Source organism: Kogia breviceps, chromosome 7 (genome assembly GCF_026419965.1).
Source record: "Kogia breviceps isolate mKogBre1 chromosome 7, mKogBre1 haplotype 1, whole genome shotgun sequence".
Classification (NCBI taxonomy): Eukaryota; Metazoa; Chordata; class Mammalia; order Artiodactyla; family Physeteridae; genus Kogia; species Kogia breviceps.
The window spans coordinates 31,381,675-31,958,390 of NC_081316.1; the positions used below are offsets into that span (position 1 = coordinate 31,381,675).

At 36.7% G+C, this 576,716-nt stretch overlaps 3 protein-coding genes across 4 annotated transcripts; 2 read left to right on the top strand and 1 right to left on the bottom strand.

Moving 5' to 3' along the window:
• Positions 1–120,988: 120,988 nt before the first annotated feature.
• SLC5A12 (solute carrier family 5 member 12) lies at positions 120,989–166,247 on the top strand. The gene is made up of 15 exons (XM_059070750.2): positions 120,989–121,327; positions 128,081–128,146; positions 129,357–129,408; positions 132,049–132,116; positions 136,007–136,161; positions 136,282–136,422; positions 141,344–141,473; positions 142,879–142,967; positions 147,685–147,797; positions 152,400–152,467; positions 157,290–157,376; positions 159,875–160,041; positions 160,888–160,991; positions 163,959–164,086; positions 166,078–166,247. Exons 1-15 carry the CDS (start codon positions 120,989–120,991, stop codon positions 166,228–166,230), a joined length of 1,860 nt encoding a protein of 619 aa, XP_058926733.1. The 3' UTR covers positions 166,231–166,247.
• An 8,228-nt stretch (positions 166,248–174,475) lies between these two features.
• On the bottom strand, positions 174,476–433,463 carry ANO3 (anoctamin 3). Of its 2 annotated transcripts, none has more exons than XM_067038079.1 (27): positions 433,254–433,463; positions 369,651–369,845; positions 368,691–368,762; positions 344,317–344,429; positions 300,459–300,617; positions 287,044–287,144; positions 278,230–278,274; positions 273,180–273,311; positions 272,447–272,553; positions 270,190–270,245; positions 266,574–266,695; positions 261,824–261,958; positions 254,064–254,160; positions 247,357–247,417; positions 216,684–216,766; positions 216,127–216,267; positions 215,430–215,594; positions 205,706–205,742; positions 201,197–201,308; positions 200,262–200,319; positions 193,801–193,898; positions 189,199–189,332; positions 187,954–188,106; positions 186,909–187,056; positions 183,023–183,103; positions 182,737–182,842; positions 174,476–177,549 (listed from the first exon to the last, which is right to left on the bottom strand). In XM_067038079.1, the coding sequence occupies exons 1-27, from the start codon at positions 433,297–433,299 to the stop codon at positions 177,367–177,369; spliced, it is 2,940 nt and encodes a 979-aa protein (XP_066894180.1). In that variant the 5' UTR covers positions 433,300–433,463; the 3' UTR covers positions 174,476–177,366. The 2 variants fall into 2 exon arrangements, with proteins under 2 accessions (XP_066894180.1, XP_066894181.1); XM_067038080.1 differs by lacking the exon at positions 433,254–433,463 and adding an exon at positions 427,819–427,897.
• On the top strand, positions 241,052–347,219 carry MUC15 (mucin 15, cell surface associated). Its single transcript, XM_059070752.2, is given in 4 exon segments — positions 241,052–241,736; positions 243,669–243,818; positions 346,892–347,140; positions 347,143–347,219. Coding segments are annotated over 4 exon segments (1,161 nt in total).
• Positions 433,464–576,716: the final 143,253 nt, after the last annotated feature.

The following is a 576,716-nucleotide window of genomic DNA, read 5'->3' on the forward strand; positions in this document are numbered from 1 at the left end:
GATTGTCTGGGATTGAAACCTGACTTCCGCACTTAATTGCCTGACTTTCAGCAAATTTCTTAACATCTTTGAATGTTTGGCTCAAAGATGTTAAGAGATTTCTCTATTCTTATGCAGTTTCCTTATCAGTAGAATGGAATAATAATAATAATAATAGTATTTTTCTAACAGGTTTATTTTGAGGATTAGATGAAATAATAGGGATAAAGTGGCTAGCATAGTACTTGACATATAGATCACAACAAATCTTACATCTTAGTATTATTGCATGCCTATTTTTCATACTAGACAGTGAACTCAAGTGCAAAATCTGTGTCATTTATATTTAGTGTCTGATGATGTTTTTATTTAATTCATGGATAAAAGCTTCATAGGATAGGGTATGATTCATTATGGGCTATGTTAGAAAAACACTAAACAATAACAAAATAAGAAAAAACAATACAAGTTCATATCTTGGTTCTGTAAAATTTCAAATACATCTGTCTGATCATCAGGTATCTCTCCTCAAAACTGTAATACAGAAACCCAGGATGCTTCCATTATGTGTCTCTCGCGTCTATAACACATGGCTTCCAATATCTTTATGCCCATCTGCTTCGAACAGCAAAAGGGGAAAAAGGCCAGAGAAAGCACACTTTCTTCTTGATCACCTTGCCCCAGAAATAAAATTACCTCACTTCTGCTGACATTCCACTATAAAAACCATTCTTGGTCCCACAACTTTATGCCATGGGATAGGTGGGCAATTAGCCATTTCTAATAGGTCTTAAAGAGTATTTAAGAATTTGATGGGTAAAATATGACAAGGAAGCATGTTCCAGGGTAAAGATGAGTGATGAAGGAAGGAAAGTTTAGGATTAGAGAAACAATATTTCACGTTTCAACAGAAATACAAGATACCTGCTAGAGAGTACAGGAGATAAGAGTGGGAGGTTGGACTCAGTATGCACACTTCATTATGAATGTTTGCTTGACATCACACTCAGCCTGGGACTCCATATTCCAAAGCGTGGTTTCCCATACTGACTTCAACTCCAATGTGAAATTAGAAAGTGTGAAAATGCCTGAGCTAATTGTGACCATTTAAAGCAGGGTTGCCAGATTTTGCAAATAAAAATATAGGACACCCAATGAAATTTGAATTTCAGATTTAAAAAAACCCTGTTTTAAAAGTATAAGTAAGTCTCATAAAATATTTGAGACATGTTTATATTAAAAATATTTGCCGCTTATCTAAAATTCAAATTTAACTGGGCATCCTGTATGTTATCTGACAACTCTAAGTTTAAGGACAAGAAAAGATGTCTAAAATATTTTCCTCTTGGTTGGAATTATAATTCTCTGTACTTTAAAAAAACATTTTAGGGATTTTCCCTTTCCCAGTCACACTTTATCTTTCTTGTTCTTTACCAAAAAATCATCTTCTGCTAACAATCACTCTTTCAAGTTGCTTTGAAAGGTAAGAAAGAGAGATGCATTATGAGGAATCATTGTTTGTTCTAAAGGTAATCAGCCCATTAAATAAGACTGAAAATAGGGACTACAAATTCTATGGACAGTTATTTTCTATAGCATCTGCCCTTTTAAGAGCTGGGTCTTAATGCTGGTCACAAAGCTATAGTTCATTGGCTAGATCATCACCACAGCTATAGTCCATCAAATAAATCAATTTGTTAATGATGCAAACAATTTTCCTGGGAAGGTTCTGATTTTCTCCCAGACCAGGCTGTACCTCGAATACAAGTCAGTTATCGTGTAAATAAAAAGTGATAGTAAAACAGTAGTATACTAAGAGTAACTAACAGTAGTAGCATCTTTACTGATCACTTGCTATAAGACAGCCTCTTACACAATTATTTCATATGAATTATCTCATTTCATCTGAATAAGATAAACTTTGTAACAGAGAGGTTAACTAACTTACCCAAGTCTAGACAACTAGTAAATGAAAAAGCCCAGGTCAGGGGTTAAAGACTGATGTTAGCTAGCAGGTAGTAGTATCTCCCCACTGGAACAATGACTCAAAGCATCAACTCTTCCATATTGAAGCACAGTCTTGGAGTGAACCAACTGACTCACGTTCAAGTATTGCCTTGTCACTTCCTAATTGGTAGTTTGGTAGCCTGTTTAATTTTTCAGTACTTTAGTTTGACCTATAAAAAGAAATTAAGATAGCTACTTTTTAGGGTTAGAGTTTAAAAGAGAGTTATTTTTATGCAAATAACTTGACATAACATAGACTCTCAATAATGGTAATCGATATTGTTATTATGAATATATACTTTCATCCAAACTGGTTTGCACAGATTTTTCTTATCTTATAGAAGTAAGGTCCTGATGTTCACAGGTAGATAAAATAGAAAAAACAACTCTCTACAATTTCTCTCTTACTCTTCTATTACTGCAATAGATTGTATGTGTTTTAAACAAATATAGATTTATAGCAACAGATATCACTGTGAAAACTAAGAAATAAAGGAAACAAAGAGTTAAGCACTTTTCAATGCTTGTTTGTTCAAAAATGTCATTATATCCTTTAATTTTGTTTTCTAATGGAACGGCATTGTCTATTTTTCCCTCATAATGATTTAGGTACTTTTTACTACCAAATAAAACAGGAATGCAATTTTTGATGAAAAATATGTGAATATTGATTGGAAAAGAAAACGTCGAATGCTGATATCACTCAAAAGATTACTTGGTGTCTACTCTTTGTTCTGGGAATGCACTGTGTATACACTCGTCTGCATTCCTTTGGTTCTGCTATTCTCCTTGCCTCTCCTCTTTTCTGCATATCTACACTTTATTCCAGTTTCTGCTTCAAGCTCCATCTCACAGGTCTACAGAAAAAAAAATGCTGGCTACCTCTGAGTGCCCAGTCTTTTCTGACCATTCCTCATTCCAAACTCAGGTAAGACTTATAGTCTTTCCAATAATTTGTTTTAGCAACACATTATTTTGTAAGATTCATACAAATAAAGCTGATTGGTGGGAAAAGCATGAGGTTTTAAAATTCGAGTCCCTGTTTTTCCACTTCTAGAGAATTAAACACAGTCTTATTTATCTTCCCCACAACAATTTCAGTGTTGATACATGAGAAATTTAGTAAAAGTTTGCTCAATTAATGGCTATCATAACTAGATAATTAATATATGGCATTTATTTCCCATTTTTTTCATAACCATGATACATACATGACCATGCAAGCTCATGGATCCCTTATTGGGAGTTGAACTGGACTCTGTATAAGATTAGATTGTCCCTGCATTCACAAAACTGAATATCTAAAACTCTACTTCCAACTGACTTAACAATCCTGAGTCAACCAATTGGCTCTGATGTTGGATATTAAAAAGCAGCCATCATGAGTAGGATATTGTTGATATTTTTTCAGGGATAGAGCTCCTGGAGCATATGGCAGATTATATTTTCAAAGATGACCATCCCATACACCTGTTTTACAATGCGACATTGATAGACCTCCAAGAAGGGGCAGGGTTTATGCCCTCCCCTGACCATTTGAAACTGAATGAGCCATTGTAAGTGCCTCAGCCAATAGTGCATACCAGAAGTGACATTATGTCCTCCTTGCCTGGCTCGGTCTCTCTTTGGACATGCACCTTCAGAACACTGTCAACATGTAAAAAGTCCAGCTACCCTCAAGCCCCCATACTCGAGAGAGCATGTGAAGAGCCCACCTAGAAAGGTGCCCAAGGAGCCCCAGCTGTGCTAGCCTCCAATCCTCCCAGGTCAAGTAACAAAACATGTGAGTGAAGAAGCCCTCAGTCTGATCCCAGTCCTGGCCACTGTTTCATTACACACTCATTAGGGGCCCACAAGTCAGGAGGCACATATGGGCTGCTTCTGGATTCCTGACCCACAAAATTGTGGGAAGTAATAAATAATTATTATTGTTTTAAAACACTAAGTTTTAGGGTGATTTGTCATGTAACCATAGTAACAGGAGCAGGACAATTTGGAAAAAAATTCCTTCAGCCAGTTAAATCCAAACTGACAGATGAGCCATGTCTTAGAACATTCCATCCCTTAATCAAAGTGACCACTGCGATGGGTGGGTAAGGGACGTTGTCCAGTTTGTGAGGTTTCTGTTGCTTCCTGGGGTTGTAGCAACTTAAGAGGTCTAAGACAGTTTGATCCTGAAAAATTCATGGTTCTGGAAGAATAAAATATATTTTCTTCTTAAGAGCTTTTCCAGTATTTAAAGTTTTATTTCCACATCCTTTTTAGTAAGTGTAAAAATACATTACAAATCACTCTTTCCCTCAAAGTGGGAAAAGAAGGGGGAAAGGCAGAGGTCATATGTCTCCAAATAAACATAATTACTGTCTCTGCATTTACCAAGTTCACGCACCTATACTGTGGTGGGCATAGGATGGTGCAGGGAGATTTTCACATCTGGATTGCATCAAATCATATTGGTTGCAGCTTGCAGGATGCAATTTCTTGCCAATTTTCTTGTTATTAATCCCTTGGTACCATGAAGAAAAAAATATCGTTCTAAACTCTTTATAAACTAGAATTGGGCAATAGCCATGGTGCACAATATGTAACCCAGACTTGTTACACGTTAACAGAGCTCCCCACTCACTACCATAAGCTGAAAAAAAAAGTGAGGTCTACACAAATGAAGAGGTAAGCAGGATGTTTTTGCTTCTGGCCAGGCGTGAAGAGAATGAAAACAAAATTTTCAAATCGTAAAGGGTCAGACAACAAGAAGCCCCACGCATTCCACCTGTGGAAAAGGTATGGAAGAGTTACTGGGTCCATTTGGAACTGCCCCAGAGGGAATGGTTTCTTGAGGTTTTGGTCTGGCAGGGTGGACCCAGTATTGCTGATAGATGATTGTCAGACCTAGAAGTAAGGAAAAGAATTGAGGAAGGTTCATGGGGGCAAGTTCTTTTTCCATGTGTTTTACTGGCCAGTAAATAGAGTTAAAAAAAGAGAAATCATGATGCTCAAACACAATTTGGGCTCTTACATCAAGAGCTGGCATGAACTCTTACAAAACTAAGGATGGAATTGAAGTGAGGGAGAAATAAAAACTAGGTTGTTCTCTCTACCTCTTGGCTCCAGTGAATAAGCACCTTTGGTTTATAGTTGATGCTTACAAGCCTTTAAAATACCTTTTACCCTAAACTATTGCTGGACTATACGAGCAAGTATTTTTGAACAAGTTAGTACCTGATGCTCCAAATTAGGTTATTCAGTATTATCCTTTATTCTTAATTTAGAGTCATGGTTAAGAGGATGGATCTTGGGTTTATACTCAGACCATCATTCCTTGACTGCTTGGACAGCCTTCTTAATTTCTCTGTGCCTCACTTTCCCCATCTTTAAAGCTGGGGCAATGTGTGCCTACCCCAGAGTATTTTGTGAGTATTAAGTATAACGAAACATGTAAAGGCCTTAGAGTATTTCCTGGAACTTAGTGTGCATTAACTTTTGCTTATTGTTCTTCTATTTTATTATACTCGTCTGACCCATCTATACCTACACACAATTTTCTAGGTTGGCTTTTAGTCTGTTTTCGTACCTTCCTACCTATGGTGTAGTGAATTGACTGTTGTCACTTGTGGCATTTGCTGTCACAAGTCATAGGTAACAACAAACTTTCTCCTGCTTTTCACTTAGCTTGAGATAATTTGCCTGCAGTTAAAAAGGTTTTCTGTTTCACATTCAATCTTACTAATAGCATTTAAGAAAAACAGTTCTTTAAAAAACCAACCACCAATGTCTGGATATGACTGAAGAGATAATTGTTTGTTCATAAGATCCAGGAGGCCAAGGACCACATCTGTTTCATTCACTATTTTAGGGTACATATAAACTAACAACAACAGTTTTATTTTTAATGTTGTTTGCTATGACTAATTCCAGAATAGTCTGGCTCTCTACACTCAGCGTTCCATCAGGAAATAGATGGCTAACTCAAACCAGGTAATTTGAGGAAACATTAATAAATGCACTCATTTGAAAAGTGTAGGCAGGCTTTAGGAAGCCCAACAAGGTCTAGTGCATTCACTTGGACAATAAGCCCAACAAGGTCTAGTGCATTCACTTGGACAATAAGATCTGGGGCTACCCATTGACCTGGAGAGGCCAGGACAGAAAAGAGCTACTAGAAGCCCGAGGGAAGGTAGCTGTATGGAGGGAAAGGCCTGGCAGGAGCTGCGGCCTTGGTAGAAGGACACAAGAAACCTGTGGAACACTGGCAGGGAACCAACAAAGGAAATGACTCTCCTGCCTCCCTGCCTCCCTGTCTCTGGGCTCCTGACAGTGCCTCCTATTGGCAGAGTAGAACAGGGAACTAGAGGTAAAGGAACGTAGGCTATAGTCCCTTAAGCTTAGGCTGCTGGAGCTCAGAGTGGGGAGGGAGAAGTACAGAGACTGGATCTGGGGGCAAATTGAAGACTTCCAGCACTGGATTGAATATGGCCATCTGTCACTGCTGTGCTGTGTCTCTTCAAACCCTCTAACCCTAACTTCAGGCACTCAATATCCTTGGTCTGTCCTCCAAGAACTATTCAGTGATCAGGAAGTTACAGCTTCAGTTAGTTCAGCAAATACTCACGGAACAAAGGCAAGCAAGATAAGTAACAGCTCTTGTCCTCAGGAACCTCTCACATACCTGGGGTGGAGACAGGCATGCCAGCAAATAATTGCAATTCAACGTAGTAGGTACCGGGCAGGATAGAGAGGGTAGTGAGCACTATGGGAAATAAAGAGAGAATGACTTGCTTTTCCTTTTGGCATGAGAGAGGCAGGGGAGTTCAAGAAAAGTTTTATAGATTAGGTAACAATGTGGTCCTTGGAGAACAATTAAGCTCCATGGTTATTCTAACCAGGGACCTTATTTTAAGATTTATTTCTAACTCTTATTTTACAAGCTCCCTCTCTTTTTGTGGTGAGCAGATTCTAAGATGGTTTCCAATAATTCTTGCCTACCAGTATTCCTTTTCTTGCGTAATCCCTGTCCTTGAGTGTAGGTTGGACCTAGTGACTTGCCTCTGATGAACAGAATATGGCAAAAGTTATGGGCGATCACTTCTGAGATTACATTACAAAAGGACCCTGGCTTCCAGTTTGCTTGGCCTCTCTTTCTCTCTGCCTCACTTTCCATGAGGGAAGCCAGCTTCCATGCTGTAAACGACTCTATGGAAATGCGCACATGGCAAGAAACTAATGTCTGCCAAGACTAAGCACCGCTGAAAACCCAAGGCATGACAAAGAGCCACGAGTGAGTGCAGAAGTGAATACGTCCCTATTGAGTCTTGAGAGGTGACTGCCACCTCAACTGATACCTGAGTGTAGCCTTGAGAGACCTTGAGCCAGTGCCCCAGTTAAGCTAAGCCTGGGTTCCTGAGCCCCAGAAACCAGCGGATGGTAAATGTATACTCTCTTAAGCTGCTAAATTTCTGAGTAACTTACGATGCAACAATAGATAACTAAGAGACTTCTGGATGACATTTCAGACATCGTTCATTAGACAGAAAATGGAAATGCAAAGCAGAACTTTCCTGAACCTCCGGGATCCATCACACTGGATCCAAGCATTTCCCACTCTGTCAGTACCTGAGACCAAACCTGACTGGGCTCCATCTGGCCACAACATGGTAGTTATTGATCTTTTCATATGTATTTATAAATCTTTTTAAGATTAAGACCATTTTTTAGATCAGTTTAAGTTGCACAGCAAAATTGAGGGGGAGGATTGCATAGGCATCCTGTCCCTACATTTGCATAACCTCCCCCATTATCAACATCCCTCACTAAGGTGGTACGTTTGTTAAGATGGATGAATCTACACTGACACATCATAATCACCCAAAGCCCATAGTTTACATTACAGTTCATTCTATCCTTCTACCGACTGCAATGCTCTTTGCCTGTGTCTTGCATGTGACAGAGTTCTCTTTCTCCTTTAGAGGCTTCATATGAGAAAAAGTTCTGGGGGAAAAGATGGGGTTTCTTAATTCTCCTATAGCAGCAGCTGATTATTTCTCATAGGTCTGCATTACCAAAGGGGCTTCAATCTTTTGCCTGTGCTGCCGTTAATCTTTCTCATTAGTAGAAGTTTATGGAAAAGAGCCTGAGAGTAAACGTCAATTCCCCCTGTTTATGGGGCCCCAGCTATTTTAGATTGACGCAGGTCACATTTGTCCCTCAAAAGTGTGGTAACATTTTAGCTGATTTTTTCTTGGTCACTTATATGGCAAGCAACTCATTTACCCTGTGTTCTGCTACAATTTGCATGTATCATCTCTTGTTGGAGGAGCTTGGTCTTCTTTGACATTCAGGTTATTTGACAGTTTTTTACAACCTCAACTCTCTAGTGAGCTCAAGAAAAGTCATGTGGATATAGTTTATTTGAATATTTCTCATTTTGAATTTGGAAGTGCTACTCTTTCCTAGGTAGATAGAGTTTTGTCTTAACAGGAAGCAGAAATTGAACAATGCTTTTTTTCTTTTTTCAGCATCATGAAAGCAAGCTGCCATTTATTTTATTTTGTTTTATGACATATATTCAGAACACTGAGAGAGAACTGATCTTCTGATAAATTAGGAAAGTTTCTATATATCTCAACCCAAGTTTAAAGAATACAGCTTTCAAAAGGCTATTGATATTGAACAAATGTTATTATTTTTAAGTTACTTTTTATTTTACATTGGAGTATAGTTGATTTATGATGTTCTGTTAGTTTCAGGTGTACAGCAAAGTGATTCAGTTATACATATGCATATATACATTTTTTTCAGATTCTTTTCCCATATCGTTTATTACAGAGTATTGAGTAGAGTTCTCAGTGCTATACAGTAGGTCCTTGTTGATTATCTATTTTACATATAGTAGTGTGTATATGTTAATCCCAAACTCCTCCCAGAACAATGCTTACTTAAGGGTCCCCATGTGCATATCAACATCCTTTCTGATTTGGGGAGATACAAATATTAATAGAATATTTATCCTCTATTTTAGGACATTAAATTTTGAAACCTAGGTTAAATAATGAAGAACAAAATGCTATTAGTTTCTAGAAATATTAATTTATTTGTAACACGAGAATCTCTTTTTTAAGCCTGTTAAGAAATAAAATTAGACCTAGATCAGAGATGGAATCATAAGCTGGACCAGAACCAGTCAGGTGTCCATATTTATATAGGACATTTCTTCAAAGAAAGAAGAATTTTAATGCAATGCCATATAACCTTATGGATGTGCCTGTTGGTCTCATTTATGAGTATCTAAGCTTGATCAGAAATTCTTTCGTTGAAGCTCAAGTATAACCTACTCCATTTTGTAAACAACCCAGTTTGCCCAGGCCTCTTCCAGATTTAGCTGAGAAATTCAAGTCCCAGGAAATCCCTCAATTCCAGGCAAACAGGGAAGGTTGGTCACTCTATGACCGAGACCAGCAGCACTGCTATTATACAGGAACTTGTTAGTAATGGAGAATCCTGGCCCTGCCTCAAACCTACTGAATCAGAAACTGTATTTTAATAAGACCTATAAGTGATTCATATGCACCTTAAAGTTTGAAATCTAGAAACAAGAGTTGAGAATCTGTATACCTGAAATCTAAAATACTTGAGACATTTAAAAAATGTTTTCAAATGTCTCTGTTTTCCATTCTCTTTTTTTAACATGTTTATTGGAGTATAATTGCTTTACAATGGTGTGTTAGTTTCTGCTTTATAACGAAGTGAATCAGCTATACATATACATGTATCTCCATATCTCCTCTCTCTTGTGTCTCCCTCTCTCCCACCCTCCCTATCTCACCCCTCTAGGTGATCACAAACCACCGAGCTGATCTCCCTGTGCTGTGCAACTGCTTCCCACTAGCTATCTATTTTATGTTTGATAGTGAATATATGTCCATGCCACTCTCTCACTTTGTCACAGCTTACACTTCCCCCTCCCCATATACTCAAGTCCATGCTCTAGTAGGTCTGTGTCGTTATTCCCATCTTACCCCTATGTTCTTCATGACCTTTTTTTTTTTTTTTCTTAGATTCCATATATATGTGTTAGCATATGGTATTTGTTTTTCTCTTTCTGACTTACTTCACTCTGTATGATAGACTCTAGGTCCATCCACCTCACTACAAATAACTCAATTTCATTTCTTTTCATAGCTGAGTAATATTCCATTGTATATATGTGCCACATCTTCTTTATCCATTCATCTGTTGATGGACACTTAGGTTGCTTCCATGTCTTGGCTATTGTAAATAAAGCTGCAATGAACATTTTGGTACATGACTCTTTTTGAATTATGGTTTTCTCAGAGTATATGCTCAGTGGTGGGATTGCTGGGTCATATGGTAGCTCTATTTTTAGTTTTTTAAGGAACCTCCATACTTTTCTCCATAGTGGCTGTATCAATTTACATTCCCACCAACAGTGCAAGAGTGTTCCCTTTTCTCCACACCCTCTCCAGCATTTATTGTTTCTAGATTTTTTGATGATGACCATTCTGACTGGTGTGAGGTGATATCTCATTGTAGTTTTGATTTGCATTTCTCTAATGATTACCGATGTTGAGCATTCTTTCATGTGTTTGTTGACAATCTGTATATCTTCTTTGGAGAAATGTCTATTTAGGTCTTCTGCCCATTTTTGGATTCGGTTGTTTGTTTTTCTGATATTGAGCTGCATGAGCTGCTTGTAAATTTTGGAGATTAATCCTTTGTCAGTTGCTGCATTTGCAACTATTTTCTCCCATTCTGAGGGTTGTCTTTTGGTCTTGTTTATGGTTTCCTTTGCTGTGCAAAAGCTTTTAAGTTTCATTATAGGTCCCATTTGTTTATTTTTGATTTTATTTCCATTTCTCTAGGCGGTGGCAAAAAGGATCTTGCTGTGATTTATGTCATAGAGTGTTCTGCCTATGTTTTCCTCTAAGAGCTTGATAGTGTCTGGCCTTACATTTAGGTCTTTAATCCATTTTGAGTTTATTTTTGTATATGGTGTTAGGAAGTGTTTTAATTTCATTCTTCTACATGTAGCTGTCCAGTTTTCCCAGCACCACTTATTGAAGAGGCTATCTTTTCTCCACTGTATATTCTTGCCTCCTTTATCAAAGATAAGGTGAGCATATGTGTGTGGGTTTATCTCTGGGCTTTCTATCCTGTTCCATTGATCTATATTTCTGTTTTTGTGCCAGTACCATACTGTCTTGATTACTGTAGCTTTGTAGTATAGTCTGAAGTCAGAGAGCCTGATTCCTCCAGCTCCATTTTTTGTTCTCAAGATTGCTTTGGCTATTCAGGGTCTTTTGTGTTTCCATACAAATTGTGAAATTTTTTGTTCTAGTTCTGTGAAAAATGCCAGTGATAGTTTGATAGGGATTGCATTGAATATGTAAATTGCTTTGGGTAATAGAGTCATTTTCACAATGTTGACTCTTACAATCCAAGAACATGGTATATCTCTCCATCTATTTGTATCACCTTTAACTTCTTTCATCACTGTCATAATTTTCTGCATACAGGTCTTTTGTCTCCTTAGGTAGGTTTATTCCTAGGTATTTTATTCTTTTTGTTGCAATGGTAAATGGTAATGTTTCCTTTATTTCTATTTCAGATTTTTCATCATTAGTGTATAAGAATGCCAGAGATTTCTGTATATTAATTTTGTATCCTGCTACTTTACCAAATTCATTGATTAGCTCTAGTAGTTTTCTGGTAGCATCTTTAGGATTCTCTATGTATAGTATCATGTCATCTGCAAACAGTGACAGCTTTACTTCTTCTTTTCCAATTTGGATTCCTTTTATTTCTTTTTCTTCTCTGATTGCTGTGGCTAAAACTTCCAAAACTGTGTTGAATAAGAGTGGTGAGAGTGTGCAACCTTGTCTTGTTCCTGATCGTAGTGGAAATGGTTTCACTATTTCACCATTGAGGACGATGTTGGCTGTGGGTTTGTCATATATGGCCTTTATTATGTTGAGGAAAGTTCCCTGTATGCCTACTGTCTGCAGGGTTTATCATAAGTGCGTGTTGAATTTTGTCAAAAGATTTCTCTGCATCTGTTGAGATGATCATATGCTTTTTCTCCTTCAATTTTTTAATATGTTGTATCACGTTGATTGATTTGCATATATTGAAGAATTCTTGCATTCCTGGAATAAACCCCACTTGATCATGGTGTATGATCCTTTTAATGTGACGTTGGATTCTGTTTGCTAGTATTTTGTTGAGGATTTTTGCATCTATATACATCAGTGATATTGGTGTGTCGTTTTCTTTCTTTGTGACATCTTTGTCTGGTTTTGGTATCAGGGTGATGGTGGCCTCGTAGAATGTGTTTAGGAGTGTTCCTCCCTCTGCTATATTTTGGAACAGTTTGAGAAGGCTAGGTGTTAGCTCTTATCTAAATGTTTGATAGAATTCGCCTGTGAAGCCATCTGGTCCTGGGCTTTTGTTTGTTGGAAGATGATTTTGAATCACAGTTTCAATTTCAGTGCTTGTGATTGGTCTGTTCACATTTTCTATTTCTTCCTGGTTCAGTCTTGGCAGGTTGTGCATTTCTAAGAAGCTGTCCATTTCTTCCAGATTGTCCATTTTATCGGCATAGAGTTGCTTGTAGTAATCTCTCATGATCCTTTGCATTTCTGCAGTGTCAGTTGTTATCTCTCCTTTTTCATTTCTAATTCTATTGATTTGAGTCTTCTCCCTTTTTTTCTTGATGAGTCTGACTAATGGTTTATCAATTTTGTTTATCTTCTCAAAGAACCAGCTTTTAGTTTTATTGAGCTTTACTATCATTTCCTTCATTTCTTTTTCATTTATTTCTGATCTGATCTTTATGATTTTTTCCTTCTGCTAACTGGCGATTTTTTTGTTCTTCTTTCTCTAATTGCTTAAGGTCCACGGTTAGGTTGTTTACTTGAGATGTTTCCTATTTCTTAAGGTAGGATTGTATTGCTCTAAACTTCCCTCTAAGAACTGCTTTTACTGCATCCCATAGGGTTTGGGTCGTCCAGTCTCCATTGTCATTTGTTTCTAGGTATTTTTTTAATTTCCTCTTTACTTTCTTCAGTGATCACTTCATTATTAAGTACTGTATTGTTTAGCCTCCATGTGTTTGTATTTTTTACAGATCTTTTCTGGTAATTGATATCTAGTCTCATAGCATTGTGGTCAGAAAAGATACTTGATACAATTTCAATTTTCTTAAATTTACCAAGGCTAGATTTGTGACCCAATATATGATCTATCCTGGAGTATGTTCCATGAGCACTTGAAAAAAATGTGTATTCTGTTGTTTTTGGATGGAATGTCCTATAAATATCAATTAAGTCTATCTTGTTTAATGTATCATTTAAAGTTTGTGTTTCCTTATTTATTTTCATTTTGGATGATCTGTCCATTGGTGAAAGTGGGGTGTTAAAGTCCCCTACTATGACTGTGTTACTGTCGATTTCCCCTTTTATGGCTGTTAGCATTTGCCTTATGTATTGAGCTGTTCCTATGTTGGGTGCATAAATATTTACAATTGTTATATCTTCTTCTTGGATCGACCCCTTGATCATTATATAGTGTCCTCCTTTGTCTCTTATAATAGTCTTTATTTTAATGTCTATTTTGTCTGATATGAGAATTGCTACTCCAGCTCTCTTCTGATTTCCATTTGCATGGAATATCTTTTTCCATCCTCTCACTTTCAGTCTGTATGTGTCCCTAGGTCTGAGTGGGTCTCTTGTAAACAGCATATATACGGTCTTGTTTTTGTTTCCATTCAGCCAGTCTGTGTCTTTTGGTGGGAGCATTTAATCCATTTACATTTAAGGTAATTATCGATATGTATGTTCCTATTACCATTTTCTTAATTGTTTTGGGTTTGTTACTTTAGGTCTTTTCCTTCTCTTGTGTTTCTTGCCTAGAAGTTCCTTTAGCATTTGTTGTAAAGCTGGTTTGGTGGTGATGAACCCTCTCAGCTTTTTCTTGTCCGTAAAGGTTTTAATTTCTCCATCAAATCTGAATGAGATCCTTAATGGGTAGAGTAATCTTGGTTGTAGGTTTTTCTGCTTCATCACTTTAAATATGTCCTGCCACTCCCTCTGGCTTGCAGAGTTTTTGCTGAAAGATCAGATGTTAATCTTATGGGGATTCCCTTGTGTGTTATTTGTTGTTTTTCCCTTGCTGCTTTTAATATTTATTCTTTGTATTTAATTTTTGATAGTTTGATTAATATGTGTCTTGGAGTGTTTCTCCTTGAATTTATCTTGTATGGGACTCTCCATGTTCCCTGGACTTGATTCACTATTTCCTTTTCCATATTAGGGAAGTTTTCAACTATAATCTCTTCAAATATTTTCTCAGTCCCTTTCTTCTTCTCTTCTTCTTCTGGGAGCCCTATAATTCGAATGTTGGTGCATTTAATGTTGTCCCAGATGTCTCTGAGATTGTCCTCAGTTCTTCATTCTTTATTCTTTATTCTGCTCTGCAGTAGTTTTTTATCTTCCAGGTCACTTATGTATTCTTCTGCCTCAGTTATTCTGCTATTGATCCCTTCTAGGGTATTTTTAATTTCATTTATTGTGTTTTTTTATCATTGCTTGTTTCCTCTTTAGTTCTTCTAGGTCCTTGTTAAATGTTTCTTGCACTTTCTCTATTCTATTTCCAAGATTTTGGATCATCTTTAATATCATTATTCTGAATTCTTTTTCAGGTAGACTGCCTATTTCCTCTTCATTTGTTAGGTCTGGTGGGTTTTTACCTTGCTCCTTCATCTGCTGTGTGTTTTTCTGTCTTTTCATTTTGCTTATCTTCCCGTGTTAGGGGTCTCCTTTTCGCAGGCTGCAGGTTCATAGTTCCCATTGTTTTTGGTTTCTGTCCCCAGTGACTAAGGTTGTTTCAGTGGGTTGTGTAGGTTTCCTCGTGGAGGGGACTCATGCCTGTGTTCTGGTGGATGAGGCTGGATCTTGTCTTTCTGGTGGGCAGGTCCAGGTCTGGTGGTGTGTTGGGGGTGTCTGTGGCCTTATTATGATTTTAGGCAGCCTCTCTGCTAATGGATGGGGCTGCATTCCTCTCTTGCTAGTTGTTTGCCATAGGGTGTCCAGCACTGTAGCTTGCTGGTCATTGAGTGAAGCTGGGTGTTGATGTTGAGATGGAGATATCTGGGAGGTTTTCGCCATTTGATATAACATGGAGCTGAGAGGTCTCTTGTGGACCAGTGTCCTGAAGTTGACTCTCCCACTTCAGTGGCACAGCCCTGACACCTGGCTGGATCACCAAGAGACTGTCCTCCACACGGCTCAGAATAAAAGGGAGAAAAAATAGAAAGAAAGAAAGAGGATAAAATAAAATAAAGTAAGATAAAATAAAAGTAAATAATTAAAGTAAAAAATAATTATTAAGAAAAAAAAAATTTTAAGTAAAAAAAGAAAAAGAAACTGGACAGACAGAACCCTAGGACAAATGTCGAAAGCAAAGCTATACAGACAAATTCTCACACAGAAGCATACATATACACACTCACAAAAAGAGGAATGGGGGAAAAAAATAATATATCTTGCTCCCAAAGTCAACCTCCTCAATTTGGGATGATTTGTTGTCTATTCAGGTATTCCACAGATGCAGGGTACATCAAGTTGATTGTGGAGATTTAATCCACTGCTCCTGAGGCTGCTGGGAGAGATTTCCCTTTCTCTTGTTTTTTCGCACAGCTCCCCGGGTTCAGCTTTGGATTTGGTCCTGCCTCTGTGTGTAGGTCGCCTGAGGGCGTCTGCTCTTCGCTCAGACCGGATGGGGTTAAAGCAGCAGCTGATTTTGGGGCTCTGGCTCACTCAGGCCGGAGGGAGGGAGGGGTACGGATGCGGGGCGAGCCTGTGGCGGCAGAGGCCGGCAAGACTTTGCACCAGCCTGAGGCGCGCCATGCGTTCTCCCGGGGAGGTTGTCCCTGGATCAAGGGACCCTGGCAGTGGCGGGCTGCACAGGCTCCCGGGAGGGGAGGTGTGGAGTGTGACCTGTGCTCGCACACAGGCTTCTTGGTGGCGGCAGCAGCAGCTTTCGCACCTCACGCCCGTCTCTGGGGTCCATGCTGATAGCCGCGGCTCGCACCCGTCTCTGGAGCTCCTTTAAGCAGCGCTCTTAATCACCTCTCCTCGCGGACCAGGAAACAAAGAGGGAAGAAAAAGTCTCTTGCCTCTTCGGCAGCTCTAGACTTTTTCCCCGGACTCCCTCCCAGCTAGCTGTGGTGCACTAGCCCCCTTCAGGCTGTGTTCATGCAGCCATCCCCAGTCCTCTCCCTGAGATCCGACCTCTGAAGCCTGAGCCTCAACTCCCAGGCCCCGCCCCTCCCGGCGGGTGAGCAGACAAGCCTCTCGGGCTGGTGAGTGCTGGTCGGCACTGATCCTCTGTGCGAGAATCTCTCCGCTTTGCCCTCCACACCCCTGTTGCTGTGCTCTCTTCCGTGGCTCCGAAGCTTCCCCCTCCGCCACCTGCAGTCTCCGCCCGTGAAGGGGCTTCCTAGTGTGTGGAAACCTTTCCTCCTTCACAGCTCCCTCCCACTGGTGCATGTCCTGTCCCTATTCTTTTGTCTCTGTTTTTTCTTTTTTCTTTTGCCCTACCCAGGTACGTGGGGAGTTTCTTGCCTTTTGGGAGGTCTGAGTTCTTCTGCAAGCTTTCAGTAGGTGTTCTACAGGAGCAGTTCCATGTGTAGATGTATTTCTGTTATATCTGTGGGGAGGAAGGTGATCTCCACGTCTTACTCTTCCGACATCTTCTCAAATCCTCTCCATTTTCTTTACTCCAACTTCAGCATTAATCAATTTATGGGCAGAGCTTTGTATGTGTCCCACCAGGACTTCATTCATTATAATTATTCTCTGGAAGCACAGAATGTCAATTGGGTATCAGCTGTTTTAGCTCCATTAACTTTCTGTGTGTGTGTGAGTGTGAGTGTGAGTTTGTGTGTGTGTTTTCTAATTAAATTCACTTTTTGTCAAGTTATTTTAATTCAGATATACTTAGGTCTCTGGAAAGTTATAATCAAACTCTCTAAAACATACAAATCAAATTAGTATATTAAAGAACTAACTAATCAATAAAACTCTAGTAATTTTCTTCTATATCTTATAATTTGAGGTTTGAAAACTATATCATTGAACTTATCCACACAAATGGATGAAATAATTTTTCTAGCCTACTTCTTACTTCTTTGGGCATGGCAACATCGTTCATTTTCATATTGTGCAAATGATTATGTGATAATTATCTCAAACCTTCATAAAACAAGTTGTCAAAATGATAACTTAGATCATTTGTTTATAATGAAAGATATGTGTAGGTCCTCCCAGCTCTATATGTCTTTCCCCTTTTAGGGGACAACATCTATTATACAAAATAGTAGAAAATTTAATTTTTCATATTTTGATTTTGTCCTCTGTAAAATTCCTATTTTTAAAAAAAACTTTTAGCATTATGGGCTTAACATTTCTACTCTCAGGTCCATGGAATACTCTTCTGAACCTCTGAAGTTTGTTAAAGTTGGCATAAAATACTAGAAAAATTCCAGCAAGTCTCCCTGTGGCCGCCATCCAGAAACAAAGCCCAGATTCACTATTGGCGCATTACCTGAAACCATGACTGCTAAGTGAAACTGCAGGGTTGACTTCAGTTCAGGAATGAAAGTATGGCTTTGTGGAGCAATTAGGTTTCCCTTCATTCTCATTCCAGTTTAACTAAGGTTTTCTACAGGATAAATTTGTTAGACAAAACACCCACATTTCTTTCCAAGGAAAATGGTACTGTCAACATAATAAAAGATTTGAATCAAGACAGACCTGAGTCTGCCTTTACTCTGCTAATAAGAGTTCAATAGCTTACAGAAAATTCACAGAAGTTCTATGAGTCTCAATATCCCTATTTATAAAATGAATAATAATAAATATCTTGCAGAATTGTTATGCAAGTTAAACAAATATGTATATGAAAAGCACAGAGCACAATGCCTCAGCATATGCTAGTTTCCTCTTCCTAAATGTCACCATGGTGGATCTCCATGGTATTTGTAAAATGATAGTACTTGCAGTCCTGAAAATCAAAATAAATTAAATCTATAATTCTGCACATATGGCTAGACATATGTATTTAAACATGTTCATGTGTTTTCCTCCACTATAATTTATTTGCACAATCTTTTCCTAGTCTTCTGCCCAAAGTATTAAATGTCTTTGGGGAAGGGAAATAAAACAACACATGCTATGACTTGTCCTAGGCCAATTCCTTATTTTTCACACAGACTATATCAAAATGATATTGTTTTCATGGAATATTTATAAGTGTACATGAAAGCTCACACCAGAGCCTTATTCAGTCTTGAGTGCTGATTTATATTCTTTTCATGTACGGCACGCAATGAGTTTCCCCTTGATACCATTTAAGACAAAGATGCCAATTTTTGCAAACATATAAATACATATTCTACCCTCTTTATATAGTGGACAGCATAATAAAAGGATTTGGAGCCAGAATACCTGCCCTTATAACTGTTTAATCCATGGAAGTAATTTAATCTTTCTCAGCTATAGTTTTCTCATATGTACAATAACAATAATAATAAATTATTATTACCATAATAAACATAACAGTAATGATAATTGTCATGAACATTTATTGAAAGCTTACTATACCCTAACCCACATATAATTATAATGCAATTTAATACTCACAATGATGAGGTTGATATTAGTATTAGATCTACATTATAGATGATAAACTGAGGCTCAAAGAGATTACATGGCATGGCACACGTAGACATCAGAGCTCGTGTTCATAGTCTATGCTTCTAGATACTGCAACTACTCCTTTCCACCAAATAAGCACACTAGTTACATTTGCTTCTCAGGACTGTCATTAGGAGCTAATGTGTTAATGCAGAAAAAGAATACTTTCTATACTATAAAGCTAAACATGTGTTGGTTATTATCAGTTTAATTAAAGGACTCTGACCTCTGAAGCTAGGGTAAAAGCTACACTAATATCAGGGAAAATTCATGTAGTTAAAAACCCTGCAAATCCACCTTTCTTAAAGAATTGGTTCTCTAGTCGAGGATGATTTCCAAAATTTTTCTTCATTACAGGCTGATCTCATTTCCTTTATTAAAATAAAAATGGTAGATTAAAAAAATCTATCTTTCTTTCATTGCAAATGTGGATAGTTGTATTAGTTTCCTAGGGCTGCTGCAACAAATTAGCACAAATTTGGTTGGCTTAACACAATAGAAAATTTTCTTACAAAATTAAGCATACTTTGACTATTGCATCCAGTAATCCCATTCCTTGATATTTATCTAAATGAATTGAAAACATATGTCCACCCCAAAACCTTTAGACAGATGTTTACAGCTGTTTTATACATAATTCCCCAAACTTGGAAGCAACCAAGATGTCCTTCAATAGGTGAATGGATAAATAAACTGTGGTATATTCAGACAATGGGATGTAGTTCAACACTAAAAAAAATGGGCTATCAAGCCATGAAAAGACATAGAGGAAATGGACATGCATATTACTAACTGAAAGAAGCCAATCTGAAAAGGCTACATATTAATATTTGTGATGGTTAATTTCATGTGTCAACTTGACAGAGCCAAAGAGAATCCAGATATTTGGTCAAACAGTAGTCTGGTGTTTCTGTGAGGATAGTTTTGGATGAAATTCACATTTAAATGGGTAGACTGAATAAAGGAGATTGCACTTCAGAGTGTGGGTGGGACTTATCCAATCTGTTAAAGATCTGAATAGAACACAAAGGCTGACCCTCCATTAAAAAAAAAAAAAAACAACTTATTGGAGTATGGTTGATTTACAGTGCTGTGTTAGTTTCTGCTATACAACAAAGTGAATTAGTTATACATATACATATATCCACTCTTTTTCAGATTCTTTTCCCATATAGGTCATTACAGAGTACTGAGTAGAAGTCCCTGTGCTATACAGTAGGTCCTTATTTGTTATCTATTTTATATATAGTAGTGGTTATATGTCAATCCCAATCTCCCAATTTATCCCTCCCCCCGTCCCCCCCCCCCCGTAACCATAAGTTTGTTTTCTACATCTGTGGCTCTATTTCTGTTTTGTAAATAAGTTCATTTGTACCTTTTTTAAAGATTCCACATATAAGCAATGTCATATATTTGTCTTTCTCTGTCTGACTTACTTCACTTAGTATGATAATCTCTAGATGCATCCTTGTTGCTGTAATGACATTATTTCATTCTATTTTATGCCTGAGTAACATTCCATTGTATGTGAACACCTCAGACCCTTCCTTGACTAAGAAAGAATTCTTCCTGCCTGATGGCCTTTGAACTGGGCCTTTGGCCTTTTCCCTGCCTTTAGACTCAAACTGAAAACATTAGCTCCTGCTGGGTTTTGAGCCCACCAGCCTTTGGACTGGAACTGAACCATTATATCTCCTGAGTCTCCAGCTTACCAGCTGACCTTGTAGCTCTTGGGATTTTTCCACCCTCCATAATCATGTGAGCCAATTCCTTATCATGAATCTCCCTCTCTATCTCTCTCTCACACACACACTATTGATTCTGTTTCTCTGGAGAACCCTGATGAATACAATACTAAATGATTCTAATTATATGACATTTTGGAAAAGGCATAACTATGGAGACAATAAAATGATTGGTAGTTTCCTGGGGTCATAGGGGAAGGAGGAATGGAAGGGGGAGTACAGAGGATCTTTAGGGCAGAGAAACTACTCTGTATGTTACTATAATGGCAGATACATGATATTAAATATTTGTCAAAACCCATAGAATGTACAACACCAAGAGTGAACCCTAATGTAAATTATGGACTTTGGGTGATAATGATATGTCAATGTAGGTTCATTGACTGTAACGAATAATGTATCTGGTGCAGGATGTTGATAACAAGGAAGGCATGAATGTGTGGGGCAGGGGATATATGGGAACTCTGTACTTTCTTCTTATTTTGCTGTGAAACTAAAACTTCTTTAAAAAATAAAGTCTACTAAAACAAAGAAAAAAACAACAACAAAAAAAACAAATAGAAATTTATTCTCCTACAGTTCTGGAGACCAGAAGTCTGAAATCAGGTTTGTCAGTAAGGCTGCACTCTGGTGGCTCTAGGGGAGAATCTGTTCTTTGCCTCTTCCAACTTCTGTAGCTGTGGACATCCCTTGACTCGTAACCACGTCACTCCTATTTAAGTCACTTCCATCATCACTTTGCCTCCTCCTCCTCTTTTTTTCTGTGTGTTTCATATAAGAACACTTACCATTGTATTTAGAACCCACCTGGATAAACCAGAATGATCTCTTAAACTCAAGATACTTAACTTGGTTACTTCTGCAAAGATCTTTTTACTACATAAGGTATGATTCATAGGTTCCAGGGATTAGGGCATGGAAGTATCTCTCGGAGACTACTATTCAGACATCTACAATGGTCAGTTACCTAATCCTGGATAATAGAACTCAGAGAAAGTCTACTCAATAACTTTTAAAAGTTTTCTCCTTTATTTTTCCTCTATTTATTAAAAGAGATACAGAAGAAGAAATAACTTCCCTCTACACTTTTCTATGCAGTTGTAAGAGGAAAAGTTGCCAGAAGCAGAAGCAGTCATCTGGGGTCCAAGAGGTGACAAGGCTGAAGACTTGACTGAGTTGCTGAAATGAATCTGAAACCATTCATCTCCTGATATTCATTCCATCTGAGGCTATAAATGTCTCTATGGTTTAAATGGCTGATGATTTTAATTTTTGTTACTTGCACCTCAATGCCTCTTAACAATTAAAATAGTAAAATAGATATAAGAAAAAAGAGAACTTATGTCATATTCAAAAGATTACAAGCTTAGAACTGAAGAAAATAAGCAACTATCTCAATTGTCAAGTTGGCTGAAGAGAGGGTAGTTTGGGGGTTATTCTAAGCACACAGACAGAAAGAATAATATTTATTCTTAAGAGCAGAATGTGAAGAGAAATAGCCTAGCTGGGGGTAATAAAAGTTGGAACCAACTTCTAGATTGTAAATTTCCTGAAGTCAATTAGGACTGAATTGAAATGAATGTACACATAAATTATATCAAACATAAAGTAACTACTTGTCTTGCTTCCAAACCTCACAGCTCACATGGGCAACCTTTGAGATCTTGCTCGGTATTGCAGTAAAGATCCACATTTAGCACATTGAAAAATTCATGCTTTTATTTGTAGCAACATGTGAAAATAGTTGTGAAGTGGACAGAGCCTGATATAGGACTGCATAATTGGAGTTGGATTTGACACTAATCTTAAGTAATAAAATGCCAGTCAATCTTCTGCTTCTACTCCAACCAACACTGGCTCCCTTAGAAGTAATGAGAGATTGACCCAGAAACCTTCTCTTATGCACATACAGCCTGACATGCAGCCAGAGAAAGCTTGTGAAAATTATGAAACAACCCTCCATTATGAAGTTCATGGACTCATTCCCTCAACGTGATTAAGTGAGCTTTAATTTCAATTGCTGTCAGATTTTATAGCTTTCAACACCTGCAGTTCTCTGGTAGACTTGAGGTGGGTCTTTTTCAAAACTCCTTTTCCTTTTCCACATCTACAAAACAGAACTTCATTTCACTGGAGCCATGACAGATCTTCTCTTCTGCAGTCAGTAGGTCTTTGACTTAAGTAGGCAAAATAGCTCCCTGGTCTGACAGTCAGACTGTCTTTTTCCTGCTTCTATTCTTCTATTCTTCTCAATCTTTGCCCCCCAAAGCTGTCTTTGCTCCACACATCTCAGAGAAAGAAAGCAATGTTCCTGCCCCAGGTTAGAATCATGAGGGATTCTCAGGGCCTCAGTCACAGCATCGTGAAACTCTGCCTTTTTGTGGGGAGTTCCCCATACCATACCAAATGACCCTAGTAATCACCTGACGAATCACCAAAAACATACCTTTGGAGTTTTGTTGGTACCTGAAGAATAGCCCCTGAGCAGTTGCAAGTTTTAGGAAGGGGGACAAGGATCCTGTCTTTTAGAAAGATATTATAATACTTAACAAAGACCAATGTCATCTTAATACCTGGCATTTACTAAGCAATATTCATTTCTCCTTTAATCCTTACAAACACCCTATTTCATAGGGACCACTGTTATCCATTTTATAGCTGAGAAAGTCCCACTTACAGGTCAAATCACTGAAACTAGCATCACGTAATTAGTAAAGAATGGAGTTGAGGTTCAAATTCAGGCCTTCCTGTGCTTTTAATGTTTATGTCTCCTTGCACAATTGAGAAGTTTACCAGAGCTACATTTGCTCTAAGGCTCTGACATCCTGCACTCTCATATAGACTGCCCCAAGAGAGATCTCTACCTAACCAAACCTTCATAAAAAGTGGAAAATACTCCAATTTGGGGACTATTGAGGGAACAATCTGTCAGTTAAGTTAGAAGTTATGCAATTTCATTTCAGGTTCTACTTTATAATAGTTTTCACATATTGCCAAAGGGATGGGACCAGAAATATGGCATGTAGGCAGTTTGGGTCAGAGTATAGACAGTTCCTTTGGTCTGGAAGAAAGGGTATAAGTCCAGGGAGAAAAGTGAGCTTGAAGCTCTGTTGTGAGATCAAAATTGGAGAAAGAAGTTAAAGATTAAGTCCCCATATGTGTGTAATAGATGTGGGCTGGATAGAGGATGCAGAGATTTCAATGTCTCCATACACAGAATCTGGGATCCCATCTGGGCCTCAACAAGACATCTGGGGGATAGAATCTCGGTGGGGGAGACCCCATACATCTATCTTCATGACAGTAAAGTATAGTCCAGCTCATTTGTTTTAATCAAATGGCTGCATTTCTGGGTTGCTAATGATGTGCCATGTACTGTGCTAAGCAAAATATTTGTAATCTTATTTTGTTCTCATGATGTTCTCTCACAGGATACAGTGTTATATCTTTTATTTTTAGAGAAGATGTAGCTCCAAGGAATTACATTTCTTAATCTCCTTCTGGTGCTTATATCTGTATTTTCATTCTGATTTAAAAGATGACAGAAAGTACCACACTGAAATGATATGTGCTCATAACTAAATTCATGTTCAACTATCATGTAAAACATCCATGCACAGTAATGAAGGGTTGGGTTCCAACAGGCGTTCCCAGATGTTTGGTCCACATGTGATTATAGTTTGTATCAGATATGCCTGGACATCTGATTTTTTTTAAAGTAACTTCAAAAATCTTAGCTTTCGAGCATTCTGGAAATGTGGCCTTCTCTGCATTTTCTAAGCATAGCTTGGGGTAGGAAAAAGATGGCTTGATAGTAGTCCATGAAAAATTTTTAAAAACTCAAAGAATTTAAATAACTGGTAAATGGGTCTGTGATGTGAATAGCTGCAAAATGAACTAATTAAATTTACGCTTCCTAAATAATGGAAACATATTAAAATTTTTTTCTCTCCAGAATATGCTTTTAAAAGAAAATCCCTATGGAGACTGTTCTTAGTATCTTTTCAAATCTAGGCTTAACTTAAAAATTAATACTTGTTTTAATCAAAACTTTATTCCTTTTCTTTGAATCCTAGATACTGAACTAAACCAAAACACCTGGCTTAAGTGTCACAGAACAACTCTATATAAGCCATATGTTTCTCATGATGCTCTATTTGCTAAACACTCAAAGAATGTTCCTGGGACTTTCCTGGTATCTCAGGAGCAAGCTCTAGTTTACCTCAAGTTCAGGTATACATTTTCTTCACTGAGGCCTTTTGTAAAAAGGCCAGCCCTCTGTGTAGTTATGAACATTATTCCAACATTGGAGCTCTTGGGAACCTCTTAGGATGTCAGAAGCAGCTCCTTGACAGGGCTTCTGGATAGCACAGGGAACTCTGCTGAATATTCTGTAATAACCTAAATGAGAAAAGAATTTGAAAAAGAATAGATATGTGTACATGTATAACTGAATCACTTTGCTGTCCACCTGAAATTAGCACAATATTGTCAATCAATTATACTCCTTTATAAAATAAAAATTTTTTAAAAAGAAGAAGTTCCTTGAATGAAGGTTTTTGAAAGCAGGGGCTGTGATTTCCAATTGTCATTGCTTTTGCATGAATCTTAGCATCTGGGAACTGTTGAATTATATGTGTGTTGGTGTGTGTCAGATTCAGGGAAAGGCATTATTTCAGCATGACATTTAGCACCAGTAACTGGTTTATGAAACAAAACCCATTCTACTGAAATCTTTCATTAGAAAACATCTCCCACAGTTTACCCAGTTAATTACAGGCCTTTTATCCAGTGAAGTGTTTATAGTTTTGACTTGAGTAAAATAGAATCATTCAGGGATATGTCAGTGTTTCCATTACACCCCTTCTTTTTTTACCCTAAAGTAGCACAAGTTTATTAGTATGTCCATAAAAATTAATATTCCACTGAAAACTGGCACCAAACCATAAAGTGAATGTTTACATATCCCTTCAAATATTAACTCAGTTGTTTCTACAAGATGATAGGTGTGCCAGGCATGAACATTTTCAATTCATAGCCTTTCTCAGCTAATTCAGTTGTGTTATTCTATCAGTGACTAAACTAAGCTAAAAAGCAGCACCCAAAATGGACAGGATGCCAATAAAGGGCTGAGAGAGAGAAACTTTATTAATTACCCAGAAGCTTCCAACATGAGATCACCCTGGAAAGTGGAAACTATCAAACTAAGCAAGTATAGCCAAGCAGGAGGGTTAGTTGCACCAAAACATACATCCCTGGTCTCCGTCAACTGCATGCCAGCTGTCAGGAAATGGACTGAGGACTAACCCACATGTGGCTGCAGCAGGGGAAGTGCTTGGGACAGAGTTGCAGAGGGAATGCTGACTGAGATCCCAGCTTTTTTGGCTGACCCAGTGTCAGGGAAGCCAGGCTGCCACCAGCGCTTAAGACTTTAGGTCCATTGCAGAAAAGCTGATGAAAAAATTCTCTGGATGACTGAGGGGACAGTGAGGACAGGGAAAATGAAAGTGTGGTGAGCTCAGGGCTACAGACAGAAAAAAACTAAGGAGCCAGAGTTTCTTCCTTTGTCAGCCCCTATCCTGCTTCTGCTTAGAACGAATCCTTGTTCTGAGTCCTCTATCTCCTTGACTCCTCCCGTCTTTCTCTGAATACCTATTGTAGTAAAAATGGTGTCAGAATTAGAAGACTTACTTGATTCAAGACCTGAGTTCACCACTTCCTAGCTGTGTGGTTTTGAGCAAGATACTTCCTTACCTGAATATTCCTTTCTTTATCCATAAAGTTAACATCTAATAAAGAGTTCTCAGTAAGTACCTGATGGTACTAATGCTTCCCCTTTAATCTTACATGGTTACCAGAATCACATGAGCTGACACATATAAAACTATTTGGATAATAATAATAATAGTTATAATGTTAATCATTTGTTATGTGCCAGGCAAAGTTAAGAATTTGGCATAAAATCTTTTACCTAAACTATACAACACACATGTAAACCATTTTTCTTTTTCAAATTTTCAGGTAAAGAATCAGAGGCTCTGAAATTTTTAGCACCTTTCCCAAGATGTTCTTTCTCCCCAAATTGATATATAGATTTAGCAACCCAAATCCCAGATGGCTTACCATTTTTTGTAAATATTGACAAACTGATTTAAAAATCGATATGGAAATGCACAAGACCTAGAATAACCAAAACAATTTTGAAAAAAATAAGAAAAACAAAATAATTTAGGTGATATGCATTACTTGATTTCAAACCTTACTGTAAAAGCAACAGTCATCAAGTCATCAAGGTATTGGCATAAAGGCATACATATAGATCAATGAAACAGATACAACACAATCCTATCTGTAGAAACAAGAAAAATCTCAAATAAACAACCTAAACTTACACCTAAAGCAATTAGAGAAAGAAGAACAAAAAAACCCAAAGTTTGCAGAAGGAAAAAAATCATAGAGATCAGATCAGAAATAAATGAAAAAGAAATGAAGAAAACCATAGCAAAGGTCAATAAAACTAAAATGTCGTTGTTTGAGAAGATAAACAAAATTGATAAATCATTTTCCAGACTCATCAAGAAAATAAGGGAGAAGGCTCAAATCAACAGAATTAGAAATGAAAAAGTAAAAGTAACAACTGACACTGCAGAAATACAAAGGATAATGAGAGATTACTACAAGCAACTACATGCTAATAAAATGGACAACTGGCAAGAAACGGACAAATTCTTAGAAAGGTATAACATTCCAAGACTGAACCAGGAAGAAATAGAAAGTATAAACAGACCAATCACAAGCATTGAAATTGAGACTATGATGAAAATTATTCCAACAACAAAAGCCCAGGACCAGATGGCTTCACAGGTGGATGCTATCAAACATTTAGAGAAGACCTAACACCTATCCTTCTCAAACTCTTCCAAAATATAGCAGAGGGAGGAACACTCCCAAACTCATTCTATAAGGCCACTATCCCCCCTGATACCAAAACCAGACAAATATGAAACTACAGGCCAATATCACTGATGAACATAGATGCAAAAATCCTCAACAAAATACTAGCAAACAGAATCCAACAGCACATTAAAAGTATAATACATCATGATCTAGTGGGGTCTATCCCAGAAATGCAAGGATTCTTCAATATATGAAAATCAATCAATGTGATACACCATATCAACAAATTGAAGGGTAAAAACCATATGATCATCTCAATAGATGATAGTCTACAATAAATGCTCGAGAGGGTGTGGAGAAAAGGGAACCCTCCTGCACTGTTGGTGGGAGTGTAAATTGATACAGCCACTATGGAGAACAGTATGAAGGTTCCTTAAAAAACTAAATATAGAACTACCATATGACACAGCAATCCCACTACTGGGCATATACCCTGAGAAAACCATAATTCAAAAAGAGTCATGTACCACAATGTTCACTGCAGCACTATTTACAATAGCCAGGACATGGAAGCAACCTAAGTGTCCATCGACAGATGAATGGATAAAGAAGACATGTCCCATATATACAATAGAATATTACTCAGCCATAAAATGAAACGAAATTGAGTTATATGTAGTGAGGTGGATGGACCTCGAGTCTGTCACACAGAGTGAAGTAGGTCCGAAAGAGAAAACAAATACCGTATGCTAACACATATACATGGAATCTAAAAATAAAATAAAATAAAATTATGGCTGTGATGAACCTAGCTGGGCAGGACAGAAATAAGATGCAGATGTAGAAAATGGACTTGAGGACACAGGGAGTGGGAAGTGTATGCTGGGATGAAGTGAGAGACTAGCATTGACATATATACACTACCCAATGTAAAATAGATAGCTTGGGAAGCAGCTGCATAGCACAGGGAGATCAGCTCATCACTTTGTGACCACCTATTGGGGTGGGATAGGGATGGTGGGAAGGAGATGCAAGAGGGAGGGGATATGGGGATATATGTATACATATAGCTGATTCACTTTATTATACATCAGAAACTAACACAACATTGTAAAGCAACTATACTCCAATAAATATGTTAATAAAACAAAAAAAAGGGCTTCCCTGGTGGCGCAGTGGTTGAGAATCCGCCTGCCGATGCAGGAGACACGGGTTCGTGCCCTGGTCCGGGAAGATCCCACATGCCGCGGAGCAACTGAGCCCGTGAGCCATGGCCGCTGGGCCTGCGCGTCCGGAGCCTGTGCTCCACAACGGGAGAGGCCACAACAGTGAGAGGCCCGCATACCGCAAAAAAAAAAAAAAAAAGATTACCAGCTAGATTAGTGTCTTTGTCATTAAATGGGCATTTAACAGAATGATGATAGATTTAAGAAAATATTGTAAGGAAAAACTGCATAGAAAGAGAGTGTTATTTAATGAAATCACATCCATCTTTTTTTCAATGTGGTTAATACTGTTGCTATGGACCAAGATAAACTTCAACACATAAATGTTTTTAAAATTTGAAAAAAAAAATATAGAAAACTCTTTCAACTCTATAATAAGACAGGCACATTGTATAATTATTTAAATGAGGTTCCAGAACAACCAAAACTAATCTATGGGGTTAGAAATCGGATCAATAGTTGCCTAGGGTTGGAGGTGGGAGGTGATTAACTGAGAAGGAGAAAGAAAAAGCTTTTTAATAATGGAGATTTACTACTTTGTGAATGATGTGTTGGTTATATGAGTGTATACATTTGTTATAATTCAAGCACATGTCCAATTAAAATGTGTGTATTTTATTGTATTCAAATTATACCTCAGTAAAGTTGATTTGAAAATGGACCAAAACGGTCAAAAATTTAGACGAACACTATTTTGAGATTAATGTTGTCTTTGTTTTCGTGTGTTTGTTGATATGGGAAAATTCTTTATAAAAGAGAGACTCAAAAATAACTTCCAGTTTCTGATTTTTTTTCTAGTATAGTGATGTCATTAATGGTGGCATCATTCATAGAAATAGAATAGTCAGGAGAAGCAAGTTTTGAAAATTTAGTTAAGTTTTTTAAATGGTAAGCGTTATTTGTCTATGGGATATCTAAGTAAAAATATCCAGTAAATAGTTAAGTGTGTGAGTCTGGAGGTCAGGAGAGATATCTTGGCCGGATATGCACATTTGAGTCAGAAGTGCAGATGTTAATAAAGCCGTAGAATGGATAGGATCAGCCTTGGAGACTTCGTAGTAATAAAATAAGAGGCCTAGGACAGAACCACAAAGAACATGTGATATTAAGCGATAAGAAGAGAGATGCCTGTTGAACACAGTAAGTTTGTGCAGCTATATAGCTAGGACAAAAGCAGGAGAGTAAAGTGTCATAGAGATTAAAGTGTCACAGATGTTAAAGGAGGCGACACATATCATTTCAGCTAACATTTCATTAACAAAACAAATCTTAATGGCCCCTCTGACTTTAAAGAGGCAGGCAGTACAATCCTAACAGGGGCTAGGAAGGAACAAACAGAAATATGAGTGAATGCTATTGATGTCTATCACACTTTGTGGTAAATTTCCTCCCCCTATTTTCAGTTTCACATCTCATTTCTGTTCTCCACAGCTATAACTAGTTTTGCTGGATTCCATGACTTTCTGCACTCTGTGTTGTCTATTCTTTTTTTCTCTGTATTCTCTTTTGCTAACACTCTAACCTTTGGCCTGCTCCAACAGTACCACTGCTTTTGTCAGAGTTTTATTGAATTGCTTATCCGCTGATGATGTTTTCTGTTCCCTTCATTATTTAGAATTTTAAAACTTTAAAAGTTCTCATACACTAATTTTAGTAGGGCCTCCAGAGGGAGAGGATAGAAATACATGGATCTAATTTATTATATTTAAATGACACTAAATAATTACACTTAAATTATCATTTTTTTCTTTATACTTACTATATTCTGGACTTGAATTCATTGTCTGCCCCTAAGATGCAAAGATATTTTACTAGAAGCTTTATAATTTCAGTTTTTAAGCTTGGGTATATAATTCATATATAATCAAGTTAATATATGGTCTGAGGTGAAAATAAATGTTCAATATTTTTCTGTATGAGATTATAGACTATTTGTTGAAAAACTCTTCCTTTCCCCAGTGGATATCTTGGTCACTTTTTCAAAAATCTTTTGACTATATGAGTAGTATATTTTTGGGATTTTTATGATCTATTTGTCTATTCTTATGATGGTACTACATGCTTTATAGTTATGCTTAATGTCAGGTATAGTAAGTCCCCCAGAACCTTGTTCTGATGGTAGAAGATGCTGAGATCCCTAGCTGCAAGGGGATTGATAGAATTCTGGAACAGCAGAGACCAGTTGCCAACACTTAACCATCAGAGTCAAGGCATAATTCTCATAATGGGCAGCATGGTCATAATGGCCTCCAGAAGGCCCTGATCCATAAGGATTTATGTATATGCTTCATATAACATGATGTTCTATGAAAAAAAGATGGGTAGCCAAAAAGAGTCAGCTCCTTAATAATAAGCCATGATCCATTGCCCAATTTCGAATCTCGGGTCAGTTCTAATCCTCAGGACCCATCAATTAAAATAGAGGTCCCATCTCCTTAAGTGGTGATTTCCCAAGTCCTTCCCCAAACTTATGACCATTTATAATGAGGAAAAGGAAAAGTTCAGATTTTCAAGATCTGTTGGATACAAGGTCCAAGCTGAAATGAATACCCAGGGAACCAAAGTGCCATTGTGCCTCTTCTGTTAGAGTAGAAGTGTGTGGAAGTCAGGTAATAAATGGAGTTCTAGTATTGGCCTGTCTCACCAGTATTCACTTCTCTGGTTTCTGAATATATATTTGTAGCTCTGAATATATATTTGTTCTACTACACATGTAGTTGGTAGAACTCTCACACTGATTTTTTGGCCCATGGAGTAAATGCAAGTAGAGTAATAACATGACTATACTAGCTTAGAGCCATATGTAGCCAGCTACTCAGAACAAGTCGTACAGAACCCAGAATAGAAACTTCAAGTCTGGCTTCCCAATATAGATGTTTATTTTGAGGTCTAGTAACTCAACACAGAGATATTATTTAATCCCTAATTTCTTTATTTTTAAAGATCTTTTGGAACAAAAATCTATTTATAAATGAATACCAAGAAACAGCTTATCACATGGTTATTTTGAGGTCTAAATAGAAATTGCTTCAAGAACTGTAACTCTTAGAAGGGTCTACGATTTCACACTACTTGTAAGCTAACAAGTTAGCTTACTACAGTTTCATGGATGCTGGCAGAAGACGTGAAATTTTTAGGTCAAAAAGTGCATTTTTCATAACCTAGCCCGAGTTTTATTTTTGCACTGGTTCCCCTTGCCATCCAATTTCAATGGGAGTGAGATGGAGTCACCTGGGTGCATCGTTAGAAAACCCCATTCGATGGACCTCAAGCAAATCCACCTGACATCTGCTTCAGAGGGAGACGTTATCTTTATTACACTTGATGGTAAACAAACTTGCCCTCTGCTCTAGAGGGAGACATTATCTTTATCTAAGGCTGTTCACTCTACCAATATCCTTGAAAAAATAGTCTCAGAGAAAGGCAAACATGAGCAGAAGCATGGAGAATTTTCTCTCAACATTAGTATATCTTTCTCTTTCAAATGTTGATAGAAAAATGGATATGTTAGATGAGATGCAAGGACTATTGATAGACTCTGGAATATTGAGTCATGACTTACTACAGTGGAACCCCACTCTTAACATCTCAACCCCAACCATTGACCAAAAAAAGGCAGATACAGTTTTTACATTAATTCTAGCGTTTCTCCAGTAGATAACAATCTTTGAATTCTTACATTTTCAAATACCTTCATACTAAATTTATGTCCTAGGTCGAAACAGAGATTAATTGTGCAACTGAAACCATTGTTTTAGGTCCCAAGAGAGTTCCCATTAGGTAAATGTCGATACATTTATTTGTCTCACCATTTCATTAGAAAGCTTGGCCATCAGATGAGAGAGAGATTTTCCTAAGGGGCTTTCAAATGAACTTCACATTTTTTTTCCCCAGTTCATTTCAGCCAAGGGATAAATTGGCACACTTTCTGATGTGAGCACATAGTGGAAAGAACATCAGACTGAGATCCAGGAGACTCATGTTCTAATCCCATTTCTTTCGTTAGCTTGCTGTGTAACCTTGGACAAGCATGTAGGGTTTTAAGTAGCACAGAATAAGAATCACTTATTAACAAATACAGCCCAAAAAAATGAAAGAATTTTTGCCAATTTCAAATTACATACCTGGCTTCTAAATTTCAAGATGTATTTTTTTCTTTAATAAACAGAACAATATTCTTCCATGTGAGAAGCAAACCATTTTACTGTAGTTCTTCTTTTAAACAAAGAGAAAGAAAAACCAAATAAAAATATAGACCTTCCAAGATGTTTTCTAAGCCAGTAACTGTGGAATGATTCAATCTTTTATGCCATAGGTGTAGAATATCATAGAAATTTTAAATCAGAAAAATTCTCAAATTTTATATTTTATATAATGTATTTGAAGATTTTTTCCCTCACTTTGAAAATATCCTATTTCTTATTTCAAAATAAGGTTATTTTAAGTGTCTATCTTCCCTTTTTATTCTCACAGTCACTACTCTAGATTGGCCTAGAAGATTAATCATTAATCCCTTAACTGATTTCCAAGTTTCTGGCTTGTCTCCACCTGGAATATGTCCTTTCAATTTAATCTTCTTAAAATTTAAACCACCTCCACCTATTGGATTAAGTTCAAACTTAATCCAATAAGTTCAAATACCAGTCCTGGTATTTCTAATCTTGGGTTATCGTGTCTAGTCAATGTTCATCTTCCTCTTTACCAAAAGGGAAATCTCATCACAGTCAGATGAATACACTTATATGTGTCTAGAATACATCATTTTCATCTCAACCTCTATGCCTTTCTGACTTAAAACTTTTTCTCCCATCATCTCCACATATCTGATTTCAACCTTTCCTTTAAGGCTCAGTTCTACATCCACTTCCTCTCTTAAACATTCCTTGATTTTTCTCAGATCTTAGATATTTTCTCAGATATTTTCCAAAAGTACTAGAACTCTAACCTGAGCCACATACATTTTTTTAATTTTGTTTTGTTATTTTTCCTTAGGTTGGATATATATATATATATATTGAGAGCAGAAAGCTGACTTATTTATCTCTCCTCAAAGCCTTTGACTCCCCATTTTTCTTGATTCAATTGGTTGAATTGTGACTTAGTATGATTGTTTGCCATGCTTTACCATAAGAAAGTTGGAATGATTTTTTGTTGTTTTTCTGCATCATGGAGGTGATGCAGAGTGGTTTGGCTTCAGTGGGCTGAACCAGGAATTCTATTCTAAGTTTACACTGATGTTTTCACTTATGGTATCAGTAATCTACATGAGGATTGAGTAGAAGATTTTTGATTTGGCAATTTGAGAGTTATTGATTAGTTTTAAAATTATAATTTTAATAGAGTGGTAGGGAATAAATCCAAATTAAAGTAGGGTAGAGTACCTAGTGATAGATACTGATGGAGTAATTTATTCATACAATCATTTCATTCAAATACTCATTTTTCAATTGAGCTATTATAGTGGTCGCTAATTTGTTACCAGGACCTTTTCATATTACTTTATCCTAAAGTTTCTGCTGTGTCTCTTCACTAGCTATCCATTCTGGGCCTCTTAGGCCATGTTGGGTCTAGTTGCCTTGGTAACACTTAATTAATGTCATCATATATGCTGGATACTATGTATTATGGGTTAAATTGTATGCCCTTCCAAATGTATATGTTGAACTCTTAGCCCCCATTACCTCGGACAGTGACCTAATTTGGAAATAGGGTTGTTGCAGGTGCAATTGGTTAAGATAAGGCCACACTGGAGTACTGTACGCCCCTCATCCAATATAATTATTCTTTTAATAAAAAAGGGGAAACTTGGACGTAGACACATGCACACAGAGAAAATGATATGTGAAGATTGGAATTATGCTGGCACAAGCCAAACAACTACCAGAAGTGAGGAAAGAGGCTTGGAAGAGATCCTTCCTAGCATCTTTAGAGGGAGCATGGTCCTGCTGACATCTTGCCTCCAGAACTGTTAAATAATAAATTTATATTGTTTAAGCCACTCAGTTTGTGATACTTTGTTATGACAGCATTAGTAAACTTATACACCACCCTCAAAGTGCCTGGATGGAATTCTTCCTTGTATTATTACACATTTCTACCTCTTTCTAGAATAATGCTGTCTAAAGAATTTTTGTCCATGATGGGAATGTTCTATGTCTTCTGTCCAAATGTTTGCCACTAGCTAAATGTGACTATTAAGCACTTGAAGTGTAGCCTCTGCACCTGAGGAATTAAATTTTTATTTTACTTAATTTCAATTAATTTACATTTACATTAAACAGCTGCATGTGGCTAGCAGCTACCATATAGAACACTGCAGTTCTAGAACTTGTTCTAGTGCAGTAGGAGTGTCTACTTCTGAGTCCTAGTCTTACCCAGTTTGCATTGGACTTTCTGTGACTTGTAATATCATAGGATAGAATAAAGTATGAACCCAAGAATTTGTCACTCAGGCTGCTAAATTCTGTTGATAAGCCTTCTCTCAGTAGCTGGAGTTCAACCAAATTGAAAGGAATAATCAGGAAAGAGAAGGATGCTGGATTCTAGTTCATGCCCCATTTTCATTCGCTAGTCAGTCACTTTGATTTTGTTGAGCTTGCTATCAAATGTTCCCATTGTGTTAGTGGGTTTTAATATGAATCATGACTATGAATTAAGAACTAGGTAGTAATTTCTAATTAATTTCAGCTAAGTCATTTGACCAGCCACTGAGGTTGCTTACTAGATTAGTGACCTTGGTTAACACTGAATTGGTGCCCAGAAAGTACAAAGTTATAACTCATATTTCCAATTGTGTATGACTTCCATGACTCAATCAAGCTGCAGGAGGACATTTTCTGTTTCTTGTCACTAGGAAGGTTAGTTGCTCTTGTTTTCTGATAGCTTCTTTGTTTGGATTAAGGCTTTTCTACTGGAATGTCTTATCCTTTTGGTTCCTGATAGTTTCTATCATGGAATATGAATCTTGATATTTCCCAGATATATTTCCTGTTTTGGGCCTTACTATCAACCAAGACTTTGGCCTCAGAATAGGGATCAAACATGTTATTGGCTTGCCTGGATTGACTCCTCATAACTTCTGGATTCTTCTTCATCCCCAAATTCTATTCTCAGTGATAAAGGTCAAAAATTTAATCTCAAAATTCTAGGATACAGGACTAAGGAACATCCTTTGAAACTCAGAAAAGATCAATTTAGGACAAGCTAAGGATATTGGATCAGCAAATTTCACTTAAACACAACCATGAAATAGAATGATTTATGGGCATTACCATGAAGATTCAGTGAGGCACTAAGTGACTCCATGTAGCCTCTACCTAAATATCTCTGGACATACAACTACAAGGAATAAGTAAAAGAAAGAAACTACAATGAACAATTCTGGAACAATTGCTATGTGCCAGTCACCTTGCAAATTACTTTCATATGTAAGGTCTAATTTAGTGTTGGCAAGTATATAAAAACATTATTACTATACTTGCTTTACTGATGAGGAAATTGAAGATCAAAGGTTAAGTGACTGCTCTTGAGTTCTACAGTAAGTAGTTCCTTAATGTTGCAGGAAACAGAAGATTTGGAAAGATCCAGAACAGAATAGAGATTGGATGAACTATGTGAAGAGAAGGCCAACAAATAAATGTGACAATATGAGGGTATACAGACACTAGTACTCAGATATTCTTTATCTTTGCTGATGTTAGAAAAGGGAAATTAACTAAGCCTTAACATAAGATACTGGTGTCCAACGGAAGGCTGGATTTCCCAGCAGATAGGCCTGCATGCAGTATGCTGGAATTGATAACTAAAAGATGTTTTGAGCTCTTTAATATTTCCAAAGGAATTACTTTATGTGTAATCTTTTCTCAGAACAAGAGAAGATACTCTATACATATATATGTACATTTATATACACACATGTATGATTATATGAATTATACTTATGGATTAAATCATAAAATATTAATTAAACAGTAATATGCCAGGTGCTATGCTTAGTAGTTCTGGTGATACATTGTGGAGGATGACAGACTGGGCTCTAGGCCTCCTATCAGACAATTAAATAAACAATAATAGGAAAGGATGCAGGGAAACAAGTAGGGTTTTGAGAGAGTGCTTAATCTAGTCTAGTATACTTGGGCTAAACCTCCCAAAGAAAATGCTATCAAAAGTGGTTCCTAAAGGATAAATAGACATTATCCAGGTGGAGAAGAGCAGGAAAAGTGTTTCAGGCAGAATAAAAAGCAAGTGCAAAGTGGAGATTGTGGGGATTCTCAAAATCCGTCCAGTGGAATTTCATACCTACCTACACTTGTGCTGTCATAATGTTTCTGGCATCACTGTCCTCTTTATAGTTTGGGGGTAAGCCACTAAACCAATGCACGTAGTTTTTTTATGTGATGAGTGAGAATTCAGGAAGCATCTTTCCAAAGTACATTGGGGACTGATATAAACCCGTGGGAGAGAGTGATGGGCATGGAATAGGACAATATCAGGCCTGAACTCAGATGCCCTGGGTACAAGGCCTGCCTGTGTAGGCACATGTAACTTGATGATCTTAGAAGAAAATCCAAAAACTCAACAGCCAAGAACAGAAAACTGAAGATGAACGGCAACAGAATGCTATTTCCTGGCAACAAAGATGAAGAACTTCTTTCCAGCTAAGAGGAAAATGTGTTCCTCTAGTTTGTTTTCAAACTTTATTGGCATCCCATTCACCTGTGCTTGTTAAAACACAGGTTGCTGGGCCCCACATCCAGAGGTGCTGATTCCAAAGTTTTCGGTCGAGGCCTGAGAATTAGCATTTCTACAAGTTCCCAGGAGATGCTGATGATGTCGGTTTAGGAATCACACTTTGAGAACCTCTGTTTTAGAATATGTCATCTATCAACTAATCTTCAAGCTGTTGCTGTGCAACTATTTTTTTCAGTTCTCATGATTCTTCCCTTCAGATAACCTGAACTACCACCAGAAAATGCTACAATGTGAAGATATAAACTAGCAGATTTTCAACTATTTTAATATGACAGCCTCTATTCCAAGTTCCTGTCTTGGCTGAATCCTTTCATTTGGCCATTTTTAGAGTAAATGAAGCAATTGGCCAGGTCATCAGAAGCTCCAGAGGATTCAAAACCACTAAATATATGTGTTTACTTTCCATAAGGGCTAGGAAACCACTTATGATTATTTTCTTGAGAATTTAAATGGCAACAAAGGCAGCAGTATTCACATGGGAATTTTATCTCCTCTTGGCTGCCTTTTTATGTCATCTGATAATTCCCACTTCCACAAGGTGAGGATTCACAGGTTTATATTTTTTTCACTAAATTATTTCTTCTTTTCACATGTTTTTTTCTTTCATCCTGGAGGAATGACTTGTAAAAAGAGTTACCTTTCAGATTACACCATTAAAATCTCCTGGCATAAAAAATTAAAGCCCTAAGCATAGCTAGTCAACTACTAATTCTACATTTGAAGCAACTATATTCTCAATATCAGCTTAATCTATGTTTATGCAACATAATCTTAGGATGACATCAATTAACGTAGGAAAGGATTGGGTTTGAATCACATTATCTTCATCTCTACCTCTCCTGGGAACTTCAAGTTGATCTGCATCCCCCTAAAATTTAGGACATGTGGCCAATGGCTACAGGTCAGAGAGAGGACAGGTGGGAGATATAGAGGTAGCTTCACATGTACTCTGTAGAAGAAGAATACCATCTACATTGTACCCAGAAGGCTTTGAAGTATTTGTATAGCTAATTTGGGCAGAGCTGGAGCTACAGCTCTGGACTCCAGGCTCCTGATCATGCTGCCTTCTGCATTTCTTGGATGTTTCTCATTACTTCTTTCAATGTCTCTCACCCTGCTTCACACCATATTGCATGGTTCTACTTATTTTCCTGCCCTGACTCACCCAATAATGTGATTACCTTTAATAATGACTTCAAAGCTCCAAAAGTTTCAAACCTTTTTATAGAGAACTCACAAAATTTAACAGCTTTCAAGACCTAATAAAATTAATCTTTATTGGTCTATAAGCCTAAAATAGATATCCCTGAATAGAGAGTTTTCCTAAACTGTGCCTGTCACTGAATGAGCCTCTTACTTCAAATCAAATCTGACCTATATCTGTAACTATATACTTTCCCATCTTTCCACCCCAGATCCCAACAACCACTAGGGATTCTGGACCTCTCTTTTACTATAATACATGGCGTGTGCCTCCTCTTGCTCCGCCCCACGAGATAAGATTGCATACTTGCAGAACAAACTCGAACTGTCGTTCAAAGTGACTAGAGTCTTGAGAAATTTTCCATCATGGTTAAAGGGGAGGATGAAGGAAACAATCCAAGGATTAAAGAAGACTTCAGTCTTAAGCAGGAGGACCAGCTAATGTTATAGCAGCATAAAGACTGTTTTCAATGTGACTTAGTTATCCACTGAAGAGAGGAGCAAGTGTGGAGAGGAACATATAAATTCACTAATTTTAATTTAATTTGAGGCCTCTAACAAGTGCTCATTGTCATGGTGGATCAGTTCTCCCTTTAACAGAAATGTTTTTCATTTATCCAGCTTCTTCTTTCCTGTTTTCACCTTGGGGTACCCAACATGGAGATATTCCTCTGATGGAATACTATATTTACTGGTCACTTAAATCCACCATGTGCACTCATAGAGTAATATAATAAATAAATCCTGATAATGTAATTTATACTCATATGATTAGATATCTTAGTAGCATTAGGTCCCTTAATAATAACTAAATTCAGTAGAAATCAGTAACAATCAGTAACAAATAAAAACTTCGGGCCTTATTTATGGCAAAATCTTACATATACAAAATGATTATAGTTTACAAAATGTGTCTTGCATATGTTATCTTAACTAATGTCCATCACAATCTAAAGCGTGTGAGGAGATTATTACTCCCATTTATGGATCAGAAAGTTTTAATGACTTCCCAAAGTCACACATTTTGTTCATAATAGGTAAGTGTCTTGAAAACATGTGAATTTCTATGCTTTCAATATGTACAAAAATATTGGAAGCATGAGGCTAAAATGGCTATATTCTCTTGATTTCCATAACAATATAATATATATTTTTTTCCTTTCTAATTTGATATTGTCTCTTCTGTATCTTTGCCAGTTCATCATCCCATGTCTGGCTACTAAATGTTGGAATTTCTCAGAGTTCAGCTGTGGCCTCTCTTCTCTCTCACCTCACACTCTACTTAAATGACTTCATCCATTCATATTGAATTAAAATTCTACCTATATGCCAACAATTCATAAATATTTTATTTCCACAACATTCTTCTGAATTCAGATACGACTGCCATTTTTTTTTTTTTTTTTTTTTTTTGCGGTACGCGGGCCTCTCACTGTTGTGGCCTCTCCCGTTGCGGAGCACAGGCTCCGGACGCGCAGGCTCAGCGGCCATGGCTCACGGGCCCAGCCACTCCGCGGCATGTGGGATCTTCCCGGACCGGGGCACGAACCCGTGTCCCCTGCATCTGCAGGCGGACTCCCAACCACTGCGCCACCAGGGAAGCCCGCAACTGCCATTCTTATATTGCCACATGCCAGTGCAAGTTTAATGGATCAAACATTGATCTCTGAACTCTTATCTTCTGCCCATCTTCCACCTCTTCATAGAAACTTATTTCTATCCAGTCTCCCCCTAATCAATAACGACACTATCATGTAATCCAATACCTGAGTCCCAAACCAGGAATGATATCTGCTCACCCTCACCTCCTTCACTTTCTACATCAAATCAATAAGCAAGTCCTCTTGAGTATGTATCAACCAAAGAGGTCTCAACTCTGTTCACTGCCCACTATTCTCACCATTAACGTATTCTAAATCAGTGATATCAGTTCTTTTCAACTTGCTCTCTTGAGTCTAATTTCAACAATGTTAGATAATGATCTTTTAAAAATGGAAATGAAGCCATGTCACCATTCTCTGCTTACACAACTTCAGTGGCTTCCTTCTGGATTTTGGAAGATAAATTATTGGCATAAATGATAGGGTCCTTCTCTTATCAGCCCTCATCCAACCTCATCTCATGGCTCTCTTTTCCTTCCCCCCTCCTCTGCACTCTTAACACAGCACTGGCCTCTCTCAGTTGCTCCAGAGTGTCAACCTCAGAGCCTTTCTGCATACTGGTTCCTCTTCCAAAGATGTTCATGTGACTCACATCTCCTCATTCTTTATTTTTTTTAATTTGTTTTTTAAAGGGATTTTGTTGTTGTTGTTTTTCTTTTTTTAAAAAAATTATTTATTTATTTTCGGCTGTGTTGGGACTTAGTTGCTGCACGCGGGCTTTCATTTCTCTAGTGGCAGAGAGCAAGGAATACTCTTTGTTGCAGTGCACAGGCTTCTCATTGAAGAGGCTTTTCTTGTTGCGGAGCACAGGTTCCAGGCACACAGGCTTCAGTAGTTGTGGCACATGGGCTTAGTTGCTCCATGACATGTGGGATCTTCCCAGACCAGGGATTGAACCCGTGTGCCCTGCATTGGCAGGTGGATTCTTAACCACTGTGCCACCAGGGAAGTCCCTCCTCATTCTTTAAATTACAGTTTAACTTCATTTACTCAGAAAGATATTTGCTGACTGTGTATGTTCCCTTGATCTAAAATAATTCCTTCTTTCATACACTTTCAAGCATCCTATTCTTTTCTTTTCCTTTTGTAGTGTTTATCACAGTTTTAACTTATTTCTTTGTATGATTATCTTTTTTTCTGAAATTCTTAGTAGACTATAAAATTCATGAGAACAGGAGTCAAATCTTCTTTGCTTTCCTCTGAACTGTAATTTAGCATAGTCTTTGGTGGTATACATATTGATATTATTTAATATTTGAATGAATAAATGTACATGTTTGTAGAAGTTATTGCATATTAATCTGGAAATCAAAACCCTGATATCTAGTTCTTATTCTGAAACCAAAACACCATATAACCTAGAGCATCTTCACCTTTGAATGCTGTGGTTTCCTCATCTGCTTAAAGAAGAGGTGAGAGTCTGTGTTTTCTAATTTTCCTTTTATCTCCAATATGCCCCCAATCTATTACACAAGTAAAAATGTATCCAGCAGCCATGGTTGGAGCCTCAGAACACATTAATTAGGTCTCCAAGTGAAGAGAAAATATGTTTTTTTGTACCATCATGACATTTAGGCAAATTCTGTAGCAATTTTTGCATAGTTAGAAGCAAATTTAGGATTATATCTCCTGACTCTGCCTCTCTCTTCTGCAGGAAGATTTAAGATAAAGCTCATACTCATTCATCAACAAACTGGATCTTTGTGTGTGTGTGTGTGTGTGTGTGTGTGTGTGTGTGTGTGTGTCTTTATCTAGGTTTCCATCTTGAAAGGCACCTTGGTCCCAAGAGGATAAGTTTTTATTCTGAGATACAAATGTATCATCTCTATGTTCTCCATTCTTTGTATATAAAGTCGGAGGCTATTGAGTTAATTGGGATCATAGAAATTATGAAATAACCCAAATACTTATTTTCTAGTCCATTAGTGGTCCAAGCAAGGAGGAATCTGTCATGGATTTTTTAATAGTATACATCTGGAAAACAATATAAGAAAACAAACTCCATAGTCTTTATGAATAAATACTCAAACAAATCAAAACCACTCAGAAGACAAAACACGCCTTCCAAATTACCATTGTTTATCTTCCACTGTGTTTCCATTCCTACATATGCTATCATCTGTCTTACCCAAGTCTTGCTCTCCTTCTATTATAAATCACAGATGTTGGGCTAACTGTTTTATAAACTGGTCCTATTTCTTACTTTAAAATTGGTTCCACATTTACAGAACATTTTTGGAAACTTGTATGGACTCAAATATTTATGATTGTTGCTAACCTTAGAATTAAATATGGCCTTTCCCTTAAAGCACGAGCAGACATGTTTTCATTGCATTCTGGAAACTTACTGGCTGTATTCCCCAAGAAGCTTGGGATCTTTTATCTTAAAATTATCTGGTAGTTGAGAAAACTAAAGTAGACATTGGAGAAGCCAGCCATCCCACAGAAAGAAAGGGACATGAGCAATGAATGGCATGCCTCTGGCTCTGCAACTAAACCACTTAGTCTCATGTCCAAGAGTTCAAATTCAACACATGATACATTTCCTCTTTTGTGCCTAGGACCTGAATAGGGGAGTAGATGTTATTTTTCTTATACTAGAATCTCCCAGAATATGACATTCATTTTGAGTATTTATAGATGTATTGACGAGAGTGCTACATACCTCACCAGGATGTTGTAAGATTTTTAAAAAATGATATTCTAAATGTAGTGTCTTGGGATATAATAAAGTTTTTCTGGAGTGTTGGTAATATTATACTTATTATATATGGCCTCTGAGATGCAACTTTCTATAGAAAATCATGGTGTAATGATGTGTTTGTAGAGTGAGGAGAAATGAGGGGGTGTTTACCAACTGTTGGGCCATTGCCTCTTTGTTCTTTGGTAATAAAAACTTAAGCACTTTCACAGCTGCTATACCATTCTTTCTTTCAACTACTTATGGAATATAGTTAAAATAAGTGATGTGCTTGCAGTCACACAACTAATAAAATAGTAGAGCAAGGAATTCACCAAGACTTCTTGAGCTATTGCTCTATACATTCTCCATTGTCACAATACTCTTTTTTCCTTCTTATTTAAGGGAACAATGACAGCTTCTAAGGCAATGCTTCATAGTAGGAACTGAATAAATATGTATTGGATGAATTAATGAGATTTTTGTACCATGACTATCATGGGTTGGGAGGTTAGTTAAAATACTGAGAAGTGTCTATTCCAACCATATTTGACAGGAAGACAAAGGAAAGGTGGTGCTGTGGAACACCTCCCACTCATTGAGGAAACAATTAAAGCTGGAGCACCTACCCTGCAGCCAAGGAGATTCCAAGCTCCATAGATAGTAAAGTAACATCATGAACTTTTCCCCTAGTAGGCTGAGGAGTTAGCTACAGCCAATGCATAGAGAATATGAGAAATGGAGATGAGTCTTGAGTGACCATAGATTTCTAGTTTATGCAGCACAGAGAATGATGGAGGCATTAACTGAGAAAAGGAAACAGTTAAGAGGAGCAAGTTTAGGGAGGCAAATAACAAGTTTAATGTTGGAAATCAATATGAGGTTCTCTGAGCCATATGCATGGAGATGTCTATTTGTTTGCAATGTGAAATCAGAAGTCAGGTCAGAGAACAGGGCTTTAGATCCAAATTTGTCTGTTGTTGAGGCCACATTTACTCTTGAAACAATGGAGAAAGGTACCTGTAATATCTAGATTCTGAACGCATGTGCAAACACAAATATATTCATTAATTAAGCATTAAGTGAAAAACACATAATTTACTATACTACCTTCTTTTTTTTTAACATTATCAGCCACCTAGTGCTTTGTATTTCAATGTATGTTTTGATTTCTAAATTAATTTTCCTATACATTTAGTGATGCTTGGCTAAAGTTGCCTATGTATTTAGAACATCACAATAGATCTTGGTTGTGTACCTTTTTTTATACTTAGCTATTAAATTATTCAGGCAACTAGGATAAAACCAATAATAATTTTTTGGTTTGTTTTTGTTTTTTTTACCAAGTAGTTGCATTGAATTTTCTGTTTTGTATTAACCTTCACTCTGTAGTAAGACATTATTGCAGTCATTAAAAACATGAATACTGGTATGAGATAATTTGGGTTGGAACTGCAGCTCTGTAGGTCATTAGTTGTACAACTTGGGAAATTTTTATAATCTATGCCTCAACTACTTATTGATAAACTGCAGATAACAATCTTGCCTACCTCATATAGTTATAATAAATATTAAATAAGTAAGTATATATGGAAAATTGCCTCCAAAAAACCCCCAGTACATAGTAAGTTGTGTACATTGTTAGCTCTTATTATTTTCTAATTATTTTTAGATATAAATTCATGTTTAGAAACATAAAACATTAGTTACACAAGTTACTTATTATCAAAAAATTTAAAATATGAAAATATATTTATGAACACTATAGCTAAAGATTATTGGGATAGTTTCATGTAAAGAATATTATTTTTCTAAATTTAGATTGATTGCTAAGGAAATTGTAAAAGAAAATAGCTTCACCCAGTCTCTTAATGAAATTGTATTATGTGAAACATGTAAAACACGTCAAATCAAATCACACTTTGGTGGCAAAACTGACTTTTCAGTGACTGTGAACTCCACTCCTATTTCATCTCTATAGTTGCTTTAATAGTTGGCCGTTTAAAATAAGTGTTCAAATCCTCTCTGAGGGAGCTGGGCTCGAGTACATATCAAAATAAGTATAGGTTTATCCTAGGAGCTGTGTCCTACCTGAGAGACAAAATTTCTTAGGTCCAGAGACTGAATATAAATGACAGTCACTCAAGGCACTATGCCATAGTTTCATGCAATTCACAGGGCCAAACAGTAGCCAAGACATGTGTGACCACTAAAGTTTGCATAGACAGTAAATAATTGACATCAACCTAATTGCATTTTTTTTTGCAAAAAAACCATATAACTCTTGGTAAATACAAATTACAGAGGGAAATAGGTGATACATAACTAGTATGCTTATTTTTCATAGTAAATATATGAGTTTTCTTTAAAAATCTTAAATTTGATAAGTTCTAAAAGGTGGTATGGCTTAATAATACTGTTCAGTGTAGAATTTGAAGCCAAACATCCTGTTCTCCACTTACCAGCTTGGCAAAGTTACATAGAATCTATCTGTGTTTCACTTTCCTCATCTATAAAGTAGAGCTAATAGTAGTACCTATCTGACAGGTGGTTGGAAGAATTAAACTATTTTATCTTTATAAATTATTTAAGAAAGTTCTGGCACATCATACAATCTTTGTAAGTGTTAACTCTGATTGTAATGGGGATATGAGCAGAATGCACGAGAGAGGTCATGTTTTTTCTTCTGAGGAAGGTCAAGAAAGGCTTTCCTCTTCCTGGACTGCTCTTCCTCGACAATTTTCTCTGCCTCCCCACTCCTATCTGTCCCTCAAAGTCCACCCAGATGTCATCCTTTTCTGTAAAGCCCTCTGATCTTTTCATTATTGGAATGAATCACTCTACTCTTCACACTACTTCTAGATTCTGTATTTCACCGACCTCTGTTGAGTCATTCTTATTTGCTTTTCATCCTCAACTTTGATGAAAATGCTACTTTGCATGGAGTATTAAAGAGTATCCCTTGAACATACTAGGAATATATAGTATAATAAATGTAAAGAAATAAGACAAACAGAAAAAGTAGGAAAAAATTACCCGGGGACTTGCCCTACCAACTAATTAAACATATTATACTATAAACAATTAAGCCAGAATGATGCCAAAATAACCAGATCAATAAGAGAAGATAAAATATCCAAAAAAAGAAAGGATCTTCTTTTTTTTTTTCAATAAATGGAATTCAGACCACTGGATAATCACTTTGGAAAAAAACATTGGATTAGGGTCACACATTACACATTAGATAAAATAAATCTCAGATGAATTCAAGACTGTAATGTTATTGATATTAAAAAATAAAATATAGTATTAGGGGTTTGGGAACAAAATTTTTCTGTTTATAATAAAGGCAGAGTCAATATTTTAAAATTTCAATTGATATGGGACTTCCCTGATGGTCCAGTGGTTAAGACTTCACCTTCCAGTGCAGGGGGTGCCGGTTCGATTCCTGGTCGGGGAGCTAAGTTCCCATATGCCTGGTGGCCAAAAAACCAAAACATTTTTGCAATGTTGTAACAAATTCAATAAAGACTTTTAAAAAATTCCAATTGATGAAATGTATTGTTTCCACATAGCAGAAATACTGCAAGCAAAGATGAAAAACCATATTAAAGTTTTTGATGCAAAGTTGGAAAAAATATTTGCAGAAAATACAATAAAATGAAGATTAATAACTTTGGTTTTCAATAAACTCTTTAAAATAAATAAGAAAAAGACAAACTCAAACAAACAAAATTAATAAATGACATAGCTAGACAGTTCTCAGAATAAGAAATATTAATCTCTAATAAAGATACTTAACCAAACAAGTAATCGAAATATCAAATTAACCCATACTGAGATATCAACTTAAAACTACCAGACTGAGTATCTTGTCTGTTTGTTTTAAGAGTAAAATCCATTGTTGGCATGGGTATGGCCAAATAGGTTTTACGTAAATTGTAAATGGGCTTGTAAATGGATACACCTTTTTGGAGAATAATTTAACAGGTAATATAACAAAAACGTACAAAAATGCCCATTTACCTTGTGGCATCAATTCTACTTCTAAAACTTTATACTAAGGAAATAATCTTATTTGTGTGAAAATAAGAATGTACAAAGACGCCTTTATCTATAAAGCCATAAGCAACTTTAGAATAAATTCTAGAGTGTCCATGTATTGGTTAGTTATCAGCCATTAAAAGACTTTAAGTTCTGCATTTATTGACATGTAGATGAACACAGTGCATTGTAAAGTGTAAAAGCTGTTTTAAAAGTATCACATTTATTATGATCTCATATTAGTAAGAAATGTAAATATACATTGGGGAGAAGTAGGGAGTTCATATAATGGTGTGAAAATGTACATAAAGATTGTACCTCGAGTAGTATTTAGTTGATTTTTATAGTCTTCTCTTTATCTGTATATAAGACCATGTTGTCTAGAATAAATTTGTGGTGTATTTTATCTATAATTGGAACATGTTATTGTTATGAAAAAGAAAGATATTGCCAAATAATCAAATGGATTAAAAAAATGCACTTTTGTAGTTTCCAGTGACATTAGCTAAACACTTGGAAATGGTCATCTTAAGGCCCCCTGTGTAATCAGAAACACAGCTGTCGAGACTTGAACAGGAATAATTCTAGACTCCACATTATGTTTTTCTATTTTTCCTTCTCTTCTTAATTTTCCAGAGTCTAAGAAAACAAAACACGATGAATTATTAGTCCATGGAAGAATTACCACGGGAAAAAGACTATTTTTAAAACCTTCATTTTTTATAAATAATTTACTTCGTTCTAGGACCTAAACGTTCAAAACACCCGTGATTTACAGTTTAGAATGCCAGATCTATTTCCCATGGAATGCCAGATACATTTTCCAGATGTGTTGTTTATGGGACTAGATTATTTATCACAGGTGTCAGGGTTTTGGTTTTTTTGCTTCTTTCAAATTCTCTAATTAACCTAAAAGGAAAGAGGAAACCTGCTTAGTTCATTTTCAAAACAGGATACAGAGGCCGCTTCTACAGCTCACTCACAATATAGATGTCTTAGAAGCGGCTAAGGGTTGACATGTAACATTAACACAGGTCATTTGGGGTAGATTTTGTTAAGATGGCTTTTCCTAATAAAAGAAATATATACTGCTAAGTTGAATGTGGAATAGCATCCTAGAAATGACATGATTTTTATTTTTTATTTTGTAATTCATGTACATTGTAAATATCCAATAAACATATAATGATAGAGATCTAGCTGTTATTGAGAAAACGACTTCACATTTTTAAAAGATTCATCAAATGTTAACTTCCCTTTTTATATTTCCATCATGTCTCATCTCTATTTCTTTGTTGAAACACAACTTTCTGTGCCTTATTAGACATTTTCCTTTGGCTAATGTGGTTGATTTTGCTACTACTGCTAATAATAATGAGAATCACCACCACAATAAAAGTAGCCATATTTATTAAATACTTACTTTAAGAAACACAGCTACTCTTTAAACTTACCAGTGAAAGATATCTAGGTAAATAATTGGTGGAGATGGAAATCAAGCCCCAGTTTTTCTGATTCTGACTTAACCATGGCATGATATTGCCATCTTTGCCAGTATATTCTGGAATGAAGAAGATATATTTCTTTTAAGCAAAAATAGAATTTAAATGTAAAATACCTTTTTGTACCACCCAGTATATTCTTGCTTCTACAGTCCCATTTTATTCAAGGCATTCTATAAATTCTTATATACCTGCACATATCAGAAGTAGAGAAGAATAATTCAAGAGATGACAGCTGCATTTAAGACATAAAATACCAATGTAGAAATAAATGAAAACAATGTCCAGCTACTACAGAGCTTCTGCCTACAAGCGTAGTGCTTTATACTTTAGACTTTCTCTCATGGCCTTTCTGGAGACTATTTGATATACCATTTGCAACCATGCTTGATTTTACTCTGCCCCACAGTATATTAGGAGAAATCAAGTACACACACACACACACACACACACACACACACACACACGCACACACAACTATTCATTATGTCATACACATGATTTTTTGTTCAATTAAAAATATATTATGTACTTGCACATGAATTCATTGGTTAACTTTTTTTCTGGATGTATAAAATATATTTTTCAAGCTTCAGCAAGAGTTTTTTTTTTTTTTTTTTCTGAGCTCCTCGGAGGAGCTTCAGAGTTCCTGAGAAGTCCCAGCTATTTAACCAGAATTTTGTGTAATTAGTAAATATATGAGGTTTTTTTTCATTTGTAATATTATTTCTAATACTCATTTCCTGTGCTAGTTTTACTATTGTTGTTTATGTTTGTCCTTCCTCAGATGGCCCCAGTTAATTCAGTAGTGAGCAAAAGAAAATGCCTCTTGATCACTTTTTGCTCCTATTTCATAATATAGAAGTTATGTTATACTGTCTTTTTTCTTTCTCTTCATGCCCTTCTTTCTTCACTCCTTTCCTTCAACAGATGATCATGAATTTATATTTATAAAAGATAACTATAAAAAATGAGACAGATTTTATGCATGCATTCTGGAACCATATTGGTGCTGGAATATATAATGTCAAAATATGTGCTTGATTTTTAAATTATTTCGAAATAAAAGCATTTTTTTCTTTTACATGCCGAAGTACTCTTTGTGTCTTGGGGGTCTGTTGTAGACAGAGCTCAGGGTAGCCCCTGTGTTCACACCCTGTATGTCTGGAACCTTTGTCTTGCATCTAACAAATGCAATATAGTAAATATTTTACAATGTGATGGGATGATGTCACTCCTGTGATTTATGATTATTACCATGGGGGGGGGTGTGTACATACATATCCATCTTACTATCACACATGAGAGAGGCTTTTTGACTTTTCTCCCTTCTTGGTGTAAAGAAGTAAACTGCCATGTTGTCAACTGTGTGTAGAGAGAGCCAGGTGGTGAGAAATTACAATTCTAAGAGTTGAGAGCAGCCTCTGGCAAACAGCCAACAACAGCAACAACAAAAATGTGAACCTCAGCCCTACAACTCCAAAGAGATGGATTCTGCCAACAACCTGAAGGAGCTTGGAAGTGGATCTTTTCCCATTCATATCTCTGACGAGGCCATGGCTTGGCCAACACCTTGATTGCATCTCTGCGAGAACCTGAACAATGAACCCAGCTAAGCCGTGCTCGAACTCGTGAGTCATGGAACTGCAAGATGATTAATACGTGTTCTTTCACATTAACTGAATTTGTGGTGATTTGTTACACAGCATTAGAAAACTAATTCAGGCCCCGAATATCAATTTGCATTTTACTTATTCACATGGGCAAATGGTGGTTCACGTAATTCCAGTAGATAACCTGCTGAATGAAAGAGAATTTACTTTACCAGAGTAATTTTCTTGGTCATTTGACTTGAATTTACAATGAGTTTCTTTAAGCCAAGGAAAACTGGCTTGAATGTTTCAAATAGGGAGAGAGACACCTTTTTAATGACTTGATATATGAATGTAATAATTCCATATTTTCACTTAATCTTATAATATGGTCTCTAAAAACTGTGTCTCTCTCAAAAATGCTTTAAAAGCTATACTATGTGAAAAGTCTACTATTTATGAGCTTTGGGAAAAACAAGAACACCTCTTTCCTGTTTTAAAAATGCTAACTTTTGGGCTTCCCTGGTGGCACAGTTGTTGAGAATCTGCCTGCTAATGCAGGGGACAAGGGTTCGAGCCCTGGTCTGGGAAGATCCCACATGCTGTGGAGCAACTAGGCCCGTGAGCCACAATTACTGAGCCTGCGCGTCTGGAGCTTGTGCTCCGCAACAAGAGAGGCCGCGATAGTGAAAGGCACGCTCACCGCGATGAAGAATGGCCCCTGCTTGCCACAACTAGAGAAAGCCCTCCCACATAAATGAAGATCCAACACAGGAAAAATAAATAAATAAAGCATTTTTTAAAAATGCTAACTTTTGTTAAATACTTTCTATATGAAATTATATAGGGAATGAATATATTTTGACATTCTATAATTATGATATGAAAAATTTCTACAATTTGTAAATCAATTCATGGGGGTAGAGGACTCCTAATACCTTTATTAAAAAAAAAATTATGTGGACTTTCCCTGGTGGTGCAGTGGTTAAGAATCCGCCTGCCAATGCAGGGGACACAGGTTCGATCCCTGGTCCGGGAAGATCCCACATGCCGCGGAGCAGCTAAGTCCATGAGCCACAACTACTGAGCCTGTGTTCCACAACGACTGAAGCCTGCGCACCTAGAACCCTTGCTCCACGGCAAGAGAAGCCACCGCATTGAGAAGCCAACGCAATACTACGAAGAGTAGCCCCTACTCACCGCAACTAGAGAAAACCCTTGCACAGCAACTAAGACACAACACAGCCAAAAATTAATTAATTAATTAATTAATTTTAAAAATTATAGGGAAGAAGTTCTTGTCTTGGGAATGCTCTTTGCACAGCTGTAAAGATGTCAGGTTTCTCATAGGGGAACCATGTTGTGGATCTCACAGAGATGCTGAAGGTGTTTGGGAAAGGGTTTGGGGAGGAATGGGAGGGGGCATAAGGAGTCATGTGTTGATAAAAGCAAAGAAATTAAACAGCCAAGAGAGAAAGGTTTTAAAGGGTACATATATAAGTTTTCTTGCTTTTGTCCCTCTAGTTTCAAGGCAAGTTCTACCTACTTTTTTCCAGAGTGTCTTTTTGCCCATGATCTGGAATCTAGAACCTCCTATCTATTAAACTGTCTTGATCTACCACTTGCCCTTCTCTTCCTTGGATCATCAACATTTTTTTCTATTGATTCTTCCCCTTCGGTACATATTCTCACTGCTCCATAATTATCTTTCATCTTCTAAAAATCCTTTTCCAGAAATTATTTCTGTCTATATACTTCTAATTTCAATCAAAGTTTCCCTTATTCCCTGTTTGAATCTTTCTCTGAAATCTCTTCCTGTTCTCTCCACTTTCCAATCCATGCCCTTCTCTGCTAAAAGAGTGATCTAACAGAGAAAGGGGAGTTCAGTGACTCCCCTTCACCTTCAGGCTAAAACCAATTCCCATAGAGTCCCGTAGAGTGTCCTGTAGAGTCCTTTGTGCCTGATCATCTGTCTATTCCACAGTCTTCTCTTCAGAGTTTGTGTTCTAGGCATCTGTGTTCTTACCTCATCTTGCCTGTCAAACTGTACATTCCTTGAGAATAGGACCTGAGCCTGGTGAGAAGTGCTTATGAAAAGAATAAATGACTCAAATTCTGAATCTAACTTTGACATGGCAACAAGAGGTTAATATGATTTACATAGCCAGTGAATCATGACAGTCGATCGTGACACAGATGTGGAATTTATGGGCAAAATAATGACTCCAAGACTTCAACAAAGCACTATCTGTGCTTGCTCTGTAGAATCTACCTCTCTTGGCTTCTGGGAGCACAGAAGGTCTAAAAGAGAAGTGTCCCTTTTTTGTATTTTCATGTTTTCCTTAGGGTCTAAGTAAGTTCTCTTCTAATTAGAGAGGACATAAATCAGTGATATTTGTACTCAGAGAAAGAGACTGTCTTGAGTCTTCACTAAATAACCCAAGAGATAGATCAGACATGCCTGAAAAGCTGAATACTGGGACCTAAAAAACTCAGTGCAGTATGTAAGCTCCACAGTTAGTCAAAACAGACTCTCATGTGGCAGCTGCTTTTCATTATCTACTGCAACCTCTGAAGCTTATTTTTTTTTTGTTTTTATTCCCTCCAGATCATAATCTTCTCTGTTGGCCTCGAATGTACAGAATGTCATAGTCTGGAAGGGTTAGACATTGACCACAGGCACTATAATCAGTTCTTTGAGCACTAGAAGTAGGGGTGCTTAGAAACTTCTGGAGACACTATGCTTGTTGTTGGGGTGTTTTGGGATGATCCAGCTGGAAGATACCCTAGAGATTTGATAAACATAGAGCCTGTATTTTTTAGGGTAATTTTCAAAGGGTTTTCAGTATAAACATATTGATATTAGTACTTGTTAGAAAATAAGATTATTGTTCTTAGAGATCTGGTTATCATTATAATAATAGTATCTATCCTAGAGAACATTTTACATTCTCTTGGGGACAATATTGAAGGGCATGAGCTCCAGAACCAGACTAACCAGGTCCAAATTTGTGCTCTCCCACTCAGGTTGTGTGATCCAGAACAAGGATAAGCTACTTACACTCTCTGAACTTTGTTTCCCTGATTGGAAAATGGAATAGAAGAGTTCTTACATCACAGGTTTATTATGAAGATTAAATAAGGTAATTTATATAAATCATTCAGTACCTTGTAACTATTGAATATATGTTAGCTATTTTGATTATTATTAAACATTTTATGGACGAAGGAACAGAAGCATAGGCAGTTTAAATAAGTTGCTTGAGCTAGACAATTGGCAAAGAAGTTAGAAAAAGAGTTTGGATTCAGATCTTCTTAATACCGAGCCCTTTTCATATTCACTTCACCATGCAGCTTAACACAGAAACATCCCATGACATATTCAACCATACGTTTTTCAATTCCTTGTTGTGATAACCCCAGGTTCAGGTTCTTTATACCTGTTTTTCTCCCTTATGAGAAGCTGGGGGTAGGGTGGGAAGGATAGCATGGGAGTGACCTAGAGAAGGCAAACTCATCACTCTTTCCTTGGTTTCTTGTGGCTGAGCCCTTTTAGTTGGTTAGTGAAAGAGCCAGAGGACACACTATTCACTGGGGTAGAAGCAGAGGAACTAATAAAAATATTTTGTAATTGGTTTGACATGGGCAGAAAACCATCAGGATGAATACAGTGGCTAGCCCCAGATCAAGAAGATCCTGGAGGTTCCTTGCTATGCCGTTTGTGTCTCTTAGTTGCTGGATAGTGGGGAGGTCTGTGGGCTGGCTTAGGGCGGAGTCTCTTCCAGCCCAAGGGGAGTATATCTATATTTTAACTATGATGCAACCATGCAGTAGCATGCCAACTGAAGGTCAGCCCTGGAGGTGTATGCCTTTCATCCTGGTTATTGGTTTGGCTTCCAATCCTGGATACTTTAGTGCATTTATTCAACGACGAATTTTAAGGGGAGTTATACTGTTTCTTGGCAAGTGAAAATTTCAAATCCAGAGTCAAGTCTGATTCCATAGCCTGAGTCCTATGTTATACTACCTTAATCTCAGGATAATAAAATTCAACAGCTTTATAGTGGAGAAGAGACATACATGACCGATAGTGACAGAGGTAGAACTTGAACTCAGAACTTCACACTTTTCATCCAGAGCCTTCTCATCACATCGCATTAGTCTCTCTAATCAATATCAAAACAACATTAGTCTTCTCTGTAAAACTTTTTCCCCCTCAGTATTTTTGCTCTCTGGTTGGGAAGACTCTGATAAGGGAGTGCCTAATGCTCTTTAAATCCTATCAAGCATATACAATGATCAAATATCAACATGTTCAAAGATTCAGAACTTTCTAAAGCACCTTATACACAGCTAGATTATTTTTAACACAAGAAGAGACTCCTGTTCAATCCAGCCTATCAAGCTAACTATATTTGCTCACATCAGATAAAAGTACAATTTATTTTTCATTTCTGTATGATATTAATAACATTATTTTGAAACTCAGAACTTAATTACAACTTCTCCCATATCAAGATGAACAACCAGTATGTTTGTGAAACATATTGACTTAGCCCACCACCCTGCTATACATGATGAAACAGTATTCTCTATGTCCCTTTTTTCCAAAGGAAAGGGAGAAAATTGAGAGATGAACAAATGGGTCAGAAAAGTATCTGCCCTGGGAAAATGTGGTTCCATATTTGTTTATTCTTTCCTGTTTTGTTCAAAAATTTTAATTAATTTAATTTTTAGTTTATCCAATTTCCTGACTTCTGATTGCCACCATAGGTTTCTGAGGAATGAAGATTACTTATGACAGTCATACCACTAGAAATGACATTGAAATGGTCTGTAAGTCCTTTTAGAGACAAATTTAAGTTCAATAATCTGGACAACTGTATAGGGTTTCTATAAATAAGACAGTTTTTTAATATTTTCTCTCATTTAATTTGTATATTTCCAAAAAGATATCTTTATCCAAAAGTTCAAATTTTGCTACACTTCTCCTCCCACTCAGGTATAAGTTGAATTCATATTTCCCTGGCAGGTCATGTGTCATAGTAACTAAAATAATAGATTTTTCACTTATTTCTCCATGTATTTACTTAGTCTGTATCTCAGTTTCTTGTAGGGTTGTCCTTGTGTCAATTTCATAAGTTTTTTGTGATTTTAGATGAGTCCATGTAAATTACTTAGAAAACTGAGTGGCATTCATTAATTATTAATAAATTTTACTTTTTAGAATAGATTTCAGGTCTAGTTTATGCAAAGAAGGAAGAGTACCCTTAGGTCTCCCTTCAGCCAATGGCAGGGATGGATCTCTGCACTTATCTGGGGGGCATCCTTTGGTCTCTGATTCTAAAATTAACCCTGAGTTGCCACTTCTGGTTGTGCACATTTTGCACTGCACTATCTAGGAAGCACTATTCATGTATACCTGAGTCTTAAAGCAGCTTCTGTTTAGAAGACACAGGTGACCAGACCTGGCATCCCTAGAGTTCCCTCCTAATTGATAAGCAAGTTGGAAAATGCCATAGAGTTTTCAGTTTCTCCATTTCAGTTCTCTTCTTTTCTGTCCTCTCAAGCTATGTTCTCCATCTTGCTGTTTCTATTTGCAGTTCCATTGCCTCCTATTTGGTTTTTTTTAATCATTCTGGACTTTTAGATTGATACTAGTTCGGCCTATGTGCTTATTTTGCATTAGACTCTATCTTTCAAAATCCAAGTGGGAAAGCATTTCTTAAACAACATTTTAAAAATCACAAACTAAGGAAGAAAATGGATTGATTTGACTAAATCAAAATTTAGACTTCTCTTTAATGGAGGATCCTACAAGGTTACCAGATGACTGGTATACTGGTAAGAGAATAATATTTGAATATAATAATCACTAGAAAAAGATTAAAATCAAAAAAGAGAGTAAAGTATATGAATAAGCAAATCAAAAAAGGGAAATCAAACTCAACATAAGTTTATGATGAGATACTCATATTTATAGTAATCTGAGAAATATGAATTAAAACAATAACTTTACACCCATCAACTTAACAAAAATGTAAAATTGGATTATGCCAGGTGTTCCTGAGCTTGCGAGGAATGCACATGCACTGCTTGTGAATGTTTAACCAGTTGTAGCCTTTCTGGATAGTAATTTGGCATGGCTTAGTGAAATGAGTTATGGTATCTCTTATAAACAGATATTCCCACTCCCATATGTATATGCTAGAGAAACTCTCCCAAAGGTCCATAAGACAGGTGAGAAGGAGTTCATCAGAGCATTGTTTAGGGAACTTGGGAATTGGGGTGACCTGGATGTCCATTATTAAACATATGGTTAAATAAAATGCAATGGATACAATTGCAAAAATGGAGTACGATGCAGCAATGAGGAGGAATTAACTAGATTGATAACAACAACATGGACAGATTAAGGGGGAAAAGTCCTTAATTTTTATAAAAAGAGGGATCATTGAAACAAGAGCTAGAGGCTAGTAGTTTTGTATAAATTAAAACATAAATACACTTTAAAAAATGTTATACTTTCAGGGATATATACATACCCAAAGCACATTAAACACTGTAGAATGGGTTCACCCTAAAGGAAGGGGGTACTAAGGAAATGACATTGGGGTGGGGATGAAGGAGAGTATAATAAAAACGTGAATACAATTAAATAAAATAAGAAAGGGACCTTACTGAGATAACTGAGAATGACATGCAATGAAGTGAGGAGTGTGAGTTATTTGATTCTCCATACCTGCTGTCCAAGAAATGAAATTGCCTGAGAAATTTACTGGAATATTTTGCCCAGAATTATTTAATTGTGAGACTGTGCTCCACTTTGAGCCTTGCCACCAGAATTTCTTAGGAGTTCATTCTCTTAGAGGCTTACATTTCTCCTATGCTAATGGATATGCTTTTTTTTTTCCTAAAATGTGTAGAACATCTATTAATGTTAGTAAGAGTTGAGGATGTAAGTGAGATGAACCAATAGATATCTGGTAAAATACTGACAAAGTCCATCATCACATGCTATATACTATTTCTTCCCAAACAAAGATGTTTTAAGATGCTTATTTACCAATGTCGCTCAAAAACTCTGGCTGATATAAACTATATGATGTTTGTATAAGGTTACTCGATTGAACAAGTAAAGAAACATACACCTAATGTACTAGCTTTATATATATATATGTGTGTGTGTATGTGTGTGTGTGTGTGTGTGTGTGTGTATATATATATATCCTGCATCTTTTGAATGTGTGTGGAACAGAGGCAAAGCAAATCGTATTAGTCTGAAAATAGACATGAATGTATTAAATAATTTAAAAGACAGTTGAAATATAGAATAGAAAAATAAATTTTGTGCTCTTCACTGAGCCTTACAAGGCCTGCTGTTCCAGAGAATTAAGTGATGAGTTGTGTATTACAAGATGAAACATGTGCTAAATTTATGGATGATCTCTCGTCACATTCTGGAGATGTTGGAAACTATGGAGAGACTTTCAAGACAACCTTATATTATGGAAAGAAATCTGGACTAAGATCACAAGGATTTGCCTTAGATTACCCATGTTGCTTCTTTCTAACACTTTGAGAAGTCACATGATATTCCTAAACTTAATTTATTCATCTGTAAAATAGTGGATAAATATTCTTAGTTGCAAATGATCATGGTATTCTAATGACATAACAAATATGAAAGAGCTTAGCAAATCTCAGCTATTGCAATATAAGAAAACTAGTAGTAATCATGATTGTTTACATTCTCCTGAACATGTCACCTCACCTCCTTTGAAGGTGAAAAACAAAACCAAACAAAAGTTAAGAATGGAAGAAGCTACTTTGAAAATAAGAAAAAAGCAGGTAAGATTCTGAAGAAATTTGCATCCATTGAGAAGTTGAGGAGAAAAATTATATAAGCCCAAGAATTTAGTACCAATCTCCATCAATTTCTTCCCAGTGTTCAGCTTTGGGCAGACAAACCCTGCAAATTGAAGCTCACTTTCAAGCCCTGTAAGTTTGAGGTCTTCAGCCGAACCAGAGTTGACATCTTTCATCTCAAAAGGTGAATACTGACTAGAGGACAGACAGCAGAAGCAAGAACTACAATTCTGCAGCCCGTGGAACAAAAAACACATTCACAGAAAGACAGACAAAATGAAAAGGCAGAGGACTTTGTACCAGATGAAGGAACAAGATAAAACCCCAGAAAAACAACTAAATGAAATGGAGATAGGCAAACTTCCAGAAAAAGAATTCAGAATAATGATAGTGAAGATGATCCAGGACCTCGGAAAAAGAATGGAGGCAAAGATAGAGAAGATGAAAGAAACGTTTAACAAAGATCTAGAAGAATTAAAGAACAAACACCAGGAGGAATTAAAGAACAAACAAACAGAGATGAACAATACAATAACTGAAATGAAAAATATACTAGAAGGGATCAACAGCAGAATAACTGAGGCAGAAGAATGGATAAGTGACCTGGAAGACAGAATGGTGGAATTCACTGCCATGGAACAGAATAAAGAAAAACGAATGAAAAGAAATGAAGACAGCTTAAGAGACCTCTGGGACAATTATTAAATGCACCAACATTCACATTATAGGGGTCACAGATGGAGAAGAGAGAAAGTACCCCAAAAAATATTTGAAGAGATTATAGTCAAAAACTTCCCTAACATGGGAAAGGAAATAGCTACCCAAGTCTAGGAAGCACAGAGAGTACCAGGCAGGAAAAACCCAAAGAGAAACACGCCAAGATACATAGTAATCAAACTGACAAAAATTAAAGACAAAGAAAAATTATTGAAAGCAACAAGGGAAAAATGACAAATAACATACAAGGGAACTCCCATAAGGTTAACAGCTGATTTCTCAGCAGAAACTCTACAAACCAGAAGGGAGTGGCACGGTATATTTAAAGTGATGAAATGGAAAAACCTACAACCAAGATTACCCTACCTAACAAGGCTCACATTCAGATTCAAGGGAGAGATCAAAAGCTTTACAGACAAGCAAAAGCTAAGAGAATTCAGCACAATGAAACCAGTTCTATGACAAATGTGAAAGGAACTTCTCTAAGTGAGAAACACAATAGAAGAAAAGGAACTACAAAAACAAACCCATATAATTAAGAAAATAGTAATAGGAACACACATATCAATAATTACCTTAAACATGAATGGATTAATGCTCCAACCAAAAGACATAGGCTCGCTGAATGGATACAAAAACAAGACCCACATATATACTGTCTACAAGAGACCCACTTCAGACCTAGGGACACACACAGACAGAAAGTGAGGGGATGGAAAAAGATATTCCATGCAAATGGAAATCAAAAGAAAGCTGGAGTAGCAATACTCATATCAGATAAAATAGATTTTAAAATAAAGAATGTTACAAGAGACGAGGAAGGACACTACCTAATGATCAAGGGATCAATCCAAGAAGAATATATAACAATTATAAATATATATGTACCCCAAATAGGAGCACCTCAATACATAAGACAACTGCTAACAGTTATAAAAGAGGAAATCGACAGTGACACAGTAATAGTGGGGGACTTTAACACCTCCCTTTCACCAATGGACAGATCATCCAGACAGAAAATTAATCAGGAAACACAAGTTTTAAATGACACAATACACCAGATACATTTAATTGATATTTATAAGACATTCCATCCCCAAACAGCAGATTACACTTTCTTCTCAAGTGCACATAGAATATGCTTCAGCACAGATCACATCTTGAGTCACAAATCAAGCCTTGGTAAATTTAAGGAAATTGAAATCATATCAAGCATAATTTCTGACCACAGTGCTATGAGATTTGAAATCTATTAAAGGGAAAAACATGCATAAAGCACAAACACATGGAGGCTAAACAATACATTACTAAATAACCAAGACATCACTGAAGAAATCAAAGAGGAAATCAAAAAATACCTAGAGAAAAATGACAATGAAAACACGATGATCCAAAACCTATGGGATGCAGCAAAAGCAGTTCTAAGAGGGAAGCTAATAACAATAAAAGCCTACCTCAAGAAACAAGAAAAATCTCAAATAAACAATAAATAAACAATCTAACTTTACACTTAAAGGAACTAGAGAAAGAAGAACAAACAAAACCCAAAGTTAGTAGAAGGAAAGAAATCATAAATATCAGAGCAGAAATAAATGAAATAGAAACAAAGAAAACAATAGCAAAGATCGATAAAACTAAAAGCTGGTTCTTTGAGAAGATAAACAAAATTGATAAACCATTAGCCAGACTCATCAAGAAAAAGAGGGAGAGGACTCAAATCAATAAAATTAGAAATGAAAAAGGAGAAGTTACAACAGACACTGCAGAAATACAAAGCATCCTAAGAGACTACTACAAGCAACTCTATGCCAATGAAATGGACAACCTGGAAGAAACGGACAAATTCTTAGAAAGGAATAAACTTCCAAGACTGAACCAAGAAGAAATAGAAAATATGAACAGATCAATCATAAGTAATGAAATTGAAACTGTGATTAAAAATCTTCGAACAAACAAAAGTCTGGGACCAGATGGCTTCAGAGATGAATTCTATCAAACATTTAGAGAAGAGCTAACACCCATCCTTCTCAAACTCATTCTATGAGGCCACCATCACCCTGCTAAAAAAACCAGACAAATATACTACAAAAAAAGAAAATTACAGACCAATATCACTGATGATTATAGATGCAAAAGTCCTCAACAAACTACTAGCAAACAGAATCCAACAACACATTACAAGGATCATACACCGTGATCAAGTGGGATTTATCCCAGGGATGCAAGGATTCTTCAATATACACCACTCATTCAATGAGATACACAATATAAACAAATTGAAGGATAAAAATCATATGATCATCTCAGTAGATGCAGAAAAACCTTTTGACAAAATTCAACACTGATTCATGATAAAAACTCTCCAGAAAGTAGGCATAGAGGGAACCTACCTCAACATAATAAAGGCCATATATGACAAACCCACAGCAAACATAATTCTCAATGGTGAAAAATTGATAGCATTTCCTCTAAGATCAGGAAAAAGACAAGGATTTCTACTCTCGCCACTATTATCCAACATAGTTTTGGAAGTCCTAGCCACAGAAATCAGAGAAGAAAAAGAAATAAAAGGAATACAAGTTGGAAAAGAAGAAGTAAAAGTGTCACTGTTTGCAGATGATATGATACTATACGTAGAGAATCCTAAAGATGTCACCAGAAAACTACTAGAGCTCATCAATGAATTTGGTAAAGTTGCAGGATACAAAATTAATGCACAGAAATCTCTTGCAGTCCTGTACACTAACAACAAAAGATGCAAAAGAGAAATTAAGGAAACAATATCATTCACCATTGCAACAAAAAGAATAAAATACCTAGGAATAAACCTACGTAAGGAGGTAAAAATCTGTACTCAGAAAACTATAAGACACTGATGAAAGAAAATCAAAGTGACACAAACTGATGGAGAGATATACCATGTTCTTGGATTGGAAGAATCAATATTGTGAAAATGACTATACTACCCAAAGCAATCTACAGATTCAATGCAATCTCTATCAAATTACCAATGGCATTTTTTACAGAACTAGAACAAAAAATCTTACAATTTGTATGGAGACACCAAACACCTCGAATATCTAAAGCAATCTTGAGGGAAGAAAACAGAGCTGGAGGAATCAGACTCCCTGACTTCAGACTATACTACAAAGCTACAGTAATCCAGACAGTATAGTACTGCCACAAAAACAGAAATATAGATCAGTGGAACAGAATAGAAAGTCCAGAGATAAACCCACACACCTATGGTCAACTAATCTAAGACAAAGGAGGCAAGGATATACAATGGAGAAAAGACAGTCTTTTCAATAAATGGTGCTGAGAAAACTGTACAGCTACATGTAAAAGAATGAAAGTAAAACATTCCCTAACATGATACATAAAAATAAACTCAAAATGGATTAGAGACCTAAATGTAAGACTGGGCAGTATAAAACTCTTAGAGGAAAACGTAGGACGATTACACTTTGGCATAAATCACAGCAAGATCTTTTTTGATCCACCTCCTACAGTAATGGATATAAAAACAAAAATAAACAAATGGGACCTAATGAAATGTAAAAGTGTTTGCAAAGCACAGGAAACTACAAACAAGAGGAAAAAAACAACCCTCAGAATGGGAGAAAATATTTGCAAACGAATCAATGGACAAAGGATTAATCTCTAAAATAAACAAATAGCTCAAGCAGCTCAATATTAATAAAACAAACAACCCAATCAAAAAATGGGTAGAAGACCTAAATAGACATGTCTCCAAAGAAGACATAGAGATGGCCAAGAAGCACATGAAAAGCTGCTCAACATCCCTAATTATTAGAGAAATGCAATAAAAACTACAATGAGGTATCACCTCACACCACTTAGAATGGGCATCATCAGAAAATCTACAAACAACAAATGCTGTAGTGGGTGTGGAGAAAAGGGAACCCTCTTGAACTGTTGGTGGGAATGTAAATTGATACAGCCACTATGGAGAATGGTATGGAGGTTCCTTAAAATACTAAAAATAGAATTACCATATGACCCAGCAATCCCACCACTGGGCATATACTCAAAGAAAACCATAATTCAAAAAGACACATGCACCCCAGTGTTCACTGTAGCACCATTTACAATAGCCAGGTCATGGAAGCAACCTAAATGCCCATCGACAGATGAATTGATAAAGAAGATGTGGTACATATATACAATGGAATATTACTCGACCATAAAAAGAATGAAATTGGGTCATTTGTAGAGACATGGATGAATCTAGAGACTGTCATAGAGAGTGAAGTAAGTCAGAAGGAGAAAAACAAATATTGTATATTAATGCATATATGTGGAACCTGGAAAAATGGTATAGATGAACTGGTTTGCAGGGCTGAAATAAAGACACCGATGTAGAGGACAAACGTATGGACACCAAGGGGGGAAAGTGGTGGTGGGGGTGAGGGTGGTGGGATGAATTGGGAGATTGGGATTGACATATATATGCACTAATATGTATAAAATAGATAATAATTTTAAAAAGGTGAATATTATGCTATGGAAGGAAAAACTGGGTGGAAAACTATAATGTTTCCTCCATAATAGGACACTTTTATGACTTATGGGAGGTGCATACACACTAAGGCTACTCATGGCAGCTGAAACAGGTAGTCACACTACATAAACCTCACATTTTCCTCCTGTTTCCTACACCTCATTAGTTTATGGGTTAAATCATTTCACAACCCCAGTGGCAATGCTGAATTTCTCTAATTCTATTCTCACTGACACAATTATGAGAATCCTGGGAACTGTAGTGCTCTTTGAAGTTAACTCCTTCCCAGCTAGTTTACAGGGTCCCCAGAGAGTAACTCCATTGCTTGTGAATTCATTCATTTTAGCTAACATTAGAATGTTTGCCATCTCCTCAGGCAAGTGTCACAGGGAAGGGAGCATTTTCCATGCCACGGCAGGGTACCAGCCATTTTCACTTCACAAACGCATGCATTCTGAGCCACGAGATCTCTGCTTGTCACGTCTATTGTTTTCTCGGCTTCTCCTCCTTTCCTGATGTGAGCCTGTCGGCTTCATGCTCCCCACTGTGTGCCTTCACCATATTTCCATCACTTTTTTTGAAGTTTATTCTTCATTCTCCCTTGTCCTTTGTTAGGTACTCTGAAGCATCACATTCAAGATCTCAATAGAAATTTTAGAAGGATCACTTTTATTTTTAACCACTACTTCTGCCCAAGACTCTGGCATGAGTTTCTGGAGAAAAACGTTGACTCTGTAGATAATATGAGTAGCTCAATCACTACTAAAACGAACCCTCTCCTCTGTAACTGGGTGTTCATCTTTATAATACATTAGGTGTTTTATCTCTCCCTTCCATAGACTGAATTTTTTTTTCATAATGATCCTTGGCACTTCATAAAAATAGAAAGAAGAGAGAGAATAAAAAGAAGTGAGAGTATACGTGAGGAAGATATTCTCTACAGGAGAAAAAAGCTTGCTTAAAGAGTAGAAGGGACAATTATGTCCATACTATCAGGTTCCTAGGCCACTGGCATTGAGGCAAGTGATTAAATTTGGGAAGTAGTTAAAACCAGAGTTGCCTCAACTAACGGTTACTCAATTCATGCAGGAGGAGCTGAGGCAGTAAAAGAGGGAGACTTTATAGATTTCTGAGCAATAGATAGCCATGGACAGTCATGTTTACAGGATGGCTTGGAATGGGTAAAGATTGTAAACAGAGAGAACAGCTAGGACTCTATGAAGAAAACATGTGAAATAATATAAATTTAGACTCTGCTGGTGGTAGGGACTGCAGGTAGGGATGGGAAGGAGAATGAAAGGCATTTTAAAGGAATAACTGACATCGCTAACTCCTCAGGAAAAAATAAAAATTCCAAGTCCATTTCAGGGAGTTTAGCCAATTGAAAGACATGAATCTCCCCTTTAGGGTGTTTCCTTTAAGGTGATTTTCACTCTAAGGAATCTCATCTTGGAGTTGCTCTCTTTGTGTCCTGGAACAGAGAATCAAACCCAGCTGCCTTCAAGGTGACTTCCTTAGGATCGTACTAGGATGCCTGGATTTAAGTTCACAAGCTCTAGACTCTCCTGGCTCAAGGCTTAAATGTCAGCCCCACCAGTTATTTACAGTGTGGTATTGGCAGGTTGGATGTGAGCAAAATGTATACCATCCATCAATAGCCTCCAGATTTGACTCCCCAAAACTGGAAAATAAAAGCAGCCATGTGCAAAAATAGGAAGATAGAAGATGACATCCACATTGATGGCAGGCTGCTGGCATTGACTTTGGATCTGTAGTGTCACTTTGGATATGCGGTGATGTGTTGAAATATCCAGGAGACAAACATCAAAGATGGCAACTTTCAGAGGGTTGAGGTTGGAGACAAATAACTGAGTCACTGGTATGGGGGTAACAACTGAAACTCTAAGAATAAATACCTTTTTATGAAGGAAAAATATCAGAGAAGAATAGAAGGGAAGGCTGAGATCTATTGTCTCATCTATCATAGGAGAAAGTACCAGTGGTTCCCCCTACAGAACAAGCAGCCATGAACACAGGTTCTTTTGACTGTCGGGCTGTATCAGAGATGTGATTTGTCTGAATCGTCCTAGTCACCCAGCTGTTTTTGTGTCACATTGACCAGCCTGTGCCTTCTCTTTTGTGCTCACCCCCTGCATCTGTATCTAGTGTTTAAACATAGATGTCTGCATTGTGATACTGACTCATGTGTTCCTTTCATATTTGCCCAATTCCTGCTTTATGAAGGCTTACTCCAGAAGGAGAGGGAATATATTACTTTCTGACTTTTGGAATATAAGGAAATCCCATCATTTAGTGAAATAATGCATATAGTTTCCCTCACTTACTACACAGATGTCATTTAGCTTTTTGCCTCTGGTCCCTGCATGAGCATCTTGGGGAGGGGGAAAGGAGAGAACACTTGCCCTGGGAACCACCACTGTCTTCAAAAGGTTACAGCAGTTTTTCAAAACGCCTGGTAAGCAAGACATATGCTTCAGAGACAACAGCACACAATGTAATGTTTGCAACCACAGTGAACTTGGCTCAAATCGTTTATATTGAAGAATTCCAGACTGGGGCCAAGGTATAGAAAAATAGCTACATAATTTATAGGTCCCATTTACGTCTTCTCCGTGTAAAATTAAATTCCACCCTTTTCCTACTTCTTCTTGCAACAGCAGTTTCCTGGCACGGCTGACAAGCTTAGCTCTAGAGAGTGCTGCTCCTTAGAGGCATGGAAGGCTGTTTGCAAGCTTCTGATTAACCTGCCAACTAACTGAATATGAAGCCATCGTTTAGGAAGAATCAAAACAATCTCCGCTCCATTTTCCAGATGGAAGGTTCCAAGGGCCAGAGCATAGCTGGCCTAAGAAAAATCAATTGTGGTTTATGAGAAGGAAAGAGAAGCATAGGCTTTGGAATGATACAATTCTGGAATCTAGTCCAAATTTTTACTGCTTCAGGGTCTTTGCATTGCTATTCCCCATGCCTGAATCACTGTTCTCTTAGCTCAGCTTGTTGCATTACTAACAACTTATTCTTCACATCTCAGCTTAATTTTCACTTTTCCAAAGAGACCTTTCCTGGCCAGCCTAGTGAAAGTTACACCCTTCCTGTCTCTCTCTAGTTATTATCATCACAAACCTGGGTTTATTTAGTCCAAAACATTTTCTCCAAATATAAGTATTTTGTTTATCTATTTTTTAGTTTTTCCCTGAACTCTGAGAGGCAAGTTACCTGAGAGCAGAACTGTAAACACATCTGTTTTATATTTGAGAAATAGAATAGTGTCATGGTTCTCAAACATTTTTGGTCTTGGAATCCCTTTACACTCTTAAAAACTATTGAGGATCCCAAGAGCTTTTATTTATGTGAGTTATCTATATTTACTGTATTAAAAACTAAAACTGCATAAATTTTAACAATATGTTGTCATTTAAAAATAAGAGTAGCAAAATTCATTACATGTGAACATAAAGAACATTTTTTTAATTAAAAAAATATTGTGTCTTCCAAAACATACAAAGACAATTAGTGCAATGTGTGGCATTGTTTTATATTTTTGTAAATCTCTTTAATATTTGTCTTACTGAAAGAAAGCTACATTGTCACATAGGCTTCTGCATTCAGTTTGTTGTGATATACAATTTTGGTTGAAGAACATGAAAAAAATATTGCATACAATCTCCTTTGATATTTTACCCAAAGTTGACAAGTGGTAGTTCCTTAAGGTTGGTTGCAAAATGAAACCTGAAACTGTATCAATGGACTTCTAATCATCTAATCATCTGTTACATTGGTCTTGTACTATGAAAGAGTTCTTTTTTTTTAACCTCTGAATGATTTTCTAATATCATGTATTGATCATCTAAATAAATTTGGTTAACTGGTTTATGCATATCTCTCAAATGCTGACATAGTTCATGATAGGATATCAAATAGTTTAATTTGTCAATATCATCACTAATCTCATGAGAAAAATCTTTGTTAGGAAGCTATTAATCTCACAGTGACATATACAAGTTTTTCAAAATCCTGGTTTTTTGCTTAAAAGCTTAAATTTCATGAATGGCAACAAATATTGTCAGTTGTTTGTCTTACAGTAATAGGCTTAAAAAATTTTTTTATTAAGACTTTTTTTTTAAGATCACTTTTAGGATCACAGTAAAATTGAGGGGAAGGTACAGAGACTTCCCATACAATCCCCACCCACACATACACACATCCTCCCATTATCAACATTCCCCACTGGAGTGGTGCGTTTGTTATAATTAACGAACCTACATTGAAATGCTAAATCACGTAAAGTCCATAGTTTACATTATGGTTCACTTTTGGTGTTATACATTCTATAGGTTTGGATAAATGTATGATGACAGGTATTCATCATTACTGTACCATACAGAGCATTTTCACTGTCCTAAAAATCTTCTGTGATCTGCCTATTCATCCCTTCTCTTGGCAACCACTGATCTAATACTTTGTTGAAAAAAATTTAAATCTATGTTCATAAGAGATATTGCTCTGTAGTTTTCTTTTCTTGAAATGTCTTTGTCTGTTCTTAAGGTAATGCTGGTCTCATGGAATGAGTTAGGAAATATTCCCTGTGCTTTTATTCTCTGAATGAATCTGTAGATATGTGTTATATTTTCTTCCTTAAATGTTTGGCAGAATTTTCCAGTGACCCATCTGGGTCTGGTGTTTTTTGTTTGGGAAGCTTATTTAATTATTGATTCAATTTCTTTAATAGATATAGTCCTACTCAGAGTATCTATTTCTTCTTATGTGAGTTCTAGCAAATTGTGTCTTTGATAAAATTGGTTCATTTTATCCAGGGTATCATTTGTGGTCATACAGTTTTTTATAATTTGTAATATCCTGTTAATGTCCATGGGATCTGTAGTAATGTCCCCTCTTTCATTTCTGATTTTTGTCATTTGCATCCTCTTTCTTCTTTTCTTAGCCTGGCTAGAGTCTTATTGGTTCTATTGATCTTTTTAGAGAACTGGCTTTTCATTTCATTTTTTTTTCTTTTTGTTTCCTGTTTTCAATTTTCTTTTGATTTCTGATATAATTCTTGTTCCTTTTGGTTTCTTTGGATTTAATTTGATCTTCTGTTTCCAGTTTACTGAGGTGGACACTTAGATTACAGATCGTAGACTCTTCTCCTTTCTAATATATTTATTCAAAGTTATGCATTTTTTCTAAGCATTGCTTTCACTGCATCCTGCTAATTTTGATAAGTTTACTTCATTCTTTTTTGAGAAATTATCTACAAAATATCCAAATGTGAGCAACCTTATTTTGACTCTTATTCCTTCAAATAAAAATGGTATTTCATTAAAAAAAAAAAAAACTGGCTAGCTTATCTCCCAATTCAAACAATCCTGTAAGTGATTTTCCTCAAGACAACTGTCATATTTTGTAAGTATGACTAGTGCTTTATGTGCATTTCTCATTCTATTACATGGAATATTAAAAGATGCATACTCAAGGGTTGCAGTTTAATATAATTAATAATTCTACTCCTTCATCAAGGATATTCTTAATGTCTTTGACCATGTTTCCTTTTTCTGTGTGTGAACACAGTGACTACTAGTAACTTTAGTACCACTGCATTGATTCATGAGATGACATCAGCTGTTTACCCACCACTATTTTGTGTCATAAGTGTAAATGTCATCATGGTGAAAAACCAAATAATGTCTTAGTGTTATTATGAAAATTACATTGACCTCATTGATCTCATGGAAGGATCTCATAGACCCCTGGGGGTCTGGCACTTTGAGGACCATGGGAGTAGTGGTTAGGGAGATAGATGTATGACTCTAGACTCTCTAGGGTTCATATCTGGGCTCTACTCCTTACATTATATTCACAAGCAGGTTGTTTTGATCTTCCTTCAGTTTCTTCATCTCTAGAAAGGTATGCTAATGATGAATACATTTCATTATACTCTTGTGCAACACCAAGAGTGAACCCTAATGGAAACTGTGGATTTGGGGTGATTATGATGTATCAATGTAGGTTCATCAACTGTAAGAAATGTACACCTGTGGTGGGGCCTACTGATAATGGAGGAGGCTACACACATGTGAGGTCAGGGAGGTGCACAGGAAACCTCTGTACTTCCTCTTAGTTTTTCCGTGGACCTGAAACTGCTCTAAAAAATTAAATCTCTTTAAAAAAAGAGGGGGTATGCTAATACTACTATCTAACTCATCAGGTTGTTGTGAAGTTTAAACAGGTGACTATGGGGAAAGTTAAGAACAGTGTCTGGCACAGAGTAAAGGTGACAGAATGTCAGCTCTCTCTATTGTCTTTCATTGTTGTCCAAGCCCTTAGAGAGCATCTGGCACAGGGTTGGTACTCCATACATGTTTATTGAAAAGAAAATGATTAGACCAAGCTTCACCACATACTTGTTCTGTGTTCTTAGGTAGATGACTATCTTTGAACCTAACTGTTTTTAATAAGGAAAAATTAACTACTTTACAGATTTATTATGAAAATTAAACAGAAGCATATATGTGAAAATGCTCAAGTTCCAGGTGATCTAGAAATGTTATTTTTTTTTGCCAATAATGAAAATTTCCCCTTATGGACTTACACTCACTTTCTGGTTACCTTCTGACTTTTTCCCAGGTTCTAAACACTTATGCAGAATTCTCCATGTCTCATCCTCATCAGCTTGGCTCTGACTACCTCATCAGATATGTCAATGATGGATTAAGAGCAAAACTGTCAGAGTTCCATTGTGTGGTCTATGCCTAAAGTAAAACTTGTAGAAGAGAATATACACAGTTCTGATCTAGAACAACACCTGTAATGGACAATGCAAATCAAAATTTGAGTAAGCTTCCAAGCATAAAAATCAATGACAACTTGGAATTAGTTTATATGACCAGCAGATGAATTAGGACTCTAATTGGTTACAAGTGATCAAAACCCAACTAAAAGTATGTAAGGAGAAAACAGCCAGTCAAATAGATAAATATTAGTTCACATTTCTTAAAGTATAGTTTCAGGCACAACTGTATCCAGATATTCACATTTCGTCACCAATCATCTGTCTTTTCCACATCTGAAGTGTGCTCTCTTTAGTATTGCTTCATTTCTCAGGTTGGCTCTCAGAATATAGTGACAGAATTAATCACCAACAGCTTTAAGCTTACAACACACCAGCTTAAAAACTGGTGGATCTAACAGATTCCTGGGTAGGACTCTCACTGACCCAGTGTAGGTGGTCATGTACCCTTTCTTTTTCTTTTTTACTTGTTAAGCAATTTTTAATAGAGTTTTTTCTCAGTAATGTGCACTGTAGTTACACAGAAATCATAAATAAAATCAGGTAAATGTATTACTTATATATAAATAATTTCAAAAACAATATTATTAAAAGTTTCAAACAATTAGAGAAAGTTATATTTAAGTGGTCTGTAGCTGCATTTTAGTATGTTTGATATGATGCGGAAAGATGATTCTTTCATCCTTCAAAGGGAATAGAGTACATCTCAGGGCCTGTGAACAATTACACTCCATTCCCATCAAGTCCCTGTATAATTCCCACAAATTTTTCCTCTTGGCTGTAATATAACATGCACATTATTTGAAAGAAGCATATATGTGGAAACTTTAACAAACTGAGGAAGGCTAGTAAGTCCTGAGAGAAGGAGAGGCAGGTTAGGTTTGGAGCAGCCTGGTTACCTTAGTGAACGCCCTGTGTTCACAGGGGCTAGGACACATGCACAGGCCCCCCGGCTTTGACTCTGAGAGGAGAGACTTCTTGAGTGGCAGACTCACATCTGCCAAGTCCAGAGACTAGGACTGACATTCATGATTTCAGTTAATTGATTTACAACAAGCAACATGAATGTCGAAAGGACTAGTCATTCATATCACTTGGGCAGTGCTCTTTCTCCCACATGGACCCATATCATATCACAGTTGGTGGTCACAGACTCAGGAGGAGAGTTCATTTTCTGATTTGGAGATTAATGGCATCCATCCAGCTATTCACTGATGGAGGTCCATTGCCATCATAGACTTTGAAAGTGGGAGGTGACCTTCTTGCCTAGACACACTGCTTATATGGGCCCAGCCTCATTTGCTTCAGGACTCCTTTCTTCTACATTTGGCTGAAGAACACTCTCCCTTCTAAGTGAAATGTGAATACATTAAGTTAAAGTTGCAGTCATATTCTGTTGGCTTGGACACCATTCTTTTCTTTTTGGGGGGCTGCTTTAGGTCTTCGTTGCTGTGCACAGGCTTTCTCTAGTTGGTATACTTTCTAGCTGTCACATTGCACCAGGAACATCTCACCCCATTGGACAGTCTTCAATATAATTTAATTACAAAAGGTTGGTATTTGAGCTATTCCTTTCTTCCCAGGAGGCTCCACATTTATCCAAATTCTCCCCAGGAATCAACTCTATATAACAAGCAGCATTTGTCAGTAATTGAGAAGCTGTGTTAAATACTTCCTCTCAAGGAGAGATGGGCAAACTGCAGCATGCTGGCAAAATCTGTTCAGGACCCTATTTTGGTATGGCCTGTAATTTAAGAATGGTTTTAACATTTTTAAAAAATTTTGTAAATGAACAAGAAAGAAGAGGAAGAGTTGAAGGAGAAGCAGCAGCAATAGAGGCCTTATGTGGCCCCCAAATCCTTAAACAATCATTCTATTTTCTTCCCTGGCATTTTACAGCAAACATTTGCTGAGCTCTGCTTTAGAGAATTGAGCTATAACTAACTTAAATTTACATAACTATAAGGAATTTGTTGAATGACACTTCCTGGAAAAAAGGTCTACTCCAATGTCATTTTTTCTGTGTCCATTTTCAGAAAGAGACATAGAAAACATTACTTTTTAAGTTCAATCTCACCCGAATATGCTCCTAAAATTTAACAGTGCATGTTCACATGAGACTAATTTTGGAAGGTTATATGCCAAAATATCAAAAGCAGCCCTTTATTCCTAGAAATACTTCATAGGTCATTTGAAAAATAATTTTTGCCTGTGTTTTCTAATTTTTCTTCAAAAATATTTATTAGTTGTATTATTTTCAAAAAGGAATCATGTCTAATTCTCCACCCCTCCTGGGAGCCTGTGCAGCCCCTCCACTGCCAGGGTCCCATGATCCAGAGACAACTTCCCTGGGAGAACACACGGCATGCCTCAGGCTATTGCAACATCATGCCGGACTCTGCTGATGCAGGCTCACACTGCATTCTGTACCCCTCCCTTCCCCCCAATCTGAGTGAGCCAGAGCCCCTAATCAGCTGCTCCTTTAACCCCATTCTGTCTGAGCGAAGAACAGATGCCCACAGGTGACTTACATGCAGAGGCGGGGCCAAATCCAAAGCTGAAAGCAGGGAGCTGTGCAAACAAAGAAGAGAAAGGGAAATTTCTCCCAGCAGCCTCAGGAACAGATTAATCTCCACAATCAAGTTGATGTATGCTGCGGGCTTCCCCGGTGGTGCAGTGGTTGAGAGTCTGCCTGCCGATGCAAGGGACACGGATTCATGCCCCAGTCCAGGAAGATCCCACATGCCGCGGAGTGGCTGGGCCTGTGGGCCATAGCTACTGAGCCTGTGCATCTGGAGCCTGTGCTCCACAATGGGAGAGGCCACAACAGTGAGAGGCTCACATACCACAAAAAAAAAAAAAAAAAAAAAAAAAATTGTTGTACCCTGCATTTCTGGAATACCTGAATAGACAATGAATCATCCAAAAATTGAAGCAGTGTATTTTGGGAGCAACTGTAGACTAGGGGTTTGCTTTCTGAATCTAATTTTTTTCTGGTTTTATGTTTATCATAGTTTAGTATTTAGTCTATTAGCATTGGTAGATTTGTTTATTGATTTGGTTGCTCTCTTCCTTTTTATATATATATATTTTTTTTCCTTTTTCTCTTTTTGTAAGTGTGTATGTGTATGTTTCTTTGTGTGATTTTGTCTGTATAGCTTTGTTTTTACCATTTGTCCTATGGTCCTGTCTGTCAGTTATTTTTTTGTTGTTATTTTTTAGTATACATTTTAGTGCTTGTTTTCATTGGTGGATTTGTTTTCTGGTTTGCTCACTCTCCTCTTTCTTTCTTCATTTTTTTTCTATTTTTATTACTTTTTAATTTTTAATAATTTTTTTATTTTATTTTATTCTTTTTTTCTCACATTTCTTCTGAGCTGTGTGGCTGCCAGGGTCTTGGTGTTCTGGCTGGGTGTCAAGCTGGTGCCTCTGAGGTGGGAGAGACAAGTTCAGGACATTGGTGCACCAGAGACCTCCTGGCTCCATGTAATATGAAATAGTGAAAGATCTCCCAGAGATCTCCACCTCAATGCTAGGACACAGCTCCACTCAATGACCAGCAAGTTACAGTGCTGGACACCCTATACCACAAAACTTGCAAGACAGGAACACAGCCCCATCCTTTAGCAGAGAGGCTGCCTAAAATCATAATAACCTTACAGACACCCCGAAACACACCACCAGACACTGTCCTATCCACCAGAGAGACAAGATACAGACTCATCCACCAGAACACAGGCACCAGTCCCCTCCACCAGTAAGTCAATACAACCCACTGAACCAACCTTAGCCACTGGGGGAAGACACCAAAAACAAGGGGAACTACACCTGCAGCCTGCAAAAAGAGACCCCAAACACAGTAAGCTAAACAAAATGAGAAGACAAAGAAATATGCATCAGACAAAGAAGCGGGGTAAAAACACACCAGACCAAACAAATGAAGAGGAAATAGGGAGTCTACCTGAAAAAGAATTCACAGTAATAATAGTAAAGATGATCCAAAATATTGGAAATAGAATGGAGAAAATACAGGAAAAATTTAACAAGGACGTAGAAGAACTAAAGAGCAAACAAACAATGATGAACAACACAATAAATGAAATTTAAAATTCTTTGGAAGGAATCAATAGCAGAACACAGAGTCAGAAGAACACATAAGTGACCTAGAAGATAAAATAGTGGGAATAGCTACCACAGAGCAGAGTAAAGAGAAAAGAATGAAAAGAATTGAAGACAGTCTCAGAGACCTCTGGGACAACATTAAATAAACCAACATTCGAATTATAGGGCTTCCAGAAGAAGAAGAGAAAAAGACAGGGACTGAGAAAATATTTGAAGAGATTATAGTTGAAAACTTCCAAAATATGGGAAGAGAAAGTCAATAAAGTCCAGGAGGTCAGAGAGTCCCATACAGGATAAATCCAATTAGAAACACATCAAGACACACACTTATCAAGTTATCAAAAATTAAATAAAAAGGAAACATATTAGAAAGAACAAGGGAGAAACAACAAATAACATATAAGGGAATCTCCATAAGGTTAACAGCTGATCTTTCAGCAGAAATTCTGCAAGCCAGAAAGGAGTGGCAGGACATATTTTAAGTGATGAAAGGGAAAAACCTACAACCAAGATTACTCTACCAAGCAAGGATCCTGTTCAGATTCGATGAAGAAATTAAAAGATTTACAGACAAGAAAAAGTTAAGAGATTTCAGCGTCACTAAACCACCTTTAAAAAAATGTCAAATGAACTTCTCTAGGCAGGAAACACAAGAGAAGGAAAAGACCTACAATAAGAAACCCAAAACAATTAAGAAAATTGTAATAGAAATATACATATTGATAACTACCTTAAATGTAAATGGATTAAATGCTCCAACCAAAAGACATAGACTGGCTGAATGGATATAAAAACAAGACCCATATATACGCTGCCTGCAAGAGATCCACGTCAGATGTAGGGACACATACAAACTGAAAGTGAGGGGATGGAAAAAGATATTCCAGGCAAATGGAAATCAAAAGAAAGCTGGAGGAGCAATTCTCATATCAGAAAAAGTAGACTTTAAAATAAAGACTATTACAAGAGACAAAGAAGCACACTACATAATGATCAAGGGAACAATCCAAGAAGAAGATACAGCAGTTGTAAATATTTATGCATCCAACATAGGAGCACCTCAATTGATAAGGCAAATGCTAACAAGAAGTTAGCAACAAAAGTTGACAGCAACAAAATAATTGTAGGGATCTTTAACACCCCACTTTCACCAATGGACAGATCATCCAAAATGAAAATAAATAAGGAAGCACAAGCTTTAAATGACATTAGAAAAGATGGACTTAATTGATATTTATAGGACATTCCATCCAAAAACAACAGAATACACCTTCTTCTCAAGTGCTCATGGAACAATCTCCAGGATAGACCACATCTTGGGTCACAAATCAAGTCTTAGTAACTTTAAGAAAATTGAAATCATATCACATATCTTTTCCGACCAAAACACGATGAGACTAGAAAGCATTTACAAGAAAAAATCTGTAAAAAATACAAACACATGGAGGCCAAACAATATGCTACTAAATAGCCAAGAGATCAGTGAAGAAATTAAAGAGGAAATCAAAAATACCTAGAAAGAAATGACAATGAAAACACCATGACCCCAAACCTATGGAATGCAACAAAAGCAGTTCTAAGTGGGAAGTTAACAGCAATACAATCCTATCTCTAGAAACAAGAAAATCTCAAATAAACAACCTAAACTTACACCTAAATCAATTAGTGAAAGAAGAATAAAAATTACCCCAAAGTTAGCAGAAGGAAAGAAAACCTAGAGATCAGATCAGAAATAAATGAAAAAGAAGTGAAGGAAGCAGTAACAAAGATCAGTAAAACTAAAGGCTGATTGTTTGAGAGCATAACAAAATTGATAAACCATTAGCCAGACTCATCAAGAAAAAAAGGGAGAAGACTCAAATCAATAGAATTAGAAATGAAAAAGGAGAAGTAACAACTGACACTGCAGAAATACAAAGGATCATGACAGATTACTACAAGCAACTCTATGCCAATAAAATGGACAAATTGGAAGAAATGGACAAATTCTTAGAAATGCACAACTGGTCGAAACTGAGCCAGGAAGAAACAGAAAATATAACAAGACCAATCACAAGCACTGAAATTGAAACTGTGATTAAAAATCTTCCAACAAACAAAAACCCAGGAACAGATGGCTTCACAGGCGAATTCTATCAAAGATTTAGAGAAGAGCTAACACCTATCCTTCTCAAAGTCTTCCAAAAGATAGCAGAGGGAGGAACACTCCCAAACTCATTCTACGAGGCCACCATCCCCCTGATACCAAAAGCAAAGATGTCACAAAGAAAGAAAACTAGAGACCAATATCACTGATGAACATAGATGCAAAAATCCTCAACAAAATACTAGCAAACAGAATCCAACAGCACATTAAAAGGATCATACACCATGATCAAGTGGGGTTTATTCCAGGAATGCAAGAATTCTTCAATATATGCAAATCAATCAACGTGATACACCATATTAAGAAATTGACGGAGAAAAACCATATGATGAACTCAATAGATGCAGAGAAAGCTTTTGACAATATTCAACACCGATTTATGATAAAAACCCTGCAGAAAGTAAGCATAGAGGGAACTTTCCTCAACATAATAAAGGCCATATATGACAAAACAACAGCCAACATCATCCTCAATAATGAAAAATTGAAACCATTTCAACTAAGATCAGGAACAAGACAATGTTGCCCACTTTCACCACTATTATTAAACATAGGTTTGGAAGTTTTAGCCTCAGCAATCAGAGAAGAAAATGAAATAAAAGGAATCCAAATCAGAAAAGAAGAAGTAAAGCTGTCACTATTTGCAGATGACATGATACTATACATAGAGAATCCTAAAGAGGCTACCAGAAAACTACTAGACCTAATCAATGAATTTGGTGAAGTAGCAGGATACAAAATTAATTCACGGAAATCTCTGGCATTCCTATACACTAATGATGAAAAATCTGAAAGTGAAATTAAGAAAACACTCCCATTTACCATTGCAACATTGTATGCAGAAAATTATAAGAAACTGGTGAAAGATATTAAAGATGACACAAATAGATGGAGAGATATACCATGTTCTTGGATTAGAAGAATCAACATTGTGAAAATGACTCTACTACCCAAAGCAAACTACAGATTTAATACAATCCCTATCAAACTCTCACTGGCATTTTTCACAGAACTAGAACAAAAAATTTCACACTTTGTATGGAAACACAAAAGACACCGAATAGCCAAAGCAATCTTGAGAAAGAAAAATGGAGCTGGAGAAATCAGACTCCCTGACTTCAGACTATACTACAAAGCTACAGTAATCAAGACAGTATGGTACTGGCACAAAAACAGAAATATAGATCAATGGAACAGGATAGAAAGCTCAGAGATAAACCCATGCACATATAGACATCTTATCTTTGATAAAGGAGGCAAGAATATACAGTGGAGAAAAGACAGCCTCTTCAATAAGTGGTGCTGGAAAAACAGGACAGATACAAGTAAAAGTATGAAATTAGAACACTCCCTAACACCATAACAAAAATAAACTCAAAAATTAAAGATCTAAATGTAAGGCCAGACAGTATAAAACTCTTAGAGGAAAACATAGGCAGAACACTCTATGACATAAATCACAGCAAGATCCTTTTTGACCCACCTCCTAGAGAAATGGAAATGAAAACAAAAATAAACAAATGGGACTTAATGAAACTTAAAAGCTTTTGCACAGCAAAGGAAACCATAAACAAGACCAAAAGACAACCCTCAGAATGGGAGAAAATATTTTCAAATGAAGCAACTGACAAAGGATTAATCTCCAAAATTTACAAGCAGCTCATGCAGCTCAATAACAAAAAAAACAAACAACCGAATCCAAAAATGGGCAGAAGACCTAAATAGACATTTCTCCAAAGAAGATATACAGATTGCCAACAAACACATGAAAGAATGCTCAATGCCAGTAATAATTAGAGAAATACAAATCAAAACTAAAACGAGGTATCATCTCACACCGGTCAGAATGGCCATCATCAAAAAATGTAGAAACAATAAATGCTGGAGAGGGTGTGGAGAAAAGGGAACACTCTTGCACTGTTGGTGGGAATGCAAATTGATACAGCCGTATGGAGGACAGTATGGAGGTTTGTTAAAAAACTGAAAATAGAATTACCATACGACCCAGCAATCCCACTACTGGGCATATACTCTGAGAAAACCATAATTCAAAAAGAGTCCTGTACCACAATGTTCATTGCAGCACCATATACAATGGCCAGGACATGGAAGCAACCTAAGTGTCCATCGACAGATGAATGGATAAAGAAGATGTGGCACATATATACAATGGAATATTACTCAGCCATAAAAGGAAACAAAATTGAGTTATTTGTAGTGAGGTGGATGGACCTAGAGTCTGTCATACAGAGTGAAGTATGTCAGAAAGAGAAAAACAAATACTGTATGCTAACACATATATATGGAATCTAAGAAGAAAAAAAAAATGGTCATGAAGAACCTAGGGGTAAGTCGGGAGTAAAGACACAGACCTACTAAAGAATGGACTTGAGGACATGGGGAGGGGGAAGGGTAAGCTGGGACAAAGTGAGAGAGTGGCATGGACATATATACACTACCAAACGTAAAATAGATAGCTAGTAGGAAGCAGCCACATAGTACAGAGAAATCAGCTCAGTGGTTTGTGACCACCTAGAGGCGTGGGATGGGGGGGTGGGAGTGATGAACAAAACAAAAAATCCAATCCAAAAATGGGCAGAAGACCTAAATAGACATTTCTCCAATGAAGATATAGTGATTGCCAACAGACACATGAAAGCATGCTCAACATCACTAATCATTAGAGAAATGCAAATCAAAACTACAATGAGGTATCACGTCACACCAGTCAGAATGGTCATCCTCAAAATATCTACAAACAGTAAATGCTGGAGAGGGCATGGAGAAAAGGGAACTCTCTTGCACTATTGGTGGGAAAGTAAATTGATGCAGCCACTATGGAGAACAGTATGGAGCTTCCTTAAAAAATGAAAAATAGAACTCCCATATGACCCAGCAATCCCACTACTGGGCATATACCCTGAGAAAATCATAATTCAAAAAGAGTCATGTTCCACAATATTCATTGCAGCTCTATTTACAATAAGCAAGACATGGAAGCAACCTAAGTGTCCATCGACAGATGAATGGATAAAGAAGATGTGGCACATATATACAATGGAATATTACTCAGCCATAAAAAGAAATGAAATTGAGTTATTTGTAGTGAGGTGGATGGACTTATGAGTCTGTCATACAGAGTGAAGTGAATCAGAAAAAGAAAAACAAATACTGTATGCTACAGGGAGATCATCTCAGTGCTTTGTGACCACCTAGAGAAGTGGGATAGGGAGGGTGGGAGAGAGGGAGATGCAAGAGGGAGGAGATATGGGGATATATCTATATGTACAGCTGATTCACTTTGTTATAAAGCAGAAACTGACACGCCATTGTAAAGCAATTATTCTCCAATAAAGATGCAAAAAATATAAAAAATAAATCTTCTGAATGTCAGAGTAGGCTAATAGGTATTATTTTTATGAAAGGCACTGAGAAATAACACTGGATAAATATTTGACAGAAGTTATAAAACATATTTGCTCATACAATATGGAGTCAGACAGGAGTCTTTGAGCCTCCTTGTAGAAGCACACATACTTTGGTGTATTTGAATATTCTGCTGATATACATAATACACCCTTCATCTATTTACTCAAGACACATACATTCTGCACATCAACAAAATGCTCAGTTGTTGAAAATATTTTTCTGATCATTAATTTATAGCATCTCTGGAATCAAATTCATAGGTGAAGAATCAAACAATCCGGCCATGTCCTTCTTTTTCACTGACAGGAATCCTTTAATAGGAACCTGGTACTTGAAATGCTCCAGGTCCTATGTGCACAGAATGAAGGTAAAGAGGGCAGGGGTAAAGAAGGAAAGAAAGCAGAGAAATAGGAAAGAAGGGGCATGTTACACAGCCAGGCCTCTTTTCCCAGAAGTAAGATAAAATTACCATGCAACTATGTTTTCCCTCCAGGAAAGTCAACCTTGTCTTGCTTCTTTACATTTTTTCTGTTTCTGGGTCTTGGGTTTTATTTTTTGTCCTCTGATTTTTAATTTTTTTTATTTTAAAATTTTTCCTTGTCATGATTATTTAAAAGTGATCCAAAGAGAGCAGTAATGTGTCCAGATGGCAGTGTTAAAGCAACCTGGGGAAATCAGCTAAGCAAGTTGTGGAATCAAAGACAGCTGCTTTTTTGGAATAATTAAACACTTTTGGGGGAAAAACCTACAGACAAGAGCAGGGCTCAAGGGGCAGTCATTTGCTGTCTACCTATAAGTTGGAAGCAAGACAGCATGTAAACCAGTTTTATTATAATCTAGGGATGCAAGGAACCACTGAAATAGATCATAAGATTAGTCTCTTTTCCTTGGTCTGAAAAGTTCCTTAAGATTAAATTATAGGATGTTTAGCACTCTTATATTTCCCTGGAAATCATTTCCCTTCTCCATATCTCATTTTCATCTGAAATAAAGTTAGAACTACTGTTCTTAACCTAAGGTTCCTGGAATCCTTAAGGATTTAGGAATATAAGGTAGTGACAAGAATCATTAAATTGTTTTTAATATCTCTGAATGTTTAATGGAAATCATAGGACTATAAAACTAATTACTATTGAGTTTGGTTTTGTTTAAAATTTATCAATGCACTGAGACTATATTGGTTATTTAAAGGTGATAAAAAAATGTTACCTGGCTATAAATACCTTTAAGAATTTTCTGGGACATGATTGGTGGACCAGGCATTGGTAATAAAACAGGGTCACCTTGGTCATGACCAAAGAGTGAAGCTCTCTATTAATTGAAAAAAATAAATACAACATGAAAAGACAGGAAACTCCAAAACACTTAGGTTATAACTGTCCCTCAAGTCCTCACATTCTTTAGTTTGAAGTTTCTAATTTCTGTGACCTAAATTTGTCATGATCACATCTTAAATTGTTTATCCAAAACAAATTTCCCAGGATAAACTTGTGAAACTCCCCCTCCCATGAAGAGGCAATGGAAGACATTCTTCTCTACAGAAACAGTGAATTTTACAGTTCTCCTTCTTTGACTGCATTGTAGGTATAATTTAAAGGATAAAACAGCATTTGGAAATGTGACTATCAGGCCTTGCTTTGTCAGGGATTTTCCTCTTTTCAGGGCACTACTGATGCTCTTAAGCCCACCAAGAAATGTTTTATGTTTGTCTTTGTAAAGCTCCTTTTCAAGTAGAAATATTTACTTTATATCTTCCTTGTGGGCAGTGACAGGGATGGAATTGACAACCACAGGCAAAAGCTCATTGCTCACCTTCTCAAATGACAGATATTTTTGTTTGTTGTTGTGACCAAAATGCATTCTTTTTCTTTTCATAATGTACTATTTTAGGTCTTCAACATCTGCCATTGGTATTATTTTAATCATTAGTTTCCTGGCTTCCAATCTTACTATCTTACTGTTGCTGCCAGATAAATCTTTCTAAGGCATAGTTTTGAAAATACTTCTTGCTTAAAATCTTTCAATGGCTTTTTATTGAATATAGTACAAAATAAAATCCTCTTAGCCTGGGATTCAAGACACTGTATATTCTGGCCCTGAAATTCTTTTCAGATTTTCTTCCCATTACACTCCCCTCTACTTTGAACTCCAGCAATAATACTATACTTATCATCCTCCATTTTATCATGCATTTTTCATACCTATAAGTTTTTCTCCTGCTATACCTTACAGCTGGAATTCTTTCTTTCCATACTTAAAAAAAAAAATTGTATTCACCTCTGGGGACCAGCTGAAGTGTTCCTCTAGGAAACATAAAGACCTTTCAGCTCTTCTACATCTGTACTTCCACAGAATTTTGCACACATTTCAGTCAACCTTCTGTTGTGTTCTACAGACCTGCGTTTCACACTTGTAAACTCCTAGTGGATTAAGTTGTTTCCTCTTGTATCTCTGCAAGACCTTAACAGAGTCTCTAAAATAATTTAGTTCCCCCACAGTGGTCAATTGCTACATTATCTTCTGAAAATTCTCCTAGAGAGAGAAAATGACTATGTAAGAAGAAGGGATCTTTTCTGTTACTTTAGAGGCAGGAGGTAAAACTTCATTCAAAAATGTTTGTGCTTGACATAAGCCCCTAACAGTCTTCATTAAAGGCTTTCATCAGCCTCTTAGCCTTACCAAGTTTCCAAGAGGCATGACCATTAATCTGGGTTTTAAATTTTATTTTAATTTTCTATATCAGAAGCTTGGGTCTCTGGTGTCTGGGGCTGGAGAATCACCCCTACACCAGATATTTGCCCAGGGTCCTAAGCAAAGATTCTGCCTGAAAATAGGAAAAAGCATGTTCCCAAGCAACAAAAAGTAGATTCCACTGCACTTCTGCAGGAACCAAGGAAGGGAAGCCTGGAGTTCTGGGGAGGTATTGCCAGAGCTACTCAGAGGTATCAGATAGAGAAGTGTCCTGAGGAGACACCAACATGTGGTCAATTACTAGGTGGGACATGGGAAGGGAAACTAGCTGAAAGCCTAAACAAAGTGTACAGTTTATAAGATAAATGAGACTCAGTGTCAAAAATAGGGTAAAGGTTCCATTTCTTAAGTAATTGTTAATTATTCTCCCATTCTTACTAAAAACAAAAATTTCTAAGTCGGAATGTAGCATGATATATCGAAGTGAGATGAGACGGTTTCAGACAAGGGAAAACTTCATATTTAGCTAAATTATGCAGCTTTATTGTGATGAAATGTATGATTATCATTAAATTTTAAGAAAAGTGGAAGATGGTTTGCAGACCCCTGTTACAATCTTTGTAGATTCTGAGGAACCCACCATGTAAGCTTTGGGGGAATCATTAGAGTGAATCAATTCCAATTCTTTCACCTTTATTTCTGGAACACCAAGAACTTAATATTTCCCTTAGTTTTACTTTCTCATCCTATTGCTTTACCCCCAGAAAAGGTCTTCATTTTCAGCTCCTCTCTTCCTTCTGAAGGGACTCATACGTTAATGACTCAGGTCTGCTAATCCACAGTATTTCTTCATGAAACCTAATACCGCCATCTGCAACTATTTGAAGATAAAGAGGTCCAGATCCAAGACTCACAAGGAATTTTCTTCAAGGGAGGCTTAAAAGGCACAGTACGGCATGAGTCACATGACACCAGTTGAGAATAAGGTCTTTGGGGCCGCTGGAGGAAGCGCTCAGTGAAGTGAGACCAGAGGGGCTGTTCCTGGAAGCCCCGTTTTAGGCATTTTCATCCTAAAATGAATCATCCTCCTTTCCCTTCCATCCATGAATAACACATGCTCAGTAAGCTGACATTTTCTCTTTATATTCATTTATTTTTGTTTATAAAAATGATACATGGCTTACTATAAAAATTCTAAAACTATAAAAATATCAAGTAAAACGTCAAATTATTCTTTCATTGCCCCCTTAGGCCTCCAGTTTTACAGCCAGTCCCAATTCAGTATGTATCCTTCCACTTCATCTTGTCTGCATCTTCTAAAACGTGTGTGCCCATGTATTTTTGTCTACATATATGACACTATAGCAGGGATGAGTGTTCTCTTCACAATCTTATTGTTGAAATGAACTAGGAATAGAAATATGTTTTTGTGTCCTTTTTTCCCGCTGCAGATATGGTCCTCTGCTTAATTCTAAACCATAGGTTTATGTTCCTCTCTTCTGTAGCTGCAACCAGGGAATAATGTCAGCATCAATACTCGTTCCCATCATTCGTTTACCAGGTTCTTCAGTGAAAATTTCTTTTCCTTTGAGATAAAGAGCAAGTATAGAGCATTTGTCTACCAGCAACTTAATATTTCAAAAGCCTATGATAAAGACTGATCATTTGAAATCTCTAACCCTAATGAAAAGCCAACCTCTGACTGATGGTTTGCCATGGATCAGGTCTGCCTTTTTTCCCCCTCTTCCTTTACCGCTTTCTCTCTTTCACATATCCATTCCTTGTCTTTCTTTTCTGGGTTGTCTCTTTTCTCTGTGTTTTCTCCTTTCCTATTCTGCATCTTTTCTTCCTTTTCTCACATTCTTCTTTTCTATCCTTTCTTCCTTTCTTAACAGTTCATCTTTTAGAATTATAGTATTTTTGAAAACTTCTTGGCTGTCAAGCCTTAAACATGCAATCGCATATCAACACAATGGAAAACTATACAACCATTAAAATTTTATGGTGTAGCAATATGTTTTTGACATAGAAAAAATGTACATAATGCATTGCTAAATGTTTTTAAAAACCTACAAAACAACATCTCTATATAGCAAAATCCCGTTTTTGGAAAATATCCTATTTATAGAGACTTGAGATCTTATAAAACAGTTAACAGGGTTTCTCTTTGGGTGGTACTAAGATATATTGTTTTATGTTATTCTTTTTCATGTTTTCTTATTTTAAATTTTGTCCTTGTTTAGTGTACATAGCATGTCAAATAAAATGGTTTTACAAAGGAACGTCAAACACATTTACCGTCTTTATTGAATATAACTGTTTTACCTGTTCTCAAATAAGATAAATTATAAGACAAATTATACAGTTAAAAGTGCTTACTAAAAGGAGAAAATTAAATTAAAATTTGAATGTAAAGTAAATAAAAGATAAAGTGCATTTTCAACCACTTAGAAGACTAAAGAAACAAAGTACAAGAAAGAGTTCTTCCCTGCAGGGACAAGCAGAACCTTGAAAATGTGGTTGCCACAACCAGGAAGAGCCTTAACTCTGTCATTCAGGCTCAAATTGGCACCATAAGGCCTCATGCCCCCCAGCCAAGCAGAGTCAGACCAGATGGAACTTTGGGGCAGATCCCTGTAAATACACTTGTTCTTTTATTTTCTTCCTGATGACAACACGAGATAAAATACAATTTTAAATATATGATAAAAAATAAATTTTAGAAGGAAAATAAGTTGCCTTTTATATATTTGTGGCCCTTCATGGACTCCCTGCTCTCAGTCCTCCCTTCTACCCTGAGGTTCTTGCCCCTAAAATCAAAACCCAGCAGAAGCAGGGAAACCACCGAAGAGTTAACCATGTAGAGGCTGCCATCTTGTGGTCCTTGAGAGCACGCGTCCACTGTCTGCATAGCTTTCCTGTTATAAAAAACAGCTGGTTCATATTAGACTTGTTCATATTAGACTGTAGTCTATAGACTATAAATACAAATCCTATTCATGCGTTAGAGTAGGACTGGGGTCTTACACAGTCATTTTTTATGACATTTTAAAAAGAAAGGGTCATTTGAGTTAGGGCGTGTGGCCCATTTCCGGCAGTTTTGCCGTTAACATTATTCTGAATGACCTACTGTCTTCACTCATTGGAGGCCTTCAGAAATTCACAGTGCACCTTACTGTGTGTGTTTGCTGCATTCTGAGGGCTTTTCCCAGACAACTAAGGGAAGGACAGCCACACAGAAGGCTCTCTGTAGTAGCTTAACAGAGAAAATATTATAAAGATATCTTAGAATTTCAGAGTGTGCAAAAAATTTTATATGGAGGCTCTGTTCAAACACACACACTCAATTTACCTATTCATTTGCTTTTGCTAATGTTTGAGGAAATGTCATGGTGGGCTTCAAATGGCCTGTGTCGTTTTGTCTGATATGCAGATGGCTCCTTGGTGAAATAAGTAACATTGAAATTACTACAAAACACTTCAGATCTATTCCAGTGTAGGCTCCTTAGACATAAGAAGCACTATACATACCACCTGTCAAACAATGCCTGAGAGTTGAAGCTTCTGGGACCAAAAATGTGTAAAGAAGTGAGTTTATCTTTCAATGCGTATTTGTAGCTAACCCATCCTAATTGAATTCTTATTCAGTTCTGGGGAATCTGTGTTCTCGTCACACTCACACATCATACTAAGTTTTCCCTCCAAATCTCCCTTGATTTCATGTTTCTAAGTCTCCTCTGACGTCTTGCTTTTTCGATCATCTTTCTTTTATCTTTATTATTTCCTTCAGCAATTTCCCATTAGTGTATAAATTAACTAAAACTTCCTCATCCCTAAAAATATACAATGAAACAAAACCAAATAATAAGATTAGCTTTGCTCAATCATCTATTTCTCTTAAGCCACCATTCCTAGTCTTTCTTCTTTCCCCTGACAAACCTCTTGAGAGTGATATTTACATTTCTGCCTTTCTGTGACTTTGATAGTGTGACTCAGAGGCAAGAATTCAATTGTATATGTGGATTAAGATGTCATCAATAGTGAGGCAATATTTTAAGTCATCAATGTGAAAAGTCCATCCAAGGCATGAATTTAGTTTGAGAGCAAAAGAAGGTTGAAGGTTAAAGATTAAAGAAATGGCTGAATATAACAGTTGGACAAAGAGAAAAAGGTTAGAAAATAATTGATGGAGAGGGGGTGAAAGATGAAAAAAACAAGAGTGCAATGTCATTGAGTTCCAACAACAGTAATATAAGCAGCAACAAAATAATAACAGTTACAAAAATGATAATAATAAAATATATTGACTGTTCTCTATATTGATCACCCATTTTATACTAACCCCTCCTGTAGATATTTGTATTTTTTTCATTTAATTCTCATAACAATCATCAAGGTGGGTATCATTTTTTCTCCTGTACGGTTGAGGGGTCTGAGGCTCAGAGGATTTATATTGTTTCCCAGTTTGATAAAACAGGTTGGGAGAGGCAGAATTAGAATTCAGTCCCCTTCGTAATAGTTCACATGCCCCAAATGACACTTTTCCAATATATAAATACCTATTTAAAGTTATCTCCTTACTTCCTCTCTTGGTAAATGCCTAAGAACTCTCAGGATGAAAACTTTTTTCTCTCTTCCTGCCGCACTTCCGCTGGGTTCCATTATTCTTCTGTCATGTGTTGATTCCCAGATACACTATTCTGGTTCTTCATTTGTGTTACAAATCAAGCTTCCAAAAGATTGCAAACCCTGTAAACGTTATTTGACCTCCCCAACTGAGCTCTGTGTCCAGAGATAGTGTTCTTAAAAATCACTCTGATGATAACCTTCACTTTTTAATCATTTTTTTGAAAAAGAAAAGTGTATTTGTTTTCTATTGCTGCTGTAATATCTTCCACAGACTTAGCTGCTTAGACAATACAAATTTATTATCTTACAGTTCTGGAGAGCAGAAGTCTGAAGTGGGTCTCGGGTAAAATCAACATGGAAGCAAGAAGTGCTAGACTCCTGGAGGCTCTAAGGAAGAATCTCTTTCCTTGCCTTTTGCAGCTTCTAGAGGCCATCTGACTTCCTTGGCTAGTGGGCCTTTCATCCATCTTCAAAGCCAGCAAAGTCAGGCAGAGTCCTTCTCACGCTGCCATTTCTCTGTTTCTCTTTTTTCTCCCTCACTCTTCCATTTATAAGGACCCTAAGGATTATATTGGGCCCCCGGGATAATCTAGGATAATCTCCCCATCTCAAGTTCAGCTAATTAACAACCTTAATTTCACCAGCAATATTTAATTGCCCTTTGCTATGTAAACTAACATACTCACAGATTCTGGGGATTAGAATGAGGATGTATGTAAGGGTCACTATTCTGTCTACCTCAAGAAGTTAGAGAAGCCTCACAAGAAAAGTACAAGGAGGGATTTCCCTGGTGGCGCAGTGGATAAGGCTCCATGTTCGCAATGCTGGGGGCCTGGGTTTGATCCCTGGTCAGGGAACTAGATCCCATAGGTATGCCCCAACTAAGAGTTTGCATGCTGCAACTAAGAAGCCCTAGATCCGCAACTAAGGAGCCCACCTGCCACAACGAAGACCTGGTACAAGCAAATAAATAAATATTTTTAAAAAGAAAGGAAAAAAACAAAAAAAGTACAATGAACTTCAATATTCTCTTCATCATCATGACTTTCCTCTCCATCTATCTATATTTATACCTATACATATATGCATATTATAGTAATTATATATGATATTACTTACCTTTGAAAGTAAGTGGCAGACATTATAACCCTTTATACTTCAGAATGTAACTCTTAAGAACAAGCGCATTCACTTATAACCACAGTGCAATTAGCAAAACGTATGGGAAATTAATGATAATACTGTTATCTAATATTCACATTTCACCAGTTATTTAAAAAATGTCCTTAAAAAATTCAACTCAAGGGCTTCCCTGGTGGCGCAGTGGTTGGGAGTCCGCCTGCCGATGCAGGGGACGCGGGTTCGTGCCCCGGTCCGGGAAGATCCCACATGCCGCGGAGCGGCTGGGCCCGTGAGCCATGGCCGCTGGGCCTGCGTGTCCGGAGCCTGTGCTCCGCGACGGGAGAGGCCACGGCAGTGAGAGGCCCCACGTAAAAAAAAAAAAAAAAAAAAAAAAAATTCAACTCAAGATCACACATTGCTGACATTTTTGAAGAGTACAAGATGATTATTTTACAAAATGTTCCTTAATCTGGGTCTTTCAGAATTTTTTTCCTCATGATTAGACTCAGGTGATTTTTTTTGGTAGCAGTACCACAGCAGTGATGCTATGTCATCTCAGTGTATTGCAAAGGGAGGCTCATACTATCAGATTATTCTGTTAGGGGTGATGTTAATTTTGATTACTTGACTAGCAGTGTTTGCCAGTGTTTTTAACTATGTAGTTGCCATTTTCCCTTTCATAAGTGATAATAATCTGTGGGAGATACTTTGAGACTATACATGTTTATCCCTATCCCATCAAACATTCACCCAATATTATAGCAACCACTGCTGATTCTTGCCTGCATCAATTATTAGTAAATATGATTGCAAAATGGAGATTTGTTGAAAACTTTATCATTCTTTCTATACTTATTGGCATTTTATATTAAGGATCATACCAAACGTCAATTTATAAACCTCCAGTGCCTATTCATGGCCTACAAAACAAACCCTTAACCAAAGCCATGAGCCCAGTGTGGGACCAAGAGCCACAGGATATGAATTTTCTGTTCAATGCAAGTCATCACCTACAGAGGCTCTAGATGACCTGTCAGTTGTTCTGTGTTTGTTCTGATTGCCCCTTAGGCCTATGTGATAGGAAGAGGGGTCTTCAAAGAGGAAAAGATGAGCATGATCTATTATTAAACTGGGTCAAAGGAGAGGTAGGTGCCTATCACTGATTCTGTAGGCTGGAATAAAGAAGAGGGAAAACCTCATAAATCCCAGACTCTATTTAGGGACTGCCTGTGTGGTCCATGGCCATGCACAAGACTGGAGCTGAGAGATAGTTTGTAGTGAGTCAGGAAAGAGGAAAGCTTTATAGGATAGCCACACAATGCATTCACTGCATACTAGATATTATCCTGAACACTTACACATATCTACTCATTTAATACAACCTTATGAGGAAGATACCCCTTATTATACCCATTTAACAGAAGAGGAAGTGATACACAGAGAGTTTAAATAATTGCCCAAGTTCACACACAGTTGGCAAGTGGCAGAGCAGGAACTGTAATAATTTCCCTCTGAAAGGGAAATTATTCACTACTGACTATCCAACAGATATTCAGAACACAGCTCAGTGGGGATTCCAAAAAAATGTGTGGTGAATAGATGGATGAATGAATGAGTGATCCAGTATTTTTAATGTAATAATACAGAGGCCTCTTAACTGGTCTCTCTGTCTCCATGCTCTTCTCATGCCAAGTTATTGCCATACCATCGCCAAATTAATCTAAAAATGCTTCCCACGTGGTGGGCATTCAATAAATATTTGCAAGAATAACTAAAAATTCAAATCTGATTGCCTACTTCCCTTTGACAATGAGGAAATGTACAATAATATGTACTTGAAAATCCAATCTTCTTTTCATGGCATGATCAGTTGCCTGCTTGACTCATACAGCCTCATCTACTTCCCCTTTTCAAATTCTAAGCTTCAATATTACTGATGCATCCCGCACAAAAGCCATTTTCTCTGTCACCTCCTGCTTTTGCACTTGTTTATTCCTCTCCCTGGAACTTCTTGCCATGCATTCCCCACTTTTATCCACTCAGCATTATGTTCTCCTTCAAGCTTCCTCTTGAATGTTACCATTTCTGGGAGCCTATTCTGATTCCCTCAGGCAGATTTCATCTCTTCTGTATCTTTGATCCCATTGGGCATTGACAGATGCTTCTTATTAAATATCCTCTGACAGGTCTCTTTTATTTATGTCATATCTCAACTCTTTCTTGTCTGCCTTTCCACAAAGCATCCTCCAGAGGCAGGCCAAATCTAACTTATTTTTGTTTTCTTGTATCCAGCACATAACCTGGCATATGGAAGTTCCTGGGGCTTGTATTTCTTCTTATAAAGAATGTAGGCTCTGAAATCAGACTGCCTCATCTTAAATCCTGGTTCCAGCAAGTAAGATCTTTCTGATCATGCATGAATTGTTATCTTCTCTGTAACTTGGTTTTTTTCCTTCTGTCAAATGGGAATAATAATACTTAGCTCATAGGTTTGTTACGAGAATTAAATGAGCAAACATGTGCACGTGCTTTACATAATTTAATTTAATTAATCTTCATGATAATGCTCATAGAAAGGTCTTATTGTCACATATATTTTACTTCAACCAGTAAATTGAATTGCGGAGAGTTAAAGTAACTTGCCAAATATCACAGTTATAGTTAATATATTGGTTAGATCAGTTGGGTAGAACAAAGGTTGGTATAAGGGCAGATTCATGTAGAAGATTTTGAAGGTAAGTGGGAACAGAATCCAAAGTTTTCAAATGTTAGATTAGAGTTGAACTTTATCCTAAGGGTGGGAGTGATAAATAAATTTCAACTGTTGTGCTAAGTTAGACTAATTGCTAATGGCTGTCTGGAGTGATGACTTGACAAAGATAGTTGTGTGCATATGACATCAGGGAAAGCAAGTGCCATGGGTGAGGAAGTATGCCTATGCTAAGTGTGGGCAAGGGAAAATGGTAGCATACATTCTATATAGTTGACTTCCCTGGAAATGAGACATTAAGGACATATGGATCTTGGAAAACTCAGACTGACTTTTCAAACTCCTGGGAAGGAACATGAGTCTGATGTACATGAAAAGAAAACCCCAACTCATTCTTTTTGACCATTCTTTAAAATGGAGATATTTCCCCATGACCGTATTTAGTCTCAGTTTATAGTAACCAAGCAAAGGCCATAGATATTTTCATCTAGATCATGTTGGAGACTCTGATTATATTACACATTTGATTCAGTATTATCATCATGAAATACTTGCTTAGACAAATCAGGCCATTAAAGAGTTCCTGGAGTTTCTAAGGCCTTTTCTTTCACTGATTCTAAAATATATAGCCCTGGCTGAGTACTTGATTATGTATGTGAAGAGATCAAGGCTCGGTAAGTCTCTACTAATTTTATACTAACTCTCAATGCTGTGCTTAGTGACATGCCCCAAGAGAATGACACAGTAGTGTATACCTGCCATCAAGGAACACGTAATTCAGTTGGAAAAAAAAATGAAAAAAAGAAAAAGAAACATCTAACACATTTGATTGGAAACAACTTCTGATATTTGGGACCTCTGTGAAAGAACCATGGTTTAACTGAGTCTAAAAATTGGATTGGATTTGAATGGGAAGACAGGAGCAGGTATGGCATTCTAGGTAATGAAAACTGAACGAACAGAAGCAGGAATGATGATGGCACTGCTGTGGAAACAATAGAACAAGGACTGAAGAAGAAGGTTTATGTTGGAGAGCAAAGAGAGGAGTGATTTATAGAAGTAGGATGGGACTAGCTAATGAGAGCTGTTGGAGTCTAAGCAAAGAAGTTTCATCATACAGTGACAAAAGGTGGTTCTTGAGCCAGATAAAATTATCATTTTAAGAAAACTACGTTGTATAGATTTGCAGGATGAATTAGAATGGATGAAGAAGACATGAGGTAAAGACCTTGCTTAATAGGCACTGTAAAATGCTTTGTAAACTAGAATGCATGATACAAAGGCTTATAAATGTGAAAGAGAACCGGAAACAGAATAAAGGCACTTGGACTGCAGAAGGCAGAGTGAGTTTAAGAGATTTCAGAGGAAGAATCAAAGTAGGTTAGAGAGACGTCTGAGACTAACAGCTAAGCTCCATGTCCAATCTACTCCTGGTTCCTGGCAGACAGGGAGTACGTATAATAACTTGGTGTTTCCACAAAAAAAAAAAAAAAAAAAAGAAAGAAAGAAAGAAAAGAAAGGAAAGGTACGTGGGTGTATGAGATAATTATTCAGTTAATTCACAATTTTGAAACCATATTGACTATTTATGATATCCCACCTTGTTCTAACAAGAATTTCAGAAGGCTTATAAATGACTTGTAGAGCATAATAAAATATGATAAATTAGCCCGGGTTAAAAGTAGGCAAACAAATTATGAAAGACTAGTTACAAAATGGAGCCATAAATAAGGCTAATCATTCAAACTATAATGAACTATACATTTAACATGGGTTTGAGCAGCTGATGTTAAATGGTAAAAACTTGGCAATTAAATAAGCCAGTGTCATCAGATAAAACCATATGGATTACTAAATGGAATTTTAAGTAATCTTGGTTCTAAATTTAGCAAGATAACCACCCACTACATTTATTTCAGGTGAAAGTTACTTTTCCTGCAATAATACTCTCTATCTTGGCTCTCTCTTTCTCTGTTTCTTTCTGTCCCTCACCCAGCTCCCACCCAACACACACACACAAACACACACACCCACTCTACACACACAGAAAAAAATACTAGAGCTAATAGTAATTAAAGAATAGCTAACACCTAACTGTGACCATATTGACTACTTTTGATGGATAATTCAATGCTCTTACTCCTCCTCCTCCTCCTCACCAAAAAAAATCCCAGAAAATATTCCCTTGAGATACAAATATAGAATCGATCACTTTAATTGTATGCTTTATGATGGACTTGATAAAATTAAGAATTTACAAGTGGACAAAGAAGTAGGTAGGAGAGGAGACGTGAGAGAGAAGGAAAGTGGGATTTTCTTTTAGATTTTTTCCTGTGATTTGAAAACTTATCATGAGCCCATGTTTGACCTTGATTGTAATGGGACTACACCACGAAGTTTAACTGAATCTGTTCCAAGAAATTATCTGAATTTAGCAGGCAGATAGTGTTGCATACCCAAGGAAATATTAGAAAACTCATGTAACTCACATGTGAAGGAGATCAAGTACCAGTGGAAATAACATTTAGAAATAATAACACAATGTTATTTGTAGTAAAGTACAATGACTGCTTAATTAGGTACTGTGGTCTTAGAAATATTTATGTGCAAACTCTTGCCAGTGTGAGTTCCCCAAATGAAAAAGGGCTCATTAAAGTATCATATTCCTGCTCCATAATTCTGTCATAATGATAACCAGGTATTCACAGCAAGGCCTTGGTGGATTGCTGCTTTTACAGGCAAAGCCACTGCAAAGTCTTGGGATATTTTAATTTTTGTTACATCCCAGCCACCAGTCCCAAAGGACTCTGTCTCTCCAGTCAGGGAAAGTAGAATTATAGCTTGTAAAATAGAAAGAAAGAAGGCTTTATTTTAGCAAGGGAGAATTTTATGAAGGCTATTCAATAATATCCTTTTAAGCAAAAAGGGGGCAGGAAAATGACCTTGACTAGGGTTTGAAATTAAATGGAGAAATGAACACATATATTGGGTAACATTGAAACATACTATAGGAGAATTGAAAAAAAAGCTCATGCCCAAGAAAACAGTAAGTGATTGTGAAAAGTTATAGCTTTGGAGTTATACAGATTTGGATTTGTGTTCTGGCTCTGGCACTTACTAATTGCATGTCCTTGGAAAAGTCAAACAACTTTCTCAGTCTTAAGTTCCTTATCTGTAAAATGGGAATAGTGATACCAATTTCTTCGGGTTGATGGAAGAAACAAGGAGACGTACTCTTTAACACACCTTATTCAAAGACAGGCACATGGGAGCAATCAATACCTGACAACAACTTTACTCATTTAAAGCATGTTTTGTTTTGTTTTTTGGATTCTGGCCTATAAAAACATAGCTCTTATCCTCAAGAATGCAGAGTTTAATAGAGGCTTCAGCCAGGTAAATAAAGAAATGAGAAATAATGTGATAAATATTACAGTAGCAACATGTATGATGTTCTAAAGGGGCACAGGCTAATCAGTTATTAATTCTGTTCTGGGTAGTTGGGAAAGGCTTCCTGGAGGAAATGACATTTGGACCAGTCTCAAAGATGAGTAGCCATTTTTCCACCTGAGGGCCAGCCTGAACAAATATAAGGATGCATGAAAATCCTGGAGTAAAGGGTAAATGGAGACACGGCCCAAAATTGAGGACTGAGACTTAGGTCAGAGTTAGATTTTGAAAAGCAAGGTATGTTTTGCTAAGGATTTGGAATTTGTCTTTTGGCAGGAAGGTTATGGATGGTTTTTATGATTTTTAAGTAAATGAATGACTGGTCTAATGTTGTTTTAGAAGGAACTCTGGCAACTCTGTAGCGTAAGAACTAAAGCATTTGGAGAATGGAGACAGAAGATAAACTGGTCATTGCCATAGTCCATGTGAAAAATAAGGGCTTGCACCAAAGTCCTGGTAATGAGAATGAAAGGGGTAAGACTGAAATTCCAGAGGCTTTTTAGAGGTAGATGAATAGAGATTGGTAATGGTTGGATATTGCAGATTAAAGAAATAGGAGTTTTGATGGCAGCTACGATAGTGTTATGGATATAATCATCAATCTGACAGAAGAGGAAGAGCAGTTTTGCAGACACAATATTGAATTTAATTTTGGATGGGTTGATTTGAAGTGCTGAGGGGTCATCCGAGAGGAGATGTGCAGTAAGTAGTTGTACATTGTGGTCTGGAGCTCAAGATTCAGAGATGAAGATAAAAGGTGAAGGAATGTAAGTAATTATAACAACATCAGTAACAACAACAGCAATAGCTACCATTAACTGAGTACTGATTACGTGCCAGTCATGGCGCTAAAAGCTTTAATACATTATTTTATTTAATTCTGTCAATATCTTCTTGTTGAACACAGGGAACCTCAGAGAAGCTAAATAACTATACACAAAGGGAGTGGATTTCTTTCCTTAGAGGGAAAATATACAGAGTCAACTGAGAAGCTGTTAACTGCAAGGAACAGGAAGCTAAACTCAAACTCTAATCTATTGATATTTAATAATTGAAATGTCCTAAAGTAGGGTAAGTTCGATTGATATTTGGCTTACAATGTCTTACAAGAACAAGCTTCCATCAATTCCTGATTCCTGCTCTGCCTTCCACAGATTTACTCTGATTGACCAGTTTAAATCATGGTCTCCCTCCTTCCCAGTTAATCTGGCTACAAGAACAGGTTGTGCTGACTTGCTTACAACTGGCTTCATGTGCATCTTTGGAAAGACACTAATAAATGACAGGCTAAAGAAGCAATATTACTGCAAGAGAATGAAAAAAGTGTTTGAAGAAGTAAGAGGAAAACCAGGGAAGAGTAATATCTCAGATACAAAAGGAAGAGTGAGCTTCATGTGTGTCCTTGAGAATGATTGTTCTAAATTCCCTGAGAAAAGCCAATATGATTTAGGTTTTAGGAATTGATTATGTTATTATTAAACCTTTCTAAAACTTTTGTAGATGAGTGGAAATAAGGATATTACTCCAATATTATCATAATATGGTCATCTAATATGATTACTTAATATTTTACAATAATTTTCTCATGCTCTTGAAATAATCTATAATTCTTTTTCCTTTGAGGGAGAAAATATGGAGAGTATGGTTCCAGGCCTCTAGATATGGTGTTGGCTGTGGAGGGTCCCCTGACTTTCTACACCACAGAAGAGGTATCTTTGATGCCTCTGAACTGAGCATTATCTCGTACCCCATTCCCTAGGCCTTAGAAGGCACGCAACCTTAAAGAGGTGGAATAAATTCAAATTGTTAGCCATTGGATAGGATTATTCACTGCGACAAAGGTTCAGCATTACTTTAAGGAAAGAATAGAGGTTTGGGTGGAAGAGAGGGGGTGTCTAACAGACCTGAGTTTGACCTCTGATGTCACCTGTGTGACCCTGACCAAATTACTACATTCTTTTGAGGCTCAGTTTCCTGACAATAAAATGAGAAAATTGATACTACCTTGAAAAGTGTTAACAATGTTGAATAAGGCAATGTATACATATTAACTAGCATGGCACATCATAGTTGTTCAATAAAGGGCCTTTATAAAGTCTTGTGTACATGGTCTTTATAGTTGTTGTTTTCACCTGCTGCAAAAAAGAGGCAGTTTGAATAGTGGTTAAGCACACAAGAATGGAAATCAAGCTGCCTAGGTTTGAATTCATAACCATTTTTAATAATTGTATGTCCTTGGATAACTGTACCTCAGTTTCCTCATCTGTAGGCTAATGATAATAATGTATTTTTTCAAAAGATTGTCAAGAGACTTAAAAGACATGATAGGCATATAATTCTTAGACCTGCCTCTGTTGCTCAATTAATTGCCAGTAAACTTTAGCTTTAATTACTCTTCTGTAAGGTGATGATGGGAGGATTTGTAACTTTAATAGACAATCTCAGGGTGTTCTACTTTGCAGGGCATTTTTTATTACTAGACTTCATCTCATGAGAGGGAAGATGAGTTACTCTTTGATTATCTTTAGATACAATCTCATTAAGAACATGTGATCTCCTGATGGACCCACACTCATTTTTGCATCCAGCACATGTACATGTATGGTGTACAGCGTGATCAGAATACTAGAAACCACCTTACAGGACTGTTATAAAAAATTAGGGCTTCCCTGGTGGCGCAGTGGTTGAGAATCCGCCTGCCGATGCGGGAGACACGGGTTCGTGCCCTGGTCCGGGAAGATCCCACATGCCGCGGAGCAACTAAGCCCGTGAGCCATGGCCGCTGAGCCTGCGCGTCCGGAGCCTGTGCTCCGCAACGGGAGAGGCCACAACAGTGAGAGGCCCGCGTACCGCAAAAAAAAAAAAAAAAAAAAAAAAAAAAAAAATTAATGACCTAACATTATGCAACCCTTCAGATCTAATAAGACTTAATTGGAGCTCCATTGTACACTCCCTGGAATTTCAAATCTCTTCTCAGATGGGACCGAGTTTTATATTCTCATGGTCAACTCTCGTGCTGAGCTTTTTCCTTTTTCTTAATTTGTTTAGGTATATGAACACTCTCAGTTTCTCTCTCATGCTCTTGTCAGTTCTGTAATGGTTTTCTCAGAAATACAGTTCCCTCCTTGAATATCAGAAAAGAGAAAGGGAGAGAAGGAAGGATAAGAGGGGATTGAGAGGGAGATTAAATGAATAGAGGACACTTAAGTGTGTAGTAAAAATCACTGAAGATTTGGGAGAACAAAATTTCTAATTAAAAATTAGATATTGTTGTTGTTTAAAGTGCACATCTTAAGGGACTTTTTCTCTCATCATTTCACATTTCAATGTAACCTAGCCTCAAATCATCTAGCTTATTTCTCTTTTCCTTTTATCTTTTTAGTCTCTTGCAACTTCATTCACCATCCTCCAAAGTAATTAATTTCTCTTTTGCTTCTTTGACTTCTGTTGACCTATATCCTTAGATTTTCACTTCCTCCGATGTGGCTTACTTATCAAAGGAGATTCCTGAACAAAACTTTTATCCTGTTACCTACAAGCAACACTTAGAAAAGTTCTGGCACATAACATGTGCTCAGTAATATAGCATTTTATAACAATGGAGATAGTAATTATCATTATTATGATTTTGCCAAGGGGAAGAGCACTGGTCATGGGAGGGATATATGGTTGCAAAGTATCACTCTATGGCTTACTTAGATAGAAACTTGGGACAAGTTATTTAACCTCCTTATTTTCATATTCCTCAAACATAAAATGAGGTACAAAATTATTATCTACCTCAGAGGGGGTTGTATGTATTGCATGAGATAATATGTTATTTGCTTAGCCCTATGCCTGGAAATACTTAATATTCAATATTTGTTAATTACCATTATTACTCACAAAGCACATGCTAATTCAGTAAACATAGTTTCAAACCCTCACCATCCAGCTCACAATCAGGTGTACCCATGGCTTTCTTTCCCAATCTACTTCTGAATGACTAGTATAATGGTGTGAAAAGGGGAGTTTTTTTCTCTAGGTGTTCTGTTGGGATGCAGGAAAAATATTAGGAGACTTTATAAATGTATATATATATACACACACACACATATATATACACATATATATGCCTATATATTCTAAATAGTATATATTGTGTAATATATCTACTATCTATATATCTTATTATCTAAATATATGTAATATCCTAGTATACATTATATCAATATAATATATATTCTAATATATATCATATCTTCTCTTAAATGTTTATATTTAAATATGCTTTAAAATGTACATAACATTAGTACATGTAAATAACATTTAAGTAGACAAAATATATATTAGAAGTGTGATGGAAATTTTTTAATGCTGGGTTGTAAAATTTTAAGAAAGAGTTTAAAAGACAATTTACAACTTTCTTGGCACAATAATATTTAATTTGCTACAAGATGCCAATTTGCAAAGGCTCTAACTAAACTCTTAGGAGGCATGAGCTACTGCTTAAGCGTAATAGGCATCCAAGATGGAGGTCTTGTATAATACAATAATATAATTATGGTTTATATGATACAATAATATAATAATTGTATTCATTAAGTGCTAGTATTTATTAAATCCTTATCATTCATCGGACATTGGGCTATGCACTTTGTATATCTTTTCTCATTTAAAATGAATAAACTTCTGTGGTTACTAATAGAATTTGTATTTTATAAATAAGGAGACAAAGTCCCAAAGAGGCTAAGTAACTTGCACAAAGTTACAGAACTAGTAAGTAGTAAAGTCAGAGTTTGTACTCATGTGGTCTAACCATTTCATATATCCATAGCACATGACAGTCTGGTTCTAGTAATTCTGTATCACACTTGAACAATTCCAATTTTTAAAATCTGTTCATAAATCCAGTCTTAGAGTCTCAGAGCAAATCTTTGAGTTATTATTAGCCCTTTTTATGGATAATTCTGTTTCATAGAGGTTGATATGCTGAGAGCAGGCTCCACTTTATCACCAGTCTGCAGACTTTTTGTGTAATCTTCTCTTTAACATATAACCATTGTTCACAGGGAAAAACTGAGAGTTGGAAGCTGCCAGAGTTGAGATTTGATATATTTGTCTGATGTTTACATTTTAATTCCAAATGTCAATGTGAGTGTCTGTCATATCTTTTGTTTCTGATCATAAGTTATTATTATTATTCTTTTGTGATACGTGGGCCTCTCGCTGCTGTGGCCTCTCCCATTGTGGAGCACAGGCCCCGGACGCACAGGCTCAGCGGCCACGGCTCATGGGCCCAGCCACTCCGCGGCATGTGGGATCTTCCTGGACCTGGGCACAAACCCACGTCCCCTGCATCAGCAGGCAGATTCTCAACCACTGTGCCACCAGGGAAGCCCAAAAGTTATTTTTTAATGAAGTCTGAAATCAATGAATTACATAACTTCAAATTACTTGTAAAATGTAAACTCCCTTTCTTCTATAATGGTCCCAAAATCTTTACATCAAGTTAAAACCTACTGGGTAAAGAAACAACTAACACTAACTACTTTTTGTAAAGCACAAACAGGGGATGGATTCACTATACTTCTTTGCTGACTAATGCCCTCATTCATTTTTGAGCTCTAAAGCATGTTCTTATACCTTTGTTAATAAGCACATTCACTGCCAAAGGAGGAAGTCATCTTATAAATAAATGTGTGATGGTGGGATAGGCATACATTTTTATCTTGTCATGATTTCACAGCATATATTTGCTGTTAAGTAGGAAGCAGAGTGGGGAAGAATGATTCCTTGTACTTGCTATAATTTCTGAGAGAGATCTGGAAAGAGACAGACTTGTAAAAATATTTGAAACTTACCTAGTCCAATGAATTATGAGCTGCAGAAGCAAATTGAAGAAATGAGCAATTGTCTGGCTCACTCAGACCTTAAAACTCTTCCATCCAAAATAATGACATAATGAAAAGAATTTGTTTTGGGCTTGAATGATCTGGAAAATGGCATGGGTCTCCACTTCACAATGCAGATTAGACCACAGCAGGTAAATATATTTTTCTAGTATCTAGAGCAGGAGTTGGCAAACTTTTTCTGTAAATGAACAAACAGTAAATATTTTAGGTTTGTGGTCCATAAAGTCTCTGTTGCACTAATGAATTCTGTCACTGTAGTAGGAAAGCAACCACAGACACTAGTAAATGAGTGGTGAGGACTGCTTCAAGATGGCGGAGTAGAAGGACGTGCACCTACTCCCTCTTGCGAGAGAACTGGAATCACAAATAAATGCTGAACAATCATTGACAGGAAGACACTGGAACAAACCAAAAAAGGTACCCCACATCCAAAGACAAAGGAGAAGCCATAATGAAATGGTACAAGGGGCACAATCACAATAAAAATCAAATCCTCATTAACGCTGGGTGGGTGACTCACAAACTGGAGAACACTTACACCACAGAAGTCCACCCACTCTAGTGAAGGTTCTGAGCCCCACATCAGGCTTCCCAACCTGGGAATCTGGTAATGGGAGGAGGAATTCACAAAGAATCAGACTTTAAAGGCTAGTGGGATTTGATTGCAGGACTTTGACAGGACCAGGAAAAACAGAGACTCCACGCTTGGAGGGCACACACAAAGTAGTGTGTGCATCAGGACCGAGGGGAAAGAAGCAATGACCTCACAGGAGACTGAACCAGACCTACCTGATAGTGTTGGAGAGTGTCCTGCATAGGCAGGGGTTGGATGTGGATCACCGCAGGGACAAGGACACACTGGCAGCAGAAATTCAGGGAAATACTTCTTGGCATGAGCCCTCCTGGAGGCCATCATTAGCCCCACCAAAGAGCCTGTAGCCTCCAGTGCTGGTTCGCCTCAGGCCAAACTGTGGCGAGCATTGCCCTCTGAGGAAGGCACCATTAAGACCCTCATAAGCCTCAGGGCCCGATTGTACTCTCCTTGGTATGCATCCTGGACTTTATGGTATGAACGTAAAAAAGGAGATGGCCTTTGGCCAAATTGCTCCAGGGACCTGCTCAGTTACTGGGAGTCCCTGGTTGTTCCCTAAAGCTAGGAAAAGCAACCCTGGAGGGGAAATTGGTGCCTTTGAGGGAGAAGCCGAGAAGCCAATCAACCAGCTGATGCCGATAAGGCGTGACTAAACCGAGAAGCCAATTAACCAGCTGATGCCGATAAGATGGTGACTAAGCAAATTCCCTGCTTTAGGGGTATATATATAATTCCAATATGCCACCAGAAAACTACTAGAGCTAATCAATGAAACTAGTAAAGTTGCAGGATACAAAATTAATGCACAGAAATCTCTGGCATTACTATAAACTAACAATGAAAGATCAGAAAGAGAAATTAAGGAAACAATCTCTTTAACCCTGTAACCAAAAGAATAAAATACCTAGGAATAAGCCTACTTAAGGAGGCAAAAAACCTGTATTCAGAAAGCTATAAGATGCTGATGAAAAAAATCAAAGATGACACAAACAGATGGAGAGATATACCATGTTCTTGGATTGGAAGAATCAATATTGTGAAAATGACTGTCCTACCCAAAGCAATCTACAGATTCAGTGCAATCCCTATCAAATTACCAATGGCACTTTTTATAGAACTAGAACAAAAAATCTTAAAGTTTGTATGGAGACACAAAAGACCCCGAATAGCCAAAGCAAACTTGAGGGAAATAAACGGAGCTGGAGGAATCAGACTCCCTGATGTCAGACTATATTACAAAGTTATAGTAATCAAGACAATATGGTACTGGAATAAAAAAAGAAATATAAATCAATGGAACAAGATAGAAAGCCCAGAGATAAACCCATGCACCTCTGGTCAACTAATCTATGACAAAGGAGGCAAAGATATACAATGGAGAAAAGACAGTCTCTTCAATAAGTGGTGCTGGGTAAACTGGACAGCTACATGCAAAAGAATGAAATTAGAACACCCCCTAACACCATACCCAAAGTAAACTCAAAATGGATTAAAGACCTAAATGTAAGACTGGACACTATAAAACTCTTAGAGGAAAACATAGGAAGAACACTCTTTGACATAAATCATAGCAAGATCTTTTTTTGACCCACCTCCTAGAGAAATGGAAATAAAAGCAAAAATAAACAAATGGGACCTAATGAAACATAAAAGCTTTTGCACAGCAAAGGAAACTATAAACAAGATGAAAAGACTAATCTCAGAATGGGAGAAAATATATTCAAATGAATCAAGAGAAAAAGGATTAAATCTCCAAAATATATAAACAGGTCATACAGCTCAATATTTAAAAAGCAAACAACCCGGGGCTTCCCTGGTGGCGCAGTGGTTGAGGGTCCGCCTGCCGATGCAGGAGACACGGGTTCGTGCCCTGGTCCGGGAGGATCCCACATGCCGCGGAGCAACTAAGCCTGTGAGGCATGGCCGCTGGGCCTGCGCATCGGGAGCCTGTGCTCCGCAACGGGAGAGGCCACAGCAGTGAGAGGCCCGCATACCGCAAAAAAAAAAAAAAAAAAAAAAAGAAGCAAACAACCCAATCAAAATGTGGGTGGAAGACCTAAATAGACATTTCTCCAAAGAAGACATACAGATGGCCAAGAGGCACATGAAAAGCTGCTCAACACCACTAATTATTAGAGAAATACAAATCAAAACTACAATGAGGTATCACCTCACACAGGTTAGAATGGGCATCCTCAGAAAATCTACAAACAACAGGTGCTTGAGAGGGTGTGGAGAAATGGGAACCCTCTTGCACTGTTGGTGGGAATGTAAATTGATACAGCCACTATGGAAAACAGTATGGAGGTTCCTTAAAAAACTAAAACTAGAATTACCATATGACCCAGTAATCCCACTACTGGGATTATACCCAGAGAAAATCATAATTCAAAAAGACACATGCACCCTAATGTTCACTGTAGCACTATTTACAATAGCCAGGTCATGGAAGCAACCTAAATGTCCATAGAGAAATGAATGGATGAAGAAGATGTGGTACATATATACAATGGAATAATACTCAGCCATAAAAAGGAACAAAATTGGGTTATTTGTAGAGACATGGATGGACTTAGAGACTGTCATACAGAGTGAAGTAAGTCAGAAAGAGAAAAACAAATATCATGACCCAATTGCTAAATAGAACATTTTCAAGGCGAACACACATCCTAACCCATCATTTTTACCCAATTTTATGATAGCCAATTCCTCCTTGCCCCCCCACCCCAAGACGTGTGAGCAACTGCTAATGAAAAGCAGTAAACAGCCACTTGGGCTATAGCATTTTCAACTCCACTCCAAGGTGAAGATTCCAATTACATTCGAGACTTAAGTTCTCTCAATTTTCTCCTAACGAAAGTTCCTGAGTCCAGTTATTTACAATATTACAGCCCTAGCAGTGCAGTGTCTACAACTCATCTTTGTCTGCTGTTTCCTCATCACTGGTTAGCGGAGGGCCTTCACTTCCATAGTGTTTGCTGATAATTGACTGAACAATTTCTTCTAACTCCTTTGTTTTAGCTTTGAAATCTTCAATGTCAGCATTTTGGTGACTTTCCAGCCACACAATCTTTTCCTCTACGGCTTTTTCCATGGTCTCCTTATCTTCAGAGGAAAGTTTACCTCCCAGCATATATATGGAATCTAGAAAAATGGTACAGATGAACTGGTTTGTGAGGCAGAAATTGAGACACAGATGTAGAGAACAAATGTATGGACACCAAGAGGGGAAAGCGGGGTGGGGGGTGGTTGTGGGATGAACTGGGAGATTGGGATTGACATGTATACACTAATATGTATACACTAGATAACTAATAAGAACCTGATGTATAAAAATAAAATTAAATTAAAAAGATAAAAAATAAAATGCATTTAAAAAGAGGTTAAAAAAATAGTAAATGAGAGGGCAGGGCTGTGTTCCAGCAACATTTTATTTATAATGACAAGAAAATAAAACAAGGGTTGAATTTGGCCTGAGGTACATAGTTTGCCAATCTGTTGTCTAGAACTACTGACTCCAAAACACCATCACTCCCAACAATTTTGAATATAGAGTCTATATATACATATAAGATGTTCATATGTATGTGTGCAGATATATAATAATGTCTCTGATGATGGAAGTCTTATTCAAATCTTATTTAGCAAACTCAAATGATTCTACACTGTTTCACATTATCAAATTAATTTTATCATTTAGGTGTCATATCAATGTCTTGAGGAAGGAAGGACAAGCGTTATTATTATATGCACTTTCATTCTGTAGCTGAAACTAAAGCACAGGCTAATTAGTGGAACTTAAACCAGGTCTTCCAAAACCCAACCATGGGTTTTCTTCTCTGAGTGATTTAAAACATATTTTAAAACATATTTTATTTTGTCCTCCCTAAAATAAGTTTATGCTCAGATTTTGCAATGTTATCTTTTAGGAAAAATAGATACTGCCTGCACCTAAATCTGGAATCAGAGTAGCATATAACTAAATTTTATATTAGTTTATATTTCCAAAGATATAGAGTTCAAAGGTTTTGTTTACAGCATCATCAACATGGACTTTATTATATCTCTATCTGGAAGATCAAACACCCTGCTCCACAGCAGACAAGGATTGGGTTCTTACAATAGTCATTCAAAGCTTTCTTTACCTTTTTTATTGGTCAAAGGGAGGCTCAGAACTGAGTTAGTCGGTTGGAACTGTACAGAACTGAATTACTCTGAAGAAGAAAATGGGAGAATTTTTATTTGATTAGTTGGTTGATGGATTTTGCTCCTCAGAAGAAAGAGAGAGGAAGAAAGAAAAGAAGAGAGGAGATGACTAACCAAAGTGTAAAATGGCAGAAAACAAAACAAAACAAAACCCTTTTAAGAAAAGGGATGGATGGTATTCAGTTTCAAGTCCTTTGCATGTGGTTATGTAAACAACCCTCCCACCCTCATCTTCCCAAAGCTTTAGTAAAGTCTGCTCCATGTTAAAAGCCCTAGTGCAAGTTTATGAGTGCGAATCAAGAAGAGAAAGCAGTATTCCCATTTTGGGTGGTGCTGTCTGATGTTCTGTGGACAGAAAAGAAAAATCCACATTTGGATTAAATGTCCACTCTCTGAGAATGAGTCACTTTCCCATTTGGAAGGGGCCCAAAATAATCAACTTGCCACCAAGTGGCTTATAGATTTATTTGAGTAACAGTGCTACTTCAGAGGCCACCCTAAGGGAGGCTGTATTGCAGCCACTGTCCATTTTTGTTTTCCATTACATACCCAGTTGTCCGATCCTTAAACCAAACTTGGTTCTGCCTATACTTAATCCTGAATAAAAAATAGTTCTGTCTTCTAATGGATTTCAGTTGGAACTACTGCCTGGCTTTATGACTTGGTCCATCCATCCAGTTCATGATGAGAAGTTCCAAAAATATCCAACATTTCTGTCACTACCAGGGTTCAGGACCCAGGAGTCTACACGTTGATTCTCTCACAGGGGTCTGACACAAATTCTTTAGTACATCTTTTTCCACCAATAACGTCTCCAAAATCACACATTCTGCCAGATCATGTGACCCAAGTGGCAGGCCCACTTACACTGCAGCTTAGATCTTTATTTCTCTGGTTCCCAGTCAATACTGACATTCTTTCATGGCATGCAATATATGGGTCAGAGCAGTATGCCTAGTTGTGAAATGGGTTACCTCCAGAACAAAACAGATTTCCAGGAATTAGATTTCTTTATGGAAGAGGATGCAAGATTCATAATTTGTCTTTTACTTTAAAGCAATGTCCTGACACATCTCTGACCTCTGGCTCCCCAAAATGTTTCACGATAGTGGCAGGTCTCTAAATATTCTTAAGGTTGATCTACGTGCCTCTGTAGCACTTATGTCTCAAAGGCTTTTGCATATAAGTCACCTCCTTCTTATTCTAGTTGATGAATGTGATGTCATTGATATACTAGATCAGTGTCATATTTTGCAGGATGTCAGAAAAGCCCAAATCTCTTTACTATATTATGATAAAGAAAAGGAGAGTTAACGTAACTCTGGGTTACAATTGTAAATATATTGCCATCTCTTTACTGTGAGTGTCAACTGTTTCTGATCCCCAGTTGTGATGGGATTGAAAGGAATACATTCACCAAACTAACGGTCACATGCCATGTACCCAAAGTCATACTGTATCAGTCTACTGTCACAGAAATATCTTGTTTGCCATGGTAACCCTGGCTGTAGCTACTCCTTGGTTGAGCTTGTGATCGTCTACACCATTCTCCAGCATCCATTTGGTTTTTATAGGAGCTCAGTCGAACAAATGAAATAGAACTAGGAGAATGACTCTCACCCCTGCTTTCCTTAAATCTTGTAATGTTTTAATCTCTCTGTCATCTCCTCTGGGATGTGATATTGCTTTAAATTTACTATTTTGGCCAGGCTTGGGATGAAGTTTCAGAGGTTTCCACTTGTTTTCCTTACTGTGCTGGTAATTACCCCATAGGCCAAGTGACTCAGTGTGGTGGATACGCCAATAGCCAAGGATGTCAGTCACACATTGGTGGACTGAGGAAGTGACTACCAGGTGAGTTAATGAACCCAGGGGACTCACAGTAATTCAGACTTTAGGGAACATGCTGATTCCTCAGATCTGCAAGTATCATTATCCTTAGAGTCACTATCCTCTATTTACATGTCCATAATTCTCACTGATTTAAGCCCTTGACTGCCACTCTGGCCTTGCCATTCGTTATAACAATTGTGACATCTTAGTTTCTGGCAGTTAAGGCTGACGTCTAGCTTCTTTGCCTCAGGGCCCCTCTGGTGAAGCCTAATCCTCTGCTGAGCCTTCCAGCTACCTATAATAAATATACCTGTCCAGCTTGCTCACTTACCCGAGCCTATTTTTTTCTGAATAAACTTTTCATTTTAGAATAGTTTGAGGTATACAGAAAAGGTACAAAGGTAGCACAAAGTTCTCATATATCCCCCAGCCAGTTTCCCCTATTATTAATTTTTCACACTACGATGCTACAATTGTCACAACTAATTAACTATTATTAATACATCTTTATTAACTGAAGTCCACACTTTATTTGGATTTTCTTTATTTTTACCTAATGTTCTTTTTCTGTTGTAGGATCTCATCCAGAATATTCCATGACATTATGTCATCTTTCATTTAGCCTCCTCTAGGCAGTGACAGTCTCTCAGACTTTCTTTGTTTCTGGTAACCTTGACAGATTTGAGGCATACTTGTTTTATGGAATGTTTCTCAATTTACATTTGACTGATATTTTTATTATGATTAGATAGGGGTCCTGAGCCATTTTATCCTTTCTCCACCATCTGCCTTGGCGATGCAGACTTCAACTTCTTTCATCACGGGCCACTACTTTTTTTGATCTTCTAGGAACCATCCTAGCAGTAAATCTGCACCATTCCCTGGAGTCCTGGCCAAGGTATTACCTAACAGAGGTTTCTCCAGGTTCCCCAAGCTCTCCTTTATCTAGTCTTATGTTCTCACTGGAGGTGCAGATGACCATAGAAAAGATGGGTTCCTGAGAATTAACAAAATTGTACAGATGTCTCCTGGTATTCATAGGTAGTTTAATTAGTGGGGCTCTAAGAAAATTAAGATTCCATCTCAAGAAGCAAGGGGACCTCAGATGATATTTGGGTTTGTCATGCAGTGTGTAGCCCTTTGATCAGCACATAGTAAAGGTACATTTCTTTTTTTCTCTTTTCCTTCCTGTAAGCTCTTTCCCATGGGCTGGACTTGGGAACAAGATTGCATAGTATGCCCCCTCAATGAGCCTTTGATTCCCTGGAAAGATGGAATGTGAAATCAATTTATGGAAATGTTTTATCCAAGATGATTCAGATTCTAAAAATTGTTGAGAATGTCTTTTTTATTCTCACAAGTAATCATACTTTTCCTTCACACTTAATGACTATTCCCTGCAATGAAACTTTACAATTTATGAAGTCACAGCTAAATTTATGTCTTATGCTTGTGATCAGTGACCTTTGGTATAGTTAGGCAGCAACATCTTTTTACTAGATAAAACAATTATTAACAAAAGCCAAAGTCCAAAAATAAATCTTTAACTGAAGGGAAAATTGTCTTGGTACTGTGCAAATTGCTAAGTAAAAGTATTAAAATGTTTAGTGAAGTAAGATTTTCTTATAAGATGCATATTTATAAACTTTATATCCTAAGCAGTAAGACCATTTATTGAGTTACCCCACCTGTAGGCCTAGTACTGTATTAATCATCTTAACTACTTTACAAACATTATCTTATTTAATCCAAATGACTATCTTTCATAGTGTTATACTCATTTCAGAGCTGAGGACAATAAGTCTCAGTTTGCAGAACTTTCTTCAAAGCTATAGTGTAGAGCAGAATTTGGGAAAGAATCCAGATTTGATCAAAGTCATGAGCTGTCCACCATTATACCCTGTCTTCTTAAAAATATTTACTTCTGCCCGATAAGGTCATTCACTGGTTTTTAAAAGCTTTTCACCTGGTCTTCCCTGGTGGCGCAGTGGTTGAGAGTCCGCCTGCCGATGCAGGGGATACGGGTTCGTGCCCCGGTCCGGGAAGATCCCACATGCCGCGGAGAGGCTGGGCCCGTGAGCTATGGCCGCTGAGCCTGTGCGTCCGGAGCCTGTGCTCCGCAACGGGAGAGGCCACAACAGTGAGAGGCCCGCGTACCGCAAAAAAAAAAAAAAAAAGCTTCCCCCCCCCTTTTTGGATTTAATTCAGATTTGCAAGTTCAGGTTGTTACTCAAAATCAGAATCCTTTAAGCAAGTATAAGGCCTCTCTTAGGGAAACAGAATGTAAGGCATACAATAAATGGACAGACAGAGCCACCATCCCTAAAAATAGAATTGTTCCTTTTGAGTAGGAACAGTGTCAGTTGATTCTTTTGTTTGTTTATTCAGTTGATTCTTATACATAAATTATATAGAAGCTTCTCGATTTAACACAAAGACAAAATCAAGCACAAATATTTTTAATAGCAGTACTGTGAGTTCTACTTGCTCTCTGCTTTTCCTCTTTTGACGGTGAGGTTAACTTTAATCCCAAGGACATTAGGTACATTTTCATTCCATGGTGACCAAAAATAGACATATTAAGAAATCAGGCTTAGTGGCAGAAATCAGGGCATCAAAGCAAATCAGCTGCAGTGCGTAGGTTTTCCTCCACTGCAGTGAGAATCCTGTTTTGGAGCATGTTTTTTCACAAGACGGAGGATGTGCCCCTCCTGGATCTCAAGCATTTACCCAGTGGAGACACTGCCAGAATGTGGGGGCTGGAAACCAGAACATTCTGGATCCTCCGGTGATCAGAAACAAAATATCACTGGCCTAAAACTTGCTCTGAGGCGATTGGAGAAAGTCAGCTGAATTTATTTTCCCTTCCCAGTGCTTGACATATGCCCTGTAGAGAAGGTGGCCATAGGTTTTGGTTTGCTTACAACAGCAATCTCTGCCCCAGTATCATAACACCCTTTTCACTGTCAGTATTCTCGATTAAGATGATGAATCATAAATTACATCATGCCTTTATAGATCTTATCTTTTCATCTTCACACTCCTACTAGATAATAGCTTTCCTGGGACCATGAACCAGACTTCTTTTGCCCTCGCATGCTTCCTCAGCACTAAGCTTTAACCATTTTACATAGCTTGCACTCAACATGTGCTTATTTTACTACTTTGATTCCTGTGCTCATACCCCCATGGTAAAAAAAAAAAAAAAAAAAAAAAAAGAAAGCACCTTATGTGCACAGAAAAACTACTGTGTGGTAGGCACTGATTTAGGTGATCTCTTCTGCTGTTCATGAATACCTTGCAAGGTATTCTTGTTTTACCAAAGAGGAAACTCAAGAGAGGTTAAGTAATCAGACTAAGTTGTATAGTTAGTAAATAATATAGCAAAATGCAATTCAGTTCCATATGATATCTAAGCACAAGATTCTATTATTCTCCCTGTCTCCCCCTGACTGCATATGCCAGCATCCTTGTGTAATGCTTTTACAGTTTATAATGCATAATAGTACAGAAACCTCACAACAGCCTTTTGAGGTAAGTAGTATCATCTTCATTTTAACAAAGGTGCCTTTTTAAATGTGTTTGCTTGTTTGTTTTACTCAAGATCACACTGCAGATTAGCCTTAGAGCTTGGCTCAAACTCAGTTCCTTTCACTTCAAATCCCAAATTGCTTTGATCTGATATTTTTAAAAACACTGAAAATAGTGAATAGCTCACTTGGTGACATCCTCAGCATCTAGGATTAATTGCACCCTCCCCACTCCACCCTAACCCTGTTTCCTCAGGGATACTATACACAGCCTTTTAATTTATGCTGGTGATGAATTCTTAAAAATAAAAAGTGTGCATTTATTTGGCTTGCAATATATTCTTCTAAAATTGCTATATCAAAAGTGCTTATGATTTAAAATGTCACAGTATATCTTTCCTAGTTGATGATTTTTGCTACTAACCCATGCTTTCCCATTAGAAAAACCTCAGCAATTCCAGACAGACCTCAAAGGCCTCAAGCAAAGTCTAATAATTTTACTTGTGGGGACAAGAAGTGGGATTTTGAACTTGAAATGCAGCAGGTAAACATATATTAAAATCTCATCCGTATATACGTTTCCATGCATAGATATATTTGAAAACAAGCGGAAATTAGCTTCTTCAACTCATGTTTGTCCCATGGAGGCACTGATACTGTAAACGTTTTTCCATAAACCTTTCTTTCTAATCCTCTACAATTTAAAAATATAGTGCACAGCAAGATCATTTGCAAATGTGCTTTCTTATACATTCTTCCCTAAGTTCTAGCTGTTATGATATCCCATAACATTTTTGCTTCATGGGGGAACTGAAATAACATTGACTTGGGAAAGCTTAAAACATTTGAAAAATGGGCCATACACTTGCTTTTCTAATGTATAGAAATGACAAGAAATTACTTAAAAGCATAATGGCTGCAAATATCTACAGCATCGCAAACAAAGTCAGCTGCAGGATTGCCTAACAGATTTCAGCTGAGCTAAACTTTTTAGCACGTTCATAAGGAGATTCTCATCCCAAGGTACAAAGAGCTCATTTAAAAAAAATCATTTTGTTATTGGCATATAGTTGCTTTACAATGTTGTGTTAGTTTCTGTTGTACAACTAAGTGAATCAGCTATACGTATACATATATCTCCTCCCTCCTGGACCTCCCTCCCACCCGTCCCCCCAATCCCACCCATCTGGGCATCACAGAGCACCGAGCTGAGCTCCCTGTGCTATACAGCAGGTTCCCACTAGCTATTTATTTTACACATAGTCGTGTATATATGTCAATCCTAATTGATACAGCCGCTATGGAGAACAGTACAGAGGTTCCTTAAAAAACTAAAAATAGAACTACCATATGACCCAGCAATCCCACTACTGAGCATATACCCTGAGAAAACCATAATTCAAAAAGACACAGGTATCCCAGTGTTCATTGTAACACTATTTACAATAGCCAGGATATGGAAACAACTTGAATGTCCAACAACAGATGAATGGATAAAGAAGATGTGGTACATATATACAATGGAATACCACTCAACCATAAAAAGGAATGAAATTGGGTCATTTGTAGAGATGTGGATGGACCTAGAGTCTGTCATACAGAGTGAAGTAAGCCAAAAAGAGAATGACAAATATCATATATTAACACATATATGTGGAATCTAGAAAAATGGTACAGATGAACCTATTTGCAGAGCAGGAATAGAGACGCAGACATAGAGAACAGACATGTGGACACAGGGGTGGTGAAAGGGAGGATGAGATGGATTGGGGGATTAGGATTGACAAAGTGCTCATTTGAAAGAAAGAAGAAAGTGTTACAAAAGGTACAAAATGATGAAAATCATTAGTGCAATGAAATTGAGAAAATTTCCATAATCTAGACATTGAAGACAAAGAATAGAGAAAAAGTCAAGGGAATCGCAAATCAGAAATATGACTTCTGTTCCTCTAGTTGGAGAATAAATATCTATGAGTGATAGTATGGTAGCTCCTGTTATTTGTCTAGGCTTTGTTCTTCCCAGGATAGTATCGGAAGTTCCTGGTGCAAATGCTGAAATGTGACAGCTGTCAATCATAGAGGTAATGGAAAGATATCATTACTGAAGTTCCTATAAAATGCCCAACTCTGCATAAGGTAGTTGACATACATCTTTAATACAGAAAACAATACAATGTAAAGGGTCTTATTTCTGTGTTAAAGATGAGGAGTTGAATATCAAAGAAATGAAATAACTTGTTAAGGTGATAAAATTATTAAATACCTGAAGAAAAATTTGAGCCTAGCTGTGACTCAAATTCTCCAGTCTTCATTACTAAGAATAAGAGCTATCACTTATACACTTTCACTTGACACACTTAAGTATGTGTCAATCACTTGACTGTTAAATTCACCCCCAAACCATAAGCAGGGCCACCGAGAGTAAGCTTCAAGAAAAAAAAAGAGATATAAATAAAATAAATTCAAGGTCCCCAGCAAGTGAGGACCAGCTAAAAATCTTTACATGGAACTTGCACAGGTATGCCCACTGACCTCCTGCAGAAAGCCGTGCTGGCAAATTGTACCAGCTTATTCCCCTGTGTGCGCTTTGGCATTATCTTGAGTTTCATGCTGAAGAATGAAAGACATAAAACAACTTTCCCAAGGTCATAAGGTTGGTAGATTACTGAGATGAGATTTGCATTCAGTTCTTTCTGCTTTTAATGTAAGAAGAATATTTTATAGTTAATTTAAACAATTTCTACAAATTGAAATTTTAGAAAACTGAAAAACTGAATTCTAAGGGGAGTTCTTTCTATGACAAATTTTCCTTGTATCATGAACCAAAATAAAATACCATCCAGGACCTGGGAACTTACTGAGTAAGGAAAGCAAGTATTAGAATAAATTAGAAGGTATAGAATTAGAATAAAATTTCTAAGAATTATTTCCTAGAAATAGAATTCCAAAAGGCACACACAAATATCACTGAGAAACTCAACACTTGAAGAAGAGGGAATGACCTGTGACCAGTGTGGATGGACCTCCGTTATTACCATCTTGATTTCTTATTAAAGAGGAAAACAGCTTCTTTTATTTGTCACTAAACACTTGAGAACATAATCACCCAAATCATGGCTTCAAACAAGTCCCTATTGGAAAGCTATATGTTGTAATTACCATTGTACTACACATTTTGCGAAATTTTCTTTTGACGTTGCCTTTGAGGCTGGGACATGTTTATTTGTATGTTCTTAGTGATGAAACATAACCAGCTAATTTCAGTTTAAGAAATATACGAAAGTCATTCATTCATGGTGATGCCTAGTGATAGCAGGGATAGCATGAGGACCGTTGGAATTGATAGGAAATGAGGGACAAAAGAGTTTCCATGGTAACTGATAAAATTGCCTCTGAGCTTGCTAACTATACTGTATGTTTGAGTATATTTCCAAAGGATCTGAATAACAAAAATCACTCAACATTAAATTTTGCTTGAATTTAATTGAAATGTTATTTGTTTATTTATAAGATACTTGAGGATGTGACAATATCACAGGATCAATGCAAGGAGCCTTGATGATTACTTCTCTGTTTTGCTGGAGATGTGTTGATTATCCATGTTCAGGTTGACAGGATAGATAACCCCAGATTTTCCTCTATTTGTTTTGAAAATTCTCCCCATCAAAGCTGGAAAAGTGAGTAAGTAGAAATTGTCTTTGTAAGACACACTCAGTACAAAGAGCATAGATTTCAGTCACCTAGAATTAGACTTGAGGCTAAAACCACCGCTTAGTGACTGTGTGAACTTGATCTTGATTTGGACAAAGCACTTCTATGTGCATTTTCTTCCATTTGCAAGATGGGACTATTGACACTCATTTAAACTGATTTTTATAGCTGTATAAGGACCAAAATGATATGTATATGAAAGTGTCAGACACATAGTATGTTCTGTCACCTTTTTAAACTTATTCAAAAGTTCTTTTTTAATGGTCAGAAGCCTGAAACAAACAAGAAATTCCTTCCTTTTATGCTTATTTAACAAAATCAAGCTCATAGTAGATCATGCTGGTGGTTTTCCCCTTTGCCATTCTAAAATGGAGGGGTTGCTTGATATCTAAGGATGTTTAACAAAGGATCTTGAGCCTCACGCTCAATTACCCTCCCAACTAGACATTCACTTTAAGTGTTCTACTTGTTTATTGTAGATGTGTGGTGCCATTAGTCTGTTTTAATATTAAATGATGTTCTCTGCTGGTCTCTGAAATTTGCCTCTTAAACTTGCAAATCACCATTTTTCAAATTTGTTAAGTGTATGTAGAATGAATGAATGAAGTTTTAACTACTGTCAGATTTTAGCTATAATGAATTCTGAGAATCTAATAGAATGAAATATACATTTCAGTTTTTATTTAGATGGGAAAACGTGTTTGGAGGTAGATAAATATTTCAGCTTTTTAAAAAAAATCTTGGAAAATTTTCTTTTAGTTTTCCTTTTTTCTCGGTAAAGCAAGATTTAAACATAGATTATAAAGATGAAAGAAACCCCTAGAAGTCATATAATTTAATTTGTTGAGTGTCTACTATGGGACAGAAACTTCTAGGTACTAAGAGTATCTCAGAGAACAAAATAGAGCCCTTTATGGAGCTTATATTCTAGTGGGGAGATGTTAACATTTAAAATATTATATGGTATATTAGTAGGAGATACATTTTATGGAGAATGAAGAGAGTAGAGATTTAGAATGTGGTTGTTTGCAATTTAAATAGGTTGTTTGGTCAAGGAAGGTGACATTTGAGCAGTCTTGAAAAGGTAATTTAGTTACGTAAATTAATCTAATTGGGCTTCCCTGGTGGAACAGTGGTTGAGAGTCCACCTGCTGATGCAGGGGACACGGGTTCGTGGCCCGGTCCGGGAGGATCCCACATGCCGCGGAGCGGCTGGGCCCGTGAGCCATGGCCGCTGAGCCTGCGCGTCCGGAGCCTGTGCTCCGCAACGGGAGAGGCCACAACAGTGAGAGGCCCGCGTACCGCAAAAAAACAAAAAAAAAAACCTAATTATTAACATGATATACCATTTTCAAATGTGGTAGCTCAGAACCAGTAATGTGTCCAAAAATCACATGATTGTTTAGTGAGAGGGTGGAGAAAGAAATTTGGTCCTTGTTGCAGATAAAGGATGTTTTCCACTATATCTCACTAGGGCTTGGGAAACAAACATTTTTCTAGTGAGAGTATGTAAATGAAATTCAAACGTCAACACTTTGGTGCCCGAAATTTTCCAGCCTTTTCAGATCACTCCTCTCTTTAATATTTGGAAGAAAAAAAAAAGAAGGAAAGGAAGGAAGGAAGGGGAAAAGAAAGGAAGAAAAAGTGAAAGAGGAAGGAAGGAAGAGATAGAGAGAGAGGAAGGGAGGGAGGAAGGAAGGGAGGGGAGAGGGAGAAGGGTGGAAGGAAAAGAAAGACAAGAAAGAAATCTCCATATCCTGACTCTGATAGAATACCAAGTGCTCTTCCCCACTTAACCTCAAAGATCATAAAGCTCTCCGGAGCTCTTTCTCCAATTTTTGTTTCTTCCGGGTTCTCAATCTCCTTCGTGTCTCTCTTCCTTCACTAATATTCTGTCATCCTGCCCCATTTTGAGATCAAAGATGAACACAGATTATTTTTTCCCTTTAATTAAATGATAAAACATCAATACAATACCAGTGATATAGAAGGTTTTCCCTAAAGGTTAGGGGAAAAGACGGGAACTACTATACAGAGACAGTCTCACTAGTTTTGAGAAATGTCCCTGCCTCCATCCACATTTGTGTACCATTTCCTTGTCTTTACTCCTATGCCATGTCTCTAACATCACTCCTAAGGATAAAAGAAAAAAAACATTAATTAATTTGCAGAGTTTTTGCTTCTTCACTTTCTCCTCAAACCTAACTTTTCTATATTCATAAAAATACCAGCTCATCAAGAGACTTCTACAACAAAGCTCCAGGGCCACGTCTTCTGCTAAAAGGAGGAGCAGAAACTCTGGATTTGTAGTTTTCCTTTTTCATGATAAAATTCTTGGATGTGGTCCCTTCTTCATCAGTCTCTGTAAGAATTATATAGAATTATCTTCCTCAGAATAGGAATTATTCAATTTCCCTTGGAAGAGAAAAATGGGTGCAGTCCCTTTGCAGTTTGAAAAAAAAAAAGCTTGATAATTTCTGTTTAACTGTAGCTTGGCACACTAGTTTGTCTCCTAGGGGTTGGTTTGATAGGCATGATCATTGAGAGAAGAATTTTACGGGGAGGACCTCTTTCACAACCTGATTCAAGCAGCTTACTTACCATGTGGGGAGTTCTTTGAATCACCCTTAATAATGTCCACTGGATTAAAAAATTCATTCATCATGTAAAATTATTAGAATGAATTAATCTATCTGAGGCACAGTTCTGATCATGCCACTTCCCTGTCCAAATTCAAAACAAAACAAAATAACAGCCATGAAAAGGTAATATAGTGATAACACAATCTCAAAATGGACAAGTCCTGTCCTATTTTTCTCCTTTCTGTCCTAGGCCAACGTAAACATGGTGTGCATAGCCTGCTATTAGGAATATTGCAACAGTGGTTCTTTTCCCTGGATGCCTTATCCTTCCAGTTCTTTACACTTCCCCCCACCCTTACCTTGGTAGCATTCAATGTCCAACTGTTTTCCTCTTTTCCATTATAAATACTCTATGCCAGGTACAGAACTATTTTACACTACAGAGACTACTAATGATCTCAACTACAAACCTAACCTATTAGGCAAGAGGGTAATTGAGTAGCTGGGCCTTGTTAAGGTAGTGTGTGTGCGCACAGGCACGTGTGTGTGTGTGTGTGTGTGCGCGCGCGTATGTGTGTGGCAGGTGATGGTGTTTACATTCTAACAAGGGTCCCAGCTTTACACTAAAGGAATGAAGTAGAGGTGGTGGCCTTGGAGGCCCCTGCAAGAGGGTGCAGGAGATACTGAGATTTCTCCAAAGAAGCACATTTTCCTTTGTTCTCCTCCCACGTTAGTATTTCTGATGTAGGGATGTACTTTCTAACTTACATAGCCATTGAATGTGTTGGCTTTTTGTTTTCCCTGAAAAGTTATGAATAAATGGGTGTTATGCTTTATAATCAGCATGAACCTTGTATAGAGTGAGTTTCAGTGGGATACACAGAGTATGAAGACACTGGATACTACCAAATGGAGAAAGTGTAAAGAAATAGAAAATAACTGAGAACTAAATTAATACATTACTGCTGTGCCTTATAATCAGCAAAATGTTGGAAGCAAGGAATACTTTACTGTGAGAGGCATGAGGTTCACATCTCAAACCATTAGCCACTCTGCTTCCCCACTGTTTTGAAGTCCAAGACCAGTGGAAGCCATGTAGATAATACTGTTTCTTGATGAAGGTTAATTGAATCAGCAGTACTCATCAACTCTTCACCTACAAGCTTCTAGTATTTAACCTCGGGACTTCATTGATGTAATAATAGTGTTTTGAATTAATATTCACCAGACTTGTACAAGTTGTCCACATACCTTGTGGATTGAACATTAACACTTAAGTGATGTTAATATTAAAGCATAAAATAGTCAAGCTTCTGAAACCTGGAGCTCTGATTTTCTGCTGAGACTGTCAACAAATAAAAATCTGTTATATAATTAGAATACGCCATGGTACAAATTAGTAAAAGCCAAGGTTAAGACAAAATGTTAAAGACCTATTTTTCCCATTAACCCTGATTATATCAACTGTGTAAACTTAGAGGAGCAATTTAAACAACAGAACACAGACAACTGCTGGCAGAGTTTTTGCACATTTATTTGCAACTAAAAGCATATTTCAGCCATCAGAGCTTTGTGTGATCAAATTCAAATCCATGGATCAAAGTAGGGAGTGCAGACAGTATCCAGACTAAACAAATAATCAAAGATTCTTTCATTTACTCAGATGTCAAAAACAAAATTAAAGTTTCCTCTGTTTGATAGGAAATATTTCTGGCCTTGGACATTATGGATAATTTTTGTTTTCTTCTTTTGCTTTTTGGATGAGTTCCTTACTTTCTACAATAGCTAACTATGTATAGCTACATAATAACTATGTACTGGGCACTCTGGACAAAGCCTTGTGCCTCTGCCTTCAATGAGTTTGTCATCTACAACTGCTGCCTGGCTCATACAAACATACACATAGAGATTCTTTAAAATAGGTGAGGTTATTCTCAGAGTAAAAAGTGAGTACCAAGGGAGCCTGCTTCCTACAGGAGTTGGGGGAGAGGGCAGCAGGAGATGTGAGTCAGGGAAGGCTCCACAGAACAAGGTAGACAATAACTAGATCTTGTGGAACATACTGGTTTTGTAGGAATGGTGTTGGGGAAGACCTTTGAGAAGGCAGGAGAAGCATGAGTGATGTAGAGAAATTGTTCTCCAGAGGCTTGCTGGGGGTACTTCAGAGCAATAAACAGAGTCTAATAAGAGCAGAATCAAGAATCCATAACTATTTTGTAAATAAGTTCATTTGTATCATTTTTTTAAAAATTCCACATGTAAGCGATATCATATAATAATTTGTCTTTCTCTGTCTGACTTACTTCACTTAGTATGATAATCTCCAGGTCCATCCATGTAGCTGCAAATGGCATGATTTCATTCTTTTTAATGGCTGAATAATACTCCATTGCATATATGTACTGCATCTTCTTTATCCATTCACCTGTCAATGGACACTTAGGTTGCCTCCATGTCTTGGCTATTGTAAACAGTGCTGCAATGTACATTGGGGTGTGTGTATCCTTTCAAACCATGTTTTTCTGCAGATATATGCTCAGGAGTGGGATTGCTGTATCATATGGTAGTTCTATTTTTACTTTCTTAAGAAACTTCCATACTGCTCTCCACAGTGGCTGTACCAATTTACATTCCCACAAACAGTGTAGGAGGGTTCCCTTGTCTCCACACCCTCTCTAGCATTTATCGTTTGTATAGTTTTTTGATGATTGCCATTCTGACCAGTGTGAGGTGATATCTCATTTAGTTTTGATTTGCATTTCTCTAATAATTAGTGATGTTGAGCATATTTTCATGTGCCTCTGGGCCATCTGTATGTCTTCTTAGGAGAAATGTTTATTTAGGTCTTCTGTCCATTTTTTGGATTGGTTTTTTTTTTTTTTTTTTTTGAGTTCATGAGCTGTTTGTAAATTTTGGAGACTAATCCCTTGTTGGTTGCATCATTTGCAAATATTTTATCCCATTCTGTGGGTTGTCTTTTTGTTTTGTTTATGGTTTCCTTTGCTGTACAAAACAGAAACAGACTCAAAGACTTAGAGAATGAACTTATGGCTACCAGTGGGGAAGGGTAGGGGGAGGGATAGATAGGGAGTGTGGGATTGACATGTACACACTGCTATATTTTACATAATAATCAACAAGGACCTAATGTATAGCACAGGGAATTCTGCTCAGTATTCTGTAATAACCTAAATGGGAAAGGAATTTGCAAAAGAGTAGCTACATGTATATGTATATGTATATGTATAACTGGATCACTTTGCTGTACACCGAAACTAACACAACATTGTTAATCGACTATACTCCAATGTAAAATTTAAAAAATAATAAAGAGGAATAATAAAAATAACTTTAAGGCACATAAGAAAAAGAATCTATAACTGGATTCTTACCTTCTTTCTCTCATTTGTCCTGGTCTTAATTAAAACTTAACCTCTGTGTACAAGAGTTGTGAATGGGTCAAAATGAAGGAGAGACAGAAAAGATAAAACCGAGGATTACAAACAATTTATTGATTATTGGTAAATTTATTTTCTGAAGCCTAGAGTCAAAAGAGAGTCAACTCTATTATGTTCCAGGGTGCTTCACTATAAGCACACATAATAGTTGATTATTGATCAGAAAAAAGAGGGTCAGAAAGTCAGAGACACTTAAAGACTCATCATAACCCTCTGAGGTGTTATTATTCCATGTTTCAGATGAAGCTCTGAAGGGTTAAATATTTCATCAGCAATATCACAGCTCACTTAAGTTTGCACCAACTTGAGCAAAGGTCTCCTGATCCCTCGTTCTTTACTCTTTTTCCCCCACACCCACCGTCTCATGGAGTTGCAGGTGCACACCTTCACCCTCCCTTACTTGGAAGGAAAATACAGGTGACAGTTGTGTTGGCATTTTACAGATTCTGTTTCACTCACTAAAAATGCTGAGGTGGTAAACTTGTGTCACTTCTATGGTTCCCAGTAATGTTTAACCTTAAGTTTAAAAAAATCTAGGAGATTAAAGAGCATGTTATCTTGCAAGTCCATTCCACCCCCGGTGGTTATTAATTTTGGAACACATCTGAATTCCTTCTCTGTGACATATGCTTTAGCAGAGGAAAAGACAGCTCCAGGCCAGGATCAGATTTCGAGTTCTCATCTGTTGGTACCACTACCAGATCCCTCTTTGTCGTCAACTTTTGAGATCTTCCCTGAGTACAACTTGGTTTCCAAAGTGCTACACAAGTGCCTCTGGTCATCATTCTCTTCACACAACCACAGTCTCCTCTCCTGGAAAAGCGTCTACTCTACTGAGCTTTGCTTTTGGAAAGAACTTCTCCCTGAGACCAGGTTGAGAGCAACTCTCTGGTGCCATACTTCTCAGCATGGAGGTGAAGAACTTTGAAGTTTGGGATTATGTAGTCTTCGCAGCCCTCTTTGTCATTTCCTCTGGAATTGGGGTGTTCTTTGCCATTAGGGAGAGAAAAAAGGCAACTTCGAGGGAGTTTCTGGTTGGGGGACGGCAAATGACCTTTGGCCCCGTGGCATTGTCTCTGACAGCCAGCTTTATGTCCGCTGTCACTGTCCTGGGGACCCCGGCCGAGGTCTACCGCTTTGGGGCATCCTTCATCATCTTCTTCATTGCGTATGCATTTGTGATCATCTTCACATCAGAGCTCTTTCTCCCTGTGTTCTACAGATCTGGCATCACCAGCACATATGAGGTAAGACAACTACTTCCTTCATCTTCACTTTGGGAGGTAGTCACTGTTTCCTCTCCACTTGAACATGTTTTGTTATTCTTGCTTTTTTTCTCTAGTGATACACATTGTCTTGATGATAACACATGATAGTTGAAAAACATTCACTTATTTTCAGGGCAATTATACATCATGGGAAAAAATATTGCAGTGTTATTAGGGAAAGCTTAAGCTTTGGATACAGAAACACTTGTATCCAAAGACATCTACAGACACCTACACCTTCCATCTGTAGAACAGAAATAACAAAGTCAAGCCCATGAGGCTACTTCAATGATTAAATGAGAACCTGTAGGTAAACATCTAATATACTGCCTAACTTGTAGGAGATTCTCAATGAAGGAAAGCTGATGTTATTACTTGTATTATTATTAACATCAGTATTCTGAAAAGCATGAAGAACGTTGTGTATTGTCACTTTTCAGCTAAGAAAACAGAGATACAGATAGATGACTTAGTCAAGATTGTACAGTGGATTGTACAGTTTTAGTAAAACAGTTCAGTTACTACATTAAACCAATTGCAAATATATAACTGAGGAGATTTGAGACAGTACAGATAGAGGACATATAAGCATTTCATTGAATTTAATTTACCTTTGCCCTTTACATATTTTTTAAATTGTAGTACCTTAATAAGAAGAAATTCAGATTGTGTAAAGTACATATTTGGGGACTGCCTCTTTCTTTATAAGAATTAGCAGTGTGGCATAGGGGTTAAAAGTATGACCTTTAAACTCAGGCTACTTGGCTTTGAATACTAGCTCTGCTGCTTAACTAGCTGTAAGACTTTGGGAAAATGACTTACTTCTCTGTACCTGTTTTTCACACATGTAAAATAAGAATAATAAAACTACCTATCTTAAAGAATGTCTGTGAGGAGTAAATGAGTTATTATATGCAAATACTTTCAACAGAGCCTGGAAAGTTGTAAATGCCATGGAAGAGTTTTATATTATTTATCATTATTGTTCTTCTTGTTGTTACAGTCCCCAAATTTCTACCAATCTCTGTATAGAAACTTGAATTTATGTTTATTTGTTCATCGTCCATTTTCTGCTAGCTAGCCATAGATATTCTTACCAGGGTATTTTAAAGTAGTAAAAACTGAAAGGGTAGAGTCTATTTCCCAACCTCTTGAATCTGGGATGGCCTTGTGACTTGCTTTGGCCAATAGCATGTGGCAGAAGTGATGTGTGAATTGGGAGCTTAAGTCTCATGAGGCTTATAGCTTCTGCCTTTGCCTTCTTGGAATGTTGTCCTGATATAGCTATGTCAGGAAGTGGGTATAGTTGTTCTAGCTTCTGGAGGATGAGTGAACAAGTAGAGAAGAACAAAAGCACACTGGCCAGCAGCCAACACCAGTCACCAGACATGTGAGTGATGCCATCTTGGATTTTCTCCCCCAGCTGACCTTCCCATTGATTGCAGCCCCATGGCAGTCCTGGAGAATCAAGTAGAGGAATCACCCAGCCAATCCTAAAAATTGTGAGCAATATTAAGTCCTTGGCTTTTAAGCCATTGAGTTTTGGGATTGGCAATAGCCAACTGATTTAAATGCTTTGATATACAGGGGGATTTCAAGACTAATCTATGCTATCTGTGCTACTTTGTCACTATCCTCTCCCGTGTCTAAGCATAAGGAACTGTTCTCACCCTCAAGTTATAAATTAGGCTCAGCTCATTTGCAATATCATACATTTTCATTATCTCCACTTAGACAGTTTATAATTGGTCTCATCACGTTGTCTCCACTTCACTTAGAGTTATTTTCTTCTTTCTCTTATCAAACATTAATAGATCCAGCATGTTATTATTTACCCTTAACACTACCTTGTGAGCTGATGTCTACCTGCTTTCTCATTTTTCTTGGACTTCTTAAACTAAATAGTTTCTGAACTACTTACTTCTCTCTAATCCAGACTTTTTCATTATAATGCCCAGGCTACTACTTCTTCCATAGTGTTTTCTAAGCATAGATTATACACTGTTTTTTTTCCTGTAAATTGCTTTCCTTTTAGTTCTCCTTTAAATTACATTTGTGGCATTTTAGTAATTATATTTAAAATTTGAGAAATTAGATGTGTAGGTATAAGATATCATTATTGAGTATTATTTCAGTATAGTAAATAAAGTGACAAAATATTTGTTGTAAAATGGATATTTGGAGTGTGATAGGGTCTAAACCAATGTTATGAGGCCTTTTTAGATCATTATAAGGATTGGTTATTACTCTCAGTGAGATGGGTCATTGCACTGTTTGGGCAGGAGAGTGCTGTAATATGATTTGCATTTTAAGAGTATTACTCTAGCTGTATGTTGAGGCTAATTATAAGGTTTTTACTGCTGAAGCAGGGGGCCTAGTTAGGAAGCTATTGCTGTAATCTAGGCAAGAATGATGGTATTAGCGTGGAGACAGTGAAGTGCAAGTGAAATTTAGAAATAGGGGGGAGGAGGTGCCAGGATTCTTTTATGAATTGCATGTGGGGAGTGAGACAGAAAGAGGAGTCAAGGATGGCTCCATGATACTTGAACCAACATGAAAAGTGGACTTATTTCCTGAGATGGAAAAAAGTGTGGCTATATCAGGTTTGGGGTTTTGAAAATAATCGAACATGATGGTAAATGTTACCTGTGCTATTTTTAAAAGCAAGCACAAAGCATGCAACTTTTCTGCTGAACTTCCATTTTTACTTTTGACTGTAGTTAAAGCTATACACTGATCCAGAATGACCATTGGATACGTGAGTGAGTGAATACAATCTTTCAGATGGAGAAATATGCAGTTCGAATAGTCTCTTATTTCATGGATGAGAGACCAGATGCTTAGATTACAGAGTGAGATAGTGGCAAAGCTCAAACTAGAATTTAAGGTGTCTTACTTCTGATCTAGTTCTTTTTTTTTTTTTCCATATATATTTTTCTTAATACTGTCTCTCTAGTTTGACTGAATTGACTGAATTTAGAGGAACTAAACTGAGATGTTAAAACCATTGACTTTTGCAGATTCCTATAGCAATTTTCTCACTACCTTTCCATTTTTCAGGAACAATTTCCCCTTTGCTTTCCTAGACTTCATATGCCAAAGAGTCCCAAAACCAATATCACATAGTTTGGGTTTTGTTACATTTCTCCACTTCTGATACCACATTTTATATCAGTTATCTATTGCTGTGTAACATACCATCCCAAAATAAATTTCTTAAACCAACAATTTTACCTGCTCACAATTTTGTGGATCAATAATCTGACCTAAGCTCAAGAGAGTCTAGTAAGACAGTAAGGTTCTTCTGGTCTTACGTGGGGCCATCTCTGTAACTGCCATCAGCTAGTGGGTCGGTTAGTGGCTCGTTGGTCTAGGGGAACTCAGATGGGACAGCTTATAGCATACTACACTTGGTCTCATCCTCTAGTAGGCTATCCTGGGCTCTTCATGTGATGGGAAAAGAATCCCCGTCAACCAGAAGACACATCTCATTACACAAGCAATTTTTCAGTCTCCACTTGAATCATTTTTGGTAGAAATATCACTGTCTTAAGTTGTGATCCCCCAGAAGCAAATCCTGAGACAAGGAGTTGAATGCAAGTCATTTGGGGGGAAATTATTTTATTAAGCATTGGTAAGTGGCAAGTAAGACATGGAAAAAAAGGAAGCCAATAGAAGATATGTTTCTGAGCAGGTTGTTATTGTGAGCAACTGAGGTTCTATCTCACTGGGGATTTCTGGGGGACAGTTCAGATCACATATCAGGGTTGGCCTCCTTGAAATGAAAATAACTGGGATTTTTTTGGTCTAACTTCCTTTTGTCATTGCCTGAAAGCCGATGATAACACCCCCAAGCACTTCTAGTCCACCCTGTGCAAGGGGTGAGATAAAGCACTCAAGCAGAAAATCACGGTACAGTTAGATGCTATCAACATGTACTGGGACAGAGAGTGCCAATAAGATCCAGGGGTCACACCCACAATGACTACTACAGTCACTAAGATCCCACTATATTCCTGTCCCTGCACTTGACGTCATGGTACACTATACCATTAGATCCTACAAATGCCAATTTTAGAAAGAGGTGGCCATCGTTTAGTGCAATAAACTAATCTTTCCAAGGACATGTGATTTGAACTCATTTTGCCTTCAGCTTAAAAGGTTTGCACTGTTTTTTTATCTTATGATAGCTGAGACTTTCAGTTCCTCTCTCAGTGACTTCCTTACTTCTTTAAAAATATTTTCCTCATACCTGGTGCCCTCAGTCACACATCCACTGGATTATTACCTGACTCACAGTGTACTGAATGTGTTGTCTGAAGAAAGATGGTCTGAAAATAAGGTGGTTCTTTCCTTGGGGGAAGGGTTGAGCAGTAAATTGGGAGAGTGTGAAACTGAGTGACAACTCTGTCAAGAGGAGTCTTTTCTAGGGTTTCAAAGAAGGTTCCACCTTAAGCCATCAATCAACACTTACTTATGTATCATTTTGAGGAAAAGGACACATCAGTAAACTCCTGGTTTAATCAAAATGATTTTTCTTAAATTAGATAAGAAAGAACTACTACCAATTAGAAATTACTACCAAGAACTACTACCAGGATATTAAGTCCTCAAGTCATTTGCTACTTTTAACATTTATTTTGTTCATTCAGTACATGTTTATCATGCACTGGAAGACAAATACTAGTGCCTTCTAGAATACTTGTTCAGGAATACCTTTCTTGACCTCCAACAGTAAATGAGATCCATCTGTTTAGTGCGTTCACAGCTCCCTGTAGCTTTTCTTTTAGTACATACCATCACTGTAACTTTACTTTAGTATAAATTTGTTAATGGTCTCCTCTAATCTGTAAAATCCTTTGTGACATGAACTATATAATATTTGCTATCATTGTATATCAGAATGCCATATAGAGGGCAAGTAATAAATACTTGTTAAATGAATGAATACATGAAAGATGAAGATAAAATGAATAAAATAAGACCCTGTTTACATGTACCAGGGACAGTAAGTGTGGTAGGCTGAAAAATGCATCCCCCTCCCTCTAAAAATCATAATAAATGTTCTAATCCCAGGAACCTGTGACTGTTACCTTATATGGTTTAGAAAAAGAGATCTTTGCAAAGTTGATTAAATTAAGGATCTTGAGACGGAGAGATTATCCTGGTTTAACCAGGTAGGTCTTAAGTACGATCACGTTTATATGAGGGAGGCAGAAAGAGATTTGACAGACAGAAGAAAAGGCAGTGTGACCAAAGAGGCAGAGATTAGAGTGATAAAGCTAAAAGCTAAAGGGCTGCCTGCAGCCACCAAAAACTCCAAAGAAGCAAGAAACAAATTCTTCCCTAAGACCTCCAGAGGGAGCAGAGCCCTGCCAACACTTTGATTTTGGCCCAGTGAAATTGATTTTGAACTCCTGGCTTCCAGAACTGTAAGAGAACACATTTCTGTTGCGTTAAGCCACCAAATTTGTGATACTTTGTTACAGTAGCCATAGGAAACAAATACAGTAAGATATGTGAATCCAACACTAAAATACAAGGCAGCAGATGATCAAGTGTTATGACATATGAAAGAAGTTTAATATAGTTGCCCTAAATGCTCAGAGGAGAAAGTATAGTAGGAATAGAAATGGCAATTGAGCTATCCTTTTTTTTTTTTTAACATCTTTATTGGAGTACAGTTGCTTTACAATGGTGTGTTAGTTTCTGCTTTATAACAAAGTGAATCAGCTATACATATACATATGTTCCCATATCTCTTCCCTCTTGCATCTCCCTCCTTCCCACCCTCCCTATCCCACCCCTCTAGGTGGTCACAAATCACCGAGCTGATCTCCCTGTGCTTTGCAGCTGCTTCCCACTAGCTATCTATTTTATGTTTGGTAGTGTATATATGTCCATGCCACTCTCTCACTTTGTCACAGCTTACCCTTCCCCCTCCCCATATCCTCAAGTCCATTCTCTAAGAATTGGTGAATTTGGAGAGAGAGAGGCTCTCTCACACTGAAAATCTGCCTACACAAAGGACAAATCTGCAGAGTACAAAGCATGCTGATTGAATAATACATAATGATTTTATGTGGAGAATAAATCATGTGAAGGTTAGTGTTGTGAGCTAAGACAGGAAGGGTGTGGATCAGACAGTAGACGGTTTAGAATGTCAAGCATGGGATGTGCATTTTGTTTTGTCAATGATAGAGAATCACTGGAACGTTTGAGGAAATGCATGACATGACCAGAGTTCTGCTTTAGGAGAATCAATGCAGCAGGTGTGTGGTTGGTGGAATGAGTGGGCAAGGCTTGGAATTAGAGGGCTCAGTTAAGGGGCTACTGCATTGATCTGGGAAAGAGGAAAGGAAGGCCTGAGATGAATCTGGGGACAGTGGGGATATAAAAGGAAATAATAGCTTTAGCATATCCACTAGGAAGAGCCCTAGATAATGAGCCAGAAAATCTGGTTTTTATTGAAGCAATAACAATTTAAAAATAAAAAAACATTTATCTTCTCTGACTATCAAGGGAAGCTTGAGCAAAAATTGAGTTTTACTATATCTCTGACTTTAAATAATCCAAATTTGTTTCCCTTTCTCCCAAGTACAGATAGAGTAAAATCATGTTATAAACTAAGCACTAAACTCAGAGAAATACCAAGAAAACAGAAAACCTTCTTAGCAGCCCTTACATAAATCTTGCTGATTCTTTGCATGTCCTTCTCTCTCTTCTTTCTAGTACTTACAACTACGATTCAACAAACCAGTTCGCTATGCAGCCACAGCCATCTACATTTTGCAGACGGTAAGGGGTAAAGGTTGCTGCAGAGGTGGATTGGGGAGTTACAAGTATGGGTTTGTTTATTTCAGGGGGCAACTAACACAATTAAAAGAAAGATTCAACACTAGGAAGAAACTACTTTCTTCTAAGGATAGCACTTTCAAGACAAGTGATTATATCAAGGTACTTCCACATTTCATAGACCCCATATATCTGTACAAAAAATGACAAACATATATATATATAAAATAAACCACCAAGGGAAAAAAAGCTTTTTCTTAAATTTATTTTGAACTCTTATTTAACCTGTTCAAGTTGCTTTTGATATGAAATGATCTGGTAACTAATTCTGTTTTGTTTTGTTTTTTACTAGTAAACTATGTTGAACCAGAAATACCCGTTTTGCTGAAAATCTGTTTAAGACTATACTCTCAAATCAATATTCCCACATTCCCCTTTTGGACTCCTCTCCTGGGTTCTAGGGCGCCCTCTTGCTGCCCCACACTTGCCTGTGGGACACCCTCAATGCATTTCCCGTGACTCACCAAGAACTTTCTGCTAGAAGATAACTACCTTCTCTTTTCTTAATCAAAATTCCCACTCACTGACTGAAGGATTTAAGAACAAAAAAAGGAGGGAAACACTGCTCCTTGACCATAGATATTTGCCTTTTAAAACCCCGCATGGATCTCTAAATGGTGAAATTTCATTTAAAACTAAATGGGACTCCACCCACTTCCATCGGTGTAGTGGCTGCAGGTCTGGGACCTCGAAGATATACCCCCTATGAAGATCACCCAAGTTGGTAGTTTTCCCTGCATGGTGCTCTAATCACAGATTATTTCCAGCGCCACTCTAAAATTTATATTTCAAATTGCTAAAATGTGTTTGTGTCATGGTGGTATGTGTATGATGGGGTAGTGGATGGGTGAATCAAAAACTTAACTTGAGCCCTATTTTCATATCCTTCAGAAATATACCAGATCTAGCCATAAAATCTCAACATATGCAGCCATCTTAAAAGTCCAACACTCTTCCTCCATCTCATGCTTATTATCCCTTCTGCAAATTAGTTACAGTAGCCAAGGATTTCAAAACAAGAGTGCATGGGATTGAAGTGTTTGATGAAGAAGTTTAAGGAAATGTAGCTCCAAGGTCATAAGGAATTTCTTAGGCAGGCTTCCTTTCTGTGTCACTTTTCTCACTGTTCACTTGATTCTTGTCTCTCCACCAGATTCTCTATACAGGAGTGGTGGTGTATGCCCCTGCTCTGGCCCTCAATCAAGGTGAGCTAGTGACACTCTCTTGTACCGTCCACCATTTTTATACATGCCTTGTCACCTTGAGAAATATACACACAACATCTTGTTGAGGAGACATTCCTGTGGTTAGGGTGCTTGAATTACTGTAGTTGTCACAACATAAAGCTCTATAAACTGAACACTGAAAATAATGCAAATAACTAGTTACTTGATTTTATCCACATGGTTCCAAACACCCAATTTGATTATTTGTTTTCTAATCACTGAAGTTATGGCAATTCTTTTTGAAGTATGGTTGATTTACAGTATGTTTTGTTAGATTGTACATCAAAGTTATTCAGTTGTTTATATATTTTTCCAAATTATTTTCCATTATAAGTTATTACAAGATATTGAATATAGTTCCTTGTGCTATACAGTAAATCTTTGTTGTTTATCTTTTTTTTTCTATTGGAGTATAGTTGCTTTACAATGTTGTGTTAGTTTCTGCTGTACAATGAACTGAATCAGCAATAAGTATACATATATCCCCTCCCTGTTGGACCTCCCTCCCATCCTCCCCCCAATCCCACCTCTCTAGGTCATCACAGAGCACTGAGCTGAGCTCCCTGTGCTATACAGCAGGTTCCCACTAGCTGCCTATTCTACACATGGTAGTGTATGTATGTCAATCCTAATCTCCCAATTCATTCCACCCTCCCCTTCCCCACCCCCATGTTCACATGTCTGTTCTCTACATCTGCGTCTCTATTCCTGCCTTGCAAATAGGTTCATCTGTACCATTTTTCTAGATTCCACATATATGTGTTAATATACAATATTTGTTTTTCTCTTTCTGATTTACTTAACTCTGTATGAAAGACTCTAGGTCCATCCACATCTCTACAAATGACCCAATTTCATTCTTTTTTATGGCTGAGTAATATTCCATTGTGTATATGTACCACATCTTCTTTATCCATTTGTCTGTCATTGGATATTCAGGTTGTTTCCACGTCCTGGCTATTGTAAATCGTGCTGAACTGAACACTGGGATACATGTGTCTTTTTTTTTTTAAATTTTATTTATTTATTTTTTGTACAGCAGTTTCTTATTAGTTATCTATTTTATACATATTAGTATATACATGTCAATCCCAATCTCCCAATTCATCCCACCACTGCCACCCCCATCCCCACTCTCCCCCCTTAGTATCCATACATTTGTTCTCTACATCTGTGTCTCTATTTCTGCCTTGCAAACCGATTCATCTGTACTTTTCTTCTAGATTCCAAATATATGCGCTAACCTACGATATTTGTTTTTCTCTTTCTGACTTACTTCACTCTGTATGACAGTCTCTAGGTCCATCCACGTCTCTACAAATGACCCAATTTCATTCCTTTCTATGGCTGAGTAATATTCCATTGTGTATGTGTACCACATCTTCTTTAACCATTCATCTGTCTATGGGCATTTAGGTTTCTTCCATGACCTGGCTATTGCAAATAGTGCTGCAATGAACATTGGGGTGCATGTGTCTTTTTGAATTATGATTTTCTCAGGGTATATGCCCAGTAGCAGGATTGCTGGGTCATATGGTAATTCTATTTTTAGTTTTTTAAGGAACCTCCATACTGTTCTCCATAGTGGTTGTATCAATTTACATTCCCACCAACAGTGCAAGAGGGTTTCCCTTTCTCCACACCCTCTCCAGCATTTTTTTTTTTCTGGCGGTACACAGGCCTCTCACTGTTGTGGCCTCTCCCGTTGCGGAGCACAGGCTCCAGACGCGCAGGCTCAGCGGCCATGGCTCACGGGCCCAGCCGCTCCGCAGCATATGGGATCTTCCCGAACCGGGGCATGAACCCGCGTCCCCTGCATCGGCAGGCGGACTCTCAACCACCGCACCATCAGGGAAGCCCTCCAGCATTTATTTTTGTAGATTTTTTCATGATGGCCATTCTGACCAGTGTGAGGTACGTATAGTAGTGTGTTTCAGTAATCCCATACTACTAACTTATCCCTACTCCTTCCCCTTCCCCTTTGGTAACCATAAGTTTGACAATTTTGTATGGTATATACACAACCACTAAATAAGGTCATCTATAATATATGGTCCTTTCTCAGTAATCTCATGAAGTAGATACTCTGAATACATGAGTAAAATGTGCTTGTAGTAATTATTTTAAGATTTATACTTGACCCCTTTGAAAGAATAGAATCCTAGGGGAAAAAAAGGAAAGAAGAAACAAAAGTGAAAGAAATTTGATAATAATACCTGTAATATTAGAAGTCCTCAGTATTCAATTTAATTGTGCTATGTGCTTATAATGAGAAATATGTATTCATGGTCAATGTTTAGTTGGTTTCAAAGTACTCAGACTAACTTTGTTAAGAAAAACAAACAAACAAACAATTGGTGCAGAGATTGGAAGTTCCCGAATCTTAAGAGGAATAATTTGACTTTTAAAATTACATGAAAATTATGGACTGGGTTGAGATATAATAATGTAATACAATAATCTTTATCAGAGGTGAGAAAATTTAATGAGACAACTCTAATTTGATTTCCATTTGCGCACAAAGAACACAGACAAAAATATTGTGACTTTTTCCTCATAAAGTTTGTTCTTTTACTTTCCTTAGAGAAACTTCTTTCAATATGTTTTCTCCTTTCATAGTGACTGGATTTGATCTCTGGGGCTCTGTGTTTGCAACAGGAATTGTTTGCACCTTCTACTGTACCCTGGTATGTATCTAGCTGTGAAAAAGTATTTAGCACTATATCCTAATATAGGATAAGGGCTAATTTCCAACAACAGGGCATCTAAGTATAGCAGAAATTTCTATTCCACAATTAAATAGAAATATGCTGGCTTATCTGTCACAGTTTCCAAAGAAAGCTGTCATTGTTTTGTTTAAAATTCTTTTCAGTACCAACCATTAATAGAATTTGGGCTCTGGGCTCATTTGAGAAAGCCATGGCTAAGAGAAGATTTAATGACAGAAATATCTCCATGTTTGGAGGGTAGGTGACCATATGCAACTACTGAGAAATAAAAAAATGTGCTCATTAACAGTGGTTATAAACCATAGGTAGCATTTATACTTCACTGTCTACTGGTTGAGGAATACAAAATGCATGAATGAACGATCAAGGATGGCTGGTATTTTGTAAACTTGAGGATTCCACAACTTGTTTTTGTCTCTTATAGATGGATAAGTTTGGATTACATTTAACATTTGGTCTTACACATGGTCAGTTTTAACCAAGGAACCTAGGTGGTATTGACAATTATATTTATATAATTGTTAGAATCGGTTTAATTCAACAAACATTCATTGAGCACCTATTATTTGCCATGCCCTGCAATAGAAATCTTTATTCTTCTGAGTCATTGGTACCATATATGGAAGCTTTAAGTAACCAGTTAAGAATATGGCAATGGTCCCCACATAGTTGGATTCTCCTCCCTCCTTTACAAAGAAAAATGAAGTAATTGATATATTATCATATAGCACCATCCATGTATTTTGGCCTTGTGTGCATATCACTTACTCTTTTAACATATATCATGATAACATACAATTTAAAAATGCTCTTATCTCTCTTTTCTTTTACTTGCAAATCCCACCATTTCTTTGCACTACAGTTTTATCTTATTTTTTTTCCAATTCCATTCTCACTACCATAATTCTATTCCAGACATACTCCTCCTACCTAAATTAAAAATAGTCTCCTATTCCTTACAAGCCTGGCTGTATATGACAGATTAGTGGCTCTGTAGTAACTGCCCATAGGAGGATAACTAGATCCATTGCTTAGCAACAGTAATGGAAGCCAGAAACAGTGGAATAATATCTTCAAAGCACTGAAGGAAAACAATCGTCAGTTATAATTGTGTATTTAGCAAAACTATCTTTCAGAAACTGACTGTCAGGAACTGAGAGAAATTACCTCTAACATATCTTCCTCTGAGGAAAACCTAGAGGAAATACCGCGGGAAGAAGGAAAATTATCCAGTTTTTGATGGAAGAAGTAATGATAAGAAAATAAAATAGTAAACCTTTAGTAAGTCTAGTCAAACAGTTTCCAGTGCTTAATGAAAACTACAATAATTTTATAGTATGGTATAATTTATATAGTATCTAATAATATAGTTTATAATATTATAAATATAATAATAATGATTACTATTATATGTAATTTTGCGATTAAGAAAAAGTAACTTTCATTTGGACATCAATAGCATGTAAATCAGGAAGAGAGTAATTAGACTTAAAGGTTTTTTAATCCTTGAATTGTTGGGGATTAAGACATTTTTAAAGTTTAGACTCTAAATGAAAAATTCATGGCAAAATTTCAAGGGGACTCATTTAAATAAAACAGAGTAGAAAAAGGGAATTAAAACAAAGCAAAACAAAACTGCAATTGATTTAAGCAAGAGAAGAAAAAAATACAGAAAAAGTAGTACAAATAGAAACCAAAAAGATGTCAGAAACAAGTCTGCATACTTTAATAATCACAATAAACAAAAATAAGCTAAATGTACTACCTCTTAATTGATTTCAGTGTTTCCCTCCATCCTGCATGCCTCTGTTAACTTAATCTTCTTAAAACATCCAACTCTTCATGCCACTGACCTAATTCTCTCCTTGCTTCACATTGTTCACAGGTTAAAGTGTAAGCTTCTTAACGTAGTGTTGGAAATCTTTCAGTCTGTGAGTCAATCCACCCATCTAACCTCTTCTCAACATGCCTGTTTCATCTGCTATCTCTTGCTGGGCCACAGGCTGCAATGTCTCACCAAACTGGTGGCTCATTTATCTAACACTTTTGCTCATAGAGCAGTTTCTTTACTCTGTTAATCCTGTGGATGTGTAGCCTAGCTAAGATAACCAGTGGAAGAGATTAAAAAAAAAAAAAAAAAAAGAAAGAAGTGATTCCTGCCATCCAAGACTTTGCAATCTAGGGAGGTAAACAGTGGAACCAAAACAACAGACTGATTAAAATACCTAAGTGACACTCAAGGCACAGTCAGGATTGTAGATGAGTGGTGTGTGAGCGTGTGTGTCTCTTGCTGTATGAAGGAATCATAGAATCAGAGAAGTTTTCATGGTAGCTGTAGTAATCTGCCTTTTGAAGCACATTTGTTAAAGTGGTGATGAAGTGGTTTGTTCACTTGCCCCAGGTCTAGCTCAAGTTCAGGTTTATGCATATAACCCAGTCCAAGTAGTCTCTGAAAACTGAGGTCTTTGATATTTGGTCTTCATATCACTAAAATCCGATATTGTGATTTGAGTTTAGAAGTCTTAATGTCTTTAAAGAAAATCAAAATACCACTCTTGGAAGGTGGAAGTAAGAGATTGAATATTTCTCAAATTGGAAATTGAACAGAATATAGAAACACAATGCATGTGGAAGGGACTTTTATGTCTATTTTTAAATTGCATTTTAATTTTTAACTACATGAGAAATGATGAGACAAATCCAGTGTCTTCTTTCTTCTCAAGATAAAGATGAAGCCTGTCATCTTTTCACAGAAGTTCTTGACACTCTGGGGGAGTAACTGGGGATAATTCTATTTTTCAATGTTAAAAATACCACATCCTTTCATTCACATAGTGCTTATTCATTTTCAAAGTACTTGTAAAATATATCACTTCATTTACTCTTTCCTAATTTGCTCATGGCACCTTTGCCATGTTCCTAAGGGATTCTCCAGCAGCCTCTTTCTTTCCTCCTTTCTTCTTGCTCACATAGTCCCAACTAGAATTGCACATTGGAATCACCTGGGGAGCTGTAAAAACACTTAGAACTGGCTCCCAGCCCAGACCTCAATTTATTCAGAATTCCTGGGGATGGGTTTTTTGGTTTGGTTTTTTTGTTTGTTTGTTTTCAAATTCCCCAAGTGACTCTAAAAAGGATCCAGGTTTGATAACCGCTGCTCTAACCTATTGCCGAATCACCGTCTCCTGAGGTCTACTGTTAGATTCACCCTCCTGGCACTCTGGTTTGCTCACCTCATTATTTGACCATCCTCTAGCTCTTAAAACAGCATTCTCCATGAGTGTCTGGAATCTATCATTCCTTCCTAGTTCTTTTCTTCTTTTTCAGTAGCCTACCATCTCAGTTTCCCCAAATTTATTCACTGCACTAAATTTACAAAAAAAAAAAATCTCAAGTTGTACAAGCCAGACCCAGGTGATCATCCTCAATATACCTGGCACATAAAAGGTGCTCAGTGATGAAAGAGAGAGAGAGAAAGAAAGAAAGGAAGAAAGAAAGAAAGAAAGAAAGAAAGAAAGAAAGAAAGAAAGAAAGAAAGAAAGAAAGAAAGAAAGAAAGAAAGAAAGAAAGAAAGAAAGAAAGGAAAGAAAGAAAGAAGAAAGAAGGAAAGAAAGAAAAAAGAAAGAGAGAAAGAGAGGGATGGAGGGAGGGAGGGAGGAAAGAAGGGAGGGAGGAAGGGAAGGAGGTAGAAAGAGGGAGAGATTGAGAAAGAAGGAGGGAGGGAGGGAGAGAAGGGGGAAGAAAGGGAGAAAAGGGAGAAAGAAAGATGCATTAGCAGAGAGGCTGTGCAGAAATGGAAGAGTTGAGGCTTCATTTTTAAGAACTCACATCCATTCTCTTAATTTCAGGGAGGATTAAAAGCAGTGGTGTGGACCGATGCATTTCAGATGGTTGTCATGACTGTGGGCTTCTTAACAGTTCTCATTCGAGGATCAGCCGATGCTGGTGGATTACACAATGTATTAGAGCAGTCAGCAAATGGATCTCGACTAAATATATTTGAGTATGTCCAATGCTACTTTTTCTTGTTTTATAAAGATTTAACCATATGACCTCATCACCTAAAATAATATTTGGGCATCAAAGGAATGTATTTGTTCACTCACTTCTCTCTGCCTCATAGCTTTGATGTAGATCCTCTCAGGAGGCACACTTTTTGGACAATCTCGGTGGGAGGAACTTTTACATGGCTTGGAATCTATGGAGTTAATCAGTCGACCATCCAGCGATGCATCTCTTGCAAAACAGAAAAACATGCCAAGCTGTGAGTTATTAATGAACATTTCAATATTTTTTCCTCTGCCCTTTATATGCTTCAAATGTGTTTGTGTGAGAGTATAAAAGAGAGAAAGAAACAAAGATTCATTTAACCCTTTCAACAATTTTTTGAGGCAGGCGTTACTATTCCCTTCTCCACAAGGAAGTGGCAGTGCTGGGATTTGAACTTAGATCTTTCTGTCTGCCTTTGCTCACCGTCATTTGCTGCTTTCATTTACTGAGAAATTACTGGGTTAAATTAGGTGCTGTGGGAAGCAATGCAGAAATAGGAGCACATATTTCTCACTTACAGTTTCTGTGATGAGATGGTCCTCATCACTATTTCCATCCAGCATGTGGTCTCTTCAATTACTATTTTTATTTTGATGGATGTACTGTAAAAGTTTCCAAGGAGAGGTTAAAAGAAGAAAACCCAAGGTAATGAAGCAAGTCATAACGGGGCTGCAGCTGCTCCAACTCCTACCCGGATAGCCAGTCACCAGTTTTACCAGATCTGCTTACTCTGAAGGAGTCCACAGAGTCACAACTTAAGGCTTTTTAAAACCATGCAATTCCTCCCACCTCCTAGAATGGAGACCAAAGGAAGTTATGCACTTTTTTTTTTTTTTTTTTTTTTTTGTAAAACTGGCAGAAATAAGCTAGAATTTCATTGAAAATAGGCATTTCATCCTCATTGCTGCTACCCAAGTTTCCAGCCTCTGCAGACTTGTCAGAATGCCGTTAACTTTTCTTGGAGTGAGAAACAGTCACTATGAATATTTCCACAACTGATCATAAAACACTTTCAATGCATAGCTTCTTATTTAGACAGAATAAAAGATTAAATTGACTGGATATGGTTCAACATGTTGTAACCTGAATTTCAAAAGGGAATATATTACTTACATAGTTCACATACCCTCAGAAGGAAGAAGTGAAAGCATTATCTACTGTTCTATCAATTCACTGGTAACATATTCATATCCTATTACAATAAATAATATTAAACTCTCTACACATGTGATCATCACTTTCTCAGATAGTTGAATTACTAAAAATGTATTTAGGATCAAATATAATTTTTATCTTAAAATTCACTTAAAATTAGAATTCATTTAAAATTCTGCATTAAAATAAATTAGAGTTGATGATATCTGATAAGGGAAGAATCTTTAGGTGAAATAAATAATAATTCTCTGTTAAATCAAGGGTTTTTTTAAATCTTATGTGCTTGTGTTATCCTATTTATTGTTGTGAACATGCCTAATTTCTCCCTATTATTATAATAGTACCTAAAAGTTAGGAAATGTATTTTTTTCATCATTTTTTCAAGAGGCCAAGAATAGAACTTTGTGCTTATTAAATATTGATTATTTATTGAACAAAGTAATGCTTCAAGAAGGTCATGCTTCAGTGTGTGAATGTGTAAGCATATCAATGGATACATATATACATAAGAATTTATGTGTGTGTGTGCATGTGTAGGAGTGTATATATGTATATTCCGGCATGTGTACTTGTGCTTGTGTATCTTTAAACCTCGTTTAGTGGATTGGTTTAAACTAAGCAATCCATTCATAATAGTTTCTTGGAATTTGTTACATTAGTATTTGGTGGGTATAAAAACTGTCAGAGTGGCTTCCCTGGTGGCGCAGTGGTTGAGAGTCCGCCTGCCGATGCATGGGACACGGGTTTGTGACCCGGTTGGGGAAGATCCCACATGCCGCAGAGCGGCTGGGCCCGTGAGCCGTGGCCGCTGAGCCTGTGCATCCGGAGCCTGTGCTCCGCAACGGGAGAGGCCACAACAGTGAGAGGCCCGCGTACCGCAAAAAAAAAAAAATTTTTTAAATTAAGAAAACTGTCAGAAACGGAGAGATACTCACGAAGGAAGAAATATATATAATTTCCTAAGCATTTAGGACTGCCGTTCCTGGTTCCACCCATCCCCACTCCCATGGAAGGACCAGAGCTATTATGGGAATTTTGTTATAATAAGGAAAGATGAAAAAATAAAAGCTGCCTTTAGAAAAGACTTCCCTGTAAGAATCTTAGTTGATTTAGTTGATACAATTCAGGAGTGAGAAATCAGTCCAAATGGTCAGTATGGTTGAAGTGCACACAGCTGGAGGGGAGATTGCTATAGTGGAGATCTAGTGGGACCTCTCATTTGTCACGCAACTGGAGCCTCAAGGGCACTTCCAGGGTAACTGGGGGCCACTCAGAGCCAGCTGCCAACAGACTCTTATCTAGGAGGCTCTATAGAATGTTGATTACGTGCATCACTTCTGCTCAATTATCTGAGAGCCTGATGTAATTAGGCCATTCCATCAGGGTTTAGAAAAATCTCTGCATCATAGGTAGGTGAAAATACATCCATAAAGTTCATACTGAATGTGGCCATAGGTTAAAACCAGAAGTGACCCATTATAGATGCATTTAATTGCATGGCCAGAATGCTGATTACTCACTAAAGACAACTTCATCTTAAGCCAGATCTTCTTCACATTTAGGAATAGTATCACTTACTAAGTCATTTTAGACGTGCTCCCTGGAAGCTGCTTTGGACGCTTTTGTTTCTAGACTTCAGTTTACGTTTCAGGACTGCAAGTAGAAGATGATGCTGTGACTCAGGAGAAGCTGGTGCAGGTTACCAGGTCCCTTCCCATCACCGTCTCATGTCCCAGCTAAGATGAGCACATCCACATCCAGTCACTTATGTTCCATTCTCTTTGCCTTTGTTTATTTTCTTTATATCTTTTATTGCATCTAAATTCACCTTGTTTATTTATTTCATTTTGGTGATTATTACCTGCCTCTAATTCCAGAAGATCATCTTCATGAGGGTGGGCTCTGGGTTGCTCACTGCTATGTCCTCAGTACCCAGAAGAACCTGGTACATAGTGATGCTTCATAAATATTTTCCGAATGAATCGATGAAGTGGCTTAAGTTGCAAACAGGAGAATTAGCCCTGTAGAGAATTAAAGTCTATCTCTAAAGAAAAAAATAAGTTCAAATACAAGGGCTTTAACATTCTATTATACAATTTTGCCATTGATTTCTCATTTCCCATAGTTGACTGGTGAGTTTTAAAAATTGTTTTGAATAATGGCTATATAACCTACATATGGCTGTATAACCTCCATATATTTTTATGGAGTATAACTCATTCAATCCTCATATTAGTCCTATAATAAGAAGTAAGGCAGATATGTTACATTCTTTTTACCAAGGATTTAACCGGCTCAGAGTCTTTGTGACTTGTCTGAAGTCACACAGTTGTTAAGGATAAAGTCTTCTGACTCCAGGTCCAATGCTCTTTTCAAAAAAGAAATGATGTAAAGAGTATAACCATATTGTAAAGAATTTCTATCTTTCATTTATTCATTTAATCATTTTTAACAAAAATAAAATAATTTATGTCTGCTATGTGCCAACACTATTGTGTGCTCTGGGGACATAGCCCTGTGTGTGTTCAAGTGGGGGAAACTGATAGTAAACAAATAAATGTATTATACAATTTCAGATAAGGATAAATGCTATAAAGATGTAAAGCCGTATAAGGACTAAAATCTGATGAGAGAGCAGGGAGTGACCTTTCAGGTAAAGAGGCCTATCCAGGATATGGCCTAAGAAAAGTTTGAATAGAATTTGTCTAAATGGCAGAAGTAAGAGTACAGCTAATTCAGTCTGCAGATATTGACCATTTTATGTATCAAATGTATTCTCCAAAGGCTATGTCTAAATCAACCTTTTTCAAACAAAAGCAAACAAACAACTAAAACTCAAAGATAAATATGGTTGGAATAATCCCAAGGAAGGAATTTCAGAGATAATACCCTTTCCTAATGTAAATAATTAAAATAAAAATTTCCAAATGGGTTGATTATTTAATATATTTGCCTCATAAAAGAATACTTTGATTTAAGGGTTTTCTGAAAGTCAGGTACACCTGTACAGCAGGGGTTTTAGGGGGCTTTGAAATGAATATGTGTCCTTACATTTGAATGTGAGTGCATCTGAATCCCTTCAAACAATGGCTGAATCCCAGGAAATGCCTCCTGTTGCTCTTTGGGCCCCCTGCCGCTTGAAACTCGCTCCAGAGCAAGATTGTTTGTTCTCTCACTGATCCAGTGTGAGGCCAGCCGACTTTCAAGTTTTCCCTGAGATTTAGAAAATGTGTAATATTTTGGCTTTCAAAGAACAGTATGAATACAAAATAACCATAGGATACTACAAATGCACTCAAACTGAAGTTAAGCTGAATGTTATAGAATAAAAAGAATTGTTGTAGAATAAAAAGAATTGCTCCAAAGAATGTGGGGAAAATGGCTTTAGGTCTTTCATACCTTCTATTGCCTTTTAAAAAATTGAACTTTAAACTTCATCTGATTTAATCTCCAAAGCGAATATTTCCAAAACGTGTCTACTTCTACATTTATCTCATCATTCCTCTGGAATAAAAGATGTTAAAATGTAAGTTGGCTTTTTGACAGTTCCATGAATTGAGTGGGGGGAAATTACTTGAAGTTATATAATATGAGTGATTGATACGTGAAATTTCACCCAAGGAAATAGACCTCACACTACACATTGCAACTTTGCAGAAAAGCTATTTCAAAAGCAAACCCATCAAAAATCTACCTTGTTCAAATTTCATAATCAGTCTAAAAATGTAACATGACCAAACAGGAAAAATGCAAAAGTATAAAAAGTAATGATTTTTAAAAAATTGAAATATAATCGACTTGTATTAGTTTCAGGTATATAGCAGTGACTTGATATCAAAAGATATACATTCTTGAAGGCTATAGAATTTTATTTTATAGCAGAAAGGCCCCCAAAATTTTACCTTGAGTCTTTGGTAATGCCCTCACCACATTGTAAAATGACATAGAGTCTACCAGTAGATCCATGTGTTATTTTCTAGAGCCTTGTATTTCAACTTGTTGGGCCTCTGGGTCATTCTGGCATGTGCTGTCTTCTCTGGCTTAATCATGTACTCCCACTTCAAAGACTGTGATCCTTGGACTTCTGGTATCATCTCAGCACCAGACCAGGTATGTGCTCCCTTGGGGCCAGTGGGGAACAGCTGAAATGAGTGTGTTTCTGGCCATCAATGCTGAGCCTTTCTCTTTTTCTACCTGGACCTCTAGGTATTTCCCAAATCCCAAAGACTTGATTTCTTTCCTCTCCTCTTGGATGATATTATCACAGATCAGGTTCTAATACTGGGGAGTGAACATGTAAGAAGAAGATATCTTACCTTGTCCTTGAAGGCAAGGACTGGGACAAGGGCAGGGCTGGGGAGAGTGGAAGAGGACTTGAACCTATAGCTTTGGTTTTTAATGCCACCATTCAATTCTTTTTTTATATCCATCACAAGGTTGATTAATGATGCTTTAATCTCAGATTGAAAAAAATGACCCTTATTTCTACAATGCTTCTTTTCTGCTCATGTCTTCTCATTATGGCTTAAACAATATCACCCCAATATATTACATTAAACATGCTTTTTTAAAATTAATTTTTATTGGAGTACAGTTGATTTACACTGTTGTGTTAGTTTCAGCTGTACAGCAAAGTGAATCAGTTATGCATATACATATATCCACTCTTTTTAGATTCTATTCTGATATAGGTCATTACAGAGTATTGAGTTCCCTGTGCTATACAGTAGGTTCCTATTAGTTATCTATTTTATACATAGTAGTGTCTATATGTCAGTCCAAATCTCCCAATTTATCCCTCCTCCTCCTTTCCCTCGGTGATGATAAGTTTGTTTTCTACATCTGTGACTCTATTTCTGTTTTGTAAATAGGTTCATTTGTACCATTATTTTAAGATTCCACATATAAGTGGCATCATATGATATTTGTCTTTCTCTGTCTGACTTATTTTACTCAGTATGACTATCTCTTGGTCCATCCTTAAAAACTCCATTCACGGAGAATATTCTCAGGAGGAGCTATCGTCTCTATCCTCTCCCCCTACATATACAACTGTCCCACTGTGTCCTGTGGCTGCTCCTCTCCCACAGATCTGGCTCCAGAGTAGAGCCATAATACCTAGACTCCCTGAAGACCTGTTTTAAGCATTTGTTTTTAGGATTTAGTTTCTAACATTAAGGGTAAACAGGCAAGAAAATAGCACACATTGCAAACGTAAAAAAAAGTTAAAAGTTCCTGAATATTCCAAAGTTCATCCAACATTTTCCTTATATGACTGTCCCCTTCCTATCCCTTCCCCTCCCCTACAGCTGCACCTCAGGTCCATGGAATTGGATTGATCACAACCTCATTTGTTAGCATTTAACAACGATAGTCCAGGCAAATTCCTTTATTGTTCCTTTATTTTTTTTCTTTTATTTCCCACCTCCTCTTGCTAAAAAGCTACTATACAGTCCCACATTTCAGACACTGCTGATGAGACCACTAATCCCATCTTGTTTTGCCTCCTCTTCAGCTGATGCCATACTTCGTCATGGAGTTATTTGCCACAATGCCAGGACTTCCAGGACTTTTTGTGGCTTGTGCCTTCAGTGGAACTCTGAGGTTAGTGTATTGACTACACTTCGCAATACAGTTCTGAGAATGATGATGGTGATAGCAAGGCAACAAGGATGACAAGGGCAATGGTGGTAGCCATTATCAGTAGTACTGAGTATTCCCTGTGTGTCAGCTGCCCTGCTGAATGCCTTATATATATTTGTCCATTAGTTGTCACACATTATATGAGGCTGAAACTACTCATTATCATCATCTTACAAATAAGGAAACTAAGATTTAGCAAGGTAGATAACTTACCCATGGTGAGACAGTAAACTACAGAGGTGGTATGTAAACCTAGGTCTGCCTTTGCACTAGATCTCTCTGTTTATTTTCTCAACCTTGTCTGATGCCAACGGCCCCCATAATTTCGCATCACCTGCATACAAGGCAGCTCTCTCTGCTGGCATTTCTCATTCAGCTGCAATACATTCTTACAGATCTAGCCTTTGCAATTCATTCTCTCTATCTTCAATAACACACTCAGGCAGCTAAGAACATCCATATCCAAAATGTAGACATTATTCTAAATACAAAATTTTTCACAGAGTTATTCTAACAAATATTTTAGAAGGTTTATATTATGCCAGGCACAGCTGGTGACCGTGGGAATACTTCAGGGAACAAGACTAGCATAAGTAGTGCCCTGATATAGAGTTTTCATTTTGGTAGACACGGAAGACAGACAATATATAACTAAACAACAACAAAAAAGACAAGATATTGTTTGATAATGACAGTATAAAGGAAATGACAGAGTGATAGCCTAGAGAGAGGTTAGGTTTGGGGACTTTGCTTTTGATAGGGTCTTTAGTGGACTCCTATTTAAGTATATGACATTTGTGTTGAGATCTAAAGTGTGTGGAGAAGCCAGCTCTGTGAAGATCACAGGCAGAAACTTTTACAGGCAGCGGGGAGGGCAAATACCAAAGCTCCAAGGAGATAATCTGTATGGAATAGATCAGGATCCAAGAGAAGAGTTGAGGCATAAGGAACGGGGAGGACAGCAGATGGGGAGGAGCCTAAAGAGGCAAGCAGGCATCAGATCAGGAAGAACCTTTATGAAAGAATAAAGAGCTTGCATTTCATATTAAATAGGAAGGTTTGAAGCAAGGAGGTTTGATGATGTCATACAACTGAAGACGCAGTCTTCTTTGTGGAGAGAAGTGGCTATCACAGAAGCAAGAGTGGTGAAAGTGGGTGACTATACAGGAGGCTTTTGCCTTAATCCAGGCTGGACATGATAGTGACTTGGAGAATGGGGGCAAGAATGTTGAGAGCAATGGACTAAAACATTAAGACAGTATCACATTTTTAGATTCCACATGGAAGTGATATCAGATGTCATATGGTATTTGTCTTTCTCTCTCTCACTTACTTCACTTAGTATGATACATATTCCCTTGATCAGAAGTGGGGTTGGCTACCTTTCCATACTTTCACTGGCTGTTTGTAGTTCTTTTTCTGTAAAATGCCAATTCATATTCCCTGCTATTTTTTTCTTTTGAGTTTTCTTCCTTATATATATAGGAAAATAGCTTATTGACATATGTCTCATTTTTCTCATCTGTCCTATGTATATTTGCTTTATTAATAGTATTTTTGAGTATGTTGAGCTTCTATTTCATATTAATCAATCCTTTTACATTATGGCTTCTAGGTTTATATCATTCTTATGAGGGCTTCTCCATTCCATGTTTATAAATAATCATCCAGATATCATTCTAGTCTATGGCCTTATTAAATGTTAATATTATTAAATCATCTAGACTATACATGGGGTATAAGAAATGAAGTGGAGTTCCTGACTTATTTTCCTTCTAAGTTAGTAGACAGTTGTCCCATTATTTTTTAGTAAAAAGCCACATTTTCACCACTGACTTGAAATGCTACTTTTATCACATCCTACATTCTTTTATATGTTTGGAACTTTTCCTGGATTTTCTTTTACATTCCTTTGATCTATTTGTGTACAGTTATGACAATACTAATAATTTAAATGACTAAGCTTTAAAGTTTGATTTAAAATATGTTAGGTTAGTATTTATTCATTACATTTCTTTTACAGAATTTCCCTTGATATCAGATTTTTCCTAATTATTTTCAGTTAATTCTATAGAACTTGGGTGTACTCAAATCATAATACCTGCAAATACTTTTGAGTTCTCTTCTAATAGTTACACTTCTATGTTCACTCTTATGTAATTATGCTTTGAGAACAATGATAAAAAATTGAGGGATTACAGAAATCCTTGTTTTGTTATGCACTTTATCTTTTTATTTTATTTTTTAAATAAATTTACTTATTTATTTTTGGCTGTGTTGGGTCTTCGTTGCTGCGTGCAGGCTTTCTCTAGTTGCGGCGAACAGTGGCTACTCTTCCTTGCGGTGCATGGGCTTCTCACTGCAGTGGCTTCTCTTATTGTGGGTCAGGGGCTCTACGCTCACGGGCTTCAGTAATTGTGGCAGGTGGGCTCAGTAGTTGTGGCTCGCAGGCTCTAGAATGCAGGCTAAGTAGTTGTGGCACACAGGCTTCATTCCTCCGCGGCACGTGGGATCTTCCCAGACCAGGGCTTGAACCCATGTCCCCTGAATTGGCAGGCAGGATTCTTAACCACTGCACCACCAGGGAAGTCCCTGTTATGCACTTTAAAGGGAATTGTTCTTGGATTTTACCATTAAATATGACTTCAGGTTTTGGTTTAAACTATATTATTTATTTACATTTTAAAATATTTATATAAAACTAATAAAATCATAAAAAAGAACAAAAATGCATATATTTATTCTACTTTAAGAAATATTTTTATCAAGGAGAAATATTGAATTTTGGTAAACTATTGGCATTTTTGCAATGAGTATTTTTTTCTTTTTTAGCTTTTGGCATATTAATATTAATATGTTGACATTTCAAAAATAGCAACATCTCTTAATTCATATAATGATTTTAAATTGCTTATGGTATAATTTTAACTTAGTGTTCTGCTGAATTATTTTTACTAATACTCTTTGTAGGATTTTGCATCAATAATATAAAATCATATTGTTCTGTGGTGTTGGTATTAGTATCTCAAGGAAACTAAGGACAGAAACAATGAACACCAGAGGATCAAACACAGTAGGGTGACACGCTAGCTTTCATTTTGTCCCTCCCTACAGAGCTTTATTTATTTTTCTTAAAGCTGACTCCAGAATGGAGAAATATAGCTGTCAACAGATTAATTCCCCCATAAGAGAATGGTTGATTCTTTTGATCTCAAGTTTGAAAATTCCAAGAAAGAGACACTGGACAGTACATATTATAGAGAGATTACTATTACTATAACATTAAGGAGGGTGTTGGGTTAGGGAAAGGGAAAGACAAGAGTGGGGGGAGGAGTAAAGAGATGGTGGTTGAGCGATAGGAAAAGAAAAATGATTTTCACCATCTTGTAACAGTTTTAGAATCTGAGAAATTGACATATGGATAATACATCTGACTTCAAAAGCAACCCAGCAAAGGTTCTACAAATCTGCTCTCTCTGGGCCAAAATCAGCTTTTTGTTCCCTCCCTCCCAGTGGATTCAAGGATTAACCCTAATGTTTGAAACTTTCAAATGATGGATTTTGAGCCGTATATGTTGGGAGCATGGAAGTTTATTTTATTTGATCATCTCCTTTCCTTATTTGACTTGCATAGATCTACAGATAGAAGAGGAGCCTTATAGGGAACATCTATTCTACTAGCTAAAATATTCCCAGCCTAGATGAGGAATTTAATAAGCTTTCATGCTATTCTGCAAAGAAAACTCCAACTTCTTGGGTTTTCTGTCCACTAAGTGAGTGTTAGGGCCATAAGACTGAACTCTGATTGGAAAGTCAGAGTATCAGAGCTTTTATGTGCTTTTGGTCTTTGCCTGCTTCCTAGTCTTATCTTTGCCTCTTTCTCCCTTATTAATTGCATGCTAGTCACACTGGGGCTTCCTGCTGTTGAACAAAACAAGTTTTCCACCTGTAGGCATTTACTTGTAATTTTCCCTTTGTTCTAAAATATCTTTTTCTGAATTTGCAGGGGTCCTTTCAGTGCCTATCTTAACCATCACTTCCTTAGGGAAGAATATCCTAACTTCATATGGGTTTAGGCCTCTGAAAGACATGATTTCATAGCTCTTTGTTATTTTTCTTCATCACAATTGTAGTCAATTGTATAATTGGTTGTTAAATGTCTATGTTGCCAAGTAGAGTGTAAGCTCTATATCTTTCTGGTTCACCATTGTATGCCTAGTACTCAGAAGGAACAGATGCATAAATGGTATGAATGAATGAGTGAATGAATGAATGAATGGTATATTGTACTGATTCCTGGATTAGGATAGTCAGTACTTTCTGCCTCAAGTTTAACCTTCACACGCACACGCACACGCACACGCACACACACAAAATCTCTCTGCTACTGCATGCTAACTCATTTAACGTCTTGTTAGGGGAATCAGTGAGAGTTCCAGCATGAAAGCCTAGCTTCTTCACTGGAGTTAGAGGAAGATATCAAAGAGTATTAAGCACAGAAGCAGCTTGGAAGATTGAGTAGACAGGTCATGTAGTTCCCCTGAAGTTCCAGAATAAGGACATATGTCTGTCTCTGTCTTTTTCTAGAGCCCTGCCTTGTCTATTTGCCCTGGACACCAGGGCAGGCCGGTCAGCTTTATTTACCTTGGACTATGTTCTCACTTTTCTCTCCCGGTAGCACCGTGGCTGCCAGCATCAATGCCTTAGCGACAGTGACGTTTGAGGATTTTGTCAAGAGCTGTTTTCCCCGTCTCTCCGACAAGCTGAGCACCTGGATGAGTAAAGGCTTATGTAGGTACAGCCGGTGGATCTTCTATTCCATATCATGAAATGAACGTGTGGTACGTGTCAAATCCTGCACATGCTATTCAGGGCACTCTGACAGGCACAAGTGCATGTGAAGATACATGAGGAATCTCACATGTCAATTCTTACACTTTGGGAGATACCAGGAGGGTACTAGGAAAGAATGACCAGTTAGCTTAGCTTTTACCAACCTTACATTCGACATTCTTCTGTGTTCATCCCACACCCTAGATTCATCTCAGCAACACCTCTTGATTATGCCATGTATTGATCCTACTTAGTCTCTCCACAGAGGAAGATGTTCTGCTCACTATCGCCAGTCAGCTTGTCTAATAAAGCCAAATTATTTTCTAAAGAGTCCCTTATCACCAAATATTCTTCATTGGTTTTTAATAGTGTTAGTAGTAATAATATGCAATATAAAATTATTTTATCTATAAGGCTATGTTTAATGTTATATACTTATTTTCATTAAATTAAATTATTTATCAATTGCAGAACTAATACCATCTTGTTTTATATTATAGCTTTGCAGTATTTTATTTAAAATATCTGGTAGAGCAGCTCTTGTCACTTTTAGGTAGAAATTTGTAATGTTGCGACTGTTTTTTTTCTTTTTTTGCAAAAACAAATTTGGGGCTGTTCATGTTTCTTTATTCTTTCAGATTAAGTTTAAGATAATTCACTGCACGTTATCTAGTTGCACACACACCCCATCTCAACGGAATTGCATTAAACTGAAAAACGTATTTGGAAATAATTAACATCTTTATAAGCTTTCCATCTAGCAATAGCATTTTCCATTTAGCATCATATTTTCTCTCTTAGATATGAATTATCCTCATGTGTTCATCCTCTGCTTCTCCCCCTCCTCCCTTTTCCTCCTCCTCCTCCTCCTCCTCCTCTTCCTTCTACTTCTTTCATTGATATTATGAATGGAATGTTTTCCCCATAATATCTTCTAAATTGTTTACTATCAACGTGGAAATGCTAGAGCTTTTTGTTTTCGTTTGTTTTGTAAAGCACATATCTGGCCATTGGCACAACTCTTGTTGATTCTCAAAATTTTAATTGATTTTCTAATAAATGTGGTTATTGCCTACAAATATTGATAGTTTTATCCTATCCTTATTCTTAAATGCTCCCCTAATTTGGGGTTTGTGTTCTCCATATTCTTCATTATTTCTCTTATTTTCATAACTTTGTCCTTTTCCTCTGCATGCTTGAAGGGCTCAGGTTTTTTCTCAATGTTACTTTAAGTTCACCACAAATTAAATTTCTTAATAATAATGATCTGAATTCTGCTGTTGTGTTTTTTTCCTCACATTTTACTATAAAAATTCAATCATACAGAAAAGTTTAAAGACATTTACCATGATCTCCTGTATATATACCACCAAGATTCTCCATTAATGTTTTATTAAACTTGCTTTTTCACATATCTATCTAGCTCTCTATCCATCCATTAATGTATCATATATTTGATACACTTAAAAATAAATTGCAGACATCAGTACACTTTCCCCTAATTATTTTAGCATATTTTTAACTAGAGTTCAATAATTGGTTAAAGTTTTTTAAATGTAAAATCTACCCACAATGAACTGGACAAATGTTAAGTATACATTTGCTGAGTTTTGAAAAATGTGTACACCTGTGTAATTCAATCACTAAAGATATAAATCATTACCATCACCCTGGAAAGTTCTCTTGGTTATTCTGGTCAATTCTTACTCTCACTTCCCTCTAGGGGCAGCTACTATTCTGGTATTTTTCATCATAGATCAGTTTTACCTCTTCTAGAATTTCATATAAATTGAATCACACAGTACCATTCTTTTTTGTAAGGACTCCTTTCACTCAGCATAATATTGTTGAGATACATCCATTTTTTTTTTTGTATCGGTAGTTTATCCCTTTTTATGGCTGAGTAGTATGACATTGTATGGATTTACCTTTTTTTTTAACTTCTACTTCTGATGGACCTAGGTTGTTTCAGTTTGAAGTTTTTATAAATAAAGCTGCTATGAATATTCTTGCACAGGTGTTTTTTGTGAACATGTTTTCATTTCTCTTTGGTAAATACCTAGGTGTGGAAGTGCTTGGTCAACTATTATATAATTTTAATTTCCTTAGAGTTCTTCCTTATCACACCTGGATTCATCTTCATCTAAACTGATGGGTGTTGCACCCTACCTTGTTGTGTCTTCATATCATTTGCTTTCTCTTGAACTGCACTTATTGTGTCATTGAATCTATGTGTTTTGCATCATATTGAAATTGCCAGTTTCTAAATACATTTTTGTCTGGTTCTTAAGTATTTCCAGAAAACATATTCTGTATTTGAGTTTTCAGGTTAATTATTCATTTCCTTGTTTAGTAACATTTTGGCATGGATCCCATATTTCTTTTTTTCGTTTTCCTTATGCTTGAACAAGGAGAGATTGGTTCTGACCAAATGTTTGTTAACTGGGCAGTTGAATTGCCTTAATTTTTTCACTATCTTGCATAATGAGTTACAGCTAATAGCAAGTGGATTGGCATCACTCCTGGTGCAAGTCCCAATTTTTGGCAGATATTCATGAATATGCTGGGTAGAAATTTCTCTTATGCCCATGGTTTATTGTCTGATCCTTCGAGCTGATGTAGCACTTGGAAAATGCATAGTATTTGCTGAAACTGTGCTGCTTTCTCTACCGCCCCCCCCCATTTACTGCTTTGTCTGTGGATCTGTACACTCCAGGTCTCCATGGAACCCCACCAATTTCCCCTAAACTCACTGCCTTGCAGGTTGCTATTGATTGCAATCTGGTGGAAGTGTAAAGATATGGGGGAGAGGAGGACTGAATCAATTCTCTAGTCAGCACAAAAAAGTAGAATCCTTGGATTGAGCGGTGGTTGCCTAGAATCCCATTTGAAACAGATAACTGTTAGCCCAGCAAGAGGGTAATTGGTAGTAGAGAAAAGACACTTGTTATTTTCTTCAGTCAGGTGGAGTTCTGCTTATTCATGAAGTGAAACAGAATGAGGGCAAACGTTGTTTCTAATCTATCATCTTTACATATAATGGGAACAATTTTAGAATTCTGAAAGGTGTTTATTGATCAAACTTGGATATTAGTGTTGTGTGAGTTTCCTTATTTTTCTGTGTTTTATTGAGAAGTTGGAAAATACAGCATAAAAATTCGCTATCCTGATTTCCTCTTAAAAGTGAATTCCTGATAATAAATTTTAGAGATATCATGTACTAAATCTGAAATGATGATGATGATGATGATAATAATAATAATGGCAAGCACATGGTACTTGCTACGCAACAGGCACTGTTGGATAAATTAATTTATTTATGTGCAGTCCCTTCCTAAAATGTGAGATCTCTGGGGCAGTGGCATTTATAGCACTGGCATTTAGTAAAGTGCTTGACCTATGGTCAGTACTCAATAAAATTGCATTAATGGTGACATTGGGAACTGAGCCAAATATTTAGCTGAGAATTTCAAACGGAATGAGAAAAATCATTTTCTCTATTTCTGTCACTGTGTGTCTGACTAAATCCATCTCCAACACCTTGTCTCTCACCCTCTCTCATTTAGTCTATGGATTGTAATGGAAATGGAATGACTTTTAAGATAGTTTTTAAACAAAGATGTATAAAAACAATTAGTTTTAAAAAGATGGTTTGAAAGAAGACATCACCTTTAAAAGATTACTAAGATGGATATGTTGATTCATCCAGCGAGATCCTATGATGCTGGAGGCACCCTGTGCAAGATGCTGCAGAGCACGGTACCCTGATGGCCCTTATGGTGCTCCAACATAGCCATGTAAACAAAGAAAGCGTTATGCAGTATACTGAGGGCCATAATGAAGGTATGAATAAAGCATGAAAGGACCAGAAAAGTTTTCCAGATTTGCAAAATCTGTGAGGTAAACTGTATAGCTATTTAGCCATTTTAATGATGAAAAACTATCCATATCCCAGAGAGGTTAGTAACCTCTTCAGCTGATTATTGGTGAATGGTCGAAATGGATTTAAGTCTCACGAATTTAATCTGGATTAGCTTAGTAGACCAGTGACCTTTCTGCATTTTCATGTTGCTTCCACAGGACAGCTTTCTTCTTCTTCTTTTTTTTTTTTTTTAAGATTTTTTTGGATGTGGACCATTTTTAAAGTCTTTCTTGAATTTGTTACAACATTGCTTCTGTTTTATATTTTGGTTTATTGTCCACGAGGCATGTGAGATCTTACCTCCCTGACCAGGGATCGAACCTGCACACCCCCTGCATTGGAAGGTGAAGTCTCAACCACTGGACCACCAGAGAAGTCACCAGGACAGTGTTCTTAAATCTTGAAGAGAAGATTTTTCAAGGCTGGATTCTAGCTCATTCTGCCTGACCTAGGAAAGCATGTCTTTGGGAGAAAGTCTCTTAAATGCCCCTCTTGGGGCTTGTGATGGCTAAGTGGAGTGGACAGTCCTTCCTGAGACCCCTTATGATAGGGCTTACATGAGAGATGGCCCTGGGCAGGAGCTCAGTGGATCCCTCAAAGCCAGCTTGGATGATAGTCATGAAGTTTCTTTCCTCCAGGTCTCTTGTTTGGTGTGATATGTACCTCCATGGCTGTGGCTGCATCCCTCCTGGGGAGCGTTGTACAGGTAATGAAAGAGGAAAAAGACACATTTGATTTTGTAGCAACTTTTTACCCACCTTCTTTTCTAATACTTTGCCTATTCCTCCAAATCCCAAATGCTCATACTCTCTGATACCAGGTCCAAATTACACATACATGTAAAATTTCAACCAAAATTTCTTTCAAGAGGGGAAATTTTTAAAAACTAGTAATGAGACTCAGTGACAAGGTACACTGTAATAAAATTAGAAAACCTTTTGAAATCAGATCTGAGAATGTATGATCCTGAAATAAAAGTAGGAATGATAATCTTAGCAGGAAAAACAATAATTACAATTGACATTTACAGAATTTTTATGTTCAAGCTACCATCCCAAATGTATTATCTCATCTAATCCTTGTCACTTCTCTACAAGGTAGTATGATTAATGTACTACTTTTACAGATGAAGAAACTAAGAAATAGAGAGGTGAAGAATTGCCCTAAATTCACATAATGAAAGAGTGGTGGAGCTGGGAAACGGGCCCACCCCCACCCGTTATCCAGGCTGACCTGTCTCCCATACGTCCAACTCCCAGTTCCGTAAAATGTCAGCACTAGAAAGAGCCTCAAGGATAATCTGTTTCAACATTCATTTTGTAGATGGTTACAAAAAAGAGTGAAAGTATCCTGCTCAGCTTCTCACATCTGGTTAGTGGCTAAACCAGGTTTACGACCAAAGTCTCTGGAGCCACGCCTCTTTCCTTCCCAAACTGCCCAACTCACAAAGGACCATTAGATAAACCAATCTTCAGATTATATTTCAACCCTCTCAGTTCCATTGTGTCATTGTATAATTTGAACATCTTGTATACTTTCTTGGCATGGATTAGGTTTTCAATAAATGCTGCTTAAATGAAGACATGAACACGATTGAGTGAATAGTCATCACTGACTTTTATAGAATGTGTTTTAGTTCCCAGAGCAGTGTATCTTGCTTGATCCTTCCAATGACTACTTACATAGGTTCCATTATTTCCTTTTTCAAATTCAAGGAACTAAGTCTAGGGGAGATGAGTGACATGATAATTCACTTTCTATGTAAGAGAAGTTGTGGGGCTGAAAACTTGATGTCCTCTCTGCTAAGTATGAACTTTTAAAAATGACAGATGTTTGGTGATTTCTTTACAATTTTTGAAGCACTTTGATATCGACCCATCCATGCAGCAAAACTGGTAGGTTGATGAGGTTTGTCTTTAGTGACCTCTGCAGCACTTTTTTAGGTTTATTTTCTCTCATTTCCAAGTTGCCTCTAATGCTTTGTGCCCCTTTCTTTTCTCCCCTTTATCTAATTATTATTTACTCTTAAGAAAGTATCACCATGTTCAATTTAGTGAGGATTTGAATCACTAAATTGTTTCCTTCCAGAATTATTTGCATATTAAGCTTGTTTGCCATTGAGGTATGAAGGCTCTGGAATAGATAAGGACTCCTGCAAGACTGGTGTAACACATAAAACTTATAATGAAGAGGGAGTTGTGAGTGATGCTCTCGTTGACTTGTCCTTATTCAGTTAAGTATGCTAGTCTTGCTTTCTTCATTGGTTAAAATGTGTTCACACAGTTTAGGGGACAATGAAAATACTGATGTGTTGTTTCCTAGGAGAGATATTTGTGTCTAAAATGGGCCCCCCATTTCTCCGAACACATCTGACTTGACAGGTGCAGAAAGACTTTAATCCCCCTATTTAATTTTCCAAACAGCTTTGCTAGATGTAATGTAATGCAATAATGTATTCAGGGAATATGGAAGACTGAAACCAAACATCCCATAGGTATACAGCATAGAGCCAGATTTAATTTCATGTTCACAAAACAGACACACACTCATGGCGTGTGTTTGTTGGTGGTGCTGGGGGTGGGCAGATGTCAGCTCCGTAAACAAAGGCCCTTTCAGTGTTTTAGTTTAGGATTTTCAAAGTGTGTTCTAGAGACCCTCACCCTGGGAAGTGCTTCAAGAGTGAAAATTTCCAGTCAAAGACTTTTGGGAAATGCTGCACAATGCATTCCCCTTTCAGAAATCCACAGCACACAGTAGCATATCGAAGGTTCTGGGAAGACCTAGCAAGAGAGCTGTTTCCCTTTAAATATGTGACCACAGAACCAAATTCGGGGAGAAGAGATAGGAGGAGGGGCAGGTAACAGCAGCAAAGATCTGTTAACTAGTGATTTGCGGAGCTCCCTCCGGGAAAGGCCATCCTGTCCATTATACTGCTATCTTACTGACCTTCAGCTAGTTCTACCGAGGCTTGTGATGACCTCCAGGAGTATTCTTTTCTCAATTTAAGAAAGTGCTTTCTTTTTTATTTTCTTTTGTTTGGGGGAAGTGGTCTTCCTTCCTTCTGTCCTTCCTTCCCTCCCTCTCTCCTTCCTATTTTTTCTTTCTTTCCTTCCTTCCTTCCTTCCTTCCTTCCTTCCTTCCTTCCTTCTTCCTTCAAGTATAAAAAAAGTACTTTCTAGCTCTCAAAACAGTCCAACCATCAAATGGCCCACCTCAAGAATCAGAGAGCTCACTAACAGGGTAGGTAAGAGGATAATAGTAAGATTATAATAGTAGATAGTATTTGGGGGACAATTATTGTGTGCTCCAGAGTGCCCAGGCACTATTCAGAGACTTCTTTTGGATTCCACATTGAATACTCTCATACAGGCACACAAAAACAACCCAGGAAGCAGGTATTTTGATCCCCACTTGACATCTGAGAAAGCTAAGACACAGCAAGGCAACCTAGAACACACTTTCTGAGCCATTGTCCTTTCCTTGCAGGAGAGGCTTAGGTGAGATTTGGCCACTGAGGTGGAGGTTGTCAGATGAGCTCTGTCCTGTCTTCCTCCAATTAAACACGCTTAATGACAACAGAAAAAGAAAGATAAGAAATTGAGGTTAGTTTTGTACATTACAGAAATACATATTTTTCAAATCCAGAAACTCTTTGATTTATTTCTCTTTCTAGCATGTGAAGACTTTGTTCCCCCTGGGGCATATTGGCTAAGGACTTTGTAAGAGATTGTTCATTTTCTCTCCCACAGGAGGAAATAAACATTTTTCCTAACTTACTGATTCTCCCATATAATAGCTAGTAAATTAACTTCCAAATTCAGCAGCCACAGCAACTATGAATTAATACTATCAATCAGCAGAGAATATGTCAAGAATATTAAGTATTGACGTTAGGGAAAAGTATCTACTTTAATCTTATTTGCCTCCATCTTGTCAAAGATCAATCTGTATCATTGACTTCTCTAAAAATTATCCTGGAAAAACAATCATAACAGTGCATTGTAGCTCATTTTTCTGGATAAATGAACTTATATTGCAGCTGGAGTGGACTTGAAGGCCCCTTGGTCCTATTTCTATTTTTTATAGAGAAAGAAGACTCTCTGAAGTAAAATGAATCTGAGTTAATAACTGAAGGTTCACCAAATTATGTGTTATGTGTGGCAGGGCCAAAATTTGAATCTCAATATTCTCTTAGTGATGGACTCTTTCAAGAATTTTTTCCCCTTAAACAGAAAAAGGAGACCATGATGGTGGTCTGTGCTCTTGACTTTATTTTATTTTTTATTTTTTTAAATTTTTTTAGGTGGGACTGCTCTTAGGAGAGAAAATGTGGGTTTCAGAGCCAGATAACCCTGGCTTAAAACTCTTAAATCTCATCTGTCCTACTTTCTAACTGAGAGTATACTTTTAATATATTTTCTCTCAGTCCAAATTTCTCATCTATAAAATCCAGTCAGTGCTACCAACTAAGCAGGGTAATTGTGGGGATGAAATGAAGTCATTTATTTAGAGTGCCAGTGTATTTCATCTTTATTATCTGACACATAGGACACGTAGGTGTGCCTGACAAATAGGAAATATGTATAAAATCTTTAGAGCATCCTTCCTTATCACAGCCACTTTATCTAAGAGCCCTGCAGTTGTATTGATAGAACTAGACAGGGCTGCATTGCAGAGTAGCTTTGTGTGTGTGTGTGTGTGTGTGTGTGTGTGTGTGTGTGTGTGTGCGCGCGCGTGCGCGCACGCGCGTGCGCACACACGCACGCACATATGTGTGTACATGCTTCCTTGCAGACATGTCAGTGCCTGTGTATGTTCAAGACTTCTGCAAGGCCATGGCCCAAGGCTATAGGTTGATAGAAAACTAGCTTAATTAAAGCCCCTAACCAGTTCGCCAGGTTCAATAACTTAGAGGTTAAGAGATATAGAAATGCATTTGCCAAACTCTCTCTATATCCAAAGGAGATAGACCCATAAAAATGGGATATAGGATATGGAATGTCCAATGTCCTCCCCATCATGTCCCAACTTAATGCTTCAACATCGTTGAGGTATTCTGGTGGGATAGCAAGAGTGGGATAACAGTCAATTATTATTAAAATTATAGAGTTATTAAAACTAAATTAGAACAGCTGGATCAACTACCTGAGATATTCAACATAAGTTATAGATGTATTTATTAGGTACATTCTTTAAAAAGCTTTTGATAAGATAGAAAATATAAACAAATCAATAAGTTCCAGCTTGAGGGAAAACTTATTCTACCAAATCCAAATTGCCTGTGTGTGTTTACACACATGTGCACACTCTCACACATGTATGTTTGTAGGCATTTTTGGTGTTTTACATACACAGTGCTTATTAATGAGCCCAGAATGGATAAATGATTTCCAGAAAGCACATGATTAATGAGTGGCACAGTCAGGGCTAGGACTGTAATTCATCTCAGGTCCAAGAAAGGGGGTGGTCCTAGGTGGGCCACAGATTCAGGGGAGTGTAGTGTTGATCTGATCTGCTTTGATCCACAGGCTGCCCTCAGCATCCATGGCATGTGTGGGGGACCGATGCTGGGTTTGTTCTCTCTGGGAATCCTGTTCCCTTTTGTGAACTGGAAGGTAAGTCTCTCACACCCCTCTTCACACTTCCCAGCTGAGACTGGGCCCCAGACATTTTCTCCCTTCTCTCAGTCCTCCTTGGAAATGCTATTTGTCTTTGCCAGAAAAAAATGGGGGCTTCCTTCTACAGCAGAACTAAATAGAACCCCAGCCTTCCAATCTCTGACTTCAGTGAAGCTGTATTAGGAGCAGAAAGCCAAGAAAGTAGTGGTCATGAAATACCATATGTCATGGCATCAAACCTGATTCTTTAGGGTTTAAATTGTCTTCTCTAAATTAAGAACCCACAAAATGAAATTTAAAATAGATACTGAGATCAGACATAGTTTAGTTAAAGCATGATTTTGAAAACTTAAAGAAATGTAAATTTTCTTTTCTATATTTAGTTACCCAAAATTATAAGTAATTTAATTAATTAACTAATTTAAGAAGGGGAAGGGAGACCAGCCTGGTATATTCTGACAGCTGAATCTTCTTGGTGTTGTTGGCTGACAAGCTAGTGGTTTGCCTTTCAGTAAACATTGGTTGGATGACTGTGTAGTAAACATAAATCAAAAGGAACACTTATTTGGAAAAATAGTACTATAGTAATATTTTTAAATATTTAAAATATAATTTTTTCAATCTAGCAAAATTGCCATTTGTCATTTATTGCCTTACATCCACTTACATGCAAATCTTTTTAGAAAGTCTTTAGACTCTAGGAAACCTGACTGTATGCATATTTTTGTTTATTTATTTAGTTTTTCATATTTTTAAATATACTATGGGAGTCTTGATAAAGCCCGAGCCACATGGTATACCTAATTAGGTCTCTGTGGCTACCTGACCCTTATTGACCTCTATTCCAGATAAATCTTGTGTAGATAGGTCAAGAGAGTGGATAGATGTGAAACATTTGGGAATTTGCAGTGCTGCCTTGCAGTCTTATTAGGAGACACTTTGTTTTAATCAACTTTTCTGAGATTGAGGTTGACAGGGATAGTTTTATTCTTGAGGAGATAAAATGAGGGAAGGTAATTTCCTAGCCACAAAAAAACCCTAATAACTAGCAACATAACAACTTAGTGCATTCTAAACATTAATTTATCTATGTTAGCGAGTTATGGTCCTGCTATTTAATCCCGGAAACCACCTTGTTCTAGATAGAGGAAAGTAAATAATACCAATTGGGGTTACCTCTCCCCTTGTCATTAGCCATGGCTGATCCTACTAATCAATCATGGCTCTCTTTCCACAGAATGTGGATGCAACCTCAGAATCCTTCTCAGCATGGCTCTCCAGGCAGCTACTATAAATCAGTGAGGGCTGACTCTCCTACTGAAGTCCATTCACCCTTTACTGGTAGGCCAGGGGCCAGCATACTATATCCCTCAAGCTAAATCTAGCTGATCTCCAGTTTTTGGATGACCTGTAAAATAAAAATGGTTTAGACATTTTTAAATGGCTGTCAAAAATCAAAAGAAAAATAATACTTTATGACATATATATATTATGTGAAATTCACCTTCCAGTGACCACAAGTAGTGTTACTGGAACACAGCCACTCTCCTATGTATATATACTGTCTATGGCTGTTTCTGTGCTGTGATGGAAGTATTGGTTAGTTGTGACAGACACTGAATGACCCACAAAACCTAAAGTACTCCTTAGCTGGCTGTTAAGAAGTTTGCATACCGCTGGTCTAGACCAAGGGCCCAGGTATTCAAATCATACACATTGCTTTAGTTTCCCCCAAACTATAATGAACAGAACATTCTGGTGTTGCAATTGAGGAGTCTTTTTTTTCTGAATAAATAGAGAAACCAACAAGTTGTTTTCTGTCACAGAGAAGGCTCAGCTATCTGGCAGAGATCAACAACATCCAATTTTCGTTTCCAGTGGTCCTGATCCTGCAAAATTGTTCTGTTTCCTTTACAGGAGAAATGACTCATTGACTTTTAACTTTTTATCAAGAAGTATGACCCTTAAATGACAGGACTAGTAAATATACTTGCTAGTATTTAGACTCAAACTAAAAACTCCAAACTTGGGAGTCAGAGGACTTGAGCAGAATTACTTGGGAAGAGCTATGAGGGTAAAAGTTTCTATATAGTAGCTTATAATGGCTGTCAGTGAAAAATGACCCCAGCATCTCTCCATTATCTGAGGCTTTCCTGAATTTCTGAAACTCTTCTACTGGAAACTGAGGTTCAGTGGATGTTTAAGTGATGAGGAAGAACCAAAAAGGAGAAAAAAAATTCCTGCTAGAAATTTTTTATAGAATGACCACAGTAAAACCCTCCAATGTCTTCATTTAAGGAACCATTTATTCCTAAGTAAAGCTACATTGAGAGGGGTTGAAGGCAGGCAGTGTAAGTGGGCTGTTTCTAGCACATAGGGCCAAGATCTGGGGTGGAAAACCAGAATTCCTAGACACAAGACTCCTCATCTCATTATTCTTTCAATGGCTTTGTCAAATCTCTCATTACTTTTGTTTGTTTGTTTGTTTCATCAAGGGTGCCCTAGGAGGCCTTCTGACTGGGATCATCTTGTCATTTTGGGTGGCCATTGGGGCCTTAATTTACCCTGCACCAACCTCCAAGACATGGCCTTTGCCTTTATCAACTGACCAGTGTGTCCCATCAAATGTGACAGAATCAGTGCCTCCACTGCTGTCCAGCAGGTATGCTGACCTTCAGTATAGCATCAAGTCCCAGAGAGAGGGTCACCAGGTTAGAGAAAAGTGCATTCTTCTGTGCTAAGTCTGAGGAGACCATCTTGCTCCCCTATGAGAAACGCTCTGGGTGGTACCCAGCATTGAAGAGTGTCTGGAGGCTCCAGCTTTCTGTAAATATCCATCCCTCTGCATCCTGATGCCCAAGAGTGAACTTGGCAAGAGGGCTAATTGGAGGTCTGAGTTCTCAGGTCCACTATGTTGTTTCTTCCTTACTGCCTGTGCTTATTCTATCCTCTTTTCTTGGAATGCTAAATCCTAGCCCTAACTGCCATCTTTGATTGATTAAAACAAACCATTTAAAAAAAAATAAGCTGAGGCATCATCTCACATATCAGCCTGGGTTGGACACTCTTTCTGAATATTATCCAAATCCTTTTTTCCTCTCCCACCACGGTGTTCTAGCTTATTTTATGATTGTCAACTCCTACATGTAGACTTCATGGCTTACTCATCTTTAATCTCCAGCGTCTGTCACAATTTCTGGCACTAAATCTGGGCCTTGTAAAAGTCTGAAGAATAAATAATGCAAAAGAAATGGAAGGCATGGTCCTCATTGCAATTGTGGTTCAGTAGCAAGACTTGTAACTCACAGATGGATTGGGTTGAGTGGAATATAAAGTACAACTAGTCTACAGTCGGTTTTTTAAAAAGAATAATCAAGTCACAAAAAGTTAAGCTTTGGGAGTTTTGAGAGATGCCAGTCCCTAAAATGAACCCTCGGCTGTCCTGTAAGTCACTGTGCATCATGACTTCACACACATGGAACTGATGATGTGCCATTGTTCTCTGCAGACCTGCCATCGCTGAGACCTGGTATGCGCTCTCCTACCTATACTACAGTGCAGTAGGCTGCCTGGGATGCATGGCTGCTGGAGTAATCATCAGCTTTGCGACAGGTCGGTTACATGCCTTCGTCTTCTGGGGACCAAGGAAGACGTGGGCTGGTCTCACACACTTCTGGACTAGGCAGCTGTCTTATGGGTCTGAATTTGTGTCCACCACAAAAAGTCCTTTTTCCCAACGAGATATTATCTACTTTCTCCAAACTGACATGTAAAAGCATCCCCCTGATTATTGTACATGTGATTACTAATATGTATAGTGTATTCTTAAATATTCCCCATATATTATTAAAAAAGATGTTTAGACACATGGCCCTCAGGGGCCTGAGTAGGAAAAATCCTTCGCAATATATCAGTAAGAAGATTAAATATTAAGAGTGGTTCTTCTCCCCTTCATCTCAGTTTTTTCCTCATAAATGCCTTACTATCTCATGGGTTAGCCTTTATTAACCTACTAGATAAGCAGAGGAGAGTCTTACTGTTGCTTTTGCATATGGTGTCCTTCGGAGGCTACTCCTCTAGGCCCAGGAGCTCTGCAGTGAGCAGCTTCACTCTACACCATTTCTGGTACCAGTGTTGACTTTCCTGTACCTTGAGCCATAGTCCATCTGATGGTTCAGTGTCCTTTTTATGCCAAAGCTCATGAAGGATTGGTTGGGGAGGATGGCATGGAATAGGCCCACTGTAATCTACTCTGCCTCCTTGGAGTATTCAGCTTAGCTGAATCAAATATTAAGATATTCTAGTTTTCCACTACCATTATATAGTCACAGGCTATATGGGAAGTCAAGATTCCTACTTAACACAAAATCTGAATGGCAGTATTCCTTGTGACTAGAAACTCTATGTGCAAGCTCCAATGCCTTATTACTCTGGGCAAGAGATCACCAGCTCTTCATTTAAATTTAAGCCAATCTTGGCTATGATAAGGAATAGAACATAAATTTTGTAACCCCAGCTCTCCATGTAGTAACAACTCCCCAAATATTTTTCTTTATGGAAAATGGGCTCAAATGAAAGGTGGTCTATTTATGGTGCTTAGATTTTTGCCTCAGTGCCCCAACAACCATGGAGACTTCCTTGATCCTGGTAGGATACACCTAGACTTATCAGTTGAGTGGTCAGTCACCTTTAGAAGACAGCTAAAGTTTTAGCTGCCTGGTTCCAAAGCAGGTATTGTGGGCATCATAAATTCTAGGTATTTTCCAGATGCTTGTTGGAATTGACATGTTCTTGTGTTGATGCAGCAGCCATTATGTTGTATTTAGATGGAAACTTCTTTTCCATCTTGAGTACAAACAATGGTACTTGTATCAACCCTTGTGTTTTATTTTTCTACAAATATCCAAAATCTTAGGGAAATACCTTAACACCAAAATGAAGCACTTTATCAGAGGGTAATTATGACACTCAACCAAATCTTTGAAAATAGTTTTGATCCTTTCCTCCTGGTACCTATCTTCCAAATGAGGCCCTAGTGCTATCTGAACACCTTCAAGTCTGGTCACAAAGGGGCTTTCATAAACTTTCTATAACGCCCAGTGAATCTTTAAAAATGTCTTAAAATGTTAACTGTTTGCAGGACAGGGTCAGTGGGGAAGCCAGAGGCCTTTTGTGGGCCTGCTCATCGTGTGTCATATATTGTCTTGTTCTTGCTATTTGTCTTGCTTGGTCTTAATAGGTGATAATTTCAATTCTGCTTCTTCCAGATGATCTAGCACTTCAAATATATGCTATTTATGTTACTCATAAAATAGAATTATGTCTATTTTGATTAGTATCTCCAGATGATTTATATCATTAATGAGTCTCTGCATCAGCTATTAAAAGGTGATCTTGGCCCAAGATATACTTGAAAGTTTTTGTCATTACTGGTAAAATTCTACTGGGCAGTTAAGAGTTGTTTTCCTTTATCTCGTTAACCTTGTGAAATGAAAATACCATTTCCTAAATCAAGAACAAATATCTTCATCAGTTTATCAGGTGGCCAAACCTCCCACTCTGAGGACAATGTGTGGGTTTATTCTAGTCTGGTTTCCACCGCACAACAGTTTGTACTTGTGTGAACCTTCGCAATTTGTTTCTTCATGTATCGTATAGCTATGGGTCTCAGATATAAAATCTTTAGTTATCAATTCATTAAGTTTATCTCCTAGGTCGGGGGTCAGTAAACTAAGAACACATCTGGTCCATTACTTCTTTTTATAAATAAATTTTTATAGAAACACAGTCATGCCCATTCATATACTATTGTCTCTGGCTGATTTCACTCTACAAAGGTAAAGTTGAGTAATTGCAAAAAAGACCCTCTGGCCATATGTTTACCATACACATATATATGATTCCTGACAATTTAGAATGTAATCTATAACATTCCTCTGACAAGATCAAAGATCCAACACAGAGGTTAGTAAACTTTTTACGTTAAAGGCTAGACAGTAAATATTTTAGGCTCTGCTGGCCAGAGACTCTGGTTCCACAACAGGGTTGAAGGAATAGGACATTGAACCGGTATGTTTTAATGATAAGGAAGGAGATGTCAGGGAAGTGCAGAGTAGCTAGCTGGAGGGAACATGAATGTATTCCTTGTTCAGGATGCTGGCGTGAAAGGAAGAAAAAACAGTAAAAATAATCTTCCTAATTTCACTAATATTGATTCTGATGACCTCTAATAGATCTGAATTGGTGGAAAATTGAGAGCTTTCCTAAAGGAAGAAATATATAATTCCTGCAATCTCCTCTGCTGGCCTACAAAGGATACTAGGAGGGTTTTTCAGAATAAATATTTTAAAATAAATGTGTTGTTTCTATTTGTTTATAGCTGTGAGTTTGCCTGACCTGACAGTTTGTGGACGTTTAAAAGCAAACTCTCACTTTTCTGAGCAATTACCAATTTCCGTATTTTAACCAATCAGGCCTCTTTTCACCCTTTTGCTAAGAAGTCACCTGCTTCTCACTTAAATCATCAAAGAAACTCCTGGAAGTGTGCAACAACTTACGAATTTTTCCTTTTGTTAACAGGTCACCAAAAGGGCAAGGATATTCAACCGCTGCTAATTAGACCAGTTTGCAATTTATTTTGCTTTTGGTCCAAGAAATACAAAACACTGTGCTGGTGTGGTGTTCAGCATGACAGTGGAACAGAGCAGGTGAGCTGATGTTTGAGCTTCTGAACAATGTGAATTGGCTCAAAAGGATTCCCTTTCTGCACATTTAAACCATCTGCAAGGCTGGGTGCAAGGAGGGAAGGCAGTGGATATGAGAACCTGAAAGAATCTGGGTATCCACTTCAGTTACCTCAACTAACTAGGTTTTAAGCACGTAAATTATGTTGATAGGTAAATGTGCCTTTGGGCTGAATTGTCGTTGCAACTGATCAAGTTCCAAAATTCCCTTTAATCCCTGTGAGGGCAAATCCTAGGAAAATTTTTAAAAATTAATAATAGAAAAGGAAGAAAAGAGGGGTCACATCTAGTATAATGGTGAAAAGCATGGGCTTTAGAGTCAGCCCTGGGTTTAATCCTGGTTCCATGTCTCACTTTCCTTGGGTGAGTTATTTAACCTCTTGGAACTTCAGCTTTTATCTGTGAAATGGGGGGAAACCATGCACCGTGATCTACACATGAACATCTCCAGTGTGCCATGAGGTGTAAATATAAAGTGAGATTTATTGGTGGAACTTCTTAGGTAGAGAAGTGACAGGATACACACACCCTCCCAGCTCTCTCTTTATCCCGCTGAGAATTGTGTTTAGGCCACACAGGACTAGGGACATTGCTCCAGCGCTATTAAGGTCTAGAGACACTGTCTGAACACAATTAAGGTCAGATCAGCCCAAGACCACCAGGAACAGCCTATGGTCAGACCAAATTGGACTTACTGACTTGATACATTCAGCAAGGGGACAGGGCTACCCCAGGGGAACCAGGGAGTACCACCCTCAACAAGAGGGTAAGGTTCGGGTCCCCACTGAAAGATTCTGAGAAGGGTCTAAGTAAGAGAAGTGGGAATGAAGATAAAGCCACCTGGGGCAGCACTGGTTAAAGAGCAGCAATCACTCAATGCGTTATTATGGCATCTGGTAATTCCAAGACCTTGGGAGAAGCACTGTTTCCTGTTGGAGTTGCAACAGGTCTTATCTGTGTCTGTCCTCTCAGCCTGATTACAGGCGGGCATTTTTTTTCTTTTTTAGTGAGGACTTATTATTGTTCTTTCAGACTCAGATATTTTACTCTTTCAGTACTTTAGGAGTGAGACTCTTCGCCCTTATCACAACTCCTAAGATGTCATTTGCTTTCCTTCCCCAAAACACCACAATAACGTGTATGTGAAGTAAAGCTGAGTTTCATAGTTTTGCCATGACGAGGGCATCATCTTGACGAGGGCTCAGAATGGGAAGGCAATCTATTTGCTGAGATGACAGCCAGCAAAACAGTGTATTGTTTGGATAAATGGATTTTGAAGAAGTTCTAGAAGGAAAGAATCATGTTATTTACTGCTTTATAGACTTACCTTCCCAGGCCTGAGTTTCCTGGAGTAAATGAGAAATCCTGTCGATGCAGGCAGCTTCTGTTCTCCAGGCTGAGTCGAGAGTGGGAGGGGGCGCTTAGTATGTCACTACTGGGCTCCTTTGTCAAAGGATAACACCAAGCAGCCTCCTGGGAAGCTTGCATACAGGGACCCCTGTTGTAACCAGAGGCCTCGCTGTTCACAGGAAGGAGGGGGGCCCCACTTCTGAGACAGGTTTGTCTCTCTTCAGGAGGTAATACTACTACCTCACAGGACTGTTGCACTAGATACGTAAACTTCTGCACGCCACACAATGATGTATTGTGAATGCTCACTAAATTGTTCTTTCTGTTTTTATTATCACTAGAAGTAGCACCTACATGGATTGAGGCATCAAAATGATCAGTTAGGAAGTGCCTTGAGTCAGTTATTTGTACTTATTTTCATATCTATCTATCATTTCATATTTATCTATCATTTATTTATTTCATGTTTATCTACCATTTAGTTATTTTCATATTTATCTATCTTTTTTTTTTTCCAAAAGGAGAGGCCTAAGCAAGATTCCCTCAGTTTGATTTGGAATACATTAAGACTATCCCACTGATGTATGTCTTTCCATTTTCCTCAGGAAAACCTTGAGAATGGAAGTACCTGGAAACAAGGAGATGAATCTGTCTTACGAAATGGCCTCAGGCGAGAAAGCCTGGTCCATGTTCCAGGCTATGATCCCAAGGACAAAAGCTATGACAACATGGCTTTAGAGAAGATTACCCATTTCTAAGGCAACACACACACACACACACATATCACACACTCGCACACACACACACATCACACAGTCCACATACTTCTCGCCCATTGGTTAGTAGACTTCTGTACTTGCCCCTGCTAGAAGATAGGGATGTCTAATATGAATTTACACTTATTTAAGACCACAAATAACATGACTGTTCCCCAGAATATTCTGGAGGTTATTCTTTGGAAGACCCCACTTTCAGGTGAGAAAAAATAGCCAAGCGTTAAGTGTCCCGGCAACTTCCGTTTTGAATAAACTAGGGTTTGATTTCATCGTAGTGCAAGAATCAGTCTCCTTGCTTTGTGTTATAATAAACTTCAGGGATTTTGTTTGTTTGTTGGGTTTTTCTGTAGTTTTTTTAACCATCAAATATGTTGGAGTTTGCAGGAGGGGAGATACATATTAAATGCTTCTCTGTCACTGCTGATAAGACAAGGGAATGGCGTCCACCCCAGCACCCCCCTTCACATATATGTGAACTCAGGTCACATCCCTGCATCCTGCGCGTGCAGTTAGAACACTTAACTGCTTTCGATCCTTCCCCACAACCCACCCACACACCTTTAAGTCCTCTTTAAGTCCTCTCCAGTCATTCTTGTGATTACAGCTGTCCTGACCAAGCCTTGAAATTAATTTTGCTCAGCAAAGGAGAGGCTGGTATGTTTGGTAAGTAGGAGTAATTATAACTAAATACTCTGCTCCCTTTGTGTTTTCAGTGTAGTATTTCTTCTACCCTTCTATCATCTTACAATGAAAAATTCAATCTGTGCTCAGTAAGAAGTCTGGAGTCTTTCTCCAGGGCAGGGTAAAGAGGAAAGGCACATCCTATAGGAAGCTGTTAGGACAATATTGTGTAAAAGAACCTTGCAGATAGCTTACCAGCCCACAGGGGATTTCAGTAGCCCTAGGGTCTTCTTTGGTGCCAAAGGCTTTGTCCACAGGATTTCTACTCTTTTTGTTCAGCTCACACCTGAAAGCTCAATGCATTCCATCAGGCTAAGTTGACAGCAGTAAAGATCTTAGTAGTTGAACTCTAGAAAATAATTGTTAAAGTTCTGGAGTAATAGGGGACCACAGAACAAGAAGTGAATTAATAAATGGAGAGGCAGTGAAAGCTTTTTGAAAGAAGCAAAGAAATAAAATCCTTAAAGGGTAAAAAAGAACCAGTGCCATATGGGCTAGATCGGAGGAAAGATAGTAGGAAACAAACCAATGTCTCAGTGTCAGGTATATTAGTGCAGGTGCCAGATATTTATTCTGGGGGCCCGATAAGATCAAGAGGCCTAGAAAGAATATGTGTCAGCAAAGTAAGAAGAAATGGTCCAAATAGGCAGGGGGATAAGGAGTCCCAAAGCCTGGGTGGTTTAAATGTTACCCAGGAGGAGAAAACTTTAAAAGAAAAATGAGATCGGGGAAAAATTTTATGAAACTGGTGTTTATTAATAGGGAGAGAAGCTAGAAAGAGGGGAAAAACAATCAATAGAGGAATTTTAAAAATAGCTGGAGTTTATAAGCCACAGTCCATTGCTTGCCTTCTCTTCTCCAGTCTCAAAGAGGAGGGGAAATAATAGGAGACGAAGAGAAAATTGGGCTGTGGTTTACAAGAGAAATGAGAAAAATACATTTTGAAATAGGAGGAAAGAAGTGAAAAGTGAGTACACTGGGGAAAATATCTGAAAATGAGAAGGAAAAGAATTTCTAAAAACGTTTTTGAGGTCCAGCAAGTTAATGAAGGTATTGATCTAAGTATTTGCAAATTGAGAAGTGCAATTACTTTCCAAATGATTTAGTAGTTAGGACATTTTTATGAATTAGAACTTAAGAAATACATTAGCTAAGTGTTGAAATCTGGGCCAAACCTCACTGGCTTAGTCAATATGATAGAGAAGGAAAAAAAAAACCCTGAGGATAAGAGTCAGATTAACAGTAGCTATATATATATGTATATATATATATATATATATATATATATATATATATATATATACACATATATATGTGTATATATATGTATATATATATATATATACATATATATTTACCCATATATATGTATATATGCATATGCACTATATATATAGTAGCAATATATATGAAATTTATATATATATATACAGTAGCCATATTTATATGAAATTTGGCATACAACTTTCACTTGGAATTTCACAAAACCAAAATGTACCATATAGTTTTTCATTTTACTCACAAATTTTACTCACAAATTATCCTACAGATATTTCACTAACTCAGTACTTTCCCAGAAAGTTTTTTGGATCCTTTTTCTTTTTCAGTCACTAATTCTTTCACCTGGAGTGTTATCAAAGCATAAAATGACTTGCACATGGAAAAGAGTACTATATTATTATAAAAATATCATGTGATGGAACCTATGGCATTCTGAGGTCACATTTCAGAGCTTTTAGAGGTCAGTATAGGTATCCTGCTTGATTCTTCCTGATTGAACAGATGCAAAATCTAACATTTTAGCTAGACAGCAGATGGGGATCCACAGGGGAACCATCTTCCAGAGTGCATAGAAACTACATTTGCTGTGTAGTGAAGCAGACGGGAACTACAAGGGCAGAGTCAACAGATTTGCCCAGTCAGTCACAGCACACCTCTCCTCCCTCACTCCTCCCTAGGGATGTCAGCTCAGAGTTGTGTCAAGGCCGCAGGTGCAGTACAAAGTCTGTCCAGAGCTAAGTTCAAAGCCATAAAAATGGGTTAAATTTATGGTTGGTTTTGTCACAGAGTGAACAGGGATATTTTCAATAAGAGGGGCAATGAATGAAGAGCTCTGAGGATGGCCTAAAATGTGCCAAACTTGATGCCAGCCTCTATCTTTTAAACATACTCACAGATATGGGTAAAAATGGAACAGAATGACCTCAATGCCTCTTTCACTCATTTGGAGTGAATTCGTTTTGATGACTGACATTCTCTTTGTCACCATTTGGAGCAAGGAGTACACCTTATTGACTGAGGTGAGGGGTTGGAGTCAAACGGCTTCAGGTTCAAATGTAAGCTCTAACAAAAAGTATCTTGGTAATCTTGGGCAAGGCTTTTTGAACTTTAGTTTATTCACAAATTAAAAGGAGCAAAAATTGTCCCTACTTAATAGGATTGTTGTGAGGATTTACAGAGGTAATCCTCTAAAGTAGTTAGCACAGTGACTGACCCGCATGGAACATTCAACTCTTGTTAGTCTGCAGTATATGAAGAAAATGGTATCCGTTCCAGTATTCATTTTAAGTTAAATTGGTTCACTGTTTCCCTTTAAGATTTTCAAGATACTGGTTTAGTATATGCATTACTGAATTAGTTTGAAATTAGAAATAACAAGATAAACATAATGCATTCTATAAATTAAAAGTCATGTCATGGGGCTTCCCTGGTGGCTCAGTGGTTGAGAATCCACCTGCCGATGCAGGGGACACGGGTTCGTGCCCCGGTCCGGGATGATCCCACATGCCGCGGAGCGGCTGGGCCCGTGAGCAATGGCCGCTGAGCCTGCGCGTCCGGAGCCTGTGCTCCGCAACGGGAGAGGCCACAACAGTGAGAGGCCCGCGTACCACACACACACACAAAAAAAAGTCATGTCACATATTTTCAAACAGTAGCTATTTTAATGATGAGTTTAGATAAAATATGATTTTCCAGAGAGTAACTTTTCTAAAGATCTTAAATTCTTGAGAAAGAAAAATAAAACTACTGTTATAAAGATAGACAAGTTTTATTACTGAAAAGTGCAATATTCATAACTATGATTTAAGTGCTACATTTATAAATGTAAATCTTGATAAATAAACAGCATCTCAACCCTAGTTTGCCACTCAATGCACAGTAAATGGCAACTGTGATTCTCTAAACAACAATGGAAGGGGGAGGACTTTTCCCTTTGTTTAATTGAAATAAATTTTCTTTAATATAAATTTCATTGTTTTGTGATTTTATGGGGTTATACCATTTCTTTCTAAAGATAAAAACAAATGAACTATAGACCACAGGGTTTGTGAACAGTATTTCAAAGAGAGTATTATTGAAATATTTTTATGGTATTACAATCTTAATTAAACATTATTGCAAAGATCAGATCAGGAAATAGAAAAAACAGAGGAGTCTCTCTTTAATTGTTCTTTTAGAAATAAATTCTTTTAAAATACTAGACAGTTTAGCTCTCCTTCTGTACATTTGTATATTTAGAAATCTCATGGCTCAATCTCAATATTGTAAGGTAAATAAGTTTTCTGTAGAGTTAACCTCTTTTATTCAGCATTAATAACCTTGAAGTATTGATATAATCTATTTTCAAACAAATAAAATTTAATTGATATTACCAATGATGTACATTAAAATGATACAAAAATTTAAATTAAGCAAGCGTAACTAGTAATTGATTGTAAATCACCTAATGGGTTATTTTTATTTGTAATTCTTGGAAAGAGTTAATGCCATTATTTCCTCCTCCATTCCAATCTCCGACCAAACCAATCTAGATTTGTAAACACCTATGTGAATAACAAACACTCATAAGCCCAACTTTCTTTTACTGCACTTTTGGTATTTGAAATATCAAGCTATCTTCACAAGACAGATGTAAGGTTATAAATGTTTGGCTAATTAATCACAAAACGGCCCTTACTTGGGATGTCAGTATATCAGTGGCTCTCTCACTATACTCTCATGACGAATTAGAAAAATAATCCTACCTTATAATGGAAAATGTTCATTGATAATGATATTTCTGTACATCAACAGAAAATTTAAGATGATATTTTTGTATTTCCAAAATTGTATGCAGGTTTTTCATAGAGCCCTGGAATACCACTAAATTTAATGCTATATTTATATAACTAGTTAATTTTAGAAAAAAATGCCTATAGAATAAGTATAGATATATAAGTATTTTAATTATTTCTTTTAAAAATAAGTGCAGATTGAAGTGCATTCAAGTGATTAATGTGAATATTCTCTACAGGGTTAGGAGTGGGATACAAAATAGTTATTTTCCCTAAAATATTTTATTTAAACAATATAGTAAGGCAGGTCTACCAAGTGACCAAGTAAACATATGTCAAAATAAGGTTTGACATATTGTCATATAACATGACATCTTTTTCAGTGTTTTCGATAATGCCTATAACGTTTGGGCTACCCAGGGTTTCTCACACACACACACACACACACACACACACACACACACACACACACACAGAAGTAAACATTAAGAAGATTTTATGACAATACAATAGGTTACTATATATCAAGAAAAGCAATATATAATGGTGATATCATTTATGGACTTGACCTATTTGCCCTCAGGAATTTCCAGAAACAACAATTCATCTGTTTTTTAAAAATGTTATAGCAAGTGTGTACACAGGTATTCATAACACACAGTTCCTAATTATAGAGTCTGCTTTGACACATTTGAAAAGCCAAGAATAATTTCACGTAGTGTATTGATTTCATGTCCCCTAATGTAACTGCAATGTAAGAAAATTAATGATCAATCCCTAAATTGCTTATTTGTAACAATATAATACAGTCAGGCAGAATTTGTAGAGAACTGAGCAATCAGACCACGTTATTGACTGATTCAAAATCTACATTATAAAGGTTTATGAATCTTTATTGTTCAGTTCTTTCAATAATGTTGACGAAGACACCATCTAAAAAATTGATTCAGTTTATTTCAACAGAGCAAAGAGCTTCCTTAAATTGGCTTTAAAATTTCTTATGAGAGTTTGGAAAGAATGTTTTAAATGATTAACAATGGGCATTGTTAAGATTCATATTTTTAAGATTTTCAGAGGAAATATTGAGAGTAAAAGGAAAAAACTCAGTATTTATAATCATCTGGCTAAATATATGGTTGCAACATAATTTCTCATATTGAGAATGAAAACACTTGGAGAAATCCAGTCTGTCTCTTCTGGCCTTCCCCAAATTCCCTCTTCAATTACTCTAGTCTTCAAGGACTCTAATAGTTCTTTCCTACTTGAAAATTACAATATAGAGGCCAATAACCACCCATCCTAGGAAGATAAAATTTTGCACTTATTTTAAGTGCATTTTCATCTTCAACATTGAAAATTGAGACGTTTATTCTTTGGCTAGAGTTGTCACTGAAATCTAAGCTTACTAGTTTAGCTTCATAAGTCTTAAAATAGACAAGAAAAAAAAAGGAAAACAAGACAAAAACCCTTTCATTTCTTCTTCACGTTAAAAGATGAACTAAATTGCAATTGTTTCTCAGTCAGAAAGAAGGCCGGGTGTGCTGACTGCAGATACCGAATTAGGATCCGCAAAATAGACATTTTTGCTTTGGTAGGAAAGTCTCTGTGTACCCCAACACACCGACCCCAAAACAGTGCTTCCACAATTATATTTGCCATCAGAATTTTCTGGCCATTCAATCCCCCTCTTCTCGCTTAGAGAACAGCATCCAAAAAATTACAATGGGTCAAAATCAGTGGGAAAATCTGCTCACACTGCTTGTTAGAAAAGGTACTAAATTTGGTCTAAAGTGTTTACCTGGTAGCATTGAGTGGCATTGACAAAATAATTATAAAGGTTTTGAGGCAGCTTAAATACCACGGGGGTCTAGCCATCCACATGACAATTATTTTTGTGGGGAATATCTAAATGGATCTCATTCAGTTTTGTTTTTCAACTAATAAATTTAGGAAATGTTTGCTTTCTGAAAAACAAAGCAAAGATACTGCTTTTCCCACAGAAAGAGTGAGAACTGAGATAGAAATAAATATTCTGAAGAAGTCAATGCCAGCATAGGCCTGAAAATCTCATCCCCTTCCTTCTTAGGGAAAGATGGAAAGCAGAATCGACCTAGCTGACTATCTAGTGTACAAGGCTTCCACTTTGGGATAGTTGTACATGGAACAGTCATTTTTTTCTGGGAGAATGTGCTGGAGCACACATTGGTAGTCATAAAGTTGTAAGGTAGGATGTATAGGCTTCTTCTCCCTGGTGGTAGACTTTGATGGTCCAAGAAATTGGATCTGGTCTCAAACAAAGAATCTCCTCTCCCAATCTGTCTGCTTTATGAAAAAGATGCCTTAATGTGAATGTGGCTAGAATGCAGAGGCTCTAATATTTGTGTTCTCTAGAAAGAATACCATCAAATGTGGTCGTGGGTGTGGTTTCTGAGATGAACCCAGATAGCAAGTACTCTTGAAGGTAATTTAACACCACTACAAGTATGTAAATCCTAGCTAGCAAGAACCTAAGCTGATCAATGATTCAAGCTAAAGCCCAATCAATTTTCCCTTTGGACTATGTTTTGTTGGCACATTTCATTTTGAACGGAAATGTCTGTAGGGAAATGCTCACCTTTCCATCAGAAGTTGAGTTTTCTAGGCCATTCCTAAAATGGGCTACTGAGGATAACAGGAAGGACATAAGATGTTAACTGATTCCCTGGATAAAATGTACAACTATTCCCAGAGTTTGGTATAATACTGTGATTTGGGGGAAAATGGAGTGAAAATATCTGATGACTCTAACAGGACTGAGTTGGGCATATCTCACAGAGAATAAGTGCTTACCGGTTCTTATGTAATAAAAAGAATTCCTAGTCATGGTGTGGATGCATACACACACACACACACACACACACACACACATACATACACACAAACACACCCTGGGTCTATGTCTCCCTGTCCCCAGTTGACAGACTAATCAATTCAGCCTTATCAGTTAAGCAACTCTACACAACCTGGATTTTCAATTTTGACCATCAAGTTGAGAAAAAAATGGGCAATTTGGTAGCCTCATATTGATAGTTGGCCCAATATGTCCTCCTTCCTTGGCATGAATTATATCTGCTAAAATTCCTGTTCCAAAGGAGATTTTGATGGTGATTCATAGAGCCAGCACAAGTGTGAAAAAAAGAAAATGCTTGTGTGACAGACGAACTAATCAAGCTTCCTCCCCCAACTTTGCCAACACAAAGCATTATTAGGATCAATGTAATACTCCACCTGCACTTTCATGTGCAAATGCCTTGATGATGACAATGAGTTTATCGGAAGACACATAGTCAAAACTTTTCAAGAGTGGGGAAGGGCCCACAAGAATAGGAAACTATTGCCTTGGAGAGCTAAAGAGTGAGCAATCCCCTCTCCCCATACACGCTCAACAAATCCCAATTTAATATTTAAAAAACAAGCCGGATTAAATTTAACATGCAGATTACAGGAAAAAATGCCATATCACATGAAAATTTATTGAGTGAAAAAGATTCCTTTTCATTGCATTATACAACAGATTGTGCTAAGAGTCATTTTGGAAGAATGTGCAGCATTCAGAAGTTGTATCTCATCATGCAGTCACTCAGGAGCATTTTATCTCAAAGTGCGTGCACAGACTCAGACAACTGCAAACTATTTCAGCTATAACCTAGAGCGATTTCCCACATACTGTACTATGAAAACGCTTCAGCTTTGTGCAACTTGTCAAGGCTGACTGCATGCACATATATATATTATTTATTTGTTTGAAAAGACAACAATTTAGAATAAGAAAATATATAAGCAGCATTCATGTAATACAGATTTCCTGAGAATAGTGTGTCTCTTATAAATCTTTGAGAAATAATTTGTATTCATTTGAAAACCATGATATAAAACGTTTCTCTCAATTAAAGCAGAGTCTTCTAAAACTGATATACCCATGAGGGGCTGTCAATATTTTGATGTCAACAATGATGAAGGCATAGCTAGATTCTACTGCATTGTTTCACAAAAGGAAAATTTCAGATAATCTTATCATTGTTTCTCTATTTTTCCATCGGTTTCAAAACATATCAGAGAAAACATTTTCTAACTCAATGTATTATAATTTCTTATTAAAAACACCTTTCTCTTTTCATGTTTTTCTCTCTAGTAATCAATATGGTTATATAAAAATAACTCAGAAAGAGAAGAATTCTCAAGGACAGAGCTATAATTATTCTTTACTATAAGACAAATGTCTTTGTGTCCCTAATTTAGAAAGGGACATAAATGTCAGGTTTATTTATGTCTTCAACAGGCATAGAGAGTATTTATCCTCAGGCATGTGTATACATTTAACTAACAACAACAAAAAAGGAAATGCAGATGCTACAAAAATGGAGGCATTCAAATTTCCTTCGTGTAGTTAGTAGAATTAGTTGCTATGAATAAGCAGGTGGCAGAAACAAAACCTCTCTGGAACCTGAATGGAAGAATCTGTTGTGGCAAGGGAGTGGGAGGGAAATTTAGAGTCTGAGGTTCTTCCCCTCCTTCAGTCAGAGGACAAGCAGGGAAGTGAATAGTTCTGACAAAAACCAATCAACCAACCAACAACTATAATCTATCAGCTTTTCCATGGAGGGAAAGAAGGAAAAGTAAAAAAAAATTCAGTGTTAAAATTATAAAAATAGTTTTCTAGTTAAGAGAAACTTTATACTTTTCTTGCTAGAGAAACCCTTGCAAATATATTACAAAGTAGCTTTATTCCCATTGGGTTTAATCTGATCTTTATAAAATTTGGAAATAACTGTACTTTGTTAAATTGCACAAAAAATAATCACATATTATTTGTATGATTATGTATTCCGCACCCCATTCCCAGGGGAAGAAAACTGAGATTAGATTTCTTTTGCAAGAAAAAGTGTCTTGATTTCTACCATATATTTTCTTAATTCAACTCTTCTCTTCTTTCCCATCCTGCTCCCACAGTTTATGCCTCCACCAGACTTTCTTTAGTTGAATGTGTCATCATTCCTACAACATCAGCCTGTGAACAGTCACACTCACAGATACAGAGTTCAGAGAAACAGCAACTCCACAACAAAGCAAAAATGATGTCTTTCGCAATTAATTTGACTTTGTTTCTAGTGCGTTTTCAAAAATAAACCAAACCAATCTACCAAAGAAGTAATAACAGAACACTCCCTTCAGTGATGAAAAGAAAGTGAAACTCAAAAAATGTATGTTTTTTACAAATAATATAAATTTATATTCATGCATTGTTTTCATCAGCTCATGAGCAAGAGTGCACATTATTGGAAAAGCTTAAGTGTTGCAAAGCATCTGGCTTCTGTTTTCCTGAATAAATAAGCCACAATGGCATACTGTGTAACTGGTCTCAGAGCTGTATGAGTTGTAACTTGCATTCCATATTGTGAAGGTGCAAAGGTACAAGGAAAACCAACATATTTACAGCATTTCAAGTTATTCTGTGAGAGTGTTGTAATAAATCAGGGAGGTGGAAATTAAATATACTATAAAACAGCTTTCCACAGTAAAATATGGATTCATCATGTTCTAAATGATATGAGAACACGCATCCATATTTTATAACTCTGTGGCTCTATTGGTATTTAGCAAAAAAAAAAAAAATGCAGTAAAACTGAATCTGCCAGTGATAAAACAGGTTAGAATGTAGCCAATGCAATAGAATATTATTTCAATGAATGGTATTCTTTTTGGAGTCTTATATTTTTGGTGTGACTACTAAAGATGTGCAACTCTTCAACTGCATAGTCAATGTAAAGCAGCATAAATTCCCTGTGGCACAGATCCAAAATCTCAGCAAGAAATAAGGGAAATTTCTATGAAACACTAAGCTGAAGGGACATGGAGTTCAGGCAGCAAAGGTAATAATTGATTTGCCATTTCTTGTAAGTATCTCAACTCAGCCTAAGGTTCCAAAGACATCCAAAGATTAGTATGTGGGTGAGGACCACATGATACTTTAAGTCATGCCTGGCTTGTGTACATTTACAAGGAAATCTGTCTCTAGAAACCTCATCATCACCCTTCCTATTACACTGCAGCTGATGGAAGGTGGAGGTTTCCAAACACACAACTCCCTGAGGCTGGTTCTGAGAATTAGATCCTGGCTTCCTGCAATGTCAATTTAACCATTTTTTTTTAAGGTCATGAGTCATTTGTTTTCTTCCTTAGAAGCCTGGATATTTCAAATCCCAGAGATGGCTGTGATGCATTTCCAAGTAACATATTATACATATGTCTTGCCAGGTATGCCTTTCTCCTAGATCCCACCTAGAATTTGAAGTTGCCATCATGCCCACTAATGGTATTGCCCCTGCTGGGCAACAGGTATCAACTAAGGCCATTCATGGTGAACAGGGTGACCACTTTTTCTCCGTTGTTGTTGCAAATGTTCTAGTTCAGCCTCATACATCATTTCTTGGACTAAGTACTTCTCCCGTCGTATTCGGTCATATAGATTCTTTGGTACATCTGGAATCAGGTAGGCGATGAATGACTTGATTCCAAAAACAAGGTGCTGAAAATTTAAGGGAAGAAACTACATTTTCAACGATTCTGAAATGCTAATTATAAAACAGAAGCCACGAACAATGTTGCATTTGCCTTACAATCAAGCATCGGAACTCAGTATGTACCATCTAGAATATTAATATTTTCAAAATTATATTGGGAATACAATTATTGCCTTCCATCACATAAGTATTCCAACAAAGACATGTTGATGTCACGTTATAAACATTGAATGAATCTGAAATTCACACCTATAAAAACCTTATATATTATGCAATATTGTTATGATATGCTTTGTTATACACAGAGATCACGTGCAGGGACAATCCTTGTTTGATAGATTATAATACACAGTGTACAAAACACACAGAATACAGTCCTACCTGTGATGCTGGATTTGGACTCAACCCCCAGCACATACATTTTTCAGAACTTCTACTCTATTAAAAGCATATATTATTATAACTGCTCTAAAATATCTTATCTCTATTAATTATTTATTCTATGATAAAAATAAATTTAAAAAATAAACTGATAAAAGTATTGTATTTTTAAAAAGCAGGGACAAAAATCAAAAGGTAATATGCCAGTGGTTAAAAGTACAGATGCTGACTGAGACTGCCTATGTTTGAACCCTACTCTGACACTCATTAGTTGTGTAACCTTATGCAAATCACCTATGTTCTCTATGTCTCAGCTCTAAAGTGATGCTAATAATAGTGTCTCTTAAAGGTTGGTATAAAAATTAAATGAGTAAATATAGTTGAAAGGTTCAAAGGAGTGCTTCGCACAGTATAAGCACTACTTAAATATTATCTCCAACTATTATAAATGCATCTTATTTCTTTTCCCATGAACAATAAGTCTTTTAATTTCTCATAAAAGAAGAAAAATCGGATTGACAGACTTAGGATGATCTGTAGAACAGAACCCATTCACCTAAAGACTTTGCGACAGTAGTCTCTACGTGGAGAGGAAGAAGGCACTTTTAACTGGGCTTGCCATATGTGTCCCAGGACTGCATAGTATTGATAGATCATATTTTCCCATGAAGAAGCAGATCGAGAGCTTCCTTCCTGACCAAATATTTGATAGTCACAGAAATAGCCAGCAATGTGACTCAAGAGTATAGATATAAAAATTAAAAATATTTGTTACAATTTAAATTAGTAAGAAAGAATATGCTCCAGGCCCTATACAATAGTAATAGAGAAACCTATAAACTGATTTACAGAGAGAGTTTGATATGCAAGGATGGCTTAATATTAAAAAGGAAATCTATTTTTTTTAAAGCTAGAGTTTGATACCCATTTATCAAGACACTATCATAACCAATCATCTTAAACAAAAAACCTACAGCAGATATCATACTTAAAGAAAAAAATCAGAAGTATTTCCATTGAAGTTGGAAAAAAGACACGTTTGTTCACACCGCTGCTATTCAACACCATATTGAAGTTTCCAGCAACACAGTAAGGCAAACAAAAGCAATGAAACATAAACCTTGGAAGTAAACACACAAAACTGTCGTTATTTGCAGCTGGTATTATCATTTGAAAAGACAATCCCAACCAATTTAACAGACAGAATACTAGAACCAGTAAGATACTTAAACAAGGAGGTATGCTCATCTTAGAAAGACTATTTGTATTCCGGCAAAAATCAAGTGAATCATATAATGAAGTTTAAGACAGTACTTATAGCAGCAATAAAAATATCTATAAAGTTTCTAGAAATAAAAAGGTACAAATAAGTAAGAGAATATTTTAAAATCTATTAAAGGACATAATGATTTGAATAAATTCTACATTCATTAATGAAACAGCACAGATTTTGTAAATAAGTCAAAATTTGATTTCTACAAATGTAATTCTAACCTAAGTCCTTGCTCAATATTCAGGGGAACCTGAAAAATGGCTTCTAAAATTTATATGAATGATTAATAACTACAAATAGCTAAGATAATTTTTTTAAATAAGAGCAAGTGTGGCAGGGTGGACGGTCACTTGCTTTATCAGATATGACATACTTAAATATTGCATTTAAACAGTGCAATAGTGATCCAGGAACAGACAAATGGAGTGATAAGTCAGAATACTGAGGCCAGAGATACACCCATGACTATGCAGGAACTTGGAATATTACAGAGATGGATTTACAAATCAGTGGATAGATAATTTAGTAAAAAGCAGTACAAAAATTATTTCATTATACGGAGAATAAACTTTTCCCTCAGACTCGATAAAAACTCCTGGTAATAAAGACATGTGATTGGGCTTCCCTGGTGGCGCAGTGGTTGAGAGTCCGCCTGCCGATGCAGGGGACACGGGTTCGTGCCCCAGTCCGGGAGGATCCCACATGCCGCGGAGCGGCTGGGCCTGTGAGCCATGGCCGCTGAGCCTGCGCGTCCGGAGCCTGTGCTCCGCAACGGGAGAAACCACAGCAGTGAGAGGCCCGCGAACCGCAAAAAAAAAAAAAAAAAAAAGACATGTGATAGGTAAGACTGTAAAGTTAATAGTAAAAAATGTAGTAGAATATGTTTTTGAACTGGAGATAAGGAAAATGTCCTAAATAAGCTCTACAAAATAAGCACAAACCATAAAAGGAAAACAATGATGCACATGACTACATCAAAATTGAACATTATCTGTTTACAGATAAAGTTAATAGGTTATGGACAAGGAAAAGATTATCTGCTGTGTATATAACTGGTGAAGATTAATATGCAGTATATATAAGGAAATCATAAAATTTGGTAACTCAACCAAAAATGTATCAAGGTTATAAATTTACAAAAAAATGAAGCCCAAATGGCATTCTAGTACTAAAAGTGATGGTCAGTGTCATTAGTAAACAGACTAAAACAAAAAAAATTAAAGCAAAATATTACCTTACTCTTATACAACTGCAAAATGTTAGAAATTCAGATACTATGAAAATCTGGTGAAAATCCAAGAGAATTTTGAAGAGCAATCTGTTGGTATTACATGAAACCGAGTACGTGTATAAACTAACAATTCCACACCTGAGTAAAATACTCCTTAAAAACCCTTAAATATGTTTACAAGGTAACATGCCCAAGATCCTTAATAAAAGATTTATTGAGGTAGAGAGAATTATTGTAGGTCTAAGCACCTATCCTTAGGGGATTATGGTATTTAAAATTTTGATGAAATATCATACATAGACAAAAGAAATTATAAATCTCATGGATAGATGTCTCTCTAGATCTGAAAAAGAATAATGGGTAAGAGATAAAAATGAATTATTACATAATACCATTGAGGTAATTTTGAAAAAGAATACTTAAAATAATACTATATATATATATATATATATATATATATATGCACACACATATATATTCAATATACTTATAAACAAACATATATTCAAATAAAGATGTGGAAAATCTTCCACAGAAGAAAAGACAGTGGGTGCTTTTGGAGTGGGTCGGTAATGGGGAATGAAGAGTAAAAAAAAAAAGGAATCATTGGGCTTATGGATCCATGATGGTAGGTTGCTGTTAATTGAGGCATTTGATTAAGTCTTTCTACCTGAGCTCCAAAAGAAGATGAAGAAGAAAAAAGTGTACATTTTAACACACAGAATAAAAAAGACTTTTTGGAATCATTGGATTGGAAATATGCTTTAAACTCTTTTGCTACCTGTAATAAAATAAAAAGTCAAACTTCATCAGGAGACATTTTTATAGGCCCAAACAGTCACTAAATAATAGAATTTAGTCCTGGATTAAATCTTATTTCATATGCAAAAAAGTCTTATGTATGGCTATCTTCTCTCTCCATAATTTTGGCCATAGGAAACAGATGCATTTAAAGTTTTTCCATAGACCTTCATGAATAGATACTCAATATATTCCAGTGCTAAGTTCTTCACTGTATCAAGCTGGTTATATTTTAAGCAAGGCAATAATACTGTAGCTTCTCCAAAATTTCTTCACAAACTACAATCTAAAATTATTGCATGACTTTGATCATCAAAATCTGTGCACGTTTTATAAAAGTGTTCTCAGGCATAATTTATTGAATTATGCACTGTTGCTGTACAAATACACATGATCAACTATAATTAGAGTTGATTGTTCAGAAAATGTCTCTCCACCCCGATGAATAAATATGGGTTCTTTTGTTAGATGATGAAAACAACCTTTCCTTTTTAAATTTGGTTATTAGGAGGCTCAAAACTAAGTTGAAGTAGAGTTGATTTACAGTGTTGTATTAGTTTCAGGTGTAAAGCAAAGTGATTCAGTTATACATACACATATATCTATTTTTTTTCAGATTCTTTTCCCTTATAGGTTATTACAAGATATAGTTGCCTGTGCTATACAGTAGGTCTTTTTGGTTATCTATTTTGTATATAGTAGTGTGTATATGTTAATCCCGAACTCCTAATTTATCCCTCCCCTTTCCCCTTTGGTAACCATAAGTTTGTCTTCTATGTTAGTGAGTCTGTTTCTGTTTTGTAAATGTTTATTTGTATCATCTTTTTAGATTCCACAAATAAGTGACATCATATGATATTTGTCTTTCTCTGTCTGGCTTACTTCACTTAGTATGATAATCTCTAGGTCCACCCGTGGACCTAGAGATTATCCTAGTTTTCTGATATAAATACTCTTTAACTTACATTATTCAGTTCTTGCTTTTTTGCATGTCATAGTGGTTTCCTTGTATTTGAACCTTTTACAGGGACATACTCAAGTCCTGTTTTGGAAGTCAGTGAGAAACTGACTTCAGAAAGGCAACTAGGGACTTCCCTGGTGGTCCAGGGGTAAAGAATCCGCCTTGCAATGCAGGTGACGCTGGTTCGACCCCTGGTCGGGGAACTAAGATCCCACATACCACAGGGCAAGTAAGGCCGCACGCCGCAAATGCTGAACTCACGTGCCTCAACTAGAGAGCCTGTGCACCACAAATTACAGAGCCCACGTGCCCTGGGACCTACAAGTCACAACTAGACAGAGAAAACCTGCACACCACAAATAGAGAGAAGCCTGTGCCCTGCAACAAAGAGCCCACATGCCTCAACGAAGATCCCTCATTGCCACAGCTAAGACCCAACACAACCAAAAATAAATAAAAAATAAATCTTAACAAAATAAAAAGGCAACTAATATATCAGTCAGAAAAGCATTTACCTAGAGTAATTATATCAGCCTGTTACTAACCTCAAACACAATAATGAAGGCCAATCTAGCAGCGAGGATATGCCAGTATTGTAGGGTAAATTCATAGGGTTTGGAACTCCAAGGAGGACCTCTGTAGTCTCGGTACCTAAAATCCACAAAAACAAAGAATTTGAAGAACAGAGACCAAAATGTGGAGGGCCTAAAATGTTCTTAATTTGCCAAAACTCCAAAATGACAGTTTAAATGGGCCCATTAGCACGTTCAAGGGAGGAGACGGAATGGTGAAAGCAAAAAGAAAAGATAACTATAATTTATAAGTAAATACCTGCAATAACCAGATTTTCCCATGCCAAGCTCACTCAGGTCAAAGAAGGATAGGCTATTGTTGACATATCCTGTTAAACAGCTGGGAGAAAAGAAAAGAAAGCATGCGTGATTCAGAGATTCATGAATTTCTAGTCCAATTCCTTCATTACAAATGACAAGATTTAATAAGTGCCATTATGCCTTTCATTATAATTATAAACTCCTAGCAACTCAGCTCTCAGATTCTATTCTCTGACTCCCATTACATCTGTGATTATGCCTTAATTAGACAGACTTTTGCCTGCCACTTACCTCCAACAGTTTCTATTTTGACTTATCATTTGGCTTATGTTTCATTAAGTGTTTACTATGCAGTAGGCATTGTGGTAATTACTTCCTATGCATTGAAACTGCATAAATATATATAAACATGTAACACGATTTGGATAATTAACATCAAGCAGCCAACTGATAAACATGTTTATTTGTAATTTATTAACTTATTCAATACATATTTATGGAGGACCGACAATGTGTTAGAACAATTCTGGCTGCTTGGTATTCAACAGTAGACAAAAAAGGTAAAATTCCCTACTCTGGAAGTTAGGTATTAAACTGTGATCAGGGTTAAGTTTTACAATAGCCTTAGAACATGTATATTATTAGCTTCACCACATAGATTAAAGAACTAATATTTACAGAGACTAAATGACTTTCTCTAGGCCCATAATTGTCAAAATTTCTGGTCTCAGATGCCGTTTACATTTCAAAAACCTGTTGAGGATCTCAAGGAGCTTTTTGCATAGGGGTATATCTATTGATATTTACCACATTAGAAATTGAAATAGAAATTTATGTTCATTCATTTAAAATAACTATCACATCCATTCAAATTATATAAATAACACATTTGAAAAATAGTTATATACTCCAAAAGAAAAAAAATGTAGTGAGAAGAATGACACTGATCTACATGTTTGCAAACACTTTAATGCCTGCCTTAATAGAAGACAGCTGGATACTCATACCCACATTAAATCTATTGCAATATGTTGTTTTGGTTGAAGGGTAAGTAGAAAACCTGGCCTCATGCAGACAAGTAGTTGGAATAAGGAAGACTATTTTAATATCATTTCAGATAAGTGTCAATATTTTTCTTTGATATTACACCAAAGCTCTACCTGTGGTCATTTCTTAAAGTTTAGTTGTAGGGTGGAATCTTCGTGTAACTGAACTTTCATATGCATTGTTCCATATGGATTTTTCATTAAAATCCATATGTCTATCTTGTACTTTGAATTTGTCATTTATCCATGCATGATTTTGTAACATCAAATTGGGGCCATTTGGAGAACATGTGTTCCCTGAATTATGCCGATCTTCCAAATGTTGATGTATTTTTACTATAGACCATGAAAAAGCACAATTGTTAATATCGTCACTGACTTTTATCAGAAAAAAAAAAAAAAACCTATAAGTACGGGGAAACTTTAAAGCTCAACAAATACTGTCAATTATTTTCCTTAAAATGACAAGCTAGTTTTGTGCATTCTGTAAAAGAGTGTTTGCTAAATACCCAAGTCTGAATACTCATAGCTTGTCTGACAATTTTATTTCATGTTAAAAAAAAAATTTCTTTAGTTTGCAACTCCAAAAGTTTTGCACTTTTCTTTGACACGCTCATCACACTTTAGGATGTAGCAGAAACACTTTATGCGCACTCTGCATTTTGTTGAATAGAATATTGAGAAGACATTTATTCAAGGGTGGAGGTTTGGTAAAATGAATAATTATTACTGCTTCATCAAAGACATTCTGAAATTTCTTACTGGCATTTTAAAAATGGTGAATGTAGAGTGGTGAGAAACAGAATCATTACTAGTATTTTTTGGTGCCACTGCCTTGAGTGATGCAAAGCCACCAGAAAATTTTATCCCACTGCTTTTGTACCATCTGTGCATATGTCAATGTGGTGAAAAAAGCAAATAGTATCTTAGTATTATTATGAAAATAGTATTGACCTCATGGACCCTGAAGGAGATATGCAGGCCATAGGTTGAGAACCACTGCCCAGAACATAGAGTTGTCAGAGACTGGATTCAAGTGCCCATTTATCTTATTCTAAACCCCCAATTTTAATTACAGGGCAACACTGACTTCAACTTCACTCCCCTCCCTGGCCATTCTAGACCTCATAATTTATCATTTCAGCTTGCCAGTATCATCCTCTCCATTGCCACCTTGTCTTTTTGCCCCTTGCTCTGAAAATTTCCAATCTGAATGGATTTACTCCAGTTCAGCTGCTAAACGTACCTGGAGAAAATTAAATACCAAGAAGCCCCTATGAATGTGTGGTTTCAGACTCACATAAGTCCTCCACATCTCTTCTTGAAATGATTCTACATCCCTTGTCACTGCTAATGGAAAAGGGGTCAGTACCTGGAATGTGAACAGAGCTTATACCCATCCAATCTCATTTTCACCTGCCACTAGGTGGCAGTAAAGACACTAACAAATAATGCGTGTAAGGAAGAGGGCTGTCAAGCGAGCCTACATATTTTAAACCATTAAAATCTGCTTCTAGACCATTTTGAATAAAGAAAAAAGAGACTTTTGGGTTTTTCACTATTAATACTAAAAACCAATTTATATATGTTTAGTGTTTTACAGTTCATAAAATGTTACCTCAGGCACCATTTCTTAAACATAGGTCCAGATTGATGATGTGCCTTTCAGTAAAAGGCAAAGTTAGCACTTAAATCTTGGCAGTATGACTTTAAGTGAAAATCTCTTGACAAGACTCCAATATATAAAAGAAAATTTCTTGCCTTTATTACCTCTCTTTGAAAAATTGAGACGTACGTTTGTGTTCAAAAAGACACTGCAGTGTTCTGAGACAAATGAGTTCATTTGCAGGACTAAGGGCTGACTTCATCCTAAACCGGGGCTCTGCTTGCTCGGGCACATGTCCCGCATCTAGATAAGATGCATGCCCAGGGCTGCTCCTGAAGGAAGGAGGAGACACAGCGTCTCCTATCACTGCTTTATTTCCTATCACTACTTCCACACCTAAGGCTAACCTCCAGCTAAAAACTCCAGTTTCTCTCTGTCTCCAAGTCCAGTGCTCCCTTGCATTCTTCAAGCTTGCAAGAAGGAAAGATGCGAAAAACTCATATCCCCTAAGGCAGGTGATTTTTGTCCCCCAGGGACCATTTGGCAATGTCTGGAGACATTTCTGGTTGTCACAAGTCAGGGAGCAGGGAGGTTGCTCTGGTCTCCACTGGGTAGAGGCCAAGGTTGCTGCTAAACATCCTTTGGCACAGGATACCCCTCCTCCTCAAAAATAGAATTATCTGGTCTATAACGTCAATAGTGCAGAGGTTGAGAAACCCTGTTCTCAAGTGTTGATTTAAATTTTAACAAAAAAGAAAAAGGAGACAGGTCTAGGGTATCATTTTCTGCATGCTTAAAATCTCTAGCAGTAAATTCCTTTAGAAAAATCTCTAGTCACATAGCTGAGCGTTTCTTCATATTCTGTATATCCCCACAAACTAGCTTAATTTCCTTCAGTAATTCAACTAGTATAGGCCTCAATTTCCCATCTATATAGACAAAATATTGCATTGGATTCTTTCAAAGTTCTCTTCTAGTTCTAAATTTAACTTCTAAATACATTAAAATGTTTTTAACATTTTAATACCGGTGATGCATTTACACAGAAAATCATAGACTCTAAAATTATTTGCTGTAAAAAACACTGTTGCCCTTTTTATCCCACTTGATTCCATCTAATAAACACATAAACGCAATGATCAGAAACATTACCCTTAATGGTCACAGAACAAAGCTTGCCAATAAGTTCCCATTTTAATTACAAATAAAAAATGTGTACATTTCAACCCTACCTTTCACTATATTCAAAATGACTTGCACAGGGCCCATATTTGTATTCATAGACAAAACGTGGGATGTAATCAGATGTAATAGCAATTACAAATGCATTGGTAATCACAGCCAATATACCAATTCCTTCAAGAATTCCATACCAGATACCTAGTAGGAGAAAGATTAAAGATAGTGAGTAAAAAGAAAAAAAGTTAAAACCCTTTAATCAACCTTAATTTGGAAAAAATGTTTTAGTTATGTTGGAACCACGGCTCTGTCCATTATTTACTTTATTAGGATGGTATGTATCTCACTACAGATATTACAGCTATTGAATACTTTTCCATAGAGGGGAGGTAGACACCATGTAGAGAGATTTGAAAATTAAAATATTGTTAGGAACTGGTTCATGTCTGTACCAATGAGATATAGACATAGCTGCTTAAGATTCTTCAAAGCCTATGTATAGAACTTGATGAGGTACTCAAACCTATAAAAATAAAATTCTACATCATTGTGTGAATTCTGAAATATCTATATTCACTATGGGTTTTGCCTTTACCTTTGTCAGCTACCTTTTTAATGTAAAAATACAAAAAAGTAAAACTAGTTTAGTGTCAAGACCTGGAAATCACTAGTTGACATTTTCTACTTCTTAAGAGGCCAATCTGGCATCATATAGATACACAAAAAAGCTTTTGAAATTGTATATAGTATCAATAGACTATTGATTATGGTCAAAACTGATGTTTCAAATAGGATTAAAGTTAACTTAAAAAAATAATGGAATGAAAAAAAAATAATGGGATGAAAAAATAAGCTCTGGAAAGGGATATATATCCTTTTCAGTTACATATAGGTTTATGAATTAGCATGTTCAGTATGAACTTACTCTCAACTAAGAGTTATAACTAAACTTACTCTCATTTCATTCTTTGGTTAACGAAAACAGTTTTGTTATGGCTGGAAGGGAGCTCCAGCAATAGAAACCCACATTGTGCTAAGTAAGATCAAGCCACCACTTGGCCTTAGCAATGCAAAAATCATGTAGTTGCTGAATCTTACCTATGTCGGTTGCTCTGGCTGGCAAAGGCCTCCGCCACTGGGTGACAAATTTGTACGCATCCAGCCTGATTTCAATGATATTGTTTAACAAAGCCAAAAGAGGGGCCAGAGGAAAAGCCGCAACAAAAATGGTGGTAAAACCAAACTGCAAAACTGTAAAGGGAGAGGGTTAGAAAATCGGTAATATAAACAGTATCATTTATTGAGTGCTTTCTTTGTGCCATATTAGGCATCTTTATATAGATTGCCTTTAATCCTTCCAACATCCCTACAAAGTAAGCACGCTTATCCCACTTTACAGTTGAGAAAACTGTAGCTCATACATGTTAAGTAAACTGGCTAAAGGGTAGATAGATAAAAAAATGTTAAAACCTGCATTCAAACTCAGATCTCAATAGATTGAAAGTCTATGAGCCTTTCAACTCTATGCCATGCAGCACGAAGGAAGAAAAACATCACAGAAGGACTTGAAGAAAACTGCTTAGTCCTAGAAAGGAAGCAAGAGACCTAATCTTGTCCTCTCTTTTTATAGATGATAAAACTGAGGGCCAGAGAACAAAAGCAAATGTCAAAACAACATGCAGTGACCTTAACAGTTGGAATGGGAATCCTTATTTTTGTAATATAAATAAGTAAGCTTCTTGAAGACTTAAGACTCAGACTGGGTCTGTGCAAATGTTTATTGTGAGAAAGAATTATTGCTTTTTTTTTTTTTTTTTTTTTTTTGTGGTACATGGGCCTCTCACCGCTGCGGCCTCTCCCGCTGAGGAGCACAGGCTCCGGACGCGCAGGCCCAGCGGCCATGGCTCACGAGCCCAACCGCTCCACGGCATGCGGGATCCCCCCGGACCGGGACACAAACCCGCGTCCCCTGCATCGGCAGGCGGACTCCCAATCACTGCGCCAACAGGGAAGCCCTATTGCTTTATTTGGGTGGGCTGATACATTTCTTAACATAGGAATGGGTTTTGTTTATTTTGTTCCTTTAAAATATTTGCTCAAAAGGTATGTGCTTTCTTTCATTTTGGTCAAATGTTATGGTTGACAGGACAAAATGCATAAGCCTTCCAAGGGGACTGCTTTAATATCTTCTCTAGCTCTGCTGAGATAAAGGTACAAATGTGTTTTAGAATGCTTGGGATTGGAAAGGAGAGAGACGGTTTTCTCTCTTGAATCAGAGCCTTAGTGAAGTAGAAAAAAAGTATCAAGAAGGTCAAATAGCTTTGCAGAAGGTTCTTTCCATACCCATCTCTAAGTACTCATCCATCAGTCCGTGAATATTCATGGGCTGTAGATTCCAATCATTTTCCCACTGAGGTATGGAAGCATCTTGTATTCCTCGCTTGATTTTATGTCGTGACCACCAGTTCTGGATCAACCTGCATAAAGACGAAGGCCTTTTAAGCTCATATTTAAGCACCTGGTAAACAATTTATAGTGTATTAAGAAAAGAGAAACTCCAACTACCTGGGACTACACTAAGCATGCCTGGGAATTGGGGGGGTGGTCTTTGCAGGGTCTGAACTTTAAATTTAGCAAGGAAGAAGAGGTCTCAGACTTCCTAGACCCTATAAACATCTACATAGTTATCGAAGAGTTGATCTTCCCACATACTAGGTGCTTCCTGATATTGATTAGACAAATATTCATTTCTGTGATTCCTTCCCCTACCCCACCTATATAAATACCTAAACTCTTATGCTGCTTGTTGTGATTGGATCTGAGCCTTTCCTTCCAAATCTTCTGGGCTGTGCTCTCTGAACATGAGTAAAATCATGTTTCACATTAGATAACTGAGCCCTAGAGTTTCAAGAGATGTAGTTTCTAGTCCTCACCCTACAATGCATTAGCTGTGTGGTTTTTAGCAAGTCACTTCACTTCTCTGAGTTTATAAATATGAAGGGTTCAAGCGATTACACTCTGCTCCTATAGTGAACAATAATTTACAGGTAATGAATCTGTGTCTCAGTCCATTTATCAGACTTGGAAAGGAAGTAGCAACACTCTTTCCCTAACCCAGGGGCAGTCTTGAAATTATACGACTCAGAAATATCCTGGTATGCAAATATTGTAGACTTCTGGGTAATGAATTATCTTAAGAGTTAGACAAAAATTATCTCTAGGATAAGGTGAATCTCACACGACTCAATGAACAGTACCCAACTCTCAATTTTAATTAATCATGGACCAAGAGCTTCAGTGGGGGTTAGAAGAACCACCATAGTTAGATCAAAACATCAGGTAGCGCTTCAATGTGTGCTCCACGGAGGTTGCCTCTAGAGCCTCGTGAAGATGAAAGAGTGGGTTAGGAATGGAAGGCCTGCTTGCTTATATTCTATTTATTTCTGTCTGCTTAAGATTTTACTTGAGGAAAGAGAATTGTGCTTTAAAAGTTTAAAAATCATTGCTTTAGGGACTGGTTCACTCCTGCTAGAGTTTCTTCAGCAAGGCCTTTGTCCAGCTGTTGGGAAAACCCCACCAGAATGTCATTTGCCATGGTACACTTGGGATTTGATATACAAAATCCAAGCTCACCTCTTGGGCAAGGCCATGGTGAAAATGTGATGCCCAAAGTGCATGGTATGTACAGAAGTACATAGATAATAATAACAACAAGAATCATTCTTAATATTACAATGACTACTACACCATCTTGACTGTGCTTATGAAGTACCCACACTGTGTCAGATCCTGTGCTAGGCACTTGATACCTAATTTACGCAAATATTTTCAAATTATGTTCCTCAAACTTTATGTTTCCAAGAGGTAAGCCAAAGATAGAAAGGAATACGAAAAATGGACTGGGCTTCCCAAACCTCCATGCCTATTCTCCCTTCATTTAGAAGAGATTCATTTTAATCTGTTTTGACTATTGAGGATTTGTGTAAACATCTCTTCACAAAAAGCTTCTGTCACTTATTGATGAAGGTTTAAATACCATTGGGTCATCTCATTTAATCTTTATAAATCCCTTATTTTACAAATTAAAAAAAAGTCTCAGAGAGGTTAAGTAAATTATAAGCATCTTTAGCAAGAGGCAGAAAAGGAATTTGTACCAGGCCTCCACAATTTCCCAGTCTGATGCACTGGGTTAATATCACCTCTCCAACTGCCAGGTGTCTGCTCAGGAATATCCTGATGCTACTTAAGGGCCAAGGAGGAGAAAGAAACATGGTATAATTTGATGACTGAGCCTAAGTTATTTATATCATTAATCAAGTAACCAGTTCTTTCCCCACAGTATGGAAATTCCTAAAAATTATAATGTTTTTAAATTAATTGGGCCACAATACTTCCATACCACAATGTTTTAAATACACTCAATTTCACTGTATTATAAAGAATAATATATTTTAACAGATGTAAAAGTGGGCATTCAGGGTCCTTCTATGTCAGTATTTCACAGTTAGAATTTATCTATAGGGAAAAAACAGAATGCTGTTGTTTTTGATGTTATCACAATCAATCCTGTTCTAAATATTTATTGCTGTTGTTGTTGTAACAAAGAGCCCCAAACCTCCCCACACAGGATTTTAATTTTATTTCATTCTTAATGGGGGGAGATAGAAATGGAGGTTCTCTGCATTAAACAAAAACAACAACAACATTGGTCTTTTGGTAGCCAAAAGAAACCAGAAAGTTATCTTTGTCCTCAAGAACCTGCACTGCCAATAATATTTTAAGAATACCAACAAGTGTCTTAAGATGTTGAACAGAGTACAAGTTACTCTATATCCATCATTTCCTCTAATCCTTACAACGGTTCTTGAGGTAGATATAGCTGTTGAGCCTCTCTTAGAGATGTGAAAACTGAGGCACAGAAAGGTAAATTGGCTTAAAAATGGTCACACATTTAGTAAGGAGTGGAGTAGGAACTGAACTGTCATCTCTCTGATTACCAAGCCCCAATTCTTAAGAACTAGTTCTTCTTAAATGTATGGACACCAAGGGGGGAAAGTGGCAGGAAGGGAGTGGTAGTGTGATGAATTGGGAGATTGGGATTGACACATATACACTAATATGTATAAAATGGATAACTAATAAGAACCTGCTGTATAAAAAAATAAATAAAATAAAATTTAAAAATTCAAAAAAAAAAAAAACTAGGCTTCTTTGTAACTCTATAGAAGGCTAGTTTAAAAATTAAGTACTCTTAGAACAAAAAATTTCACAATTTGTATGGAAACACAAAAGACCCCGAATAGCCAAGGCAATCTTGAGAAAGAAAAACGGAGATGGAGGAACCAGGCTCCCTGACTTCAGACTATACTACAAAGCTACAGTAATCAAGACAGTATGGTACTGGCACAAAAACAGAAATATAGATCAATGGAACAGGATAGAAAGCCCAGAGATAAACCCACACACATATGGTCACCTTATCTTTGATAAAGGAGGCAAGAATATTCAGTGGAGAAAAGACAGCCTCTTCAATAAGTGGTGCTGGGAAAACTGGACAGCTACATGTAAAAGAATGACATTAGAACACTCCCTAACACCATACACAAAAATAAACTCAAAATGGGTTAAAGACCTAAATGTAAGGCCAGACGCTATCAAACTCTTAGAGGAAAACATAGTCAGAACATTCTATGACATAAATCACAGCAAGATCCTTTTTGACCCACCTCCTAGAGAAATGGAAATTTAAAAAAAAATAAACAAATGGGACCTAATGAAACTTAAAAGCTTTTGCACAGCAAAGGAAACCATAAACCAGACGAAAAGACAACCCTCAGAATGGGAGAAAATATTTGCAAATGAAGCAACTGACAAAGGATTAATCTCCAAAATTTACAAGCAGCTCATGCAGCTCAATATCAAAAAAACAAACAACCCAATCCAAAAATGGGCAGAAGACCTAAATAGACATTTCTTCAAAGAAGATATACAGATTGCCAACAAACACATGCAAGAATGCTCAACATCATTAATCATTAGAGAAATGCAAATCAAAACTACAATGAGGTATCACCTCACACCCGTCAGAATGGCCATCACCAAAAAATCGACAAGCAATAAATGCTGGAGAGGGTATGGAGAAAAGGGAACCCTCTTGCACTGTTGGTGGGAATGTAAATGGATACAGCCACTATGGAGAACAGTATGGAGGTTCCTTAAAAATCTAAAAATAGAACTACCATACAACCCAGCAATCCCACTACTGGGCATATACCCTGAGAAAACCATAATTCAAAAAGAGTCATGTACCACCATGTTCATTGCAGCTCTATTTACAATAACCAGGACATGGAAGCAACCTAAGTGTCCACTGACAGATGAATGGATAAAGAAGATGTGGCACATATATACAATGGAATATTACTCAGCTATAAAAGGAAACGAAATTGAGTTATTTGTAGTGAGGTGGATAGACTTAGAGTCTGTCATACAAAGTGAACTAAGTCAGAAAGAGAAAAACAAATACCGTATGCTAACACATATATATTAAATCTAAAAAACAAAAACAAAATGGTCATGAAGAACCTAGGGACAAAATGGGAATAGAGACATAGATCTACTAGAGAATGGACTTGAGGACACGGGGAGGGGGAAGGGTAAGCTGGGACGAAGTGAGAGAGTGGCATGGACATATATACACTACCAAACGTAACATAGATAGCTAGTGGGAAGCAGCCACATAGCACAGGGAGATCAGCTCGGTGCTTTGTGACTACCTAGAGGGGTGGGATAAGGAGGGTGGGAGGGAGGGAGATGCAAGAGGGAAGAGATATGGGAACATATGTATATGTATAGCTGATTCACTTTGTTATAAAGCAGAAACTAATACACCATTGTAAAGCAATTATACTCTAATAAAGATGTTAAAAAAAAAAAAGTACTCACGGGTATCCCAGTTCCATGAAATTGTTCCATATTTGCTTCAAAAACATGATAACTCCCATCTGGAGGCAAAGGTCTATCAAACAGCCACTAGGATGACACTGAAACAGAACAAGAGCATTAATGATCTTGCTCTTCTAAGTTGCCTTAAACACCCCCACATTCAAATTGTACAGCAAATTCTAAAGCCAGGGCACCTTATATCAATGCATAAAGAGAAAAAAAACAGGGAAGAAATAGTGCATATGAGGATACCTGATAGGGAAGTTTTCAGTAATATACATTGGAATATTGATCAAAATTATAACAGCAATAATCAAAAAATCTAACTATTAATGAGCACTTAGTACTGCCAAGCTCTGTGCTAGGCATGATCACATTTAATGAATGCTCTGGAATATTACATATCTATTAACAATCAGGTGATAGCAAAATATTTAATTCTATGACAAAATGTTTATATTTTAAAAAATGAGCTTTTTGTCTCAGACTGATTTTAAATTTTAAAGAAGGTCAAATTTTAAATTTTATTTTAAATTTTCAGAAAATTTACAAAGATAGTACAGAGAGTGCCCATGCACCCCTCCCCCAATTCCCTCGATTGCCCCTTACATTACCAAGGTATATTGTCAATGTTAAGAAGTCAATATTAGTACATTGCTATTAACCAAATTCCAGACTTTACTTAGATTTCACCAGCTCCAGGATGCAACATGGGATACCCCATAGCATTTATTTGTCATGTTCCCCCCAGTCACCTCTGGTCTAGACAGTTTCTCAGATTTTCATATCCTTAACAATTCTGAGTACTGCTGGACAAGCACCCTGTGGAAAATCCCCCAATCTGGGTTTGTCTGATGTTTTCACATATTTAGACTGGGGTTATGTGCTTTAAGAATGGAGGCAGGGCACAGAGGTACAGTGCCATTTCCATCACATCCCATCAGGGCCACATGGTATCCACATGACATCACCAGTGACATTAATTTTCATCACTTGGTTAATATAGTATGTGCCAAGTGTTTCTACTGCAAAGTTACTCATTTTCCCGTATCTCCTGGAGAGGGAGTATCCACATATATTATAATGTATTTTAAATGATAAAAGTATGCCACAAAATAGTTTGTCGCTATGATCCCAATGTTGCCTTCTCTGTGATCCTCTGCTTTTTCAGGTGCTCAGTAACAGCATTAGAAACCCACACAAACAAAAGTGTGATTCCAATGAAAATTGCAATAAATGTGTTTTGCTTGAAAACGTTGCACTATAGAAGATATTTGGGTAGGAAAGCGTGGGTCTTTTTCTTTGTAAATGGGTTCATGTCCTGCTTGTAAGGATGATGGTCTCTATAGCTTTGATCTACAGTTTCTATTTCTGTCAAATCAGTACTAGTGGGACTTCAAACGGAACAAATACTTAGGACACAAAGAGCCTGCTTTTCTGTTTCCAGCCCAGTAACTTAAAACTCCCTAATCTGAGCCAGAGAGAGGGTTTGCCAGTGATCATTTTTATTGTGTGGAGAAGTTTCAAGTCTCCTATCCAAGCATGCTCCTTCTGAATTTAGTACCCCCTGAACTCGGCCACATATATACCATAAGTGGGTTTGGTAGAATGTCTGAGGCAGAATAATTACTAAGCTACAGAGTCAGATCACAGATCACAGTTGCAAGCTGAAACTCTTCATTTTTGTAGAGAGACTCACAGAGGCAAATTAACTTGTCCAAGATCATGCAATGCTAACTGGTAATGTGGGAATGAAAGCTTAGGTCTCCTGTACCCTCATCCACTGCTCTTTTACATAATGCTAAGGATGAATTCTATTTACCAAATGTGTTCATTGCCTTGAAGGGTTGCTTTAGCAAAGCCTGTTATTAAGCGGGAAGTTAAAAAGAAGACCATCATAGAACCATGTGGCTGGATCACTCTCCACAAAGATAGGGCAAAGTGGGGAGGCTGGATGACAGACCATTTATAATTTTGTTTAATTTGAGCCTTGATGACTTTGTAGTTTGATTTACAGGGTAGAGAAAGAGATCTAACAGTTTCAGCGGATCTGCCTCTTCACAGAATGATTCCTTTGAGCTAAATCCAGTCCTTCATTACTCTAAAACTCATTTGGTATAAAGTCTATACTTAGAATGAGTAAAGGGCATGGATGAATGTGCAGGAGACCAAGGCTTTCATTCCCATTGCACCATTCAAAATTATATGACCAAGGACAACACAAAGCTGGGTGCCTTCACATATTTTTCTCATTTGCTCCTCATGAGAGTCTGGTGACATGGATGTTAATATCTCTGTTTTGTAGATAATGAAGCTAAGTGGCAGAGAGAACTATCAGACTCCAATACCCTATTCCTTTCACTTGATCCACTTTAGTATGTTTACTCTAAATCCAATTTACATGTAGGAGCCAGCAATCATTCAGCGATCTTGTACCAAAACCAATTTTTATTAGATTCTCCACTGTGGCAATATGCTATCCCAAGGGTGGCTGGAAAGCACAGTGATCAGAACATGAACTCTAGACTGCCAGAATCAAATTGATATCAAATTGATGACTTCATCAATTTATAGGTATGGTTCAATAATTTTAGGCAAATTATATAACTTCTCTAAGCTTCCGTTTTCTCATCAGTAACATAAGTGTAATAACAGAATTGTTGTGAGGATTAAATGCATTAATATATGTAGAACACTTAGAACCAATTGCTGGAATGTGCTGGCATATAGTAAACACTCATTAAATATTAGCTATTATTAACATTTTACACAGATTTACACATATGAGATATTATATGGCATAGTATGAGGGAAGTCCAGTATAGCCAGTTTGTAAATGTTCTAAATAAAATTGTAGTACTTTATTCCTTTCTTTATAACGGCTACCATTATTTATGCCAGGGGTTTTACATGCATGCATGATCCAATTTATTCCACCTATGGCCAATATTACTGAGATGGCTATTCTTATCACAATTTGCACATAAAAAATATCGAGACGTAGAGATATTAAGATCATGCGTTCAGGTGCAGCAAAATTAGAATGTAGACTGTCAGATTCCAAAGACAAAATATTTGTTACAGATCATGGTTATGTTATTTTCTTCAAGACTATTAACATCATCAAAGGAAGGAAAGAGACTTCTTCATTTGTACACCACATGTTACCCAGCAGAGACTTAGGATAGAATATGTGTCCATAAATGCTTGCTGTATGCTTGAATTCAGAGGGTCAATTCTTTTTTTTTTTTTTTTTTTAATAATTAATTTATTTATTTTTGCTGTGTTGGGTCTTCGTTTCTGTGTGCAGGCTTTCTCTAGTTGTGACAAGTGGGGGCCACTCTTCATCGCGGTGCGCGGGCCTCTCACTGTCGCGGCCTCTCTTGTTGTGGAGCACAGGCTCCAGACGCACAGGCTCAGTAGTTGTGGCTCACGAGCCTAGTTGCTCCGCGGCATGTGGGATCTTCCCAGACCAGGGCTCGAACCCATGTCTCCTGAACTGGCAGGCAGATGATCGACCACTGCGCCACCAGGGAAGCCCCAGAGGGTCAATTCTTATCTTCCATCATGTATACTTTTTCTATCTACACTTCCAGGATTTCTAGAGTCTGTCACAAACCCATATTTTTGTTTCACTGAGTTTTTTTCAAAATAAATAATCCTTTGTTGGAAAATATGACTACTATCTATGTCATATGTATTGTGGAAAATATCTAGGATGGTTATGAAATATTTTTCCTGACATTAGTATTATAATTACTCCCCTGGTACTTTCAAAGAAGAATCAGGAATTCCAATAATTTCACAATTAAGAGTACCAATTAAACAAAATTATTGGTGCTAGTAGCCACTAAAATGGCATCAATATGCAGATCTACCTGCCCGTGACTACACTGTTCCCCACACTACCCTTGCTAACTCCACTGAACACTCCTGGAAAAAGTAAGCCTTGCTTTTTTCCCCCCATTTGGGTAGCTGAAAGCCTTTTAGCAGATATAGTCATACTTCTGGGCTATGAAAGAAAGCTGCAAGTCTGACCTGGGGGCTTTCAGGAGGCCCGGGACTATGAAAGGCCTTAGTTGATCTCTGCCCAATAGAATAATACCCAGGTGGCTGTAGAGACAGAGCATAGATAAATATCAGTTACAATTTATAGAGTTCCTACCACAGTCCAGGGACTGTGCTAATTGTCTTTATGCAAATTATCTCTTATTTATTAACAGCTTTGCTACCTAAGTATTACTATTGCCAGTTTACAGATGAGAAGACAGATATTCAGAGAGGTTAAATTAAGGACAAAGAATGAATAATCAGCAATATTAACATTTGAGCCCAGCTTTCTGTGATATAAAGCATATGTTCTTTGGGAGTTTTAGGCTTTCTCCATGTATTCCAATAAACTTTTAGAAGACTCTGGGAAGACAACATTAATGAGAGAGGCCCTGAGTTTTGGGGATTTTTTAGATAGAGATTAGAAATGTCTCCTATTTCTCAGGTAATCTTTTCTTAGCCTCTCTCTAAATTATGACCTCCTACTAATGCTGCCACAAATTAAATTGGATTTTACATTAGAATAATTAAAACAATTTTGAACTAGACAAGGAATAAACAGTCTGACAATGAGACTGAACAGAGTCCAGAAATTTCAAGATGTAGAATATAAAAAATCTTACAGTCTCATTTTGCCGAATGAAAACATGTATTTATTACATTTATTTATTAAATTTGTGGCTGCCAATTAGTCATGGGGGGGATCTTGATTACTCTTTACACCAAAATAAACTTCCAATGGGCCAAAGATATCAATATTTAAAAAAATAACATTAGCTAAAAATACATGTTAATTTGGGGCTTCCCTGGTGGTACAGTGGTTAAGAATCCACCTGCCAACGCAGGGGACATGGGTTTGAGCCCTGGGCCAGGACAATCCCACATGCGTGGAGCAACTAAGCCCATGCACCACAACTACTGACCCTGCGCTCTAGAGCCTGTGAGCCACAACTACTGAGCCCAAGTACCACAACTACTGAAGCCCACACACCTAAAGCCCAGGCTCCACAACAAGAGAAGACACCGTAATGAGAAGCCTGCGTACTGCAACGAAGAGTAGCCACCACTCGCTGCAACTAGAAAAAGCTTGCACGCAGCAATGAAGACCCAACACAGCCAAAAATAAATAAATAAATATATATATTTTTTTAACTGTGAATTTAAAAAATTTCCTGAATGGAGAATATAGTTTTGTCATGATACAAATTCCCCAAACCATTAACAACAGTAATATTTTGATTAGAATATGCTATATAGTTTTGTAAAAAATATATCAAAACAAAACTAAACTATATACAAGAACATGGGAAACATATCTGCAGCAAATAGGAAAGATTATAGCCTAATTTTATTTGTTTATAAATTATTAAAACAGAAAAACAGTTTAATGAAAATAAACAGGAATAATACACACACAGAAGTATAAAATGTCAACAAACATGAAAAATATTCTCCATCTCACTTGTAATTAAAGGAACTGAAATCAAAAGAAGATATCCTTTGGATTATTGGTAAAAATTAAAATGTTTTTCTTGGCAAAAGTCTGAAAAGTAGATTCATATTCTATAGGTAGAGCATGGCGTTTGGGAGGACAATTTGTCAGTCTCAGTGAAAATATAAAATATTCTTACGCTGTGATAGAGAGATATTATTCCTAGACATTTTGTTTCCATGATATACATATAATAAATCAATAAAGAAATATGAGACTTGGAAGATATACCTATATATTTATAAATTAGTATTTGAAGTAAGATTTCTTTTGGATTAAATTTTCCCTGCTTAAAAGGAAACCCAGCATGTTTAAAAGTTTGGAAACCAGTACAATAGACAATAATAATTCCCCCAAAGAAAAACAGTTCTGGAGCTAAATTTCTGGGCTTTGTGAATGGAAAAAATAGTTTTGATGGAATATTAAAAAGAGCTGAGGGACTTCCCTGGTGGCACAAGAGTTTGGGCTCCCGATGCAGGGGACCTGGGTTTGATCCCTGCTCAGGGAACTAGATCCCACATGCATGCTGCAACTAAGAGTTCGTATGCCACACTAAGGAGCCTACGTGCTGCAACTAAGGAGTCACAAGCCACAACTAAGACCCAGCACGATCAAATAAAAATAAATAAATAAATAAATGAGCAAATTCCTGTTTTACCAAAAAAAAAAAAAAAAAAAAAAAGGAGCTGAGGTCAGGATCTTGGGGTTTAACCTTCAAGTTCACCCTCGTTTTGGGAAAGACTTAGTTCCTTCATTTCTAAAACCATAGGAAGTCTCCTTTATCGAAAACGCGTCTTCAGCATGCCTGAAATTCCCTGTTCCACCTCCCGTTTCTCTCCCTTCCCACCCCTCCTTCCTCCCATAGTCACTGGTCCATATCCATGCCTATTCCCACACCCACCCTTACAAGATTACTTACTTCCTCCAGTCTCCACCGGTTGAAAAGTTTATTGTACTTTCCTGGATGGCCTACAAATCTGTAAAAAGCCATTTTAATTCATTAGCATTTATGTGGGTTGACTGAAGAACATTTACTAATGCATTACAGCAAGTGCATGTGTGGGTAGAGACATAAGTGTTCTCTGGAGCAACTTGTACCGAAACAGTTGACTTAGGCCATGCTTACACATCAAAGGACCCAACTTAAAAAGGAAAAATGATGTGTGCAGTCAACATCAATGAGTTGAAAAAGTACAGACAAACCAACCAAATGAAATTTTCCACTTTTACCTGTGGAGTTTTAATGTCTTCTTGACCTAGTTAACGAATATTAATACAATGTGCTGAATGGTTTAGTTTAAAATGTTTCTAGCTTCAGTATGTTTCCATGGCACTTGTCAGAGTGTTAAGCGTATGGCAAACCAGAATCAGTAGCTTAGTGTGCTTCTTTTTCATATTTTGCAGCAAATTTAGGGAAAAGAAGAACATTACCATGATAGGTATGTTTCCCCACTAAGGAACTGTAAGCTGGGGTTACATAAAAATTATTTTCTTATTTAACAAAACCATTACTTATGATTGGAGAGTCATAATTCAACCCAAGGATGGCATATATGTTTTATTTATTTTTTAAAAATGGAAGTATAGTTGATTTACAATGTTGTGTTAGTTTCAGGTATACAGAAAAGTGATACGGTTATATGATTTTATTTTTTTATGCCAACTTTAACTGGGAGTGGCAGCTAGAAGCACTGTACTGAGAAGTCTTTTGATTTGAAAAAGCATGTGAAGATTGATCGGGACAGTTTTCTAAAGCAGAGGACAAGAATTTGCCACCCCTGTTAACAAACTGGCGGTGGAACTGTTGACAATCTCTGTCACTCTGCAAAGATAATGTCTATGGAGTTGACTTACCTCCCCAAAAAGAAAGCAATATAGAAGATAGAACTGTTTAAATTGACAAACTGGAAGAGGAACATCTTCAAAGCAAAGCTGTTTTCCCATTCAGATTCTGTTCGAGGATATTCTAAAAGGAACATAGGGTGTGTTTACACAGATGAGGTAAATGAAAAGAAATATGGATACAGAATCAGAAGTCCCATGTTCAAAGTCTGGTTCAGTCATTTACTAGTTCTATGAGCTACTCAATGTCTCTGAGTTCTAGTATCTGCATCTGTAAAAATAGGAATGATAATATCTGTTCCATAGAGTTGCTGAAAGGATCCAATGAGATAATCTTCAGACAGTTCCCACAGCTACAGAAGTATGATGCTTGTTATTAAGATATAAAGATTTTCAGGATTCTCTCTGCTCCTTTCATTTAGAGGAAACCATAAATATTAGATCAGTCTTTCATCCAAACTGGCTATACTTAATACAGGGACCTAAATTGTCCACAAGTTTCTTTGAAAAAGGAATATTTTGTATGCAGACTGAAGTGGAATAGTAAAGAGAAAAGAGGGCTACATCAGTTCCAAGAGCCCAGTTTTTATCTCAACCTTACACCTAATTTGCTGGTAATCTCAGGCAGGTCTCTTCACATTTTTTTGCAATCAGTGTTATAATCTGTGAAATGAGGAATTTAGATAAGGTAATTTTAAGAACTCTGTCAACTCACACCTTAGGGTTCTAACTTTTCAAACTAAACAAAACAAACAAAACACAACAAAATACAGTGATGAGAGAGATTGGATGAAGATGGCAGCATGTACTGCAGCCTCCACTCCCACTCAGTACCCAAATAAGTGATAGAAAATATATATGCACATCTAATATATATATTTTAATACAATTGAAAAATTCAAGAAAGGTAGAAAATAGATGGGCTCTGACTTAAGGAAAAGATAGGCCAAAATATATGCATGAGCAAAGCACAGAATAAAAACTCAACAGGTCTTGGGGAACTCCAAGCCCAAAGCAGGTAAGTGCCAGAAATAGGAGGGGGTCTGTGGGGCATCCAAAAGACTGACTGGTTGGTGGGCACCAGTGAGAGCAGTCAGGATAGGCTGACATTTCCCCATGGATTTTGATAGGTTGTGTTTTCATTGTTGTTTCCTTCTAAATAGTTTGTAAATTAAGCATAAAACTTATTTAGAAATGAGAATGTGGATTTTTTAAAAAATCCTGTGAGTAAGATTGCTTTTGGTTCTCCATTTCTAATTTTATTGCACCGTGATCCACAAATGTGTCCTGTGTGATTTCTGCTTTGGGGCAAAAAAGTTGCAATTTCATTGTGGCCATATTACATGGATAAGTTTTGTCAATGTATCAAGCGTCTGAAAATAATATTTCTGTTGAGCATACAGTTTATATATATTTTAAAAGAAGCTTGCCAGTTATGATATTCAAATACTCTGTATCCTGGCTTATATTTTTGAGTGTGGATTTATCAATTTATTTTTGTATTTCTATCAGTTTTTGCTTTCTATGTTTTGAATGTTTGTGAAAAGGTGTATAGAAATCATGACTATTACATTGACCTGGTAGATTGTTTATCAGTATGAAGTGTTTCTCTGTCTCTCTCAAATAGATATTAAATTCTTGTTTGCCTAATGTTAATATGGTGACATGATTTTTTTTTTTTTTTTTTTTTTTTTTTTTTGCGGTATGCGGGCCTCTCACTGTTGTGGCCTCTCCCATTGCGGAGCACAGGCTCCGGACGCGCAGGCCTAGTGGCCATGGCTCACGGGCTTAGTTGCTCCGCGGCATGTGGGATCTTCCCGGACCAGGGCACGAACCCGTGTCTCCTGCATCGGCAGGCGGACTCTCAACCGCTGCGCCACCAGGGAAGCCCCATATGATTTTATTGTTACTATTTTCTTGATATAGATGCTCCTATTGCTGAACTGACCTCTGACAAAATAAAAACTCTTTTTACCAGTTGACCTAATTTGTTTCTTGGAATCCAGGTTTATTTTTATAGATAATTAATATTACAGATAAATCACAGTTCATTATTATAGTTACTTTATTATTTGGAACAACTGACAACCATTCCGATCTAATTCTCAACAACTATAAAACTAGGCTGAAACACTTATCTCTTGGAATCAAATGTTATATATTGCCTCTCTAAAAACACCTTAATGTGAGAGAATTGAAGCTTTGAATTTTTTTTGTGTGTGGTTTTTGAAAATAAAATATTTGGACAAAAAAAGAAATCAAGAAACAAAGTTTAAAAAAATATTTTAAATAAAACAGTGTTTGGCCTCCTCTAGAAAGTTAAACCTAATTTCTAATTTGAAGCATAAATTTGCAAGCCAAAAGTTATACAGAATATAATGACATATATATTTATATATTTATAGGTATATACATTGCATGCAATATTATATTACTTTAAATAAAATATCAATATTTTATTAATTTAAATCAATACAATTCATTCATTATTAATCAAGTTATGAATCCACAGGCATTATGGTATGAGTTACAGATGGAAAAATCAAATATGAAGTGATACACCTGGAACTTAACGCAGATAACTGTTCTGTTTCCTACTATCAATTGTGGTCCCCAAATCACTTGCTTAGATTTGCTTCTATCTTGGGTATAAAGTACTTTAAAAGTTAATAAATATAAGGAATCAGAGCTGGAAGAAACATTTGAGACAATCTAGTTCAAGTGCTTTGTTACCCAACTGAAGAAATTGTAGCTCAGTGGGTTTAAAGAACAATGAAAATGATGAAAAAGATCATTCCCATTTATGGAGCATGTGTCAGGCAGCCAACCTACAATGGTGAAACAGGAAGTATTATCATTCTCATTTTACCAGTGAAGAAACTGAGACTCAAAAAAAAAAGGAGGAGGAACAGAGAGGAAAGAGGAGGAAGAGGAAGAATGGAATGGAGAGAGGGGAAAATTTGCTCAAAGTCATGTAATTTCCAAGTGATCATGTCATCCAGAGGATGAACTAGGAACTGGTTCTTCTCTCTACACACTGTTCCTTCTCTTGTTACTTGTATTTGTAAATACATTATAACAAAAGTGATATATCATAATAGAGTCATAGAGTTCCTCCACCATAGTCAACGGAGACTGTCACTTCTGAGTTTAAATTCTACTTATTTAACTTAATTATCTTGGTTTTCTTATCCATAAACTAGGGATCATACTGTCATAGAGTTGTGATGACAGTAAAACAAAATAATGAAGAAGTGTTTAGCTTAGGCCAGTGCCTTGGCTCTGGTGAGTTCTCAAACAATAAAAGATCACTGCTCAAACAAATCTGCAATAAAAATTTTGTACCCCAAACCAGAGGGCCAAAAATTAAGTTCGAGGATAGAAAAAAAGACATTTTCTGACATGTAAGGTTTTGAGAAATTTACTTTCCAGGTAGCAAAATAAGGAATTAAGTTAAGAGAGAAGAAACATAGGATCCAAAAAGTAATGTCCAACCGAGAAAAAAAAGGTGAAAGGAATTCCCACAGTGCTAGTGAAGGGAAGTGTAGATGCAGCTGAGCACAAGCCCAGAGGGTAACCTATTGAGATTGGAGTAGACAGTGGTTCAGGGAGGATAACTCTAAGAAGAAAATAAAATGAATACAATACTTGATGTTTTTTAATGTATTTAGAGAGAATTTAGAGTTATGGCAGGAAGTTTGGGATAAATTAAGGAAAGTATGTGTAGACAATTAAGCAAAAAAAATGCTATTATTAGCTTCATGAAAAAATAAAGGTTGTGTTCAGAAAGGAAGGATCACAGTACACACCATGCCTTAGATGTGAACATAGTTCTCTAGACCCAATGATTCGAACACTAATTATTCATTTGGCTAAAAATGCTGGTACAACTACTTCGGAAGGAGGAGAATTAAGTCTGTTTTTAGCCAGTGATGCTAAAACAAAAAAGTGTGCAGGGACAGGACACTGCAAGGAGAAAAGACTTAAGTTCTTGTCTTTATGATGGGAAGGCAATCACTTCCCAAAGCTGGAAAACCCAAGAATGGCATGCAATTTAGAAACAGGGTAGAAAATAGCAGAAGAAATTAATTGATAAAAATGCTAAAAAGCCGTCCCTCAGGGATACGGAAAATAAGAATGGGTAATGTGGCAAAGGACTGGTGTTTATTATAAATCTCTTAATAATCTTTTGCCTTTTAAATTGTGTACATGTAAAATGACACTTTGATAAAAATAAATATTGGGGGTGGAAATCACAAAGAACTGAAAAGGTACTGGAAAAAAGCAATTACAAGTAGGGAGAACTATGTTTGCTAATTTCTAGTAAGATTTTGTAACTATATACATTGCCTCTTTATAGTTATGTGATGTAGTCCAACTTCCTACGCCCCTTCTTTCACTTTTATTGACAATTATATAACTAAAGTTGATACAAAAAACATATAAAAAATGCTAAAGTGTGTAAAGCAACTGCAGAATAATATGCTCATGTTACTAAAGAGTGAAGAAAAATGGACTTACCTAAATTAGTGAGAAGGTAAGCAATTTTTTCATAAGCCTGTAATAAAAGAAAACAAATAGTTAATGTTATTATTTTCTTTTAGAAAAGTCTGTTATTCACACTATTCAAGAAACATATAAAGTATATTCTACATAGTGGCTACATTGTTAATTAAGCAGAAGCAAGTTTTAAATCTTACTCTACAGTGCTTTATATATACACATACACACAAAATGCATGTAATAAAAATGTGTTGTAAATATGCGTATATATACAGACACACTTGATTTCTGCAGTAACGTCTTTTCTGCTAGCTACCTTTATTTCCACTTTATAAATCAAAGAAATGAGACTTAAAAAAAAACCCAAAGACATTCAACTAGTTAATGGCTGACCTGGGATTTGATCACCAAATTATATGTGCTTTTTACTACACTGGAAGGTTAAGTGGAAGTATGTCTTCTTTACTATTGATAAAGAATTTTCCAAACTATGACGAAGACAGTGGGCAAAGTTGCATTCCTAAAGAACAAAGCTGGTTTGGTGGTTATTTAAAACAAGATTCACTAGTCAAATCTGTTGAATCTGTGGAGTCACATGCACAATAGATTTTTATAACATTTTTAATATTCTACCACCTTCTCTTTGCCCCACCATACTCTGTGTACCACCCATACAGACTCAAGGAAAGAAAACATATTTCACAATATTCCAAGTAAATATAGTTGGAAATGTATATTTACTATGGACAGAAGGGTGATGTGTGTGTGCATGTAAATATGACTACATAACCCCACAATTCACCAAGTTATTCTTTAGATTATAAATTCCAATAACCCTGCCTATTGGCAAGCAAAACCAAAAAGGTGTCTGGACACTTTAAAAGTTGTTCACCTTCCCTGACTCTTCTTTCAAAAGAACTATTATGATTATTCATCTTGACCATGATTCAATCCATCTCTTCCTAAGATTTAAAGTGTTATCTGGAGACAAAAAGATTATATTGAGCACAGTAGTCTCATTCTACCCCTGGTACAGTTGTTTTTTTAACTGTACACTCAAGTAATCATTTTCAAATTTTAGGACCCAATTAGCTTGAATTCATGAGCACCAAAGTTATCCTGACTTTGTTCTTTTCCATGCCCCATTTATCAACTAAGATGATTAGAGAAGGGTCTCCAGAGAGTATTAGAAGATAGCCTTATCAATCAGCAAATAGTACTTGAGTAGCTCCTGTGTCTCAGGCACTGAATTAAGTGCCTTCATGGGGACTGAGAGAAACTTTTATTATAATAACTGCCATTTAGAATATTTGGCTGGTGCCAAACAGTGTTTTATATATACTATTATTTATATTTGTCCTTACAACAGTATTATCAAATAGGTATTATGATTCCCATTTTACAGAACAGGAAACTAAGGTTTAGAATGTTAAGCACCTAACCTGAGATAATACTTCTAAGCAAGTAGCAAAGTCAGGATTTGGTATCATGGCTCTCTTGTACCACCTATGCTGTGCCTTGTCACATAACCACTTCAGATTTTGTTTTAATACATAGCACATAGACCTGTCTGTAAGCCTGGGATGGTAATATCTGCAGCTGATGCCCCAAGGGATTAAAATAACCTAATAACCTTTGAGGAACGTTATTAATCACAAAAGATGCTGTGCCACCTCTGGATATATTGCTCCTGGAAAGCTCTCTGGGGTAGTGGACAGCCTGCATCACCCAAGGCCCCAATTCCCATTGGCATCCTCATGATGATGAGCTACAAAATCAGTCCATGCAGAGTGACATGTTAGCTCACCCACAAAGTATAGGAAGAAACCACAATTCAAATATAACCAACTGGATGGTGTATTACAGCAATCACATTGACACAGCAAGTTGTGTGTGTGTGTGTGTTAGAATGGATATGTACTTGGGGGAGGAGAGAATAAGGGGATTCAGGGTCAATTTTTCTGGTTACTACGTTATGCACATGTAGTATATGTATATACTACACAAATATACATCATTTTATATATATATATGCAATATATGTGTGTGTGTAAAACACATTTATAAATAAAATAAAATTTTAAAAGTATATAAAATACCATATTGAGGAACCTATGCTTTTAAAAATTATTCACTAGTGCATTCAGTAAGCTGATATTCTGTGGTCATATATATTGGGTTAAAAATATATTAGGGGGCTTCCCTGGTGGCGCAGTGGTTGAGAATCCGCCTGCCGATGCAGGGGACACGGGTTCGTGCCCTGGTCTGGGAGGATCCCACATGCCGCGGAGCGGCTGGGCCCATGAGCCATGGCCGCTGAGCCTGCGCTCCGCAACGGGAGAGGCCACAACAGTGAGAGGCCCGCGTATCGCAAAAAAAAAAAAAAAAAAAAAAATATATATATATATATATTAGGAATTTCTAATGAGTCAGGTACTATTCAGGGAACCAAATAACAGTGAACCAAACATAGTCTCTACTTTCATGGAATTTAAACTCCAGTGCTCAGAGACAGATGACAAAGAAATATGTAATTGGCCAGGAAATGCAAAGTACTAAGAGGAAACATGAAGCAGGCTGAGGGGTAGAGGGTAGTGGTGGCACACAGTGCTATTTAGAGGGTGGTCAGGGAAGCCACTCCAAGAAGGTGGCATTTGAGCAGAGAGCTGCATGGAGTGAGGAACCCAGCAGGGATGCAGCTCAGTATCTGGGGGACATGGAAATTGTAAGTGCAAATGCCTGAGCCTGCCATGGGCTTGGTGTGCTTCATGAAGGACAAGGAGGGTAGACAGACAAGGGTGGAGGCAGTAAAGGTAGTAAGAGATGAGTCAGAGAGATCTCAGAGGGAAACACCTTTTCAGGGCCTGGTAGGCTATGGTGAGGACTTTAGAATTCATCCTGAGCTGAGAAGTCATCTCCCTACTAATGCTTTGTTTTGGGGTGCAATGCAGAAATTTGTGGGAAAAAAATGGCAAAGGCAGAGAAAAAACAGCAAGGTTGTTGTGAAGGGGCAAATTAAGGAGTTGTACACGTGTTTTAATGCTCTATCTCTGAGTTAGAAGCTCACAGTCTAACCTTCTTTGTAAAAAGGAGCTCCAAACAGACTTTTGCAGAGTCAAAAAGAGTCTGCACTTTTCCAGGAATCATCCTTTTTGAATTTCTAGAAATCATGCACATACACATGAAAATACTAAACAAATACATTAAAAAAAAAAGCTAATCTTATTAAATGAGTCATTTGCCATTGCTTCCTTTCGAGGTTAAGATGTGTGGTCTAACACTTTGAACCACCCTATTCCATAATAAACTATTTGCATTGTAATTACCAGTGGAAATCAGGTGTTGAGGAAAGTCAGGTACATTTTGAGGTCTTTGGGGATCAGGCCCATGAAGGAAACATAGGAATGTGTTCTCTGGACTTTAGAGATGGAAGTGGATCAATAATGTGGAAGAGTCCAGAACCAGCATGAATACACAACAGCCAAGTGTATTCAGGGCTTTCTTTTTGTTTTCCTTCCTTTTGGTTATAGTGTGCTCTATGCGTGGTACATGGACTTTAAAATGAGAGGAGGAATACCAAAAGGAGTTTATCCTTTTATTGACAATGCTGAAATGGTTTAACTGGCTTAATCCCAGAAGTACAAGAGTACTTCTGCTGTGATATTTCTATTTTTTCTTAAAAATTACATGTTAATCATGAGACCAGAGAACTTTCATTCTTAAAATAATTCTTAGATTAATTGAGGTTTGATTGTCAAGCAACAAGAATATACACTTTTTAAGTAACTGCACATTTAAAATTTTTATTAAAATCTTTTTGGAAGTATTTCCTGATTATGGTTAACCATGCTACTTATGGCACCTCCGTTAGCATTATATTTTGAGGGGCAGCAAAATAAAGAATAAAGGGCTTCCCTGGTGGCACAGTGGTTGCGAGTCCGCCTGCCGATGCAGGGGACACGGGTTCGTGCCCCGGTCCGGGAAGATCCCACATGCCGCGGAGCGGCTGGGCCCGTGAGCCATGGCCGCTGAGCCTGCGCGTCCGGAGCCTGTGCTCCGCAATGGGAGAGGCCATAACAGTGAGAGGCCCGCGTACCACAAAAAATAAATAAATAAATAAAAAGGATGGGATTTGTAAAGAGCAACTCCTGGTTTCAAATTCTGGCTTTGTAGTTTTTTAGCTATATGGCTGGTAAAAGACGTTAAAGATAATAACTTGAAGTTTTAGTTATTGTTAAATTATTTGCAATTTATCTTTGGAAGATGTGATTTCTGATCTTGGCTGTGTATCAAAATCACCTTAGCTCCTTAAATCACTGATTTCTTAATGCTGTTTTGTGGACTAACTGGATCAGAATCACTTGGAGAGCATTATGGGAAATTTTTTGTTTTAAATACAGACTTCATAGTCCTACAAAGAAGATTCTGAATGAGACTCAGGAATCTTTAGTTTTTCAAAAGTGTTTCAGGTGATTTGATGAGTATAAGAGTAGGAAACAATCCTTTAAGTTACTTTTGTGATCTGTAAAATGGGGCTGTCATCAAATTTTTATTTTCTTGATCCATATTTCTCTCCCAAATTAAATATTTGTAGGAATGCCACAATCCACCTGTTTTAAAAGCTTAGAGAATATATATCCTTTGATTGTTAGTTTGAATGAAATTAACAAGGGCAGAAAACTTGAAAGACACTGAAAATATAATTCCAGTAACAAAAATGACTTTAAGCACATACAATATTCAAAATGCTGGGATATTTGGAGAATAAAATATTTAAAATGTATTGAAAGAATATATTCTAAATGTCTTTTAGGCATTAGGCAAAGACCTGGAGATATAAACATGAGGAAGCTACAGCCCATGCTCATGAGGAATTTATAACCTAATAGCTGGAGAATAGGCATATCCCAAACACTGTAGCAGAACAGCATTCACAAAAGAGATTGTGAATTTCATTAAAAGAGATTTAATGCTATCAGGAGAATCTGATAAGGAGGGAGAATAGACCTGTCCAAGCACCTGTGAGAAGAACAGACACAAAGAGATTCTTTAATTCCACATATGGGATTGAGAAAAAATTTTATGAAAGAAGTGATCCTTAAATGAAATTTTCAAAGATGAAGAGATATTCTTCAAGGAGACAAAAAGAAAAAAAGGTCAATAGAGGAAGCACTGTGAACCAAGAGATGGGTGTGAAATAGCAGAATGCCAGAGAACAAGCCCAAGTGGTTCTATAGGCTGGACTGCAGGCTGTGACAGGGAGGGGGCAAGACACAAACTCCAACAAGGGGAGAAGGGAAAACTGGCTTTAAATAATGGAGAACCTCCCATGCCACTGATGTCAGAGGCAATGGGAATCTGTTGTACAGATCTGAGTACAACATGAAATGATCAAATTTGTAATTCTGAAAGACCCTCGCAGCAGTGGTGTGAAAGGGAGATGGGAAGAGTGGAGAACAGAGACAGGAAGACTAACCAGTTAGAAGGCTGTGACAATAGCCTGAGCTAGAAATGACAAACAGCTGGACTAAGGAAGCAGACGTGAGAATGGGGTGCAGGGAATGGATAAGAGATGTTACAGAAGCACAGTTCACAACAGTCACTGATATGATGGGGACAAAAGTAATGCATGAAGAATGACAAGGTTTCTGGCTGCGTACATTAAACATGAAAAGTTCAGTTTTAAAAAATTATTTGGCTGATTTAAACTATTTTTGCATGCACTCATTTCATAGTTTCATGTATATGGCTTATAGCTGAAAAGCATATTAGATTAATAGAATATTTTAACTGAGTCCAAATCCCTCGTTTGGGGAATATGGTAGCACAGTGATCACAAAGTCAAGCTATTAAGAAACATTTGTATGAGTACATTTGAAAAGTACATTTGTATGAGCTGTATATTTAGAGTTGTTCTGCAAATAACAAAAGATAGCATTTGGTATTCTACGTGAATCTTTTTGGTGTATAATTTTTTAAAGAGTCTGATTTTTGATATTCATGACGTTAATCTATCCTTATTTGATTAAGCTCTTAAATTGATCCTGTGTGTTCAGGTAAGTCAGAAGGGCTGTTTAATAATCTGTGAAGTGCCTTAACATCCTGGGTGGGAAGGAAATGCATAAATTCAAAAGGGCATTATTTTTTTTTACACTGATTGAATCTGAGAAATATAACATTCCTTTCACATTTGTTGAGTTGGCTGTGTAATTCACTTCTTTTATGCTAAATCCTTTTTTTTTTTTTTTTTTTTTTTTTTTGTGGTACGCGGGCCTCTCACTGTCGTGGCCTCTCCCGTTGCGGAGCACAGGCTCTGGACGCGCAGGCTCAGCGGCCATGGCTCACGGGCCCAGACGCTCCGCGGCATGTGGGATCCTCCCGGACCGGGACACGAACCCGTGTCCCCTGCATCGGCAGGCGGACTCTCAACCACTGCGCCACCAGGGAAGGGAAGCCCTAAATCCATTTTTAAATCTTCTCCTGAGTTAGTTGCAATGGCAAAGGAGAAGTTGTATGGTCTAATTCACTTCTAACAATCCCTGAATCTGAAAGCCAAAATGCTCAAAAAGTAGAAATAAACATTTAGAAAGAGAAAAGTCAGTTCTGTTTTTTCCTGGGAACTATGGATGCTTATTTCATAGCACTAGGCACTTACATGGGTTTCTGTATTTAATTAAGTAGAGCTAGTGGGATTTTAAGGATCTCAAAGATGGTTTCTATGATAAAAAAAAAAAGTACTATCCTTACCTGTCTACAGAGGTCTTTGTTGTCTGTAAATGCAAGCACTTTGGAAGAAAGGATACATTAAGCCTCATCAAAAATATAAACTTAGGGCTTCCCTCGTGGCGCAGTGGTTGAGAGTCCGCCTGCCAATGCAGGGGACGCGGGGTCGTGCCCCGGTCCGAGAGAATCCCACATGCTGCGGAGCTGCTGGGCCCGTGATCCACGGCCGCTGAGCCTGCGCATCCGGAGCCTGTGCTCCGCAACGGGAGAGGCCACAACAGTGAGAGGCCCGCGTACCGCAAAAAAAAAAAAAAAAAAAAAAAAAAAATATATATATATATATATATATATATGTTTTATATATATCATATATATATATATAAACTTAGTGAGAAGAAGTTGTATCTGAACCTATGAGAGAGGAATGTATGTTGGAGGGTCAATTGTGATTCTAGGGAAGGGGTGATCACCGAGGATAGAAATTGGAGGGGGAGTAGAATCAGAGTTCAAGGGACTGGGAATTGAGAAGCACCTGGAATAATATAAAACTGGAGTCTGGTACATCAGTGAAAACTTCAGCCAGCCTGATAGAAAGTAATGGACTTTTATCAGGACACTAAGTTGAGGAATTGATGATTCAAACTGATGAAAGCCTGGGCACTGTTCAGAGGGGCAGGGGAGAGGGAGAGAGGGAGAGAGAGAGAGAGAGAGAGAGAGAGAGAGAGAGGGAGACAGAGAGAGAGAGAGAGAGAGAGAGAGAGAGAGAGAGAGAGAGAGAGAGAGAGAGTGTCCTGGGATGTTAGCCATTGATAAGCCTGTTCCTTACTTGGTGAAAGATGAAATTTTAAAAATGACCCAAAGTTGCTACCTAGGTGGCTGCGGTTTTATGGGTAACTCATATATAAAGTAAAAATAAAGTACATTCCAATTCTAATTTGTTCCAAATTTTATATCATGGTAGAATGTTTTAAAAGTAAAGGTATTTTTTTCTGATTATAAATCAAAACCTACATATAGAGATAAATATTTGAATGAACAGAAAAATATATATTAAATCAAATATTATCCTGAGATATAACCACTATTAACATTTTATTGTCACTCTTCAAAATGCAGGTGTGTTCCAATGGAAATCAAGTGAAATTGTATATCCTTCTTCCGTAACTGTATGCCATGTACTTAATTAATATTAAAATTTAAAATTCAATGAACCTACTAAGGATAAGAAATTGGATCAATCTAAAATCAGACTTGCTGATTGCTAGTATTACCTAGAAATAAATACATTAACCACTTAACTTCCTTTCCTTAGATAATGATATCAACCACAATAACTTCTGTCCACTGGAAAACTGCCACAGTACACTGGTTTTGTTAGAAACAATTTCTTTCCCTATCTGCCAGAATAGTTAATATAAAAACCATAAATATAAAAATCTACAATGTCCTTGCTGTGAATTGTTCTTCCTTCAATGTGGTGACTTTGTGCAATGCACAACATATACTTCCTTATATAGGCTACCACACAAGCCTCTCAATCCTAGCACTGTCTTTTTTCAATGTTTATTGTACACTTTATGAGTCAAAAACATAAATTAAAATACTGTATGGCTTCTTTGGAGATACAGTAAACAACATTCTTCTTCTGCAAATTAACCTAAACCTGAAGAAAGGAGACTCCAGTAGAAAATATCAACTATTGTCCTTGCATTAATATTTACCCATTTCTCAGTGACTATTTTCTGTTAAGAACATCTCTGATAATTTTAAAGTTAAATAGCAAATGGTTCCAGTTCCCTCCCGACTAACCATGTAACATCAGTATCAATCCACGTTTGGAACCAAATGCATATTACCTGTTTATGTTATCAACATCATTGTCTGTGTATTGATCAGCCCTCTATATGAATGATCTCATCATGTAAATATATAAGCACTAACACTTACTATATGCATAATCTGGGACAAGTTATTTAAGTTCTCTGAATTTCAGCTTCCTCATTTACATAATGGAGAAAATATTGACCTTGTGGTGTTGTTGGAAGAACTAAAGGAAAGATATTATTCTAAATGTGCCAATAAGTGCCTCCTGTCTTCAGAAAATGGGACCCCATCCACAGATCTTGCTGAAGAGGTAGACCTAAGCATAATATTGTCCTCTCAGCCATAGACATTTGGTTCATAAGTCACTTGGTATATGTGAAGTTGAACCAATCAGATGCTCTCTCTGAGAAACTAACACATTGAAACACTGGATGATCTAAGTTAAATAAACTACAGAAATTGACCAACATGGTCATGAATTTAGAGCCAATGAAAATAACAAAATCATAGCAATGCAACAGTATACCAGACTCTGAAAGGGAGGCCATGGGTAGGCAGATAGTCTCTTCCTAATAGAATGGAGCAGATATGCAAATAGAATCATTGGAAAAATAGGTCGAAAGAAAGAAAAAGAGAAAGAGAGAGGGAAAGAAGATAGAGAGAGGGAGAAAAAAACAGAGGAAGAGGGAGGGAGGGAAGGAAGGAAGAAAGAACTTAGTCCCAGAGGAATAAAAATGGAGTAGCTGTCTGACTGTTTTCCATTTCACATGAGGTCTTGGAAACAACAAGGCTACACTTTCAAACAATTTCCTATATCTTTCCAATAAATTCTCCTCTAAGGTTGAGTTTGTTGGAATGGCTTTCTAATCCAAACAATCCCTTATCTGAATGAAAAGAGCATAGCACCATTTCTAGCACACACTAGATACTCGATGAGTGGAAGTTGTTGCTAAACAAAAAGTATAAACCCAAAGAGCAAGGAAGACAATACAACTATCAATGAGTTTAATTTTTTAAAAATCCATCATGTAAACCACATAAATGAAATATTTTCTGTTAAGCCAAATTGTCTTTGCTAGAAATGATACTAGGTCTTATTTTGGCTGCCTGTAAATCCAATCCAAGTATAAAGGAAACACAGTCCTCTCCTTTACCCACCCCTTGTACACCTATTGAAAAATTTGTAAACACTTACAAGATTCAGTGCCATAATGATCACAAAATTGATACAGACTGCAGCAGCAGAAGTTGCAAACTGCCAGTGTTGTTTGATGAAATTCCACTTGAATGATGCAAACTGTTCCATGACAATCAGGCGATACACCACGACTGCAAACACTGCAGTGATCACCAGAGAAATCTACAATATGGGAGACCAGAGGAGACATGCACATTGTGCATCATTAACAAAACAAAAGCAACACCATAGATCCAATACACTGACCCCCAAAGCTAAAGAAATTTACTTTTCCAAGAAAGCATATGTAAATTTAAAATTTCCTTTAAGGAGCAAACTTTCATTAGAGTCAAAATAAATGGTATAAGAGTCAGTTGTTTCAGTGGGATATGCTGTTCAAATCTCCACTTTCACATAAATGCTTGGTTTTAAAACAAAATATCTAATTTTAGGATGACCATATAATTTCCATTTTATCTTAGATGATCTTTGTTTCTCCCAAAGAGTATTTTATTTAGGGATATGCACAAACTCCCTTTGTAATTATTCTGTGACCTGCTGTGATTTTTATTTTGACTAATGGTATGTATGAACTACCAAGGTACTGAACAGGATACAGTTTCTTACATCCTCAGGGTCACAAAATGAGTTGGTATCCTAGAATGTCTTTCTAAACCTGGAATCCCACATTCTGAGATTTATGGTTATATTTTACCATGAAGAATATTCCTGAGATAGAAACAAGAAGACGAGTGACTTTGTCTGAGGAAGGCTGATGCGGCTCAGGTTTTCCACTGATGGGATTCACTCTCTCCATCTTGTAATACTTTGCTTCAAACTGGGGACGAAGTGTTTCCTATGAGAAAAACTAAAGTTAACTGAGTATCTGTCATAAATTTTTTAAAAATCCAATATTTAATAAATTTCTGGAATTTGGCCTACTTTTATATCAAGTCTTGGCAAAGAAGCAAATTGTAAAAACTTAGATGAAAGTTATTTTAGGGTTTATTTAACCCTAAACTACATTTTAATTAGCACGGTTTTCCAAGAATGCAATTTAAGGAAATATCATAGAAGTGCTTTGAAAAAATTACACATTTCATCTTTGATCTTTACTGTCTTCATAAAATAGGAATCTTGTTAGTAAAAAAAAGTCAAGTAAAAATTGAATGGTGTTTAGCTGCTTCCTGCTTGGACATTAAGGACAGTGAATGATTTTCTGTACCATATGTTATTCCAGTTTCCTTATCTCCTGGTTTCTTAACATCTTACCTCCTCTTCTTCCCATTCAATCAGGTCCCAAGTATAGGTCAGTGTACTTCTTCTCCTTTTCCAAAACTCCAGGAAGACTGTGGCTATAAATAATAATAATAATATTATTATTACAATTCTTTACCTGATCATATCCCACTCTGTCATCATTGCCTTTCTTCTTGTATTGATGCATTCACATCCTATTATTAAATAATTAAAATTAACTACATTTGTATTAAATTTATACAGCTGGAATGTTTTTTCCCTTACCCTCTTCTTCCTATCTGTGTAACTGCTATCAGCATGCACTCCTGATGGAGAGTGATTTTTGTTTTATAAATTTATTTATTTTATTTATTTATTTTTGCTGCATGGGGTCTTCATTGCTGCATGTGGGCTTTCTCTAGTTGTGGCGAGCGGGGGCTATTTTTCGTTGCAGTGAGTGTGCTTCTCATTGCGGTGGCTTCTCTTGTTGTGGAGCACAGGCCCTAGAGCGTGGGCTTCAGTAGTTGTGGCACGTGGGCTCAGTAGTTGTGGCTCGAGGGCTCTAGAGCTCAGGCTCAGTAGTTGTGGCACATGGGCTTAGCTTCTCCATGGCATGTGGGATCTTCCCAGACCAGGGCTTGAAACCGTGTCCCCTGCATTGTCAGGCGGATTATTAACCACTGCACCACCAGGGAAGTCCAAGAGTGATTCTTTTTATTGGAAGAAATAAGCAGAGATTTTTGTTACAATAGCATGATCTTGATCTTGTGAAACTGGGTTGGAGATGAAGCTGGAGATAAGAGGCTTTCAGTGGAAAAAGGAACTTTGTTGTCAGGGGAAAGAAGGGCTTCATGTGCATCAATGGAGGTAGAGAGTATTTTGGAAAATCTGAAGATGATACCCCATAATTCTGCTCCTTAGCAACTATGCATTGTATTTATTTTTTCACTCCTACCTCTCTGACTATAATGACATACTTTTCTCAATGTTACAAAAATTTCAAAGATGCACATGCTGCATCCATCCCTTGTACTTCCATTTCTCATGTCCATTTCCAGTGACTTTCCTCTGTGATCTAAAGTCAATGGCACAGAGTAACAGAATCATAGGGTCAAGCATGTAAGAGAGGTAAGATTCTGTATGTAGTTTGTTCCAAGTTATTTTAAATTCACAGAAAACAAGACGCAGAGTCACTGACATACATCACTGACCTTGTCCAGAAATCTGCCAAAGCATCTACAACACTTTATTACACTTTTTTTCTGTACCTGCTTTTCCCCACACTTGAAGGTAAGTTTCTTGAGGCCCTTTTTTCCTTAGCGTTTTTAGTACTTGGCACACTGAAAATGCTCAATAAATTTTGTTAAATTGAACTGAATTACTGAGTAGAATTCAGTGATTGTGACTAACTTCTGGGTGAGTGTTCTTTGCATTATTCTAGAGGTTTTCAAATTATGCTCTATGGAATTTCACTAAAGACATTGGAAGAAAGAGAGTCCCTCACTAGAGAATCCCCTTCTTTTTTAAATATATATATTGAGCAATCATGTTCAATTTTATTTGGAAAAATAATTATTGTTTAAAAAGTTTTAAAAACTACTTCGCTGTACTTCCAGGTGGGGGAGTGGCTAACGAGAGGGGCAACAGGGGCAAGAGGTCAATTCCGAACACAAATGAAGTTAAGTATGTCTGAATATGGAGAACAAAAAAGAATTCCAAGTATTGTTTTCATCAGAAGAGATAAAAATTTAAAGCTTTCTCAAAAGGAGACCCAGCTGAAATAAGAGTATATCAGAGCAACCTCTCTGCCATAGCCAAGTCGTACAACACACAAGAACTACTAAAGAATCCTCCATTCCCTAGATTTGTTTTCAGCAACATCTGCAAGCATAATGTGCTTTCCCCACATGGTATTGCAACATCACTGTACGTGAGTTAGAAATAGAAACCTCACTAAACAGGTTCTACAATTAATAGAAGGACCATGAGTGTGGGACATTTTAAATTTCCCTGCCTAGGGTAAGTTACTGATTTTCTGGTTAATGCCTTACAGTAATACAATTAGCAGAGTTTTTTGCATGAATATCTAGTATACTATTGATTAGTAGACTAATCAATATAAAGAGCTTATACATATGTGTGAAACAGCAGATTTTGAATATTTGGGCTGAACTGTGCTTGACACAGCCTCAATTGGTTAGTTGTAGAACTGGCTAGTCAAGACCTACTTGTATTGTTAAATTGCTCTTTGTCTAAGGACATGGAATCTCTCTCTAACTTTACCTCCAATTTCCCTCTCTTTCTTCTCTCTCTCTCAAAACACTAAGTAAGAAATAAAATAACAAGAATCTGAGTTCTAAGAACATGAGAAAGCCAGCATTTGAACTATAATCACTGAAAATCTTCACCAATTTCTGAAATCAGACTTCATATCTTTTCCCCTAAGCAACTTAATTTAGAAAGAAGCTACACATAAATAGCACCGTGCTATATTAAAATAGGAGAACTCTCACTACAGTCTTGACCAGAGCAGACTCTTAAATTTGATGTAATGTGTCTCTCTAAGCTAACTCTTCCTGTCAGTATGGTATTGGCATTTGTACATTAAATATGCATTCAGTAGCATTTGTTCACATTAACATGGATACTCTCAGTTGAATTGCTAAAAATTTAGGTGTCTGCACAAATAAGCTGTCAGCTTTTTGCCATGTAATTTTTATAAATACAATGTAATCATTTTAAACTTCTTGACTGATTTTTCTCAGGACTTTTCCTCATCTTACCATTCAACTATTTGATATACTTTCTTTACTTAACTCTGTTGAACATTTTCTGATTATAAATGTAACACCAACAAAAATAACTGGAACAATTCCTGTATTATTCACTTCTGAAATACAGGAGTCTAGGAGGGCCTGCCATTTACTAGGCTTTCAATAAATGTATGCTGAATGAGTGAATTTAACTGTAAAGAACAGAAGTCACCTACAATTCCACCATTCATAAATAGTCTCTATTGCAATTTAGGTAATCCCATCCAAAGTATTTTTCTTAAGAAGTATACTTAGGACTGATATATCTCTGATACTCAGAGACATAGCCATATAGGCTGTTCATTTATGACAGAAAAAAGAAAAAACTGATTCATAACTGAACCCTCTAAAGGTGTCATACTCCTCACAGGCTGACCCTTCTTCCCTAGGAAACCTTCACCAGGATGAAGTATATGTTGAGTTAACCCCTGGAACAGCGCTGGCCTCCAGTAAAGTGCTCCAGAACTAAAGTCTATATCCATTCTGATTGGCCAGTACAGAGCCTTAAAAGCTCTTAAGTATTTGCTCACTTTATAAGCATCCCCCTGAACTAGATACTTAGAACTGTACTTAGCACCATAGATGAATGATGACAACAATATAAGAAATTACTAACTTCACTTTTATAATAAATACAATTTATCTCCTTAATCAAGTTTTAATGACCCTCAAAAGACCATCTAGGAATGGCAATGTGGTACTGGAGAAAGAGCATGGCATGGGGTACAAATGTTCTGGGTTTGAGATTGCCTATATTCTTTTCTAATTGTGTGACCTTGGACAAATGACTAAACAATGATAAGCCTTTGTTTTCACAACTTAAAAACAAGAATAGAAAAACTGTCTTTATGGCAGTGTTGTACAAATTAACTGAGGTATAATTTGTAAGTGGTCTAACTATGCTGAACTCATTTTAAGAGTATAATAAATTATAATAACCCATTTTTTTCAGCATTCTGTTCATTGTTACACATAGGGAACTTTGTAGACAAAGTTCTTGGCTTACATTGTAAAAATATACTGTATATTTTTCTGCAGGAAGTATTGGCTATTGTCAATTATTTATATTTTGATTGTTTCACTTTTATAAAAATTCGGTCATAATTGTCATAACACTTTCCATCTTTTGCTGGTGACACAGCAAACAGCTTATATTGTCCTTTTTCTTCTTTTGTATTTAAGATGGTAAAGCTGCCTCTAGAGTAAATAATTCAATTCGAAATTATTTTTTGAGAGCACGATGCTCGTCTATTCTTAGAGAGAGCATACAAAAAAAATGAAAATGAGTTGCATCATAGTCCCAAAGAGGAAGAAGAGAACTAGTATTTACTGAGCACTTTCAAGATCCCAGACTTTGTGCTAGATGTTTTTAATTGACTCCTATTATTTCCACAACAACCCAGGTGAAATAAAGATTATTAATCTCCTTCAGTAGAGAAGCAAATTGAAACTCTTGGAGGTTAAGTTACCTGAGGAAGTCCCTTGGCTGAAATTCACACCCAGATCCAAACACTGACCTTTCTCTATGCCAAAGAAAAAAATTATTTTTAAACATGGTTTGGGAAAGAACTTTTTGAGCTACATAATTTGCAACATCCTTCTGGGAAGAAATTAGCATTATAGACAAAAGGTTTAAGCAAATTTGTAATAGACCTAAATGAGACTGAGAACTTCTGGGAGGTTAACTGCTCAAACACCAAGCGGTTCATCAATCAGAAGTCTACAGTCTTTTGGGGGGACTTTCAAGATGGCAGAGGAGTAAGACGTGGAGATCACCTTCCTCCCCACAAATACATCAGAAAACCTCTACATGTGGAACAACTCCTAGAGAACACCTACTCAACACTACCAAAAGATCTCACAATTCTCAAAGGCAAAAAAATCCCTATGTACCTGGGTAGGGCAAAACAAAAAAGGAAAAACAGAGACAAAAGAATAGGGATAGGACCTGCACCTCTGTGAGGGAGCTGTGAAGGAGGAAAAGTTTCCACACACTAGGAAGCCCCTTCACTGGCGGAGACGGTGGGTGGCAGGGGGGAAGCTTTGGAGCCATGGAGGAGAGTGCAGCAACAGGGGTGCAGAGGGCAAAGTGGAGAGATTCCCACACAGAGGATCGGTGCCGACCAGCACTCACCAACCTGAGATGCTTGTCTGCTCACCTGCTGTGGGGGGTGTGGGGGCTGGGAGCTGAGGATCAGGCTTCAGAGGTCAGATCCCAGGGAGAGGACTGGGGTTGGCTGCGTGAACACAGCCTGATGGGGGCTAGCGTGCCACAGCTAGCTGGGAAGGAGTCCGGGGAAATGTCTGGAACGGCCTAAGAGGCAAGAGACCATTGTTTTGGGGTGTGCGAGGAGAGGGGATTCCTCTCCAGTGTTCCCACAGAAGGCAGAGCACTGCCTAAATGAATTCTGGAGACAGGCGCGAGCTGCGGCTATCAGATCGGACCCCAGAGACAGGCATGAAACACTAACGCTGCTGCTACAGCCACCAAGAATCCTGTGTGCAAGCAAGGGCACTATGCACACCCCTGCCCCAGGAGCCTGTGCAGCCTGTGACTGCCAGGGTCGCGTGACCAGGGACAAGTTCCCTGGGAGAAACACAGTGCACCTCAGGCTGTTGCAATGTCACGTAGGCCTCTGCAACCTTAGGCACATCTGGCATTCCAATTATAACTACCGTACCTGTCCCTCCCCCCAGCCTGAATGATCAAGAGCCCCCTAATCAGCTGCTGCTTTAACCCTATTCTGTCTGGGTGGGAACAGAAGCCTGAGGGCAACATACATGCAAAGAGGGGCCGAAACCAAAGTTGAACCTCAGGAGCTGTGCAAACAAAGAAGAGAAAGGGAAATTTCTCCATGCAGCCTCAGGAGCAGCCAATTAAATCCCCACAATCAACTTGATGTACACTGAACTTGTGAAGAGACAATGAATCATCCCCAAATTGAGGCGGTAGACTTTGAGAGCAACTGTAGATGTGGGGTTTGCTGTCTACAACTGATTTTTTTCTGATTTTTATGTTTATCTTAGTTTAGTTTTTAGGGCTTGTTATCATTGGAGGATTTGTTTATTGACTTTGTTGCTCTCTTCTTTTGTCTTTTATTCTTATTTTTGTTTATATTTTAATAATTTTAAAAATTTATTATTATTATTTTTCCTTCTTTTTTTCTCCCTTTTCTTCTGAGCCACATGGCTGATGGGGTCTAAGTGCTCCAGCCTGGTGTCAGGCCTGAGCCTCTGAGGTGGGAGAGCCAAGTTCAGGACATTGGACCACCAGAGACCTCCCAGCCCCACATACTATCAATCAGCAAGAGCTCTCCCAGAGATCTCCATCTCAACGTGAAGACCTGGCTCCACGCAATGGCCAGCAAGCTCCAGTGCTGGATGCCCCATGGCAAACAACTAATAAGACAGGAACAGAAACCCAACCCATTAGCAGATAGGCTGCCTAAAATCATACTAAGTTCACAGACACCCCAAAACAAACCACCAGACGTGGCCCTGCCCAGCAGAAGGACAAGATCCAGCCACACCCACCAGAACAGAGGCACCAGTCCCCTCTATCAGGAAGCCTAAACAAGTCACTGAACTAACCTCACCCACTGGGAGCAGATACAAAATGCAATGGGAACTACGAACCTGCAGCCTGTGAGAAGGAGACCCCAAACACAGTAAGTTAAATAAAATGAGAAGACAGAGAAATATGCAGCATGTGAAGAAGCAAGGTAAAAACCCACCAGACCAAACAAATGAAGAGGAAATAGGCAGTCTACCTGAAAAAGAATTCAGAGGAATGAGAGTAAAGATGATCCAAAATTTTGGAAATAGAATAGAGAAAACACAAGAAACATTTAACATGGACCTAGAAGAACTGAAGAGCAAACAAACAATAATGAACAACACAATAAATGAAATTAAAATACACTAGAAGGAATCAATAGCAGAATAACTAAGTCAGATGAATGGATAAGTGACCTAGAAGACAAAATAGTGGAAATAAATACTGCAGAGCAGAATAAAGAAAAAAGAATGAAAAGAATTGAGGACTGTCTCAGAGACCTCTGGGACAACATTAAACGCATCAACATTTGAATTATAGGGGTCCTAGAGGAAGAAGAGAAAAAGAAAGGGTCTGAGAAAATATTTGAAGAGATTGTAGTTGAAAACTTCCCTAACATGGGAAAGGAAATAGTCAATCAAGTCCAGGAAGCACAGAGTCCCATACAGGATAAACCCAAGAAGAAACATGCCAAGACACATGTTAATCAAACTATCAAAAATTAAATACAAAGAAAAAATATTAGAAGCAGCAAACGAAAAGCAACAAGTAACATACAAGGGAATCCCCATAAGGTTAACAGCTGATCTTTCATCAGAAACTCTGCAAGCCAGAAGGGAGTGGCAGGACATATTTAAAGTGATGAAAGGGAAAAACGTACAACCTACTCTACCCAGCAAGTATGTCATTCAGATTTGATGGAGAAAGTAAACCCTTTACAGACCAGCAAAAGTTAAGAGAATTCAGCACCACCAAACCAGTTTTACAACAAATGCTAAACAAACTTCTCTAGGCAGGATAAAGAGAAGGGAAAGACCTACAAAAGCAAATGGAAAACAATTAAGAAAATGGTAATAGGAACATACAAATCAATAATTACCTTAAATGTAAATGGATTAAATGTTCCAACCATTAGACATAGACTGGCTGAATAGATACAAAAACAGGACCCATATATATGCTGTCTATAAGAGACACACTTCAGACGTAGGGACACATATAGACTGAAAGTGAGAAGATGGGAAAAGATATTCCATGCAAATGGAAATCAAAAGAAAGCTGCAGTAGCAATTCACATATCAGACAAAATATACTTTAAAATATAGACTATTAAAAGAGACAAATTAGGACACTACATAATGATCAAGGGATCAATCCAAGAAGATATATAACAATTGTAAATATTTATGCACCCAACATAGAAGCACCTCAATATATAAGGCAAATGCTAATAACCATAAAAAGGGAAATCGACAGTAACACAATCATAGTAGGGGACTTTAACACCCCACTTTCACCAATGGACAGATCATCCAAAATGAAAATAAGGACACACAACCTTTAAATGACATATTAGACAAGATGGACTTAATGGATATTTATAGGACATTCCACCCCAAAATGAAAGAATACACATTCTTCTCAAGTCTCATGGAAAATTCTTCAGGATAGATCATATCTTGGGTCACAAATCAAGCCTTGGTAACTTTAAGAAAATTGAAATCATGTCCAGTACCTTTCCCGACCACAACGCTATAAGACTAGATATCGATTGCAGGAAAAAAAAAAAACTGTAAAAAATACAAACACATGGAGGCTAAACAATACGCCACTAAATAACCAAGAGATCACTGAAGAAACAAAAAAATACCTAGAAAAAAATGACAATGTAAACACAATGACCCAAAACCTACGGGGTGCAGCAAAAGCAGTTCTAAGAGTGAATTTTATAGCAATACAATTCTACCTCAAGAAACAAGAAAAATCTCAAATAAATAACCTAACCTCACACCTAAAGCAATTAGAGAAAGAAGAACCAAAAAACCCCAAAGTTAGCAGAAGGAAAGAAATCATAAAGATCAGATCAGAAATAAATGAAAAAGAAATGAAGGAAACCATAGCAAAGATCAATAAAACTAACAGCTGATTCTTTGAGAAGATAAACAAATTGATACACCATTAGCCAGATTCATCAAGAAAAAAGGGAGAAGACTCAAATCAACAGAATTAGAAATGAAAAAGAAGCAGTAACAACTGACACTGCAGAAATATGAAGGATCATGAGAGATTACTACAAGCAACTATATGCCAATAAAATGGACAACCTGGAAGAGATGGACAAATTCTTAGAAAAGCACAACCTTCTGAGACTGAACCAGGAAGATATAGAAAACATAAACAGATCAATCACAAGCACTGCAATTGAAATTATGATGAAAAATCTTCCAGCAAACAAAAGCTCAAGACCAGATAGCTTCACAGGAGAATTCTATTAAACATTCAGAGAAGAGCTAACACCTATCCTTCTCAAACTCTTCCAAAGTATAGCAGAGGGTGGAACACTCCCAAACTCATTCTATGAGGCCACCATCACCCTGATAACGAAACCAGACAAAGGTGTCACAAAAGAAGAAAACTACAGGCCAATATCACTGATGAACATAGATGCAAAGATCCTCAAAAATTATTAGCAAACAGGATCCAACAGCACATTAAAAGGAACATACACTATGATCAAGTGGGGTTTATCCCAGGAATGCAAGGATTCTTCATATACGGAGCTCAATCAATGTGATATACCATATTAACAAATGAAAGGAGAAAAACCATATGATCATCTCATTGGATGCAGAAAAAGCTTATGACAAAATTCAACACCCATTTATGATAAAAACCCTCCAGAAAGTAAGCAGAGAGGGAACCTACCTCAACATAATAAAGGCCATATATGACAAAGCCACAGCCAACATCATTCTCAATGTTGAAAAACTGAAACCATTTCCTCTAAGATCAGGAACAAGACAAGGTTGCCCACTCTCACCACTATTATTCAACATTATTTTGGAAGTTTTAGCCACAGAAATCAGAGAAGAAAAAGAAATAAAAGGAATGCAAATCAGAAAAAAAGAAGTAAAACTGTCACTGTTTGCAGATGACATGATACTAAACATAGAGAATCCTAAAGATGCTACCAGAAAACTACTAGAGCTAATCAATGAATTTGGTAAAGTAGCAGGATACAAAATTAATGTACAGAAGTCTCTTGCATTCTTATACACTAATGATGAAAAATCTGAAGGAGAAATTAAGGAAACACTGCCCTCCCATTTACCATTGCAACAAAAAGAATAAAATACCTAGGAATAAACCTACCTAAGGAGACAAAAGACCTGTATGCTGAAAACTGTCAGACACTGATGAAAGAAATCAAAGATGATACAAACAGATTGAGAGATACACCATGTTCTTGGATTGGAAGAATCAATATTGTGGAAATGACTATATGCCTCAAAGCAATCTACAGGTTCAATGTAATCCCTATCAAACTACAATGTCATTTTTCACATAGCTAGAACAAAAAATTTCACAAATTGTATGGCAACACAAAAGATCTCGAATAGCCACAGCAATTTTGAGGAAAAATTGCACTAGAGGAATCAGGCTCCCTGACTTCAGACTACACTACAAAGCTATAGTAATCACGACAGTATGGTACTGGCACAAAAACAGAAATATAGATCAATGGAACAGGATAGAAAGCCCAGAGATAAACCCATGCAGATATGGTTACCTTATCTTTGATAAGGAGGCAAGAATATACAATGGAGGAAAGACAGCCTCTTCAATAAGTGGTGCTGGGAAAAATGGACAGCTATGTGTAAAAGAATGAAATTAGAACACTCCCTAACACCATACACAAATATAATCTCAAAATGGATTAAAGACCTAAATGTAAGGCCAGACACTATCAAACTCTTAGAGGAAAAAAAAAAAACATAGGCAGAACACTCTGTGACATAAATCACAGCAAGATTCTTTTTGACCCACCTCCTAGAGAAATGGAAATAAAAACAAAAATAAACAAATGGGACCTAATGAAACTGAAAGCTTTTGCACAGTAAAGGAAACCATAAAGAAGATGAAAAGAAAACCCTCAGAATGGGAGAAAATATTTTCAAACAAAGCAATTGACAAAGGATTAATCTCCAAAATTTACAAGCAGCTCATGCAGCCTAATATCAAGTAAACAAACAACCCAGTCCAAAAGTGGGCAGAAGACCTACATAGACATTTCTTCAAAGAAGATATACAGATTGCCAACAAACACATGAAAGGATGCTCAACATCACTAATCATTAAAGAAATGTAAATCAAAACCACAATGAGGTAGCACCTCACACCTGTCAGAATGGCCATTATCAAAAAATCTATAAACAGTAAATGCTGGAGAGGCTGTGGAGAAAAGGGAATGCACTGTTGGTGGGAATTTAAATTGATACAGCCACTATGGAGAACAGTATGGAGGCTCCTTAAAAAACTAAAAATAGAACTACCATACGACACAGCAATCCCACTACTGGGCACATACCCTGAGAAAACTATAATTCAAAAGAGTCATGTAGCACTATGTTCATTGAAGCACTATTTACAATAGCCAGGACATGGAAGCAACTGAAGTGTCCATTGACAGATAAGTGGATAAAGAAGATGTGGCACATATATACAATGGAATATTACTCAGCCATAAAAAGAAACAAAATTGAGTTATTTGTAATGAGGTGGATGGACCTCGATTCTGTCATGCAGAGTGAAGTAAGTCAGAAAGAGAAATACAAATATCGTATGCTCACACATATATATGGAATCCAAAAAAAAATCGTTCTGATGAATCTAGGGTAAGGACAAGAACAAAGACACAGTTATAGAGAATGGACTTGAGGACATGGGCAGGGGGAAGTGTAAGCTAGGATGAAGTGAGAGAGGAACACTGACATATATACACTATCAAATGTAAAATAGATACCTAGTGGGAAGTAACTGCATCACAGAGGGAGATCAGCTCGGTGCTTTGTGACCACCTAGAGGGGTGGGATAGGGAGGTTTGGAGGAAGACTTAAGAGGGAGGGGATATAGGGATATATGTATATGTATAGCTGATTCACTTTATAATACAGCAGAAACTAACACAACATTGTAAAGCAATTATACTCCAATAAAGATGTTAAAAAAAAGTCTACAGTCGTTTGATCTGACGCCATTTTTGTTTTGTTTGGAGTCTAAAAATGATTACTAACCATTCTCTTTTCTTATATGTCTCTACCAAGACCGAAATCTTTGCATTGGTCTTTTAGAGAACTTTTCATTTGCAGTAAAACTCTAATAAAATATTGACACATGCTTATAATTTAATTGTCTGAAAAGAGTATTTTTTTTCCTTTATTAGACCACTATATCTGAATTTGTGAAGACGGACATGCGGAGGTAAGCATGATGCTTCTTTGTCCACAATTCAAGCAAATACTCAGTTAGTCCCAGGATAACTAAATTGCTTATATTTACAATTTTGATGTGTCTAAAAGCTTCCTCTAGACATTGCCAGAATCTCTGACTTTTCCAAGTATTGAGTGCTGGAGTGGCTGAGTGTTTTTGACAGTTGACTAATGGAATGTTGAGTCAGGGATACATTTAGTTTGGGCTTAGTGAGATATGTTTATGTGATTTGCAGGCACTTCCAAGTGTTGTTCAATTATTGCTAATTATCCTAGTGTACCAATGCATTCTGTGGGAACTCCTCCAGTTCACATGCTGACTCTTTCAGGAGCCAGGCCAGGGGATATATGATGAGATGCACATGTTCTATGGTATCCAGCTCTGATAACGAAAGAGGAATAAGGTCTGAAATATATGGAGCCAGAAACTACTTTATGGAAATTATTTCACAAACTTCAAGTCACATATGAAACACACTAGAGATTTCCCCAAAGTTCCAACAATATAAAAAGTGCACATGGGCTTCCCTGGTGGTGCAGTGGTTGAGAGTACGCCTGCCGATGCAGGGGACACGGGTTCGTGCCCCGGTCCGGGAAGATCCCACATGCCGCAGAGTGGCTAGGCCCGTGAGCCACGGCCGCTGAGCCTGCGTGTCTGAAGCCTGTGCTCCACCACCACGGGAGAGGCCACAACAGTGAGAGGCCCGCGTACCGCAACAACAACAACAAAAAAGCACATGGTTTTATCAATAATAAATTATGAAGCGGAAATAAGATTTTCAAAACTGCCAATAATAAAAAAAATTTTCAATTAACTGTGCTAGAGTAAGAGGAAAGACTGAGTTAGTTCTCTATTCTTTCTATGAAATATTTTTTTAAACATCATATGCAGAGATAATAGTGTGAAAGTGTAAGATAAAGGTGTAAGACACAAAGCACTACAGAGATGTGTCAGGCATCTAGTTATTAAAATACTGTTATTTTTCTGGATTTTGATTTTATGTAGTATTTTAAGCTTTCTAAAGTTTGCAAATTTTTGATTGTTCCATTTACTTTCATATCTCTTTTTATATTCATAATTTTGTATTCTTTTCTTAAAGAGAGATTCCAAAATTGTGTATTTACTTCCAATGAATAGCTATCATGCATCAGACACATATGTGCCAGACATCCTACTAAATGTTTTTCACATATTTACTCATGAAATCCTCACAACTGCTCCATGTGCAAGAAATGATTGTACTGTACTGGTTTAAACTTTAAAGTATTCATTCAAAGAGGGGATTTACAACAACCCTAGGTGTTATTGATAAGGATTCTCTTTTTCAATGTTTGAACTTAATTGTTATTGAGAAATGATAAAAACTAACTTTCTTAAGTTAATATAATTATATTGTTTATAAAGAAAAGAAAAAAATGCTTGGCCACGTGATTTTTATACTTTAATACTACACCAATTAAAAATGTATTACGGAAAAGGCATTTCACCCCCTTTTGATCAGCCCATCGTTAAAAAGTTCTTCAACCTTGTATAAAATGCATTCATACTCCTTGAAAGTCTTTTTCTGTAAAAGAAGGATATTGGAATTTTAATGTAGATTACAATAAACGTTTTGATTGCAAATGGCATTAAAAATCAAATAAGGATTCTCTCCTGATACAACACAAAAATGTCTTCCCTTTTCTGTAGCTAAGAGCTTCTAGAACTGTCAGCTTAGTTAAACCTAATGTTTTCATTTTTCTCTACAAAATGTTTATGTAGTTTGTAGTCCTCTAAATGGATGAGAAAACCACTTATTGTTATTTTCTGCCCATGAACTTGATGCCAAAATCCCCTTCAGGTCATGAATACGTTTGATTTTTCTTCTGCCCCTGCTTTTGAGCCAAGGAACCAATCTAGATTCTTCTTCAGAGTGTACAGACCTAGCCTAGGCATCTCCTTCTCTCCTCACTCTGACCCTCTCCAAGTCATGGCTCAGTGCTGAGAGCACTCAGCAAATAAACTCTGTTGCTACAAGGCTATTACTTAGTTATTCTAACTTTTCAAACCAGAAAAAAAAAAGTTATAAATAACAGGATTATCTAATCACTCACCTTGATTTTTTTTTTTTTTAGAAAGGGTTAATAAATCACTTGGATCTTTTCCTAAAGGTGGCAAAATAAGTTATAATATTATCAATCTTGCGGTTTTGCCATTTTATTGTATTTAAACATAGTTGTAACTTCATTTAATTAAGTTCATATCAAAATAGATTACATAGTTGATAAACTGGGCAATAGCCATCTAATGAGGTTAGACTCTGTAATGAAATCAGGGTTCTAAAAGATGCAAACTTGTATAACACAATACTCCATCATGCAGGAATGAATCAGTTGTGTGGTACTTCCACACAATGCAATATCATGTACTTGTTAAAGAGAGCAATGTCATTTCCCAGCAGTCAGCTACTGCAGGGTTGGAAAATTGTTTTAGGTGCCAACAATAAGAGGCTTCCCTTCAGAACTCATCTATCAGCAGGAGTCTAGAGGGAGCCCAGAACTCTCCATCTTGGCAAGATGCCCCCATCCCCATATCCTACACACACACACCTTTCCCTCTGTCATCACTCACAAGTGGATCCCTCAGAACTAATTCATTCTGCCCCTTAACTGCATACATATCAGTTACTTCAAGAAGACCAGAATTTCCAGATCATTCCTTACTCAGATTTTGATCCTCTAGTTCTAGGGAAATGGGAATTGCCTTTGTGATCCCCTCCCACTCCTTCCCAACTATTTGAGATGCTTTCAACTAGGCCCTCTTATTCAAAGTCATTAATAGCAAAGTCTTTAATGTTCCCTCACCTCCTTGCTTAACTGAAACCTGGGACACTCCTGAAACCTCACTTCCTATGTGGCAATCTCAGGTGATGGCTATTTGTGTCGAAGATGAGGTAGTGAATTTCTTGTTCCTCATTGCTGCTTCAAGCCTTTTTCTTTTCCTTCTCTGTAAAGAGTCACAGATTTGAGTCTCATATTATCAATCCATACTTCCTACTGTCTCTCTTTGTAGAAGTCATTTACCACTCCCTTGGAACACTTCCTCAAATTCTCTAAAGGTTTTTCAACTCTTGGCTAAGGGTAACTCTTATCAACATGACTCCCAAAATAAATTTTTGAAATTACAACATACACAGATAATATTTCTTGTATCTTGGCTTCTCAGTTCTTTGATGTTTATCTTCAGAGCTGTTTTCTCCTACTCTACCTTATGCCTGGTCCTTCCATGGCATAATTTTGATTAATGACTACAAACCCTCCATAATCTCCAATTATCACCTCCATCCTTGTAGCTCACTCCCTATAAACTCCAATTCCAGTAATCCCTTGGCCCATATGTTTTCAATCCATTAACTTTTGACCCAGATATTCAATCCATTCTCCCCATCACATTCTCACTGTCCTTTCCTACCCTTGTGCCCTCACTTTCTTCTCTATGTATCCTATTGATCAATCATTATACTGACTCACTTGCATATACCCTCAACTCTCTAGCTCTTCGAGGCTTCGATTAATGAAGTACATTATTGTCACTGATGGCTCTGAAAACAAAACCAGAATGTAGCTTGGGACCATGCCTCAGGTAAAACCGAAACATTGTTCTGGATCCAAAATGGTGTTGTAGGATTTGTAAAATAAGATACCATTTTGGATCCAGAACAATATTTCAGTCTTATCTGAGGTATGGCGCCAAGCTACATTCTGGTTCTGTTTTCAGATCCATCAGAGACGATAATGTGACTTCATGTTCTGGAAACTCCACTGGTCTGTGGTTCCACCATTTCAGGCAAAGAGGCAGTAGTTCTTCTTCCACTATGTATTGTGAGGTTTAATTAATGGGTGTAAAGCAATTGGAGAGTTCCAGATGAAAGCCTCCATAGAAGGTAAGTACAACAAAAATTATGTAACCGTTGCATAATGTGTCCTCTCAGCTGGCTCGGCTGACGAAGTTGTCAGGTGATTATCCGTCACTGTTGAGTTCTTCTAGAGAAACAAGGTCCAAAATGGGATGGGTCTTACCCAGAACATGGTATCATGGTATATACCTGGAAATGTATCTCGGCAAGACTCGTTTGTTTGGCAAGAAATTACTTTTTAACTACAACTCAGGTGCTTCCGTAAAGGTGTCTGATCACAACTAAGTGAGCTAAGTAATAAGTGAGGCATTAAATGTATGCACAGTTTTCATTTTACAACTTTACTTCCAGATGTGCTCATGACAGGAAAGGTAAATAAGGTGTATCTCTAGGGTCAGTTCCAATCAATTGGTTAAGGTTGTCAGGAGGGCAGTAATGAAAAGGATTCTGAGGCCACACCTAGGGTCTTCAGAAAAGAGGGTCATTGGAGACGAACTTTGACTCTTGTGGTAGTGAAAGCAGATTTGTAGCAAAAGTGCTTTGTAATTTCCTTGCTTAGTATAGGCCATAATTACTATGCTGAAGTAGGAAGTGGTAATGATATTCACACACATATCTAGGAAAATCCCTCAGGGTATGGTACACCCAATCCTGCTAAGTCATGTTCATTTCTCTAGGCACAGACATAAAATATTTATTCAGTTGGATTTTTTCCTAGTAACTAGCTAATCTGAAAATAACCAATTGATTTTTATTAAGCCATTGTTCAGTAAACAGTTATTTGATTAGACTGAACTTGCTTTTCTTCATACTAGTGCAGATACAGCTTAAATATCCTTTGAGTGAATATTTTCTAGGGTTTGGCTTAATTTCTAATCAAACGCTGAAGGGCCTTTGGGCTTCAGAAAGTTTGAAACTATAGAATTACCTTGTTCTTTCTTGGGGCCAATTAACTGGGCAGATTCTTTGCATTCAATTTGAGGCTCCTGAACATTAGCTAAAGTTTCATTTTCTCTCTCAGCAGTTGGAAACCTATCTCCTTGCGTAACAGAAACTAAGCATGAACCTCAGGCGTACTGAACTGAACAGACCTTGGCGCCAGTCCCCAAATATTGATGTGCAGAATCTCCCAGAAAGTGCAGTTTCACTCTTCTCCCTTTCATAAGCGGTGAAAGGAAGTGAAGGAAGTATGCCAGGTTGTTATTCAACTCTAGTATTTAATCAAGCATTACTCAGGCTCTTCTGAAACTCTCCGGCTTCTAAATTGCGAGGAAAAGCAAAGAGAACACAGGATGGAAACTACTTAATTGAGCAGGCTCCCAGGATTACTCAGGATCACGTGGCCATTCTCAGCCAGACTCCAGTTACTCCCCAAACTTCCGAAAGTCCTGGTGATGATTTCTAACTTAATATTTCACAGCTTTCTCAAGGATCCGATGCACATTAATCCACTTGGTGTTAAGTGTGACTTTCTATAAATCCAGTTTTAGTGCACTGCAGACACCACTTTCTCCATTCAGGTATTAAGTACACAAATAGGGCATCCCCACCACGGGAAAGAAAGATTTGTTTATGTGTTAGGAGGACAGCATGCGGCTGGCACATGAGCAACAGGTGCAGGGCTGACTCATTTTGGTTTCCTCACCTGCGAAGGGGGAACCCAGCATGTGTCAGAAATTTCTGATAGAGCAAGGACCATTACCAAAGTCTTTGCCCGTTTTTTTTTTTCCCTTTTTCATTTAAGGCAAGAAATGTATGTCCTTTGTTTGCCAACACTTAAGAGAACTAGCCTGTCCTGAAAGTCAAAGCACCCAACCTATGAAAGCTGGAGGGTTGGGCTTTTTTTTTCTTTTTTTTTTAAAGGCCTGAATGAGGTGATATCTTCATGCTGACAGCTGAGAAGCAGGTCAGTCTGGTTCTTGGGTGCTCTATTACACAAGCAAGATACGACCAGCCCCACCTAATTTTGTTTCTCTGGCACCCTCCTGCTCAGTGGGACATCAGTACCCCTAACCCATCTGCTTTCTCTAATGCAAGACAGACTCATTCCAGCCAGAACAGCTGTGATACTCCAGTTCTTGTCTGTAAACACCTCCTAGACCTGAAGGTAAGTGTGTGCTGGATTACATAGGATGCCTAGTCCCTCATCCCTCGCTCTCTCGCTCTCTTACTTATTTACCGAATAGAATCAAAGCAAGTTGAACTTTTGGCAGAACAGCCTGGCAAGTACCTACAGAGACCCTTGTAAAGACAGGTAGTTGTTTCAGTAAGTAATTACCTTCCAAATGAGCATTTGTGCTAAGTGAGTTAACTTTAACAATTATTGCCAAATTTGCTAGATGATGAAACCAGCTGAAGAGTTAAATATAAACCTTGCTTAAAATGTAAGTGACTACAAGAGAGAGTTTTCTTAAGTCAGATCTTAGTAAGTTTCAAAATGTTTAAAGTGGAAGTGGCTACATGAATCTAAATGAATATTTAGATTTAAAGTATGCATTTGGTTCAAAGGTTTTTGCTAAAGTATTAGAATACGGTAGCTTTTGAAAAACAGTCTGCTAATGCAATGAATTCTTAACCTTCTATATATCTTTCTCAAAGATTTTCTTAATTAAAAATTGGCAGAGTGACGTCTATGTATTATTTTACTTAGCATGGTATGTGTACATGTATAGCACTCAATGGAAATCTAAAAGGCTAATAAGCCAGTCGCTGCAAAAGACATCCCATGGATCGAAGATGTGGATTAAGTTTCTTAAATTTATTTTCAGTTTGTTCTGTGTAAGGCTTCTCTTATTAAAGGGATGCTGATTTACTGTTTAACACTTTCTAATCAATCCATAGAGGCTGCTTCTACAGATAGTGAAACACGAGAGAAGGCTGAAAACCCCATGTTTGGAAATTTGGGTCCAGAATATTTCTTTTGGAGACACAATCTTTCTAAGCTTAACACTCTTCCACCTAATTATTTCAGTATTGAAGTTCATGACTGAGAATGCCCAAGTTAGCAGGGAGTATGACATTCCATCTATTTTCCTGGGTTTATGCATTTTTCAGTCTTTTAATTAAAATTATCACAAACTTTTGAAATTTATTATTTCCTGAAAGAAAGTCATGTTTTTCCTTTTATTTGTTTCTTTCTTTTAAACTCAAATAAAGTGAAATGATGTGGGTCCTCAGGTATAATCCTACCTTCTGACTAGTTAAGTCTTCACACCCTTTCAAAACCCTCTTATAAAAGAGGCATTTCGAGAAGTATAATTTCTTACGTCTTCATTTACTGTGGTTCTTTCATCTAGGGACAGCAAAATACTGTCCAAGATTGGAAAGTCCACTCAGTGTAACACTCAACTTCTGCCTGGGATATTGGCTACACGTCAGACTGAGTTTCCTATGACAAAGACAAACAAAACTCATCTGTCTTAGTTTTTAGCCAGAAACCTATAAGGAGAATGATCACAGGCAACTGAGAGAGAAGTAGTACAGAATATACTCTTTAGTTATTTCACTACAGAAACATGTTTTTATATTATCCCCTCAGTACAGCTAAAGTAATGTTTTTATTTAAAATTTCTGATTTTGATTTAGTTTAGAATGACTAGCATTTCTCTTCCCTTGCATGGGTTGATTACCTGATAGAAACCAGGGTAACTCCTTATTTTTAAAGCTTGGTATAAAATGGGTATGACTTGGTTACAACAGGAGGGCTGGGAAGAATAACAACTTTACGAACTTAAGGAGGAACAATTTTATGCACAGTTTAAGTGTGGATTTTCTTTCCTTAATGGCCACAGGTTTTTGTTTTCTTTTGTTTTTTTTTTTCCCTCTCACCACCTCCTGGAGCCCTCTATACAAAAGTAGTAATGTGAAACCACTTTTTAGTGCCAACACCAAAGACAGGGGAGAAAATAGTTTTCATTTTCTTTGTATAGACGAATTATTTTTTTAAAAAACCAGTGAAACTCACATTCTCCAAAAGTATATTTTAAAAGTTACTGAACATTAGAAACAATAAAAACATTTCAATATACACAGAAAGATTTAGAATCTTTGTTTCAGGTATCACAAATTGGATGGAAATCCTCCTTTCTGTTTCTGTTCCCTTTATAATAATTCTCATGTTAGAAGTTTTTCAAGTTTGTAATGAGCTTATCTCTGTTCCTAGATTACATCCTGAAAAGTCCTCTTAGGAATTTCCACCTAGGGGCAAGAAGGGGCAAAGAACAGAAGAAATGATGCTGCCTGGTCCTCCTGGTTCTCTCTCTCTCTCTCTCTCTCTCTCCAATTTCACTTTCTTTCATCCCCACATTCTCTCTCTGTCTCTACTGTGCACCTGGTTGACTGATGAATCTTGGGAACACAGAAGCATACCATCCATCATCCAGCATAGCTTTACACACAAATATACCACACAGTTTACATATCTCAACTCTAGAGATGGAAAGAGGCTGCAAGAAAAGGGTAAAGATAAAGAATACTGAGTACTTTTATTGTCCTCTGGAGCTTCTGTACCACTTCCATTAAGCTTCCCTGCTTATAATGTGCTTGGTTCAATTCAGAATGGGGTCAAACTTAACCGAAATTGCCTAGTTCTTGCCCCAGCAAAAATCCAGGGCTGGGGTTCTGAATAGCTGATGGCTTCAATTCCTGGCTGCTTCTGTCCCTTTAAGATGAATGGACCTGAGTAAGAGGTGTAACCTGGCTCTCTTAGAAGCCAGAGAGCAGAAGCAAAGTTGTCCGCAGCTGCCAAGCTAGGAGAGCAGGAACGAATCAATATTCACTAAAGCCTTTCCCACAACTATATTAATTTTGGAATAAATGGCAAAGAGCCGTCACAACATACTGTCTTATCCCACTCTTCCTTTTCTCTCTTTTCCCTGGAAATGAATTATAGGCAGTAACAGAATGCTTGGCTCATTGTGGGTGTTGATACCTTAGGTTTTCAAGTTACAATCAAAAGCTGGGTAAAGGGTAGCAAGATCCCCTTGGTGGTTCCAGGTTACAAGCAAAGTGAAACAGGAACAACAAAACTCACTTTGTTGACTCTTGGTATGTGGATTCTCATTACTGGAAGCGAGCAAAAGCTCTATGCCACAGTTCCTCATGTGACATTATGAGAAAATTAGATGAAAAGCTAAGGGTTGTTTTCTGCTCCCCTCTGGTAACCACTTCTTTAGGAAGAGAAAATAACCAGAAAGCCTAGGTTTAGGGAAAGCAATCAAACTGCCTAACAATAAGACAGGTGGCCAAGTACAATGCATAAAAAAATCATATCACTGGCAGTAGACAATGAAAAAGGTTATAACTTTTGCTATGAAACTGACAGAGTTCACAGGAAAGAGCTGTTTCTGAAAAGGTCCATGTACGTATTTTTAAACTAAATTGAATTGTATTTTAAATGTGCTAGGTGAAGCAACAGTTTAATGAAATATTGGTGAACTTCAGGTCCTGGAGATAATCATTCCTGTGTTGTTAATGTTAATCTGTAAATTACATGGTAAAAGTGTTTATCTAGAAACCATGGAGATAATTGTTGGGATTTTCTTAAATTAGGATAAAAGTGTACTTAGTATGTTTAAGAGGCACTTAAGGGAGAAGTCACTATTTTTCTAGTGTTTAAAAATGTGGGATTATCACCTGCTCTGGTTAAAATAAAATTTGGAGGATTTCATTATTCCTTATTATTCTGTGCTAAGAAAACATTTTTGGGAAGAGTTCTAAAAACCAGCTGATTACCAAATTCTATATTCCTTTGTAACTTTTGTTACATAGATGAGTGATTACTAGCTTTTAATGCCAAGGTCTGAATCCTAACCCTATCTTTCAGCCACTAGCTATGTGTCCTTGAATATATTATTTACATTTTTATGTTCCATTTAATTATCTGTAAAATAGGATTAATAATCCCTTCCTTATTGTTTGATTGTTTTTGTTAAGAATTAAATGAGAAAACATGCAAAGCATCTGATGTAATAGATGCATACTAGTAATATGTTTTCCAATTATGTTAACAATTTTTAGGATCTAAATGAATTTTCTTGATTATCACAGAAAAGTGAATGAAATATAAATAAAGAGAATTATCACAAATACCTATATAATCCTTACCAAGTGAAGAAACAGATTATTAGGAGCACACAGAAGTCCCTTTCATGCCCACCCAATCAATACTGTCTCCTTCCTTCCCACAAGTAACCACTTTCCTGACTTTTAACATTCTAGTTTTTTAACTTTATAAACATGCAATCATACAGTACAACTGGCATTTTAAGCTGTGCATGACATTTGCGATAATCACTCATGTTACTGTATGCAACTCATCTGTGCATCTCGTTTATTTTTCATGTGCAAATATTAAACAATTTATTATCCAACCTGTTACTGGTGGATGTTTAGGTTGGAGACACATAAATAATGCCCTTGTATGTCTGCCTGCTTGCTTTTTAAGTAGAACTTTCTTAAGTGATAAGCACAGGGCATGGAAATTACTGTATCTTTTAAACCTTAGAAATCCACAGGTATAGACTGCTTGCTAAAAGTCTTTGGAGAAAAAATATTATATCAGGATGTATTATAGGTATGTCTAAGTTGTACCACTGTGTAAGTAATCATTAAGCAAGGAGAGGGGTACTTAAAACCACACGATAAATCGGAGGGAGTAATTTAGAGGCTCCTCAGACCCTAGTGAAAAATCATCAAGGTTGAAAATATTTGTAAAAATTTCTGGGGGATATTTTAAGAAATGGCAATTAATGTTGGACATAAATAATAGCAGTTGCACCTCCTTCCTTTTCTTATCTCGGTCATCCTGGAGGCTTTTAGTGAAAAATAAGCTCTAAGGTCCAATTCAAAGAACATAAAATCAGTTCTCAGACTTCATTGTTTGAAGAGGAATAGTCTAACATTTTTTTACCTTTTTCAATTAAAAACACTTTAAATTTTAGCACCTAATTAGGTTGGAGTCAGTAGACTTGGCTTTCAGTGCTGCTTCTTCTAGCTTCCATTACTGGCCACTCTGAACCTCAGTTTCTTCATCTGCAAAATGGGGATAATGTGAGCTACTCTTTTCCTCTCAATGGCTCATTGTGAGACTCAAATGAGATGATATTATAAACTGTAAGATATTTATAGAAATATTAACATATTTTAATAAGAAGAAATGGAAGTTAACATTTACTAACTGCTTACTTTAGGCCAGATATTGTTTAGAGTACTTCTACATAAATCATTTCATTTAGTCTGCAGAACACTGTGAAGTCAGTATGATTATGATATTGATAAAGCAACTGCTTGATATGATGATTATTTTTCACATGTTATTCATGATAGAAACCAGAATTACAATATAAATATAATTTCAAAACCTTTCCCCCAAATCCAGCTATCTATGAATTGTGGCGCTTCCACACTTAAGAGGCAGAATGATGTGTCCAGATTGGAGGTCAGAACCATGGTTTCAAACTTCAACTCTGCCACAATCTAGTTAGGTACTTTTTTTCCACACACACACTCACAACCAGATTCTTCATTTATACAATAAGGGAATGCAATGAAAGAATCCCCAATTCTAAAAGTATTTCTTTTCTTTTTTTTTTTTTTTTTTGCGGTACGCGGGCCTCTCACTGCCATGGCCCCTCTCATTGCGGAGCACAGGCTCCAGACGCACAGGCTCAGCGGCCATGGCTCACGGGCCCAGCCGCTCCGCGGCATGTGGGATCTTCCCGGACCAGGGCACGAACTCGTGTCCCCTGCATCGGCAGGCGGACTCTCAACCACTGTGCAACCAGGGAAGGCCCTAAAAGTATTTCTGACTTTCTGTTATTTGGGATTAATAGGAAAAAGGGTAACATGAAGTAAACATGTTGTGAAAAAAGTGATATTAACCTCAAATTCAAGTAACTCAAATTAGGAACTAATAAAATGTTTTCAAGTGGAGTTCCTGACTGACTCACTTTAAAGTGGATGTTTGGGCTTCCCTGGTGGCGCAGTGGTTGAGAATCCGCCTGCCGATGCAGGAGACACGGGTTCGTGCCCTGGTCCGGGAAGATCCCACATGCCGCGGAGCAACTAAGCCCGTGAGCCATGGCCGCTAGGCCTGCGCGTCCAGAGCCTGTTTACTGTATAATCAATAACATCATTTTCATAATAAATACTCCAAATTACATCTTTATAAAGAACATGTTTTCTTAAATAGGTTGAAGAAAGCAGCCCTATATTACATTATTTTTTAAAAAATTACTTAGTAGTCCATATATTGTACAATATGTGTGTGTGTGTGCTTGTGTGTGTGTGTGTGCGTGTATTTCAACTTGTTCCAAGCTAAATGGTCTTTGAAATAATGAAATAGTAGTGTCTGGCTTGACAAAGATTTTGCATGGCATTCCCTAGAGGAGGAAAGAAATACTATATAGAAAACAGAACTCAGTGAAATAGAACTCAGTGACTCTAGTTTTAATAAAATCCAAAGGAAACAAACTTTTGGAATAAAGAGTATGGTACTATCATGTCAGCATTATGTCTCTGGATTTTTTTTATCACTTTAAAAATGTAGATCCATTTAAAAAAACCTCAATACTTCATTTAATAATTCAAGTGGTCATTATTTTCTTTCAGATTCTCATTATTAACACCAATACCAAAGAAGATTACAATGTTGACTTCAACCAAAATTCTGTTGATTTCAATTTTGTTTAGTTTACTACTACTTGGAAGCCATGGAGAAGAAGGTCAAGAAAGAAACACAACAGAAAACATTGCAGAAGACTTAAAAACAAGGGAAAATCAATCTATTCCTTTGGAAAGTGAAGCAAATTCAACCTCAGATAAAGAAAATAGAGAAACCTCCCATCCCAAGGCAAGTAATTTCTCTTTTGGGGATCCATCAAATAAAACCCATGGAACAGACTTCTACCATAATTTGTCAACAGACAACTCTTCCAGTCTCAAACTCATGCCCACACTTTCTCCAAGCCCTCCCTTGATCCACAGCTTTGTTTCTAAATTGCCTTGGAACTCATCCGTAACAGATGAAAATCCTCTGCCAGTCTCAGCACCTCTTAATACTACAGCTATTGTATCTTCCGAAAACTTCACTCGGTCTTCGGTCAATGATACCATGAAAGCTCCTGACAACAGTTCCATTACAGTTAGCAACCTCCCTTCAGGATCAAACACCGTATCTGTGACCCCCATGATAATGGAAACAGATGGATGGCCTACCATGACTGGAGATAGCTTGGCGGGGTTTACTGCCTATCAAGAAACAACTTTATATCCCACCTTGAAATTCACCAATAATTCAAAAATCTTTCCAAATACATCAGACCACCAAGAAGGTAAATATAAATGGATTTAATTTCCCTTTTGTGTGAAACTGAATCTCCAAATAAGTCATTACACCTAAGAAATGCACCACACTAGAAAAAAAGGAGACTGCAATAGCACAGGTGGTTCTTATTTGGGGGGGGAGAAACCATGATATTCATAGTGAATAGTGAAGGGATTTTAGGGCTTAAGTCAGCATATACGAGTCATTACTGTATGGGAATGTGAGAATGTGATGAGACTGGGACAAAATGAGAAGTAGGTTAGATTGAAAAGAAACAGAAACTGAGGTAGTGGTACAGTTTCGAGATACTGGGTAACAATTTTTACTGCATTTCAGAAAGACTACCTGAAATTTCACAGGCTTTTAGGAATATGATACAACTGAAGTTTAAAAATATATGTATTTTTAAATATATATATTTTTAAAATATATTTAAAATATATGTATTTTAATAATTTAAACTCAACAGAAGAATAGCCTCAATTTTTAGTTCAGTACCTACTGAACACCATAAAAATGGAATTCAGCTTTGAGTATCACAAGAAAATTGTGTTATGGGGACATTTCTGTTTCATTTAGAGTTAGTCAAGCTTTAAAACATAAAGTGGAAAAGATCTCTAATATTTAATGAAAATTCATTCTATTTTATTTTCTCAGGTCTAACCATGTTTTTGTTTACTGAATTAAAAAATAATAACTCCTCTTTTCCCCCCCATGAATTCACTGATTTCCAATACAACTTATCTATAGATTATGAGTGATATAAACACCAAATCATATAAACAAATTCCTATTTGAAAGTTGTTAGTGTACAGGAAAAGTTTTAAATTCTGAAATCTAGGATTATTACAGTACTGCAACCAGTATATTGTATGTACATATATTTTCATAATTTTAAGATATCTTTCCATTCATACATACTCTGATATTCCATCAGAAAGATTTTTTTAAAACTATTCTGTTTTGTCTTTCTAAACTTAATATACATATTGAGAATACTGAGTACTTAATCCTAGCATTGCTCATTAATCAAAAAAAACTTAGTTAACTTTGCTTCTCTTTTATCTTGGTAAAAAATGTACTGCTGTTGACCTTCCAACATGTCTTTTGTGTATAAATGGAATCTGATATAGAATTAGAGACCCTATAAGACTTCTTGTCTACCTAATTAATAAGCTCTCAACATATTTTTTAAACCTGAAAATAAAATGCACTAAGTATAAATCCAGGAAGCATTCAGTGATTTATTGATGACTCAGTCTTCAAATAAGGTGCTTGGTAAAGAAGATGACAAAATGAAATCTTGGACTCCTTTAACTCAGACCTACACATCTGTTCGCAATGTGCAAGGCACTGCAAACATCCTGCTTTGTTTGGTCTATTTGTTGTATTTGGAAATACCCTCTATCAGGATATATTTCTTTTTCTTCATAATGCCTTTTCACTTGGGGTTTATGGATTCAATTCCTATTACCTACTTTAGCTTTCTACTTTTCAATTATTATAGAAACAAACTCAAAGCTTATCTCATCATTAAAGTTCATCAGAGATTCAGAGTTGATTAAAAATATAGAATTCAACATAGAAATTAGATCTTAATAGAGAATACACATGGCACTTCAGTACTATTAGTGTTAATATGTAATGAGATAGTTATAAAACTAAAGCTTAGAAATATTTCAAGATAATTCAAATTTTGAAGTACAGTTTTATCAGGAAGCATATTTTCCAATATATCCCCAAAACTCAGTACTTTATAACACACACACACACACACACACACACAATGTATATATATTTCTCTGTATATACATATCCATTAATTTTTTTAAGTGTTGAACATTCTTTGCTTACACAAAGTCCACATGTATATATTTCTGTTTTTTGAATAATTGTTTTCTATTTCTTATCTGTAAATTATTTTTTCTTTGTCCTCTAGAGAACAGAAATACAGGAGTAGTATTTGGGGCCATTTTAGGTGCTATTTTGGGAGCTTCATTGCTTAGTCTTGTTGGCTACTTGCTGTGTGGAAAAAGGAAAACAGACTCATTTTCCCATCGGCGACTTTATGACGACAGAAATGAACCAGGTAAAAGCAACTTTCAGAACTTCACCTGTACACAGTGGTTTTAACTAAGTGAAGTTGCTAACGTTCACTGCATTATCTAGAAGGGATTTAGAGATTCATATGACAGAAATGAACTAAAGATTTATTCTGATCTATTCTCTCTTTCTCAAAGAACATAACCAAAATAACTATGGAACTGTGTGAAATTTGAAAACCATTTGGAACTGTTGCTCATTGCATCACCATTGGTTTTAAGTAATAATCCCAGAACCTAAAACATATCATTATAATTGAAAGATAATGGCATGATATTAAGAACAAAATGGCCAGTTTTGTTAGCATGTAACAGGGGAGCCAGTATTCACCATTGTTGGATCTCTTAGTAGCAGTGATTTGAACAATGATTTATTCTAATCTGGAGCTCTTGAAAAGTTTACACGCATACAATAGCCCTCTATTAATTATCTTAATGAGTCTCTAAAACAGATTTGCTAAAGTGTTGCATATTTGGGTACATAAAGTCAGATAAACCTTAATTCAAAAATTTCCCAATCATGTGATGCAAAAAACCCACCACATCTATGGATGAGAAATGTGTCTGCTAAGAATGAAGCACTGTGTTTGATCTTAATAATGCAGTAGTAATTAGGACAGAAATAAAATCACTTCAAATGCTTGATTCGAGGCTTTTTTTCTTTAATATTTCAGGACAAAAAAAAAAAATCTGTTTTCTGGTTTACACAAGGGACTCTTGCCACCATAAAAAATAGTTAAATGCCCCTGTTGGGTCTCATTGATAAAGTCTTGTTGATTTTTGATAAGTTTGGAACATTACTGATATATTGTTAATTTTCAAAATCAAATCCATTAATTGTAAATTAACTGAATTCTGTTTATGGGCTTCTAGCAATCCATAGAAAATAAAAACTATCACTTTTCAAAATTGAAGGATAGGATTTCAATCAACAGGGTTTTCCAAACTTTTTTTTTTTAACTTCAGAATATTTTCTTTAAATGTCACCGCATGCAAAAGCTCAGTCTAACAACTTGATATAATCTAAGATATTGTGATAGAGGCATAATGGAATAATTCAATCACACCACCTGTTTTACTCTTTCAGCTTTGAGACACCTTTCCCAAATTCCTAAGGTTCCTGGGGGTCCAATTTGTAAACAGAAGGCTTAAGGAATAGGTAGGATATGAGAATACCTAGCTGAATAATTAGATTACTAGTTTAATTAGTAAGTAGTCCCTGCTTTAGTATTCAAATACCTAGTGCCCCAAGTTTTCTTTAAATTCAAGAACATAAAAGAAATAATAGTTAGTTGTTTGTTGAAAATAAAAACAATCTCCAATATTATTAATCAGGATAATAACCTGGATCTCTCAGAAGGAAACATAAGATTTTACAAATTGTTTTCTTTCATCTCCACCTTCAATGGCTCACCCATAATGATATTAAGACCCTTGGTAAAATAATGACACATTTTAAAATTAAAGCTCTTCACTTTTAAAAAATTATTTTTATACCAGAAGTAAAAATTCTGAACATGTTGACAAGGCTCTGAATTCACAAGATTCAAAAGTCAATGAGACATGTCAATACTTCTTTATATAAAGTATTGCTATATTTCTGTTGTGATCTCTCCCTTAGTTCCTTTATTTTTGGACCACCAGCAGTGAAATTTTGGAAGTTAAACTGTTCATAGTTTTAGAAGAAAAATGTGGCTTGCAAAATATGTACTTATTTAAAATTCAAAACTAATCTCTGACAATCCCATATAAAAAACTGTAACTAAGTCATCCAGAACAATCCCTACAGTCTAGCAGATGCCTGAGCATGCATCTTCCATACTGCCACTATAAAGCAATTTTTGTGTTGCTTTTTTAGTTCTGCGATTAGATAATGCACCGGAACCTTATGATGTGAGTTTTGGAAATTCTAGTTATTATAACCCAACTGCGAATGATTCATCTACACCAGCAGGCCGAGAAAATGCACGGGATGGCATTCCTATGGATGACATACCTCCACTTCGTACCTCAGTATAAAACTAAGGGGAAAAAGGCTTCAGATAGCAAATGTTCACTATATCCTGGCCTTTCAAATCCGTCATCCAAAAGCTGAAGCAAGATCACTCTCATGTGGCCTGTGCCAAAGAGAACTGTAAAAGCATGAGACGAATAGCAGAAACATAGAGGATAAATCATCCAAAAGGTTTCCTTTCTTCCATTTCTCGCTGTGCTGAATCATCTATTGAGTAACATTAATTTGTATTTTGGTCTGTTTTTTTCTTAGCAGGAAATGTTTGTGGAATCAGGTAAAACTGAAAGATTTCCCCATGATTGCCCTGCCCGATAATTGAATTTAAAAAAATCCTTCAATGAAAATAGGGATCCCAAATTACATTTTTACTTTTTTTTGGGGGGTGGTGGTGAATTGACTCTTCACTGCTCCCCGTGTAGTCATAATACCATATATCAAGATTGGCATTTTCCTGAAGGAAAATTGGAAGGGTGATTTTATTTTTTTTTTTAATTTTGACTTAAAGCTAGAAAGAGAGTATGGCACAGATTCTGTTCCTGGGAAATTAAAGTAACAGGAGTGAGAGGCTTGAATTCTAGTACATTTTACTTTTCTGTATCAGCAGGTACATAGTCAGCTCCTTGAGTTGCCAAGTTGACAGTGACTTTGCATTCAACAGACTATGGCAGGAAAGCTGACCCTAACCAGGAAAGTGATCACTTCTCTTCAAAGCATCAGGAATTCCAATCTGTGGTTTACTTTAGGCCTCAATTAATTGGGTTCTTTAAAAACTCAGTGAAAAAAGTCAGCCAATACATATACCTATATATAACTTTTACAGTTTTAAGATGTTAGATAGGAACAGGATTTATTTTGTATTAGACATTATTGCTCAATCATATATGGAATAGATTCTGCATCTCTAAGTGCATAATGTAAGGTTAAAAACAAATATATCAGGCTTCCCTGGTGGCGCAGTGGTTGAGAATCCGCCTGCCGATGCAGGGGACACGGGTTCGTGCCCCGGTCTGGGAAGATCCCACATGCCGCGGAGCGGCTGGGCCCGTGAGCCATGGCCGCTGAGCCTGCGCGTCCGGAGCCTGTGCTCCGCAAGGGAGAGGCCACAACAGTGAGGCCCGCATACCACAAAAAAAAAATAAATAAAAAATAAAAACAAATATAATGGAAGCCTTAAGCAAACAAAACATTTTCTGAGTAACACTTTCACAAGTGAAAATACAAGAAGCTTAATTTGGATTCTAGTATATTTCAGTTTGTTTTCAATTACTGCCTGTTTCTGGCAGGAAAAAATATACGCCACAGTATAGGAAGGTTGAGGCTTTAGGGATTAGAAGATTAAATCAAGAGTTAAATTTCCAAAGAAGCACTGAATGTGTGAAGAGGGCATACGAAACAAGAGATTTTACTGTTGAATTGATACATGGTATGTGTGTTTGCATGTGTGTATGAATAAACATAGCAACAGCCTCAGAAAACGAGGGCCAGGAAGTAAGCAATAAGAAAATACTTACCCCATATTGCCATAAAAATAGCAAAGAAGACTGTCCCTCCATTATCAAACAGGTATGTTACCTTAGTGGAAAACAAACAAAAGTATCAGTCACACTTTTGGTTGTAATAATCCAGTGATTACTGTTTGCATTTAGGTACTATTGATTTTTTTTTTCCCAGTGGAATCACATTATTTTATAGTTTGCAAATATAAGATAGGCAATCCTTTCACGGGTCCTGCAACTGTTTCATGTGATTTTCTCATGGGGAGAGGTGAGGAGTCAGCATTTCCCCCTTCTCTTCTCTTTTCCCCTTTGACTCTACCTTCATTTCTGCTTGGAAGTGGTTCTTGTACCCTGAGGAAGTACTTGTGGGCCACAAATAGAAGCTACACAGAGAGCTTTAAGAACTTAGCTTTCCAGTGAAGGCACACCTAGCTGCACTTCCTGTTTGCAAAACTTCCAGGATTGGGAGAGTTGCAAAATGCAGAATTCCATTAGTGATTCAGCACTTCCAAGGGAAAGGGACCACAGTGCTATCCCTACTCTCCGATGTCTTTCAGAATGTGCCATGGGTCATTAAGAAGTTTCATAAATCACTGGACATTTAGGATATAGTCCAAGTGTTTTTTAATCAGACATGACCTGAAGTTTTATAAAGAACAATGTACAGTTATACAACATTATTGAATATACATTTCAGGGTTGTAAGAATTGTTTGATTTTAATAAAGTATAAATTCAATTTACCTTTGCCTCTTTTTATTTGCGTAATGCCCTAACTATATTTATAATGTAGTGAGGGAGGTTAAACCAATATAGCCAAGCCAATGAATGTTTGGCAGTCATTTAAATACCATAGAAGCTAAAGAGAAAATAGGGGCATTATCCTCACAGGAGTGAGAGGACAATTGGGGGCTAAAGAACATTATTCTAAGGAAAGTGGGAGTACAATGGTGTCCTCTTTGCTCAGTCTACAGTCTAGAGGCTGCTCAATGGGTGCATTAAAACAACATTAATGCGTATTTTAATTGTAACATCTGGAACACACTGTAAAATAATATAAAACAGATAAAGGTGGGATGTATTTTCCTATTATATAGCATTATTGAAAATTTTATTATACAAAAGATGTTCTCCTTTTGAAAGTTGGTGGATAGGTGCAAGATGTCCTAGATGCTTCTAAACTTCTAAGACTGTTAAGGCTTGGGCTTTTAAAAAATGTTATAAGACTTGGTTTTCACACCAATCATCAGTATATATTATGTACAATAGAGAAAAGGACCACAAAGAAATTCTCTCACAGAGTTGATAAAATTCCACCCAGAGGGGGAATCCAGCTTTTTTGTGTCCAGAGGCATCCCACAGAAATACCTGCGGCTGCCAAGCAACTGAACAGCTGTCTGCTTTCCTTTATAAACAAGCCTAGTGCAGGAAAGGGCCTCTTAGAGTGTTAGAACAGAGACTTCACACATGCAGACGTAAAGGTCACCAAGAAATAATGGCTCCCCCTGCTCCAGAAACAGCCATGTTTTTAGAAAAGTGACACATAAAAAGCAATACTTGGGCTTCCCTGGTGGCGCAGTGGTTGAGAGTACGCCTGCCGATGCAGAGGACACGGCTTCGTGCCCCGGTCCGGGAGGATCCCGCATGCTGCAGAGCGGCTGGACCCGTGAGCCATGGCCGCTGGGCCTGCGCATCCGAAGCCTGTGCTCCGCAACTGGAGAGGCCACAACAGTGAGAGGCCCACGTACCGCAAAAAAACCCCACAAAAACAAACAAACCAAAAAGCAATACTTAACAACAATTGTGTTGCACAGACATAATTTGTCATTGTTCATGCAATATTTTCCTTAAAAAAGCTTTTCATTTTTTTTCTTATTAGTTTTGTGTACAAATCTTTCAGGCATTTTTAACTAAGTAAATTTAAATATCAGCTTTTCAGAAACACATCCACGAGACACGGCGAGGTATACATGCCATATTGATGTAATGTGAGATTATATACATGTAGTGGGAGATAAACCTAGAATGGGAGTTAGGGAAGTCTTCAGAACTTGCCCTGAGGAGGAGTGTAAAAGTATAAAATCATTGTTTTACCCATTAAACTATTACATGCGGGGTGTATTATGACAAGGGATATTGTGGAGATAAGAAAAGCACTTAGAAGCCTGTGGTTACAGCTTCCGATTATATGGGTTTTTTAGGGTGCTGATATGAGTTGCTGAATGGAAATGGAGGAGAGGGAAAAGGAAGAGTCAAGCACAGTGTGGATGGCTCAAGCTTAGATCGTGAGTGATCAGAAAAATCCCAAAGCAACATAACAGACTTTTCTAAAAGCAAAAAAAAAAAAAAAAACACCTTGTCTGATCTACAAATGTATATTTGCAGTTAATTATTTTATTGGAAAAATAGCTTGCCTTTATGTGTAGGGAACCTCTGGACAAGCTTTTTATTCAAAATTGTTGATGTAAATAGGGATGATACAAGAAGACAGAAGCAAACTATGCCTCAAACAAAGCTGTGTGTTAGCACAAATTCTCCACTATCTTTGACATGTGATTTCTCTTGCAGAGCTGAGTGTGGCTGGAAATCAATAAATGTGGATATTGTTTAAGGAGATACATTTCTTATTAGGTTGGAAGCTTAAACTCTATGTCTCCTCTACTGTAGTTGATAGATCTCTTTCTAAAATTGTTTCATGGGTTCAGAATAACTTAAGCCTCTGGAAACTGCCACTTATACTCAATTCAAGCCCCTCTGGGCTAAAGTGAACAAGGTGCCTCTTGGGCGGATTCCACGCTTCGGGCCAGGAGATTTCGGGGGAGAGAGGCAGGGTTTGGAATTTAGGCTGAAGTTCAGCCCTCTCTCAGTTCCTTAGTTCCTAATTCTTCGACAGAGCAAAATCTGTGTAACTATCCTGGTCCATTGGACCAGGGCAAAGGTACACCAAACATAGCTACTTCATTTTTTTACCCCTCATCCAACTCATTACTTATTTAGGGCAACAGCTTTTTAAATGTTGTCCTAGAAATCAGAATCACCTGAGGAGCCTCTTAACATGCAGATTTCTAAGCCTCGCCCTTGGCCAGCTGATTCTGAATCTCAGGATGTGGGGCCCAGGAATCTGCTTTTTAACAAAAGTTCTAGGTGATTCTGATGTGTAATCTTATGCAGACTCATCCATGAAATTTCTTAAAGAAGAAAGATGGTCTGTCCTAATTCTGTTGTAGCCTTAATATCAGTATACAGTCTGAGGTTCACTCTAGGTATTGGATAAATGTTTGCTGAACAAGTGAAAAAAAAACCAGATACTAATAACTGTTATAAATAAGGCTAACTTCAAAGGTTGAGTCATTTTTAAAATCTTATGTAAAAACAATGCAGGACCCTTGTACCTGATGATTTCACCTTAACTGAGAAATCCTAGCATAATGGAAATTGACAGTGTGGTACTAGGTGCTTTGAAAAGAGTATGCAAATATCACTGAATTAGTTAATTGAAAATATTTCTTAATTCCCATACTTTTAAGTATTAAAAATGAAAATAGTCACCAAAGAAAATGTTAATGTACTTAAATATAATTTTTATTATATGACAGGACCACGTTTTCTCTGAAACACACCCTTGAAATTATTACAGAATTTATTACATTCACACACATATTTCAGTAAAATATGACAGATTTAATTTCATGTTCCTTGTCACAAGTGGTGATTGATTCCATAAGGAATTGACCAGTTACTAGATGATGTCGCTGGGTGACGGTGTAGGCTAGATGATTCTAGATTGGTGGCCTTGTTTCTTTGCTAAAAATCTCTTCCCTTATTTCAGACACTGCCCATACAGTAACCTCTAGGTGTTTAAGTATGTAAACTGATTTTAAAAGAGAATGCTTATTTTCATTCAATGAAGGAAGAATAATTCTGATTTTTAAGGTGTAAGCCAAGTAGCTACATTTTACCTTAGCTAGAGGAACAAATACAAGACACATTAAAGATGTCACCGTAGTGGGTTTTATTTCCTGTTTTGTTCCATAAGGCAATATTCTCCCCTGCAAGCTAACTTTTCCACCTACCTTATAATAGTTACCAAGTGAATTCTTTCTGAGTCATACCTGTCCCTATATATACTATTTCTACAGAGTAAAGGAAGGATGTAGATACTGTACAATGACAAAAGCCCCCTAGAGTTAATGTTTCCTTGGACAGTTTCTTTACTTTATCACTCTGCCACATATCATTCTTAGCTTTAGTATTCAGATAATGCCAGTGTGTTTTATTAGAACTGTCCAAGTAGAAGTAACATATGTATATATGGATTTGTTGGTGTCCCTAGGGCTGTTATATGTCTTTGAAATGCATGGACAAAGGGAAAAACATGCATATTTACATCTAATGACTCTATACACTTGGTTTTTGCAAAAAGTGTTGAGAAAATGCTTCCCCAAACAAGACATCTTTGTAGAACATTTAAAAGAATTCAACACTGAGCACAATTTAGAAATTAAATTATAAACAAAACAGATTTTTCCCATGCCATGCGTTCAAAATAAATAATTCAGAAGCTAATTTTACTAAGTTTTGGTCTCCTAGTAGGATCCTGAGTGGCTTTTGATTTTATATCCACCCTTGTCAAAAGTTAATTGTATAGAGTCCTCTACTTCTGAACAAGATGGAGTAACAGAGATCGATTTTACCCCCATTCTGGAAACAACCAAAGAATGCACAAATATATAAAGCAACAGATTTCAGGATTGGACGTGAGGCAATGAAGGGCAGTGATCCCTAAGAGGCAGGAAACAAGTGAGGAGAGGATTATGATCGCCTCAGGTTACTACACTGCAAGTATAGTCACCAGGGTGCAGAGAGGGACAACCCAGAGAGTCAGCATTAATGTGAGGAAGCTACCTGAAGAAAGAACCACCTGAAAGGATTAAAGGAAACAGTTTCAGGAGCTCACAGAGTCAGGAATAGTGCCTGTTCCCACCGGCCAGACTGGAAATCCTCATTATTCACAGTGCACTGGGTAGAGTACACAGAAAGATCTTGTTTTTATTGTGGGGAAAAATGAATGCTAGAATGAGCACTTCTGGGAGCCCATCTCACAGACCCTAAAAGCAAGACCCAAAAGAATCAAATTGTTTTCAAGTAACTAAACCGCAATGAGATCTCTCTAAACATCTATTAGAATAGTTAGAATTAGAAAGACAGACCAGGGCTTCCCTGGTGGCGCAGTGGTTGAGAATCCGCCTGCCGATGCAGGGGATACGGGTTCGTGCCCCGGTCCGGGAAGATCCCACATGCCGCGGAGCGGCTGGGCCCGTGAGCCATGGCCGCTGAGCCTGCGCGTCCGGAGCCTGTGCCCCGCAACGGGAGAGGCCACAACAGTGAGAGCCCCGCGTACCACAAAAAAAATAAAAATAAAAAAATAAAAAGACAGGCCATCCTGAGAATCAGTGACTATATAGAAAACTGGAATTCTCATACATTGCTGGTGGAAATGTAAAATGGTATAGACACTCTGGAAAACATTTTGGAAGTTTCTTAGAAGGTTAAACTTTAAATCTTTCTGTCTCATAATCCAGCCATTTTGTTCTAGGTATTTGCCCAAGAGAAATAACACTACTTGCCTAAATGAAGATTTGTAGACATTTGTAGCATCTTTATTTAAAATGGTAACTACTTAAAACAACCCAAAAGATCATTAATAGATGATGGATAAACGAATTTTGAGATAGCCATATAATGCAATACTACTCAGCAATAAAGAAAGATGATTGACTGATAAATGTTATGACATGGATGAATCTCAAAATAATTATGTTGCGTGAAATAAATCAGAAAAAAATCACACACTGTATGATTCCATTTACGTAACAGTGTGGAAAATACAAACTTATCTATAATGATAGGAAACAGTTTGTTGCCTGAGCACAGGGGTGGAATTTGGGAGGGATGGGAGGCAGAGATTACAAGAGGTCATGAGGAAACTTTTGGAGGTGATAAATATGTTCATTATCTTGATCGTGGTGATGGTTTCACAGGAGCATATATATAATCAAAATGTATTCATTTATATACTTCAAATATGTACATTTTATTATCTGTTAATTATACTTTTAATAAAACCATTTTACAAATGAATAATAGTAATTGTAAAATTCAAGTACACATTTCTCAAACTTGTATGCACCTTGAAATCACCTGGGAGGTTTTAACTTATGCTGATGCCTAGGTTCTAAATCCAAAGATTCTAATTTAACTGCTCTGGGATGTGGCTTGGGCTTCAGGAGTTTAAAACCCCCTTCAGGTGATTCTAAAAGGCAGCAATTTGAGAGCTTTTGGTATGTTATTTCATTTTCTCTGTAAAATTAGAAATATTTTGACTTCAGGAGTCTTCATGGAAGATAAAAATTTTATCACTACCCATGGAAATAATCATCTTCCCCCAAAAAAGAATCTAGATGTCATTCCAAGTGGCCGTTTTAGGTCTATGATGGCAATAATCACTTATAAAAACAAAGGAAGACAAAAATATTCTAATAAAATACACTCTTTCTGTATTTGCCACAGAGTGATGTTTTATTCAGTTGTCAATGATATTTATTGTTGAAACACTTGGGAACATTTAACTTTGGTAAAAAGCGCTTTGCTGGAGGACTTTTTACTACGTGCCTCCTAGAAAAAGTAGAGGGCAGGGAGAGGAACGTGAGGGTCCACACTCACCTTGGCATAAATGCAGCTTTCATTGAGTCTCTGCAGTGAGCAGTTCTTGTCACAGAGAGGGCACATGAAAACTTCAGTGGCCTTGCAAATTTCTTGGCTTGAGAAATCAAAGAAGAAAAAGAAAGCATGAACCTCCATGTTTAGGAGGTACTTAGCCCCTCTGGCCAATCCTGTGGGAAGCAGCAAGGCAGGGAGGAAAGAAGAAATGGAAATGGTTGGGGCAGGGGGGTGGACAGATGAGGAAGAACTTAAGACAGTGGCTCCAACTCAAATTTTTAGGATTTCTGTGATAGAGTTTTTTGTTTGCTTCTTTGTTTTAGAAATCTCTGCCAAGATATTGTAATGATAATAGGCCATATTTTATACTTGGGAGGCACCTGTGGGGCTTTGTCACAAGGACACTTTTACACCTGATTTCATGGCATGCAGGATAATCTTGTGAGGAACAACCGAGGGTGTTTTAACCAAGCTCACAGGCTTGGACATGGCTGAGCTGGAGTCACATCCGACTCTGCTGATTTCTCAGGTCTAACGATCTTTCCCCTGGATCCCGTTGCTTTACAGTCACCAAAATGAACAGCATCCATAATTCACATAATTTCATAACCCCCACTGCAGTCAATCAGTGCATTATGTTCATTGGAAACCTGAGGAAGTTTATCGTGACACACACCGTCACAATAACATGGCATAGATTTTATTTACTGAAATATATAATATTCTCTATTAGAATGTAACTTCATAATATTTGTCTCTTAAGTTTTATGCTATCTTTTAAAAATCTCAGCATACATTGTAGATGACATTGTGACATGAACAGGGCATCGATAACAATTTCTCAAAAGCCTCACAGCCTGAGAGTTCACAGCAACCTGTTTTTAAGATGTTTTGTGCCTTTATCTGTCATCCCTGACCCTTTCCCACTAGGTATACCATATATAAATTGTCCAAGTAAATATGCTTTGGAAATATTGAAAGTAATATAAAGGCTTTTGAAAATATGCTTGGAAATGCAACTGTTGTTAAAAGTTTAATTGGCAGTGTTGATAGCAAGATTTGCTGTTTTCAAAATGTATACACTCAAAGCAAAAAATAATGCATGTGTATTTCAAATGCCTGATGTGTATAATCTCAAGCCAAACTGGAAATGACTAGTAAGTAATAATGCTATACAGTATTACAATACTTTACAAAAAGCAAAGGTGGGTCCATGTCCATTACGTTTAGTCCTCAATGCAATCTCCTGCAATGGTAACTATCTCCAAACTGAGAGGAAACTGATGTTTAATTTAATTGATTTGCTCAAGGTCATACAGCTAACAAGAGGTAATTTAGGGAACTGAGTTTAGGTTTTCCTGATTCTAGGTCCAGTTCTCCATCACCTACGACTCATCTAAAGGAGAGATAAGTTTATGTCGTATTAAGAGGAACTTTCCTATCAAAAACTAATTTATTAATAATGATGGTGGTGTAACAGGTCTTATATATACTATAATTCTCCCACTTTCACACACATCATCTTGCTAGTAATCATAATGTCTATGTGAAGTAGGAGGAAGCAGGTAAAACGTACATTTTAAAAACTCAGAAGAAAGAGACAATTATACCTCCTCTTAGTAATACTACTAATTTGTATAAATAAGAATTAACATTTCTTCTGAAGAAAATTTTTATTAAAATAGGCTTGCTATTATAATTAACTGTGTTTTGAGAATGACATAATGTGCCCTGCATTAAAATCTCATACTAAAATGGTTTCAAGTTTGGTTAATACTATATTATCTTTCCCACCTTCCAAATGATCACACAAAAAGCACAGATGTTTCAAAGCACTCAGTCTAGAATCCCAGCCATTAGACTAGCCTTATTTTTATTTCCGGAATCATCAAACTCATTTTCTGTAAGTTGTCCAAAGTTCAACTTGATAGGTAACATACAAAATATTAAACAATTTTGGCAATGTATTTTTTAGCCTAAAATATGGAATTTGAGATGAAATCACAAAGTTCTTTGACTTTACTTAACCACTAGATGGAGGGAGAGTGCCCAACTTGAGTGTTTCTTAATTTCTTTTGCAGAAACTCATAATATAAACCACTGCTTGAAGTGTGGCTTTCTTTTGTCTTAGATCTGTCGTTAGATATACACATCAAGGGCTGATTGGAAGTTATGATAATTACAACCCATTTAAGATATGGGAGGAGAGAGCAATTTGTCCATTTGGGGATGGATGCCTGGACCTGCTCTAGGGTCTTGATGCTTCCTGTAATCCTGTTAACCTGACAAAGCACAGAATAAGATGCTTGGTGATGTCCACTTTGGGGAAGTGTGGTAATATGAAAGTAGGTTTAAAGGACGGCAGTACGGAAGCATGAGTAAAGCATGGACTTTACAATCAGATATAATCATCAGGGAAAAGCAAATCAAATCACAAGGTATTACCTCATACCTGTTATGATTGTTATTATCAAACAAAACAAAATAAAATAAAAGTAGCAAGTGTCGGCAAGGATGTGGAATATTTAGAACACTTGAATATCGTTGGTGGGACTATAAATTGGTTCCGCCACTATGAAAAACAATACAGAGGTTCCTCAAAAAATTAAAAACATAACTACCATTTAATCCAGCAATCCTACCTCTGGGTATATATCTAAAGGAACAGAAATCAGAATCTCAAAGAGATATCTACACTCCCTTGTTCACTGCAACATTATTCACAATAGCCAAAATATGGAAATAACCCAAATGTCCATCCACGGATGGATAAAAAAATTGTGGAATTGACATACAATAGAATATTATGCAGCCTTAAGAAAAGAAGGAAATTCTGCCATATGCAACAATATGAATGAACCTGGAGGACATTATGTTAAGTGAAATAAGCCAGTCACAGAAGAACAAATACTGCATAATTCCACTTATATTAGGTATCTTAAAAAAACACACTCATAGAAACAGAGTAGAATGGTGGTTGCTAGGGGGTAAGGGAGAGGGAAATGGAGAGTTGCTGTTCAGTGGGTATAAAGTGTCAGTTACGTAAGATGAGTAAGTTCTAGAGACGTGCTGCACATCGTGCCTGTAGCTAACAATACTGTAGTGCACTTAAAAATTTTTGAAGAGGGTAGATCTCATGTTAAGTGTTCTTATCACAATTTTTAAAAATCAGATATAGGTTTAAACTTACTAGATATTTCCCCCTAAGTCACCTACCTCTCTGAGGATCAATTTCTTCATCTCCAGTTGGAGATAATATGCAACTGGGATATTATGTAATGAATATTGATAATGTGCCTGGCACATCATAGGCACTTGATAAATGGAAGAAGCCCTTATTGCTAAGGATGTTGTCAGGAGAGGATCTGAGAGGCCCTTTAGGACGTAACAGCTTTTGAAAAGCTGGTCAGTACTGAGGACCAAATACAGAGTTCTCAGGCCAAAGAGGCAAGAATGGGCCAGAGAGTTGATTCTGCTCTTTGTCCCAGACCTCAAACCCAAAGCCTGAGAAGCAGGGACCATATCTACCTGCTTGTTCATTTTTATATTCCTATGATATATGCTCTACCTGGCACAAATCTGTCCACCTTTGATTGTATAAGACCAATGTGCATGTAAATATATACATGCACATATACATACAATAAATAATCTATAACATGATTTTCACGTAATTCTACAATTAACTGCAGAGCAGGTAAGAAATATGACATTAATTCCCATGAACATAGCTGGTAGAAACATAATACAACCCAATCTTCAGCTTTTCAACATTTTGTTACTTTGCAATAAATAAACAAAAAAAGAGCTTAAAACAAAACTAAAACAAAGCAACTCAAAATAAAAGCCCTGTCCTCCACTCACTCGCCATAACACCTAAGACTTAACCATGTCTGACACCTGAATGGAAAAATTCAGTCCCATGAAATTTTGAAAGTCAAGATATTCAGTGATGCTTATCTTAGTTTAGAATAGAAAGTCTGACAGGATCTTAATTACAGTGTGACAGAAGTAGCAGTAATATAATACCACAAAGCACAGAAGAAAAGAGTTTGCTAGAGCCTTTTAAAACACTCCTTGTGCTAAAGGTTAAAGAATACTTATCTCACACAAAAGGAGCCTAATTTACTTCATTGGCACATAAATCAATAGGAACAGAAAATCTATTCCTTTCATTGCCTTTTGTTCATATTCAACTTTGTAAGCCTGGAGGAGGAAGTCTACACCACATGGGAAAACTCTGTGAATATGTTCTCCATGGAACCAATTTGAACAGTAGCTAACTGCCTAAAAATCATTTTCTGCTTTTGTCAATTCATTTTAAAAGACCATTTTTTTTCTAAAACCCTAAAGATTCTATCAAAAAACTCTATAACTAATACATGAATTCAGTAAAGTTGCAGGATATAAAAATCAGTATACAAATATCAGTTGTGTTTCTATATACTAACAAAAAACTATCAAAAAGAGAAATTAAGAAAACAATACCAATTACATCAAAAAGAATAAAATATTTATGATTAAATTCAGCCAAGGAGGTGAAAGGTCTATACATTGAAAACTATAAGACGTTTGCAAAAGAAATTGAAGAAGACACAAATAAATGGAAAGATATTCTGTGCTCATGGATTAGGAAATTTCATACTGTTGAAATGTCCATACTACCCCAAAAGATTTACAGATTAAATGCAATCTCTATCAGAATTTCAATGGTATTTTCACAGAAATAGAAAAACCTACCTTAACATTTTTATGAAACCACAAAAATCCCAAATAGCCAAAGCAATCTTGAGAAAGAACAAAGCTGGAGGCATCACACCCCATGATTTCAAACAGTATTTTAAAGCTATAGTAATCAAAAGAGTACATATTGGCATAAAAACAGATTCATAGATCAATGGAACAGAATAGAGAAACCATAAATAAACCCATGTATATATGGTCAATTTTCGACAAAAAGCCAAGTATACTCAATGGAGAAAGGATAGTCTCTTCAATAAATGGTGGTGGGAAAACTGAATATCCACATGTAAAAGAATGAACCTACAGCTGTATCTTCCACCATACACAAAAATTAACCCAAAATATATTAAAGATGTAAATTTAAAACCTGAAACTGTAAAACTATGAAATCAATCTGGGCAATGATTTTTAGGATTTGACACCAAAAGTAAAGGCAACAAGAGCAAAAATAATCAAGAGTGACTATATCAAACTATAAAGCTTCTGCACAGCAAAGGAAACTATCAACAAAATTAAAAGGCAATCTACCAGGGGACTTCCCTGGTGGTCCAGTGGCTAAGACTCCAAGCTCCCAATGCAGGGGGCCCAGGTTCAATCCCTGGTCAGGGAACTAGATTCCACATGCCACAACTAAGAGTTCGCATGCCGCAACTAAAAGGTCCCATGTGCCACAACTAAGACCCAACACAGCCAAATAATAAATAAATAAATATTTTAAAAAGGGAATCTACCAAATGGGAGAAAATATTTGCAAATCATATATCTGATACAGGGTTAAAATCTAAAATATATAAATAACTCATACAACTCAATATCAAAAAAAAATCTGATTAAAAAATAGGCAGAGAAACTGAATAAACATTCTTTCAAAGAAGATACATAAATCAACAGGTACATAAAAAAGTGATCAACATCACTAATCACCAGGGAAATGTAAATCAAAACCACAATGATATATTACCTCATACCTGTTAGGGTGGCTATTATCCAAAAGACAAGAAATAGTAAATTCCCTGGCAGTTCAGTGGTTAGGACTCCACACTTCCACTGCTAAAAACAACAACAACAAAAAGCAAAAAACCCCAAGTGTTGGTGAGGATGTGGAGAAAAGTGAACTCTTGTGCACAGTTGATGGAAATGTTAATTGGTACAGCTACTATGGAAAACAATATGGAAGTTCCTTAAAAAATTAAAAATAGAACCACCATATAATCCAGCAATCCCACTTTAGGGTATATATCCAAAGGAAATGAAAACAGGATTTTGAAGAGGTATATGCACTCCCATGTTTTTGCATCATTACTCACAATAGCCAAGATAAGTAAACAACTTGTGTCCATCAGCAGAGGAATGGATAAAGAAGATTTGAGATACACACACACACACACACACACACACACACACACAAACACACACACACAATAGAAGAGTATCCAGCCATGAGAAAGAAGGAAATCTTGCAACTTGTGACAACATGGGCTTTGAGGGTATTACACTAAGTGAGATAAGCCAGATAGAAAAGAAAAATACTGTATGGTATCACATTATATGTGAACTCTTAAAAAAGAAAAAAAAAAAAGAGCCAAACTCATAGAGAATTAGTAAACAAACAAAAAAAAATAGTATTTTTATTTTCAAGACACTATAACTCCAAATTACAATCTCACTTCTCAGCTTCAGAGGTTACTGATTCAACATCATATAAAGAAATGCCCAAAGGGGGATGGATATTTCCAGTGGGCACATGTTTGTCCAGGAAGATGCTGCCTTCCAGAGTGGTAGTGAGTTTGCAAAACTCTGAAATAAACTTGTCACTAGGTGAAATGCTTTTGAACATGAAATGCTTTGTTTTCATGTTAATTACCATTTGGCCTTCAGGAAGAACAAGGGGATTCTGGGATACCAAATCAAGGAATTTGGTTACGGAATAGGATTCAACCCTGGGACAATGAAAATATTTTGCTTTTAGGCGAAATTGTTATACAAATACATGTGAACATATATATAGATAAAGAATATTCAAGGAAATGCATTTTATGGTCCCATTAACTGTCATGATTACTACCCAGTAGCAAGGCCATGGTTAAAAGATGGACCAAAAGGGAAAAAAGTACTGAGTTTTTTTTTTAAGGAGGGGAAAAGTACTTTTTCATATTTTAAATTGCATCATACAAGGTTGAACTTGATGAAATCCTTGTGGTATAGTAAATAGAACATGCTGTTAAGAGGATTCTTTAATTAATTCTTTAACTCATTTAATTCTTTAATGTGACTTTTACCTCTGCTGAATAATAATGTATTGTTCCTATATCCAAATCTTGAGTCATTTAAACTTTAACAGAAAAATCACCATTCTGATAAATGTTTGATATTTCTCAAATCTTATTTTACTACCATTTTGATATCTTAAGTTGATGCTAAAATCTTTCATAAATCTATTCTCATAGAGAGTAAGAAGAAAGTAGAAAGTGATTTTATGTTCTCATGAGAGGAGACTACTTAGGGTAGGATTTATGTGGTATGAATATTTTGTTTAGACATCTTTAACTATGTAAGGTTCCCTCATCTGCTAAAAGGAATACTCATCTCCAAAGGTGGTAATGAAAGTTGCATAAAATGAAACAATATATTTGGACAGTCTTTGTATATCTTAAGTGTTTAAAGAACTGTAGCTATTATAATTACTTGAATTAATGTATTGAGAGAGCATTCCTGACTACAAAATACTATGCAAATTTAAATTATATAGTACTGTTTATTGCATTGCTGAATTATTGATTATGTGGGATATACTAGAAAGAGAAATTTGGCATAAAGAGAAACAGTCTTAGAACTTATCCAAGAGACTTTGTGTATAAAAACACAGAAATGACCTTTTAATAGTGCTTCTCCCCTGCAAAAACAAAAACAAGCAAATAAATTTAGTACCATAACTTGCTTTTATAGTCAGCATTACTATAAAGCTTTCCTCCAATCAGAAGGAAGGCCACGTTTTTTAATTAAGTCTGTTAATAGCTTACCTTACTTGACTTGCATTCATTGTTAATATTCCATAGAAGAAAACACACAAGCCAACAATAGCTGCAGGAATCAGCATTCCAGTATACCACCCCAGCCAAGCAAAGTATAGCCCAATCTTCTCACCAAAGTATAGCCTGCATGAGAAAGCAAATCCTTAGCTTAAGGCAATGTAAGTGACACTACAAATATTGATGTCACACCTAGTCAATTTCAGATGGACAATTGACTATACTGGCTCAGTTCCTCCTGAGCTCCATCTGGGGTATCTTAATAGTCTTGCTTGTTAATGAATCCAATAATGGTTATATTGTTTATCATTAAACATTGTCATTACAGGAGTAATTTTATAAAATGTGTTTATTTCTTTCTTTTTATAAGCCAGGTCTTGCTTTTCTTCATCCTCCTAGTAGAATCTCTTTTTGTTTTCCATACACAAAGCTGTGCTAAACCATATTGCCTTGGCGTAAGTCAGAAAAACACCTCCCTCTAGGTAGCTGCTGAAAGCAGACTTGATTTCTGTCTCCATCTGCACCCTTGGCCAGACTCCCTTATGCCAGACACAACTGTGTCACACATCTTCCTCAACAAAGTTCAGCTCTGCTGTTCCTGGAGCACATGATTCTTTCCGTGGTTAATGCTGTTCCCTCACTTTGGAATATTACATTTCACCCTCTTCTCCTGTCTGGCTTGTACTTATCCTGTACTTTATATCACTTCTCCCGGGAAGCCTGCCCTGATTTCACTTCAAACCTGGGTTAGACTTTCCTGCTCTTGCTATCACATTCCCTTCACCCATGTTTCAGTGTCTTAAACTTGTAAAACTTTATGACAATTACCTGTCACTCCCCTATTCCTCTGCCTCCCCATCACAATGCAAGCTGCTTGAAAGTGGACCTGCGTCCTGTTTCATTAGCGCCCACCACAGGAAGTGTTTTATTGAAAGAAGTGAAGGGAATGAATGTATTTTATTTCCCTTCACCTTATTAACATAATTTATATGGAAGCAGCAGATGAATAAGGCAGTTCTAATGATGACTCAGTTGTTCTTTCTTTACTGAATCTACTGCCAATAGTAACTGTCACAGTTTATAAAGCTCTGGTAAGAAATAATAATTTCTTGAATTCTGTACTGGTGTTTGTCCCAGCACTAGTTTTTTTTTTTTTTTTCAAAGCGGGCCTCTCACTGTCGTGGCCCCTCCCGCTGCGGAGCAAAGGCTCCGGACGCGCAGGCCCAGCGGCCACGGCTCACGGGCCCAGCCGCTCCGCGGCATGTGGGATCCTCCCGGACCGGGGCACGAACCCGTGTCCCCCGCATCGGCAGGCAGACTCTCAACCACTGCGCCACCAGGGAAGCCCCCCAGCACTAGTTTTAAAGATTGGTGTTTTACAGTTCATTTGGGAATACCTCTCTGGGCAAAAATTCTTGCTGGGAAGAAAATTCTCTTGTTATTTGTTTTTCCTTAACAAGACTTATCTCTCTGAAAATCATTCTTTCTACTCCATTCTCTGTATTGTGCCAACTGAAATCTGTGCGTATTCTACCAAGTGTAGACATGGAGCTGTCCTCCACTGAGCATCATTTATCTAATTTTTTTGTTTTTTCATTTATTTCTCCGAGGAGACAGATTAGTCTATTCATTTCTTATATACTGGCAGTGTTCTACTTTGAGACGAAGCTTGTAATATTAACAGGTATTCTAATATAGTCACTTGTTCCTTTAAACAAGTGTTCTTCTGTGGGGTGGAGTAGGGTTTTGGCACATATTACTAACATTTTTATAACGATGACTATAAAGGACTTCACAGACAGACCCCCTTATACGGAGAGCATTATACCGAGATTTTAAATCATACATTGTTGAAGGTTAAGAGGAGCAATAATGTTATTTGACAGGAGTATAATTACCTAAGTTACAGCAGATTTCAGATCTGTTTCATGAGAAGAAGCTAGTTCCAGGCAAAGAAGGCTAATGAAAATGTCCTTAACCTAGAACGTGGGAAGTCACAATATTTTAGGATCTCTAGGTGTGCCTTAAATGTCTTTAAAACCATGACAGGGCAAGGAGGAACAGGGGGTTGCTATTGGTGTCACCCCATCACACTTCACCCACAGTCACTTTCTTTTCATGTCTTATATACTGGTATCCTATGTGACATTTCATTTGATGATAGGATTCTGCTGCTGAAATAACTTCTATCATAAAAAAACTTCTATTATAAAAACAAATGTTAAGTTGACCTCTTTTAGAGAGAATTATTTCATTTAGTTTTTAAATTTAAATCCTTCTGGTGCCTATTGAAAAAAAACACACAGCTATTTTGTTAAGCAGGTTTTGTAGTTGCATTTTTTTAAATGTATTTTTTCCAGATTCCAGTATTTCCCATGGAAAAATAGATTGAAACGAAGATAGGCGTTGGCTACTAAATGTTTGAGTCTATTCTTAAAATGAGAACAAAACACAAACACATGTTCAGGAATGGTGGTTTATAAAAAATAAAATGAATTGATAGTCCCTCACTTTTCACCCACTATCACTGAACTGCCTTTTTCAGCAGGAGAGAATACAGGTCTTGCCTGTGGGTGTCCATCATCTGTGACACAAGTATATTAAAAAAACTCCGATTCCAGGACACCCTCTTTCTCTCACTATGGACAGGAAGCCACACGATAAGAAGCTCACGTCCTCAAAATTGTATAGTCTTTTAAGAACAATATAACTCCAAATAATGAAAAAGTCACAGATTTTAAGGCAATCTTCCTACTCATTGTAGAAAACTGGGTCTTGTACAAAATGCTATGTACAAGATTGTATAGTTTAATCTGAATGCCTCATTGCCATCTCAATTTTGGTAACAAGAAAGTTCCTAGAGAGCAGGCACCTGCTGAAATGCCATCTATACTCTTTTACGGCCTTCATCTTGGGTGGGTCCCTCATCACATCTCTCCCCTTAACCACTTGAACACAAAATACATGATTTTCATAAGCAAAATTTCCCTTCTGAGTCAACACCCAGAGAATTGGTAATAGCAGTTGAATCACCCCATTTATTGAAAATAAACGTTGCTTGCTGAAATTACCTGAGGCGGCAATAGCAATGTCTCCTATAGATAGGAGAACTGCTGACACTGAAATGCTTGCTTGAAAATCCCAACTTCACTTTAATTCCTATTAAATATGGTTTTGTGAATTAGCACATCTCACTGTATTCATGTATCTCTAAAACAATTATTCTTTAACCTGCATAAATAAGACTGATACTTTGTCGTGATTGAATTAGAATCAAAGCATCTTGATTTTGGATATACCCAAGTACTTCATGTTTGAGATAAAAATGGTTAGGTGTTGGATGGTATGCTTTGTACATCCATTCCGCATTCTACCCTTTTCCTTCCTGCTCTGTGCCCAGGAGGCTCACCTCTATGCATAGTATCACCTATGTTTCTTCCTTCTTCTTGCTTCCTGATAGGCTCATTGGCCAACTGAAGGTACCAGCAGGAGATCACAAGGAGGGATAAGAGATGTGGGGTATTTTTTATTACCCTGACTTTCTTCTTCTATGAGTATAGCTTTTAACAAGTTCTGCCAACTGCTCTCTCTCCCCTTGTCCCTTCAAGTCTAGGTCTGATAACAGCTTTCAGCTTTTGCCAGTCCCTGGAAGCTTCATTATCATCTGTTGGCTCCCTCGATCTATTTATACTTCTGCATATTAAATTCTATTATTAAATTCTCTTCAAATACCCCTTCTATTCTATCGGTTCTATCAGTTTCCTGTTGGGAAAATGACTGATACAGTTATGAGTTATTCTTGATATTTATATTTCATAAACAGCTCAAAATATCAACATATATAACCTCATAATATGAATGTTCTTTTTTTATTTTACTTTATAAACATTTCTAGCTATCTGGGGACTTAAGTCCTTTTTAATATATATTTCCTGATTTTTAAAAATTTCCTGATTTTAAAAATAAGAACAAGTTATTCTCCATCAAAATAAAATAAATCATGAATATAACACTATTTCAAGACAAATTCAAGTTGAGAGCAGTTATTTACTATCAGTTATATACCTCCTGGAATAGAACAGACACTCACTAAGTATTTGTTGACAGATAAATACATGCTGTGTTGGCCATTTTTCTCTTTGCTCTTAGATCCATTTTCTGCCTTTTCCTCTTTGGATTTGTTTTCACGGGAAAGTAGGTTATAGAGATTCACTTGTAAATTGCTGCTGGTAAGTTACACTAGGAGGTACTGGAAGTCTCAAAGGTGGAAGGAAGGGAAGAGCCCATATCTTTCCTCCTCTCCTGGCTGTCCTCAGGGCTGTCTCCAGAGCAGCCATAATTTGTTATGGCTCCATAATTCTCTGTGGCTCGACTCTCAACACTTCACTTTTCTAGAGGTAGTCCTACTCATGGATGGCATAGCTCTTGCCCAACGGCTCAGGTAGTAAGCTCTGAAACACACTTCATCTCATTTTTCCCTCCAGCTTTAAGGGTTGTTAGCAATTTTCTGCTGTTGTTAATTGCTGGTTGCCTAACATTTCTGTTTGATTTCTCAGCTTTCCCATCCCCTGTGCTACTGATTCTCTAAATTAAGTTCCTTTCATTGAAAAGATGTATAGTGGCTTCTTTTTTCTTAATCACACCCTAACTAATACAGATGATCTGGTGGGTAAATAAAATAATAAGAAAAGGATAACAAAACAGCATAATATGTCTTCCGTTATCAATCCATCCCCAGTACCTGATTAAATCCAGGGGCTGATGCTTGTACCACATTCCCCAGCGTGCCCAGCGCTCATATAATAGATGTCTGTTATTCTGAGGTCCATGGGTTTTGATGGGCTGGTTACTCTTGTAGGCTCCCTGAAACAAATAAAATAAGATGAATTGATATCTATGCTTTTAGTGAAATTTGAACTAATAGGAATTGTTTTTGCTATTTTTCCTTAGGGAATAATTCAATAACTTACTGAAAGTTTCAGAAGTTATAAACGTAAGCCCCATCACTGAAGTGATGTAGTAAATGCATTTATATATCTATATTTCATTGAAAATACTCTGATAGTTCCTTAAAAATTCTTTATTAAATTCCTTTTTTAAACCAATGATATCCCTTTCACTTAAAGTAAGCTTTAGGTTTCATTGTTTGGAACCCAAGGTCTTGTAATAAACACAATATCTTTATCATCTTTGAGAGAAATTGTTGTAATCTTTAGTTCACAAATTGATCGTTATTCTGCTTTGAGAAGTGATCCAGTACCAGAAAATATTTATTTCATTTATAGAAGCTAAGGGAAAGAGTCAATGTTCATTCAGCAAATATAGACCCCCCAGGAAAAGAATCACTATGCTGTCTAAATGAAACTAACATAATATTGTAAACCAACTATATTTCAATAAAAAAAATTTTAAGTATAAGAGGCCTGTCTTCAGTGTTATTCATGTTTTGAAATCCGTAAAATTCACTTCAGGTTAGATATTCCAAAAATGGAAGCATGTTTTCCAATTCTTTATATCCCCCTCAAAAATCTGTCATATGGATTGCAATTTCAGAAACATAGAATATATATGCTTTTTAGAGGAACGTGTTCCCTGAAGGCTGAACTGCTCTGCTTTTATAATTTAAAAGAAATGACAACAGATACAGTGACTTTATTTTCTGAATCAAAACTTAGGACACAGGATTTTACAAAGTCTCTCTGCTCACTCTAAAATGTGATTCTACTTTTATGAAATGTTTGATGAAAATTTAAAACAAGTGGAATTATGCCTCAGTTACCTCACCTAAATGATGAGGATAAGAATAAGTATTAATGATACCAATACAGAGGGATCTTGTGAGGGCCCCTTTGGAGAATAGCTATAAAGTTCCAACCACATAAGAAGTATAAAAATAATGTCAGTTAATTTTAGGCGTTTGCTATATTGTGGCCATTGAACAGTGCAAAACTATCATCTGAATGGTTCCAGACAAACAGGGCTGAGAGTTCCTATGAAGAAAGATGGCAGCTTGAATCATGGTCTGTAGGTGCCTCAAGGCTGAAATGAGAGACACATATGGACTTTGCCTCTGGCTTTCTAAGAAAATAGATAAATTAATTAGGTAAGGGTAGAAGAGCAGTCTTCCCTAAGGGAGCCCAAAGTGTTTAAACCCTAAAGACTGGAAGCTAAGGAGATGAAAGTAAAGATCAAGATTCTAAGACATCCACTTGAGAAAAGTTGGTTTGCTTGTGAAACTGGACTGACTTGTTAAGGTAGCCTGCCTTGAGATTGGGAAGGGAAGGGAAGGTGAACCAAAATCTCAGGTTTCTTTCATGCATTCCTGATAATCTTAAAATACATGACTTTCCTTCCCAGCCTCAGTGGTCAGACATAGGCACTTCCTGGGTTTTAGGCGCTAAGCTTTAGATCCTTAGTACCTCATTGTTCTGACTTGGCTCAGTAACCTCAATCAACCATAATGTTCTGACTCTTGACCACCCATGCATTCTCATCCCTTTTCAGAGGACTATGTACACTCAGTGATCCACACCACCTCCAGGATCGGCCCCTTCCTCCAACTGACACACTTGTCTTCTGTCTCCACTATTCATAATTGATGGGATTATCAATTCTATCAATATTTTAGGCAAACTCTTTCTCATATATATATATTCCCCTTCTTCCCTTTCTTTCTTCTTTGTCATGCCAAATTTCACTGGACATGTCTCTTTCTTCCCTCTAGCTACTGTCTCTTTTGTAAGTAAAAAATAAATCTCAACTGTGGGTGAAAACTGTGAGACCGATACTAATAATACTCCTGCATTAAGGAAGAAGGAGATCTAAACTGACTGTTCTTATTCAAATTATAGTCAGTGTCACTGACTTCATTTTCCTCTAAATAAGTCTTGTTTTTCTTTCTTCAAGTAGTCCTTAAAATTGATAGAAAACTCCTGAGTCCATTTTATTGACTTGCTGCTTTGTTTTCGTTACTTGTATTTCAACAATATTGTTTTCCAGTCATTTTGTGTATGTATACCATATACTAGTACTTCTACCAAATTATAAGAATAAATGGGAAAATGACTATTATTTACAACCTATTCCCAATAGGTTCCAAATTTCACACAAGAAACTGTCAAACAAACTGTCAGAACACAGACTAGTTAGGTAAACAAAATTACTTAGAGAACAAAACAAACCTTCCTGTGCTACAGAAGCTCTCCCGGGGACTCAGCTTTGCCACTGAACAGTTTACCACTTACTGACTAGGTCGTATTTGACATGGTGTTTAATTTCTCTGCGCCTTGCTTCTGCATCTCTGCAATTGAAAAATAATAATATCTCCCCTCCAAAGTTATTGTCAGATGAGTGGGAAAATCCATGCACAGGACCTGTTACACGAAACACTCTAACACATTATCTGTTATCATTATCTCTATTCCTAATATAAGTAGGTATGCCATAATGAATAGAAGCATTGGAGTCTGGTTTCCTGGGCTCAAAACTGTGCCTTTAATACTTAACCTTTCTCTGCCTCAATGATCTATCTATAAAACATAGTTAATATTATTGCCTATCTCAAAGGGTTGTTGCAAAGGCTAAATGAGATAGTCCATATGAAACGTTTAGCTCAGTACCAGACAGGAAGTGCTCAGAACATTTTATCTTTATGAGTTATACTAGACTGTGAATTCCTCAGGTATAAGTGTTATGTCCTATGATTTCTCAGCCTTTAAAAAAAGAAGACTGACGGGCTTTGAAAACACACACATTAAACCTCTAAAGACCCTGTTCTTATTTTGAAATGTATAACTGCCTTGAAAAGAATATAGTATGTGTGTGCATTGGGGGGGGAGATTAAAACTGATTCACATATCATTCATGACTCAGCAGGCAGAGTTACCACAACATGACCTACTTAAAACTGGAAGAGAGGTAATAATCTGGCAGAAAATCAAGTAAATAATGGGGTGTAGATTTTTGGTTTGGGTTTGTCTTAGGTTTTCAGGTATCCCAAAGTAATAAGCACAGACCTGAACCTGCCCTGTTTGGAAGTTGTGTAAATCCCAAGCTGAGACAAACATGGAGCTGTGTTGGAACAGAGGGCTATCTATGTCTGGTCAGAGTGGCTGAGCAATGTCCATGAGTTCCCTCTGAGGGTGGGATTCCTGCTATAGGGCAAATTGCAGAAGGGTTCTGGAGCACAGGAGCCAGCGTGCAGCCACAGATTATCACGGGGTCTCAGAAAGGTCCAAGGCCACTCACTGGTTGAACCTCTGGGAATAAGGCAGCTAGACTTAAGTGAAAAAAAAAATGAGATCAAGCGTTGAGCAGGAGAAACATTTTTTTTAATGGAAATTGTATTTCAAAATTACCTCATGTGGGGGAAAAGCTGCTATATATGAGCCATTGTTTATAAGTTTACAGATACCTGGAAAAAGAAGAAAAGAACAGTTCTTGAGTTAGTTTAATTGAAGACTTCCCTCTGAAGCAACCTACATAATACTTGGGAAAATAAATTAATTTAAAAACAAAATAACCCAAATGACTTCCATAGCCATATCACCTATGAGGACAGTGAGGTTGTGAAAGAGACTGATTCTAAGAGTCTAATGGTGTCCTTACAAGATTAATAAAGGGTTTGCAAGGTGCCAACATATGGCACTTTGCCATATCATGAAATGTGGGGATTTTAATACCCACTTATTTGGGGGCACATGAGCCTGGAACAACTTTTTTTTTTTTTTTACTCAAAACAAAATTTGGTCAAGGAAGCAGAGGAATTCCCCACTCCTCAAAATGTCTCAAAGGAGATTGGTATTGAGAAATCTTTAATTCTTTAATACTGATCCAAAGAGATTAAATAGCAATATGTTACCCTTCTTAAAATCTCTCCATCCCAATGAGAGTATAGTGAAATGGACTGTCTCATAGTTCTGGGAAGACTAGATATTTGGAACACTCTTATGAAGAGGAATTTTCATTGCAATATTATTTATATTAGTAAAGAATCAGAAATAATTGTATATCCAAAATTGGGTAATTGTTTCATTAATATGGTTTAATCAATTATATAAGTGCTTGGTAAATGATTGTGATTTGATGAATGCTTACAATAGAATATTGTACAGCTATTTAAAATAATGTTTTCAGACATACTAAAGGGCTTGAGAAAGTACTCATAATGGTAATTTCAAAAAGGATAGAAAATTGTAAACATTGCAAGATTCTAATTCTGAGATGTATATGTATATATATTCAATACTAATTTGGTACAGTGCAAATTGAATGTAGGTTTTTTTAAATTTTATTTTTATACCCTTCTGTGTTTATTGCATGTTTGACAAAGGGCATTATATCTTTACAATCATTTAAATGTCAATTTTATTTTTTAAAGTCTACATAAGCACATAGTGCTATCATTTAGACGCATTTGAAGTTTACATTCTGGATTTCTCTATCTTTATTTTTTGTTTAGAAAACTTCTGATTAAGTGTCAAATTTTTTATAAGGATTTAGTTTTTAAATGAATTATTTTGACTGCTCAATAATAAATGAATTATTAATCAGAAGAGAACCAAACTCTGAACATTCCTCTTTGGATGATTTGAAACATAGTTCATTTTACTAATGTGGTAATCTATTTGAATGCAAATTAGTACATATTGGTACAAGTTTCCACTGGCTATCAACTTTTTTATTTGAAGGAATTTTAGAACATGACTAACATTTTATTTCTTCAGCCATATTGTATTTTTCACACTAACAAACCGCCAGCTCATTTGTTACCTGTTGTTTTCTGCTCTGCTCTGTGTAAACTTTTCAATTTTACTTAATTTTCCCAGGTGAAACTTTCTGTTTTCTTTTGCATCAGACATGTTGTAGCATACTGCTAAACATTCAAACAACAGAGACATTTAGAAATTTAAAATTAGCTGTAATCTCACCTCAGAGATAATGTCTAAAATGTTTCATATAAATTCTAGATATTTTCTTTTTTTTGTGAGTGTTTAGAAAATGGGATTACACATTAAATTTACAGTTTTGTAATCTGTTTTTTTCCCACTTAATAATGTTTTATGGATATCTTTTGAAGTCAATAATTAGAGAACTGATACTAATTTTCAATCTCCATGAGTAAAGGTTCTGTGTCATATACTTGCCATAATATATAGTGTATAATAGATGCTGAATACATTTGAGTTAAGAGTGAATAAAATCACATCATTTTTTATGGATGCATTATGTGCATATATCCTAATGGACAGCTAAAGTATCTCCAGTATTATTCTATTCTATTCTTTGTCTACAAAGCCACAATGAACAAATTTCTACATATATTGTTATTCAAAAGTCTGATTATTTCTTTGGGATAAAATTCTAGAAATAAAATTTCTGTTCCAAAGTTCTTGCACATTTCACATTTTGATACACATTCCCAAGTGCCCTTGAAAAAGTTTTTTGTTTGTTTTCTTTCATTGAAAGGCTGAAAAATACAATGCTTAGAGTTTGTTCACTGCATTATATCCTCATATCTAATGCAGGAAGGCAAAGCTTCAGTTGTTAAAAAATACTTCTGAGTGTAATCAGTAAAAGTAAATTCCATAGTATGTTTTTAATTAGTGTTCTTACCCACTTTTGATATTCCATTTTCATATTTGGTGTGCTGCAGCATGTGATAGACTATCCTGCTTCGAGTAGCATTGCTGAAGAAGGTGTCCTTATTGTTTATTATGAAGCTGGGAAGATAAGCGGATTGGTTTTAATATTCAATGCAGAACACAGAATCTAGCAACAGTTACAAGTTCCTGGGTAGTCATCCATGTATTTTCTACATTAAAATGAATGCATATAAAGCATAATAAATCAGAAGAGAAACCACCTTCTTAAGAAAATCATTTGGCTGAGAAAATATACACATAAATAATACAGGGCATTATCAAATATTCATTTTAATATCCTTCAGTTTTAAGGAAGCCTAAATGTCCTCATATTTCTTATTGAGCATGGAACAAGAACCGATTATCCGCTGGCTCCCATAAATTTTGTACTACCTTAAGCAATGTGGTTCCAAATAGAACACATTAAAAATTGATGTCATTCCCCAATACTGCACTTTCCGGGCTAGCTGGTTTTCAGTACTTCAGCGACAAGCAAGGTTTCTCCCTTCCCCTTCATATCCTACTGTTCCATTGTAGAAAGAGTTGTATGGAGTAAACATGAGAGCCAATGATGTAAAGAGCAAAAGGGTGACTTCAAGCTCTGGTCGGGGAACTAAGATTCTGCAAAGCATGGCCAAAAAAATTAAATAATTAAAAAATAATTTTTAAAAAGAGGTGATGGGAGAAAAGAGATGGGAACTCACTGGTGAATTCGTGCACGGCTGAAGGGGCCAGTATAGCAGTCTGACTCCTCCAGGTCTGGGAAAGCTGACTTGTCAAGAACCATGGGGTTTTGGGACATCCATTTTTTGATTCTTCTAAAATATTTTTGCACCCTGGAACAAAGTCACATTTTAGAACTGAATTAGGTTGCACTCCAGAGCCATGCATACCTTCCACTACCGTTCTGAAAGATTCCCCAAAGACGTACACACACCCACATTCACACACACATACATGCATTATACCTGTACCCACACAAAGGGAATAATTCCAAAGCAAACCAAATCTTGCATTTATTTAAACTCTTTCAGGGCAACTAGGTGATCCTCATAAGAAAAATCTGTGGAAAATATTAGAAAATCATCATACATAAAGATGGGGTAGGAAAAAGCATAAAGAATAAAATCAGCAAGATTGTTTATTGAAGTTGAGTGTATGTATGTATATACCTATATCTGTATATGTGTGGCTATAGATCACTTTAAAAAATCTATAGTAATGTGGCTCCAGAAAAGTGGAGACTGAAAAGAAAGAAATGGCTACAATGCACTCAACGCATTCAGTTCTGGGAGCCACAGGTCCTATGGTAACAGCAAGCATTTCGGGTCAAGAAAAACTGGGTTCAAAGGCAGCTCTGCATTATAGTAACTATGGAAACTTGTATAAGTTATTTAATTTCTTGCCTTGGTTTCCTCACCCATAAAAAAAAAGTAATAATGCTGACATTGCTGGAGAGTGGTGAGTTGGTGTTTTACATTAAACTTGATGATTGACAATAAGGAGAGTTGAGTCAAGGAGTCTTTGTGGTACTTTTAAGACTTTAACGGGCATGTAAATCACCCGAAGATCTTGTTAAAATGCAGATACTAATTCAGTAGACTTAGGGTGGGGTCTGAGATTCTGCATTTCTAACTAGTTCCCAGGGGTGCTCATCCTGCTATCCACCGACTGTGCTTTGAGGGGTGGATTTAGCATAGACTCCAGGTTAGAGAACATTAGAACACTGGTTCAGGAAATCTCACATCAGGATACTTTGGCCTCAGCTTTAGATTACAGTCACAACTCAGTTCTATGTGGTATATATACTGATTGGAATCATATTTATTTTTCAAAAGACAAAAATGAAAGCAAAAGAGATACTGACTCCAGAGATTGATTCTGAAAATGAGATTCTGAGTTGCTATAATAACAGCTGTGTTTACTTTAAAAATGTGCTATATTTACACACTATTTATGAGGTTCTATCTTTGGCAGTTTTGGGACTTCTTTTGCAATAGTGAGTCAAAGTGGCAGGATAGAATATTTTCCTAGAGAAGTACAATGCATCTTAATATTTGGCCAACTCTGCTTAAACTTCAAAAAAATTTAGTACAGCCATGTGCAGGCAGACTGTATCTTAAAAATGATTTCATTCAAGTCTCTTATGGTAAAATTACCATGTCTATATAATTTGAAATAAGCATCAAGTTTTGATTTTTAGCATGTGAAGAGTTTGGACATTTTCTTTGCCAAGTAATGTTATCATTTAGATGCCAAGTCTTTTTTGGTTTTGGAGGGACCAGAGCATTTCTTTCTAGCCTAAAATAATAAATGAGCGTTATCTGAAGTGTCCATTTTGCTTCTTCTTATTACAAAGAAAGCCTCTGATATCACAAAATATCACTGTATTCCAGCCACTAGTGCACAGACATGTAAAAACACTGAATGGATTATATAGCAATTACTCCAACTTTTCAAAGTTAGCCTAGTAGAGAAAACAATGGGATAAAACACTAGAGGATGAATTTGCCAGTCACTGAAATTGAGCAAAACATTTTCAATCTTTGAGCTTTACGTTCCTCATCTGTAAAGAGAGAAAGTAATTCCATCTGTCCTACTTCATTAGGTGGCTAGGAGGATCAAATAAAAGGAGGCATCTGATGACACTTAGAAAATGCTGATAGCTATAGCACCGAAGGGCTTAGTATCTCTGACAAAATTGCAAACATACTAGAAATAAATGCCAATCAAAAAAATTAAAGAAATAAAATGACTTTTAGACCATCACTGACCTTTTACAGAAAAATAAACCATATTATCAGTTTAGGCTTTTCACATACTTTCTATGAAGGAACACATGATGTCTAATAGTGAAATGTGGTCAGGGCTGGATCTGAACCATAGGATGTGAAGATCTAGCTTATTATTTAATTTCTTTGATTCTCATTCAGTTTTCTCATCTCTTAAATGAAAGGATATTCTGATAATTAAATAGGTAATGACTGATCCCACAGTGCCCAGCACAAAGTAAACACTCAATAAATATTTATGATAATAATAAGGAAAAGGAGTATCACTACTACTTCTACAACCACCACTACCACCACCATGCCACCAACATGATCTAATGTATTACCTACACTCTACCAAACTTTTATCACGTTAGCAGTCTTGCAAACTCAAGGTTTCATGGCATAATATGAGGATGACTTCTAACAGAGCTTTAAGTTCCTTTGCTAAAATCTGTGGAACACAGAGAATTCAATGGAAATTGAAAAGAAATCTGGATTAAAGGGTCAAAAGAACGTGGTCAGAGCACAAACTCTATCACACCAGCTGTGAAAGCTAGGGGATGAGATGTGGGGTGGTAAGGAGTGGTGATAATGGAGTCATTTATTTTCCCTGATCTGCAAACCAGTTACTCTTTGTTCTGCCCCCCTGAATGGTCCTTTTGAAGATGATTTGATAATTGAATATGAAAGTACTTTGTAAACTAATGATAGATAGCAGCAATAATAAAACTATAGGCATTTCCTTTCGACCTGCCTGAAGAAATGATGACCTTTGAAACCTGGATAATTGCCTGTACATATTTACCCCTAATGTTTACTGGTCAAATTACCCATGCACAAAACATCTTTCCCACGTCAGGAAATGGAAAGCACAAGTGACATCTAAGTACACACATTAGACTTTTGCTTCCCTCTTTCCAATTGTCTAAAAATTGGGTTTTAGAATTTTATAACAGTGATGCCCCTACATACACACACACAACATTTAAATTTTCTTTTCCAAAGGTCAAGTTTAAAAAAATCAAAATCAGTCATTTCCTTAATTGAAGGTATAAACTCAGGCAAATACCAAGACAGTCATTTTTTTCAGTTTAATATGTCATATAATTTTATAAATTCCTTTCCTATTTATTTGTTACCCTCCCCATACGCATCCACTAACTCAAAGAACAAAGAGAACTATTTGTAATATGTAAACTGTAAAGCAGTAGACTATAGTAATGCTTAAGGTACATTAACAACTGTCTGGAATAACTGGCAACCTTATTTTCATTTCATAAAATTAAACAAAAAATAATACACACAAAAGATAATAAAACATATTATGACACATAATATAGCATTCATTTTTCTCGTTTACTTTTGTTAGACCAAAATAGTAAAGAAAAACATTTTTCCACTATTAAAAGTGTTTCTTTAGGATTTAGAATATACATGTTTATCAGGAATTCTAAATACAAGTTTACTCTAAAACTAAATTATGACAGTATTACATAGACATTTGTTGCCAATTTAATATACAGGAGTTTTTCCTTCTGTGAGTCTCTGAAAGGAAGATGCCTATTTAGCAGAAAACACACTAATTATACAGTGGCAAATCTCACTAATTCTATACAGCACCCAGAAGCAAAACTAAACATGTTTTATCAACCCATCCAATATTAAACAGGCACATGCAGAGAAAAATATGGAAAACCTGCGGTTGTAAATTTATATATTATAATATTCCAATGAATTTGACCTTATTATGCAAAAATAACTTTGGAAATTTGCTTATATAGACCAGGAACGAATGAGCACAAGAGAAATGATGAAAGCTCATTGTAAATCTGAGCATGTCAACCTGACAAACAGAAGAATTTGACTGGCTAAGGAACATCATTAACTTTTTAAGAGCCATTTGAGTACTAATTCCTTTAGCATTCATTCAGATTTCAAGTTTTCCCCCTCATGATTTACTTTTCTTGTCACTCATTCCTACCAACCTAAATTTAATGTTTAATAGAGTACAATACTCTCTTCTAGAATTCAAAATTTTTCCTATTTTAGAGTTCTAAATTATATTCAGATATTTTCTTTGGTAAAAGAACTAGATTTATTAAATTCTTTCCTAAAATGGTTAGATATTTACACTGTATGATTTTGCTAGTTTTTGTGTCATTCTGATTTGCAATATCCTGCAACATTATTCAATAGGGTCTCCTGTACGACATTCTATTTTTGTTAATTGATTTTTTTGCAAGGAGCAGAGAGTTATTACAAGCCTTTTGTTTGTAGAGTTCATTAAATGGAAGCTCATTTTCTCCAGTGAAATGGGGGTCAAGGCAATTCAGGTGGGAGAGTTTCTTGTGTCTCAGGGTTGTATTTTAATTAATTCCTTTGCCATAGCTACTGTTACCACAATAGGTAAAGAGATGTTGTTTTGCGATAAAGCTCTTGAAAAGAAGTTTCCTTTCAATACCAGAACTGAAAGAGAGGCAGGTTCAGCTGGTGGAATAAGAGTAGGTCCGTAATACAAAAGATGCTGTATGGCCTTGGTAAACCACTTCATCACGCTGGATGCTAGTCTTTCTTTTATCATCTCATCAATAAGAGGTTTGGATTAAATGATCCAAGAGGCCTCTGCTGTGTCTATTGTTCTATTACTCTAGTGGGTCATCATTTACCCATCAATCCTGGTTTTATAACTATTTTTAAAATTAAAATCTCCTGAAACACTAACTTGCAATTAAAATCCTTGTTCCATAACATTATATCAAGGAAGGATTGTGGGAATGGCAATGATAAATAGAAAAAAAGGGATCATCTGATTTTAAACATTGTCAAATTTGGCAGAAGTCATTTTGAAAATATCTTGAACAAATCAGTAAAGTTTTTCTTTCTAAAATTTACAGCTGCTGATATGGGTAATCAAATGCATTTTTTATTTTTTTCCCAAATGACAAATTGGTCGTAAACAAATTTCATATCACCCACCAACCTGCCCATTGATTTGCTCCTCTGGTCAGTGTAATAGGATTTTTTCCTGAAAAAAAAAAACAAAAAAAAGAAAGAAATCACCTGAGGAAAGTCACATGAAAATAGTGAAACCAACAAGTGACAACATTCAATTATACTGAGCATTTCAATACTCTAAATTCCACATGCTAAAGAAAGACACGAAATGAACCAGTATAATAGGAAGAACTCTGAATTTGCATTGTTTCAATTTCAGAATCTAAGTTACTAATAACAAAGACACTTTCATAAATCAATAGATCACTTTTGAATATTTGATTTTTAATTCTTTTTTGAAAGTTTGTCTTCTGCTACATAATGCATATTAACCAGATCACTTGCTTGTATGTTATATGAAGTCATTTATTGATCTAAACATGTATGTAATTAATATTTATGACTTTGCAAAGAATGTTAAGTTATAACCACCAAAAATTTAGAGAAAAAAAGAGGGTCTCTATGGGCTTCCCTGGTGGTGCAGTGGTTGGGAGTCTAACTGCCGATGCAGGGGACGCGGGTTCGTGTCCCGGTCCGGGAAGATCCCACATGCCACGGAGTGGCTGGGCCCGTGAGCCATGGCCGCTGAGCCTGCGCGTCCGGAGCCTGTGCTCCGCCACAGGAGAGGCCACAACGGTGAGAGGCCCGCGTACCGCAAAAAAAAACAAAAAAAAAGAGGGTCTTTACCCTAAAAAAGCTACTTTTCAGTTGAGGAGACAAGTGATAGTTATAACAAAGTGTGATAATGCAGTAAAACAGAGAGGGCTATGGAAGTACCTGTGAAGGGATCTCAATTAGTTTTCATAGATGGAGGAGAAAGGAGACAGGGAAACTTTCCCAGAGGATATGTTATCTGTGTTGAATCATGAAGCATGAATGGCAGTAGTCATCTGAATGGAGTACTTAGGACATGGCATTTTAGACAGAGGTAGCAGCATATGAAATGGTTATGGGAGCAAGACTAAACATTGTAAGATTCAGGGAACTTTGACTAATTTGGTAATTGCTGGGGTATAAATTGCAAGTTGAGGATAATAATAAAAGAGGTGAGGGGATGGTGAACAAGGCACAGATGATGAGGGCTCTTACCACTGATGCTAAGGTTTTTGGGTGAAAAGTTATAGGAAGATACTGAGTGTTTTAAGTAAGTGTGCAGCATTCTGATTTTAGAGAAACTCTAAATATTCTAGTGACAGAGGTTAATTCACCTTTTAAAAGATGCTCACTAAATCCACGTCTTGGAGCTCAAGAATCTCATTCAGGGCCTTCTAAAATGCCTTTTTGTCCCCACCCACCAAAACCCATTCCAGAGCATCAGAAAACTCCTCCATGGTGTGGTATCTAGAAAGCAGGGCCGAGAGTCAGGACAATTGATATTTAGTTCTGTGTTATTAACTGCTTAGAAAACTTGAAAAACCTTCTGAGCTACCATATTTCATTGCAATCACCAGTCATAATCCTAGAAAAGAATTGTTAAGTTGTCTCTGACATACTCTAACACTGAATTCAGATATGGAGTTTCAAGGCTTGCTCTGTCTAGCCTAAACTCACACTTTAAATATCACCCCCCTTCATTTTATCAAACATACACAGGTTTGTGTGCATACATCATTCAATCAACTTGGTGCTTTGTGACCACCTAGAGGGGTGGGATAGGGAGGGAGGGAGGGAGATGCAAGAGGGAAGAGATATGGGGATATATGTATATGTATAGCTGATTCATTTTGTTATAAAGCAGAAACTAACACACCATTGTAAAACAATTATACTCCAAAAGAAAGAAAGATGTTAAAAAAAATCCTTATTGTACTATAAACCCATCTTCTCTCTGAACCTCCTCTACAAAGTACTCTCTTGCACTATTTACCCCGTATTATATAACTGTTCAACGACTATCTTCTATAGGAGACTGGGTTTCTTGAAGACTGTAGCTTCAGTTCATCTGACTTTGTGTATACTTGGCACATTCTTTGGTAAATAGTAAGTATTCCGATGGCTGATGAATAAATGAATGGGCTTTTGTTTAATTCACAGTTGCATTTATTTCCTTCAGTGCCTGAGGGTACTTTGAATTTAATAAACATTTACTAAATAAGGTATCTCTTTAAAAAACTACAAATGTAGAAATTGGTTGAAGATAATTTTCAGCATCAAAAAAATCTAGGAATGTGATTAAGAGGAGATAAAGATTATGGTTATAATGATCAGTTGTGGATATGGTAAGGAATAATACAAAAGAACAAGGTGACTGTTGTGGCCTCTCCCGTTGCGGAGCACAGGCTCCGGACGCGCAGGCTCAGTGGCCATGGCTCACGGGCCCAGCCGCTCCGTGGCATGTGGGATCTTCCCGGACCGGGGCACGAACCCGTGTCCCCTGCATCGGCAGGCGGATTCTCAACCAGTGCACCACCAGGGAAGCCCCATTATTCTTTTTATTGCTGCTATTTTGAAATATTTCTCTTAAACATTTTCTTTTTTAATTTTGAAATGCTTTGGGAGAAATAAGAACAAGTGAAGGAAGAAAGTCACACAAGATGAATACACATATTTTTTAAACCGCTTATACTGTAAGAACAAATAAAATTAAGAGACTCATTTTTCCCAATTAACTAACACCCTAGTTACCAGTCAAATCTAGGATGAACTATGTGTGACAATTAGCGCTGTCAAGTCCTCTTACTTGAGGACAGATTAGGTTATTGTTTATCTTGAGGACATGCCTGTAATGGATGTATCTGCTTGGCTATAGAAAAGGGTGAGATTTCTTTTCGTATTTGCAATCTCAGTGAATTGCTTGTGATGCATGTTGCAGTCTGGTTTAATGTTTATTCAGTGATAAAAGGGTTATCTTTCTCTTCTATGTTTGTGGAGAAGTTTCCTTGGTTGGGGGAGATTTTGTTTTTAATTATATTTCCCCAACATATACAAGTACCTTTAATTCATGCAGTCAGTAATAACCTGCAGTTTTCCTTAGTTCTCCTACATAAATTAGCCTGCAGTACCAAATTATTTCCTACCCACAATCCTCACTCCATAATTTATTAACTGCATATTGTTCATGGACAAAGCTTTCTTTATTTTCCCTTAATTTTTCATTTGAAAGATTCTTCTATTCTATACCTTGCATCAAGACAGCATTTATCTACCTACCTACTTACCCATCTATTACAACAACCGCTCAAAATTATAAGTAAATGCTTATCTCCATCACTGTTTCCAACCACCGTTTCACACAGCAAGTGGCCACTTGTGGAGATGTCTGTGTGGCCAAATGAGAAGGACGGACACATGGGTGCGACCCTGGGTCCCTGCTCCTTGTCAAGCAAAGCTACTGCACTGTTATCTATTCTATATATTGGGCTCCCTGTATGTTGTTACATTATTTTATTTTTGAGTGAGATATCCTTTGCATTAAAAAGTGATCTAAGTTTTTTTTTGTTTTTTTTTCTGGTACGCGGGCCTCTCACTGTTGTGGCCTCTCCCGTTGCGGAGCACAGGTTCTGGACGCGCAGGCCCAGCAGCCATGGCTCACAGGCCCAGCTGCTCCACAGCATGTGGGATCTTCCCAGACCGGGGCACGAACCCGTGTGCCCTGAATCGGCAGGCGTACTCTCAACCACTGCACCACCAGGGAAGCCTGTGATCCAAGTTTAATCCCAATTGTGATAAAAGATTGTTCTTAATGTTTTAAAAAATTTTCCCCCAAATTTGCTATAATTAAAATATTTGTGGGAGGAGGAGCTTGAGGAAAGATGGAAGGTTGACCCCACCTTTGAACTCAACCTGAGAAGAAGCTACAAGATGACTGAATCACCTTAAAATATGTTTGACCAATTTAATGTGAGAGAAGGGTAAGAATATATAGGAATCACCTTTGAATCAAAAGAAAAGTAATGAATGTGGGAATTGATATTTCTGGAATGTACAAGACACAGGCTAAGTCTTTCCTGATAGAATAAAAACTAGAAAATGTGGACTATTTTAACTCTCTAAAATTTCTTGGTTAGTTTGGAAACATCAAGTCCAATACGCAAGCCATATCTACTTTGGAAAAATAATCAAGAAAAGAAATAGCTAGAAAATTTATGTATATAAAATTCTACACATGCAGAATATCAAGCATAAAATTTAGATAAAATGCTGAAGTTTCATGTTCATACAGTAAGTTACCAGAAAACTTTTGAAGGAAGGGTTATAATAATAACCTTTCTAATAATTTTTTTCTGAATAAATTTGCAGCTTTTCTTTCTGAAATGCAATATATAGGTTTCAACAATGAATAAATACATGGAATAGTCAAACACGGATATGTTTTTATGCATAAATCTTTAAAAAATCTTGTCTTAAAAAAAGATATGTATTTTTTCCTATTTAAGTTCTTTGTTATTCTTGTATATTTTACTTTTAAGACAATATATATGTTCCTAAATATGATAACAGTTGACATTTGGAAGATGAATTGGTAACCATGAAAACACTTTGCCACTTATTCTATGCTTGAATAACATTCTCTTTTTATGAGCTGACTGCTATCCCAAATTTTAGGTGTACCTTATAAATAAATCAGAAGTTGGTTACTAAGGAGTTAGTTAATGCTGCATCTATTATTTAAACTGATCTGTAAATATGTTCTAAAAGAACTCTGAGTTCCAGCATTTCTCAAACTGTTTTCCCAAGAACATCATCATATTAAGATTTTTAAAAATCCATCATCAGATGGAAATTAAGGAAAGACTTCTCTGTGTAACTGTCTGTTGAAATTTATAAAAATTATAAGAATTATTAAAATATTAAAAATCTTCAAGACAATATTTCTCTATCAACTGTAACAGAATCACTTGGAATGTTTGTTAAAAATACCCAATCTTGGGGCTTCCCTGGTGGCGCAGTGGTTGAGAATCCGCCTGCCGATGCAGGAGACACGGGTTCGTGCCCTGGTCCGGGAAGATCCCACATGCCGCGGAGCGACTAGGCCCGTGAGCCATGGCCGCTGGGCCTGCGCGTCCGGAGCCTGTGCTCCACAACGGGAGAGGCCACAGCAGTGAGAGGCCCGCATACCACAAAAAAAAAAAAAAAAAAAAAAAAAAAAACCCAATCTTATCCCTGACCTAATATGCCAGAATCTCTGGATGTAGGTTCTAGGGACCTTCATTTCTACTAAGTTTCCCAGGTGATTCTGATGTATTCTGAAGACTGAGAACCACTTCTCTAAAAATTCCTACAGTAAATAAACTTATTGTTTAACTTAGAAATTCAGGAACATATTTGGTCACAGGATATTTTTCTTTTACATCTTCTGGAACCAGTGTTCCTTTGACAAACTTTGGGAAAAAGCTGTATATTTTCTAATATTTATATTATTAAATCAAAAGAATCACAATGGCATTTTCCAAAATTTCAGTAATGTGGAAATTGTGAACATTATCTTGAAAAACATATTATAAAGAAGAAATTTGAGCCACATCATCAATAAAAAGAGACAGTAACTGTATACATTTCATGGTTTTCATATTTCTTTTTTTGGAGGTATCAGAACTCTTCTTTCAAATGCAATCTTACCAGAAAATAAAAATGAATATCATTTATAAAAAGCAAAACCATCAACTGAAGAAAACATCTTATTCAAAACCTCCGTTGAAATAGAAGGACACTATGGCACACAGATTGGAGACCTAGGATCTAATTTATACAAATTGGAGACACAGTCTGGTAAGGGAATTGTTTTTAATGAACTGCTAAGGTAAAGACACAAATAATTAAATTTGATACAGATTTTTTAAAAAAACAAAGTTATGAGAATATTGATTATTCTTTCAGAGTTCCTCAAAATTTATCTGAAAAAGTCAAGAGTAAGGGAAATGAGAGAAAAAAGGTCAATGTGCTCTAACAGACTTCCAATTTTTAAAATTAATAAAATCCAACTGAGATGGTGGAATGAGCTGTATGAAATGTGTGATGCTGTAGATTCTGTTGCCATCGTCTTTGTAAGACTTTTTCCCTATAAACTACAGCAGAATGGACATACTTTGAAAGTATATTGACAAAGAAAGGAAAACCATCTTTGAAGTTACGAATGTCAAATATTTGGTGTAAAGCAAACATGCTAACCAACGTTTATTTACTTTTTCATTGAATGAAAGTATAATCTCAAATTAATAATAAGTGTCTTTGCCAGGGACCAAGAATCAAATGATGTCAAATTCCACCTGGATAGCAAAAAAGGATTCAATCTTTCGGACCCTTGGCAAACAAGGGCTTTGTATAAAGTCCAGAGGAGATAAGTGGAAGATATGCTCCTTTTTTTGATGGAATATTTTAACACAATGTTCAGTTAACCTGAAGAGAACCTGAATACTGAAATCCACTGATATGGCATGCTTTGTGATAGTCTCTAAGGGTTTCCTCCTTTTAGATCTACAAGGAAATTAGTTTGTGCATAAATTCAACTATACCTCTGCTTAGAAACAAGGGTGAAATCACAGGAATAGGGGCAGGTTAAAGGTTTGTGAAATCAGGCTTAATTTGGAATTTTTTAGCAATTTCACCCTGATATCAGAAAGTAGGTTATTGTCTTGGGTGTCATACTTCTTTTGCATCTTTGTCTATATCCTGAAGTCAAAATAGAACTTGTTTAAAATAATTTTGTGAGAACGTAAACTAATAAAATAATAGGGACCCACAATCCCACCCATCAGAAGCAATCATGTTAAGCATATTATTTTTCTTCCAATTTTATTTCTATTCATTTTACATTGTTGAAATCTCATTGTATGAATACATGCATATCTTTCACATTTTATTTAAATTTTATTATTTATTATTTCACTACAATATTAATAAGTCCTTGTACCCATTTGTTCTATAAATGAATTATATTGCATTGCAAGGGTATATCTAAATTATTTAAATCCTCTACCATTGAAGATAGGAGATATTTCTATTTTTCATAATTATAAATAGTACTTTGGGTAATGTTTTTACATATTTTTCAATTATCTTCTTAAGATAAAAAGTGTTTACGAAAAGTTTTAAGTCTCGCAGAAAATAATTTTAAATTCAGTTTCAGAATATTTTATGAAATTTGATTCTCACCATAAATCAACAGGGGTGATTATTCACCATATTTGTGCGAGGTTTGAAGAGTACTACTTGTGAAAGTTTTTGATAATTTCATAAGTTAAAATGAAACTCACTGTTTTAATTCTGCATGATTTTGTGTAGCATGCATATATACAGACCAAACAAGAAGAAAGCAGATGAGCAGAGGCAAGTATTCTCCCATTATCAGCTTGTAATAAGTCACAGGCATGTATTTCAAAAGACTTTTTAGAAGGAGATGCAGTGTTAGCAGGAAAAAATTCCTCAAAACTCAAGACATGAAGAGTTGCACAGTGTATACTTACCTAGTTGTACTGTCAAGTTTGGTTCAGTAGAATGACCTGAATTAAAAGCAGTCCTCTGTAGACTTCAAAATATCTAATCATAATACAAATAATATCTCATAGGTCCTTACTTGCTTCTTTCAGGGACCAAGTTTCATAAAAATGTACAAACTTCAGGTTTTTGTAGGTATTAATAATTTATATAAGGTGCTAAAGAATTCAAAAGACTACTCATTTTCTTCTGTTTTTCATTTTGTTATTATTATTATTTTTGCCAAGCTCTTCAAGGTATTATTTACCTATCTTATAAATATCATCTGTACAGAGAATTTTGAATCTTTTACCCAAGCAGGAATGGGAGTCAATTGAAGTATCTAATTCTAATATTGTCACAGTAAGATTCCTCTGTAGTTGCCAACGTTTAATCAATTTCTGTTTTGTGGGCAATGACTGTGGTTGCATCTTCCAAAGCCTGAGGTGTTTCAGATGACTAAAAAGACAGTGATCAACATCCCATGTTTCATCTTGAATACTGTAGATGCTTGTCATGAGACCTGAGGCTGTCAGCACTCTTATAGAGTCGGCCTCTTCCATGCTACCAGGTCTGAGAAATTTCTCCATATTTTTGAATTGCATTCTTACTGTTCATTCATATTCATTTTCTAGAGGTTCTTTTACTTGGTATCTTGTTACCCTAAACTTTTTTAAACCTTCTTAGCAGTTGATAAAGCATACTGAGCTCCAAATAAGTGTAAATATTCATATCTTCAATGTGAGTTAAAACTGTGCACATAGTAGAAACACTTGAATTTTATTGTGAGAGATCATGAAGGAAAGTGATAGATTCTGCTTATAACACAAAACACACAATATGGGGAAACACATCTATTCAATTTTTGCTTGCCTATAGGAAGGACTGAAAAATCTTTGAACTGAGAAGGCTTTTTATTACCATTTATCCTTTGGCATTGAGGACAGAGCTAAGGAACCATCTGGTTGAATTCCACCTGAGGAATGATTCTTGCTAACTGCTATACAGAGAAAGAACACTGTATTTGTATACATAAGGATGCTACACACTTACATTTCCTGACTTTCACAAAAATAAGAGTTCCATCTACCTATATTAAATAAGAAGTGAAATTGATCTTGGGAATTATAAGTTAAAATTTGAAAATAACTATTTTTCCCTCCCTCTAGTCAAGTCCAGCTAGAAATGATATAGCTGGGAACCAGAACACTTACCACATTAAGCGAGCAAATTAGAAGGAAAGATAAATGTCCAAGATAAGCTAAACTTTGGAAGAAAAAGCATTTCTTCTGTAGAAAGAATTACATTTATTGCTCTCAAGTTTTGCAAAAAAAACAGGCTCATCTTAATATACATTGAGATAGAATGAAATAAAATTTGGAAGTACCTGAAGGGCATCCTGATATTCAGCCTCTCTGCATACTTGCACAACGTGTCCCATGGAATATGAATTTTAATAAACATGATATCAGGGTTTGCAACAGCTGGCTGCAAAGGACAGCAGAACAGACACCACTTAGAGTCAGAGATGATAATATCATGCCACAATTTGATCTGAGAGGGAAGAACATTGTCCCCTTGTCTACACATGAAACATTATCGCCCATTTAAAAGGAATTTATATGAATAAAATTTCTTAATACAGAAATACCTTAATCAAAATGTAATAATGTCATTTTATGCAAGAAATAATCATCCATGAGAGTTAGTGCATTTTCTTCCTTTGATCATTATCAAGATCCAGAATCCCCAATCAGAACAATCATGAGCCAATTAGGAATCTGCAGTTATTCTTGTTTGACACCTTCTCATGATCCTCTCATTCCTGCTCTGGGGTGGCGGGATGGGGGGCAGTGGTGGTAGTGGTAAAAACAACACTGACAGTTGCTACCACTTATTCATTCACTTATTCTTCTAGCACATTTTATTGAGTAATTACTCCTTGCGAGGTCCTGTGAAAATCCTGGGGATAAACAGAGTATAAATCCTACAAGTCCATAGCCTTACAGAGCTGTCAAATTTGCATGCTTACTAGAATCTTAACAGGTTAGTATACTGTTTCCTGCAAGAGATCATAAGACTTTGTGTCTTTGATCTAGACAAGAGGTTTTTAAGCAAAATCAAGTGCACATCAGAATTATCTAAGGAGCTTTTAACAAAATTGAATACTCTGGTCTAATTCTTAAGAATTCCCAGAATTGGATTCCATTGTTCTGAATATTTTTCTCATACCACTAACAGAGAATCAGATGTCTTTTTGAACCAGATAATCATCAAGATTCCTAGATTTGGTCCAGTAGTCTAAAATAGGTAACTAAATAATTGACCATTTTGTCATTATATATCATTAATGTTCATATTATACTTAAAAAAAAAGCCTAGACAGTTATTTTCTGAAATTTCTACAATATCTGAGGCCCACAGAGCAAGAAAGAAGTTTGTGGCCACTGTAGCACTGAATTCCACAGAGCTTATTCCTCAAATGATTAGAGAAGCTGAATTATGTCAAGGAAGAACTGCTCTTCACTTCCATTTAGGCACAACATGTCAGGTTACATACAGCTGGACTGCACTTGGTTAACATTTTTCCTTTAAATTTCAACTAGATGGAACATCTCAAGAAACATAACAATCTTAAAAGCTCAAAAGTATGGAAGAAATTTATCAGTCTAATTTAAAATTATATATTTAAAAATTAAACTGTACAACTTCATATATTCAAAAAGCTATGTTTTAGATATGGCTAATTTCATGAATTTGCCAGAACATATTTCAAATTTGTAGTACCCACATTTTAAAACAGTATTATTAGAGAGCCATGGGACAATCATTGGAATAATACTCAGCTGTAGACAGAAGGCTGATCACCATTGACACTGGACAGGCACTTTCACAGACTAGCATTTGGAAGTGTTTGTTCCCTGAAGTATTATGAAAAAAGGGGGGATCATTCCAAGGGCAAGACAATTTAGGGTTTCTCACTAGAGGACTTGTGAGACATTTTAATATGCATGTACTTGCTAAAATATATGAGAAGGTAAATAAAGTAAACAGAATTTCCAAAATTTTGGACCATGTGTTATTTTTTCTTTATAGTTTATTGAGGTACTAGGTATTTTTCAAGTCGCCAGGGGAAAATAGCAAAAGGTTCTTCCTGTGCAATTTCCAAAGGACTTTCCTACTTCAAATATGTTTGTTTTAAATTAAAGATAAAGAATTATAAAAAAATTAACAATGACAGAAGGCATATTAGGTGTTAACTATCTAAAGGCCTTTGAATTCAGACTAAGTTTACACACTTTAGCTATGCTTGAGGAAATAATGTATATAACTTTTTAAATGAGTATTAATTCATTCAAACAACTGTTTGTTTAAAAATATATCTTTTTCACTCAGCTAGAAATCTGTCACTGATCAAGGAAAAAAAGAATAATTATGATGTTGATATCTCCAGGCTCTTTTTAGTAACTGTCCCAGACTTGGTTGAAAGGTTTCTGTGCAGGAGTGGCAAAGACAAAACAAAAATCTTTCTAAAGCATAGGCATTCACCTATTTAAATGACTCCCTCATGTGAGGCAAGTAAAAGGATCATTTCATGTTTTATTATAGTTTTTCCTGTTTTATCCATACAAAAGTTCTTATATTCAAAGTGACAGCAAATATCCTTTTTTTGAAATGATGGTGTCGGCTACTGGTGTTACACCAACTTGCCTTTCACTTACCAAGCACAACGTAAATATATTTATTTAATCCTAAACTGCCTACTTAGAAGAAATCACATGGTATGGAAGAAAGAACATAGTGTTTGGAATCACAAAGAGGTAAGTACAAATTCCATCTCTACCATCTACTAGCTCTACAGCCTTGGGGAAATTACCTATCCTCTCTGATCCTCAGTTTTCTCTCCTGGGATATGGAGAGAATGGTCTTAATTCACAGAGTTGTGAGTCTTATGAGAGACTGGACTATAAAGGGTCCAAGTATAAGAGGTTTACCCAGAATGTTCATTCTCAGTTAAGAGCATGCCTCTCAAATCAGACCATGGTCAAAATAATGGCTAATTTCAAAACTTCACTAGAATCTTTCTCTTTTTTCTTTTTCTCAGTAAACAGCTACCTGATTCATCTTTGGTGGAAACTTCCCTTGATTTTGTAGACCTTCTATAGTAGGCTATGAGTTATACAAGCAAAAAGCCAGTAACAACCTATGATTTGGGGAAAACTATTAAGTACAGTGACTTGAATCAAGTGATTGAAGAGTTAAATATTTTCTTTTGGTAATATAAATGGTATAAACTGTAATAACACTATATTCCTATAGACTATAGTTTCTTTGGAAAAATTATCTATTTCCTCTGTATGTATTTAAAGTGCCCTATGCCTTTATGTCATTGTTTAGTTCGTAGGGAGATGTGGGTTCTTTTTCAGCAGTTATTCAAGGACAGAGAAAATGAAATCCTCAAGATTACAGAAAACATATTCAGTGCTTATCTCCCCCCAGAATCTGGAAGTGAGACCTCTATGAAAATGAATGAGTCCAGACTCAGACAAAAATCAATCTATACCAGAATGGCACATTCTACATGTGGGATGATTTAAGACAAAAACCAACCCCTTGGGCTTCCCTGGTGGCGCAGTGGTTGAGACGCGGGTTCGTGCCCTGGTCCGGGAAGATCCCACATGCCGCAGAGTGGCTGGGCCCGTGAGCCATGGCTGCTGAGCCTGCGCGTCCAGAGCCTGTGCTCCGCAACGGGAGAGGCCACAACAGTGAGAGGCCCGCGTACCGCAAAAGAAAACAAACAAAAAACAGAAAAACAAACAAACAAAAAAACCAATCCCTTGACAAATGCACTGATGTTAAGCTATTGCATTCCCTCCAATGGTTTCACACAAGTTTGAAAGCAGGGATCTCTATTGTGGAATGAGCAGATACTGGGACACAAAAAAATAGTTTCTCAGGAGCTGAGCCTTATTCTAGTATAAATGAAGATCATACCCTCCCACAGAGCATCATCGTTCTTGAACCTAGGAATCTTGGTTGCCAGAATATTTTAGCAGCATGAAGAAGGAGAGACTAATACACGCATGGGTATTGGGAGAGACCTGGGAAGGTTTAGCCTCCACACCAGGAAAACCTGAGTTTCATACTACCCTTTGGTTCCTGATTTGTTTTACCTTACGGTACGCACAGCTAGAATCTGGTCACTCCCAACTTCCTCCACAGCCACCACCCTGGTCTAAGTCACCATCATCTCTGGCCTAGATTTCTACAGTGTTTCTAACAGAGCCTTTGCTCACATTCTTGCCCCCAAGTCTATTCATAGCACAATGGCCAGAGCTATTCTTTAAAATGTGACTCAAATCATATAACTTCTCAGAACCCCATTTCAATCAGAGTGAAAACCAAAGTTTTTCCAATGACCTACACAGCCTTTTATAATTTCACCTTCAATATCTTGTGAACCCACTCCTACTAATCTCCCTCTCATTCACTCTACTTCCATCATTTGGTCACTTACCATGACTTTCCTGCCCTCACCCCATCATTCTTAAACCTGCTCTAGTTTTTCCTATGGTACTTATTATCTTCTAATGAATGAGTCTATTTATGTAAATGCCATGAGAGAAGGGATTTTCACTTTGTTCATTTATGTCTACTAAGCACCTAGTTCTATGCCAGGCATGTAGTAGTCACTAAGCATTGGTTGAGTGGATGAATGAATGAATGAGTTAACTTACTTTGAGTACACATTCTATGTAACGTGTACCTAAGCAAGAGATTATGAAGACAAGAAAGCAAATAAACCAGAATTATTCTGGAAGAGGTACTATGTCAGGATTCAAATTGGCATCATGAATAGCTGGCTTAGCACTGATTATTAATTCATTTCTGTCAACGCTTAAGATGTGAAAAAATCTATTACACTCAAATAAAGGAGATGCTTTAGAAGGATGTTACTTCATTAATTCTACCACTGATGAATGAAACGTCAAGCTGAGTGCATATACAGCTAGAACATTTCTAATTTTGTATGTCTTAACTTTAAAAATATATATATATATCTTTTCCAAGCAACATAAATTGTCTTCTCTTACAATTTCCTCAATTTAATTTCTCTTTTGCTGTACCTCTACTTAAAAAACAAAAGTAGTTTTATTTTCTTGCAGCTACTGAGCAGGAGGTTGGTAAAGGGCTGGTGTTGGCAGGGAGAAAAATTACTTTCTCCCTTGGAATCAGAAGCTCCCAATCTGGCACTATTCTGTGTAGCTCTGATGCAGGCAGGCTTTTCCAAGGGAACAAAGCACCCCCCGCCTTCACACTTCACAGTATTATATAATTATTCCATCCAAAATTCCCAAGAGGTAGAAGATTCATTCTTGAGAGAAAAGGAAATTTTAAAATGTGTTTTTACACAGTCGCTCTACAAGTTGGTGGCAGAGAGCTGAAAAAAGACAAAAAGGAATATGGTAGCTCACGGTATTAAGTCTAAGATAAAAACAAAATGCTGATATAATCTGGAAATACACTTGGATAACAAAGCACCTATCCTGACAGTTACAGATCATCTACCTATTCATTTATACAGTCTTCAAATATGGGTCATTAACTGCTGATGATGTGATTATCTAGAAACTGTCCACATCAACATGCAATTTAATGAAGATTTGAGATGCACTCTGTGTCAGGCTCCGTGCTTAACTCTGGGGAATATAAACTTTAAAAATGGGAACTTGTTCCCTAGGGAATACTCCCATTTTTCAGCTAACAAATCCAATACTTGCTGACATTTTCACAATTTCATTTTCCCTTTCCACCTGCCACAAGCTCTAAATATTTTCAATTTAATAGTTATTAAAATTAAGTTGCAAACAAAGCCCACAGCCTATAATAATAGAAACTTTAAGAAGAAATAAATGTTTATGATAATGCAAAATGCTGGATTTGATAGTTCAGATAGCTACAAGTATTTAGATACCAGTTAGTCATCAGTTAACATAAGGTTTAAACTAAAAATATATCTAGGTTCTATCTTGTAATCATGGAGTTAAGTATCTTTCTATGTCTGTTTGCTTAAAAGGGTGATACACATGATATTGATTTTTTTTAATAGTGGCAGAATTCTAAGAATTCTAAGATCCTCATGCCCTACTGTGCTTGTCTTGTACAATCTCCAAGTTCTGTGAATATTATGGCATATTCACTCCAGGATTAAGTTCTATTATAAGGCACATTTGCTTTTAAAAAAGAGATGTTGTCTTCCACTGCAGATAAGTCTCTAAAAAGGACTGGGCTTTTTTCCTGGCAAGAGAGATTCAAAACAGCAGAAGGACAAAAGGGAGAGTCTCCCTTGTGAAAAACGGTGGGGGGATGTGGCAAGAAATGAGAATGGCCTCTAGGAGCTGAGAGAGGTACCTGGCTGATAGCTAGCAAGGAGATGGGCAACTCAGTCCTACAACCACGAGGAACTGAATACTACCATAATCACATAAGCTTGAAAGAGTATCCTGAGTTCCAGGTATGAATGCAAGCCCATCCAACACACTGATTTAAATCTTGTGAGAAACAGAGCCAAGAGCTCAGCCATACCATGCCCAAACTTCTGCTCTGCAGAACTGTGTGCTAACAAATGGGTTTTATTTTAAGCTGATGAATGTGTGGTGATTTGTTAAGCAGCAATAGAAAATCAATATAAACAGTGTCGAACAATCTTGTGGAAATTTTAAGGCGATACTTTTTCATGATATAATGTTAGCATGCTTATTTTATTTATTTACTTATTTTTGGCTGCATTGTGTCTTGGTTGCTGCACACAGGCTTTCTCTAGTTGTGGTGAGCAGGGGCTACTCTGTTACAGTGCGCAGGCTTCTCATTGTGGTGGCCTCTCTTGTTGCAGAGCATGGGCTCTAGGCATGCAGGCTTCAGTAGTTGTGGCTCATGGGCTGTAGAGCACAGGCTCAGTAGTTGTGCCACATGGGCTTAGCTGCTCCACGGCATGCAGGATCTTTCTGCACCAGGGCTCGAATCCATGTCCCCTGAATTGGTAGGTGGATTCTTAACCACTTGCCACCAGGGAAGTCCCAGCATGGCCACCAGGGAAGTCCCAGCATGCTTATTATATGAACATGTTTTGTTCACTTAAACTGTGTTTGTCATAGCAGGTTGATTTTACACATTAACACTGTGATAATTAATTTAGTCCTAATTAACTCAACCATTTAAAAAATCAATGTCATTTCTCTTAGAATTAGGAACATAAGTAAAAATATGTTTGGCAACCAAAACAACTGTAGAAAGTTAACTTTAAATACAATTTAGAAATCTTAATTTTCCTTGATATTCTAACTCTCTACTGGATCTCCCCCTCCATCCTTCCCCAAAAGCCTTTTAATTTTTTATCTCAACTGTCTTCTGTTTCCTCGATCTTTCTCTTCTGTTTCTTCTCTTTCCTTCTCTTCCTGCCTCTCTCCATTCACCCTTCTTTCCTGGATCTTCCCCATCATCATTTAAACATCTCATATAAGAAAAAATGAAAACAGGAAGAAAGAAGTGAAACCTCATGAGACCTCATTTCCCTCTCTGGCTCTTGCTCTTAATCCTCCCATTCACAGATGAGCAAGTTGGTTGATGATATTTGCTGCAGCCTCTATTTTTGCATTATCTAGTCACTCTTCAATTCATGACAGTCTAGCTTCCAAGTCCATCTCCTCAGAGAAATGATTCTCACTGATTTCACCAAAGATTTCCACATTCTCCAACTAATTGGGCCTCTTTCTTGTCTGTCTTGACTTCTTAGCATATTTTACCCTGAAAACCAATCTTCCCTGTGACTCCTCATCTCTTCTTCTTCCACCTACATCCAACTCCTTTAACTGTCTATTTTCCTTTCCTACTTTTTACAGGCTCACTCCTAGGCTCTTTTTTTTTTTTCCATTCTCTCCAGTGATTTCGTACTAATACACAGCTTATATTACCATCTATATTATAAAGGCTAAAGCATTTACCTTCAGTTTAGACTCCTCATTTGGGCTCTAGACACAAATTTCAAACATTTTTACTTCTACTTCTCAATGGTACCTCAATTACAAGCTTATGATCTTCAGTCCCAAAATCTCATTCCACTTTCTCCCCAAATTAGCTCTCTTCTGATGGCCAGCAATTTTATACTGGCTATTCCTTCTGCAAATAGTTTTCTGTTCCCTTATCTTCCACATAATGGACTCCTTTTCATTCAGATTACTTTCTTTCACACCACACATGCTAACATAGCTACTTAGTCACACTCTCTATATAATATTATTTTGTTTTAAGTACTGGTAATATTCGTTACTATGTCATTTTCTTGTATATTTATGGTTTCTTTCCTCCCATGAGAACGTGGCCCATTTTTATCTTGGTTTCTATTTGTACCCAGAATGAAGCATATAATAGGTACTTCATTAATGTTCCTTGAATGATTAAAGAAATTGCTCAAGTCACAAGCCCAAGTTATCCTTGAAATCTTTTCTCTTTCTATCATATCCTAACCACCACAAAATATCTATATTTTAACTTAAATATCTATCAGATCTATTCATTTCTCTCCATTTCTAATGCCACCCATGATCTCTGTGCATATCCAGTCTTGCTCTTAAATCTATACTCTTTTCAGCAATCTAAGCTTTCATTTTTGAAAACAAATATGGTCATGATGCTGCCTGCTTAAATTATTCAGCAGTTTCCCATTTTTTCCTAAGAAAATCATCAAAAGTCTTAAACTACAAAATGGAATTACTTAACCCTAACCATTCTTTCCAAACTCATTTAGTACTTGTTATTTCTGCTATTAAAAATACCAGTGTTCTTCCTCCCACCACCATACTGATATTCAGTTGATCCACACTATGGTGGAGTCTGGCATCAAGGGTTTAAAAGATCCCCAGGGGATTCTAATGTGCAGCCAGTATTGAAAACCAGATTTCAATACTGATTTAATAGATGAAAACATCTATCCCTTTTATCCACCTATTTTAACTATTTCATTTTCCAAATCTCAGTTCAAAGTTTATTTCTTTGATTTTACTTCTCCCTTTCCTTCTTGTCTTCCCTCATCCTCAAGATTAGATTACTGACCTCCTTATAAGCCATTTTAGCACCATTCGCTTCTCTTTTAGGTCACTTAACATGATTTGAATTTATAAAGGGTATTGTAAGGAAGTATTTTAGACTTTATATTAATAAGTAGAAATTGAAAATCACCTTGGATTAGAGTAGCTTTATTTTGCAAAGCCACCTAAATATCCTCTTAGATATGCAAGTACTAGTCAAGTGGAAAGAGTATAACAAGATTTTTTAAAAAAAATTTGCAGCACTCTCCTTTGCTTGGGTTGGCAGAGTTCCTTAGAGATTTTTGGATCAAATTTCATATGGTTTTTAGGGCCTTTCTGGAGGGAAGATTACAAATTCCTCAACTCTGACACAAAACTAATATCATCTATTCTGCAGAATTGGGGTAGCCTTAACCCTTCCCATTGTCAGAAAAATAAGTCATTTATCTCTATGAGGAGGTAAGTAGAAGGAAAGGGGAAGTAGAGCCTGGTAACCTGTATGAACACGATAGCTACAGTTTGTGGAGATGGTCATTCCAATGAAATGTGCAGCTAAGTTTGAATACTCTTTCTGGCCAGCTGTCCTGGCACTTTATTGAACTGTGGGGACCAAATCCTAATCATGTGAATGTGAACTTAAAAGAGCTGTAATTATGGAACCTAGAATGAAAAGCCATTTGTCCAGGAAAAAAGGTACACATGTGTACCTTTTTTCCTAGAAAAAATAGAAAAAAAAAATGGGACATGATGCTTTTTTTAAGAAAAATGCTAATCTTTTGGCAGTAACTGAAGAGTGGGAGCTCAAGAATGAATGGATTTCCCTTAAAAGCAAAACAAAACCCCTTTTGGATGAATAACATCCAGTATTACTCTTGGGAAAACTTGGAGGAGTAAGAGAGAGGAACACACACAAGAGAATCTGGACTTTCCACCAAGAAAACTAGGTGGAGACTGTGAGCCAAGTTATATCTCTTTTACAAGTAAACAATTTTCATGACTGACTCCTCCACAGACTGTATGTTCAGTGAAGGCAGGAGTGTGGTCTGCTTAACTCATCTGATCTCCAACATCTTTATGGAATCTGTCAAAATTACTTGCTGAATTAAGAAATAATTATAAATACATGAGCAAAATAACTACCAGTATTATAATAGCAAGCAGGGGGCTTCCCTGGTGGCGCAGTGGTTGAGAATCCGCCTGCCGATGCAGGGGTCACGGGTTCGTGCCCTGGTCCGGGAAGATCCCACATGCCGCGGAGCAACTAAGCCCGTGAGCCATGGCCGCTAGGCCTGCGCGTCCGGAGCCTGTGCTCCGCAACGGGAGAGGCCACAGCAGTGAGAGGCCCGCATACCACAAAAAAAAAAAAAAAAAAAAAAATAATAATAATAATAATAATAATAATAGCAAGCAGGTATAAACTGCTCTGGGAACAGATGACAATCAATCACTTGATTGATTCTGTTTGTATGGAGATTTTGAGAAATCACAAGGAAATTAAATTAATAAAAACCTATCACAAGACTTGAGTTTGTAAGATTTTTTCAATAAATATTTTCTAATTGAATTAATCACTAGTGATATGGATATTCTGGGTTAAAATTCCCAGAGGAAACACAACTAAAGGAGTCAGTAGAAACTGAGATCAGAATTCCACTTGCCCAATTCTGTAACACTAGGCAGTATGTGAATAAGTCCTTACCTCATAAAGAGATAAGGCAGTGTATGGTTGTTATTTGATACATAGTAAAAAAGTTTTAATAAATATAAATGGATCAGTTTTGCTAGGGCCACCTTGAGTTATAGTTCAGTATTTCCTATGGATGTTCCTCAGATAACTAATCACAAAAGATGTCCCATGGGAACAAAAAAGTAGGGGTGGTTTCCAATATCATTTAAAAATATGGGTGACCACTCTATTACATTGATAAAGCTTATTGGCAAATTACCCAGATATTTGAGCAAATAAATCATCAAAGCTTTTGACCTTGTCAATCCATTTATTGGTAAAGTAGTTAAATCCAATCAGTAGTAATTTAGGTGTCCCTCAAATCCTTAATTTAATTTTTTTCTCTCAGTAAGGGAACAGTTGGCTAAATCACCAAGTTGTAATACTATGCACCAGAGTAAAAAATATGAGTTGGATCTAAATACACTGCAATTTAAGATATCCATAATACATTGTTAAACAACAGAATTGAATAGCAGAATAGTAAGTATATCATGACTAATTTTCTGTAAAAAATTTATATGTTTATATATACATAGAAAATATATTGAGGGACACTGAACAGTATAATTCAAGGTATTATTAGCAAGGCTACCAAAGGAGAAAAGGGTATGATTTGAGAGATGGTAGATGTGCACTTTGACTTTTTATTTTGTACGTTGTTATACTTCTGATTTTTTACATTTATTTTTCTGTAATATGATAAATACATTTTTTTAAAAAAACCTAGAATGTTTAAAATAGCAAGAGTGGTTATTTTTAGATAATAAGAGTGAGGGTTAAGTGTTATTTCCTTTCTATTTTTTATTTTTTTCCTAGTGAGCATTGTTACTTCTATTGTTTCACTTGAAAAAAATAGCTTTCCTTAAAGAACACTAAAATAAGCATTTGAAGGAAGGAAAGTTATGAGGGATAAAGAAGGGCTTTACATAATGATAAAAGGGTCATGTGTGGGTTAACGTGGTATATGGGAAATCTCTGTACCTTCCTCTCAATTTTACTATGATCCTTAAACTGCTCTAAAAAATAAAGTCTTTTTAAAAAGCATATAAGAAACAGGATTAAGAAGAAATAGTTCAAACTGAAGGTGACACAAAAAGATGGAAACATATACCATACTCTTGGATTGGAAGAATCAATATTGTCAAAATGACTATACTACCCAAGGCAATCTACAGATTCAATGCAATCCTTATCAAATTACCAATGGCATTTTTCACAAAACTAGAACAAAATCTTAAAATTTGTGTGGAGACGCAAAAGATCTCAAATAGACAAAGCAATCTTGAGAAAGAAAAATGGAGCTGGAGGAATCAGGCTCCTTGACGTAAGACTATACTACAAAGCTAGAATCATCAAAACAGTATGATACTGGCACAAAAACAGAACTATAGATCAACAGAACAGAATAGAAAGCCCAGAAATAAACCCAAGCACCTATGGTCAGTTAATCTAGGATAAAGGGGGCAAGACTGTACAATGGAGGAAAGACAGTCTCTCCAATAAATAGTGCTGGGAAAACTGGACAGCTACATGTAAAATTATGAAATTAGAAAATTCTTTAATACCGTGCACAAAAATAAACTCAAAACGGATTAAAAACCTAAATGCAAGGCTGGACACTATAAAACTCTTAGAAGAAAACAGGCAGAACACCCTTTGACATAAATTGCAGCAATATCTTTTTTGATCTGTTTCTTAGAGTAATGGAAATAAAAATAAAAATAAACAAATGGGACCTAAGTAAACTCAAAAGTGCTCGCAGAGCAAAGGAATCCATAAATAAAATGAAAAGACAACCCATAGAATGGGAGAAAATATTTGCAAACAATGTTACTGACAAGGCATTAGTCTCAAAAATTTACAAACAGCTTGTGCAGCTCAATATCCAAAAAACGAACAACCCAAGCAAAAAATCGGCAGAAGACCTAAATAGACATTTCTACAGAGAAGATATACAGATGGCCAAGAGACATATGAAAGGATGCTCATCATTGCTAAGTATTAGAGGAACACAAATCAAAACTACAAGCTATCACCTCATACCAGTCAGAATGGCCATCATCAAAAAATCTACAAATAAGGGCTTCCCTGGTGGCGCAGTGGTTGAGAATCCGCCTGCCGATGCAGGGGTCACGGGTTCGTGCCCTGGTCCGGGAAGATCCCACGTGCCGCGGAGCGACTGGGCCCGTGAGCCATGGCCGCTGGGCCTGCGCGTCCGGAGCCTGTGCTCCGCAACGGGAGAGGCCACAGCAGTGAGAGGCCCGCATACCACACACACAAAAAAAAAAAAAAAAAAAAAAAAAAAAAAAAAAAAAAATCTACAAATAATATAAATGTTGGATAGGGTGTGGTGAAACGGGAACCCTCCAACACTGTTGGTGGGAATGCAAATTGGTAGAGCCAGTATGGAGAACAGTTTGGAGGTTCCTTAAAACAATAAAAACAGAGTTACCATATGATCCAGCAATCCCACTCCTGGGCATATATCCAGAGAAAAACATGGTTCAAAGGATACATGCACAAAAGAATAGATACATGTATATGTTTAACTGAATCACTTCATCACTTTGCTGTACACCTGAGACTATCGATAACATTGTTAATCAACTGTACTCCAATACAAAATAAAAATTTTAAAACAAAAAATATTAAAACCTAGACATTCACAGTTTGGCAAACTCTTCTTTCAACATTTTGTTTTTCTTTTCATAGAGTTTTGTACTTTATATAGAATCATTCTTTCTTTAATTTTTAAAATTGTAAAAATAGTTATGCCCTTTGAAAAATATTTAAATTTACAGAAACATGTAGAGTAAAAAAGGAATATATTTTAAAATAGTACTATACATATGCATTTCTTTTACATTTGGGAGATAATTGCTATACATTTAAAAAAGCCACGTGTTATACACTTTTATACTAAAACATACACAATCATATCTCTTCCAGCATATTATACCACATAGCTAATACTATTAAAGCACATACCTCCTTTTCTAACATCAAGCCTTCTGCTCTGAGGTTCTTTTCAAATGTGTTTCTTTTGTCATACTGTATATTTGACTTTCTATAAACCAGGATGTAATCAATCCGCTTTTTGCCATCTTTGAATAGAAGTCCACTGGATGCTATGTAATTCATGTCATTCTGCAAATAAAGCAAGGGTTGTTAATAGCGTGGGTTAGATAAGCACACACATTTTGCTTTCAGTCACTTCCGTTTGAATATTGGCAATCCAATATAAAAATGTGTTTTTTACATTCCAATTGTGAGATAAGAAAAGATCATTTTAAAAGTCTGCAATCTACAGTAGGAGACAAGCTAGCAAGTGACGTTCTACGATTTGAAATTAGGCAGTCTGACACCAGAACATGGGTTCTCTGATGTTAGCATCAAAATGCGTATGTTTTATTCAATAAGAACCTGTAAAAATAATCGCCAACATACATTGAATATTTGCTCAAAATCAGGCCCAGACATAAATGTTTTACATATTTTAATATTCAAACTTTAATTTTGAAGATAAAGACAACAAGGTTTAAACAACATAAGCATTGAGAACTGAAATTAACATAATTTCCTACATGAAATAATACTCAGATAAGACATTATTTTCCTAAACCTATGTTCAACAATACCAAACCAAACAATTCCTGGGCTGCTGGTTTCAAGAAATACTTGCTCCCAGAATATAAGACTGTGATCCAACTAAAACAGCCTACTTATTAAGACTAATTGCATGCTTATTAAGACTTCTTTAAGGTCCTCCCCTTGCTCTGTCCACCAACCCCAGCTGTTTTTCCCATACTCCGACCAATTTTCAACCAACTTCCTCCCTTGCAAGATTTACGTTAAAATCCCCCAGTCCAGGTCCTAGAACCCTCTGAAAACTCTTCCCTAACTTCATCATTTTAAAACACTACTAAAACTACCCAGATGGTATCCTTACTTGCTGTAACTTTAATAAAATTAGTTTTTATGATCAACTGATTTTCATGATGGTCTTTTTCAGGGGGCTGGCACTTTGCCAGGAAACTGTTCCGCATTACTTGAATTCAAGTTTGACTTGAATTCAGTCCATGTTCTTAACTATTATATACATCATCCTTCTTTCTCCACATTTTCCATCAAACTATTTAAATATGTGTACCAACTCTCTATTCCATTTTTCCCCATACAGGCATTCTTGAGATTCAAAAATGTCTTAACATTTGGAGACCTATCAGATCATTTCAGACAAAGGCATCTCCAACTTCTTTGGAGGAGCCTACTGGGGACATACATGCAGCTCGAGGTAAAAAAGTGAGGACCAGAGTAAACTGGTGGCCAAGGAGTCGTCCAAGTGAAGCAACAAAAATGATATCTGAGTGACTGTCATCCTATAGGGACAGGTTAGGCTGCTCAGGAGCTGTCTTTTTAGAGAGAATAGGTTCATGTGTGTGAATCTGGGGATATTAGAGACTCCCACGTTCATGGACAAAAAGGTTTGCATAGGCTTTTCTTCAATGAATGAAAAGATTTTGAGATTCCCAGGATTATTTTATTGGATACTATAAAGTGACTAACAACTCCAGCAGAGTCATCAAGGCCTTGTAGTTGCATAATAATGATGATAATAATAGCTATCACTAACTGATCACTTACTATGGTGCCAGGCAGTGTGCCAAGTGCTTTATTCTTATAATTCTTTAAGGTAGATATTGATATGAGTGCCAGAAGCCAAAGAGGTTAAGTGACATACCAGATGTCATGGAAACGGCAATAGTGAAACTAGAACTCTCACCTATTTGATGGTGGTCTTGACAACTATACTGCAAAAGACAAGGAAGCATATATAAGTGCACATTACTAGGTCTGGGGCTTGAGCAGTAATAGAAGGCTAACTGGCCAAAAGGCCATTTACAGGTCCTATAGGATGGAGACACTGAGGATTTATGGCCAGAGAAGACACAATTAACTTCAGACTTTAGAGTGCTTTTGCCTCCACTTCTCCACAGGTTTCTTTGGCCAGCTTCACCAATGACATACTCATTGATGTATCCAATTAATCAATTTTCTATCCTCTTCTTTACCTTTCAGTAGTTGAATCACTCACTCCACCGTGAAATAACTTTTTTTTCCTTTGCACTCCCAAGACATCACATTTATTTGGATTTTTTCCTACTTAAATGGTTCCTTATTCTCAGCTTTTATTTCTCTCTTCCTCTGATTTGTTAAAGGACCAGTCATTGATTCTCTTGCTTCTTTATCTGCATTCCCTTCCTTGTGATTTCATTCAGTTTCATGGTTTTAAATAACAATCTATATGCTGACTACCTAATTAATATTCATAGGCTTGTATATCTAACTGTCTTCCTGATTTCTTCACTTGGATGTCTAATGGACGTCTCAGAGTTGACTGTCCAAAATGGAATTCCTTATTTTATCCAAGATGTTTCCCAAGATCCTCTTTATTCTGATTGGTTGCAAATCTATCCTTTAAATTGCTCAGATCAAAAATCTCGAGTCATCTTTATTTCCTCTCTTTTCACCCATCTAATATTCAGATCATCAGAAAATTCTTCAAAATATATATATAGAATCTGACCACTTTCTAACACCTTCATTACTACTCTTTTCCAAGATATATCACATATTGACTACATTATTATAATAGTCTGACTCATCTCCTAGCTTCTATCTTTGCTCCTCTAAAGTCTGTTCTCAACATGACAGTTAAGACACTTGAGTGATCCTCCGCATTTTAAATGACATTATGTAACTCCTCTCTTCAAGACCCTCCAGCTGCTTTCCACGATATCCCATTCTTGATCCTACTTTTCCTAATCTATTTTCCTTAGCAACTGTTAAATTCCAACATGTTATATAACACTAAATAATTTATTAATTATCTTTTGTTTACTGTCTACCTTATTCTATGGGAATATAAATTTTACAAAGGTGATAAAGTTTTACTGTTGTTCACAGAGTATTTCAAACATCTAACCCAGGGCCAGACACATAGTAAGCATTAACAAATATTTATGGGAAGAAGGAGGGAAGGAAAGAAGGGAATAATCCATAGTTATGTGTATCCAGGTAGGAATAACCTCAAAAATATAAGGCCATTAAAATATCATGTGGTCGGGCTTCCCTGGTGGCGCAGTGGTTTAGAGTCCGCCTGCCGATGCAGGGGACACGGGTTCGTGCCCCGGTCCGGGAAGATCCTACATGCCGCGGAGTGGCTGGACCCGTGAGCTATGGCCGCTGAGCCTGCGCGTCCGGAGCCTGTGCTCTGCAACGGGAGAGGCCACAACAGTGAGAGGCCCGCGTACAAAAATCATGTGGTCATTTCTCATCCTCTCCCCTCCAACATTAACTAATCAAATAAGATGAATGATCACAAAATTGTAGCAGAACTGCAATAGCCATGGCTTTCCCTTTGTTTTATACTATGACCCACTGCCTCCAGGCATCTCCATGGTAATGTAAACAAAGATTGAGCTAAAATAAAATTATATAAAATTTTTCCTCTGCATTTTCATTTTCTTAAAGTGTACCACCCTCTTAATACCAGTCCAGTATTAAGTATCACCTAAATCTTAAATTAATAATAACATATTTAATCCCAGGTGAAGGTAAAATCCTTCAATGAGAAGACCTAGAAATCACATGACAGGTTGGTAGGAAAACTATGAGAAGATAAGATAGTTTTAAAATATTTTATGTGCTTTCCCTATTTCAAGAGTAGCATGGACTGAAAGTAGAACCCTGATAGGTATTGTTATCTGTTACTCTAAGATTAAGCAAAATAAATGTTAAACTCTCCCAGAGAAGCAACTGCCTAACTATTTAAAAAACAAAAAACAAAAAACCTACATCTTTCTATGATAAGAGACCTAAGGTATTATTCACAGGTTTTGTCTCTGTCTGTGTAAACATGTTCACAAACTCTATTAACTAGCACTCTAATCTAGTATCTAATTATTTTATCATTCTAAATTATGAATAATGAGTTTTACCACTTTATCAGGCAAAAAGAAAAGTAGTTTTCAAACTGGTAATAAAGAAGCATGGCAAGATTTGGAAATCTCTTCTGAATTACATATAAAGAACATAAAATAGGTTCTACATAATTTTAAGGTTAAGAATATTACATTTTATCTTAATACATATTTGGCAACCATTAACCAAGATGTTGATTAACCCACGTTCAAATCTGTTGTCTAAAAGCAGAATTGACAGGAAATTTATTATCTAGACAGCAAAAGAACCACCTCTTTTTTTGATACAATAACGGTTGTTCAAACATGAAATCAAGACTCATCTGGAACAGTGAAATGTTTTCCAGTTACAATGTGGAATGCATTCCATTTTACACCAGGTTTTTCATGTTTATTGTTCCCAGAAGACAGAATAAAACTAGCTTTTCTCAGAGAAGCTGGGATGCAGATCATCCATCAGGTACCTAATCTTTCAACAGCTTTGAAAACCACTTAATTATTTAAGGCATTGTAAACCATGAAGCGCAGAGACTTTCAGAAAAGCTTGTCTTCCTAAAGAATATCTTGAGAATGCCCAAGTTAAGGCTCAGGTTTGCAAAGATTTTAGACCATTTGAAAACTGCAATAGAAGTCTGCCTATTTGCATGAGAATGCCTTTTAGGGTATTCTTCAAATAAAATTATGTCAGTAACTGCTTGTTTGTGAGATGCATATTTTTTCTAGCATTTATTCTTCTCAATCTAACAAGAACACCTAATGAACACCTAATGTGTGCTAGGTGCTGTGCTAAACTCCAGGGATAAAAATAAGTAGACACAATATTTTCAAAGATTTTAGCATACATATGGAGTGATAGGCCTGCAAATGTTTAGTTACATTGCTATCTTACATGTGCAGTAATAGAGATCTGAGTTACAGAGTTGAAGAATATCAGGGTATAGCCAGAGGAAACCTGATTAATGGGTATCAGAAGCCATCAAGGGTCATATTATCTAGGTGAATTTACCACAGTCCTTCCTCAGGCCACTGCAAAATTAGATCTTGTCACTACTCTGCAAGTGATTGCTGATTATCTGTTAACCATATCTTTGAGGTAGTAAAATGCAGTATGACACAGTTAAGGTATTGAGCTCTGGATCAGACAGAGTTGGGTTGGTATTTTTTTGCGGTACGCGGGCCTCCCACAGCTGTGGCCTCTCCCGCTGCGGACCACAGGCTCCGGACGCGCAGGCACAGCGGCCATGGTCCACGGGCCCAGCCGCTCGGCGGCATGCGGGATCCTCCCGGCTGGGGCACGAACCGGCATCCCGCATTGGCAAGTGGACTCCCAACAACTGCACCACCAGGGAAGCCCCCCAGATTTGGGTTTTAATTAACTGTGTTCTTAGACATGTAATTTAACTTCATTGCTCAGCCTCAATTCCTGTGGCTTCGAAGTGAAGATAATAATATTATCAACATTTTAAGACTGTTGTTATGACTAAATGTGATAATGCATACAGAGCATTCTCAGTGTAATCTGACTCACTTTACAAGACTTAAGAAAAAGTTAGCTATTATCACAAGAAAACAAGGTAAAAAATGTATGCAATGCATTAACTCCTGTTGGAATTTTTCTTGTTTTCTAATGATCCAAATGACACCTTTCACATTTTGGAATGTTATCTTTCTCAGGACAAAGACAGATAGAAACATAGAAAAATAAGCCAAAGGATGTTAGTGTGAATATGGAATTAGAGCAAAGGAAAGCAGATATGCTTTATACTTATGAAACATGATTTATTACAAAATAAAAAGTGCAACAAACAGAAGCATAACAATTATTATGAGACAAACACCTTTATAACTACTACCTAAGTCATGAAACACCAGATACCCCCCTTTTATCCTTTCTCTCAATCATGATGCCCTCTGCACCCCTCTCCCCCAAGGTAATCATAATCCTGAAATTTATGGTACTATTTTCCCACTTTTCTTCAATTTTATCACCAAAGGATATATCCTTCAACATTATATTTGAGTTCTGTCCTTTTCAAACTTTATGTAAATGTAAATATATAATGAGTAATCTATTGCGTCTGGCTTCTTTCATGTAATACTATGGGTGTGAAATCCATCCCTGATTTTCATATATTTGTAGTTTACTTTTTCACTGTTATAATATATTACCCTATGAATACAACAAAACTTATTTATGCTTTTTACTAATGATGGATATTTGGGCTGTTTCTAGTCTTAATTATTACAAATAAAGCTAAAATAGGCATTCATGTGTATATCTTGTAATACAACTGTCCATACATTTCTATCAAGTATGTACCTAAGAGAAAAACTGCTGATTCACAGGGAATGCTTGTTTTCAACTTTAGTAGATAATGCCAAACTACTTTCTAAACCAATTTAAATCTCTACCAGTAGTATTTATATTACCCCTGCTTTATAACTTTTTCCCAGTCTTTTAGAAATAATAATTATTACTATTTTTTTTAGACATCCTGGTCTATTCTTAAAAATTGGACTTATTTTCCATAATATGTGGAAATGAGAAGAAAACATTCTTCTCAGTATGCAAGAGTCTCAGGTGCTACTAGTATCTACTCCTACCCACAACACTACGTTTATCCAAATTTCAGTGTTTGGAATGCAACAAATTATTGCCATGCCCATTTACCAGGTATTTCTGTTTTTGTTTGGATTTAGAGAGAGAGGCACAGATGCGGAAGGGCAAAGGAAGCAGGGCATGACTCAGGCCCACTCAAAAGACTGCGCCTGTTGAGAAGGGTAGCAGATGCTTAGTTTCCTAGAGTGTGTGGCCACTGCAACCCCAAATTAAGGATAGACCATGGGCCAGATTAGCCCGTCTCCTCTGTAATTTCGGTGCCATTAGGCTGGTTTCAGTTAATAAGGCCAAGTGTCTGTTCCAGGCCTGTGTTTCTTAATCCTATCCTACAAATCTTCAAATAATGAAATCTTTTTCATTAGTTTCCAGTGTTGGTGTTTGCTTTCGTGTTTCTGTATCCTTTTTTGGCAGTCTCTAATGGAAAACTTGGAGACGGCAGTCCAGACACTGTGATTCTGATGCCATGTTTCACTCAGAAGTTCTAGCTTTATACTCCTTAATTAGAGAAACAGCCAAGCAACCTTTATATGTAACCGTAATTTATTTCAGAGTAAAACCATTTCTCATAATAGCTCTTGTTATTGGCCTTACCTGTTACAGAGGGAAAAATAAGGTTTTTAATATTTCTTCCATTTCAGACAAATGAGAAGCAGTTTTGTCAAGAAAAATCACATATTTACAACAACAAAAAAATCCCTATTAAAAAAACCAAATTAACAGAAAGCACATCTTACACTATGGTTCAAAAGATATTCCACACATAGTTGTAAATTTAGTAAGTGCTACTGGATTAATTAAAATTCTGGCTCTTCTATCACAGAAAGTTTTAATTTTAAAGTGGTACTTATAGAAGAAAAATGTTTTAATTTTCTGAGTTTCCTGGGGGATAAAAATATATTAATACATATGTATATATATATATATATATTTTTTTTTTAATGCACCAACCTTAACTTAAAATGTGCCAGAAATGTTATTACATTCAAATGTTTCTATGCAAATCTTCTCTAATTATGAGTCTGAGGAATCTCAAAAAATCTGACCTCAGTGTTACACAGTGTGGTTTCACTGCTGGTAAAAACCTGGCCAGGCTTGTCTTTCCGCCTCCTTAACAGAAAGTCAACCCCACCTCTAGTCCACGCAGCCATCAGAAATATACAAACCTCTATTTCAGTAACTCTGCAGTACTCTAATGAGATGGCAGAGTCTCTAACTGATTGCATTCCAGCTCCTATTATTTACAGTCTGGCAGACATTTAAGAAAATAACAACTAATTAACATTTAAAGAAATAATAATACTAATATAAGCTAAGCAGAAAACAAGTACTCCTCTACACACTCTGCATATATTAACACATTTCATGCTCACAGAACTGAGAGATAACTACTGTTTTTCCCATATCACAGATGTTAAAATTGAGGCAGACTTTAAAATGGATGGAAAGGTCTTTTCATTCTCTATATTCTCAACTATTGCTGAGATAGGAAACCAAGGGCACTGGAAAGCATCATACATTTTACATCACTGTTATAATTACCACCACTGATGTTGTCACTTATGGAAATAGAGAATTTTTAATAATTTTAATTAAAGAACTAAAAGAATACTTCATTTGCTGAATTAGCTTTCTAACCTTGTACTATTAGGATTTGAGATATCTATATCTAATGATAGATTGACTCAACAGTCATAACGATAGCTAACATTTATCAAAGATTTTCTACAAGCCAAGAATTTAGCCAAGCACTTATGTATACCAACTAATTTAATCCTTATAAGAACCCAATATGGCAGTTTTATCATTAGCCCAGTTACATGTATAAGGCAACAGTGCCCAAGGTCAGTGAGTCAGTCAGCTGTAGCGTGGATTAGAATCCAGGCAGGCTGAGATGAAGCACTGGCTCTTAAGCACTGCATTTTTTTTTAACATCTTTATTGGAGTATAATTGCTTTACACTGGTGTGTTAGTTTCTGCTTTATAACAAAGTGAATCAGCTATATATATACATATATCCCCATATACCCTCCCTCTTGCATCTCCCTCCCTCCCACCCTCCCTATCCCACCCCTCTAGGTGGTCACAAAGCACCGAGCTGATCTCCCTGTGCTATGTGGCTGCTTCCCACTAGCTATCCACCCTACGTTTGGTAGTGTATATATGTCCATGTCACTCTCTCACTTTGTCCCAGCTTACCCTTCCCCCTCCCCATATCCTCAAGTCCATCCTCTAGTAGGTCTGTGTCTTTATTCCTGTCTTGCCCCAGGTTCTTCATGACCTTTTTTTTTTTTCTTAGATTCCATATATATGTATTAGCATATGGTATTTGTTTTTCTCTTTCTGACTTACTTCACTCTGTATGACAGACTCTAGGTCCATCCACCTCACTACAAATAACTCAATTTCATTTCTTTTTATGGCTGAGTAATAGTCCATTGTATATATGTGCCACATCTTCTTTATCCATTCATCTCTTGATGGACACTTAGGTTGCTTCCATGTCCTGGCTATTGTAAATAGAGCTGCATTTTATAATCCCTCTCTGCTCAGTGAGATGCTATTCCTATTTTCATTTTACTTTCTTCACGCTGCCTCTTGTTCTATATTGCATATGTGTATCTCATAATTATGGCATGCTACTAATTAAAAATCATTATTAACCATGGAATTCAATCAATTTATAATTAATAAGGTATTGATTTCATTAACCCCCAGAGATAGCTTGTGATATCTTGGCAGCTGGGCCTCCATAATATGATCGGCTTAGTATTTAGCAAGCTGTGCCACACTGACTTTGAAAAAAAATGTTTTAAGATTCACAAGACAGTACATCACTCAAGGAACCCAAAGGGTGCCTTGTCAGCCAACCACAGAAGGCTCCCTCTGAGGCCTGGCAGATAACATTATACATGGAGCTTGGGTAATGGAAGAGAGAGATGTTGCTGACTGATTGTTCATTCAGAGGCAGAGCTAGGGCAACAAGGTGAGCTGAACGCAGGATTCAGAAATCAGTCATAAGCTTCTTCTCTAGTGGAAGTCTAAGAGCCACTTGTCTCATTTGGGATTCCCATGGGGAGTCTCTTCATCTCCCTTTCACTTGAGACTTAGTGGACGCACAAGCTGTGTGGCTCTGTGTAACCCCCATATTAAGGAATGAGGCTTGGGAGAAGCAGTCAGTGCCCCTCTTTCTCACTGCTCATGCTTCTTGGGAAAATAGGGAAGGAAACAAGCCACTGCCTTCTACCCTGACCTAGAGGGAGGCGCACATGGATTCAGCAGCTTTGCCTGCCCACAGCATATTTAATTGGTGGGACAAAGCTGTTTGCTCCAAATGGTAGCTTCAATAACAAAGCACCCTAAAAATTCTGGACCTTACCCTAATCTGGACCTAGATCTAATTTTTGAATCTCACTCTCCCAGGGAGAGGACTTTTAGAGGAACAGAGTCACTTGGGGAAAAGATAGGACTAAAGATTCCTGTTTTTCTTATTTCTTGATAACTTCACAGGGTTCAGAGTTTCATGGTTTGTTTTTAAATCATACCAGTTTTTTCAGCTTAGAAGTGACTGAGTTGCCAAGTGAAAGAAGTGAGTTTGAAAGGCAACATATTGTATGATTCCAACTATATGACATTCTGGAAAAGGCAAAACTATGAGGATAGTAAAAAGATCAGGGGTTGCCACAGGTTAGGAGGATTTTTAGGGCAGTGAAACTACTCTGAATGATACTATAATGATGGACACATATCATCATAAATTTGTGTTAACTCAGAGATTGTACAACAGCAAGAGTGAACACTAACGTAAACTACAGACTTTGGGTGATTATGATGTGTTAATGTGGGTTCATCGATTGTAACAAATGTACACTCTGGTGGGGATGTTGATAATAGGGGAGGCTGTGTGTGAGTGGGGGCAGAGAGTATACGGGAAATCTCTGGCTTTTTGCTCCATTTTTCTGTGAACCTAAAACTGCTTTTAAAAAGAAAATCTTTTTGAAAATTTTTTTTAAATGCCGAGTTAAATGTCATATACCTTACAAGCTACTCTATGTCTCTTATTGCCACTTTCCTAGCAATATTAAATTTACATCTTGGGGAAAAAAGAGACATCTTCACATAAAAATGTAAAAACTGAAGGACTTTGTTTCTTTTCATTTTGCTGCATGATCCTTTTTCTCTAATAAGACAATGTATTTGTTCAAGAAATATTTATTTTACAATGTTTATATACATGTATATTTATTTATTTATCTATTATGTGCTAAGGATGCTTGTAGGCTTTGAGAATACAGCAATGAACAAGGCAAAATGAGGTATATCCTCCTGTAAGGAAGATATAGTAAAGAAATAAATACATGATATAATCCAGATAGTGCCAAATACTATGCAAAAATAAGTTTGGTGTTTTGGAGGAGCGTCAGTAAAGACCACTTTAATGGACAGAAATAAAGATGTAGGGGGCTTCCCTGGTGGCGCAGTGGTTGAGAATCCGCCTGCCGATGCAGGAGACACGGGTTCGTGCCCTGGTCCGGGAAGATCCCACATGCCGCGGAGCAACTAAGCCCGTGAGCCATGGCCGCTGAGCCTGCGCGTCCGGAGCCTGTGCTCCGCAATGGGAGAGGCCACAACAGTGAAAAAAAAAAAAGATGTAGGGTTTGCAGTTGGGGCAATAAGATTCAAGTTACAGAGAGCAGTCAAATTTATTTTTCTATAAAAGGAATAGTTCAATAGTTCACATAATTATTGTGAAGGGATGATTAAGTAATAAGGCAATGTGCATAAGTAGGATGATCTCTTGTTCATTTTAACACCCCATCCTTACACATAGGATACGATAAATACGTTAAACGAGATAATGCATAAATGACAGGAGTAAAAATTATGTAAAATATTGTAAACTTATTATTACTACTACTATTACAATTATGTGATGTTATTATTTACTCTACTCAATATTATTACCATTATTCTACTCAATATTATTATTTAGTAGAAATATAGAGGAGAGGGAGAAAGTTCTGAAAAGGTGGCCCTTTGTGTAGCCAGGGAAGCAAATAAGTACAAAAGAAAAGTGATTTTTGAAAATATCGCTTCTTACACTAAAGAGATTCATGAGATTAGGCCCTTATATTTTTGTCAAGCCAAATACTTGGAATTGTGCTGATAGAGCATCTTGCTGACTAAATTTTTATTGAATTAATTCAATGAATGCTTATGAATTATACAAAATTAATTTACTCAAAACTTCAAATCTTTTTTGGTCAGTCAGAAAAGGATATTGTTGATTATATTTCCTTGGCCTGCTGACAAGTACCTGCTGGTATATTTCAGTGTCAATTTGTTCCATTAATGGTATACCAAAAATTCATTGATGAGGTTGCATTTTAATGTATCAGAATAGCAGATTTTATGGTAAGTGTATGAGCTATCTATTGTTGCATTAAAAACTTAATACAAACTTAGGAGCTAAAAACAATGTAGATATATTATCTTACATTTCTGTGGGTCAGAAGTTCAGGCATGGCTCAGTGGGTCTTTGGGTCAAGGCCACACAAAGCTGCAATCAAGGTGTTAGCAAAGCTGTACTCTCATCTTTAGACTTGACTAGGGAGAATCCACTTCTAAGATAACTCAGGTTCTTAGTAGAATTCATTTCCTTGTGGCTAAGGAACGAGTATCTGACTTCTTTCTGGCTGTTAGCTGGAGGCCATTCTCAGCTTCTAGTAGCTTCTTACTGTTCCTTGACATGTGGGCATTCCCAATATGGCAGCTTACTTCATCAAACACACAAGAAAAGTCTCCAGAGTGAGCTGGAGAGCAAGACAGAGTCTTATGTAATGTGGCATAATCACAGAAGGAACATATCTCTTTTGCCTTATTCTAGAATTTAGAAGCAAGTATATAGGGGAGAGGATTATACAAGAAAGTAAACACCAAGTGGCAAAGATGATTCAGGTCATCCTAGAGGCTGTCTGTCACAGTAAAGTTTATAAATTAGATAAAAGTTAAAGATCTGGTTTAAAAGATTAAAAGGTTGATTTTTAAAAGTAATCTTATGAAATACTATACGAGGGAAGGAAAGTTTATGGTCTCATTCACCAAACTCCTCAAAGGAACAACTGGGCGATAATATCAGTTTAAGAAAGGTCAAGAGGAAATAAAAAATATAAAAATAAGGAAATGAAAGAATTTAGATTTTACTCATGGTTCTATGCCTGCATAGAATGTCTTCAGACAATTGTGTTTTCCTCTGGGTTGCTCAATTCCTCTACCAAGAATCAAAGAGTGGGTGCAAAACAAGTAAGGGTTCCTATAGCTCTGACATTCACGATGCTCTTCTTTTTTCCAAATATTTCTCCAAGAGGCTGTTTTTTAAAGATCACTCAGGTTTTTCAACTAACTTTGTCTAGAGTTTTTATTTCCCTTCAGAATGATGCTCACATAAATATCTGTCAGCTGAATTCACTCACTGAAGTGAGCCAAAGGTCTTTTCAGTGAAAATTGTATATGACAACTGAGCTCTGTTTTACTTCTGCCTCAGTAAGCACCTTTAACATCATGAAGGAGAAAACAGGAGACAAAGCCTGCTCTTATTCCAAAATAAAAAGCAGTATCTTACCAGTGTTATCAAATTTCACAAATCAGCTGGAATACAAAACACATACTTTGGAATATAGCACTCTTTTTTGACCACTGAAATAAAGTCTGAAGGGGAAAATGCAGAGATGCAAAAATCTCCTAGGAAAATCTAGCACCAATTTTCAGAAATAGGGCATAAAAATAGAAAAGCAGGACTGTGATTCCAGTAACATGGCAAACAACCTAATTTCAAAACTCTCATGCAGTAAAAAACCTAGAAATGATAGATAAAATAAAACATACATATTTTGAAATTCATAGAGGAATTAGCAGGAAAGCATGTAAAACTCTAGCTTCCAAGTAGAAAAAAAAGGTAGAAAACTGTAATACAGGCTGGCAAGTCCAGAGTGTGGCTACTCTGGGTAAGATCTAGAAATTAATAACAAAAAAAACAACAATAGTGGGAAAAAATTATACATTATAAAATAAAACATCTAAATAACTAATAAAATTTAAAAAATAAGATTCTATGAAAGCTAGAAAATATTGAAAGTGAAAATATGGTCTATTTAATAAGTGATGCTGACTCAGATGAATTGGATATCCATATGAAAAAGATTAATTTGACTCCAACTTTAGACTTGATAGACTTTTTAGAACTGATATTCTAGTCAATTCAATTGATATTCTAGTCAAATATCAATTCTAGCCCAGAAATAACCCATACATTTACGGTCAATTGACTTTCAACAACAGTTCCAAGGCAATTCAATGGGGAATACAAATGGTCTTTTCAAAAAATGGTGCTAGGGCAACTGTATATCCATGTGAAAAAGAAGTTGGACCCCTATCTTACACCATACACAAAAACTAACTCAAAATGGAACACAGACCTAAATGTAATGAGAAAACTATAAAATTATTAGACTAAGAACATATGAGTAAATGTTTGGGACCTTGGGTTTATAGGTTATGATTTCTTAGATACAACACCAAGATCACAAGTGACAATTAAACAAACAAAATATAAATAGAACTATATCAAAATTAAACACTTTTGTGCTGCAAAATAATTACATCAAGAAAGTGAAAGGCAAACCACAGAATGAAAAAAATATTTGAAAAACCATATATCTGATAGGCTACTTGTATTCACAGAATATAAATAACTCAACAATTAAAAACACAAATAACCCACTTAAAAATGGGTAAAAGTTTTGAACAGAGATTTTTCAAGAAGATACAAAAATGGCCATATAAACATTCAAGGATTTTCAGCATAATGAAAGTTACAGAGAAATGCAAATAAAAATCATAGTGAGATACCATTTTTTTCCCATTATGATGGCTATAATCAGAAAGACAAAAATTATACCAGTATTGGCAAGGATATGGAGAAACTGGAACCCTTTTACGTTGCTGGTGGGGATGTAAAATAGTGGAGAAGCTTTGGAAAACAGTTTGACAATTACTCCTAATGTTAAACCTAGAGTTACCAAATCATCAATTTCATCCCTAGGTATATACCCAGGGAAATGAAAACACACATCCATACAAAAACTTGTACAGAAACATTCACAGCAGCATTATTCAAAATAGTAAAAAAGAAGAAACAATGCAGTATCTACTGGATGAATACATAAGTAAAATGTGGTATTACCCATATAATGAAATATTATCCATCATTAAAGAGGAATTAAATATTGACACACACTACAACATAGATCAACCTTGAAAATATTATACAAAGTGAAAGAAGCTAGTACAAAAGACCATATATTATATGATTCTGTTAATATGAAATTCAATAGTAGGCAAATATATACAGAGTATCAATCATTTCCTAGGATTGGAGGAGTGGGAGAATGGAGAGTAACTACTAACAGGTACAGGGTTTTTTGGGGGGGAGACAAAATATTTTAAAATAATATTATGGTGATGATTACACAACCCCTATGAATATATTAAAAACAGTAAACTGTACACTTTAAATGGGCCACGAATTGTATGGTATGTGAATTTTATCTCAGTAAAGCACTAAAAATCAGTTATAGATGGATTATTCACTGTGAACTACATAAGGATATAGCTTTTAGAAGCTAACATAGGAACTCAGAGTAGGCGAATATTTCTAAAACAGGACAGAAAAAGAAAAAGATGGATAAATTTGCCTACATTACATGTAAAAGCATCTGTTCATCACAGGCAGACTCAGTATTGTAAAAATACCCATTATCTCACATTCATCTATAAAGCTGATATCATTCAAATGAAGATCTCAACAGTTTTGTGTGTACGTATATAATTTAACAAGCTAATCCTCGTATGGAAGGTCAAAGCATCTTTGATAGGAAAAGATAGTGAGGGATTTTTATGTTAAGTTCAGGACACCAGAAATTAGAAGTGGAGAGGTAAATTGCATACCTGAGCACTTACTTAAGTTGCTTTTGCCCTCAAGGACATTTGCAGATCTTACAAGTGTGGGCTTCCATATTAGCACTGTTCTGTGTGCTGGGTGCCAGGGATACAATGGTGAATGGGCCAGACAGCCCAATCTGCCGAGATATTTTTAGGACATCTCAGTAGTAAATGTACTTAAAATATTAAGATACGCCCTTCTTTTGGCTCTGAATTCATAGCAGATGAAGGGCAGGGAGATGCTAAAAAGAATGAGAAGCTCAACACAAAGAGGTCAAATTATGCAAGGCCAGAATGAATTCATTCCCAGTTTTGCAAACGCAAAAGTAAAAATGTCAAGTCAAAATACAGAAATGGGAAAGCATTATCTCTGAAAGAGGGGAATAGCCCAGAACATTACCCTGGTCAAAGGCTACTGTTTCACTTGAATATTTAACTTGAAATAGCAGACCTTCAGATCAGGGTATCAAAGTTTCTGGCACTGAATAACTGTTTAGTATCATCATCATTGTCCTTGACCATATGTGGAAATTAGGACAATTCACATAATGCTCCAAAGCAAACTATTCTAAACTACTAGGTGTTTATTTGTCATCAATCATATACTCTAAGAAGGAAGAGAATAAAGCCTCCCATAACCTTTACAGCAAGATGGATTTGTTCTCATGAGAAATGTGTTGACTTTCCTGAAGAAAAGAGGAGCCCTCGGTTGTGTTCCTTACATTTAAAGAAAATTATTTTTCATGATCCAGTGCTCCTATGTTACTCTTGCCTTCTCCCTAAAAGCTCAACAAGACAAGAATCTCTTGAGACACAGTAAGAGGAAGAAGAATTATCAAGCAAATACTTTTGCTAATATAATAAAGCACATGATCTTTTCACATTGGCTACAAATAATCTACTTAGAGTAAAAATGAATTGGGTCATGTTGGAAACTCTGGAAAGTTAGAATTGAAAATATAACATAGAATATGAATGCCTATTTTACCATGAGTTTAGTTCTTTCCAGTACCAGAGTTACTCTTGCTATTAAGATTTAGATATTTATAAACAGAGAGAAAGATGAACTCTCTGAGGCACCCATGGGTGTCATTTAAGATTATGGCCCTGGCTGTTTGTACTTGTATAGATTTCTCCAGCGTTGGTCGTTTAGTTCCCTAAACTGTAGAATGATAGGTCAAGACAAGACTAGTGGTTTTTAACTCTTCTTTGGTAATAGACAATATCTGGAGAAAAAAGGAAGGCACGTACTTACATATTCATATAATTATACATATATTTTCAGAGAGTTCATGGGTCCCCTGGAACTCATGTGGAAGCCTCCGTAGAGCTCCCTGGACACCAGGCTGAGAACTTCTGCATCAGGCAGTCTCAGAATCCTCCCAGTTCTAGGAACACCTGCCTCTGTAAACTAAACTCCCCTTGGCAAGCCTTGGCAGAAAGAAGCTGCATCTCTTACAGCAAATCCTCCAAGCACTTTGGAAGCTCACAGTTAAACTAAAAGTGTGGCCATTTGAGTTTATAAAAGAAGTGTGTGTTAGTGAAGATACACAACATTTCTTTTCCCCTCTTAATCTTTCCTTTTTGGATACTGTGAAAAACCAACACAAAACAATGCCTCATGTTTGAAACCAAGGTAAGTGGAGACATTTTGTATTTCTTTAATTTTGTGAAGATAACATGACTTGTAGTTGGGGTACCAGAGATGAGGACTCACTTCAACTTCTTATCTTGTGTTACTGTGCACAAATACTTAATTAAATTTCAGCATCTTTATTTATAAAATGGTAATAATAAGGCCTGTTTATTTCCCTGAAAAATTGTGAAGATGGTGGCTGATGTGTATAAAATAACTAGCATGAGTGCCAGACTTCTTAGGTGCTAGATAAATGACAACTGTCATCTGGGAAGTGATAAGATACAATATGGCATTGTTTCTCAAACTTTACTCATATATCTATATTTTTTGCCACAGCTACAGACCACCTATTAAATATTTTTTCTTTAGGTTGCACTCTTTCTAAAAGAATAGACTTTTCCAAAATAATGTTAACCTAAAAATAACAAGTTTGGTGTGCTAGTTATGTTTTTTTTCTAACACATGTTAAAATGATGTCATATCTATTAACTTTTTTGAAGTTGTTTCTGTGCAGCTTAAAAATTACTTTGAAAACTATGATTAGGAAAGCATGCAGCTATAGCAAGCCACTAAACCTTAGCTTAAACCTAATCTGGGTTTATTATTTTCCTTGGCAAAGAGCAAGACTGGAAACAAGGTGGTTGAAGTTTTGATGGTGGGAAATGCCTTGAGGAGTCCAGGTGGCAGTACCTGGGCATCTGATGTTCAGCCAGTGAGTTACAGTCCCTGAGGGCTTCGAGCAAGGAGAAGAAGGAAAGGAGGTCAGGACAGAAGATGCATGAATTTTAAAGACTGATGTTACTGATCTCAGGTCCAGAGCTGGACAAGCTCCTGTCATTTTTAGCAGGTTAAAGCTGTGTCTCTATTTAAAGGGGGCAGTATTCTAAAGCTAACAAAAAGTAACAGATAATTTATCACTTAAAAAAAGTAAAAATTAAAACACAAGGCAGGAATGGTCAGGACATTAGCTTGGAAGGCAGCAAAATGGCTCTCAACTGCTGATTTACTGATGCAAATCTTTAATAACACACCCCTTTTTAGAAGCTACACACAAAGTTGTAATTCTGTGAAGAATTTGGAAGGTCGTTAAGGAACTGCTTATCTTTTAGCCAATATTGCCTAGAACTGCCCACAGCAGTCCTTTCTAGCATGTTTCTCTATGGACAATAAGAAATATGTCAAAAAACAGATGGAAACAAATCACATCTTATGAAAGCCAGATTATTAATACTCAGAGGTGCAACTTTCATTAACCTAACACACACACACACCCCTAATGTTCTTAGCAACTACTTTGAGCTACATGCTGAAGAAACAAAGAGGCATCTATTATTCAACAAATATTTTTTTACTGCCTACTCAGTTCCAGATACTTGTTCCAGTCATTGGGGATAGAGCGGTGAACAGCAATCAGGAGAATAAAATGAGTACTAAAGTGAAGTCCTGTATACTCCAGTTTGCATAAGAAAATGTTTATTAAACATCCATTATGTGCTGACAAGTGTGCTTTTTTCTTTACCTTAGTTTTTTCTTTCCACCCTATGGGAGCTAGTGCAGCCTAGAATTAAAGGCTTATTCTTTGGAAGTAGAAAGACCTGAATTTGAATTCTGGCCCTGCCTCTCAGCTAGCTACGTGGACTTGGGCAAATTAATCTCTGTGTTCATTGGTTTCCTAATTTATAAAGTAGGAAACAAATATCCCCTACAATACAGAATTAAGTATGCACTAAAAGTATTGATTTAGTGTTCTTCTTCTGTTCTGGTCACTATTTTAGGCATGGGTGAAAAACACTGAACAAAATGGACATGGCCTTACAGTCCAGCCGTGGGGATAAATGAGTGGATTTATCTAAAAGTGATTAGTGGGAAGTTGATACAGTGGACTTATTGCTGTAATTATTAAATACTGATAATTTGAATGGAGGACAAGATGATGAATACATGCACATAAGATAAGAGTATTTTAATAAAATAAGTGGCAGGTATTAAATGACAAATGATTGTCTGAAAAATAATAAGCATTTAAAATCATATGTTTAAATAGACAACTGCTACTCCAGAATTTAAATACAGGAAGCTACCGTGGTAGTTGGTGTTGACCAAAGGTAGCTTAACTGAAAAGATAGGTTTTACTAATCAGACAACATGTAAGAAAAAAAGATCAGATAGTGTCATAACCTTTTAGGCAACAGCATCTATGAATACTCTAGAAGTGCAACAGCAGCGCTGAGGTAGAGCAAAAGATACACACATCTCAGCTCCCTAACTCATTAATAAAACACTAGTGCTTAATCTCATTCCAATGCATTGAGAGAACCCAGTTTTATCAAACACCATTTTAATTCTAGATAACTAAGTTTTTTATATGCCATGGTGCATGGTCCATGGTCTATGGGCCACATTCAATACATTTTTGCTTATCCATGTTGGAATGAGAAACTCTAGAAAACAGAGGAGCCCTTGTCTTTTTAATGACTGATTTAAACATGACATCCTCTGATTTTAACTTTAAACAGTATTTAGAGGAGATATTAAACTGCACTTATGAACAAATTAAACATCCTTAGCACAAGTTATCATTTAATAAATAATTTACAGGTAATTAAATGTTTTGGTTTTGAGTTTTTATAATTTTGTTTGGTTTTAAGAAAACTTCAGAAAATTGTAAATAATAGGATTTCTCTAAATCTAACGCTCTTTGGAAGAAGATGAAAGTGGCAGTGGTGGTGGGGGTTGTGGAAAGAGTCGGTTAAAATTCATGTTTCCCCTCTGGGTGTGGAGAAGTTATAGACGAATTGTTTCAAACATCAGGATTTCTTATGGTTATCTTTTCATAATCAAAGTAAAAATAAACTGGTGAAAAATAAACAGGGAAACACTGTTACTTCTGTTCTTCTGAGACTTCTTACGGTATCTTGGTAATGAAGAGATACACTCTGATACACAGCCTCCATTTTCTGCATACCCTTCTCTACACTGAGATCTTTCCCTCATTCAGAGCCAGCTTGTACCTCCCAACAAGAGCCAATTTTTAAATTTTGGGAAATTTTATGAACTAGCTGACCTCACTTTGACAGCTTGAATAGGCGGGGCCGGGGGCGGGTTTGTTGGTTTTCCACCATGGAAATCAGCAAAAAAAATGTTTGAGCCCTTTACCACCACTGCTTATACTGTCAGTTGCAGTAAGACAGAGACCGCATCTTTGTTGTTTACAGCGTCTGTGTGGTGCTTAGTCTAGTGCCTGCTATATGGTGGGAGTATCTGAGCTAGACAGATCAGATAGGAGACTTAGCAAATCCATGCGATGACTCATTCTCAGAACTTATATATGACCTTTAAAATCATAACCCAGTGACACAAAAATCCCCAATTGTGCAGTAACTCTGTTCCACCATTTCCATAATTCCCTTATGATAAAAAGGAGATGCTGAGAAATGAATTATATATATGGAGGAAGGCAGAATAAATCATGATTTTTATAAAGTTTCTCTTACTTCAAGGCAGAACATCTCCTGACTGGGGGGATGGAGTTGCTCACAGCAAATAAGTTTAAATAGGATAAATAACCTGATTTTCGTGTAGGGTTTTGAACAGCTGTAGTTTTGATGTTTTTTAACCTCTTGCTATTAGGAACAACCATGGTGAAGGAATAAAGAATGCAATGGTGCTTGGGCTAAAAAATTGTGGTGACTGAATTTCTGGAGACTTTGAAAGCCAAACAGTTGTGAGTCATGGAAGAGTCCCTGCGAATCAGGCCGGCATCTGCAGGGCAGTGGCAACTGCATTAAGTAATGATGAGCAAGAAGCACACAGCATTAGAGATGATTCTTAATAATAGTATTCAACAAATGGTTAGATAATGCTATTTTTTCCACTAAAAGCCTCCTCTCCTGTCTGCCTGTTTTGACCCGGTACCAATTTAAGACCCTATCAAACAAAGATGACAGATTCCAATGTCCCAGGTTCCACAAGAGTAGTAGTTTCTTTCATCTTTGTCCCTGCTCCAGGATCCCTTTCTTTTTACAGATGGCTGGTTTTTATTCATTAATGGAAAACATTTTACTTCATTGTCAAAAATGCCAGTAGTATCTGGTAAACTCTAAGATCTCAGGTCAGGATGAGAAATCCTTTGAAGGTAGTACCTTGCATATCTCCTTTTTACCAAAGGAAGAATCGCTTATCTAAGAAAGACTAAGGAAAATTTGCATCTATAAACACATAAGCAGGGGCTTCCCTGGTGGCACAGTGGTTGAGAGTCCGCCTGCTGATGCAGGGGACACGGGTTCGTGCCCCGGTCAGGGAAGATCCCATATGCCGCGGAGTGGCTGGGCCCGTGAGCCATGGCCGCTGAGCCTGCGCGTCCGGAGCCTGTGCTCCGCAACGGGAGAGGCCACAGCAGTGAGAGGCCCGCATACCGCAAAAAAACACAACAAAAAACACATAAGCATTTTGAGCACTTTGGCAAGTCTCTATAGTTTCTGAAAATATTGCTTTCCAAAGCAGTGATACCACAAAGAAAAATAGTTATAGATAACGTCAGTCCAGAGACCTGTATTTAGGAATTCTAAAAGCATTCTCTTCTAACCCCTTGTGATTTTTTTAACAAAATTATGTTTCCTAATCAATATTTTCTTTATTGACGTACACGTTTATTTTTTAAAAGGCAAAGTTAAATGTTTTAGACAATCAATGGAATAAATACAAATGGAACTCAATTATATACATACGTGAACTTTACTTATATATGAAAATATCTGAAGTCAGATAATTTCTAAGTAGGAAGGTTTTTTTAGATACATACAAAAAACTTACTTGTTAAGTGGGAAAATAAAAGGTAAAAAACCAGATTCGTAAGTATTCTATAAAATCGATCCCAAGTCACAAGTATAATCCCCATGAAGCTCCCGTGATTTGAGCAGTACTCATCAGGGAGAGAGAATTGAACACATTTAAATAGGTAATGGGGGCTGCTGATCTTTTTATATATTGCTTAGGTTTTGTTTGCCTTTTGAAAGTTTGTCAGAGCAACAGAAGATTCATATTTTCCAACCTAGACATCACCAAGCCCTTTCAAAGACTTGTCATCATTTGTTTAGTGGTGTAGGGAGAGACTAGCTTGCCAGATGCAACATTTGAGGTCTATTTTCTTAAGTTATAAACATATAACACATAGCATTAATGAATTTCCTCTTGTCCTCTTCTTTACTTCTCTCCCCCCCGCAAAATCCCATTTGTGGAGGCAATTAGTAAACAAAATAGAATTTGCCACCTATAATATAGAATGAAATGAGAGGTTGTACATCACACTGTGCATTAGACAAATCTCTTCTTCCAGGTCATTTTTTTCTTAGTTTCTCTTACAGTCCTACAACCTCTAAGCACCTGCCTCCTCCTCTTGCATTTTTTCTTTCCTTAATCCCAACCTCCCTCCCTTTCTCAGCCCAGAATCAGGCCACCAAAGGGATAAAGCCAGTTTTGCCACTTAACATGACTGTGCATCCTTGGACCAGTTATTTAATCTCTCAAATCTTTAATTTTCCCATCAATAATTATATGAATACTCTGTCTTATTGATAAATTACTATGTCAACACAATTGTATTTTATATGAATACCCATTTGTTGATTCCTTATAAATACCCTATGCAGTATGTATTATTGACTGTTATTACTCTCCCCCCCTTATTTTATAGAGAGGAAATCTGAGGCAAAGAGAATTTAAAGAACTTTTCCAACATAGCATGTAAGAGGCAGTACCAAATCCAAATTCATGTGTCCTAAATCCAGAAGCTAACTTCTTAACTATTATCTTATATTAAAAGATTTATATTTATAAAGTGATAAGAATCATACCTATTTCACATGTTTATTATGTAAAGTCCCATGTACTCTTTAGCACATACTATTTGTTAATTACATATATATATATATTTGGCTGTGCCACACAGCTTGCAGGATCCCCGAGCAGGGATTGAACCTGAGCCCCTTGCAATGGAAGCGTGGAGTCCTAACCACTGGAACACCAGGGAATTCCCATTAATTACTTTTATAATTACTGTTATATTATTTTTTTATTTTTACTACTTCTATAAAGTATATAAAAGACTAACATCCTGACGTCATAAACAAAAGATCCTCCAATGCCATATCTGTCCTTCAGAACCAAACTGAGGGGTTTATTACATAAATTGAAAGATTCATTCTGTTATTTATGTAAGGAGTTACATGTGTTGCCCAGTTAAGTGACAACATAGCTCCAATTTGTTCGAATGATGTTTTAGTGCCCCCAGGAGCTGCTCAGCTGGCCAACTAATCCACTGTGTTTTGCAAATCTGCAGGATGTCACAAAGGTTTGAGTTTATGGGTATGAGGCAATAAAGGCTCCTGAATAAGACTTGTTATATAAATTCATATTGCTCCATACCTGTAGTCTTTCTACAGTCCCTTTCTCCCATACTCTGTGCTATAGCTAAGTGTGTCTCTTGCCTTGGCCACTGCACATACATAATCTTGTCTAGACTCTACTTTTGTTCATGGTGCTCCTCTAATTGCCCCATCCCTTCCTTTGTTCGCTTTTTTCCAACTCGGCTCTTTTTTCCCCCAATAATATGCATGCTTGATACAAAATGAAGACGAAGTGAAAATATTGCTCAGAGGTGCCTGCTATTACAAGTCCAGAGTTCTCTTTCTCTCATTCTCTCCTCTCTCTCCCCCCAGATATAGATGCAACTATATGTGTGCATGCATATATACTTACATGATATATAATATGCAATACATAATACAGATACACAGGCATGGAATTTTATACATATTGTTATAAAATGTGTTCAGCCGTTTAACTCAGTCCAGTAGAGCTAGTTAGCTTCAAGAACAGCTGGTTCTAGAGAGTCAAATGCAGTTGTCAGGATTCTTACTTTCTCTACTATTATATCTCTTCTCTATCTCTTGTCTTTTAATTCTGTTTTTGTTTGTTTTTCTATTTGTCTCATTCCTTACATTAAAAATAACTTTCTTCCCACAGTTAGGTAGAGATCATCTTTCCCTATAGTTCTTGGAGAACATCCCAGAGTGGAATTCAGCTTTGGGATCTTGTCCGTCACTGTGTCTGTTGTTATAGACAAAAGGGTGGGGGATTCTGATTGGCATTCTGAGGGTAGGGAAAGAGGGTCAGTACCACCTGAATGTCAAAGGAAGTGATGTTTGGGTAAAACAACAGGAAAAGTCCATTGTATATCTTTAAACCAATAGGCAAAGTTTCATCTAATTTCATTTGAATTAGGCAGAAAACAAAGCCTATTCCAGGTGAGAGTGATGAGATATTTTCATCTTGTTTTAATGCAAAGAATACAATGAGATCAAGGATATGTGATACTGGGGTTCCCTGAACTTTTTCCAGCTTTTTAGGGAGGAGCGTCTGAGGCTTTGTAGTCTCAGCAGCTCATGTGGATTAGACTTGCTGGGTCAGGGGATCCCAGACCAGGAATGGGGAATACCACAATTTTATATTCTGATGTTTTATTTATTGTTATGGCATAGGCCCACTTTTTAGTGGTGCAAGGTGGCCATGTCCTACTGCACTGCTAAATAGCTGAACAGTATTCAGTTTTATCATTCTATCATTTACTTACCTTCTACTGAAGAATATTTTGGCTTAATTTGCTAAACTATTCTTTGCTATGATTCATCATGATTCAATGAATATCCTTGTTCATACATCCCTATTAACCTCTCTAATTGTTTTATTCATATGGATTCCTAGAATTAAAATTACTCAAAAATTTTATCCAATTTCAAAGACAAGCTTGATTTCCTCCTTCTTCATAAACTTTATCTAAACTCTTAAGGCCACACTAATACTCTATTCCACCTAAAGCTGTAATGTTGTCCTAATATTCTCTTTCATGTTCACTCATTTAACAAGCTTATTGTGAGTTCCTGTTATGAGGCAGGTTCCGTGCAAGGGGCTGATGTAATTACAAAGAAAAATAATCCATGATCCCTATCCTTTGAGAGAGTAATTTAATCGAGTAGACAGAGAGGAGGACAAGTAATTACAATTTGGTGTGATTTGGGCTGTATGAGGGGTGAGAGCAACAGCTATGAGAACAAAGATAAAGTGACTGTCTGGAGAAGAAAGGAAAAGTCTTCTCTTCAACAAATGGTACTGGAACAACTAGACATGCAAAACAACAAATGCAAAACAAAACAACTAATGTAGACAGACTTTACACTCTTCACGAAAATAATTCCAAATGGATCATAAACCTAAATGTAAAATATAAAATTATAAAACCCTTAGAAGATAACATGGAAGAAAACCTATATGACCTCGGATATGGTGATACCATTTTAGATACAAAACCAAAGACATGATCCCTGAAAGAAATAATGCATAGCTAGACTTCATGAAAATTCTGCTCTGGAAATAGACAATATCAAGAGAATTAGAAGGCAAGGTATAGACTGGGAGGAAATATTTTCAAAAGACATATCTGATAAAGACCTGTTATCCAAAATAAAGAACTCGTGAAACTCAATATAAAAAAATCCAATTAAAAATGGCATGTGAGGGGCTTCCCTGGTGGTGCAGTGGTTGAGAATCCGCCTGCTGATGCAGGGGACACGGGTTCGTGCCCCGGTCCGGGAAGATCCCACATGCCGCGGAGCGGCTGGGCCCCTGAGCCATGGCTGCTGAGCCTGCGCGTCCGGAGCCTGTGCTCCGCAACGGGAGAGGCCACGACAGTGAGAGGCCCGCGTACCACAAAAAAAAAAAAAAAAAAAAAAAAAAAAAAAAAAAAAGTATGTGATCACTTAACAAATACCTTTTCAGAGAAGGTCTACAGATAGGCAAATAAGTATATGAAAAAATGCTCCACATCATATGCCATCAGGGAAATGCAAATTAAAACAACAATGATGTACCATTACACATCTGTTAGCATGGTCAAAATCTGGAACACTGACAACAGTATGCTGGTGAGGATTGTGGAGCAACAGGAATTCTCACTCATTGCTGGTGAAAATGCAAAGTGCTACAGCTACTTTGTGAGACAGTTTGGGAGTTTCTTACAAGACTAAACATAATCTTATCATATGATCCAGAAATTGTGCTCCTTGGTATTTACCCAAAGAAATTGAAAACCTATGTCCACACAAAAACCTGCATGTGGATGTTCATAGCAGCTTTATTAATAATTGCCCCAAATTGGAAGCAACCAAGATGTCCTTCAGCAGGTGAATGGATTAAAAAACTGTGGTACAGCCAGACAATGGAATATTATTCATCATTAAAAGTAAATGAGTTACAAAGCTATGAAAAAGATACAGCGGAATCTTAAATGGATATTGCTCAGTAAAAGAAACCAATCTGGAAAGCCTATATACTGTATGATCCCAACTATATGACATTCTGGAGAAGACAAAACTTTGGAAACCACAAAAACATGAATAATAAGATCTGTGGTTGCTGGCAAGGGGGCAAGAGTAAGGGAGAGATGAATAGGCAGAGCACAGAGGATTTTTAGGCAGTGAAAATGCTCTGTTTATTACTATAATGTTGTATAAATGTCATTGTATGTTTATTCAACCCATAGAATGTACAATATCAAGCGTGAACCCTAAGGTAAACTGTGGACTTTGGGTGATTATGATGTGCCAATGTAGGTTGATCCTTAGTAAAAAATGTACCATTCTGGTAAGTGATGCTGATAATGGGGGAGACTATGCATGTGTGGGGGCCGGGGGATATGGGAAATCTCTGTGCCTCCCTCTGAATTTTGTTGTAAATCTAAAATTGCTCTAAAAATAGACTTTAAAAAGTGGTATGTGACTTGATTCCTGAAAAATGAATAGAAGAAAGGGGAGAAAACTCTGCATGCAAAGGCACTGGTCATGGAAATGGGAGAGTGTATTCAAGACCTATTAGGGTGTTGGTTGTGTTCGGAGAAATTGGTACCTGAAAGGACTGTCAAAGAACATAAAGGATGATTCTTATGCACTCTAACATTTGAGTCAGAGTTGCTCCTATGTCCCTATTCTTATCCTCCCCAACTAACTACAAACTGTATGACTGGAACTATACTTTATTCATTTTATATCCACTATACTTCGGATAGTGCTATATCCATATACTTTGTATATATGCATGTGTAGGCACCGACACACACACACACACACACACACACACACACACACACACATGCACGAATGACTCGATTAGTCATTCAACTTGTGGTTGTCTTCTCAAAGTTACAGTTTTTTCTTTTCAATGATATATGTGAATTTGGAAATGCTATAATAATGTGCATTTTTTCTTATTGCATAAAAAATAAAGGGAATAAAAAATCACCTACAGTCCTAGCACTATACTTGGTGACTCTCTCACACACACAAACAAGTATAATTTTGCTTTCAAACCTGCTTTCTTTTTTCCCTTCTTCACATGTCATTTTAATCAACCTCACTGTGAATTTTTAATAACTGTCATCTCTGTAATCATACATCTATACACGTTTTGATGTTAGAAACTGATGTATCCACCTTAACTGCAAGCACTCCTGGCTAAACCACCATCATCTCTCATCTGGGATGCTATAACGCCACCTTACTTCCATCACTGTTCCCCCACTCTCATGTACAGAGTGATCTTTTGAAAACAGAAATCTGTTGAAAACCCTTTAAACTTAGAATAAAATCCAGACTCCCCAGCATAGGCCCCTTGTAATGGTGTGCTTGCTCACCTCTCTGTCTCCTCTCATTTCGGCCATCCTGGTGTTCAGTCTCTGTGTTCCTGCCACACGGACTACGTGTCAGTTTCTTTCCCAAGCTCTTTCCCACCTCAGGGCCCTCATAGAGGCACCTCTCTGCCTGGAATGCCTCTTTCTCCCACTCCTCCCTCAGCTGACTTCTCATCTTTCAGTTCTTGCCTTTAAAACCTTCTGAGAGGTTGCCTCCCTGATCACCCCAAGTAGCTCCTCTTCCACTACCTAATGACCCACTCAATGACAACTTGTAAATAATTTTTTACTTGTTGGTTTACTATTTATTTTCTGACTCTTCCACTAGATGACTACAAGTTTTGCAAGGGTAGGAATTCTGTCTGTTTTATTCATCAAGGAATATCCAGACTTAGTACAGGGTCTGGCATATGATAGGATAGGCTCTCAAAATGCAGAGTACACTGGAGATATCAAGGGAAGATTTAAGGCAGTGGATCTCAAATGTGGTACTAGTACCAGCAGCATCAACATTACCTGAGAATATCAGAAACTCTGGGGTTAGAGCGCTGTCATCTGTTTTTTTTTTTTTTAACATCTTTATTGGAGTATAATTGCTTTACAATGGTGTGTTAGTTTCTGCTGTATAACAAAGTGAACCAGCTATACATAAACATATATCCCCATATCTCTTCCCTCTTGCGTCTCCCTCCCTCCTACCCTCCCTATCCCACCCCTCTAGGTGGTCACAAAGCACCGAGCTGATCTCCCTGTGCTATGCGGCTGCTTCCTACTAGGTATCTATTTTACATTTGGTAGTGTATATATGTCCATGCCACTCTCTCACTTTGTCATCTGTTTTTTAACAAGCCCTACAGGTGACTTTGATGTTCCCAGTCTGACAACCACTGTTGTAAGGTATCTGTTTAGACAAAGAAACATACATATTTTGTTTAAAACTTCCCACAGCTAAATTTTCTTGGGATGTGAAATTTGAACCTTAAATATCACCAAATGTCATCTCTCATTTATTGAGAAAAAAATGCCCACAGATAATTTTTTAAATTATTGTAACCTGACAATTAGTGAAGTTTTGCTTATAATTTTGCTTTTAAGATAATAAAATACACATACTTCTTATGAATATCAAGTAAAATTATGCAGGATATACTCTTCCCTGAAAAGAGTCCTCAAATGTAAAGCTACTTTCCTATTGATGGCTGAGTATTAATTCAGTTAAAATCAGGTATAATTATGGAAAAGTACATTTCCTACTTCTCTCAAGATGGTTGAAACAATGAATTGTTCTGAATGATGTATCAAACACTTGGTCTTCGAGGTGAATTTTTCCACTAGTGACTTCAGTTTTTTTATTTAAGGGGAATCAGTTTTTCACATTTGGAGTGTCCTATGGAAATGCAGCCGGTTCATTGAGCAGCACAGTATCAATGGAATTGCAAAGAGGATCAAAAATTAATCATTGAAGTTGAGACTTCAGATTGGATCCAAAACACCTGAGTTACCTGACCTGCATAACTGGATAATTGTGACTCTCAATACCATAGAATAAGACATATAACCATGGAAAGAATACAAATTATGAAGCAGGTATAAATATTCTTTTCAAAAGTTAAAAAGGAACCAAAGGGAAGAGAGAAACAAAATACTGATTGTATTTCTATAATGTAACAGGCATTAAACTAAGTGCTGTTTTTTAGACTATCTTATATTATTCTCTCTCTCTCTCTACATATTTTTACTTGCTTAAAATCAAAGTTTTTCTGTTTTTTCTAATGAAAACCAAAAGCCAAGCCTTCCTAGGTAGAATAGTCTATGATGGAGCAGACTGTGGTTTTTTATTGGGTTCTCAATGAAATAAATACATTTTTAATATGTGAGCTTTAAATATAATCTTTGTGAAAGTAATTTACCGAGGATACATTTCAGTATACTTTCCTGCTCACTGATTTTTATATTTTAAATACTATATGATGAATCTTTTAAGTACTTATTTTTCTCAAAGAAAAGAACATTTATTTCCATATCAGTGGTTATCTATTTTAGGTGATCTAACCTTGAATGCAGATTTAGATGCTGAGCCTCTGTTTTCCAAAGGGAAGCAGCTGACATTATTAAAAGAAATGAAAATAAAGCCTTCAGAATGGGACAAATTAATTAATTTTATCACCTTTAAAAGCATAAGATAATAAAGACAGCAGGTTGAAAAACATTTTGTTCCCTAGTTTAAATCACAATAAATTTCATAGTTGTGTCACTTATTTATTTTAACATTTAATGTTATAAGATACGTTTCTTTAAATTCAGATTTTTTCTCAGATTTTCTACTTTGACTGAAATTATTTACTAAAGCATCTTGTATAACAATTTCTTAAGAACATCTTAAAAAGACATACTTTTACAAGTGATTATATTTCATGTATTTTTGAATCAAGAACAAATTTTAGAGTAGAACTGGTAAATACCTATTTCATTGAAACCAAAACTCAAATGACTTAAAAATAGTCAAAACTTCAGAGAGGCAGCATCTGTTATGTGAGATAAACACTGATGCTTAAAATATAACAGTTTAGATCATATATTTCTTATTTTTAAAAATACATTTCTAGTATTTTGAAAAAACACATACACTCATCTCCAACTCTGAAATCAATATCTATTATTTTTAGTTGGCTTCTTACATATTTTTAAGAAAACAGAAAAGTAAAAGAGAATTCCTAGATCGATATATTTATTTAAACATACCACAGTCAGAGCTCTGGGTTCAGCTGCATTTGGAATCCTTCATTGCTGACAACAGTTTCAAATGACAATCTTCTTTGACACACTCTTTAGCATGACAACAGAAAGTTCTCTCTTCCACCACCTGCTTTTCCCATTAGCTAGAGTGTTACATATTGAACGCTGCACAAAGCATTTGACTGGAGGGTTTTTAAACAACTCTTTAAATGCCTGAGTCTGAATAATGATTAAAAGGAAAAAAAAAGATAACTCATCTCTTTATAAGAACTTCTGTATTGTTTTTTATTACTTTATTTTAAGTGGGGTGTTTATGGGGTCGGGTAGGGGTCTGCCTTCGTGTGCCCTTGCTTAATAGTGTCTATGTATGATTCACCTAAGTGGCATTTAGTCATATAATGTCAGTGACATTTTGATGATTTTACTGTCAATTTTTAATAATCTATTGCATATTCTTAGGTTATTTGAATTAGTTGGGCAGTTTAACACAAAAGGTGGGAGGTATGTTTCAGTCTGAATAATAATGGTCTGACAAAAAGTTTATTGGTAAACTAGGTAATGTTTTTTTATATAATGGGGTTTACTAGGATTGCCTATATATTTTTTCAGCTTTTCATGTAAATTTCCTCATTTTCTTTTTCACTAGAGAAAGCTACAACAGTAACATTTGTAATTTCTGAAAAATCCTACAACTGTTAAACTTGATAGTGCATTATATTGGTTCTGGGCTGCACATAATGAAATCAATAGAAGTAACTTCTATCTAAAAAGAAATAAATTAATAAATAAAATTGAAAAATTTTGCCCCTTTGTGGTTAACATTCACATGATGCAATGCAACAGAGGGTTACTTTTATTTCTGTCAAGAAAACCTCCACAGGATAGCTTGTAATTGGGACTGACAAGGCATTCAACTAAGAATCAGCCACTTAATGGATATGGCCTTGAATTAATCAGCATGCTAAAAATTGATTTTCCAGTTAGGCCCACATAACAGAACATTTTAACTTCACACAAGAGTTTGGAACCTTTAAACAACAAATGGTAGATTACTGTAATCCCTGTGTCTAAACTGCCTGTGGCATCAAGGGATTAATAAAATCATACAGGTCTCCATGACTGGGACCCTCATCTGGAATCTTGATTTTCATCTTGCAGCCACAAAACAACTTTTTAAAAATCCACAAGCTTCAGAAGTTACTTAATAAACACAACAGTGCTTTATTTTTATTGATATTTCCCTTTGAAAATAGTGATAGTTGATCAAAATAGTCATATTTTGGTGGACTCATTTGGTGGCATTAAAAGTCTGTAGGCCAATGTAGGGGAAGTGAAGGGCTACAAGCAGCAGGGAAGGGATGAGTATTTCACAATTGATTAGGATTTGAACACAGGAACCTCAATTTTGTACTTCCTTCTTAAACATAAAACATTGAGGAAAGCACGATATTCATGGCCCCTAGTGAACATGAGAATTCCTGAGGGACGCAAACATGTTCTCTAACTACCTGATGTGCTTGTCTCATGGCCTCTACAGGCCCTTTTGTGCACCTCCAATATACTTGGCATAGCGCAGTGCTTAACAGTGTGGTGGCCTCTATATACTTCCTGCCTACTGCTTACTTAGCTGTAAGAGAACAGGGATACTTAGCCATTCCAAGCCTCCATTTCCTCACCTATGAAAAGGGGATAAAAATATACCCTACTTTTTAGAGATGTGAGTATAAATGAATACAGGTCATCAATAAAATCCCTGAAGGGTCCTTAATAAATGTTAGCGGTCGTAATTATTTAATATTATCATTATTATTAATGTGCCAACTCCCAATCCAGTGTTCCTTCTGCTACATACACAAACTGGACAGCCTTGAGGTAGGAGATTAATGGAGTAGATTTGACTTCTACTATGTTCAAATAACATTCGTTTTGATCTGATTCCATTGGCTGCCTTCATTTCTCAGCAGGTAGAGAACTGATTTGATGTGAGCCTATCACTGACTGAATGTATAAATATCAAGTAGAACAACTATCTGCACCATTTAACTGGTGTGCCCACACATTAACTTACTGAATTTACTTTCACATCCCATAAACATATGTAAAATTTCTGCAGACAAGTTATTGCAGCTCTCATTTTAGAGCTAAAGTCCTCCAGGTAAGCTTAGGAGATCTCTCAACTGGGAAAACCAGCAAGCTGGTGATTCAGGAAGCCTGTTCCGTGTCTAATTACCAAGACATTAGTTCCAGGAGACAGAAAACATCTATGGCATCTTGTCTGTTTTCTGGTATTGGTTATGAAATAAGACTTCCTATATAGGTACATTTTTTTCCTATACAGTCTTCGAGGGAACAAAGACATGGATCCCGACAAATCCATCCCTCACCTAAATCTACTCTCATAATTAACATCTCCATGTCTTGATTTCCTAGCCTCCTGCTCTAGACATAGTTGTAGGGGCTTTTGTGGAGGAGGGGAGTAGAGTTCTTTTTTTTTCCTGATTTACAAGGGTAGCTCCTACACTGTGTAGAAGATGCAGTTAAAAATATTTAGTCTACTGATTATTGTGGAATATCAAGGAGTATACACATTCTCCCTTGTGGCTACTTTTGCTAGAAATATTATTTGTAACCAACTCCCTGTAAATTTTTACTTTTTTGATACAAGAGTAAATTACAACAGCTCAGTCCACTCCTGGATGCTGTGGGTTAGCCACACAATAATAAAATACAGAACTGCCTACTTCAGAGCAACATTTTAGGGGTTTTGAAAGTTATGATTAATATATGTGAGTGTATTTCTTACAGTTAACTATTGAGTGGGAGTCAGAAAAGCATAGGAGTCAAAGAGACATGCTACAATCCAGCTCTGTTCCTGCCTAGCTCAGAGACTGGGCAAGAAACTTACCTCTTTAAACCTTATTTTCTTCATTAGTAAAATGAGACCACCACTACTTACTTTCATTGAGTTATTATGAGAATTAAATTAGATAATGCATATGTATATATAAAGCTTCCGGTGTGTAAGTGAGGAATACTTACTAGGGGAAAAACCTAAAATGCTATTTAATGAAGGTTAACAGACTGAAAAGTGAAGCCCTGAATTGTTCTTGTTTCACCAGTGTAGCAAAGTGAAAAAGCAGTTTTGGAAAATAGAACCATCTTATTTCAAATCCTGATACCTGCTGTGTGAGATTTTAAAATGGGAATGATAATATTGTAATATTTACTTATAGCTTAAATTTAAGAATACATGAAGTAAACTTGATGTCATGTGAATTTGACCAATCGCTGTAATTTTTTGTATACAATCCTAATAATTTTATCTATGAAAAAGAGGTAGATTATTTTTATACAGTGTATAAAACAGCACATATTGTTTTTTTAAAACCACCTTTTTATTATATAATCATACACTGCGATCATCTCCCATCATCCTTAAATAATTTGGGGACTTATTTTTCAATATAGTATCTCACCTTGTTTAAAGGCATTAATACTTTTAATTTCATCGTGATCATTTAAGTGCTTTATCTTCTCTCCCCCACAAGTTCCTCACAAATTTCAGTGTGAGAAACATCTTTAAACACAATTATTTGGGCTAACATCTAGTTACATTCCCTGAATAGATTCCTAGAAGTGGGTCAAAAGGAAAGATTATTTTAAGGCTTTTAATCCTCACTGTTAAATTACTTCCCAGAAAATTTGGATCAATATACATATCTACCAGCAAGAAATAAAAGCAACAGTTTATAGTGTCAATTCTGAGTTTTATTTAAAAAAAATTATAATTTGGTTTAAAAAAAGGTGCTTACATTTGTATTTCTGCAATTACTAGTACCGCTAATCATTTTACGTGTTAAAATTATATTGTTTTTTAATGATTTTTTTACTCTTGCATTCATCAATTATATTATTATGATGTCTTTGTAGAATAAGAACATTAACCATCCTTTGGTATATTCTTTTTTAAAATTAATTAATTAATTAATTAATTAATTTATTTATTTATGGCTGTGTTGGGTCTTCGATGCTGTGCACAGGCTTTCTCAAGTTGCGGCAAGTGGGGGCTACTCTGCGTTGTGGTATGCAGACTTCTCATTGCGGTGGCTTCTCTGGTTGCAGAGCATGGGCTCTAGGCATGAGCGCTTCAGTAGTTGTGGCTCATGGGCCCTAGTATATTCTAGTATGTCAGGTCATCATCACATCTTAAGTTTATCTCTTACTTCTTAATTTTATTGTAATTTTGATACTGGTTAGTATCTAAATAGCTCTATCAAGATTTCCATGATTAATTTTATTTGTTGGTGTAGAAAAGCCATTTAGAAATCACATTCTTCTAGCCTGTGATTAGAAATAAATGCTAATTTTATTTTTACATATTAATTTTGAATTGACTAACTATCTTCAGTTCATTTTGGTATAAGATGTGAAGCAGGCATCTGAAAACATTTTAACCCCTACCAAATTATTGATCAGTTTTTGTGAGAACATTTGCACATTATTTTTAAGCTCAATATTTCTTTACAATTTGAAATGCTACTTTTATCATAATACACACATGCACACACATTTGGGTTTAAGTAATCCATAGATAATGTGGAGCAATTCTGGAAAATCTTATGCTAAATCTTTGGGAATACACAAACTAGCAATTAGCTAGTGTAGAACATTTTCTAGGGAGGGCTTCTGATGGTCAAGGTAGGCAATGAAATGGTACCAGGGAGGGAGTTGCCTCCTATGGCTACAGGGAAGATAATGCCTTCCTCAGTATCAAAGATTTTGTAGACGAGACCAGGTATCCTTTTGGCTGCTTAAAAATGGAGTCTTCTTACTACTAGGCAAGAAGATAAATTTAAAACACTAGCTAAAAAGATTAAGAAACCAAGATGATTTGCTGGATGTCCCATGTTTATATAAAAATTAAATAGGGTACCATTTCCCACAATGAACTATAAAGAAAGTATTATTTCAGGTCCTAAGTTAGGGAGATATTAACATTTTCTTTAGAAACTATCTCAATAAATGCAAATAAATAGTATTTAATTTCATGCATAATTTTGTCAATTGAAGCAGCCATATAGGGCCAAGTTTAGTCATTTATCTTGTAGTTTAAGTTAACGTTATCTTACATTTGCTGGGAAAAAGTATGCAAGTTCAGAATATCAGAATCTGTATGTGATTTGGAAGCAAAGAACCACTGAGCTAAATTAAACAGTTGCCAATGCCCATGTGAAAGGTGCATTGTAGAAGACTACAGAGGCCATCTCCCTGCACCTTTGCCATCACATGATCTGTGTATCCATTCTTAAGAGAAAATTATTCCTGTTACCAGTTTAGTTAAAGATGAATACCACCTACCAATGCCAGTTGACACAGTCAAATTGAATAGCCTTGTGATTTAAATTTAATGAACTGCTAAAATAGCCATATCAAGATTTTCCTGGTCTATGACCTCTTTCCTGTCTGATTTGATACCCAATGTCTTTTCAGAGGAGAAGTCACTGTAATTTGGAGTATAGATTTATATTCCCAGAAATTATTAGTAGTTATTTTTGGCATCCTGAGGGACAGTAGCAGCAGCAAAATCTTCATTAATGTCTAGTACACAAGCCATGGATTTTGCTTCACAGCTTTGCTCCTTTTAACCTAGATTAATTATAGACATTCCCTGTCCACATCTAGAGGCCTTAGCTGGTATGTAGGACATGACTCCTTGATGGAGAGAGGGATTTTGTTTCTCAGTACCATCCAGTTGGTTATAGGACCTTATCTTCAAGTGTTATTCACAGTGCTATCTATACTAATGAGACAGAGAAAGGCAATATATACCCAAACTATCTTAAAATCAATCCCTCTCTCTGACTTGCTTGCAGTCAGCACAGGAGCTCCAGTCTATGAATTCATAGAATTGTTCCTTTTCTCACATTACATTATACATTTGCTCCCTCAGTTTTATTGTTCACACATGTGTTACAGAACCTTTTTGTCAAAATGCTAGAAAGGAAATAAATTTGCCTTTAAAAAAGTTAGTTCTTTACCAATTTTAATGGGTGCTTGGGACACTGCTAACGATACACATATGGTTCAACTGAAGGTAATCTTGGAATTCTGCACTTATTTAAAGGTATAAAAAACTACTTTTGTAAACAGAGTTTAAAAAAAGATAATTTCAGAAAGTGTTAGATGCCTAGATTTTATGCAATTTAGGTTATGACATTTAAAATATACTCGAGACCTATAGAGTTAAATGGATAGTATGAGTATCTGTGGAAAACTCAGGGACAATTTTGCAATTCTTCCCATTCTTGTGATGAAGAATTCACTATATATTAACAATCATTGGTATCAGCAAATATGATATTCTCTAACATTTATGGCTGTCTCCATTATCTATTGCTGAGAAATAAACCATACCCAAATAATTTTTATTTAGCTCAGGATTCTGTGAATAGGTTGGGTCCAGTTGTGCAGTTCTTCTGGTCTCAGCTAGAACTTCTAATGGGTCTGAGTTTCCTGGTCTTTGTCACTGGATTTTCTCACATCTCTGTCTCATTTGGGGCAACTGGACTCACTAGGCTCTCATCACATGGCCTTATCTTCCTGCAGGATAGCTCTGACTTATTCAAATGGTAGAGGAAGAATCCCAAGAGGAATAATAGGAATGCAAGGTCTTTCGAGTTCAAGGTTCAGCACTGGCACATTGTCACTTCTGCAGCCATCTATTGGTCAAAGCAAGGCCCAAGGCCAGTCTAACAGAGTCAGCCTCTTGGATAGGAGGACCTGCGAAGTCTCATTGAAAACAAAGTAGGTATAGGGAAGAGAGAAGGGCTGTGGCCAATTTTTCTATCTACTGAAATGCCCATGAGATATTTAAATATGGCTTTTACTATAAAGCTTGAGGCTAGATAAATCTAGACTTACACCATATTTAGTATATCTCTAATTTCTAGAGCCTCTTAGCTTTTTCCTTGTACACGTATGCCCACCTCCTGAACTGTATTACACGAAAATCAAGACCTGTCTGTGTTTGCCATCTTTCTCTGTTCTCTGTCCTATAGCATTAAACTTTACTCACAGTGGGTTCCAAATAAATGACAAATGTCCTATTAATTTATCAATATCACTTCATATTAGATGTCAGTATCACAGATGAGTTTAGTCTCTAAAATATTAAAGAATTTTAGTATAAATGATATGTGCTAAAAGTTAATGATTTGAGGCAAAATATTCTAAAGACAATTCATTGTTCTGAGTTCAATTTTAGAGCAAACTATAGTGTCTTAAAAATATATTTGGCTTATAAAATTATCATAAGCAGTGGATATATGATCAAAATAAAATTCACCACACTGATTCGAGATCATTCAGGAAATGTTTGCACAATGACTGACAAACCAAATTCTCAAGCAGATGTAACGTCTATCTACACAATGCCCATTACTCTAGTCAGATGCATTTCTATATTTGTTTGTTTATACTGTTGATAAATTCAGCAGAATTTCTTCATAATTTCAATGTAAGATACTGCTTTGATAGATATGGAGTTATCTCCTAGAACCTAGTTTATAGCTGATAGCAAATCTTATTAGAAAGCTGTATTTGTTTTCTGTAATCCATTACTTGCATTACTTACAATGTAGTTTACATTAGAAGTTATTTTCCTCTGTGAGTCTTTGCTCCCTTCCTGTTGACTCTTTATAAAATTGCTTTGTCACCTCTAAAAGGTCATCTCTAAAATGTAACTGAGTAACTACTGTGAAGAAATAAAATAACAGTTACATTGTATAATATGCATGGGACAGACTGCAACCAGTACAATTATCCCAAGCAAATAATGTGAGGCACATATCATCAGCTATACAATTAGATACATACAGATTAATATATGCTAATTTGAACCATATGAAAGTTGCCATTTTGTAGGTCACAAGTAAATGAATATTTTCAATTTCATAAGACAAACCTTAAAATACATACACACATAATTGTGTATACACATATATATATGCATATCATTTAATGATGGGATGAAATAAGAGGAAGGTCAGCAAAGTTATAAATTGAAGGTTATTCAGATACTAGGTCAAACAATAGATATATAGGTCATTGCTTTTTTGAGGTTCTCTCTGATAAATGTACACAAAGACTATATCTAAGAAGATTATTTTGCCCTTCATTTATAGATAAGCTTTGCAAGCAAGTAGCCTAGTTAAATGGATTTTAAATAACTTTTTATTTTTTGGAATAGAACCATTTATGCAAATTGGATTTGTGCTGCACCCTAACTTATGAAACGGATAAAAGCGGACATATTTACATAGACGCTAAAAGAGTGAATCCAGAAACATCTAGGTGATGCATTACATTTTCGAATTTGAATAGAAGTTGAGTAAGACTAACAGGACATTAGGCTAGGATTTCTTGGATTGAACAGCTGTGGTATGTTACTATCATCACCCATTATTCTCTTATTTTTCTGTCAAAAACTAAACATGCATGCAGGTTTAACTATTTCTTCTTAACTTTACTATTCTAAAGTTCAAGTCTAGTCAAAGTGAGATTTGGGAAATGCTACTGTTGAGCAGAAACGAAGTGACGGGTATCATTGGCGGCATGTGCTAAATTTTAGAGAAGCTGATAACACAAATTTTATTTAATCTTAGTTCATTTTCTAATTATTTGAAACATATCGTGTTTGTCTTCCCATTCACTGGTGAAATAAGTACCTGAAGGAACAACAGCTACTTTTTCTCAACTTTTCTTATAATTTGCCTCAGGCTCAGGTCTCTTGAAACAATGCTTTACAGATAGTAGAGCCTCTCCTATGCAAATCAGACAGACATAGGGAGGCAGATGAAGTAAACAGAGAGAGAGAAACTCCTGATTTGTGAAGATAACCTAAGTATTATCAGCATAAAATTGTAAACCCCCTTTAACAAAACCAAGCCAAAGAGGAATGAATAAATCTCACACAAACATTTATTTCTGTATCTACTTACTACAGTTCAGAATCATTATAACAATAATGTTTAAATTGTGCCATATTTCTTCACTAACACATTGATGGTGATTAATGAAGGGATTTTCAAAATTAATCCAGGTCAAACTAAATCAAACATCACAGACAAATATATTTTCACGGAAGTGATTATTGGTTATTGTCCATGCAGTGATAACCAAAAGCTAAGTCATTCCTTGGGTTAAATTGCATTTAATATCCAAATTTCTTTTACAAAGCCATTCCCACTTTAATCAATAAGAAGCAATTCTTAAAAAGCGAGCTTGGACTGAGTCAGAATTTCTACTGGAAAGTATCAAAAGGGGATGGTATTCGGTGCTGGATGACCATATTCAGATGCTTTGAAGAATCCACAAAAGAATTATAGGAATGGTGGGATTGCTGGAGCCAGGGATTTTTAAAAGTGAAGCCCAACCCAGTGACTCATTTGCTGATGAACTATAGTTTCAATGAGGTGTTCTCAACCTCCAAGTTGTTATAAAAACCTTCCATATAGTTCAATATCTGTAAATCAATCAATGCGATACACCACATTAACAAATTGAAAAATAAAAATCATATGATCAGCTCTATAGATTCAGCAAAAGCTTTTGAGAAAATTCAACATCCATTTACAATAAAAACTCCCACCAGGGACTTCCTGGTGGTGCAGTGGTTAAGAAGCTGCCTGCCAATGCAGGGGACACGTGTTCGAGCCCTGGTCTGGGAGGATCCCACATGCCACAGAGGAACTAAGCCCGTGCACTACAAGTACTGAGCCTGTGTTCTAGAGTCCAGGAGCCACAACTACTGAGCCCGCATGTCACAACTACTGAAGCCCATGCACCTAGAGTCTGTGCTCCGCAACAAGAGAAGCCACTGCAATGTGAAGCCTGCGCACCACAATGAAGAGTAGCCCCCACTCGCCACAACTAGAGAAAGCCCGTGCATAGCAATGAAGACCCAATGCAGCCAAAAATAAATAAATAAATAAATCTATTTTAAAAATAAGAATTAAAAATAAAACCTTCCACCAAAATGGGTATAGAGGGAACATACTTCAATATATATGACAAACCTACAGCTAACATCATACTCAACAGTGAAAAGCTGAAAGCATTGATCCTAAGATCAGGGACAAGAAAAGGCTGCTCATTCTCACCACTTTTATTCAACGTAGTATTGGTAGTCCTAGCCACAGCAATCAGACAATAAAAATAAATAAACGGAATCCAAATTGGAAAGGAAGAAGTAAAACTGCCAATATTTGCAGGTGATATGATATTGTACATAGAAAATCCTAAAGATACCACCCAAAAAACTACTAGAACTCATCAATGAATTCTGAAAAGTTGCAGGATACAAAATTAATATATGGAAATATGTTGCATTTCTAAATACTAACAACAAACTACCAGAAAGAGAAATTTTTTTAAAAAAATCACATTTACAACTGCATCAAAAAGAATAAAACACCTAGGAATAAATCTACCTAACAGTGTAAAAGGCTTATACTTGTAAAACTGACACTGATGACAGTAATCTAAGGCCACACAAACAGATGGAAAGATATACCATGCTCATGGATTAAAAGAATTAATATTGTTAAAATGACCATACTACTCAAGGCATTCTATGGATTCAATGCAATCCCTATCAAAATACCAATGGCATTTTTCACAGAACTAGAACAAATAATTCTAAAATCTGTATGGAAACATAAAATACCCCAAATAGCCAAAAACAATCTTGAGAAAGAAGAGTAAAGCTGGAGTTATCATGCGATGTGATTTCAAACTATACTACAAAGATAAAATAATCAAAACAGTATGGTACTGGCACAAAAACAGACACACAGATCAATGAAACAGAATAGAGAGCCCAGTAATTAACCCACTCTTGTATGGGCAATGATTCTGTGAAAAAGGATACAAGAATATACAATGGGAAAAGAGAGTCTCTTTAATAAATGATGTTGGGAAAACTGGACAACTATATGCAAAAAAAATCAGACTGGACTGCTTTCTCACACCATGCACAAAAATAAATTAAAATGAATTAAAGACTTAAATGTAAGACCTGAAGCCATGAAACTTCTAGAACAAAATATAGGCAGTATGCTCTTTGACATCAGTCTCAACAAAATTTTCTGAATATGTCTCCTTAGGCAAGGGAAACAACATAAAAAATAAACAAATGGGACTACATTATATTAAAAAGCTTTTGCACAGTAAAATAAACTATCAACAAAATTAAAAGGCCACCTACTGAATGAGAGAAGACATTTGCAAACAATACTTCCAATAAGTGGTTAATATCCAAAATACACAAAGAACTCATATCAAAAAACCAAAAAAATCCTATTAAAAAATGGGCAGAGGATTTGAATAGACATTTTTCCAAAGAAGACATATAGATAGCCAGGCAACAGGTACATGAAAAGATACTCAGCATCAGTAATTATCAGGGAAATGCAGATCAAAATGACAATGAGACATCACCTCACACATGTCAGAATGGCTGTTAGCAAAAAGACAACAAATAACAAGAGTTGGCAAGAATGTGGGGAAAAGGGGACACGTGCACTTTTACTGGAAATGTAAATTGGTGCAGCCACTATAGAAAAATAGTGTGGAGACTCCTCAAAAAATTTAAAATCGAACTGCCATATGATACAGCAATACCTACCACTCCTGGGTATTTGCCTGAAGAAAACAAAAACACTAATTAGAAAAGATATATGCCCTCCTATATTCATTGCTCCCTTATTTACAATGGCCAAGATGTGGGAGCAACCTATGTGCCCATCAGTAGATGAATAGATAATGAAGATGTGGTATATATGTTATATGGAATACTACTTAGCCATAAGAAGAATGAAATCTTGCCATTTGTGACAACATGGATGGACCTAGAGGGTATTATGCTTAGTGAAATAAGTCAGACAGAGAAAGAAAAATACTGTATGATCTCACTTATATGTGGAATCTAAAAAACAAAGCAAATGAACAAATATAAAACAGAAACAGAGTTATAGATAGAACAAAGAGGTGGTTGCCAGACAAGAAGGGGATGAGGGGAGGAAAGAAATAAGTGAGGGAGATTAAGAGTTACAAACTTCCAGTTGCAAAATAAGTGAGTCATGGGTATGAAATATACAGTGTGGGGAATATAGCAATAAGTATGTAATCTCTTTATATGGTGACATATCATAACTAGACTTATCATAAAAATACCAAATCACTGTTGTGTAATAGAAACCAACATTGTGTTGTAGGTCAGTCATACTTTAAAAACAAACAAACAAAGAATCTCATAGAAAAAGGGATCGGATTCATGGTTAATAGAGGTGGGGAATGTGTGAGGGGGAATTGGATGAAGGCAGTTACAAGGAAAAACCTCCAGTTATAAGATAATTAAGTACTAGGGATGTAAGGATAAAACATGATAACTGTGATGAACACTGCTGTATGCCGTATATGAAAGTTGTTAAGAGAGTAAATTCTAAGAGTTCTTATTACAAGAAAAAATATATTTTTTTTTCTTTGTTTGATTTTGCATCTATATGAGACAATGGATGTTCACTGAACTTATTCTGGTAATCATTTCATGATGTATGTAAGTAAAAAAATTATACTGTACACCTTAAACTTATAAAGTACTGTCAATTATATCTCAATAAAACTGAAAGAAAAACAAAAAAAATTGTCAAGTAGACAACATGATTCTAATTCTACAGATGATGAAAACAAGGCTTAAGTGAGTTTAATTAACCTGCCAAGTTATCACAACTATAAGTACTGGAACTGTAATTCAAATCTTGGTCCACTTGATACTAAAATCCATGTTCTCATTAAAACATGGTATCTTTCAAAAAAAAGAAACATGAAGGAATAAGCCTCTAAAGAAAATATTACTGAATAATTTCATGTTTCAGAATGTTTGTAAAATTCTGTTTGATAGTATAAATGAATATGATGTCTACACATAACTTTTCAATTTTAAGTCCTTAAGATATATATTAACCTGTGTGGCCTCATCTCTCCAGCACAATATTGATTAAAATTGAAAAGAACTGAATGGATTTAGAAGTTAGAGTCTTCAAATGACATATTGATTGTTTAGTTTGCATTACCTTAGGCAATCTGGGCTTGGGTTCAGAATTATTTGGGGGGACAAAGTCTTTAATGAGGCGAGATCGGTCATAATTAGCATGTTCATCCGTGTAATCCTTATCTTTTCCTAGGGCTAGAAAAGAGAAAGAGAAAATTACATCCATTTTTATCCTTCTTCCTTTTCTCTCTCTTTAAATATACTAAGCTCTCTTTTTTCCTGTTTTTCCAAGGTAACCAGGTATAATTTTCATATGACCCATGCATCTAATAAATAAGCACAAAAAGGTAGTAACACGGAATCTTGCCTGTTATTGGATTAATGTCAACACTCCACTAACTTGCAAAAAATTTAAATGCATCTCTGTTATTTAATGTACTTAAACATTTTGAAAATAAAATTAAAGTCATGCAAATGCCATTGGACACATCATTTCTTTTGAACTTGAAGATCGAGATATTTGAAAGAACTCAATAGAATTTTGCATTTTTTAAAGCAAATTTTAAGCATTTATTTGCTTAATTAAAAAACAACTATTGATTTTGGTTATTTATTTTTGCAGTTTTTTGCAGTGAATTTGAAGAGAATAAGAAGTCTGAGAAATCATAGAAGAAAAGCTAACAAACTTTACAAGAAAGATTTAAAAAATATTAGGAGATTGAAATGAAACCACAACAGCAAAAAAGGAGGAAGAACATTGAAATATGGCAATTACCACTGGAATAATCAGAAGGGGTAAACCACAAACATGAATCACATGTAAGAACTTATATGAATAATGAGCAAGCTATAATCAATTTAAAAGAGTATAAAATAGGAAATATCCATGGTGGTTGGGATTTGTGTTCCAGGTGATACAAGTATCTCTTCAAATTCAAAAAGATTCCTAAATATTTAGTCTTTTCAAATAAATTGTTTTGGAATTATTTTATTCAATGTGTTGATACCTATCAACAATGAATTTTGACATAGACAACTACATATAGTGTTTTCAAGAGTTCAGTTGTGTGACTTAGCATTGTAACAAAATAAAATAATTTTGTTTATACTACATGCATTATTTTGTTTTATTAGTAATGCTTAAAATCTACTATAACATATGGAATGTGATGTACAGCTAGCAGTATCAGGTTATTAGCAGTGGTATGAACTAAGAATGAACAGATCACAGTACATCTTAGGATGTAATTAATTACCAATTATGTTAAAATGCTCTAGGCATTTGAGTTATACCTATAGCTATTAATAACAGCTATCACTGGGCTTCCCTGGTGGCGCAGTGGTTGAGAATCTGCCTGCTAATGCAGGGGACACGGGTTCAAGCCCTGGTCTGGGAGGATCCCACATGCCAGGGAGCAACTTAGGCCTGTGAGTCACAACTACTGAGCCTGTGCGTCTGGAGCCTGTGCTCCACAACAAGAGAGCCTGCGATAGTGAGAGGCCCATGCACAGCGATGAAGAGTGGTCCCCGCTTGCCACAACTAGAGAAAGCCCTCGCACAGAAACGAAGACCCAACACAGCAAAAATTAATTAATTAACTCCTACCCCCAACATCTTCTTTAAAACAAAAATAATAATAGCTATCACTGATTGATGGTTAACATTTGCTGAGCACATACTAAGAGCCAGAAACTTTACATATATAATTTCTTTAGTCCTTATAACAACTCTATGCAGTGTGTATGATTTTTACCTACACTTAATAAGAAATAAACTAAGGCATATGGAAATTAAGTAGCATGGCAAAATCACGAAACCAGTAGGGGGTGCATCAAAAACATCCAGACTGACTCCAAAGCTGATGTTTGTGAATATATCAATACTAAAATGTTTCCCTAGATTTAGGTAAATTACATTTCATTTATTTAACAATTATTTATTAAACACCTATGATACGCCAGATATTCTTTTAGGACATATAGCAGGAAACAGAACCCTGCCTTCAAGTAAGAGAAGAAAAAACAATAAGCAACAAAAAAAATACGTAAAATATTAGGTATGCTTTGTGGTCAGTGCATTGGAGAAAAATACAGTAAGGAGGCAAGATACAGGTGTACAAGGTGGAGAAAACAGATGTTATTTTAGTACAGAGGATTGTAGTAACATTTGAGCAAAGACCCGATGAGGTGAGGCAGTAAGTCACACAGGTAAAGTGGAGGAAGAATGGTCTAGATGGAGAAAGTTAAAAATGTAAACAGCAATAGGTAAACGGCATATGCTATTGAGGGGAGTGCACTGGCCTGTGGGTCACAAGACCATCATTTCTCATCCTAAATCTGCCATGTCCTAACCAAGTAATTACCTTTCCCTGAGAGTCTATTTCTTCATCTGTAAAACAGAGATTTTTGAAGTTCTCAAAGAGTCCTCAAACTCTAAAAGTTATTTGATTACTAATTTAATGTTTATAAAAGATAAAATTCCATTTATGTTAATTAATCCATTTCATTTCCCATGGAACACAGTAAATAAAATGTATAGAAGTTTTTCACTCATTTAAATCTTATTCTACTCACAATTTAATTTTTATGCAGAGGTTTTTAAGTTTTGTTTAGTTTGACTTTCTTTCTTTTCTTTCTCTTTAATTCTTACGACACAGACATTCTTGGAATAAGAACATACCTACATCATCATCTTGCTGGAGGAAAGTTCAGTTTTAAGAGACATGCCAAATGCCACAAATTTCACAAAAACTTATCAAATCTTCTTCTGTTCCTTCTTGCCCCAAGGCCCCAACTAGAACTGCTCGTTTTTCTCTTCCAAATTGCATCATATTTTTCCCCTTTTTCCCCCTCTTCTCTTTTCTTTTCCCTCCCTCCTTCCCTTGTCCTCTCTCTTTGTCTTTTTCTTCCTGTTTTTTTTCTTTTTATGGCTCCTTTTATTTTTCTGAATTTAGAAAAAATTCTCCTAGGGCCATGTTCTCTTAATTATTTGTTTTTTAATTTACCACAGAGTCCAGTACAGCTTGATCATTAGTAGATGAGTTAATTAAAAGAAGAAGAAGGAAAAAATGTACCTATTTTGGAAAATCTTGATCCTAAATGATATAATTTTAAATTCCCTTTTATTGTTAGGAATGTAGATATATTTATATTTCTTATTGAAATTTTCCTTGACATTACACAAAAGGATTCTTCTGTTATATAACAATAGCTTTTTTTTTTTGCTACTATCAAGATTGCAAACTCCTGTCCTCATAATGTAAATAGTACCACTGTCTTTCACAATGTTCATACAATGTTACTCAGCTTAGAAACTAGAAATCTCTATCCTTAGTGACTTAGTATGTATTATTCCTGAATATAAAGAGGTCTTAAAGTTGTTTGTGTTTTTTTAAAATACTTGATTTTTTTCTCACACTAACTTTATACACAGTATTACTTAGAGCTAACGTTTTTTAACATGGATAGCTAATAATTACTTAATATATCAGGTATCCTTCATTCATTAAATTAATATATTGAGTTCTGCTGTGCAGTGTACCAGAGACTATTCCAGGTTGAGGATACAGTAGGAACCACAATGAACAAAAATCTTTACCCTCATGAAGTCGACAGTGATGAAATTAAGGAAAGAACAAATATACCACTTACATATTGGAAGGTCATGTCATCAATACAGAAATATAAAGAAGGGCAGGGAGATAAAGAGTATGGGAAGAGCAGAAATTTGCAATTTTAAATAAAATTGTTTAAGAATGGCTTCCCTGAGATAAAATTGGAGCAAAAATGCCAATTGGTAATATCATCACAGTCAAAGGGTACAACAAATGCAAAGGCCCTGAGGTGGGAGCTTGCTTTCCTTGTCTGTTCACAGACAAGGAGATCAGTGTGGCAGTGAGGAGTGAGCAAGGGTGAGAGTGGCAGAATATCCTGTAGAGTAGTAATGGAGGAAGTGGGAGCACATCAGGATCGGCGCCATTAGAAAGATTATGGTTTTCATCCTGAGTTAAACAGAGTGCCACTGGATGAATTTGAGCAGATGATGACATCATCTCTCTTAGATTTTAACAAAATTACTCTGATTGCTGAGATGAAGATAGGTTGAAGGGACCAACAGCAAAGACAAAGAGACTAGTCAGGAGGTATTGCAACAATCAGGGAGAGAGGATGTGGTTTGCATCAGGGTGGTAGCAAGACTGAAAAATGATCAGATGGAGAATATATTTTTAAGGGAAAACTAACAGAATTCTATTGGTCATGGTATATGAAAGAGAGACTTCAACAATAATTCTAATGTTTTTGGCTTGAGCAATGGGAAGGGTGCCATTTTTCACATAATATTTTACTAAATCCTTTAAAGGTATTGTTACCAGCCTCCATTAGCATGAGGAAATTTAGGCAGTTACCTAGGATATCTCATTTAGTGATTAGCAGAATTAGAGTCCAGGAAATCTGGCTCTAAACCTTACATTCCCAGCTACTATGTAACATTGCTTCTTGTAGTTTTGGAGAGATGATGATTTTGGAAACTTTGAGGCAACAAAATATTTAGAAATGAAAAAGAAGTGGGTTATTAAAAAATGCAATATACTTGTTGAATGAAAAATGGGTGAAATTTCTAGATTATAGACATAGCTCTCTATCTTCCTGAAGTTGACAATTATGTATACATAAATATTAATATCCCAATAGATAATGATAAAGACTATCATCAACAGACAAGTAATAAAAAGTGAGACAAATTTAGTAAAAACATTTATTTTTATGTGGTTTAATATTCTCTGTGACCAATAATTTAAATAAAAATGGTACTCTTTTATGCTAGTACATAAATATTCTTTTGCATTTTTTGTTTTTAATTAAAATACCCATTGCTGGAAAGATGCTAGGGAAACTGGTATCATCATTTATTTTCTGTACCAACGTAAGTTAGTAAAACCTTTGGAACAAAATGTGTCAATATGCTTTAACAGAATGACTGGAGAGTAATCCTAAAGTTATAATCTAAAAGAAAGAAAACCTATGTTCACAAGCATGTTTACCAATCCTATGGATACTATACTACAGAGACCACTTCCATCTTAATAAACAGCAACTCAATTTTTGCAGTTACATAGGCCAAAATCCTGACTCCTCATTTTCTCTTATCCCCATGTCTGATCCTTAAGTTAATTCTGTTGACTTAGCACAAAGCATCATTTTTCTGCTTTGCTTTACTCTTTAGCATATATCACTACCTAACATGCTGTATGTTTTCACTTACTTATCTTCATTTATTATCTGTTTCCTTCAGCAAGGTATTCAGGTGCTAGGTTTTCACTTTGTTCACTGCTTCATCCCTAACATCTAGAACAACTAAGGACACTTAGTTGCCATTCAATATATATTTGTTGAATAACTAAATGGATTTAAATGCTCAGCAAATCTTACCTGAACTATCTTCAAATTATATCTAGAAACTGATCATTTGTCAATACTTGATAACAGTTTCTTAATCCAAGCCATCACTATCTCTTGAGTAGAAGTCTATAAGGGTCTTCCTAACTGATCTGTTCCTATCTTTTGCCCCTATTACATGGCAGCCAGAGTATCCCTTTTAAAACCAAAGTTAAATCACATTAACCTTTACTCAAAACCTTCCAATAATTTTGTAGCTCTAAGTAAAAGTCATAGCCCATAATATGACACACCGTGTATGCATCATCTGTCTCCTTACTACCACATCTCATCCCTGTCCTACAACCCTACCCTCACTTCCTCCAATCTAGTTGCACTGGGTTCCTTGATGTTAAGTATACTCTCACCACAAGGCCTTTGCACTTGCTCCTCTCTCTGTCAAGAATGCTCAATCCCTCTTCCAGTCAGAGTTCTGCTCATGCCACATCAGAGAATCTCTCCTTGACCACTTTTTCTAAAATAGAAACTTCTATAGTTCTCTTTCTTCTCATAAGGCTTTATTACTTTTATCAGCACCTGATAGAAAATAATACATACATATGCAAAACATGCATGCTCCACATGTACATATATATCAGCAACTGACATTGTTATAACATAGCTATATAACATATATATGCTATATGTTTATGCTATATATACACATGTATATATACACGTGCATATGTATGTATATATATATATATATATACAAATGAACATATACATGTTCTACATGCATATATTTGTGCTTGTACCTATATGAGAGACAAAGAAAAAATAGAGAGCACTGATAGACGGTTATCTATCTCTTCTCACTGTAAGTGCCATTGGTGAGGTGACTGTTTTGTTCACTGCTACATACCCATTATTTAGCTCATTGTTTAGCATTTTGTAAGCACTTAGTGTCTGTTGAATAAATTGATGAATAGATGGTACGCTCATATGTGGGACTATTTTCCATCTGTTAAATTGCTAATTTTACAGACTGACAACATATAGAAATGCTTAATGTATACTATTAAGTTAAAAAGCTACTTTTCTTCTATTCTGATATATTTTATTTCAAATATGCTTTCCCTTATGAATACAACTTTGTAAAACTATGTAAACTTAACGACAAAGAGTGAAAACTACAGTATGAAAAGAATGTGAAACATTCTCTTATTTTGGCAGAGGAATAGTAGTTTTCCCCTCCCCCTAGACCTTTTTCTGTTATTCTTGCCAGAATTTTATGTGTATTATAAATAGAACTTTAAAAAAATTGCAGTTGGTATTAAGATCTGAGAGTGACAGTGAAGAGGACCACACTGCATTTTGATTAATAAAGCTAATCCTTCTTCCATTAGAAGGATTATCTGAAATATAAACAAAACCTACCAGTGTGTTTTGGTTCTGATCAAGAACATAGATCTTATTTGTATGAAATTTGCCCCATGTGGTAAAAATAAATTAATTCAAACAAACTGAATAATTTCAACAATAACACTAAATTACAAAACCAAATATATATCATATTTCATTATCCTAAGATTCTTTTCCCCCACATTTTAGCATTTCTGAAATCAGGATGGGGTCAACATTCAATGTTATTTATTTAACATAGGAGCAACCCATTTTTCCTAAAAATGCTTATTAATTTGATGGTGCTTTTCACAATTGATAGTGTCTTAAAATTCAGGAAGTTTGATAATTAAGAAAAACAGACTTTCAAAAAACAAAAACATCTAACAACTTTCTGGTACAGTAGAAAACAGATAATTTTGATTATGACAAATGGAACTATTGTTGCTCTCCAGTAGGAAGACAAACACCCTTTAAAAAATAAATTGCATTTCATCAAAATTAAAAACGTGTACTTTAAAGAATATCATCAAGAAAGAGAGACAACCTACAGAATATGAGAAAAAGTTCATATATCTGATAAGGAACTTATATATGTATATATAACTCTTATAACTCAATAATAGACAAACAGCTCAGTTTAAAAATGGGCAAAAGATCTGGATAGACATTTCTCTGAAAAAGATATAAAAGTGGCAAAAAAACAAAACAAATAAACAAAAATAACCAAACACACGAAAACATGCTCAACATTACTAGCTCTCAGGGAAATGAAAATCAAACCCACAATGAGACCACTTCAAACTCACTAGGATGGGTATAATCAAAAAGAAAGACCATAACAAGTGTTGGTGAGAACGTTGAGAAATTGGACCTTCATACACTGCTGGTGGGAATGAACAATGGTGCAGCTGCTGTGGAAAAAAGTCTGGCAGTTCTTCAAAACTTTTAACATAGAGTTACCATATGATATAGGTATAACACTCAAGAGAAATGAAAACATAATTTCACAAAAAATTTGTATACAAATGCTTGTAGAAGCATTATTCATAATAGCCAAAAAGTGGAAACTAAAATCAAAATGTCCATCATCTGATGAACAAATAAATAAAATACAGTTTATCCATACCATGGAATATTATTCAGCAATAGAAAGGACTGAAGTACTGATTAATGCAAAAACATGGATGAACCCTGGAAACATTATGCCAGGTGAAAAAAGTCAGTCACAGAGGATCAAATATTGTATGATTCCATTTTTAAATGAACTTTTCAGAATAAACTATAGAGACAGAAAGTAAATTGTTATTACCTACAGCTTGGGGCATTGGGCTGGCAATAACAGTTGACTGCTAATAGGTGTGGGATTTCTTTTTGAGGTGACAGGAATGATCTAAATTGACTGTAATGATGGGTGCATACCTTTGAGAATATGCTAAAAACCACTGAATTTTCACCCACTACTTTGAGTGTGTGAATTGTATGGTTAAGGTGAATTGTATCTCAATAAAGCCATTATATTAAACAAACAAACATAAAAACAACCAAGAAACCAAGATTCTCAAAACTTAAGAAAATCATTTAGTATCTTGAAACAAGGAGCCTAATGTAGTGGAAAGAGAAAAATATTGGTTCCATGAAACCCAAGTTAAAATTCTGGTTATGCCAATTATTAGCTGAGTGGCAGTGGGTCAGTCTCTTAATATGAAAATTTGGGATAATAAATCTTCTCGTTCCAAGGATTAAATGGAATAGTCTATGTGACTTGTACACATAAGGTATTGAAGAAATATATATTCCCTTCCTTTGGTCTTTCTTTAAATTCATAATTCTAATGTTTAGAATCCACAAAACAAATTATGTAATTTGGAGCAACCAAAAAAGTCTTATCTTCCCTTTTAAGCCTAAGTGGGTAGGAAACAATGTACTTACCCTGAGTATGCCAATGAACAATTTAAAATTTAATCTAAATATCTCTTTTCCAATCACCAATAATATGATTTATGATAAAAACTTTTGTTGAGTCAAGTGGGAATCCATAAAGTCTTCTAAATTTTGTTTGCAAACCAGCACCAGCTCAAAACTGGAGGGGACTGATCAATACAGCAGGCTACTAAGATTGCAACATAAACTTTAGAGTCATCTTTTGGAGCATAATTTTAATAGCCAAATTATTCCAGCTCAACCATTCTTCTTTATTATAATGCTATTTCATTTCATTATGCTGTTACACTGTATTATAACTGCTTAAGCCTCTGGAAATGGATGATGTAACTCTTGAACAATTTTAAATATGTGCGAGTGATCTTATTAGTTGGTCCCCACTTATTTGCAACTATGTAACCTTCCCATTCATTACTAATGATAACGTGTTTTAGGACTGCCAAAGTAGTTGAGGCTGAAGATTAAAATAAAATTAAGTCCAAGATGGTAGCATAGGAAGAACCAGGACTCACCTCTTCCCAGGTACACACCAAATCTACAGTTACATATGTATCATTTTCTTCTGAGAAAGACCTGAACACGAGATGAACTGCTCCTCCAAGACACAAGATAAAAGACATCGAGCGAGACAGGTAGGAGAGAACATATTTGACAGTCTTGCCAAAATTTCACTCCCAGAGCAGTGACAAACAACAGGGAGGGATCTCCCCAGCTCAGCACTTTTCTCAGAGGAGCAAGGGATTTGTGCCCTGCACAAGGCACTCCAGCCCTTCGGATCTGCACCAGAAAGACAAGCCCCCAAAATACCTAGCTAGGAAACAAACAGAAATACATTCAAGTGGCCCAAAGGGCCACAGGGAACTGAGATTCACCTTTTAAAGGGCTTGCATGTGGTCTCATTCACCCCAGGATACCTTACAACAGCAGCAGTTTAAAAAGTGCCTAGACTGTATGTGAGAGAGATTCACTTGCTAATCTTAAAGCATCTGCTGGAAGGGCAGGAGATAGTTGAAATCTCTCCCCAGAGGTGTTGGTGGACACCATTTTTGTACTCTCTACCTGCCCTGCTAGCACAGGCAGGCAAGTCAAAGCCTCCTGCTGCCTTGCTAAGACAGGTGGGGAAAGCAGTCACTGCACTGTCTCACTGCCTTGCTGAAACCAAAAAGCTCAGGCAGTTGTGACACTTGCTTGCTGTCTGGGAACAGGGAACAAGAGCAGTCACAGCATTCTTCCCTTGTGGTTTGATGACTGTCTTTAGTGTTATGTTTAGATTCCTTTCTCCTTTTCTTTTCTGTATCTACTGTAAGTTTTTGCTTTGTGGTTACCAAGAGGCTCACATATAGCATGCTATGCACATAACAGTCTATTTTAAGTTGATAGCAGCTTAAATCTGAACATGTTCCAAAGCTCTACAAGGCACTCTCCCACTGTATCACTGAAGCCTGCAAGCAGGCACAGTCAAGGCATTTTCTCTCTTCCTAAAGCCTGCCAAGAGTGCCCAACTTCCTACACTCCAGTTGCCTCAGAAAAGCCATCAGGCGTCCTGGTGGTATTTATTGATCAGGTGACCCTGGTGGCCAAAAAGGCTGGTTCCTGGTCTCCGCTGGACTGTAACAATCATAGACAATTCTTGGCAGGCAACCACCCTCAGGGCACTGCACAGAGAGCAGACTGAAACACACTCCCATCTTCCTGTGAAAAAGCCTATTTATTTATGCTGGGGCTTCAGCCTGAGTGAAAGGCTTAAGTTTTCCCACACACCTAGAGGCTAAGGTACTTCCAGGGAAGAAAGGAGATAAGCAGGGAGACAGCAACCTTGTGCAACCCCTTTGCATCACTACAACTTGATAATAGCTTATACACTTACCTGGAGCTCTGATATTTGTAACTGTCCCCTAAGGCCACCCTCAGATCTCCTGGTCTAAAGACCAGTAGGGTTTAGGATTGTGGCCCCATAGGAACTGTATGTATTTGCATACATTAAAAGATGCTGCCTGAGGGCATGGTTTTCAATCAGCCTGAAACTAGGTGCTAAATGAGATTTCTTCCCTTGGAGGAAACATAAAAGTAAAAATCTCACTGGCAAAGGTAAATATATAGAAAAGGTAGCGAATTAATCACTTATAAATCTAGTAAGAAAGTTAAAAGATGAAAGTAGTAAAATTAACTAAAAGTATAAAAATTAGTTAAAAATCCATAAAATGAAAAGATACAAAATGTGACATAAAAAATAAGGTTAGGGGGGTAAAAATGTAGAACTTTGGAACATGTTCAAATTTAAGTTGCTAGCAACTTAAGACTGCTATGTATCTACTTATAGTAGATACACAAAAGAAAAGGAGAAAGCAATCTAAACATAACACTAAAGAAAATCATCAAACAACAAGGGAAGAGAGAAAGAGTAGAATAAAGAAACAGAGAGGAACTACAAAAACAGCCAGAAAACAATTGACAAAATGGCAAAAAGTACATATGATCAATAATTACTTTAACTTTAAATGTAAATGTACTAAGTGCTCCAATCTATAGGCATAGAATGGCTGAATGGATAAAAAACCAGAGTCATCTATATGCTGCTTATGAGAGACTCACTTCAGAATGAAGGACATACACAAAGTGAAAGTTAAGAGCTGAAAAGAAAAATATTCCATACAAATGGAAACAAAAAGAAAGCTCATGTAGCTATACTCATATCAGACAAAATAGACTTTAAAACAAAAACTGTAATAAAAGACAGAGAAAGGCATTACATAATGATAAAGGGGACAATCCAACAAGAGGATATAACATCTATAAATATACAAGCACTGAACATAGTAGCACCAAAATATATAAAGCAAATATTAAGAGACCTAAATGGAGAAATAATACAATAAAATAATAGTATTGAATTTTAACACTCCACTTGCATCAATGGATAGATCATTTGGTTAGAAAATCAATAAGAAAACATTGGCCTTAAATGACATATTAAACTAGGTAGCCTTAATTGATATATGCAAAACATTCCATCCGAAAGCAACAGAATACACATTCTTCTCAAGCACACACAGAACATTCTCAGGATATATCACATGTTAGGTCACAAAACAAGTCTCAAAAAATTTAAGATTATTGAAATCATATCAAGTATCTTTTCTGACCACAACAGCATGAAACTAGAAATCAATTACATGAAGAGGACTAGAAAACCACTAATATGTGGAGATTAAACAATATGCTACTGAACAACCACAGGGTCATCAAAAAAAAAAAATCAAAGGATAAATTAAAAAAATACCTAGAGACAAAATGAGAACATAAATAAGACATAAATGAACATAATATGAACATAAATATGAATATGAACATTCAAAATCTGTGGAATGTAGTAAAAGCATTTCTAAGAGGGAAGTTCATAGCAATGCAAGCCTACCTGAAGAAACATACAAAAAACCAAGAAACTCAAATAAACAATCTAACTTTACACCAAACAAACTAGAAAAAGAAAAACAAACACACCCAAAGTTAGTAGAGGGAAAGAAATAAGAAAATCAGAGTGGAAATAAATAAAACAGAGACTAAAAAGACAACAGAAAAGATCAATGAAAATAAGAGCTGACTCTTTGAAAAGATAAAATTGGCAAACCTTTAGCTAGACTCACCAAGATAAAAAGAGAGGGCTCAAATAAGTAAAAACAGAAATGAAAGAGAAGTTACAACTGATATCACAGAAATACAAAGGCTCATAAGCAACTAATATGAACATTATATGCTAACAAATTGGACAACATGGAGGAAATGGATTAATTCCTAGAAGCGTACAGTTTTCCAAGACTGAACCATAAAGAAATAAAAATCTGAATAGGCCAATTTCTACTAAGAAGATTGAATCAGCAATCAAAAATCTCTCAAGAATAACAATAACAAAAAAGTATAGCTCCAGATAGTTTCACTGGTGAATTCTATCAAACATTCAAAGATTTAATATATATGCTCCTCAAACTCCTCCATAAAGACGAAGGAATGCTTCCAAACTTATTTTACAAGGACAGCATTACCCTGATATCAAAACCAGAGGACACCACAAAGAAAGAAAATTACAAACCAATATCCCTAATGAAAATAGATGCAAAAATCCTCAACAAAATACTAGAAAACAAAATTCAACAATACATTAAAAGGATAATACACCATGATCAACTGGGATTTATTCCAAAGATGCAAGGATGGTTCAACATTCACAAATCAAACCACATTAACAAAATGAAGGATACAAATCATATAATCATCTCAATAAATTCAGAAAAAGCATATGACAAAATTCAATATTCATTTATGATAAAAATCTCTCAAAAAAGTGGTTATAGAGAAAATGAACCTCAACATAATAAAGGACATACATTACAAACCCACAGGTTTGTAATGGTGAAAAGTTGAAAACTTTTCCTTTAAAATCAGAAACAAGACAAGGATGCGCACTCTCACCACTTTTACTTAAAATTGTATTGGGAGTTCTAGCCAGAGCAATTAGGCAAGAAAAAGAAATAAAATGAATCCAAATTAGAAAGGAAGAGGTAAAACTGTCATTATTTGCAGATGGTATGATATTATATATAGAAAACTCTACCAAAAAGCTATTAAAACTAATAAATTCAGTAAAATTTCATGATACAAAATCACAATACAAAAATCTGTTGTGTTTCTGTACACTAATAATGAACTATCGGAAAGAGAAATTAAGAAAACAATCCCACTTACAATCGCACCCCAAAGAATAAAATACCTAGGAATAAATTAAATAAAAAAGATGAAAGACCTGTACTCTGAAAACTACAATACATTAATGAAAACAACTGAATAAGACACAAATAAATGGAAAGGTATTCCATGCTCATGGATTGGAAGAATTAATATTTTTTAAATGTTCATACTACCTAAAGCAATCTACAGATTCAATGCAATCTCTATCAAAATTCCAATAGTATTTTTCACAGAATTAGAACAAATGATTCTCAAATTTGTATGGAACCACAAGAGACTCCAAATAGACTCCAAATAGCCAAAGCAATCTTGAGAAAGAACAAAGCTGAGATACCCTGCTACCTGATTTCAAACTATACCATAAAGCTAGGTAATCAAAACAGTATAGCACTGGTACAAAAAAGACACATAAATCAATGGAACAGGCTAGACAGCCCAGAAGTTAACCCGAGCACATATGGTTAATTACTTTTTGACAAAGGAGGACAGCATATACAAATGGGGAAAGGACAGTCTTTTCAATAAATGATGTTGGGAAAACTGGACAGCTCACACAAAAGAATGAAATTGTAGCACCATTGTATACCATATATGAAAAACAAAACCCCTCAAATTGGATCAAAGATTTGAATGTTTAAGACCTGAAATCATAAAACTCTTAGAAGAAAACATAGGTAGTAAGCTCTTTGACATCAGCCTTAGCAATGCATTTTTTTGGATCTGATTTCAACAGCAAAAAGCAAAAATAAACAAATGGGGCTACATCAAACTTAAAAGCTTCTGCACGGTGAAGGAAATCATCAACAAAAGAAACAGACACCTACTGACTGAGAGAAAATATTTGTAAATCATATATCTAATAAGGGGTTAATATCCAAAAAATATGTTAAAAACTCATACAACTCAACATCAAAAAAACAAACAGGGCTTCCCTGGTGGCGCAGTAGTTGAGAGTACGCCTGCCGATGCAGGGGATGCGGGTTTGTGCCCCGGTCCGGGAAGATCCCACATGCTGCAGAGCATCTGGGCCCATGAGCCATGACTGCTGAGCCTGCGCGTCCGGAGCCTGTGCTCCGCAATGGGAGAGGCCACAACAGTGAGAGGCCCGCGTACCACAAAAAAACCCCAAAAACCAAAAACAAAACAAAACAAAACAAACAAACAACTTGATTAAAAAATGAGCACAGGATATGAATAAAGATTTTTTTCCAAAGAAAACACAAAGATAGCCAACAGGCACATGAAAAGATGTTCAGCGTCACTAGTCATCAGGGAAATGCAAATCAAAACCACAATGAGGTATCACCTCACACCTGTCAGAATGACTATTATTAAAAAGACAAGAAACAGCAAGTTTTGGCAAGAATGCAGAAAAAAGGGAACCCTTGTACACTGTTTCTGGAAATGTACCTTGGTGCAACCACTGTGGAAAACAGTATGGATACTCTTCAAAAAATTAAAAATAGAACTCTCATCTTATCCAGCAATTTGCTTTTGGGTATCTGTCCAAAGATAACAAAAACACTAGTTCAAAATGATATGCACCCTTATGTTCACTATAGCATTATTTACCATAACCCAGATACAGAAGCAAGCTAAGTGTCCATCAGTGGATGAATGGATAAAGAAGTGGTGTATATATGTAATGGAGTATTACTCAGCCATAAGTAAAAGAATGAAATCTTGCCAATTGTGACATCATGGATGGAAAACATCGATATTATGCTAAGTGAAATAGGACAAAGACAAATACTACATAATTCACTTATATAATTCCATTTATATGTGGAATCTAAAACACAAAACAAACAAATTAAGCAAAACAAAACCAGATTCATAGATACAGAGAACATATTGGTGGTTGCCAGAGAGGAGGCAAGTGGTTGACTGCAAAATGGGTGAAGGGGATCAAGAGGTACAAACTTCCAGATATAAAATAAATAAGTAATAGGCATATATGGCATGGAGAATATACTCAGTAATAGTAACTATATTTTAACAAACAATCTCTAGTTACATTATAAGAAAAAAATCAAACTGTAATATTGTTATCTCCATTTCACAAATCAGGTAGCTAAGGCAGATGGTGTGTATCCTTCTGGTTAGTGATAGAGTTAATACCTGAAACTGGATCTTCTGACTGCTGATACATTCCACAATTTTTAAAATTATTACTACACCAAAGTTTCCTGTTAAAAATAAATCTAATGGTTCATAAGATGGTTTATTCAGTGGTTAGAATACGGTGGTAATGAAGATCCAGACTTATTAATTCTTTGCTGTTCCTTTGTTGCTTGCGTTTCCCTAACACTATCATTGTTCTAAAGTCCTGACACTAGTCAGTCACGGTGAGGGTACAGCTGGAGCTGGACAGGATCAACCCTCCAACTAAGGAAATTATGCAGATAAACTACCTTCCACTGTGTCTATGTGTTGGTGTTTTTCTATTCACATCTACTTTTCCATACATTCACCCAATCATCATTTATCTACTTATCTATCATTGAGAACATGGTATGTGCTAGGAAATATGAATAAGACAGATATAAATAGTAATTATTATCATCTAGTAAGCTGAATATGAAAAAAGACATATCCAAAGTGCTATAATAATAGAAATGAGGAGGAATCTCAATGACTGAGGGTTAGGGAGGACTTCAAAGAAGAGCAATGTTAGAAAGTCATACTCCTACTTCTTAAGAAGAGTGTTGACTATTAGGTCTTTAAATGCTCTTCCAAAAGGTTTGTCAACACAATCTAAATGAAAAAGGGGAACATAATCAGATTAGGTCCTCAGTGAGAAAAATAACAAAGTAATGATTTCTAACAGGTGAGAAAAATCTCAGTGAGGAATGACGTCATGGAGAGAAAACTAATGCTCAAATTTTACAGCAAACTCTCCAAAGATATATGTGTCAATATCCTTTTTGCCTTTTATCCATTTTTCTGATCCTAAAAATATTCTTGGAGCACCTACTATGTGCCAGATAATGTTCTTTATTCTGTGCTACAGGCATCAAGAAAATTAACAAAGTCTCTGTCTTCTGGAAAAAGAAAGAGAGAAACAAATCACATAATTACAGGTAATACTTCTTAAGTATTAAGAAGAAAAATAAATCAAGATTGGGGCACATAAAGTGAAGCTTGTATGAATCTGGTTTCTTTCAATGGAGGGCCCTGGGATAAGAGCAACAAGGAACAAAACAAGGTTGGATTGGCTGCAGCATTGTAAGGGGAAGGAGGCATTAGGAAATGGCCTAAAGAGGCCAGACCCAGATATCCCTTAAGGCCTCTGAAGGCCACATTAGGAGGTTCTCATTTTAAATGTAATGGGAGGGGAGACCTTGAAGGTAGCAGAGGAGTAAGACATGGAGACCAACTTCCTCCCCACAAATATATCAGAAATACATCTACATGTGGAACAACTTCTACAGAACACCTACTGAACACTGGCAGAAGACCTCAGACTTCCCAAAAGGCAAGAAACTCCCCAAGTACCTGGGTAGGGCAAAAGAAAAAACAGAGACAAAAGAATAGGGACTGGACCTGCACCTCTGGGAGGGAGCTGTGAAGGAGGAAAAGTTTCTACACACTAGGGAGCCCCTTCACTGGTGGGGATGGGGGGTGGGTGGGAAGGAAGCTTCAGAGCCATAAAGGAGAGTGCAGCAGTAGGGGTGCAGAGGGCAAAGTGGAGAGATTTCTGCACTAAGGATTGGTGCCAACCAGCACTCACCAGCCTGAGAGGCTTGTCTGCTCACCTGCCATGGTGCGAGGGGGCCGGAAGCTAAGGCTCAGGCTTCGGAGGTCAGATCCCAGGGAGAGGACTGGGGTTGGCTGTGTGAAGACAGCCTGAAGGGGGCTGGTGTGTCACAGCTAGCTGAGAGGGAGTCCAGGAAAAAGTCTGGACGTGCCTAAGAGGCAAGAGACCATTGTGTCAGGGTGTGTGAGGAGAGGGGATTCCTTCCCAGTGTGCCCACAGAAGGCAGAGCACCTCCTAAACGAGCTTCAGAGACGAGTGTGAGCCACAGCTATCACCTCAGACCCCAGAGACGGACATGAACCACTAATGCTGCTGCAGCTGCCACCAAGGATCCTGTGTGCAAGCACAGGTCACTACCCACACCCACCCTGGGAGCCTGTGCAGCCCGCCACTGCCATGGTCCCGTGATGCAGGGACAACTTCCCTGGGAGAACATATGGCTTGTCTCAGGCTGTTGCAATGTCACACCAGCAGCCACAGGCTCACCCTGCATTCTAATTATGAATACCATATTCTTCCCTCTCCCCAGCCTGAGGGAGCAAGAGAGCCCTAATCAGCTGCTGCTTTAACCTCCTCCTGTCTGGGTACGGAAGAGGCTCAGGTAGGCCTATATATAGTGGCGGGGCCAAAACAAAGCTGAACCCCAGTACCTGTGTGAACAAAGAAGAGAAAGGGAAATTTCTCTGTGCAGCCTCAGGAGCAACAGATTAAATCCCAGAGTCAACTTGATAAACCCTGCATCTGAAGAATACTTGAACAGACAATGAATGTTCTCAAAATTGAGGCAGTGGACTTTGGGAGCAAACTTAGACTTGGGATTTGCTTTCTGCATCTAATTTGTTTCTGGTTTTATGTTAATCATAGTTTAGTTTTTAGTGCTTATTATCATTGGTGGATTTGTTTATGGGTTTCATTGCTCTACTCTTTTACTTTAAAATTTTTTATGTTTATTTTGAATTTAATTTATTTATCTATCTTTATTTTTCATTTTGCTCTTTTTGTGAGCATTCATGTGTATGCTTCTTTGTGTGATTTTGTCTGTTTAGGTTTGCTTTTACCATTTGTCCTAGGGTTCTATCTTCTCTCTTTTTTTTTTCCTTCCTTTTCTTCTGAGCCGTGTGGCTGGCAGGGTCTTGGTGTGCCAGCCGGGTGTTATGTCTGAGCTTCTGAGATGGGAGGATTGAGTCCAGGACATTGGGCCATGAGAAACCTCTTGGCCTCATGTAATATCAATCGATGAGAGTGCACCCAGAGATCTTCATCTAAGCACTAAGACCCACCTCCACCAAACGGCCAGCAAACTTCAGTGCTAGACACCCCATGCCAAACAACTAGCAAGACAGGAACACAGCCCCACCCATTAGCAAAGAGGCTGCCTAAGGTTATACTAAGTTCACAGACACTCCAAAACACACCACTGGATGCAGCCCTGCCCACCAGAAAGACAAGATACAACTCCACCCACCAGAACACAGGAACCAGTCCCCTCCATCAGGAAGCCTACTCAAGCCACTAAACCAACCTCACCCACTGGGAAAGACACCAAAGACAACACGAACTATGAACATGCAGCCTGCAAAAAGAAGACACTAAACACAGTAGTTAAGCAAAATGAGAAGAAAAAGAAATATGCAGCAGAGGAAGGAGCAAGGTAAAAACTCACCAAATGAAACAAATGAAGAGGAAATAGGCAGTCTACCTGAAAAAGAATTTAGAGTAATGATAGCAAAGATGAGCCAAAATCATGGGAATAGAATGGAGAAAATATAAGAAACGTTTAGCAAGGACCTAGAAGAACTAAGGAGCAAACAAACAATGATGAACAACACAATATATGAAATGAAAAATTCTCTAGAAGGAATCAGTAGCAGAATCAGTTATTCTGCAGAAGAATGGATAAGTGACCTGGAAGATAAAACACTGGAAATAACTACCACAGAACAGAACAAAGGAAAAATAATGAAAAGCATTGAGGACAGTCTCAAAGACTTCTGGGACAACAGCATTAAAGAACCAACATTTGAATTATAGGGGTACCAGAAGAAGAAGAGAAAAAGAAAGGGACTGAGAAAATATTTGAAGAGATTATAGTTGAAAACTTCCCTAACATGGGAAAGGAAATACTCAACCAAGTCCAGGAAGTTCGGAGATTTCCATACAGGATAAATCCAAGGATAAGCACACCAAGACACATATTAATCAAACTATCAGAAATTAAATTCAAAGAAAAAGTATTAAAAGCCAGAGAAAAGCAACAGATAATATACAAGGGAAACCCCAGAAGGTTAACAGCTGATCTTTCAGCAGAAACCCTGCAAGCCAGAAGGTAGTGGCAGGACATATTTAAAGTTATGAAAGGGAAAAACCTACAACCAAGATTACTCTACCCAGCAAGGATCTCACTCAGATTTGACTAAGAAATTAAAAGCTTTACAGACAAGCAAAAGTTAAGAGAATTCAGCACCACCAAATCAGCTTTACAACAAATGCTAAAGGAACTTCTCTAGGCAGGAAACACAAGAAAAGGAAAAGACCTACAATAACAAACCCAACACAATTAAGAACATGGTAATAAGAACATACATATCGATAATTACCTTAAATATAAATGGATTAAATGATCCAACCAAAAGACACAGACTGGCTAAACGGATACAAAAACAAGACCTGTACATATTCTGTCTACGAGAGACCCACTTCAGACCTAGAGACACATACAGACTGAAAGTGAGGGGATGGAAAAAGATATTCCATGCAAATGGAAATCAAAAGAAAGATGGAGTAGCAATTCTCATACCAGACAATGTAGACTTTAAAATAAACACTATTACAAGAGACACAGAAGGACAATGCATAATGATCAAGGGATCAATCCAAGAGGAAGATATAACAATTGTAAATATTTATGCACCTACCATAGGAGCATGTCAATACATACGGCAAATGCTAACAGCCATAAAAGGGGAAATCGACACTAACACAATCATAGTAGGGGACTTTAACACCCCACTTTCACCAATGGACAGATCATCCAAAATGAAAATAAGTAAGGAAACACAAGCTTTAAACAATACATTAAACAAGATGGACTTAATTGATATTTCTAGGACATTCCATCCAAAAACAACAGAATACTCTTTCTTCTCAAGTCTCATGGAACATCCTCCAGGATAGATCGTATCTTGGGTCACAAATCAAGCTCTGGTAAATTTCAGAAAATTGAAATCGTATCAATCGTATCTTTTCCGACAACAAGGGTATGAGACTAGATATCAATTACAGGAAAAAATCTGTAAAAATTACAAACACATTGAGGCTAAACAATAAACTACTAAATATCCAAGAGATCACTAAAGAAATCAAAGAGGAAATCAAAAAACACCTAGAAACAAATGACAATGAAAACACAATGACCTAAAAACTATGGGATGCAGCAAAAGCAGTTCTAAGAGGGAAGTTTTTATAGTAATACAATCCTACCACAGGAAACAAGAAAAATCCCAAATAAACAACTTACCCTTACACCTAAAGCAATTAGAGAAAGAAGAACAAACAAACCCCAAAGTTAGCAGAAGGAGAGAAATCATAAAGATCAGACCAGAAATAAATGAAAAAGAAATGAAGTAAACCATAGTAGAGATCAATAAAACTAAAAACTACTTCTTTGAGAAGATAAAGTTGATAAACCATTAGTGAGACTCATCAAGAAAAAAAAGGAGAAGACTCAAATCAACAGAATTAGAAATGAAAAAGGAACAGTAACAACTGACACTTTAGAAATACGAAGGATCATGGGAGATTACTACAAGCAATGATATGCCAATAAAATGGACAAACTGGAAGAAATTGACAAATTCTTACAAAAGCACAACCTTCCAACACTGAACCAGGAAGAAATAGAAAATACAAACAGACCAATAACAAGCACTGAAATTGGGAAAAAGCCCAGGACCAGATGCCTTCACAGGCAAATTCTATCAAACATTTAGAGAACAGCTAACACCTATCCTCATCAAACTCTTCCAAAATATAGAGGAAGGAGGAACACTCCCGATCACATTTTATGAGGCCACCTTCACTCTGATACCAAAAGCAGACAAAGATGTCACAAAAAAAGAGAACTATAGGCCAATATCAATGATGAACAGTGATGCAAACATCCTAAACAAAATACTAGTAAAGAGAATCCAAGAGCACATTAAAAGGATCATACACCAGGAACAAGTGGGGTTTATCCCAGGAATGCAAGGATTCGTCAATATATGCAAATTAATCTATATGATAAACCATATAAACAAATTGAAGGATAAAAACCATATGATCATCTCAATAGATGCAGAAAAAGCTTTAAACAAAATTCAACACTCATTTATGATAAAAACCCTCCAGAAAGTGGACATAGATGGAACTTACCTCAACATAATAAAGGCTATATATGACAAACCCACAGCCAACACAGTTCTCAATGTTGAAAAACTTAAACCATTTCCACTAAGATCAGGAACAAGCCATGGTTGCCCACTCTCACCACTATTATTGAACATAATTTTGGAAGCTTTAGCCACATCAATCAGAGAAGAAAAAGAAATAAAAGGAATCCAAATCAGAAAAGAAGTAAAGCTGTCACTGTTTGCCTATGACATGACACTACACATAGAGAATGCTAAAGATGCTACCAGAAAACTACTACAGCTAATCAATGAATCTGGTAGGGTAGCAGGATACAAAATTAATGCACAGAAATCTCTTGCATTCCTATATGCTAATGATGAAATATCTGAAAGAGAAATTAAGGAAACACTCCCATTTACCACTGCAACAAAAAGAATAAAATACCTAGGAAAAAACCTACCTAAGGAGACAAAAAACCTGTATGCAGAACACTACAGACACTGATGAAAGAAATTAAAGATGATACAAACAGATGGAGAGATATACCATGTTCTTGGATTGGAAGTATCAACATTGTGAAAATGACTATACTACCCAAAGCAATCTACAGATTCAATGCAATCCCTATCAAACTACCAATGGCATTTTTCACAGAACTAGAGCAAAAAATTTCACAAAAGCCCCCGAATAGCCATAGCAATCTTAGAAAGAAAGACGGAGCTGGAGGAACAAGGCTCCATCTTTAGTCTATAGTCTGAAGTATAGACTTCAGACTATACTACGAAGCTACAGCAATCAAGGCAGTATGGTACTGGAACAAAAACAGAAATATAGATCAGTGGAATAGCATAGAAAGCTCAGAGATAAACCCATGCACATATGGTTACCTTATCTTTGATTAAGGAGGCAACAATATAGAACGGAGGAAAGACAGCCTCTTCAATAAGTGGTGCGGGGAAAACTGGACAGCTACATGTAAAAGAATGAAACTAGAACACTCCCTAACATCATACACAAAAATAAACTCAAAATGGATTAAAGACCTAAATGTAAGGCCAGACACTATAAAACTCTTACAGAAAAACAGGCAGAATGCTCTGTAACATAGATCACAGCAAGATCCTTTTTGACCCACCTCCTAGAGAAATGGAAATGAAAACAAAAATAAACAATGGGATTTAATGACACTTAAAAGCTTTTGCACAGCAAAGGAAACCATAAACAAAACGAAAAGACAGGCCTCAGAATGGGAGAAAATATTCACAAATGAGGCAACTGACAAAGGATTAATCTCCAAAATATACAAGCAGCTCGTGCAGCTCAATATCAATAAAGCAAACAACCCAATCAAAATGTGGGCCAAAGACCTAAATAGACATTTCCCCAGAGAAGATATACAGATTGCCAACAAACACATGAAAGGATGCTCAACATCACTAATCATTAAAGAAATGCAAATCAAAACCACAATGAGGTATCACCTCAAACCAGTCAGAATGGCCGTCATCAAAAAATCTACAAACAATAAATGCTGGAGAGGGTGTGGAGAAAAGGGAACCCTCTTGCACTGTTGGTGGGAATGTAAATGGATACAGCCACTATGGAGAACAGTATGGAGGTTCCTTAAAAAACTAAAAATAGAACTACCATAAGACCCAGCAATCCCACTACTGGGCATATACCCTGGGAAAGCCATAATTCGAAAAGAGACATGTACCACAATGTTCATTGCAGCTCTATTTACAATAGCCAAGACATGGAAGCAACCTAAGTGTCCATTGACAGATGAATGGATAAAGAAGATGTGGCACATATATAAAATGGAATATTGATCAGCCATAAAAAAAACCAAAACTGAGTTATTTGTAGTGAGGTGGATGGACCTAGAATCTGTCATACAGAGTGAAGTTAAGTCAGAAAGAGAAAAACAAATACTGTATGCTAACATATGTATATGGAATCTAAAAATAAAAAAGATGGTTTGAAAAACCTAGGGGCAGGACAGGAATAAAGACACAGACGTAGAGAATGGACTTGAGGACACAGTGGGGGAAGGGGAAGCTGGGATGAAGTGAGAAAGTGGCATTGACATATATACACTACCAAATGTAAAATAGGTAGCTAGTGGGAAGCAGCTGCATAGCACAGGGAGATCAGCTCCATGCTTTGTGACCACCTAGAGGGGTGGGATAGGGAGGGTGGGAGGGAGATGCAAGAGGGAGGAGATATGGGGATATATGTATATGTACAGCTGATTCACTTTGTTATACAGCAGCAAGTAACACACCATTGGAAAGCAATTATACTCCAATAAAGATGTTAAAAAATAATAAAAAATTTAAAAATAAGCTAAAAAGAAAAAAACATGATATAAAGATGCAAATATACTATAGTTACAAATTTAATCAGTAGAGAGGTTTAAAATTTAAAATGGCAATGTAACTATGAAAAAAAAAGCAAAGGTTATATGAATGAACTAATAAACCTTCATCTAGCACAAGAGATGAAGAGATAATGCTGAAATTTGATAAATCTAGGCACAGTAGTATAAATGTACTTATTCACAGAGAATTGAAGGAAATTTCCAAAAGACTAACAACAGAATTTTTTTCAGTTATAGGATTGCTATTCATTAAAAATCTTTTGTATTTGACTTTCCAACTGTACATGAAATACCTTAATACTTTAACCTTAGAATATTATTCTCACCTATCAAATGTTAAAGACTAAACATGAATTTTTTTTTCTTAGAAAAATAATGTTCTGCGTTTGAAGTAGAAGTCAGTTTACCTTTGGAGAGGGGGAAAGGAGGAAGGAAATAAAAGAATGCAACTCACCCAAGCAAAAGTCGCTGAGGTCAGCAAAAGAACATCTGAGCACAGAGTCTTTTCTGCCTTCCTCAGTATTAACTGGAAACAAGAATAAAGAAGACTTTCTAGTTTTGGGGAATAAAAACATAATGACAGAACAATTACCGTGGTGACTGCTGTCCAAATAACAGCCAAACATGAAGAAATGTTTTTAAGTTAATGAGTGGAAATGAGAGATACATCTATATTACATTTTAACACTTTGATTCTCTTGAACAATTAGCCACTTTCCTTATTGGACATGGATGTAAGCTGACTATTTAAAATAGGTAGTGATTTCCCAATACTATTGAAAAGAGAATATTGGCATTTTCAAGTTATCCAGAGGAAGAAGCAACCCTAAGGAATCATAAGGAAATGAATTTTCATAAAATAAAAGCACTTAGAGATGGAAGGGAAAAGAAAAACACACCCATGTACTGAATGACAGGGGGCTGGTTGTATTCTGACTCCTGACTCTTGTGAAAAGGGATTGTCTGAAGGTATAATGAGTCTCAGACAGTCAGATGTGTGTAGTTTTATTTGCCAACACTTGTCTAACCACATCTTCATGCAACCAAATCTTCACTGATTTACTGTCAGTATTATTTATAGTTTTGGGTCTTTCTTTTTAGGGAACTGAATTTATTATTGCTGGCGTATTTAATTACTGGTAATAAATTCTCACCAGGAATGCTAATGAGCCAGTGATTTAGGTGGCTGATCTGTCTTCTCTTGCCAACAGAAAGTGTTAGGTCCATATTTGCATGGGGTTGGCTACCTTCAAGGATAGAAAGAAATGAACACACATCTTGCAAACGAATGGCCTTTTGTCTGACTGGCATGGGCTACTGTTCTCCTTTCTATGCCAATCTCCTTCCGGAAGACTCTATAACCACTAGTGGAAAACACTACTCTTTAAAAGTTAAACAGGAAAGTAGAGCTCACCTTGCTCTGCTTTGTCAGCAGAGATTGAGGTTACAGAAGTGGGAGCCTGAGATTCACTCTCAGTGGATTGGAAGAGTGAGGTAGATCGGCTCAAGTTCTTTGAGTAAGCATAGCTCTGGGCCAGGCAAGGCAGGGATCTCCGAGATGGTTTTAATGAAGTTTCTTTTGCTATCTCACTCTTACTTATATTCATACCTGCAAATTCAAAATGTCAAGTTTTAGCAATAAGAAATAATCAGCAGAAATCAACAAATAATTTTAATTCTTGTGATGGCTGTTTCAGAAAAGTACTCTTGAAAAGCATCACCTGGGGATTAGGACCAGTTGAATTCGTTTGTTTCTATATTGTCAGAGGAAGTGTTTTGAGATTTTTGTCAAATAGTTATGAGAAATATACAGCTCCTCTTCCAGTTTGAGCTTTCACTGTTTTTTAAAGTTTCTGTAAAAAAGAAACTGAGGTTTAAATTCATTTGGAGAGTTATGAGAACAATAATTTGGATTGTCTTTGGATAAATTTAACCATTTAGCTTTTTAAGCTGTAAAATAAATAAAACCTAATGCGTAGACATTCAAATTACTATTATTAACCAGAGCACTTCTTTCTATAACCTATCCTCCTTTAAACACACCACATAATGTACTAATAGTGATCAAGAGGCTGGAAAGGAACAGCATACATGGTTTAGTACAAAAACTGACCAGCAGGGGGACAGCATTCCTGTGCTCCGTGAAACAGTCCCTCTCCTCATGCAGATAAGACTGATCTGCCAGAAGAAAGAATGCCCCTCAACAGGACTCTGCCTCCATAATTAGAAGTCCCAGTAACTGTATTCTCCCAGCAATGAATGACCCCATGTCCCTGTATGCCCCTGTCCCCACCCGTCCTCATCCCCCTTACGTTAATCCCAGGGCATTCCTCAGCCCCAGAATACTGCTATGGGTATTCTGGTATATGCCTTTTTTGCACATATTGAGTATTTCTCTAAGAGGAAACACTTAGATGTACAACTGCTGGTTTGAAGGGCATGAATATTTATCATTTGGATAAATAATGCCAAACTGCCTTCCCTAAAAGCTTTATCTTTTCACACTTCCCCAAATAGTACAAGATAGGGGAACTCTAGATAGTATCATTTGTTTTAATTCTGAATAAAATAAAAAGCCAACAAACAAAAAACAAAAAAATTGTTTTAATCTTCATGTTACCGATTGAACATGTTTTCATATATTTCTAGCCAATTATAATTCTTAAGTGACTAAGCTATTTTATAGTTTTTCTAGTGTGTTGTTAGGCTTTTTCTTATTATTTTATAGTATGTGTGTGTATATACATATGCGGGAGTTTGGGGTATCAACCCTTCATGCAGTTAAAAATCCACATACAATTTAAAACCAGCCCTCTGACTCCACTGTTCCTATCAGTAGTTCTGCATCAGCAGATTCAAACAACCTCCGATTGTGCAGTACTGTAGAATTTTTTATTGACAACAATCCATGTGTAAGGGGACCCTCACAGCTCAAACTTTTGTTGTTCAAGGGTCAACTGTATATACATTCATATATACATATATACATATATATGTATATAGTATTTTAGTGACTACATATTAAACGTAATATATGCTGTGTTTATTTCATTGAGTTTTCTAACAATCTTACCAGGCAGACATTATACCTATTAGCTATGTGGAAACTGAGACTTAGAGAGGATATGTAACATTCCTTATATCACACCAACAAGAAAACTGTTTGGGATTTATATTCCAAACAGTTTCTAGTGCTAAAACCATCACATCATGTTGCATCCATAAATTAAGTTTGAAACTCCTGCACACCATCCATTTACCTTGAAAATCACAGACACTGAAATGTAAAGAACAGACACCAAAATTCATTCTGGTAGAGGCTAAAACTCAGACGGAATATACCTGGAAACACATCTGCTTTTACCACCCTCCCTATTCACCTGCCCATATTGTCTATATTAAAGTAAATTTCAAATGTAGTGATTGAAAGGTGAAAAAGACAAAGCAAACCCACCAGTACCTACAGCACTCAAGTAATGAAAATTCTGCCTTGCGATTACTCATCTTAATTCCATTTTTGAGACAGAGTAGAATCTGGGTCTTAATAGGTGCGGGCAAGGGGTACAGACAGGAAAGGTATATTTTCAGTAATTATCATATTTATTATAAGACAAACAAATTTAACTAAACTCTACTCATATTGTTTCGGTCAATACTTTTTAGCTACTTTATAATCAGCTCATGAATTAAGTCTAGATTTCTAAGGAAATTTTCAAATGCATGAATTCAAATAAAGACAAGCAGAGGTACCAATGTTCATTGTCCTTTGAAACAAATGAGAATCTTGAAAACAAAATAACAAGACCACTTTTGAAAGAGGTTCTATAGAAATAAGACACAGTTGAATAGATGAAATGCAGACAAACCTAGCAGTAGGGATTTTATCTTCCTGTTTTACAAAAAAAACATGTATTTATTTATTTTCACATTAATTCTCAGTATGAAAATAAAATGTGAACTAGAAAAGGATTGAAGGAAGAATTATGAATTGATCCAGTCTCTTAGCTTTCTGGTACTCTGTAATGATAAGAAAGGAAAATACCCTTTTGAAGAGGAATTCCCCAAGGCCCACAGAACTCCTACTGAAATCCTACTCATACATCATACAATCCCCCTTATTTAAGGACCAACTAGTGTTTTCTATACTACGTTCAAGAAATAGCACAGGAAAAGTCTGTCCTAGTAGTTTTTTGTGCCTGTGAATATTTTGTCATGTGGTCTTATATCTTCTTTTATTTAGGAAACACAGATGTAGAATATTAAAAGATCAGTTTTTTATTACTGGGCTCTGGTTAAGAATTGCCTTTTACTCTAGAAGAACATATAAGTAAAGAATAAATATAATTTTGGAGGTGGCGGTACACAGCTGGAAGATGGTGATAGTTGCTAGTAAAGATATGAGACTCAGAGAGAAATGCCTTGGGCCCCTGAGAGAGAAATGGCCTTGATGGGGACTCTATAATAATACTAGTCACCTTAATCCACTGACCCCAGCACATATGTTCAAATACTGTTCTTTGAGCTAAAGATGACAATCACATTGGTAGATATTATTATTTTATAAACCAATATAGGGTGAGACTAGCTTTATGCATATCGATGCTGTCAGTATTTTCCACCATTTGATTCATCCCTGTATTCACCTAGTCATTGAGATGTTATTTGGGCTTTTGCTCTCTGTAGGCATCCTGCTGACACTGGGTATACAGTGGTGAACAAGGTGGACATATAATTCCTGCCCTCATGGGACTTGCATTCTAGTAGAGTGTCAGACATTGACCAAACAAATAAATATGTATATACACATAAATTGTCTGAAATGCTACGAAAATACAGGCACGGTTATATTATGGAGAATAATAAAGGGGACTTTTCTTTATGAAGTGGTCAGGGACATTTTGTCTGAAGAAGTGACATGTTAGGTCAAAAAATAAAAAGGAACCTAACATACAGAAAGGTGTTTATGTATGTTTGTGTTGATGTTTATATATATGTATGTTTGTGGGGGGTGCTTTCAGGCAAAGATAGTAACATGTGTGAAAGCCCTGAGGTATGAAGACTGCAATGTATTTACAAACTGGAAACAACAACAACAATAAAACTGTTTGCAGTATAGTAAGTGAGAGAAAGAGGTGTAAAGGAGCTATAGCTGCAGTCCAGGTAGGGGATAAAAATTACCTACTGTTCTTTGGGGAATTCTACATATGCTTATTTGCCCATTAATTTCCACAAATGTATCTGCCTTATGTCCTTTTTTTTGAATAATTGCATTTGCCAAAAATCATAAAATATTTTAAATATACTCACTTCATATGGGAAATGAAATTGGGAGAGGCAATGAAATTTACTTACTCTAGGTCATAAATCAAGCAACTGGCAGAACTGAATGTGAATGTTATGGCCATTGGATTCCAAAACCTATGATCTTTTCAGAATGTTCCATGGCTCTTCATGAACCCCAATCCTGGATGGGTCGTTAGCATGGTTTCACTTGGTAGAAATATCACACAAATTTTAAGCAGAGAGCTCTGAATGTAGAAACCACGGAGCGAAAGCAAACCTCAGAACCTGTAATTCTATATCCACAATCTTAGACAACTGTGAAATATATGTTGATGAAAAATGAATATGTGCTATTTGGTACACATTAACTGGGAATGTCTACCCATCATCTATGAAAGTGTTGTTCTTTTGCTGATCTATAAAATAATAGATATGAATAATATAAAATCTGCTATGAGTTAACAATGTGTGTAACTGAGTTGCACAAAATAAGTTATCAGCTATTATTTGTAATCCTAATTGCTATTTTTCAGTTTCCATCTTTAGTTAACAACGTGCGTAACTGAGTTATATGAAATAAATATTAATTATTATTTTTAAACTTAATTTTTATTCATTCAGTGTTCTATCATTTATTTAACAATTCCAAACAATTATTGAGTTCTTTCTCTGGACCAGAACTTAACTCAGTGTTGGGTGAAAATGGTGGTCACTATCAGGAGAAGTATATGTATATACATATATATATATATGCAGTTCTTTACATTAAAAACTCATATACAAAATATGGATAAGGCATCATAGAACCACCAAAGAGGAATCCAAGTGGTAGTACCAGGGAAGTCTTGACTGTGAAGGTAACCTGAGCTGATTCTTTTTGAAATATTCCTTCTCCTATATTTTTATTTATTTATAGTTCTTGGATTTAATATATTTCTTCAAAGGATTATGCATATAAAGTAAGAAAGTCTGTATAAAACTCTCCATAAACACATAACTGCAGAAAATATTTGTTAAATGCTACATATAAAGAAAATTGAGAAAACAATGTTGATGATGCACATATCCTTCCTACAGCTCTGCATTTTCCTTCCCATTTATCTTTAAAGCAATGCTTTCTCATTTCCTGAACTACCAAGTGTTTCCAAAGCTATCATACAGATCAGCTTTGCTAGAAATCAATATAATCTAGGCTGAAAGTATGAGATCCTAATGTTCGTAAGAGTACAGTTCTTTTCAAAATTCCACATCGAATGCCATCATATTCTGCTTGGCATAAGCAGCAACATTTCTTCTTTGCTTGGCATGATTAACACTAACTACCCCCACAGCACATTCAGGCCTTTTTTCTTCTATATTCTAAAGTTCCATTTCTTTTCTTGTATGACTTTACCTGGTACCCTTGAATAATATTTGATAGCTACCTATTTAAAGCTAATAACTAGAAAAGAGACCACAGTAACACATCAGTTTGGGTAAGCATATGCAACTCTTAAGTTTAAGGATAAACCTGTAGAAGTGTAGAAATGTGTCATATCCTATATTTAGAGCAGATTTTTCTAAAGCAACAATTAGTACTACTTCCAACTGTAAGAGCACTTCATAAATTCTCACATATTTGAAAGGATCTCATGAAATGACAGTTTCACTTGGGTATACACAAAGGTCCAATTGCAAATGAGATGTAATTGCAAATAAGGTATCTTCTAGAAATACATTCACATAAGACACCTAACATCAAAGGAGGTAAAGCTGTTATTAAGACATTACTTAACTCAATGGGCTTTGAGCTGATATGGAGTTTTAATTGGAAAAATAGGTTCTTTGAAAACTTCAAAGAGAAAATTGAAGAGAAAAGAAAAATTGGTTATTCTCAGTGAAAAATACACATTTTTCAAAAGATCCACTCTTTTAGTAAAATTTCAAGAAGACTAACTCATCCTAAGGACTCATGTGAAAAAAAATATGTATTTTTTTTATAGATTAAACTTTGAAATTTCTGCCAAGTACGTTGTTAGAAGAATTTTGGGATATATGTAGCAAAAGAACACGATATTATAACCTAATGAATTTTATATTATGCCCAGAAGAGGGAAATTTTAAAATAAATATATTTGTCTCTTGTTTTATTCTCAAGATGAATTATGTGGTTTAGTAAGATTTTATACCTTTATCAGAAATATTTTAGAACTGTTGGGCTGAGGGGAGGTGGTGTCTTAGGATGCCATTTAATTTCATAAAATCCAAACACATTTTTCTATATTAGTGGATACAATCAAAGCACATTTATCTAAATAATAAGCTTTGGGGGGGAAAAGCATAAATGGGCACAAACTTTTCTCATTTTTCTGCCTTGTCAAAATCATTATAGTTTTCTCTCCTTCAAAAGAACATGTAGCTTGAGTGTGTCCTTCTTGGCATAAATTATTTCTACGTGATAAAAGCTCTATTTATTGTGTGCCTACAAAGTGCTAGATGCATCCTGTGTGTTACCAGTAATCCTCAATAATAGTCCTGTTAGGATGTGTCATCCCCACTTTACATGTGAAAATTCTGAGACACAAAGGATGTAAGTAACTGTTTTCAAGTCTGGCACACAGGAAGTGCTGGAGCCTAAAACAAACCAGGTCCATCTGATTTCAAGGCCTCTGCTCTTTGTAATGTAACAAGCAACTTCTCTGTTTACTCAGAAACTTCTTTTACAAGTTTGCTCTTCACTCACTTTTTAGTTTTCCTCTCAGTTTGAACATGAAAAAGTTTGTCTACTTAGTACTAGAGTACTCTAGTACTTAGTACTAGAGTACTTAGTACTCTAGTAGTTACTAGAGTCCTAGTAGGGCAGAGATGGCTAACTCAGAGTAACCGAAGAAAGCTTAATAAAGGGATTATTTAAAGGGTGTGGGCAGGATTAAGAGAAAAAGGATAATGGTAAGGCTCCCTACAACTAACAATGCCCAGAAAACTTTACCACCCTTGGGCCTGCAGAACAAGGAGAGGAAGTAGATATATGAACCTGGAGACAACTATAGGTGGGGGAGAGGCCACAACGGGGAGAGGCCACAACAGTGAGAGGCCCGTGTACCGCAAAAAAAAAAAAAAAAGGTAGTGCTAGTCCTCTAAATTTGTTCTTCTTTTTTTAATTGCTTTGGCTATTTGAGTTCTTTTACCTGACCTTATACATTTTAGAATGAGCTTACCTATATATACAAATAATTGTGTTGACATTTTGATTGAGATTGAATTAAATCTAACATATATCACATGGGGAAGAATTAACATCTTAATTATGCCTCATCTTCTAGTCCATGAATCTCATATGGTTATTTATTTAGGTCTTTCTTTGATTGATTGAACTATATTTCTGTAGTTTTCTTCATACAAATCCTGTACATAGTTTATTAGATTTATAGCTAACTATTTCATTTTGTTGGAGCTTTTACAAAAGTTAATATCTGTTTGTTGTTGTTGTTGTTTTTTGGTACGCGGGACTCTCACTGTTGTGGCCTCGCCTGTTGCGGAGCAGAGGCTCCGGATGCGCAGGCTCAGCGGCCATGGCTCACAGGCCTAGATGCTCTGCGGCATGTGGGATCTTCCTGGACCGGGGCACGAACTAGTGTCCCCTACATCGGTGGGCGGACTGTCAACCACTGCGTCACCAGGGAAGCCCGATAATATCTTTTTAAACTACAGTTTTTCACTGTTCATTTTTCAGACATGCATCACTAATGTACAGAAATGCAATTAATTTTTGTTTATTGCTATTGTATTCTGTGAACTTTCAACATTTATTAGTTCTAGGAATGATAAACATTTTGTAGATTCCTTGGAATTTTCCACATAGACTATCATGTTGTCTGCCAGAAAGGGTACTTTATTACTTTCCAACTGAATACCTTTTATTTCTTTTTCTATCCTCATTTTATTTTCTAGAACTTCCAACTGAATATTGAATAGCAGTGGTGAAAGTGGAAAATCTTGCCTAGTTCCTGATCTTGGGGGAAAGCAAGCTCTCATGATTAAGTATGATGTTAGATGTAAATTTGTTGTAAATGCATTTATCACATGGAGGAAGTTTCTTTCTAACCTTAGGTTGCTGACATTTTTATCATGATAGATGTTGAATGTCTTTTTCTGCATTTATTGATATATCATGTAGTTTTCCTCTCAAGTCTGTTAGTGTGGTAAATTATAATGATTGTTTTTTGAGTGCTGAACCAACCTTGCATTCCTAGATGATATTTAATATATTTAATTCTCACAGTAATCCTAAAAGAAAGTTTTGATTATGCATGTTTAAGATTGAGAAAATTAGAGTTAACTTAAGGACATTCAGCCCAGTAATTGCCAAACCTATGAACTGAACTCAAGTCCATGAGATGCCTGAGCTATGTTCCTTTTACCATAGCACCCTGCCTTTCACAAATATGCAAGAAGAAATATTATTAATGGCCTCTGGGGCAACAACAAAGGCTCTCCCTCTCTATACTCCACTTCCAAGGTAAAGAGGCCCTGGTAATGTTCTAGAAAATTGACATGTTTGTTCCAGGGTTCTTAAGAGTGAAGCCAATGGGTACACTGATAAAAGAGATCACAAACTCTGGCATGTACAGCCTCTCTCTTGGTCTTGCCTTTTCACTATATTTGTCTTCCATGTGTTGGGATTTGTGAAGCTGAAGCAAAAACAGTATAGGGCTTATGCAGCTAACCTTCTGGAGGATAGTTTAACCAGTTTAGACTACTCCTTAGGGATATGTTTTCATTTTCTTTCAGATTTCCTGGTGTTTATTAAGGTTCTGAAAGAATGTGACTTTAAGGTTCAAAATTAGATATAGGTCTAGAAGAAAGAAACCTAAAAGGCCAGTAGATCTGCTGTTATTTTATATCTTTTTTTTTTTTTTTTGCGGTACGCGGGCCCCTCACTGTTGTGGCCTCTCCCGTTGTGGAGCACAGGCTCCGGACGCGCAGGCTCAGCGGCCATGGCTCACGGGCCCACCGCTCCGCGGCATGTGGGATCTTCCCGGACCGGGGCACAAACTCGTGTCCCCTACATCGGCAGGTGGACTCTCAACCACTGCGCCACCAGGGAAGCCCCTATTTTATATTTTAAAGCATAGTCCACTTCAGCAGAGCTAATAATTTCACCTAGAATTTTGAGGCCAAGGCCCTAGTTAGAAAAAAATAAAACAAACAAAACACACTGTCTTGTGTCTTCTCTGAATATCTTTCTCATGAATCTATTTTAAGATTTGAAAATAAATTTCCTGGCTCTCAGTTAAATCTTTATCTTAATTCAAGAAATGCTTACACACACACACACACACACACACACACACACACACACACACACACACACAAAGAAAAAAATGCTTACAAATCCATAGGGATTCTATGCTCACATTCTTTGTCTAGTTCCACAGCATTATTGTAATTTACTTACTGAATAGTGATACCAACATTCAAATAATGTCTAAGGGACAATTTAAAAAGTGCTTTAAAATAAATATACATATATTTTTTATTTAGGGTAGAGAAGGAGAGTAGAGTTTGAATCATCTTAGCAAGAATATAACTGGCGTATCTACAGCAAGACCACTTGTTATGTAAAACGCAAGTTATTAAGAAAACAATTGCCAACCTATACAAAATCAATGCTCAGCACTTTAGTTATTATATCAAAACTGAAAGCAGTAAGAAATTTAAGAATAATTTATTTAATTCAGTAAAAGTCTAATGTCAAAAACCTCAAGGGAGCTTCATTGCCTCCTAATTTTCTTTTAAAAGCTGTCTGAGTATAAATGTTCTAATCTTGTCACTATAGAATGAAGAATGTATTTTAAATTGATAGACTGACATTATAAAAAAGAATGTTTTCAAATCACTCACGATATGCAGAAATTTCATGCCCAGTTCAAAGACAGAAAAAGGGAACATGTCCCTTGCTTTATTTCCCTGGTTTTCAAAGAATCACTTGTCCTTGATAGGTTTTCTTCCAAAATGGCACACAAAAGAACAAAGAAGTGTTCTGGAATTTTCTTTTCTACTCTTCAAAAAGGAAAATGGACTGATGGATGAAGAAGAGCTGCTTTTTTCAATAGGAAAAAAAATGAACAGCAAAGAAATGTGAACAGATTCAAAAGACAAGAGCCCACTGGCTGCTTTGTCTCTTCCAGTGGAAACTACAGCCATAATTTTCTATTCAGATATGCATTGTCAGTAAAGGTTACTTTATTTATTTTTACCTTACTGACTGGATTACAGACCTTTTGAAGTCAGAGGCAGCAGTGGTCAAACAGGTGAGACTGGAATTGCTATAGGTCACAAATACAGTTCAGGGTATGGCACTGAACCTCTGAATACACTTATCTTTAGGCCTAATAGGTCTTTTTGAGGACATACTGTTATGTGAATGAAAAGGTTTAGATGGTACTCTCATTTCAAAAGGGAATACCCCAGCAGGTCTAGCATACAGTATTTTTCAATATGTCAGTTGGTATAGTGGTCTCAGGGCAGTGCTAAGAATATTCAGTAGCTCCTAAAGAGATTCCAGATAGACCTGGGCATATAAAGGCCTTAAAGTAGCTTACTTGCATCTCCAAACAGACATACACACACACACATACACACATATACTCATACCTACCCCAAGTAACATTTGGTCAGTTTGGCTCTCTGCCTTGGTACCCATGGCTACTTCACAGCCACAGTGTGTATTTTGGGGTTGGGAGTATGGTTTCAGGATAAAAGAAATCACTCCTCTAAACTATAAGCAATTTCCCCAAAATCGAAACAAATAAATTGGCCTGATCATAATGGTCACGGACAATTCTAAGGAAGAGTACTGCATATTATGTTTTAAAAATCCCAAAGCAGGGGATTACTCCAATGCTAGATTTGGATTAACTTCCAGATTCTGGAAAATTTCAATTCCAAGACTACAATATACTGTGGTTTTCAGAGTTAAATTTTGTGATTCTGTTTCTAAGAGAAGTCTCAAGGCCTTTATTTCAAGTTTTGTTCTAGTTCTTCTCAGCCCCACTTTATTTAACCTCCTTTCAGTTTCTTTAAGTCTGCAACTGTGAAGCTGCCAAAAATGCAAGGAGGCTATAAACTCAGGTAGCATATTTTTATAGACTTGGGCAGGAGCCATTGTGTGTAAATTCTCTTCACTAACCCAATCCCTTTGTACTGTTTTTGAAAGAAATAACAAGGGAACTCAAAGATTAAATTGATGAAAGGAGTACATAAATATAGTTTATGACATTAGTGCTTTGAGGTTAAGTTCTAAAGTAACTCCTAAGGTAAAGGGTTAGTTTCATATTAAATTCATTTTCAAGTTAAACTGGTTCTCCAACATATTAAAATAGACTGAAATTTATGATAATTCTATACATAGGTTAAAATAATAATATTTCTCTACAAACATAGAAAGAGTAATTATACTAAGATCAAAAAATTAGACAATTCCAAGGAAATGCATTTAAGTCACTTTCAGATAACAGTTTCCCCCAAATGCATGGCATAGCAGCCTTCATATATATATATATATTTGTGTGTGTGTGTGGTATGCAGGCCTCTCACTGTTGTGGCCTCTCCCATTGTGGAACACAGGCTCCACACGCACAGGCTCAGCAGCCATGGCTCACGGGCCCAGCCGTTCCGCGGCATGCGGGATCTTCCCGGACCGGGGCACGAACCCACGCCCCCTACATCGGCAGGCGGACTCCCAACCACTGCGCCACCAGGGAAGCCCCATATATTCTTATTTAGAGATTAAAAGAGTATACCATAAAGACAGTGTATTTATTATCTTCAGTTAAACAATATATAGAGTAATTTCTTCAGTGAAGTACCAATGGGAACGGCATTCAGGGATGATAGGATGACAACTTGCAAATATGTGTGATTGAACCAGGCATAATTCCCTTCACTTTCTTCGCCTGATTTTAAGAGCACCATGGGCAACGTACTGTCAAGGCAGGTCTCAGCACTGCTGAGTAAATATAGTTCATGGCTGCCATGGAATTGCAGGATGAGGTACAATTGTAAGTGTGTTCAAGCCATTCCCAACTGTAAGGCACACATACGAAATAGTCTGTGTCTTGTGAATCTCTTTTAAAAGAACCCTGATTTCTGGAACACTCGTGACTGCATATAACATTCATTTCCAGAAATACATAGACATTTTTCTGACTCCACTTATGACTTTAGAGGTTAATGGGGAGTTTAATGTATCTAGCAATACATTCAAAAGCATCCATACACTCACACAATCTCTCTTTATTCTTTCCTTAAAAGTAATGTCTCTTTCTTTTGAGTTTTAATAGCACCTAGGCTCCTTAACTAATAATGGTAATTTTATTTGCATTGTAATTTTTGTGAGTAAGCTATATTTCTACCATTGAACTCAGTCCCTTGAAGTCAGGGACAACAGATGCTTCCTCATTTCTGCCATAGTAGCTTGGTCAGTGCTTTACATTCACAGAACACCTTGAAGCACTATGTAGATTTCAGTATACCAAGGGCCAGCTATGCTCCTTAAAATATACCAATATACCATCGCAGACTAAAAATCCTAAAACAGCTATCAGAGTATTATATCAATAGCAATATTGTTTCACTATATGCTACAGCTATGAGATTTTTTTAAGTATATTACCTATTAACATGTATACACACAGAGATTATTACTCATGTAATTTTTTGTTTTATGATTTAAAAATTATGATTTTGATGAGTTATTATTTATCAAATAAATCCTTTATTTGACTTTTCTATTTTTGCTTAGTCAATATTATTATAATGATGATTATATTCATTAAGGGATTTTTATATGCCAGGCACTATGCTAAACCATTTACATACCATATTTCTTTTTTTTTTTACATAGCATATTTCTGATCACATAAAATGTATCATTATCCTCATCTAACAGGTGGCTGAAAATATAGGCTCAGATGGCCTAGTTAAATTGCTTCAGGTCATATAAACAGTTGAGCTAATATTCAAACACAGATTTATATTTATCCAAATCCTGTGGAATTTTCACAATAGCTCTCTTATCTCTATATAAATATTTTGAATTTTTAAATTATAATTTACTTAATTTAAGGAATAATCAGTATATCACTTGGAAATATTTGTTGTTGGAGAGCATATATATATATATATATATATGTATATATATATATATATATATATATATATATTATTTTTTGTGGTACGCGGGCCTCTCACTGTTGTGGCCTCTCCCGTTGCGGAGCACAGGCTCCGGACGCGCAGGCCCAGCGGCCATGGCTCACGGGCCCAGCCGCTCCGCGGCATGTGGGATCTTCCCAGACCGGGGCACGAACCCGTGTCCCCTGCATCGGCAGGCGGATTCTCAACCACTGCACCACCACCTGGAGAGCATATTAATTAACAGACATAGTGACTGATTTTATGTCATTAATTTTCAATTAATACTCCCCCAATTTTCATGATCAACCACGCACATTGGGAAGTACCTACTTCACTGGTCCTATCGTGGAAAGTTACAAGGGGAGTAGAAAATGTGGGGTTATAACATCTAATCTTAGACTTCATGGAGGGGAAGGACAAGTGAAAATGCACTCTTCAAATGCCAAGATGGACAAAACAGTTACACCGCTAACTGTACCTATAATATAGAATATGTAAAACTACAAATAATGAAGAACATAGGAAAGGCAAAAATAGGTGTGGGTTTGTTGAAGTGAGCAAATGAACAGATATGATAAAAAGGAAGTGAGATGCGTACAGAAGTATTCAATAAGTGCATACAAATGTGCCAGCATGTCACTTGGAGATCATACTGGCTAAAGTTTGTGAACATGCTTCTGAGTGTTTTGACTTGAATCATTAAAAGTTAGTACTTGGCGAAATGCAAAATGGTATTAGTAGGATCAATTTATTTTGAAAAATCTGGGATAGATAAGTTCCTTTTTAAAAGGTCTACTTCTATGCAGTCTAATATTCGCACTATAATTGGCATATCTCCAAAAGAAATGTTAACTTAACTTATGGTAATTATTGGAGACAGTGGAAATGATAAAACGCTTTTTTCACATTGGCAAAATTTGCAACTCTTTAGCTAATCTAATTAGACTTGACATTTTTGTTACAATTAACATCTCTTTATCCACACGATAGGTATTATTCACATCAGTCTTCTCTCTTAGACTATAGACTACTTGCAGTCAAGATCTGCAAACTAATATATCTTTATATCTTGCAAAACATGGGACACCATACCCTGCATAGTTTGCAGAGCGGGAAAATTCCTGAATGAAAGAAAGAAATATTTCAATCCTCAGATACATCTAAGTTGGTCTTCCACGTGACAAATTTTATAAATGGATGCCTCTGTTTCCATCAAAGTTAAGATACTTTTCCCTTTCTCCTACTCTAGAAAATTATTATAATTCAAGCCTAGCAATTTCTCCTAGAACCAGAAAAACCCTCTGCCAGAGGTTCAGGAATCTCAGGTCCCAGGACAGAAAGACAAAGCGGCTTCTGACAGCCAGTAGCATGGTGAGAGCCCAGGGTGCCCATCCTCCAAACAATGGAAATATCTACTGATACTGCTCTAACATTAGACTCTGCAGCTCTGCTTACATTATGTCATTCCCTGCTCTAAAACTGTCGATGGCTCCCCGAGGGCAGCCTGTTCCACATTCAGACAGTTCCGGCTGTTAAGAACTTTTTGTAGAGCAAAAATCTGCCTGCCTATGCTTCCCGACATTGGTTTGTTCTGCCCTTCAGAAAATCAAAAAAAAAATAATAAATGCGGTCTTTCTTTCATATGACAGCTCTTCAAATATTTGCAGACAGCTGTCATTTCCCCTTCAAATTCTGTATTCTCTAAACTCAAGATTTTGTTTCTACAACTGTTTTCTGGGATGTTGCCAAAACACACCATCTTCCTTCAATTCCTATAAAGGTGATGATTTGGGATTCAGTTCAGAATCAACTCTTAACCTGTGCTCGATTTCACTGGGTTATATTTTGCCCAGAGAGAAGTAACATTGTGTAGAAATATCTGGAGGTGAGAAAAACATTTTTTATTACTGGAAAATAGAGCAGAAAGTGATGCAGAGCGGGGCAGGGGACAGAGATGGGGCTACAGAGGAAAGCAGAGATTAGCTCTTGAATGGCCTTGCATGGCCTACTGAGGAGTTTAGACTTTATCTTAAGGGGAATAGGGAGCCACTGCAAGCTTTTAAGCTGTGGAGTGACACAGTCTAATTCATCTTCTCAGTGTGGAGAATGGATGTGAATAGGATAAGAGTAAGTCATGATAACAAGTGAATAGGCTGCTTCAGTTATCGACAGGAGAACAGAAAGTGGCCTTAGAGCCCTGGTTGTAGCTGTGGAACTAGAAAAAAGTAGACAGTTTAGAAAGTTAGAATTCACGGGCCATGAGGTTTGATTGAAAATACTCATTTAATACTAAATATAAAAGAATATCCTGGGCTTCCCTGGTGACGCAGTGGTTGGGAGTCCGCCTGCCAATGCAGGGGACACGGGTTCGTGCCGTGGTCCAGGAAGATCCCACATGCCGTGGAGCAGCTGGGCCCGTGAGCCATGGCCGCTGAGCCTGAGCGTCCGGAGCCTGTGCTCTGCAACGGGAGAGGCCACAACAGTGAGAGGCCCGCGTACCACAAAAAAAAAAAAAAAAAAAAAAAAAAAAAAAAAAAAGAATAAAGAATATCCTGTCAGCACTAGAGTATGTTTCAACAGCATAGAAGCAGAGAGATAGCTGACATTAGTTACAAGTGGAGATAGTAACAGTGGTAGAAGAAGAAAAGTGCCATTTGAGTTATGTCTTGAAGAATGCATGTGGTTTTCAGAGGGCAAAGCTGGATGTACAAAACACTAAAGCAAATTAACCCAGGCACAGAGGTATATGTATAGTACTAACGGAAACACTCAATTGCAGAAATGTTTGTTTTGTTTTTGCTGATCGTTGCACAATGTTGGACTTTGAACTCTATAACATAGTTTTTCCTAATTCATATATATATATATATATATATATATATATATATAATATATATTATATATAATTCTGTGGAAATTATTCAGGCTGATTTTTAAAATGAGTTAATCTATTTCCTAGAACATAAGAAACTTAAACCAAGTCTTGATTTCTGGAAAACATACATAATCAACTTCACAGTAGATGACAACTTGAGGGGAAAGAGTAAGTATATTTTGTATGATTGGAACAACTGAGGAAATTGATGTTATAGATAATGTCAGACATACCTCCCACTGCCCCCCTCCAAAACACACACACACACACACACACACACACACACGCATACACGCACATACACACACATACACACACACACACACACACACACACACACACACACACTGCAATAGATTCTTTGACCTTTTAAACCAGGCTGGTTTAATTTTTTATCTACTGCAAAACTTACCCACTTAAAAGTTAACAATAGGTTATATGTTCAGTCTTATTTTGCCAGTGTAATCAGTAGGCCCATATGGACCCCAAACCTTTCTTTTTCTGTGTAATGTAGGTGAAGGGCTAACTAAACCAAAGTTTTCCAAAAATCTTGTGATTACTGAGAAAATTCTATCCAAAGATAAAATGGGATTCCTGTGGAATTCTCACAGGAATTCTCTGTAATATTAAAAATTGCATTCAATGGTCTATCAGCAAAGGCTCTGAGTGATGAAACATGGTGACTAGAGGGATTCTCTGTTTGATCCCACTTAGAAAATACGCCATCAAGGCTTAGAATGCCAAAAATATGAGAAAAAGGAAAAAAAAAAAAACCTGTTATAAATTGTAGAGTCAGAGAAGACCCTGTAGACAGCTCTGCAGTTTCAATGTGAGGTCCATGGTCACCTGCAGAGTATATTACAATGCAGACTCCTCAGTGCTTTTCCAGGACTACTACATCCCTCAAGAAGGCGTCTAAGGGCTTCCCTGGTGGCGCAGTGGTTGAGAATCCGCCTGCCGATGCAGGAGACACGGGTTCGTGCCCTGGTCCGGGAAGATCCCACGTGCCGCGGAGCAACTGAGCCCGTGAGCCATGGCCGCTGGGCCTGTGTGTCCGGAGCCTGTGCTCCGCAACGGGAGAGGCCGCGACAGTGAGAGGCCCGCATACCGCAAAAAAAAAAAAAAAAAAAAAAAAAGAAGGCGTCTAAGAATCTGAATTTTTAATATACATACTCACACTCCCTAAGTTTGAAAACTGCTTGTACAACGTAACCTTCACATTTAATCAATAGAGAAAGTGACAGAGTAGATAAATGATTTGCTCAAAGTTGCACAAGTAGCTTTTAACGATGATAGGGGACTTGTCTCAAATCTTTTGTGTCACGATTATTTGCTCTTGATCACTTGGTCTTGACCATTAGCTCAAATGCATGACATTTACAGAGGACAGCCATGTACTAGCTTCATCATCTTCCAGGTTGGCCTATAAAGAATGTGTGCAGAATTGGTCATTGATATCCTGAGACTCAGTGTCTTCTGAATGGTTTTCAGTCATGTTTGGTTACTAGGTTTTACCAGCAGAAGTCAGAACACCTAAAAAGTAAAGAACTAAAGAAATGAACATAGATACACTTATAATGTCTTCGTCAATAAAAAGACATACCTCCTTTCTATTTTCTTTAATAGAACCTGGAAGAGAGTAACTTCAAGATTAGAATCTATGACAAGCTCAGAAAATATTTAGGCAATATTATGACATCATCCAAGTGAGATAAGAGAATTCCAGAAATGGATTATTTCAAGCATCAGCAAAGTGTTGATAGTAGATAATACCATATAAAGCAAATGGCATTTTATCTAATTAAATTATTCTTTTTTTTCACTTTGTAGATTTTTTTTTTTTTTCATGGAAAGAAGAAAAAGCTATACAGTGTCTGTGAGGGGGAGAAAAAAGTATCATTTTTTTGAATGACTGCTGTGAGGCAAACACTTTAGTAGGCACTGCTATCTAATGACTTTAGATACACACCCCCCCACACACACAGAGAATTACTTGTTATTCAAATTATCCGCTGACTATTAACAAATTTACCAAGAATTAGTAATGTGATTTTAAAACTTAATTCCACTGCACAAGACATGGAATTTTATGGTTTTCTTTTAAGTATCCTATCTTTTGGAGGTATTTTCTGAAAAAAATCACTGTTATATTTCCCCAAGCAATTTTTCATCACAACACTGACAATGGTGACATTACTGTAAATGTTAGTTTACATAAATGATCCTCCCTCCAAAGGCTTGCGAAACTGGAAATGCCTTAAGGAAAAAGAAACCAAAATGAAATTTAAGTTGAGTAAGGATAATGATTTCCTCTACTGCTCCTGCTAATACTACCACTAGCACTGCCGGATTTTATCAAGCATCAGCAATATTCTAGGAACTCTGCATGTGTTAGTTCTAAACTTTGCAACACAATTGTTCATTAATTACTTTTCTTCTTTATGTAGAATCAAATCTAGAGAAACGTTTAGTTAGTAAGGGCAGCAATTATTCTACAAATCAGATAGGGAGTAAATTTGCCTTGAGAAGCAGTAGTTTTCCAAAGTGATGAGGCAAAACAGCATTAAACAGGCCTCATAAGGTGTGTAAGCCCAGTATTGGTGCTCTAGAGTCCAACAAAACAGAAGCTCATATTCATCACATAGCGTCACCTGGACAAGTTCTGATGAAGACTAGGAGTTATTCAGTGTAGTTTCTTGTTTTGACTCATTCAGTCATCTGTTATTCAAACATTTACATTACTAAGCACCTACTTTGTGACAGGCACTATTTTAGTTCTATCATATTAAGAGGATGAATAACACGAAGTCCTCCTTTTGTGTAACTCACATACAAGTGGGAAAGATTGTCCATAAAAACATGTAATGTCAGGCTATTTATAAGTGCTCAGAAATGAAACAAAACGCAGGGTATGAGAACAAAGAATAATGGGCAGTTCAATTTTAGATGGGGAGATCACAAAAGCTCATTCTATGAAGGTGAAGAATGAGCAAAAATCTGTGAAGTGGAGAATAAAGCATGCAAACATATGGGCTGAGAGCATCCCGATGCAAATGCAAAACGAGTGCAGGCTCTGAATTAGAAAGAGTTTGAAATGTTCAAAGAAGAGCAAAGAGGCTTCTGTGGCTACAGAACACTGAGTAGGAGAAGAGTAGCAGAAAATAAGGTAAAAGAAAAAGCCAGGAGCCCTATAATGTGGGAGCCTGTAAACCTCAATAAGGAATTTGCCTTTTGTAATACATGAGATGGGAAGTCATTGGAACGTTAAAAGCAGTGAATATCCCCTCCCTCTCGCGTCTCCCTCCCACCCTCCTTATGCCACTGCTCTAGGTGGTCACAAAGCACCGAGCTGATCTCCCTGTGCTGCTTCCCACTAGCTATCAATATTACGTTTGGTAGTGTACATATGTCCATGCCACTCTCTCACTTCGTCCCAGCTTACCCTTCACCCTCCCCGTGTCCTCAAGTCCATTCTCTATGTCTGTGTCTTTATTCCTGTCCTGCCCCTAGGTTATTCAGAACCATGATTTTTATTTTGATTCCATATATATGTGTTAGCATACGGTATTTGTTTTTCCCTTTCTGACTTACTTCACTCTGTATGACAGACTCTAGGTCCATCCACCTCACTACAAATAACTCAATTTCATTTCTTTTTATGGTTGAGTAATATTCCATTGTATGTATGTGCCACATCTTCTTTATCCATTCATCTGCCGATGGACACTTAGGTTGCTTCCATGTCCTGGCTATTGTAAATAGTGCTGCGATGAACATTGTGGTACATGACTCTTTTTGAATTATGGTTTTCTCAGGGTGTATGCCCAGTAGTGGGATTGCTGGGTTGTATGGTAGTTCTATCTTTAGTTTTTTGTGTTTTTTTTTAACATCTTTATTGGAGTATAATTGCTTTACAATGGTGTGTTAGTTTCTGCTTTATAACAAAGTGAATCAGTTATACATATACACATGTTCCCAAATCTCTTCCCTCTTGCATCTCCCTCCCTCCCACCCTCCCTATCCCACCCCTCTAGGTGGTCACAAAGCACCGAGCTGATCTCCCTGTGCTATGCGGCTGCTTCCCACTAGCTATCTATTCTACGTTTGGTAGTGCCACTCTCTCACATTGTCACAGTGGTCTGTTGTTTTGAAGGCTTGGCTCGGCTACTATGTGGAAAATAGGCTGGAGGAAGTAAGGATTGAAACTGGATAATTAAGATGCTACAGAAGTAGTTCAGGCAATAGAAAATAGACATTGAACTAATGTGGTAGTGAGAGAGGATGTGTAAAAAGTCCTATTTAAGCTATATTTTGAAGTTAGAGCCAAAAGGATTTGCTAATGAATTTTGTCACACTTCCTCTGTGACTATGTAAAAATAACTGAACCTAACTGAACCTCAATTTCTACATCTTTAGGATAAAATGATGTCCTAGTGAAATAATAAATCCAGACAATGATCGCCAGTGACTGCAATTATTGCAAAAAGAGAGAAAACCACTCACTATGTGCCCCTTGATGGAAATATATAACACCAATTATGCAATATTCTTTAACAAAAATTGAATCTGAATCTGATCATACTTAAAAATCTACCTTTCAAGTTACAGGAAACACAGGGGATCAAGGGACATATTAAACAACATAAAGGGAATATAACTAGCAAAATCTAGAATGTGGGTAAATCTACAAGGTAAAAATTTAAGCTGTCCATCAAACAAATTGCAAGAGACAAAATGATAGTGAGGGGACCCTATACATTAAAAGAGAGCTGAGAAACATCAACCAACTGCAATGTAAGGATCTTTTTAGGTTCTTATTTAAACAACTTCAAAACTCAATTTAAGAAACAATTTGTGAAACATAAACAAGGACTGGATTTCAGTCCTTGATTTTCAGTCCTGATATTAAGGATGATGATTTTTTTTTTAAGTATGAAAATTATATTTTTGGTTTTAGATATAAATATTATTTAAATTTTAGAGATATGCACTGAAATATTTTATAAAACATGAGATACATGGTGTTCGATGAATACTAATCCAGTGGATGACAGAAGTGAGTAGGAGTATAGATAAAACATGTTTGGCCAGGAGATGATAATGTTGAAGCTCAGTGTGTGTACATAGGTATTCATTATATGATTCCCTCTACTTTTTATACATTTGGAATTTTCCATAATAAAATTATAAAACTAAAAAAAGATAATTGAGTAGAAATATTGGCAGGACTACTGTATAACTAATCTAGTCTTACTCTCCAAGTGCATTCTTTTAACCTTTTGGGGAAAAAATGTAACCATGAATGGTAAGAATATGCCTAATATTTGATGAATTAATTACTCTTTTGAGATATTACCCAAAGGAAATAGTTCACAAGCAGCCTTAAGTATGCTTTTTACATTCATTGGTTTTCCACCCAAAACTCCATTTCCCACATCACTGCAATCAGGGCCCAGATTTTGTTCAGGCATCCACTATTTTAAAAAGGTGACTCTATCTTCAGTCAGGTATCAATTCTGAGACGTCCAAGCCAATGGTGGTAATATTATTTCTTTTAACTGTAATCTGCTTACAACTGAGCATGTGACCTAGTTTGTGTGGATGGAAAGCGAAGGGAAATATGTTAATGGGGCATATGGGAAAGTTTTCTCACTCTGAAAAGGAGATATAAGGAAAAGACTCTTCCCTTTTTTACAGTGTGATACTGTGTTTGTGCATAACTAGAGAACAAGACTCTAAAGATGGTAGTTCAGACAGATGTATATAACCTGGGTCCTTGTTGACAACCTTGAGCAAGTATTGATAAATTGGCGCATTAAACAATACTGAAGGAGCCCTAATTTGGAATTGCTGCTTTTGTGAGAAAATAAATGTTCCTCATTGTTTAAACTGTTTTGAATTAGGTTTTATGCTATTGCCAAATCAGAATTTATTTTAAAACAGCTGGAGTTTGGAAGTAACAGACTTTAAAATGTGCAACTGAATGAGTGAAGAAGTTAGAGTCTGGTCAGTAAACTATTCTCTGCAAGTCAAACCCTGACTTTCCACTTATTTTTGTAAGTAAATTTCATTGCTACACAGCCTGTCTAGTTGTTTACATATTGACTACAGCTATTTCACGCTATTATGTCAGAATTTAGTGGTTCTAACAAAGACCATGTGGCCTGCAAACCCCAAAGTATTTACTATCTGGTCTTTTACAGAAGAAAGTGTGCCAAACTCCACCGTGCAGCAAAGGGCACCAATGATCCCATTATTTCAGGCCTGGGAGATGACAGTCCCTGTTATGAGCTTGTAAAATAGTTACATATTTTTCAACTTTTACTCAGTTACTCATCTTAGGGGAAATAATAAAAAAAGAAATCAGAATGCTTTCATAGAAGGACTGATGCCCACTTTTTTTTAGTAAAATTTTTCAAGAAAAGATAAAATTTATATAAAGCTGCCACGTAAGAAAAAAGCAGGAAGGGAGTAAAATATAGCTTTTCTAAGGACATGTTTTGTGGCATACAATAAAAAGTGAATTTTGGGGACTCTCATAAGGCTGGAAAACTATTTTCCATTTCACACTAAAGTTGGTGACAGAAAAGCCAGAGAAGCAGAAAATTTGGCAAGGAAGTTGGCAAAATATAGAAAAATGTGACTAAGAGAAGGGAGTCTCATGTTATACAAGATCACAAAATATCAGGCTGTTGCTCTTAGTGTATGGGATTGACAAGAAACAAGTGACCAGCAGCATATTAAATTAGAATGAAACTTTAACATTAAAGAAACCTATTTCTGTTTCACAAAATCCTCGAATTGTTCAACTGCTAAGGTCATCCTTGTATCCTTGAATTTAGATATCAGGAAGTGTATTATCAACCATGTGCTTTCTCTAGAAAGGCCTTCTCCCATATCAGATAAGGCCATGAAGGAGAATGACAAGGGAGATTTTCTCAGAAGGTAAAACTAGGACAATGGAGGAAATTATTTTAGAGAACAGACTCAGGAGCTATTCCATGATTAGCTGATCCCAGAACTCACTCCACTTCCATGAACAAAAACTTTTCCTGTTCGCAGGGATATGCTGTATGTCAAGTCACAATGACTACTGTTTTTGATATCCCAGTCTCCCTTTTGGAAATGGACGTTTTTTGCCAACATCCTGTTCCTTTTGTGCCATCATATAATGGGTATCTAAAAGTGAATGATAATTTTTACACATAGAAACATATAAAAAACTTTCTAAAAAGAATAGCAACAGTAAACAGAAACACTTGACTTCTGGATGAAAGCAGTTCATGAAGGCAATTTGGTATTTTATCTCTTTTGGGGCTGTGAGGTGTCTAAGTGTTATTGATGTGTGCACATAGTAAAAAGGATATTCATGTATGGAGCAAAGAGATAGGCTATGAGATATATTATTAGTAATTTATTGAAAAAATTTCTCCATTTCCTTCTTACTAATGGAAACCTCATTTTCTTTCATTATTTAGTATATATATGTGTGTGTAATTTGTGGTGAATGCTTTGTTCACCACTGTATCTTCAGCACCTAGCATATTCCCTGACAGAAGGCAAACATATGAATAAAATTTTTTAAAAATTAAATTATGAAATAAAAACCAACAGGCCAAATGACAGACGTGCTATGTTTATGTTTACAACTGTCAAATAGATATGTCTATGGTCAAGGATCAGGATGTGATAAGCAAAACAAAAGCGTTATAATTTGTTACAGTGATTTTTACTACAAAATGGTTTTCAACATTGTTTTATATTATATTTTCAATAAACAAAAAGTAAAATAAAATTTGGCAGTTACTCAGGATGATCTCTTTCTCTCACATGCTATGATGTCTGTGTTGGCATACATGATCATTTGAGTGCTTCCTCAGTATTAAGATTTGATTGTGAAAATGGCCCAGCAATCCACTGTAAGCTCATGACCAGTAATAACAGAAACCACTTCTCCTGATGACATTGCATATTAAAGTTTCCTCAAATGTTTGGGTTAAAATTAAAAAATGGGCAAAAAGACCTAAATAGACATTTCTCCAAAGAAGACATACACAAGGCCAACAGGCACATGAAAAGATACTCTACATCACTAGTCACTAGGGAAATGCAAATCAAAACCACAATGAGATATTACCTCACACCTGTCAGAAGTGCTATTATCAATAAGACAAGAAATAACAAAGTGTTGGCACGGACGTGGAGAAAAGGGATCCCTTGTGTACTATTGCCAGGATTGTAAATTGGTACCGCCACTAAGGAAAACAGTATGGAGAATCCTTAAAAAAATTTGTACAGAGAATCCTTAAAACATAGAATTAACATATGATCCAGCAATTCCACTTCTGAAAATATATCCAAAGAAGTAATACCTATAGTTCTTAAGACTTTAGAGCAAAAGGGCTCCTTGAAACTCACAAAAAGAGAGTGGTGCACAGAAGAAGGTAAAATTGGGCTCTGGAGGAGAGCAAAACCTGAGTCTGGGTATAAATTTATCTTCCCAGATTTTAAGGTTTTCCAGATAAAGTGTCTGTACTGGACAAATTCTGAGTTGAAGGAATGTACAAGTACCCTATATTCTCAACTCTATGACTTCATCCTTACTCTTCCATCTTCCTGGAATGTGCTGTCTCTCTCCCTTACCCCATCACCTACCCAAATTCTAATCATCTTTCTAGACTGAGCTCAACAGTCACCACATTCACAAAACTGTTCCTGCCCACTTAGTCCACTCCAATTTATAAGTGGCACTTTGGTAGCTTGTGTTCCTCTCTCTCACCTTTCCTTCCAAGGATTGATGAATGGAACAACACCAGGGGACACAAGTTGTTCCCGTGATAATCTATCTGGATAGCGTCCCTCGAGTTTTGCAGGGCACATCCTGTCTGGCTCTATGAGGAAGCCCTACCTCTACCAGACAGTGAAAGTATGGCTTATGTTTATTTATGCCTTATACAGTTCCTTTCACTTAGTCCTAATAATAATCATCCATGCTGCAGAACCCCACATGATCCTGTTTGAAAATCAAGTTAAAATTATAAAACATCTCAGATATACAAAAGAAATAGAGTATAATACAGTGAACATCTATGTACCAAAATTTCATATTTGGCACATATTAACACTTTTAAAAATCTGCTTTGTGTCACATTTTTTAAGTTATAAAACATTTCCCACACACATGAAATATACTTTTTATTTCTTTCCAGCTTTTCCCTCCATTCCTCTCCAAAGGTAACACTATACTTATACGGATCTTTTGAAAATTCATAGAGCCCATTCTCCTCAATCATATGCTGGCTAAGAGTTCTTTATTTCCTGCAAAACCTCTCTTCAGATTGCTTTAAAAATCAATTATGTTCTTTGGCTTCCTCAAAATTAGTGTGTCCAGAACCATGGATGGAGTGTGATTCTGGGTACACTCTCCCTTAATGGATTGTAAATCAGAGCTGTCGCTTGGAATTGCACCAGGACATTCTGAGTGCTCTTCTCCTAAATATTTACTGAGCTCTGCAGATTTTAATCACGCATTTCTCATATAAGACAATGCTGTTGTACAGCACCTTTTATTTTCAAGGCCTTTTTTTCATCCATCCTTATAACGATTGAGGAAATTGAAGAGAACAAGTTTTCTTCACCATTTTAGAGCTGATATAAACCATGGAATAGAGGATGTAAGAGATGATCTGTAAGTGTCATAACCCACATGGGACTGGACAAAGAAAACATCTTAACATCCTACAGCTGTATTTTTATCTCTTCTCAAAACTTATACAAAACATACTGGCATTCTTTGCAGGACGTTTTCTTTTTGTATAAGAGAACTTCAGCTCCATTTTTATGAAACAAATACATTCTTAGAGTGATCTTGTGATCCTTTGCTATTTCTGTGTTTTGATATTTTTTTAAAATTCCAGGTAATTTATTTTGTACAAAAGGGAAGCAGGCTAAAAAAATGACATTTTGTGATACCAGCTGCAAACTTCTAAAGGCTATGCCGCGATGATAAATCTTATTCATCATATCTCTTAGAAAAATAAATTATAACATCATTTTTACCACTGAGGAAAGTGTGGTTCAAAGTAAGTACATTGTCTTTTCTAAGGTGACAAATGTTCAAGACTGGCACTCACGTCTGTCTGACAAATGCCTGTATCACTCTGTCTTTGGTCTTCAATATGTTTTTCTGGGTTAATTGATTGCATTGAACAAACTGAATTTTTTTCTCATTGGAAATTTCCTCAGTACTTGTGATGATCTTGAGGCTAATACACATTTCTTCATCTGTAACACAATGGTAATAGCTGCACCTAAGTGTCCTATGAACTGAGGAGAATGAGAAATTGGAGGTTCTGCACCAGGAGTCTCCTAGCCACAGGGGAGGGAGGAAAGCCAACCAACTAAACAAATATACTGAAATAGTGTCTATAACATGGGTCATTGTGAGAAACAGAAAAGATAATCCATTTTAAGTGCCTAGTCAAGTGCATGGTACATAGTAAAAACACAATACATGGAAATAGGATATTATTATTATGTTATTAATATTATTACAGAAATTGACTCCACACTGCTCTCACAAACATGTACTGACACCTGCTCACAGCTGAAGATACCATGTCGGTGTTGGAGGACACCCATGGAATAGGCCTTGGTTCTTGTACTTGAGGACTGCATGGGTAAAAGCAGGAAATGAATGTTTCCAAATAAATGCAATGGAGTATGGTAAGTGCAGTGATAGACATATCCAAGGGCTAAGGGAATGTGAGACTGGAGAAAGAATTCTCCCAGGATTTGAGGAAGATATCACTATAAAAGGGGCACAAAGATGAACCTGGTGCTGCCATTTTGGGACTGTGGATGAGTAAACAGATCCTCAAGTCTTAGGTTTTTCATCTGCAAAGAAAGTGCAACAATATTTCTTCCATACAAGTTTGTTATGAGGATCACTCACACATATGCACATACAGCCCAGCTGAATACAAAATTCAAACATTGAGTTTAACCAAGTCTACAGATTTGGTCCCAAATTACACAGTTTTCCCATAATATGATGTTGTTCCCAGGAGCCTTGGAAGACTGGGAAAAGGGTCTCTGGTGAAACATTATTTACTGTATTTTTGTTTATGTATTGGTTACTATCTATGAGACTGACACTGTAGAAAATTGTGAAAATCTACAGAAATCTATTAATTTTTTTTTCATTCCAGCTCCTATTACTGAAGACATTAATCAATACTGGTTTTTTTTTTTTTTTTCCCATGCCACTCAGCTTGGGGGATCTTAGTTCCCTGAATAGGGATTGAACCCGGACCTTTGGCTGTAAAAGCATGGAGTCCTAACCACTGAACTGCCAGGAAATTCCCAATACTGTTTTTAAGGAGAGATTTAGAGTTTGGACCAATTTTGTTATTTGGCCAAAGTTATCATAATAGCATTCTAACTCCATAAATTTTTGTGTGTTTTCTGACTTCCTAAACCTAAACTTATTTACAATTCTAAATCCGCTGTAAAGATAACTAATTTTGAAGAAAGAGAGCTTTTAGGAAGCAGTGTAATGTTGTAAGGATATATAATGAAATGTCTAAAGAATGGGTTTTATAGGTATTATGTGATTTTTAAAAAATCATTATTCCTGTTTTAAGAATGAGGGAGAGTCGTTATCCAAGGTTATTTAGCTAATGAGTAATAGAGCTCAGGCTTGAGCCCAGACCAAAATAATTAAATCATTTTAAAATGTAAATAGTGACTACAAATCACATAATTTTTTTCAGTTAATTCAGTTTATCTCTCCCTCTCTCTCTCAATATAATGCCAATTCCTACAAAATTCAAGATAAAGGTAATTCTGCAGTAGAACTTGGGATCTCTTTCTTTTATCAGCACTTTCATCACCTTACTGTAATAACCTCCTAAATGTGTCTCTCACTTCTGTCTTTCTCTCTCACCTATAGTTCACATTGCTTATAATTATGAAAACATTCTCTTTTGAATTACCGAGACATTAACATCCATACTACACAAAAGAAACACTTGAGGTCTAATTTGAGTGCATATTTCTGTAAAACTTCACTAAGAGGAAAGAAAGACCCTCAGTGATATTCCACGAGTTTGGCACACTATTCTCTTCCAACCACAAAATTACATCCTATGGCTTCGAACTGTTTGGAGAAACTTAATAAAAGGCAAAACCATGTGAAGGCAGGACAGTGAGTGGTTTACTGATTACTGACTGCTTTGTTATTTAACTTTGATATCGGCTCTCAAGTGTTACCTCTCAATTTGGACCATTACATACATATTGTACTGAACTTCCTAAGACAGCTCAGCACATCCTTCTTGAGTTAGGCAGCAGAGGTGCACAGTGCCTTTTAATTATAATATTTCAAAAATACATCAAGTTTACCATAAACCTCTTTTAAATTTTAAAATTTTGCAGAGTACATACAGAATTAGAATTTCAATATTCCTCAGTCTTTTATTTAAGATGAAAAATAATATCTTTTCAGTATGCATAATGAAAAGATAAAGAACTATAAAATGTAATTTGAGATATTCAACTTTTAGACAAAACTAGCAAACATGTGGTACTTAATACACATTCATGATTATAAAGCAAGACTTTCCATAGGAATTAAAATTCTTTTCAAAGAATTTTGAAAAGTTCCTAAGCTTCTAGAGAATTTTACCTATACCTATCAATTTGCAAAGAGTGTCCGTTTGCACAAGAGAGGGTCAGCTTGGCTAAGGCTGGAGAAATACATACATTGTGCTAATTCTGTGTCAGACCCTGGAATCATTTATTCATTCTTTCAATCAGTCTGGCACTCAGCTCTATTCACTCGACAACTTCACAAAATCCTTTTGAGATAGAAACTTTTAACGTTCACATTACATTCAGGAGGAAACTGAGGTGCTGAGTTAGCCTAACGCCACAGGGTAAATGGTGGAGCTGGGATTTTGAACCCAGGCGGTCTCAGCACATGATCTTATTCCTCGCTGTACCATTTTGTTTCTACACTTTTTCACTAACAAAGAGGGAAAAAATCACATTTGGAGTAGTTGCTGATATCTCTGTGACACTGGCTTGATCTTGTTGCTATGGAGTAGAAATTAAAATATGTGAATTTATAAATTAACATATCAAAGTTGTCTTAAGGATGCATGGCTTAGAAAGAAATTATGCAGGCTTCACCTCTAAGCACTGAATTTTTATTCTGCACACATGAACACCTCTAGGTTTGCCTTGACATTTAGATTTTCTCAAGTATAAAATGTTCCCCAATATTTCTTGCAAGTGTTAACATTGTACAGAATACCCAACATTACTCTATTTGGGTAAACTTTGTTGATTGATTGATTGATTGATTGATATTTGCTTAAAGCCCCCTCCCCCTTGTGTAGTTGCTGGCATTCTCTCAATATGGGTTATTAGCAGTGACTTCATGTGGTTCAATAACAAGTATTAAAAATTGGTCATGGGCTTCCCTGGTGGTGCAGTGGTTAAGAGTCTGCTTGCCGATTCAGAGGACACGGGTTCGTGTCCTGGTCCGGGAAGATCCCACATGCCGCAGAGCGGCTGGGCCCGTGAGCCATGGCCGCTGAGCCTGCGTGTCCGGAGCCTGTGCTCCGCAACGGGAGAGGCCACAACAGTGAGAGGCCCGCATACCACAAAAAAAAAAAAAAAAAAAAAAGATCAAGAGGTCATATATTTCTCATCCTTGGGTCAAGGGAAACACTGCACATACACAGAAAGTCTCCTTGTGGGTCAAAAGGAGGGGGCACCTCCCCATAATATGTGATACCAAGGCCGTCCCATAGGCCTCTGGGCTGAAATCCATCTTGGAAAAAATTTGCGCAGCATGTTGGTCAGGGTCCTAGGGCAGGTCAGGTGTGGAAAAAGAAACCAGATAATTGGCCAGAGGTAAACAGAGACCCGGAAGAACTGCCCTATATAAATGCTTTAACCACCTGTTTACTGCACTCCTCATTGCGGAGGATGCCCACACCCTTTCTTTCCAGGTGTGCATCTCTGTCTTGCTCCTATCTTAACTAAACAGTTTCTCTGTGTGCTCTCCCACTTGTTGTGCTATGTCTCTAACAATGAACTTTGTACCTGTTTTTACAGTTTTTGCCTCCGTGAGAAATGCATTTTTCACTGGGGCAAGAGACAGGGGGTGTGGTGGCTAAGATTCCTGCTTTTCATCCAGGCTACCCAGCTTCAATTCCTGGGCAGGGAATTAAGATCTCACTTCACGCCACCACTCACTGTTGCCTCTCTGAGATCACTAGTACTCCCACCTATCAAGATGATTAAGATCTGGCAAATATGACACATAAAGATCACTCAAAGAAAGAAGAAAATGAAAATCAGGAGAAAAACAAATAGGTTTAGATTCTTCAGAGTTTTATATACTTAAATAATAACACACATAACACATATAATAAAGTAACTGAGGATAAAATGTTTAAAAATAACATACAGAATTGAAAAAATGAACAAACAAGGAATATTCATAAAATTTGGATTTGAGACATGAAAAAAATTAATAAAAAATATATTTATTAAAATATAAAACAGTGAAATTATACAGTAGATTAGATACAGCTATAGCGAGATCTGGGGTATTGGATTTAAACAAATTACAAAGAATGCAGGGCAGAAAGGAAAAAAAGAAAGATCCAGCATGTGTTGGGAGTAGAGTTGAATGACTAAGTGATAAATTGGTTTAAGGAGAAAGGGAAAAGAAGAAGGAAAACTGGGAGTTGTGCCTTGAGCATTTGGATGCATTGAAGTGTTCTCTTTACTTTTTAAAAGATTTTCAGTTAATTCTGTTTAAGCTCTACTCCAGGTAGCCCATTCAGAGGTTCTTGATATTTACAATTTCTGAGCTGTTCTGAGGTCTGATAGGCATGGTTTTTGTTGGCTTCTCCATGTATTCTCAGCTTTTCACCTATCATGTGTAAAGTTAGCTACTACTTGTTTATCTGCTTTTTCCAGATTCCAAAACTGTGAGGGCATCTATTATCAATTGTTATTGTATGTAAAGCACTGAGAACAATGCCTGGCACAAAATATATGCTATATAAGGGTTAGCTATTGTTGTTCTGTTATATCTTATTATTTCTTCCACATCCTTGCCAGTTTTGATGGGATTAGACATAAGCAAATATTAGTCAATATACATATTTAATAAAGCTTCTGAGTATTGTATTTTTTCTCTTCTAGTTCAGGCTGAATCCTGGCACTTGATTTAGGACGTTTCTGTTTTCAATGTAGTTATTCTCTAAAGGCAACCTGAAATAATTATGAAAACATTGTTTGACATGTTATATGTCACAATTTAATAGTCTAAACTCATTTAGGATGGGGTAACCCTTTATATAAATTGCTGTCATTTCCTAAAACAGCCAATCTACTACCCTAACTTGAGTTTAATTATCAGGAACATTCTAACATGTGATTGTGAAATGTCCATAAGGCACTGTATCATCAAAAGTGAGAATAAGTCAAGATTCTCACAACTAAATTCACAATTAAACATGGCAGAATATGTAGTTTTAATGACCCACTCTTTGGTTAGAAGTTCTCAGAGCATGTCTTATGGAATTCTTTTATAGTGTGTTAGTATATATTGGTTGAAAACAAGTCTGTTTAAAACATATTTGGCCAGAGCTTGGTAAAACTAACTTATATATGTCTTTAGCATGCTAATTTTCACTATTAATATCCATCTTGGAGGTGATTAAGGGATAGTAAATATTATTAAGAAACAAATTCCTACTTCATTTGGATATTTAATAGACTTTCTGGGACCACACTTTGGAAAATGTGGATATAGACTGAACTTCATCTAAAAATGCCACAATCTAATTGTAAGTGAATACCTCTTTTCTACTTAGTACTGAATATCACAGTAATAGTGACATTTACAAATACCTCAGGTCAGGCATATGTTTGCTCAAAGTCCAGAATATCACAGATTTGGATAAATCCAATTTCCCTATACTGATTCACCACTGCAGGCAAGCTATTTTTGACAAAAATAGTTAGGCTCAGATGCTGCAATTCTTTGACTTCTTTTCAAATAATGCCAGTGTTTTCACAACTAAAGAAGGCAATCTCCCAGCTTGGGTAACACATACTTCTAATTATATAAGCAGTGCAATTACTGCATTACCTTGGAGAATCATCAAGGAGGCAGAAATGGGTCTACAAGGCTAGGTTCATAAATGTTATAAGCTCGTTACCAGAGAGAGGGTGGGCTTTGAGAATATTTATGTAATTTCTGAGACAGGATGACTAACTCCACGGTAGAGGAGCGTTTGGGGACAACCAGCCTGTTCCTACAACTGTTTCTTCTTTAAAAAATAACACCCATTTTTATTAAATTTTATAAGGTAGGAGTTCATACTTCTTTTTAGCTGAGAGATTATCAGAGTGGGTGGTCAAGGGAGGAGGAAGGAAGACGAGTAGAGGAGCCAAGTACAGTGTGTTAGAGATTGTTCTTGCTAATTACATGCTCATCTCCGGAAATCCCAGCAAACTGGATTTTGAGGGTGTCAGTTTGGCTACCAGTTATGAAGAGACCATTGCTTTGAAAACTATAAGGCCGTATATTCATTATATAGACACGATTGTTATTATTATTATAATATCAGTAGTGTCCAAATTACTGTCTTGGAACCTCTAACTTGGGAAATATACACTGACATATTTTATGATTTTTATCCTTCTTTGAGCAACTTACTGATGGATTTCTAATAAAACTGCTAAGCCCAGAAAGCTCGCTGCACAATATATACTGTACAGATTGATATGTATGTATATATACACATGTATATAGGCTAAATTATTACCCAAATTGGCTAAAATTTAAAGATTATGATAATATAGAGTGAATCTATTTATCAATAAAAATGCAGTATCCCCAAAACCCAGTTTGAGAAACAAAGAACACAATTAAGGTTTTTCCTGCTATCAAGGGTATTTTTCCAAGAAGTTTTCAAAAAAAGTGTTTATGCATAGATCCATCCTATGCTTCTTTCTAAAAATAAAATACCCATTCTCCATTCTATTGGAGAGTTACCATTGACTTCTCAAGCATAGCTGACAATCACCCGCTGTGGGATATAGCCCTGCCCATAATCCCTGATGAGGAGAGCATCATCAGGCAATATTGCAATGCCTCAGGCAATGCCTCCCTGATGAGGCAATATTCCATATCAGACTCACAAAAATGGAGGGTGGAGGTGGAGATGCTTTAGGAATGAGGCTTTACCAGCTTCATATAGCAGCCAATGAAATACTTCTTTCATCAAAAAACATTTATTATGACCCTACTCTGTGTCAGGTACTGTTCTATGTACCAATGAACGACAGACATGGTTCCTTAGAACTTTCAAGGGGGATGAGACAGTTAATAGAAAGTCAGTACTGCACGAATAATTCTAGACGGTTAAGGAAAACAAAACATGATGATGGGATGGAAAGTAGGGTAACACGAGTGCTATTTAGAAAGGGTGTTCAGAGCAGGAAAAAGCGCATTGAAGGTACTGATAGGCCTGAATGATAAAAGGAAGTGAAACCAGCCATGTGAGCTCTGAGAGAACATCCTAGGAAGAGGAAACAGCAAGGATCTGTTACTCTGGTGTGGTGTCTTATGGACCTTCCATAATCATGTGCTAAAAAGCTCCTGATAATAATCTCAAGTTAGGGGAGTGGGTTGTAAGCTTCAGGAGCTGACAACAATTTAAATAATGGGTCACCCTACTGTGAATTAGTTTAGATTATTCAATTCTTGTTGCTAACATGTTAAGCTTTAGTTTACACAACCTCAGGTTGCCTTTAGAAGAAGAATTACATTGAAAAAAGAGAATGATCCTGAATCATGTACCAGGATTCAGCCTGAATTAGAAAAAACAAAGAATACAAAATTCAGACTTCAGATTACATATGGACATTGACTCATGTTTTATTTCTATCCCTATCACAACTGGCAAGGAAACAACAGTAAAGTATTCCAAAAGATAACCCACAAAAATAAGTAGTAAAATATAGCAAAATAATAACTAACATTTACATAGCACATACTTTGGGCCAGGCATTTCTGAGTGTTTTGCTTCCAATAACAATTACAGTAGATGTCCTCATAACTGTGAAATCTGGAAAAGCAGGTAGGCGATTGATGACTGACTTTGGAAATTAGTGAAAAGCTGAAGGTGCATGGAGAAACCAACAAGAAATCATGCCTATCAGCTCCTAGAAGGTAGAACAGCTCAGAAATTGTGAATATTAAGAACCTCTTAATGAGCTACATGGGGTAGAGTTTAAACAGAATTAACTAAAAATCTTTTAATGTAAAGAGAGCCCACCAGTACATCCAACTGCTCAAGGCACATTTCCCAGGTTTCCTTGATTCCTCCTTTTCCCTTTCTCCTGAAACTGATTCATCACCTAGTCCCTTCCCAAGGATCAGGCTAAGGGATTTACAAATGGAAATTAGATCATGCCTCTCCTCTGTTTAAAACAGTCTAATGGCTTGAAACTCAGGGGGTGGGGCGTGGGGGGAATCCAATCTTTAAAAGCAGCTTTATAATTTTCATGTGGTTTGTCTGTACCTTTTATCTTTTTTTCACTTCAACCAAGGCCACCTTCTCCTATTTCTTTTCATGTTTTTCCTTCCTTAGGATATTTTTAGTAGCTCTTTTCCAATACCTTTCAAGGGAGAGCTATCATTCTGTTATCTGCTAAGATACTTCCTCTGACAACATTAAGAGAATGTCACTCTTTTCCACACTGCTCTTTCCATTCCCTCCATTCCTTATCATTTCTTGGTTTGGTTTGGTTTTTGTGTAAACTATATCAAATGGGACTTCTTTTTTGTCTCAGAGTTTCAGCAGGTGCCTCAAAGACTTAGAATAATACCAAAGTCGCCAAGCACCTTATATCCTAATAGCATGAGTGGGGAGGCTTGTCTCGGTCAGAGTTGCTTGTGAATTGGTATGTCTGGCTTCTTCAAATGGTACTGTTGTCCATTAGTTTTTATTTCAACTTATTTTCAAACCCAAGATATTGCAGATTATTATTGCTTGTTTACATTTATCCACGTTTCTTTTTTTTTTTTTTTTTTTTTATTCTGCATTTTGTCTTGTATCTCAGGTCTTCAGTCTGGGTATTTTTCTTCTGATTGAATCATATTCTATAGAATGTCCTTTACTGAGTAATTCTTGGTAACCAACTCGGTTTTTGATTCTCTGCAAACATCTTTATTTCACAGCTGATTTTGAAAGATGGTTTTATCACAGAGTGTAAAATTCAGCCTTGACAATTCTTTCTTTAGTTTGAAGACATTGTACCACCGTCTGATGGTTTCCACTGTTCTTGAGAAGTCGGCTCTCTACTGTTCATTGGTAGGTAATCGTTTCTTTATCTGGATGCTTTTCAGAGTCTCTCTTTTTTCATATTCTGCAGTTTTACTACAATGTATCCAGATGTATATTTATTTTAATTTATATGTTTGGTATTCATTGGACTTCCTGTTATTAAAGATTGCTGACTTTCAATAATTCTGGAAGCTCCCCTAGTTCTCCCTATTCTCTTTTTCCAGATTTCCTACTAGACATATGTTAAAATTTTTCATTCTAGTCTCCATATCTTAGCCTATTCTTTATAGTTTCTAACCCATTCCTTTCTGTTATATTTTGTAATTATCTTCATATATTCCAATTTATCAGTTGTCTTCATACATGTCAATTTTGTAGTTTAACAGTTAGCTTTTTATGACAGCATTTATATGTTTATAAATCAAGAGGCTTGTGTGGTTCATTTTCAAACCTGTTCTCTCTATTTATGGTCTCTGTACTGATACTTTTCATCCATTTCTTTTATTTATACCTAAATAATAATATTCTCCATTTGATAATTTCAATATCTGAAGCCCTTGGGCATCTTTTAATTTTGCCAACTCTTGATCATTGTGGTTTGCTGTATACATTGTGTTTATTGTGATTTATGTAAATCTAGAGTGGATTTATGAGTTTTTAAAGTAGGCTTTTTGTTTCCCTCCTCACTGAGCAACAGCCAAGACAAACAAGAATTTTTGTCTAGTCCATTCCTTCAATGGTGATACACATAGTCCTTGCTTTGCATGGCTCTAAAATGGACAAATTTCAGTATCTACAATATAATTCAATAACAAGTCCCTTAACAACACACTTAAAAAGTTCATACGATGATATATTAGCTATATATAATTGAATAAAGGATGAACTTCACTGCTAGCTCTTCAATCCACAAATCACTACTAAAATAACTGATGCACATCAGGATCAGTGACCAATCACATGACTTGTTGCAGCCAACAATAATCCACTCACTTCATTAATAATTTTAACATTAATTTCTCCACCAATTGCCATGTATTTATTAAGAACTTATTATTTGGAGATGAATGAATTTCTAGGCATGTGTATAGACTGTATTCCTGAGTAAAAAAGGGAATAGGAATATCTTTATACTTTTAGGGAATAGGAATCTATCATTTTTATCCATACTAAAATTTTAATGTAATATTTAATTTCAAAAGCCTTCCTGAATAAAGTATATAATTAAAATGTAAAAATGATTATTACTCATCTTTTCTCTGGTTCTACTTGAATTTTATTTGTTTTTCCTATGACCAAGTTTCTTGATCATTAAGATATTAATTACAAAGAGTGACTCCAGAAACAGACAAAAGCATTAAAGGAAAATGGGTCTACAGTAATTTACCGTACATCCTAGTTATGGGTCCTTTCACTACTAAGGCCTCCTATGCAGGACTGAGAAGCATGTCCCTTTGCCACTGCCATAGCAAATCATGTGATGTTTATCACCTCAAATAAGATTTGAGGCATCAAATAAGATGTCTTAACTGTTTCTTTGACACTCTGCAACAGAAATAAGAAAGAATAACTATTATTTGATGAAAAAGTCCCTCTCTCCCACAAAAAAGATTGATTCCAGAAATAGAGAAGAGGCTAAAAGGAATATGGATCTTTAGACATTCTACAGTATATCCTCATTTAATGCTGCTTTAAATCACACAGGTTTATAAGATCTGGCAAACACAAGCACCTATGACATAGCTGTGAACCTGGAAGCAAATAAGATCTCAGAACCTAGTAAGATTGACACCATTTGTATATTTTACTCTGTGGGGTAGGTGTGGAAGTGTTACCTACCAGTATGATTTAAACCTGCAGAGAAAATTAAAGTAACAATAAGTCCTGGAAGGGAAAGAAGTCAGGAAATCAAAGACTTCTGGTCAGTTGGATACAGTCATCTTTCCTGGAAAATTATTTGGGGCTTGTTCCTTAATTACTAAGATTTGTTAAAGTAGAATGCTTGTTCTTTCATCTTCTTATCTGCATAAACACTTTCACCAACACTTTTCATCAACAAATTTATATTAATTTCTATTAATAACTAATTTTAATATAGCTCTGTAAACTATGTACTGTTCTATAGACTTCGTGTGTGTGTGCATGAATGTGTGTCTGTTTGTATAATACTTTAATCCTTATGACACTGTGAACCAGGTGTTATAATTATTCCATTTTACAGATCTGATTAATCAACAAACATCGATAACTTGTTCAAGATCACAATATTAGTTAGGAACAGAACTTAGGTTTGTACCAGAACAATTTGGTCCTAAAATTAAATTCTTGCCCAATATATTGGTTTGGCCAAAACGTTTGTTTGGTTACTAAATACATTGTTCAATAAAATTCTTGGTGTAAATAAAAAGTGTCTTTTATTTTTACTTAAAATCGAATAAATTTTTGACCAACCCAATACTGTATAACCATCAATAGTGAGTAGTAATGACTTTTTAACAAATCCTTACGCCTATGTGTCTGTGCCTGTATACATGTATACAAGTATAAATGTATGCATATGTTTATATGTATATATCTTTAGACTTAGAACTTAGAAAAATAATTGGAAGGAAATAAACCAGTATGATAAAAGTTATAAAATCTAGGTAGTAGTTTATAATTTTTATGTTATCTTTTATATATTTTCCCAAATATTCTATAATAAACATGTACTGCTCTTATTTCCATAAAACAAAACATACAAAAACATAATGTTTATGATATGAATATAAATGTTCAAAGTGAATTAGCCAACCTATCTAAAATTTCAACTATTACTGTGCCACTTTACAGTCGCTTTTCCTGCTTTAATTTTATGTCTTTGGTACCAGTCACCATTTGTCTGATACATTATGCAAATATATTGTCTCTTATATTGTCTCTCTCTACCATCAGAATATTAACTTGCGAAGAATCAAAATTTTTATCTGTTTTGTTTACTGTTGGATTTAGAACAATATCTGGTGCATTGTATGAAACCAATCAGTATTGGTTTAAAAAGTAATTGAAATAGTATAAAAAGTACTGTTAAAGATTTACACTTGAATTAAAAGGAAAATGCATCTACTGACGATGTTTTATAAATGTGCAGTAACCTCTTTTATAAAAAGAACACTTATTTAACTTCATTTATGCAGGTCTGATTCTTCATCATGAGAGGACAAAAAGGCTAGCAATCCATTTTTAAGGGGTTAATCATTCTTAGTGCATATACTGTTCTAAATAGGTCAATTTAATTTTCATCCAAGAACAGATTGAATCCTCACATCAAAGAGTAGTCTGAGTACAGAGGGAGAGAGAAGATGAGAAGGCATTCACCTGCTCAATTTCATCTCCTCTTTGGGCAATCAGCAGGATACAAGAAGTAGAACCGATGATATTCAAAAACTGAAATTTGTTTGAGTATCCAAGGATAAGTTCCATATGATGGTTCAATGATACACCAAGCAGGGAGAATTTCAATTTAGAAAATAACAGTAAACCAGAAAGTAGTCAATACTGTTTGAAGAGAAAATGGAAAACAATGTTTTCCTTACACAGGGATAGAATAGGAAACATGGGGATAAAGTTAGAGAGGGATTCTGTTGAGTACATCATTTGGTATTGTTAAACAAAATCAGACCATGTTGAAAATAAGAGCTAAAACTGGAGGAGTATCCTAAAGGTTGCCAAAGATATAACAAAAGTGAAAAAAAAGAAAAAAAGTTGGTCATTGGCAGGGTGTTGTTGCTTCCTATTTTAAAAATCATAAAGTATTTAAAAATCAGCTTTATGTTTCCTTGTTAGCCTCAGAGCTCTCAGACTGGAAAAAAAATTTAAAGGAGGAGAGGGAGGTTCAAGAAGTGAAGGAAGAAATTGAAAATTAAAAAATACCAAAGATAAATGTTATAGTTTCTTTGACATTCAAATGTTTCCAGAAAGGACAAATTTGAATGATTTCCTAGATTCCCTTCTGAAATCTGGTATATCAGAATTCAGCTTCTACTTCTTTTGCCACCTTTATTCTCACTCCTCACCTCCACACTTCCAACACACACACACACACACACACACACACACACACAGATTCATGTCATTTGAAAAGATGTATATTACTTTAGAGTCATACTTATCTGATTTAGAATAGAAAAATAAATGAGGCCTTATTTTACAATATTTACTTCTGTGAATGCGGACCCTGTAAATTGATAGGGTTACCTATCAAGTTACCTATACCATGATGGTAGATCTTTGTGCTTTTTTGAACCCTAAGTTATATGAAAAGTCATGCTCCACTATTTCAAAAGTAGGTAAGAATAAAGAAAATTGAACTTGGCCAGTTGCACTTCCAGAAAATGCATAATTTTATTTTAAATTAGATTCATTTTTATTGAGGTTCTTGACATAAACTTTGATACAGAGATCATTCAGAACTGATGTTAGAGCTAACCTTTAATTATTACAGAAAAGTGACAGGACATAGATTCTCCTGGCTTACTCTATAAAACCTACAGAGCTGTCATTAATAGTTGTATTCACAGTGAGGAGACAGAGAGAGTGCTCTCAGCACTTCTGGACACCAATTCTTTGTCACCAAGATTTGTTGCCCACTCAGGTGGAATTTAATATTTACAGAATTCAGGATCTCAACTGGAAAGAGCATCAATACAAAGACCATGCCATCTCTAGATGATGGCCTTGAAGGCATGAAAAAGAGAGATCAAGAGAGATGGGCCTTTCTAGGCCAAAGGCAATGATTTTTTAGAATTACTGAAGAAATTGTTGAAAGTATTAGCAAATGGTGTGCTGTTGAACCAGTAAGGTTATCAAACCCAAAGAGTAGGTCCAACCTTTGTGCTTCTGGATGATCCTCAAAGCAAACAGAGGCCAGACATGCAGAGATAGGATTAAGTTTGCCAATAGACTCATTCTGTATGGAAGAAGAAATGAAATTAAAATCTCTTATTTTCAGCTTATTGGATTTGGAACAGCACCCAGAACCCTGGAGCTATGTGGACCCACATGAGATAGCAACATCTACTATTAGTTGAAACTATACAAAAGGATGTAATTAAAATAAAATGAACTGCAGAGATTAATTACAGTTTCTACAAGGCCACCTCTTCTAAGTAACATTACAAACTAATATACCCCAACTCCCTCTATAAAGCCAGTCCTTTAGAAGGGACTGTACTGGTCATGGCTAAATGTACCAAAAGTAGGCCCTTGAACTTTGAAAAGATAACCTCCTTTCTTCTCAGACCTATGGTATCTTCTTCCTTTGAGAGATAGGTTAGGCGAATTGGCTTCATCTCTTTCTTTTTATAACATATCAGAGAACATGAAGAAAATATAGAAAATATAGTTATCGGTAAGAACTGAAGGTGACAGGAGATTGGAAGAAAATAAATTCATGAGTAAAGAGTATGTTTGCCTCAAGAATATGAAAGCAACACAGGACATGTGCACAGAAAGCACAGACTTGAACCCTCATATGGACTGCACTGTGTCCCCTAAGATTCAGTTAGGAAGTCCTAACCCCCAATGTGACTGTCTTTGGAAACAGGGCCTTTAAAGGGGCAATTAAGGTTAAATTAGATCATATGCAGCAGGATCTAATCCAATATAACTAATGTCCTTATAAGAAGAGAAAGAGACCCTAAGGATGTATGCACATGGAGAAAGAGGCCATGTGACAACACAGCAAGATGATGGCCACCTGCAAGCCGAAGAGAGAGGCCTAAGGAGAAACCAAACTGGTAACACGATCTTGGATTTACAGCCTCCAGAAAAAAAATCAATTTTTGTTAAGTCATCCGGTCTGTGCTTTTTGTTATGGCAGCACTAAACAGAATTCTGACTAATACAAATCCTAAAATGGGCATCAATTAATTAAGATTTGTACATGTACTACCTGATGAGTCTGTGTTCTGCTATTAACTAACAGGATGATTTATGGGAAGTCATTTAATCTCTATAGGTCACAGTTTCCTCATCTAGACGATGGAAGAACTCTAAGATATTCACAAATTTAAATTTAATGGGAATGACAACATTCCTAATTATGCCAACCCATCAAGGTTTCCCATTCTCTTGATAAATTGCATTACTGACTGTTGAACAAATTCTAGTTATCATTTGTTCTTGACTGATACAAGCATATTTTAGTCCACCAATTGAGCTGTAAGAGCCTTGAGGAAAGATTCTACATCATGCATTTAATGAGTCATTTAAAAATATTTCTTAAACATATCCTATGTGTGAAGCACCACTGATGCTGAGAATTATAAAGAGGAGGCATATGACACCTTCTTTTATGGAAGAGACTGACAAAACTATGCAAGTTAATTCAGAAATATAACAACTAGCCAAATATGAAATACTCTGTTAATATTTCCTTAATGAATATTTGAAAAAAACAGTGTAATATTATTCTGGAATTCAAAGGATGGTAATTCCTTCCTCTAAAGATCAAATTAATTTAGGAGAGGGACTAATAATCTGAGGCATACACCAAAAGCACAATCTGCTCATGCCTTTAAAATCAGTGGTGAAACTCCTCTGTTAGGGTCAGCCCTAGCCAGCATGATTTCATAATTGCCACAAAGCTGTCTGCTCAAATATCTGCAGGCTTTGCTTGCCATCGGTCATTCCTTTAAGATAAACTGGCTTGCTTATTGGAATAAGAGGGCTTTCAGGGTCAGGTAGAGCTGTTTTAGACTGCATAAAGAATAATCTGAACTTGTTACTTAAACTTTCAGAGCTTTAATTTCTATAACTGAGTGATGGAAAATCATCATCTACCTTGTACAGTTGAGAATTAGAGATAATACACACAAAACTCCACAGAGACTATTTAACATATAGTAGGAACACAAAATGTTTATAATCATTACTTTTTTTCAAAGCAAAAATGGCAAAATGATTTTCTTTTTCATTTCTAATATCCTACTGGTCTTTTTAAAAATTTATTTATTTTATTTAGTTTATTTTTTTGGCTGTGCTGGGTCTTCATTGCTGCATGCAGGCTTTCTCTAATTGTGGCGTGCGGAGGCTACTCTTCGTTGCAGTGCACAGGCTTCTCATTGAGGTGGCTGCTCTTGTTGCGGAGCACAGGCCCTAGGCACGTGGGCTTCAGTAGTTGTGGTGCATGGGCTCAGTAGTTGTGACACATGGGCTTAGTTGCTCTGTGGCTTGTAGTATCTTCCTGGACCAGGGCTTGAACCCGTGTCCCCTGCATTGGCATGCAGATTCTTAACCACTGCACCACCAGGGAAGCCCAAAAATGGCAAAAAGATTTTTAATGATTGTGGCTTCTTGGTGCACTGTCATGAGAATATTAATAGTCTGTAATTTGACTCAAGATCCATGGCCCACAGTCAATGAAAAATTTCTGTCATGGGCTCAGTGAGAGAAGCTGCACATTAAAGTGTCATTCTTATATTAAAAACTCCTATTTGAAGGAGGAAATGGTAATCAGAGAGAGTAACGTATAGTTCCATTAACTCTACTGAATCTGTGAATCAGTCACTGAGTAAGTCCAAAGAATTGACAATTGTTCAGCTAAATTCTAATGGAGATGTGGGGAAGGAGGGAAAAAAAAAGAGGCATTTTATGAAAATCTGGAACAGGGTTCACTACCCAGAAGCAGAGTCAGAAGGCAACTACCTATGGAGAGGAGATGAAAATCTTAAATAGGGGGTTATTGCAAAAAGAAATCAGAGGGCCAGAGGAATAAACATGAATGTTTACTGGTGGTTTTGTAAGTACTACACATGTACTAACTGGGACATGCATAAGGTAGTTAGAAAAGTAATTTCAGAAATATTACCTTCTAAATCTTTGGGGCAGCAAGCACCAAAGTTGGCAGCTGATACCAGAAGCCTAATTACCATCCCTTTGCTTTTCCTTCAAAATAAATATATTTATTGCAAATGCTCTCTACTGTTTCTTTGCCTGGCACTCATAAGCAAGAAGGATAAACAATGGTTCAAGTAAGTCATTACAATTACATTATCAGTTACATTACAAAAGGCAGTTAAGTCACATTTCTGTGTTAAATGTAATTATGTTTTATTACAAATATTTTAATAAAGAATAGATCGCTTCAAAGTGCAGTTTCTTTTTGTTCTGCTGTGATGTAGGGCAAAGCCTGAAACAATAAAACATCATCAGGTATGTGAAATGAAAAATAAACCTATTATGCCCCAAACTGCTGCAAATACAAAACACCTGCAAAAGTACCCATGGGCCTTTTTCCCAAAACAATGGAACTCTTAACAAAATACTCATAAGAACCTGGATACTTCTCATTTCAAACAACAGCTTTTCATTATCTAGGCTATAAGCACTGACCTCTGATGTGGTTTAAACAGCCCTCAAATTAAGTTTAAACTGGCGTATCCTGACTTCTGGCAAACAAGTATAACATGTAGTCACATGTTGAGTTTGAAGTTTAATAGGCTAAAATTTAGGGGTGAAGTTGCATTTACATACCTAATGAAGGACTTTCTCTCTTTTTTGTTTTTTTACTGAGGAGTAATTGACATACATCAGTTTTAGATGTACAACGTAAAGATTCAGTATTTGTGTATATTGCTAAATGGTCACCACAATAAACTAATACACATCTGTCACCATAGTTAGAAAATTTTTCTTGTGATGAGAACTTTTAAGATTTGCTCTCTTAGCAACTTTCAAATATAAAATACAGTATTGTTAACTGTAGTTACTATGCTGTACATTCCATCTTCATGACTTATTTATTAAGATAAATAAGTAGAGGAAGTTTCTACCTTTTTTTTTTTTTTTGGAAGTTTCTACCTCTTGATACCCTTCACCTATTTTGCTCACCCTCCCCAGCCCCTGCCTCTGGCAACCACCAATCTGTTCTATCTATGAGCTTGGGTCTTTTTTTGTTTGTTTTTTCAAGATTCCACATATAAGTGAGATAATTTGGTATTTGTCTTTCTTTGTCTGACATTTCAATTAGCATTGTGCCTTCGAGGTCCATCCATGCTGTCACAAATGAAAAGATTTCCTTTTTTATGGCTGAAAAATATTCTATTTATCCATTGATGGCCCTTTAGCTTGTTTCTATATCTTGGCTGTTGTAAATAATGCTGCAATGAACACAGGGGTGTATATATATTTTCCAGTTAGTGTTTTCATTTTCTTCAGATAAGTACCCGGAAGTGAAATAGCTGGATCATGTGGAAGTTCTATTTTTAGAGGGCCCTCCTCTAAAAATTTTTGAGGGCCCTCCATACTGTTTTCCATAGTGGCTGCACCAATTTACATTTCCACCAACAGTGCACAGCCTTCCTTTTTCTCCATATACTTGCGAAAACTTGTTATTTCTTGTCTTTTTGATAACAGCCATTCTGACAAGTATTAGGTGATAACTCATTGTGGTTTTGATTTACATTTCCCTGATGACTAGTGATGTTGAATACCTTTCCATGGACCTGTTAGCCATCTGTATGTTTTCTTGGAAAAATGTCTATTTAGATCCTCTGCCCGTTTTTTTAATTGGATTTTCTTTGCTATTGAGTTATATGAGTGTTTTATATATTTTGAATATTAACCTCTTATCAGATAAATGATTTGCAAATATTTTCTTCCATTTGGTAGGTTGCCTTATATTTTGTTGATGGTTTCCTTTGCTGTATAGAAGCTCTTTAGTTTGATGTAAACCCATAACTTTTGTTGCCTTTGCTTTTGGTGTCATATTCAAAAAATCATCACCAAAACCAATGTCAGTGCAGGACCTTCTCTGGATATGCAACTAGTACCACTCCAATGAAATACAGTTTACAGTACACAGTACTCATATATTCCAGGGAATAGTGCGTGTTCCCACTAGCTAGACTAAAAACCTCAAGATTCAAAAGTCTTGCTCCATAGTGAGAAATAACTAGATTGAGTACTGCCCTGGTCCCATCTCACAAAACTTAAAAGCAAGACATAAAAGAATCAAAGTAATTCCAAGTAATTTAACTGCCTTCTAGAAAAAAGCTCAATGATATTTGTAGTGATATAAAAATGTCCCACATTCAACAAGGTAAAATTGACAGTGTCTGGTTTCTAATTTTAAAAAGTTATTAGGCATTCAAAAAACCAGGAAAATTTGAAACATAATGACAAGATAATTTAATTAATCAAAATTAACCCAGAACTGACACATATGACAGAACTAGTAAATAAAGACATTTAAATAGTTATTATAATTTTATTCCACGTGTTCATGAAGTTAAGCAAAGACATGAAATCATAAAAAGGACCCAAATTGAACTTCTAGAGATAGAGCCAAAATTGTTTAAGAAAAAACATACACTGAATAAGATTAATAATAATTATGGAAGAAATAAAACATTAGTGAATTTGAACATGTAGTAATGGAAACAATTCCAAATTAAACACAGAAGAAGAAGAAAAATGTAAATGAAGAGAGCATAATTGATTTTCAGGACAACTTCATGTAGCCTAATTTATATGTAACTGGAGACTACAAAAGGGAAGGGTGGATGCTTGAAAAACTAGTGGCCAAATGTTTTTTCTGAATTTGTAGAAACTGTAAATGCATATTTATAAGAAGTTCAACAAACCCCAAACACAATAATGAATGAAAAATTATAAGAATTAAACAGATATACCCTTTTGTAAGTCAAAAGAATTAATATTGTTATGATGCCATTTCTCCTCCAATAGGTCTATAGATTTAATCAAAATTCCAACCGGCTTATAAACTAGAAATGAACTTATTCTAAGTTTCATATGAAAATGCAAATAACATAGTATAGATAAAAGAACATTGAAAAAAGAACAAATAAGAAGTAATGTTAACTGAATTTCAATATTTATTATAAAACTACAGTAATCAAGACTGTGAAGTTGGTGTAAAGGTTGACAAATAGAGCAATGTAATGGAAATAGCTCAGTAGTAGATCCACGCACATATGGACAACTGATTTTTGGCAAATTTCCAAGGCAATTCAGAGAAAAAATGATATTATTTTCAACAAATGGGGTTGGAACAATTGGATATTCATATGAAAAACAAACTTTGAACCATATATCATACCATATAAAACATTTATGTAAAATGGATCATAGAAATCAATGTAATTACTACCTAAAACTATAAAAACTTCTAGACAGAAACATAAAAGGAAACATTTATGACATTCAGTTAGGCAAATATATTTTGGATATGATACAAAAGTATGACCCATAAAAGATAAAAACTGAAAATTTTACTTCATTAAAATTAAAAACATTTCCTCAATCAAAGATTCCGTTAAGAGGATGAAAAGACAAGCCACAGACTGGGAGAAAATATTTGCAAATTTTATATCTAATAAAGTACTTGTATATGCAATATATATGAATGTATATGAATATTCCAAACTAAAAACCCAAATAACCCAATTTTTAAAATGGGGAAAAGATCTGAAGTGATACTTTACTAAGGAAGGTATGTAGAGGGCAAATAAGTACATGAAAAAATGTTCAACATAATGAATCATTAGGGAAACACAAATTAAAACCACCAAGGGATACCACTACTAAGCACCTATTAGAATAGCTAAAAGTGGAAAGTGTTGGTGAATTTATGAAGGAATTGTAACTCTCATATACTGCTAGTGGAAATATAAAATGACATAACCATGTTGGAAAATAGTTTGACAGTTTTTTAAAAAGTTAAAAATACATCTATAGGATGATCCAGCCATTTGACTCCTCGATATTTCAGAGAAGTGAAAACATATATCCACACAGAAACGTATACTCAATGTTCATAGTACCTTTATTTGTAATAACCACCAAACTGGAAACAACTCAAATGACCATCAGCAGGTGAGTGGATAAACAATTTTTGGTATATCCGTATGTGACAGGCTGATCAATCCAAGTCCTCTTCTCATTAACCTGTGACTGTAACTTTATATGGCAGAAAGGATTCTGCAGTTGTGATTAAGTTAAGGATCTTCAGGTAAGGAAATTCTCCTGGATTACCTGGGTGGGCCATAAATGTAACCCCAAATGTCCTCATAAACTGGAGGAGAAGAGAAGTTTGACTACAGAAGGGAAGACCATATGGTGACAGCAGCCAGGACTGTACTGCACACCTTGAAAATGGAGGAAGGGGCCACAAGTGGGAAAAACAGGCAGTCACTAGAAGCTCAAAAGGCAAGGAAAGGGATTCTCCCCTTAGAGTCTCCAAAACACACTAGTCCTGCCAACAATTTGACTTTACCTTGGTGAAATTCATTTTGGACTGTGACCTTCAAAAATGTAAGAGAATAAATTTGTGGTAATTTGTTATAGCAGCAAAAGGAAATAAATACATTACATAATGGAATGCTAATCAGCAATAAAAGAAATGAACTATTGATATACATAATACAAACGAATATAAAAATAATTACACTGAGTAAATAAAAGACAAAAATAGTATATACCATTTACATAAAATTATGTCATTTACACAAAATTCTAGAAAATGCAAAGTAATCTATAGTGTCACAGATCATGTTAGTTGTCCGGGGATATGAGGGATAGGTAGGTGAGGAGAGGAATGCTATGTGGAAACTTTCAGGGATAAACAATATTTTATTATATTGACTGTAGGTTTGGTTTCATGGGTACGTACATAGTCAAAACTTATCAAATTGTACACTTTAATTATGTTCAGTTTATAATATGCCAATTATACCTCAAAGCTTTTAAAATTAAAAATATATGCATGTAGCAGGTACACATATGCATATATACACACATATATGCATACACATATATACATAATGTATATATATGTATGTATATATGTATGTATAATATATAGAGTGGATATGGAAGAATGGAACAAAAAGAAAAAATACACATGGATGAAAAGTAGGAGAAGATAAAAGAGAAAACTTGAGAAGCCACAAGTTCTAAAATTTATCTTATAGTAGCTTAAGAAAAAAAGCGAATAAAATTTAAAATTAGAGAACTGTTATAGAGATAATATAGGAAAGCCTCCCAGAAATAACAGGCATCATTTTATATACTGAAAAAAGGAGCTTACTAAGTGATCAGCATAAAGAATAAGTAGAACCATGCCAAGGCTCAGCATTATGAAATTTCAGAATACTGAGTTAAAAAGAAGATCCTAAAACTTTAGAAGAGTTGGTACTGTGGAGGAACAAGAGGTTGGGAGAAAAAGAAAGAAAGAAAGAAAAAGAAAGAAAGAGAAAGAAAGAAAGAAAAAGAAAGAAAGAAAGAAAGAAAGAAAGAAAGAAAGAAAGAAAGAAAGAAAGAAAGAAAGAAAGAAAGAAAGAAAGAAAGAGAAAAAGAAAAGGAAGGAAGGAAGAGACAAATTTTTAAAATCACAAAACAGATTTGTATGCAGACTGATATTAGGCTATTTGATAGCAAATCTGTCTGTTAAAGTGAGCCGCATTATGTTTCCGTAAAAGTTCTGGGAGGAAATAATTTCTACTTTAGAATTCTTCATCCAGCCAAATAGTTAATCAACTCTGTAGGTAGGAAAAAAAAAAAAAAAGACCTTTTATGATATGCAAAGGCTCAACCAATCAACTCCTCAAACACCCTTTCTTAGGAAGCTACTGGAGAATGTCTTAGTAAAATAAGGCAGCAAATCAAAAAGAAAGACATGGGATCAACAAGAGATCTAATATAAGAAAATAGAAAACAGAAGTCCCAGTATGACAGCTCTGCATCAATCTTGAAAGCTAAAAATTCCTTATTGGAGTAGAAGGAGACTGGTAAGATGGAGTAGCATCTTCAAGAGAAAAAATAAAGTTATAATCACCTATGTTTGAGTATAAGGAAAAATAATTGCTAAGCCTTTGATATATTATTTTTGAACATTAAAAATTGATGGAAGGGTTAATGATAAAAATAAAGCAAATGAAAAACAAGGAGTTATTTAAGAAAGAAATAAGAACACTTACTTATAAGAAAGGAAATTAATCTTAGTATACTATTTGACTACCACTTGACTAAGCACTAAACAATTTTAATATGAAAATAATATATTCATCAGCTACTAATTTAATCAAAATGGATGCACTTTATTGGGAAAATAAAGGAAGAGGGATTGTGGTAGTGGTGTAATGATAGTGTGAAAAGTTAAATTTCAGCTAATTCAACAGGAAATCTGTAGATGATATCTAAATTTAACAAATAATAAATCACATCATAAGTATAATAAATTAGAAATATAGAGGGAAATGCAGAACAAAGACTACTAAGAGCTAAAGAGGTTGCTTCTGGGAATAGGGCCTGGGGAGGACAAATGGGTGAAATAGTCATTGCTGTCTTTTTAAGTCTTTTTTCACTATTCCTTTACTTTTTAAACCATTCACATATATCAATTTATTTTTTTTTTAAATGTTTAATAAGAAATCAGCGACTGTTGTCTTAGCAATGCCTCCTAATTAATGCAGCTCTGCATAAGTCTCTGTTTGCATGATGAATCATTTATTTTCTGCAAAACATCCTTTATGGTTAAAAGGAAAAATAACTAAATAAAATATTTTAATTGAGGTCTAAATTTCATCATGCCAATTTTCCAAAAATAAAATAAAAAGTGAATATCTACTGTGTGTTAGGCAAGGATTCCAATTCTGTTGATAAAAATTAATAAGAACATGTTCTTAACAGGTTATAGTTTATTAGTGGGTGGCAGTAGCAGCAAGTAAACAGAGATTAGAATTCATGGTGATTATGTTCATAAAACTGGGGAGGGTGGCTGAGTTCAGTTATGAAGAAATTTCAAAACTGGGATAGTTTCCAAATTTATAGAAAAACTTCTTGGATGGGCAAATATAATCAAGATAATGAAGCAGGGGAGGGTGTGAATGATCTAATACTTATTGAATAGCAGGCAGAAGCCACCAGACAATTAGAATATAAAACAGAATATATACCTTCCAAATCATTGAGGAAGTTGAAAACCAACAAACTAAGTTTAATATAACAAAGACAGAAAGCAAAAAAAAATGGTAAAGAAACATAATATCCAAGGAGCACTAAGATAAAATGAAAAAAGGGCAAGGTGCATCCATTTTGATAAATGTAATTCATATTTTGGTAAAGTTCTTCCATTAAATTTCTAAGAGAATTCTGGGGAAGTCACCTGTTAAGATCAAGCATTTAATTCCCTCTGTCTGAAATTCCAAATGAAATGACCAAGGAGGAGAGAGGAAGAAGAGGAGGGGAGGGGAGAGGAGGGAGAGGGAGAAATAAAGTAAATGAATGAATTCTCATTCCTACCTCAATGCTAGAAACTAGTAAAGAGTTATGGAATAGACAAAGCCAGATTAAATAAAGATATCTAGTCAGATTTGGTGCTAAATTACTGGAAGAAAGTTTAAGGGATTCTGATTTGAGTTCACTAACATCTGTTGATTGGAAAAGCAAGGATAAGTGGACAGGGAAAATAGACTGTTTAGCATCCCTTCATCACTATGTGTTAACAGGTGAGAAGCAATAGCCCAGGGAAAGTTGGTCCATACCAAACAGAAAAACAATTCAAAGTGGAGTTTTTCATTGGTCCTACTGGGTTTACTTTGATACAGGGAGAAACAGAAACAGGAAAGAATTAGACAAAAACACACAATTTGCCTGAAGCAGGAACCAGGCCAAAAATAAATTTTCATTAGTAAATGTAGCCAGACACAGCTGATTAAACACTTTAAAAAAAAATGGCACAAAGGAAACTGCCCAAAGACCCACTTCTTACCCAAATCATCTCAAGATTTTAGTTCACTGAGCAAGCAAATGAACTGAGAGCAAACAGCCATCCACTTTAAGATTTGATTGGAGGAGGATAACAGAGAGCAATGACTAGGAGAATCCTCTCAATTGCTTTGGGTCAAATACCAGGCTTGTATAGACCTCTCTTTCATTAGGATGAAAATTAGAAATTAATATATAGGACTAATGAAAATTCTTATTCTTTTTTTCAATAAAAAAGGAAATAATATGTCTCAAAGGTTGCAAAAGAGTAAAACTTTGAACAAGGCAAACTACAATAAACAAAATACAGATAGCATCTGCAATTTCCCCTAAATAACAACAAAAAAAAGTATTCTCAAAAACTGTTACAACATGCTAAAATGAAAACAGAGCTGGGCAAATTGAAGAAATAATTTAGGGTTGCTAATAATTTGTTGGTAGACACTTAAAATGCTTTTTGAAGAAATAAAGAAAAAAATCTACCCATGAAAAAACTGGATCATTGATAGAGAAGACAATCTTAAGCAGCACTGTCAGAATATAGAAAAAAAAGTGCAAAACTGATGACAGTAACAAGAGAGAAGATAAATTAATTTGAAAGGTGTATATCCCTGAGTTAATAAAATTAATTGTGATGGTTGAACAATAAGGCAAGAATGGAAACATGATAAATAATAACGCCAGTTTTAGATAATTTTTGAAGTTATTAGGATGACACAGCCAGTAAGTAATAGAACAAGAATTTGAAGTTTCTGTATACAACTCTGATCTTATACTACCTCCTTATAAGAATTAGATACTATGATATTTTATTAAAAATACTACCAAAATATTAATATGGGCAGCACATGTTGAATTTCAGTGTGGGATCAGCTCCCAGTAGTTTATTCCCAGGACAAGGCTGACTATAGCTGTTCTTAAAGAAGTTTTTTTTTGTTTGTTTTGTTTTTTTTTTTGCGGTATGCGGGCCTCTCACTGTTGTGGCCTCTCCCGTTGCGGAGCACAGGCTCCGGACGCGCAGGCCCAGCGGCCATGGCTCACGGGCTCAGTTGCTCCGCGGCATGTGGGATCTTCCCGGACCAGGGCACGAACCCGTGTCTCCTGCATCAGCAGGCGGATTCTCAACCACTGCGCCACCAGGGAAGCCCAAGAAGTTTTATTTGCTTTCAAAATTTTAAGTGATTCCTTGACCACAAAAGCACTTTTATTACTAAAGCTTATGTTCAAACTGATGACAGTTATTTCTTCAATAAAAAATGATTGGCTAAGAGGTAGCTCTATGTTAAAACACCATGAGTATCAATGGAAAGGAACATACATTTTAGCAGAGCTTCCTCAGCAGATGTCAAATTTAATTAACTGTTGTATTTCCAATATTTAGCACAGTACCTGGAACATAGTAGATATTCAATATGTATTTAAAGAAACACACAATTATGGAGCTAAGGTGAGCCACATTATGACTCCAGGTCATCTGTTATTTCCCATCCCAGTATACATATCCCAGTAAACAAAAGCTTAACATTCAATATTCATATTCAGGGGAAATAAAGTAACAAACATCGAGTCCATATTTGAAAGGGTAGTGTGGAGGATATGCGACTAAAGGGATTGGGTGTTTTGGGAGAGGATGGTTTAGAATAGCATGAGATTGGAAGGGAGTCATTTGGGGATGGCAAAACAGTCTTCATAGATTGTGACCACTCTATAAAAAGTGAGATATAAGCTATAACAGAAATTCTCAAAGATTCTTTGTTGATACCCCTTGTTGTACCTTGTAACTGACTGAATTTCACAAGCACCCATAATCCTTCCACCTTGCATGGCATACAAAGCTCATATCTTGGAGTATTCACTGTAACTATTCATTAATAAAGTGTTTTTCCTAATCCAATTCTTTCAGGATGACTTATGGCAGAAACAACTCTTCCTAAACATAATGTATTTCATGGTACTAGCAAGTCAATGGGATTTTACTCCAGGTTTGCCACATATTAGCTACGTAGCCACGTGCAACTTAACTTCTCAACCTGTTTTCTTATCTGTAAAACAGATCGATCTTTGCCTCAAATATACAAATTGTGTGATATAGGATGTATACAATAGCCAGCACATTAATAGATGCACAGTAGGCCCTGAAATATTATCAGCTCTTTTTACCCACCTTAATAAAACATTTATATTGTGTTAGAGAACAAGTTATACAGACATATTGCTGGTTTAAAGTCCATCTCTTAACCACTCATCTTATGTTACCAGGTAAACTATTTGTCATGCTGTGCCTTGATTTTCTCATCTGGAAAATGAAACTGATAGTACCTTCTTTGATGGGTTTTCAAGAGAATTATTTGAATTCATGCACATCAAGCACATAGTCATGAGTTTCATGCACAGTAAGTTCAATTACAAATTCCTCCACAGCTTTAAGACAGGAATTTTAAGTGTTCAATAAACACTTGATAATATCTCTTCATTTACTGAGAAATTGAGGAATAGATTTATATCTGGTCCAAAATATTCTTGGTAGAAATAAAATTCAAACATATTAAGCTTTGTATCTGTTGGCTACTATTCACATCAAGGATTATTATCTTGGTTAAAGGAAGGAATATCAGATAATTTCAAAGAAAGCCTTGATTGTGACATTTACAGTTGGCTAGGAAAGGTTTTTTCAAGCCTGGGTCTGAAGCAGAGAAAGGTTCAGAATTTCCCCATCCCTTTTTTACTTCTTACTATCAAAACATGCCATTCTTAAAAACAACGTGGTACTCAGGCATTATTCAGGTCTCGGATTAGATGATGAAAATTGTAATAATCATATCTTAAACAACATATTTAGACAGAATATCCTTATATATACATTCATTGTTCAGTTCTATCATTATATAGTGTTTTTAGAGCATATAAAATGTTTTGCAAAACATGGATTTATATGAACTGTATACTAAAGTAACTGTTATCCATGATTACAATTCTAGACTAATGTTTTCTAAATGGTCATAAGTGCCTCTGAGTAGGTGATTTCTTCACATCTGGTAAGAGTTATGACTAATTGCAAGCTGTTCACTGTTGTGCACACCCCCAACTCACTCATCATGGAGCAATGTGTGAGAAATAGAGAAGCATCATTCAAAATATTAGTGGCCCAAAGGAGGCATTATGCCAAAGACTATTTTCCTTAGTAAGGAACTTTGAATTTACTGTACACCCCCAATTTTTTTGTCTATTTTCAGTTATGGACTTCGTAAATCTTTTTGTTTCATATTATAACAGGCACAAAATATGAAGAAGAGGAACATGTAATTTGAAACCTATGTGAATAAAATTTGTTTTAGTTACCATTTTCCATACTTTCAATCCATGAATAATATTGCTCTATAATTTTTATAAGCATAATAAAAGATCCTAAATAATCATAAATTACTGTTACATAAAAATTAAATGCAAATTCAGAGATTAACAATATATGGATTATTTTTAGATAATTTTATTTTCTAAATTCAAAGCTTTGTATGTTGAAATTCATAGATAGGCTGTTTTTTTTTGTTTTTTTTTAACATCTTTATTGGAGTACAATTGCTTTAAAATGGTGTGTTAGTTTCTTTTTTATAATGAAGTGAATCAGCTATACATATACATATGTTCCCATATCTCTTTCCTCTTGCATCTCCCTCCCTCCCACCCTCCCTATCCCACCCCTCTAGGTGGTCACAAAACACGGAGCTGATCTCCCTGTGCCATGCGGCTGCTTCCCACTAGCTATCTATTTTACATTTGGTAGTGTATATATGTCAGTGCCACTCTCTCACTTCATCCCAGCTTCCCCTTCCCCCACTGTGTCCTCAAGTCCATTCTCTACGTCTGCATCTTTATTCCTGCCCTGCCCTGATTTCTTTTGAATCACGGCATAAGTACTGAACTGTAAGGAAAGTGTGTTAAATTCGACTTTTCCTGATCTGCGTTTTATAGGAACATCTATACTACAAGCATAACTAGTACTGGGATATCTTAGAATCTTTAAGATTAGAAAAAGTAGCAAAAACAGGGAGAGCCAATTTGGTAAATGGATTACTTTTTAGAATGCACTACAAAAAGCCATCCTCAAAACAACCATATCAGCCCCAATTTATGTAAGAGAAAGGGGGAAGTTTAAAGAAGTAAAATTATGGCAAAGATCATGCAATCACACATAGCAAATCATACAGAAGTATCATCTGAACACAAGCTTCTTGACTCTTGCACTCAAGTTCATGATCATTCATCTCTCTCTTATTTTAAGTCTGAGGCCACCTTGTGTTATGTTCAGTCTGTATGCAAAGTAATTTTGGGCAAATAGACTATAAGTGTACCACTGACTTCAAGTAAATATAACACTGTGTCTGCGAGATCCACCAGTTCACAGATAAAAACTATTTTTATGTCTTTTGAATATGTCTAAATTGAGCTAATTTCAGAAAATTAAACTCACTTTACTTAAAAGAAAAAAAAGAAGTTGAATCTTTGCAATGAGCTAAACTTTGGGAGAATCATTTGGAAAAATGAACTGGGAAATGTTGGTACAACCAATTGGGTAAAGGAAATAGGTAAAGATCGAAAACCCTGTGCTGAGTAATGAACAATATTTAATCTCATTGATTTGGAGTCAGAGTAGAGAGTTAATGATGTTTTATAAAAGCATTATTTACAAAGTATTGAGGCTACTATAGCAATTCCTATAGGAGGAACACAAGTGCTAATCTTCATAACATTTCTACCTGCCAGTTAGGTATCTTAGCTCCATCTCTACTAGTTTATTGACTTTGAACACTTGCTTAATTTCTCTGCCCTTGTTTCCTCATCTATGAATTACATTAATAGAAATGTCTCTTTATGAATATTAAGGGGGTTACTACAAGCAAAACACTTTAAACAGTGCTTAAACATTTAATAATAGTACATTATTATTCTGATTTCAGAAGTGAGGAAACTGAAATCCACTGAAATTAGTTTGCCTATGATCACCCACTATCACAGTCTGTGTGATTCCATATCGCGGCTTTTTATTGCACACATTCCCTTTCTCACAATGACTTTAAATTATGACAGTAAATTATTTTAAAAACACAAACCTAACACATGTCTATCCTATATGTAAATCAAGGAGAACTATAAACTTTTACTATATATTTTATTTTTTAAAAAGCCATGTTGAGACACATCATCAAGACAGAATATTCACCAAAGCGTCTTCTTTTGCAAAAAGTTATACAGTAAAAAATAGGAATTAAAATACCTAGAGCAAAAATAAATTGACAGTATTTGCAGTATTTACAAAGGTCATGATAAGACAACTGGAGACAAAGTCTGAGTTTTTCCTTACAAGTATAAAAACGCCTTTACTGAAGTGTCCAGTAAAGGAGACCAGACAGTAACTCTCATTTAGGAACCTCATGAAACCTTAAAGAGGAGGAACTGGGGAATTATAATTAATATTAGAAACACATTAAAGTTATATTTTCATAGTACTAAATGCATGTATGCAGCTAAGTGTATCTAGAATCTATATAGTTTGCCTCTACTAATAATAGAGATCATCTATTTACAACTTACTTTAGTCCACTCACTTAAATCCATTATCTCACTCAGTGCTTACATAGTTATGTTAATTTTTTACAAAATTGTTTCTCAAATGGGCCTTGTAAGAATTCCATACGATGTATGTTTGTAAAGAACACAGATTCCTAGTTTCCTTCCCTGCAGATGAGATTCTATAAGTCGGGAGGCACTGAAGAATTTACATTTTAACAAGAACTCCAGGTGATTATTTAGATCTTGCAAATTTGGGAAATGAATTAAGGTAGATAGAACAAATTGCTCAAGATACCAGTGAGTGATGGAAACTGTGTTTAAGCCAGAACTTTTGCATATATTTGCAACATAACCACACCTCCACCCCCAAATTGCTGCTAATGGTGCTCCAAAGCCAAACATAACATATACACACTCTTAGGAGATATTCTGGGGCAATGCCTTTCGGTCAGCCTATTAACTTTCTAGAAATGTAATAATAAGAAGTGTACCATGAATAATACAGTGCAATTGAAAAATACTTTCAGCAATGTACTTTCACATCCAACCAATTTACCCACAAGAAGTCAACTGTATCTCAGTTATCGTGAGGATGTGAATTTGGGGCCTCATTTTTTGGTGAACCTGGATCCTGCAGCTGGTGCAGGCTTCTTACATGCCTGTTGAGTTGAAACCAACCAGAATTTAAAGTAATTGCTGCTTTACTGTGCAATTTAGGAGGAAAGGCAATAAATTAAGGGACAGCTGGATTGGTTGTACTAATGATCTGTCAGGTTTAGAATATGATTTCACATTTCTGTAACTTCTGAAGAACTGCAGAGCCAAAAGGCGTCATGGAGATTATTCTGTCTGAAGTTTTCATTTTACTAAGGCCACAGAAGGATAGTAAACTAACCACAATCAAACTCAGAGATCTTAGAACTCTGCTTTGAACTCAATAAGAGTTAACTTGGCAATGCATGTAACATCTAAACCATAGTTCCCTCACCTTGAAAATAAAAAACAAATTATATATCTAACTACTAAAGCTTTAGTAAGTATGAAATAATGCAGCGTACTTTTAAGTTTTTGTGACAGTGGGCAGTAATAGTATTTGCACAACATTAGCTGCCTCGGCTGTTTTTTTTGTTGTTATCCTTCGCTACAATCCTGAGAGATGAGGATTATCACCCTGAAACAGCAGATAAGGAACCTATGGCCCAGAAAAAGGAAATACCCAGAGTTGCAGAGGTAAAGACAGGATTCAGTCACAGGAAACTTTAAGTCAATGCTCTTTCCATCAAGGCACAACTACTTTACATTAATCTGCAAATATTAATATTTTCTAAACATCTGAGCAATTATAAAATACTAAAATAATAAATAGAAGAAGGTTGAGCTTTTCTGTGCTTTCTTAAAGATTTGGGGGCTTTTTCTTGATAAGTTAATTTACATACAGTTGACCCTTGAACAACATGAGGGTTAGGGGTGCTGACTCTCCATGCAGTCAAAAATCCACATATAATTTATAGTTGGCTTCTAAATACCTGGTTCTTCTGTATCCGCGGTTCTGCATCCGTGGATTCAACCAACTGCAGATCATGTAGTATTGTAGTATTTACTATTGAAGAAAAACCACATATAAGTGGACCCACATAAGCCAGACCCATGTTGTGCAAGGGACAACTGTGGTCATCAACCCCCAATATTTTTTTCCAGGAACATTCATGTGCACAGTACAATGTTAAATCCTAGATTCAGATGAAAAATTCACTCTAGAATCCTCAAGAAATGTGAGGTTTTGGATAACTGAACTTCTAGACAGCTTAGATTCAGATGAAAAATTCAGCTCTCTAGAATCCTCAAGAAATGTGAGGCTTTGGATAACTGAACTTCTAGACAGCTTTAATAAACACACATATTTACATTATAATTATTATGGATGGAATTTCTTTTATACTTTATCACTTGTCTTCATTCCTAATATAAGATATATATTTATCACATAATATATACTACTGTTGCTAATTCAAAGTTATCATTTTAAACGTCCATGTTCTTACTTTGAAGTAACATTGTAATAATTCCTCTGAGCCATTTGAGGTGTACAGGATTTTTTAAGAAATGATGCTAGACACACATTTGCTTTTTGGATTGAAATATCTCTATATTCTTTTTTTTAAACATCTTTATTGGAGTATAATTGCTTTACAATGTTGTGTTAGTTTCTGCTGTATAACAAAGTGAATCAGCTATATGTACACATATATCCCCATATCCCCTCCCTCTTGTATCTCCCTCCCACCCTCCCTATCTCACCGCTCTAGGTGGTCACAAAGCACCGAGCTGATCTCCCTGTGCTATGCAGCTGCTTCCCACTAGCTATCTGTTTTACATTTGGTAGTGTTCTATATTCTTTTCATAGTTTGGCTCACCCTTACTAGGAGATTATCTATAACAAAAGTCATAAATATCTAAGAAGTCTGCTGTGGAAAGGAAAAGAAAGGAAAGGGTGAAAATTAATAGATCAGAAGACCAGATAGGCTCTCAATTAGATTATATGGTTAATTCTTTCTGATGATACAGGTTGATACTCAGTATGAACCTGAGTACCAGTCAGTACCTAAGTACCAGTCAGTATAATTTCTGACCCTAAAATATCTTCCCCAATTGTTTTCCCTATATAGCTGGGAAGTATTTTAACAAGACACAATGCCTTCTCTTCTTCAGTCATAAATAAAGGAATAGAGTGTCAAAATACCAGGGATAGTTAATACGAATGTGTGAATGCATTTCTGTCAATGTATAAACGGCTTCAGATTTTTTTCCTGGCTTCACCAGGGTAAGGGTACAGGAAGATTCTAGGTCCTAAAAATATCAGTGAAGGGAAAAGAAGGCTTAAACAGTGGATATCAGAGATTCTGAAACTAGGTATTCTCCCCAACACCGTCCTAGTTCTTATGAAGAAGGAACTGGGCACAAAGCAGGCTGGTGGCTGAGAGGCTCTACAGGTGGGCCCCTGCAAAAGTGAGTAATTTATTTTGAGAAAAAGAGAATGAAAGTGCTTGTGGTCTGTAAATCCCCATGTAAGTGTAAAGATTATTATTATTTTTACATAATTTATTTGAGCAGGAAGTATTTGATTATGTGGAAATATTAAAAACACTCTTTTCATGTTTAACCAAATGTCCTTTAGGATAATGATGAATCACTTAACAGCTTCAGCTGATCCCATTAAAGCCAAGCCTTTTGGGACAGGCTGTGTTTGATGTGACCTATGGCTTCTCTGAAAGTCTTACTAGCTGTATTGGGAAATAACAGCCACCAGAAGCCAGAACTAACATTGTCCTTTTCTCACCCACTCTTGTATGACACATGAGTCCGTTTTAAATCAAGTGAAACAGAGCAAGCCTGGCTGAGGAGCACAGTTGAATTTTTACCAGAAATCACTGATGATTTGCCAGCTAATGTGTTCCTCCGACATGTGCCAAGGCACAGGAAAACACATACTCCCAGTTGTCTGTAAGCATATTACACTCCAGTTTACCTTTGGGACTTCAGAAATAAAGTATGAAATAATCCCATCCCAACCCCCCCACACTCTAGCTGAGGATCCTCACTTTTTACTTCCTAACTTATTATGCCACTTAATGGAAAAATCTAGGATTTAATTTTAAAAATCAAAAATATATGTGGGTCTTTTCTTCAGAAAACAAAACTTAACTGGCATGGCCAAGAAACAAAATGTCAACATCTTCCTAGAAAAATGCAGAGTTGCCTATAAATAAAGGTTACGTTTAGCAAACCTCTCAGGCTTCCTACTGTACAAAGTTCTCTATAGCAAGAGCCTGCTAAATATGGGTTGAGTGGATAGTGAATAAATGCAATTTATTTGCAATGGAATTTCAAAATTATGAAAATAATTGAATACCTAAATTTACTTTACGGGAATTTGGGGGAAGTTTTCCTGAGGGATGGGCGTATGAATTGAGTAGTTTGGGACTGTAACTCAAGACTATTGTAAGGAATCCTTAGATGGTCTGGAATCCAGTTTTCCCTAAGAAACTCTAAAGTAATAAAACTGAGTGAGACAAAGGAAAATAAAGGGCAACCAATTATTAAGAAACCACTGAGGGTTATTTTTACTCCTAAGAAGTCAGAAAAGATGGATGAGCCTGGGAAGAATAACAACTATTATTATTATTATTATTTACTATATTTTTGAGCCCCAACTGTGTGACAGACAAACTGCTAAGTACTTTACAACTTTGCAACATATATATTATCTTCACTTCACAGAGGTGGTAATGGAGTCTCAGAGATATTAAAGAACACAACTTGTAAGTAGGATATGTAGGATTAAAATCCAAGGCTGGAAATGAAGACACTAGATTAACTTAAGGAGAAATTTGGTCTTACAAATAGTATTTCATTTCAAGGTAACTATTCTGACATCTATATTGATTTATTGAAAAACACTGAGTAATATCAGTGAGGGAATTTGGATCAGTGATTGATTACTACATATTTCTCAAGTATATTGGAACACCTCGAAGCCTGCTGAGAGTTTAATTATAGAGTGTATCTGTTTTTCAAGTGTCAGTGAACACTTTTAAAGTTTTATAATAACAGTGTTTTCTGAATATCTCAGGTTATTTCTAGGTATTATAAAATTGAAATCAAAATTACAAAAGACATATCACTTGATTAAGATAAAATATAATCCTCATAACTTGGTTTACTTACCTAAATTATTTCCTAAGAATGAACTAAAAGCCGGGCTTTCCTTTTATCTGGCCCAGGGGAAAAAAAAAATCATCTGTTTTCATTGCACCTGCCCTTCCCATAGAACAGAGGAAGACCATAGGGGTCAGGTGTTCACTCTTTTCATATTTATATATGAAGTAAATTCCAAAGAAGTTAAAAACTTCACTCAAGGTTTTTAAGCTAGTTACAAAGGCAAGCTTAACATTTAGAACTCCAGAGTTCCAGTACAGAATTTTCTCCTCTTTAATGTGCAGTTTTCAGGTTAATGTTACGATGAAGAGCACCCTTAAAAGTTTTCTGTCTCATACTTCCTGGGTCAGAAAGCATCTAGAATAGTATTTTACTCCTCCCTCTTTGTAAAATTAAAACAGCTTGTCCTGAGTTTGGCATGTCGTTTTGGAATGCCCACTCAGGGTTAAGAAGCAATTAACCAGGACCACTTTAATGATGCTTCCTTTCCTATCCCTCCTGCTCTCCACATTTATCCTTCTGCTAAAGTTGCCTTTTGTGCCAAAAAGTAAAGGAAGACTTGAAAATAAATGGCTCATAATGCATCATAAAGGAAACGATATGAAGCTCCAGAACTTGCATAATTTTTTATCAGTCACTTTGAGCAATGACAGTTGGTCCTAAAGTTGGCAATTATTTGCTTTTAAAAACACAATATGTGTCCATACATAATAAGTTATGTGGGGGCATGTCAAGATTCCAGGTCCAGAAATAAGTTACCCATAGCTATGCCTCAGAGGAGGACATTAATCATATGAAGCTGGTGCAAAGTTCCTATAATTGTCTTCATTCTGAAAGTTTGTATGTGTTTACAATAATGATTAAAGAGAATACAACTTCTTGAACAACTGAATTTTCTTTGGAACATTTAGATTTGAAGTGGAACTGCACACTAGCTGAATGTTTTGTCTACCCAGACAGTCTTTCACCTCACTCCCAATTCCAACATATTTGTAAAATAACCTAGAGAACTTGGATTTGAACAGAGTATAAAATTATGCTGTTCAAAGCTCACAGTCCAATATTCTGCTTAATGCAGGAATCTCTACTAAATCATCCTTGGTGGGTTCACCAATTTTTGCTTAAAGAAAGGCAAAGAGCTACACCGAAACTGCTGATCAAAATAATATGGATAAAAATTGGGTTGGAGGGAGTAGAAATATGTAACTAAATATTTACTTCACTGCTTTTTTTGGCCGTGCCTCACGACTTGCAGGATCTCAGGTCCCCAACCAGGGATTGAACATGTGCCATGGCAGTGAAAGGTCAGAATTGTAACAACTAGGCCACCAGGGAATTCCCTATTTACTTCACTTTGCATGAGCAAATTTACCATTCCAGAATTCACATATCTTAGGTACCATATGGTCAACTATGTCATAATTACTGTCATTAATTCAATTAAATGGCAATTATGTTGTTTAATAATTTTTGGACAAACCCCAGAAAACTGGAAATACGTACAAAAATATATGTGCTCTATTAAAAACCTTTTAAATAAAATAAGGAACAAGGACCAAAGGGTGATAATAACTTGGAAAAATTCTTGATTTGACTATGAACATGTAGACTCATCACTGCATCCAGGGAGAAACTTGAAGGAGAAGCAAAGAGGGATAATACAACAGCCCTACAAGAGGAACCTACCAATATTAACAAAAACTTGAAACCCAGAATCAAGCGTAGGACAAGGAAAAAATTGATTTTTTCTAAGAAACTTTCAGAGCTCCTTCAACAGGCCAACTTCTGGAACAGTCCCAAAATTAATTTATCTTAGGATTGTGTAAAATCGTCTCAAATAGGAGATACACTTATGTGGAGCTTATTAGCCATTTGAAGCACAGACTGGGACAAACCTGGTCCAATATCTCTGTCTTCAAACCTCAGGGTGCTGGTAGGAAAACCCCTACTAAGCTGGTTTACTGCAATACATTGACACAGTCTTAGAGAGATATACATTAAATCAAGTCCCCGAAATGACGAATTCCGCTTCTCCTAGGGACCGTGCGGAGGCTCAGAGATCAGACTCATCTCGGATGCAGAGTGAAGAGGCATTAAAAAAATAAAAGAAGAACATTTTTTAAACTTCACAGAGTTCTCCACCTCTGCGTCGCATTAGTCTGGAAAGGATGCTCCTACACAACTGCAAGGGCATGCAGACGGTACGTGACGCCCACAGGGAGGGGGGACCAAGATTCCAACTGACCTTTTTGCTGTTTAAAGGACTGAATCGAGCCTGAATGATGGACCATTTTCACTCAGTGCGTCCCCGCCGGTTTAGGAAGCTGTCCGAGAGAAAGGTGACCAGTAGCCAGACCCTGAGAGAGCCTCCCGGGCTCAATTCAATTCCGGAATATCCGCGAGCGCCCTGCAATCCGACACCTGCTTAGCCAGCACTTCGCTCCCTAGGCTGCGCGCCCTCTGTTGTCATGGCAACGGCTAGGGCGGTCCAGCGTCCGGCTCCCCTTAGCGGCTACTCGCGGAATAGCCCCGCATCCCCAAAGTGTCCAGTGCCGCAGTGTGGGTGGGCGTTATGCGGGGTATGCTGGGCGTGGGAGGGGAGGACTTTTCCTAGAGCCTGTAAATAAATCTGAGCAAATCTCTAGAACCGCTAATAATTCCCTCTTTTTCGTTTTGAGGCTGGTTATTATATCCAGGCACAGACACTGATTTCCTAAAAGTTGGTCTGTAACATTAGCACCTACAGAAGGGCAAAGTTGGTTTCTGCTCTGAGAGGAATGCAGTTGCAGATGCCGAGACGTTTTTGTTTTTCCTTTTAAACTTGAATTTGGAAAATATGGATAACCTCCACTTATACAGTAGAAAGGTTTTTATCAGATAAACAATATTAAATGTCTTGCACATTACACTTGAGTTCTCTTGTATTTCAGCTCTTGGGACTCAATCATATACGATAGTGACCCTAGACCATTTATCACCTACTAAGTAACAGGTGCTGAAAAAACACTAACCGTGATACTTAATTTAATCCTCATAAAAGCCCTACAAAGTGGCTATTGTCATACTAATATTATAAAAGAAACTGAAGCACAGCACAAAAAAGAATTCTCAAGATCATGTAAACCAACACCTTAACTTGAGAGACAAAGGAAGGCATCTGACACCGAAAGACATGAAGTCACTTTTAGAAGGTCACAGTGGCCAAAATAGGAATCAGGGGCCTGCTCAACATATTTTTCAGTACAGTCTCTTTTCCTCTTACCAATATTGCCTGATTCAAATTTCTCAAGTTCCTCCTGGAAGATGTAACGTATTACAGAACAGACACACAGCAAAAGAGTTTTGAAGTTTGTGAGATCAACTCAGAATCAGGTGAAAGATCCAAATAAAGGTAGATAAAAAAGAGAAACACGCACAAATTTCAAAATTTTCAAAATCTCAAATAGGCTGAGCTACTGACATACACTCTTTGATTTCACCTGTAGTTCATGATACAGGGACAGTAAAGAGAATGCAGTTTTGCACAAGCAGATGTTCCAGTTATGTATGGCTGCATAACAAACCACACTGAAACTAGAGGCTTAAAACTGCAATTTATTATTACCTCTCATGTTATTATACAGGTTGGTTATGCTCAGCTTGGTGGTTCTGACTCAGAGTCTCTCCTGAGCTTTCAGTGACTGGGCCTGAAGTCATCTGAAGCAAGAAGAGAGAAATTAGATTTTACTCTCAGTGGGAGGCATGGCAAGGATGTACAGCCTTCTTTAATGAAGGAGGGTCCTACAGAAGGAGAATGTTGGGCATTCAGTAAGAGCTCAGGATGCAGACACTGAAGAAATACTTGGTTAGAAGAATGAACTCAATGTGAGTTTACCTCCAACTGAAGATTTGGAACAAACCTCAGAGATGATCTCCACAAACGGTCCTTTTAGAGATGTCTAATAAAAGAGGGCACTGAAACCCAGAGCAATAAATCACTTGCCTGAGGATGTTTTTGTTATATTTGCTCGTTTCGTTAAAATTCCAGTGCAACTCAACTCACAGGTCATTCTGATACAACCCAACTCGCAGGTAAAGACTAGAGAATGTATTTAAGGATTAGTTTATGGCAAGAAACTAACACCCCCAAAATATTAGATACTATTATTATAATTATGATGCCTGTGGATCGATCTTCCTTTTCAAATCCTTTTAAATCGCTGGGATTCGAATCAGAAATATTTTTGAAATGTGAGCATTAATTCAACTCATGATCAGGAGGAACAGTTGAAAGAATTAAAAGCCTCTGGTTCTACCCTACCTATACTCCAGATATAGGTAACATCTTCAATTTCCTAAAGCCTCTTTTTTCTGCTGCTGTCTGATTTTCTCCAACCACCGCCCAGCAGGAGGCAAGAATGTGTGCGCTGCAGCTAAGACTGACTAAGAATTTGAACTTCATTAGAAAGAATTTAACCTCATTATTTTTTTCCCAAAAAAGGAGTTTGGCATTCTTTCTAACACCCTTGCTCCCAAACCTCTGCAGGGCAGCTATGATTAAATTATCTTCTCATAAAGCTGATTACTTTTAATTAGAAACATTTTAGGCTGGACTGACAGATTGACTAGCAAGGGACTCAAAGAACATCTTTGCTTGTTTTAAAATCAGTCTTTTAAGGAAGGTTGCTAGAGGAACAGCTTTGTGAGGGGCCTAGGAAATTTCTAGCACCATCTGGTTTACAGGAAAAGCACTGCAAAGAGCAGGAAAGGCTGTGTGTGTGTCTGTGTGTGTGTGTGTGTGTGTGTGTGTGTGGTGTTTAAAGAAAGAAAATTTGTGTGTTTTGGAAGTGGGGAGTGCAGAAAGAGGGGTTTGAACAAAGACTTTCCTGAAAAATATATCTGTGATTTGATAAAAGGAAATATTTTATACTGACATCTCTAGTGCAGAAAGTTTAGGAATGAATATTAAATAGCCTCATTAGGGAAAGCTAAACCGACTGTTGGCTTGGTTTTTATTACTATTATTGGTTTCAAACTTCATTCTTCAAATTTTTAAAAAATTTCTTGCAGTTTAATGCAAAGTGGAAAATATGCTGAGTAAAATGATTCCAAAATTTTCTGAGACAAAATACATGCATATCTTGAAATTGTTTATTTGTCTGCCTTCCCTCTAGATAGGGCAGCTCTTTGTGAATGGGGAATGTGTCTTATTTAAATTTGTATTCCCCAGAGCCAATCACCGTGCTTAACGTGGGCACATGAAAGAACGAAATGAAAGAGCAAAAGTAAGAAAGCAAGGAAAAGAGGAAGGAAGGGAGATAATACGTTTCTGGGAACTATCATGAAAATAAGAATACTGGAATGGCCGATACATGTTCTCCATAGGCATGTAAGCAGAATGTAGGGCACAGAGGTTCAGAGCCAGACTTGGCCTGCTTGGGGTTAAATCTTGACTTCTTTACTTGCTAAATGGCTGCTCTTGAGCAAGTTACTATCTTCAAATTTTAATGATGAGAGATAATTATTTTATGTCTTTTTCAGTGAGGGGGGGCCTGATTAATACATGTAGTATGAGCTTGACTATATTTTGCAAAACAGTAAAAAAAAAAAAAGACTGGAAAGAAGCATACCAAAATGTCCAGAATAATTAATTCTGGGATTAAGCTGGGATTAGGGTAGATTTTTTTAATGCCTCCATGTATGTTTGTCATGTTCATGCTTGCTACAAATTATATAATATTGATTTTATATTGATTAAATACACATATCTTTAAAATCCCTCCATATCTATCTTTCTAGAACTCCAAGTTTTCTTTCTTTTTTGATCTTGGAACCTGACTTTTTTTTCCTTGTTGAGGTTTCTGCTGCATTTGCCCTCCCACAGCTGGCCACCTGTCTCCTGCCCTCTTTAAGTAATTAATTTATCAGGCCCCATGCTAACTGTTGCCTCCCAGAGAGGTAAGGGACTCTGTCCTTTACATAATTGAGAGGGGTTTTTATTCTTTTGATTTCTGAAATATGACTGCTCAGCTCAGCCAACTGTGAGTTTCCTCATACTGTGCTCTATCACAGGAAAATAGAGAGTTTCGTTGTTACCTCTTTGGGTCTTGAATAACTCACTTAACTGAAATTGAAATTTCCAATTCTGCTTCTCATTGCCTAAATGCAAACAGACATAGAGATAGAAATTCTCTTTGAGGTTATTCCCTTCCTAGAACCCAGTTATTTAAGGTATTAATGGGCGAAATGAAATAGCCAAGTCAGGTCAGTATAGGTTTATCTGCAAAGAGTAACAAACAGAGAAGGCGAGATATCCCTGGAAGACATAATTAGTGGAAGATTATGGTCTCCTTGAGAGCAGACTGAGTGTAGAGCATCTGTTTCTTCAGTGATCAGTGTATTTCCTGTCACACATGCTTAATAAATGATTATTAATGAATAAGTAAAGAAAGCAGTGAATTTTAAAATGTAAAGTGACTTCAAGAAAAAAAAAAGTTTGTTTAGTGCACTGAGCAGTTGTCTTCTTTCTTAGGCTTTCTTAAGCCTAGGGAAATTATTTTAGAATAGTTTATATATTTTACATACATATATATATATATATATATATAAAACTATATTAAGTACTTTTTTGGTTCTACTTGCTCTCCATACTCTATTAAAGGCACCAAAAATCTCTTCAAAAAAAAACCATATGCTGTGATAAATGGAAGCGTGGGGTACAACTGTTTCCCCAAAAGCCAGTGGTTCCTGGCCACATGTGACTATATAACAACAGAATTTATCAGATTAGTCTTGCTCAAATCCAGACTACATGTTCAGAGAAGCATTCAGGAGTAACATTCTTGATGGATACATGTAACTAAAAGAAAGCAATGGAGGAAAATCAGCAAGCTTCACCTTCTCTGAATCCAACCTGATAAGGTCTTATCACAAGTATTTTCAAGAGACAAGAACACAAAATGATTTGCTTAAAAAGACAACATCAAGAGAAGGCAGATATGTGGGACAAAGGAGGTGATGATGGATTAAACCACTGTTTATATTGTATGTCCCTGCTGAAAAACTTACATTTACCTCTTCAAGCTGCCTATAGAAACATGTCCATGTTCACTGCTCTACCACTCAAGGAGTTCCATGATCTGCTCTCACCACTTTCCAGACTTGCTTCTAAGGCTTTCCTTTATAAACTCTTTTGATGCTACAATGGATTTCTTCCTCATAGGCCTCTCTGCTTTTACTCTACTTGGAATGTTTCCTCTACTTGGAATGTCCATCCTAAAACTCCTATCTGACTCATAAGGTTTTTCAACTCCTACCCATTCTTCAAGGCCCCAGAACAATGCCATTTTCAGGATGAAGACTTCCTTTATCCATATCCACCTATTATAAAGCCAGTTAGATGTGAATTTAACCTCTTCTAGTTCCTATAGAATATGATTAACATTATTTCATGGCATTTTTGCCATGTTTCTACCATGCATTATATATATTAGCTTTTGAAAGTAGGCACATACTTTTGTTCTAGTTCAGAAGAAATACTTCAGGGAAGACTCTATTGACTCACTTTTTTTTATTTCTCACATTGCCTAAAAGATAGTCTGGCACATAAAAGCTGATCAAATACACATTTGCCAAATAAAGGGTTTTCTCTGATACTCAACTGTTGTATATTTGTCAGAAGAGTCTAATAACAAGATATTCAAGCATAAGTCCTTACCTTTCAAGATTTGAATGCGAGACTATGGATTTGCCTTCCTTTGTAATTTTATTTACTCCAGGCAGATAATTTCATAAAGACTGCTTTTGTTGCGCTGTGTAGAAAACTTAAGAATGTAATAATTATTGATTTATTTTCTATGTCTGCTAATTTTTTTTTTTTTTTTTTTTTCATTATGCAGGCCTCTCACTGTTGTGGCCTCTACCATTGCGGAGCACAGGCTCCGGACACGCAGGCTCAACAGCCATGGCTCATGGGCCTAGCCGCTCCGCGGCATGTGGGATCTTCCCAGACCAAGGCATGTGGGATCTTCCCAGACCGGGGCACGAACCTGTGTGCCCCGCATCAGCAGGCAGACTCTCAACCACGGCACCACCAGGGAAGCCCTGTCTGCTTATCTTTGTAAGTTCTTAAGCTGATACTCTGGTCATATCAACTACTCTACTACATTTTGGTGAATTTCCATGCTTTTGAACACAGCTGATACTCAGCTGGTATTCTGGGTGTGGTGGTACTGATTCTGGGTGTGGCTACAATCTCTTCTAATAGCTTGATGCCTATGCCTGACTTGTGTAGGCCTGTCCTATTGTTGGTTGTTGGGTGTTTGCCAGTAGGAATGTGGAAACGGAGGGAGAATTTGTAATTACCAATTTACTTTTCAAAGGTAATATATGCTTGACTCCTGGGAAGCTGGGGTGACTGATTGTGAACAAACTGTGGTCTCTATTTGAACATTACCAGTCCTGCTGAGCAAGGAATATGTCTGCCACCTTGTCATTTCTCCAAAGATATTAACAATGTAATCTAAGAAATCCTTTAAAACTATAGTGCGCATGAATATTTATTTACTGGAAAAGTGTTCCTGATACATTTTTTATTAATAAAAGCAGACTGCAAAATAATATTTCAATGTGAGATAAGCTTTTGCAAAAACATATGTATGCATAGATACATCTATAATGGTGAAACTCAAAATACAGCTAAGTCTTCGTGGAGGAGATATGAATGAATCGAAGGTTTTTTCATTTTACTTACTGATATTTTAACCTTATTCTGCATTTATTCCTAGAGTGACCTTATGTTCTGGGTTGCCTTTTGTCATAATGTAATTATTAATAGCCTCAAACTTTAAAAAAATTGTCCTGTCTTGGACAGTAAGATATTCAGTCATTTTAACCATCAAATATGTATTACTTATGTTAGAAAAATAAATATAAAAATGAAATACAAAATGATAACAAGTATTTTTAAATAACCTGGATATAAAAAATCATTATGCCATTTTAATCCAATAATAGTACAGATTTGGAGTTGAAAAAAAATCACCAATTAGCCATGGAGGCCCCCTTTTAAACCTAGCAGAAAAATGTGGAAGGAGGGCATTGCTTTGGGAGTCTAGAGCCTACACACTTACCCTGGTGTATAAATTGGAATGCTAATAGTGTGAAAATCGCTTTGCCTTCTTGGCCCAAGGTGGCTCAACTATAATAAGGTTGATGGATTAGGTACTCCCTAAGGTCTGTTCTGCTCCTCATATTCCAGGATTCTTGTCTGCCAGAAGAGAATTTCATGTGCTATAACTTCAGAAATATAATCCATATGGTTGGCTTTCTTTCCCCTCTGAAGGAAAATATTGGAAATAGTACAGAAAATCTTCACTGTTGTAAATTTACAAATAGAAGCTTTGTGCAACTTGAACTTGAGTGAGATCTGAAATTGAACATTGCAATATAATGAAGAGACACAGAGTTTGCCAAAACAAAAGTTATAGGATGAAAAAATTATTAATTATTTAAGTAATGAGACACCACTGAATTTACTTTAAAAATGAATATTGGTTACTTGAAACCATTTATGAATCAATAATCAATGTGTCAATTATAGCCTTTGCATTCACTAAATAAATCTAAAGAAAATATTTTAGCATCACTGAATAGATTACATTATATCACCTTGAAAATATTCAGTAAATCATATTTTATATCAAATAAAGGTCTTCTTCCTCCCTTCCTGTAATTTACAAGTAATAGGAGAAAACTACATATTTTCTTTTCAGTACATTTAACAAATATATACTGGAATCTATGTGCCAAATTCAGTAGGGATATATAATTAGTCTTTGCAAGCTTTATAGGGGAAGAAACAGTATATCTTTGAATTACTTTAAGAATAGATAGCAAATGGTTGTATAAACCTTAGATGTTTGAAGTTTCAAGTCTTCCAAGTTTGTGGTGTTTTATCATAAAACAATGGTTAACATTTGGAAAAAATTATAGTGCTACATTTTACATAATAAAAACAAAAATTTGCATATGGTTCCTTTAGGGAAAGTTTGCTTGTTAATGCTAGTAACTGTATTTTCCAATCCCCAAATTAGTTTTATCACTAAGAATCGCTAAAACATTGAGCAAGGAAAACAGAAAATAGAATGCCATCAGACTTTCTAATCAGCAATGCTGGAAGCTAGAATCATTTCTTCAGACTGATGTGAAGTGACTTCATACCAAAATCACATATCTAGGCAGGATATAATTTATTCTTAAGTATAGGAAGACATTTAAGGATATGCAGTAATTTGAGGGATACAGAACTTACATAATTTCTTTGGTTAAACACTTAAGGAAAGATGCTATTACAAAAAAAATAAGATGAATCAGAAGAGATACCTGAAGATAAAAGAATAAAATATAGTAGTATCATGTTTATATATATCTAATTGTATTCAAGTGAATAATAATACAATTTCCAGGGATACATAATATAAGAGCAATTAAGATATATTTAAAAGAAAGGAAACACTATAAAATAAATTCTAGTTAGTATCACTTCTTTCAACAAGTCCAGGTAGTTGGGAGTGGGGGAAGTAAAAATGTTATAGAAGTCTAATGAGGGAAGGGAGCATGAGAAAGGAAAAGTGAAAAGTAAAAAGAATCTTAAGACCTTCTTTTACTGAGGAGGGGATAAAACAAGAGGCAAACAGAAGCATGTATCTTAATAGGCAAAATAATTTGAGTTAAAGCATCTGATTATGAGAACAAGGAGAATGAAAGTAGTATTTTTGTGTGTGTGTGTGTGCAGTATGCAGGCCTCTCACTGTTGTGGCCTCTCCCGTTGCAGAGCACAGGCTCCGGACGCGCAGGCTCAGCGGCCACGGCTCACGGGCCCAGCCGCTCCACGGCATGTGGGATCCTCCCGGACCGGGGCATGAACCTGTGTCCCCTGCATCAGCAGGTGGACTCTCAACCACTGTGCCACCAGGGAGCCCTGAAAGTAGTATTTAATGAATGGGCAAAGAACAATAAATTGTTCAAGAAGAAAACAAATGAAATATATTGTAGCTTGATCAATCCAGGAAAAATAAGGAAAAGGAAAATATGCACTCAACAATGGACATAAATAATAGATTAAAAGCAAAATGAAATGATTAAAATCAAGTATATCAGCCAATATTCAAAATATAAACAAACTCATGCTTCCCATTAAAAAACAGATGTATTGGCCATCTTGAGTTGCAGTGTCAGGGGCAGCACTTCTGCAAATGGTGAAGCCCACTGAGCTGAGGTGTCAGTGCAGCCATTTCTCACTAGGCACTCTGATCTGAAGTGCCAGGTGAGAGGTCTCTGCAGAAAGCTCCCTGTGTACAAGTGAAACTAGACAAAGCAAAAAGGAAAAGAAAAATTAAAAAGCAATCTGCTAACCTTCTGAAAAAAGTGCCTCTGCACCACTAGTTCTTGCGGAGGTTGGCGTCTTTGGTGGAGTCTCCTATTGCAAGGGGACCTTCAAGACGGCAGAGGAGTAAGATGTAGAGATCACCTTCTTCCCCACAAATACATCAAAAATGCATCTACATGTGGAACAACTCCAACAGAACACCTACTGAACACTGGCAGAAGATCTCAGACTTCCCAAAAGGCAAGAAAATCCCCACGTACCTGGCCGTGTGGCTGACAGGGTCTTGGTGCTCCAGCCTGGTGTCAGGCCTGAGCCACCAAGGCGGGAGAGCTGAGTGCAGGACATTGGAAAATGAGAGACCTCCTGGCCCCAAGTAATATCAATTGGTGAGAGCTCTGCCAGAGATCTTCATCTCAATGCTAAGACTCAGCTCCACCCAAAGGCCAGGAAGCTCCAAATGCTGGATGCCCCATGCCAAACAACTAGCAAGACAGGAACACAAACCCACCCACTAGCAGAGAGGCTGCCTAAAATCATACTAAGTTCACAGACATCCCAAAACACACCACCAGACACTGCCCTGCCCACCAGAAAGACAAGATACAGCCCCATCCACCAGAACACAGGACCAATCCCCTCCACCAGGAAGTCTACACAGGCCACTGAGCCAACCTCACCTAATGGGGGCAGACACCAAAAACCACAGGAACTAGAGACCTGCAGCCTGTGAAAAGGAGACTCCAAACACAGTAAGTTAAGCGAAATGAGAAGACAAAGAAATATGCAGCAAAGGAAGGAGCAAGGTAAAACCCCACCAGACCAAACAAATGAAGAGGAAATAGGCAGTCTACCTGAAAAAGAATTCAGAGTAATGATATTAAAGATGATCCAAAATCATGGAAATAGAATGGAGAAAATACAAGAAACATTTAAAAATGACCTAGAAGAACTAAAGAGCAAACAAACAATGATGAACAACACAATAAATGAACTTAAAAATTCTCTAGAAGGAATCAGTAGCAGAATAACTGAGGCAGAAGAACAGATAAGTGACCTGGAAGATAAAATAATGGAAATAACTACTGCAGAGCACAATAAAGAAAAAAGATTGAAAAGAATTGAGGACAGTCTCAGAGACCTCTGGGACAATATTAAACACACCAACTTTCGAATTATAGGGGTCCCAGAAGAAGAAAAGAAAAAGAAAGGGTCTGAGAAAATATTTGAAGAGATTATAGTTGAAACCTTCCCTAACATGGAAAAGGAAATAGTCAATCAAGTCCAGGAAGCGCAGAGATTCCCATACAGGATAAATCCAAGGACAAACACGCCAAGACACATATTAATCAGACTATCAAAAATTAAATACAAAGAAAAAATATTAAAAGCAGCAAGGGAAAAGCAACAAATAACCTACAAGGGAATCCCCATAAGGTTAACAGCTGATCTTTCAAAAGAAACTCTGCAAGCCAGAAGAGAGTGGCAGGACATATTTAAAGTGATGAAAGGGAAAAACCTACAACCAAGATTACTCTACCCAGAAAGAATCTCATTCAGATTCATTGGAGAAATTAAAACCTTTATGACCAACAAAAGTTAAGAGAATTCAGCACCACCAAACCAGCTTTACAACAAATGCTAAAGGGACTTCTCTAGGCAGGAAACACAAGAGAAGGAAAAGGCCTACAAAAACAAACCCAAAACAATTAAGAAAATGGTAATAGGAAAATACATATTGATAATTACCTTAAATGTAAATAGATTAAATGCTCCAACCAAAAGCCATAGACTGGCTGAATGGATATAAAAACGAGACCCATATATACGCTGTCTATAAGAGACCCACTTCAGACCCAGGGACACATACAGACTGAAAGTGAGGGAATGGAAAAAGATATTCCATGCAAATGGAAATCAAAAGAAAGCTGTAGTGGCAATACCTGTATCAGACAAAATAGACTTTAAAATAAATATTATCACAAGAGACAAAGAAGGACACTACATAATGATCAAGGGATCAAACCAAAAAGAAAATATAACAATTGTAAATATCTATGCACCCAACAGAGTAGCACCTCAATACATAAGGCAAATGCTAACAGCCCTAAAAGTGGAAATCAGGGGCTTCCCTGGTGGTGCAGTGGTTGAGAGTTTGCCTGCCAATGCAGGGGACACAGGTTCATTCCCTGGTCCAGGAGGATCCCACATGCCACAGAGCGGCTGGGCCCATGAGCCATGGCCACTGAGCCTGCGTGTCTGCAGCCTGTGCTCTGCAACGGGAGAGGCCACAACAGTGAGAGGCCCATGTACTGCAAAAAAAAAAAAAAAAAAAAAAAAAAGGGAAATCAACAGTAACACAATCATAGTAGGGGATGTTAATACCCCACTTTCACCAGTGGACAGATCAGTCAAAATTAAAATAAATAAGGAAACACAAGCTTTAAATGATACCTTAAACAAGATGTAATTAATTGATATTTATAGGACATTCCATCCAAAAACAACAGAATACACTTTCTTCTCAAGTGCTCATGGAACATTCTCCAGGATAGATCTATCTTGGATCACAAATCAAGCCTTGGTAAATTTAAGAAAATTGAAATCACATCAAGTATCTTTTGCGAGCACAATGCTATGAGACCAGATATCAATTACAGAAAAATATGTAAAAAACACAAACACACGGAGGCTAAACCATACGCTACTAAATAACCAAGAGATCACTGAAGAAATCAAAGAGGAAATCAGAATTACCTCGAAACAAATGACAATGAAAACACGATGACCCAAAACCTATGGGATGTAGTAAAAGCAGTTCTAAGAGGGAAGTTTATAGCAATACAATCCTACCTCAAGAAACAAGAAAAATCTCAAGTAAACAACCTAACCTTACACCTAAAGCAATTAGAGGAAGAAGAACCCAAAGAAACCAAAATTAGCAGAAGGAAAGAAATCATAAAGATCAGAAGAGAAAAAAAGGAAAAATAATGAAGGAAATCATAGAAAAGATCATTAAAACTAAAAGCTGGTTCTTTGAGAAGCTAAACAAAATTGATAATTAGCCAGACTTATCCAGAAAAAAAACGGGAGAAGACTCAAATCAACAGAATTAGAAATGAAAAAGAACAACTGAAACTGCAGAAATACAAAGGATCCTGAGAGATCACTACAAGCAACTATATGCCAATAAAATGGACAACCTGGAAGAAATGGACAAATTCTTAGAAAAGCACAACTTTCTGAGACTGAACCAGGAAGAAATAGAAATATAAACATACCAATCACAAGCACTGAAATTGAAACTGTGATTACAGCTTCAAACAAACAAAAGCCCAGGACCAGATGGCTTCACAGGCGAATTCTATCAAACATTTAGAGAAGAGCTAACACCTATCCATCTCAAACTCTTCCAAAATATAGCAGAAGGAGGTACACTCCCAAACTCATTCTATGAGGCCACCATCACCCTGATACCAAAACCAGACAAAGATGTCACAAAGAAAGAAAACTACAGGCCAATATCACTGATGAACATAGATGCAAAAATCCTCAACAAAATACTAGCAAACAGAATCCAACAGCACATTAAAAGGATCATACACCATGATCAAATGGGGTTTACCCCAGGAATGCAAGGATTCTTCAATATATGCAAATCAATCAATGTGATACACCATGCTAATAAACTGAAGGAAAAAAACCATGTGATTATCTTAATAGATGCAGAAAAAGCTTTTGACAGAGTTCAACACGCATTTATAATAAAAACTCTCCAAAACGTAGGCACAGAGGGAACCTACCTCAATATAATAAAGGCCACATATGACAAACCCACAGCTAACATCGTTCTCAATGGTGAAAAACTGAAAGCATTTCTTCTAAGATCAGGAACAAGACAAGGTTGCCCACTCTCACCACTATTAGTCAACATACTTTCTGACGTTTTAGCTACAGCAATCAGAGAAGAAAAGGAAATAAAAGCAATCAAAATCAGAAAAGAAGAGGTAAATCTGTCACTGTTTGCAGATGACATGATACTATATATAGAGAATCCTAAAGATGCTACCAGAAAACTACTAGGGCTAATCAATAAATCTGGTAAAGTAGCAGGATACAAAATTAATGCACAGAAATCTCTGGCATTCCTATACACTAAAAACAAAAAAATCTGAAAGAGAAATTAAGGAAACACTCCCATTTATCACTGCAACAAAAAGAATAAAATACCTAGGAATAAGCCTACCTAAGGAGACAAAAGACCTGTATGCAGAAAACTATAAGACACTGATGAAAGAAATTAAAGACGATACAAAATAAGAGAGATATACCATGTTCTTGGATTGGAAGAATCAACATTGTGAAAATGACTATATTACCCAAAGCAATCTACAGATTCAGTGCAATCCCTATCAAACTACCAGTGGCATTTTTCACAGAACTAGAACAAAAACTTTCACAATTTGTATGAAAACACAAAAGACCCCAAATAGCAGAAGAAATCTGAGAAAGAAAAACAGAGCTGGAGGAATCAGGCTCCCTGACTTCTTACTATACTACAAAGCTACAGTTATCATGACAGTATGGTACTGGCACAGAAACAGAAATATAGATCAATGGAACAGGATAGAAAGCCCAGAGATAAACCCACACAAATACGGTCACCTTATATTTGACAAAGGAGGCAAGAATATAGCATGGAGAAAAGACAGCCTCTTCAATAATTGGTGCTGGGAAAACTGGATAGCTACATGTAAAAGAATGAAATTAGGACAATTTCTAACACCATCCACAAAAACAAACTCAAAATGGATTAAAGACCTAAATATAAGACCAGGCACTATAAAAGTGTTAGAGGAAAACACAGGCCGAACACTCTATGACGTAAATCACAGCAAGAACCTTTTTGACCCACCTCCTAGACAAATGGAAAGAAAAACAAAAATTAAAAAAATTGGACCTAATGAAACTTAAAAGCTTTTGCACAGCAAAGTAAACCACAAACAAGATGAAAAGACAACCCTCAGAATGGGAGAAAATATTTGCAAATGAAGCAACTGACAAAGGATTAATCTCCAAAATATACAAGCAGCTCATGCAGCTCAATATCAAAACAAACAAACAACCCAATCCAAAAATGGGCAGAAGACCTAAATAGACATTTCTCCAAAGAAGATATACAGATTGCCAACAAACACATGAAAGGATGCTCAACATCAACTAATCATTAGAGAAATGCAAATCAAAACTACAATGAGATATCACCTCACACCAGTCAGAGTGGCCATCATCAAAAAATCTAGAAACAATAAATGCTGGAGAGGGTGTGGAGAAAAGGGAACCCTCTTGCACTATTGGTGGGAATGTAAATGGATACAGCCACTATGGAGAACAGTATGGAGGCTACCCAAAAAAACAAAAATAGAACTACCATATGACCCAGCAATCCCACTACTGGGCATATACACTGAGAAAACCATAATTCAAAAAGAGACATGTACCACAATGTTCATTGTAGAGCCATTTACAATAGCCAGGACATGGAAACAACCCAAGTGTCCATCGACAGATGAATGGATAAAGAAGATTTGGTACATATATACAATGGAATATTAATCAGCCATAAAAAGAAACGAAATTGAGTTATTTGTAGTGAGGTGGATGGACCTAGAATCTGTCATACAGAGTGAAGTAAGTCAGAAAGAGATAAACAAATATCGTATGCTAACACACGTATATGGAATCTAAAAAAAAAAAAAAAAAGGTTCAGATGAACCTAGCAGCAGGACAGGAATAAAGACACAGACATAGAGAATGGACTTGAGGACCCGAGGAGGGGTAAGCTGGGACGAAGAGATCGAGTAGCACTGACATATGTACATTACCAAATGTAGACTAGATAGCTAGTGGGAAACAGCTGCATAGCACAGGAAGATGAGCTCGGTGCTTTGACCACTCAGAGGGGTGGGATAGGGAGGGTAGGAGCGAGACACAAGAGGGTGGGGATATGGTGATATATGTATACACATAGCTGATTCACTTTTTATACAGCAGAAACTAACACAACATTTTAAAGCAATTATACTCCAATAAAGATGTTTTAAAAAAGAAAAAGAAAGGTGTATTGGAGTAAAGGCAAGATATGCACTTTCTAAGAAATAAAAATATTTAAGGAAAAGTAATAAAGAGATGGTCAAAGTGATTAAAGGTAAACACTAAAAAAAAGTAAGCAAATCTAGCATATTAATATCAGTTAAGACAGAATTTCACATTACAATGACTATAGTGTCAGAGGCATATTATGTAAAGATAAAGGTATAATTTATAAATAACATATAAGTCATATATTTTTTGTACCAATCCGTACAGGTTTTTTTGGTTTCTTTAATATATATACTTTTTGTTTTTTAATATTCATCTGTTTATTTTAACTTTTTATTTTATATTGGAGTATATTTGATTAACAATATTGTGGTAGTTTCAGGTGTACAGCAAAGTGGTCCAGTTATACATATACATGTACCTCTTCTTTTTAAAGTTATTTTCCCATTTAGATTGTATAGCTTTTAATACAAAATGAAAACTATTAGAAAATCAAGAAATTAATAAATTTGCAATTATAATGGAAGAGACTGGACACTGCTCTAAAAATTTAAACAATATAGTAGACCGAAGTAAACAAAGAGTGATCTAGATGACTTACTACAATCAATGAACATTTCTTTGAACAGAATTTTGTAAGAACATGCATTATCTTTGTATTTCGGAAACTGTCACATCACCTTTTTTGTCAACTCACTAAGCTACAACTATGTTTTCCGCAATTGCCTTCCCTGTGTGGTTCCAGCTTAAAGCTAATCAAGAGAGAAATCTGTGCATGGCTAGGAAAGCTGATGTGAAGCAGCAGCCACTGCACTCTGAAGGTCATTGTGTTTACAAGCAATGAGAGAATGACACTGAGGTGCACACAGGTTCTAGCTAACCCCTGTCCTTCCTGGCACCACAGCCAGCTTTTTTTTCCTGTAGAGAAGCCATGACACCAGCAGGTGCAGAGGCAATAGCTTTTCCATGGGCTGCTCCACCAGTGCTCCATCACGGTCCCATTCCAAATTTCCTGATTGTCTGCCATACAAGTGATACAGAAGGGCTGATTAGTAGCTTTTATCCGATCCTCCAACATCCCTTTTTGGACCATTTTTATCAAAATCTCCTATAGTTAGGTAAATTCCAATTCCTAAAATAAATCCCTATTCTATAATACTTAAAATATTTCTCATTCTGATTCCCTGATTAAACCCTGATTGATAAATTTAAAAGAGAGAGAGAGAGAAAGAGAGAGAGAGGGAGGGAGGAAAAGAAAGACAACAGAAAAAAATAAAAGAAAAATGTAGAGTATTTACAGACCACGTTCTCGGATCATAATCTAAAAACATCATAAAGTGGGAAAAATATTTTCTCTGGCAGTCAGGGAAATATAAGTTAAAATAACTAGGTATATTTTTAAGCCCTACACATTAGCAACAATGGAAAGGAGCCATGATACCTATTTTTATAGGGGATGTTGGGGAAAGCATTCTTTCATACTTTGCTTTGGAACTGTGATATATGAGAGCCTATTTTAACCAATAATCCACCTCCTTGAAGTCTATCCCATACAAACATAGTAGCCATAAATAATGACCTGTATGTCAGGGTCTTTATTGCATCATTGATCCTGGTAGAAAAACACTGGAAACAAAACTCAGATGCAGCAATATGGTAAATTATGATTTATCCTACCATGAAGTCTATCTGATTATTTGAACCAGGTTAAAATATATACAAAGCTACATACTAGTTTGTTAACATGTGTGTGGGTGGATTAACACAGCTGGATAGAAGAAGAAAGGGAGAGAAGGAAGCCAAAAAAGGAAAAAAAGAAAAATGACTATACATTCTAAAGCGTGTGTAACTATATATTCAAACACACAATTATGCATTTATGTAAAGTTCTGTGTATGTATGGCTAAAACAAAATTAAACATTAAAAAAATCTTATAATCTGGCCCAGCTTAATTTATCCACCAGATTTCTCTTGATTCACCAGCACAAATTCTCAGTTTGGGGTCAGAATATATTCCTTGATCTGCCTCACAAAAACAACCAAAAATACTCTTTGTTTTCTCTTTGTGGGAATGATCTCCACCTGCTGTTCATTACCCAAGTTCTCCAAGGCGTAGTTGATATGCCACCTCTTCCCTGAATATACCAACCCACACAGAGTCTCTTCTGAACTTCTTTATCCTTACTAAATAATTCAGCACTTAATTATATAGAATCATGAGTTGTTCTCTGATTCTTTTATGCCAGTTAGTCTTGTCTCCCCAATTATTAGTATTCTGAGTCTATTTCCCTTAACAGATGCATCACCAAATTGTACCTTTACTGTAGTGATTGTCATGTATAGTATAATGATTGGTCTTGGGTTTCTAAATAGGGAGACAGTTAGGAAAGTATGCGGCCTTGACCTCAAAAGATCTTAGTTAAAATCTGTCCTCTGTTACTTCCTAAGAGATGTGCCTGAGTACATTTTCTCTTAGCCTTAGTTCCAGTATCTGTAAACTAGGTCTCTAAAACTTTAAAACAGCCTGGATTATGGAAAGAGTTCTGATTTTAGAGTCAGCTCACCTGGCTTTGAGTCTAGACACTGTAACAGTTTGATCTCATATAGGTACCCAGCAATTATTTACTTGTCTCTCTGCATTCAAGTGATTTTGGTCTGTCAATAGCTATGACACGTGTGTTAACCAGCACTAATGTCACCACATGTTTACCTAATTGCCTACTTCTGAGTATGAAAGGGGTACTATTAATTATTACACTGGGTGGGACAACAGGCATAAACAGGGACTGTCCCTGGCAAACCAGAACCTATGGTAACCCCATCTAGAGCAAATATATGAGCCACAGATACCTCATTCGTGAGCAGCAGGAGATAATTTTATTCTCTACTCACGCTTTTTGTTCTCAACCCCGCCCCTAGTAAAAAGAAGAGGTCCTTAGTCAAACAGAATAAAGTGACAGACAGTCATAACTCATCAGCTACTTGATGAAGGGCAGTCGATATTAACAGGGCTACATTTTCTTTACATGGTTCCCTCACAAACTTCTGAAGGGTATAAAGCAGAGGTTTCAGGTTGATAGACAAAGAACCAATCTGGTCTTGGGGTCATTTTATTAGACTTACACAGTATTTTTTTTTTTAAGGATTTGAAAGTATTGCCAATATTCTAAATTGAGATATTTAGATAAATACCCTCATTTGCAACTTCTCTTGAAAAACTGGAGACATGTTAAAACTGAAACTTCATTATCACTTGTCAAGGGTCAAGTGGAACTGAACTGTCAGTGCCTCCTCTCATTCTCTCTCCAAGTCATCACACTTCTCCTGAAGTTGAGGTTTAGTTTCATTCATCATTCCCTTTGTAATATTATGAACTGCCTGCCTAATTCACCCACAGGTCCTGCCAAGACCCTGAAATATCTTAGATGTTTTTTTGAACTTCGTGTAAACCCCCTTCAAGCAGCTTGCAGCAAAGATTTTCAGAGCAGTGCTGGAAACAAGAACAGAGGCTTAGAAAAACTAAGGAGATTTTAAAAAGGGAAAACGGATAGAGACTAGAAAAAAAGAGTGGACTCTACCCAACTGAACTGGATCTTTACGGACTGAGATAGGAAATAACATATAAGGAGGTAGGAAATTATATATAATTACTAAATGTTTGTGGACTGATAGATCACATTGCTCACCATTCATCTGAATACCATAGGTGAGTGTGATCATCTACAGTTGTTTTTTCTAATAACATACTTACAGACCTGCCTAGAATTTATCAAAAGGACACAAAGATTACATGTAAAATAAAAACAATAATATTTATTTAACTATAAAACTGTTGGGATCAAACCTAGTAATCAGTAAATGTGATTTTAAACTATAATAATTATAAAATGTTATACGGCTTGATGATGATGGTCTATATTTATAGAGCATGCTTTTTGGTTTGGGAAGTCATTAGAATACCCAGATAGAGTCTGTATTTCTTGCTTCTTCACTCATTTTATTCACTGACCACCTCTTGTTGAAAATGGAGAAAAAAATCCAGTAAGTCATAATTAATATGACTTGGGTCAGTCTGTCACTTATTTAATTTACTCTCTGTACTCCCTGTTCCTTGCACACTGTAGTCCTAAAAAGGGAAGAGCCAACATCTCTGAGCACCAGATGGGTTTGCAGCAAGGGCCCTGGACAACCTAAGCTTTGGAAACTGGAAACATCAATATACAGAAGACAAAGAAAGAGAAAAAGAGGGAAGAGAAAGATGGCCAACTTGCCATTCTCCTTTATTATACTAAGGGACCACCTCACATCTCTGCATTGCACTCCTGAAATCCACTTTTGACAACAGGAATTTTGTGTGCTGCCCCACTTACAATATTAATAACATTAATACGTAAAATAACGACATGGGACCTTGGTATGCTAAACGCGTATCCCAACCCTCACACTAGCCATATGAGACCAATACTATTATCTCAAATTTATAAATGAGGAAATTGAAGAACAAAGGGATCAAGTAAATACTCAAAATCATGCAGTGAGAGCAATGCATAACCTAGATATGAACACAGATAAACTAACTCTAAAGCCCATGTAGTTGACTTCAATGCCATGTAGTTGCTTTTTACTTTAAACATTTATATATTTTTCTCATGCTGAGTTTTTTATGTTGAGAAGAGAACCCTGGCAGTCATTCTCCCTTTCTCTCTCTGTCTTTCTTATATACCCCCTTCTTATTATATTATGAAAATTTTTATGATAGTATTTTATTTCATATAAAAACAAAACTTTTTGTTTTTATGTAATCAGTAATTCTTCCAGTGCTCAGAAAATCCAAGTTTGTAAAGTACGTATTAACACCTTCGTTTTCTTAATAAAAAATATGAAACTCAGGGGTTTCCCTGGTGGCGCAGTGGTTGAGAATCCTCCTGCCGATGCAGGGGACAGGGGCTCGTGCCCTGGTCCAGGAAGATCCCACATGCCGCGGAGCGGCTGGGCCCGTGAGCCATGGCCGCTGAGCCTGCACGTCCGGAGCCTGTGCTCTGCAATGGGAGAGGCCACAACAGTGAGAGGCCCGCGTACCGCAAAAAAAAAAAAAAAAAAAGAAAGAAAGAAACTCAAAGAAATTTGAGTTGCCAAAGTCACACTGCTATTATATGCCCCATTCTGACCCAATCTTGGTTCTTCTAATTTTTTTTTTTTTTTTTTTTTTGTGTGTGTGTGTTACGCGGGCCTCTCACTGTTGTGGTCTCTCCCGTTGCGGAGCACAGGCTCCGTACGCACAGGTCAGTGGCCATGGCTCACGGGCCCAGCCGCTCCGCAGCATGCGGGATCTTCCCAGACCGGGGCACGAACCCGTGGTCCCCTGCATTGGCAGGTGGACTCTCAACCACTGCGCCACCAGGGAAGCCCGGTTCTTCTAATTTTGAATCTAATGTTCTTTTCAGTCTCTCTTCACGTACTTTCTCACCTAGCTCAATGACTGTTGCAGAAAGAACCACTACAATGCTGTGAAAAATGAGTGGGCACATGTCCTAATAAAAGAAGATCACTCCATTGCATCTGTACTTTTGTACAGATCTTCTAGCTTTCTCTTCTTATTCACAGGATAGAATGGCTAGGTACAAAGATTGGGCTTTTCTAGGCTGTTGTTTAGGAACAAATGGTAAGTAGGAACAACAACTTCTGGTTTGTAACAGTGAAAATTAAATTACATTCTCCCTCAAGGATTTGGAATTATTTTAAAACAGATTTTCCTAAGAAAATGGAAGAAAAGTATATTCCTTTGATATTTAAGCATCTACCATGTCCAGGAGAATAAGAACTGTGTTAAAAGAAGAGAGAAACTTTGAATATATTAAGGGGGAAATCTGGACCAACATCCCAGAAGAATCATAGGAATTTCCCCACAGTTACTAATCTGGCTTTAATTAAGACTGGAAGACCAATAAAGCCTTAGTGTGGGAGGCAATTAGTGCTCTGCCTCACACTAGAGATGTGTATACACCAGACATGGACTTGGCTAATGACTATCTTCAGAAGGACACATATAACAGAGCAGAGACTGCTATCTGAGGAGCTCAAACTGATGCTACAGTTCACCCCAGGGAAATTAATATAGTACTGCATAAACTTCTGTCAGTTCTACGTATTAAAGATACATTACTGTGTAGTTCATTTCATCAGCAATTTTTTTTTTTTTTTTTTTTTTTTTTTTTTTTTTTTTTTTTTTTTTTTTTTTGTGGTACGCGGGCCTCTCACTGTTGTGGCCTCTCCCATTGCGGAGCACAGGCTCCGTCGTGCAGGCTCAGCGGCCATGGCTCATGGGCCCAGCCACTCTGCAGCATGTGGGATCTTCCCGGACCGGGGCATGAACCCATGTCCCCTGCATCGGCAGGCGGATTCTCAACCACTGCGCCACTAGGGAAGCCATCAGCAATGTTTTTGAGAACCTATCATTTATCAGGCACTGTTCTAGGCACTGAGGATAGTGATCAAAACAAAAAACTAAACAAAGCAAAACTTCCTTCTATCACATAGGGTACAATCTAATGGAAGAAGAAAAGTAATAATATAAGAACAAAAAAATAGGGCTTCCCTATTTTTTTCCCTGTGAGCCATGGCTGCTGAGCCTGTGCATCCGGAGCCTGTGCTCCGCAACGGGAGAGGCCACAGCAGTGAGAGGCCCACATACTGCAAAAAAAAAAAAAAAAAAAAAAAAAAAAAAAATATAGTATATCAGATAAGTGCTGTGAAGAAAAATAAGTGCATTGGAGTAGGGACAAGGCATTGAAACAAACGCAACATAAAATCTATCTACCTTGTTGGCAAATTTTAGGTATATAACAGAGCTATAACATTAGTTATACCATTGATCTCCAGAACTTAATCATCTTGCATAACTCAAGTTTTGTAACCTTTGACCACCACTTTTGCATGTTCCCCTTCCCCCAACTCCCAGTAACCAACATTCTACTTACCATGAAATAGTGAATGAATGGATGAATGACTGAATAGGACAGGAGAGTAATTTTGGAGGTGATGGATATGTTTATGGCATTGATTGCAGAGATGGTTTCATGGGTGTATACTTATCTCCAAATTCATCACATTGTTAACATTAAGTAGAGCTTTTTATATGTAAATCCTACCTCATTAAAGTAATTTAAAACAAAACAACACATAAAAAGCCAAATACAACAAAACTCGACCCTCACCCCCAAGAATAAACAAGCTAGTAAATACTCTGACTTGACACTAAGAAATATACAAAAATAGGTATAATGCACAGAGGATTGTTTCCATTGGGCATCAGAGAGGAGGCAAAGAGGTCCTCTTTCTCTGACAGGTCTGGTTTGGGGCCACGTGGTCCTGCAGCAGGAAAGCCTTGGAAGCCTAAGCCTTGCTAACAAGGAGACAGGTTAGCCCCTGGATGTCAACTTCTTCATTATAAATGGAAACTCTTTTGATATAAAAACCCTACCTGAAACTTTCGTGGAGTAGGATAGAAAGGACATGCCATTTAATACTAAGGCAGGAGATAGATGGGCTCCAGGCTAGGCATTTACAACTAGCCTCCAGTTTACATTTCCTGAGGAAGGAGGCAGGTGGGCTCTAGACTAGATATTTACAGCCAGCCTCCTGTTTGCACTTCGAGATGAAAATACCAGGAACAGTGTAAATAGCTGGACTTTGTTTCCTGGGGACACCTTAAGATAACAGTCATGGCAGGAACAGAAAGGGGATAAACCTTGTTTGAGTAAAAGATCAAGAGGTCATATATTTCCCATCCTTGGGACAAGGGAAACACTGCACATGCACAGAAAGGCTCCTTGGGGGTCAAAAGGAGGGGGCACCACCCCATAGTATGTGATGCTAAGGCCGTCCCATAGGCCTCTGGGCTGAAATCCATCTTGGAAAAAAGTTGCGCACCCATTTTGGGCAGGGTCCTAGGGCAGGTCAGGTGTGGAAAAAGAAACCAGATAATTGGCCAAAGGTAAACAAAGATCTGGAAGAACTGCCCTATATAAATGATTTAACTGCCTCTTTGCCAAGCTCCTCCCCAAGCTGACACCCTTTCTTTCCAGGTGTGTATCTCTGCCTTGCTTCTGTCTTAACTAAACAGTTTCTCTGTGTGCTCTCCCACTTGTTGTGCTGTGCCTCTAATAATAAACTTTGCACCTGTTTTTACAGTTTTTGCCTCCTTGAAACATTCTTGCTTTCAAACAGAGGCAAGAGCCAGGGAAAATTTGCTTCTAGCCTCTAGCCTTTGCTGGTCTAGTAGCTAGGATTCCTGGTTTTCATCAGGCTACCTAGGTTCAATTCCTGGGCAGGGAACTAAGATCTCGCTTCGAGCCACCACTCACTGCTGCTGCCTCTCCGAGATAAATACCACAGGTGAATCTAAATGTGAAAAGTGCAATTATTCACTTTTGGTAAAAATAAAAACATCTTTGGAATTGTGGAATTAAAAAAAATCAACTTCTAGTTACCTAGTAAGTTATCCTTATACTCTTCCATAATTTATTCATCTACACACAGGATTTTGATGATTTATCATGTAAGAATTATTTCCCTTGGATATGTCTGAAGACAAACTAACAACTCGCCTTCCCAACAATACATCTAATTCTGATTTCCACAGTTGGTGGCAATTTTGTGTGTTACTGATTTTTAGGATCACACCACTATCTGTGAATGTTCAAGAGCTCTTCAAAAGACAGACCTGGTTTCATGTCTTGGTTCAGGTCCCTATGAGGGCAGAAGTAGCTAGACCACAAACATGTTACTTCACATGTCTAATCTTCATTTACCTAATCTGTAATCGATAGTAGACTTGGTCTCATAGAGTTGCTGGGAGGAATCAATGATCCCACACAAAGGGCTTACATAATACTTGGTACATAGACTAACTCAATAAATACCAGTTCCTGCTAACATTCTTATTGCCATTAATGTTATATAAGAGCCTGTTTTTATTCATGTGAGTTTTCATTGATTCACTCACTATTTCTTCTTGCTAATTTCCTTTCTGTGGGTATGTAGAAATTTCTGATAATTTATTCTATATACTACATAATATAAAAAAATAGAGGCAAAATAATGAGTGATATTAAATAGCAAAGAAAGAAGACAACAGCAAACTTTATACCACAGAAAAGCTAGTCTACTGTTGCCAAGGGACATCCTCAGGTGGCTTTTACTTACAATGGTGAGAGACTGATTTTCAGTTATGGTCTCAGAAATGTGACTTTGACAGAAAGAAGCAGAAACTTTTTAAAGGTGGAGTCAGGGTAACAAAGTTCACAGGATATATTAATAACACAAATATAATGCTGGGCAAACTGGCTAACCACATGCAGAAGAGTGAAACTGAACTCTTATTTTATACTATTCAAAAGACTAACTCAAAATGTATTAAAGACTTAAATGTAAAACCTGTAAGCATAAAACTACTAGAAGGAAACATAAGGAAAAAGCTCCTTAATATTGGTCTTGAAAACAGTTTTTTGAATATGATGAGAATTGCAAAAAATGAAAGCAATAAAAGCAAAAATATACAAGTGGGACTACATCAAACTAAACAGCATCTACACAGAAAAACAATTAGCAAGATAAAAAGGCAGCCTACGAATGGGATAAAATAGTTGCAAATCACCTATATGATAAGAAGTTAATGTTCGAAACATATAAGGAACTCATATAACTCAATAGCAAAAAAAAATCGATAAAAGACTTGAATACATTTTTCCAAAGAAGTCATACAAATGGCCAAGAAGTACATAAAAAGATGCTTGACATCACTAATCATCAGGGTAATGCAAATAAAAACCACAATGAGATATCACCTCACACCTGTCAGAACGGCTATTATCAAAAAGACAAGAAATAACAAGTATTGATGAGGCTGTGGATAATAGGAAACTGTGTGTACTGTTGGTGGAAATGTAAATTGGCAAAGCCACTATGGAAACAGTATGGAGGTGCCTCAAAAAATTAAAAATAGAACTACCATATGATCCAGCAATTCCACTTCTAGGTATATATTGAACAGAAATAAAAATAAGATATCAAAGAGATATCTTCACCCTTATGTTCACTGCAGCATTATTTATGATAGCCAAGACATGAAAATAACCTAAGTGTCCACCAATGGATGACTGGATACAGAAGATGGGATATGTGATATATTCCATTGTGTATATATATTCAACCATAAATAGAAGGAAATCCTGCCTTTTGTGACACCATGAATGGATCTTGAGGCCAATATTCTAAGTGAAATGAGTCAGACAGAGAAAGACAAATACTGTATGTTCTCACTTATATATGGAATATAAAAAAGCCAAATTCCTAGAAACATGGAGTGGAATGGTGATTACTAGCGTATAGGGGAGGAGGAAATGGGGAGATGTTGGTCAAAGTCTACAAACTTCCAACAATAAGATGAATAAGTTCTGGGGATCTAATGTATAGCATGGTGACTATAATCATCAATACTGTAATAATTATATACTTGAAAGTTGTTAAGAGAAAAGATCTTAAAATTTATCAACACATACACAAACACACAGAATAATTTTGTGAGGGAATAGAGGTATCAATTAACCTCATTTTGGTAATCATTTTACAATACACACATGTGTTAAATCATCACATCGTACACCTTAAAAATACACATACGTCAATGACCTATCAGTAAACTTGGAATAAAATAATACCAATATGATACTAATAAAATTAATCTTATGTCATAGGAAACAGTACTACTTTGAGGACTGGCAGTCATATCATATATCCAGCACACGCATTTCCCAAAACACACACATTCACACCACACACACTGGAAAATAAATTCTAGTCCAAAGATTTCTGTCATGCCTAGAATCAAGGCAAGTGAGTTATATAACTTGAAAGGTTAATAGCACTAAGCTATGATATCTCAATGTACACATCTCAATTTGTTTTGGGGGTAAGGGGATCTCTTAGGCCAGAGTAAATTCTTCTAAGCAAAGTTCTCTAAAAAGTATTGCCAATGTTTGTCTCTCTGTTTTATGTTTTCTTGTTTGAACTATCTACCTTCTGAGTGATCTATTCTCCATCTAACCCTGGTAATTTAATTGGTTAACTTAATTAACCAATAACCAATCAACTGCTTAACCAATAGCTTGGTCTTTCTCTTTATGATTGGACTTCAAAAAGGAGCTGATCAGTTAAGTATATTTTGCATTGATCTGATTTCATTTATTATGTGTTGCTATATTGTTAACTTTTAACAGTTAAAGGTTTTTAGGGCAGTTTGCTGTCTTACATATGTAGATACATGTGTGCATTCATATATATAAATTAAACCCTCACCGTATGAAATCTACATTAAATGTCTCACATTAAAAGATATAACTAAGTATATATTGCATTGTTTACACAGTGGTTTTTTGCTGATTAATTTACTAATACTTACTTAGATTACCAAGTTATTTCATAATGTAAGTTCGTTTCTTAAAAACAAGTGGTACAAAGGTTTTTATACATAAGCTCTGGTATTAGATACTTATAAGTAAATGCTATTTCACTAGAAGGATATGTAACTGAACAGGATCCTACGGGGCCTTCCCAGAACAGACCTCTCCATGTCCTTTGCCCACCTCTTGTTTGTAGAAGAACTTTAGTCTCCTAGGCCTCCCCTGAGTCACAAAAGGCTGGCTCAAGAATTAATGATTAGAAAAATGTGAACATGTAGTAACAAAGAAATAGCAAATGGGCCAGGAGAACTGGTATCAATTTAAACAATGGATCAGCCATATAGCAGAGTCACAGAATCTTTAGTTCCTCCCTGAAGGACATAGATAATAGCATCTGATGCACATTCCTGAGCTGTTTCACAGATACTAAAACCCCCACCAGATGAAAGAAGTTAACTTCAAGAAGACCATGAGCACAAAGCCCCGAGACTGGCTGGAGCCTGAGGATTGATGATGCTAACCCCCATGACACCACCCTGTTACCTCACCATCAACCAATCAGAGAATTGTGCACGTGCTAATCATGTACCCTGAGACTCTCTCGCTCACCATGCCTTTAAAAACCCTTCCTTGAAACCCATCAGGGAGTTTGGGTCTTTTGAACATTAGCTGTCCATAGGCCTTGCTTGGCACATGCAATAAATGCTGCGCTTTCCTTCACCAAAACCCGGTGTCAGTAGATTGGCTTTACTGGATAAAATGAAATAAAATACATAATAATTAATAATATGAATGTGATCCTGGAAATTTGTGTTAAATTTTCACACCCCACCAAGACTCTGGAGTTGCTCCTCCATTATACTGAAGAAAAAAGTTGGTGGGAGCACCTGAAACCAACCTCAAAACTCACCTTCATTGTATTTGCCTTTTGGCAACCCACACACTATTTTCAAGCCCACAATGAGAAGAGCAAAACTTTTGCAAGAGGGAACAAAGAACAAGGAAAAAATTGCTTAGAAACTCAATAGACCAGAAAGAGAGTAGAAAATTATCATGAGAAAAGAGCTTTTCATGTTGACTGCAGCTGCTGTAAAACTACTATCTGGTATAGGTCAAATTAGTTATGAAGAAGTGTGTAGGAAGACACAGCTTTCAGTAAATTGCATTAGAAACTAAGCAGGTGGGTAGATTCTATTCCCTGTTATGCAAGCTGATTGAGCTGTCATCTTTGAAAGAACTTAGAATGGCTATTTTTTCCAATTAACTTGCTCTGGGTAAGTAACACACTCTTCTAATATCCTGCCCACCCAACCTCAAAAGCTGCATCTTTTTCTTTGCTCATTTCCTGCTCTTCTTATTATATATGCTTAATCACCAGAATTCCCTGAATATGACTTCTACTTCTTTGCCTCTGGGATTTTATTCAATCTATTCTCTGTGCCTAAAATGACTTGTCTACCCACCAAGTCAATGGAAAATCTATTCTTCTTATAAGACTCAACTCTAAGGCTACTTTCAAAGGCAATTTTCTAAGTGACACCTCCATTTAGAAATAATTATTCCTTTTGAATAAGCCTTTCTACAGAAATATTTCCAAGCCTCAAAAGATACCTAATAAGATGTAATGGATAATACATTCTCATCACTCTAGTTATGTGACTTTGGAGAGATTAAGATTTCTGATCTCATTTTTTCTTTTGCAAAATAGGAATAATAATCTTGGAATCTTGTTGTAAAAAATAGTTTGTGCATGTTAATTAGTATTTGTATGTTAGTCTCTGGCATAGGTCCTAGTTCACAGTAAGTATTCAATAAGTGGTAACAATTAACAGCTTCTTATGCTTATAATTACAGTAATTTCTTTATCTGTATGCCTCCCCCATTAGACAATTGGTTCCTTGAAGGTAGATACCAAACCTTTGAATTCATTTCTGTATCTTCATCCCTATTCCCAATCCATCGATGTTTGTCACAGTGACTTGTACTTAGCAAGCTTTTTTTTTTCCAATAAAAGTTCCCTAGCTTATTCAATTAATATATTATATGTGTGATGTTGTGATTTATAATAAGAAATACATATTTGATATTCATCCCCATTTCTGGCCTAGAGTTCCTAAAACCCTTGGGATTTCCTAAGTGTGTGAGGCCTAAAGGTATTTTTTGTTATGTTAATTAGGTGACTTATGGAAAGCACCTGTGAATGCGGGCTTAGTTTCTAAGACAGTCAACCATGTGATTAGAAGGTTGGAACTGCAGTCCCACCCCATGATATCCTGACATCTGGGAAAGGAAAAGTGGCTGGAGATTGAATTCAATCACCAGTGGCCAATGATTTAATCGATCGCAGCTGTGTAATGAAGCCTCCATGAACACCTAAAAGGCAGAGTTCTGAGAGTTTCTGGATTGGTGAACACACGGAGATTTGGTGAGACTGGCACACCTGGAGAGGGCATGGAAGCTCTGCACCCCTTCCCACATACCTTGCCCTATGCATCTCTTCCATCTGGCTATTCCTAAGTTATAACCTTTTACAATAAACCAGTAATCTAGTAAGTAATATGTTTTTCAGAGTTCTGTGAGCCTCTCTAAAAAACTGATCAAACCCAAGGAAGGAGGGACTCATGGGAACCTCTAATATATAGCCAGTTGGTCAGAAGTACAGGTAACAGCCTGGGCTTGTGACTGGCATCTAAAGACCAAGGAGCGGGGGTCCTTGAAACCTCCAATTTGTAGCCAGTCAGAAGCACAGGTAACAACTGGGGCTTGTGACAAGCATGTGAAGTATGGGGGTGGGGGGGCAGTCTTGTAGGATGGAGTTTGTAACCTGTGGAATCTGATGATATTTCTGGAAAGACAGTGTCAGAATTGAGTTGAATTGTGGGATATCCAGGTGGTCCCAAGAATTGCTTGCTGGTGTGGGAAACCTCTCCCATAACCCACATTGGAATTAGTATCAGAACTTATTAAGTAAGTGACTCCACATTTTAATAGCTCAACTGAATAAAACTGGTTTTATACAGTAATAAAAATAAAACAACTATCCTGTAATTTATCTATCATTTGGATGCTGAAGCTTGAATATTTTTATAAGGGCCCAGGCTTGAGAAATTTAATGATCACCAGATAAACATGTAATAAAATAGAGTCTATTTCATAACAGTAGAGTTTGATGTATAATAGTATAGTTTATACTATATTATATGAAATGTCTTTAAATATTGGTTTATGAATTATAAACGGAAAGAGACTTGGGGACTAACTAATCCAACCCTACTTATTTCACAAATGAGCAAAGTGAGACAGTGTGTGTTGGGTAAGGGGCTTGTTAGGAGACATGCAGATTGGAAGTCAAAGAGCTGAGACTTAAACCCAGGTTTCTTCATTATTCTTTCTTACCTAGCGCTTACATGTCTTTGGAAAAGAGTATTTAGATGTTCCGATTGTGTTATCAATATGATAAAACATCTAAAATGATTTTGAGCAAAGACCAGATTTTTTTTCAGAATTTTGAACTGAATATCTTCAGGTAATATGATTTAAGTTGACCTTCAAAAGTATAAAGGATCTGGATAGACCAAGGATATTTCAAAGTTACTTCAAGTGTGAGAAATAATGAGAGAAGTGTGGAAGCAGAATAGATAAAGGGTTCCTGAGAGACAAAGAGAAGAATATGGGGCTGGAGAAGCATGTTTACAGAACTCCAGCCCAACAAATGCAGAAAATGACATAATTATAAGGAATCTGAGAAACATGTGGTCCAATTCAATCATGTGATGGTAAACAAAACTGAAACATCTTGTCTTTTTCACTAAATCATTAACTACATCTGAAGGACACTGAGGAAGAGGCCCTAATTATTAAAAGTAAGTTTTAGGAAGATTAATCTGGCAATTGTGTGTAGAAGATTATGGAAAAGTCATGGTATAGATCCTCATACATCTGTGAATCCTTAAAGGTAGGCTGAAGCTCCAATCAAGTTGTAGCAGTAGAAAGTAAAACACATAAGTAACATTACAAAAGAAACATCAGAAAATCACAATTGGCTGGAGAGTAGGTAAAGGGAAGAGATGGAAATAGAAGGATATCATAGTTCATGCTAATATTTCAAGCTCAAGAGACCCAAGTTTTCCAATGTCGACATTAGGATGCATGGAAGAAGGTCAGGCAGGTTCAGTATGACAGGTTCAGCTTCAGACACACTATCTTTGGGTTGAATGTGAGACAACTCAGTACATGTGTTCATGAGCTGAGAGAGGGGTAGGAGCAGGAGACATAGATTGAGATGGTACACACATGAAGGTGAGAACTGAACCTATATAAGGAGAAAGCTCTTGGAAGAGAAAAATAGGAAGAAAAAAGTACAGGAGGCCAAGACAGATTCCTAGCCAATACTCACATCTGGTTGGCAGAAGATAGAAAGGGAATCAATGAGGAAATAAAGGGCCACAAGTGGAGTATTTGAAAACAAAAACACTATGGTATTTTCAGCTCTATCTTGGGATAATTCTATATCTTGAATGTTAATTTGGGAGGTTATCTACTATGTATATGCATATCAATTTCAAAATGCTAGTTTCTGTGTCAGTATGTCTATCTGGCCAAATATTTCAAATCTGGCATGAAAAACAATTATACAAAGTTTAGTAAAGAACTTTGAAATAATAGAATTACATCAGACTAGTTCATCTTCAGAAATGCAATAGTGAGTTGAAATATCTCATTAAATTTTGATTTCTAAGTAAAAGTCTCCCCAGACTACTTGTTAAATATTAGATATCAAATTTGCTTTTGCTCTGAAACCCCTTTTATCAGGATTTATGACTAAGGCACAAATGACGTCTGTTGTTTGAGTCAGTGGGAAAGCCTAAACTAGTCTGGTTAAATTGCTTAAATAAGTTGACAAATTTGGACACCAGTATCACTGAAGGAGCTACATATAATCTTGAAAGAGATGGAAGAAGAAAGGACAACCAGTGTCAGAATTTGTTTAAATTAAAAAGCTTGCAACCACTCACTGATTCATTGAATGATGCTCTTTAAACCACAATAAATCATATACCATCAATGGTGAAACACAACTTAACCTATGACTGTTTTTCATGAATACAAAGATTTGTGTGAATTTTTTTTTAATTTTCAAAGAACTAATGGGGAATCCCCTGGAAGTCCAGTGGTGAGGACTTCACACTCTCACTGCCGAGGGCCCGGGTTCAATCCCTAGTCGGCGAACTAAAATCCCACAAGCTGTGTAGTGCAGCCAAAAACAAAAATAAACAAACAAACAAAAACTAATGAATCAGTTCAGAATGAAAGTAAGTCATGACCAACTAAGCAGATAATCTTGGGAAGTTCACTTTTCCTTAATTTCTGTCTCTGTAAAATGGGATTGAGGTGGATGATCTGAAGTTCCTTCTCTCTTTAACAAGAATTAAGTAGTTTCTAATTATTGAACTGGGATGGAAATATGTCTCTTATCAAACGCCCTGCAATTTAACTTTTCACATAGTTGTAACATGGATATGGATATAGGTATGGAATACATAACTTGCTATAAGTAAAGCATTAAATTTAAGCATTAGTTTGAAGTGAATAGATTTTCTTAAAAAGTATATTTGTGGGAGCTTTAAAGATTAATGTAGATATGTATCATGTGGAAAATTAGTACAAAGCTTTATGAAACATAGGAAGGCAAAAGTTCTGCTTCTAAGGCAGGAAAGCTTTTAGGAGATGGGGAGAGACTACCTGGTTGTTTAGCTCAAAGGCGGTAATGTGTGTATGTGTGTGTGTGCACATGTGCGCGTGTGTTTGTTGTGTGCAATTACTATATAGAAATACGAACACTAGATATAGAAAATAGAGGTAAACCTTTTAAGCAATCATGAAACAACCATGCAAAAGTGGGTATTTTGTTGATGTCGTTTGTTTGGCTGGAATAGTATACCAACTCCTCCCACAGCGTCTCCACAATTCCCCAAACTAGCAGCACAACCAGAGCACATCACCAGGCTGTCAGAAAGAGAAAGCTATAGGATTTCACTTTCAGGAGACCAAATAAGTATATCTCTGAACATATTCTCTGACTGCAATCCAACAAAATTAGAAGTTAATTATAAAAGTTTTCAAAAATCCAACATTAACAATTGAATGAAAGAGGAAATCAAGACACAATTGTGTATCAGTCATTCTTTGACATATATAAGGAGATTGTACTTGAAAAGGAGTGTGAAACCTTAGGAACAATTAAAGAACACAAATTAAAACAAAATGCCATCAGATTGGGGATATACGTATACATATAGCTGATTTACTTTGTTATACAGCAGAAACTAACACAACATTGTAAAGCAATTATACTCCAATAAAGGTGTAAGAAAAAAAAAACCCATCAGATTGCCAACATATCTAAAGACACTGGTAAAAGCCAGGTTTGACAGTGTATAAAGAAATGGATGCTGACATACACTGTTAATACGACTTTAAAGTGGCAAATCACATTTTAAGGTCGGTTTGGTAGTAACTTAAAAACTAAAACACACATTAACTTTAACACAGCAATTATACTTCTGGGAATCTCTCTTACTGAAATACATGTACAAAGCCAAAATATAGACACACGGTGATATTTATTACCATATTATGTCTAACACTGAACAACTGAAAACAAGTCATATAAAAACTTTTCAAAATTTTACAATCCTATGAAGAAGCCATTAAAATGAATGAGGTGGATCTACATGTACTGATGTGGAAAGATATTATTATATATTCTTAAGGAACAAAGCAAGTTTCAAAAACTATTATGTTATGACCTCCTTAGTTGTAATCTCCCTATTTTATGAATGTATCTGTATTATATAAGTTGGAAAGACTAAGGAAGGATAATATGTTAAGTTGTTATAGCGGTCACCTGTGGTGAGTGGCTTTGGGAGGTCATGGGGGGATTTACATGTTATTAAATAAATAAATATATTATAAATATGTTACATATTATATATAATGTGTTTGTAATTTGAGAAAATTAATTTCAAATAACACAATAAGTTAACATGAATTTAATGGATTTAAAAGGTAATGCTGCATTATTGCTCCTCATTGGTGACTAGTTATATAACATATGAATCCTCAACACTAAAGTATTATATAGAGGTTAACCTACATTGGCCACTGCTGCATGTACTTAAGCATACTATTTTAAAAGTGGTCAACTTAAGTCACTATAAAAGCCTAAGGAGAAAGACTGCTCTATTCTAAAAGCAAATTTAAATATTAAAAATTCTGTAAATACTAAAAATATTAATTCTCACCAGAAATCAAAGAAATAAAAACAAGAATAGGGTACTATATTATAAAAGCTAAAACTGATAATATTTAATATTTGTGAGAATCTTATCACAAAGTACTTCTATATATTGCTGGTGGTAACACTTTTTGCATGGTATCATTATCATTTCATTAAGGCATGTATATGTCTACACAAAAGCTGAAAGCAAAATATTACAGAATATTAAAATTGCTAATCTTCAAATAGTAATATTTTAGACTTTTATTTTCTTCTCTGAACTATATACATTCCAGCGATTGTAATTTGTTATCTGTACTGCTTCTACAGTGATATAAACATAAAAAGAATTTTGAAAGTAGTATTTGTTTAAGGCCCTTAGATTATTCATTAGAATAATCAGAGGTATTCTGACTTTTGTTGGTTTTTGAAAACGAACTCTTAAGCCTTAACCACTTCTGTATGAAGGAACCTTTCTCCTCACTTCTCCAAAGATCAAGGTAAAATTCAGTTTACATGTAAAGAATCATGTGAGACAGATACCACATGATAAATGGCAGACTGGCTGGATCTTGGCAGATGCCTTCACAGCTTCTGCCCAGTACCTGGAGCTTAGCAGGGCTGAATCACCAGTTTCTCCCCACTTTGCAATCTGTGGCATTACTCACTCTCCACCACTCTTAACCATGAACCTTCTGACAGATATAAGTTTATCTATATTATGGAACTTAAAAATGGGATGAGAAAGCAAAGGTCTCCATCAGTCTCACTTTGAGCCTACTTCTTTTCCTTTGAAGCTACATCAATGAGGGGAAAAATAAAAGTTTATGGTCTATGGTCTAAGGTATTTAAGGGTCTTTGCAAACTATAGGCGCATCTTTTGCCTGAACATTTTCATCACACACACACACACACACACACACACACACACACACACACACATAGCATAACATCATATGTTTATAAAATGATAGAACCAGAAGTGATATTAGACCCTCTAGCAGTTTTAAATTGTGATCCTTGGAGAACCTGGGTTCTGTGCAGCTGTCTCAAGGAAACCTGGGAAGGTTGGAAGGTGCTGAAAGAGTGGTCAACTGGGCCATCCTAGCTCTGATTTAAATTAAGAAACAAAAACAAAAACAAACAAACACAAACTTCATTTTCATTTCTCACACAACCTGGATGCTGCTACTTTAAAAATATTGTAACCACTGATCAAGTCCATTTTATTCATTTAATAGGTTAAAAAATTAGTGGCCCAGAAAGTTCAGTTACTTAACCAAGGTTACAAATCTATGGTAGAAACAGGACAAGAATCCAGGTATCTAGACTTTTAATTCCAAGTGGAAATGAGAAAGTTAATGACAATGGTAATCATCTGTAATTCTGGATTTTCCATGAGGTTGCTATAGCTTATGAAACTCACATTATAAAGAGGCAATTAAGAAAATAAAGAGGTAACCAGGCAACAGTAACGCCATTTTCCTAAAAATAATGTGAGGGATATTATGCAGGGATAGGTTACTTTTGCTTCAGCTGAGCTGTTGCATATGTAGGAGAAGAAAGGTTGAGCATCTGCCGGGAATTAACACAGACTTTTTCTACACACCTGTTCTGCAGAAGAAGATCTATAATGAAAGCGCCTAGAAGTTTGTTCCAATATGACTGCCAAAATCCGAACCAGTAATACCCCTTGGCCATATCATAACATAAGGCAGAATCTGATCTGTGATATGGCTCTAAAGAAAACAAATAAGGTAGTTTGATTGGGAAATTCTACGGGTAGAATTATATGGAATCTTGTGTATTATGGGCCAATCCCTCTCCCATGGGCTTCAGTTTCCCCATCTGTAATGAGGGGAATGGAATTGATGTCTAAAATAATTTTCAATTCTTACATACTTGGTTATGTTAGTTGGGGTGTAGTGATTTTTGTTTGTATTTTTGTTTGCTTTTAAAATCAGGTTCAATGTCTAGAGGGAAAAAGACAAAAGGAAGAAAAATATTAGCAACTGTTTTAGAGACATGGTATCAAGCCTTTTTATAACTATTTTTTAAAATACCTTCTCAGACAGAGCTGTAACATGACCATGAATATTATTTAAAATATTCTTTTGAATAGAACAGGGGAGACACAAAACAATTTTTTAAAAATATGAGTCATGTGTGTGTTTGTCTGTGTGCATGTGCACATCACACTAACTCAATGAATATGCCTGGGCAGTTAAACCACAACTGGAGGAAAAAATGTGTCAACATGTAGGCTGATCTCCCTAAAATTTATAACAATAACCTCGAATGGGTCCTTACTGCTGATGAGCAGCCAAAATATATTTCCCTGGTCATCTTATTTTGCCACTCTCCTAGAAGAATATTTCATATTTTATTCCCTCACTGCAAATTCTATCTTCCAACACCTCCTCCCCAATCCTCACTCTCTGATGACAGTGAGGTGATGATTTTGCTTCCTGTTTCACTGAGGAGACTGAAGCAATCTGAAGAAAACTTCCACAGCTCCCACCCACCACTGGCATCTGTACCCATGTATTCTGACTTCCTGCCTGATACCCAAGATAAACTAACTGCACTCCCAACTAAGTCCATCCATCTCCTCTACTTACGCAGTAGTTTCCATCCCTCTCACCTACTTCAGACCAATAATTTTCCCATGCTCTCTCCTTACAGAGTCAAATCCAGCCTCTCTCCCCACCCCACCCTATCCTTAGTTGATAACTCCCCATCACCATACAAGTATGCTGTTTTAATCCCTAAAAATTAGAAAGAAAAAAAAAAAAAAAGCAACCTCTTTTGATTCCAGTTTTCCTGGTGGTTTCTTCCCAATTTATTTGTTCCCTTTTGCTCCAAAATTCCACAAAAGTAGGGTCAGCAGTCACTATTTATTACTCCTCTTCTTAAACTTTCCACAGTAGGTTTTTGTCATTATTGTTGTACCATAGCTCCAGGAAGACTGCCAAAGTCACCAATGGCTCTTCGTTGCCAAAGTCAATGGTCAATTCTTCGTCTTCATCTTATTTGGTATATTAGGGACACTTGACACAATTGCTTGTGCCTTCCTCCTTGATATACTTTCCCCACTTGGCCTCCAGGACACAACTCTTCCGTGGCTCTTCCCCAACCTCACTAGATGCTCCTTCTCAGTCTCCTTTGTGCATCACTCTCATCTCTTGACCTATCAACTTTGGAAAGGCACACAGCTCAGTCTTTGGATCCTTCTCTTTTTTATCTTCATTCCCTACCCTTGGTGATCTCATAATGTCTCATGGTTTTAAACATTATCTAAATGCTGATATCTCCTAAAAGCACATCTCCAGTCCAGATATCTCTAACTCCAGGCATTTATACCACATATCTGTGTTCTTTACATTTTCACTTGATCTGAAAGAATCATGTCCAAACACAACATTCCCAAATGAACCTCCTGCCATTTGCTCCCAGATCAAATTCACTCATAGTTTTCCCATATCAGTTGATGGGGAAAACCTTGCAGACCAAAATCTTGACTCCTTTTTCTCATAATCCACATTCAGTCCACTTTCAAAATATATCCAGAATCTAACTATGACTTCTCACCATCTCAACTGCTGCAAGTCTCCTAATTGGTCTCTCTACTATCACAGTTGCTGAGCATGGGGGTAGGTTTGGGATTGAGAGTGAGTAGACATGAGGCAGATGAGTTTAAAATGAAACCCAGCTAATATGACCCCTTTGCTTAAAACCCTTCATTCAATGAACTTCCACTTCACTCAGAGTAAAATCTCAAATTTTTATAATTAATATATGACAACAAGGCCTGAAATAATCTTGCCTGGCATTACAGATATAAAAACACATCTGTTTCAGGGGACAGTTTTTCCACACTCCTTTGTGAATGCATCTTTAAGAGTTCAAAGCACATCACTGCACAAATGCTTATAGAGTTTATTCATGACTAATACATCACCTGATTATCCTTGCAATGGAACTACAGGGCATATATAATTTGACCATGCCATTTGTAATGTCTCTCTACTTTCAGTACCTTATACTCTTTTAAAAATGCTGCTGTCATTTCATCTTTTTTCAGCCCTAATAATTTTGGTTTCCCCTTCTATTACTTGTGTCTTAATTCACTTCCCTTCCTAATTTCATATTTTGCATATCAAATTCTATACATGTTTTATAAACCTATTACCTCACTCTTGGTAATACAATGCAATGTATATATATACAGTATATAATACAATACAGTACAATATTTATTTTTATTGTTGTCAATAATAAATGTGAACTGTTTAAAGAAAAAAATCCTGGATTCATGGAAAGGGGGGGCTAAGTACTCCGTTTCATTGTTTTCTGTATTTGTTAATAATATATGAATTATAAACTTGCATATACAAAAGTCCTAAGTGGAGGACTTCAATAGAATACACCCCTGGCCTCTTCCCCAGGGGAAAATATCTAGTTTATCTGGCTTATATGATTTGCAAGTTTTGGGAAAAAGGAGCTAGGAATGCTTGGTTCAGCAATTTTTTATCCTCTATTTTGGTCTGTTCCTCTCTCTTCTGCCACATGACATGGGGTCTGACACTATGGAGGTTGCCTGAGGTTTCCCAGTTGTGTCAGTTACCTGGTGGGAAGGTCTCAAGTTCGGAAGAAGAGGAAATTGGGCAAGCTCATTTGCTCACATCAAAGTCCCATTCTCCTAGCTTTCATCAGTTATACAGCTGACCTTTTGATAGCCATCTGTCAGTCTCTAGTGCTCTATTTATCAACTGGTTTAAAATTCAGGCAGGGAAGAGAGAGGTGTAATCTATGGAGTCCATCAAAATCCCAACATATTCAAGGACTGTGATACTAGTTTCTAAGCTTCCCATTTTTGTATGTAGAGTCTGAGGGTAAAAGGGTATAGTGGAAAGAATGGGGCTATGGAGTCAGTCTTGGCTTCTGATGTCAGATGTGTTACTTATTGACTATGTCACCCTGAGTCAAGTTATTTAACACCTCTCGGGCTCTTTTCTCTAATCTATACAATGGCATGAACAATGACTCCCTCATTGCATCACTGTGGAGTTAAAAGACATAAAATACAGGGAATGACTAGCGGGCAACCTGGTATAAATGTATGCTCAGAATTTTATTGTTCCCTTTATATCAATAATCCATTGGATAAATGTCAGAAATAATATTTACCAGTAGTCATGAGAAAGTTGTTTACAGACCATTAACAACTGAGTTGTACAAACAGCATTTTAGGGAAAACGACTAGTTTTTTATTTTGAAGGGAAAGCAAATAAATTATCTTCTTGCAAAACTGAAGTAGACTAGTGAAGAAGAAAAAGGTACCAGTAAATGTCCAAAATTTCTACAGTAGCTGATGTGGGTGGAATAAGAGAACCCTTGATTCATCCAGCCAACTATTTGTGTTCTGCATAATTACAACTTTTTAATGGCTTCTGCAAGGATGTTGATCATTACATGACAACAAACCCATAAATATATGTCTGTGTTAGAACAGTGACACTCACTGGTTACTTCTGATATTGACAGCCATACTCACTACTAAAACACATCCCTCATAAAGCAAACTTAAATAATGCTCATAGATATCAGCAAGGTAGAAAAGGGGATACCCAACTCCTTGTAAATATTTGGACCAACATAATTTTGAGTTACCCAATATGGAATGAGCTACCTTTCTTGTGGCTCTCTACACCTCTAGAGATGCCCAAATATATTTTAAATGATCATTAATTGGAGTAGTCCTAGAGAAGATTCATGAATAATAATTAGGAATTCTAGATGATCTTTAAAAGTGTTCCAGCTTCCAGTTCCTGGTCTCAAGGACTCAGAGCAAACCCACATTTATGTGACTTGGAAACTTAAAACATTTTTCACAGTAAAATCTTGGTTCCTTTGTTCATATGTAAATTATACAAATCTTTTTTAATTATTAAGGCTCTACTGGTTTTGGAAATAGGAGTGCTTGCCAAATCAGTGCCCTTGTTATCATTTATCAATGATAATTACTTACTGCAGTGAAATATAATAGAAGCCTCTACAGCTTCTTACCTATGGGATGATTTTCTGTCACTTAATATAAAAACAGTAAGAATGACTGATCCCTTCTCATCTCCTAATTCCCAACCTCAGTAAAACCTTCAAATCTCACAGTAAAACTAATCTCAGGTTTAAGGAGGAATCCAACTTGTGTCAGTGACTGGAAGGATTCTACCCTAACAGCATATTAATTTTTTTCTCCATTTTAGATGGTAAAAGAGAAATGTTTTGAATTTCAGTGACTTAAACATGTTGTTTATTAGTCACCCCCTCAAAGCATTAAAGGGAGGGTCAATTATCTAGGGTCAGGAGCAGCCTTGGCATCTCATACAGACATTTTCTCATTTCTTATTTTAGAGATGTTTACATTCAGGGACTTAAAAAGAAAGTGCTAACTTGCCCAAGGCAGTAGGGTTTTAATAAACTCATTCATGTAATGACAGTTTGTTTTCCTTAGGTATCAAGAACATTCTTATATATAAATCAGTGCACATAGGATCAGTTACCACTACAAGAGAAAAAAGTAATCTTGCTACCCACCACCACTCTATTACAGAGAATATTAAACAAATTCATTTTCTTTTCCTTATTAAAAACAAACAAACAAACAAACAAACATATTTAGGCAACGCACAGCAGTGGCAGCACTGTGTTTGTTTTTTCTACCAACCCTCTTTCCAGTTAGCACTGGACCATGCTTATCACAAGAGAATTTCCAAGCTGAAAATAACAGATGCATATAGACAGTGGCAGTTCCATAGTTTGAGAGGAGGAGGAGAAACAATCCCATGAGGAACACAGAAGATGAAAGCATGGGTGAGGGTAGAAGGAGAGAGGAATTTGGTTCAAAGGGTCCATTATGCTCTGTTTTCTCAGACTGGATTATTTCTAAACAATAGCATCTGTAAGAACAAAACCCAGAGATATATTAAAAGGCATTTTCAAGGAGGTGGGATCAAGATGGCCGAGTAGGAAGACCCTGAACTCACCTCCTCCCACAGACACACCAAAACGACAGCTACATACAGAACAACTCTTCCTGAGAATGTCCTGAAGACTAGCAGCACAGTTCTTCTACAATTAAGGATACAAAGAGAAAACCACACTGAGATGAGCAGGTGGGGGAGAAAGCAATCAGAACCCACACCCCCAGTGGGCAACCCAAAAGAGGAAGGGCATATCAAAAACTAGGAGATCCTCCCTAAAGAGTGAGGGATTTGAGCCCCAGTTTGAGCACCCCAGCCCTGGGGACTGGCACCTGTAAAATGAGCCACTTAACTGGTTTGGAAAACCAGTGGAGCCGTGACCAGGAGAGTCAGAGGGCTAGAAGAAACCAAGACTCCCCTCTTAAAGGTGAGTATGAATTTACTTGCTCTGAATGCCGGCACAGAAGCATCAGACAGAAAAGCGCCTGAAACTGAAGCTGGCTTGCCAAGGCTGCCCCAGCATACTCACCAGCCCAAACCCAGCTCCAGCTCTAAGCCCTCTGCCAAGGCAGCAACCCTCAGCATGCCCCAGGAGAAGCTACAATACACCTAGCTAGAGCTAGCCTCCAGCACTCTCACCAAGATAAAGGCCCTCAGCACATCCCAGGAGAAACCCTGGCCCATGTTGGGCTCGGCTCTTGACAGTAGTTAAGGGATACACAAAAATATGTTACATATGTCAAAAACAAAAAACAGGGCTTCCCTGGTGGCGCAGTGGTTGAGAATCCGCCTGCCGATGCAGGGGATACGGGTTCGTGCCCCGGTCCGGGAAGATCCCACATGCCGCGGAGCGGCTGGGCCCGTGAGCCGTGGCCGCTGAGCCTGCGCATCCGGAGCCTGTGCCCCGCAACGGGAGAGGCCACAACAGTGAGAGGCCCGCATACCACAAAAAAAAAAAAAAAAAACATGGGGGAGGAAGAAAAATGTACAGCATTTAGAATGTGTTTGAACTTAAATGACTATCAGTTTAAAAGATATATATATATATATAGACATATATATGTATCTTTTATATATATATATATATACTTATATACCCACACGCATATACATATAAAATGGTAATCATAAACCAAAAACCTACAATACACAAAAAAGCAAAGAGAAAGGAACCCAAATGTAACACTAAAGAAAATCATCAAACCACAAGGGAATTGTGGTTTCAAGCTACTGCTTTAAATTGTTCATCAGCAGAATGCTAAATGGACATACTTCCTGTAATCACTATAAAATAAACAAACCATATAGGGGCCAACCTGACCTTGAAAGCACCTTCATATTTCTGTTTGTAGTTTTCATTTTATAAACCTATATAATAATTCTTAAGCACACTTAAGTTTGAGAAACACTGAACAGAACTAAAGCAAGAACAATATATACAGATGCTTTGGTTACTAAATATTTTACTTAAGGTAAGTATTATTTCCCTAGTAATAAGTGACTAGAAGGGAATTTTTAAATTAGGCATACTATGACCTCTTAGGCATTTGCGGTTCAATGCACCTCAGCAGGGCATGCAGCAAGTTCTAAATCCATTGCATACCATTCACAGATCACAGGATTCTTGGACCACTTCCTGGTCCATCTATATGCCTACCCCCTTTTCATCTTTGTATCATATATGTGGGCACAAAATTAAGGCATGGATTTTCCTAGAGGCCCCTAGAATCCTCAGTTGATGCTTGTGTATGTACACCAATAGCACAAATATTCTCAGACTCTCCATACCATTACAGATATTTATACTACCCTCCAACTTAGGTTCCTGTCAGAGAAAAAGAAAGTCTGAATCCTGGTGTCACACCACCTTGTTCTGTATTTGTCTCTCTCCTCTTTCTTTCACTTCACAATGGAAGTGGAACGTGCACATTTTCCTCTTCTTAATACTTGCCAGGGACGTCACTTACATAACATTTTAAGATCTATCTATCCCTGGCAATAGGTTTGTATCTTCTAGTTTTAAGGCAAGTAAGAACTAGGGATTATCAAGAACAAAAATGTCAACAGATGCATTTACCTATGCAAATTAAAAGAGAGTGATGTAGCATGTTACATTTTAAGGCAATGGGTATTAAGTTTTCAAGTAAACATACATGCATGGCATGATAACACTATGACAATTATTTTTTCAAACAGCTACAGGGCATTTGTAACAACTCCCAACATCTTGGCAAGGAAGACATGTCAAAGGCACTAAGAGATAAACAGTGAGATAGCCCATGATGTTAACAAGTATCAGAGAGAACACAGTGGAGCATAAGGCAGCAGGATACAACATCATGCCACTTGGTTCCTATTACTGTGTTCAATACATACATGTTATTCACTTGTGCAGAGGTTCCCAAGTCTCATAAAATTGGACTTGCCCTCACAAAGCTCATAACCATCATCATCACTATTTAGATCCATTGTGTCAAGCTCTATACTCACACAAACCTCACAACTGGGTTCTATTTTAAAGAAGAGGTAAATGAGGCACAGTGAGGTTGAAAACTCACTTCACACACACACAAGAAGTTAATAATAGAATGGAATAAAGGCCATACCCCCTCATACTCTAAAACTCATGCTTTTAAATAATTTATAGCTTGTCTTTCTATGTATATGCATGATTATAATAGAAGGAAAGAAATAATGACCACACAGATGTACAGATAAAGCACTGTGATGGAATTTCAGAAAAATTATATATATATATATATATATATATATATATATATATTTATAGGGGCAAGGTGAGCAAATACCTTGTGAAGATGTTTTGCTTTGGATCTCTAAGATAGGAAGTTCTCAACTGTGAAAATAGGTGCAGTATCCCCCAAAGCAGAGAGAACTACATGAGCAAATTCTGTGGGGGAGGAAGGTGGGTAGAAGAGCACAGAAGCAATATAATTTCAGTTTGGCTGGAGTATAAGTCTTACCAAAGGAAAGAGAAGGAGCATAACATTCTTGAGTGTGTTCTTTAGTGCTAGTCACCTTGCTGTACATTTCACATGAAATACCTAATTTTATTTAATCATTACAAGAAATCAGTGAAGTGGGTATTATTAGAGTTTTGACAAAAATAAATAATTGACAAAATGACAGAGAAAACATGTATTCTGGTGAGAAGTTGAAATCAAAGCTAATTAATTATAAAGCCCATATTCTCTCAAAAATGTCATCTATTATAACATCATGAAAAATCCTAAGGACAAATTTAGAAATGGAAATAAGGACCACATTGAGTAGGACCATGAAGGTCAAGATAAAAAGGATTGGACTAGGGCTTCCCTGGTGGCGCAGTGGTTGAGAGTCCGCCTGCCGATGCTGGGGACGTGGGTTCGTGCCCCGGTCCGGGGGGATCCCATATGCCACGGAGCGCCTGGGCCTGTGGTCCATGGCCGCTGGGCCTGCGCGTCCGGAGCCTGTGCTCCGCAGCGGGAGAGGCCGCAATGGTGAGAGGCCCTTGTACCGCCAAAAAAAAAAAAAAAGGATTGGACTTAGCTTTGAAGGTCATTGTTGGCATATTTATGTCTATACTCTAGGAAGATTTCTCTATATGTCAAAAGCACATTTTAGTCATTAACTGTCTGATTTGTCTGTCATGAAAAACCAAGGTCAATAAATTCTAATCTGTGTTAATTGAAATTTGTTCTTTCAGCCAAACTAACTCCTGAGTCATAACTCCCATGCAACAATCAGACAAATAAGAAAATTGAAATACTTGAGTATAAAATTCATGAAAAGAAATTATCACTCATAAAAAGAGTAAAATAAAATGGGCAGTAGGATGGGTTCATGAAATGGAGCTTTAGAGTATTATTCATATTAATAGGACTGGATCATTTGCTTTGGTGAAGGAGGCAGCCACGTATTTGCCAATAGCCAAAATCTACCACTAAAATGTCACTCCTTATTCATACCCTTTCAATGGATAATCATTTTTCTGAGACTTTATCCTACAGAAGTAATCCAATAAAAGCAATAGTTAGGTGCACTAAGATATATTTCTAATCATATAATTGTGCAGGAAAAATACAATGTGAAGGTATATCCTAAAATATTAACAGTGATTGTGGGGATGTCTGGCTTATGGTTAATTTTGACTGCTTTTTCATGATATATTTTTGTATTTAAAAATTTTTATACAATCAGCACATATTGTGTTTATATTGGGAAAAATTATACAATACTACTAAATGGAGTGGAAGAGGCACAGAACTGGGAATTCAGGGAAAACAGACTTCTTACTAATTTCTTACTCTATCTTCCTGCTTCTGGCCATCTCTGGGCATAGGAATAGGTGCACGCTGCATAGACGAAAGCTGTTTCCCAATCTTTTGGTGCAAAGTGTCAAACCACAGGACCTAAGCCTACTTTGAGTATTTGGAAAGCAAAATGACCTAACGTGTCATCAACTTAGTCTCAAACTGGAATTAGCATGGTTCAATACGTAAGACATATTTCTTTTCTGCCCAAAGAAAGGTAAGATTCATTAGAGTTGTTGAGTGGTGATTGAGATGTTACTCTATGTAAGTGATTTTTAGAACTCATTTCTCATTCTCAAGGTCAAGGTCAAGGATCCATTACTCTGACTCATGTTCTATGTTAGTAAAAGGTTTTTGATCTTCAGAGTATCAATGATCATACTTCTTGAACTTTCAGACATTCTATCTGATAATTTTTGATTTGTGTAGACGTGTATGTAAATAAACTTTCAATTTCTGAAGTTGATATTACAATTTAACTATACATTTAATGATCACTTTAATAGAAAAAATAAAATGTATTGTTCTTGAGAAAAATAGACTTTTTGTTCTAGATATCTAAACACTTATCATTCAAATACACCCGCTGATATTAATGCACGGAGAGAATATCTATGTAAGTAGTACTGTGATGGCTAATATTTTATCACACCGTTTTTTTTTTCTTAACTATCTTATCCAGTTTTCCAGTTTTGAGGCTATTTCTTTTGAAATTTTGTATTATATTATTACTAGAGTTTGTTATTCAAGCAGGACAAGCACAGATTTCTTTATCTTATTTCAATTTGTATTTCTTTCAACGCTTTGCTTCATGGCACAAGTGAAAAGCCCTAGATAAATCATTTAGATGATAAACTTATTTTGAGAGAATCCTTTATCATCAGTAAAGAAACCAGCTGATTTGTAATAATGGTTATACATACATTTGGACAGAAGGTGAAATACAGTCATTTATTAAGGTTATGGAAAAGAATCATAACAGAGTTTTAATAAGTAGTACATAGTCCAGCTGAATGTCTGAGAAAAATATGTCTTTAGCAGGGTTTACCAGTGAAGAAAAAAAGGAAATTTCTGATACAGGTGGAAACCATCAGGTACAATTACTTTAGCAGTAACTTGAACATCATAAACATATACCATTCATACACATAAACACATTCAGAATGCACACTCTAAGTTATAAGGTACATGATGAAAACACTGACTTTTTCTCTAATCATATATAATTGTTCCTCTGGTTTCTATGATGTCTCGTAGCATGTTGTGACTATTATCATGCCTGCATGCCAGCAACAGAGCTGATGTCAGTGTGTTACCATGAAAATGTGCCTTTATCATGTCTTGAAAGACAAATAATTTCACTTAAGTATTAATCGTGTTTGCAAATAATGTTATAATATTTGAATTTGGCATTCTTAGAACACGTAACCTCTAAAGACTGCTGTAGCAGTGCCCTGCCTTTGCCATTTTAGTACATGCCTTCCTGAATTTTGCTGTTAGCATCTATGTGTCTCTGCCTAAAGGGTTTTTCTCATCATCTGTGTCTATTCTGTTCAGGTGAAAGGCAGGCTAGGAGTTCTAGGGAATTAGCATCCCTGGGAACATCCCTCAAACAATGATTAAGGAGTCTTAGTAGATAAATACCCCAGGTCCTTCACCTTTGGGGTGGGATAAATCTGAGGCATGTGTGCTATGCCATTTCCAAATCACCTGGGATTCCAAGGAGGACTAAGCTACAGATACCTACATTGATGACTTTATTACTCTGTTAACTTCTTCCACTCCCTGTCTTATTTTTCTACTTCCCTACTCTCATTCCCTGGAATTGCTTCTCAAATGAATTATAATACTTACATTTAATTATGTCTCTGAAAACTACTCATCAGAGACTCACGGAACATCAGGGCTACTCATTCAAATCTTGATTTCTAATCTCCTAGTCTACTGACATACTGATACATTACGTACAAAATCAAAGTCACAGACTAGACACTTAAAGCAGCTCCTCCTTCTGACTTCCCTATACCTCATGTTATCTCAGAGCCCAGTCAAAACAGCCCTCCATAAATCAGTGACTCCTTCTCCTTTGTCTTTCATATCCAATGAACAGCCAAATCTTGTCCGTGGTATCTCCAATGTGTCCAGCATCTGTTATTCCCTTTCCTTTCTTTCATTATTAACTTAGTTCAGGCCCCCCATTACGTCACACTTGGATTATTGCCACATTAAACTACCTTAAACTTGAATTATTAAAATGTACTTCATCCCTTCTGTCCAAAATTGGGTATGAATTAGTTAACTACAAAAATAGTTGCTTGATAGTCTATAGGAGAGGATGGTAGAAAATCAGACAAAGAAATAATGCCGTCATTGACTGCTGAATGGAGTGAGAAGTTTACCTATTATTATTTTTTTTGAAAGCTCTTTCCTTCCTTCCTAACCAGCATCCTAGAAGGGTTATTAACATGAGCGATCCACCAACTGTTCTTCTATAGTCTGTCAATACACTCTCATTAAAATGTAAAATTCAGTCATGGCATTCATCCCTTTAACAGTTTTGAAATTATATCTTATTGCCTATAGAACCTTAGATATGAATGCAAATTTTGTCTTATATCCCTTGCTATTTCCCCACAAAAGTTCCATGCTCTAGGTTTACCACCTGTTTATATTTCCCCAATGTTCTTTATAACTCAAAATCTTTGCATAACTGTTCATTTGATCAGTACAGTTCTTGCCAACTAGTGCTTCTTAAGCTTCAATGTAGAGCTTAATTGTTACCTTCTCTGGTAAGCCTTTAATGCAAAATTCCCATCAAAGATAAAGCCACATGCTCTTCTTCAATATCCCTGTAACTACTCTTTCATATTACTCTTTCACTCTAATGTAATTTATTATCTTCCATTTCCTACATTAGATTGTGAACTGCTTGAAAGAGGACTTTCTTTGAATCTCCAAAAGATGAATGACATATGATTTGGTAATAGTAAGTCACTGTTTGTTTGCTCTTTAGTTCTTCTAGATCCTTGTTAAATGTTTCTTGTATTTTCTCCATTCTGTTTCTGAGATTTTGTATCATGTTTACTATCATTACTCTGAATTCTTTTTCAGGTAGGTTGCCTATTTCATCTTCATTTATTTGGTCTTGTAGGTTTTTACCTTGCTCCTTCATCTGTAACAAATTCTTTTGTCATTTTTTTTTTTTTTTTTTTGGATGGGTGGTGCTGTACTCCTGTCTTACTGGTTGTTTGGCCTGAGACGTCTGGCAGTGGAGTTTGCAGGCAGTTGGATAGAGCTGGGTCTTGGTGCTGAGGACCTCCGGGAGGCCTCACTCCAACTGATATTCCCTGGGGTCTGAGTTTCTCTGTTAGTCCAACGTTTTGGACTCAGAGTTCCCACCACAGAAGCTCCGGCCCAACCCCTCTGGCCTGGGAACCAAGATCCCGCAAGCTTTGTGGCACGGTTAAAAAAAAAAAAAAAAAAAAAAAGGAAGAAAGAAAGGAAAAAAGGAGTACAATATCAAAGAAAAGAAAAGAAAATTAGAAAGATAAAAAATATATTAGGAAATATAAAACTATAATTGAAACAACTGCAACAAGGTAAAATAAAACCACAACAGAAAAAAAAAAAAAGAAAAGAAAAGGAGGGGGTGTCCGCGGCCCTGCCGAGCCCGCGCTGCCTCGGCTCCCCGTCGCTGCCTCGGCTCCCCGTCGCCCGGCCCCTCGGCTCTGACCGGCCGCGGCCCGCCCTCCCCCGGCCCCCGACCCAGAGCCGAGGGGCCTGCCCGTCTCCGCCGCCCAGAGGCGGTGGCCCCGGCTGCGGCGGTTGTGTCGGTTGGCGGCGCCGATGGACGGTTGGTAACAGCCGCCGAGGACAAGGCGACGGCGGAAGATTCTGCCAGGAGCCGCGGGTCCTGCTGCTGACGCCGGCGGAGAAGGAGGCGCTGCCCGTTCACTGAGTTTAACCTGTAACGCCATTCAGTTGCCAATATCAAGCAAAGCAAACATAAGCCACTTTTAATCTGCTTTTTAAGAAAAGTGGTAATCCTTTTCACAGTGCCTGACATAATCGTATCAGAGTGAGGTATAAGCTCACAGAATCCAGAGAAATCATCATGAAGTTGTATGTATTTCTGGTGAACACTGGACTGAACTTACAGTGCAAACTGTGGCTGACCTGAAGCATGCCATCCACAGCAAGTACAAGTTCGCTATTCAGCACCAGGTGTTGGTGGTCAACGGGGGAGAGTGCATGGCTGCAGGCCGGAGAGTGTGCGCCCACAGCGCCGGGACGACCACATCCAATTTTTCTTTTTAACAAGGAAATGATCTTATCTGAACGTCTACCGGCTATTCCTAAAGCTACCTTTTCAACAGAAAATGACATGGAAATAAAAGTTGAAGAGTCCCTTATGATGCCTGCAGTTGTTCACACTGTTGCTTCAAGGACACAATTTGCAGTGGAAATGTATGAACTTGCCAGGAAACTTTGCTCTTTCTGTGAAGGTCTGGTCCATGATGAACATCTTCAAGACCAAGGCTGGGCTGCAATCATGGCCAATCTGGAGGATTGTTCAAATTCCTACCAATAGCTACTTTTCAAATTTGAAGGTAATTATTCTAATTATCTGCAATCTGTAGAGGACATCAAGTTAAAACTTACTCAGTATGTTTGCCATTAAAATTGATAATAAGATGTTTGTTAAAAATACGTTTGCAGTTTATCAGTAGTTTTAGTAACAGTAATTTCGTTTCTAGTAGGCCATATATTTATTATAATTGAAGTTCATGTTTTTGAGACTTTTATGATGACTTTTATGGACTGTAAAATTTTTTAAATTATGGACAGTTTTATCCTCCATATATTTTATGGATCTGCCATGTTTCTTTGAAATCATTTAGAAACCCCCCCAAAAAAAAAGAAAAGGAGGGGGAGAACAAGCCAAAAGGAGAGATCACAAACAAAGTGTAAAGAATAAAATAAAATTAGAAAAATAAAAGACTTATTAGGAAAAATAAAAATATAAAAGAATCAACAAGGTAAAACAGAACCTCAGTCTAAAAGAGGAAAAAAGAAAATAAATAAATAAAAGCCTTGGCTATGGAGGCAGAGTTTAAGCAGGGGATGGAACTTACAGGGTGGGGTTTTGGGTGGGGCCGGACCTAGGTGGTTGGGGGGTGACCTTTGAGCGTGGGGCGGGCGGGGCCTCTGCTTAGGTTCTGCAGGGAAGGGGAGAGGCGGCAGGTGGAAAGGAAGGCCTGTGGCGTGTGGAGTTCCGTAGTTTGGAGGTACAGCCCTGAGTGAGGGTGTGTGGGCGGGGTTTAGGCCCAGCTCGTTGGAGGGGGTGTCCGAGGGTAGAGGTGGGGCCCTGGGTGGGGGTTTAGGGGCGGGGCTTGGGGTCTGTGTGGCAGGAGGGAGTTTCCAAAGGCAGAGGATTAGGCCTGGGAGCCCAATAGGCTACCCAGTGCCTAAGCGGACAGGGAAAGCACTGGCCGGGTTCCCTTCCATTCCTTTGCCCCTCCCCCACCGTCTCCCCCAGGGCCTCCCCCATCACCACTGGACCCCTAACCATGGGTGGGTGGTTCCGCTGGGTGTAGGAACTCCTCCCCTTCCCCAGCCGCCCCTCTGGGGTGCCGGTCCCATCCCACCCCCACTTCTCCTCCCCCTTCACTCCCTCCACGCCCCACATCCTACCTGGTTGCTGGGGGTTCCTCCCGTCCCCTTAGGTGTCCGTGGTCCCCCACCGGTGCCTGGTAGGTGCCCTAGTTGTGAGGAGACGCGAATTCCGCGTCCGCCTAGTCCGCCATCTTGACTCCACCCCCAAACATGCCATTTTATACTGACAGAGACCTAACGTTTGCTTATGGAAGTGCTGTAGATCATGAAGTGGTGTTATCTGAATCTAAGGGAATTCTGTGATGCAGCTGAGGATGGGTGAGGCTCATAACACACAAAATGGCTGATGGAGCTGGTAATTGTTTGAGGGTGTGCATGTGTGTGTTTTGTGTATTCCTATTTGGCTGGGTTCAGTTGGGTGCAGTTTTCTGTGCTCACCTAGTGTTTTCTGTAGATGGACTCATGCACAAGTAAATGTAGACTTCACATTTGTCCTCTAATATATCAATTGCGTTGAAACAAATCCTTATTTTCAAAACAAGCTCTACAGTAGAACAGAATTCTGATAAATATAAGAAATCCCAACCATTTCACTTCAATCAAAACAATATTCCTTATGCAGGGAAGGAGAAGAGAGATCTGATAGGACTATTAGTTGAGGGACCTTCAAATATAAAAATAATGCCAGTGTGACATCTGATACTACAGTTTTGTTCTAATCATGTTTCTATAACAGCAAGTCACACTATCTAGCCCATTAATTCATGGTCCTCCACACATGGTTTCAGGATTAAATGGACTGATTTGTTTAAGTGAGCTCGTGGTGAAGAAAGAAACCTGGTCCAAAGAGGGGCCAAACTCTGTAATAACAATAGTGCTAAACAGCATCCTGTTTACCCTTATCTTAGTCTCTCTCTCTCTCTCTCTCTCTCTCTCTCTCTCTCTCTGTAGGGGTCTTGCCTTTAGACTGTACATTCATGGAGAGCAAGACCCATATTTCACTCATTCCTGTATTTTCAAGAACTATCTAGAACTTGAAAGGCACACAATAGATATTTATGAAATGAATAAACTACCATTCATTGGTGGTTGCTATATATGCTGAGTATTTGTCATGCTACTTCTGATCCTTACAGCAAATGTGTGAAAGAGGGATTTGCTTTCTCTCTTTCTAACCAAAGAAGCTAAGGCTCAAGGAAGTTATGTAACATGTCTAAAAACACACATGGGTAGAGTGGAGCAACTGGGATTTTAACAAATGTTCGTTTTCAACCACTTGCATTGGCAGTTCATTACTCTGTCTCTCAAAAATATGTGACCTTTTTTTTGTAGGCACCAAGGTCTACACAAATAAACCACTGAAATTTAACCTTGGTTTAAAGTAGACATAACACATATCTTTGGTAGGTTAACTGATAATCACTTCTTCAAATATCTGTTATTCATCCACTCTGCAGCCAGGCACTGTCCTGAGTGCAGAGACTTAGTCCTGATATCAGAGAACTTGCAAACCAATTTAGATGGTTTAAGAAAGCATTTATTTAGAATATTCATCATAAAAGTTGACATTTTTTTCACATCCATCAAAAGAAACATTATCACCGACCTCTCATCCTCCACTGACATTACTTGTAGATATATTAATTTAACTCACTCATTCTTTTCACACATAGCTTAGCTTCTATTGTGTTAGCTTAGAGCTTTATATATATTTTTGGATTACTAAAATGTCACCTAATAGTCACCCTTACACTGAGGATAAAATCTTTCAATCCCTGCTGCATGTAGGCAGTGATTATGATGTTGTATTTTACATTTATATGTGACCATTTCACGTCTCTGTCATTTCTAGGATTGGGACACAGTTTTTTTGGCCTGCCACACCTGATATAGGGCCTCTGACCTTTGAGTGGGGGCTGGATGGAATTCTAAATCTCTCAGCTTTTCTTGCCTCAAATAGAGTTTTTTCAACACAAAGCTTAGGAGGAAGAGTGCTGGCACCTCACCCTCCTGGGGAGATACAGCAGTTCTAGACTAGGAGCCATTTGGAGAGGCAGCCCTGTGTTCTTGGCTGTGTCTGCTTAGAACAGAGCTTCCATAATGCGGAGTTGTTTTGTTTTGTTTTGTTTTGAGAGAGAGGGGTAGAGAGACAATGGGTCTTGGCTCAAGTGCCCCATGTACTCTCATTTTCCAAATGCCATTGTGATTTAACTTATTGATGGTCTGGCTCCTAGCCTACTTTAAGTATTATATTATAGAAATCCAAGCCTGTTTGTAGTTCCCTGAACTCATTTCACTTTTGCTTACTGACAGTGTTTTATGATGGAACAGATAAGGGATATGAGAGAAAAGAGATGTCGAGAATGACTGAAAGAGTTTTACTCTAATCACCTGGGTAAATGGATTAACATCTATAGAGAAGGGGAAAAGAAAAGCAAGATACTGGGGGGGGAAATACAAGTTCAGTTTGATATGTGTTATGTTTCAGATGCCTAGATACATATGAAAATCCAAGTGTTAGTGTGAGGCATTCCATGGACCCTTGCCTCTCCCCAGCAAAACACCCTTAAATGACTATATATATATATATATATATAAAATCATTCACTTAAAGTCTCCAGAAATTTTGTAAGGATATGCAGCAAACTAGGACAACAAGAAGAAAAGAAATAACAAAGGTTAGGTAAAATGTGGTATATCTAAACAATGGAACATTATTTGTCAACAGAAATGACTGAATTACTGATACATACAACAACATGGATAAACCTTGAAATTTTTATGTTATATGAAAAAGCCAGTCACAAAAGACTACACATTATAGAATTCCCTTTACATGAAATATCTAGAGTAGGAAAATCTATAGAGGCTGAAAGTAGATTAGAGGTTTTCTAGGCCCGGGGTCAAGGAGAGACTGGCGTGGAGAGATCAGGAGTTACAGGTATGAGGTACTTTTAGGGGGCAGAAAATCTCCTCAAATTGATTGTTTGGATGGTTGTAACTCTGTGAATACTAAACCCCATTGAATTGTACACTTTAAATTGGTGTATTATATGGCTATGGATTATATCTCAATAAATATTTTAAAAATCCAAATGAAGATGCTGAGTAGACAATGTATATGTGAATTTGGGATTTAAATGAGAGGTCGGAATCAAATGATATTGAAAGGCATGAGACTGAAGGAGAAGACATGCAGCAGCAGTTTTCAGCTTTTATTTTCAGGAATCCTTTACATTCTTAAAAAACTACTGAAGACTTAATATGTCTTTGTTAAGGTGGGCAATATCTACTAATATGTACTGTATTCAAAATTAAAACAGAAAATGTTTAAAACACAAGAAGACACAAGCTCACATTCCATTACCTGTCAGAGCAACGGCATTGTCACAAATCACAGTTCTTAGTAAAGTCCAGTGGTCTAGCATTTAGAAATTAGAAGAATATGGAGAAATCAATCAAAGGACACTAAGGAAGGACAATTAGCCAGTGAGGTAAGAGCATAATAGAATGTGATGTCCTGGGAGCCCAGTGAAGAAGGTGTTTCAAGAAGGAAAGATGAATGCCAACTTATGTCAGATATTGTGCTAGGCTGGATAAGATACGAACTGAAAATTAAGCCTTGGAGTTAGTAATATAGAGCTTATTTGTAAAATCTGAAAATAAATCAGTTTTGGTGCAATGATGGGTGGACCTTGATTGAATCGAATCAAGAGACAATGGCAGGAGATGAAATGTTAGGAGTAGAAGGAGTGCCTATAAAGATCTTTGAGCTCTTAGTTATAAAGAAAAACAAAAGTAGGGTATAGGTGGGTCAGGATATGTGTTCAAGAAAAATGATGGAATCTATTGCAGCATTTTAGAATATCTGTATGCTGATTAGTCTTATCCAGTAAAAGAAGACAATCAATGGTTCAAGATAAATAAAGGGGAATTACAGGAATAAAGGCCTACAAAAAGCAGCTGAATATAAAAGGGTTATCACAACATGAGAAGAATCATTGGTACTATCTGATTATAGATACACTATGTTTGACCTGGGACCCTCAGTCTGTGCTACAACAGAAACTTAAATCTGTATAGAATTTACTCTTTGAAGTAATGAGATGATCTCTTCTATGAGAACAACTCATATTTAAATTACCTTCTAATCTCTGTTAATGGCACAACCATGTCTTAGATGGCTCACCAATAATCTATAAGATATTTGGTAAATTTTTCTCTACTGTTCATGCCTGTGCCACTTTAAAAATGTTCACAAATTCTTTGACCCTCTCCCTGTCAAGAAGTGTAGGTCTACATCTCTTTCCCTTGTGTCTTGGAGAGTTCTCTGACTAACTGATAGAGAAAGTACAGATGTAATAACCTACTGGCCCAGGCAGTAAGAGATGGGAAGAGACAGGCACTTCTTTTGTCTTGTAATATTCACTCATGGAAACCATCTGCTATGTGACAAGTGTGATTTCCATGGGACCACCATGCCGTAAGAAGCCCAAGCCATGAAGAGAGGCTCCAATGGATGAAACATTTTGTGGAAAGAAAGAGAGAAGTGGAAAAGTAATTTTGGAAGTGAAACTTCCAGCCCCAGCCATCCCAGCAGGGAACCACACTGATCAGACATATACTGCCCAGCTAAGACCTTCCTGAATTCCTGACCCAAAAAACCTGCTGGCTTTACTCCGGGGGTAGTTTAATATAGTAAGAGGTAACTGGAACAGTCCCCATATAATCCAGTAATGAGTCCTGTTAGATCTACCTCCAAAATACATCCTGGTTCTGACCATCTCTCAACACCTTCCTCGTTCTTCTAGTCCCAAACAGCATCATAGTTCACCAGACTAATACAAAAGACTTTTAATTATTCTTTCTGTTTTTACCTTACCACTTATTCCCTGCATAGAAGCTACAAAATTATTTTAAAAGTTAAATCGGATAATACTGCTTAAATTCTCCACTGACTTCTCATTGCAATTAGAATAAAATTGCTTATGCTGGATTACAAAGACTGACATTAATGACACACGCTCACCCCTCTGATCTCACGTCCCACCACTTTCCCTCCTGGTTACTGTGCTCTCCCCATATGACCTTCTTAATGTCTCTGGAACGCAGTAAGCTCATACCTGCCACAGGGTCATTGTTTCTGCTGTCACCTTTATTAATACAGTCTTCTCCAGTTCCTCATGGAGTCACTCTTATGATTCAGTCCTCTCTTAAAGAGACGCCTTCCCTGATTACCCTAGATGAAATTGGTTCTTCCCAGTTAATATTCTCTATCCCTTTAAGCTGTTTTACTTTTGTAGTATTTATCAGCATATAAAATCATCTTCTTATTTATTTGGTTACTTATTTACTGTTTATTTCTCCCCTATTAAAATGTAGTGTCTATAAAAAGAGACCTAAGCAGTGGTTCACCACTATATTCATAAGGCTTGAAACACTGGAAGATAGTAGAGACTTAGTAGTTGTTGAATAAATGTAATATGAAATAGGGTAAAGTGATACCTCAATTTAGAATGTATTACCTAGGAATTTTTATTATTAAACTTTGACTAGACTGAAATCTACCAGAAAACCAAACACGGTGCCAAGCTGTAATAAAGTTGATGGCTGGGTATTGGGCTTAACAGTCCTACTGCAGCTTCCCAGGAGGTCACTGGCAGGCATATAGATATTGCATATTATATCCATGGCACCATTTAATTTCTTCAATTTAGAAATACACATGATGAATAATTTAGTGTATATAGCTGGCAAAGCAATATTCCTCTCTCCTCCTAACTTGCTGCTTTCTGGGACATGGTACAGACCTAAAGAGGGAAACAGCCTGCTTTAGATGTTTTCTTTCTTTATTGCTCCAGGCACACAATGGCCAAAGAAATTGGTCTGAAATTGAAAGGAGGGCAGAGGCCAGGGAAAGTCTACACGTTCATTCACTCTTGTTTGGGTTCACTATTACTGAAGCTAGAATGACAAGCTTTACTGAGCCTATTTGGAAAAATACTACTACTACTACTACTACTAAGGCTGGGAATCCCTTTTCTACCCACTCATAGAATAGTGACAATTTAAGAGACAAGATTTATGTTTTCTCCTGTAGGCACTTTCTTAGAACAATTTTTTTTTAAATAACAGAAAATCCCACTTTTACTGTCCACTGACATGGGGTCTACTTGATGTTTTCTGAACAACCACTCTCTCAAACATGAGCAATAATAGATACCTTTGAAGTAAACCTCCACTTCTTTTTTTTTTTTTTTTTTTTTTTGTGGTACGCGGGTCTCTCACTGTTGTGGCCTCTCCCGTTGCAGAGCACAGGCTCTGGACGCGCAGGCTCAGCGGCCATGGCTCACGGGCCCAGCCGCTCCACGGCATGTGGGATCTTCCCGGACCGGGGCACGAACCCGTGTCCCCTGCATCGGCAGGCAGATTCTCCAGGCCACCAGGGAAGCCCTCTTAGCTTGCTTTTAAGATCAAAAAGTGGAGGTTTAGGGCTTCCTTGGTGGCGCAGTGGTTGAGAATCTGCCTGCCGATGCAGGGGACACGGGTTCGTGCCCCGGTCCGGGAAGATCCCACATGCCGTGGAGCGGCTGGGCCCGTGAGCCATGGCCGCTGAGCCTGCGCGTCCAGAGCCTGTGCTCTGCAACGGGAGAGGCCACAACAGTGAGAGGCCCGCATATCACCAAAAAAAAAAAAAAAAAAAGCAAGCTAAGAAAACGACTGGTTGATGGTTACCCCTCAAAATCCTTTGTCCTGTTGTGGGGAGAGTGTTGCCAGCCCATCTCGCTAAGGCATCTTCTGATTCTGAGTCCACCCCCTTTCCTCTTGGGTACTTAGTCTCCTCAGAGATATTCAGATTCTCAGCAGGAAGGAGGGCACACTCTGCCTTCCATAATTATTTGATTAATTTTATGATGTACTTGGTCCACGCTGCAGTGTGGACAGCCCACAACATATATGAAGAAGAAAATGGAAGGAAAATTGAATTCAAAGGAGGTCTTCATGACTCTTCAGAAATCAGTATTTTCTGGTATTTGACAAGATTCTCCCTTGGTTTCAGAAGCCACATGGAGAACAACTTGGACTTTACAACTGAAAGAAAATAAATCTGAGTTTCAACCCATCCCTGGCCATTGACCACTTTTTGATAATAGAATAAGTCACTTACTTTTCAGGGCTCTAATTTTCTCATCTATTAATTGGTTTCTAAGTATCAGGTTTATTGCAAAGCTGTATAAAATGGTGGTTAGAAGCAAAGGCTTAGAAACACCTACCACCTGGGTTTAAATCCTGATTTTACCAATTATTTACTGTGTGACTTTAGGTAAGTTTCTTAGCTTCTCTGTATTTCTGTTTCTGACTCAGTGGAAAAGCATCTCAAAATCCACAGACCTAATTTTATTTACTATACTAGTGATACGATAATCAGGTCGGTAATGTATTGCCCACAAACTCATTGTGCTTCCACTAATTTATATACACTTTGTTGCTTATAAATTCCTTCCTGCTGAAAATCTGAATATCTGTTGCCCAGGTTTCCTGAAAGAAAAAAAATAAGCAGAGAATCTTAGTGGGTTTTGGAGCAAAGCTAAAGACTCTCAGACGATGGGCTGAGGTTTGTGTCAAGTATCCAAAAGCTTCCACACCATCAAGCAACAATAAATATCACCAAATAAGTTGAAAGACTCCTGGCATTTTAGGAACTCTGTGTTTATAGTGGAGCGGAAAGCCCACCCACATTGCCTGGTACCCAGGCTAAGCAGTGGTATGTGAACAGCAACATCTCCATCTTCTGGGAATTTCAGGCTTCACACACAACTTACTGAATCAAATTCAGTATTTTAACAAGATCCCCTATAATATAAAGATCTGGGAAACACTACACCACACCAATGATTTCCAGAACTGGCTGCACATTGGAGTCACCTGGAAAACTTAAAAAATGACTAATGCCTGGATTTTAATCATTAAATTATGATGATTTCTTTCATGTGCTCTGGATACAAATGTTAAGATAGATCAAATGCATATCTTTCGTGGTTGAGAAAGTTTTCTTCGTCAGATTTTATTGTCACATGCTCAAACCTCCTGGACTATTTCTCTCATTGTGAGTTGGGTTTGTGCAGAGCTGACCTGCTTATTTTCAGACAGACAGCTAAAGGACGATTCCCCAGCAGGCTGAGCTAATGGCCATCGGTTAGGATGGAACAGTGCCAATTAAAAAGGTGGTATTTACCACTTTATCTGATACCGGGAGGTAACAAATAAAATCCAAGGCACTTTCAGAACTCACAACACATTACGTGTTAGATCCTTGGGAGGAGGGCAATCCCAAATTAGAAACACATGCTTCACTGGACGGGCACTCATCTATCTACTGGCACCTAAGAAACTCCATTTTGAGTGATGTCTTTATCGCTCATACCCTTGCATGGACTGCTGCTACCCTGCTGCTACTGTCCTCAAGCAGCATTTCATGGTTCAGCACACAACAAAGGGAAGGGACACCCCAGGGTTGGCCTGTCTTGCACTGTATCTGAAACCAACATTTCCGATCTAATGGAAATGATTAAATAAGAATCTATACATAACGTTATTAGCAGATCAAGCAGCACCCAAATGGTTGCTATTATTGTTGTTTTTGTTCTTGCTATGTTTATGCTTATCTTGTGTTATTTATTTAACTGGAGATATTTATACTGTGTGACTCGTGTGCTCTAAAAACTTCCTATGGTAGAAAAATTTTATATTCAGTAACGTATGACCTTAGAGGAAAAACAGATTTGGGGACCATGTAAAAGGTAACTTTTAAAATTGTTCTTAAATCTTTATTATTCACTTAAAATAAAAAATAAAGACAGCACAGTGAATAATTTTACGCATCTTAAGGTAATAACACTGGTTTCTATTAAATTTTGTATAACCCTGTATGCCTTACTTACTAAAATATTTTCAGATTCTTCCTCAATCACAGCTTAACTTAGATGCTTTGTTGCCAATTATTTAAACGATGAGTTTTTTTCCCCTTCATTTCCTACATTTTCTCCTTCCAAAAGGTTTCTGATCAACACTCCAGGATCTTGTTTGTAAAATATGCATACAATTTTACAAAAAATAACGACGTAATCTTTATTAAGTCTATGGGTGACCAGAAGATACTAACTTTACCAGTTATCAAAAGCTATGAATAAAAAACATTGTAGTAGCTCCCTCTAGTGGACATTCTGAAGGTAAGGCGGCACTAACAGGACAGCCACTCTACATTCAGAGGCGTGAATACCATACCAATACTTACAGACCAGCTAGGCCAAACATTCAAAGAAGTGGGAGAAACAAAGATCAGTATTCAAAATGTGCATTTCTGAAGGTAATAAATCCAGGAAAAATTGATTTCTATTCTTCCACTTTTGCATTGAACGATGGGGGGAAAGTTAAAGCTCTCTCATTATCCATAAACACAAAAACACTTAACCCCACAGGCTTATAAATGAAATCTGTTTCTCCCCCAGTCTTTCTCCACATTAGTAAACATGTGCAGCACCAGGGAATCAAATTTGAATCCTTTCTCCCGTTTTGCTTCACATTCTACTCAACAGCAATTAGCATCTGTTTTCTGACACTCCACCTATCTGCAATCTTTGTTTAGTGCAAGCAGCCATCACCTCTTACCCATGCTGTTGGAGGGTCTCCTACCTGCCCTCCCTGCTTCCCTGTATTGTATTTATATGCTCCATGCTGCACACAGTGGACTGAATGACAAGTATGTTGTTAGCCTTAAATCCAACCCTTAAATTGCTCCTTGCTGCACTCAGAACCTTCCTTGCCCCGCCTCCAAAGCTGCAGTGATCTGGGGGCCACCTGTGCCACCCACTCGAGTCAGCACAGTGATCTCCTCTGAGCTGCCCCAAATAGGTCATGGTATTTTTTGTTGTTGCTGTTGTTGTCGTTTTTGTTTTTCGGTACGCAGGCCTCTCACTGTTGTGGTCTCTCCCGTCGCGGAGCACAGGCTCCGGACGCGCAGGCTTGGCGGCCATGGCTCACGGGCCCAGCCGCTCCGCGGCATGTGGGATCTTCCCAGACCGGGGCACGAACCCGTGTCCCCTGCATCGGCAGGCGGACTCTCAACCACTGCACCACCAGGGAAGCCCAGGTCATGGTATTCTATGTCTCAGTGTCTCTGCACAAACTGTTCCCACCCTTGGCCACACTTTTCTCATTTTTCTTGTGTCTGGTCTATCTCATCTTGTAAGTCTCAGCTTAAACAATACTTTAGAGATTTGTAGATCTAAATTTGGTTTCCCATCCCTCAGTTTTTCTCATAGCACTCTATTTGTTTCCTTCAGAGTACTCATACAATTTGTAGTTATTTGTTTGTCTAATCTTTATTATCTATTTCCCCATTAGAATTTAAGGTGCAGATCTGTCTTCTTTAACAACTAGATTTCCAGTATCCTGGAGAATTGGTGCTTTTAAGTATTTATTGAATAGATTTGTAAATGGATTCATTTTTATACAGTTACGTGATACAGGTTGGCCTGAGTAGGCCCTCACGAAATGTCAATCCTTTTCTCTTTCCAGGAAGATGTGGGCTCAACTAGTTCTCATTTCTAGTAGCAATTACGAGCTATGTTTTATGTTGAACTACAGTTGCCCCTTGGTTTCCATGGGGACTGGGTCCAGGACCCTCCCCGGAATCCAAAATCCTAGGATGCTCAACTTCCTTATATAAGATGGCATAGAATTTGCATATAACCTATACACATCCTCCTATATACTTTAAATCATCTCTAGATTACTAAAAATACCTAATATAATGTAAATGCTATGTAAATAGTTGTAAATACAATGTAAATGTTATTTAAATAGTTGCCAGCAAATTTAATTTTCCCTTTTTGGAACTTTGTGGAGTTTTTTGGGGGGAGGTTGTGGGATATATTTGATCCATGGTTCGTTGAATCCACAGATGCACAACCCGTGGATACAGAGGGGTCAACTGTAAATGTTTAATGCTTTACGTAATTAACTAAAGACATGGTACTTCTGCCCTTGCTTGCAGGGCATATTTATACATAGTGAAGCTACTAAACCTTAAGCACCAGGAGCCCACATTTTCCCTGGACCTTCCAAGACCAAGCGAGGGACCCTTAAAAACAGGGTCACATTGTCGTTTTTTAAAAGTTTCTTAAGATATGGTTATGCTAACAGACTAGTATATGAGTGACATCAATTCAAAGAGGGTTCAAGAGTAGTTCCTGCACAAGAAAATGTGAAATATAATGACATCACATAGTTCATATATGAAGGGGAATTAAAAGGGGATTTCCCATAATTGATAAAAATTTGCACGGCAGTAAGTTGTGAGACAAAAATTTTAAAAACAATAGTAATGATTTAAAGTGTTTGATCAGCTATTTTGGAGGAAGCAATGAGTTGTCTTTCAATTTTGTTTTCTGTAGAAAATGTTATAAAAATGCATTAAAATATTCAAAGAGCAAGTAGTCAAAATGTCAAAAAGTAATTTAGAGTCGTGACAGGTAGTTACTTAAGATATACCTTATGTTATTTTTCTGAGTTCTGTGATGTTTTTGGTATATGTGACCTTTTAAAAATTTATAATTTTTTTTGTTTGTTTTCTCATTCACTTTCTAGTTGTTTGTAATTTTGTATTATTTTTTTCAAAAGTCTCCTCAAATTAAAGACTACTGGGGCTTTTTGAAACCTGAATTTTCCCTTAATGCTTGGCTGAAGTGATACATAAGTATTGTTTTCAACTGGACAGATTGGAGATATATTCTATATTTCCAATTTTATTTAGTCATCTTAATCAACTTCTATTTTAATGGCACAAAGTGACCTACATAGTGTTAGGAATAGTAAATTAAACTTCTTAATTTTAAAAAATCTTGTCTTTTTCAAATACACATTAGTTCCTTTGAACAAATACACAAAGGTAAGATTTTAAAAGTAGAGAAGAAACAGAACAAAAGGAAGATATTATTGGGAAAAGATGAATCCAAAAGTGAAATTAATATGTAGAAGGCAGGCGATGAGGTAATCTAATATTATTAGAAGTTGGCAACAAATCTGTCCCTGAGTTACTTGACAGCCAACAAAAAGAGATAAACACAGACACAGGGATCAGATAATCTACTAAAGAAAAAAGAACAAAAAAACCCAAACCTCCCTAAAATTATAAAAGGGTCCTATTATACAAATCCCAGGATATAGTACGCACATCTCACAAAAGCACACAAACACACACTCGTGCACACAACACACACAGAGTCTGAGTCTTAGTCTGGGTTTCCCCAGAAAAAGACTCTGAGACAAAATTTCAAATGCAAGATAGTTTGCTTGGGAGGTACAGAGAACACTAACAGAAAAGTGGGGAAGTGATTCAGGGAAGACATAATAAAGGGTATATTAACCAGAAAGTTACTACCATGGGTAATTGGAGTTTCATGCACCTGGGGAATTCTGAGACACAGGTGCAAAACTCAGTATCTCAGAATTAGTACACCTGAGGTCCAAACCAACCATGGCATTTTTTTGGACAACTATTAAGACCTATCTATTGATGGATGCTTGCTTGCTTTCTGTTTGAGCTCAGGTAAGTAAGGATAAATAGTAAGGTCTGAGTAAGGATAACTAGTAAAATACATATAATCAATTATGACTCTTTGGACTCCAGGAAGGTAGAAAAACCAATATTAACTAGATCACATTCCAAAATATGCTCTATTGAGTCATGACAATTTTTTTTCATGACAATTTATATTCTCAACATCACCAACATTCCAATTTCTGTGCCTTTCTGCTCTGTTACCAAAACGCTGGCTTCGTGTGGTAGCAAGATAATGGTAGAAGTTCCATTCCTCTCATCTTTCATTATTCATAGTTAGTGGAAAACTATGAGTCTCTTTTCCAGGAGGATTAGCAATGTCTTCATGTTGTCCATCCTTCAGTCAATCACCAAGGCCAGAAGAATGTGGTACTCTCATTAGTCAGATCTAAACCACATGCTCTTTAATAGAAGCAGAATTGAATGGAGTCAACATCACTGGAAGCACATGGGAGTGCATGGAAGTACAGAAATAGAATCTGGGAGTCATTACTACAACAGTGGGACTGGAAGTTATTATTAAAATAATGGGGAATGGATGCTGGGCTGCAGTAATGACAAATACCACCATCAGTGTCTTAGAAGAAAAACCACAGGTAGAATTAAGTTCAGAGTATGTCTACCAGTTTATACCTAGAAACACAATGAGGCTTATTTATACATTAAATCAATCTTTTATTCATAGAAATGTGTGACCTGTGTATGTTTTAGATCACAGGCACACTACCAGGCTTTAAGAAAATCCTCAAAAACTCAGTCTAGTATATTAAGTGATGATGTAGTAGAATTTTTAAGGCAGAATTAGGAAAAGGAAGAGTCAGGAAAGTTTTACAGAGAAGACAATACTTAGGTCAAGAAGAGGGAATTCTGTGTTTGGACAAGTCTCTGAAGGAGGAAAGAAAGGAAGAAGGGGAGAGGACATTTCAAGTAGAAGAACAGCACGTGGAAAAGCAAAGAAACATGAATGGATGTAACTTGTCTAGATACATGTAATTTGATCTGGCCAGAATCTTAGAATGAAAAATGAATGAGTAGCAAAAACTTTTTAAAAATTGTTTCGACCCAAATTGTGAAAGCCCGTTTTTCTAAGGAGTTTATATTTTAATGTATTGACAACAAGAATTCAATGAAGGGTTTTTAACAAGAGTGGGGAGATGATGAGACAAGAATTCAGATATCCTGGGAATCAAACTGATTCCTTAATATAAAAAGTCTAGGTATAGTATGAACAATTCTATCTTGCAACTCACTTCCTCCTCCATTTATATGATGGGTAATAGTCTTTTACTAAACACATGCACATTTTCAAAGCATTTCTTAATAACTGCTTATTTTTATTGAAATGCTATTCATGTCGGCTCATCCAAAATAATACTTTGAGAAAAATTCTCACACTAATAACATTTTTATTTGGTGAAACTGAGAGACACGTAGTTTTTGTGTGAACTAATTTATTTCTGACTTAAATTGCTCCAGCCCCGACCCCCGCGAGTGAAGGCAGAACCAAAGCCCTGAAGGCGCAATTTGAACAGCGGCCACTAGAGGACAAGCTTACTTCGTGATGTGACCAGTTAGCAACCAGCTGCTTTAATTCAGAGCATGGTTTGACAACAAAGGTGACCTCAGCAGAGGTTAGCAAGAGCCCATTACTGTAAAAGGAGAGGTCAGTCCATCAAGTGACAGAGATGAAATATCATCTGAGTCACTTTGAAGCCAAGCTGATCAATTATACCCATCAAAGCCCAAAGGTAATACAAATCAGAGAAGCGAAGAGTATCATTTTGACTCGGAGATGACCTGTAGAGGGAGGAAGGGGATGGCTGTCAGGTTAACCGATTCTACCTTTACATGAATGAGGTGGGGGCATTTTTCAAACACCTTAAATAAGCTACTGAAAACGTGTTGTAACCGGGGGTTAATCCTAATAGAAATAGAGCAGTGTGGGAGGTGCTTTTTAATCTAAAAACAATGGTTAAATAAGACTCCTGAGGGGTGTATCCTTTTCACAGGAGTTTATTCCTTGGGAAACTGACCCCTACTTGAATATAAGCATGACGATCCTAGAATAGCCTGTATGCAGACAGCCTCATCTCAGATAAAAGTCTTGGTGTTGTTTTGAAAAGAGCTAAAAGTTATAATATGAAATTCACCTAAAAAAAATGAAGCCAGAGTTCCTTGAAGGGGGACTACCTGCCTCAGGCTACCTTCCTCAGACAAGGGAATAGTGGCTAAAATTTTGATGACTAGGTGCCATCCCAGATCGTCCCTATCAGAATTTCTGAGGTGGGGTCTAGGCATCTGCATTGTTGATAAGAGCCTTAGGCGACCCTTTTTATTTGCAGTTTTTGGGGACAGAGAAGTAAGTGTGCCATAACTTAAGGTACCTGCATGATACCTGTGTTAGGCACTTTTGATGAGTCAGGCTCCTAAGTGCATCTAAGGGTCATCTGTTTGCTCACATAAAAATACACATTTTTATAAAGCAGGCAAAGCCTCCCTTGTGTGGGACACCTGTATTTAGACACATACTCTGCTAAGCACTGTATGTACATTATTGTATTTTAATCTTCCCCAAGCCAGTGAAGAATATATTGTTATTCCCTTTTATAAATCAGAGAAAACACAGCTTCAGAGAAGTTAACTGATTCATCCAAGGTCCTGCAACTAGAAAGCAACCAAACCAGAATTAAAAGCAAGATCTATTTATCTCTAAAGTTCTTTAGCTAAGAAGGGGAGGGAGAGGGAAGTATTTCAAGGTTTATTAGACTTCACATATTAATTTCCTACTCCTCAGTTGTTGAACTGGATGTCAGAAAGCCCCCCTATATAAAATTCAAATCTGCTGTCCTAGCACATTCACCCAATCTCCTGAGATTTCCAGAGTTACATGGGGAAAAAGCTAATCTTTGACCAATATGACTTTAGAGAAAAACATTAACTCCTCACTGTTTCAAAATAAGAGGTAAGGAAGACTTCTAATGCTATCTTCTTGAAGGAAATCCATTTAAAATCCATTTTAATGGATTTCTTTGGTTTAGAGATGTGTCTGTAGCATTTTATAAACTATGGGCCTCAACATTTAAAGTTAAAAGAAGGTCAGGCATCTCATCTCTACCAAAAATAAAGTGAATAAAAATCCTGGAAAAATTATTGCAGATTTTTTAGACTTCTCTAAAGAAGCATATTTCACTCATTAGAGTGTAGTCATGAAATACTATAGCATAAAAATGAAATTTGGCTTATTTTCTTTTCTTTCTAGTAGATTTGGCCATTCTCATTAAATAAAGAAAACATTTTTTGGTAAATTGTATTTCACTTCAGTAGCATGCATTTAAATATGTCAGCCAAGAGATAAAATCCAGATTTTCATATATACACACATATATATACACACACACACACACACACACACACACACATACACACACACACAGAGTTGGTCACCCTTACAAATATGTGAATAAAGCAACAAACACACAAAAAAATTAACCCTTAAAAAAAAAATCAAATGACTTAAAAAAATACTTCTGAAATCCATGATAATATTCATAGGGGTAAAGATAAATTATAGCATTTTCAGTTAGCCTATTTTCATTTTTAAATTATGTATTATATATATAATACATATATATATACACATACATATTTGGCATTTTCTTCCCTCAGCTATTTTGTTTTATTAATTTTTTAGACATACAAAAAGCTATAATAATATATACAATTTGATGAGTTTGGAGATAAGCATTCATTTGTGAAACCATCACCACAATCTGTGCTATAATTTTTATAAAGAATAAATTAATACATATTTGTATAAAGTAAAAATTATGTTTCCTCCTCCTTCTGCCCCCTCACTTCTAACCAGGCCTCATGGTTTATTGTGTGTTCTTTTATATCTATCCATATAGGTAAATCAGTAGTTGAAAAAGGGTAGACAATTAGGAGGGTAAGTAGATTAGATAAATCGTCCATTTTTTTTAAATGAAGAACAATGTATCACTGGAGTGCCTCTATATACTGTATCTGAACTTACACATTTGCAAACAGCAAAATGATTCCCTGACTTAAAGTGAAAGGATGTATGACAAAGTCACAAGCAGATGGCATTATATATCATTTGTATATAGCCACTATAGATTTATGAATTAATCAATTTACATTCAGAATTTGAGGAGGTAGAATGTTAACAATATAAGCTATGTCAGGATGATGGATTTACTCTCTCAGTGTCACCTCAAAGTTATGCTGTTGGCAATAACAAATAACTCTAAAACCCTGGTGACTCCCAACAACAAAGGTTTAATCTTACTGTGCAGCCAACAGGAGTGGGTAGCTGCTCTGTTCCATGACTCCGTCACTCTACACTATGAGACCAGAATGATGGAACAGACACTAACAGGGACATTGCATGTATCATAGCACAGGGAAGAAAAACCATGGAAAATGGATGTTTTTGTAGAAAAGTAGCAGGCATCTCTTCTGCTCACATTTCATTTCCTTATTTAAGTCTTTTGGTCAAGCCTGGTATCAGTGAGTCTGGGATGTATAAGGAGGGTGAGCAAATATTTTTAACGATATATAAATTAAAATAGATATTTTTAATAGTAATAGTATCGGCCAAATCTAGCACTTGCATTATTATATATTATTTCATCATATGAATGCATCATTATTTGTGGACATTTATGTCTAAAATTATGTCTAATTTTTCAATAATACAAACAATGCTTAGCTGAACATACTTCAACATAAACCCACATGCACACATTTCTTCTGGACTATGTTTAATAAATACAGATTATACACATAGATTTTTTTTTAGATATGAAAATCATAAAATTCTCTTCTATGCCTACATTTTCCTCACATTTTCTTTTCTTTTATAAAATAATATGAGTCATTCTTGCCTGGTTAACTAGCCTCTCCTTTCACCAAAACCCTGACAGAAGCTGACTTAAAATTCCTATTACTGGGACTTTCCTGGTGGTGCAGTGGTTAAGAATCCACCTGTCAATGCAGGGGACACGGGTTGTATCCCTGGTCCAGGAAGATCCCACATGCCGCGGAACAGCTAAGCCCGCAAGCCACAACTACTGAGCCCACCTGCCACAACTACTGAAGCCCGTGTGCCTAGAGCCCGTGCTCCACAACAAGAGAAGCCACCGCAATGAGAAGCCTGTGTGCAGCAATGAAGAGTAGCCTCCCAGTCACAACTAGGGAAAACAGCAACAAAGACCCAATGCAGCCAAAAAAATAAATAATTAATTAATTAAAAACCCACCAACTTTTCGTTTAAAATATATATATATATATATATATTGCTGTGTCAGGAAGCTGGAATTTGATGTCCTCTTTACTTTCGATCATTTATTTTAAAAACAAGAAAAAGCAGTTCAGGAAGGATAATCTGCTGTGCTCTGACACTATTTTAATCATTTTGTTTTTTTACCTTGTAAACCTATGTTACATAAAGAATTAATTCTTTGTAAGCTTTTTGGCTACTTGGATATCATTAGCTGAGTTTGGGTCAACTCTGAGGTAGCTTCTTTTTCTCCATGCCCATTTCAAGCTCTAACACATACCTGATATTCAGCCACTTGAAAGAAATAATGCCATTCTTTTCCTATGTCACTGAACAAACACAATCAAACAGTGGGTAATATTTTTTTAAATCAATGGACAGTTATACTTGGCTTTAAATATTTTTTAAATCCATAGTCTTATTTGTAATTTTGATATATATTATGGTGTTTTATGATGTATAAATTTATTAATTATAATATTTCTAAGAAACTGAAAAAGAAACTAAACCCATAGTTTTGTAAATTTATTCACCCAACAGACATTCCAGAAATATCTGTTGAGGACCTACTCTGTGAAAGACACCATGATAATGCACTGGAGTTATGGAGGAACAACATCATCTTGTTACCACACTCTCCCAGTTATTACTCAGCAGAACTGTGACCTGAAACAAGATCTATCTGTCAACAAAGCCTGCAGTTTTAACTACCATATATTATGGCCTACAGAAACATGTGCAGACTACACTATCAATAAATATTTTACTAAGTAAATAATAGTCTTGCCTATTCTGCTTGGTTGACAAACGAAACACACAACATCAATGAAAATGAGCTTCCTTTCACTCACCACTAACATTAATAGAAGGGGACAAAGAAGCAAGAAAGTTCTTGCTTTTTTCCTTTATTCTTAATATATTCAACAAATACTTGTTGAAACTACACTATGTGGCAGGCATTGTACTCTGTGCTATAATTCCAGTGGTGACCATAAAACCCAGGAAAATATAATTAAACAGCAAAGAGACATTAAAAGGAGAAAACTGTAGGAAAGACACAGGCAATGAGCAAATAAAATGGAAACAAACAAAAGAAAAATGATTACAGAGAAACTTATTCAACTAAAAGATAAAAGCATTTCAACTTCCTAGAGTGGTATTCTTGAAAGAAACTAGAAAAAATATAGAAAAAAATATTCAAAGACTTTAGAGAAAAGAAAAAATTTTGAGATGGGGAGATGGAGAGAACAAAAACCTAAAATATGTAGTTTGAAAGGGCAATGGTGTCCCAAGGAAACATATGAAATGATCAATCATGAGATATATACCAATTAAATGGCTGCACTTTAAGGATAAAGAAAGACTCTTATGAGTGGCCAAAAAAAACCTGACAGACAGTGTTGGGAGGCAGAGATATTGAATAACATCCTCTGAACTAGAAGGAACTTTAAGACTGAAAAATGAAGCAGGCAACTCCACAAAGTACACTTATGGAATTTATTGTGGGTAACTTACATACTGGTGGGATTGGGCTAACAAGGATCCAGAGGCCTTCACAGCTGCACTGCACACAGCTGAAAGGGGTATAGGGGGATTTAAGGGCACCAAAGCTAAAAATAGAATCTGACCACTATGAAGAAGCAAGTCCACATTTCTGGGAACTGGGAGTTTTTCCTCCCCCTCGGGGTCTCATGACCATTAACCATGCGTCAGCAAAAGGCACTCTTCCAGTTTTCATTATCAGATGAAGGCAAAGGTAAAAGTTGATAAAGAACTTATCTGGCTTGGGCACAGTCCTTGTGAGTAGGCTACAGCTCAGTCACTCAGAAAGGGGAGAGGGTAGGACAACCGGCCTGAGATGGAGCTGACAAAATGGAGTCAGTGTGGTTCAGCCAGATAGATAGATAGATAATGACACTAACAAACTTTGAAACAAACTGACCTTAGGTGGCTTCTTCATAAAATATGGGTATAGAAGTAATAGAGAAATTTTGTCACCAAAATATTTATACCCAGATAATATGTCATCAAGAATTAAAGAAAGAGATAAACATTATCAAGATACATATTTTACTAAAGGATATTGTGGGGAGGGCCTGACTGTGATGTTTCTCTAGGACAGTGTCAGTTTCAAGTTATGTATATTTTTTGAGAACACTTTCTTATCAAATATGAATTCTTTGTGTACAACACATCTTCTCTTAGCAATTCATGTGCCTACTTTCAGATATGCTAGTCTGTGGGGCTCACTGTGAAGCCTTTTATATTATGGGTTCTCTATTTTTAGAATTTGTTCAGAAAAATCAGAGCCCAACCAGAAAAATACATTAAAGCTTCTACTGATGGAACATGAGCCACAGATTCTTTGTTAAAATCATTTAGATGAGATTCTTTTTGTAATATTGTAGCTGGAAAACCATGGAGTTTCCAAAGAAGAGAGTTTGATATTATATCAACTGGATTTGATTCCCACCAATAAATTTAATAGTTATCAGTCACGCACACTTACTACTTAACCTCTTGTGCCTCTGTTTTACCATTTGTGACAGGGAGAATCTTGAAAATAGCACTATCACTTGTTATTATGAAGCTCATCATCATGAATTAGTAGATCCTGTGTGGTGTATGACTTTTCTTTCCATAATGAATAATTTTAAATCCTTCTGAATTTAGTCCAGCAGCAATTCAAAAACAACAAAAAAGCAAAACAAAAAAAAACACACAGAAAAACATTTGACATTATAAAGTTTATCATCCTTTGCTTCTCCCACACCACTTTTTAATTAGCCTTAGTTTAATGGAAATAGCATGGAATTTGTCAACAGAAATGCCTGGGGTAACACTGAAATTTTGTAATATAAAAGTATGAAGCAAAGGTCTATTACTTAATATCTCTAATGGTTAGTGTCTTCATCCACAAGATGTACTTAATAATCCCTATTTTTCAGTTTTATGAGGTTTAAATGAGACAAACTTATAAATACTCAGAACAGAGTAAATGCTTAGTATTTAATATTCCCATCTGCCCTTTCTTATATTTCCAGAGCCTTGAAAGCACACTCACATTTAAGTATTGCTCAGAAATTGTCAGAATTATAAATGACTGTCTGGGGATAAAAGAATATTTACCTTAAATACTTTTAGAAGGAAAACAACATAAAATTGTACAGCAAAGTCTCTAAATGGTATTTGAAAGTAATCTTTTAAGTTTATAATGCTTATAAAGTTCTGCTAAATTTCTTTCTTCAAGTGGTGCCATTATACTTCTAAATTATTAATTGTACAAAGATCAAAGAAAGGATGACAATGTAATAAAGAGTGACAAAAAAATATCAGCAGAAGGAGCTTAGGGGAAAAAAAGGAAAGAGAATACTAAAGCTATTTGTCCTGGATAATATTCACTAAATCATTTTTTCTTCTCTTGTATAACTGAAGTTCTTAAATTTTTACAAATATTCTTTTGGTTTTGATTTTCCTGCAGTAGAAGATTTTTAGACATAAAAATAAGTAATATGCCCTATGTCAAGCCTCCATCTGTAAATGCCAACCGTTTGCCAGCAGGTACAAATATACCACCCATAAAATATATCTGCTTCAGACTAGACAGGAAGTAGGGAAAACAAAACACACGTTGGTTTCAGGTTGGCTTATGCGAATTCTGCTTATCCAAATGTGTCTCTCACCTGTCTTGAGATTTTCCTCCCTCCCACCTCCTACTGCTCTCTTCTTTACACACTCCAGGTGTATTGAACATATCTCTTTCTTTTTCAGAAAAAAGTTTTTCTTTTTTCTCCTAGCTTATGCTTCCAGATTTTTCATGATTCAGCTCAAATGCTCTCTACTCCTGAAAGTGGGCTCTGCCCTTCTTTTATTTGCATATATCCTATGTGTATAAAGCATCCTTTTCATACATCAAGCAGGGTATTTAGCAGCATGTAATTTAGTTCCTTCTCCCAGTAGATTATGAAACCTTGGAAGACAGGTCTATATTTTTCTTACTTTTTATATCCAAACATATCCCAATTCTTAGCAAATAGAGAATTCCCAGTAATTGTTTTATGAATAAATGAGTTCGTTATCTATCTATAAATACCCTCATTTCCTAACCACTATTCCTCACCTGCTTTGAGATTGCTAGGAGTGGGAATGTTAAGAAAATGCTTCCTCAACTTAATCACTAAAGAATGAGAAGGCTTAAGAACAGAAAAAAAGAGGAAGATTTCAAGCATAGAATGAAAGTATGTACAAAGGCAAAATACTAAAATCCATGGCTTCTGAGAGAAGAGTGTATATATTGTAACTGAATCAGAAAATTCTGTCTGGCTAATAGTAGATGATACAGTTAGAAAAAATAAAATGGGGCCATTTTAGCAGATTGATTTTAGATCCAGATCAAGAAGTTTAAATTACGGCCTCAGTAAAGTTAGGAGTTGTTCAATCATTTGGCATAGGTAAGTGATCTGATCAAAGATTAAGCTTCCAGTATACGTAGACCATTATTAGGTCAGAGGTTCTAGAACAAGCAGGCTAACCATTTCAAAGCTAAAAACAAAGGAAAATAAGAGCTGATATTTCTTGGGTATTTACAATATTCTCTACTTACATGGTCTTATCATTTTTTAAATGCTGCTGTAACAATAATCAGTTTATTTCCAGTCTACATAGGAGAAAATTATGGCCAAGAAAAGTAACATGATCACTCTTGTATCACTTTTCTTTGACTGCCATAACAAAGTGCCATAGACTAGATGGCTTAAACAACAAAAATTTATTTTCTCTCAGTTTTGGATGCTGCAAGTCCAAAATCAGATATCGACAGGGTTGGTTTCTTCTGAGGCCTCTGTTTGGCTTATAGATAGCTGTCTTCTCCCTGTATCTTCACTTGGTCTTCTCTGGGTGTGTGTCCTAATTGCTTCTTATAAGGACAATAGTCATATTGGATTAGGGCCCACCCTAATGACCTTATTTTAAATACCTATTTAAAGACTTTATCCAAGTATGGTCATATTCTGAAGTACTGGGGGTTAGAACTTCAACATATGAATTTGGGGAGACACAATTCAGCCCATAACAACTGTCAAACATTAAAAAGTAGCATAGTGTGGATTTGAATCCAGTCATCTGACTCCAGATTCTGTGACTGCTCTGGACAACACTTCACTCTTCCATGAAGTATGGAACTGAAAATGAAGATCAGGTGGACTTCTCTGGTGGCACAGTGGTTAAGAATTCACCTGCCAATGCAGGGACATGAGTTCGAGCTCTGGTGCTGGATGATCCCACATGCCGCGGAGCAGCTAAGCCCATGCACCACAACTACTGAGCCTGTGTGCCACAACTACTGAGGCCCGCGCCTAGAGCCCCTGCTCTGCAACAAGAGAAGCCACCGCGATGAGAAGCCCGCGAACCGCATCGAAGAGTAGTCCCTGCTCGCCACAACCTGAGAAAGCCCACGTGCAGCAAGGAAGACCCAATGCAGCCAAAAATAAATACATAAATTTAAAAAAAAAAGAAAATGAAGATCAGGAGCTGGAGATGAGCTGGAGAGATCTCAGCTACCAGGTGCTGAAGTAGCCAGTTAAGATTACAAACCGAAAGGAAAAGTAACTTTCAAGCCTTCAATCGCTCCCTGCAGTAGTATAAGCAAAACTAGTTTAAGCTGAAATGGAGAAAGCACTGGCTCTCCCCTGTTCATTTTTCCTCATGAGAGAGTGCTGATCTAGGGCCAGCTGGATCAGCACAGGTGTGGGGATTGTCTCACTGCTGAGAGAGCCCCAAGAGGGAGGGGAACGGGTGAGGAGTAGACAACCACTGAGTCCTGAGGCAGAGTGGAGAAAATGTGTTAATGGTCCCCTTCTCTCACCTCCAATAAGGAGACCTCAGCAGAGGTGCCTGAGAAAGTCTTCTGCCAAAGGCCCCTGATAAACAGGCCTCCAAGGGAGGTGCCAGTTCTAGGAATACAGATTATAGGTAAGAGGATGGCCAGCTTGGTGGGCGAGGGGGAGCAAGGTCCTTGACTGGAACTCTCTTCAAAGACTGCAGTGCACTGGCTGTGCACCAAATCCCCGTGCAAAGAGAGCAGTTTCCCTTTTCGAGGTTTGCCAGGTAAAGTCTTTGTAGTTGCCTATGGTTGGGCTTGAAAGACCACAAATAGGTTTTTGGCCAGTGTCTAAACTACTTAATAATTGAGTGTGTAAGAGTTAAGGGAACCTCCCCGCAAGATTCTGAGCCTGTGAGTTGTGGGAAATGCCACATCTGTGCGTGTGGAATAGTTTTTCCTTTGACGTGCTCTGACCGGGTCCTGGTTGTTGCAGTTGTGTCTGCATCACATTCTCACAGTGACTTATTTTTTCCTCCCTTCCAGGTCCATTAAGCCTCTACCATGGTGAGTGGGACTCTGGAGAGAATCACGTTGTGGGTGAAATCATTTAGGAAAGGAACATACATCCTCGGCTGAATGTGGCTCAGTGTTAGTGGTTGTCCTGATCTGGAACTAGGAGATTTGTAACTTCCTTGGCAGCCAACAGTGACAGCAAATATTACCCTCAGATCATTAGTTCTAGCAATCTCCTCTTAATTTAGAATTTTTAAAAGCCAATAAGCCAGTATTACATAAATATGTAAAAACTGTTATCTTTGGCTCAACACTCCGGTAGATACAATTTCGTAGGTGAAAGGGGGCTTTGGTATCCTCATATGCATTCTCTCTGCTTGAGAAGAACCTGCTACACAGAGGTCTCTGGAGGGAACAAATATGTGATTATTTGAGTGATATGCTTGGCACCATCCTTGCAGGATTGGGTACATTATTTCATACAATGTTCACAACAATCACATGGGTAGGTAATGTTACCTCCACATTGCAGATTTTGAGACTGCCACGGACTGGACATTGATACTATCAATCCCATTAGAATGGAATTTGAAAAGAATGTGGACTTTCTTTGGGATCAGATCTACCTGCCTTCAGTCTCAGCTCTGTGACTGCACCATTGCTCTCTGATCTTGGACCAAGCAAGTATTTGAAACAACCAACTCTATATTTTTGGTGGTGCTTATGACAGTCAGTACCTGGCACATGGTAAATATTCTGTAAATGTTCATTTTCTCATATTCCTTTCCAGACCATATATTTACCATAGAATCTAGGTCTGTTCTCTTTTCCACAATGATTTGTCTTTGTGCTATTAGTACTGTGCTTAATTTTACTCAGTTATTCACATATTTCTTTTAGAGTTCTAAAATAGTTTCTTTACTAAATTTTCATTTTAGTATATTATCCAAGGTTTATATGCCAAGAAATCAAAGGGAAAGAACAAAGTGAGACACAGGAGTTACATAATTCTGTAGAGAGAGAGTAAGCAGAAGTTTTTTATCTCAGACTTTTTGCCCAGTAGACCCAGCAGCAGGAAACATGAGTAAAGAGGTGCAATAAGATTAACTGGAGAACCATAAAGAAGGGCAAGGAAACTGGCAAATTTAGCCCGTACCCGCACAATAAATCTGACTAATCTGCTACTGAATTTGAAAAGAAATTCCTGACCTTCACTTTCAAAAGAAGAGGAAAACATTATGGAAATGACTGTGATTTTATACTCTCTTAGCTGATGGTGATTTTTTAAAGACATTTAAGCTATCTGCTGAACCAAGGATAAAATAAAGGAAACTGATAAAGCAGAAAAATAATATTTTAAGATGTTTCCTTAATGTTCATGCAAAAATATAAGTATCTCTGAATATAAATTTTCTATGGAATGAAACACTTGCCATGTAATATAAATTATTAGTGATGAATTTCTGGCACAATATTTTAGGTAACATCAAGCAGTTAGAATTTTAGAACCTCATCTATTCTGATATGTGCTCTTCAAAGGAAAACTTTTGGTCATATTCAAGAGTGTTGGAAAATCCTAGGTAAATTTAGTTTGAACCATTGCAGATTTTGGTGTATATGTGGGAAGGTGGTTCTTTTTCTATATATTTTTTTAAAAATATTTATTATTTATTTTGGGGGGGCTGCATTGGGTCTTCGTTGCTGCATGCGGGCTTTTCTCGAGTTGTGACAAGCGGGGGCTATTCTTCATTGCAGTGTGCAGGTTTCTCATTGTGGTGGCTTCTCTTGTTGCAAAGTGCAGGCTCTAGGCACGCAGGCTTCAGTAGTTGTGGCTTGTGGGCTGTAGAGCGCAGGCTTAGTATTTGTGGCACACGGGCTTAGCTGCTCCCCGGCATGTGGGATCTTCCTGCACCAGGGATCGGACTGTGTCCCCTGCACTGGCAGGCGGATTCTTAACCACTGTACCACCAGGGAAGTCCAGGAAGGTGGTTCTTATACACACTCAACTTGCACTTTATACATTGAAAGATTTTTAAAAATACTAACCACTGAATACTCCGTACTTAGAAATATTTACATTTGTTGTTTGAATTACTTATTAACTGCTTGGATTTAAGTTCCATAAAGGCAGGAATTATATGAACTGTCTGGCATATAATAAGTGCCCCGTAATAGTGTTAAAATCAATTAATGAATAAATTCTAATTAATAAACCTTTAAAATCTGAACCACAGGGAAAGGGGAAGTGATGAATGAGAGAGGAGAGAGATTTCAGAGTAATTGGGGGACAGGTATGAGGAGGTTACAAGTACTTCATTTCGAAAGTTGAGCAACTTTGCAGAGGTAGACTAAAAAATTCCTCCTAGATAATTTATAGAGGGATTTGATGAATCACAGTGTAAACATCTAGTTAAAAAATTGTATTTGATCATGAACTTCATCCCAGAGATGAGAGATAGAGAATATCTTTAAAATACCTTCCTTATTCCCCAGAAGGATTCTAGTAAAAATGGGCTGACACTGACAGGATTTCCCCCTACACTGTAAAGCTTGTGAAGTAGGCTACTCAGTTGGAATTTCAAGTTTACTTGACATGTATTACATTCATCATTACCATCCTTTGAATTGTAACCATTTTACCTCTAGGTTTTTATATTTGTAATTTTTCGTGCATCTTATTCAGTACAAAGGTTGTCATATGTGAATTTCTGCTTCCCACCTGAGCTTTGAGAAACAGCCCTACACTTCACAGTATCTGGCTCTACAAAATTCAAGTCTTGGGCCACTAATATTTGTCCTAGACAGGATTACTAAGAATGGAAGGAAATCTCTGCCCAAAGAATATAATGTTCCTCATAAAAATCTACTTATCTAGAGAAGAAGGTATAAAGAATACCTTTTCGTGATTATGGATAGTAGTGGTGTTAATGGTGGGGGTAAGTCCAGGATGCATTGCTTCTGAGATGCTTTAACTAAACTGTTTTAGTAAAACAGAGACTGTCTGATTTTTCTCATCATTGCCTCCTCTCTGTCTGCCACAGAGAGGATGCTGAACAACAGCTATTGGATCAAGAAATTATGTTTCTGTACAACCAAGCCAGGCATTGATGATATGGGGATGAAACAGCTAGTCCTAATCCTCAAGGAGCTCTCATTTTAATGGAGGGAATGTATATGATTATTGTACAAGATGATAATCCTACCAGTGCTGATAAACATCCAGGTGCTAAAGCAACACAAGGAAAACCACTGAATTCAAATCAACAAAAGTGGGAGAGAGCAAATGTTTCCTACAGCGGATGGTGTTAATTCTTCAAGAATGTGTAGGAATTAGCTATGTAAAAAATGGGGAAATAATTATTATTGACAGAAAATGTGTACAAACGTAGAAAAGAATGTCACATTGGTACAAGGGTGGGTGTAGCATAGTGAGAAGAAATTCTCCTTTTCTTTTTATCTTCTTCTACTTGATTGTCTCCTATTTTCCCCCTTTATTTCTTCCTTAGTGCCAACACCACCAAATCCAATATATATTACCTTCAAAAGAGAAATTCAATTACTATATGTGTTATAGACTGAATTATGTCCTCCAAAATTCATATGTTGAAGTCTTTATCCCCTAGTACCTCAGAATGTGAGTGTATTTGGAGATAGGACCTTTAAAGAGGTAATTATGTTAAAATGAGATACTTAGGGTGAGCTACAATCCAATATGACTATTTTCCTTACGAGAAGAGAAAATTAGGACACAGACACATAAAGAGGGAAGACCATTCGAAAACAGAGGGAGAAGACAACCATCTACAACCCAAGGAGAGAAATGCTCAAAAGAAACCAACCCTGCCAACACATTAATTTCAGACTTGTAGGCTCCAGAACTTTGAGTAAATAAATTTCTGTTGTTTTAGCTACCCAGTTTGTGGTACTTTGTTATGGTAGCCCTAGCAGACTAATACAATGAACAATATCACAAGTGTCCTTCCTCTACTGGTAAAAAGGTAAGGATTATCACACAAAAAGTATAAAAATAAAGGTCCTTCCTTCATTTTGTATTATACAAACACAACTAGAGCAGATGGCGCATTAATTTCCCCTGGGTCCTGGTATTGTTGTCTTTGTTGTAACATTTGTTTCTTTCCCTGGACTTCTTTCAAAGACTATATGGTGCCAAATGTTTACTTAGGCACATGGTTGGAGAGATTATTGCTAGCTTTTTCATGCAAGAATACCTGGTAGGGGCTTCCCTGGTGGCTCAGTGGTTGAGAGTCCGCCTGCCGATGCAGGGGACATGAGTTCGTGCCCCGGTCCGCGAAGATCCCACATGCCGCGGAGTGGTTAGGCCCGTGAGCCATGGCAGCTGAGCCTGCGCGTCCGGAGCCTGTGCTCCGTAACGGGAGAGGCCACAACAGTGAGAGGCCCACGGACCGCAAAAAAAAAAAAAAAAAAAAAAGAATACCTGATAAAGCTTCATAATCATTTGATTCATTTAATTTAAATTACTGAATAAACTGGGTTCCTGATGAAGTGAGAGCTAAATGTTCTAGTTTATTACTTGGAAATATTACAAAATCTACTGGACTATATTTTTCTCTTTAAGTAACTTGCATTATCTTCCAGGAAATCTATTTTTATCACTTCAGCCTACATGACCCACACCCCTGCCCTGTATAGTTGAAGAAAATATATTTTCCGACATTTCACAGAACAGAACCCAGAGTATTTAATTTTGATCTTTTAAATGAAGGTGAATAACTTTACATGGAACTAAATGTAATGGTTTACTTTTAGCAAAATAACCCTGAGATTCTAGAATCATGAAATAATACTTGTTCTGGCTGCATTTACATCTTTGACCAAGAAGCTAAATTAATCATGATAGTATCAAATGATAAACATGTGTTCATTTCTTACTTTCATTTGCATTTGCTATTATTTCAATTTCCACAGAGCTTCCAGTAATCATTGAAAGCAATATAATGTGGACTAATTATACAGAGTCCCTGTAGTTTTTCAAAAAACATGGAATTTTCTTTGTAATTCAAAAATATACCAAGAAAAATGTGGCTACTCTCTGCCCTTATCTCTACATTTATTTTATTAGTGAAGATCCAAGCAGGAAAACAAAAAAACTATCCTAAGTATTAAAACATAAAGAAAATGTAAGTCAGTGAATTAAATATTCAGGCTGTGGAAAAGCAGAGGAGCTGAACAAGGAATTATGAAGCAACCCGGAAATGAATAACATTAGGAAAGAATATGTTCTCTTGGAGTGGAGTGACAAAAGGAAGAGGCAGTGTTACTGGAAATCAAGGCATGGGATATCCGGGTCAAATCTTAGAGTGTAACACATTTGTCAGTAGCAAAGTGGGACCGAGGAAAGAGTGTAGCTCATGCAGAGAAAGAGGGGGTAAATCCCCTGGTTTTTTCCTTCTGCTCTCTAGTGTTCAAGCCAGTGCCCTCAGAAGCATGAAGGAGAGATTGTTTAATGTGACTCAGGGCAGGATGGAGGATGGATTTGGACATAACTACAAATTTGAACAGCAGTTTTAAAAGTTAGATCTCAAATAATTTTTTTTTTTTTTTTTTTTTTTGTGGTATGCTGGCCTCTCACTGTTATGGCCTCTCCCATTATTTGAGGGAAGCCCTCAAATAATTTTTACATGATACTGATCGACATTTTGTGTACTGGAAGTAAAGTAAATGTGGGGGCAGAAGACAAAGAGGTAACAATAGAGGAAGCAGAGGGTTAGGCAGCCTGACAGAAAGCTTGGTGTTGGAATAAAGAAGATGGGCAACAAGAGACGAAAACCACACTGCAGATGGAAATAAAGGCAAAGACCTCACAAACCTCATTCACTCAGTCACTTATTTACCCAGTAAACATTCAGTGAGTGCCAATTCTATTTCAAATATTGTGTTACTCAAGGAAAGGAAATATAATAAAATATCAACCCCTGTGGTGCCACAGTTCTCACAGGCTAATAGGAATAGCTGAATATACAACATCAATTTTAATACATGTTCCTGAAAGCTGATAATCAGAGTGGCTTATTGGGCCTCAGAGGAACAGAAACTAGACAGAATAGAAGTCAAATGTGCCCCTTGATTTTGTCTTAATGAAATTTAGCTGGCTGAAGGAGGGTGTTGAGAGAGTGGGAAATCACTTCAATCAGAGAGAAGAGTACATGCATATAAAACAGAAATGTGAGAAAATATCACATTTTCACACAATTGTAAGAAGTTTGGAATTAATAAAGAAAAATATTCTTGTAGTTTTGGATGATGGTATAAAGGTCAGCGTGAGCCACATCTTATCACGGGACTTGGGGGCTAAACTTCCTCTATTCTTTTGTTTCAGGCAAGTGTAGGCCATGAACAGCTCTCCTCCTCATCTAGAACACTGTAGATCTGTAGCACCTGCCATCATGTACAATGATGCTGACGCTTAGACTTGAACACGTGATTCAAAGTTACACAATCTCAAAGATTTCGTCCTACTGACCATTCTTTTTACAGCCTGTGCCTCTGGCCAGCTTTGCAAGAAAGAACATCCTGCACATGTTATTCTGAAATCTATAAACACCTGTTGAATCCTAATCTAAAAGTGTCAGGATACAATTACATTTTATTTGATTAAAATGCTCTCAACTCCTTTTACGAAGCTAAAGCATTACTCTTAATTTTCTAGAAATAAATACACTCGTCTTCCTTCAAAATGTCAAGGTTTCTTGAAGTTTCTGATGACATAAACATTAAGGCTTATCAAAATTGGGACATTTTGTCTTGATGGTGCCCTGGCAGCTGTCTGTTGTGGAATAAAGTGAGTTGCTTGGGGTCAGCATGGTCAACCATAAGTCAAGTAATCAGAGGAGGCTGCTGCCACTGGTGGGTAGTACAAGGTGGGACCTAAAAAGCATTTAAGAAGGAGGAAATATACACAAATGAGAGAAAAAGGACAGCCAAGGAAAATGGGTGTTGGTCAAAGCAATAAGGTAAAGATTTTGAAACTGAGTCAAAATATTTTGGAGTCTCTCCAAATATGTTTCTTATCATGGTCAGAAACTGTCAGTGTGGCTGATTTTAGAACTATAAGGTGCAGAAACTAGGCATGTCTTGATAGAGGAAAAGACAGAAAAGGGAAAGAATCAATGCTATTCTGTAGATACCTGATAAACAGACAGGTATGTACGTCAGTAATGAAGTCATATAAAAATGTCTCACTTCCCAGGAAAAGCAAGAAACACGGTGAAAAGCCATTCCAAAGCGACCTATTAAAAACTAAATAGATCGTTCTAGTTTGATGCATTCTTTAAAAGGTATTTTAGGGCTTCCCTGGTGGCGCAGTGGTTGAGAGTCCGCCTGCCGATGCAGGGGATGTGGGTTCGTGCCCCGGTCCGGGGGGATCCCGCATGCCGCGGAGCAGCTGGGTCCGTGAGCCATGGCCACTGGGCCTGCGCGTCCGGAGCCTGTGCTCCGCAACGGGAGAGGCCACAGCAGTGAGAGGCTCGTGTACCGGGGTAAAAAAAAAAAAAAAAAGGTATTTCAGGCTGCTTAGGATAGCCAAAAAGTAAATTCTCCTGTTTTGTTCATGTTTGTTCTCTGTGGAAGGTTCTCTTCTGGCACAGAGAATCTTAGAGGGGTTGTTGATAAATTATGTCATGTGTAGAATTAGCTGCTGTGTTGACATATTATTTCTGTTCAAAGCTAATTTTCTGGAAAGGCACATCTCCTTGGCGGGTTTCTGTGCCTTAGTAATTTCCTCCTGAGTCACTTCAAAGAGACTTCCTAGCATCATAAATACACTCACCAAGGGGAGGCTCTCGCAGGGGCCTGCAAACTTAACAGAAGTAAAAATCACCAAGGAAAATTTGTGCATTATGTGCATTAAAGTGCTCTGAAGACGTGAAACAAAAATAATCCACAATGGTTATGTGGATTTAATTTGGGGTGGTGTCTGATGCATACTTCCTTGGTATTGGGGGTATTTATCTTGGTATTATCCCAGAACCAAGTCCTGTGGACAGAGGAATACCATGTATTGACCTTAGGCCTGGGCTACCTGAATCTTTTATTGTGGCAAGAATGTACAAAGTCCAGTTTTTGGTCATTCAAGGTTCACTATGAAGTGGGTGCAACCCAAACTCCATTAAGGTGTCACTGTGGAGAAGCGAAGGCATGGATATTGTCAACACAGCTACTATGTCCATAGTGGCTATTCACTCAGAGAATGTCTCTACATATTTATATTTAATTTGTTGACACCATTTCTCATTCTATACAGAAGTTGAGCCATCTTACAAGGGGAATTTTGAAGTTTTTGATTTTTCTTTGGGCATTGATCTCATAAATATGCATTGGTTATAAGCTGAGGTGTATAGGTTTACTGTGAATCTAGCATTTAATCTTGTACCTTAATGTGATTGTTAAGACTCAGAATTAATAGGAATGGACTCCTAACAGGTCAGAAATGTCCCCAAGGAGTATGAGTGAAACAAAAGAATCTAACAGAGGGCTCCCCTGGTGGCTCAGTGGTTGAGAGTCCGCCTGCCAATGCAGGGGACACGGGTTTGTGCCCCGGTCCGGGAAGATCCCACATGCCACAGAGCGGCTGGGCCCGTAAGCCATGGCCACTGAGCCTGAGCGTCCGGAGCCTGTGCTCCGCAACGGGAGAGGCCACAACAGTGAAAGGCCCGCATACTGCAAAAAAGAAAAAAAAAAGAATCTAACAGAGAAATAATACTATGAAAAGATGGCTTAAAGATAAAAGAAACTGTTATGACTCAGTAAATAACTCAAATATAAGGACCTTAAAGACTTATACAGCAGCTATAATGCAGCTTCATGCTTGGCTCTGAGCTTCCTGGAAAAAAAGTTATTAAATCAGTAATTTCAATTTCATTTTCAGAAAGTGAATTTTATTTCTAAGTTTCCTTGCACACAGCTGCACAATGATGAGCACAGAGTAGATGTTTCATAAATATATGTTGAATGATTGATTGATGTAACTGCTTAGTAAATATGTAGTGAATACCATTATATTATATTTTTGATCAATAAGAACATTAAAGGAAACGTCTTTTTGAAAGTTAATTGTCTTGATCTAGGCAAGGGAATCAAAAAATATTACACCATGGAGAGACATTAATCAAGAACAAAAACTTCATAAAAAGTTAGTTAATATATTATATACTTACTTTTGTAAGAACCAGAATACATCAATTTTTACTCTATAAAATGTAACATTAATAAGGAAACTTTATTTGAATATATTATAATATTGACCTAGTTTTAAATCTTCACAGAAATAGGTATTCTTCTATTGAAAATATACATGTTATGTTGGACTCTAAGCTTAGAGTCCTGGTATTTGTTGATAGTTCTTGGATTTATTTTTCACAGAAAACATGAAAGTTGTGTGGGTAAAGCTGTGTGAACAGGCTACTCAATTTCTTCTCTAGTATCAACTATTTTGGTTCAATCATATCTAATCCCATCACTAAATACAACAGGTTTGACTTTTAAAGGAAACATGGGGCTTTTAGACAATTTCTTTTTTGTCCCTCTACTCTTAATTTGTCAGAAATGTCACTTATCCAAACAGGAGTTAGGTCACAATGGGACAGAATTTTTATTTTCATTTATCTCTCTTTCTGCATGGAGCTATCAACATGTCTCAGAAACAGAAAGCTGAAATTCCCCACATATACTCTGGGATGAGATGGATCTGTCAATTAGGAGGCATAGCAGCTTCCATTTTACCGTACTTTAAAATTTTAAAGTGTGTTCATTGACTTCCTAACTTTGATGCTCACATTGGTTCCATAATATAGATGGAAATGTAAACTTGCTTTTTTCTTTTTTTTTTCCCCAGAATAGAAACTGTAACTCAACAAGATAAAATTCTTGGATAAAGATCCAAACCATTAAGTGGTAGGGCCAGGATTTAACCAATGGGAGACAACACTGCTTAGTGGTTTAAAGCATAGGTTTTGAAGTCAGAGACACGTGGGTTACATTTTTTTCTCCATTAACTATTAGTTGCATGTACTTAGGTCAGGTTATATTACGTCGCCAAGCTTCCTATAAAAATGGGTATAAAATAACCAACTCTACTGAATGATGTAAAACAAAACGATATAATGACAGTAATACATTGATATATATATACATATATACATATATACATACATATATATGCACATATACTATATATATACATACATATTTAGCAAAAGTTGCCAATAAACATGACTGATATTAATAATGGTCTTGATTTTGATGATTCTCTCAATTCCAAACCTCTTTTAAATAAAATAATCATCTAATCAATTTTAATCTGCACTGTTGACATTTTGAGCTGGATAACTGTTTGTTGCAGGAAGCTGTCCTATGCAATGCAGGATGTTTAGCAGCATCTCTGGCTTCTACTTACTAGATGCTAGCAACATCCATCTCTCCTGTTGTAACAACAAAAATAACTGTAGACATTGTCAAATGTCCCTTACAGGGAAAAATCTCTCCAGTTGAGACGACTTACTTAGCTAGCACAGGATCAAAGAAGATGGCATGCACCTCTTTTGGCTGTAGCCTGTGAAAAATGTGGTAGCTGAGAAAAGGGAGAAGAAATAAAATACCTGAGTGTTTACTTTGTGACAGGGATTGTGGTGTTAGTTACTTTCACATACATTATCTCCTGTGATTCATTCAACAAATAGGTAAGTTGTTCTTTTTTTTTACGGTACGCTGGCCTCTCACTGTTGTGGCCTCTCCCGTTGCGGGGCACAGGCTCTGGACGCGCAGGCTCAGCTGCCATGGCTCACGGACCCAGCCGCTCCGCGGCATGTGGGATCTTCCCAGACCGGGGCACAAACCTGCGTCCACTGCATCAGCAGGCGGACTCTCAACCACTGAGCCACCAGGGAAGCCCCGTAAGTTGTTCTTATTAGCATCATTTTATAGAATAAGAAACTCACAGGAATAATAAGTATATTGCTTAAATAATAAGTAAGAAGGTTTGTGAGAGTAAGGTAACCTGATCAAACTTGAAACCAAAGTTTACGTCTATAAATAACCGGAAGTTTCAAATTTTTATCCACCATTTTATATGTCTGTAAGACAAATAAGATCATAACCGAAAGCAAAGAAGTAATCTTTATAACATTTTTATAATTTATAATCTTTATAATTTTAGAAGAATTCTAAAAGAAAGGTAACAGCCAAGGAACTTAAGATGGATCTCTTGTATACAGTGGTGTTTTACTGATCCATTCAACAACTGAGAGTAGGAACCTCCAGCTTTAGTACAAAGTCCATCGTAACCTCTTTGAGACTAAGTTTCAATACATGACATAGTTTTATATGGTAAGATTTTGAAGAGCTAAGGCATTTTCTAAAAATCATCTAGCAGCTTGGATTCAAAGAGGTTAGTCTTGTTTTTTTGTTTTTTTTTTCCCTACCCTATTAACTTACAGAGTGCAGGGAATGGTACCCAAACACTTGTCTCCAGGCTTAAATGATTCTTCCTATGTCTCCTTCCTCCTGATAGTCTCCAGCCTCTCATTCACCTCTTCCCTCATCAATCACCTAATTCCCTTTATATTTTGCCATCCTCTCACATGGAGATCATTCTAGAGGCCTAGTGTCAGATTACTGAGGTCTATATACAGTCTGTGACTGGCCTTCTCTAGTCAAGTCTCTGGAGTTTGAACAAGAGTCTGAGAATGCTGGCTTCCTCTCTGGAATCTGGTGTGACTTCATTGAGAATTGAGAACATTTTTGCCATTATACCTTAGATACAACTGTAGAGCACCTATGTCATCATGACTTAGTTATGTGTTCCAGGAAAACTCTGCCTGGGAAAGATAAAACTGTAAACTAATAAATAACTTCCCTGTTGGCTCTAGGAAGCTCTGACTTACTAATTTATCTGAGTCACTAATCTGCTCCCCTGGTCAAACAGCTCTCTTATCAACACCATTTTATTGATCACAGCTTACTTCATGACCCTTGCTTTTCTGTGTCCACCAATCCTCAACTCATACCATGAAATTTTCCCATTCCCAATCTGTACCCTACTTTAAAAAACCCACCTTAAACCACTTGAGCTTGGATCTTAAAGCACTTCTTCAGTACTACTTCTGACTCATCCATCCATCAAAGTGGTAGTCTTTGCTACTAGAATAATTTCAACTCACCTGGTTACCTGGCAATATTTTGAGGTTCACAACCACATATGGAACTATATTTGAGACTCCTAAGGATTACAACTTGTTCTTTTTTATTTTAAATGTATTTTGCTCATTATTTTTTTTTAATACATTTATTTTTATTTATTTATTTTTGGCTGTGTTGGGACTTCGCTGCTGTGTGTAGGCTTTCTCTAGTTGTGGCGGGCGGGAGCTACTCTTCATTGCGGTGCACGGGCTATTCATTGCGGTGCACAGGCTATTCATTGTGGTGCCTTCTCGCATTACGGAACATGGGCTCTAAGCGGGCAGGCTCAGTAGTTGTGGCAAACAGGCTTAGTTGCTCCGCAGCATGTGGGATCTTCCCGGACCAGGGCTTGAACCCATGTCCCCTGCATTGGCAGGCGGATTCTTAACCACTGAGCTACCAGGGAAGTCCCTACAACTGGTTCTTGACAAAGCTAAGTGAAGAAGGCATCTCAGCTGTGGTAGTTAGGAGACTCCTATTCTTGCCCACTTTCTAGGAGTCCCATTGGGAACTGCTATTCCATCAGCCAAGCACAGCTGATTTGATCCATGAAATTAGAGAGAATCAACCATTTATAACAATTCATCATCACATCTATAACATTAAGATGGTATTTTAAAATGCACCTCAATTTTTAAAAAATCTCAAAAAGAAAGATGTCATATAAATAGTTTATGTACTGAAGGATAGAAGTGTTAAACATCAGGATTTTCTATATAGTCTGCTAATGTTTGATGTATATAAGACCCAAATCCCTTCTTATCTTTTCTCACTGGTATCTTCAACCTCTCAGCTGTGTATCTCCAGTTCTATTCCTGCTGATAAGATTCAAAATAAATTAAAGATGGTACTGTCTGAAAATGTTTTGAAAACATAAAGTAGATTACTAGGAGTCTAATATAATGCAATTAATGAGCCATGATTAACATGTAAATTCCACAGACAGCACATACTTAATCCTCAAGAGCAACCAAAAAGTACCTTTGAGTTGGAGTAGCTTATTAAATATCACTGCTAGAAATGGTGTTTCTGGGATTGAGGTCTATGTAAACCGGTAGTCCATCCTCCCCTCCCCTACAACACCACACTGTCTCTATAATAGTGCTAACTAGGGAATAATGCCAGACAGAGGGATACAAAACAAAATTAGACAAACAAAATGCCTTTGTTGCCTGAGGATAAGATTAAAAGATGTTTACTCTAACCATCCTGTGTCCCACAAGATACCTCAGCAGCTTTCCTAATTAATCTCTTTAAGATGCATAGAAAGAGATGCCAAACTCTAACCAAGCTGTCAGATCATTTCTTCATGGAGGGTAATAAACAACATGGTTGAACATATAATTACAGAGAAATAGCTGGAAGGATTTGAGCACAGTGTGGGCTTTCCTGTAGGTTTGAATTTGAATTCTGGATCTATCACTTAATTTGGGCAACTTCTTTAATCTAAATGAACTTGTTTCTTCATCTATAAAGTTGGAATATTGAGGCCAAACTCAGATGGTTGTGCTGAGGACTAAAAGAGATAAAACACTTTGAGAGTGCTGTGCAGGAATGCCTGAAACATAATAACATCTTCCTTTGAAATATTAAATGAGCTTCACATCATTTTTAACACCACACTATTCAACTGGATACAGTTTATGCTACTTATACTGATGATATTTTATTAAATCTTATGATATATATTCCTTATAAACAGTCATTTTATATTAAAGCATATCTTATCTCCACTTGTTACTTAAAGAATAGAGAGACATTTGAAATAGCATTAACAAAATGCATAATGGTAAACAGAATTCTGAGAATTGCCAGCCACCAGTAAGACTAATTCCAAGCTTCAGAAATAACTGAATGCTTACAAAATGCATTTTTTCTCCAAATGTGCTAAGTAATAACCTCCTACAATCATAGCTGTGTTTTTCTTTTTTAAAAAATAAATGTATCTATTTATTTTTGGCTGCGTTCAGTCTTCGTTGCTGAGCACGGGCTTTCTCTAGTTGCAGCGAGCAGGGCTACTCTTTGTTGTGGTCCACGGGCTTCTCACTGTGGTGGCTTCTCTTGTTGCATAGCACGGGCTCTAGGCACATGAGCTGCAGTATTTGTGGCACGTGGGATCAGTAGCTGTGGCTCATGGGCTCTAGGGCACAGGCTCAGGAGTTGTGGCGCACGGGCTTAGTTGCTCCGCGGCATATGGGATCTTCCCGACCAAGGCTCCAACCCGTGTCCCCTGCATTGGCAGGTGGATACTTAACCACTGAGCCACAAGGGAAGCCCAATAATAGCTATGTTGATAATAATTCTGAAGAATTTAGAGAACTTGTCATTTCATTTGTTATAATTTGGATATCTTAAAGATTTGTTTTCTTTTATTTTAACATCTTTATTGGAGTATAATTTCTTTACAATAGTGTGTTAGTTTCTGCTTTATAACAAAGTGAATCAGCTATACATATATATCCCCATATCTCCTCCCTCTTGCGTCTCCCTCTCCCCCTCCCTATCCCACCCCTCTAGGTGGTCACAAAGCACCAAGCTGATCTCCCTGGGCTGTGCGGCTGCTTCCCACTAGCTATCTATTGTACATTTGGTAGTATGCCACTCTCTCACTTCGTCCAAGCTTACCCTTCCCACTCTCTGTGTGCTTAAGTCCATTCTCTACATCTGCGTCTTTACTCCTGTCCTGCCCCTAGGTTCTTCATAACCATTTATTTTTTTTTAGATTCCATTTATATGTGTTGGGATATGGTATTTGTTTTTCTCATTCTGACTTACTTGACTCTGTATGACAGACTCTAGGTCCAGCCAGCTCACTACAAATAACTCAATTTTGTTTCTTTTTATGACTGAGTAATATTCCATTGTATATATGTGCCACATCTTCTTTATCCATTTATCTGTCGATGGACACTTAGGTTGCTTCCATGTCCTGGCTACTGTAAATAGTGCTGCAATGAACATTGTGTTATGTGACTCTTTTTGAATTATGGTTTTCTCAGGGTATATGCCCAGTAATGGGACTGCTGGGTTGTATGGTAATTCTATTTTTAGTTTTTTAAGGAACCTCCATACTGTTCTCCACAGTGGCTGTATCCATTTACATTCCCACCAACAGTGCAAGAGGGCTCCCTTTTCTCCACACACTCTCCAGCATTTATCGTTTGTAGATTTTCTGATGATGGCCATTCTGACTGGTGTGAGGTGATACCTCATTGCAGTTTTATTTATTATTTTTTTAACATCTTTATTGGCGTATAATTGCTTTACAATGGTGTGTTAGTTTCTGCTTTATAACAAAGTGAATCGGTTATACATATACACATGTTCCCATATCTCTTTCCTCTTGCATCTCCCTCCCTCCCACCGTCCCTATCCCACCCCTCTAGGTGGTCACAAAACACCAAGCTGATCTCCCTGTGCTATGCAGCTGCTTCCCACTAACTATCTATTCTACGTTTGGTAGTGTATATATGTCCATGCCACTCTCTCACTTTGTCACAGCCTACCCCTCTGCCTCCACACATCCTCAAGTCCATTCTCTAGTAGGTCTGTGTCTCTATTCCCGTCTTACCCCTAGGTTCCTCATGACTTTTTTTTTTTTTTCTTAGATTCCATATATATGTGTTAGCATACGGTATTTGTTTTTCTCTTTCTGACTGACTTCACTCTGTATGACAGACTCTAGGTCCATCCACCTCACTACAAATAACTCAATTTCGTTTCTTCTTATGGCTGAATGTGCCACATTGTCTTTATCCATTCATTCGATGATGGACACTTAGGTTGCTTCCGTCTCCTGGCTATTGTACATAGAGCTGCAATGAACATTTTGGTACATGACTCTTTTTGAATTATGGTTTTCTCAGGGTATATGCCCAGTAGTGGAATTTCTGGGTAGTATGGTATTTTTATTTGTAGTTTTTTAAGGAACCTCCACACTGTTCTCTACAGGGGCTGTATCAAGCTAGAGAAATCAGGCTCTTGAACTTCAGACTATACTACAAAGCTACAGTAATCAAGACTGTATGGTAATGCCATGAAAACAGGAATATAGATCAATGGAACAGGATAGAAAGCCTAGAGATAAACCCACGCACATATGGTCACCTTATTTTTGATAAAGGAGGCAAGAATATATAATGGAGAAAAGACAGCCTCTACAATAAATGGTGCTGAGAAAACTGGACAGGCTACATGTCAGAGAATGAAATTAGAACACTCCCTAACACCATACACAAAAATAAACTCAAAATGGATTAAAAACCTAAATGTAAGGTCAGACACTACCAAACTCTTAGAGGAAAAAATAGGAAGAACACTCTATGACATAAATCACAGCAAGATCCTTTTTGACCCACCTCCTAGAGAAATGGAAATAAAAACAAAAATAAACAAATGGGACCTAATGAAACTTAAAAGCTTTTGCACAGCAAAGGAAACATAAACAAGATGAAAATACAGCCCTCAGAATGGGAGAAAATACTTGCAAATGAAGCAACTGACAAAGGATTAATCTCCAAAATTTTCTAGCAGCTCATTCAGCTCAATATCAAAAACCAAACAATCCAATCCAAAAATGGGCAGAAGACCTAAATAGACATTTCTCCAAAGAAGATTTAGATTGCCAATGAACACATGAAAAGATACTCAATATCACTACTCATTAGAGAAATGCAAATCAAAACTGAAATGAGGTATCACCTGATACCAGTCAGAATGGCTGTCATCAAAAAATCTACAAACAATAAATGCTGGAGAGGGTGTGGAGAAAAGGGAACCCTCTTGCACTGTTGGTGGGAATGTAAATGGATACAACCACTATGGAGAACAGTATGGAGGTTCCTTAAAAAATTAAAAATAGAACTACCATACGACCCAGCAATCCCACTCCTGGGCATATACCCTGAGAAAACCATAACTCAAAAAGAGTCACGTACCACAATGTTCACTGCAGCACTATTTACAATAGCCAGGACATGGAAGCAACCTAAGTGTCCATTGACAGATAAATGGATAAAGAAGATGTGGCACATATATACAATGGAATATTACTCAGCCATAAAAAGAAACAAAATTGAGTTATTTGTAGTGAGGTGGATGGACCTAGAGTCTGTCATAAAGAGTGAAGTAAGTTGGGCTTCCCTGGTTGTGCAGTGGTTGAGAGTCCACCTGCCGATGCAGGGGATGTGGGTTCATGCCCCAGTCCAGGATGATCCCACATGCCGCAGAGCGGCTAGGCCAATGAGCCATGGCCGCTGAGCCTGCGCATCCAGAGCCTGTGCTCTGTAGTGGGATGGGCCACAACAGTGAGAGGCCCATGTACAGCAAAAAAAAAAAAAAAAAAAAAAAAAAAGAATGAAGTAAGTCAGAAAGAGAAAAATAAATACCATAAATCACCACTTATATATGGAATCAAGAAATATATATCCATATATATATATATATGGTTCTGAAGAACCTAGGGGCAGGAGAGGAATAAAGACACAGACATAGAGAATGGACTTGAGCACACGGGGAGTGGGAAGGGTAAGCTGGGATGAAGTGAGAGAGTGACATGGACATATATACACTACCAAATGTACAATAGATAGCTAGTGGGAAGCAGCCTCATAGCCCAGGAAGATCATCTCAGTGCTTTGTGACCAACTAGAGGTGTGGAATGGGGAGAGAGGGAGGGAGATGCAAGAGGGAGGAGATATGGGGATATATGTATATGTATAGCTGATTCACTTTATTATAAAGTAGAAACTAACACACCATTTTTTTTTTTTTTTAACATCTTTATTGGAGTATAATTGTTTTACAATAGTGTGTTAGTTTTCCCTCTACAACAAACTAAATCAGTTATACATACACACATGCTCCCACATCTCCTCCCTCTTGCATCACCCTCTCTCCCACCCTCCCTATCCCACCCCCCAGGCGGTCACAAAGCACAGAGGTAACACACCATTTTAAAGCAATTATACTCCAATAAAGATTAAAAGCAAAATTACCAATGGCATTTTTCACAGAACTAGAACAAAAAATTTCACAATTTGCATGGAAACAGAAAAGACCCCAAGTAGCCAAAGCAATCTTGAGAACGAAAAACGGAGCTGGAGGAATCAGGCTCTCGGACTTCAGACTATACTACAAAACTACAGTAATCAAGACAGTATGATACTGGCACAAAAACAGAAATACAGATCAATGGAACAGGATAGAGAGCCCAGAGATAAACCCATGCACATATGGTCGCATTATTTTTGATAAAGGAGGCAAGAATATAAAATAAAGATTGGTTTTCTGATGCAGATAGTTTTCTTCTCCAGCCCTGCTTTTTCCTTTTGTTGTTTATTTATCTTTTTTCCATTCAAGGTCATTGTCATTAGACAGAAAGTGCAGCAATATACTACATCTTAAAATATTTAGGCTCTCTGACCCAAAGAAATTGACTGAATTGGGACAGCTACAACCTGTACTTTAGTGCATGATGTAACCTAATAAAACCTTTCCAGGAAAAGCTACAAACACTCATAAGTCATCAGCCTTGAAAAGAAACATACCAGCCTTGTGGACGTGGAAAGCCTGGCATGTTAAATCTGTTTCCATATAATGGAATCTGAAACCAAGTGGGATCCTGTGGGGCTCCTGGGTCACAGAAGCCTTTCTGAGTCCCACGTTTCTTTCAGGGAACAGACTCCAGCTTCCATGACCTTCCCTGAGTTCCAAAGGGCTGATTCTAACAGTTGCTAATCCAGGAAGGGAAGGGATACAAAGATAAGGGAGGGGCAGCTGAGATACAATAGCACAGGCTTGGGGCAGGGTCCTGGTTGCCTCAAGGAATACAGGTAACAATGTCTTTAAACTCTTTGTAGAATTAAAACCCAACAAATGGAAGATGTCAGCATTCTTCATACCAGAGAAGACTACCTGAGGCCAGAGTAAAGCAATCAGAGAAACTCATCCAGATTACATGAGACCAGATTAGAGGAGTGCAGGCCCTGCACACATGCAAATCCTATCAACAACCTCATACTTGAACTGTTGCTATATAACTCATCAAATCCTCTGGGGTTGAGACACATAGTTTGTCAAGGCAGTAGCCCATTGTGTCCCCCTTTGCCTAGCAAAGCAATAAAACTACTCTTTCCACTTCACCCAACACTCTGTCTCTGAGATTCCATTTGGCACTGGTGCACAAAGGCCGAAATTTCAGCATGAAATCCACAACATAAAACACAATCCAGGTGCTGGCAATTCCTTCTAGAATGAGATTGTAGCATGCAGAGGTTAGCATTGAGTGTTTCTGTTGAGCATGCCTTCTTATTATTCCAAACTACCATCCTGGCCCCTAATTAATCTACTCAACATCCAGTAGAGCAGACAGACCAAGTAAATGAGCTGTTTGTGTCAGAGGCCTTGCCCATGAAACCCAGATAAGTCAGGGTGTGGCACAGACTCAAAGTTGGCAAACACAAAGTAGAGTGGCATACTGGATTAGCAATCAGATTATCTGGCCTCACATTTCATCTTTACCATTGATTAGCTGTTGGGCCTTGGATAAGAGTGTCATTATCTCTTAATTCCAATTTCTTCATCTAAAAAGACAAAGCATTTGACTCGTTGATTTCTTAAGGTTATTTCAAAATAAAGCATTCTCTCATTGTAAATTGTGAAAAATATGTCCAATGTGTCCTCTTATTTTTATATATTTTAGAATACTCTTCTAGAGCGGTAAAGCATTGGTGCAGCAGTCTGACCACAGTCAGTGTGTGCAGAGAGATGCTATGGGCTACAACAGTGGCTTCCACCAAAGACAGTGCAGTGAGAAAAAGGGTTTGCTTTCTGTGGACATGGTCATCATTATTGTGAAGTGTTAAAGAAGCCGTTTGCTTCCTGCATCTTCATTCTAGACAGGATGGCTGAGACCCCAGTATTATTGTCCTGTGTGGACTTTAACTTTCAATTAACGAAAATCTAACAAGGGAAGGTCTCTCATTTTTGCACTGTTCAAGTGTTTCTTTTAGGATCAGTGACATAGAAGAATCTTTCAGGTGGATTACTTAAAATGGTTTACCCAGGGCACTAGTACACTAATATTCTACCTTAAATGTGAATTTTGTTCAGATCTTAGAAATAGCATGAAAAGATAAAAAGAAGTTTTATCTTTAATGAAATGCAGTTCACCGGGTGAGTGGTGAAGAAAGGAAAACAGGCTTGAAGTGTGTGTAAATGAATATGTGTATCTGTCTAATATGTCTAAGTAGGGGTTTATGTGTGGGAGGTGTTCAAATTATTGTATGAGTTGGTGTGTGAAAAGCCTTGAATAAAATTAAAGAGAGAGAGGATAAAGGTTAAATAATTAGGAACACCAAGTGGTCGGTCACTGCCATTCACTAACGTGACTCACTTTTCTTAAGAAGGTGATGAAAGTAGTATTCCACAGAAGAGTTTAAAAACTACTCAGTTTAAATATTAGAAAATCAAAGAACAATTTGCATGCCTGTCTTCAGGGTCCTCACTGGCCTCACTGTATAAGAGACTTTGAAATTTTAGTTCAGAAACCAGAGGAAAACTATCTTGGAGAATAAAAGAGATTTCCTAAAGGGATTCCAGTAATCCATGGCTTTGCTAAGATGTCACTATCTTCAGAATAACTTCTCTGATGATATTTTTTCTGTATTTTATGCTCCAAAATAAGACTGAAGCAGTAACTATATCATTTTAAAAATTTGAAAATTAAAAAAATTTGAGTATATCATTTAAAAAATTTGAATTAAACCACGTGATTTTCTGAGTTTCTTTTGGAGTCAAGGCTAAAGTTGAATTTAGTTTTATGCAAACAACACACCTAGAATCAGATAGCTGTGCCTCAGATTTTGACCCAGTGTAGAAGGATAAGCCTCCTGTTCCTTCCCTGTACCCCCTTTTCAGTTAGAAAGATTTTTTTTTCATTTTCTTGTCTATATTTAGGGAAACAGACAAATTTCATTTAAAAAACAGGTTGTAATGTGTGTGTGTAAAATTTAGAAAGAGAGTCAAATAATAGTACCTTCATTTAACAGATTAAGAATCTTATGCCTGGAGAAGTTAAGCAAAATGCTCAAAGAGGAAAACAACTAGCTAGTGACAGAACTGAAAAGATAATTTAGTTCTCTTGCTTATCAATTCATTGTCTCAACCCTGTCTTTCAGGTGGTAGACTGCTTCAACATTGAAGGATGGCAGTGATGAGTCCAATGGAAATTTTTGCATAAAATCAGCTCAGTGATAGCTTATGTAAGCCTCAGGCAGCAGAAAAATCATTAAAATAGTGACCTTTGGAAGTTTATTTCACTATAGTCTGTATACTGGAAATGAAAAGATTAAACAGGAATACAAGAAGTGTTTTGACCTGGAGGGGTGATTAAACATGTTACTCAGGGAGTATTGTGGCATCTAGAACTATGTCCATCATGGGCCTCTTCAGCTCCAAATGCAATCAAACGGTTACCTGGTCCTCCAGAGAGAACAGAGTCTACTCTTCCTTTATTTTTATATATTCACCAACACAGGTGAGTAAAACAAAGAGGCAGCCAGCCAGAAAACATAAATTGCTCAGAGCTTCAGAAGAAAGAAAATTTCAAGCATGTGTAAATAGAAAGGAACTTTTCCTAGTTTATGAGCAAGGCTTTTGCAAAGCAAGTGGCAGAGAGAGTTATTGCTCACCAACAGTCCATATGCTAGCCTACATTTCCCAAACTCCCTCATAGTTAGATTATAGTTGCGTTGGGGACAAGTGAAAGGTTCTGGCTAGTGGCCTATAAGCACAAGTAATAGTGATGTAGGTGGGTCACTTCCAGTCACAGGAAACAACAGATGTTTGTTCTCCATGTTCTTTCTTCCTTCTGTTGCAGTGAGAGTAGAGATCATGGGTCCAGGGAACAAAGCCCTCAGGTCTATAAATCTAGGTCATTGAGACATTGCTTGGAAGGGAAACGCAGAGGACTTTGCAGGGGGAGAAAAAGGATAACATCTATGTTAAGCTACTAAGATTTCTGGATTTGTCCTGCAGCAGAGATTAGTCCATTTAATAGGAAAAAATATGTTTATAAGATCAATTTAATATATATGTACTTAATATATATACTTAATATATATTAAGTATATATATTAAATCAAGTTAATATATATTACTTAATATAAAATTTGTACAGATTCACAAAAAGAAACATCTTACAGTAAGTATGTTAAATGAGATAATATAAAAAATATATATATTTAAGGGCACAGCAATGCTCAAAATATTTATATTTCCTTTCTGATCAGTCCATTTTTTTTTTTAAGCATAAACTAGTTTAGGACAGTCACCAAGTGCAGAGTATTGCACTCTGCACCAGAGGGGCAGAGTATTACACAATTCAAGAAGAACCCTATCCATGTTCAATTTTCCCTGATAGTCACAAAAATTGTGTTTTGTAACCATAAAAAAGGTCCAACAACAACAACAAAAAAGAAGTAGTAGAAACCAGATCACCATACAATTCATTCCTTAACCAAAGCTGGCTAAGGCCTCTCATCTGTTCCTTTGTGTAACAATTGATAATTAATATCAGAATATCACTATATCTTTGTTAACACGTTACATATATTACCTCCTGTGTTAACTACATAGTGGAATGTGTTCAACTGTCACTCCATAGTATAAATTCAGTTTTTTATAAGTAACCCTTTGTTGTCTTTACAAAGTCCTATATAAACAAGCCCTGCAGGTATACAGGGTGATTGAAGGATGTCTGGATTAAGTGGGTCCTGTTCAAATGTAGCAATCAATATACACATGCCCCAGTGGCAAAGCTAGGTAATCAGTTTCCATTGGAGAATATTTTAAAGAGCTATGCAAATGTAAATCATGGTCAATATTTTATCTTTGCTTAAGTTACAGTTCTGATATAAAAGAAATATAGAAATCTAAAGGCAATTTTAAAAAATGGTGCATTCCACAGACTAAAGAATATCACACAAAAAAATAAAAACATCAGAACTTCAAGAAGTCATTTCAACAGAATGATTGTGTCTGGGTGAACAGTATCTACATGTATAATCCAGTTAAGCTCCATTAATTGATTTCAAGAGGATATAATTGAAAAGATTCCTTGAAAGAATGTCTTTGTTTTTTGTTGTAATAAATAGCATTTGCCATAGCTCTTCTTCAGTTTCTCTATATTTGCTGTCATTCATTCAAGTAAACAAAACCCAAAGCCAATGTCATGGTCACATATAATAACCATCTCATTTGGGAAAGAAGGCTAACTTGAAGGAGATCACTTGGAAGATATAAATTTAAATCCTTCCTCTTAAAAGTGACTGGAGTTCCCAACTAAGTAAAACATCTGCATCTTTAAGCAATAATCCCCTCCCTTCAAAACAAACAGTTGGATAACACAAACAGAGATGGTTAATTGAAAAAGGCTCCAGCACTAATTAAGTTGAGCTGAAACAATAGTTTCTGCAAGTACCATTTCTTTCAACTCCCAATGGCCTATCTCTTGGTAAACTCAGAACTAGTATTCCCATCCAGTTGTGTTAGACTACAAAGCCCAAGATCTTAACTGCTATTATATAACTTTCCATTCAATAAAGCTTTCTGGTAGATTTCTAGGTAGATAGGTAGATAGATAGATAGATAGATAGACAGACAGATAGATAGATAGATATGCATAGATAATTATTTATGGCTAAATGGAACGATGCATAAATATATATATATATAGATAAACTGTATGGGAAAAGTAATGAGTACCATGAGGAAGTATAGGGAAAGTAAGTGCTATGAAATAGGATAGAGGAGAAATGGAAAATTCTGCCTTGGAGGGTAACGCTTCATGAAGGGGAAGGCATTTCTAAACTAGGCCATGAAGACTAAGTAAAAGATACACAGGTGGAGATCCACAGAGTAGATTTCATATGGATGAAATAATATGAATGAAGAGATAGAGGGAGGAAAGCATGGAGATGGTAGAATAAAGAGGGTACGTCACAATGTGGAAAGTAGATAGTAGAAGATAATAGTAAAAGACAGGACTAGACATTTAGGTTGAAAGAAGATCACACTGGGCCTTAAATGCTAGTTTAATTATTTGAACACTGAAAGAAATGTTTACAACAGCTTCAGTTATTATCAGTCCCTCTTTCTTTGCTTTGTTCAGGCTATTCTCTTTGCCTGAAGCATCCTTTCTTTGATCAACTGCCTGCAAAACTATGCATTCTTTAAAACTCATTTCAAATGTCATATCTTCTCTCATTTTCCTTGAAAGCTCTCTATTCTACATCTCTCCTGAAAGCTTATTATTTATCTTTGTCCTCTTATAACTATATCCATGCCTTAATTTTAGCAGAGTAATTAAAAATTAGGGCTTTGGCATCAGATTCCGCCTGGGTTAGAATCCTAGCTCCACTAGTTGCTTTCTGAATCGTCATAGTTGAATGATTCAAACCCCATGTGCCTCAGTTGTCTTATCTGTAAAATGGAAATTAATAGCACTACCTGACATGATGAAAAGGAATTATTAAGTAAGCTTTATAAACTGTTATATTAGTTTCTGTAATGTAGTAAATGTTCTGCAAACACTAGCTATTAATTGCTACTATCGTGGCACTTATTGTTTGTATTGTTATCAGCCTACATCTTTCTTACTAAAGAGTAATTTCTTTAAAGGAAGAAATGTATCTGAGCATAAATGGGTAAAAGACCTAGAAGATTCATTTGTACAAAGTTAGTACTCAACATATGTTAACTAGTTGTGTTAGGAGTTTTAGAGTAACAAAGTGAGAATTCTATGGTGAACCTTAAGACCCCAGACTAAATCAGGGAATATATTTCAGGATAAGGAGTCTTTTTAGGACCTGTGCCACATGGATTACTTTTCTGTCTAAATCCAAACAGTCAACTCTCATATTTCAGAAATGTCCATTATTAGAATGAAGTAGAAATGTTAACACAAGCTGTCTTATGCAAGCAATTTTACTTATACATATTGTGAAATTTAACAATTTTAGGTAGTAACTGCCAAGATCGCTTTTGCCCACATGAGGTACTGGGCTATCTCAGTTCTGGGAGAACATACTGACTTTTTGTAGTATTTTTTGCTGGGCCTTCCAATTTTTATTACGGTGTTGAATCTGGTCTTTGCATTTAAGACTTGACGTAATGGTCATGCTTGAAGCCTGAGGAATTTTACACAGGATATTCAGGTATAATAAGATATCTTTTTTCACAATGTGGCAGTAGTTTTAAGTTTGGGTTAGTGCCTGGGTGAAGGGAATTAAGTTGTTATCACATATTAGTTCAGATTAAATTTGACTCATACTATTTACCCAAGCAGTCAAAATATTTTTCTTATGAAACTGGAAGTAAAGAAAAGAAAATAGGGCTTCTCTGGTGGCGCAGTGGTTGAGAGTCCGCCTGCCGATGCAGGGGACGCAGGTTCGTGCCCCGGTCCGGGAAGATCCCACATGCCGCGGAGCGGCTGGGCCCGTGAGCCATGGCCGCTGAGCCTGCGCGTCCGGAGCCTGTGCTCCGCAACGGGAGAGGCCACAACAGTGAGAGGCCCGCATACCGCAAAAAAAAAAAAAAAAAAAAAAATATATATATATATTTAAAGAATGCACTTTAGCAAAGCATGATTCTGATTTTCATGTCTCTGGAGACCAATTTCAACGAAAAAATTCCCACAAGACCAAGGACCATGGGGAAAAAGTGCAATGCTGGTGCTTTACATAATTTCCAGAAAATACATTTTTCAGCACTCATGCACTCAGCATCTTCAGCATCTTTTTTTTTTTTTTTTTAATGTGGTACGCGGGCCTCTCACTGTTGTGGCCTCTGCCATCGCGGAGCACAGGCTCTGGACGTGCAGGCTCAGCGGCCATGGCTCACGGGCCCAGCTGCTCCGCGGCATGCGGGATCCTCCCAGAACAGGGCACAAACCCGTGTCCCCCGCATCGGCAGGCGGGCTCCCAACCACTGCACCACCAGGGAAGCCCCCACTCAGCATCTTTGAAATAGCCCAATGTTTTTTCTCTCACAGCACTGACCAAAATGGGCCTCTGAAGACAGCTATACTATCAAGGGAAGCTCTGGTATGATTAAAGATGTGAACAGCGCTCCAACCTAAATTTTTATGTAGAACCTTACTGGATATGAGGGGATTACCCCGTGCTCTTTTTATAATATGCACAGGGGCCACCACGAGAAAGAGAATTACAGTCACTGAATGATGATGATTATGATGATGATAATAAGAATAATAGCCAATATTGTCATATGTTTACTATGTACTAAGCACGATCATAAACATGCAGAGAAATGAGCTCATTTAGTCTTCAAAGTAACTGTATGAGTAACTATTATGATCTTGATTTTACAGATGAAAAGGCACAGAGGGGTTACTTGCACAAATAAGTAGCTAAGCCAGAATTTCAATACTGACCACATGGACCCACAGCCCATGACTTTAACCACTATACTAAACTTACTATACTATACCATACTATTCTACTGTATTGTAAATGCTTTTTTTCTCCCCCAGAGTGTCGATTTAATTTAATTTCCACCTAATCTTGTACTAAAAGCTAGAGTGAAAATGCTTAATTAAGGAGAAAAATTAATTTCCTGGAATATTTTAATCATGGAAAGTTTAGGATCGTTATCATTCTTCACTATTCACTTAAGTATTTCTTGAGCATTTGTCATGTGCCAGATACTCAGCTAAGACCAGAGTTATAGCAGAGACAAAGAGAAATGGGAACTGGACACTCAAGGAGCTAAGGTAAAAAAATGATAATAAACCAGGAAACAAACAAATCAACCTTAGTGCTATGAGGGAAATAAAATGGGTGATACGGAAGAAAGTGACCCAGTGGAATGGCTGCTTTAATAGCATGGGAAGAAAAGTCTCTTTGGTGGGATGACATTTGAGTTGAGTTCACAGTTGTGAGAAGGGGCCACCTTGGGCTGATCTGGAGCAACAGAAGCAGATCAGCTGTGAAGGCAAGGGACTGTTTGGCATTTAGCAAACAGTAGAAAACTTTGAGCCACAAGTCATGACTCATTTTTCAGGAGGTTGAATATAAATGGGGATGAAAATTAGTCCTGCTTCTTGTTCCAATGCTATGAAACAGAGCTCTAAGTAGCATAAATGGGAGGTCACCAGCTTGTCACCACATGAACATGAAGGATCTTTATTTTAACAACATGTGTGGGGTATTATTTTTCTGTGTAAAGAAGAAATACATTACCATGTAAACAGTTTAATAATGTCTCAATCATTTATGAATATAACCAACTTTTATTAGGTAAAAAGTTTCAAATTAAAAAAATCTGAACACAAAACCATAAATGTCTTTTAATTCAAATTATAATTAATATAAATATTTTTTAAATGCTGGACAAAAATGGACACAATTCCATGAAATGCTAAAAGAAGTTGTTATCTCTAGGTAGAAGAACGCTGAATTTTGATTTTCCAAATCTGGGTTAATGATTTTAAATAACTGTCCAGAAATAGATAAATAATCAAATATGTTATGGAACCTGACTACACTGAATTTCTAGACAACAAATAAAAGGATATTTGCAGTAACATAGGGACTCACAACCCTCTTTCCTTTGGTTTTACCTACAAAAAAAGACATAAATAAAGCTCTCTTTATAAAAGCAGAAACAAACTTAAATATTTGTTATCCTATGTCTCATGGTTTTTTAGAAAGAAGAAAAAATATTCAGATATTTTTAGAATCATTTTTAAAATTAGTAATTTCTTAGGATTTATAATGATTTTTGTCTGTTTTATTTGCAAAATGTTGAAGTAAATTACTTAAAATGTGTTGCAACAGGAAACATATTTTGACAAATGAAAGATGTAAGTACAATTAAAAGTATGATACTTATTTTTTTTACAGCTATTTGAATTTTTTAAAAATTAATTAATTAATTTATTTTTGGCTGCGTTGGGTCTTTGTTGCTATGCGTGGGCTTTCGCTAGTTGTGGTGAGCGGGGGCTACTCTTTGTTGCAGCATGTGTATGTTGCAGAGCACGGGCTCTAGGCACGCGGGCTCAGTAGTTGTGGTGCACGGGCTTAGCTGCTCTGTGGCATGTGGGATCTTCCAGGACCAGGGCTCAAACCCAAGTCCCCTGCATTGGCAGGTGGATTCTTAACCACTGTACCACCAGGGAAGTCCCGATACTTACTGATAAAAAGAAAAACAGCAAACTTGTTTTAAAAACCAAAATTTAATCAAACCTCAATCACCCAAAATGCTTTAGGAAAGGAAAAATATAATTTAAAGTTACCCTATTTCTGATGATCTATGTAAAGTTTCATAGCTTATACTATTTAATCCTAGCAATGACAGATAAGAAATATAATTAGAACCAATTTTATAGAATAAAAACCTGGATTTTAGAGATGACAAGCAAACTATTAATATCATGTGAATGAAAACTGTGAGATTCACAACGAGTTTTGCCAGATTTCAAAACCTTTATTATTCTACTTTACTATACATGGAACTATGAGGGAAGAGGACTCAGTACAAGAGAGAAAATCCTTGATAATTCAAATTTATGAGTAACTGAATTTTGACCCAAAATATATGTTTTCCCTAAACTCAGAATCTTTTGGAACAGTACATATCCTCATTTCTGACTCAATAAGGATCACAGAATAAATTAACGTAATACTTATTTGATAGCTGGGAATTCTGAAGACACTGGAGCCAGTATTTCATACCATCACATCTCACAACTATGAGAAATACAAACATTTCTTTAAGAAATTGTTTTATGTTACAAATTCTTTTGAGGCAAAACAAACAAATACACAAACAAACACTTTTAAAAGACTGCTTGAAGTATAATACACTGTTGATGAGAAAGGAAACATGACTCATGAGAAGAAGCCCCAGAGGCTTAATTCTGATTCATAACACTCACTTTTCCTTGCGTTGATGAACGTACACCATTCTCCTTCTTCTGTGTATGAGCATTAATACTATTAAATTGAAGATGAGTGGTTCACTACTATTGTTCAGTACGGCAGAGATAAAGCTGGACAAGTCACATCCCCAGAGATCCCAGGCTGTGGATTCTCCTATTGAATCTCCATCAAAACACATGCATGGCTATCATGGGTCAATGGTGACTCCTCTGCATTTTCTTTATTTAAGTATAATTCTCACAGAGCTTGAACACTCTTAGCAAAGGGCTTTGACCCAAACCCAAAGCTCTGATCAAAGGCCAGGACTTCTGAGGATAGACCTCAGGTTTAACCCCAGATGATCTTGTCTATGAGAATCATCTATTCAGAGGAATACAAAAAGCAAACACTGAAGAAGAACCAGGAAAACTCTTGTGAAAAGACAAATCTTTAATAAGAACGTGCACTGTGGGTGGGGATGTAAATTGGTACAGGCACTATGGAAAACAGTATGGAGGTTCCTCAAAAAATTAAAAAGAGAACCACCATATGACCCAGAAAATTCACTTTTGGGTATTTACCCAAAGAAAACAAAAACACCAATTTGAAAAGATATGTACACCCCTATATCCATTGCAGCATTATTTACAATAGCCAAGATATGCAAGCAACCTAAGTTTCCATCAACAGATGAATTAATAAAGATGTACACACACACACACACACACACACACACACACACACACACACACACACACACACTGGAATATTACTCAGCCATTAAAAAATGAAATCATGCCATTTGGGGCAACATAGATCGATCTAGAGGCTATCATGCTAAGTGAAATAAGTCAGACAGAGAAAGACCAATACCATGATTTTCTCACTTATATGTGGAATCTAAAACAAAACAAAACAAATGAACGAACAAAACAAAAACAGACTCATGGATTTAGAGAGCAAATAGGTGGTTGCCAAAGGGGAGGTGAGTGGGGGACTGGGTGAAATAGGTGAAGATTAAGAGGTACAAACTTCCAGATTAAAACAAATAAGTAGTCAGGGGATATAAAATACAGCACAAGAAACATGGTCAATATTATCGTAATAATTTTGTATGGGGACAGAGGGTTATTAGACTTATAGTGATGACCATTTCATAATATATTTAATTGTCGAATCACTACATTGTACATCTGAAGCTAACATAATATTGTACTTCAACTGTATTTCAATTTAAAATAATCATTGAAAATGACACTAAAGAATCATCTTATTTCAAAATTAAACTGATGAATTAGGACATCAAAAGAATCTCAGTCTAGATATAGGATAGAAATTGTCTTTAGATCCCTCTACTTCTTTCTCATTCCTTTTTTTAGTCAAAATATTTTATGGACTCTTTTGTAGGTGTACTGTTGTCCTCATGGGCAAGTGCTCTCCATTGAAGACTCTCCTCCCCCCAGTTCTCCATACTGTCCCTGCTTATAACATTGTCATTTCTCACTATTAAAACTTTCCTATCTGTGTCCATTTCCTCACCTCTGCTCTCTGCTCAAAGACAATGGGTTACAAACAAATCAACCCGTTTTATTCAACTATCCACTTCCATAATTTCGCTAATTTAAAATTTATGTGTCTAGAAAGAATCACACTTTCAAGAGGCTGAAGTCTTTAGACAACTAGCATGTCTGTGTCAGTCTATTTTCATCTCTACCTTTTTTTGCATGGCACCAATCCCAACAAAGCAAAGAGGCTCTGATCCCGAAACAGAACGAGGCTAAGATTAAAGAATTAGGAAGTAGAAATAATTTTACAATAGCAAAGTAAATTGGCAAAAAAGAACAGGAAATCTCTAATAATCATTCTTTTATTAATGTTCCGTTTCTGGCTTTATTTGTATATTAATATTGCAGATGCATTAGTGACATAACAACTTGAATACTGAGTAGTTTCGTGTGTAGGTAATTTTTAAAAATTAACCCATTTTCTAACCTCTTGTAGATGTTGAGGATCTTGAACTTAAATAATAATAAATACATATGCTGTGGGCCCAGGAAATGTTGCCCATGAAGAAGCAATGGGTCCTAGAGTAGCACCTAGTGTAGACTGGTGAAGAACAAAGGCTTTATGTCAGTTCTGAAAAGAGAGCAGGGTCATTAAGAGGTAGGTGATAGAGATTTTTAGGACAGAAGTAAAAGCCAAAAAAAAAAAGAAAAAAAGAAAAAAAGGAGAGGATAGGTTAGCATTAAACAAAACAAAACAAAAAAACCACCCAGTACACTCTAAAAACATAAAAGCAAGCTAGGATGTGCACACCGAAATATGAGAGGGGGCTACATGCTCAGAACTAAGAAGATACTCATGGCATTTATGTCACGTTTTACCACTGGCAAAGTTCCCTTACATCATTTTCCTATTTTATGTTCACAAAGGAGTGAGTAGACAATAATATGCTGAGTTAACAAAATAGGGTGTTCTGAAATAAATGGTTTGAAGTCAGATGGCTTGGTTCAAGGTCACAGAATAAGTAACTGGCAGATCTAGGCACCACATCATGCTTATGACTCAGAGCTTTATATGCTCCTTATAATAATTATCATTATACTGGGTAACTGTGTTGTACCTTATGTTTTGCAAACATCTAAGGATACTATCTTTTCTTGAATCTGACCAATGCCGAGAATTCTAGGCTGAAGGAAGTTAATGCCAGCTGGATTGACAGGTTAGGAACCTCAGAGACATTCCTATATGAAGCCAATATGGTAGAGCTTGTATCTATGCAGAAAAAGAGTCCTCTTTATCTAAGATGTTAAGCACCTGAAAAAAAATAGCTCTGGGTTGTAGCACAGTACAAATATTTTGGGGACTCAGGTGACTTTGGCCTAGAAGTGGCAGTTTTGGCCACAAGATGACATTCTTGATAATTTTTTCTTACTTGGTCAGAATCTTACAGTTATTAATTCAATTTCTGAACAGGTAGAGTCAATCAAATTTGAAAATATACGTATTGCTTTGGCAAATATCCCACCACCATATCTGCCTTCTAATTTTAGCCTTTCTAGGATTATCTTAGTTACAGAGAACTACTACTTTATCTAAGAGCATGCCCTTCCCTGTGCGGGCCACACCCAATAACTGAGGTATAGTATAAAGGCCCAGCTATTTTGGCTCAACATGGGAGAACTCTGATGGTGACAGACCATTATGTTTCAGAGCTCTCTGTGGTGCTAACTTTGCCATCAAGACTTCATCATAGCAATTCAACTTTTCCCTCTGACCAATCCAGTTTCCTTCCCCTTCCTTCCATGGGTATTGATCCCAAGGACATTCTTTAATAAATATTAATAAATATCCTACCCCTATGCCAGTCTCAGGGATTGCCAACCACAAGACCTGAATGTGCCAATCGATGCGATAAATGAAATAAGAAAAGAGAAAAAAAGTCAGGTTTTAGTACTAGACTACTTGTTGCGCAAAGGCAGGGAGTACTTTATCCTTTTATTAGAAGGAGCACAGACAGCACCCTGGTACCATGTGGCAGTCCAATTTTAAAACTGTCCGAGAGGAAAAGTGGGATGCGTACTGGTAGAAGGGAATGCACTAGCTGGTGTGAATGGAACAGGCATTTGAAAAGTATATGGGTCACAGAAACCATAAGGACTGATTATTATATTTGACCTCCTCTCACCATAGTGAACTAAATTAGTTTAGAATTGTACAAAGGCATTAGCTTAAAAATAATCATGCCTTCTCTGCTAAGCTAAGATACAAACCACAATGTCTCAAGCTCATGGTCAGGTCTAAACAAACACCTGAGAATTCAAAAGGTTAGGATACATTATGCCTGAGTTATTGAAATGACAACTTATTTGTGCCTCGGGGAAGCTCTTTGCGTTGAAGTGAGGTAAATAGTGAGATTTTATAGGCAAGCTTACATTTTTAAACTCCTTTGTCAGTTTTCCTTTTTCTTAGGGCTGACTTACCACAAAGTGACCATAACTTCACTTGTGTAAGCACAGTGGGTTAAGAAATAAAAATTCTGTTTTAAAAGTTCATTGTTGTATACAACAATAGCGAAATATCCTCAACTCACTCACTGGTCATACACCATTGGCTGTTTGGATTGCTATTCTGAGGAGGAGTATAAGGTATCAGAGGAAGAGAAAGGCATGACTGAAGAGAGATGTTTGCCCAAAGCACATGGGAAACACAAGTGAAATTATGCAAATAAAGAATCTTCATCATAGAACTCAGGATGAATAAATGAAAGTTGAGAGCTTCTAATAAGAAACAAGGGGAAGAAACTTCTCAGTATTGACTAGAGATGAATCATTGATAACGTCATTTCTGTTTTATACAAATGGATTTAATTTCACAATATTTATCAACACAATCATTTCCTGAAGACCAGTAAAGATGTAAATATGTGTTCTCAACTACAACCAGCAGGTGGCAGGAGGACATAGATGATCCAGTCATGACTTTCCCATCATAAAGCAGTTGCTCAAAGGAATGTTTCTAAATGGAGGCAGGTGTCAATGAAATTCATTGAAGTCATAAAATGAAATATAGCGAACTCATGAGGCAACAGTAAAATTTTCAGTAGCGTAAATTTCCATGATTTTTTTGCAGAGTTTAGTGTGAATTTTTATAATTCAAGATTTAAGGATAATATATTTTCAGTTAGGTATTGCAAAATTCATTTAACTAAAATAAGAAATGTCATGCTATTTATCTTGCTTTAAATGTAATCTGCCAGCTTTGCCTATGTGATATAACAAAATCTTAATCTGGTCAAAAAATGTTTAATATCTAAAAAGGAAAGTGTAGCAGGGTAACAATTTTGCATCATTTTATTAACAGACTGAATATGCATAAAAAGGGGTTAACAAGAGGCTGTGGAAGTTGTATATACTAGGATGATCCAAACAAAAACTGCTTCTTGGGTACTTGAGCCAAGAGGTGAGAAGTAGTTACAGAAGATAAGAAGTTGGATTTGTTGCTCCTCTGCTTAAAACCAGCCGATGGCGTCTATTAATTTATCAGTAACTTGGTATTATAAATTCAAGGTCCTTGGAGATCTGGTTTCTGCCCACCTCTCCACTTCATTGCTTGCTATTGCCCCAAATGCATCCCATGCTCCAGATGTAGAACACTGTTCTTTCTTCTGTGTCTCTCCTTATTTATCACATAGTGTGCCTTCCATCGGGAACACCTCTCTTCTCTGTAGGTTCATCCCTACTCATGCTTCAAGAGTCCCCACTAATATTTCACCCCTTTTGAAGGTTTTTCCTGATGGTTCAACTGTCCCTCTACTGTGCTTCTGGCTGTTTTAGATATGTCCCTCTTGAGTTCTTAATCAAATCCAATTCTCATTGATTATTTACTTCTCTGATCACTCCATTAGACTATAGGCTTTAGCAAGTAGTAGTTATGCATTCATTCACTCCCATTCAACAAACATTTCAAAGTGCCCACTGCATGCAATCTGTGAGGTACCAGAGGCCCATTTGTGCTCAAGCTGCAGACTGTATCCTTAAAAAACTTAGGCTAGTGGGAAAGAGCAAGTAACCCAGGAGGCATTATATTCTCCAAGTAGAGGATGAGGGACTGGAGCATAAGGAAGTGACATAACATTTCCAAGGTCACAAGGCAGTAAATGGGCAGCCAGGATTTAAAGCCTGCCAAACCCACAGACAGTATTTCTAATCCTTATAATCTACTGCTTGACCAGAAAAAAAATCCAAGAATAGACACAAGGCCTAGCCTATCTATTACACAATCATGACATGTTGATGCTTGTGCCACATAGTATAAACCATTAAAAAAAAATCAAAATGCAAAGAAGTAGTGCAAGCAATGACATAGATTGCATGTCATAATAGAATAAAACAGTGCTTTTTTTTAATTGAAGATAATTCCCATGCAGAAACAGATAATGGAATTAATGAAGCCCACAGTTCAAGGTGCTTCACATTTATATATATCCCCATGATCAAGCATATGTTTCTGTAAATTTACAAAAGTCATATCGCATTAGGACTGTTGTCTCTGTCTACTCTGAGTTCCCTGTCACACCTCACCCCTTATCTGGATTGGCCCCATTTTTGTGACTTGATATGGGAAGCTGAGTGAGAATGCATTTATTTTGGGTTTAGTGAGATATGATTGCGGGCTTATCACCTATACCTATGTAGAATTAAATTATTTCTGGCAGTCCCGGTGTACAGATGGCTTTTAGGAATATTCCTACCATCTGCTGTGTGAACTCACCCACTGATAGGGCACAAAGGTACAAGGACAGCAATTGTGATTGCAAAATGGGATGTGTCCTATGTTGCTTCACTCCAGAAATTTGTGATTAGGGGGGAAAAAACATTTGGGATGTACCAAAACCGAAACAGCTGAGAAATTATACTAACTGTTATAGATCACAAATGAGAAACCGGATGCAGGTATTTCCAAATTTGGCATTAATCCTAAAAATGTACACAGCATTATCAAAAATTATCATGTACCTGAAAATAACTTTTTTTAACAAAAATAAGCTGCTTCAACCAAGCATGAGAGAGAAAATAACAAATCATTTAAAATAACTCTTGCTACAGAAAAAGTTATAAAATCAATGTCATATGAAGAGGCTATCAAACAGTATGAATCTGAAAATTACAGAGAAAAAACATGGTAGAGGGTGTCAGGCAGTTAATTATTAAAAATAACAAGTTGTGGGGTTTTTTTGCAGTTTGTGCTTTTGTGCAACTTGTCATCACTGAAAAAAAGTGTAATTGTAGTAATTTACTTTTCTCAACTCTAAATAAATGCTCTCCTTCCTACCGACTATTGTATACAAAATTTTGCATTATTATTTTTTGAAAGAGGCCCTACTAATTATATAAGCTTCAGGCTTCACGAATCCTGGATCATTTCTTATTCTCCAGCCAGAAGTAATTTCTCATTTGAATTTTCTGTGAGACTCTCATGGTCTCTATCTTTTTCTGCCACTTAATTTTTCTTGAATAAAGCTGAATTATTCTAGTTCAGTGCCTATGACATGCAAAATGTTATACCGAATTAAGAAGGCTTTCTAAGCTGAGAATCTTTGCTTAATATGACCTCAGTAGTGAGAGTTTATTAAATGGATATTTTAAAATTTCGCTATAAAGAGAACATGCCTTTTTAAAATCTACAGTAAAAACACAACCCCCAAAACAGCAGTGCGTGGCTTTAACCTGTAAGTAAGAGAATATGGATTTTCGTACTCTTGGTTTCCTCATGGACTCTGGGTAACTGGTTAGGTGTCTTAGGTGAGGTGCTATCTTTTGTGTCTTTTACTTTCCTCAGCCACACAAATTGGTATAATATTTAACATTATCGTGTCTTGAAGACAGGGTTCATGAAAAAACTAAGATCCCAAGGAAAAGCGCTTTGTTTATTTTACCATAATAAAAACAAGATATGATTTCTTTTTACACTGCTGGTTATTAAAGATTTCTACTCAAATAAAACAAACATCAAGTACAAAATGATTAAGCAGGCTCAGATAACACAGCAACTTTAATATAACTCTTTGAAGTTCTGCCTAAGTTTCTAATTCATATTTACTTTCAAGTTCTCCATCTCACCATATCTCTTTCCCATGGGTTTAAACATCTCCCAGAAAAGAATTTTTTAAATGTTTTGTGTTGCAGTTCTCAACTGGAGGCAGTTCTTCCCCCCATGGGACTTCGACTATGACTAGAGACAGTTTTGTTTGTCACGACTGGTTGCGGGGGTGGGTTCTGCTAGCATCTAGTGTTGTTGAGACAAGGGATGCTGCTAAATATCTTACAAGGAGCAAGACAGCTACTGGAAACAAAGAATTTTATGGCAAAAAATGTCAGTAGTACCAAGATTGGGAAACCCTGATATGAGATGGCCAACACACAAGAGTTAAGATTTAACATGACAACTTAGAATCCAGCTCTCAAATGATGACTGAAACCATCAATTTTCAAGACACCAGCTCTCCCCCGCTTCATTTCAGTTTTATTTTCACAGAAAAAATACGTGTGTGTCATGTTCTGGGGCTATGGATTTACATATCTTTTTTCCTTTTGGAAATAAAAAAAACAACTATCTTCTTTAATAGTCTGGAGCTCTACTTACTACCGTTTCTCTCAAGAAAAATATAAGCCTTTGCACATTTATTTACCTTGTATAAATATTCTGATTGTTAATATTGTCCTTTGGGGGAGTTCATATCAGTACAGCTGTTTGGCACATGCAAATTTGCAGTGAGCTGAACACTGATACGAAGCAGCCGATCAGGGCATAAAGGGTCAGGGAGTGTGACTGAACCGAGACAGTATCTAGAGAAGTGAGGAAACAGAAAAGAGAGCTGGGAGGATGAGTGTAACAAATTAAATTAAAATTTTGTTGCTCAAGCAAAAGTGGAAACTAGCATGAGAAAATACGGAAGAGAAAAATTCAAGAGACTACACTTACAACAGAAAGCAGAGAAAAAACAGTCAGTCCAGGATTCTAGATGGCTCCAGGAAAAGGCCATCCTATTGCTAATACCACTAGATACAGCTACAAGTCTTTCCTCTGGTCATTATTCTTTCCAGGGTTGAACTGACTGTAACAGGCAGCCATGGTCCGATGTGTCTGGCATAAAGTGAAACCAGGACCATTGTCTCTCAAGAAAAAAATGGTTAATTTCAGCTAATGTGCACTATAAACAATGCTACCTCACCTACAGAAAATAAATAAATAATTAAATTTCAGAAACAGTAAAGTTGTTAAAGAGGGAGTTCCTTATAGCATAGGATAGCTGAAGCACATAGCCGCCGGTGTTCCTGAATTCTCCTGCCTGCAGTTCAATGTCCTTAGTTATTACACTGGTCACAATGAAAATGACATCCTCCACTTAACATTTTGGTCCATGAATGAACACAGACACCAGCCCCCACCCCCAACTCCAGTCATTCAGAGAGGAACACACACATACATAGATACACACGCACATACCAAATATCCTTAATGACTATGAATTTTTTTTTAAGTTAAAATGTTAAAAACAACCCCACAAATATCTAGAGATAATTTGAGTTTAAATTTACATTTATATCTCAAATACTTTTCACATGTACACACTACTATATTTAAAACAGATAACAAACAAGGATCTACTGTATAGCACAGGGAACCTTGCTCAATATTCTGTAATAACCTAAATGCAAAAAGAATTTGAGAAAGAATAGATACATGTATATGCATACCTGAATCACTTTGCTGTACAACTGAAACTAACACAACATTGTTAATCAACCATACTCCAATATAAAATAAATTTTTTAAAAAAATCAAATATTTTTACAGCATGTACTATTGTCCCAAGTTTTGTTCCAGGGCAAATATTAATTTGACCTCACATTATCTCCATGAATATGGACTAATATCATCCTCATACAGATGGAGAAACCAAGACACAAGAAGTTATGCAAAACACATCCAAGGTCAACTAGCTGGTAAAAGACAGACTTAGGATTCTGATCAGGATGTCTGAATCCAGAGTCTATGATCTCTCACTATGACTCCCCAATCTTTACTTTGTGATCCACCTAACTCCCATCTGAAAGTACATGACATGGCAGAGGCCATCATTACCTCAGTCTGTTGGCAAGGCATATAGACATTCAGACTCCTTGAAATTCAGGCCAAGAGAGAAACAGAGACAGAGACAGGAAGAGAGACAAAGAAAGGTATTTTAAATCCCCTCTCCTACATCCAGGCACTTCACCAAAGTTTTCATTACCTATCTGTAACTTAGACACAGACATTGTATCTTTCACAAAAATTAACTCAAACTAGATTATAAAACTAAATGTAAAATATAAAACTATAAACTTTCTAGCAGGTAATACAGGAGAATGCTACAACACCAAAAGTGCCATCTGTGGAAGAAAAATATGATAACTTGCACTTTGTTAAAATTTTAAACTCTTGCTTTGAGAAAGACATTTAATTGAAGGGAAAGACAATCCACAGATTTGGAGAAAATATTTGTAAAATAAATATCTGATAAAGGACTTGTATACAAAATACAGAAATAACTCCTAAAAACTACAGCGAGGGCTTCCCTGGTGGCGCAGTGGTTGAGAGTCCGCCTGCCGATGCAGGGGACGCGGGTTCGTGTCCCGGTCCGGGAGGATCCCACATGCCGCGGAGCGGCTGGGCCCGTGAGCCATGGCCGCTGAGCCTGCGCGTCGGGAGCCTGTGCTCCGCAGCGGGAGAGGCCACAACAGTGAGAGGTCCTCGTACCGCAAAAAAAAAAAAAAAAAAAAAAAAAAACTACAGCGAGAAAACTAACATCACAATTAAAAACTGGGCAAAAGATATGACTAGACACCTCATCAAAGAAGATCTTTGGGTTTGGGTGGCAAATAAACATATGAAAGATGCTCAAGATCTTGTTATCAGAGAGTTGTAAATTAAAACAAAAATTAAATATCACTACACACCTTTTAAAAGTTAAAAAGGGGGGGGGGGGGCAACACAAATTGCTGACCAGGATGCAGAAAAATAGGAACTCTCATTCATTGCTGATGGGAATGCAGAATGGTACAGCCAATTTGGAAGACCGTTTGGCTATTTATTTCAAAGCTAAACATAATTTTACCATACACTCCAGCAATCATGCTCTTAGGTACTTACTAAACTGACTGAAAATATGTCCACACAAAACTTGCACATGAGAGTTATAGTAACTTTATTCATAATCACCCAAACTGGAAGCATTCAAGATATCCTTCAATAAGTGAATGGCTAAAAAGACTGTAGCACATACATACAACAGAACGTTATTCAGCCATAAAATGATATAAGCTAATCAGGCCACAAAACGACATAGATGAACCTTAAATGCACACTGTTGAAATGAAAGAAGCCAATCTGAAAAGGCTGCATATGGTATGATTTCAAATTACTTAATATTCTTTAAATGGAAAAAAATCTATCAAGATAGTAAAAAAAAAATTGGTGGTTGCCAAGTGTTGGGGTAAGGGAAAGTTAATGGGTGGAACCCAGTGATATTTAAGACAGCTAAAGTTTTACCTATGATACTGCGATGTGGGATACATGACACTACACATTTGTTTAAACCCTCAGAACTTTGTGACACAAAGAGCAAACCCTAATACATGCAAATTAAAAAAAAATTCTTCTAAGCAGTCAGGGTATTTCAGGAAAGAAGGCAGAATGTGACCAAGGTATCTACATGTATTGCAACATATGAAACATCCTAACTGAAGGGAGTGGAGGAAAACATTGCTGTCCTAAAGTCTGAAAATGAATGAAATCTATAAGACTAAAACCAAGAGACTAAATGTAGGTACAGTACTCCAGTTGATAAAGTTCTTTCTGATGGAGGATAGGTTAACAATTCTGGTAACACTATACATGTATACTGGAATTGAAAAAGAAATCAATAAATGGATAGTAGATGGTGGGAGCCAAGTTTCTCATTGTTGAGAGCTAAGTGTTATAGATAAACAAGGGAGGAAGCTATGATGACTCATGTGGTAATGGATCAGAGTCAGATATATAAGTATGAAGTCATGTTTAGTTTAACATAGATAGATACAGTTACATAGTGAAATATTTATAGAAAGATGCATACATACAGGTTATTAGGTACACATATATTTCATTGTTCTTTCAGCTGAGAGAGCCTAACAGCAATGATATAAGAATACTAATGAGCATACTTAATGCTCAGATGTTGGTTTCTAATACTATTCTTCCATAAAAGGAACAAGAGTCTTCAGAAAAATGTCTCACTGAAGGACTGGGGAAGGAAATATACAAGAAGAGTCTGGAATATCTTGTATTGTCCAAAAGTATGGAATGTTTCATAAGGGAAAAAAAACTCACAATGGTAGTGGTACATCAAAGTGACACAGGAGACAACTGAAACAGCTCCAAATGGCCAAAGTTGGAACAATTTTAGCAAAAAAATAACTAAAGCAGTATTGTACTAAAACCCAAAATACAAAATAAGTATGCATGTGTCCATACTGATAAAAATAAACGAATATCTAAACAAATGAGGGAAAATGAATAAATCTCCCATGCAGAAGAACTCCAAATAATTTACCTAAATACTACTCCTTCAAGGAGGTTGAACATAACTCCCTACTCCATAAGTGCAGGCTGTACTTAGTGAGTTCCTTCTAAAGACTACAGTAGGGTAAAGAGAAAAAAAAAATGAAAATATTCTAATGGAGAACCAGACAAACACTACTTCATCCATGTGATCAAGGTTAATTTCAACAGTGATAAGTAATGTTGATAGTATAACCTTGACACAATGTGATGAAAATTGAATTTACCTCTGTTGTCTTCCTCCCCCAAACCCATAATCCCAGTCTAAACATGAGATAAGTATAAGACAAATACATATTGAGGGACTTTCTACAACTGAGATGACCAGTTCTCAAAACTGTTAAGATCATCAAAAACAAGGAAAGTTTGTAAAATTGTCACAGCAAAGAGGAGCCTTAAGGAAACTTGACAAATACAAGTATTGTGGTATACTGGATGAGACCCTGAAACAACAAAAGGACTATAGGTAAAAATTAAGAGAATCTCAATGAAGTATGCAACTTAGTTAATAATATATCAATATTGGTTTATTAATTGTACAAATGCCCCAAATTGATGCAAGATGTTAGTAACAGAGAAAACCAGGTGTGGTGTATATGGGAATTCTTTGTACTATTCCCTGGACTTTTCTATAAATCTATATCTTTTCTGAAAAGTTTATTTTAAAATATTATGTTGAAGAGGAGGAGGAAAAGAAATTGAGTAAAGGATGGAATATGAAGAGGAATCAAACTATTCCTGAGATTGTGGCTCTGGATATAGCTGCACATGTCCAAAGACTCCTAGTTAACAGTGATGGAATCTATTTTGTGACTACTGTTATGATGTGGAATATTTTTGCCAGAATCCATGCCTAACACTTAAATCTATAGTTCTCCATTGGAAAGAAGATAATGAAGCATGACAGTTGTAAACCCATGGAAAACTAGAAGGTGCCAGCCTATCCTACAAGCAACACAACTGCCCACCCTTACTCTCCACAACAGAAAATAGTCAATGTTGTTACTTATTTACATAAATACACAAGCATATTTATATGGTTTAGACAAAGATGATATTTATAACTTTTTAAAAAATTTTTTCAGTTTAGGAGAGTGGCATAATATATTGTACTGAAATTTTTATTTCAAGGGACAAACATTTGTTTGGAAATCAGTATGCTGGTATTACATGAAAGGTCATGTACATGAAAATTACCTTTCAAAACTCTCCGCTATTACCAAATGATTTGCAAAATTAAAACTAATTTTCATTTTTATTCTGGTGTTCAGAACAAATACCTAAAATTATTTTGCTTGTAAAAGCCATGTATAGAGAAACCAAATTACATTCTGGATTCAGAAATCTAATTAAACTTGCAGTAGTCCAAATAGAAATCAAATCAAGACATATTTCAGTGTAGTGTACTTTGAAGAGAGAGATAGATGCAAATTTAAATGAATAAAGACTACTTCTTTGAAACAGACCTTTTAAAACATGTCAGATATACAAACATTTTTAAAGCACCTTTATTAATTTGCACATCAAAGTATATCATTTAAAATATTTATTGTTATTTTACAAAAAAAGCAGAAAATGTGAACTTTTCCCAAGTTTACCTTGAGGTTAGCTTTATCATTATAAGGGAAGGGTATTCTTTTTTTTTTAAAGATGTACAGAACAATTTTTATTAAATTTTACATGCATTTTTTTGATTTTTGAATTTTATTTTTTTATACATCAGGTTCTTATTAGTTGTCCATTTTATACATATTAGTGTATACATGTCAATCCCAATCTCTCAGTTCATCCCACCACCCGCCCCCCACCACTTTCCCCCCTTGGTGTCCATTAAGCACTAAGTATGCTCTACATCTGTGTCTATTTCTGCCCTGCAAACCAGTTCATCTGTACCATTTTTCTAGCTTCCACATATATGCGTTAATATATGATATTTGTTTTTCCCAGAAGACTATTCTTAAGACTATTTTCCACATAGTGGCAAACTGATATTTCCAGACTGATATTATCCTTAGTGTTTATAAACTCAGAATTAGAGTTTCTTTCCTTATAGTTCCTGCAAAATCCTAAACAATGTTCTCCACTTTGGCCACACCCTCAAGTGAGAAAGGACAATTACCATCAAGTGAATGATGTGTTCTAACTGAACAGACCTAAAAGAGATTCATCAGGATTGTACTAGAAAGTTACCTTATTAAAATCAGTAATCTATCATTTAAGTTACTGCAAGAATTTATTTCTTGTTTCATAGGGAAACTTCTTATTGCATGGAAACAGTCTTGATTAGGTCTAGACAGGACAGACATTTGTCCTACTTTTTCCCACTGCCTTATTTGCCCTTCCTCCACTTTTTCCACTTTTATAAACTTTAACTTTTCTCTAAAATCCAACTGTTTTCAGTTTCTTCCCCAAATTTCTTCAAACCACAGAAACAAAAGTGAACTTTTCCTCTGGATTATGAATGCATGTTTTTTATGGTACTTTATATATAGATGCTCAGAAGATACTTTGAATAAAGGGACACATTACTGAGGAAAAAAGAAACTGTTGCTTTCATCAGATGTTGAATAAAAGTGTAAAAGTTGCTCATGTGACCATATTTGTGCAAAGAACACTCCTGAGAAATATCTAATTGTAGTCATTGAAAATTTGGGTCAATATTCATAAGCTTAAAAACCTGATAACATAAGAGAAGAAGGTAGCATTGTATATTTCATATACCAACCATTAAATTAATGCTGACTAATAAAAAGGTGCTTGCTATGTATTTCTGATATTCTCAGAAGTTTTCGAAAATGTTTGGATGGAGGTGGATGTGAATCTGAAAAGAATCACATCAAACATTGGCTTGGGGAAATTTATGTAGCTACATATATGTGAAGGCTTCAATCTGAATTAAGATGGAACTTTTTTTCTAGTGTATATGATATCACAGGAGTAGTATGTGTGTGTATGCACACACGTGTTTGGACAAGCACACACATATGAAAGATGCATAAAAAGACATAGAAAAAAAATGAAGAAGTGGTAACATTTATGTAACTGCTGTTTCCATTCCCGCAGTAATTTTGAGTCAAAATATAACCTAATACTCAAGTTCTTAGCTACTGCTACTCCCAGAATACACCAGATGTGTAAATTTATATTCTTTATTCCTGAGTTTTATGCTCAAGGAAGCAGCCTTTAGTTCAGTTAAAAGAAAAAAAGTCTCATCCAAGACTTACAAACTTCTAAGTACCTATTATTTAGCAGAGATTTTTTTTTTTTTTTCAAGAGAGACATTGTCAAGGAGGAGTGATGGAGATTAGGAGTGCATGTTACCAGCATGTTTGACCACAGGGAGAAAAATATTTATATTTAACAGAAATGAGGAATATATAAAACCAACATCAATCAATTCACTCTTTGTAGTTAGGAGGAAGGTATTATTTATTGGTTGAGGCAATAGTTTATTAATTCATTTGTTAAATGTATCTATTTATTAGCTGTCATCACATTCACATAGGATAAGTTAGTATTATTCGCACTAAAATAATACTAGGACTGCATCAACCCATATCAATTTAGGGAGTAAGTGGAGAGTTGCTGGACACACAGGGTCATCAATTCTCCATTGCAAAATAATGAGTAGAAAATAAATCTACTTCCCCTAAAAAATCGCTGCTATTACTCAGGGCAATTCATTAACTATGATATACAATCTAAAGAGATTATATTATAATCTTAAATTTTGTATGATTTTTCATATATTAAGGCCTTAGAAAACAGGGCCCAAGTTGTAATTAAGAGGTAATAATCTAACTTTCCAAAATTCAGTGCAGTCTGTTTAGGGAAGGCAGAATTGATTTTTCTTCATTTCAATAGTCGACACACCTGTTCCTTTTAGTCTTAGTTTCCAGATAATTTCTGATTTCAAGGCGAGTGGGGCCATATTTCTGCTTTCTCTGTCCTGACAGAGAAAGTTATTCATGGTAATGTTGTCAGTGAGTTAAGATCCTGTTAGAATAGTGTGTTACTATCATAGAGGGTTCAATGGTTGGGAGGTATGAGAGCAACAGTTTCATTTAAATAATATTTTAATCCCAGGGAATTGATGCTCTTTCTTGATAAATGTGGAAATGTCTTAAAAATCACTAATGAGAAAGATCAGTTGGGTCTTAGGTGCCCCTGGCTAGTCCAGTTCATAAATGCTTTTTACCACAGACAGAATATTTTTAGCCCATTTCACTCATCCCAAGACTCACTGCAAACTTGATTTCTTTATATCATGGACAGTTTTACTTGAACTTTAAAGTCAACCCTTGATCTTGTCAACAATATAATAATTGCTCTGTAAAATGTAGAAAGAATCCATTAATGCCATTGAAATTGAATTTTCTCTCCAGTTGTGATAAAGCAATACCAAAGGTCTTTATACAAACTAAGGTACATCTGGTGTTGAATGTCACTAAATTACTATCATTATTATAAATATTATTATCACAACTACTATGACACCACATTAGTTTACTACTTATTATGCATTTGTATATAAACAGTTTTTTACAGTTTACCCAGCACTTTCATATCTGTTAGCTCACTTAGTGATAATATCAGCCTTGTGGGATCAAAGCTATTCCCATTATACAATTAAGGCTATACTGGCTCCAACAGTTACTTATCTTGTTTGCAGTTACAATGTTACCAAGTAATAGAGCCAGTCCTGGAACCTAGTTCTTCTAATTCCAATTTCAGCATCTTTTCTGCTATAACATGGATTTCCTCCTAACCTACTCTCTTATAAGACTCTGATCTCTGAGGAAAATTCCAAGGATGAGGATGAATACCAAGCTATAGACACGCCAAGTACACCCACTCCCACCACCTCCACCCACTTCCTCTCCTCCACAAGGGCAACAACAGCCCAAGTTGTTCCTCAATAGTCGGAAGAAACAAGGAAATTAGAGAAGGAGATCCTTTGAAGCAAAGGGTTAGAATACAAATTAAAGGTCTCACATATCCTTTAGATGCTATAAAATGAAACAAATTTAATGGATCAGAAAACTGAATATATATGACAAAAGTAAAATCACCTCAATGCCTTTTTATTCTGGCTGTTGTGTCTCATGATGGCTCTACCAAAGGCTGCTGCTTCATTCAGATCCAAGACAAGGACATGCTAACTGCTTTGATTTTTTAAAATATACTTATGTATTCAAAACAATAAATATTTGTGGAAAACTAAAAATATTAATCAAAATACTATTTTAAAAAGATGCTTTGGATACCTTAGGACTTTTTTTTTTCCTTCAGTGAGGGCTAACAACATTTTCATAATATATGGGAATATTTTTAGTTTTGACATTTATTTTCGTATTTTATAAATCATTCAATTCCCTGCAGTCAAATGATCTGTAGAGCTGTGGCTCTCTGTGGGGAGAGAGTTTAGCAAATAAAGCATATGTTTAGCAAATAAATGTTCAATGTTTAGCAAATAATGCATAAAAAGCTTGGCATTATATCTTTTAATCACACATACCACTTGCATGGATTTTGACATCATTAGCTCATAGAGCTTTCAGTGTTAGCCTATAATGGATTATATTAATCAAAGTAAAATGCTCAGAGGCCACCTTTACTAGTTCTACCTTTTAGTGACCTTGTTGTAACCTAGTATTGGTATGAAGAGCGAATTAACCATTTTTGTATCCCCCTGGCTCTACCACTTACAAAGTAGGTGATCATGGGCAACCTCTTTAACATCTCTGTGCCTCAGCTGTTTCTTCTCCAAAATTATAGTAACTTCTTCAATGACCCATTATAAGGATTAAATAAATTAAATTATATAAAGCATGTAAAACAATGCCTGGCAACAAGCACTTAATGAATTTATTTTTATTAATGTCATTATTATTATTATCATTAAAGATGAAGACACTTTGGAAGAGTGGAGAAGTTGAAGGCACTTGTTCATAAAAGGTGGGTGGCAGAGAGAGGCATGTGAATTTAAACCCACATCAACGCTTAATGAAGCAATTAGGCAGTAGGTACAAAAGAGAGGTATTGCTGAGGTTTTTCTTTCAAATTTCTAAAGGTTATAGAAAAAAACCCTTGGAATATTAACTCTGCATTTAAGAATTGGATTTAATACAAGGCATTTATACTTTAAAACATAAGCTTTATTTTTTTTGAAACCTTTAATCCTTATACAATGATTTCTCTAGGTACTACATTCCCCATTAATTTGACTTTATTTTATAAATCAACTATAATTACCTGAAACAGTTAAATTAGTTATTAAATTAGCAAAAGTACAGAGTCACACTAAAATGCTTCTTTCCTGTATGTTCATTCATCTGCTCAACCCTAACTTAATGTTTTAATGCACATTATGTCCCACTGTGTCAAAACCTCTGTACAACTAATCCCTAAATGAGGATAAATAACTCACTAACCTTCAGCTAGATAGTTTTGATTGAGAATATTCTGATTAATTTGTCCTTGTACTCATTTTTCTCTTCAGACTCCGAAACAGCTTTGTATCAAGAACATAAAATTATTTTCATTTGTCAAATAATAATTATGCTGATGTCCTCTACATACCACTTTGCCTTTTCCTTGGGGAGATACTACCCAGGAAGGAAACAGTGTTGATGATATTTTTAGAGAAGTAGTGAAAATGGAGATAAAGGTAATAAGTTTACTTAGAAACGCAGATCAAGTTTATTAACAAATACCAGATTTCTGACTTTTTAAAGAAGAATTCCAACTATGTAGTACTTCTAACAATGTAATATATGCATTTGGAGATGGATGGGTTGAATCATGTATCATGTGAAGAAATCAGGGAGAGGTGACATTTTGACTGCAAGCTGGATTTTTCACACATATGCAAGATTAAAGTAATATAAATTGGAAGCACAATTAAAAGAGTATTACATCCATATAAACCTAAAGTTCCAAATTATTAATTAAACCAAATTTTCAAATGTATAATCAAATTATGTTTGATAATATCTTCTCAATCAGAAATAGTTTGTTTCCATGATATATTCAATAGAAAACTAAACCATAAAAGTTGAATTGTAATTGGGAAACTACAACAGTATATTGTTATTGGCTATCGGTATTTCTTGCTGTCTTTGCCCTTCTCATATATGTGTATACCTCCGTTTTTTCTTAAAAAGTTTTTGGATTTTCCTTTAACATGTGAAGGAATAAAAATAACTACAAGAGGACACATATGAAACTTAAGCTTTAGCTTGGGTGTTAGACAATGGCTTTTAGGCATGAATTGGTAGCTTTGATTCAACTGCCATTTTACTTGGAAATATGAATATACAATTGAATGTCTACAGGAATGACTGGGTCCTATGCTTAAAGACTGATATATTCAAAACAACTTGGTAGCAAGTCACCTAAACTCAGATTTTCTGAGGAATCTTCTAGGACATAGAGCCTTTCCTTGAGAAAATATCCATTGTTCAGATAATGACCTTTTAGTCTCACAACAGTGTCTATTCTGTCAGCAGCCTCCTTGCTCAAACATTTCAGAACTGGATAGCGTCATGTTTGGGCTTTAGAGCTAGACGCACCAGATGTACAGCTGAGTTTTGCCACTTCGAGAGATAATGAGCTCCACATCCATTTCCACATCTGTAAAATGAATTTAATAACTGCCTCTTAGATCCAATATGAGTATTGAATGAGCTGTAGAATGTCTAATAGGATGCAAAACGAGATTTTTCCTGGTTTTTATTTTTATTTTTTCAGTTTAAAAGAGGCAACAAAGCTGAAAACAATAGGCAAAATTTATCCCCACGTTCCAAAGAAAGATGCTAGGCACATTTATAGATTATAAAGCACATGTCTGCGTCCCTTAGCACATCGTTCAGCTCCAGTCTAAATATAAGATAATGCAGAAGATTAACAGGGAAGAAAGAGTGAAGACTCGTGTACAGAGGAAAAGTGTTAGCCTGCTGTATACTCTGTGTACCTCCCCAGTGTGCTTCACCTCTATCTCAAACCAAGTGTGGCAGATTCAAAAAAACTAGTCCAGAGAGTGAGTGTGACTGCAGGGAAAGACCCGCTTTTCACCCACACACAAGCTCCGATAATGAAAGGTTCTTAGAGCTTCAAGAGACTAGAGTGATAAGTGATAAATGTCTTTTCAGGAAAAACTGACCTGTGTTCTCCAGGGTTCCCATGGCACAGAAATTGATGTCTTACTTTTTTTCCTGGAAAATTCTGAAGCATAAAGGTGCTGGGGATGTCCCTGATGACAAAGCAAAGAAAGAAAACTGGAGTGTAGGTACTTAGCTACTTGCCCTCCTGGAATGTGTTGGGTATAATATCACTGTGCTATCCTGTGGCCTAGGCAAATGCTTGGAAGAAACAGAGCCCCAGACACATTGACAGGGACCTGCCTGATAAGAATTCCTGCCAAGATGAGGAAACTTTTCTAACAAAAGGCCTGTGTGAGGTGCACATTCTCTGTATGGGAACTGAAGAAACATTATAAAGTATGAGCAGGGGGCTGCAATCAGTTTCCCAAGGAGGGTGGAGTAGAAACAGCAGAGGAGGTATGGATGTTGGGATCAGAGAGAATCCGCAGAAAATCCATAGAAAGTGTTCCACATGGAAAGAGAGAGAGAGAGAGAGAGAGAGAGAGAGAGAGAGAGAGGGAGGAGATTGCATTTGGGCAATCAAAGGTCAGATTACAACAGTACTAGTCAGTACTAACAACTCCTCCCACCATCTACCAGCTCTGGAAGAGCCCCTGTGTCATAAAAACTGGAAGAGTGGAAAAGCGAGGTGAATAAGCAGTGAATATAAGGCCACCGCCCCTACCCCCTCTTCCCCACTGCTGTTGTTCTGCTGTTCTCAGTCCAGAGCAGGTGTCTTAGTACATTTGAGCTGCTTTAACAAAAATACCATAAACTGAACGGTTTATAAACAACACATTTCTCACAGTTCTGGAGGCTGAGAAGTCTAAGATCATGGCGCCAGAAGATTTGAGTCTGGTGAGGACCAACTTCCTAAATGGCCATCTTTTCACTATGTTCCCACATGGAGGAAAGAAACAGGGAGCTCTCTAAGGTCTCTTTTATAAGGGCACTTATTTCATTCGTGGGGGCTCCATCCTCAGGACCTAATCCCTCCTAAAAGCTCCAGCTTCTAATATCATCACATTGGGGGTTAGAATTTCAATATGAATTTTAGGGGAAACAAACACTGAATCTATAGCAGAAGGTAAGGTAAGTATAACTTTGAACTGCACGGAAGGTTGAAGTTTGTAAATCATATTATTTTCTGGACTTTTTAATTTCTGAAAACTTGATTCTTGTTAACCTGAATGTGATTGGCAAAAGCAGCAGAATTGTCCTGTGTTAGTGTTCAAGAGCAGAGAAGGCAGACTTGACTAATGTATAGAAATATTAGCTAGTAAACAGAAAAAATGCATATACATTCTGAAAGGATATTCTACACTCTAAGATTTACTTTTTTTGTGTGTGTGTGTGTGCTAGGCGGGCCTCTCACTGTTGTGGCCTCTCCCGTTGTGGAGCGCAGGCTCCGGACACGCAGGCTCAGCGGCCACGGCTCACGGGCCCAGTGGCTCCACGGCATGTGGGATCCTCCCAGACCAGGGCACGAACCCGTGTCCCCTGAATCGGCAGGCGGACTCTCAACCACTGCGCCACCAGGGAAGCCCTAAGATTTACTTTAATATGCCTTTGCAAAGAGGATGTGATGTGATAAGTTTGTGCATGCATCTGAGTGTGTGTGTGTGTGTGTGTGTGTGTGTGTGTGCAGGTGTGTGTGAGATGTGTGTGCAGGTGTCTTTTTGTTCTACTACTCTACACGCTAGGAGGCTGGGTGTTGTGGAGTTGATCCACACTCCAGAATCAATTACTACCAGTTCTTCACGATTATCATCTGCAGTCAACATCAATGGTTTATCAGTTAAAACAGTGAATGTAGGGCTTCTCTGGTGGCGCAGTGGTTGAGTCCGCTTGCCGATGCAGCGGACACAGGTTCATGTTCTGGTCCGGGAAGATCCCACATGCTGCGAAGCGGCTGGGCTTGTGAGCCATGGCCGCTGAGCCTGCGCGTCCAGAGCCTGTGCTCCGCAACGGGAGAGGCCACGACAGTGAGAGGCCCGCGTACCGCAAACAGTGAATGTTATATATGATTTTTTTTATTGGTGAAAAGAGTGATGCTTAAAACATAGTTTATGTAAAAACAGTACAGAGGAATTTTTGCCTTTACATAATAGGGTATACAAATCTGGGAAACCATACCCCAGATTTCTTAAGAATCGTTCCCTAGATTTAAATTCTAAACAGTCTCGTTTCACAGCTGTTAATTCAAAAGGTACTTAAGTGCCTGACTCCAATTAGGTGAATCCTACTCTTAGAATATTGTTGTGTTGCGTCAGATAAATCTTTCACTCAAGGCACTACTGGAGCACCTAAAAGGACTGACCCTAGTAGGACTTCATGAACTTACAGAACTGGAATGACTCTTTTACACTAGCCTGTTAATGAGTGTTTGTATGTAGCAGTATATGTTGATTTCATTATACACTGGTAACAAGGAAGAGACATTTTCCCTACCCACCTCTAACTATTCAGAGGCTACTTTAATTATTAATAAACCTAAGAGTTGTGTGTGGTTATACTAAAACATTTTTCACTGAGATAATTGGCCTTCATTTGGAGACCAAAGAAAATAGCTTTTCTTTTGGAACTATCAATAGCATAACTTGGAATGCGTCACTAACCTCCTTTAACGCCCTTGGTGGCTTGTCTTCACTAAAAGAATACAAGCTAAACTGCTTGTTTTGACATTCAAATCCCATCACAAACTGGCCCAACTTAACCTTCTTATCTTTCAATCTCTGTCTCACACAACCCACAGTCCAGCTACATTACTATCCATTTAACAACTATTAAACTGCTGCCAAGGAAACATATGTTTTGCCAAGTAAATCAGAAATGGTCCCTGCCTTGAAGGACAGAGTTTGTTGAAGGAAGTAGCCTAAGAGACTCACAAAAAATTATTCTACCAAATATATGAAAAATGTTCTAGGAGTTCAGAGGAATGATTGAATGTCTCTGGTGGTTTCGGGGTGGCTTTAAAGACTGATTTTGATTTCTGAACTGCAGGTTTCTTTCTCATGTTTTTCTGTGGTTGACCACGAGGTTTCCTTTACATGGACTACTTTACCATCCTCATACTTTAACTTTATGAAAAAATTCTATTCATAAGGAGTCTGTTCAAATGTCTCCTTCATCATGTGCTTTCTCTGCAGATTTCTTCCTAACTCTCTGTCGGGACTTAACACTCCCAGCGCTGTGTTTCCACAACACACTATTCATGAATTTACTATAGAACTAATCATGTTGCACTTTAATAGAAGGTTTAAGTGTCTGTCTTCTCACTAAACTGTTTCATTGATGAAGATCCACCATGTAAGATTCTAAAAAGTGTTTTTTTAATAACAAATTAATGAATTGAATTATGGAAATATAATTTAGAATTTTATTTGAGGTCAGTTAGAAATTCTGGATAAGATACTTCTAAGAAATTTTTGTTGCTGACTCTTCTAGACCCAACCAGTTATATGAGTAGGTTAAATATTAATACCAAGGAAGCTAATAGCTCGAACCTAATCTCCAGGGAACCAGTTTGCTTAATTCTGTTCCAACATCAGCTGCATCCCAAACTCTAAATGACCTTTTTATAGATGAATGCAAAGGTAGCAACAGACTATAAGCATAAATGAGAGTGTTCTGCCTAAAATCATTAGTACATCTCTAATAGGGTTTTACTAATGGTCAATCTTTCATTTGATCACCTGTATGCTAAGACCTCAAAGGCTCTGAGTGACATTTATAAAAATATTACCTCATGTACTGATACAATAGATGAGAAACAGCCCCAGATATATTCAATGTTTTACTTATATAGTTTGAATATACAAATCATTATCCCTTCATGTAACTTACAGTCTCATTGAATTAAACGTGTTGCTACTCCACAAACATAACATTCATGAACTTGATATTCACGGTTTCTATATGCTTTGACCACAATGAAAATCCACAATATGATTCACTTGTGATTTACTGACTTAACAAAATTGAATGGTATATGATTCACTTGGCTTATGATCAACACCAAGCATCAGCTCATAATATGTCACTTTTCTTTTCTCATCTTTTCTCCATTCATTATTTAAGTAAATAATAACTCTTGAAAGTCATATATGCAAATATTTATTATGAAAAGTTGGCCCTGGCACAAGGCAGAATGAAAGTCTGACTGAAGACATTGGATTAGAAGAAAAAATAAAGCCGATAGATATAATAAACCCTTGGTTCTTAGCCTGGGCATAACAGTTTTAGTTACTCTCAAGAGTAAATTGTCAAATTCATGGTTGACCTATCACTTGAACAAAATCTACAATATGGTATGCATAAAAATAAGAAAAGTATTTTTTAACTGTTCTAATGAATTCGCTAGTCAATGTAACATTTTTACAACATAGATGAAAACATGTTGTGAAAACTGAAAAGATGGCAAGCATAGGCTGCGGGCACATGGTATTTATATGTGGTTTTTGGTGATACTGTGATTCAGGGAGAATTTTACCTGCTTTGGTAAATATTTCTGCAGTTTTCATTTGGGAAATCTTTGAAGATCTGAGATATATGGCTTATGAATGCCAAGCCTCAATTCCCAAAAAGTCAAGAAACAAATTAATGCAAAGATGTATATTCAATGAAGATTTAAGATCTTTGTAGGGCTTCCCTGGTGGCGCAGTGGTTGAGAATCTGCCTGCTGATGCAGGGGACACGGGTTCATGCCGCGGAGAGGCTGGGCCCATGAACCATGGCCACTGAGCCTGCGCGTCCAGAGCCTGTGCTCCGCGATGGGAGAGGCCACAACAGTGAGAGGCCCGCGTACCACATTAAAAAAAAAAAAAAAAAGATCTTTGTGGAGCGGTGTTAGTCAAGAATGATTCAGAGATGAGCATGTTTTGAATCTTGCACTAATTCACCAATTTTTTTGTTTCTGTTGTGTACAAGAATTGAAATAGCTCCCACTAATAGCTCCCACTAATTTAAAACAAAACACCATGATCAAGAGGCCAATCCTGCCCTCTAGGAATAATCATACTTACTTAGCACTGTGCAATTCCCTCTTTTTATGACTCCCAAAATATATCACATATGTAATAACTTGTTTATTAGCCATCTTCCACTGCTTCCCTAGTTTGTCCTTTGGCTAAAACACATCATACTGGGACTTCCCTGGCAGTCCAGTGGTTAAGACTTTGAGCTTCCACTGCAGGGGGCATGGGTTCAATCCCTGACCAGGGAACTAAGGTCCCACATGCTGCATGGTGTGGCCAAAAAAAAAAAAGAAACACATCATACCTTTAATAATCAATAACCTGTCAGCTCAATAGTTCACTCAGAGCACAAACCCTGTTTGTCTTGATCAGTCTCCCAAATTGAACACAATGTGGCACAGAATAGGTGCTAAATAGATATTCTAAAATTAATTATCATAATTTGTAATATGCAAGATACAGATAAGTAAACATATCATTATGTTATATGATAAAGATTATGATAGATTAACCAACGATCAAGTTGTGTCAAAAAAAGCTTCACAAAGAGATACTTGAGAGAAATTTTGAAGAAAAGGAAAGGGTTTTCTGAGGAAAAAGGAGAAAGAGGGAAAATATTTCCTATAGTAACAAACTATAAATAGCTACATAAATTCTGATATAAGCTAGTTTTAAGAAATAAAAGACTTAATTTAACTGAACTCTGGATTCAGACCAGCTTCAATTAGAGCCTGATTAATACTCAAAGATTACAGTAATATCCACCTCTTGGCTCCGCTTCCTCTCAGTTTGCTCCACAGATAGTCTCTGACAGCTCCAGGCTCTCACCTCATAATTATTTCAGGTCTCAGTTCTAGCCTCACATCATGTGGCAAGGAAGGTTTCTTAGAAGAAACATGGCTAAGAGTTTCCCTTAAGAGGGGAAAATGTGCACTGTTGCAGCTGTTATACACAAACACCAAGACAGGCCTAATGTTTTTAGTCCTAAAATCATCCACTGGAAAAAAAATCAGTTTCCTCATATAAGGAAGATAAAATCCATTAACATTTGCCCCCAAGGCACCCCAAAAATATAGAAACATAGGAAGTCGTTAATATCAACAACTTCTATAGCCACAGCTTCTCAGAGTGTAAAAGAATCTTTGTCCCAGTTCCTAACCAGATGGTTAAATATGACGTCTCTTGGTGGTTATGCAAGTATAAATTTATGCCTAGGTCCCATGCCTGAATGAAATCAAAAACAGGAACATGAAGTACCCACATGGATTCCACCTTGAAATAGAACTGAATCAGGCACAGCGAATGAATCTGAGACCCCTGGAGGAGTTTCTGTAAACAGCCTAAGATTAGCCACTTCCTCCTCCTCCTACAAATTAAATAAAATTTTCCCTTTAGTGGGAGGAAGAGAAAATTTCAATGTTGCCTTGGGGACATATTAAGCTTCTATATGAAGCTCAGTTTTCATCTGTTTTAGCTGCAAAAGGATATACAGTCCGGAACCTAGAGAGCAGAGGTTAAGGCCAGAGTTTGTTAGACTTCCATGAGTTAAGAATGGACGTTTGGCTGTGGGCCCAGCCTAATGTTATGAGGTCTTGACTAGAAAAAAAGAGGAAAGCTAAATTCGGTCGCCCATAAATAGCAAGGTGTCTATCATCTGTACTGGCTAATACTATTAATTTAGCATTTGAGGCTGACTATTCTATCCGTACTTAATTTACCTTCCACTACCCTACAACAGGGATCTTCTACTCTAGCTAAACAGATCATTTCTTGTCATTATCCTACCAAAAACTGGAAATTTATCACCATATCTACCTTTGAGAACTCTTCCTGTTGCAAGTGATAGAAAAGTCAAATCAAATGAGTGATAACCAATAAGGAATTCATTGGCCCAATAATTGAAATACCCGGAAGAAAGGCTGACTTCAGGCATAGCTTAAATTAGGGGCATAAACCATACCATCAAAGAGTAGAAAAGGGATTAATTCCCCAAGAGAAATTTTCAGACCATTCATGCTGCAAGAAAGAGGTATGTATGCAGGGATGGCAAAAAATAAACTAGCAAACACAGACACACAAATTAATGCTTTATGACACCAGGTTCTATGGTCAGTCTGCATCATTCCATCCCCCAGGAATACCCTCTCCTTTCTTTTTAAAAGTCCGTCCTACTTTAAAATGTCTTTCCTTTTCTACTCTCTTTGGGTCATATTGATATATTCTTCTGTAAGTCCAGAACACATATTCTTGATCATTGATTTTTCCTTTGGCATACCCTATAATCAACAGTTACCTCATTTTTCCCCAGAGTGATCAATCCCAATGTACAAGCATCTGTGTATGCTGGTGGGAGTTAAATCCTAAATTACACTGCACAGAAGACAGAAAACTCTCCCCCTAGGAAAATGGTATAATAGAGTGTGTTAGTTTTCCAGGATAGCTTAGCAAAATTTAATTAATTCATCATGTGACTGAGGTACAATATTAAAGTTCTAATTTGACTTTCCAAAACAATTCTAAATCCCTTCCTGTTCTCTAACACCTGACCACTTATATTGGGAGAGGGAAGGACACTGCTCCCACCTCTTTCCTCATTGGACCTGGGAGGTGAAAGAGGGTGCCCATTCCCAATCATTTTGATGCCCCCATATTCTGCAAAGGTCTTCAACAATACAGAGGCTGGAGTCATGTACAAGGCACAGATATTCCAACAGGTGTGATTGAGTGAGATGGCATGGGAAGGGGGTAGAGAATACAGAACAAAATGTGATGTTTGTGGACGATGAGTATCTAGTGTGGATGAGGACTAAAACAGTGGCCAAGTCCAGAGCTAAGAGGGTATATATTAGAAAGAAACACTAGGGGAAGACTAACACAAATAAAGAGATATTATGACAGAAGCATAGATTGTAAGCCCTGGAAGAGACTCTGCTCTAGCTTAACTTTCAGGAAACTAAAGACTAAAATTAAGCTGACATGGACACATCCACACAGTGACTATATTGCAAAACTCCCGTGCAGGCTCTCCTTTTGTTCTTGGTTGCCTTCTCCTTCTTTATAACCATCTATCAAGATCCTAATACTGACCATGTTTCAGGGTGAGACAAGAACAAGATCCTAAGAATGAAAGGGTGGCTGTAACTAATTCTGGACACTCATGGATAAGAATGAAGCAAGGGATGTCAGTGATGTCTGGACTGTCAAGAAGAATAGGGTTGATACAAGCCCAGGCAGTACACACACACAAACACACACACAGAGATACACACACACACTAATGCATGTGTATCAAAGTACATTGTATACACGGTACATTGTATATATGTATATATGGTACATTGTATATATGGCTACTCAGCAAGTATTAATGTAATGAATGTCTTCTCTAATAGTCAACTAAAAGAAGACACCATATTTTAATCTCCTTTTAATTAATCCCTATCCTTGTATTATACAATGTTTTACATTTTAGTAGGTCACACATTATATTGTTGACTCATAAATAATTACTACACTGGGACTTCCACTAGTTCCACCTATTCTCCTCATCATTTCTCTGTGATGAAATAAGTGGTCACTTTCAACTAAACTTTAAAAGTGTTTGCATATGTATTTTACAGAGCTAATAGAATGCTACTTTCTAAAAACTTATTTTTAAAGAATCCTTATAATAAGGATATGAGGTAAATTGTTGAGAATAGTTTCATTTGACTTCCAAGGCAAAACCAGAGGAAAAATGACCAAGCTCTCTGTGATTATTCTATGGTATTTCATCTGAAATTATGAAATATGTAGTAGCATTTTGGATGTAGAAGTTAGGCAACTTCCAAAATCCACACTCTGGGCTCTGCTACAGAATTGACCACTTCTTTACATACTTTTGCTTTGAGACTTGTCTCCACTGTGGCCTTGGAAATGGAGACTGCATTCTGAAATTTGACTGGCTGGAGCCAAATATTCAGTAGAAAGGAAGAAAAATAAAACACTGAATTGTGCTTATCTACCGAGGAAGTCGATAAGAATTCTAAAGAAAACACCTGCAGGATAGATACAGGGGAAAGATAATTTCTTCAATGTTAATGGAAAATAAACTAACAATTATGAGATCAAGATTCTTCTATTACAAAAGATGTTTAAACCAGCACTCCCAGATCTTTGTCTTTTTGGAATGAGTCATTAATCACTCTCAAGGGAGTTTGGTTTAAAAGGCATGTAGTTGCAAGAATTAATTAGGAAACTCACAGTGGTATATGTATTTGTAGAACCCTTTTTGATTTTCAGATTCATTGTCCCCGGTTGTCATAGCAACTCATGAATGGCCCAGCAATTTTTGGTTTGAGAAGCCACAGGGAGTAAAGGCAAAACACTAGAAATGGGAAATGGGGAGACATCTCATAACTATTAAACATATATTGTAAGTCCCTTCCCTGCACAAGGTATTTTCTCACACATTTTCTCAATCCCATAGGCAACTCTGCAAAGTGGGTATCCCACTGAGAACAGGAAGAAAATTGTTAAGTAACTTGCACAAGTTCTGGAATCTATCGATACTATGTGTCTGAGTCACAGTCAGAGATTCCTATGACAAAGACCACGTGGTGTCTCTTACTCATTATGACCCCTGGGAGTTAGAAGACACTTGAAGGTCTGACAATGTAGGATATACAAAAGTATAGGCTGGCCTCTGTATCTAACTATTTGTGTGATCTTAGACAAGCTACACATGCTCTCTTGGCCCCACACGCATATTCTCACATAAGAGAAGCTTATAAATCTAGCTTTTCCCAACTACAAGTACAATTTAGTCAAGTTAATCCAGATAGCGCATAAATGTCACTAATATCTCTGCCTCTTTGTTTAGTGCATTATTCAATGTTGAGAGAAGACATCTCATTTCTAAAAGTTAGATCACCTAGCTAGATTTTTTAATTTATTGAGGTATAGTTGATGAACAATGTAATATGTTTCAGGTGTACAACACAGTGATTCATGATTTTTAAAGATTATACTCCATTTATAGTTATTATAAAACACTGGCTAATATTCGCTGTGCTGTACAAACATGCTTATAGCTTATTTGTTTTACACACAGTAGTTTGTACCTCTTAATCCCCTACCCCTATCTTGTCCCTCTCCCTCCCCTCTCCGCACTGGTAAACACCAGTTTGTTCTTTATATCTGTGAGTCTGTCCTTTTTTGTTATATTCACTAGTTTGTTTTATGTTTTAGATTCCACCATAAGTGGTGGTGACATAAAGTATTTGTCTTTCTCTGTATGACTTAAGCATAATACTTAAGCATAGTACTCTGCAGGTCCAACCATGTTGTTGCAAAAGCTAGATTACCTCTTAAAGATGAACACAGGGAAGACTTTCTTTTGGCTACTTTTATCTAGAGTGGGAACAAAATAGACACGTTTTACTATCTAGCACACAAAAAAGTTCAAGTTTCCCTTTCCCACTCTCATTTTAAATAAAGTAAAATTCCCAACTGCTTCTGAAAGCCCATGATATTCTGAGAAGAGAACACTGTTTCATGTCAATGCAATGATATCAATGCTAAAACTTACATGGCCTCACGGAACCCAAGACAAATTACAACCCCATCAAAAGCACTGAGTGTCCACTGTCATCATGGGGCATCAACACCCAAGTAACCAGCAGAAACCAGGGTTCTAATGCAGCCAATACCTTTTTGTTTTGGTTTGTTTTCTTTCCAGTGCCTCACAAACTTTCCGCTAGAAATACTTCCCTTGTTAGAGAAAAGTGAATGCCCACAAAACATCTTTAGGCTAATAGGAATTTTCTTTGAAATCTAACATTTTATTATAAAAATTAATCTAGGTATTTATTCACTTCCTAATAAATGCTCCTTTTTAATATTAAAATTCAATAAGATTACTTATCAAGTAAAATAAATGCTCCCAAAATTTGTGATGTTAATTCTCTGCACATTCATATATCCCTGTGGACAACTGTACCTGAATTGAGAAGCTCAGTTTTCACTACACAGATTCTGCAATTTGCCTCATGTGAATTATAATCCCCAGAACATGGTCCGTCATCATATTCTGGATACTTACTAGTTATAGGCATTGTGCTAAATGCTTTTTTGGTATTATTTCACTTAATATTCTTAACTACTCTGTGAGGTTACACACTTATTACATATGAGGGAATAGAAACACACAGAGATTCACTGAATTTTCTGAAGTCACATAACTAAGAAGTATCAGAGCAACCTCTGAACTTTAGCTTGATTCTAGGGTCTAAGCAACTACCTCTCTATTGCTTTATATGAAGAATCAGAATTCAAATTTACATAGGGTATGGGATTATCTGATAAGTTCCATTTCTAGGTAGACAGCTCCTACTTCTATACCAACCAGTCACCGTTCAGTTTAAATGTATAGCTCAGAAAATTACAACAATAAATGCCATCAACTTTTGGATTTACTTACGAGAAGTAGAAAATGAGAATATTAAATCTAAGATTATCATTGTAGTTTATAGTTTCTACTCATAAACTGGAGCAAGAACCTTCTGCATAGAATTTTCAGAGACCATAAACAAGTATATTTAGTTTTTGAGAACTCAAATTGTAGACCAAGAAAAAGCAAAGGACAAGCAAAACAAAAGCTGAAATGTGAGAATGTGTAAGATACAAACATGGGAAACACGGGGGTAGTTCATTGGTCATCTAAAAATATGCAGAATGCCACTATTACTAACAGGATACACCACGGCTGACTCAAGGCATAAGCAATAGTTTCTCCAATGCTCTTGATATAGATGAAAAGTACCCCCGAGTCATGCAGCACAATGAGTTTTGAAAAGGCAGAGCGATTGGTGAGAACATAACCATGGAAGCTGGGAGATTAGAAGCCAATGGAGTTTCTCCAGTGTGCAAATTTACATTAAGCAATAAGCATTCTGAATTTATGGTGACTTGCAGGACTTTGTAGACCCTCCCAACAAAGATCTTTATTACTTTTTGATCAAATGCCTATGAAAAAAATCAAAGAATCTTTGAAAGTGGTCCAAGTCCCTTGTTTTTCAAATGAGGAAACAAGTCCAGAGTGGCCTTCTCTTGATGAATCTGCCCGCTGACTACTCTCAGGCAATGGGTCCTTTGTGGGGTTCACCCCACCCTAGTGCTAGGGGTTCAGCAGTGATTTAATCAGAAACCAATCAGGGCATAGGGTTGGGTTGGAGGGGTAGCACTGTTTCCTTTTCCTGTTTACCCAGTGATTTCCTGTGTAGTTCTGGGGTTGGAGCAGAGGTGAAAGTTTGTCACCTCAGCAAAGCAGAATGCCTTTGGAGTTGTCAGCAGCTATGTCTCTCTTTTCATGCATGGACATCAGCATGTTCTATGATTATTTTTCTGAAAACTTAGCCTAGGGCCTATTTATAAAGCTGATGCAATGATTCTATGATCTATAATATATCTGCCTAACAAATCTCTTTGTGTTTAAACAGGCAGACCTTGATTCATAAAAAATTCTCTCTCCATTATACAATTATCTTTCTCTTGCTTTCCATACTTTTGTTGTTGTTATAGTTTTTAATACATGTCCCTTTCTCTTCTCTCCTATAGTTAGCTTTTTGATGCCCACTGACTTTTTGATGCTTACAGTTACCATTATGTATCTTTTCTTTCCTTTCTGCTAACTCCAGCCTTTAAAAAATAGATGGAGCACCTGTTTGTTGGGTGCCTTTGTCTTCCCTGCATTATCTTATTTCTTGTGTGGTTGTAAAATGATTTCTTCTTCTGAGAAATTAAACATAATGAAGTTCATAAAAGTGAGAGTTGTAGTTTTACTTGGATATAATAAATGACCATTTATGTGTGTGTACTAGCTATTTCTATATATGGAAGAGTTTTGCTAATAGGGTTAGGGGTTTGCCGGGCTGAGGAGAACAACGGTTGCAAAAATAGTGCTAAAGATTACTATTCTCACCATCCTGAACAATTGTTTTCTGAGTATCTAATACTTTCATGTGGGCTTCTATGCTATGGCCCCAGTCTGAAGATGAGACTGCAATAAAGAGGGTCCTGGAAATGCTGTGAGAGTCAAGTGGAGACCTGAAAATTCTCAAATGTCAAGAAACCTATATTTTGTCAAGGACTCTGGCACAATTTGATCTTCTTCTATGTTTATTTTCATGTAAGTTGCTTCTAACTTTTCTTAAGTTATAAAAAAGGTTAAACTCCTTTAATATGTATATATTACATGATTAAAAGTAATACATGGTTAATCAAGGAAATTTGGAAAATGTAGCGGAAAACAAAAGGTAAATTTTACTGGGATCCTATACCTCAGGACTTACAGATTTTACTATTTTGGTATATGTTTTTCTTGTATTTTCTTGTACAGATCTCATATAATTATAAACATCTACACAAAAGTTGTATAAATTATCTACATATAATTTTATCGCCTATTTAGTGTTATACCCTATTTTCCATTGCCAATAGCATTTTCTTTACTACCCATGTTACAAGTCTCTAAAACATTCCTTCTTGGGAGATATGTTATAGTTTAATTATTTAATGAATTCCACACGGTTGGACTCTTATTTATTATCTCTATTAAAACCAACACTGCATTGAGCATTTTTGTTCCATTCTGTGTATATCCCTGATTTTATTTGAAACAAATCCCTAGAAGTTGAATTTCTGAATCAAAGCTATACATGATTTGAAATCCATTTGAAAAATAATGTCAAATTTCTTTCCAGAATAGTTTACTCATTGACCTCTATCCTCCTGCTTATATCACTAAAGATAGAGATTTTCAATTTTGTTTCTACCTTACACATGGAAATGCACTCATATATGCAGGATTTGATTAATTCACAGTGTATACCTGTACCCCACTACTTTTATCTCCCACTTAAAAAAAAAACATTGGAATTAAAGTGAGATTGATTAACTACAAGAGATTCTTGAATCTATTGTAAAGAGATAATACGTGCAAGCTTCAGTGAAGTACATTTTCTGTAATTGGTCATAAATTATTGGTAGCATGCCTGAATCCATACTTCAGACGAGAACACAACCATTACTTTAGAGAGAGGTTTCTGTCAATTGTTTCCCAGAAAGAGCTTTATGAATAAAGATTATGGCTATATATCATCATGTCAACCTGAGAATATTATCATAAACATTTCACCACAAGCCTTAATTTTTTTTTAATAAAGTGTTGGGTAAGCCAAGGTACTGAGATTTATTCCACAAAAAAACAAAGTAAATTTTTTTCATCTGGTATCAGGAAGACATGACACCAGAAAACATTTGAGGAGAGCTATCTATATATCTGCATCTATCTTTATCTCTATATATTTTAGGAATTCCACCAATTATTATGTAGTAATGCAATGGCCACATAAGTACTCCTTGTATGTTATCAGAAAGACCACTTTTTAATTCATTATTTTGAATTATAATAGATGTACTCAATTCTTAGTAGAATATTTTCAGCAGGCATTTAGTGAAATGATGGTTGTTGGGGTTATTTCATTTTACAACATCACATAAGCATTAACCTTCCCTTTTACCAGGGCAGCCAAAGTATGCATATTATATGAACCTACATTGCTCTTCTTGAGACAGAACGAGTTGAGGCCCCTCGGCAGAGCCATTAAGAGATCAGAGTTATATTAAAAAATCCACAAAGGAAGTGAAGATTTCTATCAACTGGTCCATCTTTGTAAAGTCATATTAGGAACAAGTAATGCAGCTCCTTCTGTTCATAGAGCTCTCTGTTGGTCCCTCTTGAGGGAAAAGAAGTACAACATGTCTCTTATCTTGTGGGAGTTTATTCTCTATTTGATAAAATTACATTGAAAGCTACACCCAATATCTAACAGCTAAAACATTTAAATGCAAGATTAAATACAAAAAATAAACATTTTACACTGATATCAGTGCCACATAAATACATATTATGGGCATCCAATACAGAGAAAACAAAATGTTTTATATAAGGGATGAGAAGAAGGGCTTTTTAGAAGTCACTGAATCTGAATTTATCTGAGGGTGATATGTAGATGTAAGAAAAATAGGAAGACACTCTGGCAAGCATATAAATGGATCAACAGCCATTAAACAAGTTGCTGACAAAAGAGTTATAATTGACTGAAAATTGCTATGATCAGAAATAATTGGGAAAAAATGCCAAAACATAGTGATCACTGTAAGGAGTCCTTGCCAGTGAACCTATCGTGACCACTGACAAAAACATCAGTTCTCAACCTTTGGTGTATACGGTCATAATGTGAGAAATTTCTAAAATCTAGATTTCTGGATTATATCCAGAGTTTACATGTAAAGGGTCTGGGATGGGATCCTAGAATCTTCCTGTATTCCAAGTATTCTGGTGATTCTAATTCAAGTGCTCTGTGGGCTACACTGTGGCTTTAAGAACTACCTCTCTAAAAGCACTATCCTCCCAGTTGATGTGTTTCTGCCCTGAATGACACTGGCAGAATGAGACAGTCACCTATTTCAATCACATATATGGATTTTTTTCATAACTATATTTAGAGAGTACAATTTAGAGCAGGCACTGGACCTTCCAAATACTTTACATTTCGCACAGAGACTGGCAGAGAGTTGGGCATAGAGTAGACATCTAATAAACACGAACAGTTGATGATGGTAACAACGTAACTATAACTAGTCATGTGGCAACTGGTCATAGTTCTAAGCATCTCAAGAAGTTAGGATCTCTAATTATATACCTCTAACTGAACAAAAATCTTTTTACATAGTTGCCTATCTTCTAATTTTTGATCAGAGATAGACTTCTGGGCTGCAATTAGTTGGATGTTCATCCTCTACCCCAAGGTCAGGGAACACAGAGTCTATTCTTTGTATTTCCTTGCATATCCTTAGTAGTCATGCTCTTCATTTTTTGAGACAAAGAAATAATCATTGCAAAGCCCAGCTCATAAAACCCCAAACCACTCATGACGATGAAAAGCTTCTTTTTATGCTGACCTTAGCACAACTAGAATTTCAGCAGAGTGGTCAGTCATTTCTGGGTTCTAGAACATATGCGGAAAGAAAACAATAGTCAAATTCTCTAAAAAGTGCAGTGACTGAATGTGTGTGTGTGTGCATATGTGTGTGTGTGTGATCATGTAGTTTGACGGCGATATTATATAATATTTATAATGGGTTTATGCTTACTCCTCTGACTACTACTGAATGTTGTAACACTTTTTGGAAAATATAGCATTTGTTTGGGATAGTAGGAGACCTTAAGAATCTGTTATTCTAATGAAAGTACAATAGTTTATTGTCTTATGACTCAGTTATACTTCAGTGGAGTAGATTTATTTTCATCTGGTATTAGGGAGACATGATACTAAGAAACCTTTGAGGGAAGATATTTACTTTAATAGTGTGAAATGCAATAGACAAGGAACGATGAGACCCAGCTTCTCATCTTCATTTTCGGTAATAAGTAGCTGTATGACTCTGAATAAATCATTTCACGTTAATTTTCAGCTATAAACAGAATAAAACAGAGAGGATGCTTATTTGCCTCAAAATGTTATTGTAAATCCATAGTACACCAGCACCTTGCTAAGATGTTTGGATCTCTTAAAAATAAGAATTTAGAGAAGGAAGCAAGTCTCTTATGGAAATAACTCAAAGGCAATTTTTTAAAATATAGTCATCATGTCAATTTCTAGTATTTCATGATAGCTGGTCAAAAGTTAGGATTAGTTTACTAGAAATCATTTTAATTGAATAAGCTTCCTAATTTAAACAGAAAAAAAATGATTAAAAGATTCTGCAAGTGTCTCACCAAACATATATAACACATTTGAAATGAATATAGTCATTATTTAAAATCAGCATGTTAAGTTACTTTTCAATAGGCCAAGCAGTCTTTCCTAGCTTATCAAGTTACTTGTAAATGTTTTTTTTTCCTTACAAAGATATCAGCTCAACCATTCTGAATTGAAAATAGCAAATTAGTCTGTATGTTAGTGATCTATAAATCTATATTTGAAATATGATGAGTGATTATAATACTATTTAATTTCTCCATGCTTCACAACAGTATTAGGAGAGTAAAATGAGATTAGAAGTGTTTGGTATGCAATTAACATAGTAAATATTGTTGTTTTTGTTATTTTTCATTATAATCATAGCAGCAATAGTGGTACTCATACTTGTAGTAGTATAGTGGCAATAACATTTGGAACTGGAGAAAGTCTGGATCTAAGTTCTTGGTTTGCCACTTACTAAAATTTCACTGTAAAGTATCACTGTTAGATATGCAGTTTCTTTATTTGTAAAAATGGGAGTAATAAAATGATTTGATATACATAGTGGTCGAAAAATCAAATGTATAAGAGCTCTGTAAATTATGAAGTTCTTTGCATATGCTGACACTCATTATTATTGTTATAACTTACATGTAAACAGATATTTTGTCTTTGCCCATCTTTATATTATTGGCTTTACCAAGCTTAATGATGCCCATTGGAAATATTCTAATTCTAATTGTTTTCATTAAGCTTTTTTATAATTGTCAGTGGCCTTCAAGATCAACTAATCTATTCTAGACACTGTGTAGATTAGGAAAATCATCCAGGAGAGATGTTAAAACCTTGCCTAAGGTAACATAGTTTGTTGGTGACTGAGTGGGACCCTATCCTGATTTTTTATTAGAGTTCTCCCATTACTTCATTAGTTATATAATTTATTCTTTAACACTAAATCTCCAAAGCAAACCTTGCAGGATGTTAGGAAATGTTCTATGTAAAAACGTTCTAGGGCTTCCCTGGTGGTGCAGTGGTTGAGAGTCCACCTGCCGATGCAGGGGACGTGGGTTCTTGCCCCGGTCCGGGAGGATTCCACATGCCGCGGAGCAGCTGGGCCCGTGAGCCATGGCTGCTGACCCTGTGCGTCTGGAGCCTGTGCTCCGCACCGGGAGAGGCCACAACAGTGAGAGGCCTGTGTACCACAAAAAAAAAAAAAAAAAAAAAAAGAGTTCTAGGGTCTAATAAACGTGCAATTGTAGATTAAATGAAATTAAGAAACTTAATCACATACATTCTTGAATATGATAGACTGTATCGTCTGAAACTCTAGAAAAATGTTATACTATCTATTATGGCCAAAAGCTTTTCAACCGCTGAAAAATTTTTTTAAAGATTATGCTATTGGCTAAGTGAATTATGGATCACATTGATTGAAATGTTACTTTATCACACTGGAAGTTATATGACTACCAGTGGGACATACCTGTTTTGGAAGGAATAACAGATGAAGGACCAAATGATCTTGAATTCTTCGGAATTAGCACTGCATACTTACCACCGCTGTGAAGTATTTATATCAGTACTTACGTGAATTATATCTATACTGTTTCAGTATGCAGCCCATTGTTCCAATTGGATGTTTACTGGTACTGGCTTGTTTTCATATAATTGGGATTACTGACACAACTTTTTTTTTTAATAATGTAAGATTTTATGTAAAGAGATTATTATCTAATTGTATTGAGCTACTTAAATTCTAAAGGAATGTCACATCTGCATCATGTAGCAATAGGTTAATTTGGGACTAGAAAAACAATTCATGAAAAATAGAAATAGGTAGGAGACCCTGAGGAGCTGGCAAAAACAAACAAACAAAAAACAGGCATTCAGAAGCATCAAGGATACAGAAAAAACAGATGTAAAGACAGAGCAGTCAGTCAGTCTAATTGAGAATTAGACATCCACAGAAGCAGACACTAGACAAGGGGAGAAGAAATCTTTTAAAATTGCATTCAGGTTTGCTTCAATCAGCACTAGTCATGTCTTCTTTCTGCTCTATTATAGTAACTATAACATGAACAAATGATCTGCTTCCTAAATTGCAGGCCTCTAGACTTCAAGTAGAGCCA

What these genes read in the sequence shown, in the direction of transcription:
- ANO3 (XM_067038079.1), bottom strand. Translation starts at nt 433,299, where the DNA reads ATGGTCCATCATTCAGGCTCGATTCAGTCCTTTAAACAGCAAAAAG. An exon ending in AATATCAGGATGCCCTTCAG is followed by an intron (nt 278,275 to 287,043) that starts GTACTTCCAAAT and finishes TTTTTTTTTCAG; the next exon opens with GAAAAAATCCTATTACACTG. An exon ending in AAATGGAATATCAAAAGTGG is followed by an intron (nt 270,246 to 272,446) that starts GTAAGAACACTA and finishes TTCTTTTTCCAG; the next exon opens with GTATCTGTAAACTTATAAAC.
- SLC5A12 (XM_059070750.2), top strand. Translation starts at nt 120,989, where the DNA reads ATGGAGGTGAAGAACTTTGAAGTTTGGGATTATGTAGTCTTCGCAGCC. An exon ending in GCATCACCAGCACATATGAG is followed by an intron (nt 121,328 to 128,080) that starts GTAAGACAACTA and finishes TCTTCTTTCTAG; the next exon opens with TACTTACAACTACGATTCAA. An exon ending in CTGGATGAGTAAAGGCTTAT is followed by an intron (nt 147,798 to 152,399) that starts GTAGGTACAGCC and finishes TCTTTCCTCCAG; the next exon opens with GTCTCTTGTTTGGTGTGATA.